The sequence below is a fragment of the Zophobas morio genome, unplaced genomic scaffold (genome assembly GCF_036711695.1).
Source record: "Zophobas morio isolate AGI-343-1 ecotype UQ-CSIRO unplaced genomic scaffold, CSIRO_AGI_Zmor_V1 ptg000044l, whole genome shotgun sequence".
Classification (NCBI taxonomy): Eukaryota; Metazoa; Arthropoda; class Insecta; order Coleoptera; family Tenebrionidae; genus Zophobas; species Zophobas morio.
This window is the reverse complement of record NW_026972149.1, coordinates 8,684,645-9,261,360: the sequence shown is the minus strand read 5'-3', so window position 1 is coordinate 9,261,360 and position 576,716 is coordinate 8,684,645. Positions and strand designations below refer to the sequence as shown.

Below are 576,716 nucleotides of genomic sequence, written 5' to 3'. Positions count from 1 at the left end.
GTAAAATGTCGCAGGGTTATTGTTGCAATGTTTTTTACCAACGAGGAAAAATACGGGGTCGTGGATGAAAATTTATGAGCATGAACTGCATGCACCCACAAAAAAATTACTGACGAGCAAATATTTTATAGTTCCAAACGGAGTCTGGACAACAAAATTTCCATTTCATTCATTAAATATTCACAAATGCACGTTACTAATTTTATTAAAATTAGTTATAATTAGATGACAATGTTAACACGTGTAGGAAAGTGGTGCCATCTATCCGTTACAAGCTAACACAACTAGAGAACGTCGTGTGTAAACACTGCTCTGTAATTATGAAAATAATGTATGTACTTCATAAAATGTGTGTGTTAAAACATACTTTCTTTTTTACATTGAAATCCACTATTATATAAAACTACCACACTTTAGTAACTGAAATGAAAAAAACTGTTCTAAATTATGCAAACTTTGGCAGCCCGTGGATAGATGGCAGCAAGTATTCATTGAAATAAAAAATCAATTTTTTATTTCTAGAAACTGTCTAGAATTTATTTTATTTTGAAAATACAACAACATACAACATCCTAAAATCATTTATTCTACAAATCCAAGTACTTTTAACTTTAAAAAACTGTGTTTTATAACGCTTAAAAATATTGTAACAAATCAAAAGTCAAACAATTCAGTTTCAAATACAGCGTGTTATTGAAAGGTACGTACAAAATAGAATCGACAATTGGTCTCGACGTATGGATGCTAAAAGTTAAAAAAAGTTCAGGTAAAAATGTTCTCCTTTTAGAGATAAAACTTATTAAAATTTATGTCCAAATTTGTTGTACGCCTCTGATTAAAAGATCATCTCTCGTTTCTATAGCAACATTTAGTCTTGACAAAAGTTTTATTGTTCAGTTGCTAGTATTTACTAAAATAAATTAATTTTACATTTTTATCTTTCAGTAGCGTCTAAAAAGGTTGGATTAGGGTTAATTTTTCCCTTATAATTTTGATAACACAAAATAAGTTTTTCTGACTTCTTAGACTTCGCGAAGAACTGTCAATTTTTTTGTACGTACCTTTCAATAACACCCTGTATAAATGAGAAATTCGTGCCCAGTACCTGGCGGCATCTTGATGAAAATAGTAAAACTGTGGCAGTGGATTCAGTGAAAAGGAAAGAAAACTGTAAAAGAAAAGTTACACCATGTAAGAACAAAAAATTTAAAAATAATGTAGCGAATAAAAATCTAACAACAAGATTGTTTTTATTGTAAGTCATGACGTATTTAACATCTTATAGAATAGTCTGTCGAGATTTGATTCAATATGGATTCAATCTCCGAACCACGGAATCGGTTAGTTTGAAGGGTTAAAACTGGGGGGATAGTACACTTAATTTTTTGTTTTACACGATATCAATTATTGTCTACTCTTAGGTTCTCTTTTGTTTGTAAGAACAAGGGGTGGACATATTAAAAATGTAAACATCAAAATACAGTGTTCACCTCTTACACTTATAGTCATGTGATTGGACAAAAGATAGTCAAACTATGTCTATCTTATATCTATGAAAAATAAACAATATGTATAACTGAGGAAACTGAGTATCACCATAAATGCTGAACAGTGCGTATATAATATATACTGCAATTAAGTGAATTTAGTGATAATTCACAACGAATTATTGGTTGCCTATAGCTGAAATAAAAATTTTAATTTTAAATTAATATAATAGATTGAGAAGTTAAGAACCATATAGCAGAATATAATGTGCTGAAGTTTTTCAGATAAAGCAACCCTTAAGAACCAAATTATGTTTGTAATATTTTTTTTTAAGAACAGAAGCTTGTAATCAAACTTCCAACTTCAACGGAAATCATATTTTATTAAATTCGGTGCACAGTGGAACATTTGTGGTGACATAACAAAACTTCGGTGTCTGTTTCTACACTTCCTTATTTTTAAAAGTTACTACGTTATCTCGTTTATCAAACATATTAATGTGCATCTTGTAACGTCCATAAGTATAATTTAAAGAAAAATAAATGAAACTTTGTGGAGCGTTATATATTAAAAACCTCTCAACAAAAGAGTCCAAAATAGTATATCGTTCATGAAAGTGTGATAAACAATATTCTATTATCGCGGTGTTTTTTGACAGGAGAGAAGGGTCTGTCTGTCTCACATTGTCCACTTACAATAACCTCCCCTCTGATATCCAATAAGGTTGACTTTATTAATTTCCGGCTAACAGGAACAGAGATCCGACAGTACATTTTATAATCTGTTGAAACGGTGTTATTTGAAGCATAGATAGAATAGGGTGACTGTAATGCAGCAGTTTTAGTATTCAACGTTGCACCAGTCTCCAATAGATGGCGCCACCATGGAAAAACCATAGTCGCATTAAACAGAGGGGTGGTTTAAGTGAGCAATAAATTATATTGAAACGATCTGTTTATTCAATGATGATATTACATGAAATGGATCATTACAAACATAGTGGTATTTACATACAAAATATGAAGTTACGATACATCTAAATCAGTTATGAAAAATATTCTTCTAATATGTATGTGCAACTAACGGAATTGTACTCTTTGTGTTACAAATTTGTCACTAGAAGACATCCTTTTAGGATTTGTCCTTAATGTTAAACGACAAATTCAAGAGAACATCTTTGGCAGAGTCCATCTGGGATTGGAAGTGTGGGTCGGGAGACAGCGGGTTTGTGCGCGAATTTTGCAGAATATCTTTGAAAGATTTAGCTTGCAAGGAGTCGGCTCCCGAGGTGACCGAACTCTTGGAGTCGCTCTCCATGCTCGAGTTGGAGCTCTGGCTGACGTGCTTCGAGTAGGTCCGCAACTTGACGTCGTCGGACTTCGCCCCGTCCTTCGGGATCGTGTGGTTCTTGTGCTCTGCCGCCTCCGCGTTCGAGATGTTGTCGATCTTCTTCCACTTTGTCCGTCGGTTTTGGAACCAGATCTTCACCTGCAACAACAGATGCGCATGAATATTGAAATCAATAGGTAAACGCCGCCGGTAATACATGCAATGCATAAGCGGGATATACTGCAAGGGGTTGTGACGGCCGTCCCCTTGATGATGCGCTATTGATCAATTACAACCCCACCGCTTTAATACCCTCATCGCGCTAATTATTATCCAAACTCATTATATACACTTCGTGCCAGACCCCTAATTGCCACGCACAGAGGAACGTCTTCTTTTTGCCGAAATGAGACAACGCTAAATCTTTAAAAAAACGATCCCATTTTGCGTATATTGGACGTCTTCCGCGGTAATGCACTTTTAAAACACGATTTTGTGGTACTGATCTTGCAGCAAGCGAAGCGAGCCACATTTCTATTATTTTACATACTTAGTAATAGTTCACATTTTACGATTACAAGATATTCTTAAGGTAGAGCTACGATTTCACAACAATCTCTCTACTGGTCTCGGAGATTGCTTGTCTACTAAAATCGTGAACAGGCAACACATGACAGACAGACGGAAACTGGAGATCTATTTTTTCATATTCTAAGAGCAATAGAACGTCAAGAAAACCCGATCACCATACTTCCCGAGCTACATTCTACGAGTATATTCGTTACTCATAAAAGTTTCAGAATAAGAAAATATTACGCATTAAACCAGATACGGTTTACCAGTATTTGGTTTGTCGGTAGTACATGCTAACGATAGTAAAGACTCTAGTACTGATCTTCGCAATACCCCGCTTACGACTTGAACCAGGAACTGTACGAACTCTCAATATTCACCTCAAAGACACAAGAAGAAAACTTCTTTTTTTCTTGTATACTCCAATGAGCAAGCTGAAGTCGAACTATGGGCACCCGACCCAACCTTGGCAAAATCAAAATATATGACGTTCAACGATTTTTTTTTCAAATTTAACGACACATAACTCCGGAAGGCCACAAGAATGCGCGTTTCGGTTTGAAGCATTCAGTTTCTTTAAATTTTTTACTTCCATGAGCAAATTTTCAGACCAGATACTCTATGGGTCTACGACGGAGTCACGAATATGTAAGAAGAAGGTGCCATTTTTGAATTAAAAAGAACCTTTTTTCAAATTCAACCGGACGTAACTACAAAAGGGCACAAGATTCCGTATAGCGGTTTGAAACATTCGATTTCTTGAAGCTTTCTAGGTCTATAAGCAAATTTTAAAACCGGAAACTATGGATTTGGCAAGGGGTAATGAATATGTAAGGTGTCATTTTTCAGTTAAAAAGAACCTTTTTTCAAATTCAACGGGACACAACTACAAAACGGATTGAGATTCCACATAGAGGTTTGAAACATTCGATTCCTTGAAACTTTCTAGTTCTAGATGCAAATTTTAAGACCGGATACTCTGTGGATTTATCAAGGGGTAACGAATATGAATGAAGATGTCATTTTTAAGAAAAAGAACTTTTTTCCAAATTCAACGGGGCATGACTACAAAACGGTACGAGATTCCGCACTGCGATTTGTAGCATTCGATTCCTTGAAGCTTTCTAGTTCCATAAGCAAATTTTCAGACCGGATCCTCTATGGATTTAGTATAGAGTAACCAAAATGTAAGAAGGTGTCATTTTCAAGTTAAAAAAATTGCCTCTTTTCATATTTAACGGGACATAACTCCAAAACAATAATTCGCCTTTCAGTTTGAAGCATTCGACTCCTTGACCGGATACTCTATCGGTTTAGTATGGAGTGACGAATATGTAAGATGTCTTTTTTGAGTTAAGAAAAAGCCTTTTTTTTTCAAATTTCATCGGCCATAATTTCAAAACGTCATAGCAATCCGCATTGCAGTTGAAAGCATTCGACTTCTTGAAGCTTTTTAGTTCCAAGAGAAAATTTCAGATCAAATCCATTTAGTATCGACAAGTGAATGTATGAAAAGTTATTTTTGATTAAGAAAACATCCTGTTTTTAATAAAAAAAAAAATCCATTCTCAATCGGCCTAAAAAGAATGATAAATTGTATATAAAATAATATCATGTTGTTTCATTTTTTTTTTGTTGCATTTTTACATCTATTTTTGGTACCCTCAACATCATCCATTTATAAATCAAGCGTGAAATATCGGATTCACCACTACCCTTTCCATAAGTTCTACAATTTGTGGGTATGTCAATGGATCAATGGATACTGCGAATCGATATTATACAGAATAACTTTCAAATGAGCCAGCAGTTCAGAAGTGGGAGTTTAACTTCCTATTGAATTAATTTTTACTACGTCTCCGTTTCGTCAGTGTGTAATTTGCGTTTAGTGCCAGTACTTTGCGATAGTGTCGCCGGTACAACAGTAGAGCATAAAGATGCGTGACGTCATGCACGAGGTAGTCGTCATTTTTATCCGCAACGTAGCGTGGTATTCGTAAGTGTAGATTACCGTAATACACAGGGGCTCCCAAATGTACACTTTTTTGTTCTGCAAACAGGAGGCGCGCGGGAGCGGACACTAACAACGGCGTGAGTCAAAGAGGGTGAGCTGTTAGATTAGGCAACCACCAATACTTTTCGAAATTAATTTTTATTATTAACAAGTCATAATATTGTCCATACCAGGTTTATCACGTCACATGAGTATAGCATAATTAAACATTCACGTATATTAAAATAGTGCGGCTATTGTATGAACCCAGCACACATTGTGCTTATTATAAAAATAAAAATGATTAATGTGCGATGGCTGCTAATTAAAAACTAATAAGCAATTCCAAGATGGCGTGTTGGCTTATCATCGTTGTCAGAATGTTGTGCGTATATAGTGTGATTAGTGAATACTATGAGTATTATTTTTATTAAAAAATACGAATAATTGTTTTCCTTCTGGTAGAAGCACGCAGCCCCGTTTTATAAAATAATCCTGCTCTCGTCGTATTACGCTCGAATTAAATATTTCTTGCGTCTGATGGTGGGGTGTGTGGGTTTTTGCAAGTTTGCGGTTGGCGAAGGATTGCGCTGCATATGCGAATTAATCTGTCTGAGTAAGGAAGGTATGCAGCAGTGCTAATTACCGTTTAATGTTTAATAGGAAGCAATTAGTAAATTAAATGGAACGTACCCTTCCACGATGACTAGTTCTTATCCAAACAGCAAAGTTCTTGCCAAAACAAGTTAATAGCCTGATTATGTGTCGGTTAATTGATATGGAAGTATGCAAAGGAAGTTTAATGAATGCAATAATTAATTAAAGAAGTTGGGCGTCAAAGTTTCTGTCGTAGCTCGCGGACAATTATTTCCATGAATGATTTAAAAATCCGAACTGGCTCTAAATAATGAATTAGTTGCCTCTATTAAATTAAGCGAGCGCCGGAGTTTAAAGCATCCGAGAGCAGAGATAATATCATCTGTCAGGTGTGACGATAAATACGGTTGGAAAAACAAAACAAAAAATGTTATCACGTCATAATTGTGTTGCAAACGAGGCGATTGTTGTTAATCTGCGCTCGGAGCGATTTTAAGAGAGAATAAATAATTCGCGAGTGTTTGAGTGAGCATTAATTAGAGCTTTTATATTCTGCCACTGAAAGTATTCGTTATGGTAGCAAGTCGTTGCCGAGATATAATTTTGACATAAATGGGGTGCAGAATAGCACAGCCAAGTAGAAGCTTCGGCTTAGCGTTGCCATGGACACGACTTACCGCTTCTTATAATGAGAACCGTTTCTAGGAATGAATCTATTCAAAAGTAACAATTATTTTCAACTAATTAAGGGCCATTCCCAGATTTAAAGCGCTCGAAACCAAAAACGGTAAAAAGCCACATTAGAGACCCTTTCGTTTCACGAAAAGCCAGATCCTCACTCGTTTCGCTTTGTCTAGCTGCTTTTGTCGTCTAATCAAAATTTCTTTTCAAACGAAAGGCTACTGACCAGGGAAGGACTACCACAAAAAACCTGTTACAAAATGTCTTGTTACAGTAGGCCGTACAACGATTGTTTATCTCAAATTTTCTTTAATCGGCTCGCGGATCGACGAAGACGTTCGCCAATTTATAACGATGTAGTTTTGTCTCGTTTATTCCCACTCTAGGTAATCATTAACATCCCGAAACTTATCGCAGACATCTAACTTTACATTTAATTAGTTCTAGTCGTCATGCAAATAACGAAACGCATTCACGTTTTAAGGTCTCTGACTTTTCTTCGAGAATGGAAAGAGATAGGAAGGTACACATGTTTTAAACGACATGATATTAGTTTGGGGTGACGGAGACAGACGACAGCAACGTTCAGCTCATATGACGTTCGTCGCGCAGGCTGTTGTTGACATAACATTTTGACGTCTACGTTACCAAAAATTCCAGTTCAATTCTAGCCCAATTTTAAACGCAGTTTGTATTTCCCAAACGCAATCACCGTAAATGATATTAAAATTTCCTAAAATAAGACACGTCTGTAACTGTGGTTTATGTATCCGCCTTTAATCTTTACTTTCTGACTACTTGAAGATCAATAAGACAAAAGAATGTGAGAGTTAAGGACCTAGAAAGAATGTAGATTTTTGAGCCGGGTTGGAAAAGTGGGCTTCGATAAGGCATGATTAGAATTATCGGTACCTCGTTTGAGATGATTTCAAACCGGTCCACCTCCGATGTGAGAGCAAAGGGAAGCATTTCGTGGTTACATGTTTTCTAATCGAAACGATCAGAATAACGGGAAAACGGTGTTACGTTGAGTTGGTGGCGTCGTAAGGTGTATAGTCGGAAGCCCTCTAGAAGTGGAAACCCTCGAAAAACGGAATAATCGCGATGTAGCGTTCCAAGTAATGAAATGGGATCGGAAGTCATCGAGTGGATTTGAGTGGAAGAAGAGAGGTGAGTTTGCGAGTCAAAGAGGCAGTGTGTTGTTTGTTAATTATTAATAGAGCTGAGATAAATCCACACGAAAACTTCATCGATCGTAACGTCATATAATATTAAGCGCGACATATAATATTAAGCAGTGAAGAATCGGTGTGTAAGTTGTGGGACTTTTGATGTAACTAACGTGGTATTTAAGGTCTGATATTCTCACATTTGCTAATCCCGTGTTATTTACGTTATAGTTAAGCCCTCATGTTCTTGACTCTTAAAGGGATGCCGAGAGCAGGTTCTAAAGACTTCATGCTGAAGGGATTATAGCTTGATGAGTGACTGGATGATTAAAATCATTACGATTTAGTTGCCGTTTTTGGATTGCTTATTGAACCGTTCTAATTAGATTACTTTGGAGGATTAAACACAACCTGCCATAAATAGGCCTGCTCCATCAACTGTGAGCCTTGTTAACATAAAGGAGCATATGAAATTTTTGAGGTGGTTAAAACTACCTGCATAATCAACAGCAATTAAATAAGAGAAGCGCGGCAGTGAGATAAGGGCATACACGCCACACGCGTGTTTACACGTCAAGATAATTCACGTATTAACACCTCACGATGAAATGAAAGAACGATAACCTTTGATGTTGCGAGTGCTGAAAATTACACTATACGCAACAAAGGTGTCCTATTGTTTATTGACTTAGTGGTGGGTAGCTATCTCTTCCCTCGATTTTGCATAGCAACCGAGGGATATCTTTCTGATGTATCATCCTCTAGCAGAGATAATAAGACAGAAACGGAACAGGCGGTCAATTTATCATCACGAAAACAAACCTTCACCACAAAATAGATAATTTTCTAACCGTATATCCTCAAATATTATTATTATTGCTTCTAATCACATGAGATGTTCGAGCTCCACGTTTCCATCAAAACAACCACATTTATAGATTCCACTTTCGTTTGTAAATACAACCTAAAATTAAGCAATGGATTTGCTGTCAGTACCAATTAATAATGGAAAATGCCCTCTCCACGTTATAGAGGAAATCCACCCTCGACGAACGGGGTTTTATCCTGCGAGTCCGTGGGTTATTTTCAACGAAAATATTGACTAAATGCTCTCTTAAATGGCGTATGTATTTTAAAAAGGAAAAATGCGATCAAACACTCCAACAATTATTTGATTAATCGACTCATTATCGGCCAATAAAGAGTCGAAAAAACATCGGGGAAGAGCTTTCGACGAGCTTTACGGCCAAATCAAAGAACAGAATTTAATTCCCCCTCTTTGTCTTCAAGCTATTCAACGAACAAAATTGATAATGTGCAAAGCTAAGCGACTCCCACCCTCAAAGCAATCACGGTTGCACACTAACCGGTTTATCGATTATCGACAATAAACCGGTTTGCCCCGAGCGCAAGGCGAAACGCAAAAAGGCAAACCATATTTCGCAAATTATACAACCAAATTATACATTTAAACAAAAATCTAAAAAAAATGAACCCAAATTCATCTCAATTTAAAATCATCCTTTACATACATATACACGTCCCTTACCGAGTCGAAATGTAAGCAGCGGTCTGACACTGACATGCAGCGGCGTGCGTTTTCTAGTCGTCAAAAATACGTCCCTGTCGAAGTGACAAATTTAGTAATTATTTCTTTCAAATATAAGCCCTAACAATCAAACAAATTTAGTACTGCTGTCATCTTGCAACCACACCACACATTTTTTAACGACGACACAATTATAGCACCATCTGCTTTTGCAGTAAGCGGCAAATTGATCACTTTCCCTTATTTTTAACGTGAAGGTTTCAGTGATCGGCAACAAGAGAAGTGAAAGTGTTCCTGACAGTTATACGTCACTGTTACTGTCATCAGAACGTTTTGCTCCAACGTAACTTAATTGATAATTAATTAGTCTTCTTCGTTTACAGGAGACAAAATCAATCAATTTTCATTTTCTCTTAACGCAAATGCAGACCAGCATCTTACGTGCTTAATATTCGAATTCTTTCGAAGTATAAACATTATCAAAAAGTCGAAGTTAGGCATGGACTGATAATATATATAAATACCTGAAATTTCGTGTGTGATATGTAAGATATGTCATAGGTTATGGGCGCCATCTGTGCAAATATCGTCCGAACAGTGACCTTATTGTTACAGTTGTGAATTTTAAAGTTGGTGTGCGGTTGATTTTTTTTTTTTTTTTTTAGAAACGACCACGTCGTATTTGTTCTGTTTCGGTAAGTTTTTATTTTCGCTTATATTCGTTTCGTATTTTAAGTATGTCTCGCAGGGGCGGCCGTTTCGGCGCGGCTGCCGGCTGCCGGCTGCCTCCACCGTTCGCCGTGTGGAATTTTTGCTAAGACCAAAACAATAACTCTATTGATCTGGCGCTTTCTTGGTGCGGTAGCCGAATGCCGCCACCGATTGGTATTGAATCGCGGAAAAGGAGCCCGAGTGCAACCGTAATGGTCGCGCAAACTTTTGTGGTGTAAATTAAGTGTTGACGTGTGTCTCAATCAAATCGCAGCCGGGATAGCTCGTCGGCGGCGCTAAAAATACCGTTAACGTTAACATTTGCCCAATTTGCGGGTTTGTAGGCAGCGACCGGGGTTTCAGCAGCAAACCATGCATGTTATTAATTGGAGCACAAAGGCAACGAAATAATTTAATAGTTCGCATTTGTCAGTGAGTCCTGCATGATGGCAGCGCGCCACTGGGCTTTAGCGCCCCAGGCACTGAGCGGATATATCACTCAATTACGAGCGTGTTTATCGAGCAAGTCGCCGCCCCCCCATCCCCCACCCCCATAGTTCATTGCTCAGCCGCGTAGTCCTAATGACCGTCATTTACATCTAATAACATCCAGCCACTTATGCCGATGCTGACTTCTTCGGATTCGGCCGACGCCTCCGCAAACGCGCCAAGATCGCTTTTAATTATCGCGCTGAGCGAACGAGGCTTAAGCGCTTATTAGCCCACTGACAAACGATATGATTTAAAAGCGACGCTTACTTTTAAACAATGTTAATGACACTCGGTGCGTGTGCCAAAACAAATGTCCTAAAATAATGTCGTAAATTATTGTAACATAATAGCGGGACGTGCTCCATCATGGCGGTTTTATTTATACATCACGAGAAACTAGCACGGCCATTAAAATCATATAAATTTATGTATTTACGCAATAATATAATTTAAAAGCCACTTTTCAAATACTAAAGCCAAACAACAAAAGCACAAAGGTACACCCAATTATGCTCCCCTACGCTATTAACGGACCTTATTTATTCTACGCATTACCCGAAACAACTTTGCGGGCTCGGTCCAAAAAATCAAATCTGATTCCAACAATTGCATAGAAGTGCCATCCCCTTTTTATACACCGCACGACCAAATCCTTCTCTAGTCTTCCGCTTTGTCAAAGCGGCTAAAAGCCAATTTCACTCAAAATTCTTCCCAATGACACATTTTAATCAAGTTAACTTTACATTACATATCACATTTGTCTTTTACCACCCTCTTGACTCGTTATATTCATATTATACTTAAGGTTACTGTTTATTCTTGTATTTAATTAAGTTGACTTGCTTTCGCGGCTATGTGCTACATCTTCAGGTGACGTACGACGCTATTTTGTACGCTGAGAGAAAAAGATTTTTAGATATTACAAATATCATATCAGTCATGGTGTCCCTCAAGGATCAAGATCTATTCTGATATATCAAACTGCCATAACACATCACCTCTTTTTCTCTAGGTCGGGTTCTTGTTAGTTTGAATAACCAAGCAGATCATTGCTACAGAGCTATGAAAGATTGGTTTACGGGCAATCAAGTTTCCATCAGAGCAAAGATTAGTATTTATTCTCAAGAGGTAACTTTCACAATGACTGCGTCAAATTTCTTAGCATAAGTGGAATAAATGTGGATAGAGGGTTGACATGGGAATCTCATATTACCGTATTGTGTGATAAGTTATCAAGCCACTTATTTCTAAGTACTACGTCATCTGAGGCACTATATGTATTGAGGACGGCTTATGCTAATCGTTTGCGCCTACTACTGTTTTACAACGTATTCCGCCAAGCTAAAAACAACGACGTTGGCGGAACATCCGTATTTCAATTCGTTTTAGAGATATCCCTTGGGAGTCTTACGCGAAACATTTTTACCAACACTTAGGAAAACCGTCACCCCAGGCGGAAATTTTCATAAAACATTTATATCACAACCTGAACAAAACCAAAGCTGATCCAAGCTATCCGCGTGACGACGAAACGATAATTAATAAAAGATCCACTTCGGCTTCCAAATCTAACCCGTCAAGCTACAAACAGCGGCGTTTGCAAAATATCCGTCTTTCAATTAGTTGTGGAGGAGGAATTTTCCGTTAAACACCTCTACCTATTGTTTGATCTTATTCCTTTGGTCGTTGTGTAGCGGCAGATAAGTTTGTTTTAATTTAATACCGTGAAAGCCTTTTGGACTGCAGCTCAAATTTGCTCTCGCACCGAAACAAAGACGTTAAAGACTGCAGATCTTTTTAATCCGCGAGGACGTTTAAAAAGTGTAGTGAAGAAACAGGTTAAATACAATTTAAAATCACTTATACAGCATAAAGGCGAGGCGGAACTTTTAATGTGATTGATTAAATTATAACACTCCTGAAACCGTTAAATAAAAAGGGAAAAGAGAAGTCGTTGAATTGATAGCGCCGTGACGCGCCGTCTTCAAATAAGTTTGAACGTCAGGTCGCAACTGATTAAATTCGCTGTTTATTTTTGAAAAATAAAAAGGTTATTGTCGCGTTTTATACACTTCCTCCGTTAATTTGTAACTCGGTATCGATCCAAGATCTCCGACTATTAGCATACATGAAAGTTTACGAGCTGGCTGATTTACTGCGCTCAAATGCATAGATACTTTTTGCTGTGAAGTTAGTTGGAGGTGCGGTTAATTGCTTCTATTTTAACACTCTACAAATTATCTCCGAGAAATGTCGTTGCTGGTTGTACAATGTTGCGAACTTTCGACCGTTTGGCGCTCTGATCGTGCCATTTTTTCACTTTAAACGATCAGACAACAGTTAAACGACCCGAGTTCAAGAACTTCGCAATCACATATTATATTTCCGTGAGAATTGCTGCGAAAGTGATCCTTGCTAAAATGCTAAACATCCTGACGTTCTCGGAATGAAAAACTAAAATAGACGACGCAATTATGACGGATTTACAACGCAGAAATATCAACGGAGGCTGCGACGCTTTCCGAATGGTTGTCCGTGTCGTTCGTGTTCGTCGACGACATTTACCACTTTCGGGGTATTAGAACCCATTTATAAACAAGCTATTTACATCGCTGCTAATTGTCCTATAATAGTCATTTTTATACACAGAAACACGTCACCGTGAATGGAAAGCGCCCAATAGCACAATTATTGATTAATGGGCACGACTTTCCTTTAAACACCGAACACCACTTACACATATTACGATTACGTACAAGTTCACATTAATGTCAGTGCGCACAAAAAGATTATTTACGAAACTAACCTGAATAACCTAGACAGAACAACAAGCCATCAATAATCAACGTCTGAGCCGCTGACTGCTTAACAATAATAATAATAATAATAAGAAGAAGAAGAAGAAGCCCAATTAGGTACAGGAAACGCTAGAGGGACAGACAGACCGACGGACGGAAACGCCGGACATACTTTTTCATACTCTAAACTCCAGAGGTCATGAAACGTCAAAAATGTTAAGCTTAGACGCTCTCTTTGTAGGCACGTGATCACTCCACCTGTGCGGTAAACAGATTTTAGATGTATTTACACCAACACAAAGACGTTATAGCTGTCGAATGCGTCGATAATTCTTTGCATAATAAGGTTATATTTTTTTTGCTATTTCTTCTTGTTTTGTGTTGGGACAGCATTTTGCGGTTGGTCGGTGTGTTATAGAGTGTAAGAAAGGAGTATTGCTATTGTTAATCTTTAGAACAGTATGTAAACCGGAGCCCGTTTTGTTGTTCGTACCCTCATCAAGATTTGTCTTTGACTCCCCCTACTTACCAACGCGCCACAGTCCCTAAATGAACAAGGAGCAATCGGGAATCGGTTGCCAATAACATTTATGAGAACGAGCATGCCGTTAAAACTAGATTTTCTTTAATTGGAGGAACTTTCGAAACGCGTTAAAACAAAAAGTAGAGAGGAGCGTTCAGCACGCCATTAGCAAATTTAAAATACGCAAATAAGCAGGGAAGAGTGCATTTGTACCCCCTGCGGCGAATGAATGATGTTATGGAATTAATTAACGAGAGAAAATGAAGGGTGAATTTATTGATGGTCCATACAACATGTCAAACGTGACCAGGTCATATTAACTGCTAAATAAACAGCACGGATAAAGCACACTTTTTAATCTCCAATTAAACGAACAAACAATACGCTTTTTCAGAACAGCTCGATTTGCTCTGAAGCCAGGAAATTTCAGATACCTAAACTCATTATTCAGTTAAATACTGGAATTTACCCTTCCGCCCCCGGCAATGGTAACAAATTTCATCATTTTTACAGGGAGCGGGAGGCCGCTTCACAAACAGGGGTTTTAAGGCTGTTCTACACAATCCACGTTCGAAAAACACTCCCGTCAACTGGTTTCAACAACCGATCAGCCATATGCAAACCGGTTTATCGCGACTTTTTCAGAAAAGCGCGCTCGGCTGACTCACGTCGGGGCAAAGTTTGAGCAGCTCGGGGTAAAGTATCTCGTCTGTTCTTGATGAGAAGTGTCTGTTTTGTTGATGGAGTGAGGTAGGAATCCCTGATGCGGATCGGGTGGCTTATAAAACTTGACTGCCCTTAAACAATCGCATCGCTTGCATCCCTCTAACTATCTGTCGACTCGATTAATTTCGACGAGAGATATATGAGAGGGTAGCGCCGCTTGTGAATCCGCCCCTGTTTATAATCTTTTATTGAAGCAGTAGAGGTCTGAAAGTAGTTTGCTATTCTATAACGGAGACCGTTTAGCTTTATGTGGGAGATTTAGTTGCCAGTTCGCATTCAATTTCGAGCAATTACGGCGCCTGAATCATTTAGATCGATGAAGGCGAGCAGGTGAGAAATGTCCAAACCGAAAAAAACACCAAAGTGCCAGCCGGGGAGCGACCGAACTCAGAAATACCGCAAACCTGACTCGGCCACTTCCAAACTTGTCCTCACTGTTAAGATGATTTTGACACTTATTAAACCAAATTGGGCGAAAAATGAGGACGAAACTTAACATAGACGTAGAATACTAGATGAAGGACGCAACAAGTTCCCGCAAGATTATTAAAACCGTCTACTCTTCATCTGATTAATTTCAGTCGAGTGTAATCATCCCTGTAATATTCTTAATTCGTCTGGTTTACCCAATATCAACGGAACGTTGAATTGCGAGATAATTCGAACAATGGTGGTAATTAGTGTATTTAACTTTGATATGTGAGTATGAGAATCATATTTCATATGGATCAGTGCATTACACGCCCCTCGAACTGCGAAGCTTGCTTTCCGAGGGCGATTATCCGTCTCGCTTCCACAGTCGCCCTTAGGAAGCGCCATAGGAGCGGAATTACAACGTCCAACCTTGCAAGGCTATGACAAAAAGTTTCCGCTAATGTTTTAAGGAGAACAGCGTCACGACGCTGTGGGAAAGATCTTTCGTTTTGTTGTCCGATAGGTTTAGTGGCTATGCGCGCAGGGTCGCAACGCTGTGGGAAAAATTTGGTTACGGTTGGTGGACGTCGTCGGGTACGGTATCAAGAAAGAGACTGTTTTCCACGCATACTGTGTATAGAAATGAGGGCTCGTGAAGCGTCCCGTGTCTGAAATGCGAAGAAGTGTGTTTATGACCGTTCGAGGGGGTGCGTAAACGGTTGTCCGATCGGTTTAGCAGGTATTTAAGAGATGAGAACACAGACGGTGCGGTTAATAAAAAATCGATGAAATATAGCGAAACTGCAGGGATTGTTGGTCGGAGTAAAATCTGAGCGTTTGTTGGGGGAGTCGGCAATTGAAAGCATTAAAAGTTGATGTAATTGCTTCGATTGAGTTGCGTAAATAGTCCATTATCTCCGAACTGTTTGGACTAGATTGCGCTGCCTAATCGTTGTAGGTATCGGCTTGATAAAGGGTTGTTTTGTGAAACAGAGGGCGAAGGGAATGATTTTGCAGAAAGAGCGACATGCATGAGAATCAGGTGAAACGAAGCGATGATCAGGCCTCAAACGCCGCTCAAACAGCTCTAGTGGCCATTTCCAGTTGGAACGCTAATCGATGTGTTCGGTAATACATTGCCACCCCCGGCCCTTCCACCCCGTTGGGCGTCTATCGGCGACGAACTCAATTGAAATGCCGATATGATAGCAGCGAGCCACGGGGTAATTACCATTATTACTCTGCTAATAAGGATCATCCGCGATCTCCGAACTGAGCCCTTCGGGCTCGCTTTTTCGCGATATTGAAATGTGGATTGTTGTAATTAAAACGTCGGAGCGAGACTGCAATAACGGCGTTGATAAGTGGGTCGATTAAAATGAATCATAAAGCGATATTCTGGCGCAGGAGATCCTCACAGCACTCTGTTAAAGCGGGGTAAATTGTAGATTAATTAAATCTTGAACGGTGGTGGCAAAAGCGCGAGCACGACGAGGGTGGGGGCTGTCGCGTTCCGCTATTCTGCGATGATGATACAGACATAGCTTACTAAGTGGTCTGTTAGTATTGTGTCAACGCAGTTACTCGTTTGGCCGCCAGAGTGCACGATTTATCGCTCAATAAATTACACAGACGATCCTCGTTCCTCTCGCGCTCGCAGATATGTTTGTCTCACTGGGCGGCGCCTTTCCACTCCACCGATATACAAATCATTGTCGTTACTCTCTCACACGCCGTTACATTGTCGCCAACTTCTGCTGTAATCACTCTGATGGATTATTATTTATTAGACCTAATTGCTGCCAGGGCGACCTCTCTCCGCAAGGACACCTTCTCGCTTCTTCTTCTTCTTTTCACTCGATAACTGGTCCTGATTAGCATAACCTATACGAATTTCCCGCCATGGTATCACGTGACCCCCAGCATGCGGCGCGATTGACGGCATACAAACTTTTCCTTGTTAATAGCGGCTCAAGAACGCAATATGTCATTTTTGGCACGCGGGGTAATTTAAAGAGGTTGCGGAGCGCTGACAAGTGCTATTAAATGTAATTCTGTCGATTTTTGTATCGATTTTGCGTTCGGGTATTAAAGGTTTATTGGGATTAAATGAAGTGTGGGGTGGTTGCGTGCTGACATTAATGATAGAATGTAAATGCGGTATAAAATTTAGCAAATAATTGAAATAATAATTACAACGTGGAAGCTGCGGATGACGGGGTTTGGAACTGTGCAAATGGCCTGCGAAAATAAATAAATTAAACAGATAGTTTGCCTTTGTTTGAACTTGTTATTTGTTGATTGTGGGTGTATTGAAAACTGAGGTGGAAGGGTTGTTTATCGGTAAACGATTTTCAAATGGGAAGTAATGAAATAAACAACGGAATATAATTATGCGTATATTGAAATCATAAATACTGACGTTTTTAACGCAAAGTAAATAGTGTTAGGGAATTTATTGTAAATTTATTGTTCGATTGATTAAACATTCGCATGTAATATTAATCAAAATGACAAAACGCTGGATAAATTTCCCACAGAATGATAACATTTTGTAGTGACTATGCTTTAAATATTTACAATAATGTTAAACACAAATCCCGAATGCAAAATGAATAAGATAGATAAAAAATTCGGCTTTAATTAAGCACAAGCACAAATTGAACCGGAAAAGGTCACATCTGGCTGCCGTTCGCTAATTTATTGGGATTTTAACTCCCATTCATCCGAAAAATTTAAGACGCCATTACGGAAGCAACAAACCACCGAACAATTTAATAAAAACTTTACATCGCTATTATTTCCATAACAATAATAAAAACTTGCCATTCAAATGTCGACCTTTTTATATAAAACTTCTCCTTTCTTCACTTGTGGCTCTTTCCGGCTACTTCTTTTCACAAAAAAAAAGGGTGAAATAAAGGAAAACCGTAATTTTACTCAAATGTAAATAGCTTTTTTCTTCAACATACTTTAAATATTAAGCTAAAACTGCTTAAATCTCAGAAGGATTTTTGTCGTTTCGATTTAGAGAGAATTTGATTTAGTTACGAATTTAATTGAAATGCCGACTTTCATCCACCGTCTATACAGTAAAATTTTCCATAGGAATTTCATCAAGAGATATAGTCCGAAAAAGCACAATCGTTCGTCTTATACTCACGATTCTCGCACAATTCACCCAAAGTGCAGGAGTATAGATGATTCAAAAACGACCCTCAAAGATTCACCTAATGTAATTATATCCATCCACCTTCGCTAATTTAAGCGTGTAAAACGGACTTTACTTTAGTGTCATTCGCTCTTATTTAAATATGTACACAAGCAATACCTTGTTATCTGTCCGTCACTGGATCTCATAAATACGTAAATTGAAGTAAACGCGCGTATCGACAGAATATCTATCATTTTTGGACAGACTTTTGTTAATTCTAAATTTTACAACCTGACAGTCGTTTGTAAAGCACTACTGCGTAAATAAAATTACTATTGTTACCTACCTAACTGCATCAGTAGCGGATTTATGCAACCTGAATGAACGCACTGGTTTTGACTTATTTTTCATACTAGAATACGTTATTGTTCGATTAATAAAGGCCTGTATAACGTTTTATTTTAATGCTACTTTTAGCGACCAATTACATTACGGTTATATGTCTCTCTTGGTCTCTTGTTTACCCTGTCATATACGCTTTGTTTCATTCATTTTCTACATAGGGAATGAAAACAGTAATTATTCCAGAGAGGATGCTTATACCATCAACTACGATAATTTATTACAACTTTATTTATTTATTTAACCGGCAATTAACGCGAATCAATAGGATCCATTTTTAGGCCACCGCGGGGCTTTTAATGCCTTGTTTACAAAGCAAGCAGCAATCATTTTAATTAAATGATAATGAAGACTACAAAAAATTTCAGCTCGAATAAAAAGCGAAAGCTGGGTTTTAAATTATTATTACTATTATTAAAATCTTCATAGAGCGAGCTACACCAACGCATATTTCAAACTTTGTTTTATGTACTGTTAGTGTTTTAACCACCACGGCCTCTACGAGCGTTGTGTATGTTTGATTTTTAGTTTGAACTGATGTCAGTGGAATAATGAGCCTCGGGCTAAAGCAAAGCAGTTTAGCTATCTGCTTCAAAGGGCATTTAGCTATGTCGTTTCCCTTACGGTTTGGGTAATCCCTAATGGTGAGGCCGAAATTCGGTTATGCTACAATAATACACAAAATTTATCTCTAAGACGGCACATAATAGCGTTTAATCCGACGAAAACCTAACTCTAATGAAGCTCCGAAGCGTCCGTTGTTTGAAAAATTCTCGCAATTCCGCCGCGCGTGCATCTGATATTGCTGATTTGCAAAATTAATCAGTGTTTTATTATGAAACAAAAATGGCAGCTTTGATGTGTGTTTATGAAATTTGCTACGTATCGCAAATACAACGATAATGTAAATTGTATTAAACTGACGGTAATTGTTTGTTGTGTGCGATGCTGTTGGCGTTCTGATTTTTGAGTGGAGATAATAACGCCGGCGTTGCACGAAACGAGCAACCGGTTTCGCGGCGAGCGCGAAACCGGTTGCGATGACGAGCGTGGATGCATCATCGATTAGTTCGAAAGTGTATTGTCAGGGAAAATATTGGTTCGGGCATCGGATAAGACGAATAATTTAGGATGTAGAGATAAAAGCCTGAAATAATTTGGCATTTAGTGGGATGCATGAAAGCACGATCCGTAGCTTTCAGGTTATTTTAAAGCGGAATTTTTACAAGCATATAACTCGAGTTCATCGTAAAATTAAGCCGGATACACAGGGGTTTTAAATAAGTGACGGAGCTAAATTTGAAGGGGTAGTGAATAAGAGGTCGAGCAACAGTGGAACGTCAGCAGTTTGATATCGACAACAAATCACAAATGTCAGTCCTGTGAGCTTCCAACTAACGATCAATACTCATTGTAATACCCACTAAAGCGTTCTGCTAATTGTACAGAACACATATCTCTATTCATATTCATTATTCCGCATCGTCCTAAACCAGCCAGCAATTATTGCCCGAGCCATTACGCCAAAATTAAATCCTCGCCAATCAGAAACTACTCACGCTGCCCACACCTCGCCATTTACATGATAAATGCTTACACAAGACAATAAAACCCCTGTAAACAACAATTCGATTTCGTAAAAGCTACGTCACCGCTATTAAGTCAAATTAAGAGATTACTTGGGAAAATCGCGGTTTATTGACCGTTCCAGCTACTGAAACTATACACCAGAAGATAGAAACGTGAGAACTACTTCCTGCGATGGACCCCTGACCGGGAGTGACCACATGCTCGCAAGACGCAACTATTAACGACCTCTTTGCTCCCGTCGGAGATAAACCGATAATTTGCGTCGTTTTGCCGCAAACAAACTCACTTCAATTACCAAAGAAAAATGACTATGTGCCCGCAGACCTGTTGCTTTATCAAAAACGATATTTTGAAACTTTTCGAAACAAAATACAACGAAAAACGTTTTTCCGTGAAAGTCAAGACGCAGATTCCGCGGAAAGGGGATTTCCATGTTGGACAGCGAGGAAAAGTGGCGCATTACGCGCTGTCAGAGGTGAGATCTATCAGCGATTAAGGAATGCGGTATGAAAAATGTGCGCCCCCGTTAACCCGTTGATTTTGGATGCCGAACACGAGTCCTATAGGCCCAAAGATCGGCTAATTACAGGATTCGATGAGGACTGATATTGACGTTAATTTATCATCGGCACAATCCAGTAATCGATGAATACGAAATGAATCACTCGCAAACGAGCCAAGTCGATCCTTCTGAGCGTAGAACAGCTGCCGTAAATCACATAGGTGAAGGATGTTAGTGGATGGCCAACCAAAATAAGGCAGGATATTCGAATTTCAAACGATTAACACCGACCCGACCGGAAACAACTAATTACGTTTGACGTGAACCACTCAACTAACGCTAAAGACGTGTGCCCACTGTTTATAGTTCTGTACCATTTAGACAGGCAAACACCGCGACTAAAATATCACTTACAAAGATGTTCGATATTATTGCTGATACAGAAATACACTTGACCTGTCAAAATACACATTGCTCCTTGTTTACATCGTTCTTCAAAACTCCTTTGACTGATGTTCAAACGCTTTGCGCACTCATTTATTAACTCAATCGTTCAATCAAAAGGGCTTCCGGATATTAGCCGCCTTGCGGAGCCAACAAATAGTTTAAGATCGAAATGGCACAAGGAACTTTCTTGAGGGGGCAAACAGCGCAACAACCATAATGCCAATAACAGAGCACAAAGGGTTCGTTCGCAAGTCGTGGCGGTAATTAGTAGATTTTGAGACGTGAGACGCATATTTCGCCTGGATATCATGTCACAACCGCCGTTCGCGGTTGTCCGCGTCACACCCACGTCTCCTCGACAGGTAACGCGTCCCAACGCCACGGGAAAAACCATGCAGACAATAATTATATAACGGGGAATTCGTGGCTTTCCACACAAAAAGGGTTCTGACAACTGCGTAATTTTCGATTATCTTTTCCGCGTGTTGTGCAATAGTGCTTCGGTTGCTCAACGATGTTCCCCGTAAGGGACTACAAGAAACGTGTCGTATTGATTCGAACACAGTTCCTGAGAATTATCCGAAGTGTTATTTGGTGCTTATTTTTATTAGCAGACTTCAAACAATATCTCCGCTCAGTTCCCATTAATGCGCGAAAGCATTTCTTCCAGGGTAATTGAAAGTGGGCTAGCTTAAGAATATGGCTCGCAATTCTAACAAGGTGAAATAAATGTTTCTATCAGTACACAAACCTTTGAAGTGGATTTAGTTTAATCAAAGGACTCCCGGTACTGTTCCAGCTTTGCTATTATTCCTTCAAAGTTGTTAGTATTTAAATGGGCGTAATAACAACTATTCTGACTATTATAGGTTTTGATCGCTTCCTGCTAGTGCTTACTAAATTAAATACATATTCGGACGCACCAATACCCGTCTGGTGAAAGTAAGTATGTATTAAGTTATAAATGGTAATAAATATGTTTGTGTTAGTTCGACCGCTGCAAGAATGAGACAGTGGGTGAATCTTCCATAGGAAAAGTAGGCAACTTTAATCCCGGTATCAATAAATGTTTGTAAATGGTTCAAGTTTCCCTTAAATGTTAATACAGCGAAATTCCCAGCTACATCAACACCCTTAAGTGGCCTATAAACTTTATCACTAAAAGGGTGACAATTGTCAGTTTGCGAGCGAAAGATGTTGAAATTTCAAGCCCTGGAAGCTATAATCCGACTTTATTTTCTTAATAAACCAGTGTTAATATTTATTGGTGAACGCAGGGTTTATAGAAATCGACAAATAAAGGGTACGTGCACAGATATCCTTTTAATATCCGGTTTTCAAACTACACAATGTTGATCGAGAAGTTTCGGGTCGTTCAAATTGACAAAGTGATATAATTATTCCCGCAACACGGTATACGCAAATTAACTGTACATTTACTTGTATACACAATCAATACCGTGTAATAATATTACGCCGGTATTTATTAAGTTTGTTTTGCTCGTGGAAACTGAATAAGAGCTCAGCTAAGCTTTTATTCAAAACTTAATCCCTATACATACACGCCAAAACTTGTCACTCTTGTTCCCAACTTGGAAATTACATCGTCGATGTTTTTTCGCACCACCACCCTTAAGACGTCTTTATGAAAGGCATTCCTTATCAAGTCGTGACTCAAAATTTTAATTAACATTTTTCGAATTGACGACTTATTAATCAATAAAATTATAATTAGATAATTTTATCGGCGATCATTACTGAGTAAGGAGCAAATCTTTCCCCTTTAATTTAATTAACGAAGGCAATTAAGATTACATATTTTCGTACGGCAGAACGGTAATCAATTTTCTTAAAAAAGTATTTCCTCTTAAATTAGAAAAAACGTTCAAATGACTCACTAAACAGACTCCTACTTGACTGTTAATCCTTTATGATGTCCTTACAACCTTCATATTTCTTATTAGACACCCAGATGTTCGCAGCTGCTTTATTTAAGTTGCAGCGTACGACAAATAGGCAGCCAACAACACACATTAAAGTCAAATCGAATTTGCACGAAAAAACACATCGAACAAGACGTAGCCGTTACATTACAAACAAACAAATTATTGCTTGATATGTGCCACATTTGCATGTAATATGAACAAATTCTCATTAATTTTGTTAGTATGCAATATAATACTGGTGACATGTTGCTTTTGAAGACGACGCGGCTGCAATGATGATTCGAACTTACTCTACATATGTGTATTAATTATACTGACAATAGGAAAAAGAACAGTTGTAATATTAAAATTTGCTTATTTAGTCGGGTTGATTTTACGACCGCAATAAATCAATACCCTCATAAAAATATTTATTTCTTCAAATGATGTAACAATACACATAAAATATATCAGATACATAACTAAAAGTTTATTAATGTGATATGTTTGAGTATGTAGCAGGTATTGATAAGAGATTTATTTTTTGAAATGTGACAGCTACTTACTTTGTCAATTTCAGTTAAATGTTTCAACATTGTCGTTTACGTCTTGAGATCACGTCAAGTTGATTGATGGAAATGATCAGCGCGAAATTGCAAACATTGTTTTTTCGTTAGTATGTACAGTGGCGGGAGAGTTATTAAACGGCGATAATTCAAAACGGAAAAATTCAATTTCGCGATAAACGAACTTTAATGAGCAATCTAATCGGCCCTTTGTAAGCCACAAAGACTAACCAATAAAAATTGATTTCTCTTCGGCTCTACAATATATTACGGCTACTTTACGACCGCACAGTTATTATTGTACGGATTTTAGGTAAATTAGCTATAAATTATTTACATTTTGAATGGGTAGTTAATTGCAGTGCAACATAATGATCCGGATTGGTGAAGTGAATTACTGACGCAGCATAATCTAATAAGACTCGACGCGCATTAGCACATAATAAAAAACGGTTAATTAGATTTTTAATAATTTGCATCGAACGGAAGTCGATAAACTAAACTCGAAGAGCTGCAATAAAACATAGCAGGAAATATTTTGAAAGCAATATAATTATAGGCTCAAATAAACTCGTAAAATAGGTTTGGGAGTTTGTTAACGTCCGACCTGCGAGCATAAACCTAAATAAAATATTTGGAAAAAGCTCCCGCAGGTAGCGCGCTACAAAAAAAGGAGCTTGTTATAATTAAAGCGGCATTCGTTAAATGAATTTTTTCAATCTCGCTGATAATCGATTCTACTCGTTTAATCACATAATCAAGTAAACACTTCCGACGATTACACCATCGATTTATTTAATTCTTTGAGTGTGGTAGCGATTATTGACAAATCAATTATTTAGTTCCAAGCCAGTCAATTACTTAGCCATGTTTGTTCGAGCGCTAATCAAATAATTAACTCGAAAAATCGCCATCATTCAAATTCGCCCTACTGTCAATTTAAATTGTCAGTCAGCACAATACCCGAAACGGGATGGACAGGGAATGAGCGAGCCCTGCCAGATCCGTAATTTATCGTTTCAAGATATTAAAAATCTCAGTTTCGGATACACAAAGGAAAATTCATTCGGATTGTTTAAGAAGTTTGCCGGGTATTTTGCAAACCATTCCAATAACTTAAGAAATGTTTGCTGTGGTTTTACCGATGGAGAAGACAAGATACTTACGGAATGTTAGACCACCAGATGCGGGTTAAATTTTGTGTTTCGTTTGCTGCATAAATACCTAGTTTAAAATACTAGTGTTTTTAACGCCACCAAACTCTTACGCTTGTTATTTAAACATGGTCCCATAACCTAATGTGTATTTTACGTTTGCGAACTATTCATATCGATAATTAGTTATAATTATAACGTTGATAAAACAAAAAAATACGCACAAAGACGTTTATCTTAACGTAGTATTTATGTTTAGTTCGGAATGGATACGTATTTTGGAAAGCTTTTTGAGTGTTGTCCGGGCAGTGTCGTTAGATTGACGTCGGGGCGATTTCCGGCGCAACGACAATCCAACTCGCGACATTAATAATGTCTGAAGAGTTGTGGTGTGCGGCCAATAAAAATGGAAGTCCCGTTTTATTAACAATTTGGTTGTCATCAATCAAATAAATTGGTGCCTCGAACATCTAAGCCCGCGTTGGATGAAGTCGATTATCAATTTTTAAACAACATTTGGAGCACATTTTTGTCATGAATGTAAATATATTTTATTAAAGTACGGACATACAATGTAATTTACGTCGAGCAAACCATATAACTTACAGACCATTGAAGCGAAAGTAAGCGTTTTCAGAAATTAGCTGAAACATATGTGACGGCATCGCTATGATCTTATTTATAGAGCTCGAACTGTCAAGAGAGGAGTGCACCAAAGCTAATAGCTAATGCATAAAGCACCTAATTATAACACTAACATAACATTTCTCTTCAAAGATCCTAACGCCTACAATGTCGGCTCGCCGAAACGAATACCGAAAGTTTCATCTCAAAGCTTTTCGTCACTTATTAGCTCGTAAAAACTACGAAAGTATAGTAAGACAAATTAGTAAGCTCGCGCTTTTTATTACCCCTTGCGCCTGAGCCTCCACTCCAATTGTAAGCTCACCGCTTTGTGCTACCGTTTTTGTTTGGATTACGATAATGAGCTCGTCGCACCACAATCATCATTTAGGCATAATTAATACCCACATGGCGCAAAAGCGATCCACGCGCGCTCACAATAATCGCATCCGCCCGAGTCTACGCGCTGTATTCGTTAACCGTTTCTGCGTACCGCAGTTACCATTTGATATATGGTACCGCTCCGAGAAAAACAAAAGTGTGTGCTAGAGTCGCGACAGATGAGGTGACAACAAAGGAGCGGATGTTGCAGAAATGAATCTAGACCAAACATTGCGTGGAACTCTCGACTACGACTCGCACATAAATTAAATAAACATTTTTCTCCCAACAGAAATTACACCAAAATTTGCCCTTGGAAGAATAATTGTTTAGTCTTTCAATGTTACGTATAGCTACAATGTAAAGAAAGTATTACAGTCCGAGGTACTATCACAAGGTGCTTAAACTTGAAGGATATTGATAATAAAAATACTAAGATCATTTATGTGTACAACAAATAATGGTTTCTTAAGGAACTTCAAGTACCTGTTGTATACAGTATATATACTGAGCTTTCATAAATGATTCCGCATCTTTCGGATTGAATGTCTTCCATTACTAAGGAATTTTGTAGACAGATGATCTAAAGATAGTGGATAAATATTCAGGATTGTTTAAAATCGGATCTTTTGTCAACCCTTGGTTGCACCTCGGGTACAGACTTCACTACGCGCCATGATACCAAGACTATTTGTAATAGTGCTTAAATTAAGACCAATTAATTTTTATTAATATTTCCTTTATTTACACTCAAGTTCACAAATTAGTTACGGATAATTTTCCAATTTTTTAAGTTTATCAATACGTCAGGAAGGTCATAGGAGCTGGGGTCCCGCCGGGTAAATGCCAAGTTTTTCTGTTTTATGTCTTTTCGTGTATTCTAAGCGTCAGAGCTTCGTTATTAGTATTCAAAAAATCAGTACAATATTCAAAACCGTCTAAAATCCTTCGGAGTGTACGTATTTGAATTTTCAATTTTAGACTAGGACTGTGATTCAAGTAATAGTATGACGTATGTCACTGTCAATAGTACAAACGCCGCAGAATCGTTCGAAACGGTTTAAACACGTTTCAGGGTGACGTTTGAAAAAAACGACGTAGTTCTTTTAGGGGATTTAAAAATGAACTCTAGGAAGTGGTACTATAGAAACAATTGACGTATGATAATGAATTATTTTGAAAGTTCAGTCGATGATACAATTGATATTTGTAAGGGGTTAAAACATGATGGCAGTGATCCGCCCGAGTCCGAACGGTATTTTTTGGGAACTGCGGTAGTGATTAGTTGGGGCGGGGTAGCTGTGGGTAGGTTTTGAGAAATTTGTGCGTTTGTGGGAGTCGTGAGAAGTGTGAAGGCATGTACGGAGCGAATAAAAAGGGATCAGTCGGTGTGGAAGCGAATCTAAACGGGCTATTATTAGTGCGGTCGTAAGGGAGGATATAACGGAAAGAATTTGCATGAATGGCCGGTAAGCGGCATGTAGACATAATTCAATTTGAGATGAAAGATCGGCGGTAATTGTCGATTATTTAAATTAGGAAGAAGTTAAAAGTGGGCGCTTGTGAGTTAATATTTGAGTCGTGTAAGTTTGTAGGCAATTAGTAGGAACACGAGTCTCCACTGGAGGGACTAAATGAGGCTGGTATGAGACAGCTGCCGCAGTAACTCATCATAACTCCTCTCGTCCCCCGGCCGCCCCCGCCAACAGCTCTAAACGCCTATCGTCGTATTTACACTGATTGTGAGATTCGAGCTATTAAGTAAAAAGCTTCATCATTAATAAACGTGGCATTCTGCGTACAGATGTTTTATTTGGTTCTTAATATAAACATTAGTAATTGCTCCCCGCCGAACGATTTTCTCGACTCGGAAAGTTTTTGTCGTCATTTTTTAGCTGGCATCCCACTCCTGATCATTATCTGGATCTCAATTCTTTCCCAATACATATTGACGGGTCTTTTGTCTAGTCTCCTTAGATGATTATCTTCGAGAAAAGTTGCCATCAAGATAAGTTCCAGCAGGAATGATATATAGAGGAAAAGTTCCCAGGACATGCAGCAAAACGCCGCATTAACCGGGAAAATTATTATAAATTAGTTGCAGGGAAAAATACCACTTTGTCAACTTGTTTTCGTTCGAATTTAAACGAGGGCCATAAATCCTTATGGATTCGAGAATTATCAAATGAATGAAAATTCCTAAACGCTTCTTTAAGGATGGCCATTTTTCACCGAACCGTCGTAATATAAAACTTCGACTTAACTACCGCACAACAAAGAGAAATAAAAGTCATACCTGAGTTTCAGTAACATTAAGTAGCTTGGCCATCTCCGATCTTTCGCTGCTACTCAGATACTTCTTCATTTCGAACTGCTTTTCCAACTCGAAAATCTGTCTTCCTGTGAACGTGGTCCGAGCTTTTTTCTTCTTACTTTTCGCATCGCCGTCTTCCGCTATGGATTCGGTGGGGTGCGGGGGATGAAGGGGGCCCGTTGATAACTTCAGATCCAGCGGTTCCCTAGTCTTTTTTCTCTTTCTTGTCGGTTCTGGAAACAAAACCACAATTATTCATTTCTACATCACCTCGAATACAACCCATAATTGTTGCCGCATCTCCCCGCAAAGCCCTCCCCAAAAACGAATTAAATTAAATTGTCATTCTTTCCTTTATGTTTCGATTTCTGCAGGCACACGCCGCTGGCTCGCTACATTTATCAGGTTTCACAGAAATTCTATTTATTACAACTACATCAAAAATCGCGATTCGCGCCATGTTTTACCCGACTCGAACCTTTTCGAGCGTTCCTAATTCCACAGAAAGATAGAATAATAAAATCACAACTGTGGCGGAAATAACATAAAAGTACTAATATTAGTTCTTACCCCACTACAAGTTACTACGAATGACGTGACGCCACGTAAAAATTAACCTTTATTCCCTATACATTGATAAGCAATACGTATAAGTCACAGATCTTTTCTCCTATACATATTGGAACATCTTTTCAGTCCAATATATCTTTTCTCCGAATTATGTCGTATGTGGTATTACGTTCCTAATAAATCTTCTTCTTGCATCTTGTTACTTAAATCGATTGTCGGTTCTATTTCTAGAAAAGCATTTTTACTTACGTTTTTAAATTATAGGTAATATAATGTAATCCAGAAAATTCTGTTAAGCCTTATTAAAAAAATCGACAACTTTTTGTCTTGAATTCTTGACAGCGTTGTATCATAGAAATTAGCAGTCAGAAAAACATATGACAGTCCTAATTTCACACTTGGCGGGCCGCCTAATGAACTCAAGCAAGTTCAACGTTCAGTGTAACACACAACACAACCCAATTTTAACCGTGTATGTGGCTTCTCAATGGATAGAGAAAAGAAACGTAACTATTTTTTAGGTATATATCACGTACTTTTTAATTATGACTATCTGACAAATTGACACTGAGGTTAACAAAGCACGCCATCTAGAGCTGATCTTTACAGTTATTTTGTTCTTTGGCACTGACATTTGAGCCCCGATGTTGTTAAACCACACTTCATAAATTACTTCACAAGAATTAATATTCTAATCAACTGATGACTTAATAGTGTGGTTAGCGCTGAAAGTATCATTTAATTACTTTAATAGTGTCTTATCTGCAAACAGGAATAAACATGTTCCAACGGCAAGCTAAATCGTGGAATTCAAAATTCAGCCCAATCAATTTAACGGTCGAAAACTTTCGAAAACAATGGTGGTATTATTCGGCTTATTATACTTTAATGAACACATTATCATCGATTTATTTGTGTATAATAGCATATTGATTCGAGAATTTACCCAATTGTAGGTAGCAGCAGTTGACAAATTTAATTGCCCATTAAGTGTTAATTGCCTAGTCAATAATTACTAAATCTACATCTGCACTAACCCTACCTACATCCAAACCAACACAAACAAAACGATTCCCTGGAAATGTCACAGTTTTTTTCCGGCTTCATCGTCCATCGATAATTTAAACCCGTCTGCTCATTAGCCGATTTACAAGTTTTTGCAGCCCGATATTCGGAAGAGTTCATCACGGTGCAACTTTTGCATCAGCTCGTCGGAAAAATAAATCAAAGTAAATAAGATTTTTATTCTTGTTGGTTTTAGCACCTGAGTTATTTTTGAACAATGACGTTGTTTTCCACCGCGACGGAGAATTTAATCATCTGTCAATATTTTTTTACGCGGCGGACGAGAGAGACTTTATTGCTACACAAGTGCTCGGAAGGGTGCAAATTTTAAGTTTTTGCGTTGTTACCACGTTAGGGATTTTTAAATGGACGCAGTGACTAGAAACAAAAAAATCATAGATTGCTGTTGACCTATTTCGTGGACTCTATTATATTCTAAAAACTATCTACCGATTAACATGGGAATCCTAATTACATGGAAATATAGTCGTCGTGTCAGCATGGAAATGCCGTTTCTAGGGATAGCAAGTTTTGGATTCGCCGTGCTCTGGGGCGGTAAATCGTGTGTTAAATGAGCCGTGTGTGTTGGTAGTTTTGGTAGTATTTGTTTGGCCGGGTCGTAAAGGTGGCAAGGCCGCGCGAGCCATTAATGCATTCTTTATAAATCATTCGTGAAATCAGAAGCAATAGACGATATAATTGGGTGGCACCTATATGAAAAGTGTTTCAGCCTAATGACATTAGTGTATATAATTGATGAAAAGTGGTTATTTAGCAGTTATACTTATATTTAGAAATGAAGCAACATCGTTCAATACACGATCAGGACTGGTAAAAAGTAGTAAAATTGTGTTAACGTAATTACGATGGGATTAAAATTGCAATTAATCGTAATTGAAAGTTTGCGGCGCGCGTTTTCGCCCCGGCACGCACTTTGGAAAACATTAGTCTTATTGATTAGATTTATTAGTTAATTAGTTTAAAACGTCTCGTCGCATGTTTATGTATCGGAACTTTGACGAGTGGGTTGTTAGCCACAGCTTAAAATAATTACTCATTAAAGACATTTTATAGTTGTTAATAGATCGTTAATTGGACGAATTCTATCGATTTATGATTAAGAAAGCTGTCCTCTTTCCCGCGATAAAAGTTGTGGGAACACAGCAAAACAGGACGTGGTTGCATTTTTGCGGCAGGAAGAGCACTTTATCCAGAAGAAATCAAAGCGTTTTCATCAGGATGACAAAGTGAAATTAAAATTTCGCCGAGCACCGCTCGGGGTGGATAAATCCTAAACAAATATGATTGTTTCGTTCGTTTTTATGCTGCGTCGTTTAATGGTTGAAGTAATTTTCGCTTTACAATTTTAAATAAATTCGCTTTGATTGACAGTTGAACTCCAAACAAATGTTTATCCGTGGCCATTATGGAAACAAATGAATTTTTTGTTCGCAACTAAATCGCTACATTTGTTAGATGCGATGACGATTTAAAAACACTTTTTCAATGGAAGTGCTTTAAATATAGTTTTAACGAGAATGAAGTGATTATGTTTCTGATACAATTTTAACAGCTCTGCGGTTCTTCTTAAAGAGTCGACGACAAATTTATGGCCGTGCTATATATACAAATTTTCTCTTAAAAGCCGGCGTTTTACTCAGTGATACATCTCGCCCTACAATCCAAATCCAAACACCAAAACACTATAAACGTGCTTCCTCATTTTAGTCAATAAACAAAAAGCGGATCCATTACAGCTAATTTTATTTATAATTCACACTCTCGAGACACTTACAACCCCATCGTCGCTACAATCTCAAACCACCCAAGAACCGGTTATAAAACCTAAAAACCGGTTTCAACCTAAAAATGTCAACCGGTTTCGCACAAACCGGCTGCAATTATGTAAAAACCGACCTACTAAACTTCACGTCTGAAAAATGTCGTTTTAGCAGCAGGGCTAACAAAGACCGTCTTCCTCTGCGTAATCCGAAAATTATTACATCCCCTTGCATCACCTGTCAGTAAGAGCTTGAAAAACTACGTTACGAAAAACGGAGATTTAGCAACATGCAGGGTGAAATTGAAATGATAAATCTCGTAAATATTTTAATGGACACAATCCCCGGAAGTCAAAAATTTAAGGGTGGGAAGGGACAAGATGATGTATTCGCGTGCTAACAAAAATTTTAATAATTTCCATTATGAAAGTGTAAATCCTCGTTTTTGTATTTAATGGGGCCGGATCTCAACCCTTTAGCCACATTATTTTCTGCTTATTAACATATCAGGAGATGGCAAAATGAGCATAAACACGAGTGCGGTCCTTGTTTAGCAAGAAGAGTTTTAATTGTGTTTGATGCCTTCATCACCGAGGGAAATGTATATACAAGGTGAGGGTTAATTTGCGGAAAATTGATTTTTCCTCAAAATTTCGGATAACCCAAATGAACGCACTTTTGTTTATGTGGAACATGATGCCCACTTTCACAAGCTATCAAGAAAAATATATACGAATATATGTTTTAATTAAAAACACGTTTCAATAAACAAACGTTAATAATGCTGTAAGTAGGTGTTTTATACACAGATGTGCGCAATGGTCGAATAACAGCAAAGAGATCATTTTTTCTAAACGTACCTAAATAGGTACTTCCAGCGGATGGACGCAGCAACACCCTAACACTGAAAGTAAGTTTTTCGTTATAATAAACATTTATTTGACAAATTCTCGGTTGTTCAACTTAATATTTTATATTTGTAATCATACATATTATTATTAATTGTTTAGTGCCTAAAATACATTACCGAAAAATTCTCAAAAACGCCATTTTTGCATTTTTGATTAGATTTAAAAAATAACAATCGATCTTCTTAATTTTTATATGCGTTGTACAAAAATAAAACGTGCAAACTGCCAGTAGTACGCTTTGCATTTGCGTTTTTATTTGGATAAGATATCTTGGAGCAAATGAACAAATTGAGAAATTATAGACATTATCAAATTACAGGTTGTTTGTTTTCATAAGAACGTCATGTATGAAGTGTATCGTATAAAAAATTATCGGTATATGTTTAGGTATTATTTATAGCTAAACAGTAATCCTTATTAATTGGGTGAAACGTGGGTCGTGACAATTTAGTATTCCAGGTGCGAAAACCTGCATTAATGGACTGTATCCACCTATTTTACAAGTCGAAGTGTTAACTCCTGTTTTATGTGAAAACAAACAAGAAGTTGTAAGATTAACTTACATAAACAGAGCCGCATTATAAAGTTGGTAATAGCGCATAATCTTAGTTCTTTGTTTCTGATGTAGTGTTGATAAATATCGATTAAAGTAACAAATCATTTAACCATTAATGGTTAATTGGTTTAAAACAGTAAGTTAGAAGAGCGAAAACGTTCAACGTAAAATCTGCGATTAATCGCATATAATAATTACGGAGCAACGTTACAACCAATAAACCTTGAAGAGTACTTAAATTTATTGTCTAATTTTGCAATAAAATAGTATATTGTAGTCGCGTCGATTTGAAGCTTTGAGTAATTGTATACTTAAGTGGGGTGGTGGTGGGGGAAGCGGCATAATTACAGGGTAACGGTGTCAAAATAAGGTGGGAATAAGTCGTACCTTTAACAGTCTTTGTCCGCACTTTAAGGTCACTACGAATTGACAAATTTAAAGGTTCATTAACTTCGTTCACAGAGGGCTCCAACTTAGGGAACTTATCCTGCGGGGAAACGGGTGCACTAACAGTCATTCTATTACTTTTGGGTAAGTCCTGCACTTCTTTGAACTGATGGGGCCGGTTCTGGATCCCCAGGATGTTCTCGATCAGGTGCGGCGTGGGTTTGTTGGTTAACTTCTTGTAGACGTGCTCGTGCCAAGAAAGCGTCCTGTTGGCACAAAACTCTTTGGTCACGGCATTGTCCTCCTCCTCCTTGGACGCGTTGGGTCTGTCCTCCTTGATGTCAGATGACATCGCTGACCACCACCATCCGAGTCCGGGCTGTTCCGGAGTGAGCACGCGACACAGAACCGCGTGCTTCAACGCCACGCGCGCCGAACCACACGTCCTACTACCGCCGGTGCTGCGTCTGACTGAGCCTCTGAGCCCCAAAGTACAAAGCTGCGAAAGCTCCGCGCGCTACTGATCGCCGGGGTGCGCCACTCAACGGCGCATACAACAGCCACCGGAGCTTTATGTGCCAACAATGATCACTGGCATGACCTAATCAACTTAAACTTCGCTAATTGCCGCATACCTACACTGCACCCCCACCCCCGCCCCCACCACGCGTCTTCGACCGACCCGCGAACTGCATTGTAGTGCGACGGAGGCACTCATTAGCCGAGCTCAAAAACGCGCCAAACTGAACCTCCACGAACATTACCATGATTAACACTTTCTGCCAGCTATCCATAATTGATCATTTTCGGTCACTTAACTCGCTTAATTAACTATACCGGTTTCAAAATACGGAGCACTTCTGCTTAAAACTGTCAGACCGACACTTAGACAAATCAGAACAGAAACAGTCCACCACTACAGCGCCTTGCCCCATGCGATTAGAGAGAATTGTGTACAGCCTCAATTATCTAATTCTGAGGCCAATTACGGACCTCCAACCGAACTCGGTACTAATACACTAATTTTTTATCTCTGTCTTACGTCCATTTGTATTTGCAGCAGACACTTTCGCAACTTCACGAAACGGCATGCTCTAGGACAACAACATGACCGTCTTTCATAGGCGTTTCATACTATCTGATAAGAAAGTCTTACGTAACGTTGCTCCCCTCTTAATTTTGATTATACCCATCACATTCAAAAGCAGATTATATACAAGCTATTTTAAAGCTCTAATGTCGTGTCTAAAACGTAACTTCCTACACCGATACCAATCGCTACTTTCTCTTTCTTTCCTTTGTCATGGGTGTCTTTTTCAATTGATCGCAGCTATCTATGGAAGCATCTTTCTTCAGTTTCATCCCACTGCTGTCTCATATCTACTAATCCAAATGACTCTCATTAAAAAACATTAAGGAAGACATTACAAATTTACTTTTCTGTGGCTTGTCTTGTCACTTTCTACTTTTCCTGATACACGTTAACAGTTTTTTTATTGGTTTTCATCTCCCAATTTTTTCTAAATTTTTCACCACCACTTTTCACTTGGTTTGAATGAATTTTGTATGTTGACATTTCTTTTCAGAAGGTCTTAGCAAAATCGAACTTGATCTAACAAAAGGATTTTCGTTATTTCTGTTTCTTCAGTTTTCGTTTTTGTAATTCCTATTTCTCTCTTTCTTCGGCTGTTCCCTTCTATGTTCTAAGTTCAAAAGACACCAAGCCAAGATTGCTTTGACTTTCTTCTTCCAACTCAAGAATCATTCGTGACCATACTTATTCTTTTCCGTGTCATCTATGTTCTATATTCACACCCTTTTCGGGTCGGACCAGTTCTAGTCTATCAAAATCTTTAGTGTCTTCGATTACAAAATGTCACATCTACATTAAGTTCTAATTTTTATTGCTTTATTTTTTAATCTTCAGTTTTTCATTTTTATGTTTCTTGGAAATCTACGTTTTCGTATCAAGTTCATCCCACTTTCCTCCACTACACGTCTCATACGGGTTGTGTGAATTTTCAATTAACTTTTTCAAAAATTTACATCTCACTATTTCAGTGACGTCATATATTCGCGCATAACTCTATATACTTTCTCTTGAAACAGTGAATAATAACCGAGTCCAAATATTTGTTCGAGTCGTGATTTTCTCCGACGCTCTGAGTTTCATTGTAGTATTTTGAGTTTCAATATGGCTCTCTAGTTCAGCTGTCAATGCTCTTCACGTCACTATTCGTTCCACTATACCGATTTATTATTCATTTTCCATGTCTGTTTACACCGGGCACTTGTATAACGTTTAAAATCCGACCTCACAACCCGAAGTTACGTATTCTACAATCGATCAATTTCAATTGATATCACCAAATTTTGCTTGAAATTGGTAGAACTGCCACTCTAACTTTTTGCCTGTTGTCAAAATTGACATGGTTAGCAGTGACGTGTAATTTAAATCAATATTTGTTTTTGATTTCACAGAATATTCCAACGACAAACGCGTCGACATTGTTTCGTACATTTTGATAAATTCGTGAAATTCCAGATTATAAATTGCTTTTAAATGTTTTCAAATCTCTAGCTTTATTTAAATATAAAAGGTGATAGTGTGTTTAACGCTCATGCTGGTCCTACCCCCACTCTAAGTCTTATGGAGGGCGGAAGTTGGGGGCGTGATCAGGAACGCTACCAATTTTTGGAGTACTGCTACGCGAAAACGTCGAATGTCAGAATTTAGTTGTACAGAGTTTTCACATTCATGCCAGTTCAAAATACATAATTGGTACTTAGCATGCCGTAAAAAACCACTCTGACAAGTTTAAGTGAGTGTGTGCTTGTGCGTGTTCGTCAAATCGAGACACTTTGCCCTACTTAATTTTTAGCGAAAAAAGTTGCGAATAACACAAACAACAAAAGTTATCACATTTATTTTAATAATTTATCTTAAAAATACGGTTAAAAACTGTTATGATCACTTGTTATCACACGGTAATAACGAATAAAGTGCGGTTGCTACGTTCGTGTGTTTTCTCGGATCCAGTCGAGGTATTTCGTCACCCTCGTGTACACCCCTGGGTATCCAGGTTCTCCACATTTATTGCCAAAGGACACTATTCCCACTTGTATCCAGCGCGTATCCCAATGAATCATCAACGGACCGCCCGAATCTCCCTGAAACGACTCGAGATTATGCAACCTACAATACACCTCGCTCAACTCACTTGACAGGCGTCAGTGCCGCCTTTCGCGTAACCCGCGCATATGAAATTATCCGTAATAGGCTGAAAATAGGCTTGGTTACAGTCTTCATTTGCCCAAACCGGAAGCACCGCTTGCCTCTGTACAGTGCTCTCCTTTCCTCCGTAAAAAGTGGTCCCCCATCCTACCACCGTGGTCTTCCTCCCCGCAAACCTTTCAGTCTGCAATTCAGGCGGCGGCAAGCAAAGTGGAATAACATATTTCGATTTCCTCGCCGGTTTATCCAAAACCAATACAGCAATATCATTATAAAAGCCAACACGGCTAAACTGAGGATGCGCTCTTATTTCTGATACTTTAAAAGTAATAGGACTCGAGGGCTCGTCGTTTCTTTTCAAATCAATATCTCCCAATCGGACCGAGAATTGTCTTGCTGCAAATCTACTCGACTGTAATGTGAAATCGGTGACATGGGGTTCTTACGGTCTCTGGCGCGAGTCTCGGGTGCAATGGGCGGCCGTCAGGACGTGTCGGGCGGTTATCAGCGACCCTCCGCACCAGAACTCCGTGCGGCGGGACCCATGGAGGAAAATAGCGGCCATCCATGGCCACCGTCCAGGAAGGGCCTCCTCGCCACCTACCACGCGGAACTTGGCGGACTCGGGCTGGCCGCAATCTGAATAAACACTTACACGAGGTGAACGGAGAATAGGTAAACTTACCTGAAGGGTCCACTAAGAGACCATCTACAGGAAGACTAGGACTGAGGGTTGTTGTAGGGGGTCTCGTCGTTGGAGGCAGCGTAACTGGTTTAAGCTTCTGAGGGGGTGGCGTGGTTAACTTAACGGGTCTTAGTTTGGTAGGTTTGGAAATGTCGATTTTGGGACAACAAACGCCGGGTTCGAAAAGACTTTTGAAACAAAGAGACTGACGCAGGTTCCCCAGATTTAGTAAGAGTTGAGGGCAGTCACTCAAGTCGTTGCAGAATCTATAAAATAAATTACGATTTAGTAAAAGTTGGGATTTTACCAGCTTTCTCCCGGGCTGGCAATCATAGTCATGGGCCATGAGTTATTTTCCATTAAACTATATCCTGTATGAGTAAGTGTGATACAGAATATTAGTAATTGGTGCCAATCGGTTACCCTTTCGTTCCTTCCGGTGTTGTACAACTTCTTGGATCTTCTTCTTCCTCTTCTTCTTCTTCGTCGTTTTTATCTATCACCACGGGCAAAGCTTCTCTTACTAAAGGTGCGATAGAGTCAGTCACATTTCGCCCTAGCACGTTTTTACTGATTGTGTAAATGGCACTCGGAACTTCTTCTGACAACTTGGAGTTATCGACTTCCCCCTGGGTCATGTTGACTAGATACCTCCCCACAGTATTGATCGCCCCCAGAGTTTCAGTGATTTTGTATATAGCATCGGGACCAAAGTGTCTACTATCTTCGGCACCTTCATTTATGGCAGCGTAATTTTGTTTTTCGTCCACGTTTCGCCTCTGCGGTAGTTTTATCCATCTCGGCGCATCGCTTTCTTCGTCGTACCAGGGGGCGTAATACTCCCTTTGCGCATAAATCAGAGAAAGAGGGAAAAGGAAAGAAAGGAACAAAATCTTTCCTGCAACAAGAAAAGTTAATTAGCTTGTGTATGTAAATAGTGAAAGAAAGTGTCTAAACAATGCAACTTTCTTCAGTATGCAGAATTTTTTTGTGGACAAAGTCAAATTCGTGGATTCATGTTCGTCATTCTTGCGCCAGCTAGGAAACTCCGATTACGTCAAAGCGGATGCGCTTATGAGCAAGGAGTTTGGTGAAAGTGAAAACATCAACATTGCTTCGAGCCACCTTGACACTGTAACGTTGCCGGTATTGTATATTAAAAAGAAGAAGGTTATGCAACTGAGTTTGTTTTTAAGAATTAATTAACGGTGATTTCTTGTGAAAAGAGAAGTTTTAAGATCAGTGGCCGGTACTTTCATTCGTCTCATTAACTTGAGCAGGAATTTGTAATTAATCGAAACAATAGGTTTGAGAAAAAGTGTACAAGCGATATAGTTTGTAACCTTGATCTTATACATTGATATTGTGTTTTTTATTTTCGACAAATGGGAAAGTTGTAATTGTAACAAATTGGATGCAGGCGATATTCATTTCTACTTACTACACATGGTCTTACCAACAAATATCCTTGACTTATTTGCATGTTGTCATTGTTATTGCCAAAAAGAAAAATAATAGTAATTAACTGAGTTCTGCTACTGCTAATACATGAGACGGAATAGATGGCACACTTAAAATATCGTAGGAGTATCGTGGGATTATCGACAAATGTATTAAACTTATCGCAAACCCTATTCTTCGCAATTTTGTGTTAAAGTAAGTTAAAATAAATAAAAATATTTACCAATGGGTCTAATCCATAAGTGCATCCTGAACTGCATTTAGTATCAGGCACTAGCACCATGCACCACGCTTAACAGAAAGTCAACGTTTGACCCAAATTTACCTTGAAGACCAGCCAAAGAAAGTGACGGTAATCCTCCCTTCTTTCTTTCAATTTCTCCCACTTGCTGACACTGCTTTTTACTTTCGTTGAAAAGAATTTCACTTATTCCTGACTTGTTTATAGTCAAGCGCGCGCAAACTATCAATGCATCGGTTACAGGCGAACGATAAAGTGATAGTGATATCACACATTATATCGCATGATATCTTATAAGCGGCAGTAACACTTACTAATATCAGCATTTAAGATACAAAGACTGATCCGTGTTTTGCAAAAAACCCACTTGTGTACCGTTTACCCAAATCGGGACACCTATATATATATTTTCTTTTAGAAATGAATGTGACTTTCCAAAAATTAATTTAAATTTAGGTTTTATCAGAGAATATTGTATTATGTCGTTACGGCTCCTTGGCTTGCTACAGGAGCCGGTTAAGTGTTATCTGTTTATGAAATGATTTACGGGATACCACAAACCCTTATCGTTTTATTTTTAGTCTTCATAAATTCATTAAAAATCATATTTAACGCACAAATTATGAACGATCCTTTTTGGGTTCAGTGAAGATACTTAGTCTTTTTTAAGTTTGTGATAAAATGAACATATTTTGTGTGTCAATCTTGACAAATAATCAAAAGTTTGTTACTACGTATGTTGTTGGTTATAAATAGTGTTATTTTAACACAAGAATTCACTCCGAGTACTTTTAGCCCATGCAAATTTGGTGCTTATTTGCGTGTGTATTTTTGTTTTAATATGGTGTCAATTAACATTCCCGTTTACACGTAGCTGTGTAAACTTGACTTTACTTTGTATATTTAAATTTGAAAAAAATGGCGCTCAAATAGATTGCGTCCTACCGAGACCAGATTAGTTCCTTCCATTAAAGTGACATCGCTCCCACAGACGTATCGTAAATCGTAAACTTGTAGTCCGGCGTGAAGTACAAGACATATTAAACATAAAAACCTAAATTAATAATCTTATAATCACAAATCATGTAAAAACGCCATTCTAAGCGCTATATTTTTTCCCGACATCTTTCTAAACGATTAATTCCCAGTAGAACTTTCTTCGTCGTGAGAGTTCTGTGGCCTTTGCCACCAGCCTGAAAAACACCATAAGTTTACAAAATTCCGTCAAATCATGCTCTCTCTTCGTCCACTGCCTTTCAGAAGTAAGTTTATTAAGTTTTTGCATTTTCCAATCGTAAATCACTTTATAGGTCAAGTTGTAAAAGAAGTGAGGTTATGTGTATCGCGCACTGCCTCCAGCAGCCCCAAAACGGGGATCGTTTTATTGAACATGGGAGGCCCTCAGAAAGTGGAGCAAGTTCACGACTATTTGCACCAAATAATGACCGACCGTGACATGATCCAGTTACCTTTTGCACAAGAGTGAGGATTAATTAAATGTAAAACTGAATGTAAGATCTTATTTTAGCCGGTTGGGGCCATGGATAGCGAAGCGCCGGACCCCGGAAGTGCAGAAAAAGTACGAGGAAATCGGTGGTGGGTCGCCGATTTTGAAATGGACAAATAAACAGGGTGAACTTTTATGTCAAAGACTGGATAAGGTATCGCCGAATACAGCCCCTCATAAACACTATGTGGCGTTCAGATACGTACCGCCGTATACTAAAGATGCGTTTACGGAATTAGAGAGGTTTTACTAGATTTTGACAGTTGGTGGAAGTCATTTTCTGGTTTTAGGGATAATGTGGAGCGCGCCGTCATTTTTTCGCAATATCCGCAGTATAGTTGCGCCACAAGCGGTTCAAGCTTTAATGCAATTTATAAATATTATAAGGACAAGTATGAAGTAGGTTTGATTATGATTTGAGAGCTTGATGATCAGTTTGCAGAAAATTACCAGAAGGACTGAGGTTCAGCATGATTGACAGATGGTCTACACATCCACTATTGGTCAAATGCTTTGCCGATTTAATTAGGAAAGAACTGGCTAAAATCAACGGCAGTAAAAGAAAAGATACTATAATTTTGTTTTCAGCACATTCCTTACCTTTAAAGGTAGTTTGTATGCGTGTGTGCGTGCTAGCGTGTTGTATGTGTTGTGAGATTTATAGAACTAAAATTTATCAAATTTCATAGGCTGTAAATCGTGGGGACTCTTATCCAAGTGAAGTTGGCGCCACTGTGAATTTGGTCATGCAAGAATTGAACTATTGCAACCCATACCAGTTGGTGTGGCAGTCTAAAGTAGGCCCACTACCTTGGTTGGGTCCATTTACTGATGAGGCAATCAAGGGTTATGTAAAACTGGGCAAAAAGAACTTTGTTCTTGTTCCAATTGCATTTGTCAATGAACACATTGAAACTTTACATGAACTGGATATTGAGTATTGCAAAGAGTTAGCAGAGAAGGTAGGACTATTAGGTGTATTGTCAACTAAATAACTAAAAGTTTGTTGGCATGGTTACATACCATTGTAAAGAGTCACTCTTGTGTGACATAATCTGACACTTAAAGTTAGAGAGGTATAGTTACACCAACAGAATAAATTTTGATGCACCACGTTTTGTGCCATTAAATTTAGAGACGCTATACACAATTCTGAAAAGTGTTTGAGAGCCATATTTTCGTAGAATGGATTCAAATCAAAATATTTTTGTGCAAATTTTAGTTATTAAAGAGATTCACATTTTGATCATCTGGTTTTTAGGTTGGGGTGGAAGAAATCAGAAGAGTTCCTGCACCCAACGACCACCCGTTGTTCATTGAAGCCTTAACTAGTATTGTACAAAATCACCTACAAAGTAATGTTCCAGTTGGGAAAAAATTCTTGAATAGGTGCCCACATTGTGTCAGCGCCAGTTGTTACCACAGCAAAAAGTGGTTTTCTGAAGTTTGTCGAATTTAAAGTCTATTTGTATTTTTTCAAGGGTCCAGTTATTATTATTGTTATTGTTTGTAAATGGTTGTAATGGTAAATCCGTGTTAAAATATAGGCTTTGGAATTATATATTTACCTATTTTTAGAGGGTGTTTTACTGGTTGCCTACCCTGTGACATTTATAAATGTCATGCTATTCTGGGAAACAAAGAAACTTTCCTTTTTTATTTATTTTTCCAAATGACAGTACGAAGTTAATTTTAATTGTTCACATACATTGTTTAAGTCTGTCGATAGAAAAAGTTTAATTGTGTAGAAAGTCGTGAGACTGCTAAAGATTGATGTTCGTAGAATAGCGGCGAACAAGAACTGATTAAATTAAGCACACTCGCTTTTTCTTTCTTATTTTGTGATAATAACGTTAAAACGTTCTCTAGAATTCAACTTATTAACAGTATTAAAATTCCGATCTACTTATCTTTGATTTTGTTTACGACTCAATTAAATTCTGTACAAAGCAAACTCCCGATTGTTACAACAATTATCGTTTTATTTTACAGCCGGCACAAAACAAACAAATTTTAAACAACCTGTCCTGTTTACTCCACCGTGGCGACGACCTCATCCATTTTGTGTCTTTTTTGTATTTCGGCGCGAAATTGCTATTTTTCAAAACGTCACTTTTCCTAAATTAAGGCGAATTCTCGCGGCTCCGATTTTCCGCCAATATCTCTTCTTTTCAAATCCGCTGAAAATTGGATCAGCTGTGCGTGATGGGGGCGTCTGCGCAGTTTACGTATAACTTGATAGAACCGCACCAGTAAATTTACAGTCGGGTTCAGATGTTGACGGAGTTAGTTGATGTTTCTAACCTCAAATGCGAATGTTATTACTTGTAAATAGCAATATTTAGTAAACATGGTAGCTGGAGTTAAATGGAAGTCCATTTCTAGCGCGATTATAGTGGTTATTTTAGTGACGGTTGGTGAAAACAAAGCGTTTGGACACAAGCACTGCAATCATGTGCACCCGAAGTACGATGAGGTTAGTTTTATTTACTTTTTATGGTTTCCTGTGCCGGATTTTTCATATCGAGTGTTTACAGTTATGTGGACACAATTACGTGTTTTTATTACCGTATATTTAGTTGTTTAGGGCGAACAAACTTTGATGTTTTCCCCCGCTTGGAAATTTTGAAAATTTGCAGTAGGTACCAACCCATCGCGAAATCACTTCTGCGGTAACTCGATCCGATATAAGGATATAATAATTACATAATAAAATAATATTAATTCAATGTAAATACGTAATTGCAATACATTAAAATCAAGTTTTTACTCATAACTTGATGCAATTAGATCAAGGGATACTAACGACAAAATTATATAACAACAATAGACTTACAACAAGACAACGTGATTAATTTTTTATGATTCAGTCAACTACTAAAACAGGTTGCTTTTATTTCATTAAATTATAAAGAGTAACCGTAAGGTCACCCGAGGTGAGAGAAATCTCAATAATTTTAAACCGCGACACAATTTTCTGCGGTTTCGTAGGGGTTTACTAAAACGCTGGTTTGCAAAAAAAACTAACACATGTTTGTAACGTCGGAATTTGTGTCACTGCTGTATTGTAATAAGCTCATCAGGAATTTAAATTAGTTGATAGAACCGCGTATGCCAAAGGGTAGCTCGTACATATTTAAAAGGGTTAAGGGCTTAACTCTGCGGCGAACCCTTTTTATTAGATAAATATTAACCTAGTTCATGTTCTTGGTTGCCACTCCTGTATGCAAATAAATGAGGATCGGATAGAAAAGATTAAAATTTACTTAAATATTATCACTTTCGATATATTTGAGTGATGTATGTGTTTGGTTAACATGTATGACATATCTAATTTGGTCGACAAGGGGAGTTCGTTACCGTTGACGGACCTTTAGACGCAGACGAACAGGACTCTAAAAAATATTGCATAGCAGGGAACCTGTCGAAAGCAGACTAACGTAGATTCAGTTATGCAATAACAATTTTGTAAGGAAATGTTAAAGTTGTAATTCGATGCAAGATTTAATGAAAAGCATAAGTGAGACTAGACTCTTTAATTAAAAACCTTGTTTTCGCAAACTAGTGGTTTTATATGACTTGATTTGAATAGGGAGTGATAAAAATATGCTTTAAATTGGCAAACATGTGTTTTTAATCACCGACGGGAAGGCCAGGCGATGAATTATTACCACTGATGCGAAAATTGGAAATTTTTTTTGTTAAGTCCAAACTTGTCGAGTCTTCCTAAAAGTCAAGTTTGGAAGTTTTTATGTTTCGGCAATAATGTCAAGGTTTCCATCAAAAATTTTCACGAATGTTGTTTTCTAGTACTCCGGCGATCTTGATTTTGAATCTGGAAAAGTTGCGTGTTGGGAAAATTTCCAATTTCCGGTCTAACCGGAATTTGTGTAAAAAACAATAAAAGGGCGGTGCTGGATTTTTGTTCAAACTTCTCGGTGAAAGTTACGTTACATTTTTGCCTAAGTAGAATATTGCTGATAACTCGCAAAGTGTAAAGGTTTCGTGATGCAGAAAATATGTCATTGTACTGGCACTGTTCATTACAACAAACTCGAGGCGAATGAAATCGCAACCTTCGATCGAAATCACTGCTAAAAAATAAGGATCAAATCTTTAATGCACCTAGATTGCGACACAGCGGCGTCTTCCTGAACCCATTTTGCAAATGATTTTGACGTTTGCTTTATACCACCGATTTGGTAAATTGGATCGAGAACGAACCGTACGACCACCCATGTCAAATTACCACCAATTGACAAGTCATCCACGTTATAATATATGCAAACGTAATCTTGATATTGAACGCCCAACCTACATACGGGCTTCTATCGTCGTTCTTTCATTCAACCGAATTCCAGACCAGTTTCACTTCCTCTGAATTACCTGCAAATTATCAAATTCCGCCACTTAATAACTTTAATGCGTTGGGAAAGGCTGAGAATATGATCTCCGGCTTACTGCGGCTTCCGTGCCGCAAGGGACGACTTTGAGCCCATCCTTGCGCCCGCCGTCCCTCGCCCGCTTGCTGCCCCGATCCTTTCATGTTCCAAGGGGCATCTTCGTGACTTTGGAACCGCTTCTACCTCTCAGTTTGGTTTTATCGAGATAAAAATGCTTTCTAGAAAGTGCCAATAGCAAGCAGCGGACGAAATTATCCCCTTTTTATTGTTTACATCGCCGATCTTGGTTTTTGCAGAGAGCGACCTTGAGACCGTTTCTGCTCCGCGTTGTCACTTTTTCGTGTTTTGTGGATTTGCATTTCCGCGTGCCGCAAGGCGCGACTTTGGGACCGTTCTTTTTCCGCCCGAGTTTTTGCGCGTTTGGGTAGATGGTTATGAATGGGTTGTTTGTTGTCAGATCCTGGGTTAATTGAGTGGGTAAGAGAAGTGGAGCCGCAACCGAGCCGCGTTCTGATAATTGATGTAAATACTTGCGTATTGTCGCTAATTGACCGTCTCGTTTCAGAATTGATTAAGGTAGTGCTTTATGAGATACAGTTTAAATATCTGGTTCGGAAACGTATAATTAAGTTAATTATTCGTAGCGCTACTTGTTGTCGTCAGGCGATTTCGTAACATCTTGAATAAGGTTTAAGAGGATGAAAATAAAATTCAATTACGCAATGAATTTAATTTTCGATATTTGACAGTGGCTTTTTTCGTGTCTCCAGAGGAGTTGCGGAAGCCTTGTATTGGCGGCTCGATGGGAGAAGTTGAAGCGATATTTTTCGGGTTGTAAAGGAAGCCACTTTGTGGCATTTTCGCCTTATTTATTTTCTCCCTAATTAATTGTCACATTGTCAAGGCAGTGGAGTAAAGATGGGACGGAGCGGGAAAAGTCCGTTCGCAATTGAGTTGTTATGTAAGATGTTTAGAGTATGTTTATTGTGCTAGATATCTGTTAATTATAACCGGTCTAAGACTCTTTGTGTATCGATGTTTAAAAATTTGTGTTTTATGTTATGCAACGGCAACATAGCCGCTTCCTTGTCGGTTTTTAGAAAGTCGGGTCTTTTTAGTTGTCTATGGAATTTGTTAAAGTTCGCTCTTCGTCCAAGTGTGTTAATTGGTGTATTATGGAAATATATTTTAATACATTCTAAACAATGCAGTAATTAAGCATCCATAAACCCTGATTTATTTATCGGCTGAATTCTGAACGAGGATGAGAAAAATACCATCGCAATTAAGAAGAAAGTTCTTTCGGCAGCGAACATCTAAAATCAATTTTTATTGAAAATGTGCTAAACTCTGCGCAATGTTTCACTCGACTGCAATCCATTTACATATTTTGTAATGTAAATGTAACAGAATTTTTTTAAATCCCAAATTTTATGTCGGAGAAAGCAAATAACTTTTCCCAGATGTCAGTATTTGTATAACAGAACAAACACTTTCCCAAATAATTACAAATGTTAACTTTTCATATGAAAAATAGCGAATTCCATCAAAATCATAATTTGATAGCGTGAAAGCTCTCCACGGCTCGGTGTTGCATTCATTTCAGGCGTTTCGTTTAATGGTATCCGACGTGGTTCAGTGCACTTTCAGACAATACCTCTTCTATACAAATTCACTCACGAACCTTAAAAACCATTGACAAATTTTCTTCGACTTTATTAGGCTTTTCGCACGGTTTCTACGCTGTAGAATCGCAAGTCACCGCCAATTACACCAATCAATTAAAGTTACTTGAAGATCGCTGGGTTCGAATAGGTCAAAACCCAAGATGTCGACGTGTGGGGTGACCATACACCGAAAGGGGCAACACCCTTTATCCGCGCATATATTTCCATTTTAATTATTGGAAGGGGGTATATTTTTTCAATTCGTTTATTCATCGAAAGAAAACATTATATAGTGAATTCGTGCTTGACGACTTTGTATACACAAAGCAATTTTTAGTTAACATGATACGATACGCCTCGTTCTATCGGCACGAAACGACAACAATGGACGAATATCGCCGATTTTAACAAGTAAAGCCAACTGAGCGAATCGAAAATCATATTCACCTGTAACATTCCATACACAATTTAACAAAACACGGTTAGGGTTTTTTTTCAAGAAGGTTTTTTCCCTCGTTTTCAGACAGAAATTAGGTTACTACACAAACGTCACTTTTTCGTAAGCTTACCTGTCATTTTTATATTCATTTTATATTAGTAATTGTCAGAGAAGGAAAGTAAACAATAGCTTGTTTTCTTAGAAATGAAGTTTTTGTCATCTTCTCAATGTGCATTGTTATCTGATTGATGGGCATTGTGATATTGCATAACTTCACTTTTCAACACTTCATCACGAATTCACTTTTGTTAAGATGTGATCTAAACAAGTTTTGAGAATACGTAATTTACATCACCGACCTCATGGAGATGTTACTTAAGTCTTTTTTACAAAGTGCGGCGAGATCCGATCGATTTGCAAAAAATTCTTTAGAAATCATTACTTGTTGCTCAAACCTCCCGAAAACAACCAACTTCATATTAACCATTATCTTTTGTTCAAATATTTGTAAACAAATAATAAAAACAGACAAATCAAACTAAAAGTACGTAAAAAAATCGCGTTTGTTTTTTTGGAGATCTAATTTAATAACCTGTTGGCTTGGTGCCGGATTGCATGGCAGCCTACAGTTATTATTATTATTTTCGTTTGGGCAGATATTTACTGCAATTATGTGTTCTCAAGAAGGTGGAATTATTCCTGTTTGTTTACTTTTTCTTCCCTCTGTTGATTTATGTTGTTTTGATCAAAATCGTCGTGGGCGTTTCAATTTGTGGCAAAAGTCAAGACTAAAATGGAAATAAACCTGCGACGCGTCTTATTTTTACCACAAAAACATTAAACGTCGAACAATATTCTTCATTATTTGCGAGGAAATTGCTCATTAATTAATATTCGAGAGGAAAATATTCATGAATTCGTAACGTAAGAAACGTGGTTGAATGCTATAAATAGACAGATAAACCCTTTAGTAATTTTAAATAACGAACAGTGGCAGATAAATGTAGAGCAGATAAGGCAAAAACAGGTTTATTGTGTTATATTGTATTATATAGTGTGCACACAATCAGTAATAAAATCTGGTTATTAAGAATGACTCGGGCCTACCTTTAATAATACACTCTGTACCTACATGAATGAAATTGACGTAAAGCATGTTTTCCAAATTCACCTGTATAGGTTTAAATATTGCTACGTTGATCGGTAATTTAAAATCGGTGTGGGTAAAACTCGACAATTTACTATATAGCGATTATGTACAGAATAACTCCGACTCGACTAGAATGGATATTGAAATAATCTTGTGTTCCTGTGGATGGTTCGTGAACATCGCTTCGATTTTTTTCTGGAGCCCGCCATCGAGACTTTCGGCAATGCGCCCCAGGCTTTCTTTATGCGAACGCCGCCAAGCCGCCGCCACCGATGACGAGTCACCCATCTTCGCCGTATACACTAGAAAGACCTTTTCTAAATAATAGTGAAATTTAAAATCATTTCACTAAGATTAAAGTTGGACGTAACACCAGTCATCAACAGTCATGTATATGAAATGTTTGTTGTTGTTTTAAAATTTCGAAGAACAATTATCTCGTATCGGTTGATAGTGTTATCGTTCTGACACCGGCATACAGAATATCTGAGAGGAAGAACGTGGTGAAAATATCGCCTTTTCACTCTAAATATGGCGTCCCACATCCGGAAAGACCTACATCTTCAGGATGTGCTACCATTGAATACGGATATCTGTTTGTCATAAAACGCACATTAATCTCCCGACAAAAGTGTGGTCATAAGTTGTGTCAAATTAATTCGCGTACACCGTACGAACTTCATCAACAGTTTCATTATTGACCTTTGTGTTCGTTGGCATTAAAATTATTTCTTAGTAGAATGCCAGCAGCGAAAATATGTTCGGAACTATTTAAATAATGTGCCCAACATTCTAAACTACTTCTAAAGCATCCGAATACTCTAATTCGGCATCTAAATAGCGCATTACATGCCAGCCGCATTAATTAACGTTGTTTTATTATACGTCAATTTCTGAAATTCGTTTGAAACATGTACCGAATTTGTGATACTACAATGCGTCACAACGTCATAGAACTTCACAACTATGTGCTAAGTATTTCCATATTGGAATAATTGTGACTTAACTCCATATAGGTGTATTCAAATTAATAGAAAGCACATCTGTTTGACAAAAATGGGGACAGGAAAATCATTATAAGATTGCAGGAACGAGTTGGTTCAGCTTATTAACTTATTATTGTAAGAGATGTCTGAAACTCTCGGTTTTCTCCACCAAAAAAACAACGCATTCGATTTTATCACAGTGTAATCCTTTAACTTTTTGTAGCAATCCCTGATAAATTAATCTATTAACACATACACAGATTTTGCAATTAATGCGATAATTTTTTTTACTGGTGTACCAATTAGTTAAAATCAATGTTTTAAATTTACTCACGTTGTTTTAAGTATGATGTTTATGTTTTAAAAGTACGTCGATACGGTGCGTTTTTTGTTACTAACAAGGGAAATTCGCTAGTATTAAACTTCCGGTGCGCGAGAAACGCTGTATTGTGTATACAGTTTGCATATATAATGCACTACAACCCCCCGATTTATTTGCTTTCGATTCAGACTCCCACCGAAGACACCATTTCTATGTGGTTGCATTTTTGGCGCAGCAGGTCAGTTTCCGAAATAGTGTCCCTATTCACATTCGTGAAAATCTGGTGAAACCCCGACATTCAGGCCGCTAAACTGTTATTTCCTCATGTTTATAAATGACGAACAATCCCAACACAACTGTCTCTCCTGTGTCGTAGGCTGAAATTTCGCATTTCCTCTAATCTTGTAATTATCTAGAATTGCCTGATATTTGCGCTAAAACACGCACTGTATTTACCAACGGAACGGCACAAGTCTTCATAATTGTGTTTTTATTGAACCATGTCGCATTAAAAGATCAGCGTAAGACTCTTACCGTCTTTCCGGCTGTGGTTGTTGAATTTAATTATGTGTATAGTATCGTTTGAAACGACAACGTTTAATCTGGTTGTGTTAATTCGCAGGATGTTGGATGGAATTACCATTCATTTCGTACGAGCGTTTGCACTACTGAATTTACTGAATCTATTGACTTGAATTAATTTCAAATTAAAATGATCGGGTTATGAAGATTTGGGGCCCTTTATGACGTTTTTAGTTCAGAGTCATGGAACTAGTGTCAGTTTTATTTGCATGAATGAGTCACGGTGCAGTGGCGATTTCTGTTCCGTGTAATTGAATAATCATTACTGGTTAACCGTGTAATTACTGCTTGTTTTTGTTCATTCATTACACGACAAAATTTGAAGCTTTTACATACGTTGTCGTTGATTGTGGATTCGGTGACATGACGTATTGATTGATCCGATTTTACCCGGACAGTACTCCAGTCAAGTGCTGTTCATTGGTTGCCATCACTACGCGTGACCACGGTAAGCGAGCGAAGCGAGCTTCGTGTTCACCTAGAAATGAAGTGGATAAAGTTGCGTAATTTAATATATTCGTTTCAGTGGGATGTGCCGATCGTATGTTTCTTATTAAAGTCACGTAAAGGCTTTCTACTAAAGTGTGTTACTATGTGTAGTCTTTGTATTCATATGTGGTAGTGTAGTTTTTAAAAACTATATTTCACCTCACGTTGTTACATAATTAATGAGGATGAGCAAATCGTAGAAAACATTTAATCAATATAGACTTACACGATCACTTAAATTTAATGAGATACAATACAACGGTTCCTAAAGCAAAATTACCAATTCTTTTATTGATTACGCATGAAGAGGAGACACCGCTGGAATCGTTGGAAGTGAAAGGGATTAAGGAAGATCTTTGTTGTTATTGTTGTTGCTCACTTACTACAGGTGTAATTTTCTTGAAGGTCTACACTTCTAAGACGCTACTCGATATCATTGTGTTATTTACCAAGTCTTGTAAGCTTACAGATCGTCATTTTCATTAGCTAGCCTCCATCACGTTATTTCATCGCATCTCAAGTTTCTTTTTTATTGCTGAATCCCGGAAGCTGCAGCGCATCGCGGAAGAGATAAAAAAAGAGACTTACATGTAATGCTTTATTAATAGACTAGGTTTAATTTATAATTTATCATCTTGAAACTTGCATTGCAAATGACTAGTTTTTATTTGAATTTAGATTTTGTTTGATGTGAGTGTCAACTGTAATTTACATCATTAGGCAGCTGGTTGGTGCGTGATAAACGATAGTGGGCGCCATCTCGACCATGCTAACCCAAATACATTTATACGTTTAAATCGGACATAGATCGCTACGCTATAATTAAATTTTAACTGACGTATTGTATTTTTTTGCATTAGCATTAGCACCCGTTGGCATACTTTCAAAATAATTAAATAATTTATTAAGGATTTTTTACCACGAAATAAAGATTTTCACAATTACGGCACCGGAACAGCGTCTGATCGCTTGAAATTTAAAAAGAGATGGAGAAATAACTGTCTCTGTTTACCCAACACTTTAAATTTTCTTCGACTGCTGGTCTAACACGCGTCTGGGCAAAGCCTACTATTAACTTTATTTTTAACTATTTTATTTAAAAAAAGTTTATAGTAGGCTTTGGTCTGGGCGCCAATTTTAGCAGTTGATGAAAATCAAGGTTGAAGGCTCAAGAGGCGCTGTCCCCTAGTGGTGAGATAGACATATAGATCTCTATTTCTATTTCTGCTCAGCTACCCACAACTTCATAACACTACAAGTAGGGTGAATACTAGAAGTGCTTTTTGCGTATATACCGTATCGACGGAAAATAGTTCTTGAAAACCTCACCCAAGCAAATTTTCTTTCTTCAAGGTGTTCTTTCATATTTTTCCTGAGGCTGTTGCGCAGTTGTATTGTTGGTTGCGTTGTGAACTTGGTAGGCGTAAATGCAATAAAGAGTGAATTTATGTTGTTAAAAATTTGTTTGAATGTTGAAATATATGTGGGACGGTTTTTCGATCGTCTTTACCGTTTGCGGTTAGAAAGTGTCATCTAAAATTTTGGGGTGGCTCGAGCGGCACGGAGTGCCGTTTCCTCGTGAGATTTTCTCTCTTTTGTTGCATTTAAGTTTCCAGCTGAATGCGAAATGTTACGCATAACCAAGACCTGTTGAGATGATTATCGGCAAAATAAATCATGTCCGTTTTCGTGATTGTATCAGCGGTGACATTTATTTTAATTAAAGTTTTTGCTTTGTATAAATTAGCCGATTGAACTCGCACCTGAACTTTTCCGTGATGATTTTCACGTTGCGGTAAACGGAAAAGCTGGCGAAGCGAAAAAAGTGTTCCACAGTGGGTAATTATGGGTCGCTTGTTGTTTTAAACGAATCTTGGCGGCGGAAGAGGAAACTCGGAATAAATCAAGATGCACGTACCATTGAACATAAAAACGCTAATGTGCTTTAGACATGAGGTGACTCCATGACGTGTTTACGGCTCGAGGCAGATTTTTTCAGCGAGTTGCGCAATTGATGAGATTAGCGAAGAATTTTTTGGTAGAACATGGGTTTTCGTTTATCCGCGTTATGCGAGATAAAATTTTATTAGCCCTTTGAAATTAGTTTCTTCCGAAGTGCTTTCTACTAGGATGTGACTGAGGCATCTAATTACGTCTGCTTTGTATAAGAAGTTGAGAATTTCCGCGACACGAGTTTTGCAGACTTATTAGCTTCCTTATTTTTGTTCACTAGAATGAGATCGGTGCGTTTAATTTCAGGTATCTCACACGCACATTGAACCTGCACACGTAATGAAGAAAAGGAGTCTAGACCAGTCTTTGAGAATTCTGCTTCATTACGACTTAAGTGTGTACAGGTAAGTGACCATAACCGGTTATGGACAATTTGCATGCAGCCTGTATCTTTTGTTCTGTCTTGGACAATTTCATTGTTGTTCGTTTTTGATCTGTTGCAGGCTCGATCGTGAACGCTTCGATTTAATCAATGTAAGTTTTTTATTTCGTCATTTATATTCGATCATTTTGCAACAATCGATCCGTTTATTGAACGGAAATTACAAGTTAGAAGAAGTGATTAAATCTGTTCAATTTATTTTTGTTGTGTAATTCGTAACGTTCTTTTTTCAATTTTAATTTGAACAAGGTCAATTCAGGCTTTTTTCGTTCCGTTTGTCACTTTTTCAAACTCATTTTCCAATAATTGATCAAACAGATTTAAATTCAATTATGCTCGCCTTACGCCGCTTTGGTTTTGTTTTCGGTAAATGCTTCATTAATTAAAACCACTCGAATTTTGTTCGCAGGAAACAATATTGCCCCAAGCCGTTAGTTTCTGGGAGAAGGCATTGTTTGTGAGAAGAGTAGAAAACGTAATACGCTTAACCAGGTACTGTTCACAAAATAACTAACCGTAAACGGTATCAAAGCTAATTTCTACTTGATAATAACCTTAATCTAGTCAGTTCTTCTTCTATGCGACACAAGTCGGATAAAACGCGTTTAGATTTCGGAGATAAAATGCAATTATCTAGTGAATTTCTCTTATTCAAAAGTTCCGCTCACACACCAATGCTTTCCATGGGAATATTCAGGTCTCATCATCACAATTACGTGACGAAATTCTGAATGCTTTCCAAGATAACACCAAAAGAAAAACATCACCACATTGACAATAGCCGCGTGATGTACACAGTGATTAAATCAGCCACACGTGACCTCATCATCATCTTCATAATTGTTATTATGGTGCAAATTTGAGACCGCTTTCATTAGCGCACTTGAACACATTTCATAAATTAACCACTAAATCACAGGTTCCAGCAATCGAGCGGAGCGAGTCGCGTGATTATCCCATCAGCTCCGCTCGCACATTACGAACTTCCAATTAACACAGTCATCCCTCTTACTCCCACTTTGTTTTTATTTTTTCATTCAACCCGTTTTAGACAGCGCAAAGCACACCCTAGAAACGAATTGTCATCTCTGCGTTTCACTAGTTGCTCGGTTTGTAGCAAATTTTTGAAAAGGTCGAAACGGGTCGGCGTTTTTCTTTGATACCGAACGTGTGTTGGGTTTGCAGAAAATGCAACGACACTCAAGTGTTCGTGAAGAACTCCTTGACTCACTGCATCGACACATGCAAGGAGAGGACGATGTGCGGCGAGGTAGCCGTGCCTGAAGAACACTTGGATGCATGTAGAACGTGCAATGCGACGGGCCAAGACTGCGGAATAGCGAACGGATCAACAGCTGGTAAAGGCATCAAGAATTTCGATTTCGTATTTTATGTATCGGCTATGCAGACGGAGCGATGTAATAAGTCGTTAACCGTTGCATACGCCGCCCACTGCCAGCAAGAATCATCTCTAGACAGGTGAGTTTAGTCCTAGTCACGAACGCGTTTTAACGCAGTCTTTGTTCGCGGTAGACCCATAGCCGGACATGCCAATTTGTGTCCGAATAGTATTAGCACCAAAAGACAAGAAGTGGAGATCCTACTGTCGACGGTTAAGCATGAGATTTTGCACGCGTTGGGCTTTTCAGTGAGTCTGTATGCGTTTTATCGGGATTCGAGGGGCGAGCCGCTAACCGAACGACGAGTGGATACTGGAAAACCGCCTCTCAACGAAAAGTGAGTTCAATTTGGTCGGCATAAAGGGATTTACATGAAATTTATAGGTTGCAAACGTACCAGTGGAGTGACAAAGTAATTAAAACTTTTGTGCGAAAAAATTGGCTTGTTAAGTCGGGAGTGATGAAAAGAGAGGTAAACATGATAGTAACCAAGAACGTGGTGCGGGAAGTTCGTGAGTATTTTAATTGCGAGAAGTTAGAAGGGGCGGAGCTTGAAGATCAAGGTGAAGAAGGAACCGCCTTAACGCACTGGGAGAAACGCGTTTTTGAAGTAGGTTCTAGCGAAAACGCGATTCTGTCTCAAAGTTTGCTTGCAGAACGAGGCTATGACGGGAACGCACACCCAAAACCCGATTATTTCTCGAATAACTTTGGCCCTCATGGAGGACACTGGGTGGTACCTTGCGAATTTCTCGATGGCTGAGCCAATGTCGTGGGGTAAGAATCTCGGCTGCGATTTCGTGACGAAAAGTTGTAAAGAATGGATAACAATAAAGTCTTCAAGGTATTGAACACTATATATTTATTTCGGCTTTTATTAACACTCGTTGTGTGCTCAGGGGAGCTTCGATACACCCGTTCTGCAATAAAGTGAAACGTGATCCTTTACAAACGGAATGCACGGATGATCGTACGTCGGTCGCTCTTTGCAATCTGGTTGCCCACGAGACCAAACTACCGCAGATATATCAAGTAAGTAAATCACCTCGTTATTAACATGTTAATTGGGCGGGTTGCAGAATTTCGACTCAATCAAATACGTCGATCCCGGCAAGGAAGAATATTATGGGGGTTCGGTGACCCTGGCCGATTACTGCCCTTACATCCAAGAATTTACATGGCGATCAAAGAACGTGATTGTGCGAGGGTCGCACTGTCAATACCCAGAAAATAATCCCAGTGAGTTGAAAAATCTTTTGAAGTCGGATGAGTCGCAAACATGTTTATATTTTCAGAACCCGATAAAAACTTTGCTTTGGAAAAATACGGGGAAAACTCGCGTTGCTTTGAACACACTAATCAAATGTGGGAAGAAAGATCTTGCCGCCAAATGAGACAATGGCAACATTGGGGTTCAGGTTGCTATGGATACCGATGCCAAAACGGACGCCTACACATTTTGGTATTAATGTATCTTATAAATATTTCATTTATATTAACGATGGTGTTTAAAATCAATAGGTGGATAATTACTCGTACGAGTGCTTTCACCCGAACCAAGAGATCTCTATAAGAATAATCAGCAACGGCTGGCTTCATAAAGGTGCCATAGTTTGCCCGCCATGCAGGGAACTTTGTGCTGTAAGTAAGTTTAATGTATTTACAAGAAATTTTACTCTTTTTCTTACAGCAAGAATTCACGTTAAGAAATGAAAGCTGTAAAGGGAGCGACGAAGCGCCTCCTTCGACGGCATACCCTAGAGATGAACTCAAATGTTCCTCAATAGCTTCAAGACTCAACAAATTTGTTATTCTTACACTATTTCTGTCAATATGTGCCAGAGGACATCTAGTCTAATTCGTGTTCTGTGTACTTTTTAAACTACAAACAGATACGACTCTCACCTTATTTTTATATGTCCAAATTAGGTAAGTACATTCCAAAATTAAGTAAATATGGCTGTGTGAACCTATTTTTAAGTATTGTTATAAAATTAAGTACCTACATGGCTAACATTCGACTCCTATTCATTGTGTATAGTATTTCTCGTCAACGAATTTTGCTTTAAGTATTATATTTATTTATACCTGTAGATGTCTTACGTGAGACAAGTGTATTAAAAAAAGAAAATAAAACCTTCGATATAAATCTGTGTTTTTTGTTAATGAACTACGATCAGAAAGATTGCGTGGTGAGTTATAAAAGTATGGATCAACTTTCACGTCAAGTTTACCCGTTTAAATTCATAGGGAAAGCCCCTTGCGACTTGGACTATAAGAAATTCAATTTCTTTGTAATTGCATAAATTCCAATGATATTTCAAGCACAGCGAAATTTAATTTAACAAGGATTCGTAAAAATGTCACCGACTAATCTGAGCCCACATTTTTTTGCTTTAGGCTAGACAGGCGATCGGGATATAAATATGATTATTTTGAAACTTAAAAGCATCAAATTTACTTTTCTGTTTCCAAGTTGTGGTTGTTTGTGTAGTCTGAGAAGAAAGAACACTTTTTTCGCACCGTAAACATCCGACTTTATGACACGTTGTTTCTACGACCACTCAGAATACACTATTAATGTGTGGATGCATTTCATTAAAAACCTTCAAGACGAGTCAAGCAATGCAGCGAAAAACGTGCATTAAGTGACCGTCAAATTAGAAAATCAGAGGCTGGTATGTAGGCAGTTTCCAACTTAAGTGTTCCAAGGTTACGTAATTCTACAGCAATTGTTCTTCTCTAGGGACGAAAGGCGTATTTTTATTTATTCGTTTGTTTGGTACATAAAGTTTTGTAGCTTTGCGCAATTTTCCAGATTTGTTCATTCCTCCCTCTTTCGCTTTGTGGTATAAAGTTTATAAGTGTGCATTTGGGACCAGTTTTGTAATTTTGAATAACCACTAATTTTCAAGAGGATTATACATTTGAATAGGGTCTGATCGATCGTCGAGCCTCGAATTTGGGTCCATTGTATGTTTTCCTGTGTGTGCTTTTCATTAATTGCGAAAACATGCAAAAACTTTCTATAATCTCACTTTGACCAACGATGCTTTTGTGTTTAAAAGTTTCTACACCCAAGTTCTTAATGTTTGTTATTACCGACTTCCTGTGGAGATTTGGAATTGAAAAACACATTCGTTTTATGAAAAATTTTATTTTTAATAACCTGACAGTACATATTATATGGAACAATGAGATTGTAAAGAAATATATCTATATTTATTTACATCTTAAAGTCATAACATTGTAATAAAAACAGCTGATAGAGAATTTTATTTAAAACAAGAAATATTAACTTTTTATAATGATATTTGTTACAAAAATCTATTGTTGAATTTTGGCTCGCATTGCTAACTTGCTTGTAGTTTTTACCGATTTCGGTAGAAACTACAGTTACTTAAACCAATAGAATATAGAGTAAGCGTAATCTATTTTTGTTAAATTTATTAAAAGGTCTGTACTGCGTCAATGATCCATCAATTGTAACATTGAACAAAGAATAGTGCTCAATATTTGTTGAGACTGAATTGAGAAATATTAAAAATGGTGCGCATGATCAACAAAAAGTTTGAGCAAAGTGAGCTATGAACCAGCACACTTTGATGTTTGGTATGGTATAGTTTAAAAAACAAAGACACTTAGAAAGTTGGAATGTACGAGGTGCTATAAAGTGAGCAAAATTGTTGGTATCGAACTAGGAAATCAAAAGTAACTGAAATGTTAATTGACTAATTGCTAAAAGACGCAATTTTACATAATTGAGCACTAACACATTGCGAAATTATTTTTTTAAGTCGAAGATAACTAAAGTATCTATGACACAACATTCATCTAACGAATCAACTGTTGTTGTGTCTATTTTTTCATTACATATATAAACATCCCATTTACTACAAAATAAAACTTTTGTAAAATCTACATTAAATTTAAAGAGGATGGCACATTATTTTAGTTTTGTTACACTAATTACGTTTATAATTTGGCAAATTGCCACTTAACAACGTGAAAATGGGTGTAGTAGGTACCTATAACCAGTAGTTGAACAGTAATAGAAGACATTTTATAACAGTATAGTTTTGTAATATGTAAATATGTAAATTTGGATATGTTGTTGAAATATTAGATATCCTGACGGCATTATAACAACAGAAAGCCAACAATATTGTACATACTACATGTGGATATGATTTCGCACACTATTATCACATTTTATACTATTAGACAATACTCTAACAGACACAATCTCAAAAATTGTCCATGTTTTTTGCAAAGTTTCCTTCATTGTGTACGTACCATATTCGGAACTATTTTTGAGATTTTGAACACCTGCAAACACAAATTCTGGGGAAATTTTATTAATATCTACTCTACAACAATCATTCCCTTATCATTTTCGGCATTAGCACAAGGTGATATTTAAAAAAGTTAAATTACACTCCCAAGGAAGCCAAAACGTATTAAAATCAATGATATGTAGGCCTTACGCGATAAGTATAGTATCTATGAAGACACTTGAATATAATTTGACAGGTTCTTAAAGTTTCTTCTAAGATATAACTGCTAACAGTCTTAAAGTTTCAAAAGTTTAACTTCCTGGGGAGTTTAGGTTATTTAAGTACCAACCACTGGCAATGACTTAAAATTATATGATTGTTTTGCAATGCTCAGTTACTTGTCAGTAACTGTCAACTAAATTATAGTATACGTTTTACTCAAATAGTGACTGTTATTATAAAATGATGTTTTAATGATTGTAAAGTTTTAGAGAAAAAATCGATTGTCGTGTCCATAAGAATGCAGATTATTGTTAAAAGTTAAGATTTTGAAGATAACGATAACTGTCCAAGAGCTGAAGAGCTTAAACGTGAAGTACGTGGTTCAATCTCCAAAGACGTATTATAAAGTTCCTCATCGTCCATTAACAATGAAGAATCTAATAAATAATTAGCAACTTTACGTATCAACTCTATTTTATACGGGGTTTGCTGAAAGTGACGAATTTCTCGAATAACGTGAGCAATCTGAAAATGATCTGTCACCCAAAAACTTCCAACCATCCGAACCTTACCATTCTCATCTTAGAAAAATTTAGGAGACCGTCTTGGGTAAAATTTGGTGTTCCTTCTTCGATAAAAGACAAATCAGTAAGATACAGCCCTAAATATGGTATACATGGTGGATCACATCTATGCAGAGCATCACGCAGTGACCTAAATCGACCGTCTGAGGACACGATATTCTGCAACTTCTCGATCGTTTGCCTGGTCTGGAAGCAACTCCTGTTTTGAAAGCAAAAATGGGGGTCCTACGTACCGTTTTCGACACTTTGTCCCAAGTTTTCTTCAACCGAAAAACCGAACTGTTGGTGAAAGCGGAACAGATTTGCAGAACTCCGTTAAAATTATGCAGACATCTTGAAATATCAGCCACGGCTGCCCATTTTTCTATAGCGGCTACTCTGGCAGTTAATGATGGACGCCGAAGGATTTCAGAGGCTACTAGCCTAGAAACGTCGTTAAAACGTTTGGTCATTAGGAGAATATGTGGAGCTCTGCTGTTCTTGTCGTTTTTCATCCAAGCTTGACCCAAGAATTCTCTAAAACACGCCAAGAATAATTTCATCACTTAGAGACAAACACGACGTACTCGCTAGAAATGGAAATGAAAATTTGGTGGTCGATGTAAGTTAGTTGTTCCGCGATTTCTAAAGCTGACAGAGTTTCAATACTCTCTTTACTTGGAGTCTAGAACAGACAAATTAAATTGAGAAAGACGTCATGACGCTTTTACCGAAGGTGCTGTGATTAATTGGAAGATATCGACTTTGGAACTTTCTGGTTCTTCTTTGGTAAGTAACCGTAGTAGCTGAGCTGCTGCCTTATGCTCGGCTGGGAGAAGATTAGGACTGTAGATAATATCATCCAAAAACTCTATCGTTAAGTTTTTTAATCTTAGATCACTTTCGAAATCTTGGGCATGTTTAGAAATCCAGTGTCTATAAAGTGAGAGCGTTTTAAACCACTCATTACAACCAGACAGATGCAACCTTAACACATTCAGAACCCTCATGGTGCAAGCTGTGGAAATGACGTTCTCCTTATATCTGTTTCGTTCCATTGCAAATTCATCCTGATCCATCATGCTACCTCGTCCATCTCCGCGAGCACTAGGAGACAAATCCCTAGGATTGCTAGACCCCGAAGTGGCAATAGCAAACGCAGCAGCCGCACTTGATGTGCTACTTCTAAAATAACTATAAATTCCCTCATAGAAGCTCCTCTTTGCGACATACCGTCGTTTCGATTGCCGGAACGAGGTGATCACAACTCCCGCCTTACTCGGTTTCTGAGGAGAATCGTGTTGAAAACTGGAACGAGCCGTCGAAGTTGCTTCACCCTCTTGCATCGACCTCCTAGATCCGTAATAACTCTACAAACAACCTTCACGCACTGAAGTTACCACCTGGAAACCCTTACCTGCAAAACGGCACTGGTTGCCGTGGTCGAGATGCTAGCCGACCGCGAGGAACTACATGATGCACGATGCATAGTGTTGAAGAACAGTGTCATATCTTCTATTTGATGTTTAGTTAGCGTACTGTTTCTAAAAGATATGGAAGAACTCACCTTCAGTGTCTTCGGATACTCCTCTTTCGACTTTCTTCTCCATCGGGTCGTGCTTAAGAGAGGGTCTGTGATGGACCGTCGGGGTTGGAGGGGGAGGTTCTTTTTTTGGAGATGTGCTTTTTTTAGGGGAGTGGTGGGGAGAAGCACCCGCTTCGCCTTCATTGGTGTCTGATGGTGAAGATCCTACCAGAGTTACGGAGCTGAGGTTACTAGGAGAGCAGGGCGCACTCAAAACAGTCACGTCTAGGGAAAGTTTTGTTTCGAATTGAGTCTTTGTAAGGAGTACGAAGGTACCTGTCAAAGTTTCGCTACTGCTCGACCCCGTTACTTTGGGTATGGCCAAATGGCAAGTGTCTTCTTGCGTGGTTTCGGACTGTTCGACCCTGATGGAGATGGATTTTTGTGCTGGAGGTGAAACCGATTCTTTTTGGTGTGCCGTCGGACTTTGTTTGATGATTTTAGGATGAGTTTGCTCGTGACTCTCTTCTTCGTCTTAAATGAGAAGGGTTAGACTGGGGGAGGGTGGATTTGGGGGCTTACATTTCTGCAGAGTTGCCTTCCAGTGTCTATGTCCTTGAGAGTCATAGCTGTGAGATCTGTCGCGTTCGCTCATTTCAGAGCCGTACCCTGAGACGGAACTAGCACCGCTTGTTCTACGCGGAGAAAAGCTACTACGCCTTCGATCATCGTACAATTGTAATGTATTTTCGTCTTTGTTGGAGAAGACTTCAAGAGAAATAACAGAGCCTTGCGGTTCAGGATCACTGCTATAGAACACTTTCTTTAAAGCTTCCAGGACAGTAACGCCGTCAGTAAAAACGCGATATGTAAGGAGGAATGTATTTAAGAAGTCTATGGAGAGGAACCTTAAATCTGAAAAGAACTCTGGTTTTTATCCATCACTCGGCGTGATGAATTGTAATGTACCTTCAATGATTGTGCAGAAAGTTGATCAGGGAATGGGTAATCATGCATTACAAGATAGGAACAAATGATAAAAAAATTCCCAGATTATATGGATTTTATAGTAGTCATTGAACGAATTAAGAACACAAGAAATTTTCCTTTTTCATTTACCAGTTAATCTTTGAAGAAGGCGTTCTGGTGTTGCGTATCTTATTTGAGGAACTTTACAAGAATTCATTGTTCTACTGAACCGGATATCTGCCTCATCTTTAAATAGCTTTGGATCGTTCTTCAACGACTGAGGAAGAGTAATGGAACAGTTATCTGACATCGTTGGCCGTATCATATCATTAAACTGAACGTTATCCAAACATTGGCTGATATCGGAAATCCACGCCGCTTTTTCTTGCATTGTCGACGCAAGGAGATGGACAGTCACCTAACAAAATGTCCAACATTTACCAACTTCATTCCAACCACAACATTAAATAAAACGCGCATTATGACAAAGAGAGAATCACGCTGAAATCGCTGACCGACCGACAAAGATAGAAAGCGAGGGTCCTCGGCAAGCCGTTACTAATTTTATTTACCTAACTAATAACGAACCTCTGCCTTTGAGAATTAACATTTCATTTTCAGTTATGTAATTTGATATTTTCAACACTGAAACGAAAGAGGATAAATAAACCGCGAAAAATCGTAAAAGAACATGTCAACAGCGCAACCTAAAAATAAACGCGGTTCTGTCTGCATCGTATAATTTGTCCAATTCCACGTACAGGGTGGCTGCGAAATACCTGCACGCGCTTCTATTTCACGTTCTGTTTTTAGAAAAGCTAAAAATCAAGTAACAAGGTCGTAATAACTGCGGCAAACCCGGACCCCTAACACTCGAAATTTTACTAGTATCATTTATCATTTAACCAATCGTGATTGATCACTGCCACAAATATTAGCTACTGTTAAACGTCAATCAGTTGACAGTATCATCGCTGAACACGAAAACCGGGGTTACTCGTGTGCGGTATTGAATGTCTCCAGGGGACCATTTTAGACAAAAAGTCTTCGTGAATCCGTTTTCAAATTTACCCGCTCCATTATGCGTAAGACTGTAGCCGACTATCGGCATAATTGTTCGATTACGTATGCCGTCGCTCGTTCCGCTTGTCACACTAAGTGCTAAAGATGTATCGACATTTTGCATTTGTAACGTTTGGAAATGGTGGCTTAGGGACGGAGTTAAGATCCATACTTATCCTGGTCTTTCGATAGTCGTCCGTTACGAGAAGTGAAGCTTCCCATTAAAGCATTACTGTTTTCACTTTGCGACTTTCCTCTTACCGGCGTATCGAGGTCCGTGCAAGTCTCGCATTTTAATTATTAAGGTTTAAAAAGCAGGTATGCTGCTTTGCATATTGGAAATTTACTTTTTCCATTACGCGAGCGAAGTTTAAATAGGATCAACGTGACGATTGAATCGAGATGTAACAATAGCTTACGAATTTTTAAAAGCAAGACAATAGAATCATATTTTCGCTCCAAACCAACAAGGTTTGAAGTTTCGCCACGCGCCTAATCTTTCTTTTGTTAAAGGAATAAATTTAAACCGTATTATTTGAGACCGGAATTCTTAAAGTTTCGTCTTTTCAGATGTGAGCGAAAGATTCCGGAATGTTGTATTAAATACAAACCTGTCCGGGTTGAGAACCATTTTTCAGATCGACAATAATTTTGAAGTCCCTGTTGTGCAAGCTGCAGCTGGCTGCCGAGGTTTCAGAAATTCCGGATGACTGACTGGAGACTGAACAAACTGAAGATTCTGTAAATAAGCGTTAATTGCTTTGTAAGTTGTTGACAATTTCATTTACCATCATCTTCGGGATTGTCGCTCGGGTCTTCGATCAACAAAGCATCAGCTAAGGGTATTTTGCCGATATCTGGAACTAAATGGAGTTTCCCACTCGAAGTCCTGAAACACTGTTATTTACTCGACGTAATTAGCAACGGAATAAATTAACACCTTGTGGCGATGATGAGATGATTCGAAAACAAGAAACATTGTCGGAGACATTCCTTTTCACTTTTGAAGTTTAATTTACTCCTTGAACTCCGGTGCTTTTCAGAAGGCAGCTGAATTAAGCTGCCTTGCCGAACGAAAACTTGATTCACGTCGAGCAAAATGTCACAACCCTCCACTACCATTCTCTCAACGGCTAGATTTTTACGGAGATTTTCCGTTTCAGACACCTAAGAGTGTTACGTTAGCGCGAACATATAATCTCACGACAAAATACTTGCGAAAAATAAAACCTTTATTTAAGAATTTAAATTCCGTTACCTACTGTTTAAACATAAACCAAAAGTAGTTTAAATTTGAAGGTGGTACCAATAACGTGACGTCATCGCCACTATTATCCTACTAATAGAATTAATTATCGCATGTCAATTACCTACGGAAGAAGTTGACGTATTTTTGACTAACGCCGACCGTTGGTTCGCGTGTGTTCTGTAAACGGTTTGCTACCGTTTTAAAAAAGGAGTCAACGTGTTGATCTGTCTACGCTTTGGTTTTATTATTCGCAGGTATTTTGCGGTCAGCGAGTGGGCGTTAATGTGCTCGTACTTCATCGTGCATTTGTCTGGAGAGATCCTCTAGCTGTTGTCTGGCGTTCTGTAGACTTTTTCTCTCGACGTGGTCATGCGGAGTATGAGCTAGGAGTTCATGGAGGGTGATGATGTATCTCGGCACCTGAAATATTCATGCACCGAACGGGTCTGGCGCTTGAAATTTAGTTACCTGATGCATAGGATAAGTGAGAAAAGTCTCTAAGGATCTTCCATGGCAGGCAGGTTTACTTTCCAGGCGTTTCAAGAGCGCCGAAAACTGCGGTGATTGTTTGCATTCGGTGAGTACTTGAAGAGAGTAATGGTGGTTCCTCACGTACTCCTGGTAGATACTCAACATAGGAAGCAACATGGAAAAAAGATCTCCTAAAACTAAGGTAGGCCAGCTTTCAAGTCTTGATGTTAACCCTTTGAGGAAAATTTGGTGTAAGAACAGCACGGTTTCGCTGTTGAGGAAGATGGAATTGACATCTTCGTGCGAACAGGGCGGCTTTTTCGAAGAGGCGGCCATCTTGAACGGTCTCAAAAAACAAGAAACAAGAACTTCCATCTGTTCCATGTACTCTTCTTCCGCCTCGACCATCCGGAAAACGAGACTGTTCCTCTTTCGCATGCTCTCGGCGTGAGGAGATTTTATGTATTGCTCGACGATCTGTTTCCAGCGTCGGCGACAGAGCCATCCCCGGAAAAAACTTTGCACTTTCTTAATTTTTCGTAATTCGATCGAGTCTTGTTCGACGTGAGCAAAAGGGCCGGAGACCGTCGAGGTAGACGTTCCCTGATTTGATGTTAAACTGCTTGTGGATTGGTGAGCAGGGATTGGCTTCCATTCTTTTTTCAAAGCAAACAGCTAGACGAAAGTAAGAGAGTGAGTGGAATTTATTCAAAAGAACGTTTTTATTTCACTTTTCAAACTACCGAACTCAACTCGGATGGAAGAATTCTCTGAAAGCTCGGTTTTATTTCCCAAATGATTTACCGTACGATATGATCTAAAGACACAATTCGCCACCGAATTTCGCGGGAGAAAAATGACGAATAAATAAACAACGTTTCTGATTAAGCTCGCGAAACGCTAAATCGACACGTCTGAATTACTAACAAATTACCTCAGCTCGCAGCTTTTTGATTTCCGAAGCCAGCTCTTCGCATTGCTGTGTATATTGCCATTTTGCTGTTTTTTCAGACTCGACGATCTGCAGCAAATGCAAATGTTTTTGCTCCAGTTCTTCCTTTTGTAACAACAACTTGTTAAAACTGTAAAAATAAAATCTATTTTTAAAATTGACGAACGCTGTAGGGAGACAAATGGTGGATGCGCCGGGTCTTCGACAACAAAACAATAAATTAACTTCTCTAATTTTATTCCAAGAGAAAGAGGAACGTGAGCCGTGCTAAATTAATTTTTTGACTTTGAAGAATCTCACTCGAATTTTGTTTAATTTCGCTACCATTAGTGACACCGTGGTGAACTTAATTGATGAAGTTTGTCGGTGCCGAATTCCAGTTTCGTCTCGGATAAAGCAGTCGTCGACGTAAAATATTAAATTGCGTTTCTCCACCACAATGGAAAATTTAAGTTTAAACCTACAGGGCTGATAATTGGGCGAGTTTAAACAACAAAGATAAATCGCTTCAATACGTTATTTGTCGCCAAGTGAACTCGCCGTTTCACATAGTAAAACAGTACCTAATTCCATCAGGATGAAATTTTATTACCCCAGGGAAATGAATGGAAAGCTCAATAAAATGCAAAATGATGCCAATTAATAATCGTTTTGAATTTCAGTCTCAGTTTTAAAATGAAGGGTCAGTTATGAGCAAGCGAATTATTTCCATCGTTGCAATTCGTGACGTTTCCTTCAAACCGACGCAATTAGAGATGCTTCATTTTTTTCCTACACGCGTTCTCGCTTCATCCATAAATAAAGACCAGACCGAAACGTATTTGGGTCAGGAATATGACCTCCTTTTCTGGTTCATGATAAGGATAAGCGTGCCACACATTCCTAAGACGTCAAAAACATATCCCCGGTAATCCGTCTGCCCGACCTCCCTTTGAAGAACTCAAATCCAGAAAACCAAAAAGAAATTAAAGACGCAAAACATCCCGTGATTTTCTTTTAAACTTCACCCTCGCTTTTTATTCGCTCCTTCGCACGATACTAACTTATGTGTTGCACAATGAGAAATCAGCAGCTTTTCCCATTACTTCTCGTTATGCGACTTACTGGAGTTACCAACAGCTTACGCAGACACAGCAAGGGTTCCCTCAAACTTACCTAATTCTTTCACTCTAAGTAAAAAACATCGTTGATAAATAGTGAGAAAAGCACTAGATTAGTGTCACCCTTGAGGATCACCGGTGAAACAAAAGTACCGTTCGTTTATTACTATTTACCGAAATATATGTATCGGGCGCAGATTTGTACTTCTTAAATCCACGCCGTTTGTCTTGCGCCATCTTGTCATTTATCCCGCCGGCATGACGCATCGTTCCGTCGAAATGTTGACGAGAATTCTGAACGCCTTCTTAAAATAAAATACCTAGAGCTTGAAATTAACTTGCGTGAGGAAGAAGAATTGCGGTTCTGTTTTTGATGCTTTATTAGATAATTTCGCGAATAAATTGGCATAAAATGAAGCTTTTTGCTTTTCTTTTGGTCGTGGAAAATTCCACTCGCGATTCTTTGCCGACAGGGGAAAAAATACGTGAGCTTTTTCCTCGTTTGTTTGCTATTTAAATCGTAATAGTTTGGTGATCAAACATTTTAAAGAGGGCGAGTTACGAATTAATTAGCGGGAAGTAACAAAAATGCTCGTTTCACCGACTGCGCCAAACAGGATGTTAATAATAAAAAATTGAAGTAGATTTTTTTATATTATGGAGGTACCCAGCGTTTGTGTTGCTTTTCCAGCATTTGCGCTACCGTAATAAGAGCTAAAGTCGCAAAACCCATTAGCAATTTTAATCGTTCTGCTCCTCTCTGCAGTGTTTTTCCTCAGTGCAATTTTTCTCTTTTGTCCTGTGCGTCCAGCTCTTTGTAGCATGCTCCTCCACATCATAAAATCGCAAAATAAAAGAGCAACTCGAGATAAAGTTCGCTTTGTTTCAAGTAACACATCATTGTGTTACCTACGGCGGTTTTTGACGTGTGCAAAAATCAAGCGAGTTTGGTGTGAGATAAAAATAAGCTGGTTTCCTGTTCGATAATTAAAATGGTTGAAAAGCGTTGCACTCACGCGAAAAAAAAAATTTTAACAGATCACGATCCGGAAAGGTTTTTGTCGAAAGAATAAGCAAAACAACTCTGCTGGTGACTGGATTTTGCGTATTCAGAGAGGATTCCTCACAACTTCGCAAGTTTTCGACGGAAAAAACACACAGGGAGGAATTTTAATACAGGAGATTTATGTATCAGTAACTCCGGAGCAGGAGCAGCGATCCGATTATAACGGCCGAATTTACTTTTTAAAAGAGACTTGGAACTTGCTAATGCTGCTTTTTTCACCTGGATACGCGTTGTCAAATTAGTTTTTAAATCGGAAATCGCGGAGCGAATTATCGAAGCGGAAGAGCAACGAGTGGAAAAAATCATTTATGTATCCCTTGGCAACATTTAACTTATTCAAAAAAAAAGAAACTTAATATGTATTCGTTGGTTGCAAAATTTTCCGACCAAAAATGGTGGATGCGCCAGGCGAATTATTCCGCTGAAATTCCTATGAATATTAAAATAAATTATAATTTGCGCTGTTGCTAACAGTCTGATTTATTTTTAAAAAGAATGCAAGGTTGTTTTTCATTAGAATGCCTGTGGAATTTTTTCTCGAAAATAGTGAACTCGTGGGGGAATTATCTCAGCGTGCTAAAAGTTGGAGTCGCTACGAGTGTTAGAATCACTTATAATTCATGCCTTTGGTTCGATTTTACTTTTTAAACGTTGCCGTGATAAACCTACGTGTCTCTCCAAGTTTACCTTGTCTTGGAAGCTTGTTCATAATAATTGTATAAAGCTGTGTTCCTAAATAAGTTTTATTTGTGACCCTAAAACTTACCTTGCGTCTCGAATAGCTTCGATCCAGTTTTTACAGTCCATTTCATTCAAAGCTCTTAGCTCGTACTGACGAATATTCTCTCTTCTGTAGGATATAGCGAAACAGTACTGAAAACAACAAATCTCATAAGAACATTACGTTGAAGAAATTAGCTTTGGAGAGAAATTGCTTTGCTGCGATTTAAATTATAGTTGTCTGGGGAAATGAAAACTCTTTATATGCCGCGTAATCAATAAAATGTTAGATGGCAAGAAAAGAGGTTTAAATCTTTTAGGGACGGATTTACTAATGACGTGTAACATGAATATACTTCCACGAATACCATTTTACTGACTAATGAGCTGCAATAAACAAGTATTAATCCGACTATTGCATTTCAAACCCAATTAAAAGTTGATATCATCGAACAAAAAGCCGTTTAGTGGGCCATGAAATTTAATTTTAAAATAACGTGGTTGGCACTGCACTTTATTTTACATTTTTTTAGCCATAACTGTCAAAATGAACAAATATTCATCAAAAGATATACTCTGAAACAATTATTATAATAAAAAATTGGAAGAGTGCGTCGACCCAGGGATGCACGGATGGAGTTTTAACTCTGTTGTCAATTTATATAAATTAAACACGTATACGCGGCGAAGTTATTAATTTTCTCTTAAAAAATAAAAGCAAACTATCATGTAAAAGGGAGGTTATGACATAATATTCTTTCTATGATTAAATTCACACTAGTTTATCTATTTTCTCTCTATGTTCAGACTGGTGTCGGTACGGAAAAACGTTAACTCGTAGCTCGGACTCAACATCCTATTCCGGCGTGTGTCGTATATGTGTTCTATAATACGAAAAGAAATGAGTTAAAACTCCAATGAAATGATTAACAGTAACCCACGTCAACGGTATTCTTCATTGAATTTTGTTTTTTGTAAACGTGTTTAGTACTAATTACTTCGTGGACCCTGTCCCTTTTCTCACAATATAACTAGCTGAAAACGATTTAGTAAAGTTTCTGCCTAATTTGTGCTTGTATGAGCCCAATATTTTTCGATTGAGCAAAGTTCTAAATAGTTTGGCTGGTTATAGGTTTTAGTAGAATTTCTATTGAACTTTGGTAATGCCAATCTAAAACCTGACCAGAGTATATGGAAAAATCTTGCCAAAATAAAGTTAGTGGTTTGAGTCTGCTAATAAGTGTAAAAACACAAGTCAACGACAACAGATCTAACCCTTCCATAAGGGATAGTAATTATTTTAGTTTACTACATTTACTAAAGTATAATAGAGGGCTTTCATAACCGATCCAAGCGGGTTCCGCCTTTTTCGAACATATGACATATTAACCATATTATTTAAAACGTTAAAAATGTTTATCGTTACTAAGCAGTGACAAATATAAGAAACATTTATGAAAACTGTATAATAACATCCGTGATTTTACGTTTTGTGGACAACTAATTCCGCCTGAAGACCATGAGTGTGAAAAATGTAGTGCAAACACAGCTCGAGCGCCCAGCGAGCCGTTGAGTCGGAACATTAAATACTTTCATTAGCAAGGCGCGAATGGTGGTTGAATTTTCGTAAAAATTCACAAAATACCACTCCATCGTTCATGTTTCAATTCTAATACGTCTTACGTGCCACGTAAATCAATTATGCGATAAACCTATCAAAAACGCAAATAGACAGAAGGCAAACGAGAGAGAGAGAGATGATAAATGCTACCATAATGAAGGCGTTTGAAAAGCCAACACATACATAGTGTGTTCTTGCACAAATACTGGAAACTCGCTTCTGAATATGCTAGGGTGAAAGGAATACAGCTGGTTTGTGTATGCAACGAAAAATACACAGAGGGGTAACGTTAATTCTCGATTAAGCTATTTGTGACAACTTTGTTCGTCTGTTTGTTCAAAATTTTAATGAACTTTCCAAGTATATACATTGAACGTCGATGAAGACGTCATTATTATTAATTTCCCCAAAATTGGACGGGGTGCAGAATCGTTTTTCCCGGCTTTGTACTTACTTAATGTTTAAGGTCGGATTAAGCAAAGTTATAAAATTGCTTTTGAATTCCTCGGAAGTTTTGTGAAGCCTCAAGGTGGTTTCCGCTTACTATGAAAATGAAGTTATCCGTGAAAGTTGAAAAGTGTGTTTTTGCGGGTATTTTCTGACTAATTAAACTCAGTCATGCGAGTGCTTTGTTCTATAGTGAGAATAGGTATTTTGCTATTATGCAACCAACAATACCACGTGTAATATCTATACGTTACCAAATATTAATTGCTTCGGTGCTTTGTACGTATTAACTAATTTCCTGTCAACTGACTCGGGCCATTTCAAACAAATCTACTAATAAGGCCCCTTTAGAACACAACACGTTTTTAATGATTTTAGCCTGGGTTTCAAGGTAACTTTTGAAAAGTCAAAATTTTAAAAAATATATCCTGTTTTATCAAACGTGAATATGGTTTTGGCTAAGAAAAGTTACCATTTAAAAACACTTAAAATTCGTCTTTTTACCCTGTTTTTTCTGTTGGGTAATTTCAGCACACGTATGAATACGATTTCGGCCAAGAAAATTCACTTGAATTTTGAAGGTTTTGAGAACCTTTGTTTTTTTAATCATTTTGTCCTGTCTTTAAAGGTACTCTTTTTTAAAAGTCAAATTTTATTGAATTTACACTGTTCCAAAGAGAGCCGTTTTTTAAAAAAGTCAAAATTTTAAGAAATTTACCCTGCTTTATCAAACGTGAATACGATAAACTTTAAGGACATCGAATGCCTACGTGTTTTGCATTTCGATCTAGACTTGAATATGCGTTTGTTGTTTGGTGCCCGTACCTACAAATTCACATCGATACTTTGGAAAAAATCCAACGGTGTTTTTTGAAAAACTTGGCCTTTAAAGTGGATGGTTTATACCCCAGACAGAGTATACCGCACACCGTTCTTCTAAATAGGTTCGGGTTTGAAGATTTAAATAGTAGACGTATTAACTTTTCGCTTAATTTTTTTAGAAAATTGTTGCAGTCCCAAATTGATTGTCCTAATCTTCTAAGTAAAATATGCTTTACTATTCCTAGGTTATCTTCTCGCACCTATTGTTGTGAGAAGCACTCGCCTATTTATGAAATGTGGATAAAATGTAATCAAGAGAAGAACGACTTTGATCTACTCCTTTAGCTATACTACATTTTGTACGCTACTTTTTTGTCCTCTTCACGACCTACTTGGACTCTAATATCCACAATAATAATTATTAACTTTTTCAGTTTTGTAGTGCATTATATTTAAAGTCAGATTAAACTCTCCTTACTGTGAGGCTAGTAGTAATTGTAGCTGCTGGAACTCTAGTTCAGCTTAAATCGACTGGATTTATCTTTTTATTTATATACTCTTTTATTTTAATAATAACAGCAAAGTTCAACTGTAATTGGGCATAAGCCTGTCGTTCAACTTAACGTAATAATAATAATAATAATAACAAAAGTTAAAATTCGCCTTTTTTCCCCCCGAATTTTATTGGGCCACGTCAGCATACACACTTTAAATTAACAATATAAATATTTATCTATTATTTTGCTTATGGTGGAGATACGCTAGTTGATGGTAGAGAGGGCGTGCTTTTTGGAGGAGATGGTGAGAGTGATGATTCTGGTCGGGGCCTTAATCCCTTCTGTGTACTTGCAAAAAAAATACAGTTTGTATTGTATTGTGTGCGTTATAACAAAGGCAAGATGTTATTTTTAATACTATAATGCTACTTTAAATTCACATTTTGCAAAATTTCTCCATTGTCTCTTGGGGACCAAACTTTTAAGTCACGTATTTTCCGCTTAGTTGAAGGCGTAACTGGTTTCTGTCCATGTTACTGATCACAATTTCATTTTTGTAGTAGAAATCGTCGTAAAAAGATTTCAAGAAGTAAACGAAAGGCCGCTTTAGTATTGCGACCATACACTTGATGTGTATACTGTGTTGCATATGTTATTAATTTCACAAACTTCTTTGTTCGATAAATAAACAAAGTTAATATGTATAAGGAGGTACATTATTACTATTATTAGTGCGATACTTGATTTAATTTCTTCTAATATTCCTTGAGAATGAATATCAAACATGTTCAACTGAAATTTATCAGTCCAAACAATTCTTTTAGAACGCAACAATCATAGACAAAACAAACAAATGTAAATGTAAAAAAAATAAAAAAATTCTAAAAAATTCTATTCATTCAACTGTTTCAATCGATGCGTACCACTTATCGACAAGTTTTTAATGAATTTCAAAATTATATGATTTGTTTAATAAATTTTTCCAATTACATAATATAATAAATTATACATTATTAATTAACTATGAAGAGGATTAATACAAAAAAAAAATATCATAGTTTTCTAGAATAACTGTCTTAATTTCGGAGGCTTTCACGGTCGGAATCAATACATGATCGTTTTCCGGGTTGGAACCGTGTGAATTGAGTTTTTGGGCTCAACGTTTCGCACACTTTCGTAAGTGGCATCTTCAGGAGCAGGGTTAAGAATAAGGCAAAAGAGCACGGTAACTCAGTATGTTAACCATACCAGAGGTGAAACTCTTTTGACTTAATTTTTAGAATACTTTGAGAATCATTTTTTTAAATCATATTACTGAGTTTGGGTTTAACAATATTTGCAATAGTTTCTGCATCATATTATCGTTGACTTTATCCACAGCAGTATGCAAAGCACTATTCCACTTTGTGGACGCTGACGTTAAATATTGTAAATTAACAGCATAACCTGGATTTTCTGGTTGTTTTACATTAATTAATTTGTGTCCTGCGGTATCATAATCACCATTTTCTTTTAAATTAAATCCTGTACCAGGCGGTCATCTTATTGATTTACCCCCTTTTTTTCTGTTTACTCTAAGAATATATTCAGATGTCATTTATGGGTGTAAAATTATTTCTATATTTCATTTCTGGATTTTTGAAATCAATCGTTAAGCAATCAAAATTTTTGATGTTATTTTCACCTAGACAAGCCTCGAGCGGATTACCGGAAGTCTCGATTGCGGCGTCCAGAAAACGCTCGAAGCGGCGTACGCTAAAGAAAGGCCTGGAAGCGGGAGTCGCGATGGATTCCAGAAATATCTCGGATGGAAACATCGAGAAGGGAATATGAGTTTAAATGGAGGCCACCTTCGGGAAGGAGATTCATTCATGAAGTCATCACGTCGATCCAGCGAGTGTCCAGACAAGTTACGCCGAAGTTATTTTGTGCATAATCGCTGAATAGTTAGTAGTGTAATTCGAGTTTTTAAGGAATAAATTGATGAGTTTTACCTACGCCGGATTTTATTCACCCGTTCATCGTAACAATATTCCTTGATTTTATTATCCAATCCTTTTTCTCTAAATATTAAACTTATATCATTACCATCACATGATGGAAATATTGGAAGATAATTACATTGTAAACGAATTGATTTTGGCACTCTATACATATTCTACTTTATACAGATCACTGAACCATTTATTTTTCTTCCGCGATAGCTAAATCTATCAGTTTCTTTTGATCTTTTTCCGTTACATTTTCGAAAGAATTTATTCGTCAAAATTTTGAGATCACGTAATCAAATTGTTGGGGTTGATAAACAGATACATTTTGATTAAAAACTTAACATACTTACAACAACTTCACAACATCAAGATTTCAAATTACATATTCAGTTTTGCAATTCTTGATTTAATCAATAAAACAAATTGACTCAGTCATTATTTTTTTTTCAGATACCCAGTATAAGCAAATTTAAAAAATACTTTGTACATTTAAGATTTTTAGCAACATTTTGGGGCGGTGTCATCAAATTTTCAGGTGGGGGTGAGCAAATACATTTTGATCAAAAATTTACCATGCCTATGATAACTTTAAAACATCTCCAAGATTTTAAAGACTTCGGTTTTGTAGTTCCTGATTAAATCAATAAAATAAATTTACTCATTCATTAATTTTTTTGAGCCACCCTGTATATGCAAATCCAAAAAATATGAATGGAATGATAAATCATAAGTACAGACCCATCATATTTTGTCCATTTTAGATAGCAAAATTTTGGGGGTGACGTCATAAACTTTTTAGGGGGGATGAGCAAATACATTTTGATTAAAAATATATCATTCTTATAACTGTAAACCATCTGCAAGATTTCAAAGCATTCGGTTTTGCAGATTCCAAATTAAACATTTTGCAATTTAATTTGGAATCTGCAAAACTGAACGCATTTGTTTCAAAATTTTGATTGCCAGAAAAAGCAGGGTAAAATGATGAATTTTGGTGTTTTTAAATGGTAACTTTTCTTGGCCGAAACCATATTCACGTTTAATAAAACAGGATATATTGCTTAAAATTTTGACTTTTTTAAAAAAGTGTGACTTCGAAAAAAGGGCAAATTCTTTAAAAAATTTTAACTTTTCAAAAGTTACCTTGAAAACCAGGCTAAAATCATTAAAAACGTGTTGTGTTCTAAAGAAGCCTTACTAGTAGTAACAAAACCACTGTACGAATGTCGTATAATGCTTTCAGCGTCGGGTCAACTAATTTTTTTTTTATCTTTACGAAGTTACAGCTAAGATGTACAGGTCACAGCCAAACCTCTCTCTAACTTCCACTAAAACTACCTTAGGTTTGCCCAACGGCAATAACGTCGGATGTCTAGCAAGAGATTTGACACATGCTGTTTTTTTCTTTCTCTTTATGACATGTTACATTAGTCTTAAGCAAGTTTAACTACCGCGAAAAGTTTAATATATCTAGGGCCAGAGTAATGTTCAACTCGAGTCAATAAGGCGTCGTTTTACAGTTAATTTGAGTCCGATCTTTGGCGTCGGTTCTGGGTAAAAAATGGTCATATTGATCAGTGGAAACTAAAATGTCCCTAGTCGAGCCTCAGTTAGACGGTAGTTTAATGGAAATTGCCTCTTCACAAGCCGCGAAACCGGGGATCAAATCTCCAGTGAGAATAGTCTGAACCCCTTTTATATTGATCAAATATTTACATCAAAATCGTCTTTTAAACGTAAAAAAATTAGGTGTGAACTTATTTTCATAAGGTCCGTATCATTTACAGAACGACAATATTTATAATTAGCTAAAATTTGTTTGACGATTTTCAAAAAATCACCACGGGCAATTTGGAAACACACTCGGGTGTGCCTAAATCGTCTCAGAACCAGAAAAAGGAGACGATTCGTGCCAGTTTCCGTGATCCGACGGCGACGCTTTCCCGTAAGTAATCACAATCTCAGAAAACGTCAGTTCCAACATCTTTCGCCACGTTTTCAAAGTTTCAGATATCCTGTGGACACGGAAACGCTTAGAAAACGCCGAGCCAGAAATCAGTTTTCGTGTCGAGTGGCTTGAGTTGAGGGATGTAGCGCGAGTTCCGAGCACTAAGATCTCTCAGACACAATCACGTGTGGCTAAATCGTCTCAGATTCCGAAAAGGAGACATTGCGCCTTTGTTTCCAGAAAATGCTACTTTCGCCACGTTTTCTGTCGTTTGAGATATGCTAGAGGCGACAGATTAAACTCGAGCTAAAAATCAGGTTTATTGGCAGACATAATGGGTGTCGGTAATAAATCGTCACAGTAAAAAAAAATGTAGTTTGAAGTTAAAATTGACCATGTTGAATATCAAGATGTCACTTATTTCAAAATAATTATGTTGTAAAGTATCGTTTTGTGTATAGGTTTTCACAGTTTGATTAAGTATAAAGCGGACGTCACTGGATTATATTGCAGAGTTTCTTAACCTAAACGTAGTAGAAATCTGTGAAATTACTTTTTCCGCGTGAAATTTAGATGGAATAAATTATACAAGTGGTTGCATACCGCTACAATTTCCAATCTCTCTTCCATGAATTTTCTAGCGAGTTACTAAATAAAGTATGAATTGTGTTGCGTCGATCTTCGAAAATTTTATTTTTCCTCGTGAATGAATCGAGGAAAAGGGAAGGTGATCTGAAAATTTACTCTTGTGAGTACCTGTTGGGACTGTTGCATTGTGCATGATGGAGGAAAAGAAAAAAGGCGAAGGGATAAGAAGAGTGGAATACCAGTACCAGGTTATATTATTTTTAGCTCTGTATCGATCCCACTCAGCATCCGCATCACGGCATGTAAGCTAAGCTAGGCCGCTGATTACTATTTAATTATGCATGCTATAATAGTTTACTACCAAATAATCAATTGGTAATAGGCTATTGCCGTCGACCCGAAAGGTTAGCGATTACTTTTCTTTTTTAACTTTCGCAGAGAGTCGACCAGAAACCTTTGAATATTCCACGTTGATAATGGACTCTAATGTACCGCATCATGACGTTACCTTTGATCGAAACGGATCTTTGGTGTCCGCAACTACCTGCAGCACAATAGCCAATCAAATGAACGTCATTTTCGCATAAAGTTTTAACGTTTTAACGGGAAAAGTTTTTATTTTTGCGCCGATAGTAAAACCGGCGCGCGATGAGGACGTTTGAATTTTTAATGTGCTGCTATTTTGCATAAAGTCCTTTATGTGCATGTTGTAAAGAAGTCACTTTTATGACGTCACCAGAAGCCACCGACTCAATTTAGACCTAGGGTAAATGATTTAGTAAATTCGAACTAAATGCCCCACAACTCGATGAATATAAATAGAATTTTGAACGTCTTCCCAAAACATGATACCTAGCCTGAGATTAACTAACTCGTGAATAAATTACTGGGGTTTGAAACTCTGGCAAATTCCGTCGGTGACACTTTATCGTAGGTAACGACACGACATTTTCTATTCTTTTCGAATCTAAATTGTACAAGTTTGAAAAGAAAAAACTTTTATTTTGTGTAATATTATATCGAATAATGGAACCGAGCGTTCTGCCATTTCGCCCGGGGTCCTTTATGAACATGTTATAAACAAGCGCGTTTTATGACGTCACTAGAAGCCACCGACGTCAATTTAGAGCTAGTGTAAATGATTTAGTAAATTCGAACCGAATACGCCACAACTGAATTAATTTAGATATAGTTTCCAATATTTCCTCTCATCTTCTTCGCCGCCGCCGCCGCTAGGTTTCGCTTTGAGTATATTCACTTACGAAACTCCGTACACATCTTAATTAATCTAAAGGCTTTAACGATTCATTCGTTTTCTTTATTCTGCGGCGATTTTCAGTTTCAGCACTTTCACTATGAAATGCTATGGGAAAAAGCCAAAGCGATTTTCCGCTTACCCAGTTGAATGATTCGGATTAATTTGCACAATTGTGGTTTGAGGCAAGAATTTATAGCTCTGTATTTAAACGTTTTACTCTTCAGGTAAAAATAGTTGCTTATGGGATCAATAATTATCTTTTTTTATTGAAGGGGTTAATAACCCATTCTCGGTCGATAGTCGCCATATTGTTCCACAAAAGGGTAACAAAATGAAGGGTTGACAGCTGCGACCTTGAGATGTTAATTATAATTACCAAGCTTCCTTGCTTGTTTAAAATATAATTAAAGCTAATTAAGACCAAAAATTGGGGTGTCGAAGCTGAAAATTTTGGATAATTAATAAGCTTACATGATTTCTGATTACCAGCTCGACTGTATTTACTATAATAAATAATTGGATCCTATTTAGAATAGAATTAATAAGCATGAGGATTAAATCCGTACAAAATCACAGTAATTAAGTCGAATCATCCACCCGAAATTCGCTAATTATTACGACAAAACAAATCGACAAGAGGGTACCGGTATTGTTCACTCGCAGAATCCGTAAATATTGAAAAGTAGCTGTTTCATTAATTAGCAAACAGAATAAAATGTTATTTTAAGGCAATGAATACGCACTAGTAAATCAACAAATTATATATTATTCAAATATTTTCGGTATTTACAAAGGCGGAAAATTGGAAATTAGGGGCACAACGTCCCGACGAAATTCGTACCTCATTTTACTTCATATAACTCAAAAAGACTATTTGCTCACACGAGCAAGAACGTTTCGCTGTCGACGGGGGTTTCGAATCAAGTTAACTGAGAAAATTTGTTTGGCACGACCACAAATTACACATTTCTACAAGATTTCTATAATATGGCACGCAGCTGCTTCGGTTTGACAAATAATATATCCATAAGCACATTTTAAGCGAGTCTTGTTTTTATTTGTTCGCAATCACACATATTTTGCCTTTTTTTTCTTAATATGTGTAGTCATCTTTTCACGAGAAGAAATTTAAAATATGTTTAAAATGGTAAATTTGTATAGGGAAATATCAATTTTGCAGTTACGCTCCGCCCCTCGGATGGGTGGGGCCTCTCATTTGGTTTTCTTTTTTTATTAATTCATGTAGTTTTTTTGTATGACACGATTACTTAAGAACACATTTCATATGGTGATTTCTCGTAGAAAAATAAGGATTTTACAATTAATCTCAGCCCCTCGGCTTACGACGCATAAAAAAATCATCAGAATAGAGATAGGGCGGGTGGGTGGGGCTTATATTTTCCCTTTTTTTTAATATGCACACTCATCTTTTCACAACAAGAAACTTAAATCATCATTAAAATGGTACATTTGTGAAAGGAAATTGTAAGCCCGCCCACCCACCCGATCTCAATTGTGATGATTTTTTTTATTCGTCGTGAACCAAGGGGGCGGAGCTTAACTGCAAAATATTTATTTCTTTACAAGACATTAAAAACATGTTTTTGAGTATCGTGTTGTTCAACAAATTCTATGTATATTAATCAATAAAGCCAAAATATAAACCCCGCCCGCCCACCCCATCTCTATTGTGATGATTTTTTTTCTTAGAAACTTTAAACACGGTCAAAATAATAAATATTTGTAAGGAAATATGGATTTTACAAATATGCACCGCCCCTAAGTCTGTCAACGAATGAAAACTTCATTACTATTTAAATCGGGGCAGGTATGGGTGGAGCCTAATCTTTGGCTTTATTTTTTTTAATGTACATACTCGTAGTATTCCTATACCAATAAGAAAAAATCATCAGAATAGAGATAAGGCGGGTGGGCGGGGCTTATATTTTGCCCTTTTTTTTCTTAATATACACAGCCATCTTTTCACAACAAGAAACTTAGAAACATGGTTAAAATGGTACATTTCTGCAAGGAAATATCGATATTTCCTTATACAAATTTTCCATTTTAAACATATTTTAAGTTTCATCTTGTGAAAAGAAGTCCACAAATATTAAAACGAAAAGGCAAAGTGTAAGCCCGCCCACCCACCCTGTCTCAATTGTGATGATTTTTTTAATTCGCCGTTAAGCAAGGGGGCGGAGCTTGACTGCAAAATACTTATTTCTCTACAAGAAATTAAATACCATGTATATTAAGAAAAAAGGCAAAATATGAACCCCACCCACCCCATCTCAGTTGTGATGATTTCTTTATTCTTAGAAACTTAGTACGTTTAAAATGGTAAATTTTTGTAAGAAAATATGGATTTTGCAATTAGACCCCGCCCCTAGGTCTACCAACGAATAGAACCTTCTTTACTATTTAGATGAGGGCATTTATGGGTGGGGCTTAATCTTTGGCTTTTTTTTTTGTTAATATACGTAGAGAAATAAGGATTTTGCAGTTAAGCTTCGTCCTCTTGGCTCACGATGAATAAAAAAATCATCACAATTGAGACAGGGTGGGTGGGCGGGGCTACATTTTGTCTTTATTTTTTAACATGTGTAGACTTATTTCGATAACATATTTACACACAACAAATGAAAGAGTCATTGTTCTTGGTAACATAAATAATTATCTCAAATTTTAATAAAAACATGGAAATCCGTTTTTCGTGGAAATACAGTCTTGGATTTCAAACTCAAGTGTTTTGTATTTTTTCCGTTTGTCGTATAGTTTTCCACAAATACTTTTTCCGTGTGGTCGTGCGAAACGTAGAAATGTGAATGCGGTGCGTCATTCCTGTATGTGATTTTCGCGTCGTGTGCCACGATGATTCAGGTTGAAATTTTTCTCAGGGAATGTAATTATCACTCGATAAAATTGCATTTCAACAGATAATAAATTCCAGCGACTCGTGTTCTAGAAGTCGGAAAAACAGATTTGTGTAGTCAGTTTTTCATCTTGTTCGATGTTTGAATTTTTCGCCGCGACTTTAGCACTTTTCCACTTTGAATATTTCAAGCCGGTGAATTATTTATACCGTTTCGTAGATGAAAGCTTCGATTTTATTTCTCTATCGTTGTTGATTAGTGGTAATCTATTATTAACTAAGCAGAGAAGGGATTCGAACTAGGCATATTTTATTCAAACGACTATAAAAAAGTTGCTGGCACTTCCTGTGAAATTGTTTTCTGTTTGCCATGATTAAAGTTTGTCCACTCAAAAGCGAATGTTAAACAACTCCACAGGCGTTTATTGTTCCCTGCACAAAACAGTTTCAATTTTGTTCGCAGCAGAGAGAATTCCAACTTCTTAAATAAAGCAAGTCATTCGGGGTGTCAGTATTTGTCAACTGATGTTTACAGAACAAAGAGGAAAAGAAACGGAGTCAATTAATAACGGAGTAATCGTGAAATGTACAAGCTCATTTTGTAGGTCGCGGAAAATCAATCATTTGAAGAGAGCTTATTGTTAAACGTAATGAATTCTTTATTTAACCTATAATCCGCTCCGACCCCCACCCAGCTGCGCCAAACACGAAAATGCAGAATTTGGGACGGGCTCCATCATTACTTTCAACCACATGTATGTTTTACTGTCGTTCAAGTTGTGTATACGTCGGACGCTGTAAACCTCGCTTCGTGAAAGCGAGTATACAACGGACGCAGTAATACCTGAACGATGAACAAAATTTTATTCATACTCTCCTGTGAAACAGCAGTGTCAGAGTGTGCCGCCATATCGTGCTTGTCGGCGTATACTGCACCTCTAAACTCTGCGGCTGTTTATTTAACGGTAAACTAAACTTAATCAGCAGCATTAGCGCTCGTTAAATCTGTTGCACTCCATCAGAAGTTCTCGATATCGGTTCTAATGAACTAAAACCGCTAGAGGGAACCCGATGGTAAATTACTCTATGAAAGATGAGAAAATAGAATTGACTCGTTCGATCAATATGCTAACTAGAATTTCCATTTTTTGTAAACAGAATATCGCTTCGCACAATCTTAAATTAGCATGACATGATTGAGAATTTCGGGTTCGGAGTGTAGCCACAGGTACGAGATAATCCTTCCCATAATCTGGAAAATTACGTCGAATTTACACCCGAGTAGGTGATTAGTTTGATCCCTATTATTAAAATTTCTATCTCAACTAAAATACTTCATCTCTGTGTTAATTGCTTCAAGTTGAAGTTTGACGTGAACGAAATTTGGTTTTTCGCTTGCTTTATTGTGAGCGGGAAGTGGATTAAGTTTAAATTATGTACAAAGAATAATTCTGTTATGGAAAATAACTCGAATTTTGAAGTTATCAATTAGTGTTAAAATTTTCAAGGTAAATTTTAATATCCTAAATCAATTACGGCCCGACAAAGCAATGCAAATGATGCTAAAGTAATTTTTAAGTGGGTCGGAGTAAAGGGAACCGTTAATAAATAACTAAGGGTATGTTTAGGTCACATTACCACTCCTGAAATATTTATGCGGAGTGTTCGTATTTTGCAAAGGCTTTGATAAAAGAGACTCTTGTAGTGCTTTTCCTATTTTATTTATTTGTTAAAGTCGGCGTTTTTTGCCCAACAGATTAAATAATAGTGTTGCGTGTTATTAATTTCAAAGTTAATTAGCATACACTGTAAAAATATGTCGCGTAAGAACCTTGAAAAACATTTTTTAAAGTTGTCGATACCCATAAGAATAAATTATGCAAAATAGAATTAATACATATTATGTTAGTAACAAGAGGAGGAATTCGATCGAGATTATAATAAAGTATGCATCAAGGAGGCAATTTCTGGCGATATCGAAAGCTTTTCACAAAACGATCTCGAATGTCGACATTTGACACCGTCTTTAATTTTATTCTATTCAACTCACCTCATTTCTCCATTTTAAATAACTTTCACCACCTGTAGATTACCGAACGACTCTCAAAGATATTCATTTTTAGAATTTTAATTCCAGCGACACTCGTTCAACGTCAAATCAATAAACCCAAACATTACCCCACAAACGACAGAACTCTCCATAATTGAGGTTCTCGAAGCCTAATTTCCTCAAGTAGATAACTAAAAATACCGCTACACAACTCGATAAAAATATTTCCTTAGCACGAAGTATGGACGCGTTACGTTACCTTTTACACTTTTTCTCATCAACGGAGCAAAGGAGCTATCATCAACGGCAAAACTTGTTAAGTGGCAAATAAAAATGGACACTTTATTTTCTCATTAAATACTTGCTTTTTGTGTTAGCTCGTATCAGCGCCCTGCAAAGAGTGGAAATTATGTTTCGGAGCAAAACTTTTTTTGGTAATAACATCAACCGTGTGGGTAGCGATCACAGGGGTTTTTTCGTATTTCAGACAACACGGGCGGATTCTAGTGTGTTAAATTCATAAGGGATCCTTGACAAGGTTTTGAAGTATTTGCGATGAGCGAGCACATACGCACAAACAACGCTTAATTCTAGCACACTTATGCATAATTTATTACATATAAAAGCTTTGCATGCCTGTAGCTTTTAAAAACACGTATTGTGAAAATTTCACAAATCGGATCGACACAATACTCCCCACTCAAAAGCAAAATTTGTCACCGCAGTTCGTCAACATTTTCATACAACACACACAAACTTCGCAGTTGATTAAATTAAAATCAAAAATTGTTGTGTACTAAATTCGCGGCAGATCCATGACAAGGTCTTGATTGGTGACTAGCGCAAACACGCACAAACAAGGCTTAATTCTAGCGCAATTGTGCATAATTTATCACATATAAAAGCTCTGCATTGTTTCTATTTTCATGCGGCAGAATTGCGAATTAGGCGTTACTCATTTATGAATGCTGTAACAGCTAAATTGTATTGGTCCAAAGGGTTGCAAAACCACATCTGCCGCAGCACTTATCGTACATTTTTCGTATTTTTAACAGCTGAGAGAAATTGTTTTTTCCAGAGTCTGCCTCTTGTCGTTGTTTTTATGGAGCCAATAATTACGTGGAAAGAATTCGATCACCTTAAATGGTAGCTTTGCGACTATCCTGAGCAGTATTGTAAATCTTGGGCTTAAAGTTTCAGCTCGCGTCTTCCAGTTATCCGCTGTTATTCTATTAAACCTCACTCGAAAATTCGTCCACGCCGTGTAAGGAGAAACCGCAAACTAGCGGAATTAAAGTGTTATATGGACACGGCTATAACAAAGCTAATATTTCGTGTGGATCATTTCATACATATATGCATACCGACCCAACCCTGATTATCATCCGAAAACACTGCCCCTGTTTGAAGTCTTTATTTTACTTGCATATTCACAGCAAAAATTAACAAAGAAATAATCTAGTGACTACTTCCGTTCTACAGCACAGCGAGGGAAAAATCTTTCCCTACGATTTTTTACCAGATATACACCCAAAATCGATAAGTGTATAAGAGTGTGTTTGCCGACGGGTTATCGCTTTGGTACGAACTGGTCGGATATGAGTACTACAAATCGATATATAAACTTGTTGACCACCGGGTACCACTGGTAGTTTAATCGCTCGGCTAGGAAACCATATCGTGCTACAATACCAGCGCTAATCAATAAATAAATAAACGAAAAATTTGTAAAATCATCGGTTTTTTGAAATATATCGAGGATCAGCAACATACATACGTATGATATACAGCCCTTTATCTCAACAGTCTTATGCCTCGTTTGAGATAATGGTCTTGATAAATGTAATACTGGTTCTTTTGTGTAATCGAGCAAATAAAAAGATGAAAAGCGAAATCGGTAAAAAGAACGGAAAGTTGTAATATCTAATTATTTTTGATGATCTGGCCCTAATAGTGAGCTACAGAACGGTCAAATTAACTTCTCCGCTCTGCGATGATGCTATGGACCAATTTCGGTGAAGAGTGAACCGGTTTTGTGTTTTTTAATAGATGGCGGTAGTAAAACATTCACTGAGTACAGTTACGAACTAATCCGAAGTCTATAAAACGAGAAAGCTAAATACTTGAAGGTAAATCCGTACCTCTACGAGACGATAAAAACTCTTTATCTCGACTCTCTTGTCAGATTTGAAGCTTCAGTAAATAAACAAAGTCGTAAATATTCGAAATCCTGTTCAGCTATTTTTTTAATTTAAATTTTAATAAGAGATTTCTCATGCTTCGGCTTAATAAAGTGAGACGTCCCAAATTTAATGAAAAACACTCGAGATTTTCATATTCCCAAATGAAAATATTTTCTCTTGACAGTTTTAATATTCTCATGTACTGTTTTTGTGTTTCGAACGTCACCATTCTTTGATTGCTTTGCCACGAGCTTCATTTTTAATGAAATGAACTTCTACTTTCGTAATCTACACGTGGAAAACCTTCACAGCCATCCACTCGATAAAGTTGTATCGAATAATGTGACGATAATGGAGGACAGAAGGGACTCAAAGCAATTCGATCAAAATGCAAAAGAGTGCTTTTCCAGCTGGGATATAATTATTGAAGCGAGTGCGTAAAAAACCTTCAGCTGAAAAACTTTGACGCAAAGAAAAAAGTTACTGCTTTAATATTTTATTACCGATAAGTATATTGTGTATCAAAGTTTTCTACAATTCAGCTCAGACACACTTTAACAATAAACGCTAGCAGAAATTTCAAAGAAGTCAGCTTCGACGTATATTCCCAGGAGAACAAAAGAGGCCATTTAATAATCTTCTAGCACGTTTCTCTGCTTTACTCAATAATCCGATACCTTGGAGGGAAAGAAGTGAAAAATTCTTATTAAATAGATGATTGTTTCCAAACACAGAACGCAGAGGGACAATAAACATAAATAAGTCAATTGATTTTCGCTAGATACCATTAGTACTCTCTATTCCGTATACCGGGTGTGATCAGCATCCGATAAAAGTCAAATTTAACGGCTTACTGAACAGCGCAACACGACACTTTAATAACCTTCCACGATAATTTTTCAAAATTGCAGAGTGGCTGCCTTTAATACGAGTTTTATAAATTGAGCCACCACAATACTCCCCACTAAAAAGTAAAAACGAGAGACTTTTTCCAGCGGTCGGAACCCTCGGTACCACTAGAGCTAAAAGACTACATATTTTTTCTTATGAGACGGATCACGGACTGAAATACGTTTTTCGGACACGTTTGGTCATCTAGTAATGTGTCAAACTTCCCGACGTTGCGGATTACCCATTTCAGAACTTTGAGTTCTTAATGCGTCAAATTTAATTAACTCTGGCGGACGTGCCAATATCGAGTAAGAAGTTAGCGTTGCTTAATGTGTGTACTACACTCTGGTAACAGTTTTTATAGTAATTACTCATGATGAGTATGATGCGCAATTTATGGTAGCTTTTATGACGCCAGTAAAAGCGTCTACTTTCGGTTTTAGAACTTTTCTATATTATCTTCGACGAGCCGCGGACTAACCACTTTTTAATTATGCGAATGAGTGGCTTAATCAAAACGTCCGCAATTTAATAATCCCTCGGAAAGTTAGGTGGAGTCGGAATTGATAATTGAGTATGATTATTTTTGACTGACCTGTTTTTCGGAGCCATCTTTGCTTTTCGAAGCGCTGCCCGTGGTGATGAGGCGTTCGCAGTAGCATCCTTCCAAAAGCAGGACACCACTAGGTCGATGACAGTTTTCGGAATCGTAATAAAATAAGAGGTTCTGCAAAGAAAAGCAAAATTTGTAACAAGAGAGAGCACAAGTGCCGTAAAGTTTTCATAGTTGTGTTCGGAACCACAACTTAATGCAAGCCTCGAGTCCTAACGCAAGAACTTAAAGCTGTTGTAATAACACAAAACATCTCAAGAGTAAACCGAATATTATTTCAGGAATTTCCAGATTTATGCAAGATATTAACTCCGGTCGGAATATTTTGAGTTTTTCGACTCCTCTGCGTTACACAGAGTTCGCCCGTTGAAAAATAAGTACCAAAATGGTGTTGTAATGGTTTAGTAATGCTTTGCTTCTAAGGCACAAAATTGTCAAAATTGTTGTATTGTTCTAAAAATCTGACACAACAATAACGTTACTGGTATTAAGTCCATTAACACAGCAAAAAAAAAAAACGTACAATTATCCCTCTCACTAACTACAAAATGTTGCGTGTTCACTTTGTTTAAAATATCAAGATCTGTAGTGTAATTCATAACTTTGTCTCTTTTTTTGCGAATTTTCTGTTAAATTTGACCTTTAAACACTTATCCTTTTATTGTATATGTCGTTTAATATTTAAAAAATAAAATTCAAAAAGAATGTATTGTTACTAATAGCAAAAACTGAAATAAATTTGTCACAGACTGCTGCACAGGAATAAAGTTCGTTTGAATTATCGTTGAAGAAAAAATCATCTTCAGCAACGCTCAATATGTACACATTAAACAAGGCGATAAAAAAAAGAATAAAAGTCTTGAAAACGCTAAAAAAGTGGTACAAAGGAAAAATAAAGTAAATTCTGAACAAAAAGCAAACTTTCTTTCGTAGTTTTAAAAACGTTATTATAAATTTGTTGTTTTACAGAGTTTCATTCCTTTTTGTGATTTTTTTACTTCATTCGACCTACACTCAAAAAATTCAGCACGTTCTTGTTGTAATTTTTTAAATTTGTACGTACTCACATTCGACAGCTCCTGTCGTAACAAACCCCCTAATTCCTTCGTGTATCCAGGCATTTAAGTTTTAGAGTGTCAATTTCGTGTTAATAATAAATTCTCAATTAATCTTATGAGATTAAACATGCTTAAACATGGCAACCTCAAATTTATATAAGCTCTGTGCTAACACCGCATTTCTAGTAATGATCAATCAATAGTTCAAGGCCTAATTAGTTTTGTAGTACCGTAGTTAGACAGGTATAATATTAAGCATTCGACGTATTAAAACGAAATTACGTGAGTGGTTGTGAGTAATTTCTTCATTTTTGTTTTAAAAAACTGGCAAACGTAGGAACGTATTAACTTATTTGTAACAAACTTGGTAACGACTGAGAATATTTTTGCCGTTTTAGAATAACTTTTTTTTTTCAAGTCGGCACAATACTCCCCAGCAAAAAGTAAAAAATTGAGCGAAACACGCAAATTTTTGTATCGTACAGTAGTGAGAAGTAGCAAAATGGTTGATTTAGGTGTGTTAGTAGGAAAAGGTGGGGCAAAACGGAGTACTTAAGATTCAGGTTACAATAAAACACATTTTTTTGCATATATGTACAATTTTTTGATGTTTTAGTCTTCCATCCATGCACGACGACGTATTTCTTTCCATCCTGCAACATTAGTAAGACAAGTTGAAGCTAAATTTGTATGCCTTCGTTAACCATGGTACCCCGTTTTCCCACCTTTCCCTAAAATGTTCATACAGAATACATCACCAAACCGTTCTTTAACGTCACAGAGAATTCAGAAATAGCCTTTAAAAAGTGAGCATTTTCTGGTAGCCGTTTTATGCGGCTTCCGTTATTTCTTTGAAAATTGTGTAAAGAGCAAACATAGATCTGTTTGTTCTTTTTTTAGTTAGTGATTGAAGTTCGCGTAAGTTTGGCTGTATCGAAGTCGTAACGACGCGCACCTGAAATGTGATAACATTTGTCACGCTGATAAGAAGTTCCGCTTCATCATATTCAGGAGTAATTATTTATGGCAAATAACCGTCGTAACTGGATTCCGCAAACAATCTTGTCGGAAAACATGTAACTCAAGATCTTTGCTTGCCTTTCCCGCGATGTCTTACAGGCAGCTATTACCTTATCGCGGGGGATATTCGAAACGCGCATTGTGAAGTTTTATAGATTCTCGGATGCGTTATCGAAAATCAAAGATGAGATACTTTCCCTTCCAGTGTAAGCGAGAATCATTAATCAAAATTTGCAAGTCGCGTTTCGAGAAATTGAAGAACGGGCGGAAAGTGTATATCGAGGGGGCGCGAAATCAAAAATCGAAATTGGAAACCGGTTTATTAAAATATGCGGCGTTGCCGCTTTTTGTAATCGAGTTTGGCAATGTCGCGTCTGAAGAATAAATCAAACTGTTGCTGGCTCGATTTATTGCCTATCAAAGTTTCGGAAGCTTCTGAAGCGAAATTACATTTTTCCTTAACATAAAATGAATTTTTATTCGAGTTTAAAGCCCGTTCGTTATAAGTAAATTGATTTTTATTAGATTTATTTTATTGGGAGTCGAACGCAAAAAGGAGCACGTGCATGCGGGCAATATAGGGTATGAATTATAAATCGGTATTTGCCTACCTGGTAAAGCACGAACCATCTCAGTTGCCATTTACTGCTGTCTGCTGATCTCTTATGCAAATAGCCGGCTTGCGAGTGGTCATAGTGAGCCCTTTCTGATAACATTATCAGCTGATTCTCATTGACGCGAATAGTTCTTTGCATTTTTGGACTCAACATCTTTAAGTTTCTTTACTCCTGGAAAAAAGAGCGGTTGTCAGGTTTTGAAGGAAAAGTCGGCTGTGAAACAACTTCCAAAAGCGTAGGCTAAAATATCAATTTCACTAATTATGAGCTATGAAAGCTGTATTTACTTAATTAATTATCAAGTTTGAGAGAGTTTGAAACAAAAAGTTTCGGCGCAATTAAATTATGACGATTAATAATTGAGTTTCCAAGATCCATAAATATAAACCGAAAGTCCTTTATTTGTGTAATTCCCTCTAAACTCCGAATTTAAAATTCATCAGCGACAAAGGCAATTGAACGCAAATTTCAAATCGATAAATTAAGTGAAATTGCTGTAAAATTGAGTTATTTTTACGCAAAAGCCGGGTTCAAAACTGAACGGATGTGCCTCGCCGCTGATCTACATTTAATTGAACAAAAACATTTTTTCGAGCGAAATATTTTGGAAAATTTTTCGAAAAACGCAAATCCATGAATGAAACAAGCGTCTAAATTCAAATTCGGACCGTAAAAATTAAATCGTGCTCAAAGTCATGCTCGGATCATGCAACTTGCTTACATGTTTATATGACGAAAATTTTCTCTCAAAGATAGGTAACATCAACACGATACACAGACGAAGACTGTGGAAAACTGGACAATTTTCAAGATTCAATCGGGAAAACAACTTCCTCATTGCGCAGGCGTACTTGTTGCACGTACAACTCATGAAAATAAGATCGATATACACTGAGGTCCACCTTAAAACATCCTAAAATACAGCAACAAGTGTACATTTGTGCCTCTACATGAAAAAATTTTCATCTTTGAACTCTTAATCGAAGGGTGACATTTGACATTTGCCGCAAAATAATCACGCGGTTTCCCCTTTGAGGAAATCTCCCGCCGATGCGTTCGCAGCTTTCCTGACTACCGCGGCGAATTTCTCGTTTGAATAGCAGCAGGTAGTCGAACTGGAGTTATTCGAATTTCGCATGCAGCGACTTTGCCAATATTCACACAAAAAATTAATTGAAATGCTAAAATTCCTTCGAATATTGCTAAAAGTCTATATTTTCTTTAAAACAACGAAAAATAACTTTCCTTCTAAACCGCGCACAAACCACGAACACTTGAATCCGCCCAGACCCACAAAAAATCATAAAAATACAAAATTCTACAAATCAACCTATAACATATAAAAATAAAATCTGCTAAAATTGGTTTTCAGAAAGTTTCAATTATCTGAAAGTGACCGAAAAACACACTAAGTAGTCAGTGGGGCACAGGTAAACCTTCATTTTAATATAAAAAATACAACACAACTGCATGACGTATTTTTGAAAATTTCACTTTTGAAGATGAGTTAACTAATAAATGCGGACACCTAAAGCCAAAGAACGAATGTTTTAGGTTCATTTTTTTAGATTTAAATTCCAGTCCGAAGAACGGGTTAATAATGCAAGAATCGCAGAGACAAAGCGAACAGATAATAAAAGTGTGAAAAATTAATCAACAGAAAAATTGCGAAATTATTTCGTGTTCGTGCACCCGTTCAGAACAAATCAATACTTTAACAAATTTTCAGCCTCTTTTAAAAGCACAAAATATCAGCTTCATTTCAGCAAAGGATTTGCTCAGCGATTCTTTTATATACATAAATGGATGATTTTTTTATGAAATTCTGAATATAATTAACTGGAACTGTACTTTTCAAATAAAAAGTAATTGAAAAAAGTTTGGTGAACTTATAGATGATTTAGTAAGAAAAACTAAAATTTTAAACAATCGTTTAATACCACACGTATACCATTTTTGAAGGTTAAAGGTGATTCATTTTATCGAGGAGTACCCAACGCATAATTAAAAACACCTGCATTTTTCTTGCAGAGGTATGTATATTATCAATAATGCTTTCGCTTATACCAATGTCTTCGACTTCGTCCCTGCACTGTCTTTGCCGTCTATTGAAATCCCAAGATCTTCTTATTTATAAGTACTTTGATTAGAACGACAGTTCATACAATCTAATAAAAAACAAACTCTGCCTTTTTCATCCATTTTAGATTATATATTTTTATTACTGATTTCGATATATGCATCAATCAGAATAATAATTATTATTAAAGTAAAATTTAATTCTATGCTGGGCAAAGGCTCCTTATTTTTCTTGTCTAATTTGTATTTGTACCTTCTTTATATTATACCTTCTACTTCAATTGTTTTCTTTTTTAATAGTTTTTGTTTTATTTTGGATGTAAATAGGCAACCAGTAAAACTGATGAGTTTTCATTTTCGTAGTTTGGAATATTTTAGTTTTTCGATTTAATACATAATTCTTTAATGATACCCTAACTAACGGACTTCCTTGACAAGCCCTGCGAAAACGTTTACCGAAATTACACGTCATTACATCAATAAAAAAAAACATACAGCTACTGTACTCTACATACAAACACAATCTTGTGTACTTTTTTAGATTAAGTCCTACGAGCTTTCAGCAAAAAACTGTCATGGACACCCCGTAAAAACACCCCCTGATCACGAAGACGACATTGAATTAGTGCGCAAATGACTACTTTCGGAGATATTTACATTTAAGTAGGTACTATTATTTTGTAGGCAGGGGAGGTTCTTTTAAAGTGTTTTTTCATAAAGTATCGGGTGCCCCATTAGAAACATACTCCTAAATGTGGAAATTCGTGCCTCAAGGATCATTTTGTAAAATACCGAAAATCTTAGAAGTCTTTTTGTCTCGCATTTAACAATACATTCTGAATTTATTAATCTGCAGTAACTTATGTATCCCAAACGACCCATTGACTTTTGGCTCGAGGATACAAGATGAATTGTTCAATATTGAGCTTGCTTTGCAGTTGAAAACGCATTTGAATTTTTCAACCAGCACAAATTTGTTATGTTAATATCCAAGTTTGAAACAATAGGGTCAAATTAATATAATGTTCGTTTCGAGCATCACAAAAAGCCACACCGCAAGCGTTGCCGGCTTTTGCCGCCTCGTCGAAATAGGGGTTATAATCAAATTGTCAAACTGACATTACAATGCCAATTTATGATCTGATAAAGACAACCTCGCTTTAGGGTAGTTCACATCATGTTAAACGAAAGCGGCAACTGCATTAATTGTAAATTTTCTGTGGCAAGCTAGTGTTCTAAGTTACTTTTTAGCAACATGTAAATAAAAATCTTCATGTATAAATGTAGGTCGTTTCCGGCGTCTCGTTGTTATTTATTCAAACGATCAAGCAATCCGAGTTGTAAGACTCGCGTAAAAAAAATTAAATTTAAAAATGCAGCAATTTTCAAAGTTCTGACGATTGCAAACATAAGACGAATATAATACGAGTCTCGCCGAGTTTAAACTGCAATGCAGCTTTCCTGTTTCTAAAATTAATTTAAGGTTCGAAACAAGCGAGTGTAGGGAATCTGTGTTCCTCTATCTTTTTATCTGAACGACTGCGAATAAAGAAAATTGAAAACATTTCTCAAATTAAATTTTTCTCTACGATTTAGCTCGCAAAGCAAATGAAGATAAATACAGCGAACGTCAAATGAAGCCCTGATCCATACAGTTCTTAATAAATTATTAAACATTCATCAAGCAGCAAGAAACAAAAATGTGACAAACTTTGTTTTCGCAGGCGAAACACAACCCTGAATTAATTAATGGCGGCGTAAGTCATTCATCAAACGTATGCATATTTTATGAGGCCGGAATGATTCCGAGGGCAATTTTTTCAAATGAAGCGAGCGCAACGCTACGACTTCTAATTATTGTAAAAATTTTAAATTAGCAGGTATTATGAACGTGGCTTCTGGTAAACGTAACACTTAAAAATCGTTAAAATATTTGTTAAAATATTTTTATAGAATTTGAGATTTTTAGTTTGTCATGCTTAAAACTTTAAATCGTCAGAGTTATAAATATATTACTCCAAAAAATCTAGAATTTGAAGACCACCAATAGTTGAGAGATCCATATACAGTTAAAATGTCTAATGTCATGGTTTTTTGAAGCAATTTGGAGACCAGCATTTTTACCAATTTTTATTAGTAAATCCTGATTAAGTGTATCAGTTCCTACAGTTTTAGGATTATAAACACTGATATTACGTAAACTTAAAGGATTTGAAAAGGAATAGTTTTTAATGTATTGTTAGAAATAACATTTTCAAGCAGGTGCACCTAAAACGTATAGATACAATTCAAGAACCAATATTTTCCAAATTAGTAATACCTACTTTTGGACTTAGTACTTGATGACTACGTGAAGTATCTTTGGAATGCCATTACTATAATCTGTTGATTACAACGAATCAAGTTATTCAATACTTCTTTATCATTGCAAGCAACGCGACCTTATAAAACAAATCGCACCTTACCTTCTTCTTATTTCGCGTCAACAACCTCACCAGTAACGTTAAAAAATGGGTTCTATCTGTTCCAAAATCTTCGATGTGCCTCTTGATACCGAACTACGAGAAATCAAAAACTGCTTAGCCCACTTGTTGTTGTAAGTACCAGAACGGGGCCAGTTCGACATGTTATAACTTGTTCTTCCCGTTTTTCCAGACAGCTGAGTCCCGACGAACTGATCACCTTTGCACTTGAAGATGGAGAAATCTACGAAATTTGTAAAGAAAAGGAGGAACTTAGGCAAGTATGCATCCTTGCTGCGGTTAGAAAATACCACAGGGAGAAGTTCTTCTATGAAGAGGTCTACAACAGAACGGCGGCTTTCATGGTGATGTTGGACAATTTCGTGGAGATACAGGACGAAGTCGACAGTCAAGAACAGAACAAAAAACGTTTCAAGTACTTGTCTTTTCTTTGGCGCCTTACTCGTGAACGCGTTGGTTTTGCTGAGAAGAATGGGAAAAAGTAGCTAACGCCAAAACTTTACGAAATAAGTGTTTAACCATGTATCGGATTGGACTTGATAGGCTAATTAGGAGTAAGTTTATATTTTAAATCTTAATACTTAGTTTTTAGGTTTTTCGTTTGGTTTTTTTTATAAAGCGGAAATCAAGAACTGACCCATTGTACTTGTAGTGCTGATACATTTTTATAGTACTATAGGAACATAATTGTAATTTTATTTACATATATTAGTTGTAGGTAACTAACTACTAGTAAAGGTCCCTTCAGAACAAAACACTTTTTTGATTTCACCCTGTTTTTAAAGTACTCGTTTTTAAAGCTCAAATTTAATGAAATCTACTCTGACCTATTTTTAAGTTTTTTACTAGTAAAGTCCCTTCAGAACACATCGTGTTTTTTTTATCAAATCTACCCGATTTCCAAAGTAGCTTTGTTAAAAGTTAAAATTCACCTTTTAAAACTCTTCAATTTTAAAGATTTTACCCTGTTTTTCTGTTGGGTCACTTCAACACAAAAATGAATATGGTTTCGTCCAAACAGGTAATGAAATTAAGGCAAAACCTATTTTACCCCTGCTTTTAACGGTCCTTTTAAAATTAACATTTTTCAAAGATTTTACCCTGTTTTGAAGTTTGTACAACCTGTTTTATTTAAAGGTATATTTAAAAAGCAACATTTTAAGGATTTTGCCCTGTGTTATTACACTTTTTTGCTTTCAGACCCCCTCAGCACAGATATTTTTTTTAGCAAATATACCGTTTTCCAAAGATAGCCTATTTAAAAAAAAACACTAAAAATTTTAGGATTTTTGCATTTTTTAAAGGTATATTCAAAACGTACATATAAAATTAAAAATAATATAAAAATGTCACATACGATTAATTAGTAGTATTATTTGATCGATCAGACCACATTTAAATTCAAAAACTGTCAAGTCAAATTTGTCAGATTTAACTACTGCATTCGAAACATCATCAACTTCATAATACATTTTATCTTTAAAGAAATATAAATTTCTATAGCTGAATCCTCTGCTTATAGTTAATAATAATTCTGAAATAAGGCCATTTTTCTTTGATCTAAACACTCATCAAACTCAATGTAGACCATTTTATCATAAAATATATACAGCGTGATTTACGGATGGTGTCAGTTTTAAAAATTGTGTTTATGCAACCCAACAAACATTTTCACTGTTTGCTTCTCAAATTATTCATTTGAATATTTTTTTATTATCAGAGTTATCCAATTTTGAGAAACGTCATATTGATTAGAGAAGTTTCAAAAAATTGCTGCATTAAATTGCCCAAATATCGTCTTGGGTTAATTTATCAATATCACCTTTATAATAGGCGTACATAATTTAATTATTATTTGTAGAATGTTCAATACCAAATGTACGTCCGATTTCGTGTAATAATACTGTATAAAAATTACTTTGACCATCAGGTGTACTGCTTGATTCACCAAAATACCAATTTTCTGATTTATCAAAATGAATTCCCAGACATTCATCATTATTTGGAAAGTAGTCATGTGCTAAAACATTACGTTTTCCATCAAAACTGCTAGAACATACTCCTTTTTGACAACGTGTATTATGATTATGTTGAAGAAGAAAATGAAATAAGTATGTCCGGCTTAATACTATTATACTCGTCTACGGCTTTGGGCTGGCCGTGCCGGTACTCAAACTTTAAATTTGAAACAGACTGCCATTGATCGAAGGCTCTTAAATGGCATTATAAATACCATTTAAGACTTGTTTTATTCCATTTTTGATAATGAACTCTATAAGCTGTTGGATTATCTTTAACACCACATCTAGGTTTACTGATCAAAACAAGTGTTTCCTGATTTAATGTTCCATCAGCTGGTAAATTATAGAATTCTTGAAACCTTATTAATGCTTCATTGGTTTCTGTTAATGATGATCCATTAGTCTCTAGTGGCTGACCTGAGTCTGCTTCAGCATGCGCAGCACTAGTCCACTTTGTGGACGCTAACCCTAAATACCCAAATTGCTCTAAATAATTAGTAATATTCATTTCTAAGCGTCCTTGCAAGGTACTACCTGATAAAGAAGAAATACTGAGAAATAGTAAAAAATACTGACAGACTGATGTAATACATCTCATTTATTACAAGTATTTTTCTCTGGGAAAATAATTAAAATTACTGACAAATTTCTCTTCACGTAAATTTATTTCTTTCATTTATTTTATCAGCTTTATAGAAATGCAACAACTGTTTATAAAATTTATAAATCAATTTATATTCTTCAATTCTTTCTGATATTTTTAATCTCTTATCCAATATTTCTATTACCCTTGGACCAAAAGATAAACATACTAATGGAGGAAATAGCATCTAACAAATCTAATTTAACTGAGTTAAGTTTAAATCTTGGCTTGTTAAGAGCAATTCACGATCGTGGCTCGCTAAGAACCTATCAGGATTTTTAAGATCTTCAGCTAGGGTTAGCTTCATAACATTTCCTGGTCCAATAGTTTCTTCTTTTGCAATCTTAATAATATCATATTCTTTATTTACCACTAAATCCAATAATTTGATTATTCCATTGCCTCATAAATGTCCATTCAACGACTTTTCTTCCATTTTACTTAGGATAGGATTTATAATTTCCTCTTTATATGTAGAAAACGGTGGTGATTTTACATGTGTGGACGCTATATTTTTAAGCCTTGAAGTTACTGATATCCTCTTTATTATTTTTCCAAAAAAGGTTTTAATACATTGCGATATAAAGCCTCATGCTGGTATAGCAATTTTTTTAAAGATTAAAAAATATTTCCGCCTCTAATATCTCTGTGATATTTAAGACTAAACCCATATTGTTTTGGAAATAATTGTTTTCTATGAACATCAATTACCATTTATTCTACAAAAAAGACGATTACTGAATATTCAGTAATATTCATAAGTTGACAGAATCAAAGAATATCTAGAATAAAATTTAAACATTTTCCATTAAAATTTATTCATTGATTTAGCCGATTTGTAACGGAAATGCGAATATTAAATATATAATCCATACTATTAATTGGCAAATCTTGTTACATTGAACGGGTAATTGATTCCAGCGTAGGTTAAACTCAACAATTTATTCCTTACTATACACGATAAACTATTAGAGCGATTATGTACGGCGCAACTGGGCTCTTCTTAAGATTCGCTGGACTCGTGCTTCGATTGAATACCCCTGTTCCTGAAGGTGGCCTCTATTTAAACCTGTGCTTGCCGCTCGATGGATCCAGAACGCCGCATCGAGAGTTTTCTGGGTCCGCAATCAAGACTCCCGGTAAGCCGCTCCAGACTTGCCTTTGTGGAACACTGCGTCGACACCGTCAGCAATGATAACTCACCCATTAACGCCGTGCATACGTCCAGAAAGCTCTCGACGGCCATAGGCGTCGTACCGGGGCGGCGTAAGGGTGTATTTCGCAACAATATTTTGGATGCGTTGGTTCAATATTAACTAAAGATCTAGGTTTGGTAATTTTAATATTTTCCAATCCTGTTCAACCTCATCTTTTCAAATTTCATTCTGTTTATGATCATCACCAGTTCTGTTTCGACATTTTATTTCATCATTTTTATACTCTTCAGTAATGTTATCCCAACTATACCAGAGACTTGGTGTTTTTAAAGCAATTTTACCTTTTAATCTGGATAAGTTAATAGGGTTTTCAGAATAACTTATTTCAAAATCATTCTCGTTAGATCTATAAGGCTCATTTAGAACTTGAAAATATTCTCTTATGATCTGACTATTTTATGAGTTTCATTTTAAACAATTTATCAAGGATTTCTACGCATTCATTATATACTTCAATTGAATAATTTCCAGCATTTCTTGATGCAATCAATAGATCAAGACCTTCTACCATTTCATTAGGATCTGAAAAAATGCAAATCCCGTTTCCTGTTTGTTCAAAGAAAGTCTATGGCTGTTACTTTTCTTGACTTTTCTTTTGATGGTGAACGATTTCTTAGATTATCAATGAATGTAGAAGTAATAAAATTTTGTTCCACAGCTGTTTGAAAGATTTGGATATTAGTAATAATAAAGGAACAATAGATGTTTCTAAACCATTTATTATTAAAGAATCTAATCTTCTAGAGTTTAGAATAAAAAAAGAAAAGGTAAATACAGATGAAAATCTCGGTGGTTATAATTCCAACAGACCTTATCTATTAAGTACTCCAATTTTCTTTTATATGCTAGTTAAGTTTTCTGTATAATTATAATATATAATTTAGGAAAGCAATATAGTAATCAATTTAAGTGAAAATGGTATCTCTACTGTTTGTTGTACAGTAAATGGTGAAGAAATTGAACTTAATCTGACAGAAGATGAAGAAGTTGAAATTTTACGAAAAATTACTATTATTTTATTAACAAAATTACCTTATGAAGAGATGAAAAAACCTGTGAAAATATTCTTAACATTTTTTTAGATTCGGACAAAGTCATGAGCGTCCACAAAGTCTGGCAAATTCAGTTTATTGCCAACTAAATGGATTATCGTAAAATATGCAAAAAGAAAACTAAATCCACTGGAGAACCAGAATTTGTTGTAAAATATAAACGCTGGAGAAGAATATCAACTTGCAGAAATTGTCAATCTGTGAAAAATAATATTTATAAATCACCTAAAAATATTTTAATTATTGAATTATTCAAATCCGCACATTTTCAACACAGAGGTATTAATGATACTTGGCAAGATATTTATGTTTTTTATAGACCAAAAGGAAAATCAGAAGATCCAAGCTATTTTCTAAATATGTATGGGTAGAACCTTTAAAAAGTAAATCCAAGATTGGCTTTCGCCTCTTCCAAAAATTATAAAATCTTATAACAATTCTTATCATACTACTATTAAAATAAAACCAAAGGATGTAAATAAAGAAAATGAAAGGAAATTATTAGAAACCGTATACTTTGCTATACTAACAAATCAAAAACCAAAATTTGAAGTTGGTGATAGAATTAGATTGTCTAATATGGTTGACGTATATTGTAACAAATTAAAAACAAAGAGGACTGAAGAAATGTTTACAGTTGTAGAAAAACGTGTATACAACGTTTGGATTTATTTTGTTTCTGATTTTGATGGTGAAAAAATTAAAGATAATATATACGAAGCAGAAATGCAACTAACATTATTATAAGAATTATTGAAATAATTCAAACAAGAGTAAATAGAATTCGACAGAGGCTCTTTTCTTTTTTTAATTCAACAATTTTTAAGTTTGCCGTGATTAATATATTTTCTGTATTCATTTATTAACAAAAAAAAGAGTGTTTGCTAAACGTCTTTTTGCTCGTTCTTTGTTGTTAAATCTAATAACAGTCATTTATTATGAAATAATATCTTCCTAATAAATGGAGAGTAAAGTTTGTCAGATTGATCATAAATAATCATCTCGGAATAATGAGTTGTTATTAAAAAAATGTTCTTCATGTAAAACAATTAAAACTCATTCAAATTTTGTTATAAGTAAAAATCAGAAATACGGAATTGGATATATTTACTTGTAATATATGCTTTATGGATGTACCGACACGATATAAAAAAAGACATTTCAAAAATATATGGCATGAAAAATTAGAAAAATATATAAATGAGTAAAAAGGTGAAGACAAAGTTAACTCCGGAAAATTGACCCATAAATATTCTGAATAATCTTAAGGAGGAAATTAGTAAACTTGAGGAAATTGGTAAACTTACTAAAGGGAATTTAAAAGAAGTGAGTGAGATAATTGAACAAATTAATAAAGATGTCTAACCAGAATCATCTTCTAGTTCATCTTCAACTCATGAATCGTCTTCGATGAATAAATATTTTTTACCACTGCAGTCGAATAATGTCTCTGTACTACATAAAATAAGTTTAAAAAAATAAAAATCCATTGCAAAAAGCAGGGTTTACAGAACTACTCAAAATATAACTCAAAGACTAAATCAGATCATATAAAATTAATTCTAAAAGAAGAGCTCAATTCTGGCGATTGGTTTAATAAATTAAGTAGACTCAGTATTAAAAAATTAAAATCGATTGCTGAAAAACTAGACCTAAAGATAAAGTAAAATAGTAAAAAAACAGATCTAGGGAATCGAATTTCAGAAAATGTAAACAATGAGAATTTAAAGACACTTCTCAATGAAATTGTCTCACCGAGATTAAAAGTATTATTAGAGGAATTATTAGAGGACTCGACTCAGAATAATTCGATAAAAGAACTAAGAAAAATTGCCAAAGAAAAGAATATTAAAAGTTACTCAAAAATGAAAAAGGCAAAATTATTACAAAACAATTGTGAGCAATCTTTCAAAAAAAAAAAAATTAAAATAACAGAAACAAAAGCTCAATACACCAAAAAATGAGTAAAGCACAAAGTTTATTATTAAATTATATTATTGAAAGATGAAGAAGAATCATTAGAGTCCGATGTTTCTGACATAATTATGAAAAAAATCACTATCATTAGAGAAGGATTGAATGATATGATTAAAGCAGTAAAAGAGAAAACAAATTTTAAAAAAGGAGACTTATTAAATATAGTAGTTAACCACACTGATCTTTGAACCCCTATTTCCACCGGATTATCAAGAACTTCTGATATTGATAATTTATTAAACAAAATTCGAAGTATCTTAATTTCATATGAAGATTTAAATATATAAACTTGTACATTTAATGTAGAAGTAGTTAATATATGCCTAGAGGTGCCACTAATGCAAAAAGATTGTTTAATATGGCAGAAGGCAGAAGACTCAAGAACAAAGAAAAGCATATATGTTATACAGAACAATAACTTGTATTTGATCATATTCTAATAAAGTGTGACGTAAATAGTTATTAATAATATGAAGTTAAAAATAATTTTATTAACACCCGCACAGAACTAAAGTCCTCTTGGCAATGGAAAAGCAACATTCAATATTAAACTGTATTTGTATCCCTTAAATTGTCGTCCTTGAATTTCAACGTTGCGTTGTAATAAACAATCCTCAAATGGACTAGAAGACGCTTTTATTATTATCCTCGCTATAAAATTATACAGTCTGTGTATGCACATTTTAGAGTTTTAAAGTATAGGAAAAGTTAATACGTACAAGCATTTTGAGTGACTTAATGTTTTTTTATACAATATTATTATAATAAATAACAATTGACAATACATGGGTATTTACTTTAATTAACCCAATTATCATCATTTTGTCAAAAAATACAAATGCAACATATTTTTGGTTTTTCTTATTTTTTAAGGAAAAATTAATGACTTCGTATGCGTGCTTAATTTATATAAATTGACAACACAGAGTTAAAATTCCATCCGTGCGCCCCTGGGTCGACGCACTTTTTTTTGTATTAATGCCACGTAAGAAAATTTTCTCAACTATTTAATTTATAGCAGTCGGAAGCTGTTTAACAAAACGCAAGGAAAAATAATTTATTAAATAAAATAGATGTGAATTTAAAGTAGTATTACAGTATTAAAAATAACATCTTCCGTTTGCTATAATCCACACAATATGATTTAAATTTTTTGTAGACTCAAAGAAGGATCTGTAGTGTCATGCCCCTAAATAACTAAAAAAAGTTTATTGGAATTTCATTATTATTATAGGTTCCTCTATATCTATTTCAGGATCTTGCCTGAATTTGTTTGGCCGAAACCGTATTCATTTTGGTGCTGAAGTAGCCCAAAAGAAAAACAGGGTAAAATCTTCAAAATTGAAGAGTTTTAAAAGGTGAATTTTAACTTTTAACAAAGGTACCTTGAAAATCGAGTAGATTTGATTAAAAAACGATGTGTTCTGAAGGGGCCTTACTAGTAAAAAACTTAAAAATTGATCAAAATGCATTAACACTGTAGCTTTTTAATATATCTACCTTAATAACAGTAAAATTTTTAAAATGTTTCTTTTTTTAAATATACCTTAAAAACATTTTTGGAAAAACATGATAGATTCTTTAAAATTTTGACTTTTTAAAAAAAGGCTATCTTTGCAAAAACACGGTAGATTTCATTAAATTTGAGTTTTAAAAACGAGTACTTTAAAAACAGGCTGAAATCCTTAAAAACTTAAAAAAGTGTTGTGCTCTGAAGGGGCTTTACTAGTAGTTAGATACTTACAATTAATACATGTAAACAACATTACAATTATGTTCCTATAGTACTATAAAAATGTATCAGCACTACAAGTACAATGTGCCAGTTTTTGATTTCCGCATTATAAAAAAAAAAGCAAACGAAAAACCTAAAAACTAATGTATATATTAAGATATAAAATATAAACTTATTACTAATTAGCCTAACTAGTCCAATCCGATACATATTTCAATACTTATTTCGTAAAGTTTTGGCGTTGGCTACTTTTCCCCATTCTTCTCAGCATCACCAACGCGTTCATGGGTGAGGTGCCAAAGAAAAGACAAGTACTTGAAACGTTTTTTGTTCTGTTCTTGACTGTCGACTTCGTCCTGTATCTCCACGAAATTGTCCAACATCACCATGAAAGCCGCCGTTCTGTTGTAGACCTCTTCATAGAAGAACTTCTCCCTGTGGTATTTTCTAACCGCAGCAAGGATGCATACTTGCCTAAGTTCCTCCTTTTCTTTACAAATTTCGTAGATTTCTCCATCTTCAAGTGCAAAGGTGATCAGTTCGTCGGGACTCAGCTGTCTGAAAAAACGGGAAGAACAAGTTATAACATGTCGAATTGGCGCCGTTCTGGTACTTACAACAACAAGTGGGCTAAGCAGTTTTTGATTTCTCGTAGTTCGATATCAAGAGGGACATCGAAAATTTTGGAACAGATAGAACCCATTTTTTAACGTTACCGGTGAGGTTGTTGACGCGAAATGAGAAGAATTTAAAGTGCAATTTGTTTTATAAGCTCGCATGCTTGCAGTGATAAAGAAGTTTTGAATAACTTGATTCGTTGTAATCAACATATTATAAAAATGGCATTCCAAGGATACGTCACGTAGTCATCAAGTACCAAGTCCAAAAGTATTACTAATTCGGAAAATATTGGTTCATGAATTGTATCTATACGTTCTAGGATCACTAATTTAGACACACACGCTAGAAAATTTCATTTCCAACAATAAATTAAAAATTATTCCTTTTCAAATCCTTTAAGTTTAACTAATGTCAGGTTTTATAATCCTAAAACTGTAAGAACTGTACACTTAATTAGGATTTACTAATAACAATTGGTAAGAGTTCATTTAACAAATTTATGTTGATTATTGGCATTATGTAATATTTAAAGTCACTACCAAAAATTTTTATTCATACCAGTATACCTAAATATGGTTGACGGTTAAACAACCCGCAATGTATATTGCCTTTTCGTATTATTCTGAGGTATAATATACAGTTTCTTTTGAAAAATTACCGTTTTGGCGCACATTTTTAAATTCCCACCGGAGCGCCTCTACGCATGTGCGGTCAATAGCGGCAATTCAATTAAATGGCCGACACTTCTCAATTTTTCTGATCCGAAAATTGTACGAATTAACGCATTTAATCGCTATTTGCTAATAGATTTGTGTGTAAGTTGTTCACGAAGTGTTAAACGTCGATTTCGAAGATTCAGTCTTGCTTTTTTAGTAGGTAAGTATTTCTCAGGTAAGAATCCCGTTGAAACAAATTTATGACACTAAAATCTAACACAACAGCTTTTTTAAAACCACTAAACCCTTGTGCGATATTTCAAGTCCCATTACAATCAGTAAATTGTGATTTAGTTGCATTTTAGGGGGATTTAGGTAGTACGTGTACCACTAAAGCCCTATGTAATGTATACATATGGCCTATAATCGCTTGCTCTGTAGCTACGCCGTGTAATTTTGATGTGTACAGTGAGCCATTTAGCGCGCTTTTTTAAATTTTTTGACGCGCAAGAGCGCCACCACGCATGTGCGGCCAACAGCGGCAATTCAATTTAATGGCTGACATTCATCAGTTTTTTTGATCCGAAAACTGGAAAAATTAGTGCATTTAATCCCGTTTTGCTAATAAATTTGTGTGTAAATTGTTCATAAAGTGCTGAACGCGGTTTTTGAAGCATTAGTTTGGCTTTTCTGCGGTTCAGTAAACGCAAACTGCAGTTGCTATTTGCTAAAATAACACAGGTAAGAATTTCCGTTCAAATGAATTTCGGACATTATTGACGTTTAAAAACTGTTATAATGGCTTTTTAAAACTTGTAAGCGCTTGTGGAATATTCGATTTCACGCTATTACCGATAAATCGCGACGTAAATTAACAACACCCTATGCAACGTATATTTATGGCCCATAATCGCTTGCGTGTATGTTTGTGTAGCTACATCGAGTTGACTATTTAGCGGGCATTTTTAAACTCGCGCAAGAGCGCCACCACGCATGAGCGGCCAATAGCGGCAATTCAATTTAATGGCTGCCCATCATCGGTTTTTTTGATCCGAAAACTGGAAAAATTAGTGCATTTAATCGCTTTTTGCTAATAAATTTGTGTGGAAGTTGTTCCTGAAGTGCTTAACGCCGTTTTTGAGGTACTGGTTTTGCTTTCGTGGAGTTCAGAAAACACAAACTGAAGTTGCTATTTACTGAAATAACGCCGGTAAGAATTTCCGTTCAAATGAATTTCGGACATTATTGACGTTTAAAAACTGTTATAATGGCTTTTTAAAACTTGTAAGCGCTTGTGGAATATTCGATTTCACGCTATTACCGATAAATCGCGACGTAAATTAACAACACCCTATGCAACGTATATTTATGGCCCATAATCGCTTGCGTGTATGTTTGTGTAGCTACATCGAGTTGACTATTTAGCGGGCATTTTTAAACTCGCGCAAGAGCGCCACCACGCATGAGCGGCCAATAGCGGCAATTCAATTTAATGGCTGCCCATCATCGGTTTTTTTGATCCGAAAACTGGAAAAATTAGTGTATTTAATCGCTTTTTGCTAATAAATTTGTGTGGAAGTTGTTCCTGAAGTGCTTAACGCCGTTTTTGAGGTACTGGTTTTGCTTTCGTGGAGTTCAGAAAACATAAACTGAAGTTGCTATTTACTGAAATAACGCCGGTAAGAATTTCCGTTCAAATGAATTTCGGACATTATTGACGTTTAAAAACTGTTATAATGGCTTTTTAAAACTTGTAAGCGCTTGTGGAATATTCGATTTCACGCTATTACCGATAAATCGCGACGTAAATTAACAACACCCTATGCAACGTGTATTTATGGTCCATAATCGCTTGCGTGTGTGTTTGTGTAGCTACATCGAGTTGACTGTTTAGCGGGCATTTTTAAACTCGCGCAAGAGCGCCACCACGCATGAGCGGCCAATAGCGGCAATTCAATTTAATGGCTGCCCATCATCGGTTTTTTTGATCCGAAAACTGGAAAAATTAGTGTATTTAATCGCTTTTTGCTAATAAATTTGTGTGGAAGTTGTTCCTGAAGTGTTAAACGCCGCGTCTGAGGTACTGGTTTTGCTCTCCTGGAGTTCAGAAAACGCAAACTGAAGTTGCTATTTACTGAAATAACGCCGGTAAGAATTTCTGTTCAAATAAATTTCGGACACTATTGACGTTAAAAACTGTCATAACGGCTTTATTGAAACTTGTAAACGCTTGTGGAATATTTGATTTCACGTTATTACCAATAAATCCCGACGTAAATTAACAGCGCCCTATGCAACGTATACTTACGGCTTACAATCGCTTGTGCGTGCATTTGTGTAGCTACATCATGTTGACGATTTAACGGGCATTTTTAAAATCGCGCAAGAGCGCCACCACGCATGTGCGGCCAATAGCGGCAATTCAATTTAATGGCTGCCCATCATCGGTTTTTTTCATCCGAAAACTGGAAAAATTAGTGCATTTAATCCCTTTTTGCTAATAAATTTGTGTGGAAGTTGTTTCTAAAGTGTTAAAGGCCGTTTGTGAAGTACTGGTTTCGCTTTTCCTCGAGTTCATAACACACAAATCGCAGTAGCGTCTCCTGGGTTACCACATTGGTAAGAACTCTTGTTCAGACAAATTTCTGGCGCTTTGGCTTTGAAAACTATCACAACGGCTTCTTTAAGGCTTGTAATCGTTTATGCAATGTTTAATTCACATTATTACCAAAAAATCGCGATGTAAAATAGTAACGTCGTATGTAACGTATATTTATGGTCTACAATCCCGTGTGTCTGTGTTATGTATCCGCGCCGCGTAACTGAAAGTTTGTAGGGAATGATTCGGCGCGTATTTTAAAATTCGGCGTCGCGCAACAGTGCTTCCACGCATGTGCGGACAATAGCGACAAAAATTCGATGTTTTATTTGCAGGTATTTTTACTTAATTTAAATGCAATTAATGATTTTAAATGGTAAAGTTATTACAATTAAAGAACAAAAATGATATTGGCGATTATAAACTTCATCATGGGTTAACACTATTTTCACAGTCAACTATAGATATCCCAGGAACTAAATAATTCTAGAACTAGTATTAATAAAAGGACTTTTTACAGGTTGAGTAGATTTTAGTGACCAACAGCCAGACTGAAACATGGAAGACAATTCCGACATCGACATGTCCAGGACTGAGTAAGTAAACAATACGTTTTTGTGTAACATTACAAATAAGCGTATATCTTCGATTTCTGACAACACACTTCAGAAATCTATACAACATTTAGTTAAATGCCATTTTTTGTGTGATTTTATAATAATTTCAGACCACTGACGCAGACGTATTTATTTTTTCGGGTACTAATAGTGTGTTTTCGCAGTGACGATGATAGTATGGTTGAAATTATTACCATTGATAGCGATTCTTCATGTAATCTCCAGTTAGATGAAGAGACTATAATAATAACTACTTCGCAATCTTCTCGTGAGAGCGTAGAGGTTCCAGAATCCATGCCGGGACCTTCCACTTCTCGCGGTTCTGGGGACGAACCGTATGCGAATAAGTATTTTTCCTTGCTACTTATTTTCAAAAATAACCCATTCTTTGTAGTAACGTGCCGTATGAACGGTCAAGAAATTACGGTGCTGCAAACGTTCCTTCAGCTAAAGAAATACTATTTTGCAAATATACAGAAGGTGGAGTGACAGTCTATCAATTAGTTAATACTAATTTGGCACCGACGTCACCAGGGGTCGAAATCGGTAAGGGCACGAAGCGTAACGCATCGGATGAGGGCGAAAGCTCTCAGAAAAAACAAAAGACTAAGAAAGATGAAGACGATGAGGAGGACAAAGACGTCCCCATGTCTTAGTGACTCTGATGAATTGATTTAAATTGTCGTTACTAAGGTATTATATCATGATTATGTTTTTATTGTTCATATCGTTTTATTTTTAGTTCGTTGTTCGTTCGCCAGTTTGATTTTTTTGGTAGTTATTAATTTAAAACTATGGCCGATGAAAACAATTCCAGTTTGTTATTTTCTGTGAATTTGGACAAACATTTGCCACTATTTTATGAATTGGTTCACTTCTACGCAGGCGTAAGATGCCTGCAGTTTCGATTGTTTTTAAGTACTTAGTGACATTCATTTTATAAAATCCACATCGTACACTTCATTCCCGTGGGTATTCATTTTACACTCAAAATTTGTACTAATTACGATTTTTTTAGTCTTATCGTCGTACCTTATGAGGATCAACTCCGTAAGGGATTCCTTATATTTGAAATTAAATTTATTGGGACCAAGTAAGCAAATCATAAAGAAGCCTGGAAAACTCGCACACAATGCAAACACAGCAGCGAATGTAGAAACCATACAATATCTCATTGGAGGGTTTTCTGTGGTTAAACATTCTCGCAATCCCTAATTTATTTTATAACAAGTCATAACAATGTATATTTATGGATTTGTAACATATTTTGAATTGTATAAGTATTTTTCTAGTATGTTAAATTTGACACGACTGGTCGTTGTAAAATGTCACTAGTACTAAAATAGTTGATAAGTTTTTGATCTGTACAAGTTTTTCTAGACTATTGTTAATATTTTCGTTTTACTGTTCTGAGTTATAGTTAATAAAGTTGTATAAAAAATAGAGCAGTGGGTTATTATTATTATGAACACTATATAAATACTGAATTTCAATCTGCTACATTTCCACAAGCAACAAAAATCTTTCCTTCGATATTTTCAAAAAGCATAACCGCGATCAAGTATTTGAAAAAAATGAGACGTTTTTTTCGGTGCTTTTATGACAGTTGTGGAATCAGATTGTTGTGGTGGCGCCATCTAGGTCGGCATAACCTTTTTGCAAACAGCTGCGTACGAAGCAGGAGTTGAGGATTTTCTTGTGGACGAAATAAAAAAAGATCAGGTAATTTCAACATAATTTGGTCACGAAGACAACAGTTTGCTTTTTTCGTTTATTCAAGCCCACTTTTTCATTGATTAGATTATTTTAAAGCTTACACGTGTTTTCTAACCTTATTTTTTGTAGCTGAGATGGAATACCTTAAATACGAAAACATTTGGATCACGAAATGTATTTACGAAGATGCTGAGACAAAGTACTACGAGAATTTGGCAAAGGTACGTAAAACGATAAAATAGTTCGTTTTTTTAGTAGAACAACCTGAATCAGAGTAGCCATTTCTTTACCATCTTAACTTCTTCAGTTAGTTGTCTTTCTACTAACCAGATTTATTTTTTTACACACTTATTAACATGGTCTGTTTGGTGTAGGCATCCGTAACTCCTTTGGCAGGTGAAGTTGCCAAGGCACGACAACTTCTTATTGAAAGTAGGGAATCTTTTAAAGATGTGAGTAAAAAGGGCGCTTTTTTAACATTTCTGCTAACATTTAATCACTAACCCCTTTCACCCCATCAATTTTAACAGTTAGCGAGCTTGCAGACGTCGGCACCAGAAATCCAGTCCATTGACCCAGGCGCGATCAAGTTCTTGGAGAAAAAGACCCTAGAATTTGAAAAGTGTAAGACCACCTTAATCTTCCACGCAAAAGTACATTCTTTCCCTCACAGCAATCAACACAATTCTCTCTAGAATTGAACAACTGGATCTGCGTCTGTCTAAACTTGAAAAACAAACCACACCAGCTAGACCTCTTCAAGAAGGCAAAGTTACGTCAACCGCAAAGGCCACGGCAACCGTAAAACCCAACGCCTCTAAATTGGAGGACGATGATGACGTGGATTTGTTTGCGTCAGATTCAGAAGGGGAAGATGAGGCTGCTGCCAAGATCAGGGAGGAGCGTCTTGCCGCATACAACGCCAAGAAATCCAAAAGTAATAATTTACTGTCAAGTATAAACAAAATCTCATTTTTTATTCTTTGAAGAGCCTGCTTTAATCGCAAAGTCCAACGTAATTCTCGACGTCAAGCCCTGGGATGATGAAACTGACATGAAGGAGCTGGAAAATCAAGTGAGGAAGATTTCGTCCGAAGGTTTACTGTGGGGGGCTGCTAAACTCGTACCTCTGGCATATGGGATTCATAAGCTACAAATTTCGTGCGTCGTGGAAGATGATAAGGTTTCAATTGACTGGTTGCAAGATGAAATCACGGCTATTGAGGATTATGTTAGTGTTGTTTTCTGAAAATCAAAATGTCAAGTTTGAGTTTGCGCGGTAGCGACAGTGACACTTGTCATTTTGGTTTTATTTACAATGGTAAAAGGTGGCTGATGTCATTTTTTTTACAGGTTCAGAGTGTGGATATCGCTGCCTTCAACAAAATATGAACGGAGATTAGCAACCCTTCTTTTTTATGTTTCAAATTTACACCCCCTTAATTTACAATAAAAAGTCTACAACTTCGTCTATGTTTTATTTATGACGTCGAATGCCAAGTTCAAGGTAGTAAGCCCTGTCATGTTGATGTGTTTTTGGTTGGGTAGATGGCGGAGTTGTCATTACTTACGTCTGTATCAAAACAAAAGTGATATAAGATGACTTTGAAACAATTTGTCGTGAGTTATATTGCATAAATTTATTGTGATGAAATTTCGTCCGCATTTTTGTAAAGGGGTAATTAAAAATGTATTGCTTTTCATTAAAAAAAATCAATGAAAATTTGATCAATTTTTTAATACTCCCATAAAATTTTAGACTTTTTTTCGACCATTTTGGAAAATTACTTCAACGAATTTTTTTTAATTTCCAACTTCCAGGAGCTGTTTTTGGCTTCATTTCTTCGAAAATCCCAATCATTTTTCCAGAATTACCAATAAGAAAACTGGCAGATTTTAGAGTAAAAATTTGACTTTTGAACAGAATTTTTCGAAAAATCTTGCTCCTGGATCATAAACAAGTCATATTTTTCGAATCAGCACGAAGTTCCGACTTTTCAGTAATCTATACATTTTTTGATCTTTTTTCAACAATTTCGAAAATTATGAAAATGGTTTTTCTTGTAGATCCCAACCTCCATTAGCTAATTTTAGTTTCGTGTGTTCGAAAAACCCAATCCTTTTTTAAAAATCGCAAATAAAGCTTTTTTAAAAATATTACTTTTAAACAGGAGCAGTACGGCTCAGATAGCCCCTAGCGCGGCACAGCGATAATGCTCATGAAGCAACGCTGTCTGCAGTCACTTTGTGGTTGGGTGGCCAAGATCGCCATACCTATCTGAGCGGCTCGGTGCGTCTCCCCCCTCGACACCCAATGGGTAAAAGAGGGTAACAGATTATATATATATATATATATATACTTTTAAACAGAATTTTTCAAAAATCATGCCCCCGGATAATAAATACGTTATATTTTTCATTTCAACACGTCTAGATCTATACTCTCAGAATTTTTAAGCATTTTTTCCAAAAGTTTAATTTTTTAATACCGTCTCCTTACGAAATTTTCGACCGTTTGTCAACCACTTTCGAAAACTACCTAAAGGGAATTTTTGTAGATTCCCACCTCTAGAGGCTATTTTCGGCTTCTTTTCTTTGAAAATTTCTACCATCTTTCCAGAATCGTCAATGAGAAAAATGTTTTCTTTTTAGAATTAAAAAAAAAATCGGAAATCTTGCTACTGGATCATCAGCATGCTATTTTTTTATAATCAATACGTCGAGATCTACGTCATAGAATTTTTTGTTAATTTTTAGCCTTTTTTTGGTTACCTCCAAAAATTACCAAAGAGTTGTAGTGTCCCGGTTCAAGTAAAATTTAGTGCCAGAAAGAAGACATTTTTTTGTAATGTAGATTTTCTCGACGTGTCGTGACCTATAAAATACGAGAAACGTAATCTCCCGTTTCCGTCTATCTGTCTGGTGTCTGTATCCATTTTTATTAGACAAGTAATCTCGAACCTACTGGACCGATTGTTGTCACATTTTGTATGTGTATTGGAAATATCAGAGATGGTTAAATGTTAACTAAAATTTGGATAATCATCCCCACCAGCAATGGGATGACGTTATCTCCAAAATTTAGATTTTTTTTTTAATTTCATAAAATAAGATACTCCTGCACTTGTGGTGTGCGAATCCATGTCGTAATTTCACCCTTGACATCCAAAATTTCTGGAAAAAATTCAAAACTGAATAACAATATTTTGCAAAATTACTTTGAAACTGCAAGACCAATTGCCCTGAAATCTTGTAAATATTTAAAAGTTGTCGTAATCATGGTAAATCGTTAAGCAAAATTTATTCGTTTATCCCCTCCCAAAAAATTGATGACGTCATCTCAAAATTTTGCCGAAGAAATCCTATCCAAACTGTGCAAAATATGATGAGTCTAGACTTGCCATTTATGACCACATTAAATGTTTTTAAATTTTTTGTACAGGGTGACTCAGAAAATACTGTTATCATTAGTATTACACTGCACCTATCCAAAGTGACCTACGTGTCTATGCAAAAGTGTTGATGACATTATAACAAAATTTTGTTAAGGGAAAACTCATTTGGAGCGTACGCTTGGCACGCTTTTTTACATTTACTTCAACGTTATGTACATATCTTTATTTTAATTTGTAAGGGTTCTCATAAAAAAAATAAAATTCGCATAATCAAATTTTATAATTTTTCGAAAAAGCTGAATATTTTTAATTCTTGCACCTGGAGCACAAACATCCCATGTTTTGGCATTACCACGACGAAATCTATATCACAGAATTTTCTGGAAATTTGTTTACAACTTCTCAAAACCAAATATTTCATAACTTCTATGAAAATTTCAGCCAATTTTCGACAATTTTCGAAATTTAACTAAAGTCACTTTTTTATAGATGTAGACCTGCAGAAGTTAGTTTCGGCTCATTTATTCGATAGCTCCTATTATTTTTCCAAAATCGCCTGTTTCCAAAATAGTTCGGCCAATTTTTGACAATTCTCAAAATTTGTCTCACTTATAGATTCTTATGTGTAGTAGTACAGATTATGCAGATAACAGAATTCGTGTCCAGTTTTGTCCGTGAGGTTTTTTAATCTCGTACGGGCGAGTGAACTAATCCAGACATTCGTTCCAAGGTTAGCTGTTACAACTTTTTTTTCCGTCATTTTGTGGTTTTGAGTTGTCAGTTCTGCTTGATTAATTGTTGACGTTTACAAAAAACACTCGTCAGTGAAGTCTGTTGGCGACATTTTCCGTGGCCAGGGGTTGTAGCAGTCTTTAATTTGGTCCATTTTGTGTACAAAAGCGTCGATCAGGTGTTCCGCCTCATTTCGAAGAAGCCGGTATTGCAGTGTCCGTTCTTGCCGACGTAAGCCACCGTTTGTTGCAAATGCGAGTGCGGTAGTGTGACTAGCGAAAAATGGCGCTTAGGACCTGGGAAGTTGAGGTTTTTAATGTAACTGAAGAAATTGTTTGCAATCCAAAGTATAACAAAAGAGTGAAATTGAGAGCAGACTACGATCCACAAGGAATTAGCATAAAATTAATTGACGGTACGTACAATAAACGCGAGCTTTTCGCCCCAATGCATCATGCAGGTATCATTATTTTCTTTTTTTTCTTGTCAGTTTTATTCGATTTGGGACGTTTGAGGCTCGTTGGAACGCCGAAACGAGAAGTACTCGAGCTTGTTGCCCTCTAAAAATAACTGCGCGTGTTGTCGTGGTTTATTTTCGCGTAAAATTCGGCTTTTGTTTGTGGCATCAAAGCAATTACTTTCATGCGGTTAATTGTCTTTAATTGCTTTTTGTCGTTGGCGTGCACTAAAGCTGTTTCGATTTCAGGTGATGATTTTCACGTTTTGACAGAATTCCCGATCACATCGTCTTCAGAATGCTGTCGAGTGGGGCCTAAATCGTACATTTTCTCCTTCGATAACGAGGCGGTTTTGTTCAAGTTTGGCTCCATTGAAGGTAACTTGAGCCTCATAAAATTCACATACTCATTTATCTTGAAATTTAAGACGCAAGAAGTTTCACGATAGCCATAACTAAAGTGAAGTCTGGGAAAGGTGCATCCGTTTTTTCCGTGCGAACAGAAGATTCCTCAGCCACTCAGTATTTTCAATTTTATGGATATCTGTCGCAGCAACAGAATATGTTACAAGACTTTGTTAGGACGTACACGTATCAAAGAGCAATATTATGCAACTTAGACGATTTTAAGGTATGGATTTTTTGAAGGGTTTCCGGGTGATTCCAGTCACGTAGAAGCCCGTCGTCACTCTACTTGTTACCGTTTCAGGATAAAGTAATCCTAGATGTTGGTGCTGGGTCTGGTATTTTATCATTTTTTGCTGCTCAGGCAGGAGCTAAACGAATTTACGCTGTGGAGGCCTCCACCATGGCCCACTTTGCCCAGAAACTGGTGGATGCCAATAACTTATCAGACTCTATTAAAGTGATACCTGGTAAAATAGAAGAAATTGAACTTCCAGAAAAAGTAGATGTGATCATATCTGAACCAATGGGTTATATGCTATATAATGAGAGAATGTTGGAGACTTATTTACATGCAAAGAAGTGGCTCTCGACTGGCGGGAAAATGTATCCTTCAAGAGGTGACCTTCATATAGCACCATTCACAGACGATTCTTTATATATGGAACAGTATAGCAAAGCGAATTTTTGGTAAAAGCATCAAGAGTACCGTGCGAACGAAAAAAAATGAATTAGAGTTGGCTGTGTTTTAGACCTTCAGTTGGCACCTGGTGAATGAAACAGACAACACTAATTCTTTATTTTTTCGATCGCGCGGTACAATTCTGCAGCAATAACCACACAATCTTCAGGTTTCAAACATGTTTTCATGGTGTTAATTTATCAGCAATTCAGAACTGCGCAGTCAAAGAATATTTTAGGCAACCAATTGTGGATACTTTTGATATTAGGATTTGCATGAGTAAATCAATTAGGCATGTAGTTGACTTCTCAGAAGCTCATGAAACTGATCTTCACACAATAGGTAAGTGCTAAGTAATCACTTTACTTTGTTTACTGTAATATAATAAACTGTAACTTAAATAAATATTTAAATATGGAAAGTGTAACATGAGATTGCTCAATTGTGCTAACCTTGAACTTTTTTCTAGATATTCCGCTGGAGTTTCATATTTTAGAATCCGGAACTTGCCATGGGTTAGCCTTTTGGTTTGATGTGGCGTTTGCGGGGTCACAACAAACGATTTGGCTCAGTACTGGACCTACTGAACCTTTGACACATTGGTATCAAGTTAGATGTTTGTTAGAACAGCCACTTCTACTCAAACAAGGGCAAGTTTTAACAGGAAGGGTTTTACTCGTGGCAAACAAGAGGTAAGAATTAAAAAAAAGCACATGAGCAATTTTTACGCTAAACGAATGCGCGTCAGACGCAGTGAGTTCCTGGATATTGTAGTTGAATGTCTACAACTTCAAAATTATGGTTGTCAGTCTGTTCACAATTTGTTTATTGACTTGGGTTAATTGCTACAAACATGACGTATAGTAAACATTTTACGCGGTAGTATTTAACAACAATGATATACTACGTGAGCTGTAATTTTTTGTTTGGTATGATTAATGTTGTTGAACAAAAAATGAACATATATTATTAACTCGTTAATTAAGCAATATTTAACGTAGTAAACAACAATTTATTCAAAAATAGGCCAAGTAATTTCTCTGACAATTTACCTAAATATATAAAACTGTAAAGTCATGTCCAATGTAGTATTTCCGTTTTTATAGTAGAAAAACTAACATGTTTCGGCACTACTAGTCTAGTGCCATCTTCAAACTCATATTTGAAACAGGAAAAATTAATTAATAAAACAGTGACATCTGTCGAGGAATGTCGGGGCAGGTGGCAGAACACTAGCTAAATTTGAACTACGAAATTGAACTAATCACAAAAATTAAAACCAACTCAAGGGTAAAGCACAAACTAAAATCAGAGGAAACTTACGTAATATCAAGGAGAGGAGAAAGGAGGGAGGGATTTAAATAAGTTTGTTCATTTGCGCAGTTTGACTTAAGAACGTTATCCTTGTTTGAAACTTTGGCGTGATTAACAGAATGTAAAATGTGGTTAACAAAAGCTGAGTTGGTATTTGTTCTTTAATTCTGGTCTTTCTACCTGATTGACACTGAAGATGGCACTAGAGAGTATCGAAATATGTTAGGATTGTATCAAAGTACGTGTTCAATTATTAGGAATGCTAGGTTTGTTGTTCACGCCCTGGTCACTCTACCGTTAATAAAATGTCACTGCGCGGAAAGTTTGTGTAACTAAAAGGTGTCATTTCCAGACAAAGTTATGACGTCACAATCGACTTGGCTGTGGAGGGAACAAACCAAAGTTCAAAAAATACCCTAGATTTGAAGAACCCTTACTTTAGATATACAGGGGCGCCGGTGCAGCCACCTCCAGGAATTTCCAATGTTTCGCCAAGTGAAAACTATTGGAGCCAATTAGATGCACAAGGTGTCAGAAACGGTACTTTTACGTTTTGTGTAGTTGCACATTTTTACAATTGTTGTATATTGTAGCTGTCAATATGGTGAACGGTATGTCTGTGAACGGTTTAGGCGAAGTTTCAATGGACACAACTCAGACTATCATCAATAGCAACATGATGGCGAACAATCTAATAGCTTTAGGTTTGTTATTTTAGTTTACTGATGATTTATTTTGATTAATGTTTACGTAGTGGATCCTTCTCACTTATCAGAACCTACTCAGCCAAACATTCATCCCGGTTGCATCTCGAGTACCGGCAGAGGGCGTGTAGCAGCTAGTCCGACCTCGACACACACAGCTCAGCTAATAGGGGGCGCCATTTCTCCTTCGTTGTTCACATCACCGAACGCCCAACAGGTAACACTTTCTTTTTCTTGAATATTAACGATAACCGTAGATGTAGTGTAGCTGTAGACTAACATGTGAAACACAAAATGTTGTAGGCGAAGGTAAGAGTGAGATATTCAAATGGTAGTAGGCAACGTAATAATCAGAAGTTTATTAAAAGAAGGTTAAAGTATAAATGATAGTTTGTTGATTTTATTAATTTTATCGTGACTAATAATTTTTAATTTATTTATATTTTACTGTGTAGAGGAATTCTCTAATTTTATCGATGTAAGAGTGTACCAATAAACGCTGCCGCAAAGGCTGTAGTTTTAATTACTTAGAGGTTGTAGACGTTGTTTCCGGGTGATAGCGCGGTCGTCGTTGTGTTTTGGAAAATGTTATTAACATGGCGACGCGACGGTCGCGGCATCATTTGGAAATCCTGTATCGTCGGCGCTGAGGTTGTGTTGGTGATCGGTGGTCGGCTACTCAGTGTTTGTTTTTATTTCAGCAACAACCTTTAGTGATGACAAATTATCCAGTTAGTGCTAATTTAATGATCGGAGACTATGTTACACCAGGGAATGGAGTGGCAATGCCTGCATATCGCCAGTAGTGTGTTAAAGACACTGTCATGCTCAAAAACTATTAAAAAATTTGCTAAGGATGGCAGACAACTGACGATTTTTTAATGTAAATGTTTTATTTATCGTTTTGTATCGTGTTGGTTTGATTTTAGTGTCTTTAGTTATTGCTTATCATGTGATTTGTAAAAATAGAAAAGGTGTTCGTTTGTGACACTTGTTTTTTTACACACTCGTGTTATTGAAAAGAACACCTTTTCTGGGATTCATTCCCATGCCTTAGCTTATCAGAATGCGGCAGGGAGCAACTTTGTATTAAAAGTGACCGAATATTTTTAAAAAGCCCAAGTGTTTTATTAGTATTGTCTATTTATTTTTTAATGTAGGTTATTGTCATTCAGTTTTGAATAGTTAACTTGGAGCATCACCTACCTAAGCAATAAATTTAATGCCTTTTTACAATTCTTTAAAATTGAATGACAGTTATTTTATCGTTTGTCTCGCATCACGGTTTTATATGTCTATTAATTTTAATCTGGTCAGCTTTTGTATTAAACTATGACAATAGTAATTTTATTGTATAGCCTTTTGTCTTTACATAGCAACTTTACAGATTGTCTATAAATTTACCTATTTACATGCGATATTTACATTATTAGGTACTTTATTTATAATTAATTTATCGCCCAGTAGTTTATAGTGTTTTCGTAAGATCTGTGAGATATTTTTGAAATTTGTGTTTGAGAAACAGGTTGTTCAAAAGTATTTTTGGATATATTTATATATCTTGCGTTTTGTAAATGTCATATCGATAAGGGCATAATGTATGACATAATTGGCAACTGACTAAAAACTCATTTTATTGTAAATGTTGCTATTTTGTCTGTGATATTTTGGTTACATTATTTAATGAAACATGTTTCCTGAATTAAGTTAATTTAGACATAGGAGTCCAGAGTAGTTTGTTCGCCTACCGTGTTTATATATTTATTCTTTAATGTAATCTCTTCAGTTAGGGAATATCCTGTGTTTTTAACTATCAAGTGCATCTGATATTATATGCAATGAAGCAGTCATTGCTGAAAAATTTAGGCAATGGAGCATATTCTGCCTTACAATACCACGTGCAATGGCAGTGTAATGAAAGCCTAGTTACATATAATATATGCTTCATGTATACCATAGGATAATTTAATCTGTACATTGAATTCATTAAGAACAATATATTGTATCACTTTTGAAAATCCCACTTATTTCCTTCCATTTCCCAATAAATAATTAAACAAACAAACAAAAGTGTATTATTTATTTGTCCTTAAACTTTATAACACGCTGGAGCCACCACCTAAATGTGAAGATAAAACTCACTAAGTACACATAAAGTGCACCACGACATTAAAGATAATGGAAAAGACAATTTTCCAACAAAGATAACGGGATCGTGGTTATTAGTGTCACTTCAAAACAACTATAAACAATTTTTAGTTGCTTTTAAATTTAAACCCGCTATTTCGCCATTCAAAATTACCGCGTTGTGACGTCATTTGACTTTTAGTTTCAGCGCTCACTATGATTGTTCTCAAGTCAAAATTTTTGTGTTGTTACGCGAACGATTTTAACACTTTTTGAGACTGTTTAAAAATAAAACCTATGTGATTCTAGAGTAAACAAAGTACCCTAAAAGTGATAGACTGAAAATTTTAATAAGAGTTGAACTCAAACTGACGACCAGCTGCAGGACAAAACTGTTGGAAAAGTCAGGCCCGGCTTAGGGTAAGTTGCTAAATTCTAAATGTGACAGGTCCGTATTCGCCATTTTGGACACGCGTCAGTCGAAAAAATCAACAACTGGAAAAACACTCGCTTCCTCTGTAATTGAAATGCAATAATTTGTTTTATTTAATTTATTAAGAGTGAAAAAATTTTGTCATAGCCACCTAACAAGTTCTATACTCGCACTCTAACTTGCGCTTTGTATTCGTAATCCCTATCCACGTGTCCGTAGTGTCCGTAATCATAATAGTATCCACCATAAGACCTGCCCGCAGATCCCGCCAAAGCCCTAAAATTTGTTGGTTTAATTTTAATAATTCAGTTCGTAGTTGTGCTTACCCGGCTGCAAATCCAGCCTTAGCCCCTAGTCCCGCCCCCACAAGTCCTGCTCCTGCGAGTCCTGCGAGTCCGGCCCCCACGATTCCGGCTCCGACGAGTCCTGCGGCCCCTAGAGCGGTCAATAGGAGCGGGGACCTTCTTTGCCTTATGAGTGCGGGGTTGTTAATCTCTTCCTCGGTGAGCGGGACGGTGGCTGCATTTATAACTAGGACGAAACAACACAAAGAAGCAAGGATAAGAAAATTCATCTTGTCTGTGATTGAACAGGCTACTGACTGGTTTTAATTTAGCCACTGGCTTATATAAGTAGTCCTGAAAATATGCATTGTTAAGAAATCCAGTTTGTGGACATTGAAAAACTGCGACATGATGTAGTGTGTTTAAATAGACATGCGAAAGATCGAAAAGTCTTGTTTACAGAAACTGGCAGATGGATGTTTGGCGGCAATAACGTGTGTAATATTTATTAAAGACTTTTTTGTTTTATTGAAATTGTTGTGGCTGTAAAAACCCATTTTTACGTTCGCGCTTTTGTTTGGGGGGGTTTCCAAATTTGACTAGGCGGGTCTGATGGTAATGACATTGACCATTATTATTGCGTTAGAGCGTCTTGATTCTAATTTAAATATTATAAGGTTGCGTAAATTATTTTTCCTAATTAAAGTATTAAATACTGGTTGTAAACCACAAAAAGGACGTTGCGGAAATTTTCTAGATCATAATCGCTTTAGTGTTTTTTTATTATAATTATTGTTTTATGCATGGTGTATTGTTATTAACTGGAGATTTATTGGATCTAGAGTGGTAAAGCGTCACAAACAGAATTAGGAAGCGTTTGTATCAGGAACTCGGCAAGGTTGCCTCGGTATTTTTCCGCAGCGAAGAAATTTGTCGTTATAAATATGTAAAAAAAATATATATATAAAATCCGAGTACCCACATGAAACTTTAATGGAAACACGAGAGTCGGCGGAATCCTTAAATCCTGACCTTCAGGCGCGAATTTAGCTGGATGTTCTTATGATTATTCAGGATAAAAACAAAAGCAAATTCGATTAGGCTTTCAATTCACTCTAGGAAAAACCCAAACAAAATCACATTATGACAAACAACCGTGACTTTTAAGTCGGCTCTATTTTTAGCTTGAAAAATATTTTCAGGATAACAAAATAACGAATTTTGTATTGGACGTTTCTTATAAAATATTCCATCGCGTTATTCTATAATTAGGGTGTGGGTTTTCACATTTTAAACATGCTAATTGTCTAATGTGGAAGTAGCAAGTTGGATTCTGTCCTGATTGTATCGCACAGACCGTGAAACATCCTTTGACAATAATGGTGTGGTCTGTAATTTATGACAAAGGCGCTAGGGTTCTTTATGTCGAGAGAGTGTGATGAATTGCACCAGTAGGGCATATATTAATATAGAGTGTTTTGTTTTTTCACAAACAAACGGATGATAAAAAACGATTGAGCCACTCGAGATATGCTGTGTCTCATCTAAACAATATCTTGTAAATAACTCCCTAGAGAAATTAATCGAATTGCTGTTTTGTAATTTCTTGGGTGAATGTCTTTGTGGAGAACAGATGCAGCAACAAGATTCAATTATATTCCAGTGTTAGCGATTATTGATCATCTGCTACAATTAATTTTGCCGACACGAATACCTACACAGCATCTAGACGGAGACAAAACTTGCTACAATGCACCAGAATTATTCAACAAGAATACACATTTGCTCGACGCTGTTACTCCATAACTCACATTTGAGCCGTTGATGTATTTCGTAATTTATTTTCCAAATTGTAATTTAGCGTAAACAAAAGTGTCACAGTCGTCAGACGTTAAACATCAGAGTTTAAAAAATTTTAAATTGATATAATATTAAGAGCGTGGTACTTGGAGCGAGCGAGAGGAGCGGGTCGAACGAAGCTCGTGACGTCTAATTTGCTCATTAACAACAACTTGTTCCCGTTTCTAGACAATCTGAGACTATTTAGAGGCGGCGCATTAAAACAATAATTAAATATGCCACTTTTTATCTCTTAAATTTGCGAAGAATGTAATGCAAATGCGGATTTGTTTATTTTAATGTTGAAAATGTTGCGCGTAATCATTGTAAGATCCTAATTTGAATAAACAAATTTATTCGAGTCAATATTCATGTTTTTCTGTCAGTAATATACGTCAACTACAAACAAAATCAATGTTACCAAATTTAAAATAAGTCATAAAAGTGGTGTGAGAATTCTGTCCTTTGAATGTTGCTGAACGTTAATTAACACACTTTTTACGTCGATACAATCTAATTTGAAAACTAGCACGCACAGAATTTCATTATTCTAGAAATTTGGATTATTAATAAAGGAGCAGTCGCATCTGTTGCCACACAGAACACTCACTGAACTTTAATGGAGATGAAATATTGTTATGTAAATTGAGCATGTGTAATTACGAGCATTGTTCTCGATGTGGTTCAAAGTGTTTAACTTATATTGTGAGTTAGTACTCTACTACGTCTGATATATTATACAAACTTCAATCTCAGGAGAACTTCCGTAATTAGTTGAAGATATTCGCGAGTTAAATGTCATTGTCTTTTGATAATATTTATCTAGGGGATTTATTTTGTTCCGGTTAATTACTTTTTGAATCGAGACGGTCTATAAAATCTTGCTTTAATAACCATTCTCCACTGTGTAAATCCAAATTTTAGAAATTTATGTGGGAGGAATGATAAATGCCGTAACAAAACTCACGGAGTGTAATTAAATCTGTTTTCTAATTTACGCGAATGGGAGATCATAAATTTTCAACTTCTTTATATATTTATCATAATTTCACAGCATCTCTGTGTTTACGACTTTTACTTTTCTCATTCGAGGTACTAACACATACTCTGCTGTTCACGCGCGTGTAAAATGGGTTGCATAACATTGATTTTACGTATTGGCGCCACGCTCACTGATTTAAAACAACCTTCGGACTTTTAACCAATCACTGTTTCGTAATGCAACGACACCTTTTCAGTTTTACTTTAAAATCAAGCGATGCAACCCTAGTCGAGCATAGATACGAAAAGAGGCGGAGCCAAAGACGCGATACGTCACCACAGTCCATTTACCGCGGTGTTTTAGAATCAACTGCAGTATTTTTAGTCATGCGTGCGTGTTTGAATCTATGCGATTTAACAGCAACTGCAAGCCTGGTTTTTTACTAGCAAACCCATAAGGGGGAGAGGTGTAACAATAAATCGTAATTAGTCGACTACAGAAGCAACCACTAACAGCACTACTTGACGCAAACACCAAAGCACGTGGTGTGTTTGTTTCCCCAAATGTGGGAATGCGTTAAGTGCCTTCTACTTGAAAGCACGGCTTTGGCGTTTTGTTTTTTTTTTTTTGAATATTTATTAGCAATGTTGGGGGTGCTTTTAATTTGGCTAAAAGGACTACGTTCTTGGTTAAACAAAGGCTGGCCGCTAGGGCTGTCTTTATTTATGCTGTACATGGTTTGTAGATAGAAGTGTTGGCGTAATATAGAGGCACCGAGAGAGAGAGAGAGAGAGAGAGAGAGAGAGAGTAGAAATTATTTGTTTTACTTAAGTAGTCAATTTGTAAAAGGAAACAAGTGTTTAATTTCTCGTTAACAAACGAAAAAACTTACTTTTGCGGTTAATTCTGCTAGGAAATTGTTTTTGTATTATTTATTATTCATTATTTTGTCGAACATGTGTTCGGAAAAAACTGTTCGTTGATTCCGACAAATAAATTTTCTTCTTCTGGGGACAAGCAGTGACATGAACTCGTATAATAAAAAGTATTTTTTATCTACCTTTTTGGCTGTTGTGACGTCGTAGCACTTAGAAAGTCACGTCTTCGCTTCTCGTTTCATTTCACCGAAAAACTTCTCGGCAAAACTCAGGTATAATAAACACGATAGATTTTTTCCCGTAATTGGCGAAAAGTTGCTTGTTGACATTGACTCGACAAAAAAGTTTAATTCATTACGGCAATAAATCTCACGAGAGTTTGAATGTGCTCATCACCCCGCGTTGAATTTTCTAAATCGCTTGCCATAACCTTGCCACACTCATAATTTCCCCGCCAATATCTCACATAAGATGAAAACTTAAATAATGAATTAATCCCAACACCACTCCATCAAAACACTCATCAAATTTAACCCTTTATTTAGTAAACTCATCAGGAAAAATTCGCGCAACTTTACGCGTGCGACTTGCTCTGGCTCTCAGCGGTGGCGGCGGCGTTGGACCCGGCGCCTCCCCCATAGCCTCGGCCTCCAGACGAGCTGTGACTAGAAGCACTAGCCGACGAAGCCGAGCCGCTGAACCCGTTCCCGGTGAAAGTCTGGCTTTGTGCGTTGGCGGTCGAGTCGGAATTTCCAAAACCGCCTCCAGACGCTCCGGACTTGGCACCTGCATTGGACGTAGAGCCTCCGATACCGGGACCGAAGCCGCCCTTACCGCCGTAGCCCCCGTGTCCTCCGTAGCCTCCTTTGCCGCCAAGTCCTCCCACGAACGGGCCTCCTACATTGCCGGCTTGAGTCTGGCTGGTGGCGGCGGCTGTAGCGTCCGCCTGACTGCCAGCACCGCCGCCGTAGCCGCGGCGGGCGTCTGCTGACCGGACCACACGGCTGGAGGCGGCGAGAGGAATGTAGAGCTCGCCGTCGTATTCTACAACGGGTACCACTGAAAGGAAAAAGGTTAGTAGTGAGTGCGGCTCACTGCGCTCGATCGTGACTGGAAACAACTATGACCCACCCCGTTTAGGATAACCTTTATTGAAGACGGTCATAGCAATTATCGTCGTAGGGCTTAGCAATCAGAGAACCAGGAGTGGTTATAAAAATCTCTGGCTCAGCCTAGTCTCTTTTGTTGCAGGGAATCGGGACACTAAGTTGCAACTTAAGCTAAGTCGGGCGACGAAGGATGATGTGGAGGTACCAGGTTGTCTTCAAAAGGTGATTTAAATAGTTTGCAAAGTGGTGTCCCCTTTACGTGACAGGAGATGAACTTTTTGTGAAGACCTGCTACGTACGGGATTTGTAGCCCCTGATGTGTATATTTTTGGGTATAACCGAGAGTTGAATCATTATATTGTGTCAAGAGAGCGAGAGAGGGTGGAGTGCAAAAGGGACCTTAATAGGGTTTAGGCTCGCCTCGCTCATCCTTATTATGAGTAGTTTTCTAACCGAGCGAGGGAACGAGTAACCGAAGGGACCAATAATAATAATGATTACGACTTGAGGGGGAGAAGTTTTGCGCGACTCATTAGGTTAATATTGATCAAGACAATATTGATTTACCGAATTAGTAGATTTTGCACTTCTGTAAATCCCGACGGGATGGGTTAATGATTTTAATGGTTTTAGCCTTGGAAGTTGAACAGTTGTAAATGATGGTGACAGCGTGATGTTTGTCTTTTTTAAGAATTGGAGGTCTTGTGATTCATTCGTTAAAGCAAATAATGGATTTCTCGATTTGCTGATTTTCTTATTAACGCGAGGAGAGGTTCGAAAGTGAATTAACGCCATGACCTTATGCATATTTATGATTTGGTTAATATAAATACTGAGAAATTTGGATGTTTATGAAGGTAAAGGCAAACTTTCTGTTTGGGTGAATTCGATTGCGACGCAAGGTTGCTACGCTTGAGGTTTGATTTTTGTAGTGGGTTAAAGTACTTACATTCATATCTGGCAGCTTGAGTGGCCGCGATGATGGATAGAAGCAGTATGAAACACTTCATGTTGAATAATGCTATTTGTACAGTAACTACAGGTGATGTATTCGGGATGATATTTATACGTGAGTTTAAAATGAAACCCCCACCAATAAAGACTGTCCTTTTATTTGTTTAACACAAACTGCGGGAACCACCTTTTAATTCGTTAGAAAACATTTATGACGACGTATTTAAAAAAATATGCAAACAAGAGTTGAATTAATGAGCATTGCGAGAAATACGGGTAGTGATGGAGGATCTAAGAAGCTGTCGCTATATTTGTTCAAAAATCAAAACACAATTAATAAAAAAAATCTGTTTGACTAAAACATTATACTTTTACGTAATCGATTAACTTTAAAAATACATTTCAATTTTGACTTCACTAAATTTCATTCAGAATTTACATATTTATTCAGTAAATTAAAACGTCGTTAGATCTTTCACAAACTCCATAAACATGGCATGTTTATAAAGTCGTTCGGGGTTTATCAAAATCGTAGCTCGTGGAAGTTGAATTTTGACTTCTACTTTCACCGGAATTAAATCAAACGAGTCGAAATCCGAGTGGGGCTGTGGGGGTGTCACAAAGATACTTCCGAACTCTCGCATGACTAGAGGCCAGGAAGTGGCGAGAAGACAAATATTGGGTATAGAGGGTGTAAAATGAGAACACTTGCAAAATGAATATTTAACCACGGCGTTAAATACACCCAACCGTTTTAAACAGTTCTATTTATGGAATGCCACTGTTTGGCTATGGGGTTGACCAAGTAAATTCCGGGCATGTAAACCCAAATTCTCAGCTTGTATCATTATTATCTCCATACCGATTGCGCGACTAATTGTCGCCAATCTTCGGGCTCCAGTTGTGTCCCCAGTTTTAGAAAAACCTTTTCGAGCGGCTTAATTTCCCAGAAGCAGCATTAACGGAGAATCCGCTACCGCAGACGAAATTATATCATCGGCACGAAAAACCCAGATTCACAATAACCCTCTCAGAACAACGGATTCCATTTTTACATTTCAAACTCAACTTCAACTCCAAGAAAAAATAACAAAATATTGCCTCGATTGTGCTTAAGAGATGAGGGAAGCTCGTTGCGAGTAACTCTCAGGTAAAGAAGTTGACATCCAGACTGTACCGGAACCGGATACGTTGATTAGAATCGGCGATCGATCTTTCCGTTGAATTCACAATCTCTTCATTTAGCACATAATTTTATTAGATTGTCACGTATTTACTGTAGTGTAATGCTAAACCGGTACTCAGGCTAAATAACAGAGAAAAGGGAATTCTATTAATGTAGTGTGTAGTCAACATTGTGCGGAATTTAAACAACAACTCGAATAAACAGAGCAAATAACTGAAGGGCAGGTGTGTGTTTTTGAACGGTTTATTGGGTAGCGCACAGTCGCACCTCTGGAATTAGCTAACCCCAAGGAGAGCATGATATGGAATAAACGTCTAACTTGCGGCAGATCTAAGTGTTTTATAACCAATGGTGGAAGCGTAAAATTTTACAACCGTAATAGAAGCTAAGTGGAGCTAAAGGGCAATACGTTGTAAGTTGTCTGAGCGTTAAGACGTTGGTAATCTGGTTCGAGTAACGCGGACAAAATCCGGGAATAATCAAATGAGTGTAATCCATCATCGAGGAATGGCATATGGCGATGGCACCCCATAAAATAATTTCCTCTTTTAAATCGCGGGGAAAACTGTTGCTGGAGTTGAAAACATGTCCCAGCTTCGAGGGGAAAGGTTGGCAATTTCGATCGTGAGTAAATAATGACTCGTACGCCAGAATAGGTCGCCCTGATTTGTGAGTTAGATAATTTGTTGTTAAATTAGTTTCGTCTTTTGTTTCCGGAAGTAGTTTAATATTCATTAAAACATCGATAAAAGTCAACAGAGCCTAAGACGAGTTTAGTCGTGTTTTAGGAGGCCGATTTCCCTTTAATTCCAACTCATTTTGGTCGGCATTGCTTGCACGGGAGATAATCTAAGACCCGAAGTGATCGGTTCAGTAGTTCAAGGGTTATCTGTATAATGAAATCTCACGGACAGATAAAACATGAAATCAATCATAATAGCTGACTTGTGCAGAAACCTAGAGAGAATTTAAGCCCACAGCAACTACAAAATTCTCTGTCGCGCTGTGAGAGGTATTTCATTCTGACATAGATGTTTCTTTTTTTATCGAGTTGCATTATAACTGAAGTTATTTATTAAACATGCCGAACTTTCCGAGCGATAGTTGTTGAAATTGAAAAGATGTTCCAGCGTCAAGGGGAAAAGTTGGGAATTCGATCGCGGTTAAACAGCGACTTGTGTAGTAAGATAGGTTGCTCTAATTTGTAAGTTAGATAATTTCTTGTAAGTTAGTTTAGACTTTTGTCCGTATTCATTAAAAACATCGATAAAAGTTAACAGTGCCTAAAGATGAGTTTAGTCTTGTTTTGGGAGACTGCAGTAAACCGTTAAGCCGATTTCCCTTTAATACCGACTCATTTTCTCCAGCTTTGCTTTGTACGGAAGATATTATGACGTATGGATCCAGAATTTAAGAGGCTCTTACCACTCCTGGAAACACATTCGGGCTGGATGGAAGTGTGCCACTAAATACTAACATCTTTAGCCATATATTTTCCCCGAAAACAAGAAAACTTCCGCACGAACAACCAACACACGGGGATGAGAACGGGGATGCATGGTATTCCGATTGATGCTAATTTATTACGCAAATTCCCAATTCGGAACTTTCTCAATGATTTTGTTTGGATCGCGATGAGGATATTGACATGTGTTCTTAATTTCCTCCCGACCGTTATCAACCGTAGAATCGAACGATGAAGAGATCTGACGTCTATTTTTGTTGTTCGGAAAGGCTTTCATGTGCAGCCGAACATATTTAGACTAATTGATAGATTGTCAGTGCAGCGTATAAACTTCGAACTGCAGAATGAAGTAATCAAAACGTGTCGGAGGAAGTTGGCAAAGGCATCCGAGTTTAATTTTAATCAGCGTTATTGATCTCACTAATGATATTGTATTGATTATTAGAGCCATTAATAAGTTCCACTTTGGTCTTGTGTCTAGCATCAGGGAAGTTCCACACTTCTATTCTTGGAATATAGTTGGTACAGAGACCCGAGTTACGATATGCAAAAACCGTTAAAGAAAAGTTTTTTTCTTAAGTGTTCGACCGTATGTACATGGAGAATAGTGACCGAAGTCGTCTGAAGCAGTTCGTTTCATCGCCAGTGCATTTTTGCATCAATCTTGCATAAAATCGATTTTGCTGCACCGAGACAGTCCGCCTTGTTTTGAATTTTTCAAATTTTCACATTATATAGTAATCTCGCAATATGTTACGTAAAACTTCTGTTTATGTGTTGCGTTCTTGTAATGAGTAGTGTGACGTTATTTATCCTAATGTCTATTTAATAACGCGTAATGTTACAAGTTTTGTTAAAAACACCGAATTTTGTGTAAAACGATTTAACGTTCGGCCTGTAATGCGGAAAATACTGTAGTTCACTTGAAGCAAAATATTATTAGCTTTTATGTGGATCGATACTGAAGAGCACTTTGTTTTTTCATCGCTTTTTATTTACAAATAACGAAGCGTCGTGTTTTTAAAACATAGAAAAATATTGTTGCCGGGAATTTGAGAAATGTATCATTTTATTTACCCTGGAACTGTAGCGGATGGAACGGAATTGTTACAACGGAAACAACTCCAGAAGCGTATTTATTTAAAATTAACAAGTAAAATTCTAGAGATGATTGTTATCTTCTGGTAAGATGATTCCCTTAATTATATTTTCTGGAAGAAAAATGTTAGACCGTGACTTCACCCGCGGCTACGGTGTGACGTCAGCACCTGGATATCCGTTCTGCGAATTTCGACCAGCATACTTACACGAGAGCGCCAACTTTGTTAATCTTTTGTAAACAAGATGGTGCAGTGTTTATGCATTCTTCTTTTAATGTGTTGATTTTTTCAATTTTGATTTTTTTGGTAATAACGTCGGGTTCACGGACAACGTGACGTCATTCGCAGCTGACGTCATCGCGTGTATGTCTGTCGATACGGAATTTCGACCTGCGTCTTTAGAGGGCAAAAACGTTGTCGACGGTACAAGAAGTTTGTTTTTCTTTCTACATGGTGGTGTGGCGTGAGTTGTGGCGAAGGATGGAAGCAATTAGACATTTTTTAATAATAATAATAGAAAAAGTAATTCATTTTCTACATGTTGGCACCAAACAAACTAATTTAAAAAACGAACTCCAACAAAGAAGGGGATTAATTATTGATCTTTATCTTGTAATTAATTATACGAAATTATGTTGCTTCATGTCAGAAACCCGATACCTCAGCCACTTTAATAATTTGTTGTAGTTGCTACAGTTAATATCGTGGATGACTACATGTGTACACAGAATGCACGCTGCACTTTGTTTGGATTAAACTTTGGTAACCCTCCCTTAATACTTTTTATACTCTATATATTTTACGATGTTCAACAAGAACAAGAGCCTTAATATGAATCCTTATACCGAACGAGAATACACCAAAAATTTCTGACGAATACCGTTATTCCACGATTTTTCTTTCGTGTAAATGTGAAACGATTACGTCAAAAATGGTTATTTAAATTTAAACAAGATCGTGTCAGGTGTTCGTTATTATGTTATTACCTTAGGTAGAAGAGGCGAGATGTCATCATGCTATAATCAACTGAGACTTTTGAATGTTTGAAGTAATTGGATTGTCGTCCGAGCAGGTGTCAAAATTTAAGGGCGTAGATCCGAGAGAGGAGTTTTCCCGGACCGTGTTATTTATGTATAAGGTGGTGTAGCGTGGAGGGTACATAAAAAATAAATTGTGAACTCACCTTGATAAATTCTATTTGATAGGATGCCAATAGGATTTATAGTGAATTGACGAAAATGCGATAAATATATGAGAAAATTATACACTTTCGTCGATTCTTTTTTGCCCGAAGAGATGTGATCGGTGTTTGGAATTTGATCAAGTGATTTGCCAAATCGTTGCAATCGTAATGAAATGAAAGCATAAAAAGCGTCATCGTTCTGTTTGATTTACGATAAAAAGGATTTTTTCTAAAATGAATTTATATTGTACAAACAGAATTAGAGATAATGTGAGGATTTGCATACATTTCGAATCATCCGACAGTTGATAGATTATTGCGTTTGCAACGGATTTCAGCTTGAAAGCCCTTAAAATGATACAATAATAAATTACATTGAGATAATTTCGTTAACTGCATAAGCGGATTCCATTAAGGGGTGTACCGTAAATAGAAGGTGGAATTCTGGTCGTCGCCATTAGCACAACCTCGTTTTCGTTTGCGAGGGGATGTTCCCATTTATTCACCACAAAGGATATTTTTAATTCATAACTAGCGATAACAAACTGCGAGGTAACAAAAGGCAAATAACTTTATTACGTTTTGTATGTAATTAATTAATGGAAAGTGCGTGGATTCATTTCAGCAAAACTCGATCGTAACAAGAAGTGAGAGCAATTAGCACGACGCTGCTCATTTCGGTTTATTTTAACAGTTGTTAACTTTAAACCTCTGGCAGCATAATGATAATAATGTTGTTAACGCCTTCTCTGTTTCAAACCCATTAATTTCAATGATATTTTAAAAATAGGACGATGGAAATTCGCACAATGCGGTGCCGAGAAACACAGCGCCTACATCAAAGGTGACATTCTACATACGCTCCACGTTTCCCCTTCCACTCGTAAGCGTAAACCGGTCTTAAACCGGTTTCACCACTTTTAAACCGGTTACGCCCACTTTTAAACCACAGGTTCGCAGCATTCTGACCTTAATTGCGCTCCATATTAATTTCATACTCCTTTTTATTACGTTTTCTGCAATCGATCAGCACTTTAACTGCGGATTTCCTTGCCGCCGCTGCTAGAGCTGCAGTCGGAAATTCTGCTACAGCTTTTGTTTTTCGCGCATTTCACTCGTCTTTCACGGGCGTAACGATACAACAAGTAAAAAAAAATGATTTGGAGTTACGGTGAAGCCAAGATTCACTAGATAAAGGGTTTGTTGGGTAATGCTGGAACGACGAAAGCAAATTTTCTCGCTTATCGTAAAGGATATTAAAATCGTTGTCAGATTTATGTTGTGCCTTTCAAGCAGACTATCTGTACGCTCAAATATCGATATACGCCGTATGTTGTGCGGAGATGGCGGAATCTTGACATGGTGGAAGGATGCAACGATAAGGAGACATATATATAATTATTTTGATTATTCAACTTGGAGTACAACTTTGAGCTTCCATTTTGTCATAAATCATTTACCTGTGTTCTAACTCACTAAATGAAAAAGTTTGACGATCGATTTTATATTTGTTGTCTTAAATATTTTAGTTGGTTGATATCGCCGGTGGCCATTTTTTTGTGTGATCGTGCGGTGATGGAAAAGCAACACCTTCGTTATTTTAATGATTTAATCAGGGGGTTTGAATGCAGTGGTTAAAATCCTGCCGGGATAATTTGGTATCGATCCATCCTCCTAGATTTTAACCGCGTGTTATCCTCATTACTCCACTAATGGTAATTCTATTTTCTTCTGATCTTATTAGGGCAAGTGTGATGAGTACGTTGTTGCACATTGAAGGCATATAGTAAAGCCTGCAGGAAATTTGATATTGTTGCGTCTGCAGTGTGGCTTTGAAACGGTTACGAGATCGCTGCCCAGATCAAAGGTATTTGTTCTTGCCACAAAGTTTCTAAGATGTGCGACTATTCAATTTCCAAATAAAAAATTGATGGATTGAAAAAGTGACCGACGTATCGGCTTGTGAACACCTTGATTAATATTAGATAAACCGTTCGTGCAGTCGTAGACTAAACTGGATCATCAAAGATGAAAGACGAACAAATCGAATCGTTATTTGTCAACGGACGGAGGAAAAAATGAAAATCTAAAGTTTGAAGACAGAATGTAACTTGTGATTTATTACTATTTTGTCGTCGTCAGCAGATACGAACCTGGAAGAAGTTTCTCAGCATTCGGGGAAGCTCCACACAAACGGCTCGTTTCAAACTCGAGTGCAATTATTTATTCATCTTTATGTTCTCCAGATTTGCTTTTTTCAGCACTCCACTTTAGCATTACTCAGACGAAACATGGCGCAATTAAAGCGGGGAAAGACTCCAAAACGTGAAACCGGTTTGCGGTTACGTTCTAAACCGGTTTGTAGTGGCACGTTCAAAGCAGCTTGTTCGTCATTTTTTATTTTTAGAAGTACTAAAATTACTCGTTAAATGACGACAGCATGGAGATCCATTATATCAATATCGACTCCCCAAACTCACTTGAATTTTTTATGAAAGACTCTTGTTTACGAATTGAAACAACTTAATTTAGTTAATCAAAGAAAGCGCTCTTAGCTCCTATATCAAAGAGAACGCAAAAAAGGAAGCTCGGCTTTCTGGGATTGATAGAAATCGACATAAATCAAATAATTAAAAGGGAATTATTTAAGTAATTGAAGAAATACCTGTTGCTATCGCTCATCAGAACGTGCATTCGACCACTTCGTGTTCTTTTACGACGGCGTTTATCACTGCCGGATTTTCAGTTTCAAACACGCGAATCGAAAGACTTTTCTGGTTTAAACAGCTACATTTTCAAAATATCGGCGTGACATTTTTGACAAACCGTTTTCTTGCTTAACTGTGCCAAAACAGCCACAACACACTAAAACAGTATCAGGTTTTTAAAAGATTATGCACTTTTACTACTCCATCTGTTCGGTAAACATAGTATAGCACAGCGTAGTGTGATAAACTATTCAAATGCAAACTTCCAAAATGTTCGTCGTTGAAGTGCAGATACGGCAAGTGCGACCTAAGTAATATTGTTAGCATTTAATTAAAAAATTTCCCTTTGTAATTTGTCATGTCTCGTCGTGATTTACATTTTATAAATCAGTGAATTAAAATTTATATTTGCCGCTGAATTAATTAGTTAAATGGACATTGTTCTCGATTGAACAAATTCAAGCAAAACTTTTCGTTGTATGTTGTTGTGTGTTACGTGAAGTAGCGAATAAATTTTGAGTCCAAATCATGTAGGTGAAACCGAGCGGATTTTGTTATTTAGTTGTTCTGCAACAAAACTGTTAAGAAAGAAGTTGTTGAGGTAATGGAGCGTGATAAATTACGGCCGTAATTTACGGAAATTTCCAATATACAGGTGGTTTCACTACAACTCCGGATTAAGATTAATCTGTTCTCGGTGTTCTATGCATAAACTAATAGTAATTGACCAAATCTTTTTTGTTAGGCGCATTTGTTTAAAAACGAGCAATTTAGTTCGCAAATTGTACGGTTTGTCTCCGTACGAGTTTGTTTTTACGGTTCGTCGCATTGCAGGTTGGATTCTGTTTTTGAAGGGTTTAGATTCGGTTTTGGCACGGAGTCGTTAGTTAGTCGCGAAACAAGAGCGGCAATTTAGGGAACAAAACCGATAAGTCTAAGTTGGTGAAGAATCGAAACATCGAACGGAGGGAGCAGTTTTCGGTACTTACCTACAATTAGCTAAGGACAAGATGGATTAATGGCATCATCCATCTCCTCCGGGGTGCCCGCTTCCACTTTTTGCGTGAAATCTTGCTGTATATTTACACAGGAGTTTTCTTGTGCGCGGTAATTGATTCGGCGGCGTTAATGTTATTCCGCGTAATCGCTTAAATTATTTGCAGGAACGCGGCGGTTTTGTAAGCCCGTTTTTGAATTTTTGAGCCTACTTAACGGCGTCGAGGTCGCGCGGTAGTCCAATTTCGACGTGAAAACACGCTCTGAGAGCACAATATTCTAATTTTATTCAGAGGAAGCAGTTGTTTGTAATTCGATCCAAGTGGCAGTATGTCTGGAGCAAACGGCGAAATTGTACATGTGTGTTTCTAACAGGTGGTATTTTTTGCAAGCTGACTTGTATCTTAGTTCGTGATGTGTTCGGAATTGTTTTGACTTACCGTCAAGTTCGCCGTGTAGTTCATTTGATTATGGCGAAACGTCACAAAAGTTTGGGGTTAATCAAAGAGGCGGGGTATGGATTGATGGATAGAGGGTGGGTCGAAATTGATGGTGCTGTAACGTTTCTCAGAATTTTATTTTCGACTCAGTTTTCTAATTCATTACACATATTAACATAGCATTTATATACTGTGATTTGTAATCTAAACGATGGTTTAGTTAGTTACATTATTGCTTAGGTAGCGAGATTTAGAATTGCTTTAGGTAACAAAGACTAACACGGAAATAAGTACGACAAACGAACGTAACAATGGTCCTTTATACGTAAATCGCATAATGCAGAGACAGCAAGAGAAACATTTTAAGATGGTACATTAAAATATGAACACTGAAGATTAAGCGAGTTCTAACTAAGTTGATGCGGTAGGCAGAGTTGTGGACATTGTACGAATATTTATTTGAGCTTTATTTAATTGTAAAGTTAAGCCAGGTCTTTTAGTCAGGGCGATGTTAACTTAGTTATATTATAAAAATACAAATTTATAATAAAAAATGTATATAAACTGTTTTATCTTAGTTAAAAAAAATATTTGGTCCTGAGAATTTTCGACTTAAAAAATTAGTAATTTAAACAATTCCCAAAAAGGAGTTGGCGAATCGTAATAGAGGTGTGAGTATTAGTTAATTTGAGAACTTTATTTAGCTACGATTAAGTTCGTTGAGAAATAAATCATACGTTTCGACATTCTTCAGAGTTTCGTATACTTGAATGGAATCGTATTTTATTTCGTTACACAAAACTTTGTCAATTCACGGATTAGTTTTCGTTGTTTTCCCTCCCCTCCAAGTCCGGTAGTTAAAGTTCTCAAATCGGAAATAATGTAACAAACATCAAGATAAACATTTAACAAACACTGTTTGCAATGTGTGGAATGATTGCTTTCAACAAGAAACAATAAAGTACAGTTGGTAATATGAAACGGTTCTCCTTATTTCTAGAGTAAATAGCAATTATACAAAATAATATTTTAGAAAGTCTAAAAATTTGAAACAGTCATAAGGAAAGCACTTATGTCATAGATTATCATTTGCATTTACTTTATATTCTATAAGTATAACATTTCGTGGAAGTACTACATTTACAACATCCATTGGGGGAAGGTTTCACCTAATACGACATTTACTACTCTGACTTAGTCTAATAAAGACAGTTTTACTTAATACTTTTACAGTTACGTCACATATTTACCGTCCTCCAGATGTCCGTCTTCGTCCGACGAATCCAGATGGGACTCCGCCAAAGATGATTGTTTGGATAACGACTGAAAACGAATAAAAATATTACCCGGTCTCAAATAACCGAATCCGAATAATCACCTGATGAAGTCTACGCCTTGGTGGCGAACGCTTATTCCACAAAGCTTCCAATTGATCAAAATGCTGAGATTGCGCTAGAGAAGCTTGTTTCGCTCCCAAGCCACCCTTCAACACAATTTCAATCAGATTTTAACAAAACCAAGAGGAAATTTACAACCTGAGAATCTTTCATTTGGGGGATTTTCGAGATTTCTTCCATGCTCGCCGAAACGGAGAAGCGGCGCTTGAAGCGTTCGTCGACCGCGGGAATCACCAAGTTCGACGTGAGATGAGCGTATTTCTTCTGCCAAGTGTAGGTGTCTAAAGAGACTTCCTTCTTCAATAGTCGTTTCATTTGTCGCTTCGGAGCCGGCTTCGGGTCTATTATATACGATTATTATTGTTATTGTTATTACAAACTTCGACTGCTTACTTTCTATTATGTCCTTGTCTGGGGCGCAGTAAGTCGGCAGTTTGACGTACTTAGCGGGAGTGTTATGCAAGCAAATAATTGGCATAAAGTGAGTGTCTTTCAGTAGAACGGATATTCTTGAAAAGTCCGACGTAGGTTCTATGCTTATAATAGGATAATGCAATTGTAAGGAAGTTAGCTGTAGCCCTCTCTTTGTGTCCCAAATTATGATGCTTTTGTCGTCGGATCCTAAAATTTAACGGCATAGTTTGAGCAAAAAGTCTTAAGGTTGTTTCAATCTGACCTGATACCGCTGTTGTTCCGTCGCCGGATAGTTTAACGCAAGTAACGTAGCTCAAGTGGGCCGATAACGTGTATAAGTCAGCCCCCGTGTTTATATCCCACACTATAAGGTTATTATCGCACGATCCAGATATTACTTGACTTTTATCGGAAACCGAAACTGCCACGCAAGTTACCGCATCAGTGTGTCCTATCAAAACCTACGAAAAAATCCGAACATATCGAAGGATTCCATCAAATTTGATGCCTCACTTGAGATAGTTTCCCGCCGACGACTTGCCAAACTTTCAATGACATATCCCTCGACCCCGTAATAATGTGCTGAGAGTCTATCGTAAGAACAAAGCAAGTTATCTCTTCGGAATGGTTCACGTTATACTTTTCGTCGTCTTTCACCAAAGACCAGATTTTTAACGAGACGTCACCGTTCGTGGCGATCTGGAAGCCGAATTTAGTTGCAGGTCGTGTCGTGTGTCGTTAAACTTACGGCGTATTTCATGTTATTCGTAGCTCTAACACATTTACTAGGTCCGGGATATGTTTGGAGTAAATTCCCATTATCAGCGAGCCAGATACACAGTGTGTCGTTTCTGTCGGACGAAATTACCCTGCTGGAATCCATCATAACGAATACCGTGGAGACGGCAGCTTGATGACCCTTTATGAAAAATGGCTTTATAGGTTCCTTTTCTGAATGTTAAGTGACTCACCGTGAATGTCGAGACTAATGTACCAAGAGTGAGCCCCCAAACTTTGACGGTTTTATCTTCAGAACCAGACGCCACAAATAACCCATTTGCAGCAAAACTAACCGCAGTAATGGGACCGGTGTGTCCCTTTAGAGTCAATACCAACTCTTGACTATTAAGCTGCCACACGTTCACTATATGGTCCAATGCACCTGTCACCGATAATTGACCGTCCCTCGATATATCCAGACAAGTTAAAAAACCGCCGTGGGGCTGTAAATGATGCTGCGACTTTTTCTTCATCTTGTTGAAGTTTTTTATATTATCGTCACTCCGGAATGGATAAAACATAACTCGATTTCCACCTGTAATAAGTTATTTATTTTCGGAAGCCTCGCCGAATATACAAACAACCAACCCGCTGTTAAAAGAAAATCATCTTTATCAGTAACGCGCACTGCTGTGACTTCCCCGCTCTGTCCTGTTAAGCATTTAATTAATTTGGCACTGTGAATATCGTAAATGTACACTTTTCCGTCTGCACCCCCAATGACAGCTCTACAGCTGTCCTGAGTAAGACAAATTGATCTGACCTAGAAAGGAGCGGTTGCGCTAACTCTGAATTTAAAGTTACGAAATGTAACCTTTGTTTTATGTTCTACCAGACTGTGGAGTTCCGTTCCTGTTGCCAGAGTGCGTAAATACAAGTTGTTGTCTCTGCAGCAAGCCAGCAGAAAGACGGAATCGGCAGAAACTTCGATCATCTGTATCGGTGATTGCAGCGTAATCGTGTTCAACAAAGTAAAAGTTTCCAAAGACCATAAACAAACCCTTCCATCTTGACTCCCTGACACTAGAATATCACCTGTGGATGTTACTTTAACCGACGTGACGGGACCCCGATGGTGATCTATTTTCATGACCACGTGCCCGTCAGAAAGGGATGTTATTATAATGCTGCTATCCTCTCCCCCACTGATGATCACAGAGTTGTTGAGCCCGCCGGTAATACATAATACCGGTGCAATGTGCTCGTGAATTCGTAATTTAACCGCAAATGATTTCAGATCCCACACAATTATGCTCAGATCGTAGGACCCGGTAAAAAGGTACTGGGAATGTTTTGTCACAGCCATGCAAATTATTTTACCAGTATGACCTACAACGAAAACTTTTAAAACACACTCCTTTACAAAAACGCGCATCACCCAGAAAATTACTACAATTCCAACAATAAAACAATAAAAAAGTATCTTTAATATTAGGGCCGTTACTTTGGACTATTATGCCTCGAAAATTAGAAGTTCATTGCTGTATCGGGTTGAACCGAGGGGACACCCGGGAATTTTTCTTAAAAGTTTTAGACGCCATAGAGAAAAGTGTGATAGAATCATAAAAAAATTTAGTATCACTAGCATGAAATAGAGGTAGTCAACGCGGGGATGGTAAAAGTCGCTTCGAATTATCACGGAACAACGATATTTTTGGGGGCTTCAATGCAATGTTGTGTCACCCGAAACCAAATGTGTCAAGACTGATATAACTTAAGGCGAGCATCAGTAGGGGTGTGACTTCCCTAGAAAAATGTTCATTTTTCGAAGCAGGGGTGTCTCTCATCACCCGGGTTATCCTAGTCAGGTCTGGTTTTAGCGTTTCAGGCTACTAGTTAACATGTGTTTAGTGTCTGAATAGGCACCTTACTGAAGTTGGTGAATGCTGGGGGGAGTAAAATATTGTTGTTAGGTCTGTTTATTTCACAATTTAGTACGGGAAATAATGACGGCAGGTTACTCGGTACCCTCGAAAGGGATAAATTCAAAACGCGGCTATGAGAGCTTATATCGGCTTAACGTTGATTCCATGAAGTAGATTAGGATGACATATTTCAACCGAATATCGATGTGATTCGTTCTGATTTTTTAGTCGTGTGCTTGTTATCATTGAGTAATTAGTTGGTGGCTCTTTCTGGGTGGTGCGCGTAATCGTATTTGTTACGACGGCTACCTTTAAAAGTGTGGACTAACTGGTTGCTCATTATGTGCCAAAGCTGAGGCTCTGAATCAACAACACAAATAACGTGTTGTCCGGAAGGGGTAGACTCAATGAGTCTAACGTTTGGCGTGTTAATTACTCTGGATTGTTGCGGAAGAGGGGGTTGTAACCAATCTGTTAGAGGAACCACGAGGGGCAAAGTGAAACCATCACACCAGGCCATCGCAGAGGTGACCAAAGAACTCATTAGACCACCGCCTCGTTCTATAACAGGCCTCAGCCAAGATATGAGCTGAGTGCCTAATTGATAAGTGTCCCGCGTTAATACGTCGGTGGATTTCCGAATCGAGTAGTACACCAGCTCTATCTCCCTATCAAGAAGATAACAGCGCACATGTTCCAACAAACACCGTAAATAGCTAACCGAAAACGTTTGTAACTGTAACGAAAGCAATTGGAAGGCTGCTCAAGTTCTTTAAGTTGCACTTACCGCGGCAAGAAGGAAGTCGTAATTGCACATACACAAGCTTTTCAACTTAATTGTATCTCCGGCGAGCAGAAGGTGTATCCACGCTTCCTCGATATGTCTTTGACTGTAAGTGACATCTTTATACACCGTAGATTGGAACGGAGTTTCCCTAATTTCAGATAAAAGGGGCGCTAAAATGATTTTCACCGATCATTCCGATTTCGTCAAATCGGTTTGCCGGTTCTCACCTGGTTCCCCTTCCTCTTCTTCGTCCTCACAGCTCTCGTCTCTACAAAATTCAAAGAAAAATAAATTCGCGAGTTCGGTGTGTGTGTTTCTTAAAGTCTCTTGATTGTGGAGGTATCGCCTGCGGACGATGTCTTTAATCAGCACGTGACTCCACTCTATCAGCAATTTTCCACTCATTATTTTCTCCCTAAGGAGAGGTTCTGGAATTGTTTTGTTAATTGACAATGTTTTCAGGTTGAGGATTTAATTACCGAATTTGCGCCGGATGGAGCACAAGGAAGAAAAATTAAAATTGGCATCCTCGACGTGAATGACGGCCTCGCTGTTGCTCGTGGGCATTAAAATCTCCAGGAGCTCCGTCTCGGTTAGCCCGTATTCAGAGCAAGTTATTAGCGACGACAACCGTGCGACGGCGTTCTTCGTGAAAGAGTCCTCCAAAGCGTCGAATTTTTTATTAACGAAATCTGAAGCCAGCGGATTAGATCGACGAAAAACATTTTCGTATCTTACCTTCGAGCGAATCTGGAGTGGGAATTTCGAGATACGAATCTGGATTTTTAAAGCGCTCTTTTTGCACGGGAGTCATACGAAGTTTCTCTAATTCCGTCGAAGTTGTGCAGATCATGTGAACTTTTTTCGGCAAAGTTATCGGAAGCCAGCTCAACGCATTAATCGCGTCGGCGTCTAAGGGATTTAACAAGTGTAAATCGTCGATGAATATGACTAGAACTTGATTCATATCTTCGAAATTCCGGAGTAAACTTTGAAACCAGTTGTTAATGTACAGGGGATCGAAGGAAGCGTCTCTCGGCAAGAAACCTTCAGGAAGCTTTAAAGCTATGCAAATTTGTTGACATATGACTCTTAACAGTTCTAAATTATACGACGACCGGGGGGTGGTTGAGGTAAACCTTATTATTCTAAGAGTTCTGCAACTAAACCACTTTTCGAAGTTTCTGTATATTGTTTGTATAAGCGAGGTTTTTCCCGATCCGGGATTTCCGTATATCAAAATCGGATTATGTCGAACGTTTGTTGTGTTTTGTACTATTTGTTTAATCCTTTCCAGGATCTCTGAATTGGAAAAGTCCGCTCTCATATCCTCATAACAAAGCGTCAAGTGTGTTATATTTTCTTGAAAGTTTTCCTAAAAGAAAATTTATTTATATAGTTAGATTTTCTGCGGCTTCGCGTTCCACGGTGTAGTCTAACAAGCTTTGTTTACAAAATAAAACAGGCGCAATCTTCCAGTCGGTGCAACTCTACCAGACTATTATTATAATAAAGGTTGAGGTTATTATACATGAAAATGTGAAATAAAAAAACAGAAAGGGTGTGTAGGTTCATTACCCTAGCAACAGCGCCACGACACACCTTATTATTCCTTTGCCGTATTGTTAACCCAGAATCCAATTTTTTTCGAAATTAGACTTTTTGAAACACCGAGAACAATGACGAACATTTACGAAACACATTGTCACGACGAGTTATTTAAATCGAGATTTATTGTTGTTAAATCAGCAAATACGAACATCAAGAACATGAAGAGATAATCAAAGCGCGTCAGACATTAAAGATACATACAAAGAGCAAAGTTGTTACAAACTGAAGATCAAACATAAGGAGATCTAGAAAATCTTGTTCGACGCAGTGAAAATAAAATTAAAGAAGACAAAAGTGTTTTCTTTAACTCGGGAATCTTATTGCATCCAACTTCTCTAAATTTGCTTACAAAACAGCTGCGTTCCTGCGAACTATTACGCGACAAAAGCAGCGTATATTAAACACGGTCATAGACCGTTTCGTACGAACTCAATTTTCTAGGAACTAAATGGATCAAGTTATTAAAGCGATAATGAGGTAGTAGTCCATATTGATCCCTCGCCGCGTCAAATATTGAAAGTAACCGCAATAAACTACCCACGTTCAAAATAAGCTGAATTCATGTCATTCCTAGATATAGAAAACTGTAGTCAAGAAAATCTTGATGATTGATGAACGTTTTCATTCCCTAATGTGAGAGTGGCGCAAATAGTCTCTTGACCCGTGACAAATTACGTACCTCGACGATCTTCTTTTTAGATTTTAATTCCGGTTCATCGTCCAAACTTTTTTTTATTAAACCTTTTAATTTGTTTAAAACACGATTTTTAAATTCGTTTAGATATGCTTCGTGTTCTTCATGTATCAAATTAATTCCCCCAGGTTTCCAAGGCACTCTAAAAGAATTTTGTTATTACTTGGCAACCAGGAGACGTTTGTCTTACTTGAAATAAATATTATTTTCCTCTGGAATAAGTAGTTTTACATTTGAATGAAATAACTTTATTTGTTCAGAGCAATATTTATCTATAGTTTTATTAACATGGTTAGAATTTTCCTGGAAAGAAGAATTACGGTTATTAGTCTCCCATTCTTGACAAGTGGGCCATTTCTCACGCGGCTCACTTTATTGCTTTTTTTCTAAATATTTCACTTGAGTGGTTATACGCTATATTTTAGAACTATTAGAAATGACGTCACGCGTACTGTGGATAAAATCAGAACTGGCCTTTGAAGTAATCTTTCACCAAAATACCCACTGTATTAATATAATGCTCAAACAAGCTCTTGATAGAGATCCTCACCAATATATTAGTAAACAAGAATAGTGTGCTTATAAAATTACGAAGACATGGAAATGCTTATCGGCCAAGTCTGATTTCTGCGAGAGTACGATATATATATACCTGATGAAATTTGTCAGTCTCTTCAGGTACATCCCAATGTCTAAAAATGTTAATTACGCGATGAGCAGTGCCGGGTGCCAACCCTAAAACGTGAAACTGAAATTCTGGAATTGATCACACGAACGATGAATTACCTAAAGCGAAATTAAATTGTTGCTCGACGACTGATTTTAAGGTGTTATTAAGTACTTTCTTAGCTGGTGCAGGCATATTTATCATACATTCGTGTACTATGGTGATAATTTCTTCTGATATAGCTCTCCATTCTTCTAACGTCGAGAATCTGTATAAAATACGTTTGTATTTGTGAATAACCGAAGTGGAAAATTTGAAGAATCATCAAGTAGTAATGAACTCGAGGAGCTTTTATTCGGGCGAGTTATCGAAAAAGAGAAGTGTACATCGTGCAGCTAACAGAGTACATAATTGGTTTAAGTTGTTAAGGAGTTAATTTAATTTCACCCTGCACAAGAGTTGGTTTATCTGTCAAGTTGATGCAAACTATTAAGAAGAGTTCGGAACAAAATTGTGCAACATTTATTAATTTTAGCCATCGCATTAAGACCGTGCTCATGGATTGAATAAGTGATGACGGTTTCGCGTTAAGGGTGGAAGACAAGGGAAAAAGTAGAGCGATATACGTGTATTAAACTTGAAATAGGGTAAACCATTAAGCCTAACCTTTGAACTCTTAAAGGCTTGTAAAGCGATTTAATAATTGCTTCGGTGATAAGCCCCGTGAAACATTAAAGAATGGAATCGATATTAACCTGCAGTCTTTTAAAATGTATTCGTTTCCTTCCTTGAAGTACCAGTTTTCTAAAATATCACAATTGAGCCCCAACTCTCCCACTTTATCAAGTAAGGCTTCGAAAATTTCGGCTTCTAAACGAGGAGGAACTATGAGAGGTTCGTATTTATTCCCAACTAAACTCTGAAAAGCGGAATTATCGTAATCGCTTCAACCATTAGAGCACAATACCAAAAAGAAACATCCTCGTGATAATTTATGGCACATTCTTATTTCGTGCAAATGATCCTCGAATAATTTTGCGTCGAACGTGTCCTTTTCGGAAGCGCCGAAGTGCATATCGACTAGCTCGACCTTTGTGAACAAACTTGTGTGATTTAATTGTTTGGCATGTTTTACTCAGTTACCTCAATCTTTTGTTCATCGAATACCGTTTGAAGTTCTGGGCCAACGTATTCAAGTAAAAGGCGTCGCTCCTCGACAAAATCTGGAAATAGTTTAGCTTAATATAAAAATGCCCCGTAGAAGCACACAATGGCCAATTATTATCTATCAATTTCAGTTTCCAGGGGTGACATCACCATCTGTAGTCAACACGACCGTAGAATAGAATGGAACAAAGGAGCGATTATGTGGCTTTTAGCGGAGTCGGTAGTTGCCTAGATAATTTGCAAAATTGTAATGTGTATAGAGGTGTGTTTGTTAACATTATGGATTAATTTCGAGCTTTTGTTTGGAATGTCGCTCCTGCAAACTCAGCTTGAGCGATTGATTTCGTTCCCACTTTTTCCCTACTATTTTTACTTACCTGCTTTAGTGCTGGCAATGAAAATTTTAACGAGTTTTGCAGCGGGCCACTTTGAAGTTTTGTGTCCTTGAAGAATTTCGAGAATTGTCTCATCGTTATTCTTCATGATTTTAACAACTAAGCACACGGATTTAACAATAAACTATGAGATACATTAAATCGATTGTCAGTGGTAAAATTCCTATTATCTAAATGACTTCATTTATAAAATACAACAATTTTGTATCTTTCAATCACGCTGACTTCTCTACGCCTGTGCCATCACGATCTGAAACAAACAACGTGTCAAAGGAACCCCTCGGAACCAAAAATATCCACCGATAGCCTCCCGTTCCTAAAAGACTCCCTAATAAACATTCATTTAGAATTTAGAGCAACTACACTTCTAATATAAAAAGAATCACAGAAACTTGTTACAAAGTTTACACTAGGTGTCTGCAGTTTAACAAGTTGTGACGTCATTTCCTTCACTGAGCGAGCGTTAGCTTACAAACACAATATACGAGCCGTCAAAATATTCACTTTCTCGTACACCCAGAAATTCTCGACTCCTCTTTATTGAAACACAAAATGTGAACGAAATCATCCAATAAACAACCTTCATGCTCGTCATTGTCACTTGCACGTCGAGATTTTCTAACGACAAATTCAGTGCTACGACAAGTGGGTCGACGACATATTAACACCACGTGTTTTGAAACTGTGAGGTAAGTTTTGCATTTTGTTGTGAGTAGCAGTTCTATTCCGAGACAAGCAAGAAACAAGACAAAATGAGGTTTGTTAATTCGTTGTTAAATTTTTTGCCCGATTTCAACTCGATTAGAGATCGTCGCGTCCTTTCCATAAATTCGTTAGTGCGGCTCGACAGCGAGCTCGTTTTTTGTGGTGTGACGTCACAAAATCCATTTTCGCGAAAGTATCGCCGCCGTTCTTACCCGAATTGTTTGAAAGGCACTTCATCTGTTAATTACCTTGATAACTTTTTTCAAAGAAAGTGTGGATGGAGCTTCATAACTTTAGTTGTTCGAGTCCAAAACCCCGGAATTTCCAAACTTATCCCATTTTAAATTAAACCCTCGAAGCGAAAGCTATTAAAATGCTCTGTTTAAGTTGCCAAACTATACATTCAAAAAGTTTTTCACCTTTCCGAGCAAACAATCAAATTTGTAATAAGCCCTGGTTTGCTTGCATCGGTAAATAGGAGAAACTTCATTTAAAATCCTGCTACACGCCAAAGTCCTCTATAATAAACGAAGTTGGGAAAAGTCGTCTTTACGCACCAAAACTGTACGGCTTAAATACTTAATTAACAGCAAGACAAAGGCAATACCGCAAAGAACGCGACCGAAATCAATCGATATCATCTTTTATTACCGAGAATTAAACGACACAGATTAACAACCCAAATATCAAATTTTTATTACAAGTTTAATGAAAATTGAAATCCACCAAAGACTGAAAACCGCATCGCATATTTATTGAATTTTTAGTTAACGATAATGGTGTCTTCGCGGTAACGGTGAATCGTTAAATTATCGTTAGGAACTTCACGCTTTGTTGAAGCTTTATAAATTAAAAAGTTCTTGACGATTCGTACGGTTTTTACGCTGCAGTAAGTGTTGATATGGGATAACGATAACAACAATAATAGACCGTTATCTAGGTTAATGACCCTGGTGATGTAATTAATGAAAAAATACGTTACTATTATGTTCTTAACTTTTATGGAGTACTTAGACACGCTTCTCAGATAAACAAATGTCTCTGATTAAAGTTTTAGTTAGAGTTAAATTCGAGTTACCATCAAAAATTTTGCATCAAAAAAGAGTTTTTTTGGTAGTTAATGGTAGTAATTATAATTAAAAAATCATTATTTGTGCTTCAGTTGGCAAACTAAAAATGTGTCAGTGCAATATATTTAACGAGAAAAATCGATTTTGGCTACCGAGTAACACGAAATCTATTAATTATAATTAATTTGTAACATAATAGGAAAAAAGAGGCGGCTCATTCAAGGACAAGACGATCAATTATCCAATCGACGGAAAAAGTTCTTTGGACGGGGTGGTTCGAAATTGGCGCAGTTATTAGTGTCACTATTTTAGAAATGTCGTTTGGTTTCCTGTAATTGCACGGAAACAATTTTGTTTGCTGGGAGTTATCTTTCATAGTGAAGTCGTTCGCTGGTAGCAATCGGCTCGTGGCGCTTATTGGAATCAAGTCGTCAAAGCTCTTGTTGGTTTATTTTAAACGCGTGGCAGTGTTCTTTCGTCTCTGTAAGCGGAGGCTTTTATCGTAAATTTGTAGTATTTATTTGGCTGTTTTTTGACAAATGGTTAAAATGAAATATGTGAGTTAAGATGAGAATAGTATTGTTCGAGCGTTTTAGATGCCATCCATTTTCGCTTTGATATTAATATGGTCTCGTTTTTATTGCTTATGAATAGTGGAGAGACGAATAGAAGGAGGCCATAGAAGCGTCGTAGTTGCATTAGCATGGAAACTATTTACGAGAGCGTTGAAAAATATATTTTGCAAAGTCATTTAATGGCTTTTATGTTTTTATTTTGTTACGAGGAAGCAGTGTGAGTAAAGTGTTTTTTGTTTTAATTTTCTCTTGATTAAATTTCCTCGGCAAAATGGGACTATATGGATTATAATTTAATTTTTAAACTAGGGGGTGAGCGAAGGATTCATTAAATTTGGTTGATATTAAAAAAGCGTGGTGTTTCGTTTTGATTTGAAACTTCCGCAATCAGTCATAAAACAAAAGCTGTCAGAAATATTGATAGATTTAAATTGGATTTACGTTCATCAAAATCCCACGGTTATAATGAAATAAAAATGGACTTCTTTCCGCTCGTTTTAGGAGCGAACTAATTTGTCCAAGTGAGCTAATTAACTGGCAAAAATGGCGTCGCAAAAAGCCCAAAATCAATAGTGGCGTGGCCTGTAATTAGCGGCAAATTATGGTTCGCGACATATTTCAGCTCGAAGTAGGTGGACAAGTGAGGTCTCCTAGTGGGCGAAACTTTCGCAGTCCATCACGGGGATGGTTAGGGACACGGCGATAATGTGGCAAAGTTTGCGCACGTTTATCATAAAATCTGCAAACAAACTGCATAAAAAACGACTTTCGCTAAACTTCGCTTGTGGTAATTGAAATATGGAAGAAAGCGGCGACCTTTAGTGCCATTTTTGCTTGTGCGGACGTTTTCGAGCAAAATTTGCATATATTTTCGCGCGTTTTAGGCCTGCATGCACAAAACATCACACGGTAATCCAGACACCGGCAAAATAACCCGACGATCTCCGAATGAAACTTCACAGCGAATTTCATATTTGAAAATTTCGTAGTCAGTCAACGTGTCAATACGATGTAGACTTGCTTTGAAGCGTCAAACAAATCCTGTGAAGTTTAATTAAGTTGTTTCCTCGAATTTGTGAGATAAGCGTTGCAATTTCCACACGAATAACGTTCGAGTTTTGGTCTCGCGATAAGTATTGTTAGCAAGGTCGTTGAAGATTTTTCGTGGCTAGTCCACCAGAAGTTCCTCGAAGACCCGGGCGCTGAACGACGGATCATTATAGGACAAAACCGCGTCGCTACGAGTTTGTAGATGAAAGCAATGCAGATGGATAAGAGAACATACCACAAAAGGTTTCCCAAAGTGGATAAATTGCGTGCTGTCTGAACATACAATAAGAAAAAATGTCGTGAAAATATCACGCGAGTTTGTTTTGTTGAAGTTTATTATCCCTTTTTTAAATTTCGTGTCCTAAATTCAACTACATCAATGTTCCTATTTTACTTACCCCTGTCAGAAGCGAGCTCGTTTTTGTCTGTTCTGATGATTGCGTAGTGATGATCGTACTTGCAGCCGATAAACGAGAACTCGGATTGGTAACCTACTGGAGTTTCTTGCTTTTCGTGACACAAACCATCAAATTAAGTTTTTTGTCAGTGTGTCAGTGTTTTTACCTCCGCTCGTCATGTGGTAAAAATCATTAAAACGCAGTAACTGAAATATGGAAAAAAGTCGACCTTCAGTGTCATTTTTGCTTGTGTGGAAGTTTCAAAGAAAATTTACATACATTTGCGCGCGTTTTAGGGCTGCATACACAAAATATCCATATGGTAATCCCAACACCGACAAAATAACTCGCCGATCTCCGAATGAAACTTCACAACGAATTTCATTATATTTCGAAATTCCCATCTTGCGACGGATAAATTTTTTTACGAGTCAGCCAACGTCTCAAGTACTTTATGGAATTGCTTCGATGCCTCAAACAAATCCATCATTTTAACTGCACGCCGTTTTAGACGTGTTTGCTTGTTCGTGTTATTTTAAAATCAATAGAGGTACGAGAGCAATGTCGCGTTTTTGTTTCGTTGGTAGTTACTTGAATTTTTTCCTCCTTTTTTAGAGTTTCTGGGGCGCGTCGAATTACAGACCAACCACTCGTCACTGTCACAGCCAATTTAACACCACGAAATTATTTGCAACCCTCGGACAACATTTCACAACTAACACTAAAATGCTCTTGCCGGTAACAACAATTACCCCCCAACATGCAATCCTACTCCAGAAATGCAAACCCTGCTTGTTAAAAACACGTAAATCATTACCATAACCAGCAGACCTTTTTTTCCACCGACAGCATTTTTAACGCACACAACGCAAGCCACACCCGCTCCACAATTTATTGAATTATTATTACTAGAATGTTATGTACACAGATCGCTAAATCAATTCAGAGGCATCCGTGTCGAGTTTCACCAGTGCCAGAATAAAAAGCTCTAAAACCAAGTACAAAACTGGAGAGACCATATACTTAACGAATACCATGGGACGCCCACGTGGCATGAATCATTTCGCGTGGACTCGAATAGAATGAGTCAATAGCAAACGTATAACATGCAGTTGCTTCTATCAGGGTCTCAAGTTTTTTAGACATTCTGAATTGAAATCAAGGGGCATCGGTATTCGGGAACAAGCGACTGCGCCATTTACGCGTACCGCGATTTTTACAGACCCTGCTGGTCCCCAAGCATAACAAGACGGAGGTTATTGGACCGACCGAAAAAGGTTTCAAGGTGTTGCAGTATACGTCAGTCCCCTTTTATTAAAGTGTTGGCGCATGGTTAGTGACTGTTACCTTTTGAAGGTTAAATTTGGCATCCCAGTTCGTTCGAGCAGCTTTATGTAACGTTCGATTGCTGTCGAACCAAGAGGGTAAAGAAGGTTTTCTAATCCACGTTTTACCTGGGAGAGGAAGGGTGTGTTGTAAAATTGGCCTTTGGCGTTCCTACCTTTCTGCTCGTCGAGTGTGACATAACATGCGATCAAGTTCTAACAAATTTGCGCTTGATTACAGCTCGAAGATTGGTTCAGGAATTTAAGTAAGAGCACAAGTACGAGTACAATACGGTCAGCACTCGAGTGGAGTTCGAACCGGAGCAGAAATATTTGGGAGCCCTTAACAATCTTTATAAAAGTCAGAACTTTCTATTTTGTGTTGTTGCACGAGAACACGAGCCATAAGGATTTCAGTTTCAAACTTTGATTCCTATAATGATCCCTTTACGTAATACATTAATGGGAAACTTTTGCGTAACCCAGCGCGTTGAAACCGAACTCGGGTGAAGAAAAATACCTGTTTTATTCTTGAATCTGGGGAAATTATCCGCAGCTGTAATGTTACAAGCAATTCATTACATTTCCGCCTATCGCGCTGAATAATGTAGTGAATTAGTTACAAAAGTGGTGATTCGAATCAGCATGAATGAGGCGTCAATTTAAGGGTGGAATACATAAAATTAGAACGATCCTTCTGAATGGGGGAATTCGTCTAGCGCCCGGTAATGGAAAAGTCATACAATAACTGAACGAATCAGTCTTGTAGTTTCGTTTCAATAATTGATTGAAGTCTCAAGTATTCTTGCTAGTGTACAATTTTCTCAGTAACGAAGTTGATTGGAGTTTGGCAAATAAAACTGCAACCCACAATGGTACAAGTTTGCTTTTGTAAGATGAATTCCTGACGGTGATTATGGTAAATTAAGTCATATTAAATGGATCGCAAGCGAGCAACAATAAAGGGGATGAAAGTACAACCTGGAACTCGTCTGTAAAGCCTCGAGAGGCTTACAATACGTTTGAACTTCTTTTGAGACATGAATATTTAATCTTCAATTTAAATAACACGCTTTGTTGGTGTAAGTTATATTGCAGGTGAATGAGGTGAACTATTTAGAGGTTTAAAGCGGAATAATGGAAGTTGATTATGAAAGAACAAAAATAAAAAGAATGGAAATATTCATCAGATAACACGGATTAAGTAACGGGAAGGTGAAAGAGAGTTGAAACAGAATATTTAAGTGAAAAATGAATCGAGTCGTCAGGTAGTGGAAATGAAAGATTCAGACAACAGAGACTGAGTTTTGTGGAAAGTAGGAAGGGTAGCGCATGATAAATGAAAATCGTGAAATTTTGAAGTTAATCTTATCCGCGTTACATGAAGGATGGAAAAGGTAGCGAAGAGTTGCCATTGGAAACAAATATAGGGATACTGGAATAAAAGAGTTTTCTGGAATTTAATTCATTTGTGTTGTTTGGTATTTCAAGGGAACCCTTTGTTACTTTAATGGTAAGATAAAGGAAATTTCAAAGGCTGGGTAGCAAGAAACCAATTTAAATATCTTAGTCGTCTTTGTAAATTTGCATTAAATTTTAAATATTTCCAACATCAATTAATTTCGGAATTTATTAAATTACTTTCATTATCTACCTCTTGCCTGTAAATTGGTCTAAAATACTCTCTTATTATCATTTTCATGAAAGAAATATCACATACATATTTATTACGACGGTGGCGTGCTTCCTTTTATTCATTATTATTCATTGAACTATATATTTCTTCCGTGCAAAAACACGACGGTCGCGCCCCCCTCCTCCCGAGTCGCCACGGTTTTTGCAGATAATACCGGAATTATCGAACAGGTCAAGAGGGGCCCTAGCAGAACCTCGCCGAAGTGAGTTTCGTGAACTTTGGCACGGTTAAAAGGGACGGTTGCTTGAATCTGCCCGTATCGTCAAGAGATGTGATAAGAAGGGTCAGGAAAAATCTCAACAGCCACGCACAATCTGTAATGGAACCGCGCCGTGTTTTGTAGTGTTGACTCTGCATTCAGGCAGAAATAAATGTGCGTCCAGGAGGGCACGGGCTTGCCCTTCCCTCATAGATCATTTAAAATCTCAGATGTCCACGTCCCTCGCACTTTAATGGATCCTTAATACACATTTGCGACGCGGAAACGAAAGAAGATTTCCAATTATTTATAAGGTCACATCTCGGGCTCTAAAGCTGGATTCAAGTAGGGATGATGAATGGAGGAAGTACGAACTAGGCCATCCACAGTTGAAGACAAATCAATCGCCCAGAGCAACGTCATTCAAATACGTTTGGGCGTGCAAAATCCACGTTCTGCTGCAGCGGCAGAACGTCGCCATAAACCTTGGAGACATACATCCGCGCCAATTACGGATTTTTACTCCCGTTCTAATGATGCCAGTAATTAGCTAAAAAGAAGACAACCTTCTGAATTGCAATTGGAGATGAAGGGACGCAATCATCTGAAATAACGAGTCCTTTTTAATTGCAGAACTCGCAAATGAATGCATGTCTGCGTTAAGCGTTCAAATTGCCATATACGTGTAGATGAAATTCGCTTCGACAAACAGCAACCTCAAAAACACACACCGTTAAACACCAGTTTAGAACGACTGAATTAAGTTTTCAGCGGTAATTTCTCTTTGCGTTGCCAGTTTATCGTCATTTCGGCGTTAGATGAAGACCTTTGCGCAATATATCGTTTCTTTACCACGCTCTTATTCTCCTACTAGTTACATACCGTCTACAATTTAAACTGTCAAGCGCTACAACGTAAAACATCGGAAAGGATCCGCGAAGAACGAATTCGCGTCTAGTTTTTTAAATCTTTGGTGCTAAAATTGCCGCTCGTAGATGAATTATCACGTAAGTCTCGCTTCGCTTAGTTATGTCGGAAAATAAGACCGCTTTTACAGCTGGTTTGTTTTTGACACGACCTAAACAACTCACACGTTCCTCTCGAAACACTTACTACACCATACGGGATATTTAAACGTTATTAAATGTAACCTTGCAAATGCCTGTTGTGTCTTTAAATAGTCACACTTTCAATTAAATCGCAGATTATTCAATGTAAAAAAAAAAAAATTTGACCGATTTGCGAAATTTCCAAACCTTGATTCCACTAAAGCATCGATAAAACGAGGCCGCTAAATCTTGCGCCAGGTGTTTATTTTGCCAAAATTTTTCTCGATATCTCGACGCAACAATCTGTCAAACGACGGGATGTCCTCACGCAACGATTTTTCTCTTCAACGCCGTTCATAAACAACAAAAAACGATAAAAAAATCATGATGGTCCGATCTTTCGCTCGTCTTAATTTTTTCTGTCGTGGTACACATGTTTGATGAGTCGCGTCGCAGTTTGAATGAGCTGCATGAAAACAGCGACTAATGAAGACACAAATTGGATGCAGACTAGGACACGATTTGGTGCAAAAAAGACGCAAGTGGAGATTGCTTCTTTAGATTAACATTTGCTCTGGTAACGTTGTGATGGGGTAAATCTACGTTGAATAAAACAGTCGAACGTCCATTCTCCACTTGACGGTGAAAAATGTGTACGTGTCGTATTAGCACGGAAATAATGAGCGACAAGCAATAATAATAATGATGATGGTGATGATTAGGGGGTAACGACGGAATGAAAGATGAAATTGCGGGAAAACGCAGACTAACAAATCTGAGAAACACGACGAGGTGTAAGTAGGCGTTGAAATAATGCTGTACAGGTTGGGACAAAGGGTGATTAGGAGAGATGGAAGAAGAGACGAAAAGAAATTATGTCCCTGTAGGTGTCGCCTTGGAACGAGGCTGTTCTGGATTTGTGTCCGCCTGATTATAGGGCAACAATGGAAGTTATTACCGTCTATTTGGCCTAAATTTAGGTAGTGTAGGTTTATGGTGCTCGGTTGATTCTCATTATCGGGGAAAAATTAGTTTCATTTGGTAGAGGAAGTGATTATTTGGTTTTATGTGAGTAGTTCGTCGGCGAGAATATTATGAGCTTGGCCAGTATTCAGCATCCAGCTATATTTCGAGAATAATTTGACAGGACAAACGACAGAATAAGCCAGAGCCCATAACGCGATGCGAAGTCGAGGAAATCCTGCCGGAGGTGTGGGAGAACGTGCCTTAGGAGCACATTGATAACGTAATAAACTGTATTCCGGCGAGGTGTAGGCTACACTGGAAAACGGGATAATTTAGCCGATTCTAAATAGCTGATTGTGCCACTCGGCATGAACGGTTTCCATTAATTTACTTTAGGACTAATGAAGGGAACGAGCATTATGTTTTTAGGGTGTAATTTTCGCGTTTGTTTTAAAGCAATCATTTGTAAATAATGTAGAAGCTGATAACCGTATTACGAAAGTTGAGATTCTCGATATTTTAGGGTTTGTAATTCAATCAAATGGAAAATCTTGGAACTTATTAAGAAAAGTTTAGTATTACTTCAACGACTTACATTTCTGAATTCTTAATTTCTAGAAAGCGCTCTTATGAATACAAATATTGCTCGGTGTGGACACAATCGAACGAAATTTATTGAACTTCCATTTTACATTTTTCCAAATAAATCATTTGTTTGAGATAAAGTTTCATTTTCGTAAAATAAATCCCCGTTTCTTTGTTCCCTCCCGGAGTGCTAAAACAATTGGTAATTATTTTGTCACTTCCGTACTTGATTTTGTTTTTCGAGTTAAAGAAAGTATTCTTCTTCGGTCTCCATTGTAACGCGATTTCGTTTTGTCCCAGATTACAGCGTTCTTTGTGCATATGAGACGCCTAGGAACAAAGCGGAATTTGAAGAGTGTGCGTAAGGAATGCTTGTAGGAGGCTGAGAATCCAGTCTTTGCCTCATAAGAACCTCCGAGCTTTTTTGTCAGTATTTTAACCCCAGAAGAGAACAGAATTTTAAGAATAGACCGAAATATACCACCAAAAAATCATCGATAATGTATAAGTTTGTGTTAAGTCAGCAAAACTACATGCGCAGTGTTAATTAATGGGGCGTCCCGTTTCTATATTCAGGAACGTGTTGTTTATTTTCATAAATCCCAGTTTGCAAAATTTAATTTATAACGTAAACTTTTGCTAGTGAGACGAAACACGTAATTGTATCGAAACGAGCAATAATAACAAAGTAAGTAAAAAATATGGACGTAATAATGACAGTAATGACTGTTATCACTGTTGATGCATGGTCTTGAAGGTTGGAATATTCTACCCTAAAAAAATGCGTAGGGTCATAAAGATCAAATTCGCATCAATCCACATCTGAACCACCTGATACCCTCGACGCATTTTATCTCAGCAATTTAGAATTATAAAATACCACGATATGGGTTTGTGTACATAATTTACATATCAATCAATCGCGTATCTGTTTAATTATCACTTGTATCAGGGAACACATCCCGTCTTTTGTTTCACGATGTAATAAACCGTCAGACCGTTATTGGAATGTCTGAATCAAGGCATGTTTTAGATGCAAAGTCGAAAAATAAAGTCGATATGTTGTTAAGCATAAAGCCACGAAGGGACGAGTATCAAAGTATTTCTTAGTCTTTCTTGGCATTTAATATTTTTCATATTTGATACTTTTGACGTTTATAAAAGGAGCGAGAATAAATGGAAGATTAAAAATCAGAAGTAGAAAATAAGTTCTAAACTGTTAGAGAATTACGCCTCCGGTCTGCTTTTCCCTTTTGATATTTCTGATGGAGGATGCAATCGGTTGCCGTCAAAGTAACGAAAAGAAATTGAAACATGCCATGCATAAATTCTGCAATAGCAACGACAGCACGAGAAAGGGTTGCGAAATAGATGTGAAGTCGGAAGACACACGAGGAACCTAAAACAAAAGGCACGGTCGTAAAGTACAAAATAAAGTGCCTGGAAGAGATGATTTTTTAAAAACTTCTGCTTCATATATCGAGAAAGAGTGTTATCAGAGTTCGTGAATGGAGCACGTACCTGTTGACTCATGCTATAGTTTAAGGAAACTTTCCATCTGATATTGCCATTTAGCACCGTTCTGGCTCTTTATTGCTATAGTGCTTATCAACCATCTACTATTTCCAGCACTATGTTTTGGCCCGATTAAAATCAAAACAAAACGTTGTAGTTGGTGGCGATTTTACAGGAGATCAGCCACCGATTAGACTAAAAGCTCCAAGTGCTGAGTGAAGCAGAAGCCGCTTATGTCACGTAATCGGTTTTCTTGGCTCGGATAGTTAAGTGTAGGATGTCGTTCGGAATTGGTTGATATCAATTGCCAGCATCTACGCCGAAAACGTTGTAAAATTTACGATTTTTACATTCGACGATGTGTCGATACATGTTTCGATGTCGTGAACCGGTCCCATTCAATAGCTGTCGGCAGTCGTGCATAGCACGCGCGATAATGATCCTATATTTCTGTTAGAATGCTATCGCAGGTGGCGAAACGTGGCCCTTTCTTCACGATTCTCAAACGATGCGAAAATCGGGAACAAATCGCCGCATCAGTGCGTCTAAAAGGGAGTCCTACGAGAGATCGGAGAAGTCATGTTGGCAATTTTTGGCAGCGCGGAATTGCTCCAGGTTAATCTTGTAATGAGTAACGGTGCGTGAACCTGTGCAAAGGTAGTTTCCACTGTGTGTACATTTATGAGGGCTTTTAGCAGATTTGCGTAAAATCACGACGGGAATCCAAACCGACGTCCCACGAACTTAAACAGCGACAAATTTATAAACCACTCTTCCACACACAATTAAATAATTAATGCGCGGACAGCGCTTTCCTACGGACCGCCAGTTTTGGATTCGCCAAGCGTAAATGGGCAAATTCAACTAACATGACTCTATAGAATACTAATTGTTCCCTAATTAACACCAAATATTATGAGTTCTGACGCCAAATTTCACCAACTGACAATGTTTTGTTGACGTCAAAGGCTGATTTTTGAGAATTCAATTAATGCGCAAGAGCGCACATTAGTGGGCAATTATCAGTTTTGTTTACTATACTTCAAGTCAACGTAAGTTGACTGATGGTTGGTGAATTGGCAAAGCATAAATCCCCAAATAGTTTTCAGAGTGCTTACGACGTCGAACACGGTACTTGTGATAGCGCATCGTGCTCAGCCTTAAGCAGATGAAGGGAATAATTTTTTAAACAAATATTTATTTTTTTGTTCCACGCTATTTATATAATTAAGTCTCGCCGTCTCAACCTAAGTAAACGAACGGTTAAATAAATAAATAAACAAGGATAATCTCTCCCCTCTTTGTTCCGCAGCACCATTTTAAGAAGTTACAGATCTCGTGTGGCTCAACATTTCAAATTCACTTTCTGAAATGGACAACTCGAGTAGGGAATCGGAATCCTGCAGCTTTTTATATGTTAAGACCTCAAACTTACAGTAAGTGTGTTTAGATTGACCTACAATTCACGATTCTCAGCTGTAGAGCAACTAAATATTTACATTGGCGGTAAGAAAGGTCTACGGCTGAATAAAACAGGTGTATACACATATTTGTGATTCCCACTTACCTTACTTTAATTAGACGAAGCAGAATCGTCAAATATTTGGGACGCCGGTCTATTGACTGAACGAGAGAACGTTGATCAGCAGCTTCATGAAATTTTTAAATATTCTGGCGGATTTATTGATTATAACAGGTGCACTACGTGTCTGTGGACTCAGCGTACTCTATTATTTTAACTAACATATAATTTAGAACGTTGTTATTTAGCATATCGTTGGTTTAAATGGCAAATTCTAGTAATTTAGATAAACAGCTACACGCTTTATGCATTTTCAAACAAATCCTTCCATCTAGACGAAAATGCGTCGATGCTTAATCAAAGTCAATTAAATGTTTCAGAAAGCGGGTTTGCACAGAACCGGTGGAACCGGTTCTCGTCTCCGCATCATTAAACCGGTTGTACCAATTATCTCCAGTGAAGATTTTTTGTCGGATGTTTTTAACACTCTGCGGTTGTTGCTGCGTCCGGCGTATACTTGCTTTCACGAGATGGCGTTTGCTGCGTCCGAGGTTTTTCGCAAAACTCCGCGTGGTGCCATAATTCCCTTAATAATGAACTTGCACGTACAAGTTAGATTGATGATTTGTTTAATAAGTTCGACGTGATAACTCAGCGTTTTAAAATAATACAAATATAACGGATACTGGAAGCGATTTTTTCTAGAGACTTGGGGTTTTTTTAACCGCAAGAGAGGCCATAAAATATTTGAGCTGGTGTTATTAAAAAATGTTAACACTGCTCCGCGATTTACGGAGAACGGGAGTACAAAGAAAATATTTACGCTGAAATGCTGGTGATATTAAATTTAATCAAGAGCTTGCTGAGCGAATAAAATTTAGCCGCGAATTCAGATTATTTGTTAGAGATACTGCAGGTATGCGTTTGAAAGGTCTTTGCGAATAGAGGTGGTCATACGGCTGCAGTGCGTTTTTCAAACGAAACCTTTGCGTTCGTAACATGTTTAGCCTCGGAGTTCGAAAAAACAAATGCGGTTGTTGTGTAGAATTTTTTCATTAAAAACTCCCATAATTTACCCGGGATGAATAATAAATATCCGCTCTCTAACAAAATTGAAATTTATTGCCATCACTATGAAATAAATAAAATTTTTCACGTTTTAGGCAAACAACTGCTTAAGGATTCAGGCGTTGCACGAAGCCTCACTTTCCCAAAATTAATGACTTTATTGTTTGAAAAACAATATATTGGCAATCTTGTAAGTGGGGAAGCTTTGTCTTGGCTTGTCATATCATAACTGTCAATAAATCTAATTTAATTGATATTTTTCGGCGCAGGGTTCGCCGGCGGTTATGGATCGATGATGGGCGGGTTATCGCGATCGAAAATAAAAAGGCGTTTGACGTGACTGTACGTTTGTGTGAAACAAGCTTAAAGTTAAAACAATACGAACGTTATCGCGGAATACGGAACAGACAGGCGTATTTTTTTAAGTGGTGGCGTAGCAGCCTTAAAAGGGTGTCAGCTTTTGAAATTCTCAAGTCCACTCGACTCAAAGGGGCTCCATTTTAATAACAATTTCGTTGCTAATTAAATCCGTATTTAGCAAATAAGAGACTATTCAAAGTTGCGCCAATCTGAGACCCTATGCGGATTTAATTATTACGTGGTCAATTATAACCTACTTGTTGAATGGAGATTTTCATCACGCGATGCGTGTTAGTCTTCTATACAAATTTTTGGGTCCAATTGATCAATAACGTGTTGAATATGTTAATTTGTGTGTAACACATATAATTAATTAAAGCGACAACGTGTTATTATATTTTAATAAATTTCGAGTGACGCACAAATAGGGTATTCCACCCTTTTGAAACCATCCCTCGCATGCGGTAGCCTATCGTGACTTTTTTAAATAACAATAGTATTAATAATCATCACCGGCTACTATTAGGACTCATGGGGCACGGGCCACATCAAAATTTCCGTAAAAATATTACTCAAACTGGTGCAGCGCTTCCTTGCTTGCTTTGAATACGCGCTTGGTCGCATGTGACGTCCATTTGCATACCTGAACCAGGTCAGACATGAACGGCGAAAATTCGGAAATGGGAGCCTAATGGATTGCCCATTGTGCGCATAATTAATCCCTCAAATACAAAAGAAAGTCTTATATGCCGAGACGGATTAGTTCTGCTATGCGTAATAGACGTCAAATTAATCGGCTTTTCCCAATTGTATGATGGATGCTTCATCGATTTTCTAAATTTCCCTATTTCAGCCAGGTTCTGCGCTCTACTACTCGTCCCAACTAATACTTTTACGAAATCTTCAAAAAAAAAATCAAACGAGACGAAAGGGAAAAGCCGCTACCGCACACTAAAGTAACCTAATTTAAATACCCTTAGGCAACATTTGCAGCCTCAAATAACGCTAATTGCGGCATAAACTAGAAGGTGTCATAGGGTAAATGTGCCATAAGGCAATTAAATTTAATCCTCGAACTGACGGAATTGTTACACCTTGAAAATCGGAGTCTCGACACCGTTTCAAGTACATACCATATTTCCCACTTCGAAGTTTTATCCGACAACGTTTTCGTTAGTTTTTCTACTTTGAAAGTAGATCCATTATTGAGTGTTGAAACAGCTAACACATCGCTAGTTATTGTGGAAATTCTAGAAAAAGCAAATCATCGATTAACCCTGGATCAACTTCTCGAACTTCAACTCCTAAGCAAGTTCACATCGCCTTAAGCAACATTGTTCGCTCCATTACCTGTAACAATTTAAATGGTTTCCATTTACCGTTTGTACGTAAAATTGAGGCTGTTCAGATTTCCTCCGAGCTACATCGCTTTTTACATTTTAAAATTTGGAAGATGAACATTAGCTTACTCTCAAACAACGATATTTAAAATGCCTCCTGGCACTGTGAAAAGATTATTGAATTTTTAAAATGGACGTCTTGCTGCATTGTGGGAAAATTTCAATGGCGCAGATTTTCAGATTATAATTAATCTTTTCTTTACTTTACAGAGGACATTTAATCATTATTTTCGACTACGTTCATTCACTACGCTAAACGCGTCAAATTTTCGAATATTCTGATCTCATATATGCCGACGAAGGCACAGGTGAGCATTTGAAGCTGCGACATGTAAAACATTAATCAATCACGAAATTTTCTCATAATGGGTTCCGATCATACTTGACGAAAAGAAAGACGTGATTTTCGTGAAAAAATATTTCAAGGGAATGTACTGTTAAAGGAGCTTCATGCTCTATGCTTAAATTGATTACCGCATGTTCTAGATTTTAGTTTACGGAATAATAATAATCCACGGTAGGTTAGCGTTCCACATTGTGGTTAAAAATCAAGGCGGACTCATAAACCACAAGTACAGGAATATGTTATTTTACAGATTAGAACATTTTGAATAGATATTCCTAAGTGACACGCACATAATTTTGTTTGGAACTGTATAAAACCCGATACTAAATCCTATAAATTCCCGTAACTGCTAATTTGACATCAGATCCTCAAAACATTGTTGGAAATACTGGCTTTATTAAATTTAAAGGGGGTAGTATACTCGAAAGCATTATTTTAGCATCCACTACAATTTTATGACGTGATTATGAGGGGTTAGACAGTAGGTAGTAAAGTTATTTACATAGTAACAAAGCTTTGTTTGCCCTATTACTACCCTTTTTAGTTACAGAACAGCTTTGCGAGCCATCTCATACAAGACCGTGCGTACCACCAGTGGAGGGGATGCACTTTTGGTATAAAACTGTCCGCACAAAGTTCAAACGCCAGCGGGGATCAACCGTTCTCCTGGATTTAGCTTTCTAAGCACTTTGAGGTCTTAGATCTCGGTGTGGGTCTTAACTGGGTTGGCTGACTCCTTCGGAGTCGAATCGTGGCCATCTCCTCGACCATGTCTAGAATGACTGCACCCTCGTTAAACCCAGCCTAAGGTTGCCCTTGTCAAGACACGTTCTGTATATTAATTCGCTAAATTCCTACACCCTCATCTCCAGGACCTCTTTAAATCTGTTCTCGACTTGTACATTTATTTTGTAAAATAAAAACATCTTGTCCGGCGTTCGTGGAAGATTTTATGGAGTTTTATTGCTCATCGATTGATGTCCATTTCCACGGGAAGCAGTCGCTTCGCATTGGTTTTAACACACATTCACACTGATTAAAACCAATTAAGCGTGCATGAGTCTATTGCGATTTTTCAGGGTGGTCGGTTCCACGTTTGTGTGTTATTTTAAAAAAAAGAGTGCGTTGGCTGAGGCGGTTCTTTATATTTACAAATCAATTTGAGGCGTAAGCCACCCTTCTCAGATTTTTGTATAAATTTTCCGAGTGTTGCAAGTGGAGAAAAGAGCGATGCGTTGCTTAAATTTTCTCCATATGATTTGCTAATAAGGCTTCAGTCGAAGAGCGCTCCAAGCGGATGATTTATTCATCGTTGCAACAAAAACTAGAAATTATGCGCGTTTTTGCGTTCGTTTGAAAAATGGAAAACTGCGATGTTTAATTCTACTTCTTCAAACAAGAAACTCAAATAACTCCTTCGTTGTAATGGAATTAGTGGATGCATTGAATACTTGATGTAACTTGAGAATAATAAGACAAATATTGATTTTGGCTAAGAGTGTAAAGTACGAAAACTATTTTGTAAATAAAGCAGTCTGGGTTCGGTGCGGGATAAATTTCAGCGTAGCACATGTGCTTAATTTGAAGAAAATTGGTAGAACGCATGGGAGTGGAGTTTTTTTGAGCCATATTAACGGGAACATGATTAGTGTAATGTATTTACGGCGGGCTCTTTTAGCAAGCTTGTAACATTGTTTTAAGTGGTTTATGACTTGGTAATTCGGTCGTCAAATGAATAACCGTAAAACTGAAAATTTCGAGCAAAAATAAACTAACGCGCCTGATTTTTTCGCCTGCAATAACTTCACCTGAATTTATTTTTCGACAAGCATATTGCGTTGGGCAGAATATTGCATCTAAAACTTATCTCTAATAAAAAATTGTTGCATCACGTAGAAGGACAAAATATTTGATTACAGTATTGATAACGTGGATTCTTTGCGTGGTTAAGAACCAAACTCACGTTCAAATGCGAAAAATACTTTTCGACCATCGTATCTTTCCAAACTGGTGTCAGCAGTCGGATGATACTGCATATAATAATCAACAGGACAACATAGTACTGATATTCCATCAACTACACGTTCTTAACATACGTCTTCAATAAAATCCCACTTCTGACACCAATTTGTAAAGATTCCGGAGTTTCTTACAGAATTAACATGACGATTAATAGAAAGTATTATCGTTTATGAAAATATGAGGTTAGGGCTGGTTGGTGTACTTTTCAACACGTCATTAAACTTAACTTTCACCACATATCGATTGTGAATCAATAAAGTGGAACAAAATTTGGCATATCGTTGATGCAGCTGCGATAATAAATGAACCATATACGTATATAGTAAATGAAAAAATATTTATATTTTGTTGGAAACTTTTGCGTTCAATCCCGGAATCGGAATCCTGACATTGCCGTGGTTGGAAGGGTGCTTGTAGGCTCTCGTCGTCGTAATAAAGAGAAACTTTTCTTTTCCAAGTGTAATCTGTCAGGCTGCGGCTAGTAATTTCCCTGTCAAAACGCCCAATTGAAAATCATTTATCCCGAAAGTTGTAGAATTGTGAGCGTCGAGTGATAAAACTTTTCCAACTCGTAACGCATTTTGGTGGATGCGCCGGACAAAGCCTGAATATTAACTCGGGCATTTAAAAGGGAATAACATAAATTCCGTGAATGGTGTGACAAAATCGTGTTCCATCCTCCTATATCAACACCTCTCATTTCCATTGAGTCGCAGAAAATTCCTTTGACGAGAAGCGTATCACGCGTTACTTCAGCGACAAATTAAACTTGTGTGAAGCTGTATAGGACAGGTGTTCGAGGATTATTGCATCGCTTAGAAACTCTCTTGAACCAAATTCTAATCCCCGATCTGATAATTGGATGTTGAAATCGGAGCCCCGATTCTTGACTCGGCGCGATATTCCGCTCATAGTTTGGAGGCACTTAATGTGAGCGCAATTAAAACGCGTTAACTGTCCATTAAAATATTTTCCAACACGAAAAATACATCAACAAGCTTCATAAATCAATTACAAAGTTACGGTTACGACAAAACCCTGCGGTTTAACTCGCATCAATCTCGATTTTCTTTCAGTTTTGATCAAATCATTTTCACTTTATTGGAAATAGTTTTTCCTGAGCAGAATAGGGAAAGATTCCGACTTAAACAGAATAGAAAAGAGCAAGAAAGTACTTTCTGAATTCTCTTCCAGAAAGTTATCCATTACAAATCTACCTCGTACGTAACTTTTTCTTTATGACGAGAGCGGCCCGGATCTATTCAGAAACGTTCCGACGAAATACAATGTACTAAAACTGCAAATAACGCGATATTTTTCGTATACCGAAACACATTTTCAATTTTATACAACTCTGAAGCGGGCACTTATCCTGTGCTGCCGAGAAGCGGATTCAAGCTCTGTTAATTGACATTCTAGGCAAATTGTCTCGCTGCGAATCGGATGATTCGTCAACGGCAAAAACACGATTTTTGCCCCAAATAATAAAAGAATCGGCTAAATTAAACCGACAGCTGACAGAGTTCGTTAGTTTCCTTTACGTGGCTGCACTGAAACGCACAATGCGTGCTTTAATACACGAAAAACACATATACCATAATGTAGATTTATGCAACAAATGGAAACAATAAGGGAAATATAAATGTAAATTATATTCCATAATGCATGCAAATGTTTCACTACAAACTATTAATAATTCCAGCGTTGTCCGCTTACGTAACTTCCACCACAATTTTCCATGTCTTTTTAACCGTGCTAGGGTTTTTATGGCCGCCGGTTTTTTCCAGAACTAATAAAATCTACAATTGATGACTGATTCTTCCACGATCATTTTTTACAGACAGAGAGTAAATATTTAACGCAAAATCATTTTCTGATTAGATTCGCTTGTCTTTTGTTTCTTTTGCGGTCACGTGAACGAGAGAAAACACGCCAGTGCTGAATTAATTATCCTAACGACTGCGCCAATTAAAAACTGCATTAATTTTTGTAACTTTTAAAACAAGATTCTTGCGAATAATGTTTTAATTAAATTATGTCTGTAATTCGTTCTTTTTAATTGCAACCCTGTCGAATTTTTTATAAATGCTTTTTGCAAGACACCTAAACTCTATATTACATTTTTCCGAGATAACTAATTGTTTGTTGCTTTCTTTTTCTACGTAGCAACTAGATTAATAAAATAAAAATGCGTTTAATTAAAATTTGCTTTGAGCAAACTCAGCTGGATTTTGAACTATTTACTTGAAACGAACTGTGAGAAACTATTTAGAAAGAAGTCCATAAATGTTTGATAGCGGAATTTTGACTCCAATGCGACCGTAACGGTTTTGATCAGTTTTATCTTGAAAGCAATCTTGATGAGAATGAAGTCTGAACTTTGGTAGCTGTGTACTTAGTTCTCACGAGAAGTGGAAAACTCGCTCCTTGGGAAACTTTGCGTTACGGAAATGTTTGCAATGCGTTTAACAGATCTTTTAAATAAAAGTATAGAAAGCGGAACGTTTGTAACTTTTATTAACACGATTATTCTTAGATGCACGTATTGACGTTGGTTTCATTGTTACGACTAGATTTAACCTTGTATTGCTTTGTCGGAATGAAATGAGTTATGAAACTGCGGCTGGTTTTAATACAATTTAATTCCGGTTTTGCTTCGATTTTGAACTATGACAATACTGACTATTGTGTTCTGAGAGAGGAATTGCTAGACTGTCTAAGTTGTCTAGATCAAACGATCCACTTATCAAAACAAATTAAACTCTAATTGATTCCGTATTCGAATTGGTGGATGCCGAATAAAAACACGAACGCTAATACTCTCAGAATGTACACATCAAAATTGAAAGATTTTTTTTATTTTGAAACGTTTAACCACCCGAAAGAACATAAATTCTAAAATGCAAATCAATGAGATCAAACAACAGAATCCGGAATTCTCCGTGAAATCATCGATTTTATCTTCCCCTATATACTCTGCGGGTTGTACAAACATGTTTTATCCCTTTTATAAATGCAGGCTTTCAAGTAGCTAATTAGTGCGGTCCAAATTTGAACAAAAATAGACTTTAATAAAAAAACGTTTATAAAATTTATTTACCCGGAACGCAATTCCCGAAGCCTTGGGAGCTTTTCAATTTCGAAAATTCTTAGCGCATTGTTGGAGGCGAAGTAAATAATAAGTGAAACAATTATTATGGCTGGAGTTAAATGTTTGGTTGCGTTTTATTGAAATAATTTTCGGTCGTTCAATTTCCTCTTTGATAAACCCACTGGAAAATTGTAATTATTAGCCGGAACTTTATACTCGAAATCGTGCCGGTATTAGCCTGAAATTGCACGGACAAGGTTTTGTTTTTCTCTGTTATCTGACGTGCGTTTTATGATAATATAAAACTGACCGGCACCGTAAAAACGGGCTATTAATCAATAAGATCGACTCCAGATCGCTGGCTTGTGTGCTAATTTAATTAAATTATTATTTAAAATAATCCCGGGGCAACACACATTTCCCCAAAAAGCAATTATTTGCTCTGGAAATAATGACCGTTCGTTTAACACCGCATCCGGTGAAATATTATTAGCGTATACTGGGTTTTTATGACTAATAAAAAAGTGTCAATAATGATAGCCTCGGCACACATGACGTGAGGACTCGGGGTGATAATTGCCATTGTTTTAAATTTTATGAACAGGATTTGAGATACTATGACGGGCTTAAAAATGGACGGTAATAATTCGCTAAAAAGGATACAATTAGATTGCTCAATGGCGATTTTAACGATTTTGAAAGTTTTAATAACGTCTTTAAAAGCAACTTTGTATCCTAATGACTGCTCCAGTTTTAGAGTCAAGGCAGTCAGATTAATCTGCCAACTTAAAATATCTCAATTTTCAGCGATACCGTTTTTACACTTACGTAATAAATTATGGACGAATTAAAACCATCTTCATTTTGTCTACACTACCTGATTATACTGTGCTTATGTAACGTATTACAGTACAAAGGAAATTGTATTTTTTCAACTGCGTGTCGGTAAATAAGACATCCATTTACCGTCATCTACAACTCGGTGAATTTTCAATCATAATGTTACGTTCCAACGTTATTATGTTATATTTTATTAACTTAATTCAAAAAAACGATTCTTTCTTTTTTTTTTAAACATAATTCAGCTTTAGTCAATATTGCCACGGACGGAAAAACAAACAAATGCGAAAATTCTCTCTACACATGATATAATTTTTAACTTATAGGTTTCGCATTAATTCGTCACTGAAATGTGGCACACGATATAGAGCAATAAAGTTAATGAGTTTTTCTGGCAGATTCCCTCAAAGCCCTACGCTATTTCAAGGGATTTCTTGACTACTTTGTGTTTTCTTTTAATTGTATTCACCACTAAACCTCCACGATCAAAGCTTCAACATTTCGTAAAATTCGTAGGGCACAAAGTTGAACCTCGAGATCAATCTCGAGATTATTCTGCAAAAAATTTAATAAAGAATGTGCGAAAAAAGTTTAAATTCGCGTGAACGGAGACACTTTTGTTTGTTCGATCATCAGCTGGCGCAGTCGTTAGGATTACCATTACCTGTCTGAGATCAAAGACGTCATTACCAACACCTAAAGCGGTTTATATCCTATAAATGCGTAAAGGATTAATATTTAAGCTTTATCGTTTAAATTACTTTAAATCATGATCTCAGCTTTGATCCCGAAACACTATTTTTGGAGCTTAAAATCGAAAGCTTTTGAAATTTTGTTTGTACAAGAATTACTTTTATTTTAAGTTGAGATTACTTGATTACACAGTGTAATGTGTCAATATGTAGTTTAATCTAGAATTGTGTTGCTGTTTGTAATGTCGGTATTTTTGTACCTACCTTAAATAATAATGTTATTTTCTCAAGATGTGAACACCATAAAAAAGGTATTGTTTGTAATAAAAAATTAAATAAACGTCCTTGTTGTCTTTGTTGTCTTCGATCAAACAGTTTGTCTCAAAACAATATCGGGTTTGTGTCCTTTAGAAGGTTCTGTTGGGTATTATTGGAAAATGCTAAGTTATATGTATGTGGATAAAAATACAGACATTGAATTTCGAAATAAGACAATTTGATAACGTCGCTAATATTACAGAAAAGAGTCCTTTGTTTCTTAAGAACATTAATCTCGAAATTCAAACTTTAATATGGAATCTTCAATGATTTGAATTCTCAAAGTTCAAAACTCCTTTTTAAGTACAATCGAACAAATTAGTGCAAAACGAAACAAGTATCTTAAAACTCGAAGCTGTGAAATTTAACGACGGATATTTTCTCTCGTAAATTTTAAAGTCCCCATTATATTTTTAGAATGTTAAGCTTTCCTAAAAACGAAGTTGATTTGATTGGGTTATCCTAATGACTACGCCATCGATGATTAACTAATGTCTAAATTTTAACCGGAAGCTTCGACATTAGTTAGTTAGAAATCATTTTTGTTTTAAAATTTGACTAATAATTGATTTAAACAAGTTTCCATATTTTGACATTGTTCAGCTTTTAAAATTTTAAATTTCAGTGTTTCACAAAACTTGGCCCTGGTGTCAGTAAACGAATAATACAGCACCTATCAAATTCCGTACGAAATTCAAGCCCTGAAATCAATCGTGTCGGAGGAGGGTTTCGAAGCTTTTACTTCTAAATCTAAATATATGTTGCACATTAATATCAAAATGTTATCATTAAAAGTCAAAGTTGGACACTTAAAATTTGGTAGAAGTCGAAACTCGTTTTTTTTTATATTAGAGCGTTGTCAGTTGCAGCAAATAAGTTTTACTATTTTAAACAACAATAAAAAAACAAATTTTAATTAAAAATTGAAATATCCTAACGACTGCGCCAAACGATGAGCGTCACTTCTTTAATTTTTCAAACGGAAATGGTGATATTTTTGATATATAATGTATAATAATATTAAAATTTGATCTTCAAAGGTCAAAGTTGAGGTCTTCAATTGCTGAAAAAGTTTTCCTGACAACTTCGGAAATGAAAAATTCGGCGTTGTGAATATTACACCGACGGGGACTTTGTTTTAAAAAATAATTCTCGGCATTTCGTATTTTATACACCGACAAAAATTATTACAATTTTGGCGAAACTCGGAACTGTTTTTTTTTAGAGATGTTTACGGTTATCTCGTCAGTCATAGTAAACATTTTTTTCTATTTCAAGTACATATCGGTAAAAATAATTGGATTAAAAATCGAAATATCCTACTAACTGCGCCAACCGATTTGAATTTTTCGGGTGCAAGTTTTAGTTACCGTGCGTTGAAGTTTTGTTTTTCCGCGTCATCCGGTGTGTGTTTTATGGTAATATAAAACCGGCCGGCTACTGTAAGACCGGTCTATTAATCAATAAGATCGACTCCAGATCGCTGGGTTGTGTGTTAATTTAATTACATTATTGTTTAAAATAATCCCGAAGCACGCATTTCCCCGTCAGAAAGCAATTATTTTCTCACGGAATAATGAGCGTTCGTTGAAGCCGCATCCGGTGAAATATCATTGGCGAATGTATGGTGTGCAAGAGGCGAAATATTTTTTGCGGCGGTTGCGCTCGGAATTCGCGGAGCGCCTTTTCCGTGGCGATTTCTGAGTTAAAACGCAGCAAAACACCAATAAAAACTTTTGTTTTGCTAATAAAAGTTAATTGTTGGGCGACAATTGCCGGTTTAGCTTAAGTCAATAGTGCGTTAGTCGGTCGCGGCGGGCGCTTTTTTTGTTTTGTTTAATAAAGCGAAAACATCTCCCCGGTCTATTTTTGCGGGCTGTATATTTTTATTTATAAACATTATCTTAATAAATTGTGGAGCGGGCGCATAAAAGAGATTTCGGGAAGATAGGCGGTAATGAGCCGGCGTTTGCCGGTTTGCGAGCGGCGGCAAAACTTGTGCTTGCCACATGTCCCAAAAATCCGCCCAAGTCTGCCGGTGCGAAAAAAAACGAAATATTCGAGTTCGCTCGCTCGTGGCAAAGTTGCGGCACTCACAAAACTTCGCAAACAAATCAACTCGCGACTAGTCGAGAAAACGCGCCGCTTTCCTTGCGAGAAAACAAGTTTTTCCGGCGCGAAGCCAACTCGCCTCGGAAAAAACAAACTTTCTTACCTGAAGTGCAGAGCGACCTGGGGCAGCGGAGCGCAGCGATGACGCCTCTCGACGGTGCTTTTCGACACTGGCGGCAGCGTCGGTTTCGCTGATGACGCCGTCCGGGTGTTGAAGATACCGGACGGCGCACATTGATTTACGCAAGCGCCACAGGTCGGCCCTCACCTATCGATACACCTCGTGCCGTGAAAACCGCCTCCGAAACGCCAAAATCTCGCAAACTCCCAAAAACGGCACTATTGTCGCCGCGAAAACGCCGCCAAAATTTACACGTACACGTGCGCTGCCCCCGGACGCCCAGGCAACCCAGAGCGCGCCGTCAGATTCGAACCGCGCCGAATTCACTTGTTGCCAAACTTTTCGAATTGCGTAGCCGCGCGATGGGCCGAGGACGATTATAGGGCCGAGAAGACCGCAAGGGCTTTTTGCTCGAGAGAAAAACATTCGGCGAAAGTTATTTACACAGAACTTAACTTGCCTACGAGTGCCCGAGAATTTTATTTATTATTTCATATCCTAAAAAAACACTGGGGCTCCACGAGACCTTAAAAAAAAGACACTAATAAACATTAGTGTCTTTAAACCCCGACAATCTTTCATGTCCTTTCAAAAAAAATTGACACAGACGACGGACAGACAGACAGACAGACAGACAGACGGACGGGAGACTAGATTATTCGTAGAAACATGAAAGTAGCCAAATTTTTTAAAATAAAACGATACTAAGAGCCTCCGAGGTTATTTCCCATTTCGAAAAAATATACACTAGGAACTCCCAAGATTCTTCCACATTCTTTAAAAAGTATGACACTTGAAGCCCTCGAGAATTTTAGGTTCTTAAAAAAAATGCTACGAGCCTGTAAGATTCTTTCACATTCTTTAAAATAAAAAGATATTAGGCGCCCCCGAGATTCATTCGCGTTTCTAAAAATACTAGGGAGTTCCCGAGATTATTTCACATTCTATTAAAAAAGGACACCAATGGTCCTCAAGATTCTTTCACATTCTTAAAAAACACTAGGGGTCCCCGAGATTCTTTCACATTCTCTAAAATGAAAAGACACCCTCGACATTATTTTAGATTCTTAAAAAAATGCTAGGAGCCCTCGAGAGCTTTCACATTCTTTAAAATAAAAAGACACTAGGAGCCCTCGAGATTATTTTGGTTTCTTAAGAAACATGCTAAGAGCTCACAAGATTCTTTCATATTCTTGAATAAAAAGATAGTAGAGCCCCCGAGATTCTTTCATGTTCTTAAAATAAAAAGACACTAGGAGTCCTCGAGATTGTTGCGCATTCTTAAAAAAAAAAAACACCAGGGATTCCCGAGACTCTATGTACGCCAGGACTCCTCAAGATCCTTTCACATTTTTTAAAATAAAAGGACAGCAGGAGCACTCGCGATTATTTTAGATTCTTAAAAAAATGCTAGGAGCTCTCAAGATCTTTCACATTCTTTAAAATAAAAAGATACTAAGCGCCCCCAAAATTCTTTCACATTCTTTAAGATAAAAAGACACTAGGAGCCCTCGAGATTACTTTAGTTTTTTAAGAAACATGGTAAGATCTTTCAAGATTCTTTCATATTCTTGAATAAAAGGATACTAGAGCCCCCGAGACTCTTTCACTTTCTTTAAAATAAACAGATACTTAGGGCCTCCCAGAAACTTTTATAAAAATAAATACTTGGACCGGCCGAGATTCTTTCATATTTTGTAAGATAAAAAGACAATAAGGGCCCCCGAGATTATTTGAGATTCTTAAAAAATGTACGTAATGAGTCCTCAAGATCCTTTCACATTTTTTTAAATAAAAAGACATTAGGAGCTCTCGAGATTATTTTAGATTCTTAAAAAAATGCTAGGAGCCCTCAAGATCTTTCACATGCTTTAAAATAACAAGATACTAAGCGCCCCCAAAATTTTTTCACGTTCTTTAAAATAAAAAGACACTAGGAGCCCTCGAGATTATTTTAGTTTCTTAAGAAACATGCTAAGAGCTCCCAAGATTCTTTCATATTCTTGAATAAAAAGATACTAGAGGGCGCCGAGATTCTTTCATATTCTTAAAATTAAACGACACTAGGCATTCTCGAAATTGTTGCACATTCTTAAAAAAATCACCAGAGATCCCCGAGACTCTTCCACATTCTTTAAAATAAACAGACTTAGAGATCCTCAGATACTTTTATATTCTTAGAAAATAAAGACTTTAAGCGTCCGAGATTCTTTCATACTCTTTAAGATAAAAATACTATAAGGGCCACCGAGATTATTTGAGATCCTTAAAAAACACACTAGGAGCCCTCAAGAGCTTTCACACTCTTTAAAATAAAAAGATACTAGGTGGCCCGAAATTTTTTCGTGTTCTTAAACAAAATACGTTAGGAGCCCCCAAGATTCTTTCACATTCTTTAAAATACAAAGACACTAGGAGCTCCCGAGATTATTTTTGAATCTTTAAAAAAATGCTAGGAGCCTTCAAGAGCTTTCACATTCTTTAAAATAAAAAGGCGTCTCTGAAATTCTTTCATATTCCTAAACAAAATACGCTAGGCGTCCTCAAGATCCTTTCACATTTTTTAAATTAAAAAGACACAAGGAGCCCTCAAGATTTAAAATAAACAGATACTTAGGGCCCTCTAGATACATTTTTATATTCTTAAAAAATAAAGACTTGGAGTGCCCGAGATTCTTTCATATTTTTTAAGATAAAAAGACAGTAAGAGCCCCCGAGATTATTTGAGATTCTTAAAAAATGTACGCCAGAAGTCCTCAAGATCCTTTCACATTTTTTTTAATAAAAAGCCACTAGGAGGGATCAAGAGCTTTCACATTCTTCAAAATGAAAAGATCCTAGGCGCCCTCGAAATTCTTTCACATTCTTAAAAAAAAAAGGGACACTTGGGGTTCCTGAGATTCTTTCATATTCTTAAACTAAATACACTAGGACCCAAGATTCTTTCACATTCTTTAAAATAAAAAGTCCCTAGGAGCCCTCGAGATTATTTTAGATTCTTAAAAAAATGCTAAGAACCCTCAAGAGCTTTCAGATTCCTTAAAATAAAAAGATACTAGGCACTCCCGAATTTTTTTCAGATTCTTAAAAAGACACTATGGGTTCCTGAGATTCTTTCATATTCTTAAACAAAACACGCTAGGAGCCCCCAAGATTCTTTCACATTCTTTAAAATAAAAAGATACTAAGCGCCCCCAAAATTATTTCACATTCTTAGACAAAATACGCTAGGAGTCCCCAAGATTCTTTCACATTCTTTAAAATAAAAAGACACTAGGAGCCATCGAGATTATTTTAGTTTCTTAAGAAACATGCTAAGAGCTCCTAAGATTCTTTCATATTCTTGAAGAAAAAGATAATACAGCTTCCAAGATTCTTTCATGTTCTTAAAATAAAAAGACACAAGGGGTCTTCGAGATTGTTGCGCATTCTTAAAAAAAAAACACCAGGGATCCTCGAGACTCTACGTACGCCAGGACTCCTCAAGATCCTTTCATATTTTTTTAAATAAAAAAACAGTAGGAGCACTCGCGATTATTTTAGATTCTTAAAAAAATACTAGGCGCCTTCAAGATCTTTCACATTCTTTAAAATAAAAAGATACCAAGTGCCCCCAAAATTATTTCACATTCTTAGACAAAATACGCTAGGAGCCCCCAAGATTCTTTCACATTTTTTAAAATAAAAAGACACAAGGGGCCCTCAAGATTTAAAATAAACAGATACTTAGGGCCTCCCAGATACTTTTATATTCTTTAAAAATAAAGACTTGGGGCGGCCGAAATTCTTTCATATTCTGTAAGATAAAGAGACAATAAGGGCCCCCAAGATTATTTGAGATTCTTAAAAAGACATTAGGAGCCCTCAAGAGCTTTCACATTCTTTAAAATAAAAATACTCTAGGAGCCTTCAAGATTACTTTCGTTTCTTAAGAAACATGGTAAGAGCTCCCAAGGGCCCCCCGAGATTATTTGAGATACTTAAAAAATGTACGCTAGGAGTCCTCAAAATCCGTTCACATTTTTTAAAATAAAAACACACTAGGAGCCCTCAAGAATTTTCACATTCTTTAAAATAAAAAGATACTAAGCGGCCCAAAATTCTTTCATATTATTAAAAGAAAAATAGCACTAGGGGTTCCTGAGATTCTTTCATGTTCTTAAACAAAATACGTTAGGAGCCCCCAAGATTCTTTCACATTCTTTAAAATAAAAAGACACTTGGAGCCCCCGAGATTATTTTAGAATCTTTAAAACAATGCTAGGAGCCTTCAAGAACTTTCACATTCTTTAAAATAAAAAGGCGCTTCTGAAATTCTTTCACATTCTTAAAAACAAAGAACACTAGGGGTTCCTGAGATTTTTTCGTATCCTAAACAAAATACGCTAGGAGTCATCAAGATCCTTTCACATTTTTTAAAATAAAAAGACACAAGGAGCCCTCAAGATTTAAAATAAACAAATACTTAGGGCCCTCTAGATATTTTTATATTATTAAAAAAGAAAAACTTGGAGTGCCCGAGATTCTTTCATTTTTTAAAGATAAAAAGACAATAAGAGCATCTGAGATTATTTCAGATTCTTAAAAAATGTATGCTAGGAGTCCTCAAGATCTTTTCACATTCCCTAAAAGGTAAGGCACCAGGAGCGCCAGGGATTCTTTCACATTTTTTAAAATAAAATGACACTAGGAGCCCTCAAGATTTTCTCACATTCTTTAAAATAAAAAGATACTAGAGAATCTTTCACATTAAAAAAAATATATATACTAGGGAAACCTGAGATTCTTTCACACACTTTAAAATAAAAAGACACTTAGAGCGTCCGAGATTATTTCAGACTATTAAAAAAGACACTAGTGGTCTACGAGATCCTTTTATATTTTCAAAATAAAAAGATACTAGAGACCCGCAGAGAATCTGTCAGATTAAAAAAAAGATACACACGTACACACACACTAAGAGCCCCATGATGTTTCAAATTCTTAAAGAACTCTAGGAGTCCTGAGATTTTTTTCACATCTATTAAGAAAAATATTTTAGAACTTCCTGAGATTCTTTCATATTCTTTTTTAATCGGGATTTTTAGCGTAAAAAATCAAGACATATTCACAATTGACAGGTGTTCATCATCATATTGTTAGTGGACATGATCGTACAAATTTATGCATCAAAATTTCGCAACGATCATTCCAGTAGTTTCGGGGTTGTCTGCCTAATAAAATCTCCAGCAGACGCCAGACGACAGACAGACGGAAACACGGCACATAATTCTACATGCTCTAGGGGTTGTGAAACGTCGGGAAAACCCTATTACAATACTTCCCTAGCTTACGCTCGGGAAGAAAAACTTGTGTACTTTATGGTCTGGCGCTCAGGTGCGCGTAAGTAGCTCGAACTCCGCGAAACCAGCAAGTGAGCAAAAAGCCGTAAATTTAACAATTTGGATTTTATTATGTGGATGCAACTAGAAATACGTCTGAATTTTTTTTATTGCTCTGGCAGCTGCACACGCTGGTATTTGTACCGCTTTTAATTTTAGTACTCATCGATTCAGCTTTACAAGGTAATAAACTTTCATTTGGAGACTATCTGGATTAGTTAAAGCTATTTTTGTAATCGGACCATTCATCGCTACATTGTAGCCGCGAAATTACTGTCGTTCCAACTATTTTATCGAGTTAATAGGTTAGGCTTTGCGTGGGCGAGTCGAAATCTCGAAACTTCGACCGTTTAGCAAGACACTTGCTGTATAACCAAAAGGAACTGCGGGTTCGTTGTTCACGGGTATTCATAAAGCTTTTAATTTCAGATAAGACTATAGGGTCATATTGAGTTTAATTTATAAAAATATCGTTTATTTGCTTAGTACTTTAGCCCACTGCAATCAATTTACGTTCAGTCAGGAGCGTGGGGAACGCTAAATAAAATCTGATATCTATATTTGACTTTATTCGTGTCTCGCCAGTCCTAACAAAAAATTAATGTATTCGCTACAGATTGGTGCTTTAAAATCGGGCCCTCATTCAAGTAATATTGTTTGTCTAGGGCGTTGACAACCACAAAAAATTCCCTTGTTACTTTATCTAAATAAAGATTTAAAGTTGAGATAAAAAAGAACGTGTATTTTCTGAAAAGTACGACCACGTTTTATCATCGCTGTCAGAGGGTCGGAGATTATAAAGCGAGAGAGTATTAAAATATCTTACAGTAATTTTGTAATTTTTTCCGTTAGAGGTCGTCCTACGCCATTGCTTTACCGATTTTCCGCAATTTTAATTATAAACGATAAAATCAATGATTCATGCGAATGGGTTTTCGGAGAGTAGTTGCGGTTTTTTTCAAATGAACTGATTTTATTATTTAATCGGAACTGCTCTTGAAAGCTTAATTATATATTATCAAGTGTGTACGAACAACCGGTTATCACAGATTTTTATTATTCAAAGAGGCAATAAAGGTGCGATAAGTTTGTGTACACAAAGAGGTACAAAGTGAATGTCGATTTCGAATTAACAAAACAATACATTATTCCGATGATTTAATTTCGAAAAGCGGATTGAGTTTGAAACTAATCAATCAAAAACATTCACTTTATAAGTGAAGTTCATACAACAGTGCAGTTTTCAAATGAAATTTGCAATTGTGATGGATTGTTTTTTCACCCTCGCTGTTCTCTGTAATTGGGTAAAGATTAACCTCAAGGGCATAAGGTATACATACTAAATTTGTAAATCCTGTAGAAATAAATCACGGGATGGAGAGTGCAGATAACTCTAGTTAATCTTCTAATTTACACTATTATACTATTCGGGTTGCTGCTATCCTTCGTTCTGTCATTATTTAGTCTTTAGTTCTTTCGGTATAAGCCTCCATTTACATAAAGAATATTCTCAATTAGCAGCTGCTTTTTTAACACGAGCATCACCGATCGCACCCACGTATACATCATTTATTAGTTTTCTTGTTCGGACAGACCTTGTGAGCCTACACACGTTGATGATTGGATAAAAGCTCTTTGCTATTCCTCAAGGGATAATAAAGCCACAGCAGATCTCTCATGTCAAAATCATTCGGTAACGGGCTGTCCGGATTCTTTCCTCTTCTCTTTCACACTGATTTCGCAAATATCCTTTCTTTAATTTTCATTCTATTGGCGGCTATTTGGCGAACTTTTCGTACCAAATCACCTATGTCCAAAATAACCGCATTTTCACACACTCACACTCAAAACATTAACCGGAAGAAAGATAAAGTTCTCCAACGTTTTCCCAACTCTTACTAAAACATGATGTGTTATCCTTTACTAACACACGGTATTAATACGGAACAAAAACCGCCACGGCTTCCTGGATCCCAGATGCAGGTATTCATTCAACCTGTCGTTTCTCCACATCCGACCCGTCCTCTTTCTCCGTTGGTACTCCAGCCTGGTTCAGATTCGATAAAACCGTGGCTAAACGTGGTCGTGAAATATCACCCCACGTCAAATCTCGAGTAAAATTTTGTTTATCCTCACGTACCTGTCTTAAACCCTCAACTCGCTTCAAAAAGTGCAAATAAATATTCACGCCCTCTCTGCTCTCTTTCACCTTTTTCCGTAAATAAATTAACGTGTAATGAACAATCATAAGATGCGAAAATCGCTTGTAGTAATTTTTGTCACAAGATTTCGATGCAAATCCGTACTTCCGGTAGCATCGGAAATGATTTTAGAAGTCGGCTTTGTGAGGTAAAAATAGCACGGGATCGACTTTTGCGTGAGAAACACAGTGTAGAATCGTGTAAGTTGAAATGTTATATACTTTACAAGCTCAAGAAAAGCAGCGAAATCTTTCAGTCGAAGCTAAGAACAGTGAATAAGATTAATGAAAAAATCCTTCGATCTAAAGACAAAGCTTTGCGAGTGTGAAACGTTTAAAATTAAATATCTCGAGAACGATAATCTATTGGAATGTGAAGTTCGGTGGTGATTACAAAGCGTTCCGAGACGATCTATAATGGTTTACCTTCTGGGAACATTCGGAAAAATTTGTTCGTTTTTCAACTATTCAGTTATGTTAAAAACACGATTGGAATTTGGAAACGCCACTGTTAATTTTAATGTCCTGAAGATGCCAACCGTGCAAAATGAATATGGCACACAGGGGAATAGATTTTTTATTGTACAATTCGGGTATCCTCGCGGGAATATAACATTATGAGGGCTATACTCCACAGGAAAATGTATTATTGCAGACTTTAGTAATAAATAATTAAACGGCGTATGCACGCTGGCTCTGGGTTTTTATGTTTGAGCTTTCATTGATTTGCGCATTTTCCATACAGATGTTTCATTTGATTGTATTTTATTGAGAGAGCTTTTCAGGTTTGTAGCAGCATCAAATATTTATTGATATATTTCGTATTTTCCTTATGACTTATATAAGAACAGGAATTTGTACGAAAAGTTTCCAAACATTTTTAAATATTAAGATAAGATCGATATCGAAAAAATGGCGGACTCGTTTCGCATTAAAACATGAATTTTCCGTGTGAAATATAGTGGGATTTTTATTTTAGAGCGATTTTCGAGTATGTTTATGTACATTGATACTTATCGTTTCGTAATAAATCTTTGGCGTGTGATCTCATTTTTTGCTGTTCAATCGGGTGGAGAGAAATGGATAACGTTTAGATTTGGTTTGGAATATTCGTGACCAGATTTGATGCGAAGAACGAGCTCTCCGCAGCATTTTTTTACTTTCGGAGAGTCTAATGATGACGAATGCTTTCATTCGAATTTTCGCTTTTAATTCGGAATGAGTCTTGACCATTGGGAGCAGCGACGTTGAGGGTATTTAAAATTTTATGAACTCTTTCTCTCCCCTGATCCGCTTAGCTGCGCCATGTTTATGTCGCAGCAGCTACGAAAACATTTATTAAGCCGCAAACTGTACTTGCTGTGTTAATAATCCATGGCTTCCTAATAATTCCTGTAATGTAATAATTGCGGGATTTTAGAAGTTCGGGGTGCGTATAATGTGAGAACAAAAGCGGTTGTAACGAAATAAAGCGAACATTTTACCCAAATGCATACATTACAAAGCAGCCGGGTAAATTTATTTCTTCCGATAAATTTCGTATAAAAGGCAAATATAGATACTTTTGTTGAAAATTCGTTCAAACGAATAAAGCAGTCTTTCTGCCGTCTGGACGTTTAATCGTATTGAGTTACGAAAATGTGTCAGGCTAGCTTTGAAAGCTTTCTTTTATTTTATAAGAACACTCAATAAATCAGCAAATATGAGGGTTTGGTAATTCAGCAGTTTGACCATTGTTTTCTAGACAAAGCGCGCCACTGACATCGACGTCGTTCGTTATTTACAAAAGCCACGAGATCGCTCCATGTAATAATTTTCCTCATAGAGGCACGTTAATACTTCATGACTTCGCTTGATACACAAATATTTAGTAGTAGCGTTCGGATTTACGATTTTCCTCACACGAGGAACGCATCCCTTGAGATTTTTACACGTTTCTAGAACCTAGTCTAGTGGTACCGAAAGTACGATTCCGCTTCCTTTCACTAGACGAATGTGCACGGTTTTTAGTCAAGCGACGAGGAAAATATTACCCTCACGTTTTATTCCATGATGTGGCGTTCATCGATTGCCTCGATCGTGTCAGCCACACGGGCACATGTTGACTGATAGTTCGTAGGTGTCAAGAAACCTCTCCACATTTTTGTGGTGCCAATCTCAGTCGTTTCGCCGTCAGTTATGTGTAAACGCGTTCCATTACAGAATTAGTTACTATCTGCCTACTTAAATGTGAGGGGTAAGTTAGGGTAGCGAATTAATTAAAGATGAATGGATGGGATGGTTAATTGAGGGTGTAAACGAATATGAGCCTGATGCGTCTTTTAAGTGAAAAGAGGCGCGAATTCAGAAAAGAACACTCAGTTTGTCTATATTTTCGCGACGGGATTTAACAGCTTCGAGTCCATCAACTTGATTGTCCCTATACATTTAGAGATAAAGAGTCACTCTCGAAGTACTCGACGCTAAAGCTCTTAATTTTTGTGCATTGTCTCATCTTGGTTTTAATTTCGGAAAGAGTTCATAACGGTTACCGTTAAGAGAATTCCAAGCTCTGATCATTGATTGCATTCGCTCGACCAAAGAACGAAATTATAATTATTAAGCTGGGATGATTATAAAGTAGATGGTCTAGCGATCCGCTGCAGAAAGGGTTTAATATAAAAGGAACAGGACTCGGATTGAATGGGATACTTGATAGAAGGGGGATTAAAACCAAGCTGGCGGAAGCATAAAATTTTCAATATTTTGTTATCATTTAATTGCTAAAACACCATTTTTACTTCCCGAGCGTAAGCAAAGGAAGTATTGTAATCGAGTCCGTCGGCCGACTCTCTACTTTTACGTTTTCTCGATCTTTCATGACCCCTAGAAGACGAAGAAATAGGTCTCCCATTTCCGTCTGTCTGTCCGTCTGTCCGTCTGTCCGTCTGTCCGTCTGTCCGTCTGTCCGTCTGTCCGTCTGTCCGTCTGTCCGTCTGTCCGTCCGTCTGTCCGTCCGTCTGCCGTCCCGGATTTTTATTAGACAGATAATCTCCGAAAGTACTCGACCGATTGTTGTGAAATTTTGTACTTATATTAAGAATATCATGTAGATGGTAAAACGCTAACCAAAATTTGTCTAATCATCCCCACCAGTAATGCGATGACGTCACTTCAAAATTGTACATAGTAAATGGGTTTTCAATTGTATAAAATAACATAGTCCTACACATGTAGTTTACAACTCTGAATCGACTTTTCACCCGAAACGTCCAGATTTTTGGAAAAAAAAATCAAAATTATAAAACAACATTTTGAAATTTAATTTTTAATCTGCTAACCAGAATGCTTTGAAATGTTGTAGATGTTTTAAGGCTATAAAGAGCATAATAAATTTTTAGTCAAAAAATATTTGCTTATCCCCTCCAAAAACTTGATGACGTCAGCTCAAAAGTTTGTGGAATAAATCATATCTAAAATGTACAAAATATGATGAGTCTGTACTTGTGATCTATCACTCCATTCATATTTTTTGGATTTGCATATACAGGGTGACTCAAAAAAATTAATGAATGCGTAAATTTATTTTACTGATTTACTCAGAAACTACAAAACCGAATGCTTTGAAATCTTGCAGATGTTTTAAGGTTATAAAGAGCATAATAAATGTTTAGTCAAAATATATTTGCTTATCCCCTCCAAAAAATTGATGACGTCAGCTCGAAAGTTTGCCGAATAAATCATATCTAAAATGTACAAAATATGATGAGTCTGTACATTGTCATTCCATTCATATTTTTTGGATTTGCATATACAGAGTGACTCAAAAAAATTAATGAATGCGTAAATATATTTTATTGATTTAATCAGGAACTACAAAACGGAATGCTCTGACATCTTGCAGATGTTTTAAGGTTATAAAGAGCATAATAAATGTTTAGTCAAAATATATTTGCTTATCCCCTCCAAAAACTTGATGACGTCAGCTCGAAAATTTGCCGAATAAATCATATCTAAAATGTACAAAATATGATCAGTCTGTACTTGTGATCTATCACTCCATTCATATTTTTTGGATTTGCATATACAGGGTGATTCAAGAAAATAAATGAAAGCGTAAATTTATTTTACTGATTTACTCAGGAACTACAAAACCGAATGCTTCGAAATCTTGAAGATATTTTAAAATTATCATAAGCATGGTAAATTTTTGATCAAAATGTATTTGGTCGTCCCCCCTAAAAAATTTATGACGTCACCACAAAATTTTGCTGAATAAATCCTATCTAAAATGTACAAAATATGGTGAGTCTCTTCTTGTGATTTATCATTCCGTTCAATTTTTTTCGATTTGCATATACAGGGTAACTCAAAAAAATTAATGAATGCGTAAATTTATTTTATTGATTTAATCAGGAACTACAAAACCGAATGCTTTGAAATCTTGCAGATGTTTTAAGGTTATAAAGAGCATAATAAATTTTTAGTCAAAATATATTTGGTTATCTTCTACAAAAAACTGATAACGTCAGCTCAAAAGTTTGCCGAATAAATCGTATCTAAAATGTACAAAATATGATGAGTCTGTACTTGTGATTTATCATTCCATTCATATTTTTGGATTTGCATATGCAGGGTGACTCAAAAAAATTAATGAAGGCGTGAATTTATTTTATCGATTTAATCAGGAATTACAAAACCGAATGCTTTGAAATCTTGGGAATATTTTAAAGTTATTATAAGCATGGTGAACTTTTGTTCAAAATGTATTTGTTCATCCCTCCTAAAAAAATTGACGAAGTCACCCTTAAATTTTGCTGAATAAATCCTATCTAAAATGCAAAAAACATGATGAGTTTGTACTTGTGAAATATCATTCCATTCATATTTTTTAGATTTTCTTAAGAGGTGGTTCAAAAAAATTAATGAAGTCAATTTATTTTATTGATTAAATTAAAGGCAACACTTATTATTAGTATTACACCCCAACCAACCCAATTTGGTAGACACAAAATTTGTTAAAGGAAAAACTCGGTTGAAACATAAGGGTAGCACGCTTATTTACATCGACTTTAACATTACAGACCTGCATTTGTTTTATGCGCTCACTTGGTTCCGCGAATGTGGAATAGACATGTTTATAATCAACCAATTGTGAATTTCACCGTCAAGAATTAAAATAAAACCCAATGTTTTATATAATAAGCGGAAGTCGAAGCAATAAAACCGATGGTCGTTTTGTTGACAGTTTCTCTGTTTGACTCTCACGTATGCTGCTTTATTCTAATCTCAAATAAACGAAGTGCAGTCCGCAATCGCAATAAATTCGCATCCCGTACGAGCCGTACCGAGTTTGGCCTTGCCTAGCCCGACAGAAATCCGCTCTCTAGATATTACACACCGGCGCCGTATACCTGAGTAAATTGTTTCGTTATTTTATTGATTATAAGAAATCAATATTCAAAACGACCCAATTCATTTTCCCGAAAATTTGGGAATACAATAATTTTATTCTTAGTATTACACTACATCTATCCCAACTGATATACGTGTCCTTGCAAAAATGTTGATGACGTCATCACAATTTTTTTTTTAATTCCCACTACAAAAATGTAATGAGAAAAAAAACACAATAGGCATGCAGTCGTCAAGTTTCCGACAGCGAGGGAAGTACTGTCTAAACTCTTTAGACCAATTTTTGGTATATATATTCATCCTTCACAGTGTTGTGTCTCTACCTTATGAAAATTACATCCAAACTTGTGTCCTCGACTTTAGTGCGTCCTTATACGGATGCAGAATTCAAAGCAATATAAGTCGAATGTAGAAACACTAGAAATACACGCATAACCTTGCGCTTTATCAATGAATTCATATTTTTAGAGCGTTTGCTATCGTGGATGAAGAAGTGCACTGCAGGCCAAATATAAACAAGTTAACAAAAAATTAGTTGTCGTAGATATACACAAAAAAGTTATAGGTTGTCAAACACTTTCATAGAGTGTCAAAAATATATAGTCATTTAGTTTCTTCCATTATTATCTACTGATATTCTCAGTGTCGAATTGAGGACATGGGGGTCCACCGGGAAATTTACAAAGTGGGGCCCTAAGGTATTGTATACAGATATTGTTTGTGTGCTATTACGATTATTATTTTAACCTCTATCAAATGGGGTAATTAACTTCTCCGCAACTTCTGCGTCTTTAAATATGAAATAACTTTTAGCACGTTCAGATTACAAGCATCAGCGGTTAAAAGAAAATGAAATTTGGTTGATTTTGTGTCCTCAACGCAGAGGAAAGGACACAAAACAATCTTAAAATATCTTCATGATTTCACAGCATTCGGTTTTTGCAATTCCAAAGTTAAATTATAAAATATTGTTATACAATGTTTTTTTTTCCAAAAATTTGAATGTTAATTGTAATGAGTTAACACGGATTCATGCAGGATTATGTTATTTTATAAAATTTAAAGAACATTTGTTCGGTAGAATTGTAAGATGACGTTCATAACTTTTTGGGAAGGCCTTAATCGAACAAATTTTGATTAATCTATAACCCAAAACGTTTGGAATATTTCAGTACTTTCGCTTTTGCTATTTTAAAGTTAAATTCTAAAATGCAATTTTGAATTTTTTACCAAACATCTCGATGTCTGTCCTATAAAATTAAATATATAAGTATAATACCAAAAAAGGGGGAAATTAGTAGTCAGTAAAATTGTATATTCACCGCACATTTTGTTTTTTAATTTATTATTAGGTGCTTTATTATTATTTTTTTTAAACAGGCCAATTTTGACGTTGAAGGTTTTTTTTGTAATCTCAAAGTCTGCGGTTTCTATAGGATCCCCTGGAATCATGGTCAAAATCTTTAGCAATCCACAATCCCAAATGGGGTGAAATGTTAAAAAATTCATTAAAAACGCTTCACGACAAAAACTGACGTTATTTATTTTTTAAAAAAGCAAAAAAAACTAAGCAAAATTGTAACTCTTCAGAACGTTATCTACGCGGGTTTCGAGAGTCCCTAAAAAAATAATCAAAAAAAAATCTTTATGATGTAGACTACGAAATAAACGTAATTTTATAAAAGTAAAATTGACAACACTGTACGCACCTAATGCGTGATTTCTTAGTAACGGTGGTGCCTGAGATTTACCTTTTATTTTTTTTTTTTGACAATTACCGTAACAACCAGTATCCATTAATCGTTGCGCATTATTATTAATAAAACAAGCTGTTATTCTTTATTAATCAATAAACCAAAAAAAAACATTTATAAATTATGAACAAACACAAAACCAATAAAAGAAAAATCCATTAAAGCATAACCAACTAAACACCAGAGAAGATGTTCAAAATTCCTGCCTTGTGCACATAAGTAAGCTCGTAATGTTTTCAAAATTTGATCATTTTTTGTAAAAGTAAGCTAAGTTTAGTTTTTTCTAGTTTTACGAGCAAACAGTAGCCCCGCTCACCCACCCCTTCATCATTCCAGTGACTACTCTTAATATTGTTCAGTTCTATCTCAGCATGTTTTAGTACCGCCCACCCGGCCTTTATTTTCTTAGAGGATATGTCATTTACCAAAATCAGTCTCATCTTATCAAGTACCAGCCCCGCCCACCCGCCCCCTATTTTCTTAGAATGTATATCATTTGCCACAATAAGTCTTATCTTAGCGAATACTAGCGCCACCCACCTACCCTTAATTTTTTTTTTAAACATTTAATAAGACATTTATCAATTATAAACAAAAACAAAACCAACAAAAGAAAAATCCATTAAAGCATAACTAACTAAACACTAGAAAAATTCCAGCCTTGTGCATATGAGTAAGCTCGTAATGTTTCCAAATTTTGATCATTTTTGTAAAAGTTAGTCTTCAGTACTTGCTAAAATAAAACTTATTTTGGCAAATGACATACCCTCTAAGAAAAGGTGGGTGGGCGGGGCTAGTAGTTGCTAAGGTAAGACTGATTTTGGCAAATAAGATATCCTTTAAGAAAAGAGAGGGCGGGTGGGCGGGACCTGCTAAAATAAAACTGATTTTGGCAAATGACATAGCCTCTAAGAAAAGAGAGGGTGGGTGGGCGGGGTTAGTACCTGCTAAGATAAAACTGATTTTGGCAAATGAGATACCTTCTAAGAACATAGAGGGCGGGCGGGTGGGGCTAGTACCTTCTAAGATAAAACTGATTTTAGCAAATATTGTATCCGCTAAAAAATGCAATTAAATTATTATACGAAAAGACACTAGATGCTCAAAAGCACTTTCAAATTCTTTCCAAACAGGAATAACTAGAACCTCAAGATTGTTTTAAATTTTTCAAAAAAAAATGGGGTTCCAAAACAGGTCAAGTCAGAATTTTCCAAAAATGGAACACCAAAGTCTCCAAAATTCTTTTAAATAATTCACAAAAAAATCTACATGGGCTCCCAAAGTAATACACCATGGGTACCCAAACACTGCGGCACTCAAAACTTTTTGAATTTCGTGAAAAGTAAAACACTAAAAGCTCAAAATTGTTAGTAGGGATGATTAGCCAAATTTTGATTAGCGTTTTACCATCTACACGATTCTCGTAATCCGCACATAAAATTTGACAATTGGTTCAGTAGTTTCGGAGATTATCTGTCTAATAAAAATCCGGACAGACGGCCGACAGACAGACAGACAGACAGACGGAAACCTATTATTTCGTCCTGAGTTTACACTACAAAAAGATACTCATATTTAATACTACTATCATTTTTTATGCGTCTGTTACATTTTTAGGAATATTTATTGCATTTGTAATTGTAACATCCTGGATATGTGAAAAATGTAAATAATTGTAAAAAAAGAAGTAGACTGATTCGGGACCCACTGGGAACATTCCCGGTGTCCCGGTGGCATAATCCGACACTGGATATTATCTGTATTAGGAAGGAGTACCCGGACCTAATCTGACCTGACTGAACCTGATCTGACCTTTTTTTTCACTCCTAGGAGAGGAGAACCCTTCAAAAGGGTCCCCGCGCGAAGGACTGTGGGATTTCTACCGCACTAAAACCCCTCCCTTTCCGTCTCTCCCTCTAGGCGCCTACCACGGAATCGCTTGGGTCATATCATCCTAGTGGGCGTCGGGTTGCCTCGCCATCATATCTCTTGTTCTTCTTCCCTTACCTTTTGCCTCACTATCTTCCCGATCATTTCCTTAATGTCTACCCACCTCCCTTCTTTGACGACCTTACTGAAATTATTTACCGTAAGATCTACTTGCAGTGGCATACCGATTTCCCTCCTTTTCTTCTCCCATCTACAAATGCTCCGACGCGTCTATTCCTCCACAGTACTTGCATGTATCCTCTTGAACTTTCCCTATTCTTCTTAAGTAGGTCCCAAAGGAGTCGTGACCCGTTAAAAATTGTGTGACATAATGGTCTATTCCTCCTTCCCCTCTCTCGATCCAATCTTGCACCTTAGGGTTCAACCTCCTTGTCCAGACCCCAACCGTCGCATTTTGCCATCTCTCCTGCCAGCTTTCCGTCATTTTGCATTTTTCCTCTGCTATTTGTTCTCCCCTACTTCGGGATATGCTCGTCCTCATATTCATGAGGAGGTCTATCGAAGGGGTACACGTAATAACTGATAGCGCTTCGCCCGATACAGTCCGATACGCTGAGGCCACCCGAAGTAGCGCCTTCCTTTGACACCTTTCCATTATTAACCTTCTGTACTTTTGGACCTTTACAATATCGATCCACGCCGGAACCGCGTACATTACAACGGAATCCACAACCTCCACCAAGGTCCTCCTCTTTCCACTACTAGGAATGTCCTTATTCAGCATAATTCTCGGCAATACTCTGGTCGTCCTATCTACTTTTTCTGCTGTTTTTTTGACATGTTGTACCACCTTGAGGTTTTTGTCAATCCACAGTCCTAGATATTTATAATGGCTTCTCCACTCTGCACTACACAGCCCTTTACACTTATCTCCACTGATTTCAACTTTTGCCGCTGCTACCAATCTCCCTACCTCTTTTGTCGTAACCATCAGTGCCAGGTCGTCGGCGTACGCTATCATCTCCGTCTCACGTGGCATTCTTAACCTCAATATTCCATCGTAGAATAAATTCTAGAGTAGGGGGGCAAGCACGGAACCCTGAGGAACACCCCTACCCAGTACCATTTCACTCCGCTCTTCCCCAACGACCAACACCCTGTTCTGGAAGTAACTTTCGACCATCCTGATCAGGTATCCCGATACCCTACGTGTCTCTAGTGTCTTAAGTATTTTATTCCATGGCGCCGAGTTAAAGGCATTCCTAACGTCAAAACTGACCATGATACTAAGTTTCTTAGACTTATAGCTCCCACATGTAGCCTCTCTCGTCAACGTATGGTATGCCTTACCCCATATATCACTTTCCAATTCTCTCACCAATTGCTTCCACGCTTTCTTTTTCGCGTCCTTAATCATTTTTCCTAGCTTTTTCCTAGCCGTTACTTGTCCTCCCATCAGATCTCTCACTCTTTAGTCGTTTTCCTTGCCTCGCCCTTTATGGAGCTTTGTATCCTCTTTTGTTGTTTCCCTTGGTATCGCGATACATTCTCTTTTCTGCTGAGCTATGTTTGCGTTCCACCAGTATTTGTTTCGTTGTGTTTCACGTTTTGTACCAGATTTTTGAAAGGTGCTATCACAGGCTTCTTCTATTAATCTTTCTAGATGTTCCGATGTCCTTACTTCGTCTGTGCCTCTGTTCGAGAGTGTAACCTGTATGTTAACCCACAAGGTCCGTAACCCTTCCTTGGTAATTTTCCACTTTCTCGTCTCTTCAGTCTGTTTCTCTTTTTTTTTGTGTGATCCACCTCGAAGATTATATGTCAATGATCACTCAGACTCTGGTCATCCAGTACTTGCCATTTTTTTATCCTCCCCTCTAGGTCTTCGGTGGATATCGTAACATCTATACGAGAAGTCTGGTTCCTCTAACGAATGTGGGTTTATTGCCCTCATTCGCCACGACCATTCCTCTTGTGGAGATCAATTCTTCCAGCAGTTCCACATTTTTATCGATGTACTTGGCTCCCCACGTAGTAGACTTCGCGTTGAAGTCCCCGCCCACTACTAGTCGTCTATTCCAACTAATCATCTTCTCCTCCAATGGATTGAAATATTCTCAATATATCTCAAACTTTACATTGGGTGAGATATATACCGCGCACAACTTGAACTTCATAAAATCTATCCACACCATTCCTCTCTTCTTTCCGCTCTTAGTCCACCCCGTTTCTTCCGTATGACTGTCTTGATTGATACATCCTTGTACTCGTCCGTAATCCATGTTCCATCTTCCACCAACTTCTTATTGGGTTCCGACACCAACACCACATCAACCTTCCATTCAACCACCGTGTGGTCCAGGAGTTCATGAGCAACCCTTCCCCGATTTAGATTTGTCTGTACTATAGGATCTAATTCCTTCGACCATTTCTTGGTATCTCTCGCATCTCAGCATCTCAGGCTGTCGGCCCGGTGCCCCTCTTTACTACACTCCCTGACCATATGCTTCTCACTCCCACATTTGACCTGACCTGACCTGACCTGACCTGACCTAACCTGACCTTTTTTTTTTCTATGACAGGGGAAACCCTCATGGGCACCAGGGACTTAGGTTCGATGTCTCAGGTAGTCGCAGGACTTTTACCGGCTAAAACCCCTTCCTTGACCAGATGTTCCCCTACACCCTCGTGGGGGTGGGTGGCCGTCACTTTTTCTTCCTTGTCCATATTCTTCCTAGTCTTCCCCATTTTTTTCCTTAATTCTTTCACTTCCTAGCTTTTCCGATTTAGCCTGTTTTTCTATTTTTATTAATTGTTACCTGTCTTCCCGTTTTTTTTTTATATTCCTTACTTTTCCCATTTATTTTCATCTTCTTCTTTCTTATCCCTCCTTTGCCGTTCTTTTTTTTTCGTGCCTGTCTTTATTGGTTGTTGCCTGTCTCTTTCTTCTCCTTCTTTTTTTCTCTCATTCACTCACCTCTCACTTCTTCTGTCCTTTCTCTCTGACCTGACCTGACCATTTTGTCACTGAGCTATTTTGTGTCGGGACTATAGAGATTGCCACTAACAAAGGGCGATGAAGCCCTGTCGAAATAACCTCGTACCATTTTCTTTCTCTTAAAAAACCTCGGACAAACTTGATTGTATTAGAAAAATTGGACCAAATCGTCACTATTTCAGTTGACACAGATTGCCTGAAAAGCGTTTTTTTTTATTGTTATTATTAAAGTGTGGCAACGTTGCGGACGTAGAATACGCCGTCCCGTGAAAAAAATACATTTGAATGCACTAAACTCCGCCTCGTATTCACATACACACTAGACGCCCTACTATGTGCTGGTAAAAGGACGCAACAATACCCAAACAATGAAATCAAAACTTTCTCTGTAGGGCTATACGGATAATTTTATCACATTCTTTCGTCCGTTCAAAAATAAGTTTATTTCTACTTCCAAAACTTAATATACTCAACGGTTTCTGGAAACGGCAATGAAAGGACGCAATAATGCTGAAAACGTACAAATATATCGAGCAAGTATAAAGAAGGCGAACCAGTGGAATTGGCACGTTTACCTCAAAATGCAAGTAAAATAGGACACGAGCGTGCAAAAACGCAAACTCTCCTGATCAGAATGCAATGCAATAACGTGATTAAGCGCTAACGTAATTTTAGGCATTAATTTCCATAATCTCCTCTCCATGATTGTATTTTGCATGTGTCAAGTATCGATTTGTTTTGCTAAGACACGATGTGAGTGGTTTGATCTCGGGAAGAATCTAGTACAAGCAGCAATTATGGACGGGTTTCAACAGCTACGCTGTCATTTTCCCGGGGTAAGCTATTTAGTTAGTTTATAGCGTAATATAGGAAGGAGCGAGAGCTCAGTTTTTGTTCAGTCAGGTCAGGTCAGGGGCGTTAAAACCCGATAGCATCCGGCCGGGAAAATAGAATAAGGCGGAGGGAAATTCAGCGAGGGAATATTAATGAAAATATTGATACAATACATTGAATCCGTACATTATCGGGGCAGAAGTGGATCACATTGAATATTCGGTTAGGGAAAGAAATGTGAAACTAGGCCCAAAGAGAAGGGTAAATAATACATTATAATAAATGTAGCGCGCTTCAGGAATTCAGCGCCATCTCAGGGAGAAGCTAAAATCGATTTGTCTAGTAGTGTGTGTAAGGGGATATTTGGTCCTGACAAATGAAAAAAAAATGTAGTGCAAGTCAAGATAATTGCGTTTTGCGGCAAGAAACTGAATGACTTTATTTGATTAATTTTTTATTAATGTTGTGGAGCGTTTCACGAAGCGTGTGTTTTTGCCAGAGTCGGTTTTGTTCGTCGTATATAAAATATTGTGGGATTTGGAATTATTGAAATTGCCGTTGGATGAATTTTGTAAAGGAGCTGTCGTAAAAACGCACCCCTTATTTAACAGGGAATAATCTTGTGGCGCCTTTTTTATTTCAACTGTAATGTCATTATTGTGCTTTTCGATCATCTCCATTTTCCAACACACGTATCGAAATTTTCTAAAACATTGTCAACCCCGATACTTAAAACTTTATCAATATTTCGCCCGCCGAGGCATCGTCACCCACTTTCATGAAGGGCTTACAACTGTCAAACTGACAGCACTAAATAATAATTACGGGGTAATTGACATTTTCATTTATCTTGGGCGCTGTAATTTAACACGAAATACGGAAAACTTACATCGCACTTCGAATTTCTTGGCGCTCCTGGTTGTTGCGAAAATGTAATTTATGCAACGAAAAGACATTATGCTAATTAAATTAAACACCGAATGAAGAAACCCGTAAAGAATACTTGCGTTAAACATTAATTTTCATTTTTATTAATCATCTTAATTAAAAAGCTCTCGATAAATTAGTTCGCGATAACTCGGAACACCCTAGCCTAAATTAATTTCCTAACGGCGAACAAAAATTGAGCGGCAATATGCGGACGTCCCTTCTCGGAAATTCACGCTTTTTGAGAGAACTAACTTAAAATTAACTTTTCACCGAAATGGGGAAAGGCATATATGTTACGTCTTGCTTTCTCTTCAGGGAAGGTTGCTTGAATGTGAATTGTTCAAGCACGAAACTCAACTTGAGACCAAAATTACGATGTTTTTCACTGTTCTATATACGTGTAAACTCCCACATCTTGTTACGTAAGCCACCGTAAAAAACATTTCTTTACAATTGTTTCCTAATTTTCACTAAAGCGATTTTCTCCACAAGGAGTGGGTCCTTGCAATTTATATCTCATGCACACGATTTCTAATATCGTGGTACCGAAAACCCAAATTTGCGCCTATTCCAGTTTTAACGTGGTTCGAGTCATCGTTAACTCCCTCGTAACTATCGACCGGCAAATATTATAAATAGAGTCATTTTATAGAAGGCCTAATTCGTGTTTGTCGCTCATTTCAGACTGTAACTTGTGAATGAAATTTATTCAGTTTTTTAGTTCAATGTATGTACAAATAAATATATGTATTCATTCCCGTCAAAAATTTGATGACGAATTCTATACAATTTTCATACAAAACCGTGTCCTGCCACATGTGTGCAGAGGAAGTTGTGTGCAAGTTTTCAGATCGATTATCTCTGGGACGGCTCTTAATAATTTCCCTGAAAGTCTGGGAACGCCAACGTTGCGATTAGTGTTACATTTTATGTGTCAAGATTAAGATATCTATCCCCACCAAACAGTTAATAACATTATTTTTTAACGACATTTATTTAAAATGTCGAATCCGTGTTTAGATCCGTCTTCTTTCTGCGGGTGATTTTATAAAACACACTGATATGAAAATTTCGGTGTCATTTCTTCGGCATCTAACAGTTTTCCAGAAGCACCAAATGAAATGTGGCAATTTTGTAGTTGTCTTGCCTACAGCATTTTTCAAGACATTTTCGTCCATTATTCATTATCTTACTTCAGCTTATATTTCTTCACCCATTAATAATTTAAATGGTTTGTACATTTACAAAACCACATTCGTAATTTTCTCATTTATTTTGTTTTTAGTGCTAACCGATTTTCCAAGTGAGCGAAAAGCCACACAAAAGAAACCGGAGAAGTCTTATTATGAAAAATGACTTATTCAGTGGGGAAAATCCGCAACAATTCGGATTTTTAATCCCTCTATTACTTACAGCAACCCACGTCTAGTCCGCCGAGATTCACCCAAACTTTTAAGCTAAAGCTATAAATTGACCGGATGCCTACCCTAATTTCTGAGCATGTGCGCCGTTTATTCACCACTCGTTACTTAATAGGCTTTCTTCTACGTTTCAATTTTCACTTCAAAGGTGGCATTTTCTTGAGAACTTCCAACAGCAGCGGAAAATTAATGGAAAACGTAACTTTGTCTCACTGTTGGAACAAAAGCTCAAAAGACAATACAAAAAAACCACTCCTGTTCTTTGTAGCAGAAAAACTGGTAGTCATTTATTTGTAGTCGGCGGGTTTTACACGGAGTCAGTTTAAAAAATCAAATTAAGGCGCGAACGGAAATAACTTGGACGACACGGACATTCAGCGCCATCTTTAACAAATGAACGAACGACAGAGTAGGCGCCTGGCAAACAAGGTTCCGATATTAACTAAGTTTTCACCCTTAAAGTTCAAATTTTCATGGATTTTGCCACCACGTGAGTAAAGTTCCATAATTAAGTTATTCATTAATCGATTCGTACACTGGCATTGTAAAAAGTAATTTGGTTTTCGCGTGCAAGTTTCAAAGTTTTTGTTTGACATGCTCAGAACCCGCGAACCTTGAAAATTTTCCATTGGCAGAACTGTGTTTTTCCCTAGATCATAATGTTAGTAAATAATTGCGGAACCGAGGTCGAATATTTTTGTGTTCCGTCCTAGTTTCAAAAAGTGTATATTATTTGTTAATAAAAATTATTTATTGTTAGTTATGAGTCATCTTCGAAAAGCCGTTTTAGGACGTAACGTCAAGCGCGTAGGGTTTGTGTTTGACAGGGTTATATGTTCAAGTTTTTCAGTTATGTATTTGTATTTCTAGGTTAGCCCCAAACCATGATTTTAATCCTGTGAAGTGGTCTCAGTATTTTGATACAGAAGAGACTGTAGAAACAGAAAATGGGACGTTTCATATTTACAAAAAAGGGGCTTCCGGCCCCGCTGTTGTATGTTTGCATGGGGGCGGTTATTCTGGGTTAACTTGGGCGTTGTTTGCCGTAAATATGCTTTCGAGAGTATAAAAAGTAGGTGAAGTAATTGTTTTTAAGGTGGAAGTTACAAGTACTATTGAATGTCAAGTTATAGCAATAGATCTTCGAGGTCATGGGAACACTAAAACTCAGGATGATGGGGACCTTTCACTGGATACAATGGCGCAGTAAGGGGTTGTTTATTAGCGGAAAAGTACGTTGGTAATTAAATTTTTATAGGGACGTTGTAGACGTACTAAACAAGTTATTTATGGGAGATGAGCCCCCTGTAGTATTAATAGGCCATAGCATGGGTGGTGCAGTAGCTGTACAATGCTCATATTTACTCCAATCAGCTGTAGGCTTATGTGTGATAGACGTAGTTGAAGGAACTGCTCTAGACGCTTTATCTTCAATGCAAAGCATTTTAAGAGGAAGACCAGGCACTTTCAAAAGTGTACAACATGCAATACAGTGGTGGTACTTCACTCAGTACTTTGAAAGTAGCCACAGTTTAAGAGTACTTTTTTAGTTATAGAGGTGGCCAGACTCATAATATTGAAGCAGCCAAAGTATCCATGCCTGGACAAATAATCAAGTGAGTGAGAAACGCATCTCCCCTTGTCACAAAATGAACTGTTCCACGTCCCGTTCCCCCCACTTCTCCATTGTATACATTGTCATACTAATACGATTTTCACGATTCCGTTTTCTTAGTATACAATCTGGGAAACTGGCAGCTAATGAATATGATACCTTAGAACTAGTAACTCCGCCTGAGTTGTCTGCGCCTTCTAGAAAAGAAGTAGTTCCACCCCCTGCGACAATAGTAGAAGTAGAAGAAGACGATGAAGTAAATTGTACAGACTGCGGCAAACCGCCTCTTCCTAAAACCGCAAAAACTGACAGCTTGCCACCCGACGAAGGTCCGAAGTACACGTGGCGGATAGATCTTAGCCAAACCGAGCCCTTCTGGTCTGGGTGGTTTAAAGGGCTGTCGCAGAAATTTTTAGATATGCGCATTCCTAAGTTACTTCTGCTTGCAAATATACATGGGCTTGACACGGCACTCACAGTTGGCCAGATGCAAGGTATCAGATGAATTTGTTTTATTTGAGGCTATGTAGCCACGTTAAACTAAAACTGCTGCAGTCAGATGATCCAATAAGAATCGAACTGTTTGTTTTGTTTAAACTATAACCATTTAACTGCTTTAGTCAGACACGCCAAAGCCTGTTGCGGATTGTCATTATGGACTTTTTTTAGGCAAGTTTCAGTTACAAGTATTGACGAAATCTGGTCATGCTATTCACGAGGACCAACCTCATCATGTAGCGGAGATTATTGGTGGGTATTTAGTTAAACAAAAACTCGCCAGTGCTAAAGGAGAGTTAGTTTGTCCCTTGCCTGGTTGTTAATTTTGCAATGAACAAGTTTATTTTGCTGTATTCAAACAAATGTTCAATAAAAATATATTCTTAGTTTGTGGCTTTCATTACTTATGCAACCAGTTATACTTACGTGACACCTGATTTATTCAGTGGCGAAAGCTCTTTTTAACGTTAAGTTGCACGTATAGTGCATTTTGGGATTTGGTTGGTAAATAAGACACACTCGTACCCATAATAATAAAATATATTTTTCCAGAAAGTCTACTTAAAAATGTGAAATCTAAGTGATTCAACATGTTTGCAATGCAATTATATACAGAAAATAATGCAGGGTATAACTGTTTAATTAATAAAGGTAAATCATTGTTATAAGCAGCTGTCAATGAATGGAAACGAACTTAATCGTAATAAATAACACCTCGAGATAAGTAGAACAACCAATAACATACTCGTCAATAATAAAATTTTGAAAAAACAGTTTAAAGAAATATTAACAACCATTTACACAATAATGTTAAAAACCTGAATTGCCTACCGCGGATTCCACTTGGCCAAAAGAACGTTTACACAAAATAAGCATATTTTTTGTATTTCACACATTAGATAATATGAGTTAAGTGATTTTGCAATTTATTGAACACATATATGTAATGACAGTTTTACTGCACGCAGCATGAGTTTTTGTGTCCATTCTTCAGTTTCAGCCGAGATTTAGGACGGTATCTCTCAAGGAAACTCAACTGCTTGGAATTAATTGCACCTCTCCTTTTTCTGAAACAAATATATCGTTAAACCACAGATTAAACATTCCGGAAAGTAAATCTCGTCACACAATATTGTTCGACATTGTTGCCACACTTGCACTCAGATTTGATTGGTTGAATTGGGTGATGATTTCAGATGACATCTGGTGTGGCGGCAATGAACTAATTTAAAGTAACTGTTTCGCTTTACTGTAAATAAACTAACAAAAATGGCAATGAGGTCAAGCATTTTTAATTTACTTCAAATGTCGATTGTTGGTCACACGTCTTACGTGCTGCGTATGTTATTGTGTACCAAACTTAACCCGTAACCAATGGCGCGTAATTTAAATTTCGAGGTCTACAATATCGGAATAGGTATTTTTTAAAATCGATTGTTTCTAGTCATGGCATATGCGTAATTATGGAGACTGATAACAAACACACGAAAAACAAAATTAAGTTTATCGATTGATAATTCGTTATTTTTGTTTACGTAATCTGGTTTAGTGGATGGCGCTAAAATTGGTCTCGACAATAAGTAGTTAATTGTAAAAATATTTGCATTGATCGTGTTCTTCAGTGAAGGTTAACTAGTAATTTTCTTAATAAGTTTGGCACTAATTTCGCTATTGTAAGCGCGGCATTCTGCGAAATAGGGTAAAAGGTCAGACGTCCTCCAGAAAATACTGGTTGAAGCCGTCTATATATAGACTCAGGCGGATGGTCGTTTCTGCCCCGGTCTTTCATTATTTTTATGCTCGAAATCGTTTTGCGTCGAAACACTTTTTATCTTAGCCGCGGCGAAAGTCGGTAGTTGTGCCTGTTTCGTCCCTGTGTAATATAATTAGATAGAAAATGGTAGTGGCGCCCTCGGCGATTATCGACCAAGTGGCGTGAAGGGTCCTCGTAACTTTCGGCATTGTTGTGAGAGCAAATATTTTCGGGGACAAAGGAGGTGGTAATTTGTGATCGAATGGAAGTACTTACTCCCGAATGAGTTCGACTGCTTCTTCATATTTGAGTCCTAATTCTATGAGAGCTAAAGCGACCATAACCGGAGCCCTTCCTAAGCCCGCTATGCAGTGCACGGCTACACAAGCATTAGGATTGTCATGAAATTGCTTCTTTAAAATCTTGAACCACGAGTCGACGATGTCGTTGGGTGGAAAGGTGCCATCGTCGTAACTCAGGTCGAAAACTTCAATGCCTTCGTTATTGAGTTCGTCTACTTTGTAGGAAGGTTCGCATACCCTGACGACCGCAGTAACTCTGTGCTTTTTCAGTTCCTGTAACATGTAGATTAGTGGGGGGTAATTATGGAGGCTCAGCCGCTGACCTGGATGTAAACATGAATAGTTTGGTCGGAAGGTCTATCTGTGATAAGAAACTTGAATCCTTTGTGCTCAATCTCAGCTGCAGCAGGTCTTATGTCTTTTTGACGCATGGCTGTACTGTTCATTCCACAACAAGACACTTTCAAGTAACACTAAATGTGTTTAGAATATCAGAGTATCACTCTTGGAGATCAAATAAGGTAATCTCCTCTATTATGGGCCAAAATTGTATAGTTATAAAAACAATTTCCACAAAATTATACTTTAAACTATATATCGGGAGTTTAAAGCAATACTTCAGTCTTTCAAATAAATTAACATAGGATTAATTTGCCTAGAACTTTTGAGTTATGTACACTATTTTTATACTTGATGATATGCTTATGCAAATATAGTAGATTGTAGGGAAGATAACTAAAACAAATAACCATTATTTTTAAATGCGTACTCCTATTCACAAATTACATACTCTTATTTGGCTCTTGTTGAGGTAATTCCAACAATGCTATGGCGATGATGCAAATGACTAAATTTTCAATGCTTTCCTTCCTTTTTTAACTAATTTATTTGTGTTGAGCCTGGCAATATTCTGCGCTGTCCAAATGGAACTCCATGTATGCGAGCACTGTCTCACCAAGGTACTGCAACAGAACATCCCAATTAACAAATGCTCACACAAGCCGACACGCAAAACTACCAATACACGGCCTTCAGCCATCATTATATACAAAACGCTAACAACCTACACGACGCACCAAAAAAAAAGCTCGACACCAAAACCCGCACTCATAAACCGAAGTCAAAAATCGCTATCTGTAGTTTTCCAAATACCTCATACGGGATAATGCAGCTTAAATTCGTTGATTTTGTGTTAACTTGTTTTGTCTTATCTTATCAACGAACAACCTAGGTTGGAGAAGACCTTGGTTTTAACATAAACGCGTAAACTAGCATTAGATTATATTTGGAATGGTGCATCGTTAGCCACATCCACCGAGCACGCCTAATTTCAACTCGCGTACCGTTCGCCAAAAATCGGTGCACTCTTTCTAGGAGTAGCGACGTTTCTGGCACAAAAATAACCGCCACAAACTGAAAAAGTCCAATTAAAAAGCAACGACTTTATGACCACTTGTCACATTTAACAACAAATAATAATTACGGTTTCCAAAAAACATTTGAAATCTTGCCAGCGTTCCTTTTAATATAAACACATACTCGTGACAACGGAATCAATGTCACCTTCAATAAGCATAATTAGTATTTTTTGCGTCAACAGCGATAAGTTTTCACTAGATGCGACCTAGCATCAATATGCCCAAGAAGATTCAGACTGCTGACTTTACACCTACTTTAACACTATCGGACGCCCTTCTGGCGCGATCCACCCCCGTATCGTGCGCCGCCTCCTCATATCTAACAAATACAATTAGCAAGCGAACAGAATTTTTCGCAAATATTTCCGTCAATCAATAACCGTCCGCGCGTCACATTTTTTATTATAAAATATGCCTGTTTACCTGCGTTGTATATCACTTAAGGGCGTCATAAAGAAGCGTCCTTGAAACGGCAACAGGTATTGTTGTCAATCAAGAAGGGCGATTTTTGCGTCACGTACTCGTGGACTGGTCATATACGATTCTCAATTGATTTTCCTGAATTGGCGAATTAATCCGGCGCCGTGTCATTAAGGATCAGAATATAAATCCTTATTGAGTTATAGGACGTTAGAAGTAAAAAGGAAAGCCAGATTAATGAAGTGAAGAGGGTTTAATCCCTTCGTTTATCGTAGCGCTTATTAATGAGAAGGGTTAGTTGATACTTGATTCGCTCTTTGATTAAAATTAAAAACGATTCGTCAACTCACCAGTGTTTTCGGTCAGAATTTTCAAAATACACTGGCTGATTTTAAGTTTTCAGCAAGTTGTGCGTAGAATCGCAAACAAAATAAGATCATGTGGTTTGCGACCTAGCACTAGCTACTATTTTTGCGGTTCACTGGCATTTGTTGAATTAATTTTTTAAAAGCTAAGTATTGTCAATTTTGTCAAAACATAAATCACCATGTGGGCGTAGCACACCGTTTTTAAAATTAGCGATTCATACCATTCAGGCGACCGATGCAGTTACTGTCAAAAATGTTTGTTTTTCTTCGGGTTAATTGTCACTGGCACTTCACATTACAGTAATTGCAGCAGCGAGAGCTTCCACACTATTCCTAGGTAGTGGGAGGTAGATCTAGGTTAGGGAGTTAAAATAGTACTCACACTCCGCCCATCCGCGTCAGTCTTTTTTTATTAGCACACGCTCGCGGTTTTCAAATCTCGCGCCACACCTTCACGCTCGTCCCTTAAGCCCGGCCACGTGACTTTCACTGACACGTTTAATAATAATAACTCTCTTCCAACATTTTTCCCTCAACGATGACTCAAACACTAAATACAAACCAATGTGGTATTGCATTTGATTAGTTTTCGGGAAATCCCCAAGCCGAGGTCACGACCCGGCTCAAATCAAACACTATTTGTTCTTTGAACAAACGAAAATACAGTAAGGGCCACACTTGCTGTCCGTTATCAGATAACAACTGATATCACACCTATTAAAAGAAGTGACTTCACTTCGTCGACTTCCAAGAAAACATCAATTCGCACAATATTCTCGTGATTCATTGTTTATGTGTTACCAGCTTCCGGATTTCAAGTTTTAGTTGTTGCTTCCCGTGTATTCGCCACATAACCATATTGAAATTGTGTGGTGATCGATATGTAGACACGTTTGCGGAAACTTTTTTTTGGTCGAGAAAGGTCACACACAAGCCTTCAATTCTCCAAAGACCGAATTAACTTCCACTATATAATTGGGTTAATTCTACTCATGCAATTTTTCCAAACGCACGGAATAATTTGGTCGCTCGCGAAATTTTGGCTTCGTTAACAGTGTCATCGGTATTTTTAGCGTTTCCGAGATAGTAAAAAGGGCAAGTGGCTTTAGTATTTTTAAGTATTGTATAAGCCGCGTCAAAAGAATGGAACTCGGTCCAAAAGTATTGATGACACAGGCGGGACGTTGAACTATATGCTGCGGCATTTGCAATTAATTATAGAATAATGTATATTTAGGAGCACTGAATGAACTTGGAATCGCTCGGATTTACAACTATTTTTCATCAACAGACGTTGCGGTTGTTGTGTAAATATTTACGGTTACGTCCATACCCTTCTCTAAAAGGATTTTCATGAGAGTTGAAATTTACACGAAATGTCATCCTGTTGCCACCAAGTCAAATATAAAAATCTATTCGAGGTTATGATGAACTGTCATCATTTTTATGCATACTATGACATTCACAGAAGTAAAACGAACCAGGTTGACGTTTGTCAAATCTCGTGTTTTCGAAACGCACGTGATCATAAATTTGATTTTAGGAAAATCGCGTTACGTTTATCGTTAAAGTTCTATTTTAACTTCGGCAAGGATATTGGAAATTAAAGCGAAGTGAAACAGCGCCAATGCTAGTAAAATTATAGAAAAATAAAAAAAGAGATAAGTTTTGGTATCAATGGTACTGCAGACTAAACAAAGTATCAATTCTTATGCATGTTGTATCATAATGGAAATTATACTCAACACTGGTAAGAATTATAAACTACGTCAATTTCCACATGGGATATTTTAACGTGGTTCAATAAAAGAAAATAAGTAGATGCACGATTCAGGAATTTTATGGAAAGTTGTTCAACTTACAAGCACAAAAAATATCGAGTGGTAATAACATATTTGACATTTAGTAAGGTTAGTCCTGTTACCATTGTTTTTCTATTAGTGTCGATATAATTGTGTACGTGCAATCGTTTAGTCCCAATATCTCTTATCAGAAAGTGGAAAATATGATGTCGAGATCTCTTTAGACAACTGAGATGACTGATTGGATGTTTGTGCAGGCAATATATCATGAGAAAAATGAGATTAAAAGCTAAATCGTATACACGCAAATAAAATTTGCTTTTTTGTATACTCTGTACACAATATGAACAACCCAGATGTATATATAACTTTATTACAGCAGCTATTTTTTCTGCAAAAGGTAGGACCTAAATATTTCTTCTAGTCACATACAATATCAATATAATTCAAGGGCGTGTTCTCCATGGAAACAAACAAAGTGAATTGTGAACACACCTACCAACATGATCCGTTATTAGCAGTAAAATTTTATGCGGGTGCAACTAAAACTCGCTCTATGAAAGTAAGCGTTGCTAATCAACTGATCGGTGACACTTTGTAACTTTAGCTGTTAAATTTGGCGAAATCCAGCAGCGGTCGGTACGAATCCAGTTCACATTTAGCTACAAATTTGTTAAGTGATCGAATTAAATTGAAACCTTGAACGCTGCTATCTGCGCGAATGTAGAGATATTTAAAAAACAATGACTATCGTCTTTAATTGGCGTTTCAGTCGCGAATAGAAAGTGACAGCACGTTCGCTGCAGCTATCATATGACTCTAAAATTATAGTTGCTTTCACAAGCCGAAGATCGACCAGTTTCAAAATCGAGCAGTTGCATGGGTGCGACAGGAAATGAGCGTACCAGGATAGGAACAATTAGATGATTTTTTATTATATAATCGCTTATTGTTAAAAATAGAAGAGGCCTGGGAGGGTTTGAACGGTTGCATTTTGGGCCAGATTTCGGCGCCAGTGACACGCGCACGCAGCATTTCCGTGAATCTAATCTTATCACAATTTCGATTTTTTCGCAAATTAAATAATCATAATTGTTGGCGGTAAAACAATGCGCTTGCGTTTATTTACGTGTGGAATGTGTCGGAACGTGGTATTTAACTTAATTTATTGCTCGTTAATAATCCTCTCCCTCTCGTAGGCTGACATTTGCTCTTCGGCTAAATTTGATGCAGTCTATCTAATTTTAGACCGATTGATTGGCTTCTCGGGACCGACTTTTATCAAAACCGCACAATAGAGAACGCGTTGTACGTAAACGTGACGTCATTTCGCGCTGACGTCACGAGTCACGATTGTTGAAGAATTTTCATTGCGTGATGGACTCACGCCGACAGGATGTTCCAATTTTACCATAAAATTGAGAAAAGCGTGAATCGATAATTAATTAGCGGTAATGTAATCCAAAAGTGGCACTCGTGTGCGGATCATTTTTATATTATCTCCCCTTATCATGATACACTGAGTCTAAATAACACTTGTCCGACATCATATTTTCGAATAAACTCATTTCCTTCGCGGATATCCCTTTACCAATATCGCAGCTAATATTATAAAAACGTGGTCGCAGCTTGTAAATCAAATTAGACGTAATTTATTACCGAGCCTAAAAAACGTATTTTATGCCCAATTACATCCCACGCGGATAAAAAATTAACGTGGAGTCGCTTCGAATTTCGCGCCAAGTTTAAACGAGATTGAAAGGGGCGGGGCCCGTACGTCACGGCAGTCCCCGATTTTGTGAAATTTTAAAAGCTACTAATCAAAAAATAAAGTAAACTTTCAGAAATTCAAGTTCATCGTCGGAACGTTACGACACCTTATCTAATTTGAGAACTAGGAACATTAATACAGACTTAACTGTGAAACCAGTGACTACACGCCGGAGGCCAAACAACGACTGACTACACTGCACAAGGGCGCGTAGTGAAGAGTGGGGGATAGCACCAGCGTCTGCATAGAATAGTCTATCTTTCGTTTGAAACTTTTCTAGATTCACTGACAGGTCTAGAAATTCACGTTCGTAGTCGTAGTTCCGAACCTACTATTAATTGTAAATTAACGGTAGCAAGTTGTAACTAGGGGGAAAGGCATTTCGTATCCGAATCAACTGCTTTGAGCACCGCTGCGTAATTATTCACCCAAAATTACAAAATTATGTACCATACTGAAGCGACACGGTTGTATCCTTTTCTAGCCAAAAAGACTGTCAAATCTAATTACATCCTAATTTTACTGCGGAACCGCTGCTTTTTACACCGTCTCAGCCGACAGCACCTGAATACAAAATAATACGAAATGCTTTTAAAGCAACACCCACAACAATAAATACAAAGGAAATCTAAATAAATCAAGAAGCACCATAAATATTTAAAGTAACATATATATCGCAAATGAGGTCATTTCAACATTTGTGTAATGAAACCTACGGTAAGATTAAAATTCTTAATACTCAGATTTTTAAATACAAGTCGACTTTCCTTTATGTCGCACAATCCGTGTTTTCGTCAACAACTGTGACTGATGTTAAAGATCCATTTAAGAAAATTCTGTGTTCTTTCAAGGATCTTTTTCCGAAGTTTATCTTGATTGCTCCATACAACTCGTACATATTGCTTATAAACTTAGGGAAATATACCGCACATTGAATATGCGAGAAAATTAAAACATTTTTAACTTTATTACACACACTGAACACCCACGTCGATAAACTTTGACACAAAAATCGCCACGGTTGATTGACAAGTTGACAGCACCAGGACAACTAATATTAAAACAGTAACTGTACTAATATTTGTAAACCCCACCACTGTTCATCCCGTCCTCCCACCCATCAAGGGTGATGAAGAGTGGGGGCTGGAGCAATTATTGAACAAAATCGTTATTATGAAATATTTCTAGGCTTCTTAAGGAGTCTAGATTATCTGGATTGAGTAATAGTTGACTTTTTGAACTTGACAAATAGTTAACCCTGACTAACATTGACTATGTATTAATATACATATACAGTTTTAAAATGCGACTCACCGTCTTCACTACCGGAAGCTCTTCTACGGTTCTACCCGCACAAACAATAATTGTTGTTTTATCACACTGATGGTATTAAACAAATAGTTGTCTTCAAGTTCACAAGGAGATACGACTTATGAAAAATACTTCTTATCATTAACAGATAAAAATACCAGAGTCCCGTTTATTTTGTTGTTACTGATCTAGAGTGAGTTCCGCTGCACACTGGATGTAAAAGGTTTTTCCCCTGGAGATTTGTACTTTCCAGAGATGTACTCGCGTAAATATTACAAAAGGAAATGATTTGTTCGTACAGGTGTTCGAAAACGATTACAACGATAAGTGGTGGGGGTTGGGCTTAATGCGGTTATTTTGATATTAATTCTCTTTGGGAATTATGCCGTATTTGTTAATTAACATTAGGAATTATTTCGTTTTCAAGTTCGGTGAGTTTCGAAATTGTAATGTGGAAAATATGCTCGCAACAGGAAAGAGAAATATTTTGTGAATAATAATCGTTCTATATACATTTGTGTTTGTTTAATGGGTTCCGGGGCTAGCACTTTTAAATTTAAGCATGGTCCACTCGTATTTTTGTCGGTTATTTGTTCTATACGCAAATAATCATTTCTCGGGATAAAAATACCGCGCTAGAACGTTTGACACAACTATAAAACTGAGCTTTATTGACACCGGAAGTGACAGACGTTTTTTCGTAAATAGAACACGGCGTTGGTTATCAGTTCATTAAAATGATAATTCGTTGTTCATTATGGATTTCGCTTAAAAGACCACGTGAGTTGTGCGAAATTAAAAACTCGGTAGGAAAAACCCGAATTATTGAATCTAGTTGACGATGGTTAAAAGCGCCTCGAAAACACTTAACCAGACACAAAATGGCGACGCGTTTCGACTACCAAATCAGAAGGACTAATAAACAACGATTGTACTCCACCGCGGTTGGCTCCGCCCCCTCCCTCCACTCTCCCCAAGAGTGAGAAGCACATTTTTTAATGTTCCTTAATACTAATGGCAGAATTTTTTCACCAGCCGGAGTATTTTAACTGTAGAACGAGATAGGGCCAGCATCTGCGTTAAACACTCTACCGTGGTTTTTAAAAATTTTCTCAACACTTCGTTACGTGATCAAATTGAATATAAATTTCAGCATGAGTATTTATTTTTAAACATTTCTAGGGTCACGAAGATACTTAGAAATGACAATACTTCACTAAGCTATCTAATTTTAAGAGTTGCACCGATTGTATAGTACTTTTCACAACTATATTAAGTAACAATTGACTTTTAAAACCTGCCGGTATCAGTAGAAACGCACTTGTAAGAAATAAAGATGTTTTACGACTTTGACGTAAAAAATGTGTTTATGTTGCACAATCTCTAGTTTGGTCAAAAACTGTTCTCGAAACAAAATAAGTACGTTGATAACATGCAGATTAATATCGTTACAATGGTATTTACGTGCCAATTAATCATGTAAGGAGTGATGTTTTGATGAGATTTCTTAACTGATTTAAGTGTTTATGACTGAGTCGATTTCTTAATGAAAAAAAAGTTCATAACAGAATCAGTGAGAGCAATAGCGAGATAAAATTTTTCACTTGTTATTTCAGCCATTTAGCAATATATCAAAGGAATGTAATTGCTTTTATAAATAAGAGCAATTTCGTTGTTCATTGAACTGTAAATCGCAAATTGGAACCATTACAAAGTAATTCGCGACGTCTCAAAATATTGATGAGATTACTGTTTTGATTTAGCTTTATTACAAACAACGCAGTTTATTCAGCAGTGAACATGTTGGTAACATCACACAATAAGCAAACAAAGATAAAGCTTGCGGTTTCTAACTCGCATTCGTTTATTTTTTGTTATTATTTTATAATTGCCTTCTTTGTGTATAAACATTTTTTCGTTAACACTTGTCAGCCTCCTTTGAAGCGCGTTTGTGTAACATTTGTGATCACAGTGTGCGAGCAAAGGCAGCCACCTGAAAAAATTTCCACTGAAAGCACATTTTTCGACAAAGGAGCGACCCGACGTTTTGGAGTTGAGACTGACTTTTACAGATTTGGTGGATGACTTCAGTAAACAATTATAGAGACGGCGCGGAATGAATCGTCGCAGACATAATAGGAGCCTCTGCGGAGCTCCCGAACCATATATCACGGAATCACCCATACAATAAATCAAAACAACCTTTTGTGACGTGCTTTGTCCGAAATGAAAATCAGTAGAGCGCCGTCACGTGTGGAATTGTCGTCAGTACGTGGAATATTTTTAGTTATCGTGAGTCACACTTTAATGTTATTTCGTTATCTTCGAACCCATCTGGAGACATTAGGAACATACTGTAGTCAAGCACTAAACTTTGGGAAAATATTTGTGAGTTTCGGCTAATTCGCCGATAACACTGTTACATATTCATGCCTACATAAATCACGCATTCATTGCAATAATTACAAACGGCACTAACGAACGCAGATGTTTGAAAGTTGTCAGTTGTGGCCATAATTTACCGCAATAGTTTGTGCTCGTAACCACCAGTTTTCTTTTTGCTTTGTGATTAAGAGAACACAATAGAGATATTGTGGAGATTTATCGTCGTTGCAAAACCGACGTAATCGATGTACAGAAAATCTAAGTCACGAGACAACCAAAGACTCAATTTAACTTACTCGAAAACACTTTTCAAACGTCCTCCATTAAAAGTTTGCTACTCAAAACTGAAAACCGAATCGTATGAGACGACAGTGAAGCGTGAATCACATGCCCCGTGACTCTGGTACTGCAATAAAATTTATTAAGCCAACAATATCTAAATTTGCACCCAGATAGTAAATTACGTGGAAAAATGAAATTATAGCACTTACGCCCGACTGACTAGTGGAAACATGATGATCACGTGATTGAATTTCAGCATGGCCTTGAACACAAACACGTTGAACATAAATCGAAGATGGATTGACAATAAACACGTGACGGAAGTCTTAGTCGTTCAAAACACGAAGAACCGCAACATTCAAATACCGCTTTAAAATCGAGTAACAACAATGTGGCGTTACATATAAAACGCCACCCAATTACTTGTTTTTTCGCTAAAAATTGTGTTTCGTTGTTGTGTTGTAACGATTGAAAGAAACACCGGTGACCTAGATTCGTTGCGAGCGCAGCGAGCGGCTTCCCTTTGCGTTGTACGGCTTCAAAGAACGAGAATCGTAATCTTGGTTACAAAACCTTCAATTATGTACTTCTTGGACCGTCGGATCTCTGTCGGTAGCAAATTGTATCAAATGTCAAAAATAATGATGTTGTTTACATTGTAATGATAATATAGAGAGAGAGTATCCAATAACGGAAAAAATCAATAAGCCGTCATGTGTGTGTAAAGACGAGAACTTTGTTTTAGGAATTTGAGTAGTTTTGTATAAATAACGACGTAAATTTGCTTTTACGTTATCCAGACCCTAAATTAATCTTTCGGGTTTTAGTCAAAGCACAAAGCGGAGTTTCAATTGGGTCAATGTTGCAGGTACTGGTCGAAATACGTACACGTGTCCTTTCAATTTAATTGCGAGCGGCCGTATGTCACAGTCTTGAACCAACCATTAAAAGGGTAAATTAATGGCAGCAAGTTGTAGCGTGACGGGAAGCGCATTTAATATCTATATCAATTGCTTTGAGCAACGTTGCGTTGTTATTTCGTCCGAAATGACAAAATTATGTATTATACTGAGGCGATATCGCTCTGTCCTTTTCTAGCTTGATAAATTCGATTACGTCTTATAGTTTTTCCGAGAATCCGACAGCCGGCTCCAACACGAAATACTTTTAAAGAAACACCCACAGCAAGTACAACGGAAATCTAAATAAATCAAGAAGCGCCATAAATATTTAAGCGACATTTCGGTGACGTCATCTGAGTACTTGTGTAATGTAATTTGTGGTAAGAGTTTTTCATCCGTAATTCGCACATTTTTTCGGATACTTTCAGACTTTCATTTGCGTCACATAGTGTTAGCCCGACTAGGATTTTTTGTTGTTCATATCCGGGTTGTTGCCCTCGCCGATAGTTTTACTCGATCGACTCCCGCCGACAATTAAATTATTTAAATTGCTTTCGTTGTAGGTGTTTTGCAAACTTCTTCCCCGCCAAAATTTAATGACTTGGCGCGAATTTATTACAAAGCGTAAATTCGTTTATTTTCGTACACCCAGTGCTTCGAGATTTCCATTTGCATAAATTAATTTTGTATAGGAAGTCGGACAAGTTTCCGCAAGGACGTCCAACCTGGCAACTACTTTTTTCCCGACATTTTTCCCGGCCAGTGCTGCCACCGCACTTTGATTTTTATTGAATCGCGTGACCTTAAAACTATGCACTACACTATGCAGACTATCGAAATTGGAACTCTGCCCGAGACAAAAACCGAGATTTTCTGAGAATCGTGGCGACAAAGTCCACGTTGCTATTATTTATACGTTAACGAATTAAGCGGGGAGGATCGAAAATATTTGTGCAACCTTGGCGATTATTGCGCCAGGACTAAAGCAAATATAATAAAAGCGAAGCAAATACATTAATGGGGACACAAATTCTTATTTTAGGGGAATTAATAATTGCATGACTCTTTAAATTTCTTATTCGTTTCTAGAATGGCGCACACTCCCGACTGGAGGGTGCGCAAGATTGCGTGCAAGGTCATTGAACCCTAACACAAAATATCGAACAGCAAAATACATAATGTTGCTATTTCAACTTCTGCCCTCATTCTCCAATGTTAGGTCATGGATACGCCAAATGCCAAAGAACAAAAATATTACAACAATGGGGCGAAGTAGGGCGCCGGCTTTTGTTTAAGCCACCCAGTGGGCGCGCGAAATCCCCAACAATAAAAACTGCAAAAATAGAGATACCACCTAGATTACACCCATTAATTAAAGTCTGTTTGATACTAGCAATTGATAAAGCGACCTGCGAATTTTATTACATGACGTCTGTAGATACGGAGCGAGCGAAGCGCGCCACTTATTCTACATTGTAATCAAAACACCCTGGTATTTTCTCGCCAAAATATAATTTACGATATGTACAGTTATGCATACATTAAAACAATCATATTGTTATATCTGAAGAAAATTCATTGATAACAATGAACTATAATAACTTTAGTAGGTAATAATGATATTCAGCTCAGCAACAACGTGAAAAAATTCTTACCAGAAATAGCTGAAACTGTACCACCGCTTCAGGAGAGCCGCAAGGGTCAAACCTTGATCTCTTGATGTTTCTCATTCTTATAAATGAGCTGTACGCGTTTATACTATTGTATTATATAAATAAACAGTATTTTGTTTGTTTTGTTTTTAAACTACTGAACAATTTTCTTAATTGTGATGAAATAGTATCATTAATACCTATTGCTGCATTTAATACTCGAAGTGCACTCTTGTTTAAATTGGAAACTTGTACAAATAATTTAATGTATTCACCGTTGAATAACACGCTTACGGTAGCTAACAGTTTTTGCAGTTCTGTTAATTTTTTTAATGTATTGTTGACCGTGTTCACAGGATAACTGTTACTCAGCAGAGTGATTAGTGATTACTTGATTTGTTGTTTGTTTTATTACCGTTCTGAAAAAACTAATTCTTAATTGGCGCTGGAGAAAGACACGGTCATAAATCACCCAATGAATTCAGATTCGGTGTCACTTTTTCGTAGGAAAAAGCGTCGTATGTGACTTTTGTCCATTTACGTGATGAACGGGCGCCTACTCTGCAATTAAATCTCAGCAATGTGTAGCATTATTGTCCGAGGCGGTCTCTTTCAAGACAACAATGCACTCAACGATCATTCTTGTGCGCCACTTTACGCTAATATCGTTTAAAAACAAAACAAATCCGACTTAAAAATAACAAATTAACGCACGTTCAACGCCGACGGATGTATAAATATACCCGTCTTGATTTATTGCGAAAATATTTTGTGTCGAGTGTTTTTCATTTGGGGAGAACTCGGCCGAGTTTCTAATTTCACGAATATTGGGTGAATTCGTGGAATTGCCTTGCCGATAATCAAAAGTCGGCGAGTGGGAGTTTGATGAGCTTGTCAAAATATCGGATACTTGGAATACAAATACGGCAGGGAGGTTTGTTACGGCCGTAAAAGTGTATAGGTGTAGCCGATATTTTCATCAGTTGTGGATAAAACTGAGTGGTCGTAAAATCGGACGCATAATGGAAAAGGTCGTCAACTCTGCCCTCAACTGACATTTCTGCATTTTATTAATCATAATTGGGAGGTGGAAGAATTCGCTGTATAACTTAACGATTTGCTGGAATGGGCCATAACTCTCCAGCTACGACAAAAAATTCCGGCGGGAATCTTGCCTAGCGAGCAATCTCGTTGGGGGAGCCGAATAAAGCAAATAACTAGAATTCGGATTTTATTTAATTTTAGCCAACTCGGTCGAATTTCGTTGACGCGCTTAACCACGATTCTGACCACTGGAACGCATCGCCGATTTTTCAAATAACGAAAGATCGGAAGGAAATGGCGGCTTAGACAAAGAGTTCGAAGGATGTATTATTAAGAAATTCTAACCGAGCGAGATAGCTGCACACCGTCTGGTCTTATTCAAAAGCTTGTAGGCTTAAAACAACGAACAAAAGCAAATAACAATACTGGTTGTAGACGAGATAAATAAAAATAAAATTCGTGATAAAAAAACATCAATTCCGCAAAGGAATAATGCAGATACTCGAAAAATGTTCAAACAAAACCTACATGTCGGGTTGAGTACGAAAATAAAAGACTCCGTATTTTACGTGAAAAGAAGACATGGGAAGCTTTATTTTCGGTTAATCAGACTTCTCCAATACTGTTATTGCGTCATTATTTTTAATGCGGCCGCATATATTTTTCCTTTCTAATGGCTTTTCACCGTGCAGTCTTACAATAAACTGAGAATATAACGTTACATCATTCACTTTGTTAAGAATCAAAACATCGAAAACATTACAAGCGATATCGGTAGACTGAAAAAGACAGGAAATGGATCCACAAGAACTGCTGTTTATTTCATGTTGTTTTTCAAACGTGTTAATGATTTTAAAAGCGGAAGCGTCAACTGTTTGCGTACTAAAAATGTCAAAATTTAACACAACACGGAACTATTTTAAAAGAGTGCCGTATAAATATTATTTTACCATCATTTTACCATTGATCTCTATGGAGCTTAAGCCCGTGCTACTTTTTGGTCAATTATTTAACATTAAATTCCAATAGTTGCTACATGACTTTTTTCTCGATCATATGGTACAAATCAAGTGTTAAATTTTGTCGAAACAACATGCTCAACTGTGCACAGCTGATTATTCGAATTATATAGTCTACAGTTAAAATATAACTGAAAATCGTTTCCATGTTCCCCCGAGTTGTCACTTTGTCGATGGCTAGAACTTAACGATTTTCTGCAATCGACGTAACTCCCCTCCTTTAGAAAAAGTCCTGGTAGGAATTCTACCTGTCGGATTAGGTTTTGTCCCTAAATAACAAAGATGTTGTTCTTGTCGTAACTTACAGTGCATTTGCTTATCTGTACAAGTTCCGCTATCGTCGGTCTGAAGGTTTAGAAAGCGGGTCATTACCAAAATTTGTGCAATTTGCGCCCAATGATATTTTGACAAAAGGTGTCCCATTTCACCGAGCTCCACTTATTCTAATACCGTACTTCCGCCGAATCTGGGCCATGTGTACTACTCTATCATGCATCAGCTGATATGCGAGCGAGAAGGACGGTATATTGGAATTTCAAACTGAGTTCCCACACTACCGAATCTTGTCCAGACGGGGGTTGGGACTCCTGGGTTTTGAACCGAAGGGTTTTGAACCCTGCGTCTGGCACGGCCATATTTCGACGACCTTTCTGAACAGACGTATTTCGAATATAATTGAAACACGCAGGTGTATGGAATATTCGTACGTGTGCTAAAATGTATTGAACGGACTTTCACTTAATTGAATTTCAAGTCGTGCTTTGTGCTTCCATCATGCAAAAATGCGGGATCTTGAGATCGGATACTCCAAGAATTAACCGTCCATAGTCCCGAGATAAGGAAGGATCGATAAATCCCAGCATTTAAGAAATTTTTTTAATTTGGATTAGGACGGTCGAGAGCTCGTGTGGATGCTGAGAGACTGTTTTGATTAAATTTGAGGAAATTTAATTGGGTGTTCGTCTCCAGGCGAGCACGTGGTTTACATATAGATCGAAATATGTATATGTGTATAGGATATCTTTGAGCTCGGATATCACGACTATCGAAGGAAAATTAAACTCGGATTGTTTTAAACCTGAAAATAGGTGAAACGCGATACTTGACATTGTGAAAGCATTTACAATTAATATGAATTCTTAAAATTAAAATTCACGCTCACCGTAAACTACCAACTATTGCAGTGATTTTCCCTAATTATGACTGATCACTTGTATACATATTGTACATTTAAGTTGATACCAAACTCTGTAAAGTGCCGCTTTCTGTAATCATTAGTGACCTTTGAATGCGTAAAATGTAATATAAGAGCGATAATATCCATGCAAATGTGAAACATTTATTGGTTATATCAGCACAAAATTCCCTAAATTTTGGCTCTCCGTTAAAAACGTGCCAATTTCCGTTTTAATTTCCCGTAAAAGAAACCTCCCAATTTTCGAGAAAAAAAAACAACCACATGCCCCACCGTGTCTACGGACCCGAAAAACCAACTTGCCAAAAATTTAGAAAATACTTATTTTTTTGACTTATTGGTTAGGGCACATCGACGCGGCCTCATTCCTAAAGCATAATTTTTTACTCACCACAATAGCCATACACATTGAAAATAGGGTTGACTGGTTAATTTTTTGAAATCCACGAAGTGTGGATAGAACGATAATCACGGCACAAAAGCGGTTTGCACAAAACTAGTTAGAAACCTTTTAATAGGCTGGGCAAGATGGTTCTCGGGCAATTTCGACTGACGTCAGAGCTACCCCCACTCCCGACGACATGACGACAAAGTCGCTGTGACGTCACGGTAATCATACCTTGTTCTTCTTTACAATTGCCATAACGCCGTCTTTGTTTACTCCGGGGGCTAAATTTGTCGTACAGTCTGCGTAGCAAGTAGCGTATCGACCGCGTCGAATTCGCCGAATTACAATTACTCATCCTCGGGTTAGGCAACCCTTCGTACGGATTGAACAAGATTTTATGAAATGGTGCAACGTTGCGTAGTTCGACAGCAAATCAAACACTTTTCAGCGACCATGTTTACAACTATTTTTACTTTGTGCTCGTTGCACCATATGTGGCCTGTTCTATAATTAGATGTTTCCACACCAGCGACATTTAGGTGTCACCAAGACACGTGCTTTATCATCAAAGTTCACAAGTTCCGACAGTGATGGAATTAAAAACAAACATGTCAACAACAACTTTTAATAATAAACTTTTACAGATTCGAGGACAAAATAAACTTACAGCAGAAGAGATTACTTACTTCTCAGCAGTTGCACAAAATTCTAAGTTGAACGTAAGTTTTTCGACTACTCGTTACATTGGATATGTTTTAATGGATTTGTGCCGATTTCGCTGATTGTCGATGTTAAATTTTTTAAGCAAATTCATGCATAGTGTTCCTGAAGTGTGCTGAGAAGTATGATACGCATGCGTGACTTAGCTTCATGCGCATACGTACTTATATCTAAGGTCTAGGAATTTTGATTTGATCGCTTACACATTAAATGAAATGGGTTACAGAGTAGAGAAGGCGTGTTAGACTAAGAAGCCTAGATAGAGTGATTGATGAAAATGAGTAACAATATTGTGAAATAAAACAAAAACTGTTGTTTTAGATTGTATTAAAAATGGATACAGCGTGACAAAATAGAATTTATGGACTTTTCAAATTTCTGAAGCGATGAACCCTTTAAATAGTAAAATAATTCTGTTAGTAGAGTAAAAATAAATTTCTTTGATTAATTATTAACGGAGAATGATTGTTCCATTTAAAGGGTCGATTACAACAAATGACAAAAGTTCGATAACCGAAAAGAATTGAGCATTGTAGATTTTGTTTTGTTCAATTACTATCAACAAAGTATCAAAAACCACAGATGTGCTTTAAATTTATTTAAGATATATTGCACTAATAAATATATAATATAGGCCTCTATGAGTTAATTGAATTTAAACAAATTCTACATGTGTGTTGATAATTACCTTATGGGCAATCGATTAGTAGTTATTTAAATACATAAATTTCAATAATGTGGCACTGTTTTATTGCAATATTTAATACGTAAATTAAAACTAAGTGTAATAAGTACACAATAGATCTAGACCTAGCAACTTATTCATTGGAATGTCGTTCATAAATTATGTACGAAATGTCATAAAAATAAAAACATTTTATACAGTTAATGTTAAATTGACCGAGAGATCACAAAGAGAAACACACGTCTCCTAAACTAACATCCGAACTTTGATAGTTTCCGCAATGGCTGACTCTTTCTCTTTCTCAGCTACCACGGAAGTAAGATCACAGTTCGCGGTAAACGAAGTAAGGGTTGAGTAGAAGAGATTCAATTAAACTAAAATCATTAAGTAATTAATAAATAAAAATCGTAAAAAATAAAGAATCAAACTAAAAAAAAAAGAAAGTTAAAATATAGCTCGCCTACGTCATACGCGGTAAAATCCATAGCAAATTTTAAAAACCTATACGTCTTTAAGGCAGGAATCACTAAAGATGTAAGTGCATTTATAAGTTACTTAAAATAAGTCTATGAGTGTCGCCTTTCCAAGCTAGTGCGTTGTTCATCTTCACCTGGAGACTTGACATCTTCCTCGGAAATATTTACATCGGTCGGGCTTACCACATTAGAAAGTATTTCAGTTTTTGTGGTAACGCCAGCAGAACCATTTTCATCGTGTTTAGGTGACGTTGGACATGAATAAGTGGACACGGAGCTTAAATTCCTCCTATGACCGGATTCGGGTTTTTCCTCAAACACTGACCACAAATTAATAAAAGTGAGACTTTCCTGTCGCTATACTTACACTTATCTAGGCTTATAATTGACCCCACGATTTCATTTGTTGTTATGCCGCCAGCTTCGTCCAGGTGCTTGCGACGTCGTACCAACCACCAGTCCACCATGAATATACCTAGAGCCAGAATTTTAATGCCTGCACAAAGTCCTACATATCTATAGCGGAATTGCTCGATGTCATACAGGAGGCATCGGCCCCCTTTAGAGCCACAGGTACTCTTCCAGAGTAAACAAGTTGAGTCAATCAAGTTACCAAACAGAATTGGAGCCGGTATATAACCAAATAACCGAAATATCACAAACTGCATCCCTAAGGCAAACGAACGCTCTTCTTCATTTACAGATCTGCAAAGATCAGAGTTCGTTTTGTCGTCTGTACTGGAGAATCTACTTACCTTAAAACTATCATAAGTAATGGCATCTGCGTTATAGCCACTATAAACGTCATAAAGAATAGAAGTATCAAAAATGGATATATCGTATGACAAGATGAATTGCAAGGACCAGCAGTTGCAACAGGAACAACAGTGACTTCAGCGTATTCACTATTAGTTCTAGCAGCAAGATTTACGGACGAAGTTGTTCCACTCAGGCTCATATTTCCGTGAATACCTGTAACGTTCGACATGGCTACATTGATTTTCACTTGACGGATCTACTTACAGGCACAATTGGTATAATCAGATCTTAATGTTGATGTGCAGCCGGCATGACAAGGGCTAAAATAAGTTAAACCGTTGTTGCCACATACTGGTTCTACATCGTTCATGCTACATTCACATCCAAAGTTGCACGACGACGTCAAATTCACTTGGAAAGGTTCAGCGTGGGTGCTGTTAAAGTAAGGAATAGTGGTTCCGGCCATTTTCAAATTATCACAACCCAGGAAAAACAACAAAACGTAACAAATTAAACATATTATATTGGAGATAAGAACGAACTGAACGGCACCCTTGGGACGCAGCTCCATTCTTTTTAAAATACAGCCGCCCATGAAGATACCAATGCATGCACCAGGAATTGCGATGGATCCTTTAAAGCCGTGGAATCAGTAAGGTACATTTTAGGAAAGTCTCTATTACCTGTGAATACACTCGCTTGACTTTTACCTAAACTAAATTGTGTTTCTAGATACTTTGGTAAAAACACCACGAACCCTGATACAATTATTAATTCCATACATGCTCCTAGACATGTAACTATATAAATAGGATTACAAGCAAGACGCCACATTGAACGAGGAATATCTAAAAGAAAAACACAACGTCAAGAGTGCCTAACACTTTTCCACGAACAAACCTTTAATGTCTTTGCCATACCCTGAATCATTTTTAGTCATAGGCGCTGTTGCGTGTTGATTAGTATTGGTAGTGGTAGTAGCAGCAGCAGTACTACTTCCAGCAGCAGCAGCTTTTTCAGTTAAACGAATTTTCTCTTTTTCGTGCGTAAGAACTTTAGGAAAAGAGAAGAAGGGAATTGACACGAAAATTAGAAGAAGACCTCCTAATAAAAATCCACCCCACCACATCCCCACCCATCTGCTGTCACCAGCATCTGCAAGCATTGATTAACAAATGGTGACGCTCACACTAAATTGTTACCTATTGATATAATTTTGGAGAAAGAATCCATGTGGAAAGACAGCAAATATGCGCCCAGTAAGAACCCGAGCACGGGACCGAACGCAGCCATACTGTACATACAGCCTAGAAAAAATAATTTCAAAGTGCATTTTGCCTGTGAGATCGCAATTTATGATTAGTCAGACTGTTCAAAGTTTCATATATTGGTAGAAATTGTGTCTCCCGCTGGCCGGATCGTGCAATAAACCCTCGTACGTGTGGTGCCAAAAACGCGTCCCGAAAATTTTGACACTCATTCGAGATTTAAATTCTGTTGATGAATCAAAAAATCACGGCAGGTCTGACCATTTGTGAAAAATACATGTTTTAGAATTTATATATTCACTAAAGCCCGGTATAACTATCTCTGTCTAACACGTTCGGCGGCACTAAAGCACCGTGCGTGTGGGGTATCGAGTGCGGATTTTTTCTAACTTTTTTATGTCCCAGAGGTGGAAATGCACGGGTCGTAAGTTTGTAGTTCGACCCGACTTGTACGGAAGGTGCGTAAAGATGTCGTCGGTTATTCCGGAGGTGAATTTTTCTGAGCGAAATTTCTGCTTGATTGGTCAGGGTGTCCCTGTCGTGTTCGTGTGCGACGATCTGTCACGACGTAAAACTGATATAGAAAGTTTTTTGGTTGAGTCACCCTTCTGTGCACTTCTCGTTGCACGTAATGAGTCAAGAAGAATGATTTTGTTACGTGTAATTTCCATAATGGTAATGCGAGGATTAACATTAACGGGACAGTGTTCACGCCATTTAGTCTTGGCGGTGTTTGAACCGAAAGTGTGACCCTTCGCGTAGCCTTGAATATGAAGCAGTAAATGTCATATGAGGAGTGGTTATGAGATGTGACAGTAGACAGTTTTAGGATTGTCTGGTGAAAATAAATGAGAAAATTAGTAGCAAGGTCACAGGGTCCATAAGCAAGAAGTAATTTGTGAGGTAGAGAACATGAGTTGCAGGTGAATCAATAAAAGTTTCATTAAGTTCTAAGATCAATAATACTGAACCTGCAGCGTGATTATTATTTATGAGTGAACTTTGACATTTAGATCTAGCAAGATGGCAAAGCGATACTTACCGATATAAATAGAAGAACTCTCTGGTCGTACATGATCATCAACGTAAGTTGTTCCCAATGTGAATAATGGCGAACCTCCACAGCCTAATAACAATTGTGCAAGTACGAATAACAATACTGGTCCAGTCGTTGAAGGAGAACCCTGAATGCAGTTGTCACCCCTGAGGTTATTAGGGGCTAGAGGTGGTGACGACAAACCAGAGGACAGCCGTCCCAGGCCCATATCTTCTTCGTGAACTGATATAACGCGACACATATTTTCGTCTGTATTGTTTATTACCACCTCACCGACGTTCTCGTCACCGATAAAGTGCGGTACCATGAAAATCAGAGACCCAACACCCATAATCACGGCACCTACGCCGATCCACACCGGGATATGGCGCCGACTCCCCAAATAACTAACAAATATTACGGTTATCACATTACCCATTTCGTACGACGACGCAATTAATCCTGAAAGACTCGATGGAATCTCAAAACGCTTTTCAATGGTTGTTATCACAGAATTGATATATCCGGAGCTTAACGCTTGTTGCAAAGTAACGAGGAATGATAAAAGAAAAACAAAACACTGAAAAGAAAAACTGTAGCAAAAACCTTTTCTCCTTCGACCTATACCTTAATTCCTGCATATTTTTGAATGAAGGAGGGTCGGCACTTAAGGATTCCGCATTCTTTTGTATCCCTTAATATCACAGGTGGTGGGTCTGAGTATGTCGTGGCATGTGCAGCTTTGTCCCTGCAAACCACAACGCTATTAAAAATACGAAATAACAGAATGACGAAAGAACCTATCAAAACCGGCCGATGGGTTACGACTGTGACATTTTATAACGGTGTCATGACAAAATGTCGTCGAACATTTCGTATCCGCTGTACCATTGTCTTCGGGAACACTTTCAGAGTAAAGTCCTGTCATTGCGTACATGGACTCCTGCCGTCGATGACCCTTGCAATGGCTGGTGGAAGCGTCGCTTCCACCATTGCTGGTGGCACCCGGAGCTGTACCCGTCATTATAACTGACGGACTCGCTTGGGCATCAGTCGAGCGTCAATTTTGATATCATGAGCATATCTGAAACACAACACGTTGGGGTTAAAATAAAAAAATTTTGAAACAGACAAAGGCGATTTGCCCAGGGTCAAAATGTAAAAAAACAAAAAATGCGCTGTGTAATTGTGGCTGACAAAGGTTTGTACGAGCTTTTAGAGATCTACATTCTACAACATGACATTTTTCGTGAGGTCATCTCAAACACACAAACGCGTCAAGAGGGAAAGCGGAGCCCAGGGCTAAAATAAAAAAAAAATTAAAAAAAAAAACCACAAAGATAATTTTGCGTCGCAATCGTTTGTAAGCCCTTCAGTGATCAACAACATGACAGTTTTCGTGAATTCATCTTAAATACAGAAACGCGTTGCAAAAAGAACGGAGCCCGGGGCTAAAAAAAATGGCGCAAGAGTAATTTTGCGTCACAACGGTTCGCACGCCCTTTTTGTGATCTACGGCAAGATATTTTTCGTGAACGCAGCTGAAGAAACGTACTCAGAGATTCGAGAACTCAAGGTTAAAAGAAAAAAAAAAGTGCGTTTCGCGCATCGTTTGAGTAATCAACAATATGTTTTTTTGTCGTAATTGAAAGGAAGCTCGCTTCGCTCGGTTTTTTAGTGACTTGGGTGCTTTGTTTCTGTTTTTGACTAGTTTTCGCGCGGTCACAACAACGAACAGCGACTTACCAGTACTGGTACTATCTAGTACTAGATACAGTTCTTCGTTCACTATTCTGTTAAGGTGGTTTTAGGTTTAAGTTTTAAGTTTTAGTTTGGTTTAAGTTGTCAGTAGTTGTGTCGGTCGTCCGCGATTCAGAGTTAGTCGAGTATCGAGATGATCGAGTTGCTTGGTTTCAGGTTGCGAGAAGCGTGTCGGAAGTTGTGCGTCAGGCTTCACAATGCCTTTTTTTTTCAGGCTGGTAGTTATGATTCGAATTTTGCGCATGCGTGGATTGGAAATGCCGCGCAAGTAGGTTCCATCCAAAATTGAATTTCTGTAATGAAGTGATGGTGGTGAAAAGCCATTAAGTTATATTTGCCGGTGTTTAAAATTAGTCACTTCCAGTCGAGTATGAAACAAATGATGAAATCAGTCGACAGGTGCTGGTGATCTGGCAGCCCTCAAAAATTTTTCAAATGTTAGTAGTTGCAGCGAATTTGAATCTATTATTAAATGAAACATCACCTTGTGCCGTAAATACCAGAAAAAATGACGAGTTTAAAGCCGTGTTGCTAACTAGTGCATTCTTGTCTCACGGGCTCAAATCCGCAATTGTCCTAATGAAATTACTTTCGATCGAAGAGACCTGTTCTAAATGATAATTTCTCGCCTAAGCTCCCTTAAATCCACTTCTTCGAAATAATTTCTTGCGAGAGAAGATTATTGTTTGCCTCAACTTTGAAACCAATTTACTGGCGCAATTCGATTTATAACCTGGCCAAAAATATTTTTTGCACGTCGCTTCGCGAAATTGGAAATTGTTTCTCGCTCGGAAATACTTTCTCACGAGTAAATAAAGAGCTTTTAAAAAATTACCCATTGAGGCAGAGGCGAAGCCGCTCGTTCGCTTAAAATCCTGTTTGCTAACAAAAAAACATTGACAGGCATTTTAATTTTTATTTGCTCCGTAATTCGGTTCGCCTGTCTGCGCTACTGATTATGCGATTCCACAACCTCCGTTATTTACACGGAAAATATCCGATTATGCTTTAGCTATCGATCGCTCTGTTGAAAATTTTGTATTTTACGTTGTCGTGTCGACGAATCCTTAAATTCTCTAGATGCCGATGGAAATTTCGCTAGCTCGGCTGAATTTTAGATTAATGGGAATTTTTTACTCCTTTATGGTCCTCAAGATTTATTGAACAACGACCGAAGGAATACACATTAAATCGATTTATTATAACGAGGTTACCGATGAAAAACTTCTTTAACAATGTATTAGTCTACTAGTAGACAAATAGATCTCCTGCTGTGTAAAAGAGGCCGAATTTTGCATACGGCTTCCTACACAGTTAAATCACTCCAAATGTTTACTCCAAATAGTTCTCTACCCTTCGGATAAATGAAAATCCGGACTGCTGGAAATCTTTAATTACTCTTTGTAGAATCACAACAGCGTAAAATGAAGTAAATATACAGAGTGCAGCGTGTGGAAATAAAGTTAAATACAAAACGAATATGTGATCATTCGTTTGAATTAACAGTAATTAAGCTTTTGCCGAAGATTCGGCTCGCCAACCTTCACCTTTCCACATGCTGCATCTAACCATTCTTGACTCATTCTATTCCACATCCTGAAACTTCTCTATTATTTTTACCTTTTTATCGTACACTATTAACTTTACTACTTTTGATGCAGATTAATCGACCATAATTTCATGTACATATATGTAATGCAGTCGTTCCAATGCACGTAATGTATAAACCACTACACGTACACAAAATATATTACAGTCGCCAACTTACCACTTTTTGGGCTCTTCATATCCATAAAATATGATCGTAAAGTATGTTGAAAAGAAACAGGTTTGGGCGCAAATTCAAACTCCCTGAACCTCAACAGAATTTTCACGGCTAGTCAAAGGTAAGTTTAATACACACGACCAAGTTACGAGACACAGGATTTTTCAAACTGTGTGCCCTGTTGTTTGCAGTGAATAACCTACATCGAAAGTAATACAGTAGCTATTTTTGTTTCTATAAAAACAACGTGAAGTAATAATGTGTGTAGTGTTTACACTAATTACGTCGCAGGATACACAGATTTCTCAAATTTATTACGTGAATTGGATATCTTGTTTGTTTAATATATCGTTAAAGAGCCTCTGTAAACAAGCCGAAACTACACGTATTGTGTGTATGTTTTCAAACTGACACGTGATACACCTGTGCGACTCCCGATTCGTGTGGAGCAAATATTTTGAATCGTACTTACTCATTTCGGCGACTCTTGAAGTTGCAAATTAGTAACAAAATAGAAACTGCGTCAATTAGAGAGTCACACAAGCACAACACAATCGAGCCGTACTTCTACTTTTCTTTAATTGAACGTTTAATTGTTCAAAAACATGCGATAACCGATAACGAAGACAAGTATACCACATGCCAGCTAAGAATTCGATTATTTTGCTGTGATGATTCATGTTTAAATACGTTTACTTCAACCACCTGAGCTCGTTCTGGAAAATATGGATTGAAGTTTCGAATTTTTTACGCGGCACAGATGTTGTTGTTTTTTTTTTTTAATATAAACAGCATTCCACTGTTTAGACTAAGTAAAAGTTATATATCCAGCACGCTGTTTTATTTTAATAATAATTAAATTGGCAATGTTGTAGATTTTCCTTTCATAAAATAAATTGCGTGACCTTGCACTAATAAAGTAGCTCCAGTTTAATACAACTTGCAAATATGATGTAACAACTCTGCAAAATCTTGGTGATACGTGAACTCCGAGAAAAAAAGTGAAAATAAATCGAAGATAAAAACTTTCTTTGTCCTACAAGCGAATATTAAAGAACTTTCACGCTTTTCAGCGATAAAAAATGTAATTTTGTGATGCTGCTATTAAAAAATTCTGAATGAAATTATATTGGTCTAAATGTATTGCGTATATACAGCGATGGAGTCTTTGTTGTTGAATGAATAACATTTTAATCTTGTTCGCTCGAATGAACGAACAAAAGATAAAGCAGTGTTGCTTCAGAAAAACTATAAATATTTAAATTTCGATAATTAATAACGGCACCAAAGCTGAATTTAATTGAGGCAGCTACTTTCTCTGCTCTTTGCGTCAATATGATGCTATAGAGATAAAAGTCGACTATGATAACTGTAAACTTGACGCAATGTATCTTCCATTATTTCCAAACTCGGGTTTGCGGTTTTTAGCTTTACGAAACTGTAATACCCTTTCATTTCGTTACAATTAATTTACGACGGTTGAAACTCATTTTTTTCCAAGATAGTGGTTTATTACGAGCGTATTTCACAACACACTACACCTGCTGGAACAATGCTTTTCTTTCCAGCAGTCACTCTTGTGGGACGCCGGAATTATCCGTCCAGTTATGGTAATAGCCTTTGTTTTAATTTCAGACTAATCAGTTTTTTGTTTCGAACAGAGGAGTCCCGCTATTGACCCAGGGGCGGACTGACCCGATGTGGACACACTCGGTGATACAATTTTCTTATCATGCTGTCTCTCTCTGATTCTCGCCCGGCTATAGTTTATTCGCTTCAGTTTAGAAAATATTTCGCGTATAAATGTTACCTACGCACTAGCATTTATGCGCCAGCCATAAAATGCTAATCGTCTTAAGGCGGAATTCCACGGTGTGTCGTGTGACACATCGGCCAGGTCAACCTGTCGTTACGGGCTCTGCGGTCGGCCACAATACCAAACCAACTCAAACGACGTTTGGCTGAACACCCCGTGGTATTCTTATTTTAGCATATTTTGGACCAAAAAGTTATATAATGAGTAAAAGATGTATCAAAATCTAGCGGATGCAGCGTTTACGACTTTCGCGTGTAACCTGGTGAAATAGAGTACAATAACCATTTTAACAACGCGCCGGGGAAGTTACAAAGCCGTGACGCTGGCTCCAGTGTTATATTTTTTATTGCTGTATTGTGTATGACGTTTACACAAAGCGAAGACCTTTTTCCCGTTTTGCCGAAGGCGTGTGGGCCTGCGGCCCTGCGGCGGTCCGACCCTGTATTGCCCTATTTTGGCTAATGAATGGCCGCAGCGGCCGCTGGTAATCACAACATCCATAAAAATTGTGTGCGGTTATGAATACAAATCCCATAAAATCATCCTTTTGGAGCATGTTTAGATACCGCAACTTTACAATATTCATCACGGTCATCTGGTACGGTATCATGGTCTGAAAAAGTGTGTTGCTTTTGAAACGGAAAATCGATCGGAAAAGTCACGCAACAACTTTTCGCATTTCAAGACACAATTTTCTGTGTCACCTGTTTCGGACATGGGAAAAATTCAAAGGGGTACGGTTTTAATTAATTATTGATTTTGGCCCGCGGATGGCAATGTGGGTAATAATTCACCAGTAATTAAACCAGCAAGTGTAAGGTTATTAACGTGTTAATCTGGCGGTCAGCGTTTGTGATTCATTCATTGCGGGAAAATTGAATTATTTAAACACCAGCAGACAGAGAAACTGAAGAACCGGCATTGATTTTACTTTGTTACAGACTTCAAAGCTCGAGTTCGTTTGATGTTATTGATTGAAATTGGCACTTTATGGAACGAGGAATCAGGGACTAACAAGGTCACGATTTGCTGCTTTTTGAGAGAAGTAGCCAGTGGTACCACTAGGGTACTAACGTGGTTAGTAAACAGTTGGGAGTACAGTTATGGGAGAAAAGAAGGTCAGCGGTACTGTAATAACACGACTAATTCTTAATACTAATTACGACTACTTGATTCACTTCTTCAAAGTTTTTAAAACGGAACGATAACGTAACAATTACAAGAGAAAAAGCAACAATAGCACCGCGATTAGTAGTCTAAATGTTAAAAGTCACCTCTTTTACCGTAACTTTCAAATTCACACCTACGTAATCGTTCGCTTGTGCTCGCTTCATTGAAGTACGCCTCTGCATTTAAACGAATTTGTTAAATTTGTTGACAAAATTTTAACGTTACTAATTAGTCGTATCCTTTTCACGAAAAAATGTACGAAAATAGGAAAAGCGTACTTTTAAAATTAATTAACACAAAAAATAGCCTTCGTATGAATGCAGGAACGGTAATTAAACAGTTTTACACGCATTACAACTTCCTCGATTTTTTCAAACTCGGTACATTCACGCTTCATGGTGCCATCATCCAAACGAATTACCAACCTAAGTTATAAATATCACAATAACCAGTTAACTATTTCAGCTATTTCGCCAACCATGACCGGATCAAAGATATTAAGAAAGGTCAAGTTTTAGATATACATTTCGCTCCAATCATGATTAATTTATTGCTGGAATTGCCACTTGATTCTTTTATACAGTATGTTCAGATGGGTACTCACCGTACCGGATCTTAAAGTAGGACATCCCGTGCTTCTAGAACCCATTATCTAAACCCATACATCTGGACGAAAACATAAACTACTATTTTTTTATATTTAATAACCCGTGCATAAATCATTCGCAACATGTTAAGGTACAAACACCCAACAGATGTCGGTTATGGCTGCTTTTACCTTCAAAATATTCGAGCTTATTTTTAATTTATTGATTGCTTCTTGATTTAAATCTCGCAGTCGTAAGGCTTGGATTAAGATCTCAGACAAGACGAGTTTTTATAGCGGAATTTCAACTTTAACGTGAACGCTGACTTTTTACTGTTGTCACGAATGATGAAAGAGAACTCTGAAATTCAATAACAAACGTCGTTTTTGACATTATTACACAGAACAACCCAAAGCACAAACAATACCGCATGAGGAATTTTTTGACATGACGTCATCAATTTTTCCGTGGGGAGCCATTAATGTGTAATATAATTGCCATTGTGTTCACACAATTTTGGAAAAAATAAATGAGACGCTTATGTTATCACAAAATTAGTCGGTTCACACCAGTTTTTCCTACGGTGGTCTGTGTAATCAATCAAAAAAACCTTGATAATTAAATATTCGCGAGTAACAATTTTTGGAGACCACGTCATCAAGTTTATCTTGCAGAATTTGACGAAAATTAAAAGGTGAATGAGAAATTTTGGTTACAACCCATGTAAGTATTAGAATGAAATATAATTTAATAAGTCTCGAGTGTAATTTTTTACCTAAATCCCCAAAATAACGTGACATCACCTCCGACACGACAGGATGGAAGTCGCAACAAACTACACCGTTATCTATTCCTGTCAAGGCCGCCTACACTGGAAAATATTTACACGCTAGGACAATTTTCTCGTTTTCTCGCAACCCCCAAATTCCTTATATTCGATGTTTTCTGTCATGCAAATTCCACCTTTGCGAGAATTTCAGATTGTCGATCCACCCATTATTACCAATTCAGTTGCTTTATTACACCAAACGCGAAATTCTTTCAAATTCCCAAGACGACTAAACTTATTATTATTGATCCTATTCCATGCAGGCAAAGTAGCGCCGCAATACAAGCATCCCCTGAGAACATCCCGTATATGCAAAATAAATTATGCTGTCAACTAGAATTTAGCTTGTACGAAGTTATTTTTAATGATGGAGGCGCGCGATACGAATTTAAAAAAAAATCTCTAAATAAATAACGGCCGCAATCTCGTGGGACAGTTATTCTAACGAATTATGGCGATTTCCCACGGTGGGATGTAATTTCCAGAACAATGGACCAGAAGGAGTACCACTGGGAAAGAGAAATCAATACGAGTCAATTAGGACAATCGGCACAAATGTACCGGGTCTACCTTAAAGACAAGGTTTAACCCGACGTGTGTGTTTTTTTAGTGACATTTGTATGCCTTCGGTTTTTGCGTCTTTTTGATCACTCTGTAGACTTGTTGGTTTTGGAGCGATATGCCGTAAGGCAGTATTTATGAATCGTTTTGATCTCTGGTGTATTTGACTTTCCGAAAATCCGAGGTTCTCGTTTGTTTTGATGAATTTGGTAAAGTACGGTATCTACTTTGTGTTTGCATGAATGGAAAAACGTTGTTTTCATTAGTGGTGAAATCCTTTGAGACACCTAGGCCAGCCACTGAATGTTTAATTGAAAATTTAACGATGTTTAACCCTTGCGAACCCCAGGGGCTGCGGTGTCGAGAAAAACGATATGATAATGTAGTTTCCTTTGTGTTTATGCATTTTAAAGTATACAGAAGCACATTAGTGGCTAAATAGTAGGCCAGGGTTGGAGGAATACGGAAAAAGTGTTTGTGTACATAGGCCGACACAAGTTTTGTCTTTTGTTTGTTGAGCATTAATTTGTGTGTCTACCGCAATATCAATATGAAGTTTCAGGAAAGGATATCGATCGGGAAATATTTTATGTATGGATTTGTTATTCCATCAGAAACGCTATTATTCTAATTGAATCAGTTTATATGGTAACGAAGAAAAACTATCCAATGACATGAAACAAGGTTGTTGGGTGGCTTACTTTAGAACAAATTATATCACGTTTGTGTTATGTTTTTCTGGACACGAAAAATAATTAATCTAAGTTGTTGACATAGCGTTATCGGTATGTCACACTGTTTGACCCAGATTGAAAAATCGTACACAACTAAGATCATATTCCATGCTTTCAAGTCATTATCAATCACGGCACGTTCCTATTGAAATTGATCTTCGGAAGCCTTGCATACGCTCGACTCAAATTCGTGAAAGTCAACCATGTAACCCGAGTTTTTGTAATCTTATGTGATAATTACAGTATTGTTGTTCGCTAGTCATAAACACTTTCTTTAATTGATGTTCATTCATAAACTTCCTGCTGTATGGATATCCATATCCATGCAAGGTCCGCTAGTACAAGTGAAAGTTGCTACTATATGGAGCATTATTGTAACGCAAAATGAATATTACGCACCTAAATTTCAGAATCAACGAAAATTATCGCACTCGTCACGGTTTTTTCAATTTCCAAGGAGACCTAATTGAAGTAGTATTGTCAATCGTAGTAGGCGTGATTTTTGCCGCCTTGTCTAAACAGTAATTATACTCAACAGTCAGTTTATGATCGGTAGTGTGTGTTGTTGCAAGGGAGCGGCAAATTCGGACAAATTAATTTCCTGCGGTAGTTAATAGTCCCTCTACAACGTGCGACGTACTTGACAAAAATGTACCTTTCTCTAGCTCGAAAAAGTGCCCCTAGCGATACCTCGAGCGTCTCAAGCTACTTTTAATCAGTTTTAGAAACCCCGAAATTTCTCGATACATTTTAATTTGCTACGCCTCTGCTATCAAAACTTTGCGTTTACGTTTTCCAAGGAGGCTCGACGTGGCGAAGGGTGCGATAATTGCACCCTTTTTAACAAGCCGAGGGACCGAGATTCGCGAAAGATACAATATCTTTGTTTGAACAATCAATAAGCGCTGGCGAAATTTAATTAAAAAGACAAACAAAATCTCCTAAAGATACACACTAAGCGGGAGGTGCGAACCGAAATAATTCACATATGTTCAGCCTCCACTGTGTACATTTACATTTGCAATTATTGTTTTGCGGAGATTTTGCAGCTGGAATCAAAATAACTCGACTTGACCGAACGTACAGTAGCAATACAAAGATACTGCCGTGTTTCCAAAGCCGTGTACGTACAGGTGCGAACTTGTCAATATTTGACTCTGTGTGGGAGATGTATAATTAGAAAATTGATGAAGCACCCGAACCCCTGTTGTCAAATTAAAATTCCGTTTGAAATTTCAACACGCCAATCAAAATTGCTGAATTGGAATAATTTGCTTTATTAAATTCAAATAGAAAGTCGCCTTTGAAAATTGTGCAACGCAGAAAAACAACTTCGTTCTTTGTTTAATAAACTTACCACCGACGGGCTCTCGTTGATGATAATAACAACAATAAAAAATCTTACTTGTGGGAGGTCAATGCATCCTTTAATATTCTTCGATTATCCGGGGATATATCAAAAATATCTCAATTAAATTTATCACAATACGCACACAACCACAGTTTTTAATTCATACATTTTATAACAATTTTATTATTTATTTATATACATGTAATTTTACGCACCACACGGAGACACAGTTAAGACAACACAGCTGTCTGTGCACGGTAGACTTGTGCACAGACAGGAGAGACAAAGACAACGAGAGAGAGAGAAAGTAAAAGAATGGACGAAGCGATAACGGCGCCATCCCCACGCGAACACACCAATTATAATGGCGCCAATTTGAAATGTTCGAACCTCATTGGTCAACTCATTGCATAAATCAACCAAAAATTAAAAAAAAATATGTATCAAATGTGACCAGTCCACTTTCTTTGCCACTGGCAAATGTGAAAATACTCTTATATTGTGACTAATAGTTGTTCCAAGAGGGAAAAAATAAAACACCATTTAAAATAAACGCAAAAGGCGATGTTATGTTTAATTTCTGATAAAAAAATCAATATACAATATATTATTTCTTTGAAGATAATATATAACATCCTAATAAATAATTACAACTTTGCTGTGTAACACATTCAAAAGTTCTTCCTTTTTTTAAATAAATACAATCTTGACGATTTAAGTACCACATCATGCAAATTCGGTTTTTCAAAATAATGAAATTACCAGGTATCCTATAACCTAATTTGTAACTGATATAGCTATATATCTTACGAAAAAAAAAACACGTAACGAACATATGGCTAACACATTTGCAAAAAATCGCTTATTAATCATTGAGATCCCAATTAAAACTAACATCTAGCATGTTATACTATGAATATAGTATGTAGTAGTTACGTAGCCAGTGCATAATTCAACACTTATTTCGTCATACTTCAAAATCTCGAATTATCTCAATGCAGCACTGTGACATCTGTTGATTAGACAGTTCAAGAATTTGAAATATGACCCAAGATTCGAAGGAATGAACTGAGCGAGCTACACCAAGAACTTATGATAACATATACTTTCTACAAGTTTAAAAAATCTTCGAATTGACACATATTGCATTACATACGGCTGAGAATATTAAAACATCTGCAATTGAAAACATTACTGTATAAGCGCATTGCAAATTAAAACCGTCACCAGTAATAGTTGTCTCTTGAAAGTATACCCAAGCGAAATTTTTGAATGTATTTTTTCGAAAAACAAGAGAACTCATTTGTTTACACACATATACAAACAATAAATATTCATATACCCAATTTTTACAGATCCATAACACATTTTTGAAATATACTTTTAATGAAATTTACATCGATCTGACATATATACATACATATAATTTGATAAAATTTAAAACGCCTCTCGAAACTCACTCCGATTCCACTCTAACATTAAAGAATTAATACATATGAGTATATTTTTAAGACACATACCATATATGTGTTGTCTTTTTAGTAGTGTATAACTAAAAAACCCCCAAAGCTAAAATATACAGAACTCGAAAATTAGGGATGCTGAGCGACTTAAACATAAATATTCAAGCAAATATATACAGAAAAAACAATCTTTTTTGTTTGGCAAGTTGCGTAATACTAAGCTAAAATTTTTGAACGGATTTGTTACAATCTTTCATCGTTTTAACACTCGGGATATTTTTTGTTGATGGATCACATGTAGACTGAGACTTGTTATCACTTTTGTTTTTTTGTGCCTTCTCGTCCGCCTTACTCCCCTCTCCTTTTTTCAAATCCCTCTCCGCGCTCTTATGGTACTCAGCTGTTTTATCACATTTCTTACTCTTATCCTGCTCTTGTATACTTTTATTGCAACTTTCAACCTTATCACATTTGCTTTTCTCCTTTTTATCCCTCTGCTGCACATTCTTATTTTTCTCGACCTTATCACATTTGTCTTTTTTGTCTTCCTGCCCGTTATTCGTAGGGGAGTCCTTTTCCTCTGCTATTCTCGGTAACAATTCACCTGGTCCGGACAAATTCAACGACAGACGACTATCCGAATTCGCTGTACTAGTCGCAACATCCACGGTCTGAGTGCTCGCTTCGCTCTCTGTTTCCTTCTCCTTCTCCGGCTGCGCGTTCGGCCTCCACACTGTACTCCCCGACCTCGCTTGGGCCTTCACGGGCGGCGAATTTCCCGACGAGCACAACGGCGAGATCGAACACTTGCTCTCCGCACTACGTGGATGCAAGCGGTCCGGGGAAAGGGCTCGTCGCAGTAAGGGTGACCCCGGCTCTGCACCTTTCGGTCTCACGAAACCCTTTTTGGACTGATTACAAACCGCTATAGGGGCCGTGCCTGCACTAGGACTGTAGGATTGTGTCGTGTTCGAACTGCCAGGTTGGTGCCCGACGGGAAATGCGAGTGGGCTGGGAGATCTAGTGGGTGACGCTGGCAAGGGTGAAGGTGAGGGTGTCCTCGCCAGGGGTGATAATGGTATGTGACCCACCGACTTTCGACGGTTAGGGACTGCAGTCGTGCACGAAGGACTAGCTGCATGCAACGCTTTCGGGCACGGACTCGAATGCAACTTATGTTTTAACCCGTGAAGGGTTGACGGTCTCTGGTAGTGTTGTTTATTATTACGATTACTGGCAACGGGGGTTGCGCTCGCGGAACTCGTAGATGTAGTTTGTGATGAAGAACTAGAATGTTGGTTGAAAGAATCAGAAAGAGTTAAATTAGAACGGTTAACGGGGGTGGGAGTCCGTATTGTACCAGAAGAAAAAGAACTGTCTTGGCTTCTCGGAAACGACTGGAAACTTCGACTGGGAGTAACACTTATCGGTGATTGAATACTTGCTGCCATCTAAAAAACACGATAGTGAGGGGGGTCCGTAAACCACTTACGTTTTACATACTTGTTGCATCTCGACGCTAGCTCTCTTGTTACTGATTTTTCTAAATAAAGAGGTCTTTCGTCTTTTATCGCTATCCCTCTTCTGTTTCCTTTGTCTGTGTAAACTTCTCTTCGCGAGTTTACTCTGACCGGGCTCCCGTTTACGTCCACCCGTTTTAATTGAGGTTTGTTCGAGTGGGGTCGCCCTCAAACTAACGTGTTCTGTACCGCTCAACAACAATTGCAGTACCTGAGTGTGGTAGAGACCTTGCACTGCTTCCCCGTTGATGTGAGTGATTAAATCGGCAGGTCGCAAGCCTGCTTCGAAAGCGGGACTACCCTCATCCACCGCCTACAACACCAAAGATAATCAATCAAATTAAATTTGGTACCACGGTAGTACCATCACTAAATGATGCATCGTGTAAACATCCGTGTCGCCGTAGTACACTCGTATCGTATGTACGGTGAAGCCGAACCCTTTGGGCCCTCTTCTAATGATAATGGGGGGTTTTAGGCTGGTAACGAGGGGCGATAACTCCCTACAGGGAGAAGCGTCCCTCGAACTAGCAGTACTAGACCCTCCACCCCCACTCGGGGAATGAATATTGTGAGTGGGTGCTTGAAACTCGTCTGAGGGTATCATCAACGACAACCCAGAAGTCGAGGCACTTTTCACCACAGACCTCGACTTATGTTTATTAGTAAGCTGCACTCTTCCCAGTGGCGACAATTCTCGATTTTCGGACGACGAAGTACCCGTTTCCAAACTACTGTGCTCATCTTCCACTGAAATGGAGAACTTGGGTAGAATGTCGCGAGAGTGACCAGTCTTACGCCTTCTTTGTATCTGCGGAGACACGTCGTCACTGTCCGTTTGCGACGATTCGGGCGTACTGATGGTTTTTCCGAAGTCCAACGAAATCTACAACACTGGTTAGTACTTTTACACTAAAAACCAAACTACCAACCTTTCTGTGTTCGATGGGGGCGATCTCCTGACGTTCTCTTTCTGGAGTTTGAAGACTGATGGGAGCTCGTGGTCGTAGTTTGAAATCGGGAACTTCTGGTGTGTCGGGTGTGGTGACCAAAGGTGCGTTTATTTTGACGCCGTCTAACGAAGTGTCAGCATCTGAGCTTGACAGTTTTGACACGTTGGCTTTACGGTATTGTGGGGAACACGATGAGAAGAGACCGAAGACGGGGGAATCGTCTGTGTCGTCGGTGTCGTCTTCCAGTTCATGGTTGTACCGGTCGATGCGACCTGCAAAGGTTAATTAGAACGAAAGAGAAGTTGGTTTAATTTTGCCGTACTGTCAAAATAGCTGGTGTCTTCGTCATGCTCCAACTGTGGTACAAACTCGGCTTTTTGGCGCAGCAACGAATTCCAGTCCAAGCCGTTGAAGTACACGTGTTCTTTCACCTCTTGGGCTCCACCCGTGCCTAATCTATCGCGTGGGGAATGTTGCAAGAGTGCGCTAATGAGATCTTTAGCTTCTTCTTGAACCGGCCAATCATCGTTGTCCGGCCATTCAATATCATCTACAAAATCGGGTTTAGTTGTGGAAGGTGGTACTAAACGATAATACCTTGGACAGTGTGAGCGAAAAGTTCCTCAGGAGTATCACCAAAGAAAGGAACACAACCTACTAGAAACTCGTAGAGAATAATACCCATGGACCACCAATCGACGGGTTTTCCGTACCCTTGTCTCAATATAACCTCTGGAGCTATATACTCGGGCGTACCAAATACCTGTTTGTCGGAAAACTGGCGAGCTTCTGTGTCCACGTACCCCTCGTAGAGATTAGTGGCCACTAGAACGTGATTTAGTTTTCTTTATCAAAACTCGGTTAAATATACTTACGGGACATCAAACCCATCTTGCTTAAGCCGAAATCCGTCAGTTTGATGTGCCCTAGCGCCGTTATAAGTAAGCTAGAAATGAATCATGACGCATCTTTTATCAAAACCACAGGGACATACTTATCTGGTTTCAAATCCCTATGAACTATACCGTAACTATGTAAATATTCTACAGCGAGAACAGTTTCGGCGAAGTAGAATCTCGCCATATCTGGTGGCAGTGGTCCAATGTTTTTAAGTAGACTAGCGCAGTCTCCGCCTTCTACGTATTCCATTACTAAGCACAAGTGCTTTTTAGTCTCAAAGCTGCAGTACATGCTAACAACGAAAGGATTGTCGGCGAAACTGAGTATATCGCGTTCAGCGAACACCTGTTCTACTTGGTTCCTTAATATCAGGTTGTTCTTGTTGATTTTCTTCATGGCGAACCTCTGTCTCGTGTGCTTGTGCTTGACCAAGTACACCGCTCCGTATGCTCCGTTCGATATTAATTTGACAACTTCGAAGTCTTGTTCGTTGGGATTAGAGAGAGACTTTTTCGTACTGGGCGTCGAGGTGAGGCAAACCGAAGATCGCGACGATTGGTTCGAGGACCAATTGCAATCGCGGAGCTCTTCTTGGAGTTCGGCGATAGGGTCTCTATTTAATCCCAACTTCTGGATGATGTACTGAGGAATATCAGCTTTGATACCTTGGACGACTTTGACTTGGCCTTCCGCGGCTTCTAGGAAATGGTAAAACTCTTCGGGGTCGAATTCTAAACATTCTAATAAACGAGCTGGTCTCGATATGATTAGCAGCAACTTTTTAATAAAACCTGTGACTAGATTAGCAGCTTCTTCAGACTTATCTTTTGTCTAAAAAAGAGGTAGCCGGCGGATTAGTGATTACTTTGTTATTAAAAGCCTTACTTCCGTTAATAGTCTTTCTAAATTCTCGGACATTTCATAGAAATACCGACTAGTGATTAATTTTGACTGTGATTTATGCAAGCAATCGCGGGCCATTTCCAGCACTTGATGATGAACAAAACGGACGATGGGAAGATAATCGCAATCTTCGCCAAAATCGAATGTTTTGTTCTCTTCGATGTAGTGACTAAGACGTTCTTCCATTTGCTGAGTGGCTTTCGGGAACCGCTCCTTGTACAGAACGTTCATCATGCAAATTTCGTTGTCCATGACCGGAGATCTGCTGGGGCTACTACAAAGGGCAACACAATACAGACCACTGCACGTTTTCGGGCAAAAAATAGTCATTAGACCATCTCGACGGGTTAGAACTACAAACCTAAGACTTCTAGATCGTGGCCTGTGTAAAGGTGAGCGATGTGTGATGGAGTTTTCTTCGTAATTACCACCCGGCAAAGAAGGGTTGCTTTCATTACTAGAAAAATGATGAGTGAGTATCCTCATGTCATCCGAGGTGGGAATATGTGGCAGTTGGTGCAGTCTTTCCTGACTTGAACATTTCGACTGAAACACGAATATAAAGTGACCCGAGTTGACAGCACCCCGACGGAAATACTTACGGACATGTTTGAACTTCCCGGGGTGGTCCCATAACCTGATGACGGCAAGGAGGCGACCGACCACCTCCTGCCATCTCCGCGACACCCAGCGACGATCCTGAAAGAAGCACTACAATTTGTTCACAACATTGAACACGAATCAAGTTATCTCACAACAAAACACATAACAAACAACACACAATTTATATCTTAATATAAGCGATAGTCTTTCATGCGCTTCACAACATCCTCTCTTAGAAACAGATACCTTTTAATCGGAGCGAAAGGAAAATTGATGAAACTATTATGTGTTCTGGGACTATCAATGGGGCTGCCACATATTGGTGACTGAGATCTTGGTAGTACAGGACTCGTATTGGCTACGAAACTTAACCGGTGAACTGCAGCAGGACGGCTGTTTCGGCGCCCCGCACCCACATCCTTCTACAAAAAACTCGTTAATCCAAAAACTATAAATATTCAATTTAACTACCATATTCACCGACAATGAAGGAGCCGACTTGCCTAGAGCTGAGCTGATTCGGACCAAATTCGACGGTGTCGTGTGATGATCTGAATTAGACAGGAGTTGAATATGGTCAAAGCAAGATTGACAGAAATGTGCAAGAGTGTTAGTTGATTTGGGTCAATGCGTGAAAAGCGAGGTAATGGTGACAATTGCAGAGTAAAACTTTTCAAGAGAAAGGGGGGGTGTGCCGGAGGCAAAACTGTAACGACTTAACGATTTTCGGTTTAAAATTATAGTTTCACAGTTAAAGTTATGACTTCCTCTTGGAAGTTAACCACACTACGATTGAGGCTTTTACGTGGTCATGATTATTCACTCAACACATATGGGGTATATCAGTTTTTACGTCAGAGGTATTTCTACAATCCATCCTCGTGTGTTTGATAAAAAGAGTTCAACGATCATGTCGAATGTGCAGCGAATGACTTGTGCTACTAGAATTTATTCTTACTCAACATGAAAATTTTCATTTTGATTTTATCTTTGACTTGGTCTCTTTCGCCGTATGTCCACATTTCCTATCTTCGTTAAAAAGAAAATGACTTTCCTGTGAAATTTACATCCAATGTTTACACAATTTGACTGAAAAGTGCCAACATATATACTTTGTAGCCAGAAGTGCTACACAAGGAACATCCTGTATCTCCACGAACTGCGAATTTTTTTTACGAATCAGCAACATTACGTCAAAATATTTACTTTTTAAATTTCAAATATAACATGGTACACAATTACTAGATCTTCACTATGACCAAGTTTATAAAATTGACTCAAACGACGATGCCAACCTTGTGCTTCGAATGGGTCCGTCAGATCTAATTTTGTTATCTTGGTCAACTTTTTCTGAATTCCAAAATTTATCACAGTTTATTCAACAATTTTTGTTTGATACGAAAACGCAACAGCATTCCTTAACCAGCAGTAACAGCAACACTGCAACAACGCAGTATTGTGGTGACTTATAAATTATTTACATATGCGACTCATTTGGCGGAACCGACATAGTTTGTTTTTGTTATCTTGACATTTTGTTCATGTCGCAACTTCTGGATACATATAGTAAGACACATTTGTTATCTTAGATTTCGTTTTATTATAGACAATATCTTCGCATTAATTAAGATATGTACGATAGAAACCAAATCAAACCTGCAATAAAAAAGCTAATTTATAGTCAGTGATATTTTTGTTATTTTTTGATATCGTATCTTTGTTGCACGAGCACAGTTTGATGTTTACTTCAAAAAATGCTATCACAACCTGTCACCGAGACGTAAATATGGTGTGGAAGAAACGACAACAATTTTTTTTACATGCTATGCAAAATTATTGTATGACCCAGTGACGAAAATTTCGTTATTATGCACAGATAATTCCCATTTTATTACTATCCTGTAACAGTAGCTTCAAAGTAATTATGAACTGTAGAAATTTCAAAATAGAACGAGACAAGATGCAAAAGATAACCTAAAGTTTAAAATCATTTGACATATCAGTGATACTACTACTGCTAAATTGTTACCACACTGATTGTGGCATTTGTGGCTAAACCCACAATTTTGATGCAAATAACGTTTTTTCTTAGAAAGTTTGGTCTCCAACTTTAGACTGTTAAATGTGATTGGGGTTTTGCCAGTTAGAAATATTTATTCTCAACTATAGACAATATAAACTCTGAGGTGTCTAGTATGTGTCATCCTATGCTTACTAGTGAACCGGTGTTAATTTATGGTTAAGAATTGAACGCATATTTTCTACATGCATCCAACTAATATTCTGATGGTCATTAGTATGTGACTAACTTAACTATTGACACATTCGTTCAAACAACCGAATTTGTTATTTCGTTCATCACTGTAACCATAGTTTTGTATTTAGAGTTCGTCCAACAAGTCGGCTTCGGAAATCGTGGGAATTCTTAAGCATGCCCAACATAAGGTTAAAATTGGCGGACCACAAAGTCATTACGTTATCAAAACGGAGCGTCATTATCAAAATTGAAAGCATCTTATCAGTCACCATTTCTACTAAATGTCAAAATGTCAATTCAGTCGGAAAAGAAAATTTTTTCGCTTGTTTACAAATTAGGACCAACGCAGTCTTTAGTTTGATCGGGTGCCGACAATGCCCGATCTATCCCACAAAACCTTATCACTTGTTTTTGCAAAACAAAAACATTCGCACACTCTCACTATCGGCGTCGCGATCACGTCAATTTTGGCAAATTTTGCCCGCCTCCACCCCTATCCCTGCAACTGTGCCACTGGCAAATGAGTGAGTCATGGGCGTGCAGTTAACCTGGTTGTGCATGCTTGGGGGCGGCGCCGGGGGCTATCGGGGGCCACCGGGGGCGGTCCTGGGGAGCTCCGGGATCGTCGAAGACCAGCACTCTGGCGGAGTTTGAACGGGCCCGCGGTTTAGCTCCATTGTTGTCCTCCATCTATCACAACCGGATCCGAAAATGAATATCATGAACTTAACCGAAACATTGGTTCACGCATGGCGACGACGCGACTCCTCTACAACGGCACAGTAGAAGGGCACCCGTCGAATTCGGGCCATCGTTTTGTTTTCACCAATTTGCGGCCCATTCGACTGACATAAATAAAAATATTTCGTGACTACGTAATCTGACAAAGACTACAAACAGCTGCAGCTGATGCGCACGCATCGCCGAAGTCGCTTTCATTGATAGGTTGCCAAATCCAACCCTGACATCATTTGGCAAAAATACGACCAATACCAGATATAGGTTGGAACTCGAAACTTCGTTTATGCGACTTACGAGCCATGGATTGTTTATCGCCGCTAAAGTAAAACGCAAAATATCCACGCTCACGGCTGGATCCGGGACCGACCAATCAGGAACGAATTGGCCCCTGTGACGTCATGCCTGGACGGCCAGATACGAAGCAAAAAAACCAAACCGCCGGTTCTCAAACCGAACAACAAAAATATGCCTTTCCCAAACCGGAATTATAAAACTGCGTTCCCAATGAAAAAAAATTAAAGCAATACTGACAATTTATAATAAATGGCAAAATTCACAATGAAATATATTAATAATTATGCATAAAACGTGAATCACTCTTCCCATAATCATAATCAAACTCAGTAAACACAAAACCGTCTAAAAACAAAACAGCAAAGAGATAAACCTCCTCTGCAAAAAATTAATCACCAGAAGATGGCGCAACTCTCACACCAATTATTAAATCCCTGCAACAAATTTTTAGAACAAACATTTTATACATAGAAATGGATAACATATTAAATGCCTAAACAAGTCTAAATCACTTTAATCAATACTTATTTGGTGGAAAGTTAGAATATTTATATTGTGTTTCAACACAAAAGTTACTCATAAATCGTTGAACTTAGCTCCTTGCGACTTGCGGTATATCACTTTCGTCAGTCTGGTTGTAATATTGTTCTCTTTTCATGAATAGGTAACGACAACGCATTCAGCCTTATCTAGTTCTATTTGATTTGTTTCGCCCCAGTTAGTTAGTAAACGATTTGATAAATGAAAATGCTTTACTAATTCGTCGCTCCCAGTCATGGGTTGAAGTTATTCATTGGACTTGTTTGTGACAGATTTTTACACTGTTTCGCATTTAAGTATACACTTTTGTGTACTCGTTTCTATAAATTCTTAATATTGCTTTCAAGTACTGATTTCGTCGTTTTAAGTGTGCACTTCCTTTATTGATACTCTAAAAACGACTGCTTTTTGTGACTCACAGACTAATTAAAAATGAAAAAAATGTTCTGATAAAACAGACACCGTTAGTTCTATCCCTGTGACGTCACGCGCTGAGAAGTCACATGACCGTATACAGTGTGAGATGAGTATTTTTTGGCGACCTACGTTCAAAATAAAGTAAAAATCACTTACCCATTTTTTTACATCGTTGAATCAACTCTACAACGTACAAATTCGTGAATAAATAAAAAAATGTATCCGGTGGGGCTACATCTTGTTCGAAAATAAAATTTGCGAGAAAAACAATTGCTAGCACATACACGAACACGAAGAAGTGTGATATATCACATATTATCTAATTATCTCTGTCCATATCTTTGTTTGTACAGTAATTTTTAATTAGATTCGGTCCATACAAAACTAGTGGTTTTACCAATCACGATTATGTCGAACACTGCATAAAATTACTTTACTCACCCCAATAACAACCAGTACTTCCATTTTGCTCGCTTAATTACATTGATAAGCCGTTTCATTAATGTTCTTGATTAATCGATTGAATTTTAATCTAACGTACTAACAACAATTATTATGATTTTATCTCGTTTCTATGTTGTCGTGTATTTGTATTGTTTACAGTACGACTTATCTAAACGGAATTAAAAATTCCATAATTTAGTTTAAAAATTTCGACCATTCCTTTAAATTGCATGACTGTCCTAATGTGCTATTTAAATTAGTAATCCCTATGAGATTGTTGCGTGTTTCACAGTTATTTATATCTGATACTATACTTACCTTGTTTACCTTTAATTTTTATCTTTTCTTCTCAGGGAGCCATTATTCCATGCACGTGTGTATAAAAAGTTGCCTAACTTTCACGTCGTATTTATAGTACGGAATGTGGTCATAGACACCGATGGATGACTCAATCTTGAACTCGATTGTATGTTGCATTTTGCATTCTCTTTTATTTTTTTTTTTATTAAATATGTCTAATATATGTAGATTTTTTTATTTCTCTCATTAATTCAAAATGTATTCATTTTGTTAAAGGAAAACGTGTTTACTCAGAGCTGGCACCGGATTTTCTTGCACAGAATACGCCGGATAATTGCAATAATGCAGCCAAACATGGTCGTCAACTTATAATTTGTATTCGCAATCATCCTTATCCTCATTCTCGATCATGCTTTCTGCACGTGGAGGTTAACAATTTGACTTTGCAAAGGGTCGCATTATTACTTTGCGCTGAGAAGGTTTATCAATTAGGGAAATTAGTGCTTTGACCGCGAAATTGACTCGTGTTGATAACAATACCTTCCGGTCCTTTGAAGGAAGAAATTGCTGTGTCAATTGAGTGTTTGTGTGGCGGCCTCTAAACAAACAAGATTCAATGCCCGCAAAAAAATATTTGGTTTTGGTCAAAAGTTAAAAATACATAAAATCGCACATTCGAAAAGGGGTGTGCACTATAATGAAGCCGCCTTCTACTGAAAAAGACATACTATAGTTGAAAATGACAAATTTGAGTAAATCGAGTAAATTAAAACCAGTTAAAGCTGTTTCATTTGTTTCATAGTCATATCTACATAAAAATTTGAAAACACTGTTTGGTTTTTAGAGACAAATGGTGACTTTAAGTATAAAGTTGTTTTCGAAGTGGATGTAATCAGTGCTGTGACATGGAGTGATTACATTCGTAACCTTGAATGAGGTTTTTTCAACATAATACATTTTACATTAACATATAAACGGCAAAGTATTAAAATACCGAAAAGCGTTTAGTTATAAATGGTTTTTACAGTAAAGTGAATAGAGCAAACCAGTAACTGTTTTATCTGCATTATGCTTATGTATGTAAATTGTAGTCCCATGTGTACGATTAATAAAACAGGTATTCCATGACTACATGGGTGGAGTTTTTTGTTGTTTTACAGCATTTATGGAATATTTTGTAGAAAAATGGAAATGTTTTACATATTTTGTGTCGAAGGCATATAATTTCGGACTTTCGATATTACGATCACTGACGTCTCGTACCGTATTACAGATCTAACGTGACTATAAAAACAGTTTTCAAAGAAGTTTAGTGAATAAGTTACAGAAAATTATAGAACCAATAATTTTCTCACAATTCCAATAACGGCACAAAGATAAGATAACCTTGTTTAAGTAATTATACCTACACTTATTAAAAAACTTAATTATCTCAAATTGCACTGATTAAACATTCCCCCATACTTAAAACGAATATTGCTTTTAGTTGAAGAAAACTAAGGACAGTGAGTGCAATTATGTTGTCTAAAAAGTGCGTACCGATGGCCACTTCCATTACTTCCGTTTTTTAATCAAAGTAATTACGATAATTAAAAAATTAATTATTAGCAAAGTGGGGCGTTTTTTATACATATTTTTCTTGAAACTGAGGAACAGCCTTGCACACGAGGTCTCTTATTTAAAAATCGACACTAGTAGCGGTTTTGTTTATTATATTAGGGCTAATAATATAATCACTTTACAGGTTAAAAATAGACTACGTTGGATATTATTAATCTAAATAAATAAATTTAAGGTCAATCTATTGCTACTTCCTGAGGCTAATTCAATATCGTATTTAGGATCTTAAGTTATGCTCGGGAGAACATAAAAATGCAACTTAAAAGTTCACTTCAAGTGGAATTACAAAAGTGTACGTCCTTCAGAACGCACATCGATTTAAGTGTTTAAAATATTTCGTGAATGCGTAAACTGTTACCCAGAAGGTAATAAAAACGTTTAGCTCACTTACCTCAGTCTACCTTATTTCGTATTATAATCACGACTGCTACATCAAAGAAGGCGTTGACGTTTGCCGCTTTATCAAAATCGGAATTATAATCCAATTTGTCAGAACGACGTTATGTACAATGGGATGATGTAATAAAAAAAAAACCAAAAATTTGGTCGATATATTTTATTTCACACAATTATTTATCAAATATATTTGAACGTGTTTTAGCTCGGCTTAATCACAGCAAATGCTTATAATACATGTAACATATATTCTGTACACATATCATTACATCCTGCTATATATATTTAATTATAACTTGGAGTCTGTTTTCATATTAAATCCTAATTTGGCTATAAGACACAAATTGGCAATAATATCAAAACTATTCGAGTCGTCTTATACATTTGGCATCTCGATGTGTCAAAGTGGACTAAATCTAATATTACTATAGTCATGATTCCGCTAGAAATAAATAAATTCGTCTATTATGATCTACAATTCAACTAAAATTGTGAATAAATAATAAATAAATTTATTTAATAAAATTGTACACGGCTTAATAAATCGCTGGACACTAAGTCTAAAATCTTAAAATGAACTGGGACTCAGCTTTAGTATTGTGATCATATGAAACGGTTAAGTTGGACGCGAGGCTTCTCAACATTATCACAAGGTAGTAATTTTAAAACTACACTATAACCTAAAATCAAGAACAAATAAATTTTGATTATTTTTCAGTCACATTGTACTACGATACAATAAATAAAAATAAATTAGTTAACCGTAAAGATCACAACCAAGTATTGTCTTTTATGCAGTCGAAGCATCGTGTCCAAAATGAGTCCCCAGTACCAGCTGGTTATATACATTGATCGATCTTACACGATATGACTTAGATATCACATTTTATACAAGGAAGATATAAGTGTACAAAAGACGGCTGTAAGATCTCTACCTAGTACAATACACCGAGGAAAATTAACTAAACTTGTACTATACCTTAACATTCGTCTAACGTAGGCACTTTTGTGGTTTGCTTATTCGCAGACAATTAAATTACATAATACTATTTATATGAGCAAACACAGATGCGCTACGTCAAACGTGAACTTAAACTGCAAATCGTTGGAAGCTTCTTTTGGCTAATTGTCCTTTGAGCCGGATCAAACCAAAGCAACCCGGCTTGGTCGACATTGCACAAACTAATTCGAAACTTATCACTCGACGATATGTCGTGTTACAATTATCTGGCGCTTCTCGTACGTTTTGGTGATATACTCTTGAGTTCCGTGTAGCGCGATCTGGAAGGCCTCTGCTGCTTTTTAGAATCACCACCTTGGTTGCGTCTTTTATAGATGCATACCCTAAACAGAAAGAGCTGTTAGGTCAGACATCCAAAAAGTTGTTTGATTACTATCGACACGTAAGTATTTATGAGCCTATTAAGTTATTAAGATGGTTAAAAACCGCAGACGGGGTTAGTGGGAGGAGTTGTGTGGGATAGGAACTCATACAAGTCGAATTACACACAAATTTGTAATTTCCTCGCTTGAAATTTCATTTTTGTTGTATATTAAATTTTTTAACGATGTCAGTGACATCTTGCGACGTATCGCACAACGTTGGGTATATATTCGCATGAAACTTCAAGGTCTGTGATTAATTTCAACTGTTAGTATTTATATGCTTCATGCAAGACAACTTCTGTTATGTAAGAGTTTGATTTTAATAATGGTAGCACGAAAGGCTCATTCTCACTATTATTAGCACACAGGAAAAGGAGGATGGTTTTTATTATTGTAATTATTTTTTTATTAAATATTACAGCTACATTAAAGTATCACTAGTAATAGAGCGTGTCCTTATAGGACCTATCTCACTGCGCAAGTCCTCAACAGTCAGTTAATAACAAAAAAAATCACAATTGCATAGTATTCCCCAAATGGTACGTCGAGTCAATATTTGGTTTTACCTACTCTACTAAGTAGTTAACACTAATGAGGAACTGAGGATAATACTTTTTTTTTAATATTGATCTATAAATAAATAAACTAATTTTTAGATGTACCCTGAGCTAACTAAACTTACACACCTAACGCCGAAGCAAGGCGAATTCGAACATGCACGTTTCTCGCCACTTCAGCGACCACTTTACAGAGGTATCCGTTCGGTTTCGCCTAGCCTCGTTCGTGCTTGTAAGTGTGATCAAAGCTTAGGGCACAAGAAACAAATGACGAGAATATAAATATCACGGATGTAGCCAGAAGTGGCTAAATGATCTAGTCATCGTTTGTCTATAAAAGAACTCCAATTAAAGAAAGTCCTGAAACAAAAAAAAAAAAATTAGAATCAAGAATGTTCTACGACATTGTCGACCTACCTCACCCTATGAATCCTGCCGTTAGAGAAATCATCAACGCTATCAATATGGGTGAAATCTGGCTAAAACTACTGGCTGCCGGTTTAGAGGAATTCATGGCAGACGCGTACACCGGTTTCGGAGTCGGCGATGGTGGATCGTCTACTGTGAGTTTGTTGTAGTACTTGTATAAAAACTCGAGGATGATTCCGTTGGTCCAGCCGAAACCTTCTTGGATATCGTACTCGCCGCCGCCGCCACGACTCCCAGGATTGGTCGCATCATACTGTAATAAAATGGATGATCACGGACCCAAAACAAAGTACAACCAAGTACCTTTTCGAACATGGTGTTAGACGATTTGTATGCTTTGTAGTTGGAGCGCACCCACGTTTCCGCGATTTCGAAGGCAAGTCTTTGTGCAACGGGATCGCCTGTGTTGTTCAAGCCCACTACCATCATGTGTTGTAGTGGTGGCCAGGCATTCGGATAGTCCCATTGTTCACCGGTATGTTCAACAGTCGTAGGAATACCGCCAGGGTACATCATAATGTTCTTGTTTTGCAAATACTTGAGTACCAGTCGTACTATTTTGTCTTTTTCGCTCTCCTTGTAGCACCCCGTCCAAAGCGGTGCGATATTGCTAGGGTAAAAGTAGTCCCGTTTTACCGAGTTCGACATGTCATAATCGAGCCATACGCCCACTTCTTCGTGCCATAGCACCGCAGTCACGGCTTCCAGCCAGTTTTTGGCGATTTTTTCGTAATACGCGGCTTTTTCTGGGGTACCCACGATATTGTGAAACTCGGAAAGGAGAACGGCGTTCCAGTACATCATCGCGTTTAAGTCCACCGGGATGATAGAACGGATTTTTGTGTTGAGTAAGTTGCCTAAAAAGAATTAGTTATTATGGGACGACTTCATTGATGATCCAGTTTACCTTTGTTAGTCGCATTTAGGACAAACCAACGACTCGAGAAATCCCAACCGGATTCCGCAGCTGCTTTCAATTCCGAGTAAAAGTTTTCTATCTGTTCTTCGTCTTTGAGTTTTTCCGCTGCTTCTACGTCCTCTGAGTAGGATTCGGGTCTTGGTCCTTTGGATCTATCGCCGTACGCAGCCAAAGTGTAATTCACCCCGTCCACGGTAACAGTTCTATTGTGATTGGTGAGCCAGTACTCAAATTCCATCTCCATAATGGGAAGGTTCGTTTTAATGAACTCTTTATCGTTCGTAAATTCGTAGTACGATTTGATCATTGGAATCATCAGAGGGGGTTGAGATCTTTGTTGATAATAAATTCGACCGCCGTTCGGTATGTGGCCATAGTTTTTCACAATGTAGAGGAAATTCTCGAGCATGCCTTTCACGGTTCCGTACATCTCCGACAATAAGAGCCCCTGCACGATCCAGTACGAATCCCAGTAGTAAAATTCTCGGAACCTCCCGCCTGGTACTATCACAGGATTTGGTACCCATATAATACTGTACAATTGCTGGTTCATTTCGACGTCCTTCTTCATCTTCCTTCCCAGTTTCTTCCAATAAACATTCAAATCCGACGCCCACTCTCTGAACTCCTTATCTTCGATCCTCTCCAAAAATTTTGGGTCTTCGATCCAGTCTTGGGGGTACCATTTTTCGAATTCCTGTCCTTCTGGTTCGAAAGTTGTGTTGACGAAACGCCTGACGGCCACTTTGTTGGGTTTATTGTTATGCTTGGCCATGAATTCGTCGAACCGCGCGAGCGTTTCCTTCGGTGAGTACCTCAGTTTCATGTCGACAAAAGTTTTGGAATCTTTGTGGATTTTTGCCCTTTGGATGGTATCAAGAAGTGGGCCATAGCAGTAGATGTCACTGTAACATTTGTTGGATTAAAAGCGCGACTGGCGGAAAGCCAGGAGCGGCAGGACCGCTCAACCTGGCCTATATCGGCTTGCATTGTGCTTGAAAAAATTTACGATGCAAGAGTAGACTGGACAAGGTTTCCCTTCAAGGAGATCTCGAGTACTGAAGGGCAGTTGCAAGGTGAGAACTTACCTATCACATGGTGGGGGTAGAGAATCATCACAGATGCAAATTAGGGCCAGGCTGAGCACCACCGCACAACACCTTAATTTGCTCATGTCTACTTTTTAGTTGTACTACAGTCACGCACTGTCACAAGTTAGTCACTAAGTCTTCAAACGCAGCTTACGTTCTCGAAAAAGTTCTTGAAGGAACTATTTTATTTTTCAAACGGTGAATTGCAGTAGTCGTAGTGAACACAGATTCTTCTTGGTCATTCCTGCGAAATGAAAATTTTTTCCAATTTAAAAAAATTTCAGCGGACGACCGATCGCGTATTTATGACACTTCCGTCTGAATGACTTTGCTACACAACCGCAATGAACAAGGGGAACGGACTGATATAGAGCCGACAGCGCTGAGCAGGTGATGCTTGTGCAACTGCTGACGTAAGCAGTGTGGTCGTGACGTAAGCGCCGTGCCCCCATAATTCTCGATTCCTATTGGCTGGGAGGTGCGAACACACCTACCACTAGTTGCAAGTCACCTGTTCAAGAAATCGCTAAACAAACAATAAAAGGAAAACCGACAAAAAACGTGCCGCGGGCCACAGACCGGATATCTACAACTCACGCATGGGAATTCGCTAAATCCCTCTTTTACTAACCGTAGTCGTCACACAGGGCCCAAATGTGGCAATACAAGAGAATGATGCAATGGTCCCTAAACATAACGTAACATGATTTGCAAACGGCCATATACTTGGAATTTGCAAAAACGTGGATTTTGACACATAGTTACACACCTCCAACTTTAGAATTTGCGATTAGATTACAATGGAGGTGGGGCATGTCACCATTGTTTTAATTGGTGCAATTTGCGATAACATCGCTATGCAGACACAAATTCCAAAGTCTAAAATGATGTCAAATCCGCTGTTGCATCAGATTAAAAAAATACTTCATGCGTAAATTTCTGGGAACAAACTATAGACGGGATAAATTATTATTGCGGTTCTAAAAATGCAACTTTACGTAATCCCTTTCCAAGTTTTTAAACAAACAGCAAAATATCCCCCATGTCCAGTATGATTCTAATTGTACCAAGAAAGATAGCAGGTAGCCCTACAGCTGTTTTTTTTTAACCTAGAATAGCAAGTTCTCTTCTCTTTTTCTTCAATGAGGCAAAGGATCAGAAAATAGCACTACCGTTTAGAAAAACAGATGCCTGAAGGTCTAAAACATCTGTTCGATCTGGCACGAATTGAATTGCTGCAAAAATAGCACTCTTGAATGCCACTTTTACGCGATAAAAACGATGTCGGGCCTACTATAGCATTTTAATGTTAAGGCAAGGTCAACCATTTCTTCCTTCTAATTAATATAAATAACAGTAGCTCTACGAGTATTACGTTCGCTACCAGAAATCCTTGAGCACTGTCAAAAGAAATGGGGTCAAAATACAGATTTAATAGAAATGGCTAAAACTTGGAGAACATTTTTACATGAACTGTGACAGCTAAAGGCCAACTTCCACTAGTGCAAGCAAAAATAACTCGTCTGCGTTGATCTAGTGTGAGCAGGCTTTTAGCAAACATGATTTTGGACTGGAAAAAGCAAACAATAGAATTTTCGATTTATATTGTCAAGGATAATCATCAAATAGTGGTGTGAGTAGAAGGTCAACAATAATGTTTATACGAACTAATCAGAACAAATAGAAAAAATCGTCTGTGAAAAACAGTCTCTAAAGTTGACATATGTAGTTATTGTGGAGAAATTCATGAATAGTGCACGTGATTGAAAACAATACCTTTTGGAGTGCTTAATTAAACAAATTACTGTTGCACTGTGAAGAGATCGCCGACAAAAAATAACCTTCTTTGTTTAGAACAGTTCCATGAAAATAAATCAGGTCATGCAAAATCGTGCAATCTTAGGTGTATAAAGAGCTATGTTTCTTTAGAAACAATTAAAGTGTAATTAAGTCTTTTAAGGGCTTCGCTTGCTAATCAAAGTCGTTTATTAACCACAATACATTTAATTACAACAGGAAAGCATTACAAAAAGTTTCATCCGTTTTTTTTTAACAACAATAAGTATCAACTGGTTTGATGCGGTTTGACAAACAGGTTCGCATGACATTTACGCGTATTATTCCATATTCATAAACCTTAATGAGGTATTTACAAACGTGTGGAAAAGCGATTTTTTTCAAATTTCCTCAATTATCGCACAATTATTGGAGAAAAGGTTATGTTCAGTGATCCAAGATGTAATCAAGCGTCGCCATTTCGTATTTGTTTCTAATTGGATTCGACTGGAAAAGTCTATTTCTGTTCCAATCACTTAATTTACACTTCGAATCCCTAATATGGAATAATTTTCGCATTCAGAAAATTCCACTGTTCATTACGCATGGTAAACAGAAGCAAGAGACATATATTGAGATTTCTGATGAAATCAATGTACAAATTACGTCTTTTTACAGTCTGTGTTCGCGCAGGTGAGAAAGGTTATATAACGCATTTTTGTCTGGAGACAAAGGCCGTCAAACTTTGCCATAGGATTGGTGAATAAGTTAATTTTATTATATTTTTTAGACCAGTACTCGTAGGTGTGCTAGCCTTGAAAGTAACCAGAATGGTTCGACTGCAGAAAAATAAAAGTAGGGTTAGAAGAATCACCATCTCCCTAATTCGCAATTCTTTGAAACTTGAACTTCATGTGAATACAATGACGATAAAAGCACGTACGTCGCTAGCAAATAAGCTAGGATTATCATAATTAATTTACAAGGTGTTTACTAATTGAATTTTTATCAACACATGAAATTAAAAAAACCCAAAAAGCACGTAAGCCCCTAGTAAACAAGCTACGATTGTCATAATTAATTTACAAGGTGTTTACAAATTGAATTTTTATCACAACCTATACGTAATTAAAAAAAACCTGAGTTTAAAAAAATAATCCCCCTTCAATCTTTCTTCGAATCAAGTCTTTTTATGATTGGGATAGTCACTTAGTCATTATTTCCAGTAACTGAACATGTTAGATACAAAGACGAACATAAATTTTTTTAGCTACATAAAAACCGGTATTGAAGGTGTGTGGCAGCTGATGGCAAAGAAAATGTGGTTAATGTATAGGTAGACTATGCAACAAAGAGGGCCGATTGCGTGACCTTGAATCAGAAAAAGGCAAGCATCGGTTACCAGAGAATGTCAATGGAATAAAAAAATTATTTACAATCTGGAGATTTAGAAATTTCAATTTAGATTTCTACACCATTTTGATTAGAAAAGGTTGTTCGCCTATTACATTATATTCAATAGAATTAGATAAAATGTATCGAAATTAAAAAAACCCAAAAATATTTAGACAGCGTAATAGATCAATAAATTAGATCAGATATCAGTATTTTCGAAATTGCAAATAATTCTAGGTTTTATTATTTACATGGATTTGGAAATACCTCTTCCTTAAAAATTCTATGTTTACGCGTGTCAAATATTTTAGTGTGCAAATAAATTGTTGGCAAATTATAAAACTATCAAAACACGTTTAGATGTTAACAATGACAGCTCTAATTCTAACAATGGCGTAATTTTTATAACACAAAGTCTTCTGTTTGCTTTATACATTCGAGATCCCGGCTTATTTCGTGCAAATATAATTACTAGAAGAATGCGCGCTTAGTAAACGTTAATTGCTACAAATTAGACTCGTACGATTCGATAACCTCATGTAGAAGTAGACTATACAAAGATAACATTGTCGATAAATCATAATTACCTTTACTGCCCTTCAACCGTGTCTTTCACTCATGTTCTAACTTAAAAACGTAGAACAATCATAAACAAAGTTAATTATCGGCGAGGAAGACAGCGCATTGTATTCAAAACGAACGTCAGTCACGAAAAGTGAATTAGAATTTTTTATCGAAGACTAGCACACTTTTAAGTTACTATGCGCCAAAAATAATTTTCGACGTGAGCGGCGTATTTGAAAGGATCTTGAAGGGTCAAGTCTGGTGGACACGGAGGTCACCGCATCGCCGTGGTGCAATACGCTTTGAATTACCGACGACTTCCTATGGAAGCTTACATCGTCAAGGAAGAACATTGTTTCTGCAATTCCACCCTCCATTACTCACACCATTGACTTTGAACTTCACCAATTACGCATAAATGCAGCCGGCAATTAACTCAGGCGTAAAAATATCGCCACGTGTGACGGCAGAAGTCATAAAAGTGTATTTTTGAATGAAATGCGTAAACCGATTGACCGAAATTGTTTAGTTATGTGTAATTAAAACGCCCAACAGACCAACGTGACAACAATCAGCACTTGATATTTCAGGAGTTATTTCTATACATAACCGCAGATGCTCCATGACGTCTGCGTTTCAAGCCAAGTCCAAGAACCTTGTTTTTCGTCCACACGCTGAAAATGCAAATTTTCAGCTTTAGGTTATATAACGATTTTTTGCCATGGGTGACTCAAAGCTAAACTATGTGCTTTGTGCAAGTAATATATTACGAAATTCAATCAGAATATCAGATGTTTTGTGTTGTATGTAAATTAAGGTGACCAGATTTCAGAAGTCCGCAATCGGAACATTAGTTTCCATTTCCATCGTAATCTGATATATAACTGCTTTGAACATTTTTACTTGTAATATACTAACAGTACTGACATCTGCTGAGATTTAAAACAGCGCTGACAACCGTATCGATACAAATTTTGTTCCCAATTTTTCACAAAATAAAGTTACTATTCATGAAAATTAGTGATTTATCCGAGGATTTATCTTTATTCTTATCAGATTTATAGAAATCGGAACATTCACGGAACAAATGATTTAATCGGAACATTTATTGGATGAAATTTGAAATCGGATTTAAAGTATTGAAATCGGTACAGTTCCGATCAAGTCGGAACGTCTGGTCACCTTAATGTAAATTAGCGATATAGGGACAGAAAAACCAAAGTGCGTATTATTAACATCAAAAAACATAATTTATGACATGCGACGTGTGAAACGTATATTCTGAGCCAGTAGAAAATTGTCACGCAAAATAGACAAAAATGTACCTTAGGATACATATTGAGATTTGGACTCGATATTGATCATGATCAGAGTGATAAAATAACTAAAGAACGATGTCTACCAAGTTTTATAGTGTGAAGTGTTCCCCAACCCGTCAATTTATATAATACATTTAATTTCAAGCTTCATGGGTTTAGCACCAGAAACGAAATCCCATAATTCAGACTTAAGTATAGCGCAGTTACCGAATTATGGAACATGACTTTCAATCCAACAGTACTATTATCAATACCAAGCATTTTATGCATGCCTCAAGGAATCGAATGCTTCAAAACGCCATTTTGGATGTCTCGTTGCATTTGAAAGACGGTTACATTTTTGCGAAATTTTAAAACCACTTAAATCGGCTGCTATTTTGTTGACTTAAGTCACTTTCTACTCATAGCCACCGTTCTCGGTTTCCTAGAAACTCATCAGATAATTGTCACCTCATTTACATACGCCACCCATTAAAGATTTATGAATAGCTGTCTAATTTTTCATCGAGTGGGTCCGTCGCAAATTGTTTGTTCCTTCAACTCTGTCATTAACTCATTACCATTTGAACGATGACCCTCAGATTCCAGGTGAGCGTTCATCACATCATATGTCCATGAATCATCTAATTTGGGTTCGGTCTAGTTGCCGCATTTATTTAATAAATGACAGCGATCATGATGTGTCATTTACGGAATCATCGACAAATCGTTTTTGAATTGATCGAGTCATTAGCACTGGATCATTAAAATTATGAAAATTCTTGTTAGAAGTGAACGGTCGTCTAAAGTGGGTGTGCAGAAATTGCAGAGTCACTCATGAGTTCATGAAAGAGGATCCAGCGGTACTACCGCGTGACGTCATTTGACTTATATGTAGTTGTAATGTTAATGTATAAGCGCTGACCTAACTAGAATGAAAAGGTAGTAATTATTGTAAGAACAAAGGTTCTATTCTTCCAAATCTACCATTTTCATAACATAATTAAAATTGCGAAATTACTTTACTGGTGAAAAAAAAAATTCCAAGAAGTTTAAAAATTTGGCGTTATCTAAAACCCGTCCGTAAAATTTATCATGTATTATTCAGTATTAGCGGTACTTTGAAGACGTACCGTCGACTTTTACTAATTAGCACTAATCCACTGGCGGCGGCAAAGTCACATGTTTCATGTCACGAGTCTGTCGAACTTAATTTTTTTTCGAAAACTGATAAGCTTTAATTCTTTGTTGCGAAAATGACCTCTATGGGTACCTGGTCTCGATTATATCATTACTTTGAATAGTCGTATTTAAAAAGTGATCGTAATAATTTCAAAAACGTACTAATCGTCGGTACTTTAGTTTCCGTTCAAAGTACATAATCTGTTCCACCTGATGAGGCAACATTTATAAACAAATTATAAAACAATTAAACCTTGACCTTATCTTGTTTATACTATAAATTGCAAATCTCAGTTTCCGTAAATTACTTTAAAACGATGGGTTAAATTGCTCAAAGTGCAAAATCATCGAGGACAAGTTCAAAAAAGCTGAATCACAATACCATGAATAACCTATTAAAAATCATTATTTGCAGAAGAGCGCTTTTTTTGCACGGTTTTATAATTTACTACCGCACGCAACTCCAGACTAGTCAATTGTTAGAGTTTGCAAAATATACTGCGTTCAGCAAAATATTGAATTTTGCAACGTTCTCAAAATGTAGGCCGGAATTATTGACGTTTCAAACTTGGTTAGTATTTGTTTAAATACTATTCGTATTCCACTGTACCATTTGTAAACATAAACGTATTTAAGGTGACCAGACGTTCCGATTTCAATACTCTAATTCCGATTTCCAATTTCGTCCAATAAATGTTCCGATTAAAACATTCGTTCCGTGAATGTTCCGATTTCTATAAATCTGATAAGAATAAAGATAAATCCTCGATAAATCACTAATTTTCATGAATAGTAATTTTATTTTGGGAACAAAACTTGTATAGATACGGTTGTCAGCACTATTTTAAATGTCAGCAGATGTCAGTACTGTTAGGATATTACAACTAAAAATTTTCAAAGCAGTTATATATCAGATTACGATGGAAATGGAAACTAATGTTCCGATTTCGGACTTTTGAAATCTGGTCACCTTAAACATATTTCACGTTTCACAGGTTGTGTGGTTACATATTGTAGTGACACCGGGATTTGTTTCGATCTCGTACGCGATTAAGTATGCTAAAGAGTTACACACTAGAGTTGTGTTCATAAGAAAGACATGCGCATTATACAAAGTAGATTTTTGGATGAGGCCGCTTATAATCCAGGTGTGTCGTACTATGTATACAGCTATCAGCACTCACATGTTAAACGAAAATAAATTGCTGATTATTTCAACGACCATCCTACTTTGCATTTTGGCAATGAATCATTAAACACTTGACAGGTGCCCAAAATTACCGCTAATGACGCATTCAAACATTTTGACCAAATCTGTGGTTTAGATTAGCATGAGATAAACAAACACTGGTTGAACGTTGGACTCGGGGACTACAAAAACGTAACACATTGTGTGAGTTCTGCGAAATCTACGCAAACTTTGTTGTTTGGACGTTGTTATCAACACCATTATTACTCGAAAAATTTCGATTATTTACTTCTAGTACCAAAAATGGCCACTTTAAGTGTCGTGCAAAGTTAAAACAGGTTCTTTACACAAGATTTATTTCTTGACGTCAAATTTGATTAAAATTTTCATTACAACGAACTCTAACGCAGCAACAGGTGTAAACCAGTTCATTCTAGACGCACTTGATTTAAATTAAGTAATTGTTTTTGCATCATCTTCACACTGAAATGCAGCCGTTGTTTGAGGAGACATATCATGCGTAAAAATAGAAAACCCGACAACAAAGGTCGAAAATTACCTTTAATGAAAATAATAGTCCTGAGGGTAATTAAGTCCCACGGGTATGAGTATCGATAAAAAAATCGCGCAATTATATTAATGTATGCAATACTTTGGCCACAAAATAAAAGTGTTTACATGTGTCACTGTCAAAGAATTTCGCCAAGACGTTAAAAGATAAGTCAAATAATAACGTTGTTGAATACAAGTTCGCACCTGGCTTAAACTTGGCAAAATTTCCACTTAAAAAAAAACACATTAGTTTTGAAGCAAATAAAGAAAATTTTTAGTTACAATGTGGTACGTGGTTCTGGGGAACGGGATGTCATAATAGGAAAATGAGAGCATTTCCCGTAGTTTAGAAAATTTTCGCGCGATTTCTAAATTACGGAGTGAGACAAGGTCGTCTGTGTTGTTAAAGACACTTCCTCAAGGTTTATTTAAAAAGTTATTGAGTGATTTACACCGAACGATATTGTAACCAATTCAAACAACAGAGAAAAAGTGGCGTAATTACTTCCACAAAATCGATTTACTGTGGTTGCAATTACGTAAAAACTTACTACAATTTTCGCATTGATTAACTGAAGTACGGAAATTTGTAACATGGGGCGACCACGTCTTGTTTGTCGTTTCCTTTTCACTATGTTTTTATGTGTTAGTTTAACTTGGAATTAGCAAAAACGATGTAAATATCTCTGTAATAAAAATATTCGATCGATTGGCAGATGCGACTTAATAACTTGTCTGAGCCACGATTTTTGAATTTTAGGAATAAGCGGCGTATTCTGATATGGGTAGCAAGTATTTTTTTTGCTATACATTGTATTCAAAAAGTGACATCAAGTCTTAAGTATTAACACGAGCGAAACGATTTTTGTAATAATACAGTATTCAAACAAATGTTTGCCATAAATGTTTCGGAATTGCTACGTTATCGCTTTTTACGTTTACTTAACGATTCTATTGTTTTGTCATACTAGTCATAGTAGGATGTTTAACGATTCTTTTCGACCTTGAACTTGAGTCATTATTACTTTACTAAATAGTCGCATATTTTCAGAACTCAGTTGCAAAACACGTAAATAAACTCGGACCTAAAAGTGACCCGGACTGGTTTTGCTACTTGAAGCCGTTGGAAAACCCACTCTCCATTACAACCCATAATGCGAAAGTTCTGTACCGAGAGATAAAAATGACTGGTCATATCGATCTTAAAAAATCAAAACAAGTTCTTCATTATCCATTAACGCTGCTAGGGTTTCCATGACAAGCACCGCTTTATTTTCGCAGAAAATTTTCTACTTAGTCATTATAGAGTGACGTCAATTAAATTCGATTATTTACGACTGCTTTCTCAGTTAATACAACCAGTACACGTGGGAATACAAACAGATTGCAGTTGCGACAGTTAATTAAGGCCGATTTTCGCAAATTGCATCGTTGTATTCATAATAACTTTGTTTTCTAACAATGAACTTTATTTATATATAAATAAACGGTTTTGGCGTGCGTTCAAAGCGGAAAATAAATCACTTTCACGTGATGAATAAAATTTCGCACATACCGCATCTCTAATATATCGTATATATAATTATGTCAAATATAATAAATAAAAGTAGACTGGCACGTAATCCACGTCCCCGATTAAATTTAATTACCGAATTTACTGTTATTAAAATTAGAGAGTTTTCCATAATAGAAAGGAACCGAACTTTTGTATTTTTCCAGTAAATCAGTCTGTAGAATAGGCAACCAACTATTTTGCAACACTGTTTAGAAAACTTTTACAAAGAACTCTACTTAAGTTTTATAATTATTATAAGTATACAAATGTACAACGTATTCTACACGTAATGTAGTTTAAAAAAAAATGCTTCATAGCCTTCTGGATTTACTTTTGTTTTTATTACAATTTACTTGTATTTATTTCTAAGTCAATGTCAATGATTTCGTGAAGTGCATATCGTAAACCGGTTTATCGCAAACGTTACGACATCTTTCAGTTAATATTGATAACATAGTTTAAATTAAATGGTATCAAGTTGGTAGTCGTGATATATGCAACACGATATACACGATCGTGTGATTAGTGCTGTATCATCATGATTGAACTTGAGGACACAGCTTGAGGACGACACGGTTTTGGAATCGGTTATATTTTCAAAGATTTAAAACGTGTTGGCACGCCGTGACGAAAAATGTTCTGAAATGACTGCTTAAGAGTTATTACTTCACGGGTGGACTTGCAGATAAAAATAGTTTTGGCTGATTGTTGTAACTTTGCACATAAATTTATTTACATTGTGGATCATGTGTCAGTTTCCACGATATATACAATATTTATTATATTTACTTGTAATGTTTTTAGTCATCCGGCCAATTCTGCTACCACGTCACGAGTTTCTAAAGAAAATTAACAATTTTCGAAGTTCACATACTATTGTTAAGTATTTAATAATTAAATTTGGAGTGTAAAATTTTTTGCTAAAAAATATATCCCGAATTTTAAATACGCAGATCTTATTCTTACGTAACGTTCCAACACTCCTTTTCCAATATTAAATAACACATCATTTTAAATGCTTTGCAAATAGTTTTTTGAGAACAAATTTACAGTGCAGTTCAAGGATTTTAGGCTCGGCTTTTCAATACCCGACTGCGACATATGACAAACATAAAAACTATAACAAATTTTTACTTAAAACTATATTTTTTTGTGGAAATGTGGCAATGGTCTTCTTCCATAGATGGCCCTGTACGCTGTATTAACAGTGAATGTGTTCCGTTAGATGGCGCTAACAAAATTACGCTGATTCAGACGATTTAAAAAATTTTAACTACAAAAATAACGTCTATAACTTACAAATGCTCAAAAACCGTCCGTACTGTCTGTACAAATGCACGATTTTGCGGGTTTCTCGCTACGTTGCTCTTGCGCATGTCATGCGGCAATTTTCCTAATTGTGCCTCGTGATAATGACCTTTCGAGCGGTTACCTTTACCCCTCGAGAATAAAATTCCGTGTCCTCCGGCGAATTAGAGAAACATACCACCGTCTAGCCAAACGTGGGTGGTACCAGACTACGCGCTAACTTAATTGCTGTTACTTTCCACAGAGGTCGTTGCTATTTTGCTTAATTTCATCATAAAAAAAATCATCAATTTTCCTCACAATAACTACGTGTAGCTTTTTATTGTGTTATAGTGGCCATAAAAGTAATAATAGCTCACAATTGCCAATTGCAGCTTCTTGATCGAACCGATGTCATGGATATCACAAGTAAATATTTGTGCGCCAAAATTAGGGTTCACAAATGCTTTATCGGTTGAATGAAAAACCTGGCGAATTGGCGGCTTGGGTTTTTTTAATCAAAACGTCAATAAATATTCAATTGATACAATGATATGAGAGAAGAATGTGCTAACGGAGCGTAGAACTCTCCCTGATTTTTATCACGTAGCGGACGCGGTGATCCAGAGACGCTTTCAAGTTCACCAACAAGAGAAAGTACACAGTTTCTGTTGCATCCAATTGGGCAAGATTACACCAAATTCCGCCCTATTTTTATATTTAAACCGCCACAAATGCAAATTATTTTGAAATTTGTCTTACCTTGCGCAATAGGGTTTTGCCAGTAGTCCAAGAGGAATAATTTCGAAATGCACAATTTTTATAGATGCGCGAATTTGCACGATTTTCTTCAATCAGATAATGACAGCGAACTAAGTACTGGGATGGGTGATGCTTATTTAATACATTACTCCCATTCGCATTTTTTTGTTTACTATAGATACCACGTCGGACACGTGCTGAGCTGGACAATGCGAAACGCACGTATTATTAAACAAAACTGTCATTCACAAGAGTGTTCTTGTGGAAGGAAACACTAGGACCTCGTCCACTGTAATTTTCCAGTGTATATAATATTGGTGAATTTTGCAAAAAATGTCTCTAGCGACCTAGTGTTGTCGACCTACTAAAATGTAAAGAAAACATCAAATTTAAGTGTTAAAACTCTTTATCGTTTTAACGAATTTATCCATTGTGCACTGCCAAACAATCGTAGAAAGTGCTTAAAAAGATTTTAAGTACACTCCTGAAGTCCTGGCATTCCATTTAAAAACATGTCATTGTTTTCATGGTTTACAGTTTTGTCACTAGGCGGCGCAGTGAGGGGCAAATTTAAAATGTGCAAACTTCAGGTGATTACGATTTTCAAATTAGCATGATTTCTCGCAATGTTTAAACACTAGTAATTGTAAATAAAGGACCGTTTAGTATTACCAACGTTATGTTTAAGGCCGCGATAAGCTGTTACCGATTAACTTAACGACAATTTTAACAACCTTGAAAGGTTAATAAGTTTGTAAAGATTATTTGAATACTGAAAATGTCACACTGATACTATTGTCGTTTTTAAAATTACGAAACGCCGGTTAAAATTAGCGCGTCAGCTTTGCCAAAATTGTTACCAGATGAACATTTTGTAAGAAGTCACAATATAATTCCGACCTTCATTTAAACGCATCTTCCCATCAATTCTTATTTCCGTTCCATAATGAAAATGTCTCAGGAGTATGTTATTAATTCAATAGGATACTTAAGTCAAGGCTAAGCAAGCGAATTCATTACGTTTGATATTTTATTAAAAATTAAAAATTCCACAGAAATGTGGGAAGGGTCTTAATTAAAAAAGGAAAGTAAACCCTATCAACGGAAGTGACGTCACGCACGTGGTTTACTCTGCTCCAGATTTTTTACCAAAGGTGCATCTCATGATGATTACTCGGCACGTAGTAAAAGTGCGTTTGATTAGTTGGTTGAATTTATTTTTCAAGATTATGTAAACCGTCTCGTGATTTTGTCGAAAATTTACGTTACATTACGTATATCTCGCTGGAGCATGTCATTGAAAGTGGGTGAAAGAGGCAATTAGGTAAGAGGTTTTGCATTGTTTAAGCGTAAACAAAAAATTGTACTTACCACCAGACGCACTTCTTCAATTTTTCGAAATAACTTGACTTTGAAGCTATTGTGTACCCATTTTTGCGAAAGACGAAATGAAACCCGTACTGTGTGCACTGATTTTTTATAAATAGACTCATGAAGAGCGACGTTTAATCTAGCAAATTACAGACCTGTTGTCTCGATTAATATACCGACGGTAAACAAGTGAATGAAATTTTGGGGGGCTACACTAACACCATCACGTACTTCTACTTCAATAATCTGGTTGCAATTACTGTTAAATTTAGCCGCCTTTAAACACACAATCGTTGCAGGCCGGCCAACATGACAAAGTGAAAAATGATGCAATTCTTAGAATTAGCGCCTTTGGGATTAGAATCAATTTCCGTTTGTAGAAATGATGAATTATATATTTTGTGATAATGAAGTTAATTTAGTTAAATTTACCCAGGTAAAATTACCGTGACTGTCAAAACCCGATTGACATTTGACAGTGTTGAATCCAAGTGGTTAATAAACGTAAAAATGAAACGGAGCGGACACTTTCACACATTTTTTTTCACCAAACTTCCAGCGGCCTTAATTTTGACTACACTAAACGAATTGTAGTCTTCGTCTAAAACATCGTGGAAATTTAACCTCAAACCGTTGCGTCATGTGCAGCGCTCACAGAGCGCAAGCACCTTTCAAAGCACATGTCAGCAAACAGTGCTACAACCACAACCCCGACCCAAATCAATCAAAATCCCAACATTTTTTGAAAAATATTTATTAAAAATTTCAAATTACAAATGGAATGTTTACAACCCAAGCTCCATTTACAAATATATGGAATGTCAAATTTAAAATTGTTAACAAACTACAATTTCAAGGTGTCTTGCACGTAATTGACAATGTGTTTGGAGTTAAGGCCATAATAGTCGAGAAGAGCAGTAGGAGTTCCGGAACGCGGAACCCTGGGAACTGCGATGTGCTTCACAATAATATCGCGTTCTTCTGAAACGGCAGCAGTTACAGCTTCACCGATACCGCCTTCGTAGTAGTGTTCTTCCACCACGAGGATTCTTCCTCCGCATTCTTTAGCGTTTTTGATGATAGCTTCCTTGTCAAGGGGTTTGACAGTGAAGAGATCCAAAACCCTCACGCCAACACCCGATTTGGCCAATTCGGTGGCCGCGCTGATGGATTCGTGAAGAGTAACGCCGCCACCAATCACGAGAATTTGATCGTTGCCGGACTTCTTCACGACGTGGGCTTTTCCGATCTGTAAAAGGAAATATTTGTGTATATTATGTATTGGCCCTTTCGGCTTTGGCTCCACTTCTCAGAAACGTTCTTACCTCGAATACTTGATTGTTGGGATAGATGACAGCCGTCGCTGGACGATTTGTTCTAATGAAGGTGATTCCTTTAGTATTGGCTGCTAATTCAACCGCGCGTTCTACAGAAACAGCATCAGCGGGGTAAAATACGGTACTTCCGGGGATAGTACGGAACATGGCGATGTCTTCAAGACCCATCTGACTAGGTCCATCCTCACCAATACTCACACCGCAGTGAGAACCAACGAAATTAACGTTGGTTTGAGAAATAGCACCCATACGAATCTGAAAATTCCAGTTAGAAAGTACCACAATATTAAGAAGGTCGTACCTGGTCATAAGCTCTAGTTAGGAAAGTTGCGAATGTGGAAACAAACGCAACTGTGCGATCCCTGCAAGTAGCACCAATAGCAACACCTACGAGATTTTGTTCAGCAATGAAGCACTCGATGTATCTCGTTGCATCGAACTTTTTCAACGCTTCAGAATAAGTTGAATTTTTCATATCACCATCAAGAGCAATCACTCTTGGGTTATTCTGTGCGATTTTAACCAAAGCAGTACCGTATGCTACTCTCGTAGCAAGGCTATCGCCGATTTTGTACGACGGTGCTGAAGACAGTTTGATGTTGGTAATGTCAACAACAGGAGCGTCATCCACCAAAGGTTTCTGTGGATGGATCTGCAACGGTCCTGTGTTCTTGACTAAAGATTTCAGATGTTGAAGCACTCTTTCCGCTTGATCCCCCAAAGGCTTGCCATGCCAATTTTCCAGATCTTCGATTTTCGGGAAGTTCTTCCCTTTGTAAGTCTTCGCGATGATTGCAGTGGGCTTGCCTTTGGTGCTGGCTGCAACATGGAAGGCTTTCACTAGCTCCTCGACGTCATGCCCGTCGACAGCCACTGCATTAAACCCGAACGCCTCCAAGCGTTTGCGGTATGTATCGATATCGTGACCCAGAGAAGTGGGTTCCGATTGCCCAAGACGGTTTACGTCAAAAATCACACAGAGATTATCAAGTTTGTAGTAGCTAGCAAAATGGATGGACTCCCAGATTGAACCCTCGGCGCTTTCGCCATCTCCAACGAGACAATATACCCTGCGGGAAATAACAACATAAATTGACGATCAAGCCGAATGAACCGCGCACCTGTAGTTAGCTTTGTCGTAGTTTTTACCTACGAAAGCCATTCCACCAGCAATGGCCAAACCCTGTCCAAGAGAACCGGTGCCGACGTCAACGAAATTCAAACGAGGGGTGGGATGTCCCTCCAAGTCGGAACCCAGTTTTCGAAGGTTTTGCAGATCGGCGACTGGGAAAAGACCGGCTTCGGCCCATGCCGCGTACAAAGCTGGGGCTGCATGACCCTTGGAAAGCACGAATCTATCGCTGGAAGCATCTTTAGGTGCGGAAACTTTGTAGCGCATGGTGTTGAAGAAAAGAACCGAGAGGATTTCGGCGATGGACGAACATGACGTCGGATGTCTAAAATAAAATTAAAGTTTGCAAATATCACACTAATCGTAGTTGAAGGCCTAAATAGATTGTGTATTGTTTGCATTGCTTATCAGTTGAAATGAAAAATGCTTGAATTGTGACGATTGCACCCACTTTTTGTGATGGGTGGTGTTTAAATCGGTCCAAATCGCGGTAATGTTCCTGGTTTGATAAGTTATCGTGGTATTGTATGCAAATTGATAGATGTAACCACAAACCGATATGTACATCAAAAACTGATGTGTAATGCAGCGATTAAAATTACTTGTAATTATACGAAGAAGAACGTCACTATGGAAAATACCACAGATGTTTATTGATTTTTTTTTTTTAGTTAAATATAAAACAAAAATATTATATTTATATGTTTACTAAAATATTATATAATAAGCTGATAATTGCGATTATGAAATGCTGGGTCATGAAAGATCACGATAAATTGATATTTATGTTGGATTTGATCTTGAAACGGAGTGACATACTCTTGATGACATTTCGGAGAACGGTAGCACCAGTACGAAAAACTGATACAACTTTTCCAGCGATCGGGCGCGCTTCTTATTAGTACACCAATGTTATAATGTGAATAACAAATAAGTCAAATAGAGGTCGATTATTCTAACTGCTCTATGTTATAATCACTGGAACTACGTGTTAGATATTATAGCGAACTATCGTAATTGCTAGTACCCCTAGTGTTAGAAATTCGGTGACCCTTTTTTGGGGTAGCACTTACCCCGAGTTGCAAGCGGCTGTGGAATTGACACTATGTATTCTGATTCTGTTGGCTATATCTGCTAAAAGTCTGATGTCTGCTTGACTAAGCTGCGCCGGCATTTTGAATAAATTGGAATGACCACTGAACAACAACTAAGAAAGAACGTGAGAACGCAGTCGCTTAAATAACCTGAAGTTATCAGCGAAGTAGCTATCGGTTGGGGCAGACTTATCTCCATCTACACAAAAACAATCGGTGGAAAAAAGTGTTGGGTCATGGGCAGATTTTCGAATCTAATGCATTCGCGCCACGACGAGTTACCGCGCAATCGTAGATTAATTAATGTTAATTGCTTGTTTCCAGACTCACCCTGACTTTGCCGTTTGCGTGGAACTGATAGAATGGATGCGGATCTTGTTAGCGATGTCCTTCAGCTCTTGGACAGCTTTGGCTTCAAGCTTGTGGTATTGATTTGCCATTGTATCAGAGGACATCGAAGAAAGACCGGTCTGCCGAACTAACCCGTTCACTTGGCACCAGCATGCAATCAACAAGTGGTTAAATGGCAGGCGTGCACACACCTTGAGGGACAGCCAATGCGGACCTCGCTACGTTACGTACATTGACGCTATTGGAAGCTGGACCAGATAACAATTACGTAACTGTACAGTGCGATTCTAAATTTTTAGTTATAGAAATGTAGAAACTTTTCCACTTTCTCTACATTCTTTTCTACTTCAAGGTTATCGAGTTTCTCCTCTCTGATAATAGCCGGCGCCGAAAGCGGCGACGCGTCGTGACGACTGAAAAAGCTCCGAAAGCATGCGCATTGATCAGCTTGGATAGGAATTATCGTATTTAATCAATCTGATCAAAGTTTTGAAAAAAACTCGTGGATCAATAAGGTACCGCGAGATGGCGCTTTATCAAACGACACGTTTACAGTCTATCGCTGGCATCGTTGCTCTCGTAAAATGCACTAGGAATTCTTTCGCAACGGTTTCCTTGTGGGCAACTGTGTTGCAAAGATTTCTAAATGCTGACTAGAGATAGATCTATCGGGTCGCACGGTTTTTACAATTTTTGACACAAATATTTCAGACGCTATTTATACCGAGGCGATATCGCTTAACCCCAGCGAAGTTGTTAAACAAGAAATTTAATAATCATCATAATAAAATTCCATATTTATCAAAGATAAAAACAGCAATTAAGATATAATTATGTAATTAGTACCCACTGGATACTACTTTCGCCACATTTACCAAGATTTATATGATCCAGTTCTCATTCCAGAGAACCAAATTACACTTGCGCGGTTATTAACGAAACTAGAGGGAAAATTAGGTAACAAATCTAGTTCCCCTACACACTAGTACAGAGCTGCGTATTATGCAATTTTAGCGATGACATGAGGGACTTTATAAGTGCAATTATTTTATTATTTATCCTTGAAAAATCGAGAAGTTCCGTCCGTGCTGAGTCACGCATTTTAAAGGGTTTGCACATAGCAACTGTAATAAAATTCTTTATAGTTGGCAATAATGGCTAATAAAGATCGGTATGACCATAATACTCGTTTTATTTATCCTAACAATTAAATAGACAAGATAGGAGATACGTAACTACTAAAAATTACAAAGTTTCTAGTGGGTATGCAACCCACTATACTACAATGTGTAGAGTTGGCAACAGCGATCACCAGAAAATTTGACCAACCACCTGTCTGGCTTGGTAGACTTAAGAGGTAAAACACAAAAAACAAAATTTGATAGGTTTGGGTACCCGTTTAAGTCCAAAGCAGTTTATAACAACAAAGTAATATAGCAAATTATGAAAATTATAAACATCAACGTGGACGTACTTGGATCGACCCATAAATCTTCTCAGACGTGGTTATTATCCGTCATTAAATTACTTTACTGCCTTAGCTCCGTCTGTGAGATCTTGGAGAATATAATAATCAATCTGGAGGAAACCTAAATCATTGATTTTTACATCGTTAACCTTTACAAGCTTTGTTATAGTTGTGAATTTGTGAATAAATCACGCCACTCTTGTTGTTTGACAAGTTGTTTACGTTGTGAGAAGAAAAAAGTTATTTTGTAAGTTAAACTGCTTTGGAAATTTGAAGCCGAGCGATTATAAATGTGGGAAATACGTTTCACTTAGTCATAACGAACAAAATGCATATTTTCCAGCCCACTCTGAACAACAGCGTGACGTTGACATAACTACACTGGAAAATTGTTAGTGGGCAAGCGAAATACCTTATACAGTTCATGTCCCGAATAATAGTGACAAACGGACGGCTTGTTAATGTCGCAATTAGCGGCAAAGACCAGCACGTTATTCGGTTTCCACGAGCCCAGCACTTGACCTTTTAATTGGCATTTTTCAGTAAACATTTCAGGACACAGTGTGTATTGAGAACAGCTGAATTTCATTATAAATTTTCCAAACTGTGTGCTCATTAACAATTCCACTGTTTGTACATGAAAGATTGATTGAGTATAACAATACCCTGAGCTCTCGGTTGCAGCAAACAGAAAAATGTGCAACAACGACTAAAATTGGGTTCCGAGCGCAGTAACTTTCTCAGAAAAGAGGTTAATCACAACCCAATTAAAAATTTATCACACATGTTGTGCATATGAAATTATGATTATTCAGTGTTGAATAATGCAGAGATGGTGGTTAGCGTAGATGCTCGACGCGAGGAAATTTCTCTGTAATTTCGTTACGTCTAGGATCCAGGCTTCAACTTGTAAATTTATGCTTGGGGATATGGATGTGTACGATTATTTCTGCACCAGCGAAAAAATTTCGGAAATAATGTCACGCGTTATTACTCAACGGAAATTCGGCATCGTAATGACATCACGCACTTTTTTAAATGCCTGTTATAATGCTGGGCTCGTTTTAAGTTGATTGAAAGTTTTAGCTCGATTCGTAATTTATAAATGTTTACTCGGCATAATCATTTGGGGAATACTGGACGTAGGGACACAGTTTTATGAGAAGGCGACGGTCGTATGATATGGTTTTGAAATTATGTCCACCTTCAGTATGCATTTAGCTCCCAAAGGCATCAAAATAAAATTTATGTTGCACTAAAGGCGACTCCTGCATTATTAAACTGTCATTTTTTCTAAAAAACATACATTTGTGCTTTTTGTCTTTCTTTCTCACTGATATCAAACAAAAACTATGGTAAATTAGGCAATTAACGCAATGTTAACACTTTCACGGTTTTTGCTTTTTTAATTGAAACGAAATATTTTTCTTTGACACGTCTTATTATATCTACAGTCTGCTATGTCTGACGCTATGCTTGGGAAAAAAGTAGTGTTGATGAGTTGCACCTAGCGAACGCAGCTCGCGCTATTTTATTATATGTGTATGTAAATTTCAGCAAATTCAGACTTTTATGGTTTGCCACTCAGTTTGGCCGCGATTTATTTTGAATTTTTTGATAATTTAGTTTTATTTTTTGCAGCACTCGCGTTTTATAGTAGAAAAAAACTATAAACGCAACCTTTTTTTAACGGTTTATTTAAGCGGTGCTTATCTCCTAGTTCCCGAATTTGAGTTACGGTCGGTGTAAAGTCCCTTTTTTTACGGCCCCATATCTATAAATAAAAACTTTATGAAAATTTATTATTGAAAAACGGCATTTGCCCGTCCGCCGCGGCCGCGAATTGTTAGTCAGTGGCGGTTTTTCGTGTGAGAGGACGCAGTGTGGTGTTTAATCGTCATTTGCACGTAATTAAGATAAGGTAAATTTGAGCCGTTTGAGCACATGGAACCCAGGAATGCCCGCCATAATCCCAGTAGCCTGTGCTATCACTATTGAGCGTTCTCTCTCCTCCCATTCCCCCCAATACTGTAATGGCGTCTCGCTAAGGCGGTGGGTGGTCGGCTGTTATGTGAATTTGACAGTGTTATATTTTGTTATAGATATCACTATCTAATGTGCTATTCTCACGTAAACAACAATCTCGAAAAAAGTCAACAATCTCGAGCTTTCGGCCGCAAGTGAGCGAATCTCGATGCAATTAAGTTGTGACAGGTCAATTATGGTATGGCATATCTTGTTTTTCACATGTTACGACTAAAATGAGCTTTAAACCAGCACGGAAATATATTTTCTTGATCTCAGATATTCAGGTGAGTGTGTGTCGCGGTGACCCCAGCATGTCTCGCACCTGGTCCAAGTCAACCTGACATTCATCATACACCTCCAGAACCGTCCCAGCAATTGTTACCTACATTACCTTATTATTTGCAGGCCAGCGTTGTCATAATCGCCCCAATTGAGATTCAACATCAGCGTGTCATACCCTAGGCCCCCAATTATCCGATCTAACAATCCCACATACTTCCCAATCAAACGCAAAATGGAAAACTTGACACATTTCACGTCACTTCACGCTCTTACTACAAGAATTAATAACTCTCGGTCTCTAACATAAATAAATCATTAAAAACTTGTTAAAATTTTAAATGACACTCTTTGCTTACTTTCAGATTATTCAAATGACTATTTATCGTCAACGTTATGACACATAGGAGTTGATACAAGTCCACCGACATGGCTCGAAAAGCTGATACAGTTCGTACAATTAATGTGGCCGTTGTGGGCCTCTCCGGCATGGAAAAAGACAAAGGCCATGCAGGAGTCGGAAAATCATGTTTGTGTAACCGCTTCATGCGATCTCACGCGGATGATTACAATGTCGACCACATTTCTGTGCTAAGTCAGGTAATTCCCAAAAACGTGGACAAAATTTGTGAAAAGTGGCATTCGAAGCAATAGTGGCTCGTGCAGACGACGTACACAGTGACAGCTAATTTTGTTTCCATAATAGTTCATGCGGAACGAAAATGTAACGTGTTTTCACATTTAACCATCTTGATTGAAGTGTAGGTTAGAAAACGATCATTGGAACGAATTGGTGACACATCACAGCTGCCTTGATTGATTTTGCATTTTTTAAGTGTTGCAAGTTGGCCAGACTGGATTTTGCATTTTGTGCCCTTTTTTTTCAGCTTTCGCTGAAAAACACCACCCGAAAAACGTATTTACTTAAATTTAAGTAAAATTTCAATAATTAACTTTCTCTTAAGTAAGCAGATCGTGTTTTTGATGTCCACACAGAACACAGTGTGAATATAATTCTACTTTCCTTTGTTTATCAAATTTATTGTTTTTAAAAAAAAGTAAGGTTAGAAGGAGCAGTGTTGACAACATATTTAAAAATATGCACATACATCAACACAATTAAAACTGATTCATAATTTTCTTAGCTGTTTTGAATATAAATAGTTCTGCATCAGCGACATTGGTAGGCGAAATTCAAACAAAACAATGGAATAATGCGTTGGTTGTTTCGTGTTTAAGTTGGCGAGACGTCATATTCATCTTCAGGATTTGTTGGTGACACTCCATTTTTAAATTTGTGTCAAAATCGTTACAACAAGACGTAATTTGTACATTTTCATCACACAATTTAGATCTTTAAACATCACAATGCCAGCGATAAATGGTTTTATGGTAATTCATTGGTAATTTATTGTAGTTAGGGACAGGACGCTTAAAATCAACGATGTAGTCAAATATGTATTCAGAAGCAATTGTTTGAACAATAGCGACAATGTCATATATCCGTTTGAATGTCCGTGTTTACTGCCATTTCTCGTACACTAGTAGTATTATGAAATACAACTTTATGCAGAGTGAAAAATATTTCTATGCATGTCATTTGAGTAATATTAGATTTTTGTTGTACTCACCAACTATTTCAACGTTTTCAGTGGGAACACTACTACATTTATACCACATGTAACGTGAACACATTCATCACGTCGTTGAAAACTGATATTGCGAAGGCTATCAGAAGTTTTATTTGTATCATAAACAAGGTGTGTCTGAAATTAAAATCTCTGTTTCGTGATGGGAAAATTCGTTATCGCATTTCATGTTGTATTAATACATAAAAAAGTCAACTGATTGTTGATTATAAACGGTTTCCAGAAAAATCCCACTTTGATATATATTTTGAGATACGGCTTCCAAATTTTGGCAAAAATACAGATTTGTGTGGGCGTAAACAAGTGATTTCTCTACGAAATCGTGTATGTTGTCATGGGCCATAAAACACGTTGTATTAAATTTATTTATTCATTTTATTACCGCTAATAAGAAACTTTTTACACCAAGTGTTAAAATAAACATCACAAAAGTTATACAGTGTTTACGTAAGCTGCTAAAGTAAACAAAAAAGTCGAAAAAGAGCCACAAATGAACAGGTTTTGTCCATTTATCTTTGTACGAAAAAAAACCTTAACCTCAAAATAATCTTTGAATTATAAGTACTGCATGATCAGTTTTTTAATGGTCAATTGGGTTCGCTCAAAACCTGATTCACACTAATAAAATAACTCGTTCTCTTAAGATTGTGTAGGTAATATATGTATCTGTAGTACGAATCCTTCCCTGATTTTCATTCAATGTTTTGCCAGTATTAAAGCGAATAAGTATTGTATAGTGTAAAACTGGCGCAGTAAGCTTCAGGGTTGAATACCCATATTCATTCATCGAAAATAAAGTGAATTAGAGTTGGCGTTGCTGGTCAAAGTTTGGGTGGTATAACTGCCCGCAATTTGACGTAATCCAATGCCACCATAACCTGTACAAACATTTTTTGTCACTAGGTGTTGATTTTGAATAGGGGACGCTGCAACAAATAATTACCTAGTTATTTTTGACGTTTTGTATGAACATTTCAAACTTGTCTTGTTACTAATCGCTGTGACGAAAACTAAGACTTTTTTGCATTCATTAGACGGACTTCAGCGGCCGAGTTGTCAATAATGATCATTTTTTATATTGGGGAGAGGTGATCAAAACATCAGAAGAAGGCATCGATTACCAGTTTAGCGTAATAGAACAAACGGAATTTATAGACGATGCATCTTTCCAACCTTTCAAAGGTAAACAGTGTGAAAAATGGAAGAGTGGGTAATTTGACGTTGATAAATTTTGCAGGTGGTAAGATGGAGCCGTATATAAAGCGATGCGCGGCAACTAAGATCACCTCCGCCGAGAAACTCATGTACATCTGTAAAAACCAGCTAGGTATAGAGAAAGAATACGAACAAAAAGTCTTGCCTGATGGAAAACTAAACATAGACGGTTTTATCTGTGTTTTCGATGTCAGTATTGTGCCAAGCAGATCTTTAGAAAAACAAGTAGAAATAGTAGCAGCGATATTAAATAATTTAGTTAAAACAAAAAAACCGATTGTATTTGTCACTACTAAGAACGATGACGCTAACGAGTTGTTCGTACGGGAGGCCGATAAGTTATTGCAGAGAAAAGAATACAAAGGTGCTATACCGTTGGTGGAAACGTCAGCGCACGATAACGTCAACGTCGACTTAGCATTTATGTTACTGGCACAAATTATCGATAGAAGTAAAGTTAGAGCGAAAGTTATATCATACACCGAGGCTGCCAGAGCAAGGAAGGAGTTGATGGACGTGGCCAGCGAGGCCTTCATGAGGTTGATCAGGCTACATGTGACGGATTGTCGGGCGCTGTGGTCGCACACCGTCAAAAAGTTGAATTCGCATAAAGAGTGGATTTATTTCGTTCAGTTATTCGGGTTGGATGGAACGCAGAGGCTATTCAGGAGGCACATTAAAAAGCTGAAGGACGAGCAACTCGCCAAGCGGATTGCACACTACATGGAAATGTTGCCTGACGTCTTGCATGAACTAGTCCCTGATATCAATACTTTAACCGATAGGTAACTGTTGCCTGAATGCCGTTCAAGGTTTATTAATAGCTCGTTTTAAGTGATTGGCCATCTATCCAGCAGTACCTGAAAACGCACCCAGACTTTAGCCAATATTTTTATGAATGCCCAGAAGATATGCCATGGACTGAGTGCGAACTAGAGTCTGATAATGAAGAAACTCGGATTCCGTTTGACGTTTTAGAAATAAGCGATGCCGAAACTGTCTTCAAAAACCACATAAATGTCCTGCAACAGGAGCAAAAACGTTTAGAGTATGATTTATTGTATTTTGGTTTTGGGGGCTTGGTTTCTTGTTCTAAGCTTTATTGTGTAAACTTTTGTTGTTTGTTTTTGTTTATTTAAGGCTTAACAACATTACTAATAGCTATATTTCTTTTTTTGCTCACTCATTAATAAAGGATGCCAAAGAGGTGAGGTGTTTATTTATCTTCACACTTTACTATGTGTTAGTTTGCTGTTTATTTATAGGTGGAAGAAGCAGTTTAAGCAACTCTTAGAAGATACAGGTTATGTTACTCCCGGTAAACATTTGTCAGAGGTTAGGGTCTTGTTCATGGGGAGAGAATGTTTTGAGGCTCTTTCTGAGCACGACTGTCAACAGATCTATGATGCACACCAAAGGGAGCTCATAGAAAACGCCAAACACAATTTTCAGGTAAGATTTACAAACAACCAATCACGACACGTTTGATTTCAATCGGTACTTACTTCAGGAACTTCTTCTGGAACACGCCGATTTGTTCTATCATTTTAAAAGTATTGCACCAACAGGAACAATAACTCAAGATGATATTAAAGAGATTATTGATGTTTTACAAGACGACTTTAGGTAAGTTTGACAAATTGAGTAATTGAGTGACTAAAAAATTCCCACTTTAGATATAAGATGTTGGATCGTTTGGATCAAGATAGAAAAGTTATGCTATTTCAGCACTTAGGTTTTATTCATTGTCCAATTAGAGAGCACTGTCCCGCTTTTCCAAATTGTATGGATGCCCTTATAGAAAGAATATTAGCAACAAAGGCACATAGGTACTTCCTTGGGGTACACATTCGAACATTTTTATTCGTTTCTTTTTGTAGACCTTCTTCTTGGAACCACAGCAACCAGTGGTTAATAAGTTCAGACAATAATCAGCTTCATCTACTCATTCTTGGAGCAGACAACTTGGCTGAGAATTTGGCAGCTAAAATTAGAGTACGTTACGAAAACTTTTTTTCGGTGGTTACAAATTCTCTTTTAGGCTCAATGTGAGGACGATGAATACGAAATAGACTGTCAGTTTTACAGTTTGGATTATAGAATTATAAATGGAGATGTTAGTTTGCCTCATAATTCGTTTAGAACCGCGGATTTTGTACCACACGGAAGTTTTTGTGTATATTCTAATGCAGAATCGTTCGAATATATTCGAGAAAGTTTAGAAAAGACATTGTTATCTAATTTAGAACAGGAAGACAAACTTCCATTCCAAGGCTTACCTATCGTTTTAATGTTTTTACAAGACTCGTATATTGAAGAAAAAGATGTGATAAAATTAAGAGAAGAAGGCCAAAGCTTAGCTGATAGGTAAGTGTGCTTTAGTAATTTCAGTACCAAATTGTTGATCGTGTACGACCTATCGAATTTAAATTTCAAAATAATCCATTGTTTATTTGAACTTGAAAATTTCAGTTTCACCGGAAATGATACCCACTTTTTTTAAGTATCATTCAACTATGAGAATTTTAATTGAAATGCGTAAAAATAGAAATTTGAAAATTAAATTTTTTTATATAATGTGTAATAATTTTGACGTTTTTTCTTAGTTTACAGTGTCCTTTCATGGATGTTTGTCTCGACCAAATATCTGAAGAACAGTTAGTTTCTGATGCATTACACCAACTCGTTCAGAGCATCCACCATAGGGCAGGTTTTTTAAATATTTATCAATCCGTAATTGAGTGTGTGGAACCTGATATTAGGTTAAACACGACCTTTTTCAAATGTCTTTCAATCATTGTGTTTTTTTCTAGAATTATTATGTGTACGTTCTGCGGTGATTCATACTCAATAGAAAACGTTCTAGCGCCGCTCTTATCACACCAATGTTGCTTTTTATCGGCCGAAAGAAGTATTATCTTAGAAACATTTCTGGGCGACTCGAAACGAAAAGTCGAAGTAATAGTTTCATCATTCCATGGGGCGAATGCATTCCGCGATGAACTCGTTCACGGTTTCATTTTAGTCTATTCCACGAAGAGAAAAGCGTCGTTAGCCACATTAAAGTAACGATCTACTTATACAATTCTGTGTTTAATCGTTGTCTTGTAGCGCATTTTCCATGAATATTCCGAATCTACCAATCCAAATTTTGGCAGTTACTGATTCGGGCGGAGCAAACGCATTCTTTAATAATGACTTAAGTCATCTATTGATTACTGAAGGGAATGCAACCGCGGATAGATTACATGCGCATTTTATGACGACTTCATCATCGAGTCAACAGAAAAGTATGCATTGCACGATATACAGGTGTGTGTATTTTTCTTCACGTTTTTATTTGTAGCTGCCTTTTTTACGCCATTTTTCAAAGAAGTGTGGGAGAAGAAGCCGGAAATTGAACAAGCATTCCATATGGAGGAACCTTCGGGTTTAGATGATAGCGGCGAGGGTACCCTCGAACACCCTCGATCTCAGCGCCATGGGCATCCATTGCCGCCACCTAGACACGAAAGTTATCAGCTGAAACTGAACGATGGGTACGTATGGGTATTTTGGCTGTGTTTGTGATGGGCTAAGTAGTTTTTTGGGGCTAGACAGACTGTATTTTTTCACTATTTAATGCTTTTTTATAGCAGCGGGAGTGAAAATTATGAATTGAACGGCCCCGACGAAAGGCTGAGTTCCAGTGATCATAGTGATAAGTATTCTCACATTTACATGTACGGAAACGAAAACGGTGATATAACGTCGAAAAAACGCTTGTTACATCAAGGTTATACCAATCTGGTTTTGGGTGACTGGAATTGACTTTTTGGGTTTTAGGCTTCCAGGTGTATCCCCCACCAACAACGCCCCCGGAACCAGCACCCCCTGATCACCCTTTAATTTCTCGCATTCCCAAGAGGGGTCCAATGTTGTCGGCGTCGCAGACAAGCCTAGACGAGATTACATGTAAGTATTGCTATAATTTTCTAAAACAATTGAGAAATTTGTAATCACTTCATGCAGCCGACATTAGCGGATCAAGAGAGTCACTAGCAACTCATGATTCAGGTGATTTACTAACTAATGTGTGACCCTCACTGTGAGTTTTTTGGGTGTTAATTTCCACTTTTTTGTTTTATAGATGGTGAGGGGGATCAGCCAGTTTCGATTTCCGGTAGCGCTTGGAACAGTTATGGGCAGCATGCTTTTACTACGGGAAGACGACACGTCACTGTGTCGGAATCGAGGCCTAAAGGCATCTCGCAAACGTTGAAAGTAAGTTGATTATATAAATACTAAAGTTGTAAACTTGTCAAACTGTCGATATGTTTAAACAAAAAGAGGGAATATCCAACTCCATCTGTTCGGTAAACGGAGTATAATTTCGGTTGATTTAGTCAGGTTGACAGTTTTACCACAAAGCGACTGCATTGTGAGGGGCTAACCTCGCCGACTTTGTGTTGCAGCAACCGGGCAAACTCAACTTGAAAAATTATTCAGTTGTGACGGAAGCTATAGCAAGGATGAACGTAAGTGGCAAAGATATACGCAATACTAATTTTGGAAATGCTCCTTTAGCCACACCAGAGGTAGTTGATTTAGGATGTGAATATGCGCAGGTCAAAGATATGGTTCACAACATGTACCCTCCAGATGCTGAATACATGTACACACTAGTACAGGATGCAGTTAGTGGAAAATCAAAGCTGAGGCAGCGCCGGGAGAAAGGCCAACCATGTAAGTCATGTGAGAATGAGTGTAGTGCTTTTTGGTAATAAATTTTTTAGCGTATTCTGATACAGATAGTGAGTGGAGTAGTCTAGAGCGGAGGCAGCGGGCGAGCGAGGTCTACTCCAAAGTTAACCGAAAATCTGGAACACACAAAAGACAGCGCAAAAAGCGCACTGCGATTCCAGTACAGCCCCCGAGAGTGCCGCAGCTTGGTGGCTTTACCCTACCTTCGGTACATTCAACACCACACGTAGAACTAGACGCCGACAAGGCCAACGGTGAGTATATGCACGTACTCGGCTGCGCCTCGGGTTTACGGTACGTGTTCCAGTTGGAAGCGAATCAAATTCCGACTCGTCGGAAGGGAGCGATGCCGAGCAAGCACGAACGGGAACTACAGACAGCCGCAATAGATTCTCCCAAAAGCGATCTTTCAGCTTGAAGAAACGCGTTCCAGTATCAGATATGCATAACACTCACAATTTAAACATACAATTACATTCGCCAGATTTATTTTCTATAAAACCCAATTCTTACGGTATTATACACGATGATGAATCTAGTTTGGATGTCTCATCGCCTAGAGACAATAATTCGCCAATGGTGAGTATTTCAAGCTTCTTATGTCTTGGAATCGCTCGATTAACACGTTTCTCCAGTTCGGGGTGTTGCCAAAAATGAAGGAATCCGACCGAGAGAAGCTTCTCAGAAAAAGGGAGAAACAAAAGGCTAAAGATGATTCCAAGATTGAGAAGCAACGGCGGCTGAAAGAAGAAAAGTTGCGAAAGGTCGCAGACAAGGAGAAAGAAAGAGATAAGAAAAAACAGCAAAAGATCAAACAGAAAGCCGTATCTTTGGGTTCGGCGCCTTCAAAATTATCAGATTTTATTCAAGTAAGGGGTCAGCGTGCGAAAGCTGGATCTTACCTTATTATTAGTGACAAGTGACAGATTTGACATTTCGTGAAACGACAAATGACAAATCTGAATGCTTTGTTTGCTGAAGCCAACACCGCTACGTTTTTTATTAATCAAATTTTAATATTTTAGAACGAAAGTAATTTTATACCGATTTTCTTGGAGAAGTGTGTCAAATTTATCGAGAGCGAGGGGTTAGAATCTGAGGGTATATACAGAGTGCCGGGAAATCGAGCACATGTAGATTTGCTTTTCCAGAAGTTCGACGAAGGTACACTTATATATTTTCAATTTTGTTTTTACTTAGTAAGTCATTTTAGATCCAAACGTTGATATTCATGAGCTCGACATCCCCGTGAACGCTGTCGCTACCGCTTTAAAAGACTTCGTATCAAAAAGATTGCCGCCATTATTTGAAGAGGACGTCATGTCGGAGTTGGAGGATATTGCAGGTAGTGTCACACGGTTTGGTGGTAGTTTGCGACTTTCGATGTTTTCAAGTTCCAGGAACAAGAATGAAGCCGATGGCGACAACCACGGGGAATGTTGAGGTTAAAACTGACAGAAGTTGTCGTTTGCTTGCGTTGCGCAGTATGCTGGAAAAGTTACCCAAGGTTAATTTCCAAGTGTTAAAGTTTGTGTTTCAACATTTTGTGAAGTAAGTTTTTGGGGTGGATTGGATTGGTGTCAAGGGTGTGTGTTGTTTTAGGGTGGCCGAGAATTCAAAATTGAACAATATGGATAGTAAGAACTTGGCAATATGCTGGTGGCCGACGTTGTTGCCCATAGAGTTTAGCGATATGGGGCGGTTCGAGCAGATGAGGCCATATTTGGAAGATATTGTACAAACGATGATAAATCAATACCCATTCCTGTTTTGTGGCAAAGAGGCTTTTGTAATGGTTTAGTAATATAATAACATGCCAAAAACGCACAATTTGCTGTAGTAATCTAATTTTCTGGCATTCCATCATTTGTTGTTATATTTGGAGAGGCCTTGATTTTGTAATTAATGTATTTGCAGTAGAGATGTGTCAAAAAATTATTTTAAGATGTTACTACTAGTACATTTAGAATTTAAAATGACTAAACTTTTTGATCCAAAGATGTTAATAATTACTGTGTGATACCTTATTAATAATTTTTGTGACACCAGTGGTGATTTGTATTTTTACAATTATCGTAGTGACGTTTCATTGAAAAAGTAGCTGTATGGAAAATTTTATAAAATTAGTATGTGAGGAATTGAGCAAGTGCTTGTGTGTAAGCCTTTATTTATCGATCTGTGTTTAATGTAATTCCCCACGTTCAGTTATTAATGTCTTTTCTAGGGTAGTAAGTGTTACATCCGTTCAAAAATTTGTTGCCCTCCTAATATCAACGAGATTGTGGCAATGGCTACTGTGTCCATTACTCAGATAATATTAATGTTCCTATTATCATTGTATTATTTTTATGATAGTATTGAACTTGTATTATACAGTAACTTGGGTATTGAGGAGTTTCAAACAGCTTTACTAATTGACTATAATTGGATTAGTACAATATAAATATTGTCCAGAATGTGTGTGAAACTGAGTCTGAAATTCGTGTGATGCGCTGCATGACAAATTGGGGTGTGCCAAGCTAATTTCTAGTCTGGATGTTGATGGCCTATGCCACCCTGCACTCGATTTTTTATTTTGTTTAGCTAATCTCATTCAAGTGATATTTTACGTTGTAATTTATAAAGTATTTTATTTGATATTCGATTGATATTTTAATTGTATGTATATCTATGCAATATGAAGTATTGTGCAATTCAAGAAAAATGTTTGTATACAATAGGAATTGAACAACAGATCGGTTCGGCAGACACTTTAGCCGGATCGAACATAGTTTTTAAGCTTTCATTCGCTTAACGGCTTGTGGGTCTTGGTGTTGTATATATCATTCACCATTTACTTTATTTTGCATTTACTAAGACCCATGAATTGTGAAGATATGTTTCTTAGGCTCTAAATAATTTCAATGTACCATATGTGGATATATCGTAGATTACGTTTCTGGGCTGTATCATGCAGTAATGGCCCCATTAAGGGTTAAACTCTGTTTTTGTAACGAAAGATTTGTATCAATATTTATCAACTGCCTAATAATAATTGTATGCTAGAATAAATGTTTTTTATTATCGTAGAGCAGCTGATTTTAATCTCCACCGGCACCCTTAATTTAATCAGTCGTGTACTTGTAACAAATTAGAGTATCTCAAGTACGTAGTGATTTTATCGCGCAGGTTGGCAACGTCAGCACTGACGGAAACGTCAACAACGATGACTTTTGCCCATCTGCGAATGCATCACTTGTAAATATTATTATTTTTTAGTTTAAGTAAATATAATGTTTCGATAATGTCTGGCAACGGTTAGGGGTGTGTGAAAAGTGTCAGATTACTAAAAATCAGTAAGTAGAGATGCGTCATTGCCACTTACAATCACAATGAAATTACGCATGTTTTCCTGGAATTCCAACCAAGTGCTTGTGATTGTGAGTCGTTCTAATTATTGGTGACTTTTGCATAAGTGATAACCGCATTTTTGTTGTTTACACATCAGTTCTGATTTCAGCGACTGCAACAATGGAAGTGAGCAGTCAACACCTCCTCAGTAACGAGTACACGGAAGTTTATCGAAGGCTGCCCCTTAAACTCCAGTTGGCTTACGGCGTAGGGCATGTCTTAAACGATGTGTGCGCGTCGATGTGGTTTACGTACTTATTAGTATTTTTTCATTTAGTTTTACAGTTCAGTAACTGGGAGGCAGGGTTTATGTTGCTGGTTGGACAGGTAATGATTTTTTTGTGTCATTTTTGAAGCTTATTTGGTGTTAGGTAGCAGATGCCGTGTCCACCCCTTTCGTCGGATTCCACTCGGATCAAACAGATAATTTCTGGCTGTGTCGGTATGGCAGGAGAAAAACGTGGCATTTAATAGGCACTGTATGTGTTCTAACAACGTTTCCATTCATATTTGCGCCTTGCATAAATTGTACTGATAGCCATAAGTGGGCACAAATTTTTTACTACTGTGTTTTTATAACTATATTTCAATTTGGATGGGCTTCAGTTCAAATTTCGCATCTGTCTTTAATACCAGAGTTGACTCCAAATGAACATGATAGAACGAAGTTAACCGCCATAAGGTAGGTTTACAAGATTTTTTAGTTTTGTTTTATTGTTGTTGTTTTTCTTACAGATATTCTTTTACTGTAGTTTCTAATTTACTAGTCTATGTTATAACTTGGGCTATATTGCACATAAACAGCGGAGCTGAGTCCAAAGTAGGGCCAGGGGATGCAGACAAGTTTCAACATGTCGTGTGGACGGGTCTAGCTATTGGGATTGTTGCTTCCGTAATTTTTCATGTTTTTGTAAAAGAGGAGGGGGCTTTTGGGACGACAAATGATGTCAGGGGCACTCAGTTAAGAACACCCATAAAGGATTTGTTAATGTCTTTGGAAGTCTATCAGGTAAGATTTTATAAAAAAAAAACTTGTATCGGACATCTCGTTCCGTTAGAAAGAGACGGAATATCAATAGAGTAAAAAAATGTTAATAAATATACATTATGAATTTTTTTTTATTTGCAGAAATATAAAAGAATTACTATATATTTACAATTTTTTGAATAATCAATGGTTTCAGTTCTTTTTTCTGAATTTTTTTTTATTGATGCTGCAGTATTTTTCGCGTCCATGATTATAAAAATTTTGATTTTTAATTTTGAAGATTTAAATGTGACCCCTTATAAATTTAGTTGAAACTGCAGCCGCTATTCCAAAATTTGACTAATTTTTATTAGAAAAAATATATAAAAAGACAAATTACTGGCAGTTTGTTGATTATTGATCGTGTTAACGTTAGAAAATAATGTTATTTTGGCACTAACCAAATTGATTCTATGGCTGTCAACAGTTATATCGTTTACGGAGTTAATTTAGAAGAAAAATTTGTTTTTTGTTCTTGTGTTTTTTTAATTATTTTGAACCTGGAAATCGCTTTTGAGATAAATCTTGAATATCGAAAAAAATGTTTTTTTCAAAACTGGAAAATCCTTAAATCTCAAAATTCCACGAAAACGATTTTTTGAAAATGTTGGAATTTTAAAAAACGATAATAGCCCGAAAGGGTTTTGTCTTATAGAGCCATTTTTGCGATAATTTTCAAGGAAAAAATAGAGTTCGAATTTTATACATACGATACTACCGACCTTGAAAACGTCTCTTAACGTATTTGTTTTTTCCATAGTATTCAATTTGCTATTATGTAAGATATAACGGTTTTATCGCATTTTTTAGATCTGATTAATATTGTACACTCAGATGCGCGTGATCTCTTGGTTTAATTAGTACAAATTTCTATTTTCGATTTTATTGGACAGATAATAACGAACTACTAGACTGATTGTTATTGTTCGATATTTTAAGAATATTATGTAGATGGATAAACACTAACTGAAATTTTTGTTTTGATGACGCAATCTCAAAATTTTGCCAAATTAATCCTGTTTAAAATTCCACTAGATAAGGTTGGTTAAGTCAGTTTGAAAGTCAGCTCAACGAAAGTAACAATTTATGATGAGGCAGGAGTAATAGTAGATCCACATGTAAAAAATGGCTTCACTCTTTTTGACATAAGCATGTTGAGGATGATGCGAAGCTCATTTATAAGCGGTTTAGAGGGATTTGCCCATATTTATGCAAGGGATTCCAATTTAAAAAATGCGCTTGGCCTTGAACATAAAATGTGCCTTTAGGTAGCGGTCGTGTACATGTCCACCCGTCTGTTCGTAAATCTAACGCAAGTTTTCATCCCCCTCTACCTCCACGAAACCTTGGACATGACGGCGAGCGCTCTGGCTCTTATCCCCCTCATAATGTTCATAGGAAGTTTCGTAACATCGATGACAATAGAAAAATTGAACCGGGGTTTCGGGCGCAGGGTTAGTTACTCAAAATGTCACTCGGCCATAATCTAATTTCCATATCATTAAAGCTGTCGTATATTCTTGGAGTTTTAATGGGAATCTCCGCCTGCATTTGGATCAAATTGGGATCTGGGGACCCATTGAAAGCGTACCAAATCCACATAATCGCAGTTTTGATTGGTAAAGTCCCCGTAGAGTCCCGATCAATCCGTAAAAAATACATTCGTAGGTGCCTGCGGTTCCATCACTCTTGTCACGAGTTTGGGGATAACCGCCGACCTGATAGGCGATAAGACGGACAGCGGGGCGTTTGTGTATGGTATAATGAGTTTTACGGATAAACTTGCCAACGGCGTCGCCGTCGTCATCATCCAAGATTTGTGAGTATCGATTCTAGTGTGAGGCGGGCTTTATCCGCATGGCCAACCGATAGTCGTAAAATAACTAGATTCCGACTTGTGAATTTTTTATTCCAGACATAAAGATCCGACGAATAAAAGTTATTACAGGGATACTTTAACTTACGTTTGCGGAGGTTCCGCAATTCTTGGCGCTTTGGCTGTGATATCGTTATTAAAAAAAGTGAGAGTAGGTTAGTATTGAAGGTTTTACGTAGCTGCAAACGCTACTTTAGTTCTTTCCAGATCATTTAGGGTATGAAAACGTTCCGAACTACAACAGTATTAACTCATCGGACGTACATCCTGTCGTTACCGAAGAAATACAACCGTCTCTTATATCTTAGCACATGTGCAATTATAGGAAATTTTTATTTATTAACAGATATAATATATTTTTATAAAGGCATCGCCGATGCGTTTCTACTTCATGTCAATAAAATATTTTCTGCTACTTGTGTCTATAATTTTGAAGAATCGAACTATGACCCTTTCGAGCCAGTATTTCATAAAGTAATTGAGACTCGCATGTGTAGTTAATGAGAACTAAATAGTAAGGGTAGACGTAAGATTTATACCTTTTGTATGTAGCGTCGGGTGTTTCAGGTTGTAGCGTCTTTGCTTATGATGTGTATTGTATCGTTGAAGATGGCGCTGTCGTTAATTTGTGGAAATTAGTGTAGAGGGCGTCGCTGTGATTGCCCCCATGATAAATTTAAAGCACGCGAAGGTGGTTTTCTGTATTTGCGGAAATGTAAGAGATAAATCGGGCACGACATCAAGTGTAGAATGGAGCAGGTAGGTAAGTTGTGGGGTCGTAAACATAATGAATGTAATAAAATGTAGTTTGTGGGTAGCGTCGGATATAAAGTTTTCCTGGAGGAATATGCGACTTAAGTTATTAGGGAGTTCCCGTAAATCCCCACGCAGAAAAGCGCGTGAATGTCATTTAAAGTGTGAGTATTAGCACCATCTGGCGTGCGGCGGGAAGGTAACGTCACAGTATTAAATATTTGTGGTTTCCCTGTTCTGAATGTTAAAGTGGTTTGTTTTATGGTAGATCATCAACTGTCTATAAACTGGTCGTATTGAGATGAGAGGAATTAGGAAAGTATTAAGTAGTCGAAGTTTCAACAGTTGGGAGCGGATTAATTTGAAATATCGCGGAATTTCAATGAGGCTTTTCTAAAGGATCAGGTCGGTCTCATCACAATTGCTAATAATAAATTTAAAGTAACGTCTCAATCCAGCCGAGATGCACCCGGTTTCAATAATGGATGAGTCTATTTACATTTGGGGTGTTTATTAACGCACTTTTTCCACCAAGCGTAAAACATCAGAAAGCGATATGCTCAAAAGGTAAAGCGAACGAAAAATAGCCCATCACAATGTAGACGCGCTCGAGAAACATTCTAGTTGTGATCCACGTACGATAAACTGTGTACTGCTGGTTGTTTAAACGCAACTTGTTAAATTATAGCGAAAAGTCAGAACAATAGCGCCCCTGGCGCCAGTTGTGTGGTATTCAATAAAAAGCTCTATGCTCCTAAATAAGTTTATAATTTGTCTCGACTCGTAGATAACGAATTTTCTTTCATAGTTAAAACTTTGACCTAAATATAAACATAATATTCCACTGTTATCAGCAATGTTTGGTCAATATACATAATTATAACGAATTTATCATATTCACACTAACCTAAATATTTATCACATTTTTTGCAGCAAACGTGAAATTCTTGTTCACTGGACTTTGAGTTTCGATTTAGTAAGAATTGCATTAAAATTCATGTTTGTATAACCTCTAAAATTACTAATGATAGTAAATGCTAATTTAATCTTTTTGTTGATGTACCTCGTTGGCACGGAGAGCGGTGTTTTGGATGTAGATTTTCTCAGAAACCGTTCATCGTTTTAAGTCCACCGAGCCGTTTCGGCCCGTGGGATTTTTATTCTCTGTCGTGCGAACACTGTTCGTCGCGATCGTTTTTTCTTCTGCGTGATATGAATTCGGCGCAAAACTGTAAAAAAAACATCGCCGAATTTTTCACACGCACGTTAAAAACGTGGAAAATTTGTCTATTCCTCTCATTAATAAAACTGATGACGTCATCTCAATAAGCCGCCCTATTTCCAACTTATCGCGGGAGCTGCTGCACAAATGACGTTCATTATCTCAGAAATCATGTTTCCGACTTCTTCGAAATTTTGTTAGAACAGAGCATAGAAGTAAAATTTATTGGGTAATTGATTACGGCGTCAAAAAAATTATTAAATTCATTTAATGAGTTGTATTGATTACCTCGAGGGATGGTGGAAGTGTGATGTTAACAAATTGGCAGCCTGTTTAATTATTTAAAATATTTTGTACAGTTGACGATTTTTGATGAAGCAGATGAAAGAAATTTGGGGATAATTTATGATCGGACCCTTTTCGGCCACCATTGTGTATTCTGATAACTAATTTCGCGAGCGTTCTTATCGCCGCATCTCGATTATTGTACAAAAAATTCGTTCGATGCTAGTGTGCAATATATTTACGGTAAAAATGATAAAGAAATGTTTGTTTTAAATTGGTACACTAGATAAATAAAAATCTGGCAGTAATTGGTGCTAAAAGCACGATGGTGGAAGCCAGCAGATCGTTAAAATCCAGAATTTGGGTTTGGTTTAATTAGTTTTTAGCGAGAGATCAATATTTTACCTCGTTAGTTCAGTTCGGTCTGAAGTACAGCTCCTGATATTTCCATCAGTGGGTTTTGTTGATTGTGTCTATTGTATAGGAGTTTATTAAAAATTGTGGCAGTAAATGTTAGTAAAATTTCAAATGGTGGAGAAAACGTCCCTCTATGTGCATCTATTATTTTTTGTAAAATATTAAATTTGTCCAAATTTTTTGAGAATTTTTAGATAAAATTATCAAAAATGAAATTTTCGAGATTTGCACTACAGATTTCGACTCATTTTTGACCGCAGAAGTCACTTCCAGCCTCGTTTCTTCGTGTTTCCAAAATCGCCCAATGAAATATCGCAATTTTTAGAGATTTCAAAAAATTTGAATTTCACACCAAATATTTTCAAAATGTTGTTTCGTCATCATAAACACAATATAATTTTGGAGTCTGCACGTAGAGATCTGTATCCCTGATTATTTTGAGAATTTTTAGACATTTTTTTTCAAAAAAGAAATTTTCCAATGGAAATTTCGACCCATTTTGATCATTTTTGAAACTTAACTAAATGCATTTCTTTTTAGTTTGCGGGTTGCAGAAGTTACTTCCGGCTTCGTTTTTTCGATAATTCCTACTGTTTTTCCCGAATCGCCCATTGAAATATCGCAATTTTTAGAAATTTAAAAAAAAATCGAATTCTACACTGAATAATTCGAAAATATTTACTCCATGATCTTAGACATGCTACATTTTTCGAACCAGTACTTCAAGTTCTATATTCCTGAATTTTTTGAGATTTTTTTAGACAATTTTTTTCAAAAATGTAATTTTACAGTTTTCCCCTATGCAAATTTCGACTCATTTTTGACCATTTTCGAAATTTAACTAAATATACTTTCTTGTAGATTTCAGGACGCAGAAGTCACTTCCAGTTTCGTTTCTCCGATAACTCCCACCGTTTTTGTAGAAACGCCAACTGAAATATCGCAATTTTTTAAAATTTAAAAAAATTCTAATTTGACACTGAATATTTCGAAACTGTTGCTCCGTGAGCATAAACGCGCTATAATTTTGGAATCAGCACGTCGAGATCTATATTTCTGAATTTTTTGACAATTTTTTTCAAAAATGTAAATTTTCAATACGGTATAACCTCTATAATCCGAACCCCCGATTATCCGAACATTCAGTAATCTGAACAAAAACTCTGCAATCCGAACTGAATTTGAAAACATGCACTTACTTGCAAAAATGACACAAGATCTTTTTTCTGCACGTGTTGTATTGAATTTTTTGAAATTAAAAAAAAATGCGATATTTCAATGCACTGAACTAATTCTGGAAAAATTATTGAAGTTATCGAAGAAATGAGGTCGGAAGTGACTTCTGCGGCCCGAAATCTTCCAGAAAAATTCTTTAACTAAATTTCGAAAATCGTCAAAAATGGGTCGAAATTTGGATAAGGGATATATATCCTGAGGTGATGATTCCAAAAATATAGCGAGTTTATGGTCACGGAGCAACATTTTCGAAAGAATTGGTACGAAATGCGAATTTTTGAAAACTTCTAAAAATTTTGATATTTCAACGGTCGATTTCGGAAAAACGGTTGCAGTTATCAAAGAAACGATGTCGGAAGTGAGTTCTAGAGCTCGAAATCTACAAGAAAATGTATTTAGTAAAGTTTCGAAAATGTCAAAAATTGACCGAAATTTGAAGAAGGGGGAAAATTTTTCCCTTTTAAAAAAGTTATCTAAAAATTGTGAAAAAACTCAGGGACTGAGATCTCGACATGCTGATTCCAAAAACATGGCGTATTGGTGGTCACGGAGCCAAATTTTGGAAAGAATCGTTACGAAATGCGAATTTTTGGAAATTTCTAAAAATTTTAATATTTCAACGGTCGATTTCGGAGAAACGGTTGCAGTTATCAAAAAAACAATGTCGGAAGAAGTTCTAGAGCTCGAAATCTACAAGAAAATGTATTTAGTTAAGTTTCGAAAATGTCAAAAATTGGAGGAAATTAGAAGGGAAAAAAATTTCCCTTTTAATAAAGTTGTCTAAAAATTGTGAAAAAATTCAGATCTCGCCATGTTGATTCCAAAAATATAGCGTGTTGATGGTAACGGAGCAATATTTTTGGAAAATTTGGTGTGAAATTCGGATTTTTCGAAATTTTTGAAAATTGCGATATTGCAATGGACGATTCTGGAAAAACAGTTTAAGTTATTGAAGAAATGAAGTCAGAAGTGGAAAATTTAACTAAAAACATTTTCTTGTAGATTTTGGGCCAGGAAAGTCACTTCCGGCCTTGCTTCTTTAAATACTCCTACCGTTTTTCCAGAATCGTCCACTGAAATAACGTAATTTTTACAAATTTCAAAAAATCCTAATTTCACACCGAATATTTAGAAAATATTGTTCCCGGACTCTAGATGCGCTATATTTTTGGAATCAGCACGTTGAGATCTGCATTCCTGATTTTTTTCAAAAATAAAATTTTCCAGTACATACCTATATGAAAATTTCCGAACCATTTTGGACCATTTTCTTGAGTGGAAAGTTAATTTCGGTCTCGTTTCTTTGATAACTCTGACCGTTTTTCCAGAATCGCGCATTGGAATATCGCAATTTTTAGAAATTTCAAAAAAATCGAATTTCACACGGAACATTTCGAAAATATTGTTCGGTGACTCTAGATGCGCTATATTTTTATATTTTTAGGATCAGTATGTTGAGATCTCTATCCCTGAATCTTTTGAGATTTTTGAGACAATTTTTTTCAAAAATGAAATTTTCAATATTCCAATTTTTAGAAATTTCAAAAAATTCGAATTTCACACCGAATATTTCGAAAATATTGTTCCGTGACTCTAGATGCGCTATATTTTTGGAATTAGCACGTTGAGATCTGTATCCCTGAATTTTTTGAGAATTTTTTGACAATTTTTTCAAAAATTTCAAAACATTCCAATTTCACCCCGAATATTTAGAAAATACTGCTCCGTAACAATAAACACGATATATTTTTGGAATCAGCACGTCGAGATCTATCCCTCAATTGTTTGAAAATATTGGGATAATTTTTTTCAAAAATAAAATTTTCCAATATATACCTATTATGCAAATTTAGACCCAGTTTTGACCATTTTCGAAACTTAAATAAATACATTTTCTTGCAGATTTCTGGCCGCAGAAGTCACTTCCAGCCTTGTTTCTTTAAACCTGCCGTTTTTCCAGAATCGCCCGTTGAAATATCGCAACTTTAAGAAATTAAAAAATTGAATTTCACACCGGATATTTCCAAACAGTTACTCCGTGACCATAAAAGCACTATATTTTTGGAATGAGCACATCGAGATCTGTATTCCTGATTTTTTTGTGAATTTTTAAACAACTTTTTAAAAAATGAAGGTATGCAAATTTTCGACGACTAAATATATTTTCTTGTAGACTTTGGGCTGCAGAAGTCGCTTTCAGCCTCGTTTCTTCGATAACTCCAATCATTTTTTCAGAATTGCCCACTGAAATATCGCAATTTTTGGAAAATTAAAAAAAATCGATTGTCACGCCCAGTATTTCGAAACAGTTGCTCCGTGACCAATAAATACGCTTTATTTTTGGAATCAACATGTCCAAATGGACAATTTTTTTCAAAAATCAAATTTTCTAATTTTCCGTTATGCAAATTTCGACCCATTTTTGACCATTTTTGAAACTTAACTAAATATATTTTCTTGTGGATTTCGGGCCGCAGAACTCATTTCTGGCGGCGTTTCTTCGATAACTCCTACCGTTTTTCCAGAATTGTCGATAGAAATATCGGAATTTTTAGAAATTTCAAAAAGTTCGAATTTCACACCGAGTATTTCGACACAGTTGCTCCTATATTTTTGTAATCCGCATGTCCAGATCTACATTCTTGATTTTTTGAGAATTTTTAGACATTTTTTCTCAAGAATGAAATTTTTCAATAGACCCCCTTTTTGCAAATTCGACCCATTTTTGACCATTTTCGAAATTTAACTAAAAACATTTTTTTGTAGATTTCGGGCGGGATAAGTCATTTCGGGTTTCGTTTCATCCCATAACTCGTACCGTTTTTCCAGAATCGCCTATTGAAGTACCGCAACTTTTAAAAATTTAAAAAAATTCGAACTTCACACCAAATAGCCTTGAATTTTTTTGCAGATTTTAGAGAGTTTTTTCCTAAGTCACATTTTTCAAAGTTTTCGACAATTTTTTGACCACCTTCTGGAATTACTAAATGGATTTCTTTTCTAGATTCCCATTTCCGAAAGGTATCTTAGGATATATAAAAAATTTGATTTTCAAAGTGAATATTTTAAAAATCTTCCCTCCGTCCGGAATTTTTATCGATTTTTGGGCAACTTTTTCAAAAACACAAATTTTCGTTAGCAATTTTTCGACCAGTTTCTAAAATTATTAAATTTCTTTTAGACAAAATGTATTCATATAAAAGTAATAAAAATTATCAGTTTTGAATTAAAAACGAAAGAGGCGGCTTTAGTGAGAGTGGGGAGAATAGGAATAGTGGGAGCAACGAAAAGGGATGAAGAAAAAGAGACGGAGCGAAAGAATTGGAATTCGAGCGCGCACGAGGGAGACAGATTTTTGCTGCCCCGGGGTGGGGATGCAGTTAGACGAAGACAGCGACAGAGGGAGAGAGAATGTTCCGACTGACGATACCAAAGTTGCGTGTTTCAAACAAAGTTTTTTCTGGCCGTTTTGGCGCCGCTTCGACACCGCCTCTTTCAGTTTTTTTTCGTGTTCCAAGTCGTGGGGTGAATTTGCAAATTGTCCACGAAGCGACTGCATGGAACTGTGTCAGTTTAAACGGGTTGCGTGACGTCGCAGAAAAGGATGCAGCAAAGGCGTCTACCGATCCACCAGGAACAGGGCGCAGAATCCCAATCTCACACGGATTCTGCGTTGGACCAATATTCATCGGGAATTATATGAAATGCTCACCAGAAGGTAATATTGGTGGCAGTTCTGTTCCTTCGTCAGCCAGGCGCGTGTGTTTGTTTACACAAGAGCCGTTATCGGCGAGGTTATCGGTAAGTCGTAATGACAAGCTTATGAATTGCCGCCGACTAACAAAAAAGAAACTTTTTCGGCGAATCGTGTGCGTTTTTCCGCACAATTTAAAATTGCCGAAGTTTGAAAATTTTATTTTGAGATAGTCGAAATTTATGACACGTGCTCATTTACGTACCGAGCGCAATATTTTGATAAATGAAGGATTACAAGAAGTTTTCAAAGTTGATTTATAGGTGTGCGGAGCAGTTTGAAGGGTTATATAAGCGACCGGCACAACCAATCGGACCATTTATTAATCAAGAACGTCAAATTTGTCAAAATTTTTTCAAAGCCGATTTTTAATACGTCCGACTTTATTGATGATGTGCTGAATTAGAAGTTCGACGGAATCATCCAGGAACTCATTTTTTTTTTCAAACACGTAATAACTAAATGGGACCCCAATCGCACAACTAACTAACCCTGTTATCTTAATTTAAGGCGCGGTCTAGTCCTCTGGGAATAAAATTCATTTTTAAATTAATTAATTATGCGCTAATTAAGTTAGGTGCGTGTTTTTCTAACGACGTTTGCAAGTACTGTTCTGCCGACAAATTAGCATACTTTTACACCACATCGCAAATTTTAAAGCCGATGTGCACACGGTTGGTTTAAACGGCGTTAAATATGATTTACATATAGTTTTGGAGAATATCCCCGTTATAGGCCGTGCTGAGGCGCGGAAAGTGCCAGCTGCCGGGACGATTATCTTCAAGAAAAAACCCCTGAATAATTGCATAATTAATTTCGAATAATTACGTGTTTAGCGTAATTGTTGGTCCGACTAACACGGTTTAAGCCCTTTTTCCTATAATTAACCCCGATAAGCGTTAAGCGGGATTAAGCCTCTTTAAACTGATTAGTATTAATATTAACGAGGTGATTATTAATTATTATGAAAAAGTGCTCATTCATTCATTTCGCTAAGCGTAAACACTTTTAATTTAAACTTCTTTGATATTTCAGGATTCTCTTAAATTTCACTAACTCTTTTATTCAGATTGCCGTGGACGGCGATGCTTAATTTTCTCTTTACTCTAATTAAGTTGAAGCAATTTACAATGAATGTTTATATTAATCTTGGAACTTTGTATGCGTTTTACCATACATAACTGTCGGCACCAATCAGCCGAAAGATGAAACGGCACGAATTAGTTGAACGTTAACGTTACATTTAATGAAACATCCAAAAGGCTAACACTACGTCTTAATTAAGCCCCTAACAAATTATCCACGCATAAATCTAGATCTATTCATTTAAAAAATTTTACTGCTGCTCGTTCAGTTTAATTCGCGCAAAATGGGAGTCCATCCGACCAAGTGATTATTACTCCTTTGAGCCACTGGTCGGTGCTATAAGCTCCCGAAACTAACAGTTTTTACTTTACTAATTTGCTATTCGAGGGTCTATTGTGCGCAGCGTCTATAATTTTAACAAAATCTAATCATTCCGGGCGAATGCAACTTGCTACGTTGTATATTCACCGGAGGTCAGGTAATTGAAGTGGCTTTTGGCTGTTGCAGATTTGATTTCGCAGTTACCGAGTTCATTAGCTATTAGCTAATTAAACCTAGTTAATATAACATAATTCATGCTCAAGCAAATTAGCGCAGGCAAGCCGAAATAACGCTAATTTTAAACCTTGATAGACAATTAACGTGCGCTCATAATATGCACTCAGCTCTTAATTTGTCGACGAAATTACATTTTTCATAATCCTTGCAATTTATTTTTGAAAATGGTGTTAAATTGTTTCAGGGTACCGTTTTCGTAACAGGCTATGACTAAATGTGATACAGCTCGCTTCGCTCCCACATTATTTTTAACTTAAATTAAGAAACTTTGATCACATCTTTTGCTTTTGACAAACCAGTAAAATAAATAAATATACACTGTGATAAAAAATTCAGATCACCTAAAATACGCCTGCTGCTGTGTCCAAAGTTTGATCACATTTTTTATTCACAAAATAAACTTGGGCTTAATTGATTTTAATTTTTTAGGTCTCGTTTAAAGTGAGCGTGAATTGTGAGAAAACTTCAAGCTTATATTTAGTTTATTTTTAGCCAGGGGTGCAATGATCAGTTACTTATAAATTTTAAACTGATTTATTTGTGCGTCTTTAATGATTTCAATTCGTGAGCAATTAGTTTAATTTTATGATAATACAATCCTAAATAGGGTACTAAAATTAATTAATGGTGATATTTAAATTTTTTAGATTGCTCAATTTTCATCAATTAAACTGATTTTGATCATAGAAATTCATTTAAATAAAATGTATGATTTTGAATGATCATCTTTGGATTAAAATTTACTTGCTCATGGGAAATGCGGTGGTTCAGTCAAATGGATCAATTGTCAGTTCGATGTTGAATAAATGTTATATTCGAAATTAATCAATTAATTGATTGAAATTTGAAACTGATCGAGAATTAGTTGAATGATTTTAATTCTGAGAAAAGTTTGTTTATTATCTGTATGATTATATGGAAACCAAATTTTTAAGAATATTTAAATTTTGAAATTTATTCTAATTGCGTTGCATTAGACACACAATAAAAAAATATTACTACTTTCGGGAAGTTTTGTTTATTAGTACAAATTTCTTCAGGCGAAAGTAGAATTATATATTAAACTGTGTTTTTTCGTCCGTCAAAGAAATCCAGGTTTTTAAAAAACAAAATTTTTATTTTTTATGATATCGCTCTTACATAAAAAAATAAATAAACCTTCCAAAATCTCAATTTTTCATCACCTCACCGAATTTTTTTTCCTTACGGAATTTTTCGAAAATCTTGACACGGAATAATCAACATTTGAAAAGTCCAACAATTTTTCCATAATTGATAAAATGAAAAATGACAGACATGAATTTTTTGCTCGTTTTTTGACACCTCTGGAAAATTGCCGAATATTTTCTTGAAGTTTTCGGCTTCTTTCTTCGAAAATTCCATTAATTTTTCGGAATCCATCAAATAAAAATTGCAATTTTCGAGACATCTAAAAAAACTTCATTTTCAAACCGCATTCTTCGAAAACCTTGGCCTGGAACCATCACATCTTCAAAATGTGTTTCTAGATTTTTTCCGGATTTTTAGGCGATTTTTTAAAAATCTCACTTTTTAATTAATACATTTTTTGATCGTTTTCGAACACCCTTAGAAAATTACCTAAAGACATTTTCTAGCAATTTTTTGAAAATCTTGGTCCGGAACCAGCAACAAGTCATGTTTTCGAATCAACCCGTTGAAAAATCTGAATCAAAGTTTTTTGAGTATTTTTAGGTAACTTTTCAAAATTCTTAATTTTTCACTATGAATTTTTGAACCGTTTCTTGAGCACTTTTGGAAAAATACCTAAAGACGTACATTTAGATTTATAGAAGTTATTTTCGGCTTTATTTCTTCAAAATTCCAACAACTTTTCCAAATTCAATAAAATGAGAAATGACAATTTTCGAGGTACATATTTAAAACTGCATTGTCAAACTGAATATTTCGAAAGTTCGGATCCAGGACCATCAAGACTGTATATTTTTCAAATTAGGAGAGTTTTTTGAGGATTTTTAGGTAACTTTTCAAAAATATCAGTTTTTCATTATAAGACATATATGATTTTTTTATCGTTTTTCGAGCACCTCTGGAAAATTACCGAAAGACATTTTCTTGTAGATTTCAGCTTCATTTTTTTGAAAATTCCAATATTTTTTTCAGAATCCATAAAATAAGACAATTTTGAGACTTAAATCACTACCTTATGTTTTTTGAATCAGCTCTCCAAAATGTGGTTCCAGTTTTTTTTTTCAAGATTTTTAGGCAACTTTTCAAAAAGCTCAGTTTTTCGTTATGAATTTTTTGACCGTTTTTGAACACTCTTAGAAAATTATTTAGACATTTTCTGAAAATCTTGTAAATAACACTAATAAATTATGTTTTCCGAATCAGATAGTCTAAATGTGTTCATAAAAATTATTTGAGAATTTTTCGTGTACATTTCGACTTGTAGAAGTTCTTTTCGGTTTAATTTCTTCGAAAATGGCAACAATTTTTCTAGAATCGATCAAATGAAGGTGACAATTTTCGAGATATTTATTTGACAAAGTTTATTTTCTAACCAAATTTTTTGAAAATCTTGGTCCAGAGTCAGCAACAAGTCATGTTTTTCGAATCAGCTCGTCGAAATGTGTGTCACAATTTTTTGGCAACTTTTCAAAATTTTGAATTCTTTACTGTGTTTTTGTTTCTTGAGCACCATTGGAAAAATACCTAAAGACATTTTTTGTACATTTAGATTTATAGAAGTTATTTTCGACTTTATTTCTTCAAAATTCCGACGACTTTTCTAAAATCAATAAAATGAGAAATGAGAATTTTCTAGATACATATTTAAAACTGCATTTTCAAACTGAATATTTCGAAAGTTCTGATCCAGGACCATCAAGACTTTATATTTTTCAATTAGCTCGTCGAAATGTGTTTCTCAGAGTTTTTTGAGGATTTTTAGGGAACTTTTCAAAAATATCAGATTTTCGTTACAAGACACATGAATTTTTTCATCGTTTTTCGAGCACCCCTGGAAAATTACCGAAAGCCAGTTTCTTGTAGATTTCCGCTTCATTCCTTTGAAAATTTCAATATTTTTTTCAGAATCAATAAAATAAATTACAATTTTCGACCGCATTTTTCGAAAATGTTGACACGGAACCATCACTACGTCATGTTTTTCGAATCAGCTCTCCAAAATATGGTTCCAGATTTTTTTCAAGATTTTTAGGCAACTTTTGAAAAAGCTCAGTTTTTTGTTATGAATTTTTTGACCGTTTTTGAACACTCTTAGAAAATTACCTAAAGAATTTTCTGACAATTTTTGTTTTTCGAATCAACTCGTCTAAATGTGTTCATCAGAATTATTTGAGAATTTTCCCTCTAAATTTCGACTTGTAGAATTGTAGTTTTTCCAGAATCGATAAAAATAAGGTGATAATTTTCGAGATATTTAACAAAGTTCATTTTCAAATCATTTTTTTAAATCTTGGTCCAGAGTCACCAATCCAATAAGTCATGTTTTTCGAAATGTATTTCGCAGAGGTTTTTTGAGGATTTTGAGGCAACTTTTCAAAAATGTCAGATTTTCATTACAAGACATTTTTTTTTGTTTTTGGAGAATTTTCTTGTAGATTTCGACTTCATTTCTTTTAAAATTCCAATAACGTTTTCAGAATTGATAAAATAAAAAATTACAATTGTCAAGAGTAGGAAACTTTATTTTCAAATGGCATTTTTCGAAAATCTTGGCTTGGAACCATCACTACGTTGTGTTTTTCGAATCAGTTCTTCAAAGTGTGTTTCCAGAATTTTTTCAGGACTTTTAGGCAACTTTTTAAAAATCTCAGTTTTTCATTATAGATTTTTTAATCGTTTTCTGAAAAATTTTTTGAAAATTTTGGTCCGGAACCACCAATAAGTCATGTTTTTCGAATCAGCTCGTCTAAATGTGTTTACCAGAATTATTTGAGAATTTTTCTTGTATATTTCGACTTGTAGAAGTTATTTTCGACTTAATTTCTTCGAAAATGACAATTTTTCCAGAATCGACAATTTTCGAGATATTTAACAAAGTTTATTGTCAACTCAAATTTTTTGAAAATGTTGGTCTGGAACCAGCGACAAGTCATGTTTTTCGAATCAACCCGTTGAATTTTGAGAATTTTTAGGCAACTTTTCAAAATTCTTAATTTTTCACAATTAATTTTTTGACTGTTTCTTGAGCACCTAAAGACATTTTTTGTACATTTCGACTTATAGAAGTTATTTTCCGTTTTATTTCTTCAAAATTCCAACAACTTTTCCAAAATCAATAAAACAAGGTATTTTCGAAATATTTAAACAACTACCATTTTCAAACCGAATTTTTCGAATCAGCTCATCGAAATGTATTTCTCGGGATATGTTGACAATTTTTAGACAACTTTTCCGTTGTTCGAGCACCCTTGGAAAATTACCTAAAGACATTTTCTTATACATTTCGACTGGTAGAAGTAATTTTGGATTCATTTTTAGAAAATTCCCACAAATCTTTCAGAATTGATAAAATGGAAAATGACAATTTTCTGATATACGTATCTAAAAAACAGTATTTTCAAGCGGGAATTTTCGAAAATCTTGGTTCGGGACCATCAATAAGTTAAATTTTTAAAATCAGATCGTCGAAATGTATTTCTAGGATTTTTTTAGGATTTTTGACAACTTTTTCAAAAATAAATTTTTTGAATTTTTGAAAATTTCGGAAATTTTCTTTGACTTTAGAAATTGAACTAGAGATATTTTCTTGTAGACTTCGGTCTGTAGAAGATATTTATTTTTCGAAACTTTCGACAGGACCATCAACGCGTTATGTTTTTCGACTCAGGTTGTCGAAAGACTTTTGTGAGGATTTTGAGATTAATAGCCTCAATTTCTCATATGTGTGATAAATATAGAAGTACATTATTTTGCACATTTTCAATAGGGTTTACTTAGCAAAATTTTAAGATGACGTCATCAATTTTTTGGAGCGAGAATAGATGAAACTGTGGAATTATTATAGTAATCGTCACTGGGAACTTGTCATTTAACTTAGTTTTTAGCGCATGCCGCTATCTCAAGTAATGAAAGAAAATTATTGTCCGGTGAACAAACCGGAAGATCTCGTATATCATCGCATGTTCTTTGTTAAACTTTTAGAACGTGTGATATTACGAGTTTGGTTCTCCATTCTTGTCTCGATCTGCTGAATAAAGCTACATTTTAGTAAAAAACGTCCAATTCTGGAGCGTAGTTCGAGTGCAATTTCTAATTTAAGTTTAGTAAATTTTTTCGAGCACTTACTCGGCTGTAAGACATGAATACGAGATGAAAAAGGTAATTTGAGCGCAATTTCTTCGCTTGACTCTATCTTCTGGGGATGGCATTTTTAAGATTTAGTGAAATGGTCGGATGGTTACATTAGGCTGTAAATTTTTTCTTATAATGGCCGACATTCATAACAATCCTCTTCGTGATGGAAGTCTTTAGTAAGACGATTAGGCGACGATTCGATAACGCAAACGTCGCTAGGACGACCACTAAATAAAATCTGTTTCGTTTTCGAAGAGTCACGTAAACAAATTGAAGCGGCAAACGAAAAACGCAGATACTTTATTTTCCGAAGAGGTCGATTTTTAATAAAGAGAAAAAACAAAGAATTTAATTTAGTAATTCCATTGTAATTATTTCGGTATTTGTAAATACCGCTCGAGATACTTTCGGAGGAATCTCATGCTAATGGATTATTTTTAATAGCTCTTGAGTTTGCTTTTCATTTCGGTTGAATAATATTAGCAGCCAGTGGGAGCGATGTGTTGTTTAAGTAGTGAATATGTGAGGCATACAAATTATAAATAAATGTTTAACTTGCGGGGATCCGTGGAAATTTCAATAAACACCAAATCGATCTTCCTAATTTTGGATTTTGCCGTGTTCGCATGGCATTTTCGGATTTTTAGAAGACGTTACTTTCTATTGATTTATTTTTCCCTGGGATAAAATAGGTGTCTGCGTGAAAACACCTTATTTCTCCAGAGAAAATTTCCACTAACCATGAAATCCCGCAGGATTCTTCATACCTCTGTTTTAATTCAATTAAAATCGCACATCCTAACCTCGATATCCCATCTACACTATGCACGAATCTACGTCACCCGAAAGTTAGACTTCCGCAGATAATAGGGTTTTTCCCAATGAAGTTATTGCGCTGCATATTCCGTTTCACGTTTGCTGAATTATGGAAGTTCGTACTTCATTGTAGTTTGTAAATTAGAGCTGCAACTATAATTCATCCACTATAAATAACCCCACAACGGTCCCATTACCGATCTGGTTGCTTTGTTGTGTTATCGGGAGCCATTTTTTTACAATCACCCTCATACAATATGTTTATTCGGTAATGTGTGTACGAAGTTAGCAGTATTTGTGTGTGCATTGACTTGTGCACTACCTGTATTGCATATGCATCCCTAGTCAGATTACGAATTATTAGTGCATGACGTTCTAGATAAACGATTCGAGATAAACACAAACACGTACTTGGCGAAGCGATTGACGTTCTAAATTGGCGAATGCGCCCGGAAAAACAGGATTCAGAACCTTCTTAACAACGTTCGTCATACAATTCTACATTATTTCCCGCGAAAATATTTATTCGGTTTCATGAATAAATAAGTTGGATTCGAGTTGCTGCCGGGTTTGGTGTTTTAGTTAAATAAAGTAACCTATAAATCGATAATTCGCATACGGCCGAATTTGTGGTGGAACTAAAAAATGTCAGACCAATCAGTATTGATCGGTTTACCCGATTAGAGGATCGAAATCGGATAATAATTACTGTGAATTTATGGACAATGTTGTTTGTTTTCGACGTCAAAAGTGACTTTTTACAAACTAGAGACTAAAAATATTTAAGAAGATTAAAATTTTATATTGAGAAGTAAATTAATTGAACAATGTTTAAATAAACTGAGTTGTTTTTAATAACTTCATGTTTGTAGGAACACGGTTTTTGGGTTTAATTATCATATATTTATACTTATCATATTTAAACAGTATAAATGCTTTAGTTACAAAAAGTCCCTCGTGCTCCACGTTGGCCACCAACGAGCGAATTTCACGACTTTTGCGCAACTTTGCTGGCTCTAAATATTTGAATTTTTTTGTCCTGGATCGTTGACGGTCAGCAAGAACCAATAGAAGGTCTGGAGCAGGTCTTGCCAGGAAAGGAGAGGGCTAGGAACGATAAACCATTATACAGTACAATAAAATACAATACGAATAAACTATACAATACAGTTACAACACAGAATACAGTACAGATACAGATGCAGAAATACTACAGATACAGATATAATACAGTTGCATAGTTAGTGCATAAGAACCAAACAATACAAGGAAGTCTGGAGTGCGTCTTGCCATGAAAACAGAGGATTTCGGATTTTGTAAATTATGAACGCCGTACTTTTTAAATATGGAAACGGTACTTTAAAAATGATGGACGGTATTTTGTGAATTATAATGCAGTACTTTGGCTGTTCTAATGTCGTACTTTATCAATGCTGAATGCCGCGATTTGATGCATATTTTTAATAATAAATTAAAACAAAAATCGGGCATTTTTGGAAAAATATCCTTCGTGTTCACACCACTAAGCAAAACATTTTTAGTAATATTTATTAAAAATAAATTAGAAATTCGCGAAAACGCGTTCCTTTTACACCAAAACGACACGCCGAAGTTGTCGCTATTAGATCGAAATCAAAACTGAACACAAAGGACCGACAAACGTGACCTTTGCTCAGGTAGCTCATGTGATAGTGACGTCATCGTACGTCACGATGAGATTGCAAAAATTATTTTTGATATTCTAGCCGAAAAATTGCACATTTTCGGAATTTAACAATGTTCAAACAATTGAATTGTCTTTAGTAACTTCATGTTTGTAGGAAAACGGTTTTCGGTTTAATTATGACATATTCATACTTATCATATTTAAACAGTATAAATCATGATAATTTACATATTTTTTTAATTTGTGGAATATACGAATCACGAGTCCCGATAAATTAAAACTCAAGTCGTACTTACTCCGTTTTCGGGATTTTTTGGAAAATATCCACTTTTCTTCATGTTTACAGCAGTAACGCAAAACATTTTCATTAGTATTAATTAACAATAAATTAGAAATTCTCAAGCATGTACTACTTTTAAGCCGAAACGGTTGTTGCTGCCACCAGACCGAAATCAAAACTGAATACAAAGGACCAAAAAACGTGAACTTTGCTCCGGTAGCTCACGTGACAGTGACGTCATCGTACGTCATGATGAGATTGCTAAAATTATTTTTCATATTTTGCCCTGAAAATTACACATTTTTGGGGTTCATTTAACAATATTTAAACAAATTGAGTTGTTTTTAATAATTTTATGATTGCAGGGAAATGGCTTTCGGTTTAATTATGGCATATTAATACTTACCATATATAAACAGTATAAATAATATTAATTATGTTTAAATATTATTTATTATGCCATGATAATTTATAAGCAGCGTTTAAACAGACCGCTTTCACTAATAATTAAAAATCGTAAATTGTAAAACCAATAATGTCAAAAACCGCACCGCTTGATTCATCCGAACTCGCTTTTCCGGAAAAAATGGCCCTCCGTATAGTACGTATTTTCATCTCGCTGTCTTCTAATCACGAACTAATACGATTCTTTATTCTAACAACTATTACTAATAAATTTAAAAATCAACGAAAAATTACAAACACGAGTGTATTTTACACAATAAATAAAAAAAAATCACAGAAATTTGCAACTTTTGCATCGTCACGATGAACGGGAAAAATTACAATCACAGCCTAAAACGAGAAAATTCCTTGGAAAAGTCACCGCCTTGACCGGCCAACTTAAAGCGTCCTCAAAAATTTCTCAAAAATTTAGAGATTTATCTATAAACTCAAACCGTACTTACTCCGTTTTCGGGCATTTTTCGAAAAACATTCGCTTTCCTTCGTGTTCACAGCACTAACGCAAAACATTTTCGCTAATATTTATTAACAATAAATTGGAAATTTGCGAACAACTGCTACTTTTAAGTTAAAACGGAGCTCCGATGTTGTTACCACCAGGCCGAAATTAAAACTGAACACAAAGAACCGAAAAACGAGATCTTTGCACAGCTAGCTCACGTGACATTGACGTCATCGTACGTCACCATGAGGTTGCAAAAATTATTTTTCATAGTATGGTCGAAAATTGCACATTTTTGGGGTTAATTTAATATTATTTAAACAAACTGAATTATTTTTAATAACTTCATCTTTGTAGAAATACTGTTTTCGGTTTAATTATCACATATTAATACTTATTATGTTCAAACGGTATAAATAATATTAATTATGTTTAAATTTAAAAACTAGTGTTGTAATTAATTTGATTCATACGAACTCTCTTTTTCGGGTTTCCGGAAAAATGGTCCTCCGTAAAGTGTGCATTTTCACTTCACTTTCCTCCCATGACGGATTAATACGATTTTGTTTTAACAATCACTAAACAATTTAGAAATCAACGGAAAGTTACAAACACGAGTGTACAATAAATTAAAAAAATCATGGGAAATTGCACCTTTTACACTGTCGCGTAGAACGGGAAAAATTATAATCACAGTCAAAAACGAAAAAATTTTCGGAAAAGCTTTCCATTTTAACCGGCCAGCTTCAATCGCCCTTCAAAATTTCTCAAAAATTTTGAGATTTACTGAATATACCTGAATATCACGAAAACCGACAAATTAAAAGTCATATCGTACTTACCCAGTTTTTGGTCCTTTTTTGGAAAAATATCCACTTTCTGTCGTGTTCATAGCACTAACACAGCGCATTTTCACTAACATTTATTAACAATAAATTAGAAATTCGCGAAAATGTGCTGCTTTTATGCCAAAACGATACACCGAAGTTGTCAGATCGAAATCAAAACTGAATACAAAGAGCCGGAAAACATGACCTTTGCTCAGGTAGTTCACGTGATAGTAAGGTCATTATACGTCACGATGAGATTGCCAAAATTATTTTTCATAATTTGGAATTAATGTAACTATATTTAAACAAACTGAATTGTTTTTAATAACTTCATGTTTGTAGGAAAATACTTTTTGGTTTAAGCATGATGTATTTAAAATTTATAAATAATATTAATCATGTTTAAATGTTATTTAATTATATCATGGTAATTTATAAGCAGCGTTTGTATGAACTGATTTCACTAATAACACAGGCCTGTATTTTTTAACTTTTGAAAAATTGTCTTCAAATTGATAGCTGATTCTTGTGTATTTTGGGGTGCTGAATCCAAATACTTTAAATACTTCTACATTGTTTACTTGGGTGAAAAGTTGGATAAAACTTGAAATTGACCATGATATTTCATAATCCTTAAACATTTTGTAAGTATAAATAAATAAATATTGTTCTATAACTTGGATTATAGTTGAAAATATCAAATTGCATAAGCTGGAGTAGGTACTTTTGTAGGTATACAAAGGTATGTATACCTACAAAATTTAAGAAACATTTATTCGACAAAATTATAAAATGACGTCATCATTTTTAAGAACCATAAACGAAAACATTTTTATTAACACCTTACCAGACTTATGACAACCTTTGAAATGCTTACAAATTTTCAGATTATTCATAAGTTTAAAGTAGAGATGGATTAATAAATGGTACTCGTTAGCTCAACGATGATTCACTTCGTCAGTAACGTCAAAAAATTAATCCCGTACCATACTGCAGATGTTATGGACATGGACTCAGAAACTGCATCCCTTACCTCAAATCCGCGAGGTTAAAAGCCTAACCTTGTTAGTTTAGAATTTTTTAGAAAAATGACTGTTATTTTATCGTTCTTGATATCAATTGATCCCAGTTTAACGCAGTACTTGTCCCTTCCTCTTTCATCCTCTTAGCTAGCCACAACATTCTGTAATTAGAATGTCACTACCAACCTCTGTTCATTAACTAGCAGTATCGCATCGTCAGCCGTGTATCGAGTGTGTCAATTCTATCCAATTACATCGGTTTAATGTGACAAACACGAAAATACGTAATTAACCCCTTTCAGCGGCTTTTTTCTTCAGTTTTAGGTCTTTTGCAACGATTTTGCGTTTCTGGCGGTGGCGATGTACCACCTTCCGCGTTGAGGTACAAACGCCGTTTCTTGCAAATGTTTTTGAGTGTGTTTGGTAATGAGATTCCAGCAGTCGTGCCATGTAGTCGAAATTAGAAATTTTGTCGAGATAATCAAGAACATGTATCCTTAAACGCGTCGCGTTTTGGGGAATTGGTGGATGCGCCGGGTCGAGTCATCTCAGGAATTAGAATGGCGATAGTGTCGTTGTAAAAAGTGAACGCATCTGTCATTTGGCTTTCTTATCTGCCGTCTGTCTGGTAGAATCCGGTTAGTATCTGGTTTGCGGAATTTTTTGGGGCGAACGTTACCCGACTAGTCGATGTTAAACGGATTATTTCGTCAGGGTAATTGTGAGTGGGTTTAGGAATGAATTACCTTAACTCGATGGTAAGGACGAGATTGAAATTATAGGAGTTGTGTAATAAATCGCCGAGAATATTGTTTCAGGGGGTTAAATTTGTTGAACAAGGAGCGTAAAGGGAGTGTATAGGATCCTTAGGGTGAATTCGAAACCTTTTTGCGAAGGGGCGTGATACATCTAATGCATTAATTCCAGTCTCTCGCCTTTACTCCTCGGCATTGATGGTACTTCGGAAGCAAGAGAAGGTGAAAGGGATTTTCAAGTGCATAGGCGAGAATGCTGGAATACCCTTCTTGTTTCTTATTACCCTTTCGGCGACATGTGATTAAAATTGATAATCAATGAGGAGCTCTTTGAGATTACCGTCTAATAAAGGACGGGGAGGCTTATATCCTACTTACTGATTTAATTAACGGCCCTAATTGATTTGTGATGAGAATTTTGTTTATCAGCCCGTTCGGATCGACGAACATTTATAAATGAAAAGATAATGTCGCACCCGAAAAAGGATCATGCTAAAACATGTGTGCAACTTCGGGTCGGGCAAACATACGCACTGGTCAATAATCGATAATGTGAAAGCCAAAGATAAATAAAATTTGTTCTATAAACATTCATCTCTTTGTTGCCGCTACAGGATCAACTGATTAAATATTTAAGCGATGCAGGTTTTCAATTTTGTCACTCCGAATTAATCACACCTTTTCGGTTAATGTTCTTACTAGCGTCGATCCGAATCAACTCGTTCGTTACATCTGACTTCATGTCGCCACGTTATACTCACGTCGTTTTATTTAATCAGTAGACCTATTAAAGTGTGGTTGCCGACGTGACGTCTTTTTGCTACCTACATCTTTTTTACCCCTCGTCACTTAAAATAACGACTTGACAAATTTAACCAAGGAAATAATCAGACAACATTTAAGTCTGAATAAGTGCCTTACAACTTTAAATTTGTAGCTCGAATTGCCGGGAAAAGATACGGCCTAATTTCGGATTCGCCAAATAACGTTCTACCGGTCTCGCCGTTTAGGCGCCAGGATCACAATTTAACTCCGAATTAATTCCTCTTCACACTTAAAATTACCCATTGTTTAATTGAATGTACTGATGGTTTTTAACGATTACGCACAAATTTTCATGATTAACTTATATTTTCGTTCACACTCGCTGACCTATTTAATTGAACCCCGGCGCATCCACCGATTCGCTTTCCTAACAAAATTTCCACTCCAGATATCCGTCCAAAACACCACATCAAAAAGAAATATTCAAACGAATCATGATTTTTATACTGCCATATATATATGTTGAACAAAAAGTAATCATGTTGAACTAGATTTGAACTACGAAAGACAAGGAGTCTAAATTGGAAAACTGTGGATCAAGGGATTACTTAGATCCAGGATATCGGAAGTCGTAGCGCCTTTTATTCCTGCTAACAACGTCCATTAATAAAGGAGAGCAGATGACGTTTTATAGCAATAATTAGCAACTTTGTTTCATTTTTTACTTCCCGAGCGCAAGCTGCTCTTAATCTGCTAGCAGTTTTATTGACCAGTTAATGTCAAAACTACCAAACCGATTACTTTGAAATTTCGCCCATATAGTATGATTATTACGAAGATAACATTTGTTGAGTGCCATCTAAATTTTCTAAAATAACGTACTTCTATAGCGGTGGGTTATGACTCTGCTGTGATTTTTTACCCCATCTATAAATATCTAAATAATAAAAACAAAAAATGGGGGCAAATCTGGGTGTATTACACTTGAACGAGGCTCAAAAAGGTCCAGAAATCATTTCCACGTCCGACGTTCCTGGAGGAGTTAACCCACAGCGCATTTTCCCCTACACCCTTCATACATACAAATGTCCTCCCATTTCGACTATCTCGAATCCACGCTAACGCATAATGTCTATATTGTTTCAGACGCAGAATACTGAATTAAATGCACTTTGAGTGAATCTCTCACTGATATCCCATTGAATCAAAATGAAGCATCGAATCTTGATCGCGTTTTTCTTCGTATTTTACGGGGCTACTTCGAGTCGGGGGACCTTCTCTACTCAAAAACCCAATGCGACTTTAATAACTAGCACCGTGGCTACAACCTCGGCTAGTCCGACCCCGACTGTCACGGAGAGCAAGGCGGATCCGGTTGGCAACAGCCCCGTCACTTCGCCGCCCCCGACGACAACAACATCGGCAAGCTTTAACGCAGTGAACACGACAACGGACGTACCGGAGACGCAAACCCACCCTGAAGAGAAAGGTATTTAAAAAAATCTTGATTTATGGGTTTTCGTTTCGAAAATTAAATAAACACAAATCGTGGGTTCGAATCCCACCCCTCGCCTTTTTTTTTAATAGTGAGCGGACGCTCAAAATGGTGTTCTTTCAGTGCAATATCCCCCTCTACACCGACTGATCTCACCCATCGAAGAAAAGCTGGAAGCTCTTGCCTGCGACTTGCCACTTCTCCCGACCGAGTATCGCATCTGGAAGGGAAACGAGACTCACGAACTTTTATTGCCGATAACGGTAAGTAGGCGCGAATAAACTATATCTCTGCATAATTCACACGTCGCTACAACAAATTATCCGAGACTTTTACGGTTACGATTAAACCGCGCAATTAACGTTATCGACGCTTTTGATAAATCCCGCTTTATCCTAAAACTGGGTTGGCAAGAAAAGCAGAAGTAATGGAAAGTTTAGCACGGCGAGTTTAACGCAAAATAACTTTCACAATGTGCGTCCAATTTTCAGGTTACCCATGCTCAGGGACCTGTGACTGTGAAAACATGTAACTGAGGTCCGGTGCCTCATGCTGAAAGTTTTACGAGTGTGAAACCGAGCAGGAGACGTTTAAACGAATTTTTCGCGCACTCGTGTTGTTTGTAAATAATAATAAAATAAAGAATGACAGTCCTAGGGGATACTTTTATCCGTCCCGGGCGATGGCGGCTAATTGCTAAGGAATGCGCTGCAAATGATTTGCGCACTTTTGTTAATTTTGAATTTTTTCCGTGTTTGTACTTTTATAATTTATAAACCGGTGAGAGGTACAGGGAATGCGGATTTGCGCCCGGCTTGCGCTTATAATTGATATATTTCCTGCTGTTAAAATTTTACGTGTTATTGTTGGCGTATCAATGTTTTGATCCCTATTAAAAAAAAGTCGAAAGTTATTTCGACAGAACTTCCCTCGCTTCTGAAGTACAGTCCAACTGCTTGTATGAAAAATTATAAAATTTGATTTTGCCGAATTTAGCTTTTTCGTAATAACCTCTATGGAGTAAAAACAATATAGAAAGTACTAGTATAGAAGGTACTAGTCACAGTGTGACAGGGTTTCACCTCCTTAAAAAAAGACAGTTGGAAACTCCGACAAGATTTAATATTCTTAAAAAAAAACACATTTGGGACCCCCGAGAAGGTTTCACATTCTTAAAAAAAAAACACACACATTTGGGACCTTCGAGAAGGTTTCACATTCTTAAAATAAAACGTTTGGCGCCCTCGAGAAGGTTTTACATTTTTAAAAAAGACAGTAGGGACCCCGGAAAAGGTCAGGTCTTGTATTAAAAAAAAAGATATTACAGGCCCCCGAGAAGATTTTACATTTTTAAAAAAGACAGTTGGGACCCCCGAGAAAGTTTCACATTACAAAAGCTATTTGAGATCCCCGAGAAGGTTTTACATTTTTAAAAAAGACGTTTGGGACCCCCGAGAAGGTTTAACATAAAAAAAAAACAGTTGGTACCCCGAGGTTTAATATTAAAAAAAAGGATATTTGAGGCCCCCGAGAAAGTTTTACATTTTTAAAAAGAGCAGTTGGGACCCCGAGAAAGTTTTACATTAAAAAAAAACATTTGGCGCCCCGAGGAAGTTTTACAATAAAAAAAAAGACAATTGGGGCCCCTGGGAGGGTTTCATGTTCTTAAAAAAATACATTTGGGGTCCCCGAGAAGGTTCTACATTTTTAAAAAAGACGATTGGTACCCTCGAGAAGGTTTTAGGTTTTACATTTTTAAAAAGAATCGTTGGGTGCTCCGACAAGGTTTCATATTAAAAAAAAGGGATATTTGAGGCTCCCGATAAAGTGTTACATTTTCAAAAAGAACAGTTGGGACCCCCGAGAAGGTTTCACATTCTAAAAAAAAACATTTGGGGCCTCCGAGAAGGTTTTACATTTTTGAAACAAGACATTTAGCGCCCCCGAGAAGGTTTTAACTTTTTAAAAAAGACAGTTGGGACCCCCGAGAAGGTTTTTAAAAAAGACCGTTGGGACCCCGCGAGAAAGTTTTAGGTTTCACATTAAAAAAAAAGATATTTGGGGTCCCCGAGAAGATTTTAGGTTTAACATTTTTAAAAAGAGTAGCTGGGTCTCCCGAGAAGGTTTCACATTAAAAAAAGATATTTGGGGTCCCCAAAAAAGTTTTACATTATTAAAAAAATACATTTAGGGCCCACGAGAAGGTTTTACTTTTTTAAAAAGGACAGTTGGGACCCCCGAGACAATTTCACATTCTTAAAAAAAGACGTTTGGCGCCCCCGAGGAAGTTTTATATTTTTAAAAAGAACAGTTGGGACCTCCGAGAAAGTTTCACATTAAAAGAAAAATTTGGCGCCCCGAGGAAATTTTACAATAAAAAAAAGACAATTGGGGCGCCAGAGAGGGTTTCACATTCTTAAAAAAATACATTTAGGGTCCCCGAGAAGGTTCTACATTTTTAAAAAAGACAGTTAGTACCCCCGAGGAGGTTTTAGGTTTTACATTTTTAAAAAGAACCTTTGGGTCCTCCGACAAGGTTTCATATTTAAAAAAAAGGGATATTTGAGGCTCCCGAGAAAGTGTTACATTTTTAAAAAGAACAGTTGGGACCCCCGAGAAGGTTTCACATTCTAAAAAAAAAAACATTTGGCGCCCCCGAGGAAGTTCTACATTAAAAAAAAGACAATTGGGATCCCCGAGAGGGTTTCACATTCTTAAAAAAATACATTTGGGGCCTCCAAAAAGGTTTTACATTCTTAAAAAAAAAAAAAAAATAAGGGGCCCGTAGAAGGTTTTACCTTTTTAAAAAAGACAGTTGGTACCCCCGACAAGGTTTTTAAAAAAGACAGTTGGGACCTTGCGAGGAAATTTTAGGTTTCACATTAAAAAAAAGATATTTGCGGTCCCCGAGAAGGTTTTAGGTTTAACATTTTTAAAAAGAGCAGCTGGGTTTCCCGAGAAGGTTTCACATTAAAAAAAGATATTTGGGGTTCCCGAGAAGGTTTTACATTTAAAAAAAAATACATTTGGGATCCCCGAGAAGGTTTCACATTCTAAAAAAAACATTTGGCGCCCCCGAGGAAGTTTTACATTAAAAAAAAGACAATTGGGATCCCCGAGAGTGTTTCACATTCTTAAAAAAATACATTTGGGGCCTCCAAAAAGGTTTTACATTCTTAAAAAAAAAAAAAAAAATAAGGGGCCCGTAGAAGGTTTTACCTTTTTAAAAAAGACAGTTGGTACCCCCGAGAAGGTTTTACCTTTTTAAAAAAAGACAGTTGGGACCCCCGACAAGGTTTTTAAAAAAGACAGTTGGGACCTTGCGAGGAAATTTTAGGTTTCACATTAAAAAAAAGATATTTGGGGTTCCCGAGAAGGTTTTAGGTTTAACATTTTTAAAAAGAGCAGCTGGGTCCCCCGAGAAGGTTTCACATTAAAAAAAGATATTTGGGGTCCCCGAGAAGGTTTTACATTTTAAAAAAATACATTTGGGGCTCACGAGAAGGTTTTACGTTTTTAAAAAGGACAGTTGGGACGCCCGAGACAGTTTCACATTTTTAAAAAAAGACATTTGGCGCCCCCGAGGAAGTTTTACATTAAAATAAAAGACAATTGGGATCCCCGAGAGGGTTTTACATTCTTAAAAAAAAACATTTGGCGCCCCCGAGGAAGTTTTACATTAAAAAAAAGACAATTGGGATCCCCGAGAGGGTTTCACTTTCTTAAAAAAAACATTTGGGACCTCCGAGAAGGTTTTACATTCTTAAAACAAGACATTTAACGCCCCCGAGAAGGTTTTACCTTTTTAAAAAAAGACAGTTGGGACCCCCGAAAAGGATTTTAAAAAAGACAGTTGGGATCCCGTGAGAAAGTTTTAGGTTTCACATTAAAAAAAGATATTTGGGGTCCCCAAGAAGGTTTTAGGTTCAATATTTTCTAAAGAGCAGCTGGGTCCTCCGAGAAGGTTTCACATTAAAAAAAGATATTTGGGGTCCCCGAGAAGGTTTTACATAAAAAAAAAATACATTTGGGGCCCACGAGAAGGTTTTACATTTTTAAAAAGGACTGTTGGGATCCCCGAGACAGTTTCACATTCTTAAAAAAAGACATTTGTCGCCCCCGAAAACGTTTTACATTTTTAAATAAAGAGGAGCGTATTCATACCTTTGGGAGAAAGTGGGGTAATTTTATCAATAAAAAATTTGTTACGACGTCATAAACATAGATAATACACAATGCGAGAGAAAAAGAGAAAAAAAAAAAACAAACGAAAAGTCAAGTTTGGAATCGAACTGACTCGTAACCACTAGACCACGACCGATGCCTTACGCTAATGGCAAACTGTCATTATACCGTGTATTATGTTTTTGCAATAATTTGGACGCTTAGGGAAAAACTCAAAGCGGATTCGTACACCACACTTTTAGGACTATATTTTGTATAACAGTGAAATCAAATAAATACAAAATTCTTTGAAATGACATCATCAAATTGTTGGTGGGGATGATTAGTAAAATTTTGTTTAGAATTTAATTATCTACATGATATTTTTAATATATATATACAAAATTTGGCAAGGAGGTTACGTGTCGAATAAAAATGAATACAGACACCAGACAGACAGACAGACAGACGGAAATAGGAGGCTACTTTTTTCGTACTTTAGGGATAATTAAACGTCCGATGGACTCTATTGCTATACTTCCTTAGTTTACGTTCGAGAAGTAAAAAAAATTTGGTGACGTCGTTAAAAAATTGAAATGATTTAACAATGATTATTATGAGAGCGGTTGGGATCGGCCTTGCAAGCAGTGTTTACGAGTTTTGACCAGAACTCCCCATTGTTTGTTAAATGACGTTTGTTTTTGAGTTTTTCTGTATTGTTTGTGTAATAAACAATAAAAGTCTGTTTAAAAAAGCCTATCGTTTCGAAACGCCATCTGTTGTGGTTTTAATTTATACCAGAGTGCAGTTTAGCTGTATCGGTTTTTTCGCTTGAATATTAATCGAATGCAGCGTTGTTTGCCAAATACACATTCTTTGAATCCACTTTTTGTTTGGTATTATTTTGCACAAAACATTTGAAGTGGAACAAAACGTGTGTTTATTTGATCATTTCGTGGTGCGTTATTTATGTGTTAATGTAAACGTTAACTTTGACGTGCGATGGAGCGCATATAGAAGAAACATTAGATTGAATGTTGACGTTTCAAAGTAATGAAACACCACTGGAGGTATTCTATCAGAATAATAGGAAACGTGACGGCTTGACACATTCAAACGTTAGAAAATATTGCGTATATCATAACATTTACCCTTTTCACGGTTGCGCCCTTAATTGCCGTTATTTCCAGCGGTTTTGAGAAAGCAACGAACTTCCCCAGCCGCGTCGTTTTTAATACAACATCCGCAGAATCTATAACACGGTATTCTCCGCAGCGTTCAACATCGAGAAGTTGCCGCCGACAAAACTGCCTCTAAGGCTTTGGTTTTGCCTTCTATAAATTAAACGCTTCGGTTTGTGTGCGGTTTCTGTTTCCTTCCATTAAATTTTTGCCGAGAAAGTCGAGAAATGCACTTTCCGCCAAAGCGCGCATTCTTTAGAGCTTTAGACCGACCTAAATAACAACGCAGAGTAAATAAAAATAATAGCCGGGACGTCGCAGAATCGTCAACTCGATACGTTTTTCGAGCGAAACACTACAACGCTAATTTTTACAACCTTACATGTGTTTGAAGTTTGCGCGACCTCGTTAAATGAGAGCATAACGAGGGGAGAATAAAGTACTAGCGACAGTTTGTGCACATTTTCAAAACGTGAGTGCGAAGGGTCGAGGAAGTTTGGATCTGCGTCTGGATTCTGATCGAATGGTGAATGCGTGCGATGACCTCTGGTTTTGGCGTGATTTTATTGATCGACTATCGATTGTATTTTTAGTTGGCAAGTGTGGCGCGGAGTGGTTCCACCAGATTAAGAGTAATTAAGGAAAAATGAAAGCTGTAATCCGCGCTGTAATGTTAGACAACCGCTGTGAATGGGAGTTGAATCCACAAACTTCGGTATTTAATCCAACACTTTACCAAAGGGCATAACGAGATAGCGCGATAATCTTCGTGCCAACTAGTCTGCTGATAGCAAGGTAGAGATAGCAAAGATTGTGGAATCGAGTTCGCTCAAAGGGTTTTTTCATTTCCGATAGCTTCGCTGTTATGCGAAACGAGCTTATAATTTCTACTTGTCAAAAGCAGATTCTAATAATTAAAATAACATAAACCAAACCTACGGTTAACTATTCCATTTAATTAGTTCGGGAATTTTCCACCAATTCACGGTTTTATTTTAATTAACTGCGGTTATGGAACTTAGCGTTGCTCACAAGAACACACGCCTCGAGTAATTGCGTTTGTGCCTTCCACCCTAAATTTTCTTTGAAGCACAATAAGTTGCCGGTTTTATTTTTATAGTGACAACCGGCGCGAAACAATCATTCGCAAACTTTAACGACGCACTTTGTCATTCATTTTATAACTTTGTTATATAAGAAAATTTTCGGTTTATTTGAGGGAAATGCCCACTGACGTGACGGGTTTATCCTCGTGGCGAACACAACAGGAATTTAACCCTATACCGAGCTAACATTTTCACTTAGAGCTGTTTTAGAGTTGGTGTCAAGGATTTCACAACAAGGCGAAACAGTTGACAGCTAAGTCTAATATTACTGTCATTTTAAGCTAGCAGCTAAATCCAGTCAAAGCCAACTGCGAATCAAAAAGTTTTCGAAAATATAAAAAATTAAAATTTTGATGTTTTCACCTGGTGATTTCCTTCTTTCATTTATTTAATTACAATCAGAGGTTTATATAGGTGAATATGATCATTTTGGAAATAGAATAAGAAGAATTCAAACTGAGTTTTTATCAGAAGTTGTGAGCGTCATTTTGGCGAACCCTTGTAACGGAATTATCCGAATTATTGCACGATAGGCGTTTATAATTTTGTTATGTAAGAAAATTTTCATTTTATTTGTGGGAATGCTCGCTGATGTGGCGGATTTATCCCCGCTGCGAGGGTTCTTAATTAACTTAAATAAAAACCACGATGGAAAATTGATCCAATTTGGAAGTTAAGTTGAATGTGAAATAATTATGATACGAAATTGAAAAATGTTTATTTTATCAAATATAATGCCGAGCAGACGAGCGGAAAATTGGAAATTCGCTCATAAACAAATGATTTAATTCATTACGAACATAAAAACAGAATTAGAAGACGGCCGAGATGAAATATTATTGCATTCCGGAGATTTTCCGAAGGGTGTTCGAGAACCGAACGTTATCGCGTATGGTAAATTTGAAGTTTTTGACGAACGCACACACAAGCACGCACAAACCCACTGAGCGGAAAATTAAAATTGGAAACAATCTTCTTCGTAAGAAGCGACGTAACTGGAGAAAGTATAAACAAACGTTCCAGTTTTTAAACAACTTTTGGGTTTTGAAGTCCAAGTTGAAGTTGTTTTTGCGTTAAGTAAATTCGTAAGGTAAACTCGACGGTTTTTGAGAAGTTTCGGTGGTTAAAAATTTCATTTGTGTTTTTAATTAATTTTCAAATTGCGTTAACCAAACGTTGGTGTAACAGTACAAGTTAATTACGTAAGAAGGGACTTTTATAAACTTTCTTGAGAATTTCGCTAAAGTTGGCCCGAATTGTTGCTAACAAGTTTATGATTAAAATATACAAGAGGTTAGGCTGAATTAACTTGCAATTAAGGTGCTTGTGTTCGTTGAATAAACGGAAAGTAGGATGGCGGTTTTAGATTTCGCTAGGTTTTGTTTTTTGGCGGCGTAAATGCGTTTCTTATGACATATTGATTGAATGTTTAAAGTTTTACAATAAATAATTTCTCTTGTCAGAACTTTCCAGAACGGGTTCGCTTCGGCTGACACAGACAAATGGCAAGTGCATTCAGATTTGAGTCCTTTTGTTAACATTTAAATAATTGAACTTCGGTTTATTAACACTAATGAATTCGCAATGTTCGATTTGGAGCGTACGTCCTCATTTAAATACACTTTATTTTATTTGACTTTAACATTTCCATTAAAAAGAACTGACGCCGCCACAAATCGAATATTAAATTTTACTACCTAGTTTGTTGACGTTTGATGATGAATTTTAATTGATTCTTTGGTTTATAGTCGAATATGACTCTTTCCTCGGAATCTTTATTGAGACGTTGATATTAATTCCATAGAGAAGCAAAGGAAATTATTAAAGTTTATTGCTTTTAAATTGAATATTAATTCTGATGGCTTTAACGAACAGAACTTCCTATTGCGAGCTTAATTTCGACTTCTTTCGCTCACACTTTTTACTCAACTTTAAAATTGCCTATTGTTAGTATCAAATTTAATTAATAGCGTGATGATTTTTGCAAAGTCAACTTAATTTAAGCCCCTTACTCTCACATTCTTTGTTCAAACACAATGAAAGAAGCTCTTTTGAATAAGTCAGTATAATTTTCTCAAAACTGTTTTTCTTTATCTCGGGAGTATTTTATTAAAGAAAATTTAGCAGCGAAATTCAGTTATGAAATAGTTGATGTTAATAAAGGCACCCTTTTGACTCGAAGATAAAGCGGGTAAGAAATCTTGTGCCTTGATATCTCTACACACTTTCTAATGGAATAAAGGACTTTTAGTCGACGTTGTTCTAACCGTACGTGCCATGTCATCCGGAAAACTGAATATGTTACCTTTGTCGCTCTCCAAACAAAGGCGACTCGTCACACTAATTTTAGACAGAATTTCAGATTACGATTAAAAATACAAACGATCGTTGATACAACGCCGAAAAAGAGTAGGCCCGAAGTGCAATCCTTGCAGAACTCCTGAAATTAAATTAAGAAAAACGTAAGTCTCTTTGTAAGTTACTTTTCATCGCTTTGTCACTACAAAGTTTCTAAAGTGCTTCTAAATATTCATTTGAGTAATTTGGTTTGTATAAAAACAAAAATGAATAATTTATGTTGGAAGAGGTGTACGAATTGAGATACTTTAATTTTAAAATGAGAACATTAATATTTAAATAACACGCTATGAACGTCACTGAGACGAAATATTTGACGCAAATGTCGACTCTTGCATGTCATATATTTTTCTAGGTTTTCAAAAATGTCTAGACATTAACTAGGTTTGTTTGAAGGAATGTACACAATGCAGTTTGAACATTGTTTACCTGAACTAAAAAAAAGTAATGAAGTTTTGTAAAACAAAGGTCCAATTTGGTTCCTTGTTAGTTCCGACGAATACTTTTCCAACTTAGCACCCAAGCGGTTACCACACGTCGGAGATTTTTTCTCTCCAACTCGTTAAAGCCGCGCCGACGTTTCAACTTAATAATTCAAAGCAGAATCCGAACGGTGGATATCGCAAGTAGCACAAAAGTTAATTATAAAGAAAATTATGAACTAAACTGTGGTACTTTTATGAGGTTATTTTTCTCCCATTACGATCACGCGGGTGTAAAAGTTTTTAACAAAGTTGTGCTTCATCAGGGCGACATTTGCATCGGTAATCTATACTTGGCAATTTCTTCCCGACGCAGCTTTAAAAGCAGTTTGATGAAAAAACGTGAACTTGGAAATAAAAGCTGAATTTTTAATGCGAGAGGAAATCATTGATTTAGGCGCAATTAACGGACGATTATTTTTTAATTTGGGATTAGACTCGAGGAGAGTGCAGGCTCTCATAAAGCACTCGGTAAACAATTTATTATGCAACGAATCAGAAAGGAGGAATCTTGACGAGTTAATGCTCACACGTCATATTTAGCGAAGACAAAATCCTGTGTGTTTTCAAAACAACCTCTCAAAAGTCACATGCTTGTGGGATTAGCTGTTCTCCGCTTCTTCGCACTTTGCGTTCGAAAAGTGACGTTCGTGTGTGTGTATGCGTGTTCGTCAAGGATAACTAAACGACGTATTCGTGGTTTATTTTCAATTTTCGTGTACGCAGTTTGCGTCATATGTTATTCCACATAATTTCCTCGGGCTTAAAGATTCATCAAAGCGTTACTACTTCTATCTTAGAACTATCTTATTAGTAAGTAGCTTTGAATTGTTAACAAACATCAGATTTTGATGATTGCGGAGTTGCATCCTACGCCGAACACATTCTAATTTTAACGATACCGAAATATGAACAAAAATTTTTTGCACCGAGCACGAACCACACATACAAATGAAAAGGAATTCTTTATTACGTTTTCTCTCGCAAGTCTTATATGTCTATATAATTGTATGTGAGGAGAAGGTTTTTTCTCTCATTTGATGAACTTTACACCTTTGGTACCCATCTTTTTTGTGGATGTTTTAAAATACATCGACTTGATTATAAAGGTTTCTGATTCAAAAATGTTATTAGTGTCACATTGTATATTCCAAAATCGAGATAATTATTCCCACCAAAATGTGATTCCGTGCAGACGATGAAGTTCCACGTAAATAACTTTACAGTTTCTTTATTTTGAAATTATACAGCAGCTGCGGCGCAGACAATAGTGAAATTATTGTAATGCAGCGAATTCGAAGAGCCTTGATAAGTTGATTCCCGCCTCGAGTTGGCTGCACATAACGTTGTAATAAAAGTTATTCCGCGCTGATGAGTGAATAAAAGCCTGCAGGGGCGTGTTTTAAAACTATTTTATTTCGAAAGTTTTATTCGGTTTCAAGATCATCCATCACGGCGCCGTGGGATGTTGGGTGTCAGAAAACCTCAAACGGCGGTCAGGTTTGAAAATTAATCCTGTCAGGACGCGCCCTAAACAGAATAACCATTTAAATGAAAAATAACGGGGACTACTTTGTATAAGACGGCCGTATTTTGCGTAATACTGACACTATCTATTTAAGCATGTTTTGTACGCGTATTTTATGAGGCCAATTTGCGTTTTTGCCATAATCATTTCACGTATAGTCACCTACCGGTAATTTATCTTCGGTATTCACGAACTTTTATCTCGCGATCTAGATGAAACGAAACGGATGCTTTTGGAATATGTTCATAAACCAATATTATATGATAAACGTGATGCAACTCAGACGTGATTAATTCTGCACACAGCATATTTCATGAATATAAAAACACCTGAAGGGAATAAATTATGAAAGTTCATATGTTTCGTAGCTTCCGGCGTTCGTGAGTCGATATAAAACCCCTAAAATATACATGTTCGGCAATTCAGAAGATTTGAAGGAATCAGGTTCCGCCAAGGATTCCATATTGCTCCCCTAATAAAGTCTAATTCCTTCAAATCGTCATAAATTAGAACGAAAATACAATGTTAATCTTCCCATAAATTCAAATCGTTCCAAAAGATTGCTTCCAATATTCTAGCTTGACTACGCCAACTTCGACAATAAAGTCATTACGGAAATCTATACCTTTTTCTCGCCATTTTTACTTTTATTTCCCCCTATTGTTACGAGGAATACAAGATATTTATTTGACATAGTGTTTCTATTTTGCAGTTATGAGATTGTTTCGACGTTAACGCACATACAGTGACAATACTCAATAGACGTGTAAGGAATTCACTGCATTGTATTTGAGCACAAAAGTAGAAAAGATTTTCTTTTTGAGGAGTGGCAAACATGACGGATGTATTTTTATTTGTGTCCGTCTTGATTCGGTTACCAGAGGCAACTACGAACTGACTACATTGTCAACGAGAAGGTTTTATATTTATTATAAATACCGTATCTGCCTGCTCACAAATAAAAATCGAGACGGATTTTAATGAATCGAATTGGGAATTGAACTTTTACAAATCTCCGACAAAGTCAGACAACAAGACAGCGCTAAATTTTCCAACCGAGACATAAAATTTGCCTAAATTATTTAATCAAATCAAAATAAAGTAAGAAAATAACTAAGAGAGACGTCTCAAAATAAAAAGACAGTTCTCCTCTCAACAAATTCCGCTGGGTTGTGCCAACGTCATTCTAATAATAAAACCCAAATCATTGTCTGCAGCTATAACCTCCATTATATCTTCATTGGCTAATAAATTGACGCCACTGTGTTAAAGTTGAGTTAAACGATCTGCGATGCGCTGCCAGCGACGGTAACTAAAATCTCCAAACTGTTATTGTTTTTCTCACTTCTATTTTTCAAATATAACTTCTTCTTGTTAATTACGTTATCGTTACGCCAATATTAACCTCGTTTGCATTTTTTGCCAGTCTTTCATCTCTAGCTTTTGATCTTTTAATTAATACGTGTAGTGGCTAGCTATTAAAAATTCCTGTTCGCAAAAAGTAAATCACGACTCATCCCTTTTTGTAAAAAACACTCCTATAATCAGCTCCCTCGGCACTTCCGTCTATGACTCTCACTATTTTGAGCGAACTTGCTGTAATAATCTTTTTTGTTTGTTTCGCATTTCAACTAATTTTATTCTCTTTCGTTCCCAGCTTGCGACGATATGCTAGACCGTTCTCGTAATTGGAGCAAAAGCTCATGAATGCGTTGTTTCTGCAATAAATTTTTCGTGAATTTATATATTGGCGTGAGCGCTTTTTTGAATTAAATAAATTTAATTTGGAGCTTGGCAAAAGAAAGCTTAGGAGGGAAACCGGTTTATTCCGGGGGTGTTACAATTAATGTGTTTTTAAATTAGTACGGATTATCCGCGCTCATTCTATACCCTTATAAATGCAAATTGTGTTCCATGATCTTTGATGGTTTCAACAACAACACGTAATCAACATCCTCAGGTAACGCTGGATTGCCTGCTTCGTTCTGCGTGGAATTAAAATTTCTTCGCTTTATGTATGACGTGAGGATAATTTATCGGATAAGAAATAACATCACGTGCATGTGGGGAGCACTGCTAAGCCGACTAGTTAAAATAGCGTTTTTACATCCTGAGCGAAAGCGAGTTTTTCGCGTGACTTGCTTCTGCCGTGTTTTCACGACTCTCACATTTCCGTCCGACTGTCGTCTGTAATTAATTAATTAGTCTTCGCTTCTGTTTTGAGGAGACAAAATCAATCAAATTTCATTTTCTTTTGACGCAGATGCTTGTTGTCGGAACGTGCTAATAGTCAAGTAAAAGGTTATCAGTTTAAAATATAATTCATATTGTTGATTGTGTTGCCTGGGTTGCGTAGCCTGAAGCATTTCAGTGGCCAGTTTTGGCTAAATATTGTAGTCGTTATGCAGGTATTTCCACTATTGATTTTATTGTGTTAAATAACTAAATTGTAACGTGTTTAATAAATGGAATTCTTGACGTAAATGACATCTGAAATTTCGCGAGTGTGATTTTTGTTGTAATAAATAATTCGATAACGTATAATAATAAGATTGTGTAGTTTGGTTAATGAATCGGTCATAGTGAAGTAGTTCGGCGACGTTAGAATTACGTATCGTATGAGATAAGGTGGACGTTATAGACGCTTTTTCGGCGTTTTATGAGTTGGGAGGTGCTTATTTACGGTAGCCCTTGGAATCGGGCCTTAAATGTTTTTATTTGGGATGACCCTTGATCCTTTTCGGTAATCCGGACATTACAGGCCATATGACATGTAAAAATCTCGTAAAGTTTTTATTGTTGTGATTTATGTAGCAAGATGGCGCCGGTCGCCATTTAATACAGTAATCTTCCTGTGGGCGATCTAAACCGGATCGTTTAATTCGGGGAGTAAATCTAGGAAATTAGGAAATTTTCTTGCGATTTAACCTGATTTATAGCTGAAATAATAATTTAGGGAAATCCTCTCTATCTGTTAAATCTTAGGTAACCTTTGACGGAATGCCGGAGGGCCGGTGCAATTTATTCTATTCCGTGCGAATGATTTTAGGGCAATAAACAGGAAATTTAATTTAAATATGGCTTAACATAAATCATTAACTAGCCTGGCAACTATACAACTTCTCTGGGCTTTAGTGTCTATGTCGACATTGTTCCTCATACATCAAGATTCCAGGAGCTTGTAGCATAAATTAGCCCTATAAAATACCGGATATCCATGAACAACACGAAACTTGGAATCTGCGTTAATACTAAGAAACATGGGTGCTTTGAAACGGTTTAAGTATACCTGGTGTTACAACTTCATTAGAAATCCTACAATAACAATGTTAATTAAACGAAAACAATTGCTAATTTAACTTGAACATACTAAATTTACTTCATTTACTCGACGTTCTCTAAATTTCGAAAGTAAAGCCTAGTTCTGAAGGACATTTGTTTCAATTAAATTACCTTCCAAGAAATTGAAATCACAACAAATTAAGCCACACTTACTGTTTCTCTTAACTAAATTACTGACATGCAACGCCGAAACGGAGACCTGAAATCAAATATTGTGTTCTCGGATACACAGGGAAACTATCACAAAAGCCCGCTAATTGTCTTTTTTATGCAACTTTGTTTCTCGTAATTGGAAACGCTGCCCTCTTTTACTCCGACAACAACTAAATGAGGCACGGAAGGCCACACGACCACAAAACATAAAACTCTACACCGCCCAGCAACTCGAGAATACCTACAATCACTTAAGAAAACCCAATTTACCTAAGATTATAATCTAGACACTAGATACGACCGCGATATTAAAAGCCACCCCGAAACTAATTAATTGATACGACTGTATTACTTCCCGAGCCCAGCCAAGGAAACATCGCAATAGGGTCACTCTGACGAGCGTATAATTGATGTTTCATCGACGCTTCACAGCTCGCAGAACAACGAAAATTGCGGTCGCCCGTTTCCGTCCGTCTGTCGTCTCGCCGTCGTCGTCGGTCCGCCTGACAGCACTCATTAAAAAAATAAAAAAAACTCTCCCTATTTTTAAAAGTCGATAGTTTTAGCGATTTTTTTCCCTCGTTCCGCGGAGCTAATGACGAGTGTCGGAGGCATCGGCTATAGGGACCGGGTTCGAGATTTAATGAGTTGAGCTGTCATCCAGTTACACCGTTCTGATGAGTGATGAGATCAAACAAGATTGAAATCGGTCTACGTTTGTCTGATGGACAGCTAAATTCATTAATTTGCTTTTTTCGAATTAATTGCCTACTTTCTTTGTCTCTCTTGCGGAAAATGGGACGTTTTCAAACCAAATTAGGTATCTGATCGAATAAAAAAATGTTTGTGTTGTTGCATGCGGTCGCATTTTTATTGCCATTGTCACGAAAATGAAATTTCTTGGAAAGGCGTATTGTGTTTCCGGCGAAAGGGCAGGAAGTTGCGCTATTGCAACTTTATTGTTCTCTATTTACGTGGAGTGCGCGATTGTGCGCTTATCGTTCATCAAATTAGCTGTTTTAACGTTTAAATAATTGACATTAATGGCGCGAAATTTGAAATATGTACGCGGAAGGAGGGGAAATGGCGCATCAGCTTTGGACGGCTTTTGTGTCTATTTCACTTGTTAAAATTAAATGTAGTATGTTTTTTCATATTTAAAAAATATGTGTGTAATTTTTGGGTGCGGCCGCGGACGAATGGTCACTTTTATATTTTCTCGACGTTTCATAAGCCCTACAGTACGAAAAAAGTAGTCCCGATTTCGTTTATCTGTCTGGTGTCTGTATCCATTTATATTAGACATATAATCTCCGAAACTGCTGGACCAATTGTTCTCAAATTTTGTTAATCATCCCCACCAACAATTTGATGACGTCATTTTAATGAATTATATTTTAAAATGTTTTGAATGTTGTACAAAAATATACTCTTGTGCTTGTGATGTACGAATCCGTTTTCAGTTTTTTTGCTAAAAGTTCACATTTTCGCAAAAACATCTGCAAGTTATAATAACGTTACATCTCTCCGTGGCGTAGTGGCTACCTGCCGTTATATTATTGATAATATTTTGTTTGATTAATAATTTTAGTCCTGTTTTGAGAAGACAAACTCATTCAAATTAAACTCATCTCTACGTGACATTTTTTCGATCTATAAACATAAATAAACACTTGAGCTTCAAATTGCTATTACCTAGTGCTGAACGATAAGGGGTGTTATTTATACCTCTGGTTTTTACTTTACAGCGGTTATTACAAAACCTTCGACCAATTCGTTACGGGTCAAATTAAGAACCTCGTTTTCTAGAAAATGTGAGAATACCCACGTCTGTCTTTAATTCTGATCAAATGAGAATAATAATAATCATATTCAAATTAAAGTGGCTTAATTAATAATTTTAGTCTTTAGTTTTGAGGAGCAACTCATTCAAGTTAAACAAATTTCTACGTGGTAATCTTTCGATGTATAAACATAAAGAATCGAAGTTAAGCATGTACACTGATAATAATACACTTTTTCCGCTGGTTATTTGCTTTTAATACTTTTAATATTATCCGTATGCCTGTGGACGGCACCTCCTTGGAATTTGTCATTTACACCACTGGTTTTTACTATACCGGGTGTCTGGAAAATGGTGGATTAACTCTTCAGTAAAATAATATTTTTTTTATGAAAGTAAAATTGGTAACACTGCACGCACGTAATGACTGACATCGACCTTTTATTTTTTTAAGACAATAACCATAACAACCAATAGTCATTAATCGTTGTGCATTTTTATTAATAAACCAAGCTGTTATTTTTCATTAATAAATATACCAAAAAAAAAAAAATAATAAGACATTAATAAATTAAAAACAGTAACAAAACCAACAGAAGAAAAATTCATTAAAGCATAACAAACTAAACACTAGAGAAGATGTTCAAAATTTCTGTTTTGTGCATATAAGTAAGCTCGTAATGTTTCAAAATTTGGATCATTTTTTGTAAAAGTTAGTCAACAGTACTTGCTAAGATAAAACTGATTTTCGCAAATGACATACCCTCTAAGAAAAGAGAGGGTGGGTGGGCGGGGATATACTCTGTTGAACGAAAGAGTCAGTGATCACGTGAAATCTGCATGATGCATTCTGGAGCCGAATACGCGTAAGATTACTGCGCCTAGTCCGTGTTACACTGCAGAGAAATTTTAAGTTATGATTTTGACAAAATAATGCTTCCAACATCCGACATGATGGCGCTTACAAGTATAAAAACAAGCAAAAACACAAACAACGAAACGCACCGGCAACGAAATATCGGTACAGTGTAAAACTGGCTTGGGAAAAACCCTCCCCCAAATTTGCCGCCCAATAGGCAGTTGAACACGCGCGTCTTTATTGTTGATTCTTGCACTTGAATATACTATAGTAACTGCTAACAAGACTGATTTTGACAAATGAGATAGATAGAAAAGAGAGGGTGGGTGGGTGGGGCTAGTAGCTGCTAAGATATGACTGATTTCGGCAAATGAGATACCCTCGAAGAAAAACGAGGGTGGGTGGGCGGGGCTAGTAACTGCTAAGATAAGACTGATTTTTGCGAATGAGATACCCTCGAAGAAAAGAGAGGTGGGGCTAGTAGCTGCTAAGATAAAACTGACTTTGGCAAATGACATACCCTCTAAGAAAAAATAGGATGGGTGGGGCCAGTAGCTGCTAAAGTCAGACCGATTTTGGCAAATGACGTATCCTCTAAAAAATTTAATTAAATTATTATAACAAAAGATTCTAGAGGTTCCAAAATTCTTTCAAATTCTTTCCAAATAGGAATACCTAGAACTTCAAGATTGTTTTAAATTTTTCAAAAAAAAAACGGTAACCCAAAATTAACTCAAAAACAGGTAAACAGCCCAGGTCAGAATTTTCGAAAAATCGAACACCAAAGTCCCCCAAATTGTTTTAAATAATTTACAAAAGAATCTCCATGGGCTCCCAAAATAATACACCATGGGTATCCAAAAAATTAAACACTAAAAGCTCAACATATTTTTTCAAGTTCATCCAGCAACAAAACACGAGATTCCTTAAAGTTATCCGAAAATAAAACACCAGGGGACCTAAAATTAACTGTGAACATTTTAAACGTAGGGTTTTGACAATTTTTGATGCGTCAAAAATTTTTAACTGCTTACTCGATTTTTGCTGATTTGTACCTTCGCTTTATATTGTTGTCAAATGGAATTTTATCAAATTATTACAAAAACAACACAACCATGTCTTTGTACTTTCTAATTGAAATGTGAATTAAACATGGTCATGGGCGAGAGAAATAACTAAAAGTTTTAGTACTAGTTATTATGATAATGAATGTGTTGTTTAGTTGTTAAACGTAGCAAAATGTGAGAAGGAATTTTTTGTACTATTTTTCCCAAACTCACCAATTGATTGTTAAGAGCGTAGCAAAGAGTTAATCCGCCATTTTCCAGACACCCTGTATACAGATTATCAGAAAACATTTTTTTTTAAATAATTTTTCGAAGCTTAATATTTTAAGGGTGAGGGAATTTTTTTCGAAGTAACCTTGGACCAGTTTTTAGATATATGTATCTAACAGTTGGTGGATGCGCCGGGTGTACTGGGTGTTTTTTTTTTGTTTTGTACGTATTATTTTTTATAATTATATTAGCAAGAGTTGTGCAGAACTGGTGGATGCACTGAGTCAATATTGTATGACGTTTGTGTTGATCTTTGTTTCCAACTCGCTGAACTTTGGGTAAAAGTTATCGCACTGGAATTACTTGTAAATATACTTACGCAAATGCTGTCGGATGCGTTGGAAACTTTAGTTGTGAATGGCTTTTTGGGTAATTTAATTGTTATTTAAAAATGGGTAAAATGTATTAAATCGAATTATGATGTATATTGAGAGAGGGCGGAAATAGTTGGATGCGCCGGGCCAGCGGAATGGCATTTCTGTGTAAATTTAGTCGAAATCCGTTTTTTATCAGATTTGCGTCGACGTATCGGTTATAACGTATTTTTTGACGAAATTGTCGCCAGCAGATTTCTTGTCCCACAAAGTTCAATTTAAGTCGAAGGGTGCGGTAATGCAATTTATTTTCGTGTTTGGCCGCGATGCAGATGATTCGTGGGCATTTTTTCTTCGGTTATGGCGACAAACATGTCTATTAGATTTGTGACATCCTCTTTTATGAATTGAAGTTAAACCGGGTTCGAACAAGAAGTGAACTTCCAGTAAATAATATAATATTCTAGCCACGATCTCAACTTTATTCTTCAAGCTCACAGAAAGAGCGAATAAAAAGTGAAGTGACAAGGGTGGAATTATTATTACAAAAAGGTTTGCGAGTGGATATTTCTTTCAAATTTTATACAATCTTGTTACTTTGATTGCTTTGTCTTGTTGTCGTTTTGTTTGATTGCTGTTTAATTATCGGTCGGGCCGCTTTAGCCGATCACTTTTAATTCGGGTACGTGAGCTAGTGTCGGAAATACAAATTTAAACCCGACCCGGATTTATTCAACTTTCGTTTGTTCAGCTCGCGTTAATAACGGAGACAATTCAACGCCACATCTTTATGAATTTCTACATGCAAAGCTTGTAATAAAAATAAATTAACTTCGTAGTTGCACGAAAAACACATTTGGAGAAACGAGCCCGCGGCAAACTTGCATGTGCACAATATTAATTATGTGATAGCGCTGCTTTGCCAAACTAAGCTTTTAATAAAGAAAATACACGTTGAGGAACTCTCTAAATTCCTCTTGTTATTTTTCGAGAGAATTCTACGTTGCTTTGATAGCAAATTCTCTTGTGACATCAAGTGAATTTAAACCGCCAGAGTTAGTATCACATTATAGCTATTACAAAGTTAAAGCAACGTTTTTTTAAAACATAGAACCCTTTAATGTACGTAGACGATTTGCTATGTGTGCTTTCGTATGTGTTCATCTGTGTTCGTCTATGTTCCTCTGTGTTACTTGGAAACTTCGTGCTTTGATAGCTCGTCTTCTAATGACGACTTTGTTTTAAAGTTCGATGAAAGCAAGTATATGTTTGTGCAGCAGGAAATTATAGTTGGGTTATTGAGTTATCAATAGTGTAATAAACGCTAGCCATACTGTTACAGGTGAAACCAGTAGAGGTATCTTCATATTGGTAATTATTTCGTGTTCGGTCCGCAACTGTAATATCCATAACGCTGGAAAGTTATTAAACCTTTTGGTACATGCAGTACGCTTTGTGTGAATTTTAAATTGCCTTCGGAACAAACAAGTGCATTTTAACATCCTCATTTCGGCAGCAGTTGATCATATCAGGAACAAAGGGAACACTTCCATTATTTAACGTTCATTGTTCTTATTTTACAAAACCCTTTACTTTCACTAATTAGTTCGTTTCATGCGATAGTTTAACAGTCTGTTTGTAGTTTGACGCTTTTGTCAATAACAGTTTTAAATGAGCCGTTCCATTCACTGCACCTTATTTACTAGTCAGCAACAGTAATCGACAAACTTATCGATTCCGTTTTATTAAAACTTATTCAAATTTGTTTTTCCGTTATTTACGCACGTTATATTTCGTACAGAGTTCCGCTTCACAACAACTCCCCGTGCAAATATTTAATTAAATGACAATACTCAACATAATAAAATTAATCCTTTTTCCGTTAGAACAAATATTTTGTCATTTTTTGTTGTCGCCTTTGATCCGGTGCTTCTTTGTTCTCATCCATGTTTTGTAATTTATTTGCTTTTGACGGTAAAATCAAATACACTTTTATTTACTGGATGCGCAAACGCTACGCCCAACTTGCCGGATTATGAGATCGGCAATTGCGAGCAAAAAACAAAATATTTTTGTGTTCTCGCAAAATTGTCGCTGGAATAAACACTCGAACGACGCAAAAACAAGATAATGAAGAAACGAAGTTTTTGATGTTTTTTTCTGATCAAACAACAAAAAACTGGAATATGGAAGTACATTGAGTTTTTTGTCGCTTGTTTTTTAATTTTGCACCGAACTGAGATAAATAAGAACAATTACAAGGACGCTGTGTGTTAAATTGTTTGCGACCTGGGGCGTATTTTACAGTTATTGAAGTTCGCCCTAATACATTAAGCTTTTCAAAGAAAATACCTTGTCTAAACAGAAGTATTGATTGCCATGTGGATGACATTTACTTAGCTTAGGTTTTTGTTGTCACAACACACCTTAGTTGTATCCATAACTCTTTTCCTTTATTACCTCGGAGGTGTGGTTTGTACGTCGCGATAAAACAAAAATGTCCCTTCGCGACACAATTTCTAGTTTTGTTCTTTTTGTTAAACCTCTCAAGGATGAAGTGTCAGCTGTAGAGGTCTTAAGATCCAGCCCGTCTAAGCACCAGATGGATGTGGGATAAAGTGTCTTTGACATAATTATAATGCGCGCTTTGTGGTCTCGTGGTTGCATATGCACAATCCTAATTACGGCGCAGTCGGTTGGATGGGGAAATCTCGTAACAGCAAAGAAATCTCGAAAATACTAAAGCGAATTTAGCAAACAGGAATATTACGCAGAATAAGTGCCGCAGGCTTAGCATGTATTGCAGCAGACTTTCCGCCATGTAAGCTAATAGTGTTGTATAATTGATGTATAATTTGGGGCCCAGGTAAACTTTCCACATAACTGTAGATATTCATCACTGAGTATAAATTAGTCTGTGGTGTGAAATAGTTGGTTTCTATTAATTTTGACAAACAATGCTATTAAGTTTTCAGGTGGTATCGATTCGGTACCTCGATGAGGCTTTAGAGATTTTACAACTTTATAATAGCTTTGATTTCACGAGGGAGCGTTCAGTTGACACCACGCCGACCGAGTGTTCGACGCTAAATCAGGTTTCAAAAAGTGCCACTCGTGCCCCATGGCTAGCCGGCCGGAGCAAGCTGCAATTAAAAAAGCAATGCTAAATTTGTTTTACTAAAATTCAAAGGTTAGCACAAGCAGATCAGAGTAGGTTTTTAATTTATTTATGGCGCATTAATCTTCGATTTAAATGTGACGATTTTCAATGTAAATTCGATGATTTAGCGGCGGCGAGTGCAGGTGCACGGAGTCCATCCTCCCGAGTCCGATAAAACTTCGGCTTTCGGGTCGAAGCGGCGGCGGCGACGTGACCATACATTGTGTAAAGTTGTAATATTGGGCGCGTACGGCTTTCGGGCACACATAGCGCGTCGAAATGTTTGTTTTACTTATAACTCTCGAGAAAGTTTTAACACAAAAAGTTGCGAGTGTGATCCTAAGCGACTTTCGGTTAATTAATAAAACTTGCAAGTGTACAATCCAAGTTGGCGTGAGCCTATAGACGCCGCGGCGTGTCGGAAGCAAGAAGGCGGCGCAGGATCATTTTCTAAATTGCAAACTTGTCGACAATGGCCCGAGTTAACGAGTCAAAGGTGATTTATTGTTTATTGTGTTTTTCTTTAGGCGCGCAACTTTGTCCTTAGCTATATTGATTGGAACTATTTTCCATCACATATCGTTCACGGCTAAAATCACCACTGATCTCGGCCGAGTGGCCAACGTTTTACGCTTCACGGGTGGCCGCATTGAAGACTCCAAATGCGATGCTTGCGTCGCTCCTACCCATCACTTTATATTCTCAATTTTAAACCCGCTATTAAGGCAGTGGAAAAACTGGCCACTCACAAGTGCCCTCCAACAGGAATTTCAATGAAACACGAATTCCGGACAACGACCTGCTCGCTGCAAATTCCTTTTTGATTCTGACACCGCAACAACCGCTTTGAATATTTTCCAACTATTTTGCTAACGCGCCGTTTCATTAAACGGTGAGAAGTCGTCAAATAAATACATATTATATTTCTAATTTAGATGGAATGTAGCCGTCAGTTTTGACGTGAGATAATAATAAATGAACGGAATTGTGTTTATATTTTTAAAGTGTGTCAGTCAAATGAACGCGCCGTGATTCAGGTCACGCTATTAATTTCACAGAGGACATCTCACTCAATGGTGATCCTAGTCTTCTCCCGAGCGCTGAAAAATGATCAAATTTAACCTAACCTTCGAAGGGGCGAACCGATCTTCGTCGTACAGGTACCGTTCGCAGCCGGGTACCACATTGCAAGGTTTTAGGACTCCTCGGCCCGGTTTATCACACTGACTATTGTCCATGGCGACTTTTCCTGACACAACCTGTATCGTACCGCATCCCTCTGTCATAATTTATAACTGTGTGGTTGTATGGTACGTCATGTTCATTACTGATTAACTAATCTGTCTGCATTAAAACAGCAAATCAGCATGAAACGATCACTCATACGTGAGGTTCAACTTTGGAAAATGACATAATGTAAAGTAATAATAAAAGTGATGGTTAATTTTGGTTAAATCAGCGTGTAATCTAATAACACCGAGAATTTGAACAAATTATAACATCCATCTCACACTCGGTTATTCACTATTTCATGCAACGATCCCTAACGAGCAATGCGGATCCGGGGTTATTATTGTAATGATAATCGCCGAAAAACTTTCTACACAAATAATAGAATTAAAACGGATTCCTCTTCATCCTTCTCTCGCTCTTGTTTTCTGACACCTTACCCTCATCCATTTAATACCACCAGCTTTCTCTGTTAACAGTTTTTTCCGTCCTTATCGGGTTTTTCTAATTCCGGGCATTTGTTTGTCATGAGTTCAATACTTCCAAATTCTTTCTTTCATTATCTATTTCTTTTTATCAAAGACGCATCCTTCTGATCTTCTCGTTTTGTGCCGCCTCGAGGCTCGGATTTTTCTACATTTTTCCTTTCGAATTGTTTTATTATCCATTTTTACGCATCTTAAGCAGCGACATCACCCTTCCTCCTCTCGTTTAGTACAAATTTGCGTATGCGTGCTCTTTATTTCACATGGAGAAATAAAAGGTGAGCGAGTTTATTAAAATACACAGACACCGATCGGATACAACAGCATTATGTTGCTAATGGAACATGTATCATCTATAATTGAGGAGAGAATTGCAAACAACAATAGCGGATTAATAAATAATCTCAATGTAAATACTCTCACATTTATAGCTTTTATCGTCTATATTAAAGCAGGTAACAGCTGAGTTTTCCTAATTTATCACGCATAGTTGCTTTGATGTATTATAAATTGTAGTTCGTTTAGAAGAATTAAACCCGCACAAGGAATAAAATATGCATGCGTTTGAGCATCTATCTATCCGGAAAACTGGTATTACCGGAAGCTCTACCCACAGGGGAGAATTATTAACCCATAAAAATAGTTGGGTCTTTACGCCCAAAGCCGACCAAATTTAGACCACTTTCAGCGTTTGAATCAGATGATATGAATCCCAGGCTTAAAATAAGAAGGGCTTAGACACTTAAAGTTCGACGCGAGTTTACTTAAACTTTAAGTAATATTGACGTCACTGGAGCAGTTTTAGTAACTATATATATATACTTAAGTGGTTATTTACGATTACGTTAGGGATCGATTCGTACGATGAAAGGTTAACTTTGTGACAAAGTTGACGCACTCGTTGGGGTTCGAACCGGAATTATGCGACTGCTGCAGCGGCGGTATATCTTCCCGTCATCTTGTGTTTGCGTTCTCCTGCCGTGATTGGTTGTTGTGTACGTACTAACACAACTAGGGGTAGGCGCTTTGGAATGTTAATTACTCGTGCTGTTTTTTTAAGGACGGTGGCGTCTCATGTTCCGCGGCGGGATTGTTCATTACGACATTGAAATCTGATCTACCCCGAGACGTACACTTGAGTTCTCTGACCTCAAGTTAATTCTCTTTGGTGTTCGTGACGACGAGTCTTGAATATACCGGCCATTGAATTGGCGGTGTTCAGTAATTATAGAGATGACGCCAATGATATAGCGACGGGTTTGTGTAGGTGTAGCGTGCAGGGCCGTCTGGTTCGAGCCAATCGACCCATTATTTTCGCTTTGGCTGTTTTGTGCGTTGTGCCTTTTTCGGCCTGGGAGCAGCTTGCGCCATTAAGCCGGGCCTACCTAGCTAAAAAAATTCAAACGAAGACATTCCATCAAACATATTGCAAAAAGGGGCCCGCATAATCATTAAATAAAGCAAAAAGTCGTCACGTCCCCGAATAGCCCTAGATAAGCTATCTCCGTCGCGCATCTTTGTTTATTAGGGTTAGGTTATGATTGCTTCGGCCAGTGAGGGTCTCGTTACGTTTATAAATTTGTTGTGGTTGACGTGAGTGTGATGTTTTGTTGTTAATGATTTAATTACGATTAGTTAACGGTCGAAAGGAGTAGAATTTAACACTCGTCCTTGAACACAGGTCCCGGCGGAATGCTCTCAAGCGTCGTTGGGATCTAAGAAGTTGGGGCATGGGAATTCGACTGAACCAACGGTAGTGAATGCCACTGAAACATCCACGTCGAATTGCCCTCATCCCGAAACGCTAAGTTGGGACGGGTCAATCGAAATCCAGAGCGGCGATGTTCTCTTAGTGAGGATTGATGACTCGCAGCTTATACAGCATAACGCAATTATGAACCAGAGCAATGACAGTGACCATAGCATCGACAGGTAAGGACAAAAGACTTTCAGGACAAAGGAAATTCGAGCGAAGAGCCGAACACCCATTTTCAGCCTCATTATAACTTCTTGTCAATTTGCGAGAATGACAAATGAACTTCTACGCGTTACCTGCATTCCAAAAGCGGTGTCCTCGAAAGTGTTTACGCTTTAAACGCTTATTATTCCAGCCGTAATAAAAGACCATTCCGCGAATATATTCCGATAAGAGCACTTTGTACTCGAAATTTTCAACAGGGTCTCAATTCTCCGCGCGTCAACATTTTACAAGAATTCGCGGAGTAACCTGTAAGAGTCTTTCCCTTCATTTCTTTGTCATAATTGTAACGCTGGCAGCACGCACCAGCATTCACTATTTCAACACAAACCGCGAAAAAAACCCTAACGTTTAAACGCGTCGGCATCTAACTGCACTGCCATAACCCAAGGGACCTCTCATTCTCTACACCATTTCGAGATTTGGGAGTCCATTCTTGTGTAAAGGATGCCATTTCATTTTAAATAATTGCCTCAATGATGTGTCAAAATAAAACGTGAAACCGTAGTTAAGCAGGTACAACATTTTCTTCGAGTTTTGAGGTAAGCGCACCAATTTTGCTCAAATCGTTACCTAAATGTCTATTTGGCTTTATCAGTTGGCACCTTTTTGGTATCCACGCTAAAAAAGTTAGAACAAGTTAATATGAGGTTCGCATTGTCCATGTTGTAGGAGACCAAAGTTCGACCGACTAGAGGAACGTTCCAGAAGAGCTGCATAGTTTCATTTCATTCGCTAGTCCCATAAATTACAGAAGTTGTAGCAGCATGACCACGCGCAGTTTTTATGTTCGCGTTTATAAATTAAATTATAAATTGCGTCTAGAATTCGGCCGTATTTAGCATGAAAACGCAGCAAGTGGTGATGAGCTCAATTTTATCTCGCCGAATTTATCAAAATTTAAATAAACAAATAACAAAAAATATATAAATGAATACATTTAATCTAAAACCCAGTACAGGAATAACCGAAAATTATAAATCAAAATGTCCACAGCAAAATAATAATTGTAGTAATTCGAACTTAAATTAGCAAAATAATACTGTATACTGCAACAATTACAAATTCTATTGTATTGTAACGAAGCGAATTTTCGCGTGCCGGCAGAATTGGGGGCGAAATCGCGATCGCCGCGCCGATGCAGCCGGAAAAGAGGATTCTTTCGTGAAATCTTGCTGTGGCCGTTTTCCCAAAAGTGCGTAGTTTGTGAAAAGTCAGAGCCTCTGTAAGAACCGACAACCGTAAGTACCGTTTTGGTTTGCTGCCTGTTTGCGTACGGTTTTCAAATCGCCGACCTCAAGTGAAAAACCGTACCGCCGTCATCTTTTTTTTCCGTTACCGTCAGAAGCCGAAACCGTTAAGCACGCATCGTTTTCCATCGCCGCGCTCCCCTCCCGTCCTCGCGCGATTGCCCGTTCCAGGGTCGCCGCCGCCAAGTCCAGGAGGAGCCCGTCCTGAAGGAAGTCGCCGTCCAGGAGGAAAGCTGGCGCCCGAGCACCGCCGCTCCCGACCTAAGGCGCCACCCCAATGGCGTGAAGGTGTTCGCATAATTACGCTTAGGTCGGCCAGACTTGTTACTTTGTTGGCGGCACTAGTCGGCCCAAGGCTTGGCACCGAGGCACGCCACTCCCATGCGTTATTGGCGAAATTCCGGACCGTCACCGTCCGTACCACCGGAATTTCCTCACACTATTATTCATTAAACCAGGCAAGAATTTTTTAAGGAGAATTATTCGTCTGTAGTCTGTTTACCGAACAGATGGAGTGATCACGTGCCTACAAAGTGAGCAATCGAGCTTACACGATGACATCAAAATTGAAGGAAATTTCGGCGGGATGTTTAAACGTGTTTTGCCTGTTTATTAATTTTATAGTATTGTTGAATTCTTTGCAGGTTCTAACAAAAAATATGACTGATGAAATAAAATTTGGAATCAAACACGACGAAGCAAATTCTGTTGGTACCACTTCATGAAACTAATGTGTTCAGATTTTTGTCATTAATGAATAGTGGTTCCAAGTTGGATCCCTGGGGTACACAAGAATGAGAAAAAAACTATTAGATATGTTGAAATGAATAGTATAGATTCAAATATTTGCGTACAGTTGCAGAATATACTTATTGGTCTGTAATGATCAAGTGCCGGATTACCCTTTTGTGAAAGTGTTTTATTTTTCATAAAGAGCTCTTTCATACGATTTTAGCGTGGTCGTGGCGTTAATCGCCAGTAGGCCGATTATTGATGTATTGGAAACTCGCTGGCGCCCTTGTAACGTCCGATTGGCTCAGTTTTTTGTTATATCTATGGCCGATAGATAATCTGCCGAATCAGACACCAGTGATTTTATCCCTTCTGTGTTCGTGTCGAGTGGAGCGTTACCTCGTCCTTTTTCGGTGTTTATTCTGCTGTTGCAGATTCCGTGTTCAATATTTCAATAGCAGATACGCGGACGGTTCGTTTTGTCACAACGTTTAGGGATTAAGTTAATTTTTTTCGGCGTGTGACCATTTGAGCGGCTTCTTTAACTGGCTTTGTTTGAATTGCGGTTCGCGTTTCGCGGTGTTAATTTCGCAAATCTGGTTGCGAGTAATCCGAACGTCCGTTTGTGGATTCCCAGGAGAGGCAAAAGTTTAATTTTTGCTTTATATGGCTGGAAAGGGAAAACGGTGCTTATCAGGGCAATTGCCGCGAAATTAATAAACTTGCAGTCCAATTGTTCAAAATTTAAGGCGATGTATTAGGAGAGGAATAAAAAGTGGCAGTAAAGAAGCACTTTCATTCTCGCCGTATCCTCTTTGTTTATGTTTTCATTTTCATAGCAAGAGACTAGCGGCAGTAATGCGTCGGAGCATTTCAACCCCCCTTGGCACCATATCGCATAAAACGTAATAAATTCACTCACTGCACAAACAAGAAATGACGTTATTCTTATTTACTGCATCGCGTTTTCGGATTGATAAATGCTCTAATTTTTTATCGCGTTACGTTTGCTTTTATGTAGCGCGATTTGAAATTTCGGCTCGATTTAAAAATTAATACCGCGGTTAAAAGGGAAAACACCGATACGTACGATTCGCATAAATAACAATTTATATTCCCGGTACGATACGTCGCTCAAATTATTTCTAAATGCGCCCACCGATTCCGATATATTTTCGTCTTTTATGTTCCGGAAAGTGCTTCAAAGCGAGAAGTTTTTATTTAACCTAATGAATAAAATAATTCGCTTTGATTTCTTCCCAGCTATGAGGAAATCATTCGCTTGCTTTCCGTCTGGCGACGATTACTCGAAATGATAAACACCGCTCGAGGCAAAAATTCTCTTTCCCTTTTACGCTTAATTCCACAGAAAGCTATAACCGTTTGAAGTAAACGCTCAAAATCGAATCACCTTGTGTACCACTAGTTTTTCAAAGATTATTCGGGCTTTAAACCATAACAAAGGCTACAGTACGCGAGTTTCAGTTTGATACAACTTGGACGGAAGTTTGTTCTGACCAAAATTTTCTCACCGACCATATCTGTCACGTTTTCGTACATCTGCGCCTACGCGCAAACTTATTGTTTAACATAGTTTTTGGAAACTAAAGCACCATCACTCACGCAGCGGGAATAAAGTTTTTTATTAGTAGGACCAGATTTATATGCACTAAATAAGTCCAAATATGCTAAAAAATGCGTTAAAGAAACAAAAAGATTGATTACAAATATTTTTATGTTGTAATCATGGCGCCTGGTCAGTATAACCGCCCGACAAGTTGGAGGCGTGAGTTTGAATCCCACTCCCGACATTTTCCTCATTTCCACAGAATCTTGAAAAGGATGTTCCCACGTTGCATGGCGTTAAGGAGGAATATTTATTGCACTAAAATATGCATATAAGTCCGGTCTTTATTTATTAGTTAACGAGACACAGAAAACACTTGACGTCTGTTTGTGTCTTGGCACTCACTTAACGTAATTATTAGTAATTAGCGTGAACGGAGTATTTAAGAAATAACTGTGCTTTAATAGAAACACAGACACTAATTATGCGACTCGCTGCCACATAATAACGTAAATTGCCTTTTAAACAACGCCTTTCGACAATAATCCGACGCAAATTCACCTTGAAGAATTGGGTCTCTAGAATATTGTTTCACAAAGCCCTTTTGCAATTTTTTCGTCGTTTCTGTGCGTTCGAGAGTGACTTTTCCGACTGGGTGTACACTTAAAGTGGATTACTCCATCCATATTTTCGGTGTTAAGTTTGGCAATTTGATGTCATGAATTTTTGAGGGTTATCACTCACAACTTTTAGACAATAAAGGTGAAATATGCATGACGCTGTCTCTTCGCCGTAATGTTATCAGAAAAAGTTTGCACAAGAGTCTCTTTTATGTTTTTAAGTGAAGTGTGGTGAGATGTACGTGTTTTTAAGTTGCGTCTTGTGTCAGCCGCTTTCTTGAATTGTGACGAATTCATATATCGATTGTAGTGTCATTCGAGAGCACGAAGTTATCTGTTAAAGTTATTTCGTGGTGTATGCAACAAAACAAGTTGCAACGGTACAGAGCAATTTATCTTCAACTGTATCTGGTTGGAAATTCGGGACAAACTTTTAAAAAATTGCTTGTTAAAATTGTAAGAGTGCTTCCTGTGGAGAAGCGTATTTATGCGTGGCGACATCGAGAGGCTTCGTAAATAACTTAGAAAAAAAACATGCAAATACTGGCGCAGTTTAAAAACGTCGGTCACGATTGCCTGTAGATATTTTATGTTAAAGATGAAAAAAAGAAAGGTGAAGTAACGAAACGTTGCATAATTATACTTTACACGTGCTCGTGTTTTGACGCTCATTAACGCAATTTTAATTCCGCAAGGATTACGCTTGAAAAGTTCTAAAAAAAGCTTGTTAAATTCGTTAGAGTGCTCGAGGAGAGAGGAGTCTTTATTATGACAAATAAATGTTGTTAGTATTTTATTTCAAAAGTAGGAAAAGGAGACAATGCGATAACAAAAAGTAGCAATTATGCTGAACGTGTGCTCGTGTTTTGGTGCTTATTTAACGCGGTTTTAATTCAGCCGGATTAAGCAAGGAAAACTTGAAAACGGATTGTTAAATTCGTAAGAATCCAGTACGCGCCACGACAAGAGACTTTTATAAATAAATTATAAACAATTATGCAAAAAGTTCCTACGTCTTAGATATATTGTTGGCGTGAGGAAAGATTTTAATAATTCAAATTTAATCATTAAACTTCACTAATTCGTATTTTTTCCGTACAAAGGGATGAAACTTGGAGAGTTTGTGGTGCTAATTGCACCAAAGGGAGCGGCTTTAATGTGTTGCCTCCTAGGACTCACGCCACGTTCGCCACATCCGCCCCGTTTTACACACAAGACGAAATAAATAATCAAATGAAGTTTTTTCCGCGTCGCTGCTTTTTATCGGATTATAAAGTAGAAATATTTTCAAGTGACTTTATAGATTCATAAATAAAATGAAGGAATTGGCAACATCGTTGAGGAAAGAACGGGAAAATTCCACCTGCAGGTATCTACGAGCATCAGCCAGAAGGTAGTTTGCGAGCTGTTGTCGATGCGATTCGGCAGCAATATCGTCGCGATATTTTTCTCGTAAAAAAGGTTGTTTGTGATTGTGTGTATCGACAGGACCGTAGCCAGGGGGCGACAAAGGAAACCCCACCTCGTTAAACGGACTAAATACGAAAATACGACGGAAAACATCGCTCGCCGTTCCGTCGGATTAGAACGACCGGAATTACAACACGTACAAAAAGAACTTTGAGTTTATATCGTAGTTTCGCGTGTTCGCCAAAAGAACTACTTACACTGAAAATCAGTTGTGCTCAAAGCGGACAACTTTGTAATCTCAAATTCTTATATTCGTATTCTGCACTTTTTATGGACCGTATAAAGAGAGAAGCAGCATACAAGTGATCATAAAAGATCGTACATCAAGCTGGCTTTGAAAATCTGTCACTATAGTACACGCACTTTTACAACTCCATCTGTTCGGTAAACGGAGCAAAATTCACGAAAGCCAACTTAAGTAACAGAAAACAAAATCACAGCTTTATGAAGAAAGTCAAAATAGATTGAATGGTCGTAAAGCAGGATGAAATAAACGAACACGCGGTGTAGAAAGAGAGCGACAGGAGAGACAGAGAGGGTAAATATATAAGAAGGATTTAAGTTGCGGTGGAATCGAACTTCGAATGAGGGTGGCCGGGAATGGAATTAAGGAAAGCGCAAATAGGGAAAAGAAAGAGCAACTATTGTAAAATATGTATGATGTATTATTGGATGGTTATTTTTTGGTCACTCTTTGTTCGATGTATAGAAAGAGCGTTCGCTAACTGCGGCCCTGCCCTTGCTCAAGTTGCGTGTCCAATTTTGGCGTGTTGTGCGCATTTGTACGTTTTGTGGGGTGGAGGGAGGAAGAAAATGACTTTAATATATATCACCTTCATTATCGTAAACCAATTCTCGAGAGTATTGTTTCTTCTTTATGATAGAGGGCTTGCAATGCCTCTAGGGTATGCCCGTAAAAGGTCAGCGGAGTTTCGCGGCGAACTCATGTTAAATATTTTTCTTGCAGACAACGACTAGTAAATTCTGGCCGAAATACAGTTGTAATTTCGCCTGGGGCAATTGCATTCATTACTTTCGTGAATATTTTACTATGATATTTCCCGTTTTCGTCCGGATAAACCCTTTTAGTTAATAAAAGTTTCTTGTGCAATAAACCTTCAAGTTTGTCTTAGTTTATAGACTTAGGGGTCTCGCGGGGCCTGTATTTAAGCTCAACTTCCACTATTTTACAATTTCATAGTGAGACAATAGTGTTTTTGCCTTTTTCTAGGTTAATGCACGAACCGACGACGGCCGTTTATCAAGTGACCAGGACAGGACACGACCATTGCGATGTCACCGAAGGAATTTTACTAGACATCACTCCCTTAAAAGTGGATAACCAGAAAGTCGTTACGTTGTACGACAAGGATTTAACGTTGGGTATCAATCTTCTTATTGGTAAGTCGAAGGCAATCATTACTTCGCCCTTCACAAAGCACTGTTTTCTAATCTCACCATTGACAGAACCCAACCAATACACCTCGACACTTTCAAAAGAAAAAGCCTCACCGACTTGCCCATTGAAATTAATTCCAAAGCGGCCGAATATACTGAAATATTTGATCGTAACTTCGTTACGTCTTAACGACCCTGACGCGTCAAAATTTAACAGCAATCATCTTCTAACTCAATAATGTTGAAAAACTTATAATTAAGTTAGCGAAATTTTCACAAATCTAATTATTTTCAATATCGCTCCAGTTAATTATCAACCATTTTATAATGGCTAATGCTCCATAACTCTATGAAATAGAGCACGGGGGTGGATCTAGTCTGCTTACCTCTCGAGTGCCGCAATTTGAACCTCCTCCATCACTTCGGTGATAAATTTGCAACTAGATACTGATAAGAACGGCTTCTGACAGCAGCGATTGATTCAATATCTTTCACTTTTTCTTAACCTCGCCACATTTGAATCCCGGAGACGTAATGCTCTTTATGGAGTCAAAAGACGCTCGCTCGCTGCAACAATAACCGTCGTATGGTAATTATCTCTTATCTCCAGCACGGTTTTGTTTTAATTTTTTAGGTGCGGCGATGGGATTCGATTATCATACATTATACGTGTATCAATTAACTACCTTTCGGGTTGGTCGAATTGCGCTTTTCTATAATTGATGTCGCGCGCTAAAAATTCCCGGTAATGGAAATGCGTTCCAAATCCTCCTGGGTTATTGTGCTTTTTTCGAAGTCCAGTGCCCGAAAGTCTGCCTTTCCGTAATGAGTCGGCGAAAATCATCGCTTTATTACGCACTAAAGTGAATGTTTGGCCACTTTTTGCGGTCGGGCAAAATCTTTGCAAAAAATCTTGTCTGATGACTTCAATGACTCGAAAACAACAGCCGCTTTTGAGGTGTCAGTGTCTATAAACAAGCGCCTCGCAACATTTTGCTTTTTTATTCATTTGCCAGTCGATAAACTGGGTTAGGGTGCACTCGGGCTCTCGAAGGCGATGATCGACTTTCATAGACTTTAATGGAAATAGAGTATCGTTTCAACAATTCACTTATTCGCAAAACGAGGATCCCGCAGTAAAGCGGGACTTATGTTTTGGAAAAACTTTTTGATATAACTGACTCACCGAACGTCGCGACAAACTTTTCCATTTACTCCTCGATCGCGGCTAAGAACGGGCTTCATATATGACTTGCACATTCCGAGCTTGATTCTAATTTTTTCTTCGATCGCATGTTATTCGAAGCGAGGTCGCGAGGATCCGCCCTCGAGTGCACGAAATGAGCAAATCTTCCCTAAAATGAGAGTGAAGTTTCATTAAAAGACGCCGCGTAACAGCTTGTGCAGGTGAAGTTGGAATCCGTAAATAAAAATGTTGGGCGTTTTAATAAGACTTGTCAAACCGTGTTGCAGATAAGTTGGGTTCTGTCTCGTCGACCGAATTTTACTCATTTTAACGGTGCGAACTTGCTCACTTAATGGGTATTTTCTAAAAGCGTTTCCTCGCTATTGTTATTTCTTCATAAATGTACAATAGAGGAAAATAAGCTCGCTTCGCTCGCCCGCCTATACTCTATAGCCATTTTGAATTTTTATTCCTTTGTGCAAGGTAACTGTTACAAACAATAACACACCATTTCAAAAGAGAAATTTGTTACAAAATTATTAAATACGTCCAAAACTAAGCCAGGATAATTGTCAAACTTTCCAAAATAATGCGCAACCTGCCGACGCCACCGCATTACAAAAAAAATTAAATATGCACTAAAATGGCAAGCTATTTTCATGCGGTTGAGCCTTAAATATAAACCACATAATTAAAATGATAAACGACAACATAAAAATGCGCATTACGATTTATACAGTTTTTGTATAAGTGACACCAGAATTACATCGTATACACAACAATAGAAACAAGTATAATATAAATAGAAGTTCGCAATCCAGCTTCTAGATTCCTTCCAGTCGATACGGCCGTAGTGTCTTTTACTAATTTAACGATCTTTGCCAACTTCGTAGTTACGTTGGTTTCCCACAACACGACCCGTATGTATTTCTCGGGAAATTTTTCCTACGCATTGGCGAACGACGATGGGGGTAATAATCACTCAGCTAAATCCTTCTCACACGTTTCGAACAAACACCAAAACGATATAGAATTACAAACCAAATCCTAGACTGCTTCGAAAAAAATACGAACCTGCAATTTCCTCCACAAATATAACCTTATAGTAGGTGTCAGTTCGCAGTGGTTGTTGTTTGACACTTGTGGCTTATTTTACTGAAATTTTACAACGACATATTGTAACCGTTACTACACCACTGCTCAGAAGTTTTTCCTCAATTAAAGAAATACAATTAAAGTGAACTTTTGCTTATTTAAACAACAGTATATCAAATCATATTGTATACGCCACCCGGGTGCGACGGCTATGGGTTTTAGTATGATCGTCGGTGACGGGAACCGGGGGCGTTCGCTAAGGAAAAGCCTGGAAGCTGAAGTCGCGATGGGTAATCCAGAAAGACCTCGATTGCAGAACTTCTAGAAGAGAAGTATGACTTTAAATAGAGGCCGCCTTCAGGAACGGATTATTCAGCCAAGTTAGTCAACGAGTCGAGTCCAGCGAGTGTCGGGAAAATCCAGACAAGTTACCCCGGAATTATTTTGTATAATCGCCGTGTAATCAGTCGCGTAAATTTGACTTATTAAGAAATAAATTGTTGAATTTTACCCACGCCGATTTTATTCACCAATCATCGTAACACTGGTGTCAGAAGTGGGATTTGAGATTAACTGGTTCTACGACGACATCCGGGCATTATTGGACAAGAATTCTAAAGAATTTCTGCCTGTCGAGACGAGAGCTCACACTGCAGCAACAATGGAAGATCAGGTAAACCAGATGATGGCTATGTTTGCAAAAATGGACGAACAAATGGAAGCAAGAAACAAAGAAATGAACGAAAAAATGGACGCAAGAAATAAAGAAATGAAAGAAGTAGAATTTCTGGGGCATACTGTTTTGGCAAACGGGATCAAGACTACCGAAACGAAAATTATATTAACTAAGAATACCTAATTTATGTATTTCATTCGATAATGTGACCACTTTTGTTCTTAATGAGGGCAAACAAACTTTTGGTATTTTTTTCCTTTAGTTTATGTCATGGTCTTATATAACCATAGTGTGGGTTCAAATTTTGGCGGGAAAATTTTTGTTCATGATCAGGTTCGGTTCTTCCTCAGTAGCGAAAAAGGGGTTAAAAAAAGTAGTCAAAAAGCAATCATCTGTAGAAAAAGCAGTCACCTGCACAAAGTGAAAAATTTTAAACTGTCTTGAGGTTCTAGGTATTCCTGTTTGGAAAGAATTTGAAAGTGCTTTGCAGCCTCTAGTGTCTTTTCTTATAAAAATTTAATTAAACTTCTTAGGGGATACGTAATTTGCTAAAATCGGTCTTATCTTAGCAGGTACTAGCCCCGCCCACCCACCCTCTCTTTTCTTAGAGGGTATATCATCTGCCAAAATCGATCTTATTTTATCAGGTACTAACGCCGCCCAGCCGCCCCGAATTCTAATTCTGGATTCTAAATTTTATGGGGGTCGACCGTAGCCAGCCGGCACTTAGGCCTTGCCTTTGGGCCCATTGTACCTTCCCCAAATCCAACCCACCCGCCCTATATTTTCTTAGAGGGATCTCATTTGCCAAAATGAGTCTTACCTTAGCAGGTACTAACCCCGCCTACCCACACCTTCTTTCCTTAGCGGGTATGTCATTTGCCAAAATCGATCAGGAAGGCCTACTATCTAACTACTGTTCCGTTATTGTGCTTCTGCTATTCTTGATTCAAAATGTTCCACAAATTTTCCTTCGAAATAGGGCAGAAGTTACACACCTAACGATCGGAGTTACTGAACAAATAATACTTTTGAGCAGTAGTGCATATTATAGTCACCTGTACGTGTGTATTGTTAGTTATTTTTTCGAAAATGTTTACGGAACTAGATGATCTGACCTAACCTGACCTGACCTGATAATGGAATTCATCCCACAAAAAATCTATATAGGATTTGAATAATAAATCTAGCATAAAAGCAAAAAAATCCTCATTTGGAGTTATTAAAAAAATAATACACAACAACACATTTTTTTTCTGTTACCCTCCCTTCCTGGTAACCGTACCGTCTCCCCGGGATTTCCCGTTCCAGGCTCGCCGCATCCAGGAGGGAACGATAGTGTTAATTTTCTTCAGTTTTACTTTATTTCTTGTTTCCGTGGGCGCTCACTAGACTACTTGGAGATCCGTCTCGCTGACGCCCGAACACCGCCGCTCCCGACCAAAGGCGCCACCCCCAGTGGCGTGAAGGTGTTCGCATAAGCCTAGGTTGGCCAGACGTGTTACTTTCTCAACGACACTAGTCGGCCCAAGGCTTGGCACCGAGGCACGCCACTCCCACGCGTTATCGGTGAAACTCCGGACCATCACCGTCCGTCACCTGAATTTCGTCACAGTACTTTTGAGCAGTGGTGTATTTTATAGTCACCTGACCTAACTTGACGTGGCCTGACCTGACAGAAACTCCATATGGGATTTAAACAAAATAATAAATTTAGGACCAAAGCAAAATCCCCATCTTCCAGTTAGTGACAAAATAAAACTTTTGAGCGGTGGTGTATTTTACAGTCACATGTGCGTATGTATTCTTAGCTATTTTGTTCGAAAATGTTTACGTAGCTAGATTTTGCTCTCTTCGCGCGGTGCATTTGAGTGTGGGATTTTTGCCGAGTGCAGTTTTTTAACTGGGGTTTGGGGATGTGTAGCGAGCGAAGCGAGCTGTATTAGTTTTGATGAAGTGTTGCAATAAATGGGAGCGATTTGTTACAGTTGTCTCCGAACTGTGGGGAAATCAGTGTATTCGATTGAAAGTCACTGTGAAATCTGACAACTGCGGGGAGAACGAAGATTGTTCAGGCAAAGGCATCTGTTATTCTAACGTCTCAATGGTAAGTCTTACTTTAATCTTGCTTTGTACAAATAAATACGAAGTCGTGGTCGATAAGTCTTTGTACGGGTGTGGGAAGTAGGAAATCAACAAGCAATTAGCTTTATACGAATCGATGTGTCGTTAAACCCATCGATCCACGCCTTGCCGAGCTATCACAGCGCGAAAATTTATTTAAAAAAACGAGCGCGCCCTCATGCAATCATCCTTTATTGTTACGTCACCGCAAGAATTCTGACGTTTTATTAAATCCCTTCAAACACTTCCCTGGATGGAGGCTATATATTAAGCGCCACTTGTGTTCGATCTATACTTTGACACGTGACTTGTATGCTTTTTCCCGAGCGTCTCGAATTTACTATCTCACCTTGGATTCCTCGCTAGATTTGTGGTGATAGCGAGAATTATTTCTAATAATAGTAGGTATGAAACCTAATATTGCCACATCAGAATTCATTGAGCGCATCGTCGAGCCGAAAGTGCTAAAAGATGTGATCAACGCCCGAGAAACAACACATATTGCATTAGGTTCCCCTTCATTCTCCCTTTTAATCAAGATCTCTCTCATCGTTGCCGCATTAATTCCACCAATCCAAATTTTGTTTATGATATTGCGTTTTTCGTATCACACGCAACTTCGCTATATTACGTACTAAATCTTTCATTTTTAAGTGAGGAATACAATAGTGAAGACTCATCTTCCTGTCTCGATTCTTAAGCGAGTTGTGACAGGATGAACGATGGGGGAATTTCACTTTGAGAATCACTTATTATAATGTCTTATGGGAGGGCAGATGCGAAGCCAAACTTTACGCAAAATACCCATCCAACATTGTACTACCCCGTACCGAGCTATACAAAAATCCCTGTTCGTTCGGTACGTAAATCGAGATAGTCCAGGTGATAGCGGCCGAACTTGAAATATGAAGACAAAACCCATTTCTCTTGAATGCACGGAAATAGAACCTGAGACCGTACATCAAGAGCGCCTTGTCTTATGCGCCATACTTTTTTAATTTTTGAAAAAGCTCCATAAAGAGCAAATTTGAATGTAATTTATCATGTAACAAATCTACTTTATTACATACCGAATGTCTCGCTTACGGAGGAATGTTATGGTGAAAGACGCATCCTCCTGTCTCAATTTTGAAGCGAGTTATGACAGGATGAAGGATTGAGGAATTTCAACTTTGAGGGCCACATTTTATAATATTTTATGGCTTATAAAAGCACTCCTCATCGTATAAAAATTTAAATGTAACATGGAGTAACAAGATTTTTATTTCGTTAAAAAAATTTTAGTCAATTTATCGCACGAAAGGCGGTTTCTCGCGAATGCGTGTAGGTTCGAATGTTTTGAAATGGGAACATTTGTTTTATTAAGAGTTACATTTAATAGAGCGTAGCGCGCTTCTTTAATTTTATCGAAACAACTTTTCTAATGCGATACAATTCGTAAAATTTTCCGTGCGTGAAACGGGCTGTAACAGCGAAAATTTTCTACAACAGTTTGCCCCAATCATCTAATATTTAATATTGATTTTCGTCGATCGGTATCTACGAGAGGTGGAATAAAATTGCGATTGTACAGTGTTGACAAACTATTAATGCGAATTCGGAAACGGCGGATTTATTCGTTCGAATATTCAACTTCAAAGTAAAAATTCTTTGATTCTTTGCAAGTTTTTTAAAGTGCATGGTGAAGCGAGTAAATTCATTAAAATGGAAATATTCCCTTTGGTAGGAGCATGCTTATTTAAAATGTTTATGATTTCATGCAAGATGGTGATGAGAAAGAGCAACGTTTTTAAATTTTACCTTTCAACGAGCATAAGCTTTACATATTTTATAAGACTTCTCACTTGAATTTTAAAATTTTGTGAGTGTACTCGACTTAATTTATTCGTAGAAGCAAATCTTAATCCAAACATTGAGATCATTTGCGGCTCTACATAATTTATCTTGTTTTAATTAAACGTTTTGTTTTATTTATGTTAGAGATGCGTACGTTTTGTGGCGGACTTCCATGACCCATTTTGTTGAAAACTAACATTTTTCATGGTAGTCTTATCTCGCACTTAAAACGGAAGCATTCAGATGCCACAATGCATTGCGCGGACTGGCTACAGGGATTTTTATATTTTAATTCGCAACGTCACGATCCGTTATTTACTGTGGGGTAAATGGTCTAAGTTGTAATGTAGTGGGTTGGACGGTCCCTGCTGAATTAGTCAAGAACTATTTTAAAGTCGGCAATAAAATTCAATTATTTTCGGAGCGGTCATCGTGCCCTAATCCTCTCGTTGCCAGGGACCATAAAATGAATCGCTTTCCGGACAGGTTAAGAATGACGGTAATCGATATTACTAAAATGTCCAGTTAAACAATTCTGTCCTCCTAGTTAGGGCGAGTAAATAAATTACTCTCGGCATGTGCTAGTGTCAGTTTTATCTAGATCGACTTTGCCGATGCGGCTACCAGAAAAGAGGAATTTTTACTTCCTAAGCGGAAGCTAAACAACAGTAAATGTTAGCTAAATTTTTTAGAAAAAGATACTCCTGCACGTGTGATTTATGAATCCGTTTGAGTGTTTACTACACATATATACAAATTTTTCGAGAAAAAAAAAACAAAATTGTGTAACAACATTGTGAAATTTATATATAAATCTATACTTGTGATTTAACTACTAACACTTTATCCATCAAAAACCAAAAGATTTTCAAAAACCGAAGCACTGTTTTCAAAAATCACTTAAAGTTCACCTAATCAATAAACAATCGACGACATACTTCGTTTCCGCCACGAACTTGTTCAACCTGGATGTCGGTGCATTACACCCCCTCCCGACGCCCTCGGTGATTCATCTTCGAGTTCGCAAATTCCAAGAACCGAGTCGTCCGATATTTTTCAAGAAATTAATATTGATATTTATAGATTCACACCAAATACGACGCGAATTTGGCGCAGTGAAAATGTAACTGAACAAATCAAATTTAAGAAAAATTAACCAAAAATTATCACCAAGCTTAGTGCTAAGTGAATTTTGTTTAAAACGTCAACTTCAGGTCCGAGGGAAGTTCTGTCTAAATAACTTTAGGGCAATTTTTCTTTATAAAGTTTCGATTTGATTTTTTATTTTGCTAATTAATGCCAAGATCGATTTCATTTTGCGTTGTACAGTTACCGACTGTGATGGGTTAAAGTTGAGTAACGTCAGTAAAAGTTTGGCTGTCAGGTATATAACTATTAGGAACGTTCTAGTAGAGTTTCTGCTTGTAATTTCCTCCAGTTGCGCCGTAGAAAATTCGTTGGTTAGCAATTTGTAAAAACTTCAATATTACGAATTCAGTTTTTCTAGTGAAAAGTAAATAAAGTAGTTTTTCTTGTAGAAGTTGGAGCTTTTTCTTTTTGATTTAGTTAATTATTAGGGTCACATCTGCCGGCGTTGATTTTATTTTGGGTTGCTTAATTAGATAGCTACATTTGTTATAGGTGTAGGTAGGGTCCAGCCTAAAACGTGACATATATAAATTGTCTCATCCCAGATTTGTTCCCAACTTGTTTACTTCAAAGCTGCGTATCATCCAACCTAGGGCAAAGAAAAACAAATCAATGTTTTGTCTACAGTACGGTACAGAACTTCTCCGGCATTATTGCTTTACTAATTGCTTGTTATTGAGATTTCTCTTCTCATATAAACAAACTTTTTCTTCTAATTATTTCCACTCTCTCCGATTCGGTTGATTTTCGTAGGTGGGTAGAGCGTTTTTATTATTTTCGAGGGTGAAGCTCATTATCAATACCATGACGAGCAAATCCTGTAATAAGAGCTTTAAAGCGTCAATTAAGCCAAACAAAACGCAATAATTGGAAACGTCAATCAAAAACACCGCTTAAACCCTAATTAACTCTTAGATGTGGTCTCACTTCTTCCATTTCATAATTCAATTACAACTCGGGACTGTTACAATCAAACTTCCGATAAGTGAAAGCAATTGCATTTGATTATATGCTTCTGAGCTGCCTAAATACAAACAAATCTAAACCTCTACCCTTCAAAGCTGAACCGCACGCTCAGCAACCAATCTGAATAGGGACAGTTTAGGTTGGCTCCTCTATGGCAACGAATACAAACAAGCTGTCATTTATCACAAGGCCTTAGTGTTTCATTAAAACTTTTTAAAAGAATTTTATCTCGACGTCCAAAGAAATGCCACCACCTTTCGAAGAAAGAGAAAAGTCCACCATTATTGCCGCTATTGATTTTACTGTACACCCAATTAGACACCATTGTTCACATTCCACAACTGCCCTTAATTACACCACAAATATTAAAGTCACCATGTGCACAACGCATTCCGGCGCATCCACCAATTTTAACTCACTTCGCAAATTTATTGCGCACAACTTTGCCTATCCCTTTGTGTAAATGATCAAAATCAAAACTCACTATTTTGATTTTTCAACCATCGTTCGCTGTTCGTAATTTTGATTTGATGCGAGGGTCGTGAGCCCGATCGGCTTATTTTTAATATTTCTTTCTCATTTGAAAAGTTAAATTAAAAGCTCACTCAATTTACTTCGTTTTCTTTACATGGTATGGTAGTGGCACTTCCTTTTATGCACGAGTTTCATATAACGCAAGCCCAGAGTTATACCCGCTGTCTATATAAAAACGGATTCTCATTTTAAGTTTAGCTTCGATGAAGATGTGTTGTTTTATCTTTTGCTTGACATGACAGAAATCTCGGAATCGATGCTCTTTCCTCGAAAACGCCGGCATTCCTACGTACTGTTGTGTAAAATAAAATTTTAATCCGTTTTGTATTTCAAGATTTGTGACAGGATCACTGCGAGAACTTGATAACTAGATAATTATCTCCTTGGTAATAAAGTTTCACTTCAAACAGACTTTTTTCCGAACGACGTTTTCAAACACGCGTCCGTTTCAAACGAATTATTTGCCCTCTCATAGTGAATATTTTCTTTACAAATATCAAAGCTAAACAATCTCTGTAAACCTACGAACTTCACTTACACCTACAAATACACGTGAATTAGACTTATCTGTTTCCTTTTGAAATTACATTATTTTGATGTTTCCTTTTTCAACAAAACCAAATTCTCTTTGAAACAAATCGGTAGCGTTGTATTGTTTATTTTCCGTTGAAACGGCTCTTGAACACTTGGTTTAGTCGAGCTCCTCAAAACGTTAAATAAGGTTTAGCCATGAGAACAAATGACAACAACAAACGCTCGCCTCATTTCAAACGCAAATTCAATAAAAGAAGATTGCGCCGTTTTCGGCGGAGGCCAAGGGAGGAGTTTATCGCAGCGTCCACCCTTAAGATATTTACATTATTTCTTGGCCGGACCACACACACATTATGCTTTCTAATAAACTCATCACTGAAATAGCGACCTAGAAAATGATAAGCGCCAGCAAAAAACCGTAAGCGGTAGCGAAATCCGTAAGCGGTAGCGAAAAATGGTAAGCGGTAGCGCGCGATGACAGTTTACAGCAGCCACGTGTCAGGTATTATTAATTAATATTAACAATAACAACTTAAAAAACATTACGCACCAATCGTTGTTTTTATAAAGCGTTTAGAAAAGGTTACGCTCTTCCTTAATATTCCTGTTCGTCTCAATATTTGGTCAAGCCTTTTTGTACAAATATGTCCTGTGACGTCAATTTGGGCACAACGTAAGTGTAATTTGAGCCACTTCCATGACATTTTTTACACGTTACGGGTAAGTTTGCCGTTGGCAGTCAGTGTTGTTCTTTAAAGTTGAAACGCTTTTGTAGAAACTCCCAGGGAAGCGTTAAATGTTGAAAATGAAAAAAATTATTCAACAAAATGTGTTTACGTAGCTACAGTGGAATAACCAGTAGCGTTGGGTATTTATTTTTGCTGCGGGCCGTTTTGAATGGGATACAGTGTGATTAATAAATTTAAATGTCACTTTGGTGGTATATAAGTATATGTAATCTTGTTAAAAATGAGTTTTTGTTGATGGGAGTGAATTTGCGAGGGGCGCGTAATTGCGAAGTTTGCCGTGTTAAAAACAGAGGAGTCGTTGACAATTAAGTTGTCAAAGTGTGCATTCAGTGGGGTTTTATATCGGCGATATTTTAGCTCGAGGGGTTTAAGGTGCAGTTTTTGCTTGGCGCGATATTTATGTCTTTAATTAAAATGACGGTAAGGAGAGAAAAGTGATATTAAAAGTCGTTATTGTGGTATTGCTGATGGATGAATGAATAATTCAAGACGTAATTCAGGCCGGTAATGAGGACATGTTGCTCTGGTTATTTTGCAGGATGGGTACGAGTGCCAATGTTGTCTTGGTTTTGTCGGTCAGCATTGCGAGGAGCAGGATGCTTGTTATCCGAGCCCTTGTAAAAATAATGGAATCTGTGTGGATATTTCTCAAGGGCATGAAGGATCGACTTTTCAGTGCTTATGTCCTTATGGTGAGTAAACTTATGAATACCTAAGTAATGTATGTATATTCAGATTTTTGCCTCTTCTATTTTATGAAGGTATTTTACATAAGAAAATTGCGTTTTTGTTGAACACCTTGTTAAAATCTAACGTAATTCGCCCAATTCACCGGAATTTAAAATGACGCTTTGAAAGCGCAGCTAACCAGAATTTTAAATTTAGATTAATGCGAAATTATTCAAAAGCGCAACAGCGGAAATTGGACTGTCCAAAGGGTATAAAAAATAATTTTCTCTTTTGGTCAAGATTAAAAAATAAGAGGGTTTATATTAAAGGGCGGTATGTAAAAATGGCGCAGCCGGTAGGATACGACCTTGTTGATTTATTAATGCGTATCACTTTCGAGATATTTTTCCTTCATAGACGGCTAAAAATAAAAGCACGCCGTGAATTCTTTGGGGGGTTGCCGAAAGTGACATTTGCTGCTCACCACCACATAAATTAATTAACAGCCTCGTTAACAAAAGTAAACAAGAGAATCAAAAGGAAAAAACAAATAAAGTTAATTTGTAAGGAACAACGTCTCTAATTTAGCTAAGTTACGTTGCACTAATTATATAGAATGATAATAAAATAAATCATGATTAGTCCGCGCTGCTTTTAAGAAGTTTCATTAAACTCGATGGGAAATAAAAAGCTTTTAAAAGTTTCCCCTTCACATGATAAGGATCATTTATTTTTAGCACTGATTTAGTCGACATTGCGCGGAAATCTTTTCCCAAAATGATGAAAAAACTTGCTTTTAAGCTGAAACGACATTTTCCGACTACTTTTGCTGAGCCTAATTTCAGATATAGCCAATATTGATTGAATAACGCAAACAAGTTGTGCTTTTGAAGATTTCGGAGCGCGGCTGTTGTGTGCATGTAAATTATTCGGACAAGTTAGTGGCAAAGTTCGACATAAAACGTAGAAGTCGAAAATTCGTACTCTGACCGCAACTCTAACAAACTAAATAAGAAAGTTGAACTGAATTTATGTGTTGGTCGGTAAATCGTTTTTCATATTTTGTACAAATTTCCGGGGAATTCACGGATTTGTCAGCAGCGAGTAATAAAATTCCTTTTGGCTCCACGGAGTTTAATTAACGGATGAGTTTAATCGATTTTTGTCAAGTGAGTGCCAAAGATCTATAAAACTAATTAATTCCCATAATAGGGTTAATTAAGGCGGCCGATGTGGTTTATTTCTTCTTCAAGTGCCATTATTTACCGATGTGGTCAAACTTGTCGGTCTTAAACAAGCCAAGAGTAATAAAAATAGACATTTGTATGAGCAGAGAAATAAAAGTTCCTGCTGGAATAGTCGTGCACGTCTAGAAAATAAGGGCGCAGCGACGCCACCGACGCGACGCCAGTGCCAATGATTCTGAATCTGCTTTAATACCGCATCTACTAACTCCACAAAACTTCCAAAAGAATATTCACCGGAGTAATACACATGTAACACCTAATCGACTTACCTCTACCTGATTTAAATTTTTAAATTCGTCGTCCTTTCCCGGACCGTGACACCTGACCCTCGTACAACTTTAACAAGCCGCATATTCTTCTATTTTGTAACTAGGTTGGTCAATAGGTGTATGTTTGAAATGTTGTCCCCTATTGGCCAGCTCCTCGGTCGATGATGCAGAGGGTCAAACCGCAAACTTTAGAACTTTGCAACATTTCAAATAAACAGAATCGTTAATTGACGTGTATCGTCGACAATACAGATTTATATATCGTCGACATAAATTACGTTTTGTAATTGAACGGATGAATGATTTTCACAATTTATGGGTTCATGCGAAGCCGACATTGTTAACACAGCTCATTGAACTGATTGAAGTGCTTAAAGCTACTTACTGTGAATCTCTATAAGATCGCTCTCCCATTATTATAACCAGGCTTTCAATCGGCTCAGCCCACAATTTTTCCTTAACTACTTTAAACCTAAACACAAAAAATTCCAATCGATACTGAAACACATAACCCTCTTCCCCCTATCTTTTAATAAAATCGCACCAGAAGCAAATTTAAGAAAAATAATTAAACTCCATAGTTATTTTTGGCTGCTATTATATAGATGAGTTATAGAACCGCAGATGCTTGAAATTGCACTCTATAAAAGCTTCACCCTTAAAACAGTTTTTTATCATTAACCGATATCGTAAATTATCGAATTCTTTGGATATGCCAGAAGTATAAAAGCGACTCGTGCTGCGGCATTTAAATCGGGCGAAAAAATATGAGGAGAATGTTCGAAATTAAGTGGACATAATTGATGGATACGTTGCACGGGTTATTTCTCCTCAAAATGGAAACTTCCTCGACTTGCCATCTTCCTATCCCATTTCGATGACTCCAGACACGTTTTCTCACCTTAAAACATCTTTCATTTTCTTCATTAGATATTGTCACCATCAACCGTAGCAACAAGTTAAAATCAGATTAACACTTACATAATACTTAAAGAGACAACAAAATTAAATTTATTAGGACTTTGCTTTGCTCACAAGTAGTAGTTTGGATTTGAATGAAACTAATAGACAATACGAAATTAACTGAAATTTTAGAATGTGATCATCGGGCACCAGTTTTTGTACATTAAAAATTTAATTCTTACCAGCAGATATAACCAATATTGATAGAATAACGCAAATATAGTTCCTAATTTGGTTTTGTGGTGGGAGTATTGTAACGGTTCTCTACATACTAAATGTAAATTTTTTCAGTCTTCCACAGTATTATTGGATTACGCTTTGTAAAATTAACAGTTTAGGGGATGCCAACACCAGATGATTTCTCGATTTTCTCCAAAACCGTCTGTTTGATGAAATTTAACTAGTTAATTACCACCACCCGACAATATTTATTTTCAAAGGGTTTATATATATGTATAACATGTTATAAAGATTGTATTGAAAAGGGGATGGGGCGCTATTGCTGATATTCCTTTGTGTACAAACGAGGTCTGAAGGCGAAACCTACGCAAATTATCTTCTGAAAGTGAGAACTGTTGTTTGGATCTAAATTCAGGCTTCTGGTCCTGGCAGAAAAAAACTTCAAAAAAGCCTTTTGTGTGGCAAAATACGAGTCGATGAAAACATAAAGAGGATTTTAGGTGGAATAAGACGCAACCAATTATCTACAAAGAGAATATATGTGGAAAAGTTGTATTAGTGCATTGGAGCGTAAAAAATTAGCTCAAAGTAATCTTTCTTGTTTACAACACACAAAGTGCTCGAGATTCGTTTTGTTCAAAAGTCAAAAGAAAACACCATCGCAATTCTCTCAATGGTTAGCTACCTTGCCAAAAACACCACCGTCTAAATGAAAACATCGAAACGACTAGTAAATACAAAGGTTGTAGCATAAATTCGGGAAAAATGCCTTTTGGCGAAAGAATTGTTATCTCGTGGTGTTTACATTGAACAAAAAAATCTGGTAGTTGTGGTTTTCTGCATTGTTTAAATATTTTAAAATTTGAAAAAGCGGCTCACGTTGGTCGCGTAGCTACACCGTAGGCTTTTCCGCCGACCTGAAAACAAGCGACGTTTAAATCGGAAAAAATATGAGAGAAATGTCCGAAATGAAGTGGACGTAATTGATGGATCCGTCGCACGGATTATTTCTGCTCAAGATAGAAACTTTCTCAAGTTGTCGAAGTTCCTAAGTAATCCTCTCTTGGCTTGCTTAGAAAGTGTTGAATGAACACATGACTTTTCAGGTGTCGTTAGGCTTTCTGTTCTCTTCGTCTCCCTGGCGAATACCAACTTACCGGTTTTGGTATTTGAATGTCACACATTATTACCTTTTAAACAACTTCGTAAGTCGGTTAAATATATCTCGTTGCTCGACCTCAGGTGATTTCGTTGCGGCACAAATTATCAAACAAGGTGAATTAGTCACTTGCAAGGGAACTTTACAGGTGCGCGATATTTTTAATAAAAGATCCCGTGTTTGGAATTTTTAAAAAAACACGGACATCTGTTCGACTTCGGCGCTATTTGCATATATAGAGAACCCTCTGAAAACTCCCTTCTTTTTATTTCTCAAACACGTGGAAATCATGAATCATTACTTTTTTATTATTTCTTCAGTTCGAGCTATAAATTTTACAATTCTCAACGCTACAGATTCCATCGACACCGGACTAAAGCCGACTATTAGTTCAACTCTCGGTACCCATATGCTCACAAAGGCTCCATTTTGAAACAAAAAACCTACAAGAAATCGACCATGTTTTCAAACATTGGCTAGACAGAGTAAATCTGTCAGATATCTGGGTCATCCATTGTCCACCACACAGCACTGTGTTAAATGGAATATAAACAAAACTGTTTTTCTTGTTTTTAGTCTCAAAGAGGTTTTCCAGAACTACTCTCTCGAGGTTCAATACAACTTTGTGTGTTTGAAGAGTTCCTAATTTGCTCTTGTGGTGGGAGTGTTGTAGCGGCTCTCCGGATTCCAAGTGTAAATTTTTTATTTTATAAATACCACAACAGTATTTATTTAGACTTCCAATCAGTCGCCACGTTAAATTACATCATCGTTAAATACGGGACACGATATCGATCACGCGCTATTGACAGCGATGGCTTTGCATTAATAAAAATTTACTAAATCTTGCACACAAATGTTGTGTCGTGTACAAATCAGACAAGAGGGCAGCGGTCGATTCAATTACTTTTTAAAATGACACGACCCGCTAAAAATTAACACGTCCTGGAACAAATTTAAGTGATGTTTCACCACGCGTTAAATATGCATGCACATACAGAATATTTAAATACTAAAATTTGTAAATCGCTAATTTTATCAGACCGTTCGTAGTTAATTAGAATCGAACTTCAAAATCTTGTCTGAAGGAAAGAAAGAGATTTTTCTTGATTTATTAGATTTCTGTATTTACATAGCCGCAACGTAAACAAAAGTTTGTGGTTGTTTGTAATATCTAATACGGATGCTTCAAGTGTTTACTCTGAATAATCTACAAATAAAACTGAATTTCTGCACTGTGTGATATTTGATGCCAAAATATGAGGCAGCCATTTTTACAAATCTTCAAGTGTGATATTGTGTGGTGTTTGAGTCTTTTGCTGTTAGAACAAAGAACGTGCGATACCGCGCTTCGTTGTACCGTATCTCCTATCTCTCTTGCTCTATATCCCATTTAATTTTTTGTGGTCTCAGTGCCAGTTTTAACAAATCGATTCTTGGACTAAGCCGTGGCAAACGTTTGTTCGGAAAAAAATATTTCCTACGCCACAAATAAAGAGATTTAGTTTCGTGCCTTGAACTCTGATACGCATTATACATATTTTATAATAGTACATTGATAATAACACAGTTTTTTTTACCCAAGTACGAAAAAATAGTTGTTCCGGCTAAAATACAATTTATTATAAATTATTTTTGTTGTTGTGTTAATTTTTTTTTGAATGTGCATAATTCATGTTATTAATAACTACTATTGACATATTATGTACTCATGTCTGAATAATTAACTGTTTTATGATTTAAACACCTTTACATTTGATTTGGTTCCATAGAGCGCTTTACCTGAGTGGAATAATTTAATTGTTTGATGTTACTGTTTCACTAATTGATTAAAGTTCTATAATTTTGCCAAACAATGAGTGAGTTTTTAGTAAAATTGAATCGACATAGTATTTTAAAACTACACGCTGTCGAATAATTAACTAAATTCCCGGCCTGCCCTATTGTCTATTCAGTTCCACCAGGCATCACCAGCTCAAGATTTTATTGTTATTAGAGGCCTTATCTACGTAAATTGGTGTCGTGGGATCTGTAGTTCTGCATCAGCTAAATTATTGATTACTTTACAAAGTCTCTATAGCATGACGTTTGACTCTTAGCGTTAGACCGATAAATCGAATATCGCTTCTTTGTTCGTCTCGTTTTTATCGCAGCCATAAACGTCGAAACTCGCGACTGTATCAAACCCGATTGCGTATCGGTTGTCAAAAGCGCGGTTTAATTAACTTCGAACTATTCCGCTAGAGCGCAAAAAATTGCGGCAATTGCGGCTTGTTTATTTTTGCGAAAACCTGCTAGCCGTTATTAGCTGTTGACCACAGCGCGTACGCTGTATACATATTTGAAATTCGCAATATAGCACACAATGCTTCTTTGCATGGTCTCGACGAGGTCGTTCAGCTCCGGCCGCAACCCCAATATTGCGGTCGAATTTAAGGCCTAAAAAATTTATTGTAAGGCGCACAATGTTCCTGAGCTATGTGCAGCTTTCTACAAAAGATCGCAAGTTAATTGGAAATTTATGCATACGTGCAGTTTTCTGACTCGTGAATCTCGACAAAATCCACGTTAAACAATCTCCGCTGCGCTAAACGAGATTTGTTACTTATTGCACCGCAAGACGAACTTAAAAGACAGATGCGACGGCGTGCGTTGAATAAACCCATCACTCGTCTGGTGCTGACTTGACGTCGAATCTCTTTCGTAAGTTTTCACCGTTAACGGTAGTATGTAGTGGGGCTTCTGGTTCACTGTTTGGCCAAAAGTGAAACAGACGCTGAAAGCAAATGCCGCTTTTTCTCGATTCTGGACCGTTTGTGTTATTTTAGTATTCGTTGTTGCGTTCCGCAAACAAATCGTTATTATTGTGTCGAATTATGCATTCCGTTGTATACAAATTCTAAGAAAACGCTTTTTAATAATTTACATCCGTTTGAATTGGGAACGCGTTTCGTGCTAAATATTTAACAATAACTGAGCACTTTTGGGCAGGTTACGCTGGAAAAACGTGCGAGGAACAAACGAACCCTTGTACGTCGATGCCCTGTCAGAACGGAGCGACGTGCTCTGGGAACGTCACCCAGTTTAAATGCGACTGCCTTACGGGATTTTCGGGAATACTCTGCCAACACAGCCACAACGACTGCGAATCCTCACCTTGCGTCCACGGGATATGCGTCGATCAAGAGGACGGATATAAATGCTTCTGCCAACCTGGTGAGTATTTGCCCTCTTATCAGGATTACAAAAGTCAAAGAGCCATCACCACCAACACGTCGGCCGGTTCTTGCACCTCATACATTCGCTTAGGAAAATTCTCGAAGTCTCCGTAACGGTAAGTGAAAAATGGGCTTTAGCTACTTTCATTTAGAAACATTCCAATTCCACGACAGTTGTAAGTTCTAGAGCTTTATTTATACTAATCGGCACAGAATGACTCTTGTGGAGGTATCGTTCGCAATTTTTCACTATTAACGTTGAATGATTCGTGGTGGAATGGGCGTGTCTAGAAAAATCGCATCTTGTATCAGTTGTGTAATTACTGTTGAATGATTTTTTGCAGAATGGCCACCCTTTGTGCGAGTTATGATTTACAACATTCTAAATTCGCTCTATAATTCACGTGTTGTCTGCCAAAGTTTGAACTGTTCAAAGTATTTTAATTAGTAATTCTGAGTGTGGTTTTTGAAGTTCGTTCATATAATGCTCGTATTCGCCGAGGTGGTTTTTTTGTGCGGTTTTATGTGGATTATAACAAACTTGTCGCAATTTAAACAAATTGATTGTGTTGTGAGATGTTTTAGCGTGCCCTCTGGACATGTGAAATGCCGGTGGAATTTCATTTTTTCGCGTGGCGACATTTCCCGAGATTTCGTGGAGCGCCATACAAATTTGCTTATTTAAAAACGTGTACGTTGAATGCGGGATTATTTGGTTTGTGCGTTTTATCTGGAAGTTGTTAACGAAGGTATTAATGATAATGAGAAAAGAGATCGTAAGAAAATTTGGATGGCGCGCCGACATTCCTGAGTTGTAAGCTGAAAGCTTTAATTTTGTTGAATTACTTACATTTGAATTTTTATGAGCTGTGTAAAGTACGGTTGAGCTCGATGGGCCCTGTATTTTTACAGCTGATTTTGTTATTCAATTATGGCGAAATTAAGTACAAATTACTTTTCGAGTTTAACTTCAAAAGCTGTTTTCACTCGAGAGAAGTGTAGGAATGCGTCCGATGTAGAAAGTACTTTATTAATTTAGCGTTAGATCCTTTCAGTACCCCCGAATGGAGGAAGTTTGTTGGCGATTTTTGCTTGATCAGTCAAACCTATCTAAATCGATTTTCCTAACAATTTAGCTTTAATAGTAAACGTCTTTTATTGTCGAATTTCTCCTAGACCGTTATTTAATTTCATTAAAGGAAATTGTGTGCAATTTAGATTATCTTTACAAGAGGAAATAGAGGGAACAAAATAAATCGAGGGCGTTAACGGGAGGATAGGGATATTATGTTATAATGTCGATTGATAGGGGGTGGTTTTCAGCTCAGATACGATTTTTTTCGCTTAATCTCGACTCGGTTAATTATTAAATTACTGGATAGGGGATCCGAAACTGTTTTCATTTTCTCGTTTTTTTAAATGACACACTTCTCCACTCGGAGAATTACACCATTATCGCTTTTCAGCCCCTCACAAAACAAACCAACAATTTTATTCCCATGCGTTCTAAAATTGTGTCAGCGGACACAATAGTTTAAAATCCCCAGCATTGACGTATTTGAAATTGGAACAAATAACACTTGAAAAGCTAAGGGAAATGTCAACACGCTCGAATTTTTATTTGTCATTTATTATGTTTCAGATGAAACCTTATTGAAAACATATTTTTAGCATCAACTTGCTGAAAAGATAAAAAGTTTGTTATTGAAAACTAGCTTATACAAGTCTTTGGAATATTGCAAGCTAAACACATCCCGAAAGCAACTTATTTTTTAATCTTGACGATGTAGATATATATGTAGAAATTGTTGAGTTTTGTTCTCCTTCGGCAAACTCATCACTAGTAAATTATCAGGATCGCAAAACGTTCCTTTTGACCTATAAGACAATTTTATACTCGACTAGAATTTCGATCCGGGCTTTAGACACAGACAATCAAATTTAAACAACTGAGGAAATTCAATTTAAAAAATATAAAGGATTTCGCGCAGGATTTTACCTTAGTTTTAAGAATCCTTTACAGCTAAATAATTAACCGCTGCTTTGCTATCGAGCCACGTTTAAACAACGTTTAATATTGCTTAATTAATTTTACATTATGTACAATCGCCAAATACTTACGCCGCTTCAAGCTATAAAAAAATTTTTAATTTAAGAAAAACTTCTTAAAATATGTCGTTCCCACGTTGATCTACTAAATCGTCACGCTGAAACGTCGTGCTAACGTCTGTTCGACGAAACTTCGCCGACTGTCATACAAGAACGCAGTTTTCCCCGTCATAATATTAAAGTTTCTTTAACGCAGTTGTGACGTCACCTGTTTAAAGGAATTCTTCTGAAATCTCTTTGCTAACACGCTGTTGTTACAACCGGAATTCCTGAAATACACTTATTGCAAAATTAGCTCCCCTCCTTGCTCAAAAAAGCAAATAAAATCAAGATGAAGTGACTTCCACTTCTGTATTTTGTAATCTAAATGAATTTCGTTAGAGATACGAAAGTTGCTTCATTTCAAACGCGGCCTTTTGTCTTTGCTGAAGTTAAGCTCATTTTAAATGAAAACGTCTCTGTTAGTTGGCTAGTTGTCAAACTTCTCAAGTATTTTTAGCGCTGTTGGAACTAACTAATTAAGTTTGTTTCGGGGTTCTGCATCAGCTAAAATATTTAATATTGCAGTGTGCACTCAATGCGGGCTAGAGAAAATACTGTCACTTGTAAAGTTTCTGGTCCATACATCGATTTTGCTAAGTTCTTTTTGTCGAACAGGTCTAGATTGACTGATATTTTGAGGTTATGTCTAAAATAAATTCCAGAACTTTTTTTAACATAGATAAAGAGAAGAGGTTGCTTTAAATTTGTTATCCCATCACAATGCGGATTGTGGATGTTTTTGTAGTTGCATTTTTGGTATTTTTAGTGGAGAAAGTGTGTTCACGCAGCGTAGTAGCAGTTCTAGTCATCTTGACGTGTTTGTCAGTATTTAATAAAGTGGGGAGGAGCGTGGGAAGACAAAGGCTTAAATTGTTTCGAACGCGAAGCGTAATAACATGTTAATGCCGATCAGACGGGAGGAAAATTGGGGTAACATTGCATTGTGCATTGTAATAAACAAGTATTAGAATGTAGTATGGTTGGGCAGGGTTCATAATGAAGTTTATTCCCTTCAGATTGCCTTTTATATCACATTAGCTCCAGACATTATGGTAATTCGGTGCGACTAGACGCGGTTGCGAGTGCAATATTCGAAAGTTTGCTAGGAACGACTAAACCGACTAATTAAGAAGTGGAAAAGGAAAATCAGGTTTTGGTTGATTAATTCGAATAATTGTTCCAGGATTTACTGGGACTCACTGCGAGTACGAATATAATGAATGCGAGTCGTCTCCATGTACAAATGGGGGCACTTGCACCGATCACGTTGGACGCTTTACATGTTCTTGTGGGCGCGGGTTTACGGGAAAGAGATGCCAAATCAAGGTAGGGATGAATTTGATTGAAATCTCAATTAAACAAACTCCACTGGGAAATGAGTGTTATTAAATATGAAATTCTATCAGGTGGACTTGTGCGAGCCCAACCCTTGTCCCGAGCCCCGTTACTGCGTGGACCATGGTAATAACTACTCCTGCGAGTGTCCCAAAGGGTATTCGGGTCCCGATTGTTTAATTCCGTCGCGTGCGGTAAGTTCCCGTCGCAAAATTTTAACTCAAACTTATTCCGGCGACACATTCAGGCTTGCAGCACCAATCCCTGCACCAACGGCGGGACTTGCTGGAGCAACATGGACTCCTATTATTGCGCTTGTAAACCGGGCTACACGGGCAAAACTTGCGAAGGTTATTAACTTAACCCCAAGAACATCAGATATTAAAATAAATACTCTTTCCAGATGAGTTTGTTGTTGAAACAATAACGAACGTTGATACAATCAACAAGGAGAATGAACTGGATCTTCAAATGCCGATCTCTATTCATCTTGATCATCTGCATAATGTTTATATCGCCGCCGGAACGCTAGCCTGTGCTTTTGTCATCGTGGCACTTATCGTAAGTATCGAACCAATGGCGGCCCGTACAACTATAGCTATGTTCTAACGACATCGTTAACGCCGACATAACAGTAACACTAACGCTTCAAACTTCATATGTAACGCAATCTATCGCACTAACGCGCTCCTGTCACATAACCAATTTAAAATCACTACACAAGCTGCAACCGGCATTTTGCTCAAGCTTAAATTACAAACGCGAGGATCACCGGGAAAAACCCGCTTAATTTAGAAGAGCCGGATTCGGGAGGATGGTCGTTCGCGCATTTTAGACCAAAAACGCTGGATTCCTTCTACCGCGTCTAAACTTTCTTCATCAGTTTGTTCACTATTCTCATTTGTATATTTATTCGTTGTCGCCCGATCAAAGTGCACCTAAACTTGTTAGTTCACAAGAGCACTTCCGAACTTCCGTGTATATAGATCGACAAAATTGTTTGCTTGCGTTTATTTGCATTTATTCGGTTACAAGAATTCCTATTCGCAAGTTTGTTTACATTTACCTTAGTATACACCTTAACTGTATTACATTTCGCGACTATTTACAATTAATGTACATAGATCGCCCAGATTTACGGTGTTTGTTTGGGTTCGTCGTGTTTCCGTGTTACAAAGGTTAAACGAACAAAAACAGCCAACTAAGTTTACGGTCGCGTTTTTGCATATGGGTGAAGATTTGTTTCGATAGTTCGCACTTAACAATATCTACTGTACCAAAGGAGCCTGCCTGCAAATTTCAACCTATAGATTGACGTGATATTTTTTGTCATATTTTTAGATGTTCGCTTATGCTCGCGTTTGTTTGTTTTGCGGATTTATATTGGAATCCTTGATGGGTTTTAGGAGTTCCGCATATGATTTTGGTCGGTTTATAAGTTTTCGGGGTCGGAAAAAAAGGATGTAAATTGATGGGTAGTTTTGAAGTGCCATTTCGCATGGTGGTTTTGATTCGCGGCGTCTGCTCGTTTTTGCGGCGAACGCGTCGATCACGTTCTGTTGCGTTTGTTCGCGTGTCGAGCCGGCGCTGCGAGTTTTTTCGCGCACTTCTTGCCGGCGGGCGGCTTGTCGTAAATAAATGAAATGATAAATTTCCGCCATCTAAAGAAATATTACACATTAATCTGTCCGTGTAGGTGACAGTTTGCCACTGCCGGGTGAACAAAACGTATAAACGTTTTATTTTGCGGGCGTATCCGTTGTGGGGATGCAAGAGGAGACCGTCCCAGCCGTCGACCTCTACCAATAGGTGAGTGTGCCACTCTAACGACCCTTCATTCCCTGTAATTAGCACTAAATGAAGCTCATGTCACAACCACATAAATCACCACCCTCCAATACACTCGTCAAAATAATGATCGAACTCTATTCACGCCAGAATTTAAATTTCGCATGTGGAGAGAGCGAGAGGGCGCGGCGGTCGCGGGGAAGTCGTACACTTGGCGACATCTATCAGGGACGCTATTTCCTTACACGATGTAATCTGTTCGGAAAAGCGTTTCAATGCAGTCATTTTTTCGCATGGATTGATTTTTCCTTTTCCGCTAGCGAATGGTTCAGCGGGAAGGACAAAGCTCCGACTGCAACTCCCAGCCGCAGTTTACCTTCACTGGATACGACGGACATGTACTACACTTTAGATTTCAGCGAGAGTCAGAGTTCGCCACTGATCCAATAAACGAGAGCGCAATCGGCATATACTTGTAGATTTTGTAAGCCGTTTCAAACAGGTTGATTTCAATCAATTCAATCACTTCAGTGTTATTTGTGTTCTTCGTCTAGCTTTTTTGTGTCATCATCGCTGCATTGATTGTTACCCTGACGCACCAACAAACTTATTGTCGTTTCTATTTCTTCGTTCATATGTGTACATAAACTAACCGTATAACACTACAAGGTAAAGATAAGAAAACGAATTTTTGTGAATCTCAGTTGTTAAATTCAGTCAAGTCGGTTTACAAAGGAAAAGCTCGAAACCTCCCCTGGCTCGACCTTTTCCATTCTGTTTTGAATTGACTTTTTGAACCGGGGCCGAAAATAGCCCCGCACGATGTTATTGTTTAAACAAAAAATTGCTCAAAGTGCTTTGCAAAATTTTGATAGTAGTTGTTGAGCAATTATAAATATATACACAAAACAGTAATTGTTAGAATTTGAAGTGTGCTCAACATAGCGTAACGAACATATAACTGTATATTTGCGCATGTGGCAAATATTCAAAAAGTCAGGTAGCGAAACTACGAAATCCAGTTGATGTTTTTCTTTAAAGATGTGCTTAAAACTGGATTGCAGCTGATTCAAGAACCGAAATTGTGTAAAGTACCCCAGCCTAACGTACCCATGTGCCAAACGTGTAGAATGTATGTAGTAGGTACCATCTGTATCTCACTTTATCGTATAAATGGGGCTTTAAATTAATCGGAAAATTGTTACTGTAAATAAAACTTATTATGTAGATGTTTCTACTTTCCACAGTGCAATGGCCATTCCATCCATATAATCGATCACTTGTTCATCACCAAATTTATCTGTTTTTAAAAACATATGATATTGGAAATTTCTTGTTTCTAATAAAGTATGTTCAAAAAGGCGTGCGTTTTATTAAACCCGATCCAAGCAAATCTATCGACTGGTTCTTCTCGCTTTAAAAAAATCCCCATAAAAAGATGATAGCGTTCGTATTGCCAGTTTTATGCTGTCTTTGTATGCTCGTCTGTCGTAAAACTGTGCCACCGAAATGTATCGACCACCCTCAGGTAATAAATAAAATTATATCGGACATTCTCGCTTGACCAATTTTTTTCATTAGGTAAACATGTTTTTAAAATACGGGTCGCCGATGGTGATGCCGATTATATAGAGATAGAAATGGACTCTCGTGACTTGTCTTATAGAACGTTAATGGAAAGATGCTGTCTTGAATTGAATATTGATGGGACTCAAATTGACAGAATAAGGAAAATGCCTGATGTCAGGGTGCGTTCTGATGAGGATGTTGGAAGATTTAATGCATTCGAGGCCTTCGAAATCTGCCTTAAGAACATAAACCGATCATGAAGTTATTTATTTCAAGCGAATTTACATAACTTGTGTATTTATTTCCCCAATAAATTCTTTATTATAGCACGTATTGCTTGTAATCGTTCAGACTGTTCACGAACACCTTCTCTATAGTCGTCGGCCCATCTAAAACAAACTCATTTCACCCAAAAGTCGATTTTTTTAAAATGGACTATACCAATAGGAAACCATTTTGCGTTAGTCGACGCAGCATCCAATCTCGCCGATGCTAGAGCATTCCTGATCGCTAGTGGAACCACTATCGACAAACATAAAGGAGGTTCCGCAGTAGCTGTTGAATAGAAAATTTCGAAAAGAAATAAAAATAAGTCCATTTGGCAATAACGAAAGCAGAGATAACCGTTACGTGCACGAGTAATGGCCACTTTAGCCTTGGGCACACTACGGATATTTCAGTCTGATTTCGCCCGGTCACTCCTTTACCAATAGGACATATTGATTAGATATCAAACGCCAAAGGACACGTATTGTCAAGATAGCCATCACATAAATATTTCACGATTTATTGCAGTGGCTCTCTTATCCCTTTGTGTTTGTACGTACACAACGTCGGAAGCGATAATTACCCTTAGAATATAGCACGCCCACTGGGTTTGGATTATTTTTCTTTAACTGGACCCTAAAATCGACTGGAATATCCTTAGCACCCGGCGGACGGTAATTCCAAGTCCTGTCCGTCAATATTTTCCCTTCATAATTGTAAACAATTTCTTCAGTCGTGTAGTAACCTAATCCCATTATAAAAGCACCTTCGACTTGGCCAATATCAACTAAAGGACTCATAGATCGACCCACATCTTCTAGTAAATCGACTCTGTTAACGATGTGTTGGCCGGTGAGTATATCTATTATAACTTCACAAGCACAAACTCCATAAATCGGATACTCGTTAACATTGGGCTCTTTTGGTGAAAACCTAAAAGTCGCATTATTTTAAGAATCTAATTACGCAAAAATACTTAATTACATTCCGATTGCCGCCAAATTAACAAAATTCTCGTGACAAGCTGTTATCCAGTCGGGCCAAGTCCCGTTGGGATTTTTGTCTTTGTATGGTTGAATACGCGCGATTAGTTGGTCACAAGCTTGAATTACTCCCTATAACCACGGTTAGATTTGTTTTCTATACATGTACAAATTCTTACATAGCAGACGGCTTCAGAAGTTACGCTGCCACCAGTTACCACGTTATTTGGACAAGTGAAACTGTTACTCGGAAGGACGGCTACGAAATTTAAGTCGATGCCAAATTTGTATGCGCACACTTGGGCTGCCTGAAAAGTTTGACGTTTATAGACATATTAAAAAATATATTTATTACTTTGGTGTTAATGCCTTGACCCATCTCAATTCCTCCGTGAGATATTTGAACTGTTCCGTCGCCATGAAAAATAGAAACCATAACCGAAAAAGGTCCCGATGCTCCTAAATTGTAAGTCATGTTAACCATAGCTAACCCTTTTTTCTTCCATCGATTCTCCTAGAAATACCGAATGAAAACAACGTTTTTAAAAATTGAACCTCACCTGATTGAAGGTTTCTATATCAGCTTTCCTTGTATCTATATCCGCCCACGTTTTCAATTCATCAATGTATGTTGAAATTGGGGTTTGTTGAAAGTTTGCCTTTTTCAGTTCTATGGGATCCATCCCAAGTTCTACCGCACAGTGTTCCATTATGGCTTCAATTGAACCAACACCTTCCGTACTACCTGGAGCACGAGCCCACGTGTTGTTATGTGTATCAGTGACCGCTACTTTCATGTGTATTTCAAAAGTATCGTTAACGTAACTACCCAAGAAATCGTTTAGAATTTCGCCATACGGAATTTCGTTAATACTGGCTCCCAGATCCGAATAGTGGGTGCATGTCAGATATTGAATGACCCCTTGGTCGTTAAGCCCGACTTCGTAATCCGACGAAAACGGAAACCGTTTTCCAATTGCTTGCACATTATCCGAGAACGACAAATTCACCTTTACCGGTCTTCGCAGCTTCCAGGCTGCTAGGGCTGTCGCACATGAAACCAACCCATTGCGGCTAATTTTAGCACCAAAACCGCCCCCCAATCTCCGAACACTAACTTGGATTTTGTTATTGGGGATTTGAAGCATTTTGGCAACGGCAATCTGGATTTGGTCCATCCATTGCGTTGACGGAAAAATATCCATACCGTTTTCGTTTGGTACGACGCTGCAGCACTGCTGCTCCAAGTGGAAGTGGTACTGATGATAAATATCAAAAGTACCCTTTACAACGTGCGTGATATCCGTGCCTTTTCTTGTGGGTTCGATCGTCCGTATTTCCTGAATCCTGTCTGTGCGATCTGCTTGTAAAACTTGACGTATCGAAAGCAAAGGGCCTACTGTAGGAGGATCGTAAGTGGCTTCTACCAAACTGGATGCCGTTCGTAGAATGGCTTCGGATTCTCCGACTAAAATCCCGATAGGTTGGTGATGATAGTGCACACGTCCCGAGCAAAAAATTTCTTCAGCTTGTTGGAAAAATAGTTCCAAGGGAGTGAAGTTGTTGTCGCCTGGAATATCGTCTTTGCTGTAGAATGCGACAACGCCTTCAACTTCCTGCAACGAGAGGATCAATTGCGAGTTTAAACCGTCGTAGACTTACCAAAGCTTTGCTAGCGTCAATGCTTTTGAGCGTGGAGTTTGGCGGAGCATCGGCTAGAATAAGCGTGCCGAAGAGCTGATGGGGAGAATCAGGTAAGTCGCTGACATATTGAGCCTGACCTAAGAAAATATATAATTGACTTAGATGTTACAAATGAGTGATTTAGTACCAGAAGTTTGGGCAAGAGCTTCAATTTTAGGTATTGCTTGTGTTAAGGGGTAGAGAGAGGCGTTGGTTTCATAATCTTGTACACCTGTAGATATGGGTCTCTCTAGCATAGCACCACCGGATTGGTTCTTCGGTGATAATTTATCAGCAGGAGCAATCGCCAGAACTGTCTAAATTTGAAGATTGAAATTTTGGTTGCCGGGACGTCAATACTTACTTTGTAGAAGAGCGCCATTGCCAATTGTTTTCTATAGTCTGGTGATGGATCAGGTGGAATTACATCACATATTAACTCGCTGGATAATGACGTCAACGCTTGTTGTAGAACATTGTCATCAAATAAATCTTTCCCAGCTAACAACGTTTCGGTTGCTGTGGCATGTGTAAAAGTCGGATTTATGTTTCCATAGACGATTGTAGCAGAATCTAGCGTTCCGTTGATGTTGAATTGGAATAAGAATCCTGCGTTTACATTTGCGTGGGTGTTCTGAGCACGCGGCATGATTTTATAACTCACGAACTTGACATTATCCATCAGATAACTCGGAAAAGTGATCGTTTTTAAGACTTTTAAGTTCATGTCTTGGCTTATGAATTCTTCCGGAGACAATTGAGCTTCTTGTCCATCGACACCAACTGAAACAAGCTTCAATCTTGATTGTTAAATAAGAGTTAAAATACTGACCTATAGTAAGCTTGGCTCCAACCGTTTCTAAAATAAGGTAAATATCAGATGGAAAGTCGTGGTTGTCGTGTTTCATGATAAGATTTCCGGCTATTGTTCCAGTCTGAAAACGTGACATGAGCGAGTGGCCAGAAAATTTAATTAAAACTCACATTCCTCACAGGGACGTTTGCAATTAAGTCAATATGATTAGCTAATTCTATGAAGTAAGAAAATTGGGGATTTTCGGCTCCGACTTCGTTGAACACGTCCATAGCGGTGGTTAAAGTGGTATTTGCTCCCAACACGTATGTCTCACCTACGAATTCGCTGACTTTCAACTCGGGGACTGACGTAACATCTATGTAGATATCTACCGAGGCTCTATATGAACTAAATACACCTAGAAACGACTATATGAATACGAGACCTGTTTGTGTGTAGCAATATAAGAATACCCATGGCTGTATTTCCGGCTACTAGTTTGTAAGTCGCCCCTCCTGATGTACTTAACGCAGAAAGCAGATCACTCAAAGAAAAAACCTTTATCCACTGCGCAGCAGCCATTTGGAGATAGAAAGGTTCTTTACCCCTCTTGTCACACTTCGTCGTGCACTTCTTTTCACATTTATCTTTTTTACAAATCTTCAAGTCCTCTATATCGGGATAATGACCAAGTATCTCGGGACTGACATCTGTGCAAAGTGATTTAAAAGCTGAAAGTATTGGTCTGTAACCAGTGCAACGACATATGCTGCCACCAAATGAATTTTCAACATCCTTCATTGTTAGTTTTCCGGATTCGTACAACGCATACATGTTCATCACCATTCCGGGGGAACACATGCCGCATTGCGTTCCATTAAAAGTCGCTAAAGTTTCTTGGACGACATGATAACCGTTGAGGGGGTCCCCGATACCTTCAATCGTATAAATTGTCCATCCATTACAAGATAAAAGAGGGATGAGGCACTGTAAGAAAAGTATTAAAATGACATCAGGAAGGGTTGCATAAATTACCGAATTCACGGCTAAGTAGATGTTTTTTTCAGTGTTCGGGTCGTGCATGTACAACACCACAGTACACGCCCCGCAACCCCCTTCAAAGCATACACCTTTGGTACCTGTTAATTGTAAAGTGTCCCTGATGTAACTGTTCAGGGACGTAGTGGGAGATACGTCGTCGACATTGACTGTAATCGCATTGTTACTTTTGTTATTATTATTATTATTATTATTATTATTATTTTACCCACCGGTGTACTCCTTGTCTTGTATATGGAATTTGATTTGTTGAACCCTAAAAAATCCCATTGAATGCAATCATTAAGCAAACGTAAATACTCACTGTTTTATTTCTGTTGACATTTTTTGTTTTAAACTTAATCCGTTTCTTCTAGCTAGAGATCGGAATTTTCTTCATTGCACGATTAACCGTCACAACATGCAAGTGTGAAAGTAAACAATAGAATGATCACTAAACAAAATAAGCTTGTTTATATAGCGATAATTATTTACATAAATTTGGAAACACTTTACCGATCTTATCTAATCATTATTTTTTGTAAATTTTGTTTACAATCAATTATCCACTCGAGATAAATATTTTTTTGGCACATATTTTAATACTGTTGTAATACCTGAATACATATGTTGCACACAACATTTAAAATAAGTTTCGTTACCAAATCTTATTTAACGTGTTTTTAGAAGTTTCCGTCGTTTTTCCAAAAAATATCTATAAATCTGTATACTTACTAGTTGTTTACCAGAAAGTATTGGAGTGCTGATTGTACTTCCAAAAATAAATGGAACAAAAGCAATTACTACCTCTCCAGTTCACCCTATACAGGCCCCTCTGAGTACTACTTTGAAAAACTCTTATAAATAAGCGGCATGTTGACTTTAAGAAGATAGGGAAATTCAGTACAATCTGCTCTTTAGAAATCCGTTACGAACAACAACAAGATAGAAAGTATATTTATTCGAAGCAAATTTACAAGACATATTGCTTAAAATTATTTAAACTTTCCACGAATACTTTTTCTATAGTTGTGGTTCCATCTGAAACAAAGACTTTTAATCCAAATTCGATTCATTTACAGGTGACATTACTAATAGGAAACCATTTTGCGTTAGTCGACGCAGCATCCACTCTTGCTGACGCTACCGCGTTCCTGATCGCAAGCGGTACAGCTATCGACAGACATAAAGGAGGCTCTGCAGTAGCTGTCAAAACAACACTTCAAAATTAAAATATCGAACCTTTAGATGCACGAATAATGGGCCAACCTTGGACACTCCGGATATTTCGGTTTGATTTCGCTTGATTATTTTTTACAAATAGGAGATACTGATTAGATACCAAAAACCAAAGGACCCGTATTGTCTCGATACTCATCATAGTATCGAGACAATCTCGGCAATTCATACATAAGTTTCACGTTGACCATTAGCACTAGGACCATCCAGAGTGTCAAGATTATGAAATGCTCCCAAGTTGTCATAAAATAGAAAGCGCCGCTTACCTTTAGAATGTAACACGCCCGCCGGATTGGGATTATTTTTTTTTAATCGGACCCTAAAATCAACCGGAATGTCTTTAGCGCCCGGTGGGCGATAATTCCAAGTTCTATCCGTCAAGATTTTCCCTTCGTAGTTGTGAATAATCTCTTCCGTGGTGTAGTAACCCAATCCCATGATAAAAGCACCTTCAATTTGCCCTATATCAACTAGAGGACTCATAGACTGGCCCACATCTTCAAGTAGATCGACCCTGCTAACAATATGTTGACCGGTGAGTATATCCACCAGAACTTCGCAAGCACAGGCTCCGTAAATTTTGTATGCTTGAACATTAGGTTCTTTTGGCGAAAACCTGGAAATCAGGTGTGAGGTACTAAATTACATTCGGGTAAGGTTTACATTCCGATGGCGGATAAATTGACGTAGTCCCCGTGGCAAGCCTTTACCCAATCCTTCCAAGTACCATTGGGTTGTTTGTCTTTGTATGGTTTAATCCTAGCTATTAATGTGTCGCAAGCTTGGATTACGCCCTAGAATCACAGTTAGGTTTTTTTCTTTACGGGAGAAAATTCTTACATAGCAGACGGCTTCAGAAGTGAGGCTTCCGCCGGACACCACGTTATTCGGAGTAGTAAAACTATTACTTGGAATTACGACGACGGAATTTAAATCAATGCCAAGCTTGTACGCGCACACTTGGGCTGCCTAAAATTACGGTCATTCATAAAGGTAATCGAAAAGTGGGTGATTACTTTAGTGTTGATGCCCTGTCCCATTTCGATGCCTCCGTGAGATATCTGGACGGATCCATCACCATGAAGTATAGAGACCAAGACCGAATATGGACCAAAGGGTCCAAAAAAGTAGGTCATAGGTACCACAGACAAACCTTTCTTCTTCCATCGATTCTCCTAGAGACACCAATAAAATCAACAGTTCTAAGAAATCAGTGCTCACCTTGTTGAATGTTAGTATAGACTGTTTTCTCTTATCAATTTCCGCCCATGTTGTTAACTCATCAATATACTCCGAAATCGGGGAATCTTGTGGAAAGTTTGCTTTCCTAAGTTCTATGGGGTCCATATCAAGTTCCATGGCACAGTGTTCCATTATCGCTTCGATCGAGCCCAAAGCTTCAGTACTACCTACAAAGAGATGATATCTTCTACCTTTGAAAAAAGAAAAAGTCTACCTGGAGCTCGTGTCCACGTGTTGTGATGAGTATCAGTATTTACTGACTTCATATCTAGTTTAAAAGTGTCATTAACGTAACTTCCCTTAAAATCTAGAACGATTATTTGGGCAGGATTTTCATTAGAAATGGACCCCAAGTCCGAATAATGGGTGCATGTCATATATTGAATAATCCCTTGATTGTTAAGACCGACTTCATAGTCAGTCGAAAATGGGAATCGTTTTCCAAGTGCATGCATATTATCTGTGAGGGACATATAGACTTTTACCGGTTTGTGTAGTTTCCACGCTGCTAGAGCTGTCGCACAGGACACTAACCCGTTCCGACTAATTTTACCACCAAAGGCACCACCTAGTCTACGTACAGTCACGTTAATTTTATTACTAGGGATTTCAAGCATTTTAGAAACAGCTATTTGGATTTGATCCATCCACTGACTTGAGGGATAAATGTCTATACCGTTTTCGTTCGGTACGACGCTGCAGCATTGCGATTCCATATGAAAGTGGTACTGCTGATAAACGTCAAAAGTCCCCTTAATCACATGTGTGATATCTGTGCCTTTCCTCGTCGGTTGAATTGTTTTTCCATCGTGAATTCGGTCAGTACGACCTTCTTTTAAAATTTGCCGTACTGTAAGTAACGGAGCTACTGTAGGAGGATCGTAGGTTGCTTCAATCAGGCTTATTGCACTTTGTACAACGGCCTGAGAGTTACCAACCAAAATCCCGATTGGTTGGTGATGGTAAAGAACACGCCCCGAACAAAAAATTTCTTCTTCTTCTTTGAAAAAGTCCAAAGGCATGAAGTTATTCTTGCCGGGAATATCGTCTTTGCTATAGAATGCGACAATGCCTTCAATTTCCTAGAACCACAACATGAACTCACAACTTCAAATGTTGTAAACTTACTAGAGCTTTGCTAGCGTCTATATTTTTAATAATGGAGTTTGGAGGGGCATCTGCTAGAATAAGCGTACCGAACAACTGATGAGGAACATCGGGCAAATCGTGAATGTATTGAGCTTGTCCTAAAAATATCATTGATTAAGTGTTACAATTGAGTGATTTAGTACCGGAAGTTTGGGCAAGAGCTTCAATTTTGGGTACCGCTTGCGTCAAGGGGTAGAGAGAGGTGTTGGTTTCGTAGTCTTGTACACCTGTAGATATGGGTCTTTCTAGAATAGGACCACCTGATTGGTTCTTCGGTGATAATTTATCAGCGGGCGCAATACTCAGAACTGCCTAAAACCGGAAGTGCAGTCTTAGTTGTCGGGGTGTCAGTTCTTACCTTATAGAAAAGTGCTACCGCCAGTTGTTTTCTATATTCCGGTGACGGATCAGGTGGAATTAAGTCACATGTTAATTCATCTAATAAAGAGGCAAATGCTTGTTGTAAAACCGCGTTGTCAAACAAATTTTTCCCAGTTAATAATTTTTCAGTTTCTGACGCATGCGCAAAAGTCGGATTTATGTTTCCATAGACTATTCTAGCAGAATCTAGAGTGCCGTTAGTGTTGAATTGGAATAAAAATCCGGCATTTACGTTTGCATGAGTGTTTTGTGCTCGTGGCATAATTTTATAGCTCACGTATTTTACATTATCAACGTTATAACTCGGAAAAACGATAGTTTTTACAACTTTTAACGTCATGTCGTAATTTAAGAAGTCTTTTGGCGACATTTGGACTTCTTGTGCATCAGTATCAGCTTAAACAAAAGTTTTAATATTGTTACTAAATGGTGATTAAAATACTGACTGATTGTTAGTTTTGCTCCCACTGTTTCCAAAATGAGAAAAATGTCGGATGGAAAATGGTGGTTGTCGTGTTTGATCATAAGATTCCCGGCTATTGTTCCAGTCTAAAAATATGGTATGAAACAATAGCCATAAAGTTTTGCTCACTTACATTCCTCACAGGAACGTTAGCAACTAAATCAATATGATTAGCTAATTGTGTGAGATAAGCAAATTGAGGCTTTTCTTTCCCTACTTCGGTGAAGAGTTCCATAGCAATCGCTAAAGATGTATTTGCTCCTAATACATACGTAGTATCAACAAATTCATGAACTTTTAATTCAGGGACAGACATGACATCAACGTAGATATCAGCAGAGCCTCCGTAGGAGCTAAATACTCCTAAAAAGATAATAAGCAAATTTGAGGATTATGTTATCAATAATCCGATAATACCTTGCGCGGTATTTCCTGCGACCAGTTTATAAGACGCCTTGCCTGCCGTTCGCAAAACAGAAAGTAAATCACTTAAAGAGTATACCTTCATCCATCTCGAATCGGCCAGCTGGTGATAGAAAGGTTCTTTATTCGCCCTGTCACACTTTGTCGGGCACTTCTTTTCACATTTATCTTTTTTGCACATCTTCAGGTCCTCTATATCGGGATACTGACCAAGTAACTCAGGACTAGCATCTGTGCACAGCGATTTAAAAGCCGAAAGTATTGGCCTATAACCGGTGCAGCGGCATATATTGCCACCAAACGCGTTTTCGACTTCTTTCATTGTTAATTTTCCTGATTCGTATAACGCGTACATGTTCATCACCATTCCTGGAGAGCACACGCCGCATTGTGTTCCGTTAAAATTCGCTAAAGTTTGCTGGATGACATGGTAACCCTTGACAGGGTCTCCTATTCCTTCAATCGTATAAATTCTCCAGCCATTACAAGACAGGAGAGGGATGAGACACTGCAAGGGAAGAGTTAAAAGGGTCGCAGTGGGAAGTTGTATAATTTACCGAATTTACGGCTAGATAGATATCTTTATCTGTGTTTACATCTTTGCTGTACAATACAACAATGCATGCACCACAACCCCCTTCATGGCACACACCCTTCGTGCCTGTCAGTTGTAACGTTTTCCTGATGTAGGTGTTTAGAGATGTGTTAGGGGTCACTTCCTCCACATTGACTACATGCGGAAATAATTATTACTGTTAGTATTGTAACAATTACACTGTTACGTACCGGTGTATTCCTTGTCTTGCAAGTGGAATTTAATTTGTTGAATTCTAAAAAAAAAGCTATTGTATCTGAATTTTAACTAAACGCAAATCTCACTGTTTTATTTCTGGGGACATTTTTGCAGCTCACTCTTTCTTCAAGGTAGAATATAGAGTTTTCTTCACCGCACGAATTAAACGTCTCGACAGTCATACGAGTGCGAAAGTAAACAGTAAACTGATGAATAATTCTCTGAGCCTTGGTTATATAATGATACTTGTTTGCATGCTTCACACACAATGATAATCATATTCATAATTCACAAATCTGTTAGCAATATTATTCAATAAAATGTTTCTTTATGAAGTTTGTTATATCATCCACACGGAATGATTGGTTTTTCCAAAATATTTAACAACACTGCAAGACAATCCTTATATACTCTTCTTCAGAAACGAATTGGATGACTCGCAACTATTTTAATGCCAAGGTTTATTTTTATTCATTTTTAAAGGTCATCGTTATTATTTAAGAATTTGCTTTTTAATTGTGTTTTAGATTTGTCTTGAGATTTTGTCAGTTTACTTTTTAATAAAAATAATAATAATAAAACAAACATTGCTTCACTGCCTCCAATTCATCTAGGTGAAGTACCGATTTATACAACTCTAGTAAGCAGGATGCTCGGATTAGAACAAAATTAGCATCAATTTTCTCGTCAGAGCCGCTGAAGATAAATTCATTTGATTTGAAGCGCAGATTCATTTAAACACAATCCGTGTAACCAAACCTTTATTTTGTAATTATGTTTAGATGACAGAAACTTTTACAACGATAAACGGAGAAATTTACACTGAGATAAACTTGTTTGCCTTATCTTCATACAATAACGTACTATTTTTCACAAGGTATAGTGCGTATGGTCATTCAAACAGTTTAAAAACACATTTTCCACGGTTGTAGGTCCATCTGTAAACACAACAGTACCAAAGTACCAAATCCGTTGTTTAAGAAGACCTTACCAATTGGGTACCACAAGTCCGACGTTCCTGCGTCAGCCCTCGCCGACGCTACGGCGTGTCGTATCGCTAAAGGAACAGCCACTGCTAAACAAACCGCGGGTTCTCCCGTTGCTGTCAAAAGTACCATTAGATACTTATAACAAAAACCTGCAACGTACCTTTCGATTTTAAAACTCCCACAGGATTAGGGTTGTTCTTAGGGAACTTCACGTTAAAATTAATCGGTATGTCTCTAGCGCCTGGGGGATGGTAAGTCCATGTGTTATTCGTCAAAAGTTTGCCTTCGTAATTGTAAACGATTTGTTCCGTCGTGTAGTAGCCCATTCCCATCACAAACGCCCCTTCGACTTGCCCAATGTCGATTTCGGGACTCATGGATTCACCAGTGTCTTCTATTAAATCGACTCTGGTGACTAAATATTGACCCGTCAATACATCAAGAAGTACCTCAGCAGCGCAGACACCGTAGACTTGGTAGGTTTGGACGTTGGGTTCGTTTGGAGAGTACCTAAGAGGGATTCGGTGATCTTAGATTGTTAGTCGTGGGTACTTACTGTCCCCTAGCTGTCAAATCTATAAATTCTTCAAAACATTTCTGAATTAGCTGTTCCCAGGTTGGATTTCCTAATCTATCGCGGACAGGTTTTATTCGTGCTAATAACTGATCGCAAGCTTGAATGGTACCCTGGAAATTTCTACAGTGGGACTAAATTTTTAGAATTATAAGACATACATAACACACAGCTTCTGACGTTATGCTACTACCAGTTTGCGTAGAGTTTGCTGCCACGAAACTACTGCTAGGTACTACGGAGACTTTTTCCATTGGTATTCCAAGTTTGTACGCACACACTTGAATGACCTAAAAGTCCCCTATTATGTTAGTTTTGTCATAAAGTTTATTTACTTTAGTGTTAATTCCTTGGCCAATTTCCACCCCTCCATGCGAAATTTGTACGCTACCATCTCCATGGAAAATCGAAACCATGGCTGCATACGGACCACCTATGGCTAATTCGTATGCCATGGGTACCGCCGCTATACCTTTCTTTTTCCATCGATTTTCCTAAAATTGCACCATTTAGACTATTATTACATTATTTATATCTAAACCTTATTAAAATCCGTTATCTCTTGTTTCCTCGTATCTACGTTGGCCCATGTTCTCAGTTCATTGACATATTTAGCAAGCGGTGTATCAGTCCTGAGATTACGAAGTCGTAACTCTATTGGATCGACATTCAAACTAATCGCAATATGTTCTATTATAGACTCAATAGCAGCCAATCCTTCTAACGTCCCTAAAACCAACTATGTAAAAAAGACAAAAAATTGATAGTCGTACCTGGAGCTCTGGCAAAGGTGTTAGTAGGTGTATCAGTAATTGTCTTGTTTACATCAATCGTAAATGTATCCGGGACATAACTCGCGCTAAAAAAATTCACAACTTCGTTGGAAATGTCTTCGTTTCTTTGGGCTCCTACGTCCGTATAATGGCGACAGTTAAGATACTGGATAATCCCACTATTATTAACTCCTACTTCATAATCAGTCGAAAGTGGAAATCGTTTTCCAATAGCAGCCATATTGGTTTTTAACGGCAAAGATAACTTGACGGGTTTCCGCAACTTCCACGAAGCTAAGGCTGCCGCGCAGGCCACAAGGCCATTTCTAGTGATTTTGGCCCCAAATGCCCCTCCACATCGTCGAATAGTCACATTTATTTTGTTATTTGGAATTTTCAACATGTTGGCTATGGCTACTTGAGTCAAATCCATCCACTGAGATGATGGGTAAACGTTCAGTCCATCTTCGGTTGGTATAACATTGCAACATTGCAGCTCCATGTGGAAGTGGTACTGTTGATAAATGTCAAAAGTACCTTTTAGTACATGTTGAACATCATTGCCTTTTCGTTTTGGTTGCACCGTTCTAACGTGGATAACTCTATCCGTACGACCTGATTTTAAAATCTGTCGAGTTGAAAGCATAGGTTCTACGTTAGATTCGTCATAGATTAGCTCTATTAAATTGATAGCGTATTGAACGACGTCTTCTCGGTACCCTACTAAAATTCCAATGGGTTGTTCGTAGTACATGACTCTACCGCTACAAAATATTTCTTCTTTGGCGTTAATGTAAGATAACCCTAAAGGAGTAAAATTGTTGTCTCCTGGGATGTCAGCTTTGCTGAAAAAAGCAACAATTCCTTCCATTTCCTAGAATGCGTAAATTTATAAATAATTTAGAAAGAAGACAAACAAGTACCAAAGCCTTCTTGGTGTCAATGCGAATGATTTTGGAATTTGGTGGAGCGTGGGCTAGAACTAAGGCTCCATGTAACTGGTTGTGTAAATCTGGCATATCCTCGATGTATTCTGCTTGCCCTAGAATTAAATTATCAGACTGAGATTCTATGTGAGACTAATACTACCACTACCGCTTGTTTGAGCCAAAGCTTCAAGTTTTGGTATTGGTTTAGTTAAAGGGTATAAAGATTTATTGCTTTCATAATCTTGAGTCCCTTTAGAAATCGGTCTTTGTAAAACAGGACCACCTGATAAATGTCTAGGGGAAAGTAAATGATCCGGGGCAAGAAACAGCACTGCCTAAAATTAAACCCTACAGTCTACATCTCGAATAAAATTTTCATTACCTTGTAGAAAAGCGAGATAGCTAGTTGTTGTCTACATAGCGGAGATGGATCCGGTGGCCTTACATCAGCTTCTAATTCATGTGACAAATTTGCATAAACTGTCTGTAAAGTGTGATTGTCGAATAGATTTGCACCCTGCAAAATTGTTTCGGTACTTGAAGCATGAATAAAAGCTGGGTTTATATTTCCATACACAATAGTTGCTTTATCTAGTACGTAACTTGGATGAAATTGAAATAGAAATCCAGCGTTTACTATAGCATGGACATTTTGAGCCCGTGGCATGATCTACAACCTTCTATGTGTATGACATGCGAAAATCTTTAAAATACTGACTTTGTAGCTCACTAGTTTCACCAGATTTGAATACTCTGGTAGAATAACCTTTAGTAAAATTTTTAGTTTCATTTCGTTCTTAATAAAATCGCTTGGACGCTGAATAGTTTGAGTACCATCAACGCTAACTGGAATCGGTTTTTGGAAAAATTGATCAACTGAGCAATCATTACTCACCTACTGTTAAGAGAGCACCTACGGTTTCCAAAAGGAGAAATACATCGGAAGGGAATTCGTTGTGGTCGTGTTTGATCATTAAATTTCCAGCAAGAGTTGCTCTCTAGAAAACAGGGTTAGAGAAAGAGGGAGAGAGAAAAAAAGGTTACTTACGTTTCGGACAGGTACGTTTGCTATTAAGTCAATATGATCAGCCATTTGGTTTAGATAAGAGAAATTCGGGTAAGTTTTGGCAATATTTTGGAACACTTCAATGGTGTTGGAGAGGGTTATATTTGCCCCCAAAACAAGAGAGTCCCCTTTGAATTCATATAGAGTCAATTCGGGAATTGAAGTGACATCTATGTATAAATCAACGGGGTTAGCGTAAGCTTGATATACCCCTAAAACGTGGTTTTAAAATATACGTTACAACACACAAAGATATACCTTGGGCTGTATTTCCAGCCACCAATCTATAGGTTAGTTTGGTGTAAGATTGCATGGTTTTGAGTAGGTCTTTCAAGGTATGAACCTTAATCCATTTGGATGTGTCTTCGAAAAGGGTATAAGTCGGTACTTTATCAGACTTGTCAGATTGTTCTACACACTCCCACTCACACTTTTCTCTTTGACAAACAACCAAATCCTCTATATCCGGATATTGTCCTAGCAGCTCCGGATTGGCATCTTTACACAAAGACTTAAAAGCTGTAAGAATTGGTCTGTATCCAGTACACCGACAAATATTGCCACCAAATGAATTTTCGACATCTTGCATTGTAAGTTTCCCCGATTCGTATAACGCATACATGTTCATAACCATTCCCGGTGAGCAAAAACCACATTGTGTACCATTAAAATTAGCCAAAACTTTTTGGACTGGGTGGTAACCAACCAAAGGGTCACCGATGCCTTCAACAGTATAAATCTTCCACCCATTACACGACAATATAGGTACCAAACACTGAAAGGACACCATTACAAAAACGAATTTTTTAATATAGTCTTTATACCGAATTCACAGCTAAAAATATTTTCTTTTGTGTAACAGGATCTTTGTTTTGTAAAACAACCACGCAAGACCCACATCCACCTTCACGGCACATTACTTTCGTTCCGGTCAAGTGGAGATGATTTCGTAAATAAAAATTTAAACTCGTATTTGGATCAATGTCTTCGGTTTTAACTAAAACGTACGTTAATTTTGTCTCCTTTTTCGTTAAAAGTACTTACCGACATGTTCTTGGTCTTGTACGTGAAAACGAATTTCCTTTAAACTAAAATTGACACGACTGATTTAGTGAGCAAATTTTGTAATACGTACTTTTTGATTTTTGTGGATTGTGGATTTTCTTCATTTAGAGAAGATTGGGTAGTACCCATTCTCGTAAAAAGATTTCACTACCGTTATAAATTTCGTCGGTATGTACCGCTCTCGAATCGGTAGCTATATTAATAAAACCTTTCTCTAATACCGAGCTGCTGAGAAATTTGAGTTTGCGGTATTTAGATCAGTACCGGGGGCTATGTTGCATTAGCGAAAAACCGGTTTTGTTTCCCGTAATTTGTTTATTTATTTAATATAGTAGGTACAACAATAGTAACGAACACTATAGTATGAACAGTACTTTTTATAAAATATATTGAGAAGGATCATTTAGACTATTCATAAATGCGTTTTCGACATCGGTTACACCATCTGAAAAGAAGAATACATTAAACTGATTCTCATGTGATTGTAAGTACGTACCAACAGGGTACCACTTGGAATTAGAAGCTGACGCATCGACCCTGGCTGAAGCTAACGCATTTCTGATGGCCAAGGCTACCGTGAATCCAAAACATATAGCAGGCTCTCCGGTTCCTGTCAATTTGTATTAGTTACATAAAGGTAAATGGAATCTAGGAGTTACCTTTTGATTGTAGTACACCCACTGGATTCGGATTATTTTTCGGCAACTTTACGTTGAATTTAACTGGTATGTCTTTAGCCCCGGGTACGTAGTAAGTCCAAGTGTTATTCGTAAGTATTTTTCCTTCATAGTTAAAAACGATTTTTTCAGTCGTGAAGTACCCCAAACCCATAATGAAAGCACCCTCAATCTGACCTATGTCAATCTTGGGACTTAAAGAAATTCCAGTGTCTTCAATCAGGTCAACTCGGTTAACTAAATGTTGTCCGGTTAAGATATCAACTTCAACTTCTACAGCACAAGATGCATAGACTGAATATTTTTTCACATTCGGTTCTTTAGGTGAATAGCTACAATTTTTAAAATGCAAAAGGGAAAGTTTTACTAAATTGTGTGTTACATTCCGGTTGCGGTAAGTTTAACGAAGTTTTTTTGACATTGGTTTATAACATCTTCCCATTTTGCACCCTTTGTTCTGTAGGGGCTAATCCGCGCTAACAATTCGTCACAAGCTTGGGCAACTCCCTAAAAATTATGTATGTATAGTAGATGTTAATGTGGATGTCATCATACATAGCAAATGGCGTCCGAAGTGAGACTAGCTGCCGTCGTGTTAGAATTAGCAGACACAAAACTGTTACTCGGAAGTACTCGCACCTTTTCTAGGGGTATACTGAACTTAAAAGCACAAACTTGAGCCGCCTGGAACCAATCATTGTTATTTGAGGCTTCTAAGGTGATGTATGAACATACCTTTGTGTTAATACCTTGCCCTAGTTCAACTCCACTGTGCGAAATTTGTACAGATCCGTCGCTATGCAAAATAGAAACAGTAGATAAATAAGGACCCATTGGGTTCATATCGAAACTAAAAGCATTGACAGCTATTCCTTTTTTCTTCCAACGATTTTCCTATAAAGAAAACATACAAACGAATCGAGACACCCAATTCTCAACCTTATTAAAAGTCAATATTGCAGATTTTCTGTTATCGATGTCAGCCCACGTTTTAAGTTCAGAGAAATATCTAGCAACTGGAGTGCGATCGGATAAATTCAGCAGTCGTACTTGCAAAGGGTCTGCATTAATAGTATAAGCGATGTGATCCATGATGCTTTCTAAAAATCCAAACCCTTCTATGGAACCTTCAATAACATATCTTCACACAAGGGCGCAAACTAGAATACCGGCTTACCGGGACCTCTCATCCAAGTATTCACATGGGTATCTGTCAGTGTGTAATTTATATCAATCAAGAATGTCTCAGACATGTACATCGTCTTTAACATTCCCTCTAACAAAAACGTTGTATCTTCGTCAAACTGATAACCTGTGTCTCTGTATAAACTAGACTTGAGGTACTGAATAACACCTGAGTCATTAACACCGACTTCGTAGTCTGCGGAAAATGGGTACCGCTTACCTATCGCGGACATGTTAGGCTTCAATTCTAACCACATTCTCACAGGTTTTTTTAATTTCCACGCTACTAAAGCAGCAGCACACGCAATTAAAGTTGCTCTAGTTATCTTAGCACCAAAGGCACCGCCACAACGACGAATGATCACTTCAACTCTGTGTTGTGGGATGTTCAACATTTTAGCTATAGCAATTTGTATTACATCCATCCACTGTGTTGATGAGTAAACGACGAGGCCGTCTTCATTTGGTACGACCTGACAACAGTGCGTTTCCATATGGAAGTGGTACTGATGATAGAGATCGACAGTACCCTTTATGACGTGTTTAACGTCATTACCCTTTCTGGAAGGCTGCAATGTTTTATAATACCTAATTCGGTCTTTTCTTCCTTGTTGCAATATCTGACGACTGGTAAGTAACGGCTCTGTATCAGGAAGAACGTAAGTCACTTCAACTAATTTGGCAGCTTCGTTGACAACTTCCCGATTTGTGCCAACGATGATTCCTAGAGGTTGGTCGTAAAATTTGACTGTTCCGTCACAAAATATTTCTTCCTTAGAAGTGATACCATTGATTATTGGAGTGAAGACGTTGTCGCCTGGTATATCATTTTTAGTGAAAAAGGCTGTAACACCGTCGATGCTCTAAAAAACATTTATAAGCAAATTAAAATCTAGAGGTTGATTTGATTGAAGAACCAGTGCTTTGTTGGGGTTAATGGTGTTAATTTCTGAATTTGGAGGAGCTTCGGCTAGAACTAGAGCACCATGCAACTGATACGGTAAGTCGGGTAAATCTATCACGTATTGTGCTATCCCTAGAACGCAGTTTCAGTTTGGACAAAGAAAGTTATTTGTTTTACCAGCAGTCTGAGGAAGGGCTTCAATTTTTGGTATATCCTCAGTAAGAGGGTATAGAGATTCGTTGGTTTGATAGTCTTGAGCCCCCGTAGAAATAGGTCGCTGTAGTACCTGTCCTCCAGATTTATTTCTAGATGATATTTTACCAACGGGAGCGGTACTAAGTATTGCCTAAAATGACACGTCAAATACTTCATATTTTGAATTAAAATTAAAACCTTGTAGAAAAGGGATATTGATAATTGTTGCCTAAATTTCGGGGATGGGTCTGGTGGTCTAACATCGGGCTTGATTTCACTAGCTAGACTTGTGTAAGCTTGTTCAAGAACAGAATTGTCAAATAAGTGTTTTCCTTTTAGTAAATTTTCTGTTGCTGCGGCATGTACAAATTCCAAATTTATGTTTCCATAGATGATGGTGGCGTTCTGTACAACATTGTTGCTGTCAAATTGGAACAAAAAACCCGCGTTGACTAATGCATGAACGTTTTGCGCTCGTGGCATTATCTATAAACAAAATTTTACACAAAGAAAACGAAACATTTATTTTTACTTTATAACTGATATATTTTGCTGTGTCAGGAAACGATTTTAAAGTGACGGTTTTTAGCAACGCCGGTGTTGCTTTCATATCATAGTTGATAAAGCTTTGTGGACTGAGTTGTATTTCAGTTCCGTCTATATCAACTAGAAAAACTAGGTCACATCTGTCACTCATTACATTATTTGCTCTTACCAATTGTAAGAATTGCACCTACAGTCTCCAACACTAGAAAAATATCTGAGGGAAAGTCATGGTGATCGTGCTTTATCATTAAATTTCCAGCGATAGTTCCCCTCTAAAAACACAATGTAACACAAGAAATAAAAAATGATGGGAATTACATTTCGCACTGGGACATTTGCAACTAAGCTAATGTGGTCAGCTACGGCTTCCAAATAAGCAAAACCGGTAAATTTTTTCGCTACTTCGTAAAAAAATTCTATGGTGTTAGTCAGAGTATTGTTTGCTCCTAAAACGCAAACATCATTTTGGGCACTACGTGCTTGTAACTCAGGAACAGCCGTAATGTCTATATACAACAAAACCTTTTCTTTATATGATGGATACACTCCTGGAACATTGTGACAAATGTCATAGAAGGTAATTGTCACTGATTATAATTGTGACAGTTAGGAAGACACGAATATATACCTTGAGCAGTATTTCCTGCTACTAGTCGATAACTTGTGCTGTTGGTGTTTAGTAGAATTATGATATCTTTTATAGTATGTACTTTAATCCAATGGGAATCAAAAAAATCAAGTAGAAATGCTTCATGTGCCACATTGGGACAATTCGTACATTTATTAGCACATTTCTCTTTATAGCAACGAGCAAAATCTTCTATATCTGGACATTCCCCCACTATTTCTGGAGTGGCGTCCGCGCAAAGCGACTTGAATGCTGAGAGGATTGATCTATAACCCGTACAACGGCAAAGATTTCCACTAAATGAGTCTTCAACATCTTTCATGGTTAGTTTTCCAGATTCATATAAAGCGTACATGTTCATCACCATTCCAGGAGAACAAAAACCACACTGAGTACCATTAAACTTTGCTAGTACTTTTTGTATAAGGTGGTACCCTTTAAGAGAATTTCCTATGCCTTCGATCGTAAAAATATTCCACCCATTGCATGACAAAAGTGGAGTTAAACACTAGATAGAGGTGTATTAGTTACGATAGAAACAAAAACAAAAATTGTTACCGAATTGACAGCTAGGTAAATATCTTTGTTGGTGATGGGATCTTTACTTTGCAAGACGACAACACAGGCACCACAACCCCCTTCAAAACACATACCTTTGGTACCGTACATGTTTTGAATATTTCTTAAATATGAGTTTAAACTCATATTGGGAGTAATATTTTCGCTTGTTACTAGATTAATTAATCTCTAATGTGGAAACTTCACTGTTAATTTATTTTTTACTTACCAATATGTTCTTTTCCATGCAAATAGAACTTTACTTCTTGGACTCTGTAAAACATTTAAGTATGCAATTTAGTACCTACGTAAAGTGGTAAGTGTACTTACCTTTTAATCCCACAAAAAGTCTTCTCATTATCTAATGATGACTGAGAAGCTCCCATGTTTCACCTAATACGTTTCATCAATATCACTAATGTTCTATAGTAATAACTAATTATATAGTAAAGACGATTTAAGTATCTGCAGAACTTTGTAAAGGTTATCGTTATTGAATTGAAAATTTAAGCAATATAATAAGCTTTATTTCCTATTTATAGAAAAAATAGTATATATAATAAAAATAGTACATATAATAATAACATGATTAATTGTTTCAATTAGTTATCTATGCATGTATACATATCGGTGCATGAAAAGAACCCAAAGTTCGATAAACATTAATTTACAATAATTATATTATAAAACATATTGAGAAGGATCACTTAAAGTATGGAGCAGCACATTTTCTACATCAGTGGTACCATCTGCAAAAGCAAACTATTATTTACGCAATCACTTAACTTCCTATGCACTTACTAATACGGTACCATGGGGGATTAGATTGATCTGCATCTTTTCGTGCGGAAGCTAGGGCGTTCCTTATTGCCAAAGGTATAGCAATAGCTAAAGTAATAGCAGGTTCTCCAGTACCTGCAATTATAAAAGTGATTATGATTAGATTTATTTCGTACTTCTTATGCACTTGTTTTGCATTTTCGTACCTTTTGACTTGAGAACTCCTACTGGATTTGGGTTATCTTTGGGAAACTTGACGTTAAATTCCACAGGTATATCTTTGGCACCTGGAGGATAATAAGTCCAAGTGTTATTAGTGAGGACTTTTCCTTCGTAACTGAAAACGATTTTTTCAGTGGTTTGGTACCCCAACCCCATTATTAAAGCCCCTTCTGCTTGCCCGACATCTAAAATTGGATTCATGGAAATTCCGGTGTCTTCAGTTAAGTCTACTCTTGTCACTATATGTTGACCGGTCAGAATATCAACGATAACTTCCGCAGCACACACTCCATAAACCCTATAGTTTCCCAAACCTGGCTGACTCGGTGTGTACCTAAAAAACGATTTGAAAAAAGAACAAGAACCTAGGGAAAAAATTACAGTCCACTAGCTTTCAAAACAACAAAATTTTCGTGACTGGTTTTCACTATATCTTCCCATTTCGCACCTTCTGTTCGATAAGGCTTCATCCGTTCTAACAATGTATCGCACGCTTGAACGATTCCCTAAAAAATGCTATAGTCTCAAAAAAAAGTCTAGTTTCACACATACGTATGTCACTCCATCCGTGGCGATGGTTCCACCTGTAGCCAAGTTATTAGGAGAGATGAAATTATGACTTGGCAGAACCGTCACTTTTTCTAACGGAATCCCAAATTTATATGCACAAACTTGCGCAGCCTTAAAGTTTATTATCAAAATCGTGAGTTTATCAATTTGATAAGTTTACTTTGGTATTTATTCCTTGTCCCACTTCAATACCTCCATGAGAGATTTGCACCGAGCCGTCACCATGAAAAATAGAAACCGTTGCCAAGTGAGGTCCAAGAAGTAAAACGTCAAAACTCATAGGAATTACGGCCAGACCTTTCTTTTTCCAACGATTTTCCTAAAACAGTATTTGTGAGGACGTTTTCAGAACGAACAATCACTCAACTTTATTGAAAGTCGCTATATCTGCTTTTCGTTTGTCAATGTTAGCCCAAGTCTTCATGTCGTTCATATATGTAAGGATCGGTGTTTGGTTGGAAAAGTTTGCTGTGCGGATTTGAATCGGGTCGATACCACTTGCATAACTACAGTGTTCCATTATTGATTCTATAGCCGCCAGACCTTCTACTGAGCCTACAACAACTACTTATTGGAGGTTGGTCACACGTCTTGATCTTACCGGGAGCTCTCGTCCAGGTGTTGGTAGCAGTGTCTGTTACCACGCGATTATAACTAGTGGTGAACGTATCGGAGGTATAAATAGTTTGGAAAATTTGTTCGAACCATGGGCTGATATCTTCGTCAAATTGGCTACCTACGTCTGTATAGTGAGTAACATTGGCATATTGGAAAACGCCGTTGTCATCAAGACCCACTTCGTAATCCGTTGATAGAGGGAATCGTTTGCCAATGGCAGTCATGTTGGTGGTTAGCGGTAGCCACATCTTCACTGGTTTTTTCAATTTGTAGGCGGCTAGAGCAGTAGCACAAGCGATTAAACTCGCTCGAGTTATTTTACCACCAAATGCTCCTCCACAATGACGAACCATAACAGTAATCTGACTTTCGGGGATACCTAGCACCCTGGAAATAGCACACTGAACAAGATCCATCCACTGAGTTGATGCATAAACCAAAAGCCCTTTATCTTCTGGTATGGCTTGACAACATTGATTTTCCATGTGAAAGTGGTACTGCTGATAGATATCAAAACTTCCTTTGACGACATGTTTCACATCATTGCCTCGTCTAGTAGCGTCATTTTTTTTGTACTGTGTAATTCGATCCGTTCTTCCTTCTTTTACAACCTGACGAGAAGTCAGTAAAGGTTCTACATTTGGGGAATCGTAAGTAACCAAGACTAATGAGACGGCGTTCTCAAGGGCTTCTTGACTTTTACCCACTAAAATTCCGATTGGTTGATCATAATACCTAACTCTACCGTCGCAGAACAGTTGTTCTTCAGAAGTGGTCAAGGGTGTCAAGATGGTGAAGACATTGTCACCAGGTATGTCGTCTTTGCTATAGAAGGCTACAATATCTTCTCTACCCTAAAACAGTTGTTAGAGTAGAGCAAATACTAAATGTGTATCGTACTAATGCTCCATCCGGATTAATTTTCCTGATTACGGAGTTCGCAGGAGCTTTAGCTAGTACTAAAGCACCATATAGTTGAAAAGGCAAATCGGGAAGATCTATCACGTACTTGGTTTCACCTGTAGAAAAAAATTCACTTAAACAAAAAATGTCTTTACGTTGTCGTACCACTAGTTTGAGATAGAGCTCCAAGTTTCGGTATTTCTGAAGTCCAAGGGTACTTTTGTTTGTTGTATTCATAATCTTGTGACCCTGTCGAAATCGGTCTTTGCAACACTGCTCCTCCACTTTTATTTTTGGATGCCATTTTATCAGAAGGTGCGATACTAAGTACTGCCTGAAAATTGAACCTAGTTGCTTTGCAATGTAAATATGGAGTATCAAACTTTATAGAATAGTGATATAGCAAGTTTCTTTCTAAACTCTGGGGAAGGATCTGGTGGTCTAACGTCAGGATCTAGTTCGTTTGTCAAACTCGTATAAACTTGTTGTAGAACGGAGTTGTCGAACAAGTTTTTTCCTGCTAGCAGTCGTTCGGTTACATTGGCGTGCACAAATGGTACGCTTATGTTTCCGTATACTATAGTGGCACTTTGTAAAAGGCCGCTATTGTCGAATTTAAACACAAATCCCGCATTGACTAAAGCGTGGACATTTTGGGCCCGCGGCATAATCTGAAAGTAGTTAGTATTTTGACAAACAATACTAGATATCGTGACGTACCTTGTAACTAATGTACTTAAACGTGGTAGGGAATGACGGCAAATTAATAGTTTTTATAACTAAGGGTTCTTTTCGAAGATCACAGTTGATGAAGTCGATTGGACTTATATTAGTTTCTTGTCCAGACACATTAACTAAAATTAAAAATTATATAGTAGTAGCATCTATGTACTTCTATTGAATCTTACCAAGTGTAATGGTGGCACCAACTGTTTCTAAAATCAAAAATATATCAGACGGGAAGTCGTGATGGTCATGTTTTATTATTAAATTTCCAGCGATTGTCGCCCTCTAGAAAATGTATAAGGAGATTTATTTGGGTATTCTGTAGATTTTCAAAAATTTCTTACGTTACGAACTGGAACATTTGCAACCAAATCAATGTGATCCGCCACGGCTTTCAAGTACGAAAAACTAGGATAAGATTTTGCCACTTCATTAAAAAATTCTATTGCAATTGTAAGAGTAATATTGCCCCCCACCATGCAAGTATCGCCTTGAATTTTGTAATCCTTTAATTCTGGAACCTCAGTAACATCTATGTAAAGATCAACTGTATCTTTGTATGATCGATAAACCCCTACGACAATCAAACTAATATTTTTCTTCAAACAACTGAAAGTCTACCTTGCGCAGTGTTACCAGCCACTAATCTATATGTGGCTTGTGGGTTTATCCTCAACGTTCTCAACAAATCTTTTAAACTGTGAACCTTAATCCATCTAATTTCGCCTAGTTCTAGAAGAAAAGGTTCCTTGGACACGTTATTACAATCCGTTGAGCATTTTCTAGCACATCTTTCTTTATAACAACTAACAAGATCTTCTACATCTGGACATTCTCTAAGTATCCCGAAATCCGCATCCGTACAAAGCGACTTAAACGCTGTCAAAATCGATCTATAACCGGTACACCGACAAGTATTCCCGCTGAACGAATTTTCCACTTGCTGCATTGTGAGTTTTCCTGATTCATACAAAGCGTACATATTCATCACCATTCCAGGGGAACAAAACCCACATTGGGTACCGTTAAATCGTGCTAGGACTTCTTGAAGGGGGTGGAATCCTTCCACAGAATTACCTATACCTTCGATCGTGAAAATTTTCCACCCGTTGCACGACAGAAGCGGTATGAGACACTTAAGACATATATTTTAGAGTGCTATAGATATGATGTAAATAAGAATTACCGAATTAACCGCTAAAAATACATCTTTTTGCGTGATGGGGTCTTTATTTTGCAAAACTACTAGGCAAGCACCGCAGCCTCCCTCAAGACACATGGCTTTAGTGCCCGTCATTTTTAAAATATTCCGCAAGTAGAAGTTCAGGCTTGTGTTGGGTGTAATGTTTTCGCTTTTCGCTAGAATTAATAATAATAACAATAATAATAAGTGTGACGTTTAAATAAATATATGTTGAGAGTGTAATTAATTATATCTGTGTTTATTTCATGGGTCACTAGTTTTGTAAGTATTTCCAAGAATGATTAAAGGTTCCGTTTTTTAAAATATTAGGTTGTCGTTGACCTACGCCTTATTTACTGATAATTTAATATTTGTTTTATCTGCATATAATTACAACGAAGATATAAATAAAATTGAATTTATAGCAGTTTTTTAACATTTTGCAATGCATGTGTGACCCCGGTTGATTAAATTTTGAAAAAAGCATCAACTAACACATAATAATGAAGAAAATATTTATGATTCGTTAAATACTTATACATATATATATATATAATAATATTCTTACCAACATGTTCTACACCTTGTAAATGAAACTTTACTTCTGTTAATCTGGAATTTTTTTGTTAATTTTAATATAGGTAGTAATATTTACCTACTTTTTTATTTCTGTAGCCGGTTGGCTATCGTCTTCTACAGTGGACTGTTCCGCCCCCATACTTTTTAAATTGCTTTAATTTTCAAGATATTCGTTTTACGTTTCAATATTTAGGAAGACACGTCACTAATAAATAAAATTTTGTGGATGTTAGCTTTTATAATAAGTCCGGGAAGCAACTTAATCTACGTGGTGCACTTTTAAGATGACCTTTATATTTAAAATTATTGTCTAGATAAACTAAGGAACATTAAATTTATGTTTTTATAATTGTATGATTGAAAACAACGATGATGCACTGTTTATTTTTGCATAGTTACATCAAATTAGTCAATAAAACGACTTTTTGTATTGATAAAAATTAGAAAACCTGGACCCTATTTAGTGTCAGTGGTCAAAGCAAATAAAAATTTTTAATTTTAAAAATGTAGACCATTTTAGTTCACGAAAACCCAGCCCACTGTATTGTTAATATTTTACAGTATCTTAATTCCTGTAAAGTATCGATTTAAAACAATATCGACACACAGACACTATGAATTACAAATCTGTGAAGCGGTTCTAACCCAATATAAGTGTTCTCTAGAATCAAATAGACCATGTGGATTTCCAATTCAAATCAAAAATTTTATTTTATCCTTTAAAGTGAACAGCGACATCTATACAAGAATAGTACAATTATTAAGTTTTATGCAACTGAATCCTGCACCCTTGGAAGTGTGGTGACGTAATGAACGCTTCCGAAGTGATATTTTTAAAAAGCGATTTGTCGAATTTTTGTTCGGTATTTCTATGTCCAAATTACAAACTATCATTCTGAAAAATCAATAAAACTGTTCCTTTTAATTCATTCATAAATTTTCAGAGTATAGTTATTGTCTTGGAATTCTGTCTTTACACTTAATGCATAAATTTCAAAGAGAATATAAAACAAATTCAGTATCCTTAATAAAACTAAATATTAATTTTACAGTAGGCTAGTCTACGCAATAAACAATGTGCAAAAAATGTTCAGATTTTCATATCTACATTTCACGTTTCAATATGGCAGCGACATCTATCAAGAGTGGGTAATACAGATCTAGCGTTTGTTGCCAAATGAATGAATTCTCTAATATTTTCGAAATAAATATATCCCACAAGAAACTTTATATTAATGATTAAAAAAAAAAGAAGTCCAAAAAATGGGATCGATACCTTCGTCATTCATTTTCATACATAACCTGGATAATTTTTCTACAGGAAATATTTTTTGTCGCCATACGTTTCAACAAAAATTGGATTACAATTACATTTAGAAATTTGACGTCACCAATTTTCTGAAGAGTATCAAAAAAATAACTAATAAATAAACACCAAGATTGACTGATTCTAGGTAGTTTACTATCAAAAAAATTGAAACATTTGTGATTTCACTCATCACTTCATCAGTTTACAGAGTGACTTTTAAATTTAAAAGTAATGTCACATCTACATTCTTTCAACATTTGTGATCAGATCAGACGTGATTTTTATTTTTAATAGATTTTTTAGTATATTTTTCCATCTTTTTGCACCACTGTTCCCCCAACATTTTTGTGTCCGCTGCTTTGATGTTTTCAACTGTCAACGTTTGGTGGCGCATCAATTTCCATAAATAACAACAAATTGGAGGGAAATGGCGCAAACAAAATGGTTTCGAACATCTACTGTTTTCACGAATATCTCACGTAGTTCGTAGTGACCCTAGACGTAAATTTTGACAGAAAGTCAATGTGAAACCAAAATTTGTAAGCATGGGTATCTCCCAACTCCTACCTCTTTTGGAAAAGAGCACCCGTTCGTGCAGCGTTTCGGAATTCAGGGGGCAAACGGTGGCCGTCGACAGCTACTGTTGGCTTCACAAGGGGGCCCGAAGTTGCGCTTTACAACTAGCCAAAGGCGAAAAGACCGACGCGTGAGTACAGTGAGGTTAAGTGTTTTTCAATAATAATCATGTATTGCAGATACGTACAGTACTGTGTGAAATACATAGACATGCTCCTATCTTACGACATTAAACCTGTCATGGTCTTTGATGGGCGCCCATTACCAGCCAAAGCTGGAACTGAGAGGAAGAGGAGGGAGTCAAAATCTCAAGCCTGGAAACAGGGTATGGAGTACTTGAGGCTGGGGCAAAGCGGAGATGCCTACAAATCCTTCTGTCAGTGTATTGACGTTACTCCACAAATGGCACTTGATGTTATCAAAATGTGCAGGAAAATGAAAATTGATTATATAGTGGCGCCCTATGAATCTGATGCCCAGTTGGCTTTTCTCAGCATAAGAAATATGGTAGACTGCGTGATCTCTGAGGATTCTGATTTGCTCCTATTTGGGTGCAAGAGAGTAAGTTTTATTTTATCTTGTACATGGGGTTTCCCAGGTAGTGTCACTTTTTTGTGTTTAGCAGGAAAGATCACGCTTGTTAGTGAACTATGGTGATGTAATTGTCGCATGTTGCGTGCGCATGACATAATCAAACATTTAAGTGCAAAGAAATGAAAAGTATTAATTACACCATGTAATTAACACAAATCGTCTTGTAGTTGGCGCTGGATTTTTACTGTTTTTGACGTTGCATATTGTAAATAAGTAATAGGTGATGAAAAATGTGATTTGCTAGTCCAGCACCAACTTTGAGACTTTTTTATTATCACTTATATCTTCATTAATTAGAAAAATGCAGACTCTTTTCAAATAAAATCTATTTATACCTAAGTACTTATGTACGCTTATGTGAATATAGTTCGTAATTATTGTAAATAAAAGCAAAAATTCTTTTTTGCAGGTATTATATAAAATGGATGTGCATGGACACGGTCGTCTCGTTGAATCTGATAAAATTCATGTATCACTTAAGTTTCGTCGTGAACTATATAGTTTCCAAAAGTTCAGACATGCATGCATATTATCAGGTTGTGATTATTTAGATTCTCTTCCTGGTATAGGTCTGAAAAAAGCTTTCAAATTCGTTTCAATGACCAATGAAACCAATCCATCTATTGTAAGTTGAAATTCAAGCATCCTAGCCTAAATAAACTATATATCTTAATTAAATTTTTGTATTTTCAGTGATCAGTTTTCCATTTAAGTACTTTTCCTCGTTTCATTATCTTCTAATTTCATGTTTGTTAAGGCTGAGGATGTTTAAATCTAAGCAAAATTCAAATCCCTAACAATTGCTTTACAGTTTTTGGAACGCATTCCTCGTTACCTAAACATGAAAAATCTGACAGTTTCTGAAGAATACAAAGAAAATTTTTTAGTTGCTGATGCAACGTTTGTGCATCAGGTTGTGTTTGATACAATCAAGAAAACATTGACGCATCTTCATGAAGTTGGAGACAACGCTCAGTATTGTACAAACGCGGGAGAAATATTTGATGAAGCTCAAGCGTTTCAGTTGGCAATAGGCAATCTCAACCCGCTTAATATGGAGAGAATTGATAACTGGGACCATAGTGAAAGGCTTGTAAGCAGTTTCCTTCAATTCTGCTCTATTTCCTTTTTAAATCATATTAGAAGACTGAAAACTGAACAACCTACAGTGATTACATACGTATGACTTTCTTGAAGGTGTACAGCAGTCTAGTGTTTTTCTGGAGTCACTTTCTTTTCTAAAAACTTAAAAATTATTTTTCTTTCAGCGTTGTGCATCCAGTATTTGGTCGGCTCAGTACTCCCCGCCTCGTAAACCTATGCAGAGATATAAGCCATCCCAGAATCTGCTAAGTAAGAATATAGATCTTAAAACTATAGAAACAATGAAAGAACGAAACGACGAAGTGGTGGAAAAAGAGTTGGAGTTCTATAAATCGCCCGTCAAAGTTCATGTGGCCCTTATAGAACATAACTCTCCCGAATCACCCCCTACGCCGGAATCTCAAATTTCTCCCGTTTTAGGCAATAATCCATTCATTAAGAAAAAAATTAGTAAATTCCAAGTGACAAAACAAAATTCTCGACAAAAAGTAATCAGTCGTTTTTTTTCTTCGGATGTTGTAGGTATACAGGGACCGTCGTCTTCTTACGGGTCTTCATCTGCATCGCCAGTTTTCACTTCTGAGAGTGGATATGACGAACGTGTTGTGACTTCAGAAGACGATGTATCTTCCACTGTAACTTCTAACGGAAATTCGCTAGAAGCTTCCAGTTCTGGTAATCTGTCTCTGAAAGTTAACGTAGGCGGTTCGTCCCAGACAGATACTGAAACTACAGATACCTCAGACGAACCACCGCAAGTGGAATGCGAATGTATCCTTGAAGAGGAAGACGGAACGGTGTCTCTTGCCGGGACCTCAACGACTTTAACAAGTGTGGAAAATATCCCTATTGAACCACCCGCCAAGAGACGCAAATTCCAAGTTGTGCCCAAAGGCAAAAAAAGATCTTCCAACCAACCGACTATTCAAGATATGTTCAAGAAAATGCGGATGAATTAATTCCGTTCAGTGTTAAATATGTTCAAAGTTTTGTTTCAGTTCGATTAAGTTTGCGTTTGTTTTTTTAAGTTTTTTGCAGTTTTTATAATAAATGTATTTGATTGAATTCGTCTCTTTTATGTACGAGTCTGGAGGTATCCACGATGCGAAAAAGTTTGTAGATGCCTGAGAATCTTGTTGATGATGCTACCTGGTGGCTATTTGATACATCACAAACTGTTATGTCATAGAAACCTGGTGCTAGATCCTAATACACTACTAAATTGCTAGGAATCCCGGCGTTGATCACCTTAATTTTGATGTTGCAGACTACATACAGATGTCGCACTAGTGTTTAAACATTTACCGTTTTTTGTACCGCGGAGACTCAAGAATGATCAGACAATATAAATTCAACAAAGGCATTAACTCAAAAGCATTATAGAAGGAAATGTATGTGCATTCTTAAATTTTATGTGGATTCAGTACGTTTATTCTTGTTGGACGCATTAAGTAAATTACAGTATGCAAAACCCTATTTTATTTATGCATAGCTCGTTTGCTTACTATTCTTAATGGTATTGGTCAAAAACTGCAGTATAAAATAATTTTAACGCGACGGTACTTCCATTTTTTTGTATTTTATTGAATATTTTGGGACCAGGTACACTTATTTTGGACTTTTGTACAATACAGAGAAGATACATACGATTTTAGGATTAACTCTAATTTAATTCTAATTGCAATGTGCTCCTGTTGCAATTGAACTTTAAGGATTCCCAGTCGTATTCAGAAATTAAAACAAAAAATAAATATTCGTATTTTATTAACAACACTAGTATCTGTGACACGGTAACTTTTAAATCAATTCAATAGTAAAAACAGTCAACTCATTTAAATTTGTATAATATCAATATCTATCAGCAGTTTATATTTGCACAAATAATATTAACATTTAATTGCACAATGCATTATTAATGGCGTTTCACTATATAGCAGTTTATTCTAATTCTGGATTTATGACTCCAGTTCAATCAAATTCCAGATGCGGATGTTTTTGCATTAGATGCCGTTCCTTGTATATATTTTTTGTAGAAAACGTTAATGCTTATCCCTAGTCTCATGATTTTTATCCTACCGCACAGCCCTTATCTCCCGTCTCTAAATTATCTCAAGCGAAACCACCCTATTCAATTTTACCCAAAAGTCAAATATGTTTGCTTGTGATTTAAAATCCATTTTCGCCTTTCGCTTCTACCTAGCAAGCTCAAAATAGACAGCTTGTCAATGTTCGAGATAACGAAAGGTATTTGTAAAACTTTACAACCTCCTTTCTTGCAATTACTACCTGCTTACTTGGGGTGGGTAAATTTCGTTAGTTTGCTTGCAACTCGCGCCCCGTCAACATCTGCAAGGTAAGACCCTAAAATTTTTCTTCTTGCAATTAATGTCAGCCCTAATTCAGATGACTTTACTACGACGGACCCTTGCCCTGGCGATATTAGCCCTAATTTCCACAGCTGCAACAAGTCCTGCTACAAATCCCGCAAAGAAGGATGACGGTACAGAAGTGGCGAGTCTTAAATGGTCATTTTATGACATTGCAACGCTTAGCACGGCGGTCTTGGTAGTCAGCGTCGGTTTTGCAGCCCTCGTGTCACTCTTCATACCCTTATTTACGTACAAGTTGTGCTATTTTTTTGGTATTTGCCACAACACGCTCGACGTTTTCAACGAGTTCGTTCTTCCGCGGAAAGTGACTAAGAGGTCGGTGGATTACGTGGAACCCATGCTAACCACCCTAGTGAACGCATACGAAAAATACGCAGACACCGATCTAAAAAAAAAGTCCAAGATACCCAGATTCTGAAGACCGTGGCATTCGTAGTGCAAATTATACCGGTTACCATAAATATCTTTAAACTTACCTTCCTCGTGGTGAATTTGCTGCTGCAACTGATTACCTTGTTGAAGAACTTTTTCGGTTTATTTAAAATGTGGTACGGTTAGGTTGTGTGAAATATTGAACAAATAAATTTGTATGACATCGCTGAGTGTATTTTTTCGCGTCACTTCATCCAATATCGTCAGCGCGACGAAGTGTTCCTTAATGTAATTACGACAAAAGGAGAGAAATGACAGAAATCGTTAAAAAGGTATATTTTATTGCAATACAGTAGCTAATACACAATATAAAAAGTGTAATACAAAAATAAAACAAATATAGTCGCCATTGTGATTAATGGCGGAATGTTTTGAGTACTACTTCACTAGAAACAGTCTAATTGCCCACAATTTCCTTGTTATCTTAACAAACATAATACGAAAATTGTTGTGTTGACAAGAAAGGCGGATGACAGCTAGATTACTTGCCTAAAATAAATACTAATAAATACAATTTCTTGTTTTTTGGTAAATACAGTCTGTTCCGAATGGCGACGTTAATGTTAAATGTCACCATTATTAGTTTTTTGTCGTGCTTCGACATTCGAGACAGCCTGTACGTAGCCCTTGTCCTCCGGTGATGACGAGAGGTGGGTACAAGGGAGCCGTGTTCTAATTAGGAGAGACTGAAGGGCCGAACAAGGGCTGTTCACGTTCCACTTGCAATTACAGGAACTGCTGGCAATCCACCCTCTATGACGGGGTAAGAGGTCGTGGCCATTGCGAAGTTATTGCCAGTATAGACTTTGCCCGATTACATATTCCCTTTTGTGAATGAGTTCAATTTAAAAATGGCCGTCGGCAAGCTATATAATTCTAGGAACCGTTCTTAGGGTCAGGAAGTGGCCGGAAAGATCAGCCCTTGTTCTATCGAGATATTCGCGATATGCACCGAGCGGCTTTAGTAAAGGGTAGTGCACGCACCAATTTGCATATTTATTATAATACGCCTCACAGGGGGGATCCCACTAAATAGGTTCATTAACGATGACTCTTATTAGTGTTGGTAATGCGAATGCTAGAGTAGGTGTGCTTAAGGCGGGTGTGCGGTTTCAAGATGCGGATGGTAAACAGCGGTTAATATAAACGAGTAGACTTTATTAGTTTCTAGTATAAAATAACAGCCACACCTAGTTAACTACAAAATCAACAAAACGACAGTCTTCGTAAACGCAATAGGTGTTGGAGTCAGCTCATTACGTCACACGGCACATACCTTTCATTGTTTACAACTGTAGGAATTGCTGACTCGCAATACCGTAATTAATACAATTAAAGGATGTTTGCTATTACGTTCGATAAAACTCTAAACTACTCGCACACATACTGATTACATGAATACTTGACGCGTAAACGTAAGCTAATTGTTCTTGTCAAAGGCGGCACTTCTCGTAATTCGTCTTTTCTTCGTGAGAACAAAGACGAACCCGATAATTGTCATAAGAGTGATATATACAACACCCGCTTTAATGGCTGCCGCCGCCCAAGAATTGGTTTCTAATTCGGAACTGTAGGAATCGCTCGCGGCTCTGGGAGATCTCTGCAAAATCGGAAATTCGCAACCGGATTCTCTGACGTACTTAGCCCAGGTACGGTTCGTGGAAGTTAGTACCCGCTGCGACTTAATGAACGGTCTCCTGCCGGGAACCGTTTTGTTTGTGATAACAGGCAGAGGTAATTTGGTGTCGTAGCTACAAATAAGCAAGTTCTTGCGCTTGGTTTTCCCGGCTGTGACGTGCTCGGGGCTCAAAGTCGCTCCTTCTAAAATACCGAGACCGCCCTTTTCCAAATTAGCCCAATCCCATAATTCGGCGACGGTGCAGTCGCACTTCCACGGATTACCGACGAGTTTTAACTTCTCCACGTCCGGATTTTCGAGAACGTATTTCGGTGAAAATCGCGATAAGTTATTGTACCTCAAATCGAGCACTTTTAGTTTAGGTAGTAATTCAAGGAATTGTAAATTATCGGGCGTGGAGAAATGGTTTCCGCTCAAAATCAATGTGGTGATATTTCTAGTCCAGTAGAAAGCATCCGGTGGGAGGAATGTAAGGTCGCAATTGCTCAGATCGAGTTTTTCCAGTCTAGATAACTGTTTCGGTAAAAGAGGTCCTGATTTTGAAAACTGTAATGGATTTCCCGCCAGCTGTAATTCCTTCAAGTCAGTGTAAGTTAGGTTGTTGAAAAATAACGTAGCGTTAATGGGTCGTCTTAAACCGCAGAAATTTAATTCCAAACTTTCAAGTTTAGTTAAGTTACCGAAAACACCGGCTTCTAAACTGTACAAGTCGTTCCCTGTGAGTACCAGTCGTTTCATGTTTGTCATTTTCAAAAACGACGTCGGCGCGATGTATGATAAATTACTGTAACCCATATTCAAGTATTCTAATTTATCCAAGGGTGTCAATAACTTGACGAATGCGTCATTCAGAGGATTATGTGAAATATCGAGTTCTTGTAGACTTTTGAAGTTGCGGAAAGTATCGGGTAGACGAGTTAATCCACAATTACTTAAAGAAAGTTTTTCCAAATTTGATAATGGGGCTAAGGCAACCAATAGGTCGGACGCGAATAACGAATTTCCAGACAAATACAAACTTCGGATTTTCGTGGCGTTGATGAAAGAATCCTCCGACAGGGGTAATGTTAAATTACAAAAAGACAAGTCCAACGAATCTAATTGCTGGAGTTTGCCCAAGGTTTGAGCCACGTCGATATCACTTAGCTCGTTTTCGGCCAGAATTAACGTCCGTAAATAGGTGTTGTTGCTGAATACGATTTCGGGTAAATGTTTGATCCCGGCATTCCTTAAATCGAGGTATTCGAGGCGCGGGAGATAATCGAGAACCGATGACCAATCAGTAGTGATAAGCATATTACCGCTTAATTCGAGATTTTTTAGATTTTCCAGAGAGACGAACGCGTAATTTGCAATGTAAGTTAAATTGCAGTCGTTCATTTTCAGCGTTTCCAGACTAGACAAAGGCTCGAGTACTTTATTATCTATCACGCCTAAGGGATTTCCGGATAAGTCGAGCGTACTCAGTGCGGTTATATTGGCGAAGAAAAGTGGATTTAAATATTTTAGACCGCAGTTGCTAATGTCCAAATAAAGCAATGATTTGATGGATAAAAACGGCCCATCGACCGGCTCTAAGGGATTGCCTTGAAGTTCTAAAGTGATAAACCCGGGCGAATCGCTGAAAATAACGCCACCGTGAAGCTTGTTTGGTTAATGAGATTCTGTTACTTACTCGAAGCTATCCGGATCAACTTTAGTTATCATATTTTCGGAGAAATCGGCGTCGATGAGGTAGTTCAGCTCTGCGAAGGATGATTTTTTCAGCTCAGTCATGCGATTATCGGCCATTTGCAGACGCCTCATTTTAATGTCGCCAGGAAAAGGTCTCACATCGGTGATGCGATTGTTGTTCATGTCCAACACGTACACGTTCAGACTCAGCTCATCGTAGGGTATTTCGGTCAGGTTACTATCAGAGCAATCCGTCACCCAATTGATCCGGAAGTAATGGCAATCGCAATCGTCGGGGCATTCCAGCTCGGCGAGCTCGCCATTAAAGGACCAACTTAGGCTAATGCAACCGGCCAACACTGCATGCAGTATCACCCAAGAGACCTTCATGGTTCTGGAAAATAACCAAGACTTAGAACCGGACTCGACGTGATCACAACCGTGACGTGCGACCGACAAGACAACTTTCCATTATCATCTAAATCTAACGTCAACGCGTCTATCGTCTTGACGAAATTATGCCGCTTAATTCGCATTATTGAATAAATCATACCGCTCGACGACACAAAGGCGATCATATACCCACGTGGCTCTGATACAAAAGCCAATTTCAGTGTTCCATGTTAACACTGCTGACAGCACCACTTGGGAAGCTGCTCCCGGCATTTCAATGCCCCTTCAATCAAAATCTTCACCTAGTCACGATTAGAACTAAAGAACCGCGAACAGCTAAATTGTGCTAACCCTGCTCTAATCGATAACCCACATAAACTAACTTTTGATTTTCACGCTTCGACAATCGAAAAATCGCTACTCGTTACAACGCAACGTTAATCGTGCTCGAGCAAAACCCTCCTATCCCGATTTTGTTTATTAAATCAGTGAATCACAATGTGTAATTAAGTTTTATAGGTAATAAGGTAATTACCATAAAAACGCTTTGTGCGTAACAGCTTATATTCAAGTCCGCGGGATGCTGCGTGCGCATTCGTTCAAAACCGGCGCACTGGAGAAAATAACCTAACTTCCAAAAGAAAAGTCACCCCTATCTACTTATAATGCTTTCACGTTTAGCGATTTAACAATCATTTAGATGCAACAAAACCGGTCTTACCCTATATTGCACCAATATGCACTCCGCCACTCTCACCAAACGCATGTCAACACGCTGGAAAGGTTAACTGAGCTGAATAATGCAGGAACGTCGATCCATTTTGCAGGAGTGGAAACTACGACGTTCACGAAGTAACACGAAGTGCTTCACACGATCGCATCATTTATATATGACAATGCAAATGTCCACAAATTTAATTTGCCTTGTTGGAGTTTGTAATTAGACGTTCTGACTATGTGTGATTCGCCGCTCTGTCGGTCCCTTGTTTACAAACACATTTAGCGCGCACAACCTAAACACGCGGCACTAAAGAATTTCGTTTCTTCGCAACCGCGTTATTATAACGTTGCAAATTTTTGTCCTCGTTCTTCCCCCACGGTTCACAGAGTAATAATTACAAAAGAAAAGCATTTCTTTTCGCTACCTTCACTAATTAATTTCGTTTTCGTCAGGGGGATTATATATCCAGCATCGATAATAGGCAGCCTTCTGCTTATCCTGTTTGCTTTTCGCCGGATCTCTTTGATGTGCTTCTCTTATTTGTAAAAAGGTGGATTCCGTGCAAAATTTCCATAGTTTTGTCTTTAATATTTAATTAGGATCCGTTAGCGTCGATCGTGCTTCCGCAACTACGAACTCTTACCTCAAAAATCGTCGGTTGAATGACCAATGAGGTTACGAGCATCCAAACAAGCAAAGAAGTCTACCTTGTCTCATCAGCTGATTTGTTAAAGGTCGTCGTGTGATGTTCTTCGTTCTTTTAAACCGAGCGTAATTATGCTTACCTTGTTAGCATTCTTATTAACATTTTTTACGTCGCGTAAGTACCCCACCAATTAAAATTAATTTCAAAACACCTTTTCGTTTGTTTTTAGGGATCCCTTGGGTAATTCTTGCTGCGCATTAAATGTAATTAAAAACCGGATCCAATTTACTATGGTCGTAAGAAAGTACAAAACAAACAAAAGAGAGATGCACTTTTCCGATTTTTTCTTTACTTGCATTAGCACAAAAGTGGAAGTCGGCACGATTTACGATTTACATATATCACAATTAGAATAATAAAGATCCTGATAATGCAACAGATTAGTGATAATTTTCGATTTCGAAACATTGCATTTTCGATTAAAATATTAATAGAACTGTCGACAAGTGGTATTTAAATTAACTAGCTTTCGGTCTTTGATGCCAGAAAGGAAACGGGAAACGCTTCAGACGAAGAATAAGCATACATATGCAAGACTTCTTTCCGCTTTCATCAATATGCGAATGGATGGTTGTTAAACAAAGGCATGAATTTGCGGTCGATATAATTTACATTTACAACAGTTCAAAGTGTTTGATCGTAACTGACCTTCGGCAAGGCTTTATGTACGTATCGTAAAAATGAATCTATGACGATGTAGGTACAGGAAATATAACTTACCGTATTATCCTTCAACATTTGGTGTAGTTGTGCTAATACTTCCAGGTCGCTGTGCACAAATTGTTTAATTAACCAGCAAGTTTACTTGTACTAAATCCCATTGAATATGTATGGGCTTTGGAATTACAGTGTTTTCACCTGCCTACAACCGTGACACAGATAATTTCATTCAGGAAATGATCGATAGTTTGAGTTCAGATTTATTGTTCAGTATTTCATTTCTTGTTTTTTTTTTTTTCTTTTTAGAAAGCGTTGAACTGCGGATGAGGGGAAAATGAATGAAAAGCGTGCTTTTGTAATTGTTTATTATCTTATCATTTAATAAACATTATGTAATAATGTATGGAGAAGGAAGTAAATAGCAGTAGTCATAATTAAGAACAGGTATTATTTACTGTGAACAAATGTACACATGACAATATTTTGATTTTGTTAAATCTATAGTAAAATATTTTCACCGAGAGTGTAAAGGTTCCTAAAGTAAATCGTGTCAGAACAGCTATACATGGTCCAGTACTGCGTAAACGTTTGACAGCATGATATAGATGACGAGTAGAGAAATCAAGTAGTCTCTGCAGCGAACAAAAAATGCAATAATGAAGATATTGCGTCGGTTCGGATATTCTTTATTGCTTTAGTTTTGTCACAACTTTACACATCATTATTAATTTAAAGCTATTTGACACATTTGGAGTAGCAAAAACGGACACTTTAAAAACGAATCAGTCTTTTCATCTGTACTGAGTTGAAAGGGAACCGAGCCCGGTGAAAAGCCGCCCCTTGGCAAAGAGGAGCCGTTTCAGGCGTTTGTATCCACACTGCCTCGAGCTCCTAGCATATAACGTATGATACACATGTTCTATAAAATATAAATGCATCAGGCGCGACGGCCGATTTCTATACCCGAATTTGTAGGAAGAACCTTACGGAGCGATCCGCGCGAACAGATCACAATGGAGTTACACGTAGACGATATGAGGCCTCGTCTTGTTGTTTAAATCTAAATGTTCATAAATGTTCATAGTGCCGGCACAGTCCGCGCTGTAAGGATCCCAGGAGGGTAGCGTGCGGTAGTCGTGATGTATGAGAGGTGGCGCGATCATGCACTTATCTGTCCTTATGTTCTCGAAAGGCTCACTCCTTCCGTTCGAACAAGCTCCGCCGGTTTTATTCCTACACCTGCTCTCGACTGCCGAAAGTTCTTTCTCTTTAGCACGTGCCCTCTTTATCGGGCCCCAATACAACAAACCGCCGACTATAACGACTATAAATAGGGCCGTTAGTGTTGCCGAAACTGCCGCTATCCAGCTGACAGAACAGTCCACTTGGGATTCGGTCGCATCAACCAGCAGCACATCCGTCAAAGGTTCCGGACCAGCGCATCTTATATCCTCCCAATCTACTATTAAATCACCAGAGTACATCCCGTCTTCGTCGGCCGTCCCGTTCGCCAACTCCACAGATCGCTTAGATTTTTGTTCCTGAATCAAGTGCCAAAGCCACGACAATGAACAATTGCATTCCAGTGGGTTACCAGCTAATTTTAAAACACGTAATTGATCTAACGGGAAATGGGTTACTTCTATGTTTGTTAACCTGTTGTTGCGTACAGACAAATAGGTAACACGAGGGTTTCCATGAAATAGCCTAGTCGGCAACCGATCTACTGCTATGTTGTCGTCTAGCCAGACCCTCTCCAAATTAATGTTGTCGACGAAAGCCCTAGCGTCTATCCTTTGGAGAAGTTCTTGGCTGTCTAATCTAAGAAAACGTAAATGGAAGAGTCCTTTGAAAGCGACAGGTGGCACGATATTGATGAAATTACCGCTCAACTTCAGTTTAGTTATGTTCGACAGTTTCGTCAGAGATGCCGTCGGTATGACCGTGAAGTTGTTGTCGCTGAGGTCGAGATGATCCAAAGCCAGCAGTCCAGACAGAGCCGATTGGTGGATATCATCAATAATGTTCTTATCTAGAAGCAGAGTCCGCAGTTCCGGCAGAGCCGGCATCTGTCCTTCTTCCATCGCCTTGAGGAGGTTGTGCGAGAGCGACAGGTACCGCAGATTGGTAGCGTCGACTAGTGCCGCCGTCGGCACCTCCAAAAACAAGTTGTGATCCAAAAGCAGCTCCTGTAGATGCTTAGCCGACTTAAAGAGCCTCCCCTCTAGATAAACCAGACGATTTTCCGATAATTTCAATACTTGCAAGGAATGTAGTTCCCGGAAAGTTTCCCACGTGAGTTCTTCCAACCAGTTACGGCTGAGATCGAGCGTGGTGACCGCTCTGAGTCCTTTAAACGAGTCCTTGGAAATCTTTTCGATTTCATTCTTGCTGAGGTTGAGATGCTTTAGGTTGTGCTGCAATTCGAAGTTAGAGGATCCGAGAGTTTTGATTTTGTTGAAGGAAAGATCGAGCGTTATTAGGTTATTGTATAGGGAGAACGAGAATCGAACTTGTGTGATTTTATTGTTAGAGAGGTCGATGTGGCGCACTTCAGGGTTGAGCTGGATAGGGACGACCTCGAGAGCTGCTGAGCCGCAGGAAGCGGAGAGCGTTTCGTCGTTGCACCAGCACCGACGAGGGCAGAGAGCTCCGTCGCTGGCAGATCCGATCGTCGCCAGCACCAGCATGGTAGGTAGCGTCTGCCACCACATGGGTCGGGTCTTTTCACCCCCCATGCCAGGCTCGGCGCACCGTCATGGGATCTGAAACAACAAGTCTGGTTAGTGCATGTCATCAACGTCGACGCTCGTTTTGATGCCGTTGCTTGGATACGCGTAATGTCCTCCCCGCCCTTATCCGTTCCGGTCACGGGAATTAAGACAAATGACTATACAAAAACCAGGAGATACTGCATACTTGATAAGGATTTGATGGCGGCGCATCTAGCGGACGAAGAAATTGATTATCATCGGGCTAGGCAGCTGGGATCTGCGCGACGTGCCGTCGAGGACACGGAACTGCGTTTCGGGCCGGATTTAAGACACCAATTAAAATAAGTGACTCAAACTGTAATATAGCAATTTCGGGAAATTACTTCCACTTGACTCGGATTGAACATAGGCGGAAGAAAAACGCCGCTCCCACGAAAAGTCTGCATTGATGACTTTTCGGATGAAGAAGTGGCGTCATTCATCTTAGCCGTCAGTTTCCTGAATTGTCACGTTATAACCTACAAGTAGTCATAATGATGTTTGCTACCGATCGGCAAAACCGTCTCGGGAAATATAATGGCGTATAAACATTTCATGAGATCGGAACGTCGATTTCAAGTTTCCCGTGTAAGTAAAATATATGGCTTAATCGAGCGGGTTCATCGCGTTCATCTCCTTCATCCATTCGTCAAGCTTCATCTCGCCCAGATAAACTAGCACTCGCCGAAAATATGAGTTATGATTCTACTTCAGACCGACGAAAAATCCTTACGATTTTTCATTTCGGTTCGCTTATATATTCTTTTCCAATTTATTTTCCCTTCCACTATCTATCATTAGCCACATAAAATACTGATTGATATACGATTTAAGAACAGTTCCACGCTCCCTGATTTCATAATAAATCTGTCATTATTTAAAACCCCATCTCAACAAACACAACACAGACGGAACGACGTTCTTCCTTTGTGATTAATTGTCATCCCACCGCTGCAACTTCACCGTGTTGCCGTCGAAGCTTCCTCGAAACCGAAGCGGAATCTTTACTTTTTAAATTATTAACTCAACTTAAAGTAAATTAACTTTTTTAAGACAAGTTTTTATCAGTCGCTCTCCCCGTTCTGTCTCGAAAGCCCCGTTCGCGTTATTCGCTCAAGTGCGCCTTTATTAGCTAGACGCATTGGAAAAAGTATTGTAAATACACACGCGCAAGATGGAATATATGAAATATCGAAGGAATGCCTTATGTTAAAATTGTCGAGGGGCACACAGAATCTTTTCAGAGTTGGAGATTGAAAGAAAGTTGTTTGAAAGTGACGAGAAAATTGAGCTTGGGACGAGTTTTTGATCGTAGGCAACATTAGCCACTAGAGAGCTATTCGTTACAGCTGGGTCATCACGTTTTCTGTCTACGGACTCACCATTTTTTCACCAGAGAGAACTCGCACGCATTATCTCGCCTTCCTATAACGCGCCCTACATTGCAAATTACAACTTCCACTAATTACCTCACTTTCGAAACAAAACAATTTTCAACGCAATCAAAGCTACCGGGTTGTAATTTTCATGTTCGCCGAAACTTGGACGCATTGCTGGTAATTTTTTTTAAATTTTTCATTTCGTTTTGATTTGCTTTGACGAACGTAGACTCCGACGGACAGAAACAATTTATTTCCATCACAATAATCCGCACATAGCCGCTGACTAATTCTTTAATTATGAAAATTTACCCATGGTAGATACACGTTTTGGTTTTAATTAAAATATAATCGCAACCTCCGAAGGAGGCTGGCTCGGAATGAAAAATTCGGTTTGGCGAGTCCCGTGGAAAAAGGGTAGCTCCAAACCGTCAAAAACAGTTTTAATTTAGTTATGCTTTAATAAATGAGCCAGTATAATTTAATTTTCATTAATTTTAACGATTTTCCAAGACAGAGTAAGATGGAACGCTATTTTATTTAAATCGGACAGGGCCCGAATTTTTTCCTATCGCTTAGATCATTAATAGTGTCTTCCGTATGATTGATAGGCAAACAAAAGAACAGAGATTTGTCTGAATTATCAACGCGTTAGCTGCCTTAAGTAACGCTACGATTTAATTTTTCCATTAATTTTCTTCGTCGAGGAACCAGAAAGACCAAGAAGTGTCCTCAGCTGTGGACCGGCGTAATGCGAACCGATTAAAGATTAGATAGAGGTTTTATATCCTTTCACAATGCACTTATTAGATTTGAAATACTGTATTGATCTGTGCCGGAGGGGATATTTTCACAGTTGATGCTCCAGTATAAATTGATAAATGGAAGTAAAGCTGAATAATTGCCTAATAACGTAAATCTTTTCTAAAGAGATACGTCTAGAGTATTCGGTATAAAATCGTCTTACCGCGGATGATAATCGACCAAAATACACCAAAGCAATTTTCTAATCGTGTTCCCCGACGGAAAATTATTTACATGTACGGAGAGACGGTTCCAGCTACTTTAACTCTATCCGAGTTATCAAATTACAGTATTGAAACGTATGCTCGCCCTGTACGTTACGTTGCAAATGTGAATAGCGAAATGTTCTCTGATGTTGTTCAATATCATCATCTTAAAAAATGGATGCGCGTTATAGGCAACACGCTTGAATGTTTTAAGCCAAACTCAATAATAAATACGTCGGCTCGTGTTTGATATCGATTTAATTATCATGGAAGTTACCCATCTCTGCTGATTTCTAGGGCAACTAGTTATACACCCGTCAGCTGCACCGATTTAAATTGGACCGTATTTATACACTCTTTGACGAACGACCGAATTTAGAAATACATAGGTATACGGATTCTGTTAAACATAGAGGTTCATATTCCCATTGTCCTTAATTTCGTGGGAGAATATTACTACCGAAATTGTACATGTTAACACATTTTATCAAACGCTTAGATCGTGACAGTCCGGGCGAATGTCTTCCCAATTTACTCACAGTCTAAATTTTAGCTGTATAATAATAGTTGGCCATTAGCTTAGCCATGCATATGGTAACTGCTAGCCGAATACTATACAAAATGAGTGGCCGGAAGGATGGTGTAAGAAGTTAATGAGATAATAGATTTTCCAGTGAAATTTCGAGGAAAATGGCGACTAAATTGCGGAAAAAGGATGTTTTATAAATTACACCCACAGAAATACGTGCACGCATCCTTTATTTTTCCTCTTAATGATCTCGCCACGAGGGATATTATACACTTTGCATAGTTTTCGGAAGTTGAATCAAGACATGCAAAAAATCACTAAAGTATTAAGAGAAGAGTAGAAAGTTTTTGTTGGGTTTTTTAAAGGAGAATATAAGCTTACTAAGTTGGTAAAGTGAGGGCACGCTCGCAGAACCCTAACTTTGTTAGTAAATATGGATATGGAGTCGTAATTACGTTAGACCCGCTTGCCTCCAAACGTATTGTAAAAACTAACGGAACGCAAATGTTATCCAAATTAATCATGCTTGATCGCTCTAACCTCCACCCTTAAGAAACATCGTGATCAGCCCACGTCGCAAGTCGGAAAATCCTAGAGTCGATAACTCTGTTGTAGTTACTTTCCAAAAAACGTCACAAGGGACCGGAGAACCCACAATTACGCGGCGACACGACGCTCAACTTTTCTCATTTTCACACCTCTCGAAAGAACTAAGGTGTCTTCTCACTGTCTTGTTTAAAAAAAAAAAAGATTTTTCTAACCCGCGTTAATTAAGTTGACTTATTTTATATTTCGACTAGTTTAGAAGTTCTACTGCTGGCTGGCCGCTACCGAACAGTCAAAGGTCCGACTTTATTACCGCGTCCATTCCATAGCGCGTAACGTCGAAGCACCAAAGGAAAAACCTTGTACCTACACGATACGTGAGGGTCGGTATAGTGCACGTACCAGAAAGACAGAACCAGTCATTTTTTCTATATGTTAATAAAAGTTAGAAAGGCGTTCGGTTCTAAAACGAAGTCCGCTTTGTCCAAGACAGGGTGAAAGAGAGAATCCGGAAGGTGAAGTGGCGTTGACCGGTGAATTTTTTTACCCGAAATCGAATTTTATATTTTTTAAAAACAGGGCAGAATCCCTAAAATTTGAACTTTTTTAAATCCTTGAAATATTAGCTTTATACTTCCCGGCCCCAAACTAAGAACCCCTTCAGCACGAAAAAAGCAGTCTCCCGTTTCCGTCTGACTATCTGTCTGTCTGTATGCCTATCTGTCTGTATCCATTTTTAGTAGACACCTAATCTCCGAAACTGCTGGACCGATTGTTGTCAAATTATATATCAAAAATATCATGTAAATCTTAACCAAAATTTTGCTAATCATCCCCTCAATTTTTAAAACAATTCTATGTTTATTTGATTTAATTGTTATACAACGATATACTCCTATACCTAAGTGTGGTGTTTTTTGCAAAAACATAATGCACGGTATAACAATAGTTCACCAAATCAAACTAATTTCTACGTGACATTCTTTCGATGTATAAACATAAATAAACACTTGAGCTTCAGATTGCTACTACATAGTGCTGAAGGACATTTTATCCCGTTAGTTCCGTGATGTGTGACTCAAAAAAATTAATGAATGCGTGAATTTATTTTATCGATTTAATCAGGAATTACAAAACCGAATGCTTTGAAATCTTGGAGATATTTTAAAGTTATCATAAGCATGGTAAACTTTTGTTCAAAATGTATTTGTTCATCCCTCCTAAAAAAATTGATGACGTCACCCCAAAATTTTGCTGAATAAATCCTATCTAAAATGCAAAAAATATGATGAGTTTGTACTTGTCCTACTTGTATCATTCTATTCATATTTTTTAGATTTTCTTAAGAGGTGGCTCACAAAAATTAATGAAGTCAATTTATTTTATTGATTAAATTAAAGGCAACACTTATTATTAGTATTACATTGGACCAACCCAATTTGGTAGACACAAAATTTTTTAAAGTAAAAACTCGGTTGAAACATAAGGGTAGCACGCTTATTTACATCTACTTTAACATTACAGACGTGCATTTGTTTTGTGCGCTGACTAGGTTCCGCGAATGTGGTATAGACGTGTTTATAATCAACCAATTGTGAATTCCACCGTCAAAAATTAAAATAAAACCCAATGTTTTATATAATAAGCGGAAGTCAAAGCAATAAAAATCTCTAGACGACCATCGGTTTTGTTCACAGTTTTTCTGTTTGACTCTCATGTATGCTATGTTACGCTTGCCATCTTAAATTAAGAATGCTTATACATAAACGATTTTCAGTTGCCTCTCACCGGCGCCGTATACGTGAGTAAATTTTTTTCGTTATTTTATTGATTATAAAAAATCAATATTCAAAACGACCCAATTCATTTTCCCGAAAATTTGGGAATACAATAATTTTATTCTTAGTATTACACTACATCTATCCCAACTGATATACGTGTCCTTGCAAAAATGTTGATGACGTCATCGCAATTTTTTTTTAAATTCCACACTACAAAAATGTAATGAGAAAAAAACATAATAGCCATGCAGTCGTCAAGTTTCCGACAGCGAGGGAAGTACTGTCTAAACTCTTTAGACCAATTTTTTTAAAGAGCTGGATTTGTCGGATTACACTTCAAGGGCGAGGAAAGTTCTGTCGAAATAGCCTTCGACCATTTTTACTCAGCGAGCGTAAGCGAAGGAAGTATTGTAATGGAGTCCGTTGGCCGACTCTCTACTTTTAAGTTTTCTCGACCTTTCGTGACCCCTGCAGACAGATCTCCAAAAGTACTGGGTCGATTGTTGTCAAATTTTGTATTTATATTAGGAATATCATGTAGATGATAAAACGCTAACCAAAATTTGTCTAGTGATCCCCATCAATAATATCATGACGTCATTTCAAAATTGTACATAGTAAATTGGTTTTAAATTGTATAAAATAACACAGTCCTACACACGTAGTTTATGACTCAGTGTTCAGTTTTTACCCGAAACGTCCAAAAAATATGATCAGTCTATAGGTACATCATTGCATTTATATTTTTTAGATTTGCTTATACAGGGTGACTCAAAAAAATTTATGAATCAGTAAATATTTTATTGAATAAAATCAAGAATTGCAAAACTGAATACTTTGAAATTTTGTCGACGTTTTAAAGTCATTGTAAGCATGGTAAATTGTTAATCAAAATATATATGTTTATTTCCCCAAAAAATTGATGACGTCATCTCAAAATTTTGCCCAATAAATTTACCCAAAATATGCAAAATATGATGAATTTTTACTTGTGATTTATCATTGCATTCATATTTTTGAAATTTACTTAAACAGGTGGCTCAAAAAAGTGTATGTATTTCATTAACTAAATCAGGAACGGCTCACTTGATTTTTCCAGAAAATTTTGGGAATACAATACTGTTATTTTAAGTATTACACTGCACCATTGTTGATATACGTGTCCTTGCAAAAATGTTGATGACGTCATCACAAAATTGTGTATAAAGTTAAAACTCAACTCGAAAATGCTGGATATTGTACTTGTACTTCAGGTGTGCTGGAACTTTCGACCAATGTTATCTTTTCGCAACAAGAAACTTAAAACATCTTGAAAATTGTAAATTTTTCTAAAATGTGGATTTTGTAGTTAAGCTTCGTCCTTCGAACTGACAAATGGAAACTTAATAACAATTGAAATAGGGGTGGGTGGGTGGGGCATAATCATTGGCTTCTTTTTCTTAATGTATAGAGTTTACTTTCAATAATATAATACTTAAAACATAATTCTAATCTCGAATTCACCATTTCATATTTTAAGTATTTTATTATTGAAATGAATAAGCCCCACCCACCCGCCTCATCTCAATTGTGATGAATTTTTTTATTCGTCGTGAGACCGAGGGGTATCGTATTGTCTTAAAAAATAAAACTTTACTAGTTAGACAATTTTGCTAACATAGCAGCGCCAATAAACAGATTAAGTAAGAGAAACGTGCAATTGAGTTGAAACGTGGAATATCAAAACTCTTTTGAAATATTGAAAAATGCTTTAGTAAAACCACCAATTTTACAGCATTCTAATTTTGTAGAAAGTAACACTTTTATTTTAAAAACTGACGTTTCTTCCATTGCATTAGGAGCCGTATTCATTTATTTAAGTCGGGTTTAATGTCATTTCAGTAATATACCTATCATTTATGTTTATTTTTCATAAGACTAAAATGCAAAAAGAAATCACTTTGAATGCGAGCGCAGCGAGCATGTGTTGGTCTTATTAAAAATAATTTTCTGTTGTCAATGAGAAGCTAAATTATAACGAAAAATGTATTTATTATTATTATCAATTCTAATTATACTAATGATGAGAAGCTTGAATGTGCTCACTGCGCTCGTATTCTAAGAGTGAAAGTGTAGTCGAAAATCTACAAAATTATTATTATAAATGATCCCAAACAATTTCGCTAAAACACTGTTTAAGTGTTTACCATGCTTATGAATTTATGATAACCTTAAAACGTTTGCATTTTGCAATTTTAGAGCATTCGGTTTTGCAGTTTCAAAATTAAATTGCAAAATTTTGTCATACAATTTTGATTTTTTTTTTAAATCTGGATGTTTCGGGCAAAAAATCAACACGGATTCATAAACTACACGTAAGAGTATGCTATTTTATAAAATTTAAAGCACATTTGCTGTGTAGAATTTTGAAATAACATCATCACATTGTTAGCAGGATGATTAGATAGGCATAGACAGCCAACAAACCGACAGACAGACGGAAACGGGAGGCCTATTTTTTCGTACTCTAATAAGGGTTATAACAAGTCGAGGAAACATGAGGGTGTCATTTGTCCGATGGAATTTCAGTGAACACAAGAAAAAATTGTCCTTTTAACAGTTTAAGAGAACTTTTGTCAATTTTAGGTTACTATAGTGAGGGCTACAAAATTGTGTAAAGAAAAAACTCAACTCGAAAACGCTGAATATCTTTAGTTGTACTTCAGGAGCGAGGGAAGTTCTGTAGAAACAACTTTCGACCAATTTTTTTTAAATATACCTTTAAAAGCAGGGTAAAGTCGTTAAAAAAGTGTTGTGTGCTGAAGGGGGCTTACTAGTAGTATCGGCTGGTCGTTAATCCGAGTATGGCTTGTCCTTAATTCGGCGCGTAATTCTGCGGCCGGTTGTCCTTCCGGCTGGAAGTATGGCCGGTTCGGGAGGCTGATGGATGCCATGCCAGTCCCGAAACTGCTAAGTCGGAAGGCCGGCAAGCCTTTAAAGCTCCAGACAAATCGTTGTTTTATAGCGGAGCTCGCGTTAATTCCATTTGAAGGATGTGCGCCATAAATCCGGATAATTGTTATCAGAAAGAAAAAACGCTGTTAATTCCAGGACATAGCCTCCGCTCCAATTCCAAAACCGATAGTTTTCTTCCCTAACTTGGTATCTGTTCTGTCTATTCATTACCCGTCGTTATCTGGGATTAGTCGCGGCTGCGATTAATTGCACGCACCCTTTCTGTCTCCTGCCTTCTTATCGTGGCTATTTATTCACATTCAAGTGACGCTACTTTTTGTCGGATTCGCACATCCGCCATAAAGGATATCCGACACTTAATGCACACTTAACGACTTTATTGACCTTCCCCCCAATCGATTTTGATCTGCTTCTTGGGGAGCACCATGCAATGTGGATATTACGGAACCTAAACAACAAACTCGAAGTGAATGAAAGTGGAGTGGACGTAATTGAATCCATTGAAAACATAATTTGAAATCTTTCTTGGAAACGCCCAATCTAATAGAACGACCAACAGTATATCCTTGTTAGTTTACTTTCGAGTTGCAAGAAAATGCTATTGACCGATGCATTCCCATCTTAGTGTGCGAAAAGACCATCCTGCACCCTTACATCCTCACTCGCTTAAAGGACTTCAATACCGGAATCGAAAACAAACCATAATTTAGATTTACTGCTGATTACCTCTTACCTGACGGTCCTTTATTAAAATCCACATTTTACAAAGGCAAGGAAGTAACAACATAACTCGAATGACGAGAACGCCACCAAAGGAGGAGCGTCAAGGATAAAAATAACACCACTAATAACAGCTTTTTAACATGGCGCCATTCCACCAAATAGACCGCATAAAGAAACGGGCTCTGTAGATACACTTTTTCGTCGCAGTGTAAAAACTAAAAGCATTTTTGGGTATATCTGTTATTAAGGTAGATATGCGCGTTAACTTAATTTAACAACTTTTGATAAATTCGACGCTGGAACTTGTACGAGAAATTTAAAACCAGAGATTGGACATTAATTACGACCGGCGGTCCGTCACTTACGTCATAACTGACGTCCCCAGTGGTGCAGTGAGAACGGTAACTAGATTAATAACGATAACGTAGATTACCAAAACATGAAGAATGTCAGCTTATAATTTACCTTGTGTCTGATTTGTATCTGCATCTCTGAGAACGTTACGAGTAAAATCAACGTCCCAAAGCAGGTGGAAGCAGTCTAGTTGGTGTTACGATGTTGAAGCAGTTGCTGTCAAGATGATTAAACCGCAATTTGCTGTTGTAGACTTAATTTGAAAAAAGCGTGATGATATTTGTATAACGTGTAGGTCATTGACGTAAATTATATGGAAAAGTTCAGTTTTACATGCACTTTGTTGGATATGTGATGGACATGCTTGTGGCTTGTCGAGGGCAAGAATGAAACAACGAAAAAAGGGTCCACAGATATCGATAAATGCATAATATAGTAGCATCTCGTTGTTACTTTTCGTTAAATCTTAAAATAGGTGACTCTAACCTCACTTTTTCACCGACGCTGGGGCCAGAAGACGACTGATGTTATTAAACAGAAGGGTTATCTTATATTTATAATAGTTTATAAAGGAACTGCGGCTGGAGTAGTTAGATGTGTCTAAATGCGGTTTCGGTTTACGATGAAAGTAGAAGTCGTTGTTTTCTTAAGCTGAGGGTGGTTAGCCTGGGGTGAATCCCCGGCGCGTGGTGCGGCCGTCTGTGTCTGTGCAAAAAGAAAGCGCGGAGGCGAATGGAAGATATAATGGTAGTCCTAATGTAACGTAATAATTTATCCGAGTTTGGGTCCACGCTATACAGGCGGACATTATTGGGCAATAGAAAACAGTTTAGTGGTGGCTTGTTTAGTGGGATTAATGCGGAATAAAAAACAAGAGCGAGGTGAGGCGTTCAGCCCAAGGCTGAGCCTAACGACAAGCGCTTTAAGGAAGCCATTTGGTGGGAGATTTTCAGATTTTCAGCATTTCATCTGGCACCTTATCTCTTTTCTCGTTCATGAAAGAGTCGCCACTTAGGGTGCGGAATTGCTTTAGACGCAATTTACTATTATCCTGCGACCGATGCAATGGCCGCCGCCCCCAAGCTTCCTCCATCCCCGGCTCCCTAACCCGGTCACGTACCCTTAATTTGCCTGACTCGATTACTTTGTAAGCAGAGCTACTTCGCAATTGCGTAAGTTTTAATTTGTCGGTTTGGAGTCCATAAATACGCTCTGGCGATCGACCGCTCCCAACTTTACGCTTACTCCAACTCCAATTCGATTATTCCCCCGACATTAACATTAAATACGCACAAACAACGCAAAATAACGACAACGAAACTTATTAAAAGCACTCATTATTTACAAAGGAAATTCAAACAATCCATTTCAATCATCTGCAACACCATTGCCTTTTATATTATTATTTCAATTACGCTGAGTGCATAATTTAATTACTTTTAAAACTTTACGAAGTTATTAAACTCCGATTCCTAAAATACTCATCCGCAATTGCGATTTTTTAATTAATTAAGTATAAGCGACGTAAGGCTGATCCATCCACTAACCCCCACCACGCTACCCACTAGCCCATTTCGCAGATTACTCGTTTACTTAACTCACTATAATGCAGGTGCTTCGAAACACCTAAGTAAATGGAATATAATTGGATATCTCAAGGGCTTCTACTCACATCCCTGAACTAATATAAAAAGCGAGATACCCTTAGGGATGCGCAACTATTCCGGAATGGGTGAGCTAAGAGAACTCTCGCTGGTGCCCTGCATCTTGCTACACGTTTATCTTGTACCTAAACCATACACGCGCCCATTTTTCTTTCAACATAATTTTTTAACCATCCTCTTACCTCAATTTATACCCCATTGTTTATTATCCCATTGTCACTTTTCCGCCCGCTTTCCCCACAAGGCAATAAAACCATAATTCAACATTATCTCCATTCTTTAGGAAAATGTTCCAACACAAAAGCAAAAATAATGTTCGGCCTATTTACTCAACGCAATTTCAGGATTTCATGTAAATAGTTTTTTTTTTCTCGCAATTTATACGCCCGTTCATTATAATGAATAAACAAAACCAATTCATTGTGAGTTGTTTATTTTTCGTATTGTTTGTTGTTATTGTAACGTCGTTCGGGAAATTCGCGTTTTTCACAAGCTATAATATAACCCCACTTAAACATGAATAATAATTTAGAAAAAAAAACAAAACACTTTTTGCACGCGTATACATTAAAAAACCAGAGATGGAAAGATCCAATTTAAGCGTAATAAACGTTCCAACCAAAAAATATGAACCCACGAAATCTCGACAAAAAAGCCGAAAGTTATTTTCTTTCAATAAGTACCGTGTAAAAACGTGTCCGTGAGCCACTCGTCGCGACCCTTTTTGCAGAGTTTACATTTTCAAACTACACTCGTGCTATAAGCTTTCACATTCCGTAAACGTCGTGATCAACTAGCTCTTGTTTAAATATTTTTAAAAACAATATTATCACAGAAATCAGTGTTTTATTTCCCTATGAAAATGAGCTCGCCGTATTGGAGGAAAATATTTGCCTAACGTTCCTCAATTTTGCCGTTTCGGTTATTTGAACTTGTGAAATTAAGTGAATGTTTGCAATAAGACGTTTACGTTTAAATGTCGGTATAAAAACATGGCGGCGTTACTGGTGGTCAGTTTGCACGTTCTTTAAAGCGAGGTAATTTGAAATCGATCGCTAAAATAATGTCTTTGATATTAAAGAACGAACTTTTTGCTTCTTGAACATTCTTGTAGAAAGATCTAGCCGCCATAACTTCGCGTTTACTATAGATCCAAACGACTGCGCCATTTTCATACTTGCTCTTTTTGCGTTAGGGTTATAGAAAATATTTGACTTTAATGTAAACTCGAGTCCGTTTTGCAGATTTGTGCAATGTACGAGGTGAAGTCGTCGACCTTTTATATAGATATATATAGTGAATTATGAGTGTTTCTGTGTCTGTAGATGTGGCCAGAAATGGGACAATTATTGGATTAAGTGTGTCTTCCCCAATAAATCACGTTCGGACACTTACTGAACTATCTAGTTAGCGTCAATTAATTTGACTATAATTAATACGCGTTTTGACAGTAGCTGTCAAACGTTCCGAACATCTGATTTATGAAAATCTAGTTTCGCGTCGTCAATTTAAGGTCGGTGATATTTACGCCGGTTCTGATTTTCCTTTTTCCTCTCATTTTACCACACTCTTATCGACCCACCAAACGAACAATTTCCCGAAATAAAGCAGCGAAAATAAAGCTAAATGTATGTTGAACGGGTTTTAAGAACTTCCAGCGAGGAGGAATTTGTTAAATTAATAAAATATTCAAGAGCTTGCGAGAATTAAACGGGTTTCTAAGGAAAAAAACAAATTACTTGTAGTTCCTTGTTTAGTTGGCATTATTCTACGAAATTGTGCAAATGCACCGTTGCAGAATTACATTATTAGATGACGTCTGGTGGAGGAGTCTGGTACCTACGTGCATATTTAACAATAAACAGGAAAACAATGACTCTAATTGAAACATCCTGCTGCAAAAGGGGGCATATTTTAAGATTAACCTCATTCTCACAACCGTACACAATATATCTGCGCACCGTGCGCAAGGTTCATCCATAACTCTTGTAATAAAACCGCATTAATTCAATCGACACAACAGGTTAAACATTTTCAATATTTGATATTTACACAGAATTTAGTTACGCTAAGTAAAATTAAGCAGCTTAGTCCTAGGAGATGGCAGCGTAGCTGTTGAAATTCTACTTATCCAATCCATCCATCACTCACATTGTTCTGAAGATCGTCTGTGTTGAAGGCTCTTTAAGTGTAGTGAGGCAGGCCGTGGAAGTGCACCTTTATACCCGGGAATGGGAGTGTGCGGCATAAAAAGCGGTGTAAATTTGCATTTATGTCGTAAAGACATCTTTACAGGTTTCACATCACACATGCATATTTAAAAACGCGGCGAGCGTAGCGAGCCGTAATGATTAATTAAACTGAAAGCTGTCGACGCAGCCTAAAAGATCGTATGTGGGTGTAGAAATCCGTCCGAGGAATTCCACAAGGACCTCATCCCACAATCCCATAGCGGTGGGCGAGTGGAAAAGTCGGCTAATTGGTCTGACAAATACGTCTGGTAAAAATTGTTTTGTTTGAGTTATTTACGATTGTGTCAGCGGTGTCGAGCATCTTGTATGATTAAGAGTGTTATTTATTGTGTAAATGGGTCGTTGGAGGAAATTTGGTCTGGGCGGGGTGACATCCTGCTCCTGAAACTAATTGAAATGGTTCCTTTGGAGGCGTCGGCAATGCATGTGACACTAGAACCTCGCAGGTCGGCAACAGCAAACAGTAATGTCGGTTGCAGTGAATTTGCGGGTCACGTTCCCTCCGTAACGGCGGTAACCCCTGCGGCTTACTCTCAATTACGGACATATCAAGTTCTTCAGTCCCGCGCGAGCCGTGACTCCTTTTATCCGGGAGTCAATCAGTGGCGGAGGACGGGGTGGGCAGTGGGCAGTGGGCAGTGGGCAGTGACCAGCAGAAAAGACCACGCGGGGATGCGGGTAACGAACGCAAGGTGGACCTGGTCTGCTTTATGCGAGTGCGTCGTTATTATCTCCTTTATAATAACCACTGGGCGGAAAAGTATCTTACGGATGCAATTCCCCAGTTGAAGCAAGGTGTGTTTTACGGCGAGTAGCGGGGACGCTTTGATCTGGTCCACAAGGTCGTAGCCAGTGCGTCGCTAGGAGTGTTTACAGCTTGTTAAAAAACTACTTCTATATTACTATATTACTTCAAATAAAAATACCGGATGCCCTTTTTAATTTTTCAAACACAGGACCACAGATTTGTGATTTTGAAATGTTATACTATGTTGATATAGTCCAAAAGAAAAATATATTTGTAATCAAACTATCGCCGCGACAGCACTGGATCTAGCGTATGAAACACAATTCCGCGCGTTGATAATAACGTACCCGCAGCGCTAGATCAGTAAAGTGGTGATTTTCTCACGGAGAAAATAATAAGAATGGGTATTTCAACATATTTCAAATTTGCCCTGACGCGCACAGGTGGACGGGCGATCCGATCCTAGTCGGTCTTGACCGGGTAACGTTGCTTAACCTCAAGCATTAGCGGTAATTGTTAATGGTAACTTCTGACTCCAATAATTAACACCATAGCGACTTTTATGTATTCGATGGAAGCCAATGTCTTGTGAATGAGTTCTTACACACTTAAGCGATACTACAATATAACAAGATGGAAGATAATGCATGGAAACTTTATTGTTAACTTAAGCGCTTTGCAGCATGTGAGTGACCCCAGGCTAAAATACTATACGTTAGATTAAAGTGTACTCTTACGGAAATAAAATTTTATAAAAAATGTTTTTTTCGCCCCTTTTGGACTGTGTACCGATAATGGTGACGAAAATTCAAACGTCACAATTATTCTAACAGACGACATATTAATCTTAGATATTAATTAAAAGATGATTTTATTTTTCACGGGTGAGTGACCGGATGTAAAAACACTCATGACACAGCTCTGTTTTTAGTTCGCTATTAAACCAATCTATTTGTAGTAAAAAGTAAAAGTGAGGACCGCCGTTTGGTATTGTGCACATGTACTCTTCCGCCGGCGTTGCCATCTACTTTTGTTTTAGGAAAGAAAAATAAAGTGAATTGTTCTCTTTCATTCGTGTAGTGTTTTGGTATTCAGTTAGGGCCGCCACTGGTCACGTGACGCGTCGCCATGATGCGATCGCCATTCTTTGTTTCAGTACAATTTCTCGCCAATTTCGAGGCATATAGAAGGAAAGGCGCTTCTTCAGCAATTCGGCGATAACCCTGACGACCTTCACATTTCAAATATCCGATCTATTGTAACGACGGAGATATATAGCACTTGGGATAAATTGATTTTTGCTCCTCCTTTACGAGAATTACCGGCTTTATGTTTATAATAAAAATTTATCGCCTCTTATCAAAGGCTACAAATTTTAAACCTGGACCGAAGCTTTTACAGCGCTCCGCCCAATTAAAAGCCATGATTAACTTTTGACAGATCTGGGGTAACTGCGACACAATTCAGCATTGCACTCGCAAATATTTTCACCTATCCGCGATACGGCCGCAGAGAGAGAAAATGGAATGACAGATATCTACCGACACAGATTTGGCTAGATTGTATCATATTTATACATCTCGTTCTGCTTTATCTTTAGGGGTGGGGCTTAGGCTCCTCTGATAATGTTTGCGTCGAGATCTCAACCTCACCCTCGACATTACGAGATATACAAGTCATGAAAGATCTCTTCAAGGTTGCCGAAAATATATTTAAATAGCTGCTCCAAGGTGGAGATTTTTTATTGTCGCACTCAAAGAAACGTTCTCCACAAAGTGAATATGTTTCACTGGGAATTCTTAAATTCCTTCGCTTATTTACCCCAGAAACGCACACAAACAAAAAGGTTGTTCCACAAGACATATTTACATAGAAACATATCTAATTTACTGAGAAATTTTTTATATATGCGTCTCCTAATGTTGCTTTTTACTGGCACATATTCCAAATGCTTCTTCCAAATCAAGCAAATTTGTGCATTTTAAGAAAAACTGCAAATTCAAAAAAAATTTGAAAATAATTAGTAATCAAGTAACCATATCGAGAAAGAAAAGACAATTAAAAATGACCTGCGCAGGCGCAACTAGTTTTGTAGACTATTTTCTTTTCATTTTACCTATTAACCATATGTGTTGGCACACACTGGATTCCAATTTAATTAAGTTCTCTGTTGTTATTTTGCGAATGAGAATGTATCAGTCAATAATTTAAGCTTCTCATGATGATATGATGCTCTATTTGAACATATGAAGAAGTAATCCTGTAATGAGTAATTTACACTAAATCACACAAACCGTCAATAAACAACATGTCATAAATAATTAATCCATTATCTGTCAGCAGACTTGAATGGAGAATTGAACGTGGTTGGTTGTAGTGCATGTAATACATCATACAAATGATTGTCTACTGACATCCTTAAAATGATTTTCACTTTGTAGAACTACCCGGAACGACACCGGTAGATGAAAATCCAAAAATTTTGTGAGGATTTTTGTCAAAAGTGTTGCTATAGGAAGACTTCATTTCTTAATATATTTTTGACTTATCTTTTAACCTTAAACTAAACGCGCAACTAAAAAATCGGCAATATATCTACTTTTTCCACTACAGTATTTTCTGCGAATTAATTGACAATCGTATGACCCACCGTTCTCACATGATACGATAACGCACAAATGACACATCGATGACGTAATGTTTGCAAAGTTTACAGTCCTCGTTAACCAATTGTTTCATGTTTACGACGACGGTAATGCTAACATCCATTCGTTTTAACGTTTAAAGTTACAATTTTATTGATCTTTAATATTATCGCTTCAATACCTAATGAAAATAATGTTTCTGTTGATCCCATTGACATTATTTATAATTAAAATATGGTTGACTGCCAAACTATCAAAATTTGTTGTATATATGGGGCTGTTCATTTATTGTTGTTTTTATTGCCCGCATTGTTTGTCACAAAAGAGCAGCTTCAGTCGGCAGCGTCTTTAGAAGTAATATGACCGTAATTGAGGGCTGTATTATTGGTTGCCTACGGCTATCAATATCGGTACAAAGAAGGCAGTTTTTTATTAAAATTCTCTACAATTTATCGTACATTATTTGTTTCAACAGTGCTGGTTAATTGTGTGTAATAAATAAAATACATCACGTGATATATTTTCAGCAATCTTTCGTGTTGTGGCGGTGTTCACACCAGCTATACATCATGAGAAATATACAGCTCTATCTCCACTAGACCGAATTCCTGCTGAACACAGAGTCTATTATACGATGGTTAATTGTTTTGTTATGTTGGAAATTTGTGATCAAAAACTGCGATTAACTTTAGTTACATGGAATAATTTGCACCGCGTGGGGTTAGTGACCTGTGTGGATAAAAACGGGTGCATTTACTTTGAGCTACTTATTTAGTCACAGCAAAAAAACATCTTCCTGTACTGTAATTGAACATTTCCAGTCTACCAGCCGAGAGATGAGCACCGTACAAAAATGTTCATTTAAAAATACAACGGAATCTTCTTTTTGTTAATTTTCCGGTTTACCTCCGTTGCGTTAATAAAAATGTTAGAAAATAGGGTTAGGATTTCGGCGTATTTGATTGAGCGCGGAAAAAATTTACATTACTAGAGCGGTGCTCGCCCATCCTTCTTTGTGTCGTTTTACCGACATAATCCTCCGCCTAAGCGCATTTTTTATTTGTAGATTTCAAAAGTAGTCCAATCCCAGTAAGAAGACAATTTTTTGCGTCTCGAATAAACGAATACAAACATTTGATCCGCTTTATGTTCCTTAAGTAGTTTTCCTTGCCTGTGGAAGATAGCGTTTTAGCGTAATTACTGAAATTCGTTGAGATTAAAACGCAAACTAGAGTATGTACGTTTCCTGCGTGAATACATATAATGTTGAGGTAATTTGGTGTTGAACGTGAAATATAGCGTCGTTATCGATTCGGGCGGGAAATTTTAAAATGTGAGTGCCAGTCGTCTTCGGCTGTAAATCTCTTTCGGTTGTTTTGAAAAGATCGGTCGTGTGTTGGTGTCAAGCCGGAGTTTCGTGTTTATAAGTCAGCGTGAAGACTTTTTGGTCGAATTTGGGCGCGTCGTGTTTTCTAAATATTGCCGCGGCTAAAATAAGGAGCTTAGTGGCTGTTGTTGGTGGTTTAAATAAATGTTGTTGGAGGAACGGAGTGTTTTATTTGTAAAAAGTGGTGTTTTTTGGGGGTATTAGCGCGCTAGTGGTGCATTGTGATGGTGTTGTCGCTCCGACAAGATGATAGATGGGGCGCGAGTGGAGTAATCCTTTGGTACGCTTCATCCGTATCACAGCAGCAGAAATCGTGTCGCGAAGTCCGCGGTGAAGCGTCAACAACACTAACTGTGAAAATTGCGATCCGGAGAATAGACTTATAAATCTAAATGACTGCGCTGGCATAATGAAGCGCTTTCAAGCCGGCTCCCTACCACGAGGCGATGTTTTCATTTCCACAATTAATCATCTCCATCTCTATCGAAAATCTAGCGGAGGGCCCTCGCATTCACACTCGCTCGAACCAGTCCTGGCTAACGACATCCTTCATCCCGGCGACAATCTGGAACGTCTTCCCCCCATTTCTTATTTCCAAACTTCACCCTTCCCTGCACTCTCCCTAATCATTTTGAGTTTCAAATTACGACCGGGAAGATCGACTGCACCCTACGCCACATAAAAACGCACCTTGACCACGCTGCAACATTCTCGAAAAAAACTCAAACGAGACACTTGAGGACAATTTGCGCGTTTATGATCCCAGCCGTGCTGCATTAACTAAATAACGCGAAAATAAAGTGATGTCCCTCAGTGCACTTTTCGCGTACCTCTTCTACTAGTAACAAATCGGTTCGATGTATTACCACCTGGCGATGGAGTTTCGTGCGGACGTAAGAAAAATGATCCAAGGTACCTTTTGTGCGTTTCCTAAACAAATCGCTTTAATTGATTTCGGCTCATTTGTCTTTACAAAACGCCGGCGGTTCGTGCGGCCACACACTCGACCATTAATGAGAAAAATAATTATTGGAAACCCCTTAATAAATGTATTTACAAGATTAAAGGATTACGGTCTCCACTCGGCCGCAATTTTTATAACTCATGATCGAATCTACGTCTTCGTGAGCTTTTAATGCCCTGCATATTTATATCCGTTCGGTTTATTCAAATTACCACAAAAAGCGCAATCCGCTGTGGAAATAATATTGGAAACCGCCGAGGATCATATCACCACAATATTATACGGGTAATTCAAAACTAGGGCTTTTAGCTACTTTTTAGTTTCCCTCAAACAAGGGGATCGGAAACCTAATAAATTCGCAAACGAATATTTCACAAAGAATCATTCTCTATAAAAGCGAATAGCAAAAAAGGTTTTCCGAACGCTTCTGTTTGAAATCAACTTCAATAAAATGGACGAGTTGAATACTGAGTTAATTGAAGCGAAATTATTAATAGCGTTGTTATTATTATGGATTTCAATAATATTAACTGCTGCACGAAACACTCGCGTCGAGTAATGAGGATACAACACCTATAGCGCGACAAATATGCGTCATGTTCGGGACGGTTCACGACAAAACCCTAGAGTAGAAATATGTATACACACGGGACTTGATTAATCAGTTGAAATGAAACACCTTGTTTGCTTATACAGGGTGTCTCAGAAATAAGTACATTAATTTTAACCAGTAGCAGAACTCGTGAAACGGAACAACTTTTTTATCTAGCATTTTTTCGAAAACTCAAGTCGAATTTCGAATTTTCCCACCCATATATTCACGAGCCGTCTATGTTCACCTTAAATAATAACTCAAATAATAACAACACTACAACAATGAAGAAGGTACCCTAGCAACCGTTTTGACACTGACAATCATTTTTATGTCAATGTTTTTATTAAACGTTGTCTCTTTAAAGTTTGTTTGGCAGAGATTTCTAATTTATAGACGAAATGTGTTGAAATGGCTTTGTTTTCAAATCTGGAATGCACCGATATCGTTTTAACGTACGGTGAAGCTCGGGGAAACGGCACTCGCGCCCAACGAATTTTTTCAGAAAACCGCCCAAATCGTCGTCTGCCAAATGTGCGCAGTTTTAAGAACGCTGCAGCATTTTCGAGAGTACGGATCTTGTAAACCTGCACCTCAGGATCGGGGTAAGTTACGTAGTAATAGAATTGCTAATATTGAAGAGTCTGTTTTGAAGAGTGTCGAAGCTGGACCGGGCACTAGCACGTATCACTGTCTAGTGTGCTGTATCGGAGAGTAGTATTTGGAGGATACTCAGAGAACAAATGTACCCCTTTCAGGACCAGAAAGTTCAGTTATTGAAACTAACAGACTTACCACGTAGGCAAAACTTTTGTAAGTGGGTTAATAGAAAAATAAACGAACAAGCAAATTTTGTATCACTTATACCATCAACTGATGAGGTCGGTTACACGAGGGAAGGTGTTCAACACCCACATTTGGGCCGATGAAATTCCGTACGCTATTAGGGAGCAAAATTTTCAATTTCTCTCTAAATGTTTGTCACATTGACACGATTAGGAAAATACGTATCCTAGTAACTGTTTTTGACCATACATTATTAATTATAATAATTATTAGTGTCCATGGGTGACTAAGGATCCATGGGCGGGTAACCTTAATTGGGATATAACTTTAACAATTTTTAACTTGATAATTAAAAAGTTCTTGACAAAACTCTACTAAAAAAAGTTGTTGAGTTCAATGAGCTCTATAACTGATTAAAATTAATGTACTTATTTCTGAGACACCCTGTATATAGGCTAAGTTAGCGACATTTGTAAGTTGTTTGTTAAAAAATAGTGTGTATGCTGTGTGTTATTACCATGTTAAATGCTTTTGATTACATTTCGACGAGGCATAAGTAAAACATCATAATAAAACAGTATACCAAACAGAACAGTATCTACACAAAACAATCTAGGCACATAAATATTCAATTACAATAATAACATAGCAGAACTACTTTGACAAATCATGCAAGAGAAAACAGGAGAGTTGAAACGTGAATAATTTTTTTGAAAGATTAATGGTGCCGCCATAAATATTAAAAGCGAAACCGAGAATGTAAATTCGAAAAGTGAACACAATCTTTTAAAATAAATGTGTAATAAGTAAGGGTTCGAAAGTCGAAAAAGGCCGAATATGAAGTACATATTTGTAAGCAAAAGCCGATAAAATGGACATTCCATCTACATATTTTAAGCGTTGACGTTTTATGCCGCCAAAAATCAATGCGGACGCTAAGCTTGAATCTGAAAATTTCGCAAGCACTTTTATTTTATGGCCACTCATGTTATCTTTCAATTTATAAAACTATAACAACGTGAAATAAATTTATTATTTTATGGCCCGTGGGCCAATCGATAGAAGACGCGATTCAACAATTTACAGCCAAAAAACTCATAAACCACAGCAGATAAAACTGAAAGGAAACATATTCCTCTGATAATTTGTTTATCCGATTTGTGTGAAAGAAAGTTATAGAAATTTCGGCGGAATTAATCGAGTTTGAAAAAACACAAACTTCCCAATCCGTAATCACATTACAAAAGAATAACTTCGGCATTTTAGGACTTCATAAATTCACGGATTAGTGTAACGTCAAAGCACTTTTTCTTTTTATTTGAAATCATGTTTCGAGTTGATACAAGCACCCGCCCCGACGTTGATAAATTGCGTCGAAATTTAGTGTTTATGTGCTTTGCTCTAAATATTGCTTGCAACAATCGACATTTATTAATGATTCGCCACCGCGATTGTTGCAAAATTGATTAACCATCAAAGCGCCTTCTCGCCAGGAAAATTTCCACACTGCAAATTTTATAATCGACTTTTTTTATACCCACATCATCACTGACTCGCATTCACTCTTTATGCAAAACGACAAGATGAATTTAAATAAGTTAAAAGACATTTTTTACGACTACTTCCAAAGTTTTGCCCGTATGGACCGCAATCTCTGTAGCTTTACGAAATCGTTATGTAGGTTTGTAGGAAAATACGAAGTCCGTCGTTTGGGCCGTTATAAACTGCTCAGAAATGATTAGTGCGAGTGCTGAATTTTAAGTGAAAGGTATTAGTTCGTGACTCATAAAAAATAAAAATGATGGGGATTTTACGGCCACCTCGGACATGGCATGCAGGACGGGTTCATTAAAACCAACAAGAACAGCATTTTTTTAAATAATTATTCGCGCCCTAATTTATGCGTGTTGATTCAGATTTATCCACGTCAGTCAATCACGGTTCACACATCCCACCGACTGCGCCAATTAACGACGAAGAATCGACCAAGCTTTATTTAAAAATTAAATCTATTACAAACGCTTAAAACTACATACGGCTTAGTCTGCGACGGTAATTATAAACCTTGAATAATACAACAACCTTTTCTATCTATAAGTTAGAAGCATTTAACGGCAGCTGAAATGACCCAATTATACGCTTACACTGGACATTGTGCATATTATTCGCATGAAATCAGAACAATACTATCTATTTTTGTAGTATCTCATGGGTATACATTTCGAAAACGGATCGAGATATTGCAATTCAGTAAATGCCATTGGTTTTAGGCTGAGGAGAGAATTCTAATTTTATACGACGTTCGTTTATAAAAGCATCCTATTACTTCACACACAAAATTAATTTAATTGTTTTTTGTGTGTAATTTAAATAACTGACAAAGAGCAACGCGATACAATGATCTTCTGAAATAAAACTTACAAATTATCCTTCTTTGTCAACAACATGGATGAACGAACAGGGCCTAACGAAATTATTTTCCTGTTTCCAATTTCAGGGTGAATTTATTTAGTAATGTTTTGAGATACGTCATCAGCTTTCTGGAGGGGTTGGATAAATAAATGTTTATTTTGTGTATGGTTTTCGAAGAACGTTTTCTGTATCACACAGTGTAGTGTGTGCTATTCTAATCTTGTCCTGTTTAATCGGTTGATTTATTTCCCCCAAACAAGCAGCATTTTATTGTTGTGCAGCTTGGCGCAGATCAAATGCGGGAGATAACTGTCTGTGCCAAAATTTGTAAACATGCAATAAAATGAGTTGATGGCCGCAACTAGTTTTAGGAAATTAAATTAGTCTTGTTTAGATGTGGGGCTACAATAATGACTCGCTGAGATTCGAGTAACAATGTAATAAAGAGTGCTTTTGTATTTCTCGACTGTTGACCCAGAGCTAGAATTTTGCGGAGGCTCAAAAAATATAAATTTATTTTGTTAACATTTCCATGTGAATTCGGCTTCCATGAATAAAAGCAAGAGTTCCGCAGCGCTGTGTAATAAAGTGGGGAATATTTTTTAAAGAAATATTTCCATTTCGATTGATCGATGCATAGCTGTATTGTAAGTTTTGCATAATACAAAATAGAGTGAAAACAAAAAGGGGAAAACGAGAGCGCGGAGTTGGCTGAAAATGATATTTAGGTTGAAGGCTGACGTTGTATTAACATAATACGTTTCAAACTATTCGGATTGTGTTAAGCGAGCTTCAAAGGAATAACATAAATTATTATGCAAACTTACTTACGCCGGTTTTGATGGAGTCCTACCGACTTTTTCGGGAGTAATATTCGTGAATTTTTTTCGGGTGCGATAGTCGGGAAATTTTCGATGACTTTCCGCGCATTAAAGAAAATTAATGATGTTCGAATGTATGCTATAAACTTTCAACACATCTATTAATCATGAAACGAGCCATCGCCTAAAACACTTTTCAATACGCTGTGTAACGCTCTGATTTTTTTTAATATCAAAGTTATCAGAAGGGTTTTTATGATTAATCCGCCCGTTTAAAACATGCATTTGGCATTTACTTAACTTTTTGATTTATACAATGGCAGCGGTGATAATGAAGCAGAACTCATAACGCGTTCATCCATCATTATTCAACAGACGAAAAATATCAAATAACACCAAGAGGAATTAGCAATAACGAGAGAAACTCGGTGTCGGATTCAGTAATGAGATTCACGGCTAAACATCGCATTGATAATTGAACGATTGTCCACAAAATAAAAAGAAATTTATTTTCATTGTGCTGGGCTAATGGCCTGTTATAACTCAATGTGCCACTATTTAGGGTTGCTCCCATCGCTCTTTATCTTGCTTTATTGGAAACGTGGCAAATTTTCAGATAAAGACGACATTTTCAAAAAAAAAGAGACATCTTGTTAAGCAACTTCGTCTTATTGGAGGTGAATAAAAAATTTTTAATCAAACTTTGACCAAAAGTTCTTACTCGCTCCCAAGGTCTGGAATTTACTTATGTATTGTCTGTGGGACCTGACTGTGACACCAATGAGATTCTAATATTGAATGGATTCCATTCAAAATAAAATGTTGACCCCAATTCCTCGACGACTTAGTAAATTAATTTTCCTCGAGATGTTTTCATATTTGCCTTGTGGAGAGACAATTTGTGTCTTATGAATCTGTAATGTCTAATTTGTGCTTATTGTTCCCTCCATCCTTTATTTGCTGGCTATATTAACCAATATTTTCCGCTCCACTGCTTTCACTTTCTTGAACTGTACTGTAATTACAAGTTTCTATGGCTCATACTTTTGTTGTTTATTTATCAACCCTCCGAAACGTATGAATCAAATAATGTCGTGACTTCGCTTTTGCGACATGATTTTATAAAATCTGTTGTTTCGTCACAGTTTGCGTCCTCTTCTCGGAATTTTGTCATATTCAGATGATAAATAGCATCGAGATGTTTGGCGTGTGACACCTGTTTTCACCTTGTAGATGATATTTTTCGAGTCTAACGCGTCGCAGCAGGTCGTCGCAAATGTTCTGATTGGTTGGTCGTAACTGACGTCAAAGTACATAATACTCATCGCGATAATAGCTCACATAGTGCGGTAATAGATTATTATCTAATTATTCATGAAAGCTATTGTGTGCGAGGACAATCAGCGGTTTGTTTCACTACACACACATCGTAAGGTAATATTTATTTACACCGAAATTCCACCCTATCTCAAATTGGCGAATAGTCGAACTTTTTGTGCGATTCAGATTTTTTTCCATATGGACTGATCAGCGAGCTTTTAGAGGATGTTTAATTGAATAGTGAGGATTGTGAAGTGAATGAGTTTTTGCACCTATATCGACTCGGCGAGTTTTAAATTTTCGATGCAGGGCATTAACCAAAGCACTGTGTACAGTATAGTCCACCCATCGATTATCTTGATAATGGATTGACCTATGAACGCGGAATTGAATGGGAAAGAGAGGTCAATCCCTAAACAAGCGGGCTTTTTATACAAATGGCCCAATCTTTTTTCTTTAACACGTTCAGATGACGTTTATTCTTGGATACGTGATACCGGTCAGCAACATTTTTGAAGTATCGTTTCGCAAAAAGCCCGAAATTAGTTGGTCAGTTTTTGCGGCAAGTTGTCGTTTTCGGTGTGCGACTGCGTTTATCAAGGAGTTTGATGTTGCTGATTAGGTGTGATTTATGATTGGAGGCGAATGTGAGGCCGAAGGGCAGCCGTTCGAAGAAGTCTGCGATATCAGCGGCGTTATCGCCGCAGCATAAAGTTAATAGCAGACGAAGATTGATTGATTTAAGGAGTGTTTTACAGACGGTTTAAAGAGGAAAGAAACGACCTACGAAATTCTAAAATAGTGCAGTCGTGATTTAACCGTCCCTGTTTAATTCATAGCTTTTGACTTTACGATTCGTATCCGTGGGGATTTCCGATTGACCGAACATATGATGCCGTGGAAATCAAGCTGCGCGGATCCAAATCGAATATCATAATGGCGAATATCCCTACCGTCTGATCCGATTCGGCGATAAAAATATAGTTGTTGCAATGCAGCCGCGCTTTCCTACTGTGTCCTCTCGAGCGGACGTCATCCGTAAAGGAAAACTGCCGGATCTCGGCCATGCATGTGAGCCGTGCTTGCTGACTTGTAAAATGCAATTTATAAAACGGCATTTATAATAGCCCATTTTGCATACTTGCCCACCGAAAGCCGCTCAGCCGCCCCCACATTCAAGGAATTACACCATGTCGCCCGGAGCCACCCCTGTCAGATTCCGGCATAATACACAATCGTAATGACACCGAAGCTGCCGGCCCTGCCTGTTGATGAGTAACGAAATTATGCCCCCGCGGAATTTCCACCGCACTTCTTTGCGTTCCGACGCCGACACCAAACTCACACAAACGACGGCATTGTGGAGGCATCTCTCACGAGCAATTATTCGCACCCAACACGCCCACAACGAAACAGAAGATTCGCATTCGCACCTCCAACGTTATGCCCACCCACACAACCACCCCGCGCCCCAAGAGAAACGTCCAAATCAAAAGAACCGACAAGAACAAACCCGAACGGACACTAATCACATGCGAACCCCACCACTAGCTCGTTATGGTTCGTTTGTCGCGTCATAAACAGAAAAAATAGTCGCTATTCGGAGGGCACACGCCCTTGTGAGAAAAAAACTAAGCGAGAAAGCAGCTGCTCCTCTTAAAACCGACGGGGAAAAGGTTGCGGTCGACTCAAGCCTGTCGAACATCATAAATCACCTATTTAGAATTCGGGCACATATTTGAACAAAAAACAACTTTATTATTGGCGACTTTAAACAACGACAGTTTGCACCAGCTCGAGCCAAACGACTTTCCTTAACCTTTTCTTAAACGAAAACTACTCCATTCTCATTTATTTCTTCACATATTCACTTATGTCGTCGCATTTTTCGGGACACTAGTTCTGAAATAGTATTGCTTTGATCTTTAGTAAGTTAACACCTGTCTGCTTGTCGGCGTGACTTTATTCATCTACGAACTCAACCGCTCTGGTTTTAAGCAAGCGCCCCTTTACAAAAACTACTTTCCGCCCTTGGCTGGTTAGCCAGTCTAGACGTTGTTCTTTGCGGAATGCCACAAAATAACTCCTACGCTTGAGAAAATCTCGACGTAAACTATTTCAATACTGATTTCAACCGCGTAATGAACTCACCGTAAGAACGCGTCATGTCTTCGGGAAACCCCGAGGAATACTCTGCAGTCACGATACTAGCCTTCGCACCATACTCTAAATCACGGAATGCGGTCGCAATCTATTACTGACCGAAAATTACACCCAAAATTACAAGCGAAACGTGTGGCCAACCGCGGCACACAACATGATATTCGGAACATTTGCATCAGCTCGCATTTAGCGATGCATATTTCGCTGTCCACAGGTATGGAGCGAGTTCTGTCGGACCTGAAAGTACCATCCTTTACGCCCCCTCTTCCAGTTTCAAGTATTCTTAAAACAAAAATCGGGCTACCGTGGAATTTCCGTACGTATGTACGGAATTATTACACTAATTCAAATTTGTTGGTTATTACGGTAAGCTCGTTATGCCGGATGCTTCTGCAAATCCTTATGTCCACGTGTGGTACTGCAACTAACTACTATATAATGATTTACGGCTATTGAGGTATTTCAACATTTTTCCACAATCGCCAATACGAAGTTTGACAATTTTTAGGAATAAAAAAATACTTTCAAGGCGAAATTTCCAAAATATGGCGCTCGGAACAAAAACACCGTATATTTTTCGAATTAGCACGTCGCATTTTTCCCACCTCCAGAAGCTATTTTCGGGTTCATTTTTTCGAAAATTTATACCCTTTTTCTAGAATCGCCAATATCAAATATGGCAATTTTTAGGATTCCAGTAGATATTCGCTTCGCAGGGTACTTAGGACTACTTAGAATCTTCCCAACAAGGTTGCACAGTTGGAAGGGTTGGACCTTGAATATATAGGAGCATATTTATTGGATACAACTCTGTACCGACGGGATACTTTCTCGGCCTCTGTGAGGAACGCATCGGAACTATTTACAGCCTATCGCTTCTGGTGAAACGGGCTCCTGTTAAACGTGGTCCTAAATTTGGAGTTCTGAAGTTCAAGACCTGTACATTCACTCCCGGCTATTTCTTAAGGAGGTAAAGCTTACAAGTCTGATTTCCCTAGATCGAATTGGCTAGCCGTGTATAGATGTATAATATAGATTCGAGTTTGTTGATGTGTTAACCGGGATAGTAACTCTGCGTAGTTTAGGGGTTCGTCTGGATGATAGGTAAACGCTTTTGTATTGGCCTTTATAACAACAGTAAGATAGTCTCTTTGGATGTTTTGCGCAAGCAAGAATTAATTAGTGAATTTCAACGTAGGCAAGAACTTGGTGCCTCGATACCTGAGTTGTTTGAGAAAGGATTGCTCCTAACTCGATCCTGGAAATTCGAAGAGCACCAAACAACAAACAAAGAAGGAATCAAACATGTTTTAAACTGATTTTGAAGGATTTGTCTCATATATGGGACAAAGGGATCCAGGATGATAAAATTTCTCCGGTGGAAGTTACAACTGTACACTTTGTTCGAATTCCTTTTATTGATTGTTCTGCAAGTCGGAAAACCTTCGGTAGTAAGAAGGAGCAATTATTTGTTCTGGCAAAGCCGGGAGTCGACATATGCGTATCTGTGGATATAGTGCGTAATAGTTGCGGACTATTCATGCTTATGGGAGTCTATTACTATTAGAAATTTGTTTGTTTAGCTTCGTCAGTGTACCATAATGATGATCCACGGCGTCGTTTAATGGTTGCGAGGGTCTTACGCGTGTATAGCAGTTAGTTTTTGGGCGGTCGTAGACGCAGAATGTGGTTTCGCTAAGACAACAGTTGTAAATTTATAGGGTGTTTACTTAGGTTTTATGTGTAGACAAAGCGGGCCACAATTATGGGAGCAAACTTGGCGGATCCTGCGACAATCTAGATCTAACATTTTTCTCGCGCGTCTGATTGGTCTTGAGTGACCGTCCTCCGATTTGTGCCGAAGATACCTGGCGAGGGTGCGAGCTTTCACGCACCGTTTTCCTCATTAATTATAGAGCGGGAAAAGCGAGTCGTGCAACCGGCAAACCTCAATTACACCATTCCTGTAATTCCGTCGGCGATCGGTGACGGTCTTTGTCTCATTCCTCATAATTGTATTAGTCAGGATCAGTCTGTCGTTTCCCTAGTGGCGCATCGCTCACCGTCTCCGCTGACCCCCTGGTCGCTTCGAATACAGATCACGCAACTTTGAACATCAATTAGTCGCACCCCGATATTAATATCACCTCGGATAGGTGCTGCCCCGGCCGGGAGGCCACATCCGTCGAATGCCCTTATTTGGCGTTTAAGTGGTTGCCTAATAAACTGGAAATCCGGCAACCAGCTACACACAGGTGTTTAATTGGTGAGCGGTGACTGGTGTTCCGCTCTATAATAGAACAGCAGTCACGCTCCGACAGGAGGCAGAGGTTAATTCTTAAAAATAGCGGTTTTGTTACATCATTTGCATTCTGTAAGTGGGACGGAGGTGGTGAAAAATTCCTAGTTTAGCTTTTAGCGACAGATTGAAGACAATTCGGTTGTAAATAGTCACTAAAGTGACAGACTGATGGACGGGAAAGCTGAAAAACGGATATATGGGACGTCAAAAATTCTCTTCGTTATAACATCTGGTCTTGGCCCAGACGTCGGGCGTGGTTTTGTTTTCATTTGAAACTTTTGTTAAATTCTCATGTTGATGGTTTGAAAGAGGTGTGAGTGTCGGCTGCTTAACGCACCGGCAAATGTTTCTTTTTTGTTAGTTTTTTCTTGGTAAATTTAAAACAAGCTGACAATTTTTCGCCCGAAACTGAATGAATTATCGACGTTTGATGTAATTTTGCACAACAGACGAAGGCCGACTTCCCGATGGAAAAACAATCAGTGTAACGGAAAATTGACTAAAACTGCTAATTAGATTTATAAATGAAGGCCGTAATGGTTGAAACTTTACAAAGGGAAAATTAATTACCCTTAATCCAATTTGCGACCAATTTTCAATTTTGTTCACAAGCGACCATCGAATACCAAACGGAAGTGTTGAGATTTTTCACGTTCTTCCATCTTTATTCATCGCGATGTACGTATAAATATTTCACTCGTGACAAACCCTCGACGCTTTTCTTTTTTAATTGCACTAGTAAAATATACAAGCAAGTCGCATTACGAGCCTGCCACTCTATTGTCGGGTACAGATTTCAGATCTGTCAAGGCAGATTTTAATTATATTTATTTTCACTCTCACCCCACTACAAATTATTTATGCAGAGTGTCCCAACGAACGATACGAAAACGTGAGCCGACGATTTTAATATTTCAGAAATATCGCAATACGGTTTCTCTGGTTTGTAATTCAGAGTCGGCTTTTTATTTTAAAAATAAATATCTGACGTCTTTGAAAAATTCCTGCGGTGTGCACCTTTAGATGAAGACTTTGCAGACACTTCAAACACCAACTTCTATATAGTTACACTCACTTTACAAGAAATGCGAGGTTATTAGTTACGGGAAGTGGCAAGCAACATTATGCATAGCATTTTGACTTTAATTAGTTTGTTACAACAAAGGCATTTTGTTGGGATGGCGCTGTGGGAATTATTAATGAGTGTTTCGTATCAATGCAAGACTAAACAAAGGAGCAAATTTCGCGTGTAGACCCCGACTTTATCAATTGGACTTATTTAAATGCACGTGGAATTTCGTGCTTAAGAATAAATGAACGCCATTAATCAAACACAATACACTCCGAATAAGTTGTTAACTTAATTGTAACCACTATTCAGCTATAAATCAGTACAAAAGCACCGCTTTCGTGTTATTCTTATCAAAACCACACTCAAAAACCAACGAAATCACAATCTGCATCGGCATTTTCTCAAAAATCCCACTTTAAGATCAAACCCTCGATATTTCTATTTGTAATCCCTTTTGAACGAGTTGCGGAGGCGCCTATCCAGATCCCAAGCGGCCTCCTTCCGTTTCACGTATCAAGTTCCGACCTTGCATACTTACTCAGGTCCGGACTCGACAAACCACTAAAATTTTAAACAACCACAAATTTGCCTAGAATATTTTATCGCAAACACTTAACCCAGACGGTTATTTATTTCAATCAATAAATTGTCTGCTCGCTGATGCTCTACTTAAAACATCCGCCTCTTCCAGACGGGATACTTAATTTTTAAACACGTTCCAAGCTCGCAAAACTTCGAAATATTAAGACAGACTGTGAAATCCGACAAAATAACAGATTCAATAAATAAAGCTTCACCAACCAGAGATGACAATCTACATTCAAGGAGAACATCGCCCTAAAATAAATCTGCTTCCTATCTGCGAGATCCTAATGGAAATAATCGGTACTCGGTACGTGCTTTGCGGTATACCACCTATTAGTTATTCCGTGTTGCACTTCCTAGACTAGCGGCATCGCTTTAACATCGACTATGCGCTATTTCTACCGTCGTTATCTGTCTCACGTGCACGTTTATAAAAATAGGACTGCAAATGTATTAGCTAACCCAAACTTAAGAACGATAGCGTGACCAAAAACTGGTGCCCGAGTCCGACCGGAGACTCCAAGGAATGTTCGTATCACGAAATATTGTACATTAGCTGGATGTTGTGTCGATCGAAGCGCATAGCCTGAGTGAAAACTGGTGCCCGAGTCAAACGGACTAACATATTTTTAGTTTGAATTAATTTCGGTGAAATAACGTTAAAAGGGCATTAGTTTGTATCGCAGTTTGCATAAGTCGACATCCTTCCACTATTTGATTAAAGTGAAAAGAGCAAGAGCAAACACCAATTTGCGATCAAGACGCAGAAGTTTCCAGACTTCGGTTAAGACAAGTTTTTATAATCCATTTTTGGATTTTTTGTGCGACGCAGAGGAGATACTTGACGAAATAGGAGAAGTAATAAGACAATGTGAGGCTCGAGTAGGTATTAGAAGAGGCTGCGAGATGCAAAGTTGTGGCCCTTCATACTTATCCTACAAACAATTACCTTCTGTGCTCCGTGTGTCTACTCGAGAACGTGAATAAAGTGAAACCGCGTTAATATAGGGTAAGTTTTCTGTCTGTGGTGTTGCCGCTTGAATTAATTTTGAGAAAATAGTTGTAAGTTCTTTGTTTTAGTTAGTACGGGACGACTGTTGACCTTTGTGTTGAAACTAAGCGGGCAATATGAAAACTTTTTCTCCACTTTGTTTTCAATTAATTATGGAAGTTGACGCTGAACACATTCGCGCGTTTTGAAATAACCGAAACGCGGTAGAAGTTGTTGATGACGCGGACGCGAACGAAAAAAGTAATTAAATGAAAGAAAATTTTAATGATGTACCAAACCGGTTTCGAGGGTAAGTCCGGTGGCGTTCTTTTGATGTAACGAAAGGTACAACCGACTTTGTGAGAGAATATATTTAATAGAAATGCTGAATAGCCGTCGGCCTGTGGTGAATTTAAATAGTTTTGAGTGTGTGTTTGCTAAGTAGGCATGATTTATGCGAATGCGAATTCAAAATTAATTTGGGCTTACCTTTTCTATTTGTTCATCTGATTGCGAAACGATGTTTTAGCAATCCACTTATCTTCCACGCAGTTATGGATTCAGATGAAGCTGCGTTTCGAGCGTAGGCTTTGTTTCTGTTCACCTGAAACAAGCGGTATATTTGAGGTAGTCCTTTATTTGTGGGGTAGCCTGGTCGTTTCTGTTTTGATTTAGTGTGATCGCGGTTTGACGGTCGGAAAGCGTTTCGCACGGCTGCAACTTTTGCAGGAAAAGGAGGTTAAACACAGACCTAAATGATAACAACATAACTTAATAACGGACCGTTCGATGAGTTTAGGCAACGTTAATAAGTTTACAGAGCGCCATTAAACTTGTAAATGAAGCTCCATCGGGATGCTGGGATAGTTACCGACAACACAATCATACGCGTAACGCGATTTTCGGATTACTCATTCGGTGCGAGTTGCATTCTATTACGTCTAGTTTTGCGACCTGTAATCCGCGTTTTCTGCATTCTTCTCCCTTTTCGGCTTCCTTGTCAATGCAATCATCTCTCACTACGAGCTCGTAATTTAGCGTGACCCTACCCATAAACACAAACGATCTCTCTTTATATTTTTTACAGTTTATTTTCACCCTAGCGTCATTTTTATGTTTTATGTACACGCACGACGTGTCCATATTTCTTGCGTTATGGAGTGGGACTTAACACATAACGAAAATATGGATGCAACACCGTACACCGCCGCCACCTCCCCAACTTTCAAAAAACAAACACATCCTTTATTTATATTCCTAATGCTACCGCCGAACCCCAGCCTTATCCTCGCATTCAATACAAAATTCTTAAAAGGGATGTGAAAATAATATTTATCGAATTTCCGCACAGCGCGGCGCCAAACACACAATCTACGACATCTCTCTGACAACCGTCTAGACCCCTTTCACATGCCGCTGCATTTAAAAAAGCAAACTTAACGCGTTTTCGCACTGTCAATAGTATCAGTATCATAATCTTCCACTATTCGTAAATAAGGACGGGTCCGGCAGCGGACCCCTGCGAGGCGGAATTGACTGCGCGGTCGAGCTCGTTCTACTAGGCTTCCTTGTTTTGATTTTAGCCCGACAAATATAGAAATTTCTGCGTGGATGCACCGCCGGGTCCGTTGATGCGGATGGTTTGTAATTTCCAATCCTGCGAAAAATAGTTTTGTTCATCAGGCGGCATCGATGTTTCGGGCGAACGTGTTCCGGTGTGACAAAGCTCGCACGCCTTTTCAGTAAAAGTGTTGTGGAAAATGTTGGTGGGGAAATAAAACTCGATTCAACAGTGAATTTCCAATAAAACGCGAACGGTTAACCCAACAAAAGCACTTTGCAATTTTGCGCCGTTGTTGAATTATTGCAGTTGTAACCTATCACAGAGAGTGCACAAGAATCGAACAATTTACACTCATTTGAACTGATTGATTCGACCGTATGAATTATTCGGGTCTGTCGCAACGCCATCATTGATTAAGTAAGTTGTATTTTAAATCGTAGCGCGAGTTTTGTTTGTTGAATTGTTGAGTACGAATTTCTCCCGAAATTATCGATTTGGCCAATATTTGTCTCGATCTGCATGCAATTTGCTGTGAAATTTGTTCAATTATACACTTTTCTGTTTACTTTGAACATTTTGTTCTGTTTTATTCGCGAATCAATTCTAAAATGCAAAATCTGCGTTAAGGAGCATAGTCAACGCTAAAATAATATTCTGCGACTGAGGCAATCAAAGGAAAATATTCCTACGCGATTAACCTAATCCTGTAAATACCAATATCGGGATAATTAAATTCGCATCTTTCGAATTAAAAAATGTAATTATCCTCAAAGGATCTGTCGTTAATCTGTTTTCAGGCAAATCACTCTGAAAAATTATTTCTGATTAAAACAATGTGGGCACATTCTGACCGACACCGCCAAATGTGTACGGATATGTACAACGACTCAAAAAAAATAATGACCTGCCGTTAGCATTGACCACCGCAACCAACAACTCCGACAGATCGATTACAAACACAAAAGCGTGAAAGCTCGTCAGGGAGGTTATTATGATTACAGCTTATCCTCTTATCACCAGAGACAATCCGGACAACATGAGGTATCAACTAATTAGGAAACTTTACTACGATAGCGATTACATGACCCTGAATACACAAAAACGACGTCACGGAATGAAGATAAAACGACGAAATAAAAAATATAATAGCGGCAGAGGCTGCACAAACAAAGACAAAAGGTGCGCCCGGAAAACTTCCAACTATAAAACTTCGCATAGTCTATCTCAAATATTTGACAAAATATGCATTTAAAACTTATTCTGAGAGCACACGTGAACGAACTAAATCGGCAATCTGATGCAGCTAAAACAAAAAAGACGTTGTACAGACCAAACCAAAAGCGTTATTTTAACGATTTAATTCGTAATTCTGATTAAACAGTTCACACCCTCGCAAACTGAGGTAAACGAAGCGATTTTATACAAACTGTGACCTGATTTTGTTCAAATTTCACTTTACCCATTACATACGTGTAATGTAATTTCAATTTTGTGTTGACACGTTTAACTCGGTGGCGCCCTGTAGATCTTTAAACTGAGCGACCTCGCCCCACTGACGCAGAATTAGTATACTTTACGTGGCGCTTAGATCCGTCAAACTGGCAGGGTGAAGTTCGTTGTCATGGACGTCGACCTCTAGCATTTTTTCGTGGTTCCACCTGAGCATGCTGACATCAGAAAAAATGGTTGCGTCTAGATTACACGAAGCTAATGGATGGCTTTCGTCACCCATTCTTAACTTGGTAAACTGCTCCAAAAACGCTCCCCATACATCAAAACTTAAAGATCACAGATAAAAAAATGTCGTTAATCCGAAGTTCCATGCCAGTTAAACAAAACTAAACGTAAATCACGAGATGCGAAACGTAAAATTCGGAAAAAATATTCTCGGAAAGTTGCGTTCTTTTTAAATGTGGGGTGAGCTTTTCTTGAGTTATGACCGGCTTATAAATATCTATTAAAACTTTCCGCAACTTTCTCTACACCAGAAAATTAAGAAAAATACTCAAATAAAAATGGGTGTAATAGCGGCTTGTTGGAATATGTCGGGGTATCGATTTTCGAATAGTTTGGCTATAATAACATAGAAATTCTTGCAAACCGATTGGCCAAACATAGGTCAGATATTAAATTTAGAAGTTGTGTTCGAGCTTGTGAACTTGGGTCTTAAATACTTTCTAAACGGGGGCAAATCCCAAAGGTCAGATTGTTGTAGGGAATTCTTATTTGTTTCTTTGACGAGGGTTCTAAATGCTTTATTGCGTTAAAAACTATCAGTTCGCACGTAAATTTAATATTTTCGTGTCCGACGGGAAATTAATTACGTAATTAATGGGATTTTATTAACCTTTTTTGACGCTTTCGTGATAAATGACGCTAACAAGGTGACTTTATTGTTCGGTACTCAATTATTTTTCCATTGTTTAAATGAGTTCCGTCGTTATTAGTACAGCCGTTATTAAAAAGAAAATAATTAATTTTTCACTTTTACTAATAAATATCGTTTTGAACGCTTTGTGAAGTACTTCAGGGCAAATATTAAAATTAATGAATTTTGTTGCTTTGTGATCATCTACTTTACCAATTAAATACAAAATAATGGAAATTTCGTACAACGACCCGACATCAAGGCTTTTTCGTCTTCCTAGCACAAAGTGTTTACTTTTATAGAGGAATTACAAAACGTCTGGTAGATGGCGCTTCAGCTAAATAACATTTCCATTCGCACGACATAATAATCTGATGTCACGGAACGAAGACATGAAGATGCAATATTTACTTCATTTGTTCACTTTATGGCTGAACATTGCACACCTTGTTTCTCTGTTGATATGACGGTAAGGTAAATTTTTAGATAGGCCGGTCGTAAATAGAAAATGTCGGGAAGCGAATATGAATATCTTGACACATTATAGACACCGAATTTAAGTTCCTCAAGGAGGCGAGGAACGTCGCAGATTTATGTTTTTTATTTAAATTTCGGCGACACTCACTTATCTAATTTATTCCATAAAACGCAAAAGTGTGTTCTTTCCTTTTTTTGTGGTTTACGTGTAATCAACGTGAAAACAAATTAAAACATAAATAATTATAATGGATGCTGAAAAAGCGAAAATCCCATTATCCTTTATAAAACGAAAAGTGAAACATGCCTGGAAAAATACATTAAATCAAATAACGAAAAACGGGAATACTAAAGAAACGTCTAACTTTATTTTGTAACTAAATCCGGTTGATACGTTTCCTGCATGTTATCGAAATTGTAAAATCCGTTCGTATGAGCTCCGATCGTTGAGGGAGAATCCCTCAAACTAAACAATATCATGGACAATGAAAACAAAGTAAACATACTTAGAATATGTAAATTTTAAAAAATAACACTGGATGAATGTCTCATTTCCAGAAATTGAAATGGAGTCAACTTTCACCAACGACTCTACTCAAAACATTTAAAAACGGGATGTATTATTCTGAATAAATTTAGTTTATAGCCCGAGCCCTGGTTGTACTTCTTTAAGCTCTCATTAGACACAGCAGAACGAGAATAATGGAAAACCAGCCGTAAGTCTAATGCTTCATAAAAGGACAGCAACGGGCAGCGCTTCCTTGGAGCCAGTTTTGGCTAAACATCACTTTCTGGTGCCTAGTTCTCTCAAATTATACGCTCGACGAACGGGTGAATTCTCAACTCCCAACTTCCCCTGTACGAATACCGGTTTATGATAAACCACACAATGATACATTACCGAGAGACCACTTTCTAGTGTATTTAATAATTTATTGTGGTGGCAAACGTGGGAGGCGTGGGTTCGAATCCCACTCCCGGCATTTTTCTACATTGGTTACCACAGGCAGAACACGCGCGCGCTACACTCGGCAACGAGCGTAAGACAGACAAACAGACGACAGACAGACGGAAGCGAATTTAGCATTTGATTCTACACTGTGAAACAGTTGTTATCAAACCTTTTTATATTTAACCAATAACGCGTTAAAAAGAATCCATAATTTGAATTAAAACCGCGGTTGAAAAGCATATTCCGACCGAATTGTTTGTTTTTCCTAAAAAATGTATCAACGTGGGGCGCAGATTTTTCATTTTTAAAAGCACATGAAAAAAATATGTGGAAATCAAACAAAAGTTACTATCGATTTGGGGTATCCGGTTATAGAGCTAAAATGTTGTTATTAAAAATAGGATATAAAGCCTGCTGGAAAAATTGGATTGATGAGCAGGAGGAATGTAAACCCTTTGCAAATGAAATTATGTTTGGGTCTGTGTATCTGCAGTACATAAGCCGAACGAACGTAATATATTACTGGTGAAAAGTTAAATTTGGCGAGGACCTTAATAGGTTCCAGGTAATTGGAATTAGTCCGGCTGATGTCCGCACAACGAGGGTCTTTAGAAGCAGCTTGACATCCGCAGAAGTATTAACCACACCTAAAACACTCCGACACCCTATTTTTCGTTGTTTAACCACAGCGCGCCGCGATAAATCTCGAAATACCGTCTTCGGTCGTCGGTAGTATAATTAGCATTATCGGCGGGTTTAATGCGCATTATCGTCGTATAAAGCGCATTATCGTCGGTATATCGCGGTTATCGCTTTTTCGCTTTCGGCTTTTTTGGCGCATAGTTTCGGGTGCGATTCTCGGCATTAAATGTGACATATGCTCCTGCATCGATCCATCATGGCCGGGCTGTAGGACGCAACTATAAATTCCTGGGGAATGACAAACGAGCGAACGGTTGACGAGTGACACGTATAGGGAGCAGGCGGCAGCTAACGTACTTGGTTAAACGCGGTGCAGCTGTACAAACATCTCTAATTAGAGGCGGGCCAAGTCCCTCGGCAAACCACCGCGTCAAATTCGCGAAACAACTGTCACCCAAGAAATAATACGGCATCCCTGCAGAATGCGGCGCCGCGCCATTGCCGGCGCACCCAAGGACCCACATCACCTCTCAACCAACTCACCGCATAATTTATTTGCATCCTTCGTCACAATTCGCACAATTTTTGCCCAAACATCCGACCTCGCTCGCAAATTCGCTAAATTGCCACACAAATACTTCACGCCGACTGACGTGCGTCCAATCAAAAGTTGGCGGATAAGTAATGAATTTTGCACGGCTACTGCTTGTGGACATACAAGAAGACGACGCAAAAACACGAACACTCTTTATTAAACAGACCCATCAAACGCAAAATCCAAATGCGAACGATTCGAGACAAGAAAAATGGGACGGCTCGTGTAACGACACATTCTTCCCGGAATTTAGTTGTTTGATTCCAACTTTATTCATTTTACCATGTCACGTCATGTCAAAATTCAGGGTTACGGACAGAAAAGTATCGAGTCCTGAACATGACATGACCTTAGCAAAGTCACGGAAAAATCTGAAAGGGAGATCCTACAACAACTTTTTCAATTTCGAAAACCCATAGCCGTACAAATTTAACGTCACAGTACTAAACAAATTCATGCAACACAACAAGGTTCCTATCGTACATTCGGTTTTGAGGTAAGCGTTGCAGTTTCGCACAAATTCTCTCGCCCCTGAAGTACAATCAAACAAATCCAGTTATGGAGATTATCTCACACGACGAAGACACCAGGCAGACAGACCGACGGAAACGAGTGACCAATTTTTTCCTACTCTAGGGATCACAAAAATGTCAAGAAAAGTGAAAGTAGCTTACGCTCTGGAAGTAAAAAGAAGTCAGAAGTAGTAGTGGTTTAAGACTAAGTAAAGAACCGCGTCGACGCAGGCGCCGTGGGCGACACCAGGTTGAGACCGCGTGCGACTTAAAATATGACAGCGGGGGATGTTTTGGAAGTAGGGCCTACGCAACGAGGTTTAGCAAATGAATTATCGTTATCCGTGGGTCCGGACGAAGGGGAGTATGTAGGAGTAACGCGGGTTTAACAGCTTAACGGTTTAGGTATTGCTTTGTGGATTACTGGCCGTTCTAGCACATGAATCTTGGCGTCCATTCTGAGCACAACGGGGCCGTCAGCTTGACAAGTCTGGCCGGTCACTTCTGAATGGCAAAAAGGATGGGAACGGTGTTCGTGCACTGTACCACCGTCGCCTTATCGACCGCTCCTCTCCAGGCTATCAAACTCCCGAATTCTTATTTCCATATCATGATAGATTTTACTATCCTCACTCCAGATCCCCTTTCTTGCATCAAATCGAGAAGCTGCAAGGAGCCTTCTTAAAGCATCTGCCCGAAGATTTGAATTTATTCATACAATTGGTATCCACGAAAACCCTAAAATTTCTAAACTGCTAAAAGAACATGTGCAATAAGATACTTGGGTAATTTACGAGCCGTCGGGCCGAAATCTCGGCTCACCGTGAAATGGTAACGTCGGAATCCATTATTATCGCTAATGTGAAATTATCGGGATTAACGCGATTTGGTTTTAGGAAGGATCGGCGCCAGACCCTCGTCATACTGGAAACGAGAAAAATACGCATCGGAACGACGTTTATAGGAATGACCAAAAGCGTTTCCATCAAATCTATATTTTCTATCACGGCTACCAATGAATGGGATTTTTTAGGACTTTGTGTATTAAACTGGATACAATTTCATGGTTGTGTTGAGTTTGAACGATCATGGAGGCTTATGTTACGAACACTTGGCTTTTGATGAAAATTGCCTAACAGTTCAAACGTTAATGAAAATGTTTTAGTTTGGGGTTTACCGGCTTTCATGGTGATTATAGTTATAACTATGAAAATTAACTACAGGTTTTGCTAGTGACGCCAATAGGGTCGCCATTCACACGATTTTTCAGATATGTGCTTCTAAAGCGATTTTAGACACAAAAACTAACTGATCGTTTACTTTACGGTAGTTGGATTCATGAACCGCTGCTATGCAAATTTTTTTTTGAAATTCTGTGGTAATCAGTGATGTAAATTTACCCCAATTAACATCTTTGGTAAATTACGGAGATTTTAAATCACCAGTAGGATAAAAGAGAAAGACTAATTACGCCAACATTTTTGCAAATCTTTAAGTGACACAACATTGGTATAGAGTTATTTAGATAGAATATCCCTTGCCCTGAAGCGGTAATTACGAATTGTAATAAATTTTATAAAATAACGTATTCCTCTACGCATGGTTTATGAATCCGCCTTGTATTTTTACCCCAGGCATTATCGCATTCTTAGAAACTAAAAGAAGGACATTTAGCCATTTGTGATTTGATCAATAAAATAAACCCCTTCATTAATTAATTTTTGATGAGACATATTTAAATGGTTCTAAAAAACAGTAAAATAATTAAGTCGTTTTTGCAGCGGTGGGATAAAAGTAGGTTGCGTATATTCTGTGTGTTTTTCGTTGGCACAATATAAGAAACTCTGGAGTAAGAATTAAAATAGGAAAGTTAAAATTTCTCTAAAGTAGTCACAAATCTTGTCATAACCAGATTTAAGTGCTTCATCGTAAAACAGTCCCAGAAAATGCTCCACCACGAAATTATCAAAAGTTTTCAGCTTCTCATCTTGCAAGTTTACAACCCCCTTTATGCGTGCGAAAAACTTTATGCTAAAGTGATCAATAAGAGCTCCCCGAAGAAACACTTGACACTGGCAATTACAAGAATCGCGGAAAAACTCGTCACTCCGAGTACCAATAATCTAAAATGCCAAACTGTTGCTCGGCTAAAATTGAATCGTGGCTGAGCGTATTTATTTTTGATAAAGCTCCGTTTGATTCATTTCCAGAAGGATTAATGGAGATTACGGAGGCGGCGAAGAAGTTGTTAGTTGGGTGCGTAAAGATTTCAAACACGGTTATTGTTACGCCGGGATGAATATTAAATAGACAACAATAAATTCTCTGTTAAAATCCGCAAAAACTTGCTGTCACGAACGTAAGAACGTTTTTATGTCTTCGAACGTGACACCGGCCTTACGGTCGACGTGCATAGCTGAGATTCTGCCTCGGTGTTCGCAACTTCCGTGCTCAAGAGGTTTTCTTTCGACCCCGCCGATAAATACCTGGATTCACAATCAGTGGCGCGCTACCGACTTCCAATACTCGAAAAAACGAACAAAAACATCCGCCATCCGGAGAAGTTTAATAAAACGGCCAAATCTACAAACTTGCAATTTTTAGATAATCCCACATAAATTTCGACCTCCGGAACGCAAGGACGCGCTGATTTCAGCACTACGTGCCAATCTGCATGCACTTTTCGCTAATTCCTTCACTCGAATCAAAGCGACCCGACTTGATTTTTTTCGGACGAATCGCACCCTTTTGCCAAATCGAGATTCGGCTCATTATCCGCTCGAAATCTGGTTATTGAACCTCGGGAGTTGTGCAAAGTGCTTTAAACACTCACGGAATATCTGCGGAGTACATTTTTTCTACGGTTTGTTAAGTTTTAATGTTTTCGGTAGTAAGTCGACAAGACGGAGCTAAGTACGAAGTGCAAATAGGTTTATTAGAACTTCGGGCAAGTTTTAAGTATTGTATACTTATTCTCATGATGAAATTCATAAGAGTGTTGCCGGTTATAAATTTCTGATGCAAGTCGGCTGCTTGTTTTGATATTAATATTAATTAAAAGTGTAAATCTGCTTCGTTTACCTTAGTGCTCTCGGTTTAGGGATCTGAGAATATTAAGCGCAGAATCATTAAAAGCTGAAGTATATTAACGAATTTTTTGTTACACCGCCACCGCTTTTACATTAATAATCAATTATCAGTATTAGTTTCACTGTGCTGAGTTTGAGGCAATCCGTTACGGCGTTTTAAAATTATGAAACCACACACTCTCACACAATAACTACAATATTTATCACAAAGTTCTAATTATAGCCCATCTTGTAAAACCACTCTAACTCGTACACACTTGACCTTTTCCAGCAACAACTTCACAATTTACCTATCCCTTGAAAAGAAACGCTTTCGTGTCGGTCGTGATTCCCACAATTAGAAAGAACTTCTCCAAGTTAAAGTGGTCGAAATAGTGTCATTGATATTGATTTTTGACGCATTCTGTACGTCGCACTGCTTTGTCTGTGAATTGTAGAAACTTATTTTAGAAGATAACATTCAATATTATTCTTGGCGGAGTCTGGCTAAAAATGAAAATTTCAACAGTAGGGAATCCATTCCAAAACAAGAAAATAATAAATTCGACATAAAGTATTTGGCACCATTTCAAATTCATATTGGGAACATGTACACTTAATGGAAGCCAAGCAGAATTTATTGTTAACTGGCGACTAGCTTGTAAAATCCGATAGTTAAAATGGTGGCGAAAAAAGCGTTGACCAGAATCTGGTCGTCTTCGAGTATTTTCAGTACATTGAGTCGGTTTATTGCGACTACTAGTCGACTTGGCACGAGCGATGCATTTTTATTTTGCGGCAGCTTTATTTTTGGCGCAATTGTATATTTTTTGTTTACCAATTTGCAAAACAAACTTCCGCTAACCATGGAAACGAGATTAACAATAAATTGACGAGAATTATGGTTGTTTTTCATGTAATAATAGTTTTGTTGATGTCAGCGGAAACAAGAAAATTTTCAGGGCGCCAGCAAGTTGACACTTATTTTAAATAATCAATCAGTCGACTAATAACAACATGTGTAAATTGGACGTTTCTGACGCACAAAAAACGTCACACGCACCTCAACACCTATTTTTCAATGTAGATATTCTAATTATTATTATTATTAAGAGCTCTACGTCTTTCGACTTCAAGCCTCATCTACACTCAAAAATTAATCTAAATACATCTAAAATTTCACAAGCGGTTCGGAAAATAAATAGAATGAAATGGTAGGCCTACTTTGTCATGTTCTAGCAGATAAACATAAAATTAGATATTCGTTAACTGGTTCTTGTTAGCGAGCTGACGCTCGGGACGTAAAAAGTGTCCCGATAGACCAATAGAAAAGTCTCAGTCAAGAATAAGCAAGAGTGAAATGAAGTAGTCGGAGACATAAAGCGTGGCATCAAATCTAGGAAAATGGGGGGCAATAGTAAAAGCGTCTGCTCCAAACGGAGGAAAGAGGATTAAATAAGTACGTTTATGCAATATATGGCCCTGTAAGAGGGTTTAAAAATGTTAAAGCTGGTCACTAGACTAAAAAACTGGGTGAGCGTTGCCGCTTAATCCCCATAGTAATTATTAAGCGAGTTCAAATTTTAATGATTAATTTGATGTTCCAACTTTGTTTTGAGTGTTAAAAGTTTGTACTTTATGATGAGTGTGGACTCGGGTGGATGTAGGGGTCGTGAGTTGAGACTTTTTAGCGCGTTGGTGCTGGCCCGTTCGCTCGTCTTATTCAAATATTTCCAGTGGATTAAAGGGTTTAATGCAGCAATGGGTCTTATGGAGCTATATATAGCCCGAAATTGTTTTAGCTTGGAAGCCTTTGCATAATTACCACATCAGAGAAGGATTAACATCAGATATTTATTAGTGGTGGATCAATCTAATCAACCTACTAATCACGTAATTAATTGCTTAAGTTGGAAGTGCAGCAGTCCCGCAATATACGCCCATAAAATTAAAACCGAGCCCAGCCAGCCAGAAAAATCAGATCCAACCACACCTCGGAACTTTTCGTGCTTGTCAGACAGCGCGCTCTGTCAAAAACTATTCCAGACATGCATAAAACATTTCATTCATTCCACACCGTGGTGACGTGACCCGTTCAATTATCAAACAATATCACCATACGTAAATTATTTCCACCGGTTCTAATTGAAAAATGATCTTAAAGCGTTTTCCGGGACCCGACAGTTATAATAATTTATTTCCCGAAAGCTGGAGGTTGATTAGGGTCGCCTTCTAATGTCTAAACAAGCCGTTGGATCTGCTACAACGTAATTATATTTTTGTAATTATGTGAGAAGGGCCCTCCGGCCAAAATTTATACACGCCCATAAACATAAACGCGTTGTATATCACTTTAAAGCTTTATGAAAGTTGAGTGAAGCGGTAAAAAAGAAAATTGAAATGTCTTTTCACGAGATAAAGGTAAAATTTAAATAATAAATCAAGGACCCTAATTTTTTGTGTTGCACACAGAACGCCCGCTTCTCTAAACCCTCCCCAGCGGGACAAATAAGCACTTTTTGCACGGCTAAATCTTCAACCTATGCGCCGTTTCTTCCGCGGATTTTACTCTAATTCGGCCCAAATTACGCGAACGCAAAATTTCACACATAAACACGCACGCTCACCCCTAACGGCGGCCATTATTTTAACTTTATATATTTCCACGAGCGGGCAACCGACTCAAATAAACAGCCACTTTTTAAAACTAGGGTTATAAGCATATTAAAGTCTAATACTCGTCGATGTCAATTTTTATGAAGATTTTAACCCCACTTTTAATGTGACAGGCAAAAATAGGATGACATTAAATCTGAATTATTAAGGCTTCAGCATACATAACGGCAACACGAGGACCAACAGAATATTCACGAGCTACGGCGGTTTTTAACAAGCATTCCTTGCATAATTAACAACATTTTAAATAAAAACTGACTCACATTCCCCGTCACAACATTATCGAATAAAGCAATTGCCCGACGTTAAAAATGCACCACAAATTTATCTCAACCGATTATTTCCAAAACTACTACTACTACGAACATAGAACATACATGTGCATCTTAAATCAAATATGTAAGTGTAGTTTACTTAGATTTTTTGGAGTTTTGCGGTAAGCGTTACAATTTTATCGATACAAAAACTGGTAATAAACTGTTTTTTTAAATTTACGGGTCAATTCTCGAACACGTTGCGCACAGCTAACGATTTCAAGAACTGGCTCCTCACACCTCTCAAAATATGGAAACAGCATTACTAGGACCTGTCAGTTTCAAATGACCGGATAGGCAGATGGACCAGCCGGTGTTGAACTAATAAAGCACAACGGTAATAAGGGTCCGAGGTTTATTGCTGCCGTGAGATGGATAATTGCAAACAAGTTTTGGAAGTAAACTCCTCTCTCTACCTATTTCGCATCGTTATAAATGCGGAACAGAAATAATCATAATACTAAAAACTGTTCTAAAAAAATGTACAACTTGTTCGTGAAATGCCGGTGTTAAAAAAACCCGAGACGTTAAGTTAAAAATTTCATTTTCGTGGACTACAATAATAGTTCGCGAATTAGCTCATATTGAAGCGTTTGAGAAAAATTTGTCCATTGTATTGTTAGGAAATAAACCCATACGCCGTCCCGATACGACGCCTATGGTTTTTCTAGTACGCACGGCAATGATGGGTGACTCAAAAGCTTGCAAGCAGAAGTCGCGATGTGCATTCCAGAAAGACCTCGATCGGAAAATATCTAGAAGTTTATGTGTGGGTGTAAATAGAGGCCAGCTTCGGGAACGAGTCAGTCTCAACAAGAGCAGTCCAAACCATGGGAGAAGAGAGTTTTACCCACGCCGATTTCAATAACCCATCAACGTAATATATCAAAAAAGAGTAGGAAGGTTGAGTTGAAACAAAACAATGATATAACGTTTAAATTATGTGACGACACCCTTTTTTACTTACCGAGTCTAAGCTAATATTGTAATAGGGTCCATTGAGCGAGTGGCTACTTTCATGTTTCCTCGACGTTTCATGACCTCTAAAGTCTATCTGTCGTCTGTTAGGTGAAGTCAGGACCAAGTCAGGCCAGACCAAGCTAAGTCAGGTCAGATCAGGTCAGGTCAGATGGGAGAGGGTGAGAGAAGAATGCGAAATGGAAGTGTAGGTGAACGAGTGAATGTAGATAATATGATTGAGCTAATGTTAAAGAATGAAGATGGCAATAGAAAGAATTCTAGTGACTATAATGAAAAGGAAATGCGAGTACGACGGGGAGGGAGAGAGAAACGAGGGAGGAAGTGCGGGAGGCGAGTGAATGAGAATAAGAAGAGAGAGATCACAAGCAAATTAGGAAGAGGAAGAAAAAAAAAGATTGCATACCTGAAGAATCAACAACGACGGAAAAAAAAGGATGGACAAGGAAAGAATAAGAAAAGTAAGGAAGTGAAGGAAAAAAGGAAAAAAAACGGAAGAACAATAGAACACAGAAAGAAGAAGAAAGTGACGACCAACCACCCCCTTGAAGTAATGCTAACGCGGTTTCCGGAGGGTAGGACAACAGCTGGTCGGGGAAGGGGTTTTAGCCGGTAAAAGTTCTGACACTACCAGGGACGGTCGAACCTAAGTCCCTGGTGCCCATGAGGATTTTCCCTTTCACCAAAAAAAAATGGTCAGATCTGGTCAGGTAACGGGAAATTCTGTTTAAATAATCTTAAACCACTCTGTCAAAAATTTCAAAGAGTGAAAGGATTTGAGTGGCGCTTCATTTGAAAGCTATTTTAACGGTCATTATCACTATTCGAATTTTGAAAATCGTACACGTAACTTTCAAGAAATTAACAATAAAATGAAGGGTAGCCAAAATAGTAGTATGTTGTTTTATTACGAACAAAAATGAGACTTTTCGTGGCGAATTTGGAGGTTTGACGGCCAAGCGCGCGAGACCGGCAATTACAGACGAGCCACGAAAAATCTTTTTTCTCTGAATAAAACATGCTATATTTTCCTCAAGCGTCTCAATCAAGTTAAAATCTAACACATTTCTTTTTACATAACCTCACTACCATTACCACCACACAACCCGACAATCAGGAACTACACACCATGAACACTGTTTGCAATCAATTCTACCACACGGCGTATTTGCTTTTACCTTTACAAAATTCAAATAAAAACATAAAGAAATAAGGATTTATCTTAGAACATACCCAGACTTCTATTGGAAAATAATGATTCTGGATTCAGGCAATCCAAGGAAACCCGTTGCAATTTCATTCAATTCAACGCGTTGCAAGCTTTGGAAAATAATTTGACAGCATAACCTCACTTTTTAATAGTAGTAATAAATGGATTAAAAAGTATAATTGGCTCTATATTTACCTTAATAAACGATTCAAATACATTTCTACACGCGTCTAATTAACATAACTGTCAGCATTTACCAGGTACGCGTGATAATCTCGATTATTGATAGCAGAAACAAAGGCGGCAAAAAAGTTACTTTTTTATAGACATGACATTTAAATGCGTCTTTTACTATGTGTATGGTGATATACAAACGTCCATTTTTTTGATGTTTAAAGAAAGAAGGTTTTATTGGGATATTTTCAGTCCATAGAGCATTTCAAATGAGGAGTCACCAAAAATATATGGAATCAGATGCGCATACATTAAATATATTAACCCTTGTTATTTTCTGGGTGTAAGCTAAGAAAGTATTGTAATAGAGTTCATTGGAAGACTGGCTACTTAACGTTTTCTCGACCTTTCATGACCCGTAGAGGACAAAAAAATAGGTCTCCCGTTTCCGTCCGTCTGTCTGTCTGTCTGTCTGTCTGTCGTCTGTCCGGAATTTTATTAGACTTTTGAAACCACTGGATCGATTGTTGTCAAATTTTACTAAACATTCCCACCAACAATAGAATGACGTCATCTCTACAATTTACATAGTAAATATTATTTAACATTTTTAAAATACGATACCCCTGCATTGCGGTTTATAAATCTGTGTTGAGTTTTTATTTACTCTTGACATCTTGATTTTTGGAAAAAAAATTAAATAGTATAAAATTTTGCAATTTACCTTCGAAACTGCAAAATCGAATGTTCTGAAATCTTGCTTGCAAACATTTTAAGCTATTGTTTGTCGATCGGTGAATAAAATCAGCGTGGGTTAAACTCAACATTTTATTTCTTATTAACTCGAATTACACGACTGATTATTACACAGCGATTATGTACATAATAATTCCGGCGCAACTTGGCTATAGTCTCGTGGCCTCGATTGACTGAATAATGATCATTCCCGAAGATGGCCTGTATTTAAACCTGTAACTTCTTTCTAGATGTGTGGCGATCGGGGTCTTTCTGGAATACCAATCGTGAGTTCCGCGTCCAGGATATTCTGTAGCGAACGCTGTCCGGGCGCGTCATCAGCGATGAGTCATCATCGGCGTACAGACCAGAAAGTTCTCGACGGCCCATAGGCGTCGTACCGGGGCGGCGTATGGGTTTATTTTGTAACACGATGTATCCGTGTTGAGTTTTTACCCTTAGCATCCAGATTTTTGTAACAAAAATTAAAATTGTATAACTACGTTTTTTTTAATATTGAAATTGCGAAAACCAAATGCTGTAAAATCTTACAAATATAATAAGGTTATTATTAGAAGTATTGTAAATCGTTAAAGAAATTTTGTCCGTCATCTTACAATTTTGTCGAATAAATGTTCTTTAAATTTATGTATTTTGGAGGAAAAACTGAGTATGGTTCATTAATTAATCAGTCCGCTCCTTTTCCTTGACGAGAAAAAAAATCAAATTTCATTTTCTTTTAACCGATAATGCTTGTAATCCGAACGTGCTAATAGTCGCATTCTTTCGGCGTGTATCAAAAAACGAAAATCGCTAAATCAAACTTTATAATATACAGAAATATTCTGTTGACAATTCTTTGAGTCATTGTTATTGCAGAACTTTGGTAAGATATAAGAAACCCGAAGTGATAGGAAGTGGAAATTTACCATGAAACCTAATAAGGATGACGAGTAAATTACGTATGGAAAAGAGTTTAAAAGAAGTTGAGGAACAATTAGAAAATAAAAATGAAATGAAAATCGAAGGCGGTGAATGAAGGTACATAATTATAGTTAGATGGAGGCAGCATATTAGAAAACATTGGGTTTACTCGTTTAGGTCGTTCGGAATTTGGAAAGGCAGAAAGTATGAAGTTATTGATCGTTGAATAATTGAAAATATTCTTATGAGTCGGCGAATGCGCCTATAGTTCCTGCGGGAGATGTCGGAGAATTCCCTGGAGCGGTGGCGGCCCTGTAAACTCGTTATAAAGCGAGTGGGTGAGCAAAAATCGCGTTCGAGTGTAGTGGGACTTATTAATTCTTGAAATAATGCGTCGGAAGGGGCAATTAAGGGGTCGGTGATAAATAGTGGTGATTTAATAAGGTCGATTTTGTTTCGCAGTGCATTGAATAACAAGTGCATGCATGGTAACATCCCTCTTGGGGGCAGTGGCGGTATTGCGTGAGTTCCACTTCCACTTCCACTCGCAGGGTGATATCTGAAACCTGTATATCCGTGATCCGTGTTGCGGTCGCGCCGCACTGTTTGCCTGTGTTTATTGCAGCTTTATTCGCATTTCGGCTTGTCCGAGCGTTCATTCAGCAGAGGATAAAGGTATCATCCCTGCCGGCCGAAATTGGTGAATGGGGCTTTTAACTTTCCAAAACACTTCGTTTCTTCCATAATAAAATCGATTGGAGATACGCGATTTATTGTGAGCGAAGATATAAACACAAACCTTTCAAAAGGTTCCATTTAAATTTTAGATTAAGTTTTTTGCTCGATCGCCACGCCTCACAATAGACTATTTTTAAACGCTTCCCTAATACATCATCCCCGGATTAAACTCCCTTCACACTTTTAATTTTATAACACAATTAAGTGTTTCGAAACGTCGCTTGCGGAGAATTCTGCAGGCGGAGGGCGTCGATCTGGTCTGGTCTGGTCTGGTCTTGTATCGAATAAAACTTTTTCAACTGAAATTGTTTTCAACAAATGTGTGATACTTAGCGGTTATTTCCACTTCGACAACGATGTTCTTTTTAAAAAGTACTTTTCCCTCCAAATTGGTTAATTTCCGTTGCGGACAACTCAAGCTATCATCTATTGTTAGGGGAAGTTTCACTCACTTGGAGAATTTAGACGTTGCAGGGGTAAAATAATGAAATTCGTGTGTGCCGCGAATTGTTATAAATGCTCCCGGCCACTTAAAAAACTACACGGACCTTCGTGATAATTGGGAATTGAATCCGCCCCACACGATTTCACGGAATTTTCCCTTCTCGTTTACCGACATCAATCGATATTATTATTCAACAACAAAGTAAACATTGCGTTTTACCAAACTATGCTTTTAAATTAAATTCGCTTGCACCGATTACACAATTTCCTCGTTGCCGATACCACCGTTACTTTAAATTGCCGTGCGGAATCATTCACCAAACCAACAAAACCAACACATGAAATTTGCTAAACAGCACGGAATAAACACCCCGATGCTAAATTATCACTGATTTCATTTACATATCGTTACATATTTTATTCGCTTCTTACCAACAATTTTCTAATTTAACTAATCGCGTTTACAAATTCACGCCAAATTAACGAAATCTTACCAAACATCCATAATTACTACTTGAAAAATCTCAACCGGCTAAAGAAATTTACTCAGACTAATTCTTTATAATATCCCGCTTTTTACTCTTCGGTTCTCTAGTCTTATTAGATTATGCAAAACAGAGTGCTCAGCTCAATAGTGGAATATTCATCCTCGCGACTTCGAGATGAGTCTATCGCATAGTTCACTCCAAAACACTGGAACTCCTCGAAAGTCCATCCAAAATTTATTCGCATTCGCTTAATTTTCTCTTCCTTTCAAACTTTGTCTCTAAATATTTACATTGCGCTTGCTATAATATACTTATTACAACATTTCATTTTACAAAATAAGCCAACTCATTTGCATCTTGTCCGCGTTTATTTATTTCCACCCGTCTTACTGTTCTCTGCCATCTCTGCAATCGCTCTTTTACTCTCCGAGAGCCGGAGAGAGAAAAAATCTGCGCTCTCTGCAGCAGCACGACTTCGATCGCATCCGCGGGAGGTTTCAACACCAAACAATGATTTCTAACTATATTACGACACTATAATAAGTAACAAATTTATTTCCTGTCTCGTTCGGTACTTCAACCCCACTTACACCCGTTTTCTTTTGACGTTACGTTACAGTAGTGGAAACCGTGATTACTTTAATTAATACCTAACGAGCGCGCTTTCTACCCATTATCGTCTTATTCAATTTGCCGAAACACAATGGCGTTGCCCTTTCCCAACTAGTTTTGTCCTCAAGTCTAGCATGAAATGCCCAGAATTCGTATTAAATCAATCAACGGTCTCTCGCAAACAAACATTGAGTATTAATGAAACTGTTATGTACATTGTATTTAATTTAGCGGTCAATTCCATGTTTCCCCGAAAACAAATGCAAATGTGATAAATGTTTCAGGCAGTTTGTGGACACGATTAAATTATTTTTTTAATTTAAATAAGACCAAACGACGTTCGGACTAACGAATTATCTTTTAAAAAACATTGATCGACAAGCTGACATTTCCTTTGTTAATTATTCGTGAAACGATGAACGATGATCGTAGTCTAACATATTGATCAAAATTGCGCGACGTAATTGATTGCACATACTTTGTACTGTTCGAGAAATAAAATCTTTGTGTTAGAACAGCAACGGCGTAGTTTTGTACAACATTCAAAGCTGTTTCACCGGTAAGCTCTGAATCGGAAACTAGGGGAAAATCAAACAAAGAATGTTGCTTTATTGCATTAATTACGCCCTACTTCCACTACTAGAAACAATATTAAGTTATTAATTGTAATTTTCAAAGCAGCAGGTAGGAAGAAGAAAACGCTTAAATTATAATACCGTTCAAGAATAAACGAAAACCAGCGAAAGCTCTTCAACAGATTCGTATCGCAAACGTTAAATCTGCTTAAAATATAACAATCTCTGCTGTTTGATTATTCGTTAGAACGTGAAACAAAAAATAAGCCGTTATGTCAGCGCCATTGTTTTCCCTTGTCATGTATTATTAAAAATTTATTTTAATAAAGCCATCCCATAGCGATTTTGTACATTGTATGAATACAGTTTTGCGAAGATTCAATTTTCATCATGTCACAACTCTGTTAATTTCAGACAACGTTGTATCTCATTATATTTATGCGAGTAAACGCGGCCACGGTCCAACGTTTACCGCTAAACGAAGCAAGCACTCTGTAAAAATGACGAGTTTCCGTTCCGTTGCTACTTTATAGCCGTAAGACGGAATCTAATTGCAAAATTGCATCTTTCCGTGCGGCCGGTTTCCGCTTGCGGTAAACCGGTTTCGCTGCGCGAAACCGGTTTATCAGCGTGTTTTTAATTGTGGTGTCGTCCGCGTCGCGTCGTTAATTTGGATTTGATCCTTTGGGAGGTAATCCCGCCTTATCTATGTGACAGCCGACGAAATAGATCGGCGATTGGCGATCGCATTTGTTTGGCCATTTCTACACATTGCGTTATCCGAGATTCGCCATTTTTCTATGAATTGCGCTTGATTTAAAGCCCAGGTATCGAGAAACAGGACTTTCGTTTGCTTTAGGGTCGCTCCCGTTTTTCTGAGGATATTCTGGGAATGTTTTCTCGTTATCGTTGTGTCATTTTCGTATACAGAAGACTACCCCGACGAGATGTTATAACGTAAGATATCAAAAACGGTTATCACAAGATTGTATGACGTCGTTTACTCTGTGCTTAAGAATATTTGAGAATATTATTACTTAGCCGGCTTTGGCGACAAAGTTAGATTAAATAATCTGATGGCGTCGGCTTTACCCTGACGAAACGTGGCGTTTATTGGATGTTTTATGCGCGCTAAGAAACATCATTCTTCAGGATTTTGTTTATTTCGTCTTCTACGCAGCCATAGTCGTTGTGATTGATTGAAAGATTCGTGTAGTTTTAAATTTCCTCCAAACTTCGAATAGAAACACTGCGTCTTTATTCTCTGATACCTGTTTCTGGCTATTTTAAACTTCACAAACACGCTCGCTTTCAAACGTCCATAAACCATAATTAAGTCAATTTTCAACTTCTTCTTGTTTAAGAAAGATTTTCGAGTTTAATGAAAGTGAGAGGTCGGCTATTTACGTGACGTTAACTGACACCTGACGTTTTAATTAAATCGTTTGTTGATTTTCAAAACAATTTTTATAAAATTATTTTCAAGTCATTATCATAACCATCTGTAGCGTTGATTTTGAAAGCATCGATTGTTTCAATCAACTCGCAAAAATAATATCACAGCGAAGCCAGTGACTTAGAAAATGAATGCTTTTATTTAATCATTAAACAAAAATAAATTACTAAAAAACCTCTCGCTGTAGCAAGATTCTCTCTTCGATTCTCTAACCTTTGAAATAAAATTTATCTCAAAGCTTTTGTCGAGTTCGCTATGTTTTATCAGAGAATTTTAAATCCTAATTAGTACGTATCTTCCGTGTCTAACTAATTATTCTGAATTCAAGTACAAATATTTCTGGACATGAACAAAGAATTCCCTGCTTCTATGTGCCGACATTTCATAATGTTGCAACAGGCAATATTCACCTCACAGTTTCATATTGTACACAATAAAACAATGCCAATTGTCGCTACAAAGGGCTATCTAAACGATAAGTTTTTAAATTCTCATGCTTGTGTGCACACGCCACATGAAAAGTTAATTTCCATATGACAAACTAAAATTTTATTAAAACCCGAATCTCATAACTCCTCTACAGATAGTTCCACCAAGTTTTCAAATCATCGTATTTCTACAAATTCTTTAAACGTGCTCACTGTTCTAGCAGCAATTTTGCTCCAAATGGATTATTTTGAGATTAATATTAACGCCTAGATTCTCGTTTCTGTAGTCTTCCATACACAACAGTCTGTCAAAAAGGCATTGTTTGGAGCGTAGCTCATATTAAATTTTCGCTTGTAGCGCTTCTTTTATTAAACTTTGTACTTTATGTCAGATAACTGTCAAAGTTGGAGTACACAACTGGATCCACAGAGTCCGGTATGCTAATTCGTATTGGGGTACTTCTGCTGATCCGATCTTCGACTCCTAAGGTTATCTACGAGTACTCAGGTACTGATTTGACCTAACTCGGGCGAAGTATAGACTGGGTTAAAGTGCGGAACTGGTATATGGGTAAGGAGTGAGCTCTCTTTAGATGTTATCAGTTAATTACGCATTACGGTTCACTTTGTTGTGTAAAAAATGATGGGACGTAAAAGTTTTTCCGTCGGCTTGTTAGTAAACTGGCGTGTAGTTTCTGGCGAAGCTATCCGGATTCATGAAAGCGTTCTGATTTTCGAGGGCGGTTAAATATGGTGGATGCGCCGGGTCGATTCGACAAAGTAAATTCAATTTGGTTTTTTAGCCGAGAATGTTTCGATAATGGCATTTATTAGAAATGATTCCAAGTTTCGTGGCATTTCTAAAGGGGAATTATTTAAAAATTAGGTTTGATATTTCAGCAAAGTTTGGACCGAATCAGTCAATAAAGAACAATCAGCGGGGACAAACTTTAAAACTTTATCATTAAAACAATCCCATTTCCTCGTTCTGTTAGTTTTTTAATGTTGTCAGCGAAAGCTTTTTACTGGCAATCTCAAGCAAGCTTCGACCATTTGTACAATTCCTTAGTGGCCGCTTAAAGTTAGTTTAATAATACAAGTTAATAGTTGTAGACTAGATGTGAGATAAGCAAAAACTGGCAAGCATACCGTGGAATTTCGAATTTTGATGGAGTAGTTGCCCCTAAAGATTAGCGGGAAAGTTGGTTATTTAATAAGTAAGCCCTAGAGAGCGAAAATTTTGTAACGCGAAAAATCGATCGCGACCGTAATAATAAAAATAATTATGTGTAAACTTTTGTTGCGTGGTGGTTAAACGGGGTGGTCGTAGTTTCGTGCCGTGTGCATAGTATTGAACGCTCTATAATTACGCATGCGGCAATGAATTAATATTTTAAAACATTAACGTATTAAAATTTTTATGTAAATGTTAATTAGCGTCGCTTCGTTGCAATTCCAAGCTCGGTTGTAACTCTTGATTAAAACTCCCAAACTAAAACTTACACGAGATGATGTCACGTAGCCTTTTTATTTTGCATAGAAATAAAACAAGATTAATCCACTCAAACTTGTTTGACAGTTGTTGTATTTTTACGGCTTTGAACAATTGTAACTTTTTTTTGGATCATTAAAATTTGCGGCGCGCCCTACCCTCATAATAAACAGGCTAAAGGACAAAAACATGGCAGAGATTAAATTATGACCGAAAAAACTAAGTAGTAAAACCACCCCTGACACATTCCACTGGCGAGTTTTAAAACGTACACTTTTATTATGATAAAACTAGCGTGGCTTGTACAAGTTAAATCATGTTGCACTCTAGCAAAAATTGTCTTCCATTATTAATGGAGCGGTAATTTTTCATCCCCCTTAATAGCAGCCGTCCACTATTACCCCGAACTTATCAACTGATTTGTGGACCAAGGGACTGGGGAACATAAACGTTACTGATTCTATATGTTTGCATATAAATAGGACACATTTATCTATCTAAATTTGTCAGATAGTGTTTATTCCATAAATGGTCTGTGGTTCACCCTTAACCGTTCGCTAACAGTGTTCTGTTTAAAGTGATTACAAAGTTTCAGGCAGAGATGGATGTTTGGACACGCTAGATCTCCCACTTTGAGCACTTATTACACTAAGGGCAATCAAACCACTCAATCGCTCAAAATAGCACATCCAGCATCCAGGTCGCTGCTCAAAAAACCCACTTAGCACTCAAGCCGTTATCTGAAAAGTTATAAACAAATTTTCACGCGTTAATGACACACTTAAATATTTATCACTCATTAACTTTCACGTACACACTTTCATCAAAATTATATAATACAAAGCCATTTGTTTGACTAACAGAGCAGCTAACTGTATCGTTTACGTATTAATAGCGGCGCTGTTGTTAATAGCATTACAAAAATTACAAAAATAAATTGCACCCTGCGGACCACTAAATTCTAGTTTAAGGATATTTACAAGCACGAATTTTACACCAAAGAGCCTTTTCAACTGTTACTAATGTCACGTTGTGGTTTTGTTTATATTTTTCAAGTGCAGTCACATGGATTTGTCCAATTTTAAACGAGTTTAATTTTGTCTCTTTCAGAATTACTTATGCACGACTTCATTTTCCGTGAAATTATATGAATAATGATAATAATAATATAAAAATATGCAAATGAATGGAAATCAAAGCAGCGCCGACAAGTCAGTTTTAATACTCCAATCAGAGCGTTCACATCAATTTATTAATTACATCCAGGTACATTAACAGTAATTGTTGCGCGAAATTGAATTGTTGGATAATAAAATTCAACCAATATCAATCATACCGTGCAAAATTAATGTCCAATTTATTACAGTCGCACCACGGATTTGTCGTGAATTTCAATAATAACGACAAATATTTAGCGAGATTTTCTTAATTAAGAAAAAGTAAATATCCCCGAGCAGCCCTTAAGTAACAAACAAGGAAGGAAAAAATTGTTTATTGCCGCTTGTTTCCCCCTGAAGGATAAAAGTAATTTAAAAAAGTAATTAATGAGTTTCTGCAAATATTTTTTGCTGTTATGTGTTGGAAATTTAAACGACCCTTTGGTGTTCATTTCGTCGGGATTTTTTCTTGTAAACACGAAAGCAAATGAATTTAACGGTGCATAGCTTTTGTTTATTTCAACAAAATTATTTTGTCGCAGACGTTTAAAGTAATTATATTAAAGTGCGATCGATTTTTTTGTGTTTTTATTCCACCAGTAAATATTGCTGAAATTCATGCGGCGCAGTTCTGAATAATTAAAGTGTTATTACATTCTTTTAATTACTATTGCCACCACAAATGTGTACATTATAATCGTTCCGCTCCAAATTAAACAAAACCGACGATTAATTAAATATAACATAGAAAATACGTTGTGATTATCAATAAAACACACGAAAACCACAAATCTGTTAATTTAAAGATATTTTCACAGTGTGTGCAGTTCACGTTCACACTTTTCGCATAGTAACACGTTTTGGGCGGTAAATTTAAATTTAAGCGCATGCGTGACAACCAAGTCCTCGGATTGGATGGTTAACGCGCTACTTACTCATACTTTTATTAGTGTTTCTCCGGTTTTTTATCGTGGCGAGACCAGTTTAAACCGTGAAGCGAACATTCGTCCTTCAGAAAAACCACCACGAACAAAGGAATTTTTTTGCGTGCGCCAGAATTCTGATTCCCGTGGGATGCGACACATATTACACATTCTAAAAAAATAAAGTCTCATATTTATTATTACTCTCTTTTCAAATATTTCGCAACGAATTTTGTTTTAATGACAGGTAAAATGCGTTGGGATTGATATCATTCGTGTGATATTGGCAGGATTTTTGCAGACGTTTATATCATGCGATATAGATCTATGAACGGCACAGAGCAAGTTAAGGAATTGTGCGATCAAGTATATCATGATGTGAATCTTGGAAGAGATTTATAGTACGGAGAGATAACTGAGATATAAATTTATAAATCAATAATTACGAGATTATGAGGAATCTGGGAAGATAACTAAAATAGAGTTTAGCAGCTGTGAAAATTCGCGGAAATAAAATGAAGCTAGATGTGAGTAGTCGTGTTATTAAACGTAATAAATTCAATGAAATACATCCGTAAAAGTGTACACAAAGAAGGTGGAAATATGCTGCGAAATATATCATAAATAAGCAGCAATAAATATTCTTTGAAATTATTGGTTCTATTTTGTATCTCCCCCAATCTCCGTGTTCACTTCAAGATAAACGGCCATAAATGTTATTTATTTTTAAAAATACCGTCGAGAAATTTTACAAATTTTTAACGCAGAAACGCATTATGAGATATAGCTTAGTGCTACGGACGACATAATTAAAGTAAAATATTTTGAGTAAGTGTCACGTTTTTACTAGCTGCCACTTAATTAAATATCTTTTATCCGGACAGTGGAAACGTTTACCAGGAACGATAAAACAACACAACGTTTCGTGAAAATTTATGTGCACGCCGTCACTTCTAAGTGTCGTATCGATCACTCTAAGACATATCCATGATTAATGTCCACCCAGTCTTAAAATAAATGATCATATCGTAACCGAACTAGATTTTGATTAAAAGGCACTGATAAATACAACATTAAAAAACCTCTCAGAAAATATTAGTCCACATCCTGTAAAACACATTTTAAGTATGTCATCATTCATATACCTAAAATAAAAGCGTTTGTCATTACCACTGACTTATGTTTAAAGTCGTCAATCATCGTCACATTTTAAATGCATTTGCTGTTGATAAAAACTGGTAGTTTGTCATGCTTCCTGCGCTAAAGCGCGGCTACTACAATTCGATCACGTTCCAGCTCGACAACAGTGCGTTGCACGATAATCCCGCAATCAAAATATTAAGTATAAAAACACTGTGACACCACTTTTTCCATACTACTCAACATTACGTTAAACGTAGCTCTATCGACAAAATCCGCAACGCGCGTCTGAATTCAAAACCGGTGATTGCAATAAATTTTACGACGTCATTTAAATTCAATCTTCCCCGATATTATCGACAGAACTTTTAATATTCCCCGGCAAAGTTGTTCTATTATTAAAAACAATAAAATATGGTTCCACGGCCGGACTAAATCATGTTTGGTTTGAGAGCATACGGCAGACGGGTCCGGAACCACCCCTTGGCCACGATACTGAATTTCACATTGCGCCCAGAAAAGCATCGGGAGTATAAATTTCCAGTTTTGTAACAATAAGGCAAACTCGACTCCGTTACTAATTGAATGGGATCTGATTTTTTGGAAGGGCCACAAATAGCCTCTCGCACTGTACATGGTTTGTTAAAGAGGACAGAGGTCCTTTAGGGTGGATCGAAGTATCACGGATCTGGGTAAACCGCATTATGACTTTAACAATTGTAAAGCTCCTATTCAGATTCTCAAAACAATTAACACTGTGAATGCGGCGTTTCTGTCTTGTTCTGCCTCGCTTTGGGACCCGGCTCGTGACGTTTGACAGCAATCTGTCAGATTAGCGAATCCCAGAGACACGAACAGTCCATTTGTGCGAATGAATTAATGAAAATATTTTTGGCTCAATTTATTACATAAATTAAACTAATAAGAGAATCGATACAGAGGACGCCATAACCGCCAACTCATGTCCAAGGTTAACACTTCTTACTTTCTCGTGCGTTTTCTGAGTGTTCCGCAGTAGTAATTAATTGGATACAGGTTCTATATATCGGACGCAGTATTACCGGTTACATGTAGAGAATACAATCATTTAGTAATCTTTAGAAAGACTTAAAAAATTATGGTGTCACCCTGCGTTGTAGCAAATCTGGCTGGCAATATCCGTTGCGGAAAATTGGTGTTATGAATAAAAAGAGAAAATGCCCCAACAACCCTACGTCATATCCATCTTACGGAATTGGGGGCAAAAATTGTTTTTATGTATATATTCCCCTTATCCTGCCGACATGGTGTTTTCGGCCGTGATAGTAGTATAAAAGAAAAGTGGAAATGTTCTCTGACGTGAACTTGTATAAGAAATGAAAATATCATGATTTGAGATGACATGTCCTGAATGACCCTGACTGTATTCGCCATCTCTACTGCGCGATCATTACGAACGGTGGCGTGTGTGACGTGAAAACCGGTTTAAACACAATTGAAGTACTGGCTTTAGTAGGTATTTAAACGAGATAGTGTGGTTTGCACGTCTAAAACCTATTTAATTTAAAAGACCTGTCTGAAAATAGTTGTTGAGAAAGTTTATCGGTGTGAATCGAAGCGTCTCTGCGGAAATTGCGAGAATATAACTTCACTCAAAAATAATTAGCAGAACTATGGTTTATCTAACCTAGTGTCGGGACGTAAAATTCTAACTCCGACGGAGTTAATAGAAAGCAAAAGGAATATAATAATTTTCGATTTATTAAATAACTTTCATATTGTGCACTTCAGTAGCGGGAAATTTATTAGCTAGCTGCTATATAAATTCTGAAGGGTTATTAGCAAAAGTTTTATTGCGGCTTTTATATAACACACATTTTGAATTAATACCGCGTAGTAAGAAATTTATAATGTTATTGCCTCGCCGATGAAGCCGCTTTTATTTGAATCGTATTGGTCGAGTCCCTTGAAATTTCTAGTTTGTTTCGAGGGACGTCAGCTCACTTAAACTACGTTCAAAGATATTTTTATTCAAAGTAAGCTTCCAACTATTTCACAAAGTTTTGTAAACCGAGTTTCAGAACACCGTAAAAATTTAAATATTAAAGTACACTAAAAAATCCAGACCGTCAAGCTGACATTTCCTTTGGAATTATATATCGCTTCATAATCCACAACTCACTGAATTTTACTCTCGGCATACCCTTCGACATCTCCTGAAGAATATAATCGATTACAACCGAATTATTCGACACCTCCCGTAAAACCGACATTAATTTTGTAGAACGCGTTATTGTGAGATCCTTTGCACATGCTTCACTATACCTAATTAAAATTGAAATTACACGCAATTGTAGCGGCATTATGCCGCCCTAAATATCACCGGAATTAACAAATTTATGCATATGGAGGATACGCAGCCACTGCTTCTAGCGATTGTTTATAAAATTTGTTCAATTAGTGTACTAAAGCATGAGATTATACACACTAAACAAACATTAAACACAACAAAACGTAACTAATGAAATTATTAAACAAAAGTACACCCTTTTGCTTATAGAAAACTCGCTTTAACATAATGAAAGCGAGCTTGTTTTTGTGTGACGTCAGCAATTGTGATTATGTGCGGTGACACTAAACGTAATCTCATTACAATTCATAACGATATTTCAACCTTTTTATTTTTTAAATATTCACTCCAATGCTGGAGCTTAAATCAGTTGTTTACCCATTGCGGTAGACCCTCATCGTTAATGCAAATTCTGATTATTGACGCCAGATTACCTGACAACTTACTGGCTTATTGTGCGAATCATGACGGGAATATATTTTTGTTAACAAAGCAGAATTACATTTGAGTATCGCTACACAAAAAACAACGCTGCTAATAATAATAACAATAATAATAATAATGGTGATAATACTGCGCTCCAGGCAACAATCGGTTTTATTTTGTGTGTGTTGATGCTGTTACAGATTGGTTGTTTGGAAAACAAAGCATCCGTTCGAGTACTTAGTATGAAAATTTGTTTTATAATAACAGACAGCGATGTTGATTCGTTCATCGGACTTCCTCTATCAAGCAAAATTGGGATTTAAGTTGTAGCAAAACATTAAGATTCACGGAAGCTTTTAAACAGGCACGTAAAATACGAGCGTCACTCCGATCGATAATTATTTCATTAATTACAAGAGATAATAAATGAGCCTGAAACATTTTTAATTTTTCGACTATTAACGGGAACACAACGAATAATTAAAGTACTAATTTGGCACCTTGATGTCACATGCTCATGAACCGTGAGAAATTACAAGGGAAGTTCATTTTCTTTTGATTTATTATTTATAGGAACTTCGGTGGATTTAGATATTTTGTTTTCTCGCAGAAGACAGACAAGAAATGTACTTGTATTCCACGGTATGTGGTAATTACTTTTGCGAGGGATAAGTGCATTTACAATTGTTAAGCCTATAATGCTCTTAGCGAGGATACTTTTGATCCGTTCCACTTAGCATTCCGCCAATCTATGCAAATAAAAAAAAATCAATTCAGAGACGGATTTATGACGTTGATAAAACGTTATTTTCCATTAATCTTAAACGATACAGATTTTAAATGTTACACGAAACAATTTTCTTTAATGGAATGGCATTTCATCAAAAATATCAATATCTAAACGCCAAACTCACGAACAACCTAACCTCACTTTCGTCTCGTCGTGCATTTATCGTCAAATATTCTACTATTGATAAATCTGCTACATTCATGGCTGTAACTGCCACACCATTAATTAAAAATAATGGTAATAATTGCTATTAATAACAATCTGTCATTGCTATCAATTCCACAATTAAATACCCCACGCGTTGACTTTATGACTAGGAAAAATCACCATGAATTCAGCAAAAAGTGTAATGGCGAAGTAGTGTTGCACTAAATTTTCATTTCATGAATCTTTAACGTTTCATTTCCCGGCTATTCTATTAATTGTCACAGTAAGATGGCAGAGTAAAAAAGGACCTGCTCCCATTACAACCATCATCATCATCATCATTCACCAACAATTACAGGTCATTCAGCAAACGTCCATTTACTTTTCACGCTATAGATCTTCCAGGCCAATTTTAACCCGGGCTTACAGCGGGACAATTAGCTACAAAGTTATATTGAAACGGCAAAATTGCCAACACGGATTTTGCAGATTTAAGACGGTTTATGACCCGGGGGCCATTTTCGAGCCGCACCCGAATCAACTGCAACTTTTCAGGTAACGCAGTAAACCTAATTATACTGGAACAACATTATGTAACGACAACGACGCAACCGTGCCTTTTTACTTAAACGAGTAATATTTACCCCACGAATACATCTTTAGCTCGGCATTTATGCGACACGTTAAAGAAAATCACCCTGTACTTAAGAAATTGCTATTGTTTTAGTGGCAATGTTAACCCTTGTACACCTGAGGTAAGCGATGCAATTTCATGGAAATTGTGGTTTTTATTAGTTTGTTTCTGGGTGGGAAAACGTGTAGAAATCGTCGAACTGTTGGTGTGTTGTAAAACTTGTTTGTACAGCTTGCTAATGCGGGTTGCGTCAAAAAACAAAAAAAAAAAAAGTACGAATGTTGAGATTTGTGGTATCTCTTTCGGGGTATACATTGTTGTACAATAATAATGAAGGGGTGGTTGTTTGTGGGCTATAACGTGCCGTGGCTAATGCAGGAGTACGTTGTGATAATTCTTCGGCTAATGGATAACGACAACCGTTAATTAAATATAAATGAAGCAATTGGCTTTTTCGGCGTTTAAAGCTCGTGATATAAAAAAGCATAAAGCTCTGGCGCCAAATGGATGTTTGAGGGTGACGAAGCGAAATGTTTGGGGTGAAATTTTTGTTTTGAGGTTTAAATGTCCCGTGAACATTGAGTTTATTTCGTTGGTAGGAAAACAACCGCTATAGCTATAAATTTGTTTAGCTATGTGGTAGTCAATTTTAGCTAGATAATTAAGAGAGGAGCGTCATTTGTCAAGCGGGTTAGGTTAAAATCGATGTAATTACATAAAAGCGTTTGGTGAAAAAGCGGGCTGCATTTATGGAAAGATGAAGGGATCTGGGAGTAAAGAACAACACATTCATAACTGACACACGTAAACAATCGCGGGTAAAGTGTCAGGGTCCGGAACACATTCGCCGGCATATCCGACTCAAATGGATCGAAAACTCAAGTTGAAAATCAAAAGTGATAGCGATAGTGAAACTTTGATTTATCCGTCTGTTTATGTTCACTTTCAGAACATTAAATAAAAAGTTCAAATGGAATTGAACTCTTCCTTTATTCACTTTATCGCCGAACTTGTCACTCTATCGCAGCCACTCCCACGCTCATACCAAGCTAAATTGCTTTATATATCTTAACTAATGACCGAATAAATCCCAAATTTACGCATTCCAAGCTTATAGTGCCGAACGCTGTATTAAAAATGACCTATAAATTCGAAAATACGGCCTCGTATTTACCAGCCAAAAAGGAAATCAACCAAAGCCGATTTATCGACAAAAACTAACTACCGTGCTAATTATAACTAATGCAGCGCAACCAAGCTGTCGATGCATCCACCAACTTAAATTAACACCCAACCACTATGAATAGTTACTTCACCCGCGTCTCAATCTAGAATTACCAATATTCCGTTTTCTGAATTGACGTCATTAATAGTTATGAACTCGCTTACATTCAAAATGCGTTACGATCACTAATAAATTAACTAGCGCAGAACTAGCTTTGGAGTATTTGTTCGGAATGCCCGGAATTCGACATATTTCCAACGTCCTTTTGACAAGAAATCGTCTTTCTTTTGATAAACTATTCACAAAGCTCACTGCCCGATACTCGCTGCAACGGCCACAATTTAACTTCATAATATTCAGATTAAGACTTTGCAAAACGGACTCACTAAAACGTCATTAATGAATTAAGCCGCTGCGACAAATATGTGACCGACATAATTTTGCACTAGCCACATCGCAAAATTTATTGAGCGGATCAGAGTCTGCGGTTGCCATATCTTAAGGCTACAAATTGAGAACGTCCTTTAGATGGAGTCGATGTTAAATGCACAGACAATTATGGAATACATACAACAAAAGTAAAACCGTATTTTGAATCCTTCAATTTTGTTGCTTGTTGGCTTTACGCGCATAGGCCGGGTACACCTCTAACAATAGATCTGGGGACTCTAGGGGTCAGTCGGAAGCTCCACCATGAACAGCTGGCCTTAATAGCTAGGTCAGGGCTTCAGTATGTATCCGTCGGTTATTGTTTGAGTTATTATGCGCATTAGCCTGAGTTAATTCTAATCCCTTCTCATTAACTTTCGTCATCGTTTTAGTCCCTTAAATAAAATAAGTAAAAAATAAACATAATAGGAGTCGATCAGTAGGCAACCACTCTATACACAAATTGTATCTAAAGTGTCGAACAATTTGAAGTTAGTGATCACATCATTTAACGCCAAAACTTACCAAAGTGCACCCTAAAACCGTAACTTTAACTATAAAATTCCGGGAGACGTACAACGGGTATAAACAAAGTAGTATATGAAGAAAACGAGTTCTTGAAATAAATTTCTTAGTAGTTTTTTCTTTTGTGTGTATTATTAAGTAAAATTATGAGTGTTGGAAAGTGTGTGCATAGTTTGGGAAAGTCCATTGTGTCATCGTTCACTTTTCTACAACAAATTAAAACAGGCACAAATAATTCTTTTATTGGATCCTTCGGCACACTCGGCTGGCTGTAATTTCTAAAGAATTCGAAAGAATGGATAGGTAATACATTACACAAAGGGGCTCTTTACAAATTGAGCTGAATAATTTCTTTTTCGGCTACGTATCCGTCAAGATTAAACCCTTTTGGTATTGAAATTTTAAAACAATCTTAGGTCGTGTTGTTAATTCAAGGTAATTTTAGATAGGTAGAGAAAGATAAATTACTCGTCACTTATTATGCAGATCCCTGCAACAACAAGAGTGGAGCGTCTGTATACATTCCCTCTTTTGATTACAAATGGCTTGTAGCCGTTCTTGTCACTTCCTATTGTACTATTGATGATGTGTGTTCCTCAATACAACAAATCACTTAGTGGGAATAATCTAGAGTAATGTTTCTCAACCGGTGTTCCGCGAAATGCCGGCATTGTCTGTTACAATACCCCACCGCAACACGATTTATCGAGAAAAGTTTAACAGTTTCGGTAGAATGGATTTCCATGGTGGAAATTTTCAAACACACCGATTTGTTGCGTTAAATTAGAAATTTAATCAAGATTAGGTTAATCAAAACAAAGCGGTCGCGAGCGATTTTCGCCGGTTAAACCGGTAATTGATATACTTATATTCCAGCGGTTGAACCGAATTATCCGAAACGTAAAACTTCGGATTTATGCTCGCAGCATGGGCATTATTTGAATTTTGGCTCGCACGCGCCATTTATTTTTTGTGATGGGTCAATTTGTCCGAGTGTGGGATATTGGTCGCATACCAGAGCCACGCCCAGCGCCTTGGACCCTTTGACGGGTTAGGTGTGCATCGGAATACAAATGGACGTCTGAGCAGAGAATAAATGGAATTTCGATGCAAAACGGCACGGTTCATAAATTTTTTCGTATTGAAAAAATTCAGAGCCACTTAGCTAGTTTTGAATGTGTAACGTTCGTGTGATTGTTGTTGGATACGAAGAGGTTCCTAATAAATGTGAAATATGGTGTAGTCACGGCTTGTTCAATTTTCCCGGCGCATCCACCAATTTGCGGAACCGGTGTGGATGGCTGTGAGGAATTGCGATTAAGTTTTTTATTCCATACTTGATACTGTTGAGTCGGTGAATCATACTCGGGGATTTGAGATATGCATAAATTTCGCTAGAAGCGTAGGCAAATGCGATTCTACGTCTAGTCGAAGAGTCGGTAAAGGTTGCGGATTTTTCGGTTTTAGTGGTTTCGGTTTCAATCTGCGGAGCTGTAGTATATGGGTTTGATAAAGTCTGTTGTTCGATGTAATGATTGTGGAAACGTCTGGCTCGTTATGCATGCGAACGGTACATCGGAGAGTAGTTTAAAAATAATGGAATTATTATGTGAATTGGATATTTGGAAGACGCGCCGCCGAGGGTGGAGATGTACGGCTTTTACCTTATGATGTCGATTCCGGTGGATGCGGCCGATGAAATTCAAAGTTGACATTTGATTTCAATGCGAGGAGTGGCTGAAGTGTAAACGATAGAAATACATCCGGCGAAATCCCCCTCGAGTGGATTCGTTACATACATGAATAGTGCATCGGTTAGTGTTTGACTACCAGGGCAGCAATCCTCGCAATGGTCTCAATCAATTTGATTTCTGCAACCCGACCGGTTTAATTTTCATACAGGATTAGACCGGAACGGGAATTTGACGGAATCAATCGTTGCTACACTCGGAACTGTTATTTTCTTTTAAACGTTTTGGGTCTAGTGGTGTTCAATGAGGCATCGAACGTCGCTGAGATTAGGCAATAAAGTGAAGCGGTTAAATAAAACGGCCAGGCCGCAATATGTTTAGCGGAATGAGACAGAGAAAGCGGAGGAGTTCCGCCAGGCTGAACATTTGGACGCCAAATAACAGTTGTTTTGACTTACAATTACGATCAGTCCAAACGGTTCAAAATCGCTACGTTACATACAGAATAAAACTGCTCAAATTCGCCCTTTCTGCAATTTTTACACACCCCACTCTCCACATCATTACCCCTACCGCGCACGCATGGACGGACAGACAAACAGATTTTCATCTTCCAATTAGAACTGCAATGCTCATTTCAAACTCAAACTGAATACCCGATCTGGAGACATCATCACGAAATGCATTCACACATACTCGGTGAAACTGTATTTTAAACCCAACTCTAAACCTCCAGCTTCAAAGATTTTATAATCTACAAAATTTCAGACGCGAGAGTGACGTCACAACGATGTTCGATTGTTTTATCCAGGCCATCGACACGACGCATTAAAAACGCTGTGAAAGCCCAGACGAGGTGTAATTAACCTTACTAGTACTAGCAACGTTAACAGCACTCGTAAAAAACTCGAAACATAACATACTTTATTCTTGTTAAGCCGAGATAGGGTTTTTAAAAGCGGTAGATGGGCTAGCACCACATGTAACTAACTCACACATTGGCTCACTTTTCCGCCTTTATGTAATACCCAAATCAAAACTATAATGATTTTTACCATTTTTTGTTGGTCCTCGAGTTTATATACAATGACAATGAGAAAGTTGGTGCCCGACGAAGACTGACGGGCACCAACTTTCTTCATTCGACGCATAAAGCTATCATCACGTTGTTAAAAATTAAACATCATTTTAGACTGTAGAGTTTTGCATGGAGTCGTCGTGTGAGAGCTAAATCTCCTAGGGTACGTCGGATATTGCATTACGTCTGTGGTGTACGTCACACTACAATTCACAATCGTGCTTGAATTATGCCGACTAGTGTGAAGATAGGTCCATTTGTTCACAGCCTGTTGTATTACTATCTTACTTTCGTCTAACCAAGCAGACAAAAAAATCTATTATATTCCATCTTACAAAGCCGTACAAGAATGAACTCTGAATGTCGCGTACGACCCAAGATTTGCAAGTAGAAAATCGTCATGTAGAGTTATGATGATATATGTACGTTACATCGGCGGATAATGTAACATGGATGTAGCTCAGGTCGTCGTAGATCAATCTTAACACAGCTCGGCATCAAACGTTCGTATCTGGCAATAAAGTGAAGCGGTTGAATAAAGCGTCGGCCCCGCAATATGTTTAGCGAAATGAGACAGAGGAAAGTGGAGGAGTTCCGGCAGGCCGAGCCACTGGGCATGCCGTGTTCCGATTCCGGTGCAGCAGAAGTGCACACGTTACACGCTCGGTGACGTCGTTTCAAAGTTGATGAAAAATAACCGGACCGGAATTAACTAATAAATATTCGACGATATTGAATTAGCTTGATACGCGAACCACAGAGGATCCAATTTAGAAATAATTCTCGGTTCACCAAATACACCGCTAAACTTTCGCCAAAAGCGCTCCTAATCTGGGACCGGAATTCGCGTTTCAGAGTTGCGGAAAGCGAAACAACCTGTCCTGTTCCGCCACTCAGCTGCGGAGAATTCGAGCCGTCCCCGCTGACCTTCAGCCGCACCGAATCACCCGCTCGCAGATCTACACTCTAAAAGGCCCGCACAAAAGTTGCACATGTTTAACGTATGATAACTTCATGCTTTTGGTGATTTGACTGCCTGCAACACAAACTAAGACAAAATTATCGAAAGAAGAAAGTTGGTCCCGTCTCGGGCACCAACTTTCGTCAGTTGTAGCTCGAGGACCAACGAAAAATGACAAGAATCATTGGATTAAACAGGCTTAAGAAGAAAACTATTGCTAGACGAGCTAGAAAATAGGAGGTTCTGGTCGAGGTTTGCTTTTCGGGTCTTGACAACGAAAGAACCATTGTTGTCAAGACTGACCAGGCCGGCCCGGGTGGTCGTAGAGGTGTAGGTGTCATAATGTGGGTGAAATAGTTTAATTGAGAACGAGCGATTCATTGAAATTATGACTGGTGAAGCTAAGTGGTGTTGTGTGTATACATCAGATAAGGGCCGTCACGGGACGTCAAGCAACCTTCGTCTATCTAAGGTTAACAAGAGGAAATCTCCGAAATGTATGCAAATGACGCGCGCCACTTAGTCGAGCGCTTCATGTTAATTTGTTGGTGTTATTACTGGATAAGATTGCTCAAACATGCTATTTGATAGTCCCCTTTAGGAAAACATCAGATAAGAGTCGTTCAATTCAACAGTGGCAGCATAGCCCCCCCGCCTGCGTCTCGGCGCCTCGATATCGCTCCAAAAACGGCGATTCTACTCTAAATGAAATAGGTTGTTGCAATGAGAACTTCTGCATTCACCCGATAAGGTCGTTGTTACATAAAAACGCAGCAGATTGATGATTTAGAGGTGAGAGCGTGCTCAACGACGAAAACTGATTCCAGTAGATCTCTGCTTTCTCGGTGACGAAGACACCCCTAAAATGCCCTACAGGTCTGCCGCGGCTCTGTAATGAGCTGTCGAGCGGCGGACGCGTTGTTTTAAATCATTCCTTCATTTCAGTTTCCATTAATTCGTAATTTAAATTTACACGGAACTAGATTTCAACGAATACAACCTAAACATGGCTCAACGGACGTACAACCAAAACAAAAGTCGAATTACCGAGCAGACTCGAACGACGAAAGCGACAATGGCGTGCAAGGGAAATCCGTTTTCACCACTACAGAAACGCCGCCGACCACACCAGCATCTTGACTACTGGATTCAATTTCGGTCGACTCCAAAACCCCGTTTTCAATTTTTAATAACTACAAGAATCCTAAATTGATAAAACAGCATGAAAAAATATGAGACAAGTCCGAACGTAAATTCGAACTTCCTGGACCTTCACAAAAGTTTGCTTGTTTTAATGATTGTAAACGACACAGGGAAGCAAAAACATTCCGTCTCTATGATTTACGACATCGTGACAGATTCTTGCGTCGAGATGTCGACGAGAATTATGGAAGACTTCTAAAATAAAACACTTGGCCTGAATAAACCAACATTAATGAGGAATAAACATTGTGATTTTTTTTTGTTTCGCACAACACATAAGTTCTCCTGTCGGGGTAATTGACAGTTTAGCACAAAATTATGGTATCATTTTAACATTTCTTCTACCACGTGGTGAATACAGACCAAGATCTATTTATAGTCCGAAAATAAACACACTAATTGGACAAATATTCGTTGGACATACTGTACAATAAATTCTATATAGCTTCCGCAGTGTACGCAATTACAGGTTTTCATGTAATACTCCTTAAATTTAAAACGCAATAAAAAACTGAAAAATAACTGGCATAAACATCCATTCGACATTACAACGTAGGGAAATTACGGCACTTAAATGCAAAATTAGGACATCTTTATACAGCAATAAATCTAAAACGTCCTGATGGAAACACTTAAACGTGTATGCGCTTATAATTGCTACTAAAAACAATATTCCTATTGTTACCAAAGTAGAAGTTACGAAATGATATTTTCTACAAATAAAATTGCTACAAACAGTCGTACATTGTTGCACGTTAGTTCGAATATAATTCCACTTTATGAGCGACTGTCGTTATTGTAAGTACATTAGTACTTCACTACTTGCCGTCTTTGAGAATATCTCAAGCAAATTGAGTTATCTTTGGAGAAGTACGGCACCACATAAAATAGTGTGGAAGAGGTATTAGGGCGAAGCGAGCTACATTGTATTCATTCCCTTTTTTATTGGACATAAGTCTGTGGTGTAAAGTGTCAAATTTCAAAAGTAGGGTTATGTCAAAAGTTCTGTAATTAAACTGAAAAAATAATTGGTATGGATTTTTGTTTCTTTGTGGTAATGTTTTAAGCATCACTTTCATCTAATTTGGAATATGTGAAACAATGTTGAATTAAAATAACACAAACATCTGAGTTATTCGGGTAAATGAATTTCTGACCTTCCATTTGCAGCTTTGCTTGAATAAAGTTTTGCTTATAGCGAGTCTGAAATATTTCTTTATTGTTGTGTTTAGGTCGACGGCGGGTATGGCGTATAATTTGATAATACGAATTAATTGTAAGAATTTCCAGGTCAAGAAATGAAGAGATTGTTAATTATTTGTGTTTTGTTGACACAGCCGAAGCGCTGTTTCGTTTACTTAGCCCGTAAAATACGGAATCGTTCGAGTTGAACAAACGTTACAATAACGTGTTTGTGAGCAATCAATACTGTCCAAAAATTGGGGATTTTCATGTTATCATCCCGACGGAGGCCAGGTGTTTTAATTAATTTAAAAAGAGCACGAAAACTAATTTATCAAGGTGCAGACGGAACTTAATTTACTGCAAAAAGGACAATGATGGATTAAAGGTAAAATGCGTTCCTTGCATTTCCCTACACCGTGTAGCAAACTCGCCTGGCACTTTCTAATTATTGCAGAAATTTCTGTCGGGTGTGTAAAAATCTAAAAATCAAGTCCGCTCCTCGCCATCTAAATCTTAATTACAAAACAGCACTGCCCTCACCCCGCCCCCAATCAACACAAAACTCCCATCAAACTTTTTAATCTATTAAATGAATAGTTAATTAAAGCCCCGTCCCACTAAAATATCAATTAAAAACCGACCCTCACCATAATCATTTACTCCAACACTTGCTTTCGCCTTCTCTTTATTGCAACGGTAGCCGCCAGGTGGAGCACCTATAACTCTGGCACTATATTGTTGCGACAGTTGAATTAACAAAAAAGCGCACGATTTTTTGCTCGTTTCAAATTTTCCCTATCGTCAACCGTTTCTGGGACAAACTGTAAAAACTCCCTGCAATTTTCAAGCCTCTATTATAAAAACCTTGACAATTTACAACAGCTGAAATGTCTACGAATACAAAGTACAGTGCAACCTCGTCACACCAAGCTTCCGCTTACTATTACATCCATCACAACACCTAGATTTTTTTTTCACATTTCGTGCACGAAAGTGTAAGACAACCCAACGTTTAAAAATAATCAGCGACACACAATTATGTTTATTTTATTTATAGCAATCAATGCCCTCGATTGTTCATTGATTGATTTTTCCCTTGCCGCTTTGCCGGATGGAAGTTCGACCGTATCGTGATAGTCAGACGATGTAAAATTAAGATACAATGCGCTCAGATAAAGGACGGCTAGAAATCACATTTTCATTCCGAAACGCGACAGCTATGCAAAAACTCCGCCTGAAACTTTTATTTATACATTTCGCACTCCACGGGAATCCTAATTGGAATAAAAACCAAACCCCGTTTCTTTACACACTTATCGAATTTTTGCCTAATTCGACAGCGGAAATGTGTGCCAAACTGTCAATGATTCAAAATGACAAAAAATAAGTGACGTTAACCACAAAACGACAACCGTAGCAGTAGTCTTCGGAGAGCTAACTTGTATAATCGAATGAATCGAGCCATTTCTCAGTCATGCATTAATTTCTATAAATCAAGAAGTGAGGTTAGATTGTTTGACGTTTATGTGACATTGAAAATTTCTTGACTCCAGTTAGCTTCTCGTTATTGTTTTATACGACGTAATGCGAGGTAATTTTTATCACGACGATTTCTTGAAGAGCGCGAACATAAGGAATGTTTAGTTTAATGTTTAAGTGAGTAATTTACAACACGGTAGTGATTAGAAATGGCGCCAAATAGAACGTATTGACAAGTTTATGGCCTGTTTTATTGTTGAGTGTTTTCGTCGGTTGTTCTAAAATTAAGATACGTTAGGATAAGATAAACGGCAGGCTATAAACTTCTTCCAAATATAGAGATTTAGAAAAGAAATAAATTCACCTGTCTACTCTGAATAGGAATTTAAATTTGTATGGACTCAACAGATCAGTTCGAGTTAACGTACAGAGTATTTCGACGGGAAGATAACATCCATCATATGATCTTTATTGCAATTACTTTTTTCTTGAGAGTTTGGAAGTAGGGTATAGTGTGTGACATGAAAATAACATAACACGCAATCTTCTTCGACTACAACAAAAACAAGATTAAATATTTATTTCCATATTAAATAATCAACAAGTTTATCAACATGTTTGCTTGCTCATAGGTTATAATTAGCGAGGCAATAACAAAACAATAACAAAACATGACACAAGTAATAATATGGTAAAAAAATCGTCGAATATAAACGTAAAAACATATTGTTTGGTCGTTCACGCACACAAAAGAAAAGTATCTGTAAATAAATGTCCCAAACCAATTGAATAAAGCCTCCGACTTCAAATACGAACGTTTAAAAATTTACGTGACACTGCGAAAGAATAAAACAGGAATAGCGACACTAAAGAGGACGTTTTGAAAACATACTTACGTTAGTTTCTGATATTCATCACGTAACGCAAACAAAACATTTTTAGAATTTCCATAATTAATTCGCTTCTGTACACGTGTCAGAACGTTTTTTCTGCATGTTTCGCGAAGTGGGAAAAGTTTGTGTTTTTGGAATGTTTAAAAAATAATATGTATAGCCCCATGTATAACTTTTCCCGAGGCCACTTGAGCTTGTTTATGCATCAAAAACTGCGGAAAACTTATAAAAGAGCTCCCGAGACCACTTAAATTCGGATGTAATATGAGTGTATAGTTTAAAGAAAGTTTCTCTTGTTTCGGGCCACTTTCGTAACACAATTTCAGTTTCAAGGGACTCCGAACGAAGTTTATGTGAATACCGTGATAATTACAAATGGTAAGGCTTACTTCATTTTCCCGGCTTTAAAAAAACGATAAGGGCGACAAAGTAAACCTTTTACAACGACGTCCGGTTGATTATTTAGGACTGGTAGTTTAAAATGCGAACGGAAACCAAATAAGTACGTAATCTCAACGTGACAGTCTGACAAAACAAATACTCCCGGCTTCTGTTTGCGCCCAGCTCGTAAATACTGAAACGTTATTGAAACGGCGGAATTAAATCGAGATTTTGTGCGATTGCTCTTGGATGGACCGACGGACATTGAACGTCGCGATAGACCGTTTAAACTTTGTATTGCAGAAAGCGACGCCGAGAAAACCACTTGAAACCGCAATTAAATAGTATCAACATCCCCAAAATGGCAACGAAGGCCCGAAATTACACCCATCAGCAACATGTTCCACGCAAAAAACCGACGGCATTTCCGGACAACTACACCATTTACTGTAAGCGCTCATTTACAAAAATACGCGGATGCAACCGCCCAAATTGCCAACATAGAAATTACGTTATGGTGTACCGTTTACCGAACAGATGGAGTTGGAAAAACAAATTATACTTGACGTTTCACTCTTGCTCCACTTGTTCGGTAAACGGACTATAATCGCTCAAAATGACTCTGTGAATCAAATCGACGAATTAAAAAATGGCGGCTGTGCGCACTGTGAATACGGCAATAAAATTTCCGAAAGGAAAAGGGCAACGAGCGTCAACATTGCGCATTTTACGTCCGCATTGAGCGTCAGTGCTCTTTCATTAATACGTTTTTGTCAAAATCCTGAGCATTAAGTATTTATGGAAATAAGCAGCAGTGTAATTCCGACTTAGCGAATACTTCGACTTTCTCCGGGGGAGTGCATCACAATTAATAATCTTGTCTTTAATTTTTTAATAGGCGCACTAATTGAAAAAAGCTGCCCCTGGAGGGAATTAAGCAATTAATTTTCACGAATTGTGACTAATGTGCTGTTGCCTTAGAAATTTTACTTGAATTTGTTGTTTAAGTTGAGCTTGAGCCAACAGGAAAGGATCTGCCTTGTTGAAAAACTGATGTGTGGTCTCGGAGACAAAGTTTGTTTTTTTGAAATACAGAAATACCCGGCTACGTACGACCAGAAATAGACCGATTTTGAAAGGCTTTTAGGTCGCAGGGACAGAAGCTATTCAACCGCTAGTGTGACTGTGGCAATACTGTTCATTATTATTATTATTATTTATTGGGGCTCGGTCGAGAGCTCGTGTCCGAGCGCCGCGTCAGGTGTCAAATTGGATATCGACGGGTGTCCGCACGATGCATAAAATATGAAGTCCGAGGTGTATTTATAATGTTGACATCATAAATTAGAGCGAGTGCAAATATAAAAAGCACGATATATGGTGGTCGTTTTGTAAACCGAAAGGCATAAATTACTTTGATTATGGCGGGGCATTATTGTGGGGCACGAGCCGCCGCTGTGTTTGATACGAAAAGATGTTAAAAGTAGATGTAATGAGTGTATGGTGTGTCGTGTTAAATAATTTATTACTCGCGCCTTGACATTTTGTACCTTCATTTAAACGCGGAGCACGGTGGCAGAGTGCGGATGATTTATCAAGTGGGCTGCGGACCGCCCATCGTAGTATTTCTGGTGATGGTAGTATGATGATGTTGACGGGTGTAACTTCTCTTGTCACACTTCCATTATCATTTTCGAGGCGTAATGATGTTGGCCTTGCCGAAACGGCACATTGCGATTATATTCGCCAGAGTCGGCAGCCGTTGTATATCTGATGCTCCTTTATTGGCTCCGGAAGACTCTCAAAATGCCATCAAGCGCGTTGCGTATACAATCTGCCCATAATTAGAAAAAACCGGAGCGGCAGCTGCTATACGGGCATAAACGTAATTTATCTCCACGAAAATGTTACCAACTAATTACGAACACCATACAGGGCGATTGGTGCACCGCGCTGACAATAACAACGACCCCACGAACAACCCTCAAACGTACACGATCCACCCACTTCCAATAAATATCGCTTTCGTTTAAACTCGGTTATGTCAGTGTATAAGTTGATAGCGCGCTCTCATTGTCCGTCTCTCTCGGTTTACTCGAATACGAGTCGCTCGTGTCTTCACCCTGCCAACTTTTCTACACTTTTTCACAAATTATTTTGACCAGAGTTCGATGCTTTCGCATATACGGAGTGTCTGTGTTGTCACAGTTACTTGTGATCGCCGTTTCGACGAAGCGGCACAGTCGACGCCTACTTTGATATGACGATCGTCGATAGACACTCCGTACATGCAGAGTAAAAATCCTGCGTTATGCATGAATCGACTAGTATTAATCTAACCGTGGAAGCCTCTCTTGACAGCTATTGGATCATCTAAACAAAGCCTCTCGTCGCTCGCCCTCCCCTCTAAGTCTAAAATTGGATAAAATAAGAATGGCATCGGCCCCATTGATGCGTGGACCGATTTGTTAAAATATACAGTAAAGGCCCTATATTTATTACTCCCATATTACAGGCTTCATCCGAATCGGTCTTTTGTTATCAAAACAAAACGTTTATGCGAAGCAAAGTCCGGGAGATTTTCAGGGGAGTTGTATTTATCGTTCGGTATTTCCGAGAGTTGAGTTCGTGATTTTCTACCATCTGACTTTGTGTTCGACGCAAGATTCATATTTCCGCGAGACGTTCATCTGTCCCCTTCCAAGCGTAGATTTTCTCGTTATCTTCGTCAATTGTTCCTAAAGCTCAAATATACCGGCCTCGGTTTATTTTGGGTCTCGTGGGGCGCTCCGACCGATTTCAGATTCAACATGACTTATTCCTAATAAAGATACCGAGTCTATTAGCGATAACATCGCTTAACTCAGAGATCCAATTACCGTTGTTACACATACACAAAAATAGCGCTCCGGATTGCTTCAGGATAATTGCAAACAAACATCGTCGGCGGAACGGAAAAAGAATGCCAACGCTTGAGGTAACAGGAATTGGTCATCCATCTAATACGCGACATGACCAGGACGCGATAAAACCGATACTGACACAATTTGATATAGCCAATATAGTGTAATTGCGACGGAGATACTGGTTTGGAAAATGACAAATTAACCCTTACGGTTCGATTATGCTGCGCTCGCAGAAAACACGTCACAGCAGTGCTGAAGTCTCAGTTCCAGTTAGTGAATGACGATTTTGAATACATAACCTTACTTTCAACTTCTGAGTAAGAAGCGCGATTCGTCTAGGGATGTCAATGATTGATAATTTTGTGTTGTGGACGTTTGAAAGTGCGGTGTATAGATGTGTTGTCGGAGATTAATGCGGCATGGTCGGGTTGATTGTGTTTGTGTAGATTGGAAAGCTGATTGCTTGAAATGAGTGCGCAAACTTGAAGTAGTCAAAAAAGTCTATCGAATCTCGGTATCGTTGCTTAGGGGTTTTTATCAGCGTATTAGTCGTACAAAACCTCGTCAACAACACACGCTAACAATATTTACCAGGTAATTCCGAGAACGAGTGAAATTGTTTCATTTTAATGCCACGATTTCTGTTGACTTTGATGAATTACTGTTCACTTTACCTCGCCCCTTTCCACACGCAACAATTTCAATTGTAATAAAATCCTCTCTTACTTTCGCATTACCCAAACAAATTAAAACACCTCTTCATCCATTATCTAACCATTCCGGCATTTATCGTTCTATCATGTAACGTCCATTCCATTAGGACCGACACACTGAGCTCGCGTTTTTCCAACGGCAATCACGCAAACGCAGCTTCTGTAAATACTCCTTACGAACGTTATTTGTCTTACCTGGATCACAATTCGCAAGGCCTCCATTTATTTACAAATTACCTACCTCCAAGTTTAACGTATCTGTTGACTCGCATCTCGCAGAAATGAATCTTGATTTAATAAACCCCATTCTGCTATTCCAACAAATGATTCAATCCCCCGGGCAATTCCATAAATTATTACCACCCAACCAAGATACGTCAAACATGTAGACCCAATTAGAATTTCTCACCAGTTTTATTCTTAATTTGTTTACCTCCACTCGTTGCCTCCGCCCAGCTCATCCCCGTGCAATCAGAACCTCAATTTACTACACCTTTACTAATTTATTACTTTATTACATACGCTACATCACATCCTACCGACTGCGCCTAATTACGCGACCAACTCCAATAAAAGAATCCTTCGTCCTAGTCGTCACAAACATCAACGTCTCCACGCATCCGCTATATTACAAATTCCCTTCACTTTCGCCCTTAATTTATTTCCCTATCCAATTAAAATTTTACGTCGCACTCGACGGTCGTTCGACTATCCTTTCTGTGCGGAGATCATCGTTCCATGTGGTGTAACAGATTTGCTCGTTTTCCCGGCGCATCCGCCAATTTATGAAAACGTTACTCCCTGTCAAACACCGCGATTCTTTTTTAATTTTTATGCTTGATATCGTCGGCCAACTCGCATTCATGCGATTTCAGGTTTCAGATATGCGTGAATTTGCACAAAGCGTGTAGGTAAACACAATTCTGTGGAAAACCCAAGCTCGAAAATTTTATCCGATTTCGTGCGATATCACGCATCGCAATAATTACCAATTTTAAGACGCAATACCGCAAATAACAGCTTGTGGCACCGTGCACCACGTTAAGAAAAAATTTAGCAAACTTGGACGGGGGTTAAAAACCACGGTTATTTACGGCAGCGAGAATACTGCGCTTTCACATGTACGTATTCTTGTTATTTACGAACATAATTACACGTTCTAAATAAATATAAAAGCGCGAAACGTATTTTCATGGAGAAAACTCACGAGCTATCTAAATTATTAAAATTACTTTACCTTGTGAAAAAAATTAATTATTTCTACAAGAGATTACAGTTCCTGGGGGAAATTTTTTTACTAACTTTACTGAAAGCAGATAGATAATAAAATCAAAGTGAATTTATAATTTTGCTAAACCCTGCAAACAAGAAGCTTGGAAAACATAAACTTGCTTCTCGCATACCGAGGTTATGTGTAGGAAAAATGACAGCGTGACAAGTTCATGTATTACAAACATTGCTGTTTTTGATGTCAACACTTAAACAACTGACTTATTCATTTGGTTTACCGTTAAATTCAGTTAACGTGTACTGTTGCAGTAAATGTCTCAAGGAGGAAACGAATTGTTTGAATGAAAATATTAAAAGTTTGATATTGTAAATCCGTTATTTATTTTATGTTGTGCCCGCTCCATCCGCGATCTCACAAATGGATGAATTTTTTATTCTTTTAATAAACAAGCCCGGCAAAGCACGAAATGGAATAAAAAGTTGAAATCACAATACACGTTATTAGGATTTTAATTACTGCGAGAAATGAAATGTGACTTTGTTTTCAGAAAAGTTACATATATTAACATAACTTGCGTAAATTTGCGTTTTTATGCAACCAACGTCACACCCAGTTTTACTGCTACCAGTCATACACTTTGCGACTCCATAAGGGTGGCATCCGGGTTAGAGAGCGGAGTAATAAATCTTGTCTATTAATTTATAAATGAGGTAAGCAACATACGCATTTCGAGTAAACCGCTTTGGATACTTGAGTAGTCGAAGTTAATTTGTCGCAAACCAATATAGGTTTATGATCCGCCTCTGCCTTGCCTAAATACATTCGCAATAATATGAAATAACAAGAGAACGAAATACGGCGTATCCGAAACCGGTGTACGTGAATATTAATAAGGAGCTTTGGTATTGTTTCAGTCGGAAAATCCAGCAGATGCAGCAATGACAGCTGAATATTTTGGCGCGGGATTATGGTTTTGGCAAGATTGATTCGGAATCGATAGCGCCCCTTGGAGTTAAAAAGGTGGAATATTAGCCAAGGGCTATTATCATATGACACATAACAAGAATCCCCTTTTAAAAGGTAGGGGCGCCGAAATATAAACGTTTCTAAGGGGAATGGTTACGGGCTATTAGCTGCATCGGTTCCATAATTATTAAACAATTTGACGATAGCACCAGGGGCATTTAGTCTACGGTTTGGACATTCCTTGCGCATCCCGTTCGGCTAATTGTTCCATCTTGCATCTCATATCCTCATAACGAACTAATTAACTCTGGCGGTTAATCGGTATTGAGTTACTTTAACTACGGGGAAGAGGCGCTCGATCAGCAGCTGCAACGAGATGTCGCCATAACAACACATTTTTGTATAGACGATAATGGACCCAATGACGTGTATGCAATGGAGACATCTGCGCAAAATGACCAATTTACACCTACTCCTTTAACAAAATTTTAATCGAAAAAACTACCGCCATTATTGCAACATGGCGGATGCAATTAACTTTAAGTAGCGGCGCGCACACTGCTGCCATTCACATGCACTGGACCAAGAATAATGCTGTTAAATACACGTGCTCGAAGTCCGGATTAATCTTTAGAGCAGCAACCAAAGGAGAAAAAAGTAAATCATCGTCCTTATGTAAAGAGTTTATACGCACTCCGTTTAAAAACCGTACTAAACGGATTGAGAAATGCAACTCGACGCCAAGAAAGTTAACTCCTCCAAACCCAAATTTCAGAACTAGTTATGAACTCGTTAATCAATCTAACTTTATCAGTTGTGTTGTAGTAGTGCATCACTTTCGAAAGTATGTCGCAACTTAACTTGCTAAAAGCAAGATTATGTAATCTTTGCAGGGTTTTAAGAAAATAGGCAAAACCAACTGCATTTACAGTCTTGCTAGTGAACTACTGTCTAATGGGAAAAATCACTCTTGTTTATTATGTAACGTGGATTGATGTACATTTACACCCACTCACATATAGATCAATCGTCGATTAATTTAGCTAAACAACGTTGACACAGTAATACACCGGGCACTACTTTACTCTAAATCCTTTTTTCGATAATTCGATATACACACTTAACCCACCACTGTTTGCTTTAACGACCGTACATTTATACAAATACATCACTCAATAAACACGATTGTGGCGTACAAGTCGAAAATAACATTCGTATACATTCAAAATCACCTTCGCATGTTTACAGAATATAAAGACACCTGTTGGTGCATTTGACGACAGCCAAGCCATTTTTTGTCATTCATAAAATCTTCATGCTTAGATGTAGTTCGTAACCTTGGCTTAATTCCAAACCCACACCTCAAACACGTTAATTCGGTGTAAAAAATGACAAACATTAAAAGCAGAAATATTGGATTCTTGTTTTGAAGAGGTGTAATGAACTTAATCGTGGCAGGTCAAAGTTTAGGGGTTAGGTCGGATCATCGCAGTGATGATTACGTGTTGACGTGATTCGCCAACAACCTTGGCATCGTTACAAAAATTAAAAACGTTGTATTTTTCGACCTGTCATTTCAAATTTGGCGTTTTCGGAATATTTTCGCCGTTGTGGTAAGTGCTATTAAAAGTGTACTAGTAATATTCACATATTGTATTGCGGAAATTTGGTTTTTTCACACATCAAGTATCATCAAATGAAATGTGTACAAAATCAGAAATTTGCTCCCTTGTTGTTACTTGTTTACGATTGCACAAGAATTCAAGTGTGGACCACCAACTCACCCTTAGGAATGCAAAAACTGGGTTGTCAGAAATATGGTATATAAAAATCCGACTAAATCCTCAGTGATTTTGTATCGATTGCGGCATCAGCCTCAGAACGTCATAAAAATAAATGCTTCGTTAAAAATTCTAATAAATTATTCTTTACCCTTTGACAGTTTCATTTCCTGCAGTTTTGTCGTCACGTATGTGCCGTCAAAGTATAATGCAATTGTAGCGCTTCTCGTAAAATTTTCATTTCGCACAAATTATATTATGGGTTTCTTTAGTTGTTTGTAAGTCAATCAAAGTTCTCAGTTCCGATACTTGACTGAAATTGAGTTTGCTATCGACACATTAATTAAGCTGTTCGAAATTTCGTAAATTTTAGATTTTGTTTGTCGGTGGGTAAATTTGCCGTTGCGTTTTCATTTAGTGGTAGTGCCCGGGAACCTTTCGCGGTTATGACAATGGTAATCGTCGTGCGATCTGTCATCCGCGAATTAGAGCTCTGGAACCCAAGACATTTGTATTGTGCAGGCATTGATCAATGATTGAGTACGAGAAGTGTATACTATTGATTGCATAAGGAGGATACGTCGGTTTGGCGCTTGTATAGTTAATGAGTAGCGTCGGATGCGTATTGGGGCAAGAATAAAGACTTGCGGTTGCGAATGGGGGTCCCGTGAGGTTTTTGGATGGGTTGGCGTTGGCGGCGTTTTTGCTGTCGGCTCATTTATCGAATTAAAGAGGCGCCGCCAGTGTCCAAATGGGGGAGACGTCGTGGGGGATTAAATGAGCCGGGGCCCAACAGCGGCCACCTGCGGCCACAGTGGTTTTATAGCCTCACGCGCGCTACACCTGATGACTCGAGCGTCGAGGTAGACAACTAGTCTAGTTGTAGATGACTTCGGAAGTCAGCGCCTGCGTGCATCGTCATTCATATCGACATCCCCAGAGAATTGCGGTTGAAGAGAAGAGAAACGCTTCCAGAAGTGGTACAGTTAATCAATTTGTAAGCCGCATTTCCGACACCGGTCCACGCCAACAGGACACGTCGTACGTGTGCATTCATTACCGTTCGACATTATCCTACAGGACGTCCTCCTTCGATCCAATAGTTCGACGTAATTAAAACACTCTAATTGTCCTACCCGACGCTTTGTATAAATAGTTCGCGTTCTTCGCTTGTCCTCTTTAATTAAACGCCAGAATTAACTTTTTTCTCTTTTCAAAAATCAAGAATTTTAATCAACCTCATTTACATAACACTTTTACTCCGCTCGATGCACGGCCATCTATTACTATTTCGTGCATGTTTTAAACATTCGCTACACGAACTTCACCCATTCAGCGCAAGACCCGCCGCTACGCAAAAACCTACATTTTATGCACCCCCCTCGGGGCATGCACACGCGGAATCCGTGACGTCATCGACTCGTCTACGACAAATTACACTACGACCGCTCTGGAATATGACTTTTAAATCAACAAAATTGCAATTCAAACGTTCCGTGCTCGAACTTTACCCATTTAAATCCGCGGTCCCGTCGGTACGCAAGGGCCCGCTTTCATTCCGCCCGGCAACCAACACCACACATACGGACACATCCCTGGCGGGATATACAACCAAAAATACGCATAATCGACGGTTTGATTCGGTAAACACCGAGAGACCACCAGCTTCCCTCCGGTGAAGAAAAAAAGGATAATTATCATCTCCATTACACATTCCCTAAGAGTCGAGGAACGGTGTTGCATGTCAACGGCACACCCTTTCATCACGTTATTATAAATTCTATCAAAGGCAATTCGGATTAAAGTAAGAAGCCTTGATGGAGCAAACACGAAACGCAGCATCAAAAGATTTTTTAGTGCTTTTATGACTATAGTGGTGATAATACCCGGCGTTTCTTTGAGCTGCACACCTTTAAACGTCGCAATTTTGAAATAATGAACTTTCCGCGGATAAAAACATGTCGTAAGTTAACCGAAGTCAAAAATTTTCATTTAAACGGACGCGCACTGCATTGCTGTGATTTAATGCGCCACTTTTTTCACTCGTGATAATGTAGACGGTATCGGTATGGGAGTCTTTCGTTTCAATACCTGCGAGAAATAATATGGTAATTAAGCTATTGTTTAGTAGCTGTTTCGTTAAATTAATTTACTTGTCAATGTAAAATCCGACTTCATATACATAATGCTAACGTCACTTCCTGATATTCGGGGGAGTTTTGAAGTGAACGATTAATTCCTGACTCCATTCAAAATTCCATGGCAAAAATATCCGAGCCAAGAAACACTCAAACCGATTTACAAATGTCAGAATCAGGTAATATTTGTGAAACAGAGCATTCAACGAAACGTACGATTTCAGAATCGAATAATTTCGTCGATTCTTATTTTCGTTTCTTTATTTTGACAAGGGGAAAGTTATGGCTTTACGTTAAAAGCAAAATGCACTCAATCACGCCGACACATAAGCTAATCGTTATTATAATAACAAACTAATTGGTGTAAATTATGTACACAACAAAGCTACAGTTTCACTTTGTAATTATGTTTCACATATGAAACTATGATACCGATCGCACATTTCATCGATAATTGTCGACTATTAAGATTTACGGGCGCCGACCGCAAGACGCTCATTAGCAAAAGAAGGAGACGATCGAATACGCCGCGCCCGTCACAACTACCTAATCGACGTCTTAAATCGTTTTTCAATTAGTACGAAATACTGAGTTATTATAAATGTTTATTACATCGTAGTTGGCTTAACAAATCCATCGATTTGCCGCTTTCATTATAATGGTCGAAATTAGAAAACGTCAACAACTTATTAACATTTGACAATTTACACCTCACGGTTTCATTGTTCTTGTTGTCACGATACTTACTTGTTTTTAGTTTGTTAATTTCTTACCGTTTTCATCCATTATCATTCTTCATTAAGTAATTACGACGCTCTGAATTAGATAAAATGTTAGTTAAAGTGGCTAAATAACAACATTCTGTCTTGAGGCTATTTGTTGGAAGTGGGGTACATCAGCATTTATTTTATTACAGTGAGAATTAAATAGACACCCTCTTGTTTCAGCAAAGATAAAGTGGTATATTGTACGGAATAGGATATATTTATTGTAACGACCATAACGCAAAAATGAACAATAATGAGTAGAACTACTTCTTTGTCAAACATCCTCAACTTGAAGTCCAAAACACGACAAAGATATAGTGAAGAGATTTATTTGTAATGTAAACACAGTAGTGAGCATGTTGAGGCTTTTATTTCAAAAATGGTTGAATTTAGCTTTGTGCTATGTATAATCTATTCTTTTTCAATAAAATTTGTTTCGTGATACAATATTATTCCGCTAATCCGTCGACTCTTTGTATTTCATGTTCAAGGGTTCGCCGACTAGGACGACAAATTTTCAAATTGTTCTTCAAATGCGTCGTGTGTATGCAACCAAATAAACGTCAATTAAGTTCAAATGAAATAGGTACATGTACAGACGTAAGCGGCAAATTCCACAACCCACTACGATGTAAGCAAAATTTATAAAAACCGTGTGTTAAAACGACTACACTAAAAATTAGTGCAAGCCCTAGTCATATTAGCGAATATGGGGGCGATCGAATGTGCCGCACCCGTTGCGGATTTGAAACGTGAAAGAAAGTGATCCGTCGGCCAAAATGGTTACGCAAAAATACAAAAATGCGTAACGTACAGGCGAGCACAAGATATTATTGCGTATTTCGATAAGGGGCAAATCAAATTCTGGGATCAGTTGAAGTGGGTAAAGTTCGCGGTTACATTAACGCGGCGCGATGTGAGATATGTCGTGGTTGTTGCTTACAATGGCCGTCGAGTCAGTAAGTACAAAGAAATCACTTAATGTCGCCATTGCATGGGTGAGCCGCAATTTGGGGATCTCGGTTATTCTAATATTCGCATCGCAATCCCTCGAAGTTCGAGTTAAAAAGTGCTTTAAAAGCGAATTGATCTGGCGTGGGCGGCAATAAAGAGTGTCAATATTGGGTGGTCTATTGCCGGTTGTTAGAGATTCGGCCGGCGGAACGTCAGTACTATGTGCAGAAGCCGATAAAGTAATATTAATGAGTTTGGGGCCCTCGCGGTTGTAGCTGACATTCGGCGGAACGTCGCGTTTTAGCCAGGATTTGCAACGATACAATTCTGTACTTAGCAACATCTGCTACTTGCATTTTAAAAAGCAACGGGTTAATCAACGAACGCAAACGAATAAAACTGGCATTTTTCTTTTACATGTTCGGGGATGTGGTGTTTCGCTTTGAAACAAATTTGGGAAAACGAGATTTCGTTGTTCGGCGAAGTCGTTTAATTTTGTTTTAAAATTTAGCGAGTCGGCTTTTTACAGAGGGTGTTTTTTTAATATTCGATTACCTATAAAAGTTTCGATGGGGATTAGGTGTAAATACGGCGGAAAATGGTTCGGGTGGTCCTCTTGTTTTAATCAAGTGCAATCCTCGCAGCAATCTGCTCAATTACTGTTTTAACCCTCATGGGGCCAACTGAGCTAGTCGCTAAAACCATCAGCTCGCCCTTATTTTTCTAAAAACAACTCAATACCCTCGTTCTATTCTTTGCTCCTAGCACATGTTGGACGACACAAAGAGATATTTGTACTTTAAAAAGGACCGAGCACGATTGTATCAAAACAGCTCCCCGACAAAAAACTCTTTAAAATGGTAAAACATCGTCGAGGCGCTCTGGTGTGAAGGAAGTACACATTTCAATTTGAATGATTAATAAGTCGTCATGTGTGTTTCGAAGTTTTTTTCCCCCCAGACGACACCGCCGGCTTAAAAGGTCATTTGCTCTCGATTCCTGATTTAATCGCCCCAACATGTCAAAACTAACGCGTAGCGACAAATGTATATTTGTTACTTATTTTTAGCGCCGCACAATGCGCGCCGTTTATAAATAAAACCTTCAACTCATCACCCCATGCACAATTAAAGATATGAGAGCACCGTCGGCACCGTCGCCACATCGCCCGTCAAACGAGCCAAGAGCAACGGTGCGAACGGCCCTCCCTGCAGAAAGCCGACACTTACCAATCGGCGTTGGTGCACAGCGGAGATGCGTTCGACGTTGTCAGGTGTGCGAGGGCCCGGCGCGCAGTTCAGTACGTGCTCTTCTCGTGACCACGCGGTATCAGCGACTGCTGCTCCAAACTTGAGCGAGCGCCGAGCGTATGGGCGACTCCTGAGCGTCGGCGGCGATCGGCGCTCCTCGGCGTCCCGCGCACTGCTCTAGCGCCGCCCGGCGCCTATTTGTGCCCCTTAAAAAAGGCGACAAACTCATGTGCGTCTCGTTAAGGTCTCATTAACCTAGACTGGCCTTCGCCGGCCCGCGAACGATGCCTTCTTCCGCCGATCCTTCCGATCATTTATTCGCGACACTTCTCCGCCGCACCGAACGCGGACACCCAGGAGATTAAAACGCGCGTACGCGCGCCGGCCAACCCGGAAAATTACCCGGACACTCACACGAGTGCGAAAGCCGCCCCTTCAACAACGGGATTTGTACATACCGACTGCTTTAGCCAGCCTCGCCTAAATTATATTTTATTGTTACTTTTTTTTTTAATAACAGAGATCAGTATAACAGTACAGTCAGTTACTTTCTAGAAATTAAAGAAATGCGCTGTACTGATGAGACCCAGGGAGGTCTAAACTGCGGACTACAGCTTTTCATTGAATTGTAGCCTTTCGAGTCGGAAATTCTTGAGCGGAACTGACGTAATCGGGGCGCCGCTCGTCCGGGTTCGGTTATTATTCTTATTACAACTACCTGAAGCCCTCGTCGCGCTCATCCCAGGCCTTAAATCAGATTAATAGTCAAGGCCGTCAGCCGGCTTTTAACGTGGAGACGTAAAGCTAATAGCCAGGTAGAAGCATCTGGAAATGCAAAGATATGACCGGATGTGACGGCCGTGCATCGCATTGAGACTTTGTGACCGTCATGACAATGCCGGCAAGGACGAGACGAGGGAGTTAAAGGATGGAGCAGGTACGGACCGGCCCGTGTAAGTCCATCGTTCAACACCCCGAACACTTCCGCTTATTCATGGATGTAATTATTTACCGCCCACCTGCTGGTCTCGACGAGGCAAAAACGAGGGATCAAGAAAAGGATTCTTTATACGAAAAATTACCCACCGATAAGTTGGAGATTTATGCTGAGAGAGGGTAGATCATATAAAAAAGTGTGTCTGTGAGATGTGTTAAGCCAACATCTTTCAGGCTTTTCAATGAAATGAATAGACTTGTATGTCGGACGGACGCAAAAAATAAACATAAGGAGAAGGGTGGGAAAATATGAACAGGATGGGGGCGGGAAAAAAAGTCTCGTCGGGGGGTGCAAGTAATATTTCTGGGATAATAACAGACACATGTGAACGAGTTTGCGAATGACGTGTGATCTTATTGTCTAAAACGTCAACATAACTTTTTTACGAACATGGACCAATGGATTCCATTTTGATATAAACATTGCGCCTTTAATAACAAGCCTAACCAATGAGTGGAAACCGCTACTTCTCGGACAAGAGCCCCGCTGGAAGCTGGATTACACCTACCATTACTGGCGTCACCTCGTTATGAATGCAAAACTTGAATTTATACCCCTAAAGAGTGTTAGTATGATTGTCTTAACCATAAAAGATTAAATATATTTTTCACAGTTTTTTAGATTGTGCTCGTTTAGTGACCAGAACACACCAGATTTAGTAGGAAATTTAAAAATATATTTGATACAATTTTACTTTGTAACTAACACTTTTTTACCATAAAATTGCAATAATTCACATCTTCGTGGACATTCACTGAAGTTGTATCATAAAAAGTATAAGATAGAACAATTTAGATACGGATCTCATCGAATCAAGTATACTAAACTCACTTGACCTACACCTTGTAAAAGTTTTATGACTTAAGCGACTTAAGCCAAACTTCTAAGTCAAACTGACGATTGTAAGTCAACTGAGTTAAGATATAATCAATAGCGAATTTGATTTATAAGGATGATTTGGCTTAAGCTGCTTAAGTCATAAAAGTTTTACAAGGTGTATATCAAGTGAGTTTAGTATAATAATGCCCTCTTTAAAAATTAATTATATACAGTAATGTTCGATTATAACGAACCTCATGGGACTGGGAAAAGTAGTTCGTTATATCCGAAGTTCGTTATAAATTATAAAAAAATCAATACATACTTTCATAAACTGAACTATGTATTTCAGGATGCAACATTTAAAAGCATTACAAAAATATAAACATGTAAAGATAATAATACAGTAGTACATATAAGAAAAAAAAACTTGATTAATAAAAAGTTGATTAAAAATAAAAGTTGTTACTTAAAATAATCTCAAATTTTACGTTGTTTCTTGTGAGAAAGATTAATTTAAGAGGGTTTTGGGATCGTTCCCTCTTTTTCTTCTTCTTCTTCGTTATCATCATCATCTTCAGTCTCATCTTCTGTTTGAATGTTGCATTGAACTAATTCTACAATAGTAGCATCATCCAAAATTTCAGACTTCACTAAAATATCGTCAAAATGGACGTATTCTTCGAAGTCGATATCAAATTCATAGTCAGAATGCTTTCTCACCCATTCAACCAATAGTAGTTCGTCTTCTGGGGTGGGATTTTGTTTCTATAATGATAAAATATCGGTACCGATAAAATGTGGTCGTCTTTTTCTTTCGCATCTGAAATTTATATTTTCGTCCTTGTCATTTATCGCTTCGTATCGTATCGTATCGGTAGAAACAAAATCCCACCCCTGGTTCAAATTTTTCCTCACACTGGAGAAACCCAGCATGTCGAAAACAATTAGCAATTGTTTGTTCTGATACTTTTTGCCATGCCATACTGATAAAATTGACGGGATCTAATAGATTCACACAAAAGTGTTCATGACCATTGTCGAGATAAAGCTGACTGGTGAAAAAGTTCGTTATAAACGATTTTTTTTTTCTTAAATATTAAAAATTTAGTTCGTTTTAACCGAAAGTTCGCTATAAGCGAGTTCGTTATAATCGGAAAAAAATAACACGTATCTTATGGTACTTCAGTTCGTACTTTTACTTTGCAAGTTGGTTCGTTATATCAGGAAGTTCGCTTTAACCGGGTTCGCTATAAGTGATCATTACTGTACTTTCAAGGCTATAATAATAATAATAACCAAATTGTAAACGGTGCGTACAATAGTGTTTACATGATTGCACTTTATCTCACATATTACCACTACCAACCTTTTCGGAGTAGGCAAAACCAGCATAAAACCCAAGAGTTTTATGGTATATGTTAAGAAAAAATTAATTTTCCGAAGTAATAAAAGCTACATTAAATAAATTTTCGCTGCGAAATGATATCATATAAAGTCGCGATCTTTTCTATAGAACCACTCCCTAGTGTAAATTTTCAAAATTTGTTTGGTGTAAGTGACCTTGACGGGTTTCTGGGGGAAAACATATGTGTCAAAAATTTGACAGGTTAGATGGCCCCATTGTCAATGTAGATATTTTATTTTAATAAATAGATGAACAGAACATACAGTCTGCACGGGATACAGTGCGGCATAGCTGAGGGCAACCGAAATATTCGTGTTGTGCTAGTTTCGATTGCCATGTCAACTACCGCTACCAACCGCGTTCGGCGTAAAGTACTAGGTGACAGGGCTACCAACTTGACTTTTTATCGAGTGGTTCCGTAGAAATGACCGCTACTGTAGTAACATTAATCGGCACACTACTTTGACGCAAATTTTTATTAATGTGTGTCATGTGCAAGCCACCGACTTAATGAGTCACTTCATGTTGTGTCTCCATTATATCTTATATCTTAGTCAACTACATGGAATACATTTACATTAAAACGCACGCCGTACCCAAACATAAATTTAGTGCCTTTCAAACAACACCGTCTTAAGAATAATAATAGTAATAAGTTTGTCAAGTCGCATCAGAGAATCTAGCCGTCACCATTGGAACATAAACATCACTTGAAACTCCTGCTTCCGCAGTTAATACGAAGAAAATAAAGAAATATTACCACCGACTAATAAAAGAGGATACGGCTATAAATAATTTGAAAGATAAAATCGTAAATAAAAGAGTTTATGAACATACACGCGACTGTACATAACTACCACGCATAACTGAGAAAATAAAGAAGCAGTTAGAGATATAAAGAACAACATATCGCCCCGCCCGAATCATATTTCTACGGAATTTATTGTATATGGAGCTGCAACATTACGCAAGTCTATTCCGCAAAATATTAAGATTTTTCTAGCGGACAGCGAAACCGGTCCACAGCCCGGTATATTTTTCACGTCGGATTCGCGCAGTCCGGTCCTGGTGGGGCTTCGTCGAAGTGGCGTACGTGCTTAGCGCCCCAGGTAGCCGGCGTTTAACATGCAAACGAGTGCATCGACTTCTTCTCCTCGGTGGTGTTTATCAAACCCAGTGGCCCGCGAGATCCGCCAAATACCTGACCAGAAAAGCGAAATTAGACGGAAACCACGATGGTCAACGCTTATTGGCGCTAGGGAGACCGACCGTTTGTCTAATGTAATGATGGAGGTTCTTGTCAAGCATACCGAATGAAGGTCCCTACACACGAGTACACATGTAGGTAGACCCGTGGAATCTGCAACGGGCGTGTCGCTGTTCACCAGATTTCCTAGTCCGGTCTAATTATTGCCCCCACAGCACCGCCTTTAACGACTTACTGATTTTATGCAACATACAACTACCCCATAAAACATAAGATAAAGTACACGGAAACTTACAACCCTCATAAATTTAATGTCTATTACCACGCCCAGCATAAATAAAATTGTTTTATTTTCAACGACAATTTGCGCAAATTACTCGCAGGAAAAACTAATCCGCGTAAACACGCGGTTTTGACACGTCGGGGCTTTCGAAAATGACAGGGGTTCAACCAGTTTTTTAACAAGTGTTCATGCGGTGCATCACAAAACTTGGTTTAACGAAAACAAAATTCTGCACCTGCTACTCCATCACGAACTTACTGCATAAACTTCGTAGATAATTAGTAAATAAAGTTCTAACCGAACTTTGATTAATTTCAAGTTTTCTCGACGTTTTATAACCCATAGACTATGAAAAAGTGGGTTCGTGTTTCCGTCTGTCTGTCGCCTGTCGTCGGTCATCTGTTGACGATTCTATTAGACATTAATCTGCGAAACTACTGTACAATATTTAAAGTCTGAGTAATCGGTTCGGTAGTTTCAGAAATTATCTCGACTATGTCATAATTCTTCACTCGGCGAACACAAAGCAGAAATAAGACAGTTTTGACTAAAAATGTCAGTTGCATCAATAAAATTAAAAGAATCATCAGTTCTGAGTCAAAACAAAATATTTCACAATAAAACAATTATCGCGATAATGAATTCATTCAACGTAAATTCGTTTCGCTGACAATATGACGGGCATTTTTTAATCATTATAAATAATTAAGGGCAATGATTTTATGATGAAATAAATGTTTCAACAAGTTTTTGCCTGGCGGAATTATTTAGTAGTAGTCAAATACGAGCAGAGCGTCTCTATAAAAAGCTTCCTGAAAAACAGTTGTAAAAAATAGAGTTTCATTTTATTGTTACGTGTCACAAGAGCTGTCGTCACGAAAACAGTAGTCCCAGTAGGGAGTCACTTTACTAATTACTCGCTGACACTCAAACGGTTAATCCAAGCCAATATTCTCACCTTTAAAAGGGTAAACTTGTTTTGCGTTATTTAGCGTCTAATTCCGAGATAAAATCTCTTGAATATTCCTCGAATCAGCTCCCGAAGATGATTAGGTTTTTCTGAATTTGAAGTTTCCAAATTAAGTTAGAAAATTTGAGTGATTAATTAAAAACAACCTCGGCGAACCTGTCGGGGAAATATGTTAATTGAGAAAAAGTTACCAAAGGGATTATATTATATCGAATATTAATTAATAAATTTAGCAAATGTATGCGTCTCTCGAGATTTACAATTCGCTAATTCGCATTTCTATTAGTTTTGTATGTAAATGTAGACGGCGAGTTTCTTGATTTTGGGGTACAATTTACGTAGCTTGAATTAACAATCAGGGTGCTAATGAAAATTACTGCGCATTGACGATGAACTTTATCGAGTGAACACCAACTTTCAAAAAAGCAATATTCTATCCCATTTAACCCTTTACTCTTATTTAGAGCCGGCCGATCGTTGCACTCGGCGACTCTTAGGGTAATTAAGATCAAAAAACTCGCCGAACGATTCGACTAAAAGAGCTAATGCTCGTTGAATTTAGTTCACACGAACTAAAGATGCATCCGCACGAGTCACAAGCGATTTTAACCTGTCGACAGAAACGCTTGCTTTCATTGTTCTTTTTTATTTCAGCTGCATCTAAATGTCACACCTTTGTTTTTTCCAGTTATTATGCATCATATACTAAGCACAATAACCGTTTGTGTTTATTTTGAAAATTTTGTATACTCAGTGCGTCCGATTAGGAGTTTGAGGTTAGAAATTTTTGAAGCACATTGTAGCTTCGTGTGTTCTGTGACGTGTCTGGGTTTTAAATGGGCGTTTTAGTGGTTAGATTTGGGATAATTGCGTCTTATTACCATCGAATGCACGGAGCAACGAGCTGAAAAATATCACGTTGTTGTCAGGCCCATCAGCCACAAATCACCCGTATCTATTGGCCATAAATAATGCCCGATGTTAGCGAGACAAGTAAATTATTAGCGCCTAAGGTGACTCTAGAATATTTTTCCATTCTTGTTTGGTAGAATGTTTGCTTCGTTTCACGCCAGCCTGTAATTTCTCACGTATATCGTTTGCTTTGAAGACAAGTGCGATACTCTGGCTAAATATATGAGATACACGTACACAACCCCGTATGAATTATGACTTTATAAAATTTAACACTTAATAATACATTGGGCTTTCAGCACAACGAAAACGGTCCCTAACCGACCCCATTGGCAAACATAATCATTCCGACAAATACGTTATTTTGTTGGCTCGAATCTTTTTTCTCTAAATAAATAATTCGCCTGTATAATTAAAAACAACTGCTACCATAATTCAGTGAATGTTTACTTTCAGCTGTCTCGTTTGCGAAATCGTTAAAAAAATGTTTTTAAAATAGCGGAACACGTTTTCGAGTCGTACATAATTGCTTCTGACGAGTTTAACGTCTCAGGGACTCCAAAAAATGGGTTAAATAATTGAAATGTTGCTACAAACAGGAGTTTTCACGACATTTGTAACAAACTTTAATTTTCTCTCCCTTACTATTCAACTACAAATTAAGTCCTGCGGGATTGGGAATGATAATTACTTTTTCGCCGTCCCTGTGCATAGGTATTCTCCGATCTAACAAAGTCATTAATTTTGCTTTTAATCACCATTAAATAATTTCGCACCCGACTAATATCAAAAATTAACTGCTCGCCATTTTTAATTGAATTCATAATTTCATCATTAATACAAGTGATAATTCAACGTCGCGCTGTTACAAAATCACCCCACAAATAAAATAAACAATACACGACCATTTATATTTCTTAACAACGAAATCTAGCACACCTTTTTATATTTTCGCTCATCTGTATAGAATATAATTTAAAAAAAACTCACCTCACTTTTCGAGCAGCATCATTGGTTAGCGTTTTACTATCTACACGATATTCGTTACATATGCATGAAATTTCACAAGAATCTGTTCGGTAGTTTCGGACATTATCCTTATCGACACATACGACCGACAGACAGACAGCCGGAAACGGGAGACCTATTTTTTCATCGTCTGACCCTATTACAATACTAATTAGTTCAAACTTTGCGCTTTACGCATGCGCACCATCTTATTTCTGAAGTTTTTGTGGACAACCACCACACACTTGACGCAATCTTTAATTTCTTTCGATGTAGACGCAATATTTTACATTACTTATTCCTAAGCAGGAAGTATACCCATAAAGATTTAATACATCAAAAAAATAGAATTATGTCCTACACCATCAGCCGCCCCTGCTCGAACTAAACTTCCTTAAATACGTTTGAACGTGACTGAATCTCGTTCTTGAGTAGGGACAGCTGTGATTGAGGATGTGTAAATCAAAATGTCAGTCGGACCTGAAGGCGTTTCGTAGTGTGAATCCCTTTTTTGACTATGTCATCCATTTTAGCGGGAAATTTGAATTTGCGCGTATGCGCAGCGGGAAATTTAAATGCTATAAATGTGGTGCCCGATTTCAGTAAGTAAATAAAGACAGTCATGGACTGGAGATATGAATGAAAAAGTCTAGAAAGAAGAAAAGAATGCGAAAATCAATAATAATAAGGCATGAGTGATAAGTATCGATAACATAACAAGGAAATGTCTGAAGGCGAATATAAAACTTGTATTGCATTTAATACACAGTGCACATCACAACTTTCCTTTAATTTTTTGTGGAGAGCTCGTAAAAATGTGACGCTAAGCACGTCTCTTGATATTAGTCTGTAGATAATAGTCTAAAAAAAGCAGAAGATAAAAGTATTTTCACAGTGCACTGCGTAGGTGTTATAACACACATTAAAAGAAACCTAAGATACTTACTTCTGCAATAAACTTGAGTTCTGGCACGCCGTCAAACCGAATTAGTAAATAATAAAACAAAATAGTTAGAAGTGTTAATTGGTGTATTTCGTGAACTTCTATTTCGAATAGTTCCTTTCCAACCTAATTCCGCGGCATCGAAATTCGGAAAGAACGGAACTTAATAAGTGGATCCATCCGAAAGGAGGCTGTCAGCGTACTCGAGTAAAAATTTTATTTGGTGTGAATCAGTCGCAATAAAGGTGTCGTAAAATAGTGACAGTCTTTTCCAGGCGAAAGAAAATTATCGAACGGCGAAATAAAGTCGTAATTACATGATCAGCCTGCTTTATTTCACCATTCGAAGGCATTTCAGACATACGCAGGACACGTCTAGCATTACTACGTGACATTTCCACACGTTTCGTCTTCAGTGAAAAAAGAGCACCTCCCTCAGCTCCGGCGTGTTCTTTCTAGACGTCGGGCGATATCGGGAATATCCCAAATAAATAACAATGTCTTCTCGTTTAGAAATCATTTTTTAGACAGATTAATGGCGGATGCGCCGGGACTAGCGACTGATAAATTTTCATGACACCGGTTTTTACACATTTTCTCATCGTCCGGACTGTATCAATTTAAGTCGCTAAAATTTTATTCGAACAATTAATTATCCACCAGGACTAGAATTGTTACTTCATCGGCAAGCGGTGAACAAAGGCGTACTTGAGTTCTGTAACGAATTTAACTGAAGTCTGTAATTGAACATGAATGCGAAAAAATTTAGACGATATTGTTGTAAGAATATCGTTTTAATTGTTAAATTTCATAAATATAAAATGTAGAATAGATAACATACGAGTTGTAAACAAATAATTAGTACGAAGTTGTCCCAAGGGAGTGAAGTCTACATCGAGTCGTAAATAAGGCATTTCGGTTTGTAAATGTTTCTTCGAATTAAAATGGTGGATGCGCCGGGTTACGCGATTTTATTTCCTTGGTAAATTATGAAATTTTTATGTTGCTGCGGGTAATTTCGCCGTTCTCAGTGGACTCATTAATCAGAGATGAAGGTGCAGAGTTTTAATTAAAGACAGCTTGTGAAAGAATTGTTCGATTTGGAACGGTTCGATTTTTTCTTAATTATGTAATTAAAGGTAATGACATTTTCCGGTTGCGTGAGTAATTGTGTGTATAGCACGAAAGCGACACTATCAGTGCGAGGGGATCTGAATAGACAGAGTTGTTCGTTGATTAGTGAAACGAAAATTCACAAAGTGTAAACGAAAGCATCTTCGAATTGCGCGAATTGTTACTTTTAGCGAGATATGAATTATTGTTTTACAACCTTAGATGCAAATTGCTAAATGCGAGCTCCAATTTATAATCGTAAAGCAGAGCGCATATTTGTGCCTCCTGAATCTAAAGTAGTTTTACGATACGACTGTCAACAATTCAACAAAGTATGCAAAATCTGGCCATAACTCTTTTTCTTTGTTCTAACACGAAAACCAATTTTGACGCGCATTTTTCAAAACTTTGATATATGTCAAACTGGATAGATTCGGAATTTGTAAGCGCGCATTTCAATTCAACGAAAGAGTTGTGTCATCTTGTGGAGAAATTGTTTTAATTGGAATTTTAAGAGTGCAATTACTTCGGTCGGGCATAACTCCAAAAACTATCAAAATGCTATAATTACGGGGGCATTTCACCGAACGCAGTTCGCTTTATGTCTAAGCTATAATTTCACGTGATGAATAGCGCCAAGTGGACTAAATATACCATATCTTTACACCAAATTTTTTACACTAGAATAGATTGAAATTTTATTACAACGCCTCGGTTCCCATAAATTTTATTTTTATTATTTCGGCGAGCCGAAATAATTCCGCGCTACAAGTTTGTTTCAACAACTACCTAAACATTTAATTCTCGCACACCTTTCAGTACGTTGGCAAATTGCTGCAATTTACGGTAATTAATTTACCAATTCGCAGCAATTATTGGTTGGAATTTCTCACTAATTAAGGTTCCTTGATGACGTCTACCCCGAAAGGAAGCTAACCGAACTGATATATTTCTACTACATTCATCGCCCTATTTAACCCAACTTAAACAATAACCCCAATTAAATCACCCCATTTTATTTTTAATCATCACACAGTGGAATACGCTCACTTATCTCCCTCGCTACACAAATAATTAATTACGAGTAAACAACTGTACCCCCTTCCGAACCCCTTTAATGAATTTTCTATAAGAAAACCGACACATATGCAACCACAAATACACCCATAGTTAATCCCGGCGGTGTCATAACTGTCATGACATATCAACTTACGTTACGTTACGTTACGCTATATTACACATTACACGTCATAATTATTCTTTCGCTACTGCAATTTTAATCAAACGATAGTTGTCGGGAACTCTTGTATGCAGTTTCCATGTACGTTGTTAATAGCCAAAGTAAACAAAATACACAACTGTATTACAGTTGCTCAACCCACGTAAAACAAAAGTCACAATAAATAAACGTTAGGTTTAACAAAAAAAGGTTCACATTTACAATATGTTTACAATTCTTATACTAATTGTGTCAGTTATAACGAGATGTCACTATCGCGGACGACGTAAACCACTAGTAGCATAGATGACTTGAAATACACTTACGGACGGAGCTATATTCACCCAAAGTGATAACAATTCACCGAATTTGATAATAATCGCCCCACTGACTACAAAACCACCAGATACATGTATCTCTTCATGAACTGACATTTTCGTAACAATAAACCAGTAAGTGCATTTCGATTGTTTTAAATACTTGTTTGTAATTAGAAATTTTCCCTTTTTCTGCCACACCCGGTATGTTGCAAATCTCCAAATTAGTATTCCCGCTCAATCGATAAACCCTCTCAAGGCTCCACTGCTGTATGCAAGACGCAATTAAACCACTTTAACGAAGCGCTTGCTCCTCTTTATTAATTAAAAATCAACAAAACCAAGTATATACAAATTCTGACCAATGAGAAACACATAGAGTTATCAAAAATGTATTATTACATAAATTTACAGTCTTAATCTTAACGTAACCACTTACACTAAATTGCATCTGTTCTTTGGTGGCACTAAATAAAAGTGAAATTAAAAGTGAAAATACAATGTGTACTCCTATTATTATTACAGATTACTGAAACACAAAATGAGTCTCTTATACGAGTTCATCGATCACGCAAGCTGCACGTTATTGGGACACTGACTAGTTAAATTAGCAAAAGGGAAATCTTCCTCGTCTCCAGTGGATTCTTGACTTGATGGAGGAGTATCCAGTTGTGGTAGACCTAAGTCTAGGTACTCTTCGTTCGCTGTAAATGTGAGAATTCGGTCCAGATCCTCCACAAGCTGGGAGAATATCGGGCGCTCGTTGGGTTGGTAACTCCAACATTCTCTCATGAGAATGTAAATTTCTAGTGAACAACATGGCGGCTTCTCCATGCGGTGGCCATTACGGAGAAGTTGGAAAAGTTTTTCGACACTTGGGACCGACGGGTACGGGGTTCCTATTTTGACATTACTTTAGTTCAAAATTTAACAAACGTGATCAATTACCTCCAAGTGTCATGATTTCCCATAGAAGAATTCCGTACGACCAAACGTCGGATTGGGTAGTATACACCCTATGGAAGAGAGCTTCAGGTGCCATCCATTTCACCGGCAATCTTCCATCTGTAGTTTTCCTGTAGTAATCATTACAGTGTATATCTCTGGCCAAACCAAAATCTGCGATCTTCAAAATATAATCGTCGCTGACTAACACATTTCTTGCGGCCAAATCTCGATGTATACACTACGAAACAAAAAGGTACAACTTATTACAACAAAATTAGTTCCTACCCTTCGTGACGCCAAATATTCCATCCCTCTTGCCACCTGATACGCAAAAGAAACCAAATCTTTTTGGGTCAAAGTTTTTCGTTCTTTCTCTACTATTCCAATCGCTGGTTCGTAACCAGAAGATGGCCTGTGTTGTCTCAAAAAGTCCCTCAGGTTACCATGAGGGGCAAACTCCACCACAACGTATAAGGGACCACCCTGTGTACAACACCCTAACAAATTGATAATATTGATGTGCTTCCCAATCATTTTCATCATCTCCATTTCCGAAACCAGATCCATCATTTCGTTATCAGTATGACCCTCTAGAGTATAAAAGAGTGAAATTTGGACAACAGCGTCTAGATTTTGTTACCTTTTAACATTTTAACAGCCACTATGCTAGTGACTCCAGGTTTCAACAAACCGATAGCTTCAGCTTTAACGACCTTTCCGAAAGCTCCTTCCCCCAAACTTTTACCAAGGGATAACATAGCCCTTGGGATCTCCCAATCCGAGTCCATCGGCAACTCGTACTCGGAAATCATCCCGTCCCCAGAGTTGTTATTTTGGGTCTTTTGTTTTTCGATCTTCACCACAGGCATTAACTACAAAAACCCGACTTAGTGTCTACCTAACGTGAAAATCAACACTCACCAAAGGTTCAGACACATCTTCAGTAGTATTTTGGATTTTCTCGATGATCACTTTCTTAGTCCACTGTGTCACTACCGCAGCTCTTACTGTCTCCAAGGCTAAAATTTTCTTCTGTTTTTCACTAAAATAACACTTTTAGACAAGAAACGAGAATTTGGTTGAAAGGTACATTTTTAGTTTTTTGAAGAAGACCACCACAATCGAACAGACTGCGAGAAGGATCAAGATTATAGCTATAGCTGCATAGGTGATAAAATTGTTTGAATTGAACTTCTGCTCAACGTCAAGCCCTACAAGCCCTGTTTTACGAGAGAGGAAGTAATTGCAGCCACCGAGTACTTACGGTCTACAACCTTCAAATAACCTCTGGAAGCAGTCTGGCCCAAGCTATTGGCAGCAATGCAAGCATACCATCCTTCATCTTGGTACGTTACGTTTTTAACTTCGTAAACTTCAGGATTATCCGTATCACCGCTTTTCTATTAGGAAGAAGATTTTAAAACATGGAACAACAGAGTAGAGTAATAGTTAGAACATGCAGAAATAAGAGTTAGGTCACAATCATTATACCTGCACCACAACCGCATACGTTGCATTGTATTGCCTTGTCCACGAAATGTAAGGATTTAGATGAGAAAGGAAGGTACATGTCAGATTAACATTTGAGCCCACAACCACAGTCATGTTTTCTAATGGATGTGTACAGACAGGCTTGTTGTGATAGCGTTCTAGAATAGAGAATCGAGTCGTAAAAACACGAGAAAAAGAAACAAAGTGAGAGAAAATGTGCACTTGACCATCACCACCCTTCACCGTTCACCTCTCTTTTTAATACCTGTAGAACTGTGTCGTTATTATTAGTTGAATTCTCGTTAAAATCAGATGTGTTGGCTAATTTTATCCACTGTAAGTACGGTTCAAGATCGGCGATCATTTGAGGACATTCAAATTTCACCGAGGTGTTTACCAAAACGGTAAGGTTTTGAGGGTAGCCATCTTTAATATACGGTTTTGATGGGAAGCGCTCTAAATCGGCGTTACTCAAAATCGACGAAAAGGATGAATAAAGAACTTACCAATAACTTCAACGGAGTAGGTGAAGTTGATACAACCCAGTTCGTTGCATACGACGCAAGTGTAATTGCCGGTGTCGTCGGTAACTAAGTCTTCTAAAGCCATTCCCCAGTGTTGATAACGAATTTCGCCAAGCTGCCGTTTTGGAGGTGTTTTGTCGTTTTTCCACCACGTTATATTCGGTGTTGGGAAACCTCCAGCTTTACATTTTAGATTGACCATGTTACCGGCGGGCTTCACCTCTAGTCTTGGCATTTTCTTAGGGTTGACAAAGTAAGGAGCCTTCCGTTCGGTTTCGCGTTTGAAACGAACCCATGTGAAGTCTTCTGGGATGTCATTACTATCGTCATCTGTTCCAGATTGCATTATAAACGAGTCTTGTAATGCTATTGGTGGTACTCACCATCTAACACCGTCAGGTATCTTGCAATTTCTTTGGTGCCAAAATCGGTAACACTAATACAAGAGTACCAACCTTCATCCCACCGTGTCGCATTCTGGATTTGGTACGTACTGCTACTCTCCTAATCACGTCCACATTTAGGAAATATAGAAAAGTTGTAGTGAGTACTTACCTTTACAAAGACACTGCTTCCATTGGAGAGTTTTCGTGACCAGTAAATTCGACTTCCCTTGGGAAAATCACACGTCAAATTTTTGCTATCGCCGGTAAGTAAAGTAATATTGTTGACATAATCGATGATGATCGGCTTCATGGGAAATGATACTGCAACAAACGAAGATAGTGATACGTAATATTTTCATTCATCAATCGTACCAATCACTTTCACTTTGAAAACATGATCGACGCAATCAATTTCATTGCAAACCAGACATTTATAGTTGCCAGAATCCTTCAAAGTCACGTTATTGAGTGGCAAGGTGGAAAAGTGGTACCGCGATTCCAAAAGTTCATCATTTTTGTACCACGTAGTATTAGGAGGTGGAGTTCCTTTTGACTCGCACTCTAGAAGGATCGAATCACCATCCAATACACTTATTGCTTCTGATTTTTCTTTAACATTGATAAAAAATGGCGGCACTTGTTCGATAGATCGTTTGGTACGACGATTGTGATTTAGATCTTCCTCCACCAGTTTACTTAAATCTAAAAATAATGTCAACTCGCAGTTATCTTCATGTAAAATGGACTTACAAGAAAGTGTATTTAATATGTATTTTTTAGATGACTCAGGAATCTTCGTTTCTACAATCTCTACAACTAGAAGTTAAAAAAAAAACAAGCACAAAACTAGTACTCACTCTCTATCACTTTTAAGTAACCTTTAGAAGCAGTCTGACCTAAACTATTGGTAGCAATGCAAACGTACCATCCCTCGTCTTGCAAAGTTACGTTTTTAACTTCGTGAACTTCTGGATTGTCGGTATCACCAGATTTCTAACGAAAATAAACTTTGTTAAATACAAATAATAATCATTTACATGCAAAAGTATGATGACAAACATTGTACCTGCACCACAGCAAATGATGTATTCTCGTATGTGCCTCCCCCCAGAGTCAATGAATTCTCGTCAAAATCAGCTCTGTTTTCCATTTTAATCCACTCTATATACGGTTCAATATCGGGGATCGTTTGAGGACATTCAAATTTCACCGACGTGTTTACCAAAACGGTAAAGTTTTGAGGGTAGCCATTTTTAATATGCGGTTTTGATGGGAAGCGCTCTAAATTGGCGTTACTCAAAATCGGCGAAAAGGATGAATAAAGAACTTACCAATAACTTCAACGGAATAGGTGAAGTTGATACAACCCAGTTCGTTGCATACGACGCAAGTGTAATTGCCGGTGTCGTCGGTAACTAAGTCTTCTAAGGCCATTCCCCAGTGTTGATAACGAATTTCGCCAAGCTGCCGTTTTGGAGGTGTTTTGTCGTTTTTCCACCACGTTATATTCGGTGTTGGGAAACCTCCAGCTTTACATTTTAGATTGACCATGTTACCGGCGTGCTTCACCTCTAGTCTCGGCATTTTCTTAGGGTTGACAAAGTAAGGAGCCTTCCGTTCGGTTTCGCGTTTGGAACGATCCCATATAAAGTCTTCTAAAAGAGTTGTGTAATGTGTAATATTGGTGGAAAGCGGTCTAAATCACCACAAAAAAAAACATAAGACACTTACTGGTTACTTCAAGAAAATACGTATGTTGTATGCATCCTAGTTCGTTACACACTATGCAAGTATAGTTGCCTGTATCCTCCACGGTTAAATCCTCCATGGTTATTGATCCATGATCACGAATTTCGCCTAATTTTCGTTGCGGAGTTTTATTATTTTTGTACCATGTTACGTTTGGAGCTGGACTGCCGCTAGATGTACACTTTAGAGACAACATATTACCAGCTGGTTTTACCACAACTGAGGACATTTTTCCAGGATATACAAAAACAGGGGGCGTTTTTTGACTATCGTTTGTCGAACGTTTCGTACGACTATAAGTTTCGTAGATATCTTCATCCTCTGAAAATATTTTTTAAAGACATGGTATTTGCTATCTTTTGCTAACTTACTATCGAAATTATCGTCGCTCAAAAAATTTGTCAATACCTCGCTGTTATCCGAGGTTCTGTCTAAATCATCTACAATGTCAAAATTGATACATTTGTAGCAAAATCTTGTTACTACTTACCAACGACTTGAAGGCTGTACGTACGATTGATGCAACTATAGACATTGCAACTTAAGCAGGTGTAGTTACCTGCATCTTCAAAACTTAGATTATCAATCACAAGCGTTTTACGTAAATGTATTCTATCACTTTTAAGAAGAATTCTGTGATTTTTGTACCATAATGTGTGTGTTTGTGGTGAACCGGCTACACTACAACTCAGTTCTGTTCTTTCCCCTTTGCCTCTCACAACGTGTATTGGTAAATTTCCTTATCAAAAAATTTTCTCATGGAAAAAGTCTAAATCAAACTGGAGTACTTACCTTTTGCCGTATATGGAAGCAGTGCAGAACTATACGTCGCCAAAGCGAAGAACAACCACACCGTTCGTATCATGGTGACGGATCCTCACAGCGAGTTCTCTGAAAGTAGAAGTCTTTAAGCACTTTCCAAATTTATGGTAGAGCCTTGCTTTTTATTTCCTCGAAAAGCTTTTGAAACGGAAAGGTCTTTTCACGTTTCAGCTCGATCCTAATAAATCTCTATTAACGTCATTAAGCTTTCACTAAATAGGTTTATGAAAAAAAATCAGGATGTCACTACTCCGCAATACATATAATAATTTAAAAGATTAATTTTAACCGCGGCCAAACTTCTGCCAAGTGGATATTTTTTAAATAGATGGAATTCGACGTGAAGTAAATGTGGCTTGAATTAACGTAATTGAATTAGACTGAAGACGAGAGAGAAACGGAAGGTATGACTTACACGTATTTGGGTATGAACAATATTTCACCCCTTCTGGGTCTTCCAAATATTTACTCTACTTGTATATAATAACAGTTGTCCAATTATTTAGTGTGGATTTCTATATACGAACCACTGTTTGAACGTACAAGGTGGTATTGATGTCACGTGTGATCGAGCCGAGCATAATCTGCTCATTTTGCGAATTTTTCGTGCAAAATGGTGTTTTCGCGGTACGATGAAGGTTAGTCGCGAGTCTGGTGGAATGTAGCAGCATCTGTGTAAATATTGTTTGGGTTGAAGTTTGAGCAAAAGTGTGCGAAGACCTGGAGTGCAGGTAGTGGTGGTAGGGTCTAGGATGATTGGTGACTAAAAACAGGCACACGTGTTTACCACATGTGCAGAACAGTAGACGGAACGGGCTAGCAGCGTATTTCCGTTACCAAGTCTAGCAACTTCTTCACCTCGGAGTCGAGCTTCAGGTTCGATATTTATACGTGAGTATTTTAATATTTACAGCGACAGAGTGGGTCGATCAGGTTTATGAGGGATTATTAATAAGATTATTGCTTCAAAGTCAGATCTTGACCCAAGATCAAAGCTCAAAGTTGAGAGAAACCCCCCGAGTATTATTAGTTTATTCGAATCAAGTCGGATTACACATAAGTGTCTTTGTTGGCAGTTATTCCTTAAATTATTCAATCTAATCTAAAAAGGGACAATCGGAATTGCGTCACGTATGCAGCAAAGGTCGCGTCAAACAATAAAAGGAGACTTTGTTGATGAATTTTAAAAGAGACGGTTTGAACATTGCACAGGGATTTAATCACTCAACTGACCCAAATACATGGTGAAATAAACAGTTGGGTGCGTGGAGACGCCTTGGTCAACTCAAAGACTTCTTTGTGTTGGCTTAAATTGAAGAAAAAGTCGGGACTTCGACCTGCTACGACACCGTCATAAACCCACTTGCTCCAACTCAATAGTACACAAGTTACGAAGTCTTCGGATGACCGGAAACAAGGGATGGTGCCAAATTCTCTCGGACCACAAAAGCCCGCCGAAATTGGACTTGTGGGAAAATATGACCGACCTAGAATTTTTATACCAGAGTTTCTTGACTTCATTGTTATTGTTAAGAAATTTAAATAATTTCCGATCCAAATAAAATTACAGTTAAATATGTTAAGTTTGGATGAATTACAGGATATCCGTGTCTAATTTATTTCTATTTTAGTACGCTTGCAGTGATTTCTGGTAATTTTCAACCTTGGAAATCAATCATAAACCAGCCGTCTAATAATTCATATTTTAAAATGGGAGCTACAACGCACTTTCTTAGAAGTCGTAAGTGCCAACGTTAAAAAATCTAAACCACCAAGCCCACGGCTTTCAAAGACACCAAACGCCCGATTCCGTCATCGTTGTTACACGTTTATTACTAAATAACAAAGAACACTCAATATACATATTTATGTATATATTGACGTCGGTTTGTTAAACTGTAATTAATTGTGGTGACACTATATAGCTGAACGAACCAGAACTTAAATAATAACCAAGATAAATCTATTTTCTATTACAGAGTAGTGTTACTAATTAATTGGATCTTATATAATTGATGTTGACTTCTCTTCCACTTCAAGGATAATTCTGGTTTTATTGATTACGTATCAGTTAACTCCTGTATTTTCCTGGTTTAAAATCTAAAGGGTAAACATGTTGACAAAATGTTATTATTCAATCCTAGTGCGCAAAATAAAATCGCAATTATCCATATACCTATTCTTAGATAAAAACAAGGATAGCTACATAGGAATCAAAACATGTTAGAAAGAAATGAAACATAGATGCGTGCGCATACAAAAGTCAATTGCAAACCAAAGTTTTCATGTAAATTGCAACAAACTACGAAATATGATGATGGAAATCCAAAAGCAAACACTCATCCAAATCTCAGTGACGTCACAAGCAGACGCGTGCGTTCACAAAAAATTATACAGAAAATAGAAATTTCAAAGATTTTCAGCTAATAGGGAAGTAGTATCTTTAGTTTACATCTGAAAACATTATAACATTTTGTATAATCCTTCTAATAAAACGGTGCAACGTGACGTTTACATCAACACGAGAAGTATGATTCTAAAATATTTCTACATTTTACAATGTTTTGTGTTGCTTCAATGGAAAGTACGAAAACTTGGCAAGGTAGTGTAAATGAAGCGTGCTTGTGTGGAGTTTTTGAAACTATATAAGTAGGAAGTGAATTTTTTCCGTAACTATAATAATAAATGTCAGAACAAAAAAAATGGGGGTTATGTTAAATCCAAGACTTAATGACCACGAAGAAGCGATTTTTACGTTTCTGGCTTTTTTACAGCGATTGACAGAGAGAGTCAATTGCGGCAAATTACCAGAAAGGATGTCAATGATAGTTAATTGGGGCGGAAATATGTCGATTATGGTTAATTGAGGGAATATTGACTGTAACGTGTGCCTATTATTTACTCTCTTGTCAAGTTCTTATCGACGTGTTTTCATCGTAAGGTACATGAAACTATAGTTAATGAATTCATCTTTGCCTGGGATATCTAATAATATACTGCGGTTACAAGCTTGGGCCGACAGAAGTAATAAAGGGCGAAATAATTCAGTTGTGTAAACAAGCCTTTATGTTGTATTCTCGGATGTCGATGGACCCATTTAGCAGGTTAAGTTTAAAGAGTCGAATAAACCAATCGAGTCGTGTGATTTTTAATAAACGCGTAAAAATATGAAAAATTTTCCACGAATTTGGGCTGGCGTATTGCCAGGGGGCTCCTTAAAATGTGTCTGAGATACATTTGTCAGAATAAATCACTATTAGAGCGTGGAATTTTAATAATTAGGTTATTGTTAAGTTGGTAATAATTCATTATGGTAAAAAACCCCAACCATATGGCCCTTTATCATCTCGGCTAAGACGTGTTCCTGTGCGGGCCCAGTCGTAAATTAATAGAGCCCCTTATTATATGAGATGTTATCTCGCTCCTGTAGAAAGCAGAGACACGGGCCCTACACGAGTATATTTATTCTCGTCTTCCTACCATGCAGTGTCATCCCATTTGAATAAATCCCACGCAATTCTGATTCGACTTACCCACGGCCCAGACCACACACTTTTCCACCGGACTGTAACTAAATATGCCAATAAAGCACTGTAATTCCGCCCTTGCGGCGCACTCTGGCTAAAACCGGCCCTGCAATCTTCCTGTATCGCCTTATTCTACCGAGGCGTCATTTTTCACCGCCTAGACGAATTCGAATAACTGTGATAGCAATCGGTTGTTGTTGCGCTTAAAGAACAATGTTATTGTGCCATATTCGGGCCGCTGTGACGTATGTCGACATGCCTCATCCGCTGTCAAAATTTTTCGAATAATATATAGCCTGACAGCCGGCTGAAAGCTGGAAGCTGAAAGCTGAAGGGAAGCTATAGTTCATCACCGCTTCTGCCGAACTCGCCCGTCACAACGCTATAAATAGAGCGAAATCCATAAAAATTTTAATGCCATTTTGTTATGTTATGCGCTATTTTTAAATTTTCGCTCGATTTTAACAATTATTTTCAACGACTACCTGTATTATTACAAAACGATTACTCTTCACTGCTCGACGAGCATACAAATCGCCCCCTTACCTCTTCCGAGAAGAGGAATTACAATCACATATAAAACTTTTTCATGAATTTTCATACCGTGTTCGCCAACTGACGCTGAATATTAAAAAATACCCAAATATCTTCACAAAAAATTCCACTACGAAACATAGAACGAAACAGTTCGTGTAATTGCAGTTTACTCATGTGCTAAAAATATATAATAACAACTCAATTAATCTCTACGGCGCCACCCCAATAGCAAGTCATCGTAAAAATGTGCAAATTCAAAGAATGAAAATAAAGTCGACATATACTGGTTGAAAAAAAGCAAGAACATTGTGGGCTGATCAAGACGACCTTGACTTCTTCATTGTATTCTGTTGCAATAAGAAATTTGAAAACAATCAACAAGGGTTCTGGCAGCTCGACGAACGCGCACACACCCACACACAGAGAGATCTTTGTAATTCAACTTTTACATCTCGTCGGGATAATTTCTCACTAATTAAATTTGGAGCACTTAAAAATGACACTCGTGATGATAAACAGTGCGTCAAAAGAATGGAACCAAGCTAAAAAAAAATGCATTTATTTACTTATCAACGATAAATAAAACTCCTTTATGTAGTAGTCGTGCGTTAATGGTTTCGTACTTAACCTCAACAACACACGTAGCAACGATAAAACCATCTATAGTGAATGTATGTGAAAGTTAAGAAGGCTCCAATATAATCTAATTCATTAATTACTAGATACAGGTATACCGTATATAGACACCGAAACACATTCCTTACTTACAAATAACCCAAAAAGTCGCTATAAAAGATGAGTAGATGCCCTAACACCATACCTATCTAGGTATAGTCGAAATTTTCAGTGGACGCTTTGTATGAACTATTGTGACTAAAAAAAAAGTAAAATATGACAAATAACCGCATATCGTGTGCTATATTTAAACAAATAATGCTTTAATGACGTTTTACAAGTGCCAAGAACGGATTCAAATTCATAACGTGACAATCCCAACAAAATGGCGAAGCTGATGAATAAAACATTCAGACTGCTTAAACAGTATTCGTAGCGAATTTTCTTAAACATGACGTCTATTGGAAATTATATTAACCGAAAAATTGACAATCTTCGTTGACTATGAACGTGTAATTCACATTCAGGTCAGTAGTAATTACAATAGAAACTTTTAATTTTTGTAAAATTCTGGACTATCCATGCAAAATTTCAGACGATTACGATAAACAGTCCCAGGTGTTTAACCGATACCACGTTTGTGCCCCACTCATGACCTGATTTGGTTAAATACAAATCCATAATTAAAAGCCTGCTTATAACTCTTATCTTAATCGAATAAAGCATTCATAAATGATCGTAGATAAACCAGATATACCGTTAATCAAATAGTGAAATGATAATTTTGACAGTTGATTATTTTGACATCGGAATTCCTTTCGATCGGTTAGAACATTTATATGCCATATGATATGTATCATATAAGTAGAACATGACAGATATAGATTTAGTGTGTGTTGGAAAGAAATAGGACACGTGTATCAGTCACAACCTAAAATTTTTTTGCCTCATATTCGCAGAAATTTTGATACACATTTTACGCCGAAAGTGTAACATGTTACTGTTGTAGTCACCGAATGGATGAAACGACAAATTCCAGAACCATCACGAAGCAGGTTCTGGGGCACTGGCTACCTTTTCGTGGAACATCTGCTTTAAATTATGAATAGATAACTTTGATTACTGCGCGCCAGATGGTACTGATGCACCTTTTCCCTCCCCCTCTTATGAACTTCATCTCGTGTTAACAAAACCGATCTAAATCTAGAATTCAAAAAAAGGAGTTCTCGTTTGCCACAAAGTAGTGACGGCTGTCATAAATACAAACAAGTAGATGAATGTGTGCAAAATCTGCTTAAACCAGTTTTTAACGCATGTTCCTTTGCACCTTTACACAAATGTAGATTCGAGCCAAGTAAATCAAAAGCAAAAAGTAATCACTAACACAAATATACATCGACGTTGAAAGAAGCGAGTTAAACATCCTACGAATCCTAGGAGAGGTACGTTTTGTTTAGATTTGCAAATAGGGGTTATTTTAGATCAAAGTGTTGATAAAGCTTGCACTTGTAACCTGTAGCTTTCCGATTTTGAAAGTTAAACTAATATTTTCGGGCGAATTTAAACATGGCAAGGACAGACGCTTTTCAAATTCCGCAGATACAAACATGTCAAAAGCTAAAATATGTTATTGCGATAAATGTTTCAAGATTTTCTTTCGTTTCGAAAATTTCGTAGTTTGAAAAATCGGGATTTTCAAAACAGACACGATTAAAAATTCCGGGTGATTGACTCCACGTTTATTTTAGTAAACGAATTCCGCATATGAAACACGGAAAAATTATTCACATTAACAGCCGGAAGTTTCTAAAGAGTTGGAATTTTTCGAGCACATTTTTTCATTTTAGTCTAATTAATATTACTAGTCACGACATTTCTTAAGGAAAAAGGAAATCACCATTTAACAAACAATTTAACTTTATGTTTCAATTTTTCTCTTTAATAACGGAAACAATATCCTCTTTCTAAAATTAAAGTATCCTAAGTATTTGTCACGTGTGTGGAAACCATTAGTCTAGGATCAGAAGTGGGATAGGAGTCATAAAACTAACGCCGCTTTCAATTTACTACCCATTATTTAGTGAACAAAACAGCCAAACAAAAAGTGTTGAAATTTGATACAAACTGGCTGTTTAGAAGTTAAGAGCTTGTGATGGATGATAAACATCGCCGATCGGTAGATAAAATCAACAGAAAAAAAATTTATGACATCAGATATACAGCCAAGCTCCAGCGCTGTATGTAATTATCCTGTGCCATAAATCCTACACCTAAAGGTAGGGTAGTGGCTTTTTAATGCTCTGTGGATCCCGCAAGAAAAAGACCATCGATTTCGCGACACTGCGCTATACAATTATAACCAGAAACATTTCTATACATTAAATCATTCCTAATTTATTCAATGGGTTCGTCGTATCATAACGTACACAAATGCACTTACGACAAATTCTGACATTAACCAGATTTCTTCCATCTTTCTCCATCACACACTCGACGCGTATTAATAAAATAAATTATACATTTTTTATTCCAAAAGTTAGTCACGAGTTACACGCAGATGGTGAAAATTAATTAAACAGGAAATACTACGAAGACGTCTACAACTAAAAAATTCCTGAAGGGATTATCACTCTTAACATCAGAGATAAACATTTATAACTTTATACCTTTAATTTATTTATCTGTTTGACAGGTATTTATGTTCAACCTCACTTCTGACTGTTTAAAAAATTAACCTCATCAAAAAATAAAACGATTTTTATGTTAATTAACATATTGTAATCAGTTGTTTAATCTCACGCATGAAACTGTATGGTTAGTAGTTTTTCGGTGGACAAATAATTAGCTTCACAGCCTGAAAATATGCTGACAGCTTAAATTAACATTCACCGGACAGAATTAGTTACAATCATGGCTTACTCTAATTCCGTCTTTTCTTGGTATAACTATAACACAATAAATTGGTATCCGGTAATAAAACTAACAAGATACCAACTCTTAGAAAAACAATTGTCAGTGCGGGAATTACGTTGTGTTCAAACCTCAGCCAACTTGATATATAAAGTTTACATATCTGTCAATACACAAAGTGATAGTCATCACATCTGCTCTTAATTAAAGTGATTTTCCGCCAACATTAATAAATAATTTACTTCACTGCTTACTTAATTAAAAAAAAATCAGACAGTTAGAGCAGCCCATGAAACCAGTTTTTGGATTGAAATTGCTAAGTAAGAACATTTTGTACCACGCGATCTAAAATTAAGCACAAAAAAGCTAAATTAGCTACAAGTTTGAATTATGGAAGACCTTGTTTGATTTATGAGTGTTTAAAAGCAAAATATACTCACGCGTTAGATGATATCTGCGGGTGCCATTTCGACAGAAATATAATCCGATACTGTCGTAACTTAAAGACCAAATGGTCAAAACTACCAATAAAATGAAGGGAATGTGAGTTTTAAGATTCACTTTGACGTACCAAAACTTAATTGCCTGTACGTAGAAATGCATTTTTGATATTTTTGGGACACGTTTGTTCATTCTCTTGTGAAAAATTTCGCCCGTTATTTAAAAATATGTTCTAAATATTTATAAATTGACGTATAACGAACTGAAACACGAAAATTCCCTGAACATCAGCTACTATTAAAAACACAGTTATAACGTACAAGGATTTAAATGATGGTTGTTGTAGCTGTGTTCAAACATCGTGTTGATCAAGTAGTCTGTAACGAAAACACAATAACATAACCTCCGTTTGTTTTGAACGTCAAACACTGGTACAATCGGGGTAAAAACAAATATTCGGAGTCAAAACTGTGAATTTGGTCGCTTGATTTGAATTAACTCATATATAGAAGAACTGTTTAGGGTACTATATATGGAAAAACTTACAAAAGTGGAGTCTTCTTTGCGCAGCTTGCACTTGTTTTAAGTTGACTAAACTGTTAGTGGTGCTTGCAGTGTCGATAATTAAAGGTATCTTTTCTTAATAGGAAAATACCTTACTGGTGAGTCTCGTCGAAACGTAATGAGTCAGAAAAAATCAAACTGTATCGGCACCAGATTTAATAAAAAACTATCTTTACATTTCCCCATCTGTCCACTCAGAAAAGAGATAATGAAGAATGCGGGAGCCCAATTAATGAATGGAAGTTAGTTTAATAGAAACGAGTAAAGAATAGCCGGGACATGCAACCGTAATTGCCCGTTCGATTTTATCAAATCATTAGTTCCCACGCAAGATTCGATTTTGAGATAAATTTAAATCCCCCTACAAAAAACATGCGTTCATTTCGATTTCAACAGTCCAGGTGTTCTTCGTAATTAACATTAAACAATTTATGCGAAAATAGGCAGTCGTGTGGAGGTCAGAGTTTGACTTTGTAGTTTTTTGGCGTAACGACGGGGTGAAGTTGTGCGTAGTAAAGTGTTTATTGTGTTGACACAGCTGCTGGGAGTAATGGCTATTTAAATGTCTGGGCAATTTGTAGTGGAATGAAGTGATTTAGTGGAAACTAAACGAGTTGTGCGTAATCGGACACCGCAACTTTTGGCCTGGACCAGCAAAGCACCGGATATAATTTAACAAGCAATTCAAACCTCAACTTATTAAGATGCAGTGCGACGCAGCTCGCATCGTCGCTAGTTAGTATTCTAGTGGTATACAGTGTGTACCTTGCGAATGATTATGACGAGAACAATAGCCTTAAATAAAAATAATGCATTAACATTCTTATTTGGTACTTCTACGCTTTTGCCGGGGCTATACCGTGTCCGGTGACGACTGATCCACGGTCCACCTGCATCTATTCCGTGTATCTGTATCTGGATCTGTACCTGCGTATCTGTATGGTTGTGTGAAAATAACTCGATTCATTTTTCCAAAGTAAACGAACGATTTTTAGTATGTTATGGTCGAACGGGCCGGTGATGGAAGAGGAGCAGGGATGCTCTTAATTGCGGTCTTCGATAAGATTAGTGCAGTCGATCGGTGACCAAACATGAGTCCAGAATGAATGATTCATGTGGAAGAATTTGAATAAATTACGGCGTCTTAGCTTTGACCACACGAGTGGCATTTGTAAACCGCAACGTAACAATTATGCAATTGTCTGTTGTATGATAATGTGCGGAAGCACATGGCCCTAGTTCTCAAGTGGTTCTAAGTTGGCTAAGTTCTAGGTGTATCTGGAGCGAGTCGATTAAGTCCGTTAAGGATGCGCGTTGTTTTGATTAGACCTGTTAGTAAAATAATCATGCAGAATCCAAAAATACCCGGTATTGAGACGAAGCAGCGTTTGCATGGCGTCTCCATCCTCCAATTACCAATAACTCGCCTTAATTAGAGCAATTGAAGCGCAAACATCACTTACCCATCAGAATCGGCCGCAAATCGTTCGTATTTAGCCCAAGACTGCACAAAATCACTTCTATTTCAGTCGCAGTTCGCACTCCGCACTCCGCTCTCTTATTTAGCGTCGTCTAAAGCTGACCGGGCTTAATTCCTCCGAAGGAGCGCATTTTCAAAAGATGCGGGTTTATGAATGAAAATAAAGGTCCGATAGTTGACACGCGCGGACAATGGGCTGCGATTTACTCCGGCTTGACTATCGCACACACTGAGGACCACTACGGACGCAGACGTCTGGCGTGGGCGAGATGCGACTTCTGTTCTGTTCTTAACTTACAAGTCTATTTCTATATACCACTACTGTATGGCACGATCGCGCGTATAAACAAACCGTACCTCCCCTCGGACCTCTTTGCGAACGCGAAAACAACACCAGAATTACAACAATTATACAAACAACGGCGAACACTCACTTGCGTCAACAAACATGCCAAAAACGGACATTCTGCAGCCGTACATTAATTATTTATCGGACGGCTAACGGACTCCGCAAACGGCACGGCTAGGGGCCGGACCCAAAAACGATACTTCCCAAAACTATTAACCTCCGACAAATAAACTTTGCCAAATTTGGAAAACCAATGCTATCGCCACAAAACGCTTGTTAGTACCATTATTATCGTATTTGTGTTCTCATAAAACCGTGCCATGTGCTAAAATCTTAAGCGAAATTGGCAGCGGAGGGCGATCTAATTTGTTCCCATAACCCAAATTGTCAAATACGGTATCTAAATTTCGAAAAACAACTACTTAGCAGAAAACAAATAAATTTACAAAGCTACTATTTTTGTTGCAAAACAGTTTGGTACCACCGCTAAATCAAATACTCATTTCACCAAAATGTCACCAAAATTAACAGAACTTTTTATTCTGAAAAATAAAAAGACAAACATTCTTTCAGATTTTATTTATGTCGTCACTTTCGAGATTGGGTATGGATTACTAGCACGCCAAATTAATGTGACAGCTACAGTCAACTGTCAACCCTATACATGAAATTAATTGAGCACCCATTAATTCCAGCCATTTTGAGCCCAACAAATAACTAAATTTATATTATTCTGCTACTATCATGGTGACAGTATCCCACAGTCATATACTTTTGTTTATCTGACGTCATTCCAAGTTTAATGACTTCCAGGGAAAATAAGTTACAATAAACCAAAATTTGACCGTGTGATACTCCTTTGAGGATATAAATAATTAGCACTCATTAAATAATAATTAGTGTAAAACTACAAATCTTGAAAACTGTGGTAAAATTTAAAGGGAAATTTAACTTGTCAGGCGTTAAATTACAAATACAGATAATATTACATAACACGATATTATTTACAACAATATTAAATCTAATACCTCGTGTGGTTTAGTGTTATTTTGTAATAATTTGTAAACAACCCCACCACTCTAACTGGTGTGTACTCTGTTCACTAATGATTAGGTACACTATTTTGACCAAAAAAGTTAAAAAAAACTTATTTTCGTGTTGAATAAAGGTTGTTTAATCAATTAGAGTGACCACAACTCCATGAACAAAAAAGTTAACCTAACCTAACCTTCATTCAGCGTCTCGCTCTTTTCTCCCCACATACTGAAATTTTAGAAGCACGGGATTCTACCTGCTACTGATACAGTCATTTCGGCTTTGTTTACACAACTATTACATTCTTTAACGTCACAGAGGACAATAAAATTTTACGGAATACAGAAAAAATCGTTCTGAGTGTACTAAAATATTGTGTCACATTCCCTCGGTACCAAATTTGAGATTTTTGGTTTTACTTTGGTAAGGGTGCAATATTTTCCCCTGCACTGGACATGTATACATATTTAAAATATATGGTAAAAACACTAATGTAGGTAACGCAGCATAAAATAATAAGTGACATTTAAAATCAATAAAATTTGAGTTCACAGCGGGCCACGGAAAGCGTAAGTTGTATCGTGAATCAATTCACACAAGGGGGTGAAAAATAAATGTCACATTTAGTATAATACATGGAGGTAGTAACCGTATGGTAAATATTACCTGTTGTTTTATGAGAAAAAATATGTCAAATGTCAGCCGTATTATATTCTTTTCCATTACGTGGTTTATCCGGGACGAACATGTCACTATTTGGTAACATCACATTTTCTAAATTTAAATAAATAGTTTTTTTAGAAATAAAGTGTTTTCAGCACCACGTGGTAATGACATTTCCATAATTAATAACACGAGTAAAATAGTATTGAAGCCAAGCCAAGTTTACCCACAAAATTCAATTTTTAATAGCTGCTTCGTATTATTTATCAAATAAGTGAAGTATTTAAGCACGTATTATAATACCTACCAATTAACTAAATTAATAAATTTCTTTGTAACCGGTTTGATTTTATTTACGGCCGAATGAGCAATATTTATGAAGAAGTATTTTGTTGTAACTAATTAGTTTTGGAAAATTAGAAACTTATTAATTCCAACATGCTTTAGCGGACGTTGAGTACATTACGCAATTAATTAATGTGTTTTCAATCTTTAGTAAATCTGTCATCTTGCTTGTAATAGGAATGCTTGAAATTTCAACACTTTTCTCTAAAATTCCAGCAATGTGAAGAACTAGATCCCACACCAAAACAAACGTAATAAAAATGATTTAGTTTGTACTGGTGTGTGGCATTTATCACCGAGTAAAGATTTTTCACTAATTACTTTCATAATAATAGCCCATCCATCCGGTCGACTGAGTAAATCTACGCGCCTATATTGCTCTTTATTTATCGTCAACACGCCAAGCTGTTCATGATAAAGCCTAATTATGTTAAGGCACATTTGCAGTTTGTAAGAGATCATATGTCTGCCAATTGTTAACAAAATCAAATTTCAGTTTGTTATTGTTGAATATGATAGCTGATTGATCCTGAAACATGCTTTACAATTTTGACAGCTGTGATTGATTTAAAGCCAAAAATTCAAGATGGCGATGGCGGATATTTTTTTAATTCTTAGATGAGATATACGTAAACAGATGATGCTCGTTGAAACAATGTAACCTCAATAACGGTTCTTTCGTTGAATCATTTATTCTTATTCTGAAGTTGAAGTGTTTCGTTTTGTCAAATTATTTACACCTACAATCATAACAGTCGACCACGCACTGGCGATTTCTCTAAATAATACCTCCTTCGCATATGTTCAACACTTAAGTCGCTTTAACTTAAGAAAATTATTGCGTAAGCCAGCAGCAAAGTAATGTTATACTCGAAATTTCGCTCACTTGTTTTCCAATTTACAAATTCGACACAACGTTGTAATTTTAGTCTATAGTTAGCGGAATAAAGGCTACAATAAAAATATTATTGAGCTGTAATAACTGGGGATATCCGATGTGGATGTTTTAGGCAAACATAATTTGGCAGCGTTAACGTAAAGTCTGGTGATTGAAATAATTCGTGGAAAACTGTTAGTTACAAAGTTTATTTTTTTACAACTGCGGTTACCGGAAAATTTAAGATGCGCACTAGCCGGATGTATACCATTATCACACGATTTATTTTTCAAAGTGCAAATTGATATGAGAAACGCAGCGGAGAAATTGATTATTCATACAGGTAGGATTGCAAACGGACGTTGAGGAACTTACTTATCGTCACACGAAACGATATACTCAATTCAAAGAACAATATCGACGTCCGCCGTATTAGCATTCAGCGATCGAGAACGGCATAATCATAAAAACGCCTCAAACGATTGAAAAAAATTACTACTGACAGATGTATGTTAAAAAAGTACGTATTAACATTCGACGATTGTGTCGAGTATAATCATAAAAACGCGACAAAGACTATTTTTAAAACAAAATTTAACGAGCTCTCTCTTAGAATAAAAGACAGGTAAAAAAAGGTAAGAGTATACCGAAAATAACAGAAACCGGAAACGGGAAACACCGCACGCGCCTTTCATATCTCGATGCTGTATGTTCCACGATGTCACAGTATATACGATGTGTCTAATGCTAGCAGTCTACAAGCACAGGTGCATCCCGTGTTTTAAAGGCAGCCGCCGGAATTGCTTTCAGCGCAGTATATTATATGCCTTCGGCTGTTTTTCCAGGGTTGATCCTTAATTAACCTCAACCTTGTATTCAGACAAAAACAGAAACAAGGGTAGCTGGACCCCTTTGCTATTCTTTTACTTTTTTCCCCGACGTATTGTTTCATTAACTCCGCTTCTAACAATAGATACTTATTTATATACTCTACAGTTTAGTTTTCGAACGCAAATTTCCACAAAAACGTCTATTTCAAATTTATATAAGTGGCCATCAGGGAAAGATGTGATTCTCCCTTTACCGGATACGTGACTACATTTGTACTAAGCAAATTTTCCACAGCTGTGGCCGCATCACAAATCGGATAATTCTACCCAGAAGCCCCACTTTTTGCAGCGCGAATTAAAATCGCTCTGCTTTTCCGACGTTCCGGAAGTTTGATGGATACTAGGAAAATCGCTACGTCGCAAATATAGCTCAATCTCCTAAATTCCGTTATATTCGCTTTTAGTTATACTCACTCGTCACTTTTTCATTCGCTGGCTTCACATATACGTAAAAGACTGAACTCTTTCAATGGTTTACATAAAGGTCCTTTAGTTAATCGACTAATTTAGCAAATTCAAATTTTCACATATATTGTTCCATCGAATGTGTCAACACATCAACCGGTGGCCAGAAACGTAAAGTTTGTGTACAATTAATTGACCATGCTTTGACGGGACCACGCAATAAATTTGCGTATTTTCCCCTGTATTAACGGCGAATGCAATCAACCAAAAGAAAACACGCTTTATTCGGAGTTCTACTTAATTTTTTTTCTACGACGAATTTTAAGCGTGGGAGTGGAGTTTCGCCTACTTCCAAAATGTCAATTGAATTAAAGAGAGTAAATAAAATTTATTTTTTGTGAGATGTCAACATTTTCCAGAAAATCGGTTAATTTTAAAATTCATAATATAACATAAATTTTTGAGACATCTTACAACTTACAACAAATTTGTTCATGCAGAAACGTATAGAAATCCAGTCACTTAATTCACTATTAATTCCAGGTTTATAAAAAAATATATATTTTACTTCATTCGATGGTCATTTTAAAATGTACGAGTTAATTTAGCATCACTATTTAAACATGTGGTCATTACCGCACTGCTGGGTGAATAAATGATTACCTGCCGCAGTAATGTTGCAGTAGCGTACACATAACCCCAAGGAAAGAGATTATGAACGGACATAATAATTAGGTTAATTATATAATTAATTAATTTAATAAAAGTATACTCACAGGGATAATATTATCATTCCTAGTGAAGGGGACATGAAAACGTACAATAATTCTGTTACCTAATTAAATAATTAATTAATTAAAACTTATATTCTACCTAAAACATTGAAAATACCAGATCTTTTCGTTGAAGCTGAGTCATACAAGAAACTGTTGATACTGTCTAACCTAACTACAACATCTATAATCGGTTCACTCTTTGGATTTTTCTCGAGTCAAAATGTCATCAAAGTTTTGACACTTACAAAATATGTCACCCTCTGTCAAGTCACACATTGTGATAACAATGAATAAAATTCAGTGTTTAAAATCTGATAGATATAAATTTTGATACATATTTTAAAAATAGTTTCACAGTATTCGCAAGCACCTAAATTTAGAATGCAGTCGAGTGGTACTAGGGTATTTCATTAAAACAATAAATTAACGCTGTCAGTTGATCACCCATTCATAACTTATTTAGAGCTGCTTAAATAAAACGTATGTTAAAATTAAAATTCAACCGAAATATATAAATTCTGAGAAGAACTTTTATTAAATAAGTTAAATATTCACGAAAATTTAGCAGCTTTATTTAGATTATTTACATATTACAAAGTTCTTAATTAATTGTAGTAATTATAATTTAATACCTGGTGCCATCTATTCTAAAAGAAACGAAATAAGATGTTGCAAAGTCATTATCATATTATGTATCTTTATACATGTTGTTTGTCATTCGCTATTTATAAAATCCACTTCAACAAGTTGCAAAGCATACGAGATTATATTTCGTGAATAAAACAATTGACTGTCAAAATCAGAACACACTATACACGTGAAAACTTTGTGAAACTGAATGATAATGCAGCTCATTTATTAATTCATTAGTTTTAAAATGTCAATGTTCTCCCGAATAAATTTATTAATTTTTGACCAGGCTCCATAGCACAAAATATATTTAAGGTTTGTTGTGACACGCCACTAAGATTCTGTGTATTTTGTTATTTAAATTCCCCGCCACAATGTGCGTATGCATGTCATTTTCGCCACAGAGGTGACACTTGGCACATTGAAATGTCCCGCCAATATTACCTACATCCAAAAATTGTCCGTCTTTTTATAACAAAAATTTTAATCGTTGTTAAATTAATAAAACTAATGTAAGTAAATCTTCAAACTTGGTACCGCGTTAAATTAAAATTATTATGAAATCAACGCGTCACGGATTTGACGCATGCGTAATCATGGCGCCGAGTAAATTTCAAAAGTGACATTTGAGAGTTTTTTTTTTCAAAATTTGTTTTTCCTCGCCACTTTGATACCTTAGTGTGTTACATTTATCACTGTATTGTACCTCTGCGGCTGTGTTGATATCACAATGCGCAACCATACTCCCCCAAACTACCACCGCCTCCACACCGTGAAAATCAGCAACCTGTCCTACTCCACCTCTGAAGATACCCTTGAACGCATTTTCTCCAGATATGGTTCAATTGGTTACTGCTATATCGCTAAGAACCCCGTAACCAAGAAGAGCAGGGGCTTCGGCTTTGTAAAATTTTACCATAGATCATCCGCAATAGACGCAACTTATCGTCTCAACGGTGAAGTCATGGAAGGAAGGATCATGGAAGTGAGCCTGACAGACAGGAGATTGAGAAGAAGCCTAGCAAGGCGCGTCAGACGCAGCGAGTCTTCAGACTCAAACTCCTCCGAATATTATTCGCATAAATACCTCACCCTGAAAGTCGAAAATTTGACATATCGAACAGACGAAAAAGATTTGAAAGACAAGTTTTACCACTGCGGACCAATTGCTGATATTTACGTGCCCAGGATTCGTCATACGCATTTGAATCGAGGGTTCGCTTTTATTAGGTTCTACAGAAAGTATGATGCGATTTTTGCCATTGAAAATTTGGACGACACCAGGTTGAATGGGAGAAGGATTAAAATCAGGGAAGCGAGATACGGGAAGCCACCCCCGAATAGGAGATTTGCTTATGGGTCGTCTCCCATGGCAGAAAAGCTCAGAAAACATCGCTAGTCTACAGGATGTACGACGAAGTTTGCGCCAAGTTTACTTTATCTCTACTCAACAGATGGCAGCTGTCATCATTGCAGGTTTCCTTAAAAAGAGACTTTACTTTGTGGGTTGTTGTCAACGGTGGTTTATATTTCCAATTGCAGCACAAAAATGCGCTCTTTTGTTATGTTGCTAGTAGCTTTTACATAAATTATTGGGAATTATGTAAGAGCTGTGGTAACGTAATTGCATTTTTTTGTATTTAATGTTTTGTCGTAATAAAGTGTTCGTCAATAAGTTATTTTTATTCGTAATTGTTGTAAATAACAATACAATCTTTATGGGAATTTTGTTATGCAATAAATCAATAAAAAAGTACTTACATTTGTTTCAGCAATGAATACACAATAAATGCAGAATCAGAATCTAACTTCCCCTTTATCTAACAAAGGTCATGTGCGCATAAATTAAAAATAATATTTTGATAATGGTTAATTTAATTCTAAGAAAAGTAAACATCACTAAATATATAAATTTAAACGTTGTTGTAGCAACACTTTACAGCAAATTTTCTAAATATCAACATGTTGTACAATATACAGTAAACATTCGACGCTTAAAAAAGCACTTGTTTCCTAGTGGGTCTAATCTGTCAAGTACAAAACAATAAGCAACAGTAAAATTTTCATAGACTTATATGCCATCAATTAACACGCAAATAAACTAGTACCCAAAACACAAAGAGCATTACTCGTCCACTCCGTGCTCGCTGTGCTTTGATCAACAATCAATGTACAATAAATAATGGAATGTTCCCTAACAGTCATTTCTTTATAGAAAATAGGAACTAAATACTCTTACAAATCCGACATGAATACACAGAAGCATCAGAAAAAACTAATACATCTAATAACAGCCAAGCTACAGTCACAGTCTAAGGCAAGAAAAGAAATCAACGAAAAAAACATCAAAATTCGTTTTACCTTATTGACTAATCTGATACAACACAAATGTAAATCAAATTTGTAACTTTTGGTGACTCACGACACACACCAAAGCGCGCATGCGCGTAGCCACGTGGTCTAAACTCTGACTAGGGATTACTGCCGAGGACGAGCCGGGAGAGGAGGTGGAGGAGCAGAGCGAGCAGGTACGGGCGGAGGCTCTCTTTGCGGTGTAGACGGCGCCGGCTCGGGTCGTGGGGGTGGCGGCGGCGGTCCTTGAGGCTCCGGAGCACTCACAATATCGTCGTTAATTTCCTCATAAATACCCGTATCTTCCGGAGGAAGCTCGGGTGGCGGCATGCTGGGTGGTGCTGACGAATTCATGGAGGGCAAACTGATGACACCGGCTCGAGGAGGTGCTCTGCGAGGAGTCGCGGGTGACTTCACCGCAGGAGGTGGAGGACGATTAGGTGGGGGCGGTCGTTTCACCTCTGGAATGCCTAAACCTGGAAAAAACTAGTTATCTTAATCTAACAGAAAGAAACCCACTCACAGTTGTACTCGGATTGAGTGGGTGACGTATATAACGGTACGGTGTTGCTAGAACATAGACCGACTTCCTCTTTCGCTTGCTCGACCCAGTTGGGGGTTTTTAGCGATAAAGTAAGATGATGTTCTTGTATCTGAAAAACTTGTATTAGAATTTTTACTTTAAGGCGACTTTGATTTGACGTACCCGGCCTTGAGTTTTGTTCATTATTTTGAGAACGGATTGGCCGTCTCTGAAGGTTATCCACATGGTGTCTGCGATAAACCTTACCAAAATGGCTTCACCAAATTGGGTGAAGTCTTCTAAAAGAGTAGCGACAAGTTGGTCGTCAAAAACTTCATCATTCTGAGATCCACCATCATAGTTGATTATGATGGTGCCATCTGGTGGTCCCATGTCAGCAATAACTTCATAAAACATGTTCTGCCGCTTATTTTCGTCTATTTTTCGAGCTGTAATATCAATAACGGCAATCACTGGTCTGTGGTCGCTTTGTTTTAGTTCGGAGCGGCCGTAAAAGACGAGTTTTCCGGGGTTACAATTCTCTAGTTGATTCGTGATAGCGAAAGATTGTTTTCGCCGTCTCCATAGAACACGATCTGTCCATGCAGGGGCTCGACATTTCTCGCTTGTATCATAATCATCACTGAATAAATCATACTTGTATGTGGGTGGGAACGTGATTTTGCCTTCAGTGAAATCTTTGAAGACATTTCCTTCTTGTTGTTGTTTCTAAAATAAATTATCACATGGTTTATAATAAGTGTGTCACCACTATTAGTAAAATTACCATCAGCTGATCACACTCCAAAATTTTATCAAAGTCCCCTGTCTTTATCAGCTCCTTAATTTCATCCTTGTCCATATCAACTCTATAATTGAAGTCGCCACACCAAAATAAGTATTCGTGGGAGTTCAAGGAGCGACTCTAAAAATCAACCAACATAAACTGACTTAAGTCACTATTACTTAAACGTTACCATCGGAAATGTAATCTTTCTCGTGATTTCGTTATAATCGGCATTCCTTTCGGCCACTTGATTTTGACCTGCTGCAAAGTGTGCACAAACGAAGCACAATGAAGTCGCATGAAACACCAGTCTGATAGCAGCAGCGCCCTTGTTCCCAGTATGTCCCCCAAGTCCAGTCTTTACAGAATCAACAGCAACATCTCTAATGTAAGGCACATGCTCAGGCCTTACAAACAAGTACAAACACACTCCAACCAACTGCTGATACGTCACCAGCACGTAAGGTCTATCCCGTGACAAAACCTTCTGCAGTTCAGTGGCCCAAGACTTGGCATTCTCGCTACTAGTATTGACAATATTAGCCGCATTTAAATCTACGATTTCTTCAAAACCTATAGCATAGATGTCCACAGGGATCGATCTATGGTCATCTGTGTAGCCTGTATCTACCAGGGTTCCGGGGCTTTTGACATGTGGATCGAGTAACCAATCAGATAGTTTGATATCTTTGAAAACGACACTACGGAAGTGTTTACCGCCGTTAACATTGTAGGTACCGACAGCTATGCGGAAAGGTAAAGGATCGGTATACTCGGTGTATCTTTTACACATTTCGCGGAGGACATGAGGGGGTGCATGGAGGGTATTGTACGGTAGTAACGTTCGGGCACGATCGGCTAGTTCAGTAGATAAAGTAGAACCTACTAGAAGAATATCAATTGCTTCTTGTTTTGAGTTATCTAGAAGGTTGTTTTGGATGGTTCTCGCTGCCGAGCGCGCTCCATCCATCAGCTGAGAGAGTCATTATTTAGTAAATGCGGTGAAGCTCGCTTCGCTCGCTTACCTTCGACCCGCCTTGTATGGCGCCCGTTCCTGCGTATATCTTGCTGATTTCATTCCCGTTATTAATCCACATCTGTTTGAAAACTTCTTCAAACCGCGATACTGTTTGCCTTTTATCTACTAATTGCATAGATTGTAATTGTTTGGCTAAAATCTGTTAATACGTTTACGCAACTGTAGCACATACATTACTTTATTACCTCTAACCCGAAAAATGTTTGAACACAATTAGTCCTATCTAAACAGTCTAAACAATTTGTTCGAATTGTGCCCGTTTGTAAGCTACAAATTAGTATCAGGTTACTTAAACATTCACAAACTACGCATGCGCGCCGCTAAGTCACTTTACCTGTATATCGTAGTGGAATTAGCGTGGTAATACGAAAATTCTTGGATTTGTTGATCTACTTTGGTTTTGAGTTTTTGAAGATTGGTTTGATTGCCGCCACGGCACTCTTGGTGGTAGTCAAAAACCACATGAGGAATATCGCTATGACACGATTCTTTATGATGTCTCTGAAACTCCTGACTGAGAGTGGCTTCGCCTTCTTTACTCCCAATTAAACTTGTTCCTAAGAGATTCACGATTACTTGTTTACCGTATCTTTCTTTGATGGTCTTCATATGTCTATCGAAAGCGGCTTTTGATGCTTCGTACCCTCGGGATATTCGCACTTTATGAGAACCTACCTATACAAAAAAAGGGGAAAATGTATTAAGATGGTAGTTTAAACATACTTGAACTCCAGGTTGTTCCCAAAACAACGGAACTGATCCCCGGGTTTGTAAATACGACGAGACTTCATTTTCTAAGTAGATTACTTGCTCAGTCTCTACAAAATTAGCTACGTGGCCTTCATCATTACTTCCTCGTACATTGAATCTAAAAAAGGGTGAATAGAAACTTGTTGGAAAAAAAATAAATAAAATGAGTACCTAGTGCCTGCTCTTTCGCAACTCAACCTTGATATAACGGCAGCTAGTGCTTTCCTATGACCTACATAAACGGTCCTAATTTCAACTGAACCACACATTGACCTGACCAACCATGAATTACAGTCAACACCAAACCTAACTAAGTGCACATGCAGCATACGATTCCTAAAAACGGTAAAATAAGAAACGCAAACGTTTTGTTTGAGCTACTACCAGAAAAATCTGTGGTCCGTTGTGCCGGTTTTTTGCCTTCTCTGTGCACATAACGTTAAATCTAGTTGGGGCCCTCCAGGGGGCCCCGAGTACCACGAAAAATAAAATGTTCCTGAATTTAACAATTTTCGGACCTGGAATAGAATTATAGTGTGCCATGAGCTAATGACAATCAAATCATAGTGTGCCATGGATGGCGTAATACTTTGCAACAATAACAACATAGTGTGCTGTGATCTGTCAAAATAATACTCTATTCTGAATTCTGTGACTTTTTTTAATAAAAAACGAACAGTTAGAATAAAAATCATACTTCCGCTATCCTATCTTCATTCTGTTGGTAATGCAAGGGTACGAACTGGGTCTGTGTTATTCGAAAAATCTCAGAATCTCCAATTTTCCCCACAGAGAAGCACCCTGTCACCATGACAAGATACAACACCGTCGTGTCCCCCGAATACAGTTGTAGGACCCCAAGACAGCCATAAGCATCTAATATTTTTGTGTATTCCTTTTTAACTACTTCTGTTTCCGGTGAGGCTGAAATACAGCATTGAAAACGTGAAAAATTGCTTTGAGACAACTTACAAAGTACAGCCACTGCTTGAGACTCAAAAAGGAGGGTTTCATCTTTACCCCTACGTTGCAAAAGTACACTGTGTGGGTTCGGGGGTTTTGATTTTTCCAAAACTGAGAAGCTCTTGTACATAGCCATCGTGCGTTTTATTTATTCTGGCATTTTTGTTGATTGTTCACTGACAGAAGTACAGCTGATCTGTTGTTATTTGAGCACATACACCCCCTAACCAAAATCAATTCAACTTGCGTCGCCGTAGAAAGCGAACGTCCGGTTTAGTGCTGTACGGCCATTCCAGTGACAGTAATGCCACGTTTACGCCGGAAGCGAAACGTAAACGCAAACATAAACGTACGAATTAAGTGGTATGCGCTGTTTAAAAGGTTGCATATACTCCGGAGTTACAATTTATCATTTCACAAGACGAAGAGAGATTGTTGCCTAATTAAGTCCTCTCACTGAAGAAGCGAGTTTTACAAGTACTAATAATCCAAGAACGTCGGAGCTAATGATGTGGCGCCGTAATTATTAGACAAGAGTCTAAAAACGGTTAGCCCCAAAAAGCTTCTATGCTGTTAATTGTATTCTCCCACCCACTTGTCCAAGGTGTATTTTACATGTTTAATTTATGCTGCATGCGTGAAGAATTTTGCGTTAATTTGGTCGTAATGCATAAAACCTTTGGTAAATTTGTACGCTCCAAATTTGGGAGGTACTAATTACTGTTAAAATACACTTTTGTGTAAATTATAATAGCCTGTTGACTCTTAGTTTATAACGCATTATGATTGAAAGGTTCAGACTTTGTAAAAATTTCCTAAGTTTTGTAGGTGTTTACTGCTACAAACCGTTAAAACGATGCTTTTGTTTTTCTACCAAAATCTCAAAATCATCTGTTGTATCATGCATGAGCGTAGCATTTCTAAGAATTGAGAATTAGTTTACGTTAGTTAAATTACCTACGTCAAAATTCTCTCTATAATATTAAAAACACTTTTGTCTTCATTATCGTATGCTATTCAATATATCATTAAACTTGTTTTTACAGCATATCAATATCTCCACTAATAAGCAAGCTATTACCGACAAAAAGTTCCATTAAAACATTGAATATAAAATATTACAAAAAACCCATTACTTACCTACTGCACATATAAACTTTAATTTTGACATTTTTACCTTTCATCTCAACATTTAAAAGGAGATAATTATAACACAAAAATCATGCTTTCGACTATATTTGAAATTATAGAAGCGATATAGAATTTTTACGTCAAGTAAGTACTTTCAGTTAAAAATTATTCCGGCATAAAGTCGCCTCTATAATGTTTATATCAAATGTTAAATCACTTTCAATAACATATGGAAGCACTTAATGATATTTGTCACCTGGCTTTTAAGTCGCTTTTAAGCTACTGCACGAATTAATTTATGACCTAGCTCGTGTTATTCAAGGTTTCTCATGATTCAAGTTTAATTGATTGTAGGGTCATTATTGTACGTGAAAACCTTACTTAAAGCATTTTATAAACAAATAACAAATATTAAGTGAATTTTAACGCCAAAACTACTCTTAGTAGTGTCACCAGGAAAATAACGAATAGCAACACATTCCTGATGTTTTTACATTTTTGTAGATTACCTTCACCTGCATATTTGTTTGACTCATCGAAATTTGTTTCCTTATTTTTATTTCGTGATTGCTGGTGTCTAGGACATTCATTCAATAAATCTCACACGATTTGCTATACATCCATTAGTCACACTGACAGATATCATAAATCTTAAATTAAAATATGTTTTTTTTTTATTGAATTAATTTATTAATTACTCGCAATTTGCATAATTTTGCTAATTTCTATCAAAGATGGTTATTTCAAAAACAAAATCCAAGAATGTGTTTGTTCAATATTTGCCGATTTTCGTCGTCGAGCCGACTTGAGAAACGCAAACCAGACATTTTGCGACGAATCTCATTACCATCTAATTAGACTATTGTGAAGTTATTCTGCCTATTTATTAGTTTAATTATGACAAGTTAGTGTATATAGGTGACGGGATTGCGTAAGTATTGACTCTCAGACGAACAACGGTTAAAAAAATATATAGGACAGTTGGATTTGGTAAAAAATCGAATAACTGTAATAATAATAACTTAAGCAATTATCACTTACGTTACAATGTTTGTAAAACAGGGATGAAATATAGACTCTTCCATTTAGTTCTTCTTCAATGTTTGAATCGTCAATTGCAAGCGACTCTTCGTCAAATTAAGTGCGCTAAAATGTTCTTTAATTATGCTATCATTTTCGCGTGTGCGTTACTAGTAACCAGCAAAAGTCTACCTGATAGTAATACTGATATTATTTCAACCTATGCCAAAGTGGCCCACTGGGGAGCCGTTTCGACCAGCACAACCGAAAAACCCGAATCGGAGGCAAGAAGCCACAGCGGACAGTCCCTCTGGGCTCACAGGTACCCAAATCACACTCAAAGTAGCGACCCTAACAACCCATTTGTAGATCCGACGTCAACATAATCGGAGGCCAAAACCTAAAAACGACCAGACCCAAAGTCGTCTATCAATACGCGGTACAAAAATTCGGACAAGAGAAAAAAGATGTCGTTCCGGGTGTCGGCGAAGTCCAAGAGCGCTTCAACCCGAGACCTTATTTTGACTATACCCACGTACCGTCGTCAAAACAGGCACCCAAAACCGAAACCAAAACGAAAACTAAGTCGGACTCCAACCCAGCGACCTTTGACAGCTTCCCCGTTTTTAACCCTCCATCGCCACCGGCACCTGCGGATTTATATTCGTCACAATATAGCTCGTACAATCCACCAAGTGCAGGTCCTGTACCATCCTCTGATAATTCTAAGCCCGATGTGGCTTACCCCCCGAATGCGCCACCACCTGCCGACGACAACAGCGACTCGGACTCTGGTTACCAGTATAATAGCCCTCCACAAGACGCTCCCGCGGCCCCCGTTGGTCCTCCGGCTCCCGCTTACCCGACGCTCGGGCCTCCATTAGCTCCTAATCATCACGACCATAAGGAATATTATCCTCCAGCTGACGATGACGATGATAAACAACCAGCCTTCTATCCTCCTTCTGACAGTCAGGATCGTCCTCATCCGCCAAGTAATGGTAAGGATTATGGTCATTATCAAGATCATGGTCACAAAGGACAGCTTTATTATCCTCCTTCTGATGATGGTACTCCTCATGAAACGATTTTGGACCATCCTCCTCCAGGATGGCAAGATAGTAAGCAGAATATGGCTCCGGATATGGGAGCGGCTCCAGATGCAATGGATGGTAACGGGATGAACGGAATGAACGGGATGAACGGGAACGGGAACGGGAATGGGCATGACATGGCCGAACATGATTTATCGCCACCGCCATCGTCTGATTTTGGAGGACAATTTCCGCATTACCTGTACAACGATCCGCATGGCCAAGGTCATGATTTTGATTACGATTTTGACCATCACCATGTTTATAAAGAAATTACCACGACGGAGGCACCTGAAGACGAACGTGTCAACAAAGGACACTACAGTTATTATTATTTAGGACGAAAATTATGGTACATTCCTTTGTATTTTAGTGTGTATTTTATCATTTATGTTACTGTATTAATTCTGAAGTCTATTGCTAGACACAAGATTCAGTTTAAGCATCAGTATCTTCATAAAGATATGTCTAAAGACATGTCCAAGGACATGGGGCATGGAAGGTCGTTCGATCTTGATGAACTTCATGAGAATGTAACTACTGCTATTGACACAAGCAGACGAAAATTTACTTATGTCGCTATGTAAATGTATGTAAAAATAAAGTTAACAATAAAGATGATAGGTAATAAAGAGGTTATGATTTATTATTGACTTTAAGTTGCAAAATTGCGAATAGTTAACGGGTTTTTAAAAACCTGTCATAACTAACTGGTTCTTGAGTCGGTTAGAATTTGTCTGGGAAAGCAGACGGTTTAAATAAATATCACACGGTACAATTAAAACGAAAGTAAGAATTTTATTATTGTCACCGTCTGATCCCACAGGTGGGGATTAACATAAATATTGAAAAAAATAATTATGGCATGGTCTAAATTGCGAAAGTTTCGCTTTTGTTTAAACTTGAGCCGTAATGATTTGAGGCCAAAACCGTGTTTTGAAAACTACCAGTCATTAATAAATACCGTATTTTAATTATCGCGTATGGTTTTACTCCAGTTTATTAATCTATGTATATATAACTAACAGAATTCCAGCATTATTTGTAATTGCAATTATTACCTAATTCCGTTAGCCATATATGTGCTAAATTATTATAATTACCACACTTTTGAGATGTCTCGTTGAAATAATGATAGTCTCATTCGAGGTTCACCACGACAAAGACATTTTTCATAATTTTCGCAAATCGTTCCCTCTGAAAACCAAATCATAGCCGGAGGTGAATTCAGTGATAGTGTAATAATGTCGGGTTGTTCTTGTGCGAAGTTGTGTTGTTTGTTGTTTCTGGTACAAGTTGCTCTTGCAAGAACGACCGAAAACTACCCCGTAGCAACAACTGAACATCCGACAGAAGAATTTTCTACAAAAACAAGGTATTTATCGCCAATAAAGTATTTCCATGAGAATGAATGCGATGTTCGATTAGATACGAACAAGGCTTGGAGGATTATGACGAAGCTCAAGCTCGGCAAGGTAGAGGAATGATGGATTTCGACGACCACGACCCGCATGATCACGACCACGATATGCCAGAACAAAAAGCTGTCAAAGAAGATCCCTGGGCTGGATATTACGATTTTATTATCAACGAGGGCTCTTTCAAATTCTGGGCGGCTTTTCAGGTAGTTATGCAACCAGCAATTAGCAAAGTAATGCAAAATTTCAGCGCCATTCCGAGCGGGTTTTTTGTCGGTTGTTTATTATTATTTTTAAAACTTAATTTACAAGTTCGTGAGATCTCCCGTTTAAATTTAATCATAATAAAATCATATTTTAAAAACTGGTCACGTTTGAGTTTCCTGCGTCTATAGTCACGGCTATTTAAGAATTACATATTTCGTCGGGTGTAGTTTTTTGCAGCTTGGTTGCAGGAAACTAATAAAATTGCGTCATCTCACTGCTCTGATAGCCGGTTATTAATGAAATTTTTTAATTGCCCGTCGAGTAGTTTGGCTATTAAATAAATTAAGCTCGGATGGGTTCGATTCTTAGCAGCGAGTCAAATACCTATATTCAGTCTTTGTTACGTGTAGATCGTATCACGGATGAACGAGAATTAATAAAAATTCTCATCATTTTAATAGCTAATTATTCATAAACACATACGTGTATTTAAGGCAATTATAATGTCATTTATAATTTTTTCTGTTTCAGCTCATAACCGCCGTTTTACTAATCTATTCGGCATTCGCGGCTGTTTACTATGCAAAATTCAACGTCATTACTACAGATTATGATTATTATGATGATTTCTTTGGAAGGTCAAACCAGGAGTCATCTTCAAGCAGTTTATGGTCAGGTTTATCGGCGCAAACATTTCAAAGGATATTCGACGCTCTGTCCTCCAAAAAATATTCATAAATGTACCCAACGAAAAGCCAAATACTTAAACCAAAGACTCCATCCATCATGCTAAGCTTGGACTTCCAACTTAAGTATTTGCGCTTTTCGTCCTCATAAATAAAAAATTTATAGTCGTTCCTCCACGTCTTTTTATTTTCGTTGTAAATTTATTTGTCGCTAACGGTACTGACAACAGTTTTGGTTTGTGTGGTACCACTGCAAAATTCGCGTCACCGTCAACGTGACATCATTTTGTCAAGCGGCGTGACGTCATCCTGACACGGCTGCCGCTCAGCTTGCAGTAATTGTCATCGGATCCCATACAACCTGAAATTTTTTAATCAGGGCTGGAATGTAGGCTGGAAATGGATCAAGTCGTTCATGTGGTCACTTCGTTCTGCAACTAGCCTAATAGGCATACTTACATTATTATACACATAGTTTCAATTAGGCGCACGTCAGAACAGTTATCTACCTGAAAAGAATAGTCATAATACAGCCAAGTAGATCACAAAGCTCTTCCATTACAAATTTCATTAATCCAAATGACTTCACGTTTCACTTGCAAATTAGCAATAACAGTAATAGAAAAATAATGAATGGTACGTTTTTGGCAGTACCGAAAGTGAAGTGAGCAAAATTTGCAATGGCAGCGTGGGTACGTGGTGGAGACGCATAAGTATCCGCGATAACCTGTGCAGTGGGTACTTGGCGTGCGGTTTGGTGCCATTGAACCCGCTCTAAGGCACTTACTTCCTCTACTTTGTCGTCTCTACTCTATACTCTTCATGACACTAAACTCCAAACCGATATGGCCGCTGACACCGTGCTCATGTCCACCAAAATGCAAAGACATAAATAAAAGATTGAGTCGGCGAATTAATTTCGGGTCGAGATAATGCAAGAATTCTACCTCTAGGGGTACTCCGCACAGATAAGCCAGTTTTTACGCGAGTTTTTACACGGTACCACTCGTTTCCGGCAATCAGTCATTTTCGATTAATGACAGACTTAAATGACCACATCAACATCTTCATTTATACAGACTGGGAAATTATTTATGGATGCAGCGTCTAAACGTTCCATAAATCTTGCAGCGCTAGGCGCAATTAGCGCCTATTTCAGACGCAACCAAATTACTGCATTTTATCACCTGCAAAGTCCTTGGTACTACACTCGTCTGCAGCGAGCAGTCGGTGACGCGAATGACATCACTTGCAGATAAAATTTCCTCTCAGGGCCAAGACTTCGGCGCAAGGATGACGTCACGTCAACTTTAACCTCATTTCCGTAAATTTTTGAAAAAACTGAAAGCGCGTGTTGGTAGAAGGAAGCTGCGAGTAAGGTGGGAAAAAGCGTCGCTTTGTTATAGCCGGCGCTTTTAAGCTTGTTAACAAGAAGTTCCCACACATTATTTAACGAATTAACAGAGTACCATTGTAAGTAAACAGAACAAATAAGAAAAGCAAGCATTATCCCAGCGCGCTCTTGTTTATGATAAATAAATTAAAAGGAACTCACGCAACGGTCGTTTTAATTAAAATTTTTCCAAAAAATTACCATCCTTATCTAAAAAATGCATCAAAATTTTGCTAGAGTGGCGGTATCTGTAGAGCCCTATCAGGTTCGCTTTTTGACGGAGACGCCTAAGCGCTGCAGGTGTAATAAGAAGATCTGAGATGTAAGTCAGAGCTCGGCTCAGAGTTTCTGGGGGCACCGGCGCGTTCACATGGCTGCGTAAAAACTACATCGCAAGAACAATACTCGCTCTTGTTTATTTATTTTGAATGTGACCATGCTTGCATTTTTCTCGTGATCGGTAGTGATGGATTTATGGTGAACCATGGAGACTTTCTGTGCTTCCGGAACACCCCAGAAATTTCGAACGGGTTTTGGGAACTACCACCACAATGTACCCTGCCACAGGAATCTGCGACAGCTCGGGGTAAGTCAAACTAGTACTCAAAAATTTTTCTATAATTATTGAAAACCGAAAAGACGCCGCGGAATGATTAAGATATCATAATTAACGACCTATTCATTAGTTTTGAAGGCGATAAATTTGTTTTGTCGGTAACGCACTAATGGAATATTTATTATTTAATAGTGCGACTCAAGGCTCAAGATTTGTCGTTAGGAATTTTTCTCTTTTTGTAAAATCCTTCGTTTTTTTTCGCCATCACATGTCATGCTGAAATTAGATTAGCCACAAAAGATTACATAATTGTATATATTATGCGTAATATCTATTATTTGTGTTTTGGATCACGTATTTCTTTTTTGCTCAAGGTGTCGGTACCGCGCGGTACTTCCGTCGTCAACAAGGGGAAAATGTTCCCAAATCAATAAAACAAATGCAAAAACGTCCTTTTACATAGCAGTAACTGCAAAACTGTGTACAGTAAGTGCATTATGGATGGGTAGCATGTGGTTGATTTTATACTTAATTGCAACCGGTGTGACATTGTGAAGACGCGAATGCGGTCATTTCTAGCGATTTTAACGATAGCTGGAATAAATCTGAATAGAATCGATTCCGTTATGATTTCATGCTGGGATTGTGGTTAATAGGTTAGATTGATTGAGTTATTTTTCTGATGTTTATTGTATGAAATTGTAGCTGGCAGTTGACCTCTGACTTCTCTTTGAAGACACCGCGCGGTACTATGAATTCACAAGCAAATATTGTCAAGGTTTATATAGGTTGACACAGGTGTTCCCGCGCTAAATAAATCTTGACCTACCTAAACGCACAGACGTCTAATCGGCTCTTTGACATGATCGAACTGCCAAAAGAGCGATTTTTTGCCCGTCAAAAAAAGGATTAGCGTGCAGACATGAGATAAAGTGTCCGAGTCTTTTGTCTAAACTGCTAGTTCTCGGAAATTTATAAACAATGTTCCACGTATGCTAATTAAAGAAGCAACGGAAGAACATTTAAATTTTTATTGTTACAAGTTCCTCTGTTCATCATGGTCAAAGATTTTGTAATTTTTTCAAAAATAACGACCTTGAATTTCGGCAGTGACTAAGAGATGATCAAAGTATAAAATTTTAATTATCGAATTATTCTTTTTTCGCCTGCATTTCTTCAATATTTTTACGGTACGATGAAGCTAAATTAAGTGGATTTTTTACCCAATTATTTTCGTTTGGTTAAGCATTGAAACATGGGAATATTGCTTAAAAAAGTATAATAAAGAACGGGCTCACAAAACGCAGATATCCATTTGTAGGAAAAAAATCACAATAAGTGATAAAAAATAGGCGATGAGAACATTTCTCAAACTTGACAACCATGATAAACAAATTATTTCGATTTTCCATCATCTTGTGAATCATAATTGAGAGGATAATCGACTTTGTGAAGAGTGACTAGATTACGAGTACCCAACCCGTAGCAAAACACGTCTTTTATGTTATACCCGTGGTACCACTTTTACAGCATACCGTAAAAAGTGTTGAATGTCAAATTTCTTCTGTTTTGGTGTATTTATGTACTCCTGAATACTAGTCAGGCGAGTTTCAAATGTCCGATTCTAACAGTACCATTACGCCCCACATATAAACCTACATTTGCTGTGGTATGTACCTCGTAACGAGAACGAAAAACACGCGTATGTAAATAGCCATGTTTTGCCTCTTCTCGCATTCTTAATATTCGGCTTTGACATTGATATCTCAATTTAAGGTCGCTGGTACTATTCACGTAACACACAAATTAAATGTTGCGTGTAGTACTGAGACCGCTCCAGAGTCACCGGTACTACGCATATTCGCCAACTAACTATTTCAAATTTGCGGCATCCACGTACTAACTGTATGTGCAATCAACAATTTTTAATGAACAAAAGTACGAAACGAAGATGAAATTGCTATTTTTAGCTACGCGTCCTAAAGACTACCACCGGATGATTTGAGATGATGATGAGATAGTGGCCAGGGTCAGAGAATCCTGGCAGTGACCGTGCATTGCGATTATAGAACTATATGAGAGTGCACAATGTCGTCCTTGACTTGGCTAAATCGACGTTCTCACTCAATTTCTGAGATTCTTCGTGCTCTGCAACGACATCCCTATTATGTACGAGAGGATGATTACAAAAGCCAAAGATTCGCTCATCTAACGAGCGAATAAAAAAACTTAGATCTTTGATAAACAACGTTTTTCTGTATACTTACATAAGCCTACCAATATTCAACGGTACGATGAACCTAATCTGTAAGTCATCTTTTGGCCGAAACCATTTTAATTTAGCCTTGTCGGTTTTTATTATCTTTATTTCACTTAATTACCGTTCGAAAAAATCTTCAATTACCTTTGATTATGCCGAAAATAATTGTAGTTTTAGAAATAAATTGGATCCGATTTTTATTATGATGGATTTGTTTATGAGCTGCTGTAACAACAAATATGTGGAGGAGCAATTATGACAAATTAGGAGCTTCCGGACTCGGGACGCTGAAAATAGATTTAAACAGCGGATGGCAGATGCAAATCAAGAAACGCGAAGGTCTCGGAACCTGCTCCTTGCTCCGGAAGCTTAAGTAATTGGCACTGATAACATACACCTCACTTTGAACCTACGCGCAGGACCGACTTAAACCGACGTACCTTCGGAAGTAGTAAGAGCAGAAAACTTGTGCAATTTTGCACCCATTTACAGGCATGTTTGCGACCCCTTGAAACCCTGGGGCACTTACCTTACTTGCTTACAATCCGAAGCAGGTCCCACATTGAAGCTAAGCTTGAGCGAGAAATCACATTTAATGAGTACCCACGACGAAGACATGACGCCTAAAAGGCTGCTAATGACAAATACCGCTTTATTTTGCAGTTACAATTGATCTCAATTTTGATCATTCTTGGTCACTTGAGTTTTTGAACAATTTGGCAAAAACAATCAGTATCGTGCTATTTTGGCTACTACACGCGATTTTGACGCACTATAGACATTTCAGAATTTCAGAAGATTTACCTCCCCGACCGTTTTAGGTTAATCATAACGCCCTAGCTGCTTTTTAGAACTTCTTTGGTGCCCCCTTGGAGATGCACCCTAGGGTGACTGCCTCACATATACTTAATACGTTGTGTCAATGTCTCAAGAAAGAATGAAGGGAGGAAGGAGAAGTCAGAAGGACTGTGTAGTCAGAAACTAGGACTAAATATCCTTCGACCTCAGGGTACAAGCGGCTAGAGGCACATAAAGATTATGTGTTCGGTGGCGGCGTTTCTTCATCAGGTTTGCGTCACTGATCCATCATCTTTAATAGGGCGGCGAAGGGTCGTAAATTGATCAAAGCGAACGGATGTAAACAACAAAGGAAGATGATCTTAGTGGACTGTTGCGATGCTACATAATGAAGAACGGCCGTAAGATGGTGGAATGCGTAATGAAGGCAATAAGATTAGTGTGACGTAGTCTTAAAGAATCGAAGAATAAGTGCGAGTGCAGCAATTAAACCGGTCGGCGGTTGGCGGTCGTCAGAATGGACTAATGCAGAAAATCGCGTGTAGATGATGGGGGTAAGAACCTTGCAAGGTCGATTGCTCATCTCGATGAATCTTCGTTGTCTTTTAAATGTCGAGCACGGCGCAAAGATCGCTTGGTTGATCTAAAAGCCGCATCAATTACGATTTATCACATTGCTGGGCGCTAAAAACGAAGACCACCCGTGTTATCGCTGGAAATGGCTAATTGTTGGGCCCTACGTTCCCGAGATGCTTATTAAGATACCCGCCGAAAGTATTTGCTTTTCATTAGTACCGGCGAAAAAACGCTCCGATTTGTCAACAGCGAGCCGAGTTGCGATGGCTCGACGGGAAAAATCACGTCGCGTCATGACTGTACCTAAAACGGTACTCTGCATAATTTGTGAGAATTCACGTTTTATTTTATAACAACGTGAGAAAACGGAAATGGTGCCTTCAATTAATTAACAAAATATTTAAAATTATTTGTAGTAGACGGGGTAACGGTACCATCTGATTCCGAGCGGAATAGTACGGACTTTGGAGAAGTGCGGTACCATCGTTACCTTTATTGGATTTGTCTGTAAAAATTTGTGAATCCTCTCATGCATAAAATAAGATTAATATCGTTGAGGTCGGCTAGGGCGTTGCCACTACATTACATAACGGGTTTAAATGTTTACGGATAAAGTTCTATAATCTGCATCATCTTAATTTGATGCGTTTTATGGTCGCTTTTATTTTTAACCCAAAACTGGTTGCAAGTAAATGTATTTCGTCACGCTAAGTTATTTATTTATCAGTTTCATAACAAACATGAAACGATATAAGAATGCATCCATGAAAACCTGCTTAATCCCTTTTATCCTTGCATAATGACTCGATTTAGACCGCAACGAGATTACTTCAGCTTCTATAAAAAAAGATGCAACATTCTAGAATAGTACGCTATGGCTGTCGATCATACTTTTATGATCTAAGCAACATCTTCTATTAGATTAACCGTGTCGGAGTTAAACGCTGCAAAACGCGTCGATTTGCTAAATCCGTCTAAGCGTAAACGAACCTCGTAAAGTAATCGACTTAATTCTTAATAGTACTTAAACACCAACAATGACTCGACGATCGAATTATCAACGCGCTTCGCCTCAACATAATTATTTCGAGTACGAGACTTTAACGATACATTAAACGACGAACCTCACTCAACTCAAAAGAAAATTATGAATGTGCGTCCTGTATGCGACTCGCTTTGACACTTCCTTGGGTAAATGAACTTTTTATTTCCGTTATAATACCAGTGAAATATGAAACAATTTTGTAATTCAGTAAAAACAAAACGACCGCGAGGATACAGTTACACGACACGAAACAAATTTGTTGCCCTTGTCAATTATACAGTCATTCCGCGTTGTGTCATCGATATTTCTTCACCCGTCGTGCAGCTCTTCTTTAATTGTGATTGGATTTCAGAATGATTACGCTATGCCGGTTTGCAATAGAAGATCAACCCCTTCGGTTCACACCCTCTGGCAGGAAAGAATGTCACCAAGATCGTGCAAAGAACGCAAATCGAGAGGCAAACTGTGTTCGGTTGTTCTAGCGATAGCCTCTTTCCTTGTGTTCGTTGCAGTATTGTCTATTGCAGGAATGGCGCTCTACATGGGGGCGTTACATACCGAACCTCCTAGTAGCAACAGTGAGTTGTATACACCATCGTTAAACATATACAAGTAATCGTTTTCTTTCAGATCCCCTCTCGTTTAGTTGTAGCGCTAAAGTACTAAGGGGCGATCGATTCACGGGAGCCCTTCAAGAAAAAGCGCGTAGATATAGACTGCAGTTAGAGACTTTGTATCAAAGAAGCGTCTTAGGCCCAGCCTTAGTTTCTTGTATAGTAGAAAAATTCGGAAACGATACCGTAACAGTATTTTATAAACTAGGTTTTAATCGGAAAAAACTACCCAAAAACGTATCAAATATTGAAAAGACCATCAGGGACATCCTCATCACGGACGCTATATCTCGAAAACCGGTTTTTAGGATGATTCGATTCGATCCAAAATCCGTAGAAGTTAAGCAAATTAGAGAAGTAGAGTCGTACCAAAGAACTGCTACTAAACCAAAAGACCCCAAACCAACGAAAAGTGGCGTCGTTGTAAAATCTCCACCCTTGACCACGAACGTACCCGTTAAGAAGAAAACTGCAAGCGAGGAGACCGAAAGCAAAGAAGAAGGGTCACCAGTGGTGCAAGGCTCGTTCAAAATAAGCAAAACCGACGCCGACATTACGGAAAAAAAGACTGACAATACAACCCCAAAACCCAAATCCACTACACTCTCGACTAAGGCGACTACGTTAAAAGACAGTTCGGTCACGAGTGCTTTATATAAAATTGCTGCCATAGAAAAACTTAACAAAACTAGCTCAACTATTTCCACAACAACGACAACTACTACCAGTACCACCACAGCAACGACAAAAACGACACAGTTCGTGAGCCCCCAGGTATTCAACGATGAACCCTGGATTCCGATTTTACCGGGCTTGCAAGACGTCAACCCCACAACTTTTGCCACCACTAAATTACAACCGAAGCCTCCCATTTACACAAGTTTTACAAACCCAGGGCTGTCGTACCAGAATTTTGACATGGAACCTCTCGGCTCCACAAGTTTAAAGAGCCACCCCATTCCAGTTAACAAAATCCCTCAAATCACAGAACCTTCAAAATTTGACGAAACCACGAAGGTAGTAACAGAAACACGTTTGGAAGTTACATCCAAAGTACCAGATCCTGGATTCGTGGAAATCGAAACTGTAAAATATACTCCAAGTGCTGCGGTTGGTGGTAAAATAAAACAAGAACAACTCCTCAAAAACTTGTCTTCTATTTTTCACAACTTAGCGTCTACTCTCAAAATACCGCACACTAACGCAAGTGGAAGTGACACGTATTTGGAAGCTGCGGACGGTGATAGTATCGGTCAAGGTCAAGTTGAAGTTGTGGAAGCAGACGAAGAGGCGTTGATGATGCAAACTACAAAGTTGCCGCTCGTTACCTTAATTCCTGTTAAGTCGAATTCTGGGATCGGGAGGCCTTTACGAAGGCGCCCGATTAGGGACGGTGAAAGTTCAGCGGATTTGTCTGTGGAGAATAGGAGTTTCCCGGGGTCGACCCGCCTGAACGACTTGACCGAAGTGGGAAAGAGTCCGTTAAAGTTTATAGAGACGGAAGTAGTGACTTCGGTTAGTTCAGAAGTAAATAAGGTTAAAGTGAACAAGAACCAGTTGGAAGATTTTAAAATTGTTGGAATGTTGAATTTTGCGACCGAATCGCCGGAAGAGCCTCTCAGGAATCCTAAAATGGATCCGCAGGCCAACAGGACGGAAGTCGTACGCGGCCATGAATCCAGCAGCGAAATCAGCGTGTATGCAACGAATTCGTCCGTTTCGAGCAACCGAAAAGAACCCACAAAAAATTTCAATATCTTGACCCCGGAGAAGTTGAAACAACTGTCCGAAATTAGCAAAATCCACGACAATATGACCGTAATCGATAAAGAACCGGTTATATCCAATAAAGCGATTTCGTCCAGTTATACCGTTAATCACTCAGGGTTCAAAATTTTGACCAAGACTTTTAACAAAATCAACGAATTACCTAAGGATAATAAAGTTAATGGTTACAATAACCTTGCGTTTACGGCGTTCTCCAATAAAACAGGTAAAACCTAAACAATTTCGTTTACTCCTTTTTTTACGTGTCAGTTCCAGAGTGTGGTAACTTAACCATAAAATGTGGCGACGGCCAATGCCTGCCCGAAACAACCAAATGCAACCAACTAATTGATTGCAACGACGGTAAAGACGAACAAGATTGCAACTGTGCCGATTATCTCAGATCGCAGTACTTGCTCAGGAAAATCTGCGACGGAGTGGTCGACTGCTGGGACTATTCAGACGAAAACCAGTGCGGTAATTTCATCTTGCATTCCAGTTCCGAATAGAAAAACGCGACGCTTTGTTCTTTGTTTCTTGCAGAGTGGTGCAAGCCGCAACAGTACGTTTGCAGCAACTCGAAAATGTGCATAGACAAAAGCAAAATCTGCGACGGCCTGAGGGACTGTCCGCACGGCGACGACGAAAGGCAATGCGTCACGATCGCCCCCAATCTAAACGCGGCAGACGAATTCCCTTATTTCTCGGAAGGTAGTACCGCGACTATGTACCAATCCACACTAATCTATTTTCTAGGATACCTACTGGTGCGAAAATTCGGGTCATGGGGAAAACTCTGCGTCGACAACCTGCACAGCACGATTTTTCCTATTCCTGATCTCGGAAAAGCTGTATGCAAGTCCATGACTTATCAGTACGTAGAATCACCGGTACCATAATCTATAATCACGCGACAAATTTAGGTCTTTAGATACCGTCGGAACGACGGTCGACGGTAACTCCTCAACCTCACGGTACTTCGAGCTGGATTATTCGTTCCAAAACAGCAGCAAATACAGCCTGTCTTTTACCGACACGGAGTGCGCCAGTAGGAAAATAGTGCACGTCAAATGTCAGTCCCTTGAGTGTGGCGCTCGCCCTAACGCCGTCAAACACATAGCAAGGTAAGCCTCTTTTTTGCAAAAATTTTTCTTTAATTCAAACAGGCGCGCTTACAGGATCGTAGGGGGCGGCAATGCGGGTCTGGGATCATGGCCCTGGCAAGCGGCCCTCTACAAAGAAGGAGAGTTCCAGTGTGGCGCCACTCTGCTTTCCGACACCTGGCTGGTATCCGCCGGCCACTGCTTCTACCAGTATGTCAAAATTTTTGCCGCGGTCAAAAAATACAGTCTTTTGTAGTTCGCAGGAGGAGCATTGGGTGGCACGTTTGGGTGCGCTACGCCGCGGCACCACTCTTCCGTCCCCCTACGAGCAGCTCCGTCCCATTGTTCGCATAATCGTCCATCCTGGATACGTCGATTCCGGTTTCATTAACGACATCTCTTTACTCAAAATGGAATTTCCTGTTATTTTCAGCGATTACGTTAGACCAATTTGTTTGCCCCCGCCGGGTCAAATGGTTGCTGATGGGAGATTATGTACAGTTGTAGGTTGGGGTCAGCTATTTGAAGTCGGTAGGATATTCCGTGAGTGATTATTAATTTTTCTCTGCGAGAGGTAATAGTTAAAATTCCAGCTGACACGTTACAAGAAGTGCTCGTACCTGTGATATCAACGGCGGAATGTCGGAAAAGAACGGTTTTCCTTCCGCTGTATAAAATTACCGACGATATGTTTTGCGCGGGTTATGAGCGTGGAGGAAGGGACGCTTGTCTCGGAGACTCGGGAGGACCGTTAATGTGTCCGGAAGCTAACGGGAAGTGGGTTTTGCAGGGGATTACGAGCAACGGATACGGATGCGCGAGGGCGAATAGACCCGGCGTGTACACGAAAGTGGCCAACTACGTCGCCTGGATTGACAACCATATGAGCAGGGAGGATCACAATAGTACAAAAAGTAGCAAAAGTGTATGTCTAGGGCATCGGTGCCCCTTAGGGGAGTGTTTGCCCAAAAGTAGACTGTGCAATGGATACATCGAATGTAGTGATGGTAGCGATGAAAGAGACTGTTAGGCAATACTTAATTCAAGTGTGATATGAACTTGTATTTATGTACATATGATAGGCGTAAATTTTGATATTTTTATATTTATTTTGGTCTTGTAAGTTGAACCAACTATTTATAGAAATTGTGCCCTTAATAAAAATCTCTTCGTACTGGGTCCGTTTTATTAAAAATTATAGTTACAACACAATTTTCAACATTTATCATAAATACTTGAATATTATATCACAGATATAAGAGCTGCTTCAAGTTACTGTCAAAGCGGGCTTTGACAGGTCTTGTACTAGGGTACGCAAATGTGATTAACGCAACTACTATTAAATTAACATTAAATACATTACTTAAAAGAATAATAAATGCGCTATTGAAATTGAACATTCAGAAGGTGGCAAATTTAGGAACTAAGTACAGGTCATGCGGTTCAACTTGGTGCAACAAGGGTCCGAAAACCAAAACAGGGTTCGTTCGGGACCAACATGTTAATATGTCTTCCACGAAACTTTTTAATTACACCTCGAGGAACTATAAAATCATCTGAAAACCGCAGTTGTAAAACTTAAGAAACCACACGCTAACATCCACAAATACTCATTTAAAAAACCAAGACCGTAAACACTATATCATTTTAATCACTAATCATGTTAGTCTTCAAACGTAGCAATACTGCAAGATTAAATAATAAAACGTTGCATAACTCATTTAAATTTGCATATTCATGCATAGGAAAATATGTAAAATTGTGACCAAAGTTAATAACTTTCTCGGTTTATAATTAGACAGTTGATATGTTTATTCTGCGATTATCGGAAACCTACTCGTAGACCACAAGAAGGTTGTTGTCTCGTAAAACACAATATTTTTTTGTCTGGTAATTCCCACTACTTAGCAAAAAACAACCCATCTAACACCAGATTGAACCTCCGACTTGTATTAACAGCACATGTTTTGATTTCCTAAGTGTTAATTAAATTATGCTGCACATACAAATAGTGGAAAGTCCATCCAAATCACTATGGACAATTGAAATTTTCACTAGTTTAACCTTGTCAAGTACAAAACAAATGTCACACTAGACTAGCTCTAAATTATGCTCCAATACTGCATCTGATTAACTTGCATTGTGTGTAACTTTGTCGTCTTTCTTTTCTTCGGGAGTTTCTTCATTGAATTCCGTATCCTCGAAAGCAGGATTAGCTAACGCGTCTTCGTACACAGCTGGTACTTCACGAACGCCAGCCTTGACATTTAGGTCAACATCCACAAAGCCTTGCGGAGGTTTCTCAACGTCTTTTTTTGTAATGTCGGTACCAGCAGATGGGCGCTTTTTCATATACAAGTGGTAGAAGGCAAGATATACTAAACCAAAAGCGGCGGTGAACATGGCAAATTTTTGGAAAGTAGAACGTATTCCGTACGCTTTGATCATGTAGCCTCCGATTAAACTACCTATGCCTTTTCCTAAAACAAAACAATTAAAAAAAGTTTCAGTTATGTTTTTTTAACTAACCAACTGCGAAATATAAGCCTCCTAATAACCCTTGGATTGTTGTATCAGTGGTCACCGTTGATAATTTCGCAGCGTAAGTCACGGCAGCTGTAAAACTCAAGCCAAAGGTGATAGATTCCATAGCCTCAAAAACCAAACACAACCAAGGGTTGTAAATCACGGAATACCCTATCAAACGGATAGCATAAAACGCAAACCCTATAAAGATAACATTGGCATGTCCGATTTTTTTAATAATGGGTCCGGACAGTACTAATAGTGGAATTCCAACAAGACCTCCAACTGTGATTGTTAAACCCATCAAAGATTTGGAGCCTCCCAAATCTTGTAATAACCAGAACAAAAAACTTTCAATATACCCCCAGGCGGAACCTAAAACAAACATTCCAATTCAAAGAAACAACATCATTCCCCACCAACCTAATACTAAACACGCCACGAACAACAAAAGCAGCTCTACCTTCTTAAGTACCGAAAGAACGTCCGAAATCACACTATGCGCAGGTTTCTTAAATTCCAAATTGATAAAGAGCATCAAGACCCCGCTCACTATTTTCAGCGCTGCGTAAAGAAAGAAGATCGGCCTACAACAGAACAATTAAAAGAGGCACTAACCTCAGCGACGAACATACGTAAAATCCGTGTAACCTTTGCCTCTACTGGCAAAATCCACCAATAAACCTGACACAGGCGAACTAATCATTCCGCCAATAGTAGCATAGATTCTTTGCAGACCATAATCAGCTTTGTGCTCTCTCAAAATCGCGATCACGGCTCCTTCGAACATGGCGAATGAAGTACCACTGACGATTCCCACAAAAACGCGAATCACCAAGTACGACCAAAACGTCACTTGCATATCCATTTCGATAACCGTGTTGTCGTTCGAACACACAGCTTTTCTTTCTGTTGTCATTAAACATCTAGGGGCGCAACTCCCCAAATCCAGGTGTTTTACAATTTCGCTGGAATTTTCACCATAGATGGGTATGGTGATAGAAATGTGTTGACCAGGTTGGACGAAATGTTGCGTGCAAGTCGTATTGCGCGTTTTGTCTACCAGTAAGTCGTAGAATTGACGATTCTCGTCTTCATCTTCTGTAGTTGTTTCCACGGCTTGAACCACGGCCGAAAATTGCCGCCCCAGTTTCGTTTGGAATTGATTAAACATGCTCCGAATCGCAAAAGCGCACTCAATTTCAGACGCGTTAGTCCCTACATCACACGAAAAGTTAAACAAACTAGCAGTCGGGAAGTAGTAGCTATTTGTTGAAAGTTGTCTAATAGTAGTCAGGAACCTTTCGTTATTTTTCAAAGTTTTATGATTCAGAGTTTCAGAAGACGCTTCCGGGACATGTATGTCTTCGTCGGTTAGTGTGTACGTGTAAACATGGGTGGAATTTTTCTCCAGGTGGTAGATTTGTAAACCGTAACTTCTTGCTTGAAGAATCGAGTTCGTCTGATTGTCTTGTAGAATCGCATGACAGGCAAAACCACATGACTCGAGCTGGAGTTGGGTGGCATTTGGGGCTTTGTTCGGTGTACATGGGTGTTGTTGATATAGCGAAAGAGATACCGGGTTGCCTGAACTGCAAGACATCCCAAATACTACTCTGTCAGGATAAGTTATAGTGATTCTACCAACTGGGACTAGTAAGAGTAAGAGAGCCGAGGCACCGCCGATTGCAGAAAACAGTGCCAACAAGACCTGGAAGATAAAATATTTTCGCAAACAAGCAATAAATTAAGGATTAGGGTAATGACTTAATGATTATAGACCCAGAGGTTACGGATTCCGTAAACGAGTTAGTCCCACAAGGGTCAATTTCGAATCCATGATTGTTTGCGGGTTTTTTTAAATGTTAGCAAACTCGCGTGGGAGCTGATGCGTACACTGTCTAGGTCAACGCGGTACATTTTTTGCTCCGAATTTCACCGGTTGTAACTAGTGATTGATGTGCCGATATTTTTTGGTGCGAGCGGGCACTGACCATGTGTATTACGAGTTAATCACTGTGTAACAACTGAATAATGAGCGATGGTTTATCATTAACAGGCTATTATAGAGAATCCTTTACGGGAAAAATGTTGACATCCGGTATCGTCTATAATAGTTAACTATCCATAAAAATTCCTGCTAGCAGCCCCGATTGTAGCTTTCTGCTGAAGCTGAAGTCATTGAATTGTGTATTTAATTAAAGCACACTTAAATAATATCGGCATACTAATGACTTAATAAATAACAGGAGAACGATAATAAATTCCTCGGTAATGAATTCCCTTGAATATCTCCGTTAATTCCCAGATTAATCTTCGCAGACACTTTGACAGTGGCTGCCGGAAGCCATCCTTCCATTAATAATAACAACGAAATAACCGCAATGTAACGATTTTTCGCACAAACGTCCTTTCCGTCCTCAACATTTAAAACCCACCGGCCATGGCGACCCCGTTGCCTATTTTTAACCCTATATACATAAAATAGTAATGTGTTAATGTTGACGAAATTGACAATTACGCAACGTTCTCAATTATCAAAACAATAATTAATTGTTATGAAAACAATCGATCCTTGAAAAATTGTCGATGTCGCATGGAAACACCTGACTTAAGCTTACCCTAAAGTTGCCAATCTTGTCGGCAATCAAACCCGCCAAAGGCGGCATCAAAACTGCTATAACAGGTGCTACAGCGGACATTGTCGCTGCCTCTTCAACATTTATCCCAAGCTCGCGCATATGGATGGTCAAATATGGGTACAGAACCAGCACGGCTAAAATGACATTGTTAATTATGGCTTTGCGGCTAACTTCGACCACTTACTAGACGAATGCATGAAAAATAGCAGCTTCAAGGGCAGAAGTTGCTTCTGCCGAAAGTCTTTGGTTATCCGCCGGAAGAAGAGCTTGAAGTAGTTGTTCATTTTTGCGGAACTGGAAACGAATACGAATCGTGATGTTTAATAACATTATAATTTTGCAGTAATTACGTATATTATGGGGGACTTTATACCCCACGTACCCGCAGACGCGGGCACATTTTCTACGTAAAAGGCAGTAGATACATGATCCCAGCGCATCCTCCCGAGTCAAGTGTCATCTTTTCAGGGTCAACGAGTGTTTACATGACATGGACACTTATTTACACAAAAATATACCTATATGTAAATTTTATTCATTTTTTTTTTGGTCCACGAGTATCTAATTTCTTCCACTACATGTGTCAAACGGTTTCAAATTTGTCGTTAAATGAGACTGAAATGCGACTTTTGTAAAATCATGTAGTATCTTCAAGTAATCATCTCGAAAACCCAAATCGGTTCCAATTTTCCGCTGACTTTTACGGTGGGATTTAGTAGGCGTCATAAATTGATAGTTTGGTGAAGTATAACGTGTATTTCGACAAGGCGGCAAAAGTCAAGGGTACAACAAAAATACATTCTAGTTCATCTACAAAAAGAACAGAAAGTGGTGGTTAGTTTAGTTTTTAATAACAAAAATGTCAGTTATTTTGTATATTTTAACCGGTAGGGTTTATTTGTTTTGAGCGGCATTTTAAAACTTCGTTATCTATAAAAGAAAGACATAACTTAGATAAACGCGTTCTGCGACCTGGGCGTATGCACTTATTACGGTAGGTATTTCACAGCATTAATAAATGACAAAAAGTTTTTTTGTAATTTGTACAATTTGGGTGCGCAACATCGTTAAATCACGAGTTAGAGCCGCCTTTGTTTCAAATTTCCTCAAATGTGTCGTCATACATAGGGTATAAGAATTTTTGCCGTAATAAAACTGGTTACTGGTATCTGGAGATTATATAGTGTATTTATTATTTAAAAACAAAGTGACGTAGCAATAAAATACAGCTTGTTTCATTTGATAAGGTGAACATAATAGCGACGGTATAAATAACTTATAATACACTCGATTTTCTATACCAACGTCAAGCTATGACGCGTACCATCTTGTCAGACGTCATTTTTAAGTGTCACTAGGACAATAAAACGACTTAATCGTGAAAAAATCATTTTTTAGCGAAAACAAAGTATACGTGATTTGGTCTACAACAAATTTTCGAAAAATTTAGTACTCCAGTCGGCTACAAAGTCACAATGAACGATTTTATTTTTCACATACAGACAGACTAGTCTATTTTTAAGTTGTGTATCAGTTTTGGTCGTCGAGTGTGTTACATGTTAGCAGTCCGTCGAGTTTCGCCGAAAGTAGTCAGAATCCCAGTGCTTGGTGCGGAATGGATCTGGAATTTGTGGTCCTCAGGTTCGATTAAAGTCCGCGACCATGACGTATATATTCTCTGTATCCAGAGAAACCCGACACGTTCGAGAATATTAAATAACGAATTGTTATCGATACAAATAATAAAGTTCAGTTGGAAACGTTCGGAAAAGTCAGTCACCGTTATAAAACTGATGATAGTGAAGAGAATGTCAACAAACGTTATTAAATTATCCGAAGGTGAATTCGCTATTGTATAATTTGATGCGTTTGCCTTTCTCTTTTCGAGATGTGCGATTTGTAGTATTGCAAACAGCGAAAAAAATAAATACACCGGCAAGAATCATGTCAATGTTAAAAGTTTCAAGGAATTTGCAGTTTCTTAGCTCAAACGGAAAACTACAAATTATGGAGGGGCTTCTCGAGAGAAAAGTGTGTTACTTTTCCATGGTTGACACCATAATGCAAAAAATTTATCACCACAGAAATTAAATCTTTTCTATTAACAACGCAAAATATGTGTTTGTTTTTTCTATCTATAGGGAATGAGTTAGATCTGCTGGGTCAATGTTAATTAATTTACTTTCTAATTTGGTAAAAAATAAGTATGTGAAATTGTCGCTAACTGGAGCACTTGTGGGTCATCCTCGTCCGTCGAAGCGAATTTCAAAAAACGTGGCAACAGGGGTAGTTTTGGCGGTAAATGTGTTTAAAAAAACTCTGAAAAGTACTCACTGTTTTGAAATGCGTTGCAAAACGATGTTTGTATCACACACACCAACAACAAAATTTGATCGAATTAAGTTCAAATAACAATAGTATGGAGCACACCTAGGAACACAATTTGAAACACAAGCGGATGAAAGCAATTGGTGAGTGTGTAAGCAACACATACACGAATCGGACAGTGACGTTCAGAAGGCAAGTTGCGACCACTACTAGTTTGGAACTCGCGTTGCCATCATGTTTCTCACTAAGAGTCGCCGATTTCATTACCGTAATTATACTCACTGATATGATGGCAAGACCTAGGTCAGCCCGAACGACTCTTGCAAATGCTTTTTGTCTACGGCTCACCGTTAGAAGGCAATTCGCTTTTGACTGGAAATTGGAGAATTCCGCTTGATCTTAATTCTTCTGGCCGGCTAGAGGCGGGGTCCTATTTGCATAAAATTAAGCCGCCTTTATTTTGCAAGTGCGTTTCGAACTATCGGCCATGTCCACAAAGGTGGAGCTTTTATTACACAATCGAAGCCAAAAACTGGCAAGTTCTAATGGAAAAGTACGCCCTAAGGCGGAGGAAATGTTCCTGTGGTCGAAGAATTCTTGTGACACGGAAGTATCGCAACTTCCTCAAGCTTCATAGTTCCCCACGAAACAAATCGTTGCGATATTCACATTTCTATTTCCATTACATAATAGGAACGGGACTTGAGATGTCATTTACATTTGCTGATTTATTCGCTGGAAACCGCCGCAGCGGATTCGGATTTCATCCTGGTCTTCATCACTAAATCGTTAGTCAAAATTACAAAAATAACCACAAGATGACATTCTTAAATCGCGATTACGACATTAAGAATATAATTGTTTTAATTGGAATCTTCCTGTATTTGCCGACTGGGAATTGAAAACATCATTTTCTTATTAAGCACAAATTTGCGTCTCTTCAAAACAATTCAGTTTGTTATTCGGGATTTACTTATTACCGACAGCGGTAAACACATACCGGACACTACAAAAATTCTACATTTATTAAAAAAAGAAAAAATTCGCCAAGGTTGATGAAAACACTTGAATCGTGTGACGCATGTTGTGCTATTTAGCGTCCAGGTTAATTACTTTTTTTGAATGAGAATTCCAAGTGATGACTTAATAACAACAAACCTGAAATATTCGATTATCACTTATGACGCTTCGTAGAAAACCCATAATACTGGACTGATTAGTTCTATTAAGTGCTTTTATACCCAACTTTTAACTTTATGATTGTATAATGTGTTGCCTACACTCGAATTTTTGGCAAAAATTTTACTGTAATAATTGTGACTACGAATCAAGTTATACATTCGACCTAATACAACACCTAAATTAATTAAAACGTATCATGTGTGTCATTATGTGTAATTATTAGGTACAATAAAGATCATAAACGCAATTTTTAATAGAACAAAATCAAGATTGAAATTTCTATTATTAGCGTCTCGATTTAAATTTGCCGCCATACGTTGCAATGTTAATAGCAACACAAGTACCGAGCGGCAAATACAGATATCCGTGTGCTAAAGAAAGTTAAACTCGGATTGAGGTTAAACTTTAGTTTATTTTTGATTGACCATGGAATGTTTATAGCGTGTACACGTGGCTTCTATATTTCAATACATAAATGGCTTTTAGAATCTAGCACTTTGATTCATTTAGTGATGTCCTTAAACCGACTACAATTGGGAGGACACAAAACAAACTCCACAGTTCCTTAAGTTCTCTTTGTTCTACTTTAAAGATTCTTTTTTATCAGCGGTCTGAGGCTTTTCTTAATTCGATTTTGTGTTACGACAGATGCATTTTAGGAACACGATATATCCAAAATTTGCTACTATAGGTGGGACCTACGTTGTGACAAAGTCTAAAACATCAAGTAACACCCGCTCCTGGTTAGACTTTATGTGACGATTTTTGATGAACTTTCACTTCATGAAATTTAAGAGATTGCGAAAGCCACAGTGGAGTTATAACTTTTCGCGTTTGAAAAATAAAAGTGCCAAATTTTCTCAGAAGGTACATGTTTTCATGGTAATAATAAAATTGAAAATGAAACTGAATTTTATAGTGTATTATATATACATTATGAAAAATATCTGTATAAAAGTCACCATTGTCCATTATCATTTTATGCTTAAACTGATGTAAGTGGTCTATATAAAATTTCGACGGAACGGGTTTATATTGCAACAGAACTGATATGGACAAAATTTGATATTTATATTTTGTATGGGCGAAAGCATTAAATTAAAATGCGAAAACAGCATTAAAGGTGAATCGTGACTTTCACCGCAAAATTGTGGTGACTTCGGCCCCGTTACTTCTCTAGTACACAACAGTTTTAATTTTGTTATAAATTATTAATAATGTGGAAATGGCAAGTAACGAAATTTAGTGAACATAGTGACTACATATGGGACATAAATTTTATTAATGGTCATACCATTGCATTGAGTGTGCAAAAATATTATCCAGCTTTCTCGTTTTAAACACGTGAACCTATAAATTTACTTGTACTGTGCAAGAAACAATAGAACTGGGTAATTTAAGTTATGGTCTATAAAGGCAGTACTTACACCTACGAATGTACAGTCAGTCAAGTAAGAGTATTGTGCATGGTTAATACCCAGGTTTAATACATACAGATTTTTTTAAACCCTGCTAAGTTATAAACGTACAACTAGTGGCGGTTTAAAAGCCGACCTTTTATGTATTCACATTGTGATTAGTGTAGTAATAAGAGACCATTGATAACCCTAATGGCACGTGGTAAGTGGTACTAGATGTTTACATCTTTATAATGTGAATTTAAAATTTACAACCTATACCTATAACAGGTAGCATAACAGGATCTCCATTATTGTTAGTCAATTTATTTGTGATATAAGAAAGAAAAAAGTTTTGTTGTAACATATAAACATTATTATTCGAATAATACAAAGAAAGACAATGAAGATAGCTAAGTCTAAATAAGAGCTGGCGAAAAGTTGTGCATAAAAAAACTTGAACACAGTTCAAAATTTAAAACGAAAAACGAAATAATGGAAAGAAAAATGAAGTAACACATACAAAACGAGTTAAAGAAGATATATTAGAAATAATATTCTACAAATTTATATAAATTTTTCTTCGTTAATATTGTTTCGAGTGTCTCTACTTTTTTCGTTGATGATGAAAATTTAAGCTTAGAATATGTTTAAAAGAGAAAAATTCTGGAGCTTCCAATCGAAAATGTGGTTGAATTTTTTCTTAGTAGTTACGCAAATGTTACTTCTGCACCAGAGAAAACATTACAAACCTTCCTAAATAATGTTGAAAATTAACTTCTATAAAAGAATAATTAAATGAAATACAATTGACTTTCGTAAATCTTCTCATAACTGTCAATTTTCGAAATATGCTAGGCAAAAAATGTGTATCATGTGTAATAACATTTACAAAACATATGAACCGTTTTGTGTGTTTCACAGTGATTTTGTGAAAGTAGAGTACCTAATGATGATTCTTTATGCTCTTTAGTGTTCTTAGATGCTTCCTAGTCCATGTTGATCCATCCAGAAGTCAAATATTTTTTGGGAAACATTCACGTCCAGTGTTGTTTTTTTTGTATGTTTCAAGTGCACAATTGAAGTGGTTCTACAGATATGACTTTTTAATGTTTTTGCACGGATAGTTTTTCTTTATTTTTAGGTAATGGTACTACATTTTTACACTTTTCTTTTTAACTTTTGAAATACGCCGAAACGAAAGCCAATTTTCTTTGATTCAGAAATAATATTCACGTATTCACTTTCAAGTACTGGTCACAAAATGAGATAGAAATAAATGAAAATACTTTATTTTGTTTATGGCACGTTTGTGCAACACCTGCACTTAACACGAAAAAACTGGAAATTTAAATATAACTTATTGCAATATTTATTCAAATTGAAAACTGAAGTCGAAGTCCAGATTAATTTCACAAATACATATGTTCAAAGCGTGGCACTTGTATGTAATAGTCACCTCTGACTAGGCGGTGGTGTAAATGCTGCTTAACACCAACATCAATTTCTTAAAAACACCAAAAACCATGAAAATCTTCAACGTCTCAAAACCCGTCGCTTCCATACAGTAAATAACATGATAAGTAAGTGTACTAAAATCGTAGTTTAATTTACAAAATAAATAATACACTTTAGCACTACACAATACATATAGATAACAAAAAAATACAATAAAATCAGTTCATACTTGCACAATATTCGCAAACTTGCTTGCACAAATCAAAAAAAACGTTCACGTCCGCACCTCCCTCCTTATTCGAAGGTGGTGTTGAACATGTTCAAGTCCTCGAACGTGGCGGCGCCCCCTTGGTCTAACATCTGGAGCATATCGGACAACTCGTGCGGCTGCGGCTGCTGAGGCGGCCCGGACCCACTCGAGCCCGGCCCTCCCGACTCCGACGCCTGATTGGAGCCCCCTTGCCAGGTGTTCCACTGGTACGACGGCCCCGGCGCCGCCCCTGCCCTCGACCCGCCACTCAACTGAGTGTAAGTGGGGCCCGGCGATCTAGGACTCGGCTGGTTGTACTGATAGCCCTCTGGAGCGGGCTGCGCCTGACGCAACGTCCATGCCGCCGCAGCAGGGGTGGGGCTGGTTGTGCTACCCTTAGTCAGCCGGCCCAAGACTCCGGCGCTGCTGCTACTAGCGGTGGCCTGGGGTGAACCGTAGGCGATCGGCGACGCAGTCGGCTCGTACGAACTGTACACGTTCTGGCCGCTGCTGGGGCGCGCCGTCTGCTGCGGATCTACGGAAAACGAAAGATTCAGTCGCACCAGAACGAACAATGCGTACATTGATGCCAGAAGGTAAAAATGTGGACGATGCAAAGGAATAACAGAGTTGTGACCCAAAGAATAGGAAGGAAACACTTGGGGGCGTCTGTGGTTGTCGGAAACAAATGGGTTTAGGCCCAGAGTGATTACATGGATACATTTTTGTAATGTAGTTTCCCCTAACCGTTTAAATTATCTTATCTGGTCGATATCAATAATAGAAAAGAACAGCTGAAGTCACGTTCTAGATTAAACGCGTGAACCTACAAGTGTTGCTATGTGGCTGCATTGTATACCCTGGTTTCACTATGGGCTTCCCCGATGCATAAATCGTTTTGTTTTGCTGATTGTTGACATTGTATACTCACTTTGAATATGAGCAGATGGCAGCATGTGCGAATATAATCCAGCGTCCCTCCGTTGTAAACTGTAATCCAAACCGGGTTGTTGATACGAGACTTGTTCTGATTCAGCGGTACCTTCTTGCCCACTGTGTAATGACTTCGCTGTGGTATTTGTGCAAACAATGTACTCAACATCGTCTGTATACGGATTCAGGAACGCAAAAGCGCTAGTGCGTAACCACACCATCTCCCCGTTTTTGGCTCGGAATCTATACATTACTGATAACACTTGTCCCTTGAGTTTGAGCACTGGAAATAATTACCTTAGACGGTACCTTCCGGGTATTTTTATAGTTACCTTGCTCGAAACTATCTTTCATGTGGTTTTGGTCATCGCGATGAATGAACTCAAAACAGCTCTTCCCGAGTAGTTCGGGCGGGGAATAACCGAGTAAACCTATGACTCTCTGATCTACGAAACTGAACTTCCCGTCCATGGAATGGCGCGAAATGAATTCCGCCGTGCTGTTTGAGCCCGAGAGGTCGCTGGTGTTGGGAGTTGAGGTGACCTGAAGGCGGCCTATAGCCACAAGACAGCAGTGGGAAGTGTGCATGTCGTCCTCTGCCTGACGTTCCATTTGAACTCCTGAAAACATGTCTAATTTTCACCATTACAATGTTTCTACGGAACTAGTAATTATCTCACCAGTTGGTGGCCAGTTTTTTATATAACCTGTGCAGTGTACCACGGCGTAATTTTGTCCGTCCCTTCCAGGACCTAAGCTATTTCGTTGTTTCAGCCTGTTCAGATGTCCGATCGCCATGTTCTCGGGCGCCAAGTTTCCGACTTTCATTCGACATATAAACCCCCTCCGGGAACCCATACAGAGTCTCATGGAAGCTGTAAGGACCATCGTAAACCAGCGTCGGGTCAAAAATGCGATACTTACACTGATGACCCTCTTTCTTGACTGTCCCGGTCTTCAGGTCTAAAATTCTTCCTGTGTTTTGGGGTTCTTGCGTAGAGAGTTGTTCTCTGACTTTTTCTACATCTTCGGGGTGTATGTTATCGTACAAGCATGACCCGTACCAGTCGCTCTGTGAATAATTTAAAACAGGCGCGACCGAATCGGACACGTAAATGACGCGACCAGTGTCACAACTGACAACAAATAAAAATCCGTCAGCAGCTTCCAAAATCAGGTGTTTTAATTCCTGGTCTGTAAGAAACGAGGGTTTGTAGGTGCCGTCGGTACTTGTATTGCCCGTCCCTATATAAATAAACAGGAATTGTATAGAGATGTCAATTTGCATGATTCATTTAAATTGATTTGTTTACAGTTCATATCGCCAGAAAAACATATGTGATGACAAGGAATCTGATAAGTTTCCTTATCTCTACGTGCTTTAGGACCATTAACGTTAAGAAATGTCAATATGAGCTTACAAAAGTATTATTTATTTGTTTATTTAATAGAGTTACCCTTCGGCGACGATGTTCGATAAGTTAATGTTATCGTCATAATGTATAATTAGTGTAAATGCAAAACAGAAAACGAATTAAAATATGGTTTCCATCGAACGATCGAACGCAAAGAAAAACAATCACCATTGTTTATATATTACACGGTAAAACATGAAGTCATGTTCTGAAATACTTGTTCAGCAATATCTCACAAAGTTACAAAGTAATAGCGCGCCGGCAGTAACTTTAAATAAATTATAAAAATGACGATGTGTAACTTTCAACATAACGTAACAAAGATTTCTATTGACGAAAGAAAAGCAACGCAAATCCAAGTGGAAAATTTACAACAGTTAAAGATGAATTATTTAGAAATCGTTTATTATTCAAGAAGGTGTTCATGTTAAAACGGACGTCGTCTATTGTTTTGTAATTTATATTCTATGAGCGGCTGTATAAAATCGGTACTTTTGGAAATACCTGTAATAATACCGACGCGTTGTTCCACATATAGCAACAAACAATTCCATTAAAAAAATAAAACTGTTAGAATCGCTGCAGTAATTGAATCGTTTCTAAGTTTGAAATAATTTATTGAATGAGTAATTCCAACAACAACAAATATTTTAGCGACCATTCTTGGAATCCTTTATCGGATATGCAAAACGCCAACTGCATAAAAATTAGTTTCGAACGCACATTGCCTCCTTGGTATGACCAATTTCCATAGCCACACCATTCTTCTGCCGTTGCCTCGGTTCTTTGGAAAGTTATCATTATCAAATCATTCACCACGCGAAGTTATTAATATCGAAATTATATTTTGATACGTACAATCACTCTAATTACTTAATAGCTATTCGAACAACCATCATTATAACGTTTCGTGTTGAGAAATTCGGCCGGATAGAGAGGTACGGCATGTTTCATTATATATTCCGACGTACCCTGACTATCTTCCCCATTTTTCAAGAACAAAGAGATGACCCGCATGGGGACATCGCTTGTCGATCACGTCTGGAAGTTTTTTGCGCCACACCAACATTAGTACCAGAGTCAAATACATATGTCGTGGTCTCAAATCCATGTCGCAATCACTCTAAGAAAGAAAATCGGATTTAAATACTGCGGCATGTATCCGGGACCCGACGTATTATTAGTAAAAAATGATAGGAGCAGGCACACTCGATGGACCTTTCCTACACGATTGTTGAATTCGAGTGTTTGTAGATACAATTGGGTTATAAAGGTTAGAAAAAGCCCATCAGTATGTGTTCTGATAACATGCAAACTTAAGGTCTGCTTATTACCGTTCAAATGGCCAGAGTTTTTAATGGGATCTCCGCAGATCAAAGAACACGTCGTTGTCGTCTTCTCTTTAGACAATTCCACCTCTGCAAGGGGACACAGAAATGATAAAACATTAGATGCAATCAATGGATGAAAGGTTACTTACACAGATGTTTATTGCATCTGTTCAAAAGAGAGAGAGTCATGTTTTTGTAGTTCCGAGAACACGGCAGTGATGTTTTCGCCTTAGTTATTTTTACGATTAAATAATAAGGGCATTAATCCTGGTTAGCGAGAGTGAGCATTCTGTGGCCCATAACTAACGTGATAGCATCAGTTCGTGTAAGCAGCTACGCCACTACACGGAGTTCTACCGTTACGAAGAACGCGGTTTCGAATGGTCCTCGCGACTACCGCGCAGGAAAATTTATGCAGATTCCTCATCAAAACACCCGCTATCGCCTAATACTCACCTCTGAGGGCCTTCATGTGGGCCACAGCCATCCGGAGTATCGTCAGTTTGTCCGGCTTCCTCGCGAGAGCGCTGCAGGTGGGCACCATGTCCGACAGCTCCGTGATGTAGGCCGTCATCTTGTTCCGCCTCCGACGCTCAATTTCGCAGTGATTCTCCCTACAGTAAGTTGCAAGAAAAGTCACAGGTCATTATATTTTTTTAACAAGCGGTATAACTTATTCTCTAGTAGGTACCATTTCGGAGCGCCACAACCACTAGATGTTCAATTTTTCAGGACTTCCATGTCCTGCAGTTTATAGGTCCAAAAGCGGCGGCGCTTCGGTTCGTCAAGTGAGATTACCGGTATTTCCGTTGAACGTTTTACGACTTCGCCGCCGAGTAAATTATCCGGACACCATAAAACTAAGTTGCCGGAATCGATATCACTGATGTGATGCCACAAACGGGCCCTCGCAAGAACACTCCTCCACGACAACGCGATCATCCTTGATTTCTACGACACACGATTTGGACTACTTTACAGAACAGACGGAACAACGGAATTTCTAGATTTCGTACAATAACGACGTTGTGATTTTTACAGCAACATTTAATACCCGTCACTATATCCAAATCTATCGCGGTTAATTCATTTTTAACTAAACAAACGTTACTTCTCACAGTTTTTAAATCTCTAGACGACATGACATTCCATTTGAAACAATTAGACGCTCATGAAAGTCAGCAAATCATTTCTGAAAAAAAAATTCAATAAGGTGTTACATGTATACAGTTAGACGTTGTTGCGCGAATATTCCAGTGATTTTTACATCACGTTACATAATAAGATGTAACTTTAGGGTCCATTCCACTTGATAGATACACAGCTACATTTATACCCCGTTTACCGAACACATGGAGTTGGAAAAGCACGTGATTTTTAAAACGCTTCCTTGTCTCTTCGTGTTGTCGTGCTCCAAATTCCTCTCATTTTCATGTGTTTTTTTAATAAACAGGTAAAAATATTTTCAAACATCCCGCCGAATTTTTTTTATACGTTCAATTTGGTGTAAGTTTGAACACCCACTTTTTCGTCACTGTTTTTGAATCTATAGGCGACACCATATGTCATCAAGAATTATATGCTTCACGAAAGTCGGTGTCATTTCTGGAAAAAAAATCAATTGAGGTGGTACTTGTATCCAAAATCGGCAGCTCCAGTAGTGTCCTGTATACATTTTGAGGAAAAAAATAAAGCACCGAGTTGAGAACCCGAAAATGTAGGAGCGCGAAAATTTGCAAAGCCCAGGATCCAACTTAATTTTTTTCTCGAAAGATCGGGCGGTGGGCCGCTGAGGTTTTAGGTCCTTGGCGAAACATATTTTCTTTTTGGGTTTGGTTATTTTACTTTCAGAGCGTGGTTTGCGGCGTTGGTTGCAAGAAGTGTAGATTTGTCTATCTTGTGGGCTGTCCCTGATGATAAGTGAGCGTGGAACGCTAATGCCTTTGTTTGTAATTACGCAAATAATCCATGTATGAAAATAACTAGCTGGCAATTATTTTGTGTTGGTATCTTAACGGTGTTTTAACGCCCTACCTAGCAGTGGTGATTAATAGTAACGAAGTTGGTTGAAGAACGAAGAGTACCTGTGCCCGGCAAGGTCTGTTCAAAAAGTAACAGTATTGCGGTAAATAATCAATAATTGAGGAGAGACTAAATAACAATGATTACCCCTGCAGACGTGGAGTCGCGGACGATCGGCGGTAGAACCACAGAGCCGCAGACCGGCTAATGGTCGTAATGGAGATTATAAAGGCACACATAATCGCAGACTCCGGCCATCCACTCGGTCCCATTATGTTCCATCGCCACCGACTTAAATGAAATTCGGGATTCGGTGCCGTCATGCGAAAAGTGGCTATGTTTGCCAAGATTCATGCGGCAATAGGACTGACAGAGCAAATAACATAATAACGCGCCTGGTTTGACGCGAGCTTTTCTGATGGACGCAATTAGCATTTATGCTAAATATTCTGCAAAGTTCTCACGATTACTTAACCATCAGGGACTAGTAGGCAGTGTTAATGCAAAACCGCTTTGAAAATATTGCATGCTGATGATTGGCACTTTCTAAAAACGTTCAACTTCAATTTTCTGAGCCAATTACAACCAAACTCCGAGAGATTATAGACGAGTGTCTTAAGTAACGAGCTCATTTTTCTACCAAATTCGCTCAATTTGTATCGTCGTCTTTTTTCCTTCCGTGCTGATAGGGCTGGAATTCAGAAGTTTGGCCATGACATATTCTACTTTCAACTCACTCTTTCACACAACCGTAAATACGAACTTAGTGCACTATCATCATTGCGATATTGCCTGACCACATAAAAATAAACACAGCTATTTCGAAAAACACAATAGATTTGCAATTCTATTACAAGATTTATTTCAGGCGGACTGCCTGCACCCATCTCATACAATTAAACGATTAATACCTACAATTAATCACAGACTATGTAATACCCATTTCCATTACATTACTAACTGATAATACCTTCCCGACAAGTTTTTTATACGCAACACAAAACCAATTAGTCTGATATCGATACACTTTTTCCGGTTTTCAACATGATCATTTCTTACACGAATAGATGTCAATACTCGCTCGGGGGCACATTTCGGCATTTCCTCTCCAAACAATACCTGTGGCAGTGGCGGCTCGTCAGGGGAGGCAGGGGAGGCAGTGCCTCCCCTGGAAAAATTGACCATTAGTTTTTGTTTTAATATCTGTTAACTTCAAATATATTTTACAGATATAGCAAATAACTTTTATGGAACACTGTGATTTATTAAAACGCGTCTTGGTAACATACTTTGAAGTACGCGCTTTCGACAGGAATAAGCACTGATCATCGTCGTGTAGGCCAGCTTCAGACGGAGGCATGCCTCAGATAGGCGGATATCTTCAGTATGATTAGTCAGTGGTGCTAATATGTTTTTGAGAAAGACAATAGTCATCAGTGCTTTATCAAAGCGCCAGCGGAGGCACCAACGCCTACCGTCCTTAAGCCAATCAGATCGAATTTTTTAATCTCACGGTGAAACTGCACAATGCTGAACAGGGATGCTGAATGCATTTAGTTAGTTGTGCATTAATTTGACGCGAGGAAAGGTATTGACTGCATGTGCATTGCCAAGGTTATGTATTAAAACTTTTAAGTTAACTTGAAATTGAAAACAGTAGGACAATGAAAATGTGAGTTTTACAATGCTGATAGCAACATAAGAATCTATAATCTCCAAAGTTTCTTATAAAGTTTAAATATTTAAGCACGCTTTTCTTACGACGAACAATTGGATGTCAAAGATTTAGAACCTCTCATCCAGATTTGAGCTGAAATTTATTAATTAATTGATTAATATATTTAAATCAGCCCTAGATCATATGAATTAATATTTAATGTTAATAAAGCAAATTCTGTAGTCTTTACACCTTCTCGTTGGTTTGTGTCAAGCAATTAAATGTTTTTTATTCGGGAAGTGTACCCATATAGAGATATGTTACTGACTCAGAGTTATTTGCATTGTTTTCATAAAAACGAATAAACAATCTGTTTTTTAACAAAAGTAATTGCCAACATGTTAATTAATACCTGCTGATTTTGAAACGGAAATGTTGCCTCACCTAACAAAAAGACCACGAGCCGCTACTGACCTGTGGTACCATATCGCATCATCTCCGATCGATCAACTTTTTCTCCCCCTTTTAGACAATACCCTAGACTTATACCAATCTATGAATCAACCTCTCCAAGTACAGTTTAAGCGCTCCAAAAAAGTGAAACTAATCCCGTCACTTTTTAGCCATGCCGGATAATACGGTATGGCCGCGTCAAAAAATGCCCCGTTTCGTGCATGTCGGATCGCGGAGTATTGCTACGCAACAAACTATATCAATGATGATGATGACTTTCAGTTCCACCTTTACTCCGGGCACCGAGCGAAAGCTCCGACGTACTAATCAATTTCGGCACATACTGCTCACAATACAAGTCAAATCCCTTCACAAAAAAAACTCAGTTCTAACTTTGGCAGCACGCGTTTTCTACTACGCCCGTGAATATTCACCCCACCGGACCACCCTTGTCCTAGACTTCCGACAACCTCCTGAGGTCCATTGTGATTCAATTACACCTCTGCCGTCCAAAAAAGGTCGCCATCAATCAATTCTAAGCTCCTTAAAACGTCGACGGTACAGAAAACCCGTCATTTACTTCCATTTCTATCCACAATTTCTCTATATGGAAGAAGACCCGAAAACTCTCCCAGAATTTCGTCACCATTTCTGGCGTCGTCGGCATATCGCGAACAAGATCGTACTTGCTCCAAGAAAAAAATTGCTATTGCGGCGAATGCTGAAAGTTCGGCAACGTGGCCGTAATTGAATAGAAGCGGGTATTGGGACACTAGGAAATGTAAGAGAGCGATCGCATCTGCGGCGAGAGCGGAGCGCTGGTGTTCCACTGGGTGAGCGGGCGGGGGCGGAGGCTCGGCAGCGTGGGAACCTCTGGTCGACGGTCTGTGTTCTGTGGTCGATGGTCGCCTCCCCCGCGGCGGGTCACGACTGCTCGGGAACACGATGCTCCCTTTTAATGCACGGCCCTGGCCGACCTCCGATGGATGCACGCCGTTCAGCGCTCTCCAAATGCCAACGCTCGGTGAACGTCACCGTGGCACACCGAGTTACTCTCTTGGCCGAGCGTCGAAGTCTCTTGCGCCTGCTAAGGGAAGGACGCGGAGCCCCGGATCCCGGCAGCGGCGGACCCGCGGTGCCCGGAGGAAGTGCATGCTGTTAAAGACCCAGTCACGTATGAGGAAATGCGGAGACAAGACAAAGTAGAGGCAGTTGAGGTTTTACGACAATGGGTAGTTGGAAACACCTGAGGTTCTTGAGCGCCGGATTTAAAAATAACATAATCGTATTGTGTGATCTCAATTTGCGGTATGGTTTGACGTAGCAAGTGGGAAACGTTCTCATTGCTAAGCACAGTGTAGATGGAAGGTAAAGATGTGCTCGGGAATGTACGCAACATGATTTACTGGTCTATGTTTAGATTCATTATTGTTACGTAAGTTTCGCGTCAACAAGAGTTCTACGTAGAGATACGCAGCGAAGAGAGCTGCGTTCAGTCGACATTATTTGTTCTATCTACTTTCAAACCAAAACATATTTTTTCTGAGCACGTTTAAGTTTTTGTTTTTCGAATGAGGCCCCTAAAATATGTTCGTTGTGCCTAAATCGTCTAAGACTGCGAAAATAATGCTCAGAAAGTCAATTCTAGTAGTTGTTTGGACACTAACATCCGAGGAGACGGCAATTTTCAGATTTTTCAATCAAATAACTCATTGTAACCAACTAGGAACAGTTCTTTTCTTGTTTTCACAAGTTATAGAAGACTTGAACACCAAACAGTAAGCCGAATTTGTTTATTATAACGTGTGATCCTTTAAATTTCTAATCAAGGTAGGCTGGTAGTTCAGAAACGTATGTGCATATACCACACATCTGTCAATGTTAAGTAAACACAGACAGTAATACCTAACCTAAAAAAATAAGAACGCGTTGAAAATTGGTGTTATCAAGACTTTTTATTCCATCGCCAGTGGAGGCTTTATTTGGCGCCCTCCACGTAGTATTTCGGTACCGATGTAAAATTTTGGAGACGGGACGTTTGATTTACGTTTTGAAATAAGCAACAAAACGTTGTTTAGTTGCTGATTTCGTCATTCGACTTTGGCCTTTTACAAAGTTTTAGTGTCCGTGGAAACAACGATGTGTGCGTAAAGTGATGCAATCTCAGCAATTCCAGTTGGTAATTCTTCAAAGCGGCTATTAATCGTTCTTAGTGCATAACGAGTGGGATTTTTCATCGATTAGTAATATTTATTTTATCGAGTCCATCTGAAATATTTCGTTTCGAAGTGAAGGTAATTTGGGCAGGGCTCGAGGCGCGCATTCGTTCTTGGTGGTCATCGTATTTCTTCCGATCGATTCAATAGAAATGAAGATATTGAGGAGGTAATTTTTTGACGATCCCACATGCCCCCGAGCAGTTAGGTATAATAAATGTGTTATTTTTTGGTTGAACGATCATTGTTTCGGGCGAGCACCGTTCGATCGAATTCCTAGCGCTAGAAGACGAAAGAATCTTCACGAAGTTGATAGTTACCTAGCAAAGCGCTCCTTATCTTGGATGCTGTCGTCCTCCATCCTCGTGTACTTGCTGCCACTCGGGTCGTCTTCATCTGACCTGGAACGGATAAGGAGGTGCAGTTTAAACGTTCGCTTAATGGTAAATTTTTGATTAGGGTGGGCATCGACGAGCGCCGGAACGGTCGTGCGTCGTGACTGGAGAGACTCGTGTGAGCTCCCGTTGGCCAGAGGCAATCGTTTAATGCCCACCTAACGCAACCTCGCCCGATCTTTTGTCTGCTAATTAATTATCAACAAGCAGAACATGAGTTTGCATTTACGTCCACCAAAATTGATACGTACACCTTCCGACAGGGGAAATCGCAGAGCGCGTGGCGGCTGCGGGGTCTTCCGGCTGTGCGAACGCGCTTTCGTTTGTCAGCGGCTCCAGATAACAAACAATTAATGAGTCCGTCATAATTAGCGGCATCTACAATTTTCGACAGGGTAATTAATAATTACGATCCACTAACAAACTACCGCGGATCATTAATCATCTGGCGTTTACTTTTTCGAAGAGTCGCTAGTCGGAATTAATGGGGACTAGGGGTAATGAACATATTCGGTGGTGCGTGGTGAGAGTCGGCTGAAATAGGGCTTCGTTCGTTAAGTATTGGCGCCAATTCGTACTTTCTACTGAACTATGTAGGTTAGAAAATCCACGGTCTTTGTTGAAGCGTTATCGATGACCATTGCTTAGCGTAACAATTAAACATCCAACAATACCGCACGACATGAAATTCATAGTTCGACGTGTGGCGAACGCATTAAGACCCTCGCTTTTTATTAATAACGTGAAAAGATACAATAAGTAAATGTCATTTGCTACGTATCAACGATTCGCGTGTCTTTAAATATCAAACGCCATTATTGTTGAAGGTATCTCATATTCATAGTTTTATTTCAACCATTGCTTTTTATGTTGCAATAAACGGAATGACCTTAACGAACACTAAACTAACATAAAAAAACTTTCTATCGGACTTTTTACAGGCAATTTGCTCGCTATATTTCCATAACTTGCAAAACTCGGTTTACGTCATAATTTTGAGCGGAATCGCTCGATACCGGGTAATTACCTAAACAGATCGTTTTCGTACGATCAATTTTTCGAGCGCCGTTTCACCGACGAGAAGAAAAACAAAAAGAAAAGTCGTAATCGTCGGTGTTGTGGTCGCTCGAAGACCACCCTTTGTTCGGCCGTAATTCGCAACTCGAAGATCCATCCAGCGCGCAAAGAGAGAACCAATTTTATAAAGCCCTGCAGCGAACTCCGGATATTTACAAGTCGAGAAAACAGAAAATGTCAGTTACATCATCGCAATATTTTAATTATATACTTCTAATATGTTTATAAATATTATAATTACGAATTACAACACTCCGGCATTGTTCGATCGAAAACAACGAGATTGATAAACAGATTAAGCTCTTCGCAAAAAATGTTTGTGTTTATGGCTGTCCTATTTAAATCCGAATGACGCTATTTGATTGAAACCGTACGTGGGGGTAGTTTTATTTGCGAACTAGCGGCGGTGTAATTGTTCACAATTTGTTGAAATAGGTATATAAAACGAATGATGGTTGGCAATTGGTCCATATTGTCTCGATTATCGCGGTAAGTTCGCACGTCCCGATCGGCGATATCGTTCCGAACCGTTGCTATAAATGATAAAGCGAGTAACGCGAAGGGGTTGGAGAGTTCGGAATGATGGCGGTATTTACAGGGCCGGGAGGGCGGCACACTATCGTCCGATTTACGGTTTACTAATGAGACCTTTATCGGGCCATCGTAGCACGTAACGCAGATTTAGAACTGCAACACTGTAACTCCACGGTAAATACCAGATACCATACGCCCTTTCTGTTGCAAAATTTTAGGTAAATAATGCACTGTTTGCGGCGGTTCTTCTCCGATCGACCCCTCCGCAACTTAGTCTTCATTAGCCCTCGTATTCCCTATTCTCGCTGCGAATCCTTCGAACATACCGCCATTTTTACTCATTAAAAGGTTTTCAACCGATAAAGCTCAGACGTGGACTGATAAACCCGCCGCCGCCGCCGAACTCCACGATACCGCCTCCGAACATTATTCAGACACTTCTTTTCGCCTTTTTTAATTGTCGCATTCAATTTATACGCGACGCATCCAGATAAACGCCTAACTGTACAGACCTTAATGGCTCCTCAAATCTCCGCCATATTTCAAACAACATCCGTTATGACTAACCGTAACACACAAAAATTACACAGAAAAACTTACGCAATTATCATTTACTTGATTAGCCTTACTTACAACGACGCTGCCTCTAAAGCACCACGTTATTATCATACATCGCTATACTTTCAATTTCCTGCTTTTTGCCAACTGCTCATTACGACTCTTATTCTACCTTTTAGGACGGATCTGATAACAGTTCATTGCACATCTCTTCATTCGAACGAACTTTTACAATCTACTGTACACTTTACCCACAAAAAATACCAAACTAACAATTCGATTGAGCTCAACATTCCAAACAACGATGTCTACGAAGACAAATCTCAATAATTTCTAAATTTCTATAACTTAAAAAAAAAAAAACAACAACGCTGCTGTTGGAAAAATTTAGGAACGTATTTCTCATTGTATCCAGAATAATAATAATTAATGTAATTGCAGATTTCTACTTTATTTGGATGCTTTTTCGACAAAATCAAATTTCATTTTCTTTTAACACAAAACCAGGATCTGTACGTGCTTAATTATAGAGTTATTTCGATGTATATGCATAAACAGCCGAAACTATGAATGTACTGATATTTTTTTCTATTGGTCATCTGCCCGATATATATTTAATAATGTTGGCACCTTTTAACGCATTTTTAGAATTCAAGATCTCGATTATTTCTCAAAATTTCATTATGCGGTTTTCACCATTGTCTACAGCTTATAAAGCTCAATGTTTCCCGGGTAACGTATGGAGTTACGAAATTTCCATAAATAATAGACATTTTGATTTCTAAAGATAGGTGATGAAAAATTTCCCCAAAATGTGAAAAGGATGACGACAAACCGTTAAAAAACTGCTCTTGTGTTATATAGCGAAAGGTGTGGACTGGTTATATTTAAAATTTCATAACAATAGGTCTGTTAATAACGGAGATATTACGCTCTGAAAATATATTGAAAATCCCATGAGCCAAAGGTAGGGACTTCTCTTAATGGCATGACGTAGCCACATTAAAGAATGGGAGTGGTCTAAAATAAGGTACATTAGTTCGTAAATCTCAAATTCGTGACTTTCTTTCGGTATGTACTAAGATTTCAGTTCGATTGAAGTTAAAAGCAAATCAAAATTTAAAGTGTCTGTATAGTTTTCATATTAAAAAAATCGTGTGACGTAAAAATCAATCGTTTTCATGATATAAAAATATTTTTACGCGATTTTTACAACAAATCAGCTACTGGCGGCATCTCCCGATGGATTCCTGAATTGACAAAAAACATTTATTATTTTGTCACGATTTCGCATTTCACGGTTTTGCAGTAAAAATAAACCTTAAAAATTACAAAGAAAAGCTCGGAAACGCCACATAAAACCCAAAAACTATTAAATTTGAACCTTATCTGGTCACTGATTATATTAAAACTAAAAAACATGATAATAATGACTATATTTTACTCGGAAAGTCTATGAACATAAAAACGAGCTGGTCCTTTTTTTTTCTAAAATCAAAATAGTTGCGGTTAATAAGAGCAATCAGCCGAACAGTTGCATCCTAATATCAATTTTCCACTACAAAAAATGCATCTGGTTTTTATATTAAGATTAGAAAGTGTTCAGTGTGAGATTTATTATTAAATATGATCGGTTTTGGCGAAAATGGGTGTGAGGTATTCTGCGACCAACGGATGCATTTCGCGTTCAAAAAGAGTTGTAACTTCTAAAAGCGGTTAATTAATTATTAATATTTTACGACCCCCCACAGTTGTTTTTTGTGGCGAAGACCATTGTCCTGGTAAACGAAACGAAGCCTTCGATAAGGCGCACGATTAAATAAAATGTTTTGAAACGGAGGTGGCAGAAAAGCTGATAAAGCATTCCGTTCGTGCTAGTTACACACATGTTTAATAAACAACACCTTTATTAGGTTAATTATACATAATGTATTTGGAAATGCAGTATGACAAAGTTAAAGTGCCGACGTCGCAGAAGCAATAAATGCGACAGATTGGATGAGCTTTTTATGCTCAGTGACTAAAGCAGTAATTACGTTCTTTCACTGCAAGGTACGGTTCTGCAAGTAAAGCTTAGGAACATAAAACTAATCCACAGATTTACGTCATTTAAGAATTTTTATTGGTGAGTTTAGAAAAGCTCGTAAATTTTGCGCGGTGTTTGTGTTGAACTGAAGCGAAAAACGGGGTACCAGGGAGGAGACGACTTCCCGTAAAAGTGGTATTTTATTGGGGCAAGCGACCATTTGCAACACTAACAAGCCCCCGGAGAAGACTAAACAAATGCGAGCCAAAGAACAATAATCTGCTCGAGTTGGCTATAATGGTGGCTTTACAGCAAACATTTTTTAAGTGAAATCGGAGCTGGCTAAGCGAGCATTCTTGTTCGTGAAGAAAGAAGAGCGGGACGCGGACGAAAATTATAATTGCAAAGAGGGAGTTCGGAAAAACTTGTGAAACCCCCTCAACTATCCATTACCTGCTTGACACAACAATGGTATCGGAATTTCGTATTTTGCGTACCTGGGAAAGTCGGGCGGAACAAGTTTCAGGTACGGAGCAATATGTCCCATAAAGTTTGTCAAGAAGACCCATCGCATTGTTTGTTTGTCGTTGGGACGACTTGAACTTCAATGTCACGGCTCTAGGGTCCAAACTTACGTTAACAGAACATGTAGACGATTTTACTACTCCAGGAAATGAGATAGAGACAACATGTAAATAAAGTAATAAAAGACCAAACGCATCACGCATAAATATTTTTATCGCTTTAAAAAAATCTTGCTCAGGTAAAACGGACGCCTCTGAAATTTTGATTTAACCCTTCATTAAAGCAGCCACCGAATGGGTTATTGCAGCCGGCCATAGAATCATATCGACTACAAATTAAGAAAGTTCAAACGGCCGATCGCCTTCTATATATCTAAAGTATTTCCAAATGTCTATCTAATCCCTTATCATTCCTGACCCGATTCCAAAGTTTAATATAGAATTTATGAACGGTCAGCAGATAAACTGTTGAGGGATATATTGGCCATAAAAAATGTTTTGGCTGGTGGAAATGACGAATCCACACGCTGTAACTCTAGCCCACCCTAATACGTCCTGAAATTTAATCGTTCTGGGCACGTGCAACTTTTAAAACAAAGAGTCGTTCAGATTAAACCGACTTATTCAAATATTTGTTCAAAACAACTTCACTCGAACAATAAAAAAGTGCTAAAGTAATTTTACTTGATTGACAACGGCAAATTAAGTGACGAGATAATAACTACGTTCGTTTGCAAAACACTAAATCTATTTTCCACCCGTCAAATGTCTTTTTAATGAATATTCTTGACGCAAATGTCGATAAGGAGGATGCATTTATACTCCATCCGAGTGTGATTCGAGTTTTATTTTGTCTGAAAGAATAGCAGCTGCTATCACCAACCCAACCGACCCTCCAGGAATTCGTACAGGATGATAACACTCCATCAATTCTTGTGGGGGTTCTATTTTAAAATCGGAACCTCTTCAAACAGACCTTCCGATCCCCTTTGTCGTCCCTAATTTAGCGATCGCAATTTACGGTTCCCCTCTTCCTGCATCACACGGACTTGTTTATAGGTAACCGTCCACGTGACTCTATCTCGAAGACAAATTGACCATCGTCCGAGGAGTTCGTTCGAACGATGACAACAAAATCAACCCGATTAAACCCCGAAAGCGCGCAAACCCCTGACACGTGTCCCCGAGTTACCTTCTGCGCTTGGAGTAGTGGGCCACCGGCGGCGGCTCCTGCCCCATGGGCACCGGGGCCACCTGGGGGTGGTGGGCCGGGGGATGCGGCTGGAGGTAGGTGGGGGGCGGCGCATAGTGCGGGGGGCCGCCCCCGGCGTACGCGTACATATCCACTGTGGCGGCACTGGGCCCCTCGGGGCGAAGGTCTGGCTGTCTTCAGCGGCGGCACGATGGGCACATGTCGCGCAGACACCAGGAGGAACACACAACGACGCACTCTGAATTCCGCCGCGGACTGGCGATGGCGGCCAACATTGCTACGACGGTCGGAGAGTGGAGATGAGCATGGTGGGGCACAGGCCGAGATTTTAACTACATGCAGGTACGCCGCCCGCTGCAAGGCAAGGGCCCGCAACCGCCGCGAATCATCGGGCGCTCAGTGCTCAACAGCCCTCGGAAGTTTTGCGGTCGCCGTCGCGAAAACACGCGATGCACCGTCGCCGCCGACCGCAACTCGCAGGGACGTGCGGATCAGGACTACCCCCAAGTTCGTGCGCGATAATGTGTGACCGACGAGGGAAATGTACGCAGATGATGTGAGTACTCTACCGGAAAACTATTACAGCTTTTGGACCTTTGCGACAACCCTTTTACCAAAATTTATACTTCGACCAAAGTTTTTCGAAAAAACAAACAAAATTCAAAACTTATTTCTACGCTCCGAACACATAATTTGCATATTGCAATTGATGGAATACGAAGTTCCGTAATGTCAAAAGGGTTAAATGTCAAAATAATTCAACTAATAACTTGTAATAATATGAAATTACGAAGCTTTCCTCTTATTTTATCATTCTACGATTAAGTGCTTTTAGAAATCGTCGGGCCACGTTTAATTAGCCGTTTTCGGTTTTTGTCACTTTTAAATTTCAATATATGTGAAATTACAGTGATGACCTTCTGGAACAAGAGCTTTTGAAATATATATTAATTCATATGATTTCGTTTTCTAGTACCCACTTGAGTAAATATCACACGCACGGATTCATCATCAATCAAATACATTACTTTCATACGTCAGAAAATTATTATATACGAGATTACTACTAGTTGCAAGGAATATGAATAATAATAAAACAAACATTTCCGAAGATATATAAAAACTACAACGAGTTTTATTTCTTCAGTGCTGTTATTATGATGCATTTTTGACAAAATTTGACTTTACAATGTGTTTTACTTTTCTATCACGTGACTTATATTCTTATGCTAAATACATAATACACTGTATGAAAAATACATTTTCAATCTCAAAAACAAAATTTTCCGAATTTTTGACAGGCTTGGCCAAAATTCCGAAAATGTACAAAAAAAAAAAAAACAAAAACAAAAAAAAGTAAAGTATTGTTGTAAAATTAATGGTTGTAACTGTAGAACAAACTTGAACTACTATACTAATTTATATAATAAAAATTGTTTACTCATTCCCCGTCCTTTTTTAAATGGTTCGATTTAAAATCAAATTAAACAAAACGCCGGACACACGTTACTATCTACCTGCAAATTACTGCCCGAAAATTTCAAAAAAGTTCTGGATTATTCAAACTCATGGCAAATCCACGATTCACGAATTTACGCACCGCAATTTTTTCCATTATATATAAACGTCTTTCTCAACCCTTCCGGTAAGAATACGCAGTAAAAAACTGTCCACGTAAATTATTCCTAACCACAAAAAAGGTACAAAATAATATTTAATTACCAAATAGGTCTACGCCGTACGGCAAGCCAATGGAAAACCGCAAATATTCAAGGAAGTTGATAATAAATACAGAATTTCATAATTTTAATCTAATTTGTACAACCACAAGGAAATCTGTAGGTGCAGTCGTACAAAATTGTGCTTTACTTTATCCCCTTTACAAACCATAAAAAATATCTGCAATTAGTTAAAATCGTAAAAAAAATACACTAACGGTTATTTCCACACTGATAGTGTGTTATCACTGTCGTAATATTATAATTATTCCGAGAAAAGCATGTGTGGCTGCTTTTTGTAAGAATAATATACACAATAATAGAAATTTGTTTAAAACAATATACTCAACCACACTGCCAAAATAAAAAAATCCAACAGCCGATAAATCAAAATTCAACGATGCGGAAAAAACACTATGTACACTTGACCTTACAATTCAAAATAGTAATTCATTTGCATATGATTTCTAATAAAGGCTTACGTCACTCTGACTTCTTTTATAATCTGGTTATTCTTAGCTTAATCTACGTTATGCACAACTATAAGACAACGAAAATTTTCAAGCGTTTTACATGCCACTGGTCACGTCGTTTCCTCTTATTTCCAAAATCTAAATTTAAAATTCGTAGTACGTAAAAACAACTGCGCCGATTATCAAAAACGAGAACTATTAATCGACATTGACGTGACGTTTTCGAAAAATCGCTAATATTTTTCCACGGCTTGTTACACTGGAATGCTAGAAATGTCACAAATTAGCTATGAACGAATATTGTTGATTAGAAACTGCAAGGTCACATTTCTTTGGGATTCCGCCGTGGAAAACCCGGCGCAGTGGAGAAATGATGCACAAAATTTATCGATGGCGCGAATATCTTGGAAGACCGAACCACAAGATTATCTGTTTGGGAAAAGTAAAGTTTGTTAACGTAGTTGCGGTGACGCGCTATCAACAAAAAATTTGCTCAACTGTGCAACACTGATTCCACTACGAGCGGATTATTTTAAGCATTTTAGCATCCTTAATCGAGTAAACAAACTTGGATTAATACGAAAGTATTTTTTAACTTGTCCGAGGAGTTATTTTCGGGCATAACAATTCCGTGAGTTTTATGTTGTACTTTAGCACCGTTTCCGGTGGTCGGTTTAGCCCCAGTAGCGTCGAGAAAGTGGAGTACCCGTTTCAGGAACAAATTGTGTACGCATTATACCTGTCCGTAGTCGGTTTGATGTATGAATGGCCCCATAACAAACAGCACCACCACATGAGCCTTTTCAACGAGTTGTAAAATATTAGGTGGGTTAGGCAGGTAGAGGAAGGCAGTAGTTTACGGGTTTTAGTACCGTTATAATTTATCACCTGTCGTTTTTGGTTGCAAGGTTGTAACGAATGATGAATCCTTTAAGACTACACAACGTTTTGTGTCGAAATTCCGCCACCTTCCCCGAATAAGACCTATAAAATGTAAATTATTCTTCGACTTCATTCAAGGTTTAGTACACCTAATCCGGCAAATAAAAGAGGGACGGTCGCACCTTTGCCTTGTCACAAAACCAAGTCCCTTTGTACCGTCGTTAATAATTCCTGTCCGTCTACACAGTCTAATCTTCTTATCTTTTAAAGGCGATTGTGTTAAAAAAGAAACACTTAGATACAATCTTGCTAAATTATTGTCGCGGTGAAACAAAACGAACTTTGATATTCGGGTGAATGTGTCGGATTTCGAAGTATACAGGCGCAGGGATCACATAAAGCTTTATAAATGATGTGCCTGCGGAGACGTCAGGGATAAGAGCAACCTCCGAAATTTTAATGTGTAATTTTTGTAAACGAATATCGCATTCGAACGAAGTTGTGAATAAAAAATAGGGTTCGTTTACACAACATCGTTATTAGTATTTTTTTGTATTGTTAAAGCGAGTTTGAGAGTAAAAACGAGTTCGTAGTGGGCGCCCTTCGATTTCCGATTTCTTAAAAAACCAAACATGCATATCTATTTTTTACAGCGCGGCGACTGTTAAACAAAATTCCCGCATAAAGCGTAGATAAGCCCAATGTATCTTATTACCCCACCCGCCCCTACATTACACATGCCGATACGATCGCTTTCCCTATATTTTACAACCCGCTATGACACGTACGTACAAATTACAATCTAATAAGAAAATAATGAAGCTGGTAAGACACGATAAACACGAGATCGTACCATTTTTAATATAAGTGAGAACGTTACCCGCTATTTATTAACTGATAAGGCCTAATAACAGACTTATCATAATTGAATCTCGAAAACACTCTACTTTTAGTTCTTTCGTCGTGGATGGTAACATATACATACAACCCTCCCCATTATCCGTATCATCAGCCCCGACTCCGAAACGTTAATTAACTAAATAAGTCATCAACGACATCTGTCGGTGCATCAACATACTTAAAACAGAACTCTACATAAAACATGCAAGATGGAATCATAAATATTTATTACTTAATGGTACATTACAATTTTAGATGGTTATTGTCGTCACTTACCCTATGCTCCCTGCTCTACGCTTTTGGATACACTTCGTGGGATCAGCACCTTGAAAACAGAAAAGTCCGTGAAAGCCTGCATCAAACAGAAAGTGGACACGAAGAGGGCTGTGGAAGCACTTTTGGGAACTCAAGCAGAAACATACATGACGCACTTTCCACGATTTTATAACAAGCAATGAACTCTTTGTTACGAATACGACCAAAATAAGTATTTTTACAGCCAGCAATCGTGTTCGTTTTGTGTAAAAAAGCCAAAACTATCGTTACTAACCTGGTACCGAATGTGTAACAGCTGACATCTGTATCATAAACCATGCGTTTTATTATACTACTTGATTGTTAAAAACACGAAACGCTAACTTATACTTTTGGTAAAAACAAATTTTGGAGACATTGGTTAAATTAAAATAGACTGTTTACAACACAACGACCGCCATGTTAGAAAAACTGTTAGGGTGGGAGAGCCTGCCATTTTATTAAGGGTTGTTCACAACTGACGTAACGCTAATGCAGGGGTGCACCACGAGACTCAATCTATATTAAATAAATAATTTACTCAGGGATTCGCAGTAAGCGCGTCATTTATGTTAGCGGAATTAACAGACTAATTAAAGGGGGCGTTCCTCGGTGCCTTTTCTCTCTTTTTCTTTCCAATTTTCTTTTCTGCTTGAATTCTGTACCAGGTTGGTGGCGCCATCTCACGAGTGTCACGTTAACCCCACTTATAGAAAACTGTTTTCAGGCTTCCGCTGCAAAATCCACCATACCAACCAGCGGAAACTACGTGGCTTGAAACAGTTTGAATTTCCACTTTTTCCACAAGGACCGACTTCTGGGTAATTGTAAGATTTGATTGTATGTTTGAACAATGTGTATTTTTTGAGGAAATAAATTTTTACTTACCGTATTTGAGCGAAGTTCTTTTAGTGTGTTAGTAGCGAACTTAAGGGTTGTAGATCAGAATTAAAAAGATTTTAAT

The 576,716-nt window shown here is 37.7% G+C and overlaps 39 protein-coding genes across 79 annotated transcripts; 16 read left to right on the top strand and 23 right to left on the bottom strand.

Moving 5' to 3' along the window:
- Positions 1–2,442: 2,442 nt before the first annotated feature.
- Positions 2,443–33,950, bottom strand: LOC135141487 (homeobox protein Hox-A4). Its single transcript, XM_064072620.1, has 3 exons — positions 33,373–33,950; positions 28,085–28,335; positions 2,443–2,976 (listed from the first exon to the last, which is right to left on the bottom strand). The coding sequence occupies exons 1-3, from the start codon at positions 33,722–33,724 to the stop codon at positions 2,620–2,622; spliced, it is 960 nt and encodes a 319-aa protein (XP_063928690.1). The 5' UTR covers positions 33,725–33,950; the 3' UTR covers positions 2,443–2,619.
- A 2,333-nt stretch (positions 33,951–36,283) lies between these two features.
- LOC135141809 (proclotting enzyme-like) lies at positions 36,284–39,208 on the bottom strand. Its single transcript, XM_064073270.1, has 6 exons — positions 38,977–39,208; positions 37,716–38,190; positions 37,293–37,558; positions 37,054–37,246; positions 36,594–37,011; positions 36,284–36,543 (listed from the first exon to the last, which is right to left on the bottom strand). Exons 1-6 carry the CDS (start codon positions 39,011–39,013, stop codon positions 36,385–36,387), a joined length of 1,548 nt encoding a protein of 515 aa, XP_063929340.1. The 5' UTR covers positions 39,014–39,208; the 3' UTR covers positions 36,284–36,384.
- Positions 39,209–39,971: 763 nt separating this feature from the next.
- On the top strand, positions 39,972–42,078 carry Fech (Ferrochelatase). 2 transcript variants are annotated; one of them, XM_064073273.1, is made up of 7 exons: positions 39,972–40,256; positions 40,311–40,476; positions 40,523–40,744; positions 40,792–40,893; positions 40,944–41,109; positions 41,191–41,463; positions 41,763–42,078. In XM_064073273.1, exons 1-7 carry the CDS (start codon positions 40,226–40,228, stop codon positions 41,958–41,960), a joined length of 1,158 nt encoding a protein of 385 aa, XP_063929343.1. In that variant the 5' UTR covers positions 39,972–40,225; the 3' UTR covers positions 41,961–42,078. The 2 variants fall into 2 exon arrangements, with proteins under 2 accessions (XP_063929343.1, XP_063929342.1); XM_064073272.1 differs by having other exon boundaries at positions 40,305–40,476.
- Positions 42,079–42,749: 671 nt separating this feature from the next.
- On the top strand, positions 42,750–56,483 carry Invadolysin (invadolysin). The gene is made up of 13 exons (XM_064073269.1): positions 42,750–42,977; positions 52,799–52,896; positions 52,996–53,026; positions 53,344–53,426; positions 54,120–54,413; positions 54,468–54,671; positions 54,719–54,944; positions 54,991–55,178; positions 55,234–55,366; positions 55,414–55,573; positions 55,630–55,796; positions 55,856–55,975; positions 56,025–56,483. The coding sequence occupies exons 1-13, from the start codon at positions 42,852–42,854 to the stop codon at positions 56,190–56,192; spliced, it is 1,998 nt and encodes a 665-aa protein (XP_063929339.1). The 5' UTR covers positions 42,750–42,851; the 3' UTR covers positions 56,193–56,483.
- Positions 56,484–57,508: 1,025 nt separating this feature from the next.
- Positions 57,509–89,798, bottom strand: LOC135141700 (ras-specific guanine nucleotide-releasing factor 2-like). The gene is made up of 21 exons (XM_064073022.1): positions 89,711–89,798; positions 88,984–89,160; positions 86,277–86,408; positions 68,557–68,663; positions 65,607–65,754; positions 64,670–65,347; positions 64,496–64,621; positions 63,893–64,119; positions 63,741–63,841; positions 63,564–63,691; positions 62,041–62,308; positions 61,504–61,836; positions 60,964–61,455; positions 60,814–60,911; positions 60,630–60,766; positions 60,384–60,590; positions 60,128–60,332; positions 59,984–60,081; positions 59,651–59,933; positions 59,406–59,603; positions 57,509–59,358 (listed from the first exon to the last, which is right to left on the bottom strand). Exons 2-21 carry the CDS (start codon positions 89,140–89,142, stop codon positions 59,152–59,154), a joined length of 4,332 nt encoding a protein of 1,443 aa, XP_063929092.1. The 5' UTR covers positions 89,143–89,160; positions 89,711–89,798; the 3' UTR covers positions 57,509–59,151.
- Positions 89,799–93,563: 3,765 nt separating this feature from the next.
- LOC135141191 (uncharacterized) lies at positions 93,564–94,178 on the top strand. Its single transcript, XM_064072047.1, has 2 exons — positions 93,564–93,664; positions 93,724–94,178. Exons 1-2 carry the CDS (start codon positions 93,579–93,581, stop codon positions 94,034–94,036), a joined length of 399 nt encoding a protein of 132 aa, XP_063928117.1. The 5' UTR covers positions 93,564–93,578; the 3' UTR covers positions 94,037–94,178.
- Positions 94,179–102,402: 8,224 nt separating this feature from the next.
- LOC135141223 (uncharacterized) lies at positions 102,403–102,913 on the bottom strand. The gene is made up of 2 exons (XM_064072116.1): positions 102,814–102,913; positions 102,403–102,754 (listed from the first exon to the last, which is right to left on the bottom strand). Exons 1-2 carry the CDS (start codon positions 102,897–102,899, stop codon positions 102,442–102,444), a joined length of 399 nt encoding a protein of 132 aa, XP_063928186.1. The 5' UTR covers positions 102,900–102,913; the 3' UTR covers positions 102,403–102,441.
- A 725-nt stretch (positions 102,914–103,638) lies between these two features.
- On the top strand, positions 103,639–108,050 carry LOC135141579 (uncharacterized). 5 transcript variants are annotated; one of them, XM_064072811.1, is made up of 6 exons: positions 103,639–103,693; positions 106,593–106,668; positions 106,854–107,036; positions 107,084–107,382; positions 107,432–107,657; positions 107,708–108,050. In XM_064072811.1, exons 2-4 carry the CDS (start codon positions 106,631–106,633, stop codon positions 107,343–107,345), a joined length of 483 nt encoding a protein of 160 aa, XP_063928881.1. In that variant the 5' UTR covers positions 103,639–103,693; positions 106,593–106,630; the 3' UTR covers positions 107,346–107,382; positions 107,432–107,657; positions 107,708–108,050. The 5 variants fall into 5 exon arrangements, with proteins under 5 accessions (XP_063928881.1, XP_063928879.1, XP_063928878.1 ...); XM_064072809.1 differs by lacking the exon at positions 103,639–103,693 and adding an exon at positions 104,140–104,214; XM_064072808.1 differs by lacking the exon at positions 103,639–103,693 and adding an exon at positions 105,309–105,621.
- Positions 108,051–108,319: 269 nt separating this feature from the next.
- On the top strand, positions 108,320–109,873 carry LOC135141545 (elongation factor 1-delta-like). Of its 3 annotated transcripts, none has more exons than XM_064072746.1 (7): positions 108,320–108,411; positions 108,535–108,626; positions 108,780–108,857; positions 108,951–109,029; positions 109,079–109,342; positions 109,395–109,636; positions 109,759–109,873. In XM_064072746.1, the coding sequence occupies exons 2-7, from the start codon at positions 108,540–108,542 to the stop codon at positions 109,795–109,797; spliced, it is 789 nt and encodes a 262-aa protein (XP_063928816.1). In that variant the 5' UTR covers positions 108,320–108,411; positions 108,535–108,539; the 3' UTR covers positions 109,798–109,873. The 3 variants fall into 3 exon arrangements, with proteins under 3 accessions (XP_063928816.1, XP_063928815.1, XP_063928817.1); XM_064072745.1 differs by having other exon boundaries at positions 108,936–109,029; XM_064072747.1 differs by lacking the exon at positions 108,780–108,857.
- Positions 109,874–112,589: 2,716 nt separating this feature from the next.
- On the top strand, positions 112,590–118,112 carry LOC135141848 (histone-arginine methyltransferase CARMER). Of its 3 annotated transcripts, none has more exons than XM_064073377.1 (10): positions 112,590–112,947; positions 113,239–113,367; positions 113,418–113,620; positions 113,699–114,084; positions 114,246–114,418; positions 114,546–114,768; positions 115,743–115,930; positions 115,984–116,094; positions 116,145–116,311; positions 116,398–116,603. In XM_064073377.1, exons 1-10 carry the CDS (start codon positions 112,815–112,817, stop codon positions 116,479–116,481), a joined length of 1,797 nt encoding a protein of 598 aa, XP_063929447.1. In that variant the 5' UTR covers positions 112,590–112,814; the 3' UTR covers positions 116,482–116,603. The 3 variants fall into 3 exon arrangements, with proteins under 3 accessions (XP_063929447.1, XP_063929448.1, XP_063929446.1); XM_064073378.1 differs by lacking the exon at positions 116,398–116,603 and adding an exon at positions 116,796–118,112 and having other exon boundaries at positions 112,591–112,947; positions 116,166–116,311; XM_064073376.1 differs by lacking the exon at positions 116,398–116,603 and adding an exon at positions 116,796–118,112 and having other exon boundaries at positions 112,592–112,947.
- Positions 118,113–118,757: 645 nt separating this feature from the next.
- On the bottom strand, positions 118,758–121,651 carry LOC135141850 (uncharacterized). Its single transcript, XM_064073380.1, has 2 exons — positions 118,981–121,651; positions 118,758–118,930 (listed from the first exon to the last, which is right to left on the bottom strand). The coding sequence occupies exons 1-2, from the start codon at positions 119,226–119,228 to the stop codon at positions 118,816–118,818; spliced, it is 363 nt and encodes a 120-aa protein (XP_063929450.1). The 5' UTR covers positions 119,229–121,651; the 3' UTR covers positions 118,758–118,815.
- Positions 121,652–123,160: 1,509 nt separating this feature from the next.
- On the bottom strand, positions 123,161–124,807 carry LOC135141849 (uncharacterized). Its single transcript, XM_064073379.1, has 2 exons — positions 124,696–124,807; positions 123,161–123,696 (listed from the first exon to the last, which is right to left on the bottom strand). Exons 1-2 carry the CDS (start codon positions 124,754–124,756, stop codon positions 123,212–123,214), a joined length of 546 nt encoding a protein of 181 aa, XP_063929449.1. The 5' UTR covers positions 124,757–124,807; the 3' UTR covers positions 123,161–123,211.
- A 9,102-nt stretch (positions 124,808–133,909) lies between these two features.
- On the bottom strand, positions 133,910–168,655 carry LOC135141365 (protein qui-1). The gene is made up of 25 exons (XM_064072413.1): positions 168,563–168,655; positions 147,354–147,559; positions 143,538–143,805; positions 143,137–143,216; positions 142,961–143,083; positions 142,749–142,912; positions 142,113–142,261; positions 141,979–142,061; positions 141,517–141,629; positions 141,312–141,468; positions 139,760–140,396; positions 139,501–139,713; positions 139,249–139,449; positions 139,022–139,191; positions 138,544–138,970; positions 137,184–137,698; positions 136,958–137,132; positions 136,561–136,904; positions 136,338–136,508; positions 136,103–136,288; positions 135,852–136,050; positions 135,569–135,796; positions 135,314–135,516; positions 135,157–135,261; positions 133,910–135,101 (listed from the first exon to the last, which is right to left on the bottom strand). Exons 3-25 carry the CDS (start codon positions 143,641–143,643, stop codon positions 135,012–135,014), a joined length of 4,839 nt encoding a protein of 1,612 aa, XP_063928483.1. The 5' UTR covers positions 143,644–143,805; positions 147,354–147,559; positions 168,563–168,655; the 3' UTR covers positions 133,910–135,011.
- A 23,383-nt stretch (positions 168,656–192,038) lies between these two features.
- LOC135141305 (protein phosphatase methylesterase 1) lies at positions 192,039–193,882 on the top strand. Its single transcript, XM_064072289.1, has 7 exons — positions 192,039–192,194; positions 192,253–192,427; positions 192,479–192,588; positions 192,641–192,880; positions 192,933–192,998; positions 193,118–193,491; positions 193,667–193,882. Exons 1-7 carry the CDS (start codon positions 192,145–192,147, stop codon positions 193,816–193,818), a joined length of 1,167 nt encoding a protein of 388 aa, XP_063928359.1. The 5' UTR covers positions 192,039–192,144; the 3' UTR covers positions 193,819–193,882.
- Positions 193,883–194,017: 135 nt separating this feature from the next.
- On the bottom strand, positions 194,018–195,996 carry LOC135141564 (PRL-1 phosphatase). The gene is made up of 3 exons (XM_064072781.1): positions 195,874–195,996; positions 195,525–195,823; positions 194,018–194,562 (listed from the first exon to the last, which is right to left on the bottom strand). Exons 1-3 carry the CDS (start codon positions 195,994–195,996, stop codon positions 194,451–194,453), a joined length of 534 nt encoding a protein of 177 aa, XP_063928851.1. The 3' UTR covers positions 194,018–194,450.
- LOC135141563 (solute carrier organic anion transporter family member 5A1-like) lies at positions 195,981–227,287 on the bottom strand. 2 transcript variants are annotated; one of them, XM_064072778.1, is made up of 13 exons: positions 227,080–227,287; positions 217,252–217,535; positions 217,079–217,199; positions 216,458–217,031; positions 215,350–215,454; positions 215,048–215,302; positions 214,831–214,995; positions 214,412–214,780; positions 214,144–214,360; positions 213,756–214,093; positions 212,194–213,708; positions 196,341–196,512; positions 195,981–196,285 (listed from the first exon to the last, which is right to left on the bottom strand). In XM_064072778.1, exons 2-11 carry the CDS (start codon positions 217,473–217,475, stop codon positions 213,479–213,481), a joined length of 2,598 nt encoding a protein of 865 aa, XP_063928848.1. In that variant the 5' UTR covers positions 217,476–217,535; positions 227,080–227,287; the 3' UTR covers positions 195,981–196,285; positions 196,341–196,512; positions 212,194–213,478. The 2 variants fall into 2 exon arrangements, with proteins under 2 accessions (XP_063928848.1, XP_063928850.1); XM_064072780.1 differs by lacking the exon at positions 227,080–227,287 and adding an exon at positions 218,198–219,355.
- A 1,105-nt stretch (positions 227,288–228,392) lies between these two features.
- Dop (drop out) lies at positions 228,393–238,134 on the bottom strand. 9 transcript variants are annotated; one of them, XM_064073414.1, is made up of 16 exons: positions 238,058–238,131; positions 236,173–236,314; positions 233,839–233,918; positions 233,614–233,789; positions 233,367–233,475; positions 233,126–233,310; positions 232,747–233,065; positions 231,956–232,692; positions 231,837–231,907; positions 231,559–231,786; positions 231,284–231,511; positions 230,941–231,233; positions 230,807–230,894; positions 230,373–230,758; positions 229,992–230,321; positions 228,393–229,939 (listed from the first exon to the last, which is right to left on the bottom strand). In XM_064073414.1, the coding sequence occupies exons 1-16, from the start codon at positions 238,079–238,081 to the stop codon at positions 228,710–228,712; spliced, it is 4,626 nt and encodes a 1,541-aa protein (XP_063929484.1). In that variant the 5' UTR covers positions 238,082–238,131; the 3' UTR covers positions 228,393–228,709. The 9 variants fall into 9 exon arrangements, with proteins under 9 accessions (XP_063929484.1, XP_063929483.1, XP_063929475.1 ...); XM_064073413.1 differs by having other exon boundaries at positions 230,373–230,894; positions 232,747–233,038; positions 233,367–233,463; positions 238,058–238,134; XM_064073405.1 differs by having other exon boundaries at positions 230,373–230,894; positions 238,058–238,130.
- A 2,387-nt stretch (positions 238,135–240,521) lies between these two features.
- On the bottom strand, positions 240,522–258,039 carry LOC135141782 (trehalase-like). Of its 2 annotated transcripts, XM_064073221.1 has the most exons (6): positions 257,690–258,039; positions 244,756–245,002; positions 243,656–244,572; positions 243,052–243,605; positions 242,742–243,001; positions 240,522–241,720 (listed from the first exon to the last, which is right to left on the bottom strand). In XM_064073221.1, the coding sequence occupies exons 2-6, from the start codon at positions 244,839–244,841 to the stop codon at positions 241,600–241,602; spliced, it is 1,938 nt and encodes a 645-aa protein (XP_063929291.1). In that variant the 5' UTR covers positions 244,842–245,002; positions 257,690–258,039; the 3' UTR covers positions 240,522–241,599. The 2 variants fall into 2 exon arrangements, with proteins under 2 accessions (XP_063929291.1, XP_063929292.1); XM_064073222.1 differs by lacking the exons at positions 240,522–241,720; positions 257,690–258,039 and adding an exon at positions 242,145–242,679 and having other exon boundaries at positions 242,737–243,001; positions 244,756–245,123.
- A 402-nt stretch (positions 258,040–258,441) lies between these two features.
- Positions 258,442–267,104, bottom strand: LOC135141549 (transketolase-like protein 2). 3 transcript variants are annotated; one of them, XM_064072757.1, is made up of 6 exons: positions 267,010–267,104; positions 261,583–261,851; positions 260,148–260,483; positions 259,328–260,096; positions 259,015–259,281; positions 258,442–258,938 (listed from the first exon to the last, which is right to left on the bottom strand). In XM_064072757.1, exons 2-6 carry the CDS (start codon positions 261,705–261,707, stop codon positions 258,534–258,536), a joined length of 1,902 nt encoding a protein of 633 aa, XP_063928827.1. In that variant the 5' UTR covers positions 261,708–261,851; positions 267,010–267,104; the 3' UTR covers positions 258,442–258,533. The 3 variants fall into 3 exon arrangements, with proteins under 3 accessions (XP_063928827.1, XP_063928828.1, XP_063928829.1); XM_064072758.1 differs by lacking the exon at positions 267,010–267,104 and having other exon boundaries at positions 261,583–261,932; XM_064072759.1 differs by lacking the exons at positions 261,583–261,851; positions 267,010–267,104 and adding an exon at positions 261,232–261,443.
- Positions 264,896–276,053, top strand: LOC135141548 (rho GTPase-activating protein 190). 7 transcript variants are annotated; one of them, XM_064072751.1, is made up of 28 exons: positions 264,896–264,992; positions 265,174–265,383; positions 265,744–265,978; positions 268,062–268,209; positions 268,265–269,027; positions 269,078–269,290; positions 269,438–269,449; positions 269,508–269,694; positions 269,753–269,868; positions 269,919–270,071; positions 270,123–270,237; positions 270,284–270,609; positions 270,849–271,004; positions 271,056–271,307; positions 271,354–271,532; positions 271,589–271,781; positions 271,878–272,017; positions 272,068–272,196; positions 272,254–272,298; positions 272,372–272,505; positions 272,697–272,967; positions 273,018–273,239; positions 273,293–273,564; positions 273,621–273,854; positions 274,011–274,149; positions 274,199–274,330; positions 274,380–274,536; positions 274,588–276,053. In XM_064072751.1, exons 3-28 carry the CDS (start codon positions 265,808–265,810, stop codon positions 274,784–274,786), a joined length of 5,058 nt encoding a protein of 1,685 aa, XP_063928821.1. In that variant the 5' UTR covers positions 264,896–264,992; positions 265,174–265,383; positions 265,744–265,807; the 3' UTR covers positions 274,787–276,053. The 7 variants fall into 7 exon arrangements, with proteins under 7 accessions (XP_063928821.1, XP_063928820.1, XP_063928824.1 ...); XM_064072750.1 differs by lacking the exon at positions 264,896–264,992 and adding an exon at positions 265,022–265,123; XM_064072756.1 differs by lacking the exon at positions 264,896–264,992 and having other exon boundaries at positions 265,027–265,383; positions 272,697–272,759; positions 272,850–272,967.
- A 109-nt stretch (positions 276,054–276,162) lies between these two features.
- LOC135141507 (major facilitator superfamily domain-containing protein 12-like) lies at positions 276,163–279,693 on the top strand. Of its 2 annotated transcripts, none has more exons than XM_064072658.1 (9): positions 276,163–276,320; positions 276,485–276,702; positions 276,747–277,057; positions 277,111–277,384; positions 278,671–278,856; positions 278,910–279,021; positions 279,071–279,221; positions 279,318–279,433; positions 279,486–279,693. In XM_064072658.1, the coding sequence occupies exons 2-9, from the start codon at positions 276,496–276,498 to the stop codon at positions 279,584–279,586; spliced, it is 1,458 nt and encodes a 485-aa protein (XP_063928728.1). In that variant the 5' UTR covers positions 276,163–276,320; positions 276,485–276,495; the 3' UTR covers positions 279,587–279,693. The 2 variants fall into 2 exon arrangements, with proteins under 2 accessions (XP_063928728.1, XP_063928730.1); XM_064072660.1 differs by having other exon boundaries at positions 279,476–279,693.
- A 270-nt stretch (positions 279,694–279,963) lies between these two features.
- LOC135141577 (delta and Notch-like epidermal growth factor-related receptor) lies at positions 279,964–360,114 on the top strand. 5 transcript variants are annotated; one of them, XM_064072802.1, is made up of 14 exons: positions 279,964–280,037; positions 302,081–302,423; positions 302,553–302,692; positions 327,593–327,843; positions 334,760–334,929; positions 339,872–339,990; positions 346,314–346,467; positions 353,254–353,478; positions 356,815–356,957; positions 357,038–357,160; positions 357,214–357,316; positions 357,370–357,527; positions 358,663–358,775; positions 359,075–360,114. In XM_064072802.1, the coding sequence occupies exons 2-14, from the start codon at positions 302,144–302,146 to the stop codon at positions 359,202–359,204; spliced, it is 2,109 nt and encodes a 702-aa protein (XP_063928872.1). In that variant the 5' UTR covers positions 279,964–280,037; positions 302,081–302,143; the 3' UTR covers positions 359,205–360,114. The 5 variants fall into 5 exon arrangements, with proteins under 5 accessions (XP_063928872.1, XP_063928871.1, XP_063928873.1 ...); XM_064072801.1 differs by having other exon boundaries at positions 279,965–280,041; XM_064072803.1 differs by lacking the exon at positions 279,964–280,037 and adding an exon at positions 280,178–280,195.
- Positions 360,115–360,571: 457 nt separating this feature from the next.
- Positions 360,572–365,538, bottom strand: LOC135141419 (xanthine dehydrogenase-like). The gene is made up of 16 exons (XM_064072502.1): positions 365,416–365,538; positions 365,324–365,367; positions 365,088–365,260; positions 364,526–365,039; positions 364,241–364,470; positions 364,089–364,191; positions 363,621–364,039; positions 363,405–363,573; positions 363,236–363,354; positions 362,134–363,189; positions 361,929–362,087; positions 361,753–361,881; positions 361,575–361,705; positions 361,174–361,523; positions 360,765–360,878; positions 360,572–360,712 (listed from the first exon to the last, which is right to left on the bottom strand). Exons 1-16 carry the CDS (start codon positions 365,433–365,435, stop codon positions 360,645–360,647), a joined length of 3,798 nt encoding a protein of 1,265 aa, XP_063928572.1. The 5' UTR covers positions 365,436–365,538; the 3' UTR covers positions 360,572–360,644.
- Positions 365,539–366,032: 494 nt separating this feature from the next.
- LOC135141245 (xanthine dehydrogenase-like) lies at positions 366,033–371,168 on the bottom strand. The gene is made up of 17 exons (XM_064072161.1): positions 370,867–371,168; positions 370,774–370,817; positions 370,545–370,717; positions 369,982–370,495; positions 369,698–369,927; positions 369,548–369,650; positions 369,079–369,497; positions 368,864–369,032; positions 368,700–368,818; positions 367,786–368,653; positions 367,551–367,738; positions 367,346–367,504; positions 367,170–367,298; positions 366,993–367,123; positions 366,596–366,945; positions 366,183–366,296; positions 366,033–366,131 (listed from the first exon to the last, which is right to left on the bottom strand). Exons 1-17 carry the CDS (start codon positions 370,884–370,886, stop codon positions 366,064–366,066), a joined length of 3,798 nt encoding a protein of 1,265 aa, XP_063928231.1. The 5' UTR covers positions 370,887–371,168; the 3' UTR covers positions 366,033–366,063.
- Positions 371,169–371,524: 356 nt separating this feature from the next.
- Positions 371,525–376,354, bottom strand: LOC135141244 (uncharacterized). The gene is made up of 18 exons (XM_064072160.1): positions 376,247–376,354; positions 376,156–376,199; positions 375,936–376,108; positions 375,370–375,886; positions 375,094–375,323; positions 374,941–375,043; positions 374,764–374,891; positions 374,428–374,715; positions 374,212–374,380; positions 374,040–374,158; positions 373,117–373,990; positions 372,885–373,072; positions 372,679–372,837; positions 372,505–372,633; positions 372,326–372,456; positions 371,930–372,279; positions 371,772–371,882; positions 371,525–371,718 (listed from the first exon to the last, which is right to left on the bottom strand). The coding sequence occupies exons 1-18, from the start codon at positions 376,303–376,305 to the stop codon at positions 371,651–371,653; spliced, it is 3,840 nt and encodes a 1,279-aa protein (XP_063928230.1). The 5' UTR covers positions 376,306–376,354; the 3' UTR covers positions 371,525–371,650.
- A 117-nt stretch (positions 376,355–376,471) lies between these two features.
- On the bottom strand, positions 376,472–381,282 carry LOC135141650 (xanthine dehydrogenase-like). Its single transcript, XM_064072934.1, has 18 exons — positions 381,200–381,282; positions 381,099–381,142; positions 380,870–381,042; positions 380,312–380,819; positions 380,002–380,231; positions 379,853–379,955; positions 379,670–379,803; positions 379,336–379,623; positions 379,120–379,288; positions 378,956–379,074; positions 378,031–378,901; positions 377,793–377,980; positions 377,589–377,747; positions 377,409–377,537; positions 377,236–377,360; positions 376,836–377,185; positions 376,673–376,786; positions 376,472–376,621 (listed from the first exon to the last, which is right to left on the bottom strand). Exons 1-18 carry the CDS (start codon positions 381,253–381,255, stop codon positions 376,554–376,556), a joined length of 3,828 nt encoding a protein of 1,275 aa, XP_063929004.1. The 5' UTR covers positions 381,256–381,282; the 3' UTR covers positions 376,472–376,553.
- A 163-nt stretch (positions 381,283–381,445) lies between these two features.
- Positions 381,446–386,709, bottom strand: LOC135141479 (uncharacterized). Its single transcript, XM_064072612.1, has 18 exons — positions 386,531–386,709; positions 386,440–386,483; positions 385,875–386,047; positions 385,310–385,823; positions 385,033–385,262; positions 384,871–384,973; positions 384,683–384,816; positions 384,346–384,633; positions 384,128–384,296; positions 383,960–384,078; positions 383,043–383,913; positions 382,809–382,996; positions 382,602–382,760; positions 382,424–382,552; positions 382,253–382,377; positions 381,856–382,205; positions 381,671–381,784; positions 381,446–381,618 (listed from the first exon to the last, which is right to left on the bottom strand). Exons 1-18 carry the CDS (start codon positions 386,587–386,589, stop codon positions 381,551–381,553), a joined length of 3,837 nt encoding a protein of 1,278 aa, XP_063928682.1. The 5' UTR covers positions 386,590–386,709; the 3' UTR covers positions 381,446–381,550.
- A 1,436-nt stretch (positions 386,710–388,145) lies between these two features.
- On the top strand, positions 388,146–391,098 carry LOC135141526 (exonuclease 1-like). Its single transcript, XM_064072709.1, has 5 exons — positions 388,146–388,465; positions 388,515–388,896; positions 389,339–389,554; positions 389,741–390,022; positions 390,198–391,098. Exons 1-5 carry the CDS (start codon positions 388,305–388,307, stop codon positions 390,990–390,992), a joined length of 1,836 nt encoding a protein of 611 aa, XP_063928779.1. The 5' UTR covers positions 388,146–388,304; the 3' UTR covers positions 390,993–391,098.
- A 1,270-nt stretch (positions 391,099–392,368) lies between these two features.
- LOC135141230 (uncharacterized) lies at positions 392,369–392,932 on the top strand. The gene is made up of 2 exons (XM_064072125.1): positions 392,369–392,386; positions 392,437–392,932. Exon 2 carries the CDS (start codon positions 392,437–392,439, stop codon positions 392,839–392,841), a length of 405 nt encoding a protein of 134 aa, XP_063928195.1. The 5' UTR covers positions 392,369–392,386; the 3' UTR covers positions 392,842–392,932.
- A 187-nt stretch (positions 392,933–393,119) lies between these two features.
- On the bottom strand, positions 393,120–397,549 carry LOC135141333 (protein artichoke-like). The gene is made up of 3 exons (XM_064072339.1): positions 397,283–397,549; positions 396,170–396,562; positions 393,120–396,115 (listed from the first exon to the last, which is right to left on the bottom strand). Exons 2-3 carry the CDS (start codon positions 396,556–396,558, stop codon positions 394,276–394,278), a joined length of 2,229 nt encoding a protein of 742 aa, XP_063928409.1. The 5' UTR covers positions 396,559–396,562; positions 397,283–397,549; the 3' UTR covers positions 393,120–394,275.
- A 1,447-nt stretch (positions 397,550–398,996) lies between these two features.
- On the bottom strand, positions 398,997–488,213 carry LOC135141483 (chondroadherin-like). 2 transcript variants are annotated; one of them, XM_064072616.1, is made up of 3 exons: positions 488,086–488,213; positions 433,872–433,986; positions 398,997–401,413 (listed from the first exon to the last, which is right to left on the bottom strand). In XM_064072616.1, the coding sequence occupies exon 3, from the start codon at positions 401,384–401,386 to the stop codon at positions 399,668–399,670; it is 1,719 nt and encodes a 572-aa protein (XP_063928686.1). In that variant the 5' UTR covers positions 401,387–401,413; positions 433,872–433,986; positions 488,086–488,213; the 3' UTR covers positions 398,997–399,667. The 2 variants fall into 2 exon arrangements, with proteins under 2 accessions (XP_063928686.1, XP_063928687.1); XM_064072617.1 differs by lacking the exon at positions 433,872–433,986.
- Positions 488,214–499,680: 11,467 nt separating this feature from the next.
- LOC135141734 (fibroblast growth factor receptor 3-like) lies at positions 499,681–523,070 on the bottom strand. Of its 5 annotated transcripts, none has more exons than XM_064073102.1 (21): positions 523,028–523,070; positions 505,193–505,291; positions 504,891–505,139; positions 504,772–504,840; positions 504,383–504,721; positions 503,983–504,306; positions 503,718–503,932; positions 503,509–503,644; positions 503,402–503,461; positions 503,024–503,353; positions 502,821–502,972; positions 502,649–502,769; positions 502,248–502,595; positions 502,007–502,197; positions 501,515–501,650; positions 501,341–501,470; positions 501,172–501,292; positions 500,891–501,122; positions 500,536–500,840; positions 500,251–500,488; positions 499,681–500,201 (listed from the first exon to the last, which is right to left on the bottom strand). In XM_064073102.1, the coding sequence occupies exons 2-21, from the start codon at positions 505,263–505,265 to the stop codon at positions 499,870–499,872; spliced, it is 4,101 nt and encodes a 1,366-aa protein (XP_063929172.1). In that variant the 5' UTR covers positions 505,266–505,291; positions 523,028–523,070; the 3' UTR covers positions 499,681–499,869. The 5 variants fall into 5 exon arrangements, with proteins under 5 accessions (XP_063929172.1, XP_063929170.1, XP_063929174.1 ...); XM_064073100.1 differs by lacking the exon at positions 523,028–523,070 and adding an exon at positions 515,280–515,598; XM_064073104.1 differs by lacking the exon at positions 523,028–523,070 and adding an exon at positions 515,280–515,598 and having other exon boundaries at positions 501,341–501,461.
- Positions 521,997–522,665, top strand: LOC135141891 (probable splicing factor, arginine/serine-rich 4). Its single transcript, XM_064073467.1, has one exon. The coding sequence runs from the start codon at positions 521,997–521,999 to the stop codon at positions 522,663–522,665; it is 669 nt and encodes a 222-aa protein (XP_063929537.1).
- Positions 523,071–523,123: 53 nt separating the features above from the next.
- Positions 523,124–527,973, bottom strand: LOC135141735 (synaptojanin-1). The gene is made up of 13 exons (XM_064073106.1): positions 527,690–527,973; positions 527,415–527,641; positions 527,102–527,235; positions 526,889–527,053; positions 526,691–526,835; positions 526,302–526,642; positions 526,153–526,234; positions 525,954–526,106; positions 525,119–525,901; positions 524,929–525,066; positions 524,325–524,870; positions 524,142–524,271; positions 523,124–524,094 (listed from the first exon to the last, which is right to left on the bottom strand). The coding sequence occupies exons 1-13, from the start codon at positions 527,814–527,816 to the stop codon at positions 523,745–523,747; spliced, it is 3,321 nt and encodes a 1,106-aa protein (XP_063929176.1). The 5' UTR covers positions 527,817–527,973; the 3' UTR covers positions 523,124–523,744.
- A 1,941-nt stretch (positions 527,974–529,914) lies between these two features.
- LOC135141681 (uncharacterized) lies at positions 529,915–531,513 on the top strand. Its single transcript, XM_064072986.1, has 2 exons — positions 529,915–530,153; positions 530,201–531,513. The coding sequence occupies exons 1-2, from the start codon at positions 529,963–529,965 to the stop codon at positions 531,510–531,512; spliced, it is 1,503 nt and encodes a 500-aa protein (XP_063929056.1). The 5' UTR covers positions 529,915–529,962; the 3' UTR covers position 531,513.
- Positions 531,514–532,050: 537 nt separating this feature from the next.
- LOC135141682 (uncharacterized) lies at positions 532,051–533,409 on the top strand. Its single transcript, XM_064072988.1, has 3 exons — positions 532,051–532,300; positions 532,354–532,549; positions 533,082–533,409. The coding sequence occupies exons 1-3, from the start codon at positions 532,170–532,172 to the stop codon at positions 533,286–533,288; spliced, it is 534 nt and encodes a 177-aa protein (XP_063929058.1). The 5' UTR covers positions 532,051–532,169; the 3' UTR covers positions 533,289–533,409.
- Positions 533,410–534,960: 1,551 nt separating this feature from the next.
- On the top strand, positions 534,961–544,523 carry LOC135141263 (serine protease nudel-like). 2 transcript variants are annotated; one of them, XM_064072206.1, is made up of 10 exons: positions 534,961–535,215; positions 540,217–540,442; positions 540,495–542,471; positions 542,522–542,722; positions 542,789–542,956; positions 543,002–543,119; positions 543,169–543,369; positions 543,424–543,558; positions 543,605–543,891; positions 543,942–544,523. In XM_064072206.1, the coding sequence occupies exons 1-10, from the start codon at positions 535,114–535,116 to the stop codon at positions 544,376–544,378; spliced, it is 3,852 nt and encodes a 1,283-aa protein (XP_063928276.1). In that variant the 5' UTR covers positions 534,961–535,113; the 3' UTR covers positions 544,379–544,523. The 2 variants fall into 2 exon arrangements, with proteins under 2 accessions (XP_063928276.1, XP_063928275.1); XM_064072205.1 differs by having other exon boundaries at positions 543,412–543,558.
- Positions 544,521–551,830, bottom strand: LOC135141264 (uncharacterized). 2 transcript variants are annotated; one of them, XM_064072209.1, is made up of 7 exons: positions 551,127–551,830; positions 548,701–548,810; positions 548,496–548,650; positions 546,510–547,585; positions 546,298–546,461; positions 545,878–546,249; positions 544,521–545,828 (listed from the first exon to the last, which is right to left on the bottom strand). In XM_064072209.1, exons 2-7 carry the CDS (start codon positions 548,798–548,800, stop codon positions 545,479–545,481), a joined length of 2,217 nt encoding a protein of 738 aa, XP_063928279.1. In that variant the 5' UTR covers positions 548,801–548,810; positions 551,127–551,830; the 3' UTR covers positions 544,521–545,478. The 2 variants fall into 2 exon arrangements, with proteins under 2 accessions (XP_063928279.1, XP_063928277.1); XM_064072207.1 differs by lacking the exon at positions 551,127–551,830 and adding an exon at positions 550,851–551,113.
- A 3,177-nt stretch (positions 551,831–555,007) lies between these two features.
- Positions 555,008–571,726, bottom strand: Tgo (tango). Of its 2 annotated transcripts, none has more exons than XM_064073010.1 (8): positions 571,465–571,726; positions 565,480–565,559; positions 559,267–559,428; positions 556,989–557,309; positions 556,745–556,939; positions 556,397–556,696; positions 556,063–556,347; positions 555,008–555,666 (listed from the first exon to the last, which is right to left on the bottom strand). In XM_064073010.1, exons 1-8 carry the CDS (start codon positions 571,611–571,613, stop codon positions 555,176–555,178), a joined length of 1,983 nt encoding a protein of 660 aa, XP_063929080.1. In that variant the 5' UTR covers positions 571,614–571,726; the 3' UTR covers positions 555,008–555,175. The 2 variants fall into 2 exon arrangements, with proteins under 2 accessions (XP_063929080.1, XP_063929081.1); XM_064073011.1 differs by having other exon boundaries at positions 556,397–556,684.
- Positions 571,727–576,716: the final 4,990 nt, after the last annotated feature.

Excerpts from the sequence above, each read along its gene's own strand:
- LOC135141487 (XM_064072620.1), bottom strand. The coding sequence starts at position 33,724 with ATGTCATCTGACATCAAGGAGGACAGACCCAACGCGTCCAAGGAGGAG. Across the intron at positions 28,336-33,372 it reads GCGGACAAAGACTGTTAAAG|AACCGACAAGAAAGAGAAAA; the intron begins GTACGACTTATT and ends TTTTGTTTCCAG. Across the intron at positions 2,977-28,084 it reads TTAATGTTACTGAAACTCAG|GTGAAGATCTGGTTCCAAAA; the intron begins GTATGACTTTTA and ends CTGTTGTTGCAG.
- LOC135141809 (XM_064073270.1), bottom strand. The coding sequence starts at position 39,013 with ATGCAGTTCAGGATGCACTTATGGATTAGACCCATTG. Across the intron at positions 37,012-37,053 it reads CGAGACTCGCGCCAGAGACC|ATTTGCAGCAAGACAATTCT; the intron begins GTAAGAACCCCA and ends ACAGTCGAGTAG. Across the intron at positions 36,544-36,593 it reads GCGGCACTGACGCCTGTCAA|GGAGATTCGGGCGGTCCGTT; the intron begins GTGAGTTGAGCG and ends GAGTCGTTTCAG.
- Fech (XM_064073272.1), top strand. The coding sequence starts at position 40,226 with ATGCTCTCTCTTCGTCCACTGCCTTTCAGAA. Across the intron at positions 40,257-40,304 it reads TCGTCCACTGCCTTTCAGAA|GTCAAGTTGTAAAAGAAGTG; the intron begins GTAAGTTTATTA and ends ATCACTTTATAG. Across the intron at positions 41,464-41,762 it reads GCAAAGAGTTAGCAGAGAAG|GTTGGGGTGGAAGAAATCAG; the intron begins GTAGGACTATTA and ends TCTGGTTTTTAG.
- Invadolysin (XM_064073269.1), top strand. The coding sequence starts at position 42,852 with ATGGTAGCTGGAGTTAAATGGAAGTCCATTTCTAGCGCGATTATAGTG. Across the intron at positions 54,945-54,990 it reads GGGAGAAACGCGTTTTTGAA|AACGAGGCTATGACGGGAAC; the intron begins GTAGGTTCTAGC and ends GTTTGCTTGCAG. Across the intron at positions 55,574-55,629 it reads ATACCCAGAAAATAATCCCA|AACCCGATAAAAACTTTGCT; the intron begins GTGAGTTGAAAA and ends TTATATTTTCAG.
- LOC135141700 (XM_064073022.1), bottom strand. The coding sequence starts at position 89,142 with ATGTTGAGTCCAAAAATGCAAAGAACTATTCGCGTCAATGAGAATCAG. Across the intron at positions 62,309-63,563 it reads ATGGTTCTCAACCCGGACAG|GTGACTGTCCATCTCCTTGC; the intron begins GTTTGTATTTAA and ends ACATTTTGTTAG. Across the intron at positions 59,359-59,405 it reads ATTTTTCTAAGATGAGAATG|ATTGCTCACGTTATTCGAGA; the intron begins GTAAGGTTCGGA and ends GATCATTTTCAG.
- LOC135141191 (XM_064072047.1), top strand. The coding sequence starts at position 93,579 with ATGGGTTCTATCTGTTCCAAAATCTTCGATGTGCCTCTTGATACCGAA. Across the intron at positions 93,665-93,723 it reads TGCTTAGCCCACTTGTTGTT|ACAGCTGAGTCCCGACGAAC; the intron begins GTAAGTACCAGA and ends CCGTTTTTCCAG.
- LOC135141223 (XM_064072116.1), bottom strand. The coding sequence starts at position 102,899 with ATGGGTTCTATCTGTTCCAAAATTTTCGATGTCCCTCTTGATATCGAA. Across the intron at positions 102,755-102,813 it reads TGCTTAGCCCACTTGTTGTT|ACAGCTGAGTCCCGACGAAC; the intron begins GTAAGTACCAGA and ends CCGTTTTTTCAG.
- LOC135141579 (XM_064072811.1), top strand. The coding sequence starts at position 106,631 with ATGGAAGACAATTCCGACATCGACATGTCCAGGACTGA. Across the intron at positions 106,669-106,853 it reads ATCGACATGTCCAGGACTGA|TGACGATGATAGTATGGTTG; the intron begins GTAAGTAAACAA and ends GTGTTTTCGCAG. Across the intron at positions 107,037-107,083 it reads GACGAACCGTATGCGAATAA|TAACGTGCCGTATGAACGGT; the intron begins GTATTTTTCCTT and ends CATTCTTTGTAG.
- LOC135141545 (XM_064072745.1), top strand. The coding sequence starts at position 108,540 with ATGGAATACCTTAAATACGAAAACATTTGGATCACGAAATGTATTTAC. Across the intron at positions 109,030-109,078 it reads GACCCTAGAATTTGAAAAGT|CAATCAACACAATTCTCTCT; the intron begins GTAAGACCACCT and ends TTTCCCTCACAG. Across the intron at positions 109,637-109,758 it reads TCACGGCTATTGAGGATTAT|GTTCAGAGTGTGGATATCGC; the intron begins GTTAGTGTTGTT and ends TTTTTTTTACAG.
- LOC135141848 (XM_064073376.1), top strand. The coding sequence starts at position 112,815 with ATGGCGCTTAGGACCTGGGAAGTTGAGGTTTTTAATGTAACTGAAGAA. Across the intron at positions 115,931-115,983 it reads TGCACAAGGTGTCAGAAACG|CTGTCAATATGGTGAACGGT; the intron begins GTACTTTTACGT and ends TGTATATTGTAG. Across the intron at positions 116,312-116,795 it reads CATCACCGAACGCCCAACAG|CAACAACCTTTAGTGATGAC; the intron begins GTAACACTTTCT and ends TTTTTATTTCAG.
- LOC135141850 (XM_064073380.1), bottom strand. The coding sequence starts at position 119,228 with ATGAATTTTCTTATCCTTGCTTCTTTGTGTTGTTTCGTCCTAGTTATA. Across the intron at positions 118,931-118,980 it reads AAGGCTGGATTTGCAGCCGG|GGCTTTGGCGGGATCTGCGG; the intron begins GTAAGCACAACT and ends AACAAATTTTAG.
- LOC135141849 (XM_064073379.1), bottom strand. The coding sequence starts at position 124,756 with ATGAAGTGTTTCATACTGCTTCTATCCATCATCGCGGCCACTCAAGCT. Across the intron at positions 123,697-124,695 it reads TCAAGCTGCCAGATATGAAT|TGGTACCCGTTGTAGAATAC; the intron begins GTAAGTACTTTA and ends TTTTCCTTTCAG.
- LOC135141365 (XM_064072413.1), bottom strand. The coding sequence starts at position 143,643 with ATGAAGAATAACGATGAGACAATTCTCGAAATTCTTCAAGGACACAAA. Across the intron at positions 136,509-136,560 it reads CATTAGTCTCGACATTCACG|GGTCATCAAGCTGCCGTCTC; the intron begins GTGAGTCACTTA and ends TTTTTCATAAAG. Across the intron at positions 135,517-135,568 it reads AGACAAGGACATAATAGAAA|ACCCGAAGCCGGCTCCGAAG; the intron begins GTAAGCAGTCGA and ends CGTATATAATAG.
- LOC135141305 (XM_064072289.1), top strand. The coding sequence starts at position 192,145 with ATGAGTCATCTTCGAAAAGCCGTTTTAGGACGTAACGTCAAGCGCGTA. Across the intron at positions 192,195-192,252 it reads CGTAACGTCAAGCGCGTAGG|GTTAGCCCCAAACCATGATT; the intron begins GTTTGTGTTTGA and ends TTGTATTTCTAG. Across the intron at positions 192,881-192,932 it reads CAACATGCAATACAGTGGTG|TTATAGAGGTGGCCAGACTC; the intron begins GTACTTCACTCA and ends GTACTTTTTTAG.
- LOC135141564 (XM_064072781.1), bottom strand. The coding sequence starts at position 195,996 with ATGAACAGTACAGCCATGCGTCAAAAAGACATAAGACCTGCTGCAGCT. Across the intron at positions 195,824-195,873 it reads CTATTCATGTTTACATCCAG|GAACTGAAAAAGCACAGAGT; the intron begins GTCAGCGGCTGA and ends TACATGTTACAG. Across the intron at positions 194,563-195,524 it reads GCAGTCGAACTCATTCGGGA|AAAAAGGAGAGGTGCAATTA; the intron begins GTAAGTACTTCC and ends TATTTGTTTCAG.
- LOC135141563 (XM_064072778.1), bottom strand. The coding sequence starts at position 217,475 with ATGACGGGTACAGCTCCGGGTGCCACCAGCAATGGTGGAAGCGACGCT. Across the intron at positions 217,032-217,078 it reads AAAAATATGCAGGAATTAAG|TGTTTTGTTTTTCTTTTATC; the intron begins GTATAGGTCGAA and ends TTTTCTTTTCAG. Across the intron at positions 215,455-216,457 it reads GAGTTCTTCTATTTATATCG|GCTGTATGTACAGTATGGCT; the intron begins GTAAGTATCGCT and ends TATTTTTTCTAG.
- Dop (XM_064073405.1), bottom strand. The coding sequence starts at position 238,081 with ATGGAAGTACTGGTTGTTATTGGG. Across the intron at positions 233,311-233,366 it reads CGGGAAGTTCAAACATGTCC|TCGAAATGTTCAAGTCAGGA; the intron begins GTAAGTATTTCC and ends TTCGTGTTTCAG. Across the intron at positions 231,512-231,558 it reads TTTCGCTCACACTGTCCAAG|ATGATATTGAATGGCCGGAC; the intron begins GTATTATCGTTT and ends CCGATTTTGTAG.
- LOC135141782 (XM_064073221.1), bottom strand. The coding sequence starts at position 244,841 with ATGAGCAAATTAAGGTGTTGTGCGGTGGTGCTCAGCCTGGCCCTAATT. Across the intron at positions 244,573-244,755 it reads CTACCCCCACCATGTGATAG|TGACATCTACTGCTATGGCC; the intron begins GTAAGTTCTCAC and ends CAAATGTTACAG. Across the intron at positions 241,721-242,741 it reads CTAACGGCAGGATTCATAGG|GGTATGCATCTATAAAAGAC; the intron begins GTGAGGTAGGTC and ends CTTTCTGTTTAG.
- LOC135141549 (XM_064072757.1), bottom strand. The coding sequence starts at position 261,707 with ATGTCCTCTGATACAATGGCAAATCAATACCACAAGCTTGAAGCCAAA. Across the intron at positions 260,484-261,582 it reads ACGCAAACGGCAAAGTCAGG|ACATCCGACGTCATGTTCGT; the intron begins GTGAGTCTGGAA and ends ATTTTATTTTAG. Across the intron at positions 259,282-259,327 it reads TAACTAGAGCTTATGACCAG|ATTCGTATGGGTGCTATTTC; the intron begins GTACGACCTTCT and ends TGGAATTTTCAG.
- LOC135141548 (XM_064072751.1), top strand. The coding sequence starts at position 265,808 with ATGGCTCGAAAAGCTGATACAGTTCGTACAATTAATGTGGCCGTTGTG. Across the intron at positions 269,028-269,077 it reads ATCAATACTTTAACCGATAG|TGATTGGCCATCTATCCAGC; the intron begins GTAACTGTTGCC and ends GCTCGTTTTAAG. Across the intron at positions 270,238-270,283 it reads ATTTGGCAGCTAAAATTAGA|GCTCAATGTGAGGACGATGA; the intron begins GTACGTTACGAA and ends ATTCTCTTTTAG.
- LOC135141507 (XM_064072658.1), top strand. The coding sequence starts at position 276,496 with ATGGAAGTGAGCAGTCAACACCTCCTCAGTAACGAGTACACGGAAGTT. Across the intron at positions 276,703-276,746 it reads TTATGTTGCTGGTTGGACAG|GTAGCAGATGCCGTGTCCAC; the intron begins GTAATGATTTTT and ends ATTTGGTGTTAG. Across the intron at positions 278,857-278,909 it reads ACCGGGGTTTCGGGCGCAGG|CTGTCGTATATTCTTGGAGT; the intron begins GTTAGTTACTCA and ends ATATCATTAAAG.
- LOC135141577 (XM_064072802.1), top strand. The coding sequence starts at position 302,144 with ATGAAGCATCGAATCTTGATCGCGTTTTTCTTCGTATTTTACGGGGCT. Across the intron at positions 334,930-339,871 it reads GGGTATCAATCTTCTTATTG|TTGTCTCCGAACTGTGGGGA; the intron begins GTAAGTCGAAGG and ends GATTTGTTACAG. Across the intron at positions 357,161-357,213 it reads GTTTAATTCCGTCGCGTGCG|GCTTGCAGCACCAATCCCTG; the intron begins GTAAGTTCCCGT and ends CGACACATTCAG.
- LOC135141419 (XM_064072502.1), bottom strand. The coding sequence starts at position 365,435 with ATGTCAACAGAAATAAAACA. Across the intron at positions 364,471-364,525 it reads AGCCGGAAATACAGCCATGG|GTGTATTTAGTTCATATAGA; the intron begins GTATTCTTATAT and ends AGTCGTTTCTAG. Across the intron at positions 360,713-360,764 it reads CGCAAAATGGTTTCCTATTG|ATGGGCCGACGACTATAGAG; the intron begins GTATAGTCCATT and ends AGTTTGTTTTAG.
- LOC135141245 (XM_064072161.1), bottom strand. The coding sequence starts at position 370,886 with ATGTCCCCAGAAATAAAACA. Across the intron at positions 370,818-370,866 it reads ATGTCCCCAGAAATAAAACA|AATTCAACAAATTAAATTCC; the intron begins GTGAGATTTGCG and ends CTTTTTTTTTAG. Across the intron at positions 366,946-366,992 it reads AATTTATCCGCCATCGGAAT|GTTTTCGCCAAAAGAACCTA; the intron begins GTAAACCTTACC and ends CCTGATTTCCAG.
- LOC135141244 (XM_064072160.1), bottom strand. The coding sequence starts at position 376,305 with ATGGGTACTACCCAATCTTCTCTAAATGAAGAAAATCCACAATCCACA. Across the intron at positions 374,716-374,763 it reads TGAAACTAGTGAGCTACAAA|ATCATGCCACGGGCTCAAAA; the intron begins GTCAGTATTTTA and ends AGAAGGTTGTAG. Across the intron at positions 373,991-374,039 it reads TTGACACCAAGAAGGCTTTG|GAAATGGAAGGAATTGTTGC; the intron begins GTACTTGTTTGT and ends TACGCATTCTAG.
- LOC135141650 (XM_064072934.1), bottom strand. The coding sequence starts at position 381,255 with ATGGGAGCTTCTCAGTCATCATTAGATAATGAGAAGACTTTTTGTGGG. Across the intron at positions 380,820-380,869 it reads TTTACCTAGCTGTCAATTCG|TGTTTAACTCCACTTTTGTC; the intron begins GTAACAATTTTT and ends ACCTCTATCTAG. Across the intron at positions 379,289-379,335 it reads CAATATCCCTTTTCTACAAG|GCAATACTTAGTACCGCTCC; the intron begins GTTTTAATTTTA and ends GTGTCATTTTAG.
- LOC135141479 (XM_064072612.1), bottom strand. The coding sequence starts at position 386,589 with ATGGGGGCGGAACAGTCCACTGTAGAAGACGATAGCCAACCGGCTACA. Across the intron at positions 384,974-385,032 it reads CAAATGTTCCAGTTCGTAAC|AGGGCGACAATCGCTGGAAA; the intron begins GTAAGAAATTTT and ends TACATTTTCTAG. Across the intron at positions 382,206-382,252 it reads GTTTTGAAAGCTAGTGGACT|GTACACACCGAGTCAGCCAG; the intron begins GTAATTTTTTCC and ends ATCGTTTTTTAG.
- LOC135141526 (XM_064072709.1), top strand. The coding sequence starts at position 388,305 with ATGGGTATCTCCCAACTCCTACCTCTTTTGGAAAAGAGCACCCGTTCG. Across the intron at positions 388,466-388,514 it reads AAAGGCGAAAAGACCGACGC|ATACGTACAGTACTGTGTGA; the intron begins GTGAGTACAGTG and ends CATGTATTGCAG. Across the intron at positions 389,555-389,740 it reads ATGAAACCAATCCATCTATT|TTTTTGGAACGCATTCCTCG; the intron begins GTAAGTTGAAAT and ends ATTGCTTTACAG.
- LOC135141230 (XM_064072125.1), top strand. The coding sequence starts at position 392,437 with ATGACTTTACTACGACGGACCCTTGCCCTGGCGATATTAGCCCTAATT.
- LOC135141333 (XM_064072339.1), bottom strand. The coding sequence starts at position 396,558 with ATGAAGGTCTCTTGGGTGATACTGCATGCAGTGTTGGCCGGTTGCATT. Across the intron at positions 396,116-396,169 it reads GTTGATCCGGATAGCTTCGA|CGATTCGCCCGGGTTTATCA; the intron begins GTAAGTAACAGA and ends CGTTATTTTCAG.
- LOC135141483 (XM_064072616.1), bottom strand. The coding sequence starts at position 401,386 with ATGGGGGGTGAAAAGACCCGACCCATGTGGTGGCAGACGCTACCTACC.
- LOC135141734 (XM_064073102.1), bottom strand. The coding sequence starts at position 505,265 with ATGATACGAACGGTGTGGTTGTTCTTCGCTTTGGCGACGTATAGTTCT. Across the intron at positions 502,973-503,023 it reads TTTCAAAGTGAAAGTGATTG|TATCATTTCCCATGAAGCCG; the intron begins GTACGATTGATG and ends CGTTTGTTGCAG. Across the intron at positions 502,596-502,648 it reads ATACCTGACGGTGTTAGATG|ATGACGATAGTAATGACATC; the intron begins GTGAGTACCACC and ends AATCTGGAACAG.
- LOC135141891 (XM_064073467.1), top strand. The coding sequence starts at position 521,997 with ATGCGCAACCATACTCCCCCAAACTACCACCGCCTCCACACCGTGAAA.
- LOC135141735 (XM_064073106.1), bottom strand. The coding sequence starts at position 527,816 with ATGGCTATGTACAAGAGCTTCTCAGTTTTGGAAAAATCAAAACCCCCG. Across the intron at positions 524,871-524,928 it reads TGGAGTGTGATCAGCTGATG|AAACAACAACAAGAAGGAAA; the intron begins GTAATTTTACTA and ends AATTTATTTTAG. Across the intron at positions 524,095-524,141 it reads CACTCAATCCGAGTACAACT|GTTTAGGCATTCCAGAGGTG; the intron begins GTGAGTGGGTTT and ends AGTTTTTTCCAG.
- LOC135141681 (XM_064072986.1), top strand. The coding sequence starts at position 529,963 with ATGTTCTTTAATTATGCTATCATTTTCGCGTGTGCGTTACTAGTAACC. Across the intron at positions 530,154-530,200 it reads CAGTCCCTCTGGGCTCACAG|ATCCGACGTCAACATAATCG; the intron begins GTACCCAAATCA and ends ACCCATTTGTAG.
- LOC135141682 (XM_064072988.1), top strand. The coding sequence starts at position 532,170 with ATGTCGGGTTGTTCTTGTGCGAAGTTGTGTTGTTTGTTGTTTCTGGTA. Across the intron at positions 532,301-532,353 it reads GAATTTTCTACAAAAACAAG|ATACGAACAAGGCTTGGAGG; the intron begins GTATTTATCGCC and ends ATGTTCGATTAG. Across the intron at positions 532,550-533,081 it reads AATTCTGGGCGGCTTTTCAG|CTCATAACCGCCGTTTTACT; the intron begins GTAGTTATGCAA and ends TTTCTGTTTCAG.
- LOC135141263 (XM_064072205.1), top strand. The coding sequence starts at position 535,114 with ATGGAGACTTTCTGTGCTTCCGGAACACCCCAGAAATTTCGAACGGGT. Across the intron at positions 543,120-543,168 it reads TGCAAGTCCATGACTTATCA|GTCTTTAGATACCGTCGGAA; the intron begins GTACGTAGAATC and ends CGACAAATTTAG. Across the intron at positions 543,370-543,411 it reads GCCGTCAAACACATAGCAAG|GCGCGCTTACAGGATCGTAG; the intron begins GTAAGCCTCTTT and ends TAATTCAAACAG.
- LOC135141264 (XM_064072207.1), bottom strand. The coding sequence starts at position 551,008 with ATGTGTTGCTTACACACTCACCAATTGCTTTCATCCGCTTGTGTTTCA. Across the intron at positions 548,651-548,700 it reads ATTTTTCATGCATTCGTCTA|CCGTGCTGGTTCTGTACCCA; the intron begins GTAAGTGGTCGA and ends ATGTCATTTTAG. Across the intron at positions 546,462-546,509 it reads AAAGGTTACACGGATTTTAC|GCCGATCTTCTTTCTTTACG; the intron begins GTATGTTCGTCG and ends GTTCTGTTGTAG.
- Tgo (XM_064073010.1), bottom strand. The coding sequence starts at position 571,613 with ATGTACGCGTACGCCGGGGGCGGCCCCCCGCACTATGCGCCGCCCCCC. Across the intron at positions 559,429-565,479 it reads AGATAAGGAGCGCTTTGCTA|GTAGGGAGAATCACTGCGAA; the intron begins GGTAACTATCAA and ends TTGCAACTTACT. Across the intron at positions 555,667-556,062 it reads GCCATCTGCTCATATTCAAA|ATCCGCAGCAGACGGCGCGC; the intron begins GTGAGTATACAA and ends CGTTTTCCGTAG.